Raw genomic sequence first — 576,716 nt, 5'->3', positions numbered from 1 at the left:
TGGGGACAGAGGGACGGGTCAGTCTGTCCTGGGATGGTCACTCACCCACACGGCCGTTCCTGGAGTCGTCGCAGCCACAGCTCTCAAAGTCTCCCAGGCTGCAGTTCCTGGTGAGGGTGTACATGACCCCAGCAGAGCTGATGGCGTGCACAAAGGAGGTTTCCCGGGTGGCTGGGGGAGAGGGGGGTAAAAGCTGTCACATGCAAATATAGACATCAATCCCAGATTATCAGGAATGAAGATCTCCTGTGCTGGGAAAGTGCAAGGAGAAAATACCCACAAGCTCTGTGCAAAAAGGTAAAGTGCTACAGAAATCAAACGCTCATGACTGGATCTTTTCAGGCTTCAGCATCACAAGGTACAGCAATCTGGTATCCTATTATGCAGGTATCCATACAGGGAATGGAACTTCTCCCCAGAGGTAGGATTTTAAGGAAATGCCATAGTCCTGCTCTGGCCAAGGTGAGTTATTTCTCCTTTCACCTGGCACTTTGTTCATCTCTGTCCTTCCCTGCCTGGGGGTATGTTGTGCTTTGATCTTGCCCGCTGGAGAAAATGGTCATTGATCCTTTGAACCTGTGCTAACAGCTGTCTGCACCCACACTCCTAGTGTAGTCCTTTCTGGCTTTCTGCAGAGATTCAAATAGAGATGCTGCTCTGGATAAAAGGAGACTTCTGCCCTATATCTATTGAAATAGATAATATTGAAATATATGCGCAGCTTTCTTACTAAGGCAGTTTCTTAGTGCACATCTCTGGTTTCTCCCTTTGCCTCTCCTGCACTTTTCCTCACTGTAAGCTCGGGTCTCCCTGGCACTGCACTCCCCGGGATGCTGCCCACAAAGGGGCAGGAGCAGACCCATGGAACAGCACTGCGGGAGAGACTGTGCCCAGGATCCTTAGGAAATAATAGCGCTATTTATGACACCAAGTAATACAGATAAAGGAAAAACAACTGTGATTTTTGGGACAGGAAGGCCCTTTTCCATCAGTCAATTAAATCAGCAGCACCAGCTCTCCCCAGAGCCCCCCGGGCAGGGGGCAGGGAAAGTGCACTCACCGCTGCGGAGCCGGTTGTGGGTGGAGAGCTGCAGGGCGCTCTCAGGGCAGTTCCAGCGCTCCCAGCCGAACTGGAACTTGCACTCCTCCATCCCACTGTGTGCCCCGGCCGCCACGCTGCTGGAGAATGTCAGGTAAGCCTGCCATGGGAAACAGCGGGGTTAAAACCCACCCTGTTTTAGCATTTATCAGTGAAAACAAACATAAGCAGGTTGGGAGTCTTTCCCTCTGCGCTTGGCAGGACTTGGAGCCGATATGCTCTGGGAAGTCTGGTTTCTTGGAAAGAACTATTTCCCATTTGCAAAACAAAATCACTCTATTTAAATTCCTGACAGTCTGTATGTTAATTACCTTAGGTCCTGTCATCAGAAAGTTATTCACAGACCTGAAACAAAGAAAATAAAATAAATCACCTTACCACAGGCTGAAGAGCATCTCTAAAAAATGCCCTTTCCACTGAGTTGGACCCTACCATGCTGCTGTATGGAGAATGACACTGTAGACTCCTGTGATGGAGAGGATGAGGAGGGTGCTTCTCTTCATGGCTGTCACAAGGAGTGGGGTTGGATCCCTTTGGCTGCTCTGTAGATTTCCACACCGCAGGTCTCCACACAAGCAGGGCCGCCTCCTTCCACTCCTTCCCAAGGTGAGCTATGGGGATGGAGCAAAGCTGCAGGAACCTCCAACCCTGATATTTATAAGGTGAAGTTGTGAATAGTCAAAACCCCCCATTCATTTGCTACCCAATGACTTAATGTGGTTAAAAAAGCTCCTGCTCCAATGGGTGACAAGGAACCGCCTAAGGTTGCACTTCAAAAGGCGGCGGGTGTCCCTGGGAGCGGGATGGTCTGAAGGAAAGCAAACTTCCCTAACAATGGGACACTTTTAACTCTCTTCCCCACTACCAGCCATCCCTTTCTGCTGGCCCCAAGTCCTCTTGCCTTCTCCTTTTCATCCTCTGCTTGCCAGCAGAGGCTCCATCCCCATGTCCCTTCGAAACAACAAGTGGATGCATTTCTATAGTTCCCCTGCTATCTGCCTGCTCCCTCCTATGAGAATTCCCTGAGGAGTTTTAACAACCCTTCTGTAAAGATCTATAGGGGATAGACCTCCCAGGTCTCCTTGGTTTGCAGAGAAGAGTTTAATGGCAGGTTTTTTCCTTCTCACCTCTTTACGATGAAAGTTTCTGCGTTTCCATCCTGGTAACAGCAAGCATGGCTCAGTAGCATTTGGAAATCTCTCTAATTTACGCGGCTGCAGCTTGGGAACACTGTGTGAATCATTTATGTGGTTTTCTCCATGCTCCAACACTGTAATTAGGGGAACAGTTTTCTGGGGTTGGCAATTTCCTTACGGTGAAGGCTGCTGCAGCAAAGGCACAGCTGCTGCTGCTCCAGGCAGGAGCTGCCCATAGCCTGAGTGGAATGAGGGGCCTCTGCTGCAGCTGAGCCATCATCTGTGCTTGGGAAAGGAAAGTTCTTATCAGAGGAGACCCAAAAAGCCTTTTGGTAGTTTGCAGCCAGTATCATTAAGGGTTGTGAGCAGCTCTAATGTAGCTGATGGAGGAATGGGGAGATGGTGTTCATGGAAACTCCTTGGTCTGTTTTCCTGTGGGTAAATTGTCCCACCGGGGGCTGGCTCACCCTGGGCAGGGATCCTGGCTGCTCCATGGGGTAGTGTGGGTACTTGGTCCCAAAGCAGTGCTGTGCTGTGCCAGCAGTGACAAACAACCCCCTGGCTCTGCCTGTCACTGTCCCATGGCACACAGGCACAGTATCTGCCCATGATGCCTCTTTGGCTCTGTGGCAGGCAGAGGTGCTGCCTTTTTTCTCCTCATCTCAGCTCCCTGACTGCCCCTGGGGTGCACCCATCTCCCTGAGTTAATCACTACTGCTGCAAGGGGACTGATAAAAGAGCAGCAAAAGCAAGGTACAAGGGAATGGGACTGCACTGGACATGGCACTTGGGGTGCTGCCCCAGAAGCAGAAGGGGACACACAAGGACAAAACCCCATCTTCACATACAGACAAGTGTCCACAGCCAGTAGCACAATGGCTAGGCAAGGGGATGCACCTTAATACCTTTGAGAAGTAGTTTTGTGTCCTGCCATGAAATGCTCAAGAGCATTGCAGAGCCAGCAACCTGCCCTGAGGTTTGACACCTCAGAGCTGCTGTCTGAAGTGCAGGCCTGTGGGCTCAGCTCCCACTGCTGGAGACCTGTCACTCCTCTCCTGCCCAGAGCACAGACCAGCCCCTCACTGCTCCTGGCTGCACAGGGATTCTCCCTGTCCTGTTGCCCCTCAGCGAGTGAAGGGAGAGCCCTTTCCCTCCAGACTCTGCAGAAGGGAAACCTGGAGTCAGCTGGGCAAAGCCGCAAACAACCCGTTTGTAACCAGAGGATTAAAATTGCAGATTGGTTGAAAAGCAGGGATGCAAAATACCTTCCAAGTGAGCACAAAGCTGGTGCAGTCCCACCACCATGGAAAACCCTCTGTGAGTCAGCATTTTAATCATTACCATCCCAAGCAGATCCTACTTGTTAGAGCTGTCAAAGGACAATTACTGGGAATGAAGTGTTTCCCATGTATCAGGGAAACTCATTGATTAAAGCCCATGCATATGGCTTGGAAGTCTGCGTGCATTTTCTGTGTGCACACAGGTAATTTTGGGGGGTTGTGTCTGGCTGCCCCTGAGGCCATATAAGTTAGGTTTTTTTCCTTGTCTGAGACAGCTTGTGCAGCTAAAAAAAAAAAGTTGGCATGTCTGCTCTGTCAGTTCACACATGATACTGCTATCACATGCCAGAGGAATAACAGCGTCCCTGGGCGTGAGCTGTGCCGCTGGCAGGACCACACAGTTCTTTGCCCAGGCTATTAAAAATGTCCTTTCTAATTAAAGTCACAGCGATCTTAAAAGTCACTCATAACGTTGTCACTTGCACTAGTTGTCAGCAAACAAAGCAGCGTGCTGGGACAAGCCTTCCCACGCCGCTCCAGGTTTTTTCCACATTAACTGCTCAGGTCTGGCAAGCGGGAGGCAGCATTTCTGCAGCTCACACAGCAGTAAGTGCAGTGATTCCAACTCTATGGCTGCCTGGCTTTTCCACCTGAGGCAAAAGCAGACTTGGTTCTTGCTGTATTAATAAATTTGCACTTATAGACCGCTTCGTGCAACACTGTTTGCAGCTGGGTAAACTGAGGCACAGAAACAGGTGGTCTGGAGATTTCGGGGTGGATCAGTGGCAGAGCTGAACTGGGCAGAGCTGTTTGGAAGCTGATTTTGGTGCTTTGCTCCAGAAGTCACTGGGCACGTGTGGGCCAAGCTCAGTTGGGCTCTGGAGGCTGCAGGGCTGGATGCTCCCCCATTGCCCACGGGAACAGCCCACTGGTCACCCCATGGGTCATCTGAGAAATGATGCTGAAGGTGGTTTCCCTTTGATTTTCCCACTGCCTAGAGACCTGCTTTTGGTTTGGTTCTGGATGGGGAAAAGTCTAGAAGGCAAATTCTGTTGAATTTACCTGGTTATGAAGAATGTGCACTGTCAGTGGTTCTGGGCAACCTGGCCCTCATGAGCCATCAGCTCTGCCCAGCATGGAGGCAGCACCCCCTGCACCGTGTGATGCTGAGGGACTGGCTGTTTCCAAAGCACTGTCCTGAGTGTCAGCTGGACCCCCTTGACTTAACTGATAAAATTTTGATGCCTTGTTCCTTATGTTCTTGCTATGTAACCAAACAGGCAGTGCTTTTCATGGGATAGTCAAAATCCTAAAGCATTTTGGTATCTGCCTTAATTAAAGAGACAACAATAGTATATACAGCCCCCCACACCTACAAAACCCTTTTCACACCACAATTTGGGTTTTAAGGGAAGGCAGACATGAGGTAAAACGGTTTATCAGGGTGGCAGGTTCCACAGGAGTTGGGGCTTGTCTTGTGCTGCCCCGTGGATGTGGACAACAGGAAAATAAAGCACAGGCAGGCCACTTGCTAAATTGCCCTCGGCAGGTGACACATTCAGAGCCCTGGCGTCAAATCCTGCATTGCTGCCCTCCTGACAATAGAAACCCACCTGGGTAATTAGAAAGCCACCCCCTGGCTGGTGAGGTGGAGGGTGTTTTATGGTGCTCTCCCACACTGCTCACCCCGGGAAGCCTCCCTTGGTCTGTACACAGCAAAGGGGATGTGTCCCTGTGCTGCACAATACTCCACCCCAGAGCCCTGCAGGCGTGGGGAAGCCCTCCTGCACACCCAGTTCTTCCGGGAATTGATATTTTTAGTTTTCTCAGCTTTCCTGTATTGGGGAAAATATGTCCCCATTGCTCTGCCTGCTGCAAAGTCCCTGTGTGCTGCTGCAGTTCCCAGCTGGAGCGAACAGAGGCAGGACCCAAGCCCTGGACTGGCAATGCTGAGGGGAGTTTTGCCTGTATAATGAATATGTTTTGATTAATGAATAGTAATTGAGGATGGAGATGTAACTGGAATCAGATATTGTGCCACACCTACTGCACAGGCTTGGTCCTCTTCATGCCTGTTTTGGCACATAGAAATAGCCCAATATGCACTGAAAACAAGGTTAAACCACCTAACAGAGACATCTTAGGATGTGCTTTCACAGTGACAAAACTATCTCAAGGAGTTCCTGTCTCTCAGCAGCACTTTGTACCCTCAGCTGTACCAATGCACTCAGTTTTTCTGTCTTAATTTTAACCCTGATTCCCAGCACAGCCTCATGTAGCGTGATGGGGTGAGAAGTGAACTTCAACCATGAGGCCACAAAAAATCAAGCCCAAGGTAAGAGCCTCTTCTACTGAAGGAAACACACCCTGGGATAGAAGCCAGCACCACAGGAAGCTCCAGGTTGTACCTTTTGGTTCCAGAAAGGAAAAAAAATTGAGGTTTGGAACCCATTTCTGATCTTTTGAGACACGAGCTGGCCAGGAACATAGATGCTTCCCAGCAAGGGCTGTCAAAGTGATTTGGGAATGTCCTGATTAGGGTTGTAGAAAAGGCTCAGAGCATTGCAGAGCTCTTGGATCTGTGTGCATGGGATGATGTGTTTAGGTTAGAAATGAGAAAATAGGGGTGGAGTGGGGAAACTTTTATTCCATCAACAAGAGGCAGAGCAAGGGGCTCAAGATGAAGATTTAACTTGCTGTGGACTCACCATGTGTCAGGAGTGAGGTGGATGAGCATGGCCCCACCGTGGTGGGGTGGATGGGTTGGGAGATGGGTCAGGGCTCCTCCAGCCCAGTTGACTGGGGACAGTGGTTGGAGGGGGATTTCACCCTGTTAACAGCAGTGCCCATCTCTCTAAGGAAAGCTCTAGAGAGGATTTGGCTGCCCAGTCAGCCCTGGAGAGGCTCCATGACCTGATCAGCCTCACCTCACCTGCCTCCTTTAGGTGTGGCCCCCAAAACCTATAGGACTGTTTACACAGCAGCCTTATAAAGTAGGGACAAGCATTTTGTTTTTCTCTCCCTCTTTAAAGGAAGTGTCATGCAAACAGTGTCAGTGCAGCTGATAGGTTACTGCCTGGGCATCTGCATGCAGGGACCAGATCTCTGTCCTGGCAAGGTGTCACCTCCTAGGTGAAAGCCTGTCCAGGAAGAGATTGGGCACTTGATACAGAGGAAAATTATCACCTCCTTCTTAATTATTCCCAGCCAAACTCAAGTTAAATTAACTGATTACAACCTGGCTCATGCAGTGCTCCCCATCCTTTCCCAGCATGGGTCCTTGTATTACCCCTTTGTGGCTGAGGCTCTGTCATCCCTCCTGTCCCTCATCCATTTCATGTCACACATCAAGCCCAAAGATCTTAAATTCTGAGCTGGATGATAGGGATATGGGTGTTGCTGCTGGCTCTGTCTGGCACACTCAGTGTGGAAGGTTTTGAAACTCACAGAAGAAAATGGTGATTTGAGCCACGAATATTTTCTTTAAACTTATCTTTGTTTCTTTGGACAGAGGTGATTCCAAATGCAGAAAAGCTGTGGCTTCCTCTGGAGCAATCTGGGCTGAGAACAACTTTAAAAATTCTTTGAGTTTTGCTGGGAAAAACAAAGTGAGGAGAAAAGTTGCTTCTGGCACTGGCTGTGCTCATGAAGGCAGTGGAGAGCCTGTGCTGCTGCAGGGTTTGCTCTCCCCAGGGTGCCCACCTGGGCCCTGGCACTTTGCTGTGGTTCCCCCTAAGGAAATCCCTCTTGCCTTGCCTGTCTTCTCACAGGGCTGAGCTCCAGATTTCCATTTCACAGTGCAGCTGGGCACGGATGCCAACATTGGTGTTCATACCTCCCTTCCATCAGCCTGGCAGTGCCATGCATTTATTCATCTTTGAGGTGGGAGGAGACAGCTCCAGTGTTACCTGAGGTCAGAGTGCGATGACAGCTCTTTGCAAGGTCTCTGGTTTTACTGAACCAGTTTTAGGCCTTTGTTGTTCAGTTTAAAGTTGATCCACTGGGAATGTGTGAGGTGGGGATCTGGCTCAGAGGTTCAGCTCATCAGCATCCTCCAGGCACAGAGATCTGTTAGGACACTCCATGGGGTGAATTTTTCCCAGTGATACCTTTTTGAAACAGATTTCCTTGATGATATTTGCTTGGTAAATCCCAGATCAGCCCCTCTGAACACTGAGCTGTGGTGGTTCCGGAGGGATGAACGCAGCCCGCTTTGCCTTTGTTAACTCTGGGGGGTGGGAACAGAGCCCCCAGCCCGGGACCGAACCCACAGGACAGCACGGGGAGCGGGATGCCCGGCGCTGGGGATGTCCCGGCAGTGTCCCCGGCAGTGTCCCCGGCAGTGTCCCCGCAGGCTGGTGACAAGGCTCCCCCCTGTGGGACGGCCCCGCACCGCACCCCCGGCCCCAGCCCACCCTGCACCCCCTGCCCGGGGGGAGTGCCCGGGGGGGCACAGGGGGGGCACAGGGGGGGCACAGGCTGCGGGGTGTCCCCAGCCCGGCACCTCAAGGGGCAGCTGGGATGAAAACTGTGCAGCAATCCCGCTGCCGGGACAACCTCTGGACACTTCTCCATGCTCATTGCTCAGATTGCTCGGGTTGGCTGGCCAAGCCCTGGGACTCTCAAGGTGTATTGAGAAGAGAGAGAGAAAAAACAAACAAACAAAACAAAAAAACAAAACAAAAAACCAACCAAACAAACAAAAAACCCCAAAAAACCAAAAACAATAACAACAACAACAAACCAAAATCAAAACAAAAACAAAACAAAAAATAACAACCAACCAACCAAACAAAAACAAACAAACAAAAAAAACCCACCAAAAAAACAAAACAAACAAAAAAACCACCCCCAAACCCCCAAACAAAACAAAACAAAAAGGACCTCTGTTACGGGTCTGTGGTCCATGTGGCCATGCTGGAGCTGGGTGGACAAGAGCAATCCTCCAGCAGCACCCACAGCCTTCCTGCCCCCAGGGTCATGTCATTGTAATTGTAGCTGCCCCCATCTCGCTCTGGGTTGATGCCACCAGAGTCATCAGCGTTACTGGGGATATCTGCCAGTGTGAGGAGACTGCAGCTGGCACAAGTTGTGTGACACCTGTTCCCTCCCAGTGCCTGTGCTGGCACCAGGGGAGGCCGTGCTGCAGTCAATGCACATGGCCAGGAGCAGCACAGTGGGCCTGGGTCACCCAGATCCCTCTGAAATAAGAGTCTGGACAGGACAGAAATAAAACAGTGAATCTGGGGGAGCAGTGAGGAGGCTGGAGCTATTATAAAGCTGTTATGGAGTTATTGCAATACTATAGGCCTGGAGAGAAGGGTCCTGGCAGTGGCAGTGATGCTGCTGCCCCAGGGCATCCCTGCTGCCTCCATCCCTGCCCTTGGGCTCAGCCCCAAAAGTATGAGCCTTCAGCCAAGGCTCCTCATGCCTGATTTCTTCACTGCTAAATGAAATGTGTGATTTTGGACCTGCACATGTGTTTCTTTAACACTTTGTGGTGGTGACTCCTGCCAGCTCTAGCAATATGGGGGACCAGCTGTGGTCAGGCATGACTTGAGGGAGCTCCTGTGATTAGATAAAAAAATAAAACCCCAATTCTTCTCTCTGAGGAGAAGAATTATTTCCAGCATCATGAGAAAACAAAGCAGACCAAGAGGGATTATTTTCCCCAAACAAGATGCTGTTTGAAAACACCCACTTGGAGTCACACAAAATTTTTTTCCTCCCTTGTTGTTGCAACTTCACCAAATCAAAAATTTTGATACCGAGTTGGCTTCTGAATTCATGAGACCTGCTTAAAATTCCTAAAATTAAAAAAAAAAAAAAAAAATTGAAAATTCTCATTCTTTTTGTTCTGTGCCTACTGCTGGAGCCTTAAGAGATCTCATTTTCATGTGTCCCTTTGACCAGAGCAGCTAGAACCCCCTTTTGCTCCCCCCTCCTCTTCCTTTCTTCCTGATTCCCCACGTTCTGAATGGATTCTGGACCCGGGCCTTGAAGCAAACACGAAGCACTGGGAGATTTGCAGTTGATGGTAGGAGTTGTCAAGAGCTGTTGTCAGCACAGCTTTCAAGATGTGCACCAACCATCCCCAGCAACTGTTCCTTCCCAAGGCATCTCTCCTGACAAGACAGCGAGCACACGGAGCCGCCTCTCCCGGCACGGGCGATGGGAGCTGAGCTTACCCTGCTGTCAGTTTGAGCGGCGTTGTGTTGGAGCTGGAGGAACACCCCCGCACACGACACACCTGCTCCAACACAGCCTGTGCCTTTCCCGTGCCAGCCCGGGCGGGTTGTGCTGTTGGGACACAGCTCCGTGCCCTGCACTGGGCTGGGACAGCCACAGCTCCCCGGGGACTCGGGGACACGCTGGGTGTGAACAGGTGGAGAGGCCAGGGCAGGCTGCCCGTGCCAGGGCTCCAGGAGGACACAGTGGCTTTGTTTGCCCGTGCACAGTGTGGGAGGCTCCCCCAGCTTGGCAGCAAAAGGTTAGTGCTTTTCAAAAGACTATTGTTTTCACCCTGAGTTTTTGGAAAAACAAGGGGCGAGCCAGGCAGAGGCATGAGAACCACCCTGGCTTCTTCTGCCTTGAGTTTCTGCTGCCGTGGGCACCTCTCTGGCTGCACTCCCAGCCCCTGACCTGCTTCCCACGCAGTTCAGACCCCTGATCCCACAGAGTTTTGCAGCTCTTCGTTTGCTTACATCTCTTCCTTGTTTGTTTTCCTGATCCTCTCTTAGCAGGAGAAGTCTCTGCTGCATCAGGACCAGCACTTATGGCAGAACAAACACAAAAAGGTGTTTTCCAACGACTTCTCCAGCCTTGGCCTTGCACTGGCATCCCAGCTTTTGTTGTGGTGGCCAAGCCACTGGCCAAAGCACATTGCCCTTGTCACTGTAGGGCTGTGGCATGTCTCAGCAGTCACAGGGCTAATGACCCAAATAAGAGAGAAACCCCAAATATATTTGAAAAAAAACCCCACATGAGCTTTGAGACTCAGCCATGGTATCTGAACTGGGGCTGGCAGGACCTCCAGGGCCATTTAGCTGGTCCCCAGCTGAGGTGGAACACACATGCCCTTTGCCTAGAACTAGGCTCAGGGCTTGTTCTCTCTGGCTTTCATTGCTATCAGATGCCTGCCTAATGAGATTTATTAAATCAACTCACTTTGGTATAACAACGACAGGAATGCAGACCTCCTATGCCCAGCCAGGGCTTGCTGTGATTGTGCACAGCAATTAGAGGTGACTCACAGGGGCAGGTGGACTTGGCCAAGATCCCGAGAGGGCTGGCCCTATCCCTGGGATTCAGGGGGCAAAATGGTGATGCCAAGAAAGTGGGTGTTTATCAGCATATAATGTTCATCTGCATATAATGATTTCTTTTTTGGCCGTAACAGCATTAGCATGGAAGGCGTTTTTCCTTTGGAGGAGTTGCAAGGTAACACCTCATTTATGTATCTTTACATAACAGCAAGGGGCTGCTGCTAATTGGCAGAAATATTTAAGTTTCCCAACTGGAGCTGGTTCTGTTTATTGAGGAGCTTTTCTCCAGCTCAGTGCCCATCACCATGGAAGATGGGAAAGGTCTCAGCTCCTGGGGTGGGTGGCTGTTGGGGACCCTTGGAGCTGAAGGATGCTCTTCCAGGGACTGAAGGTCAGGTTAACGCCCAGAAGGTGTTTCCTAGGTGTGGGTAAGGTGTTTGCTTTGGTTTGGCTTGGCTCTGCTCATAGCTCCCTCTCAATGGCAGCAACAAATCTTTCCTTGTGTAATGCCTGGAAGGATGAAAATTCCCTGTCTCAGCCAGAAGTAATGAGCAGTTTCCTGGTTGGTGTCCCCAGCTTGCCCCACAGATAAGGGCTGTAATGCTCTTTGGTTAAGATAACAGGGAGCCAAACCTGTCCCTGCTCTTGACAAACTTTATTCTCCTGTTGCAGTTCCTGGGTTGAAATGGTCTCCCTCAGCCGCAGAGAGGGATGTTCCTCAAATCAGAGTACTGCACCTATGTGTTTTTAACTTTGAGCTCTCTGAACTGCTAATTGTGGAACGAGCACTCCCCAAGCCCTGCCATAAAGCTGCTCTCCACCTGGGGCAGGCAGGGGAAAGCTGGGAAGATCTGGCCTTTAACCTTGAGGAGTTTTTCCAGGTGTGCAGGTGTTTGTAGCCTTTGTAGTCAGATCCAGGGGTGGGAAACGTGACTAAAGTTGTTCTCAGCCTATTTAGCAGGGTGAGATGCCTGGATAAAAGCACCGAGATGTTGGGTTTACTGTTTCAGGCTTTAAATTCAAACAGATAAATTGGGAGCAGGCTTCATGAGGGGAGTCTGAGCCCTGAGCAGCACCAAGAGCAGCCCCAAGTCAAGGGCTTGGACAAACCTGAGCTGTGCTTCCAATTCTTTGTATCTTGCAAACACGAAAGGGGAACATCTCTGTTGTTTTCTTGCTTTGGCTAGACCTTCCTTCCCTTCTGACCAAAAAGTGCAGGCTGAAGACACAGCCCAGACCTTTGATTTTTGGGAGAACTTGTGGGTACAGAGATGAGCCGCTGTTTCAGTGATGCCAAAGAAGTTTTTAGTGATTTACAATGTATTTGCTGAGTGAGTTGACAGATGCTCTGAACTGGCAGAGATGGAAGGAGATCATCATGTGGGACAAAACCAAGGAGAAAGTCTCATCTGTGGCCTTACTGCTGCAGGACAGACCTTAAAACCATCCCGGGAAAAGTAACGGGTTGAATGAATCTGGTTGAACGGTAGGAACTCTACAGATTTCCATAGGTGGTGTTGCTCTAAGTCCTACCTCTAAATGCTTCCTCCATGAAGGAACCATCATCAAAGCAAATATTTAAATAATGTCAGAGGCTCCTTGACCCTGAAGTGTGCAGAGGGGAGGACAGGGCATGAGTCACAAAGAAAAGAGCATTGTTTTCTTTGTTGCTCAACCTCTTGCATGCCTTACCTTTTATATAAAAATCAGTATTAATAAATCCAGCTGACCTTAAAATAAACACCCCTTTGAGTCAGGTGCCAAGGGGTCCTCAAATGAGGACCTTGGTCAGGAACAGAAAACATCAGCAGAGTTGAACTGATGAATGTGGATTGACACAGCAGTCTCAGCCTTTTGGACACCACCACATTAACAAAGCTCTGACAGAAATCATTTGTCCTCTTGCCCTGTGTTTTCCTTTGGTCTCCTGGTCATCTCTGGTTACTTTCTGTTGCCACCAAAGGTCACAGTTTTGTGGGTCCACTGCTACTTTTAATTGCAGTGCTGACTATTCACATTCAATGTCATGTGTCAAACAGCCCTTAAGTAAACAAGAGCTGCCTGGACGTCATCCCAGCCATCCCCTTCTGCTTTCTGAAGCCTATAGGGGCTGTGTTCTGCCTCACTTTATGCAGGTACAAGCCCAGCTGAAGCACACAGAGCTACTCTCACTTCACAGCACAAGTAGGATCAAACTGAGGCTCCAGGGACAGCAGTTTATCTGCCCAGAGTAAGCACTTGGTTTTCTAATATGATTGCAAATTAATTCCAGAGATAATGTGATACCATGTAATTGAGAGTCCCCTGAGCTGGTACCAGAGTCTATATTTGCCAAGTCCTCTGCAGACCAGTGAGGATGTTATTGCTCCACCAGTAACTAAGATATAGGGAGTCCTTTCTTGCTTTGAGGGTTTGTCTTACACCCCTGTGCTGCTAAAGGTCTTTCTCTCATCCCTAAAAATCAATGCAATGCTTAATTTTCTTTCTTCTTTAAACTCTCCCTTGTTCTCGTATTGCTTGGTATGAGATGGGCCAAAGGCTTTGTTTGCGCTGCAGTTATCCCAAGGTTGACTTTGCAAGTTAGAGAAATAAAAAAAGCTGTGGAGAGGGTGCTGCAGCCCTTTTCTTCATCTGGAATGTTAATTTGAGTATGTCCTCAGCCCAACCATCAATTTGGCATGGAATTTTTAAGTGGGTAATTACAAAAGTCTAACCTACTGCTGGACAAGACTGAAGCAGGCCAGTTGCTTCCCCTCTGACTCATGCCTGCTGCCAGGCTGGGGGTTTCAAAGTGCAGGAGCTCCTGGCACACACAGTTTGTCCCTCAGGGTTCCCATGAAACACTCTGGAGTGACACAAGGGATGGGAGTGAAGTCTCCAGGCTGCTGTCAAGGCAGTCAGGGGAGTTCCTGTGGATTGGTACCATCTGGGGCTCTGGGATTCTGCAGGATACAGATGATGCAGAAGGGCTGTGTTCCAGCCAAGGGACCTGTGAGTGCCTGGGGTAACCTTCCCAACCTGCCCAAACCCCCGAGCTGCTGTGGAAATGCAAACAAAGGGGGAAGGACATTAGTAAGGGTTGCAGTGTAAACTCGATTTCTGCAAGGCTCAAAGACAGTTGGTCAGAAGAAACCTGTTTATTGTGAGGTTTAGGAAAACAATTTCTATGCAAATTGCGCTTTTTTTTTTTTTTTCTTTTTTTTTTTTTTTTCTTTTTTTTTGCCAAGTAATGGGGTTGATAGAGAACTTGGAATTATAATTTTAAGAATACAAATTCATAGTATCTTCTTCAACAAACACAAAACAAACTTCTCCAGGGAACATTAAATGAACAAATGTTTCCTAAAATAAATGGGCAACAAATATGGGGTAGGAGGGACAAAATAAAACAACAACTCAACTTCAAAGCCAAAACCCCATTGAAGAAGCAGCAGTCACATCTTCGATTTTATACTCAGGCTGTACTTTCACTTTGCTTTTCCTGTTCGATAGCTGGTAGAAAAACAGGAAACAAAAACACCATCAGTCAACATTACTGTTTATGAACAATAAACTTTGCCTTCCTATGGAGGCAGACTGAGGGAGTTTTGGGGGTGTACAGCCTGGAGAAGGCTCTGGGGAGACTTTAGAAGGGCTTCTAGCACTTAAAGGAGCTACAAAAGAGCTGGAGGGGGACTTTGGACAAGAGCCCAGAATGACAGAAAAACAGGCAATGGCTTCACACAGACAGAGGGCAGTTAGATTAGATGTGAGAAAGAAATTCTTCCCTTTGAGGGTGGTGAGGCTCTGGCACAGGTTTCCCAGAGAAGCTGTGGCTGCCCCATCCCTGGAAGTGCTCTAGGCTAGGCTGGACGGGGCTTGCAGTAACCTGATCTAGTGACAGGTGTCCTTGCCCATAGCATGGGGTTGAAATGATCTTTAAAGTCCTTTCTAACCCAAACCATTCTGTGACTCAATGATAATTGTTCTGCAGGATACTGATTTCTGTGGTCATACTTAAAGCCAGAGAATGGTTAAATCCATAATTGGTTGTTTTGATCACCTGAAAGTGACAACTCACTCCCACATCTGCATAGCTAGAAGGGAGGAGTTCATGGCATGCAAAGCTCCTCTTGTATTTACAGCTTTAGGATAATAAAATAGGGGAAAAAAACAGATATCTAATGTTGAGGGACTGTGCGTGTGCACGGCTATGAGCACACACTTCCACAGTGATTAGCAATACTCTTCTGAAGGAAACTGCTCACAAAATCTGCTCCAAATGCTCTTTTCATATCTGAAGCTGAACATGAACCCCAGCCTTATCTGGCTGCCTGTGCACAGTGTGTATGGAAGAAGACCCTGCAGGAGAAAAGCTCAGGGATGCTTTTCTGAGGGAGATTCCCTGTTAGATGAGGATGATGATGGGTTTGCTTGCAGCCTTATTCCCAGAGAAGGTGCCTGGAGGTCTCCTGCCTAGGGCTGACAGCAGGTACCAGTGGGAGGCAGCAGCTCATCTGCCTGATAACATTAAATCCAGAGCCTGGGCACCCTCTGGGGATACTGCCTGGCCTGCCAGGGATGGGGAAAGGTTCCCCCTGCCTCCAGAGGGGCTGGTAACAAGGTCATTACAAACAGATTGATCCTGTTACCAGCACCCAGTGGGAACACTGGTCTTGCTTTTAGCAGAAGCAAGAGCAATCCCATCAGAAAGGGTTTTTCAGACAAAATGCACTGCTGGTTATAATTACTGATATCCTTGGAAGCCCAGCACAGAGTCTCAGTATTATCCCCACTTAAAGTCAGGGATGAGTTTGAGCCTGTAATCCTGTGATTAGTATTCATTTTGCATATGAACTGCAATACGGATTACGTCTTTGCTACTCGTACTTCAAATAGCCTCATAAGCACTTACTTTCTTTAGTGGGCAGTGGATTTTTCTCTCTGGTTTCTGTCTTCTTCAGTTTGGTCTTGTCAAATGTTTCAATTTCTGCAAAATCTGGTTTGTCGGACATGATGGGTCCTGACAAAGAAAGGGAAAACACACCCATGGCTTCATTAGCTAGTGCTGTGATATCAGCCATCTGCAAAGCATTTTCTCCTCGAGAGAAAAAATATGAAAATACCATAAAAATGTTTATTCAAAAACCCCCACAAACCTAACACTCAATCTGGGACCTTTCCCTGAGGCTTGGCTTTTTCAGAGCAAAAGAGGACAAGCGTAAATAGAATTTTCTCTAGATTTCTCAGATGAAATTTCTAAAAATCATATTTTGCACATGGCATCAAGAATAATCAGTAATAAAGAGATGATGATTAATTGCCAGTAATCCACAGTGCCCCCTGACATAAACCTGTATTTTAAGAAATGCTGCTAACTGGAAAATCTACAATAAACCCCAAATCCAATAGGAACAAAGAGCTTCAATTATTATTTTCTTTTAATTAATAGGATTTGTCTTTCATTCTGAGCCTCCTGTACTGAGTACATCCATCGCCTGAGCTGCTGTGGACACTTGAGTGTAACAATAGAGGACCGGTTCCCCCAGCCCTTTGTTTGCTCTTGCTCCACATCCCAGTCACAGCTCAATGGCTTTGATTATACTCTATTATAATAAATAGAAATCCACAAAGCACACCAGCATTTCACCTGTCAAAACTTCCCTAATCCAATTCCTCTATTTATTAAGAAATTGAAGTTAAAAATCCAGCCTGGGCATTATTCCCCTTATTTCAGTGGAATTTCCCATCAAGGCAAGGCTTGGCCCCGAGATGGCTGATATAATTATATTTTTTCCTTCCTGCTGAAAATCAGATTTCATTGCTATCTGCACTGAGACAACAGAGTAAATATTCACAAGGAAAAAAAAATTTAAAAAATGAAAAGCTACTAAAACCACATGGCATTACCGTCTGGCTGCTCTCTCTTCAGCTGCTTGGTGGCCGTCTGAGGCAGTGTGAGTTGAAAAAGGTCAGGGTAATCCCTCCTCTCCTCTCCCCTCCTCCCCCTCCCGAACCCATCGCTATTAATATTGATTAGTTTAGTGCTGGGATTGCTCAGCGTTTAGGGAAAGGACAGATTGCTCCTGTAGAAAGTGCATGAGGGAGGGAAATGGGAAAACTGACATGGAAAACTGCCAAATTACATCTTGATTCTTCTTTTTCTTTCTGTTCTCTTCATTTACCATGACAATCTTGTTGAAGTTTCCCTTCCCACCATTTTCCAGTGCTGAGGTTTGGAGTAAAGGTGAGGTTTTGGGGTTGCTGCTGCCAGATTAGGTTTTTGGGGGGAACTGTAGGTGCATTCAGCAACACGCTTGGGGATCATCCCTGCCTGCCCAGGCTGGCAGAAGCACAAGCCTGGGGCTCTGGAGGGCTCTCAGCACAGCCATGGTGTGATTGCCATGACCAAGGGCCAAGTCTGAGATTAGCACAACCCAGGCAACACAGTGACACCCAGGAATGTGTCCTAAAGGGATGTACAATGAATTTCTGCTTGTCCCTGTTTGGGTAGCTGTTAATTCACTTGCTGCTGCCTCCCTCAGCCCATGGCTCTGGAAGCAGGGAGAGAAGGGCTGTGTGCATCCTCCTGGATACTGGTGTGGGTTTCCTCTTGTGCACCTTTCAGTGTCTCCATCTGAAATTCTTGTCTGGACTCCATGACAGAAGGGAGGCAATGAAGCTGGATAAAATTAATTGTGGCCTAGGAGTAGCTGGTTTTATCTACTGACTGTAAGGTAGCTTGAACAATGAGTTCAGAGGGACAGGGATGTCTCAGCTGATTGAGAGTCCTGGATGGTCTGTGGATCATTCTGTTGGCACTATAGGCTTAAGTAAAATGGGTTTGAGTCTGATATGTGGGCATGGAGAAAATGGTTTTAATGTGCTTAAATGTGTCTTAAGGACCTCTTCTTACAATGCATGTTTAAACTAAAACAATGAACAGGTTTGTGGTTGGACTTGATCTTAAAGATTTTTCCCAGCCTAAGGGATTTTGTGCAGGCTGCCTTGGTTATCTCTGCATCTGCACTGACCACACCAAATCACTGTGTGTGTGCTCCATATTTAATGTCAGGACTCGGTTCCTTTGCTTCTATCCCAAATATCCAGCCAGTTGTCACAGATAGAAAGCTGTGTTCCTGAGTGAAACCCCCTGGGAAAAAGCAGGAAGGCAGCCACTGGGTGAATATTTGGTATAAGCCATAGCCGAGATTTGGCACTGAACAGTCTTTGTGTCTGTTTAGAGAGAGAGCATTAACCTTTTGTTTGGCTGGACACAAGATTTAGAAGATCAGAAAAAACTTTAAAACATAATCTGAGTGATTCATTAATCCAGGCAGTTCATGAGTTTCAGCTTTTTAAATATTTTTTCATTTTAAAAAATAATTATAGTTCTGATTATGAAGAAAGACTAAAAGAATAAAACCTCTTAAACTTGAAGAGTAGTGCAAGTTCTCTCAGTTGTAGAGAGCAAACAAAGTGTTCAGCAAAGGAGAAGAGCCTCACTTTTGGTTTTCTGTGTCCAGTCACGGGCTGTGCCCCCAGGATCCACAGCAGAGCTCAGGCTCTTCTAAACATGCTGAGACAGGGTGAGCACGCTTGTTTTTACTACCACTACCACTTTAATTGCCCAATTTATTGGCAAACCTAATACTAAAACAGTTTGGGATACATTGTTTGGGTTTTTAAACTGAAGATGACCAAGTTTTTAATTGAAATCGGCTTGGGTTTGTGAGGAAGGTGCAACCGTGTTGAGTCAAACAACATAATAATGAGAAATAACACATTCTCACTCTGCTGAAATCAGGAGATACTCATCTCCATAACAAACATCTTGACTATTGCATAAAGTGCCTGTCAAGTTTCTGTAGCTTGTAAATTCCGTGCTGTGGTCAAACACAGCTCGTGTGGGATTCAAACCTCATGTTTATATACTCCGTGCAGCACACACAGCTGGATGCAGTTTACATATGAAAAATTTGGAATTTGGCCTGAGGGCATTGCATACTTTGAGGTAAGATGGGTAGGTAATATCTTACTCAGATGCCTTTTCCTTTCACTAGTAATGGAAATATTTTTGCTATATGAGCAGCAAAGCTGTTCTTTGTCAGGTTTTTAGTTGCAGGATTTCAGAGTCACCATCTTCAGTAAGGGGAACATGGTATTTACCTGCCCTTGGGATGACTATGGTTGCAATGAACCTCAACTTTCCTCATGTTGCACAGAGGCAGCAGAATGATCCAGTGTATAGAAATGTGAAAAACCAGGAAGCCAGTGGAGCATGCAGACTATAGAATCTTTACAGACACTCTACACATAAAGCATGCAAAACTACTCTGGTAGGGCTGTGCCTGAAGAGCTGCCTCATACAATGGAAACTGTATTTTATTTCAATTTGTTGCCAAAAAGATGAAGGGCTGAGTCAAACCTGCCAGGACTGACACTTCTGATACCAGTGAGTCACCTGCCATTGACAGCATTAAACCATGCCTGGCAGCACAAGCCACCGAGTCTGTCAGACACCCACAGAGCAGCAGGGAAAAACAAACACTTTCTCCCAGGATTCGGTAATAGGTGAGAGGAAACGTTTAGAGGGAGCTCAAGGGAAAAGTCTGAAAAGTGAGTCTGGGAGGTTTACACCCTGCTGCTGCCTGACCTCTTCCCTTGGCTGCTGTCACTGCTGTCACCTGGAAGCAGCATGCCCAGCCCATGCACACACATATATATATATATACACACACATATACATATATATGGGCTGTAGCCTTTAATGGGCTGGGGGACGCTGTGCTCATGTTTGGCACAAGAGGTGCTCTGGAAATGCCAAGTTTCATAGAGACGAGGTGGGCAACTGCCAAAAGAAGAGATTTCTTTCTCTGTGGTGCAGCAGTGGGAATCAAATGGTCTCTATTTCCACGGGGAGCTGAGGGGGGACAAAGCACCCTAACGCGAGCAGCCGGGTAGAGGAACAGACGCTTGAGCAGATCAGTGTCTGTAGCTGAGCCAATAAGCTGACACAACTGATTTTATAATCACATTAGTGCTGTCTCGAAATAACACACCCACTCAAATATAACAGTGATTTCATTTTCAAAATGCTGTGGTATTTTTGGTGCAAAAGGTAGGGGATCAATTTGTCAAGGCTGAAAGCTGGGCTGGAATCTGCACGGACCCTAATTCCTGTAGGTCCCTGTGGGCACTGAGCACCTTCCAGGCAGGTAGCAGGACTGAGTTTATTATGAGCTGTCCTTAGAAGGTTTCCCGTCCTCAGGGGAACAGGAAAAAGAAAAGACTACAGCTTCACTGAAAGGGTTTTCTTAGTTCTCTTTGTGCCTTTTGTTCCGTCTTGCTGCCAAAAAAAATATCCCTGTTTGGGAACGGAGACAGGTTCCCAGGCTAAGAGACAATGAATCCTGGGGGTGTAAGGAAGGCACTGATCCCTCTTTGGCAGACTCTGCTGTAATGCTGCACTGCCAGTGAGTAAACACTCAACACTTGTCTTATACTGTATGTTTTATCATTACCTAAGGTGTTTCATTTTCCTTATCAAGACCACTGAACCTTGAGGGTAGGTACATGCAGGAGATGAGGGGGGAGGAGAGGCAGTTGTAGATAGTCCTTCTCCTTGGGCTATTTTTTTCCAGCCCCGTGTTTTCCAAATAGCTCAGGAGTTCAGACAAGTCTATACCAGAAGCCCTGTTGCAGCAAAGAGCAAAAGGAGAAAACATAAGCTAGTGGGAGTAGAAATTGCCACTCTCTCTCTTTATTTTTTTTCTTTTTTGATATTATAAAACTTGGTATGGGGGTGAATTTTTAAAAGTTTAACCAGATGGAGATTCTTGCAACAGAACTTTCTCAAGAAGTGACCCAAAAGTGTGTCTTCCAGCACAAAGTATTTGGCTCTGGCCTGGCCCCTTCTAGCAATATGTGTTGACCCATGCATGAATTATTAAAGGAAAAAGTGGAATTAATACAGAATGTCCATGCACAGGCTTCTCCCCACAAAGCCAGGGTGGGGAACGAAGCATGTGATGTGTTAGTCACATTAGTTAGTGCTACAGAGCACATGACAGTTTGTGATGAATACTCGTCTAGAGACACAAGTTTAGCATGACTTTGACTCTTTAACAGTATTTTTTTTTCCTCTGTTCTGTCTCTGTACAGAAGCATCTCCTGCAACCAGCAGTTTAGGGAAGGAGTAAGGCAAGGAAATCTTGGATGAGCATTGGGAGTGTGCTCAAACATGGCTCTTCTCAGTATAGCTGACTGCTCTGGAATCAAACCATCCACTCTTGGGATTCTCCCTCTCTTTGCTTCAGACAGGAGAAACATTACCATTCAAATTGCACCCACTGTGCAGTAAATAGATAACCAATATAATCTCGGAGAAGATAGATCAAAGATCATAAAATCCAGAGATCTACTAACTTTATGTTGACTTCAGATATTCCTTTTGTCCAGAGGAAAAAGGACAATAGGTGGGTCTCATCCCAAATCATTCCACCCTCAATAGCCTGGGACTCCTTGTAGCTTGAAAGGTTTTATGTTTGGGGAGAAGATAAACCCTGAAGTTTTTCAGCTGCTTAAGGAGACAAGGCTGCTGAAGCAGAGGAATAAAAAGGCAGCCAAATTATCTTTTCTAGCTGATTACTTTGAGCAATTTACAGAATAAAAACTTGTATTTCTCCATCATCTTTTCCAAAAATTGTTTTCCAATTTTATAAGCTTGTTATACAGTGTAAGCCAAACACATAGGTATTACATGCTGTGTACAAGGTCAACAATTATGTAAGAAAATGGTCATCAGTAAGTTCCACATCTGTTAACTTCTGCCTTTTCGAGGAAAGCTGCAAGTATTTTACATTAAATGCTGTTTTTCTTTTTTTAAAATGTGAAAAAAAAAAAGAAAGAAGAAAGATGATACTGTTTACCTCTCCTGGCATCTGAAGTGAACATCTTTTTCTCCAGAACCTGAGTGAACTAGAACATTTTAAATGAGTGCTTTTATGGATTACTTTTTTCTTGCAAATGTATGTAAAGTGACAAAATCGGTTGGATTAAAGCTGTGTCTTCATCCCAGGGTTAACCTGAGCTCTGTCAAATGACTCCTCTGGAGTTAGTGTACCTTGAGTATGAGTGACCACACCATGAAATAACATGGGAACAGCAGAGAGTGATTGTGTTGGCAGCTGACAAATTGTGGCAACATGAACTGTAGCCTCTCCTCAACCCAAGGTAAAAGCACCACAGCAGCTTGAGCATAGATTCCACGTGAGTGCAAAGAATGGCAATTCAACAGCCATGGGGACACACAGGCTTTAATTTGAGCTAACTTTATCTTTGGGGCATGAGTGTGATTGTCCACAGCCCAAGTTGGTGAATGCAGAGAAAAGCAAATAGGAAGTAAAAAATGCAAGTGTGCAGTACTGCAATTTTTGCTTGACTGGTGCATACATTGAGTGATTTTCCCCTTTGGATGAATACTAGCTTGCATAAAATTCAAATAACTCAGCTGTCTACAGATGGGGGGTGGGGAGGAGTGTGGGAAGGGGAACAGACGGAAGGAAATGGAACTGAGAAGACTGAATTAACCTTTCGATGTCTTGAATTTCAAGGAGGGAAGAATTATCTCTTGTTAAGTCTGCAACCATGCAATTAAAATATGAACAAGCCTTAAAAGCCCCATTTGACCCATATTCCTAGATTTCTACTTTAAAGACAGATATAAAACCAAGATTCAGATCCAAAAAGTGTTCAGAGGCTGGGAAAAAAAATCTCATGCTGTAAATGTTTATTTTAATCATAGAACTCTAGTAGAAAAATGAGTAAAAATGTCTGACATTTACACAGAACATGTGCCTTTGATACTGAATTCAGCTTTAAAAAATCCTTACATATGAATCTAGTAATGGCAGACAGTCTGAAATGATGAATGATTTTCTCTGGCCTGGAGTTTGTGTTTCTATAAAATAGATCCTTTCACCTGTTTGAATGTTGTGAAGCCTCATTTCTTAATACAGGGCAAAGCTTTAAAAATGAACCTTGATTCTTAGGCGCCCTTTTGGACACCATGTGTTAGAAAAACTTGATACTTGCTGATACGAGAGTTTCCATGGAGAGTTATGGATGTTCAGCAAGGCCAAGTGTCATGTGCTGGGCATCCTGAAACAAAATGTATGTCAGAAAATGCCATAATGCTGGGAAAGAACGAAGTAAAGACTCAGCTTGGGGCCATGCCTCTGTTTCTGGATTAAATACGCAGGAAAGGAAAGCTCTTTGCAGAGCAGCCAGCTGGAAAGTGTTCGCTAATTCCTCCTTGGTTGAAAGGATTTGCGTTTGTCAACATTTTTTTGCAAGGTATCAATAGGATCCACTTAAGGCAAAAATCGAGCACCTCCAAGTTCAGAAGAATGTATCAAATAATTTGTAGGTGAACAATTAAGCCCAAAAGCAAACACTTTGCTGACATCCACATGATTTCCATGGAAAACGGTTTGGCATATAATAGATGGTATATAAACAAGTATTACAAGAGACAGTGGCTTGTTTTACTACGCGTCAGATTCCCATTTCCTCCTAGCAAGACAATAACCTAGTATGAAGGTAAGGAATTACATGGCAGGCTATCAACCTTCCAAGGATTTGATGGCTTTGCAAAGCTGATTTAAGTTTTGGAGTATTTTAGCTCGGTTTGAACTAAGCCTTCTACAACAGTGAGCACAGTTGGGATAAGGATATTTTCTTTTAAGTTTCTTCAGTTTCTGATGAGGTGTAATGCAGGGCTCTTGCTGGAAGTAGATTTAATTGGAAGTTAAATTCTTCACAGAATATTTATTCTAAAGTCATTCTAAGTCAGGATGGGAACTGGGGATACATGAAGGAAACATGGCTCCAGTTCTTCTGTGACACATACAGGCAATAGTAATTTGTGCTTTTTTGGGCGCCAAGATCTGTCTTCGTTTGAAAAGACAGGAGTCTGTAAAGGAAGGCAAAAGCCTCCTGTGAAGTGGGAAAGGTAAACCCCCTCCCTCCCTCCGAATTACCACAATTTCAAAATAAAAAAAACAGCTCTCAGGCAAAGGTATGGGAATGGGAATAATAGTTATTTACTAGAAAAAACTAAAATAGAAAAAAAAGAACAACAAATGTAATTAGTACAAACAAAACTACTGATACAGTCAGAAAACCTGACACCCTGAGGAGTCAGGGTGTTGGTAAAAGTCCAGTTGGATGGTGGCTGTGCCTCCTGCAGTGGCAGATGAAATGCTGCTGAAGCAGAGATCCTGTAGAAGGGTATAGTTCTCTGTGAAGGTCTGGTGATAGAGTAGATGGGCCTGGTCCTCCTCTGGGAATCCAGCAGGGAAGAAGCTGCTTCTCTGGGAATCCAGCGAAGATGGCTGCTCCTCTGGGAATCCAGTGAAGAAAAACTGGACCGATGGCTTAGACCAAGCTTATTTTATGCAGGTAGGAATGCTTGGTTCCTCCTTCTGGGTGGAGCATCTCACAATGGGATGATGTACCTTATCAGTCATGCAGTGAGTCACTTAATGGCCCATTAGCAGGAGACATCTCCCCGGAGGGAGACATTGTTCTTGGAAGAGATAAGATAACTGCCCCCCCACCTCCAACAGATGGCATATAGAATACATTCTTATCTCACAAATCCAGGACAGCTTTTGAACAGCTTTTCCTGAAAACAAGGGAATTACACCAGTAATTATTTCAGATCTACTGAGTTACTTTGTAAGCACTTAGCAGTCAATCTCTGCAAAACTTTTAAGCTGAGCAATTTAGCTGTAAGGATTTGTAGGAAAACACACTGAGCTGCAGAAATGGCTCCCCCTTCATGGTGTGGCTCTGGACATGGATTTATTGGTCACAGTGCCAAGCCTGCCCGAGTTCAAGGAGCATCTGGACAATGCTCTTAGTCAAATGGTTTAGCTTTAGACAGTCCTGTGAGGAGCAGAGAGTTGGACTCTATCCTTATGGGTCCTTTCCAACTTGAAATAATCTATGACTGTGACTCCTGGGTTGTCCTCAACCTTTCAAGTAGACGGGAAGAACACAAAGTGAGCAGAAACGCCTAAAATGGCAGCCTGGGACTGCATATGTCTGCCCCTGCAAGGAGCCTTGGAAGCCTTTGAAAGGAGGTAGGATAAGCTGGCATGAAATGGTGTATTCAGAGCCAGTTCAGAGGAGAGAAGCCACTGCCTTGGACTCAAAACCAGCAGACAGGTGCTGTGCAGTGCCTGCCTACCTGCCTGCCTCTGCTGTCTGTCTCCTCTCACCGGGCGTGCTTTTTGTGTCAGGTTTCTTGCAGCTTTATTCCTGTCAACTGGCCAATGTATCTGCTGAAGAGCCAGCTGGAGTCCGCTCTCTCCCATGTTTCATCAACAAAATTGCCAGCTTGTTCTGATTCAGTATCTTTATTGTTGTTGATGAGGCTAAATGAATCAGAAAGAACACGGCTATGTATACAAAATACAAATTCAGAAACCTCATCCTGATGCGAGGAAATTTTATTAGTGGTTCAAGTGGAGAAGTCTGCTGTGGAAACAGACAGACAACACACACAGACCTCCTGAGAAGCCATTTCCCCCGACCCTACACGTTTTATTGGGTTTGTGTGGTACCTCCTAATGACACCAAATCTTCCAGCAGGAAAACAGAGTTTTAGATCTGATTAAACCCAGGTTAATTTACTGTGGGATTGTGACTCTCCCTTCTTTGGATTCTAAATGCAAAACCTTTTAATGAGTCTTGTAAAATGTATCTCTAGATAAAAGTCAGAATCCATGCTGGAGAACCTGAAACAAAATCCTCCCAGCTATTGAAAATACAGAGTTTTCAAGTAATCCCACCCTGCTTGTATAATTTTCTCCCCTTTCATATATTCTTTGTCAGTTTTTCATGGGGGGAAAAAAAAAGCTTTTCCTGAGAGGATTTTTACTAACTAAATCCAAGTTTCCTTAAATGCCTTATTAAACCCACCACCTATGGCTGCTGGCACTGCATGACAGAAAAAGCTGTTGTAGTTTCAGCGTGGCATGTGGGAACCACAGACTGCCAGGCATTGGTTTTAACACTTCAGGCGTAAGCTTGCATCTCCTCTCTAACTTATGCTAACTCACTTTAAGGGTGCTAAATTTTGTGTTTCAAAATGCATTAGCTCTTTGTCAAAGGGCACTTCATTACTTCTGGCGTGCTTACATTTGGGAAATGTTTGGCAGCGATTGCTCTTGAGGCTTCGATTCAGAAAAATTACAGGAAATATTTTAATATGGTTATGAGAAAAGCAAAATTGGAATCTTAGAGTCATTTATGCCAGAAAAGACCTCTGAGGTCATTGAGTCCAACTTATGTCAACCAGGCCATGGCATTGGGTGCCTTGTCCAGGTTTCTCTTGAACAGCTCCAGGGACGGTGATGCCACCATCTCCCTGGGCAGGCTATTCAATGTCTGATCACCCTTCCTGTGAGGAAATTTCTCCTCATGGCAAACCAAAGCCAGCAGGGTACAAGCCGCTATTTATGGTCACTAACTGGACATCCCAGGACAAGAGGAGAGTCCCAAACTGCAGCAGAGCAGGTTTAGGTTGGACTCGAGGAGCAATTTTCTTCACGGAAAGGGTGATCAGACACCGAAACGGGCTGCCCCAGGGAGGTGTTTAGGGAAACACCGGACGCGGCCCTCAGTGCCCTGGTGTGGTGGACACGGTGATGCTCGGTCCAAGGCTGGGCTCGATGAGGTCAGAATCTTCCCTAAGCTATTTGACCCTGTGACTCTGAGCCCGCAGAGGTCGAGGCGGGCGGGTGGCTGAGTTGCCGTGGGGGCGAGAACAGGAGTAAAACGTTAATTTCGAGGCGCCCCTCACTCGCCCCCCGGGCGGGGCCGGGCCGCCCTCAGCCGCCGCCGCCTCAGGGCGCGGGCCCCGCCCGCCCTCAGCGCCCGCCCTCAGCGCCCCGCCCGCGGCACGTGACGCCCGGGGGGAGGCGGGCGGGGGGCGCGCGCTCTGCACCTGTCAGTCAGCGCGTCACTTCCGCCCGTCGCCGCCGCTCGCTGCCGTCGGGGACCCCCCGCTCGCGGCTCGGAGCTCGGAGCGGCTGTGAGGGCACGGACGGCGCCCGGTCCGGCAGCGCGGCGGCCGCGGCACACGGCGCGGGGCGGCGGCCGGCGGAGGAAGGCTGCGAGGAGAGCGGAGCGGCGAGGAGAAGGCCCGCGCCGGCCCCCGGGGTAGGAAGAGGCGGAGGAACCTGCCGGTGGTGCTGAGGACGGCGGGGAGGGCGAGTCACCCGGCAACGGTGAGGGGCGCGGGGCGCATGCGCGGGGGGTCCCCGCTCGGTGTCACGTCAGGCTTCAGGAACCTTCTGGCACCGGCGCCGAGCGGGGCGCGGGAACTTCCTCCTGCCCGGGCGCCGCCGCCGCTCGCAGGGAGCTGTCAGGAGGCGGGAGCGTCCCCCGGGCCGCTGTCGGTGGCACCTGGCGGGCAGCACTGACAGCCCGGCTCCTCCAGGAGTTGTGTGCCCGGGCCGGTCCCTCCTCCGCCCCCGGTGCCCCCTGCCGCGGGGCTTGGCGCTCTGACAGCATCAGCCTGGCGGCTCCCTGACAGCGGAATTGGTCACAGAGACTGAAAGGGCACTCGCTAAGCCGCCTGTGATCGCCAAGGCAGCGCTGGCATTAAGAGCGCTGGGTCATGGACTTAACGCGCCAGCTTGTGACCAAATGTGTCTTCCCAGGGGTTTGCTGGTGTGGGTTTCCATTGTTCGTGGAAGCTCCTTAGGGATTTGGATATTTGAGTGGAAGTGTTCCTTGCTATCAAAAAGTTGCTTTAACGTGAGATGTCCCAGTGTTGGGGTGCTCCTTCAAGGTTTGGGAAAAACTAACAAAACCCAACAACAAAAAAACCTGCCATCACATACTGAAACGCCAGTTTTCAATGCACAGTTCTCTTATTCTCAAGTTCCTTGGTTTGGCTGCATTTTAAGAAATTTTTACAAAATTTCTTACTGCTGCCAGGCTCAATATGGGGAAAAGAGGTAACAGATGAAGAAAGTAAATACCACATAATAACTCTTGCCTGTTAAAAAAAAAAAAAAGAAAGTGAATATATAAAAACCTACACAGTTGTTTATTTTACACAGTTGTTTATTTTTTTTTGGCATGTGTTCCTGAATGTCCTCAGGGATGGAATTGTTAGTTTGTGAATTTGGAGCAAATTGTTAAACTGGATTAGCATTTAGGTTTGAAGTTTTTCTGTCTTCCATGCAGTTTAATCTGCAGCATTAAAAGAATAGAAATCTGGTTTGTTGGCCTATATTATAAACAGTTTAGCTATTTCGTTTGCTTTTTTTTTTTTTTTTTTACTGCTCATGACTAGTAAATTGCTTTATGTGTTCTTTGTTGCATAGACTTGAAGATGTTTAGAATCTCTTTTAATCTTTTTTGTCTGTATTTTATACATTGTTTGGCTCCGTAGGGATTCTTTCCTTGTCTCATATTCTTTCCTTGTCTCATATTCCTATGTAACAATAAGGAATTAAATACCTCAATGTTTTGAAAGCATCAAACTGGAAATTTACAGTATTGTTTTAGAAAAATCAATCAAGTGAAGTGTCCCATGGTTACGTTTAAGGAAGCTGACTCGGAGAAGCTCCTGGTAACTTTTAAAGCTTGCAGATTTTGACATGAACAACTCGTCAAAACATTTCAGTTTGGCAAATGGTAGTTTTTATCCACTCTGTGTTAGTTTAGGCTCTTAGTTTTTGTGTTGCTTGGAACACTGGAGGATCTTCTCGCAGCTCATTAAAAGACTTAATTTAACATTTGTCATGTGTGGCTCATACCCTGAGAACCTGTGCAAACGTTGCTTTCTAATGTACATAATGGCATGTTTGCAAAGGCAGGTGAGGCTGGAGAAATATTCTGTGCATTTGGAGCAGACATCAGAAAGTTCTGTGAGTCCCTGCTTGCCGTGTGGGGAGGCTTTATGGGGTAGGGTTTTTTCCTTTTCTAATACTCAGCCTTTTGATTTCTGGTCAAGTGTTACAGCTGAGCAGTGATGCCCCTTTCCAGGGCTCATTGGATAGGGAGTAAAACCTGCCAAGTCTGAGGTGATTTTTTTTTTTTTAGTTTGTATTTTTTTTTTCCTGGTATAGTGGTTCTCTTTTTTCCCCATCCCCCACAAAAGAAGCTGCAGCTACATGGAAGTGATGTTGGTAAGAGAATGCTTCAAGTTGTCCTCTAATTCAGAGCATAGCACCGGGTTAATTTTACTGCCATATTAGCACACAAAAATCTAGTGGCATTTAGGTGGGAGTGAATTAACTACGTGCAGGGCAATTTGTCATTTGCATCTGTAAGGATGAAGGGTGGCAAACTTTTAAAACTTTTTCCTTGCATTGCAGGCCTAGTTGTACATTTATTGATCATTTCAGATGTGAGGACTGTTACTTAAGAATTAAAAAGTAACATTTAGTCTAAAACATACGAGGAGGAGTTAGAGAAGCGAAAGAATATTAAATCTTCTGTGAAGGGCTACAGAAGAGGGAGTTGTTACTTGGCATGCAGTTTGTAAAGTGATGGCTTGATCAGTTTTTCAGCAGAGGGGCTCTCTGTCTCTTGTCAAAACTGAATTCAGGCAGAGAATACAAGAATTTTACATTGCTCCCTGGAAAATTAGTATAATTGAGCAATTCAGTCTTGATGACTATTATTTTCTGTAAGATGAGAGATTTTACCTGCAAAAATTTAGTTTAATAATGACTGGCTGTCTCAAGGCTTTGGTAAATTCAGATTTATCCTCACATTTGCACTGCCTTGATAGCCAGCTGTTGAGATTTGTGGAAATTCTGTCAGTTCGAGTGAATTCGGTGGATTATTGCACCCCAAACCATAATGTATTTATTACTGCATCTTCTATCAGGCTTTTTTCTTTCTTTCTTTTTTTTTTTTTTTTTTTTTTTTTTTTTTTTTTTTTTTTTTTTTTTTTTGTGTGTAGAGCTGATTTGTTTTGAAGTCTTAAAAACATAATTTAGAAGGTCAAAACCTGTTATGTTTGCAACATATGGGTGGAGTCGTTCACTACAAGAAATGGGTAGTATTTTGCAGGCCCATATTCTGATTAGTGAAAATAGTTCTATTATGATAATAACAAAGAGTTCTACTCTTGTGGTCTTGCCCTGTGAATGTGTGAATTCCTGTATATTTGTCTTTTAAAAAAAGAAAAAATATGCCAAACGAGCTTAAAATACAGATAGGGCTTTATGTTTGTGTTCAAACAGCTTGTAACAAAGACTGTGGTTGCAGAGGCTTTTTCCTATAGAGAGATTTCAATGGTTTTTATTTTCTTCACTGTTTGGGCATTTCTAAGGACATTTGGGTGGGGCATGAGCTCGATCTGAGCCCCGAGTCTGGTGGGAGCCCTGCACTGATTGTCCAGGCTCCAATATCGTGGGCAGCTCTCCTCATGTGTCTCTTCTCTTCAGTGTTCCCTGCGGTGTGTTAGGATTAAAATTTGTGCTCAGCTGTGTGGGATAATAATACATGGACAAAGCTGAAAAGGTGAGAGCTGGAATCTTATGAATGTGGTTATTTCTTCCTTTATGCCCTTTTTTAAGTGTGTATGTGTGAAAGGCTTTTTCCCCTTTCTGCTGAACTTTACATTTAATGAAATCTTTTGTTGTCTTGGCACTCTAGAAATGTAATCAGGTTAGTTAATTTTAGTCTGCAGTGTAACTCTTACCCTTATGATTTCTGTTGGGGTCTTCAAATCTAGTCACAATCAAGTTTTGATGGGAAACCACAGAAAACTTCTTTTTTTCCTTTTTTTTTTTTTTTCTTTTTTTTTTTTTCTTTCCCCATCTCTCGAAATTCAGAGAATCATTGCTGCAGCATTGAGCTCTTCATTGAAGTGTCTTTCTCCTGCAGTGGGGATGCTGAGCCTGTCCTTTATTTTGGTGCCCGTGCTCATGGCTCTGACAGAGGTGATGTTTCCATAGCAAAGGAGCTGTGTGACCATTTTGTGATCTGCTGAGTGCCAGTGTGTTATTTCTGCTCACCTGTTTGGGAGGGGAGGAACAAACTGATAATAAATGTATGTAATAGGATAACTTATGTATAATGAATTAAGTGCATTATATATTTATAGTTTGCTTTTTTGGTGTCTCCGAGATAGCTTGACTTCTGTTCCTTGAAAAAGTCTGTTTTAGCAGCAGTGACAATTGTTAAACTGCCTTGGTTTTATAACATGAAGCTCACAAGTTGCAGAGTTTTGCTGATAATTTCTTCCTGTTACTTTACTGTACTTTTATAATGCAATTGCACTGAAATTCTGCATTATCTGATGCAGGGGCAATGACATGTGTGTGGTTGGTGGAGTAGAGCTTTGCATTGAGTGGCGAGTAGGATGAATATAATTAGCTGTTACACAAGATACAAAAGCCTTTTTATTTATTAACTACTGTTGTTAAGAGTGTGATGGGATCTGTGCGAGCAGGAAGTTTCTTTAGAATTCTGCACATGTGCATTGGCAGCAGCAGATGAGAGCAAATCTGGCAGTGTGTGGTGGTGGTGGGTGTGAGGCACTGAGCAAACATCTACTTTTTCTGGGATCGCTGATGGTTTTATTTTCTTGCTACAATGTAGTTGGAGGATTATAAGTTGCTGGAATGCTGTTAAAAAGCCTTTGGATTTTATCTAGTAAGTGAATATAAAACATTTTTGCATATCAAAACTAGCTAACATTTTGGTGATCTCTCAGCTCGTTCTTTAAAAGTGTAGAATTTTTTTGGAATGTTGCTTAAATCAGTGACTGTATTTGAGGTTTTTCTAATAGAATCTGTCTCTCATGAAGGTCTGTGAACGATGGGCTTGCTCAGGGACAGTGTGATCAGGTTCTGTCAGCTGCAATTGTAGACTAAACTTTAATGTCTGGAAAATAAATACTAATCAGTATTATGGTTTCTTCGCTTGTAAATTAAAAAAAACCCAAAAACAAACTACTAAATTCTGGTTTTAGTTATATCTCTTCCAGAGGACCTTTCATGATGTGTTTTGTTTCTTTCTTGCATGGTAAGGATATAAAGTCTTAATTTAAATTGTTCTAATTTGTAAACTAGAAGGCTTGCTGCCACATTCCCAGGAAACAAAAATTGCATTAGAATTGCATTCCACTAAATCTTACATTGTATTTTTTGTGCTTCTACTTGCTTTGTCGATCTAACCAGTATTTTGTCAGGGGAGTGGTTTTTGAGTCTATCTCAGAAGTGCTGGTGGCAAACGATGGAGAATTTCTGCTTAATGGAGTTGAGGTTTAATGTGTGTGTGAGTGCACATGTGAATTCGTACACAGGCAAACAGTTCATTATTTAAAGAGCTGGTGTTCATGGTTCTGCTGACTCCTCCTGTGATCGTGTGCAGAAGGCAGTGAGCTCTTCCCTTGTGATTCCTACTTAACCAGAGAGCAAACGGGGCAGTGAGGAGTCAGGAACCATAATGAGAAACCAAAGGAGCAGGGAAGTCACATCTGCCTCAGGAGAGATTTATTCTAACATGGATTCCTTCAACACTGCAAGTTAAATTTTGTAGTTGTACCTAATTTCAAACGGTAGACCTTAATGAGGGTGAGGATTGTGTTCTTAAGAAGACCAGCTTACTAAATTTAAAATAATAACTGAGCCCAGTTGTCTGATTTGCCAGTCTAGACTTGTGACTAAAATACTTCTTGATAGCTGATTTCACTGAATGAAAAAGAGGAAATCTTGCTTTAAGAGTCTATTTTAAGCTAATCTTGCTGGTATAAAAACTTTTATTTTAAATGTTTATTGTTTTGACTATGCAAATGTATTAATGAGTACCTAAATGTGATTATTCTTTTTACATGGAGGATGTTTCTGTGTCTGTTCAAGCACTGGCAGATCTCTGCATGCCTTTTACTGTACTCTTGAGACAAATTTCTCCTCTTCTGTGTCCTGGGTTTCTGGTAGAGTTCTGCTTGTGGGGTTTATTTCAGTTTGTCTTTTGTATAAATTTACTCCAAGCCATGTCCCCTCCCCAGCCTGGCCATCTTTTCAGTTTTGACTAGATTAATTCAAACAAGCAAAATACTCTTTTTTTACTTGTTAACTGAACAAAAGCTGTAAATGAGATGAGCAAAAGCTCTTTCACCCAAAAGCAGTTCACCCATTGGGAATGCTCACAATAATCTGAATATACAAATGGCATAAAATCAGTCAGTGTTAACTGCTACAGTTCTGACATAACATTACGAAAAATCAGTTTCCTTTTAACTCAACAAAACCTAAGAGTAAGATCAAGAGTGCTGGTTGGCATTTTTTTTGGAAACATAAATAAGTGTAGTTGAGCAGTTGCCGTGGCTCTGTGTTCTGCCCTGAGCTGGGACACGAAGTTTCCCAGGGAAGGCGCCTTGCCCCTGCTCACGGCTGGCAGCTGCCTCTGGGTGATGTCATGAGGAGAGTTCCTGTGATTCCAGCTTGGAATCTGTGTCATAAGTTTTGGCCATCATTTAGAAATTCTTCTTAGAAAATCTGTTTAAACTTTGATCATTTCAAACTTAGCCAAAAAAATCAATTATTTATTTGGATTTAACGTGTTTGCTGCAGGCACCCAGGGCGACATCACAGGTTTTGTCTGTCTGTAAGTCATGTAAGTAACGTAATACATTATTTTTCTTCATCAAATATAGAATAAGAAATCAAAAACTTTGAGACTGTATTGTTTTTTGTGGAATTTTATTTGTAAGTAATTGTTGCAGACAAGGAGCATTGATGCTGTTTGTACAGGGGGATGTGTGTGTGATCTGTCAGGACCCGGTTTGTGGGCTGTGATGGTTCACAGGGTCACAGCATTGTGGGCTGAAAAAGCCAAAAAATTCGAGGTGTGTTTCCTGAGAAGCAGGGACAGGCCATTTTGTTGCTTTTTTTCCTACCTAAAAATCTTAGTTTTTACTTTTATGTGTTAAAAAAAAAAAAATTACTGGTGATGTTTGCTAATGCCATGAAATAATATATTAAAAATAGAGCAAAACAGCAGTCACTGTGAGCTTTGGGTTTGGCTTCAGAGACAATATGAATTTCTTGCTACATAAAACAAGCAAATAAAAGAATTGCTTAAATAGTTGAGACTTGTGGCAGACATTCTACACGCAGAATGAATGTTTTCATTCCTATGGCACAGTTTCAGTTTGCAGTCTTCCTTTGTTTATTTTTCCTTGTTGCTTCATTCCTTTGTTTTAAGGAAAGGTGGTGGAACCCTGAGGACTTTAATTTAAAATGATGCTCATATATTATTTGTAATTCAATCATTATTGTAAAAGCTGAACTAAAGTAAGTCAAAATTTCATGTGTATTCCTCAAATATTAACAGTTAGCCATGTATTCTGTGGGGCTTTTAGTGACATTTCATATGTGGGTGTAAATACTTCTTGAGTTGCCAAGATAACTGAATGTTATTATGATGGCAGAATGAAGCTCTTGGTGCTGTTTTCCCAGCAGACTCTATGAAAAACTTGTCTTTATAAAAAAAAGCAAACCAAAATTTTCTAAATAACGTGTGAGAGCACTGAAATCCCCAACACAAAACAAAACTCTGTTTTACCCTCATTTAAGGTGCTTGGGCTCAACATGTTGCAAAGGGCATAATAAGTTTTTTTCAGTCTCTTGTAAAATTGTGGTATAATATGTGGTTATAATAAGGTGTATTTTTACTTTCCCGTGTCTATGTTTTGTAGAACATGATTGTAGCTTAGGGATGTTTTTAAATGTTTGTAGCAACAAGGAGGGGAAGTAGATTGAAAAAAATTCAACCAGAATGTTTATAATTAAACTCAAGCTAGGTAGTTTTCTTTTGTGTGTGGTTTTTTCTTTTTAGTTGCTATTTTTTTTTTTTCTTTTTCTTGATAGAACTTGTGAGGCATTTAGGTTGTGAAATTGTGAGGGGGAAACGTGCTCAAAAGGTTCAGGATAATATGGGCAAAAGTAGAAAGACTTGACTGAGTGGATTAGCTCCTGTCTCCTGAGTTACTTGATCAGGGCAAAAAAGTATTAAAAATCTCCATAGCATTGGTTAGTATTTGTAAAAAACTCTGGAAATAATCCTGAAGGTTCCATATCCTGTCCTAGTTTTCATCTGTGTCTGCGATGAAGTGCTGCACTTCCTGAGCCAAGGGAGGGCAAGGTGGAAAGCTTCTGATCCATATGAAAAGTGGAGATAAAATGTTTAATTATTAACAGTTTTTTACAATATTGGAAATAGCAGGAAATAAACCTTGCTGGAAGTTGAATAACTTTAGGAGTTTCTAGCTCTTTCTAGATTTGGTAAATGTCAGATTAATCGTATCACAGCCTGTGAAGATACCAAAGCCTGAAGTAAAAGGGAAAAGACTGAAATGCTCTGAAAATAGATTGTTGCCTATAATGATGTATTGAAATGTGTGTAGAAGTGTGTGTGTATCTGAGAGGGTGAAAATGAGGCTTTTCACTAATTTTTCTAGGTGATAATAAACCATATAAAGCTTTCTTCAAAGTATAAACCTGGGTTGTAAATCCGGTTTTGCTCTAAAAATGACACAACCAGGCTGTTTCAACTACATTATTACGTTGCCAAGCCAGTTAAAATAGAAGTCTCTATTATTTTCTTTTTTTTTTTTTTTCATGCCTCCTGAATGAAATTAATATTCAGGCAGCCTGTTCATCTGCTGCACCTGGCAGAGGTGGCTGAGCTTTCATGTCAGTGAACCGAGCACAAAGTTGCCTCTGCTGAGGAAGCCGGGCTGCAGGATTGTTCATTTGGTGCTGAATTATAAAGAAGTTACTTCTAATTTGGTCTTTTTATTAGGTGATGTTTGTTTTGAAGGTTTGTTTGTTGGTTTTTGGCAAATCAGCCTGAAGCTTTGTGGCAGATCCATCAAAGGTTTACTCCCAGCTGCCCTTGGCCCCACTGCTGGGCAGTGTGAGGTTTTCACTGTGGACAAGCTGCCTTTGGTAGAGCTTGAGAGAATAGACTGTGTGCAACTTCATATTTTAAAATTCGCTTGATATATTGGGATTGATTGAAATCTACTTACATGCAAAGATTATGTTGACTTTCACTTAAAATACCAAAACAAAATAAAGTAAGAAAATGGCTGTACCAGGCCCCCATAAATTATAGGGGGGTCATGAATTGCAACTGCTTCACTGGTGGAATCTGGTAGGATCTTTTAATAACCAAGAATGTGCAATAACAGATTTGAATATGATGGGGTTAAAAAAAAAAAAAAAAAAAAAAAGTAAAACTCATTGACTAGAATATAACCCTTCATTTTCTGTTGTCAGCTCACCTGGAGTCCTGATCTCAGACTTGTGTGAGATGTAACAGATTTACAACCTGTGTGTAATACAAGGCAATAGACAGAGACAATTTAAACACTTTTAAGCCTGAAATATTTTTTTCCTCTAGGTCTTAATGCAAGAAAATGCTGAGGAGGTGGAAGCAGTCTTAAATAGAGTTTATGACCAACTCCCTTAGCACATGGATGCAGTTTGGGGAGGGCTGGGAGCAGGAAAACTGCGTTATTCAAACTACTGAGAGTACTCTGGGCTCCTGTTGTGATAGGCTAATGAATGATTTGGCATTTTGGTACTGAAACCAGAGGGCTTGGTTGTCAGGAATTTGCAAGCAAAGATAAAGTTTATTTGTCCTGATGTGGAACAGAAGCAGGAGCTGGTGTGGGAGAACAAAGGGAGGGAAGGTACTTGTCTCCAGTCTGTCATCTCAATCTCCAGTTATGAAACAAAAGCTTTCAGTGAATATACTTTGAAGCTGGGGAAAGCCTCTTTGTTGTCCAGTTTTGGTGATGAGTGTTGTGATTATGTGTATGTCACAAGCTTGTTTTGCCCAGTCACAGTAGCTTGAATTTATTTAGAGCAGGTAATGGGGGAGATCAAGGGGCTGAGGGGACCCTTTGACTGATTCTGGGCATTACATTGGCTCCACTGTGCCATGAAGCTGCAATTTAAATTTTTAATACTACAGAAAATCATAAAGGCCATTTACTGTGGTTTGTAGCTATTTTAAGAGCTGAGAACATGAAAAATGTCCAGATAATCTGGATTCTAAATAAAAGGTGGCAAAAATGTGGGTGGTCCTATGGAATCTGACTTGGGGAAGTTGCTTCCTGTATCCAGGAAGCACCTGATGATCACCTGGACTTTGAACTGGCAGTTAGGACACGTAATCAACTTCCTAGAAAAGATGATCAGTACCACTGAAAACTGGTTGACTATAAATGTTCCTTAGTCAGGGTTTTGGTTTTTCTTGCTGTTTAAAGATGTTGTATTAGACCAGTGCCTGAGATCCTTGTAAAAATTTCATAGCCATTAAATATTTTAGTATGGTAGATACTTTAAAACACTCGGTATAACCTACTTAGCCCTCCTTGATTCTTTGGAAGACGATTGAGTCTGCAAATTATTTCATAATTGTTAGGACTTAGATGTCCCATTCTGACTTTCACTTCAGATTTGGTTAACTCGTAAGTGAAAAGAGAGATTTGGTGTTTTGGGGGCTCTCTCATAAGCTGTGCCAATGTGATCTTTATTCTTTCTTGTTCAGAACAAGAAACTGATGATTTGACAAGAATTCCTCTAACGTGATGTTTGGATTCCTGACTGAGTTTAACACTGTTGAAAACTTTATGATCTAATAATATTTTCTTTATTTGCAGATTAACTACTGAAGTACTGATCGAGTTCTGCTATTCTTCAATGAGGAACTACAGGCTGATCTTTTGCCATAATCTTAAACAACCATAAATGACAGAAGAATGCTTGGTCAGTGAGGGCAGCTGGCGCAGGAAGCGTTTTTCAAACTCGGCTGTTTAAGTACTCTGAGGTGAGTGTCTTAAATTGTTTTACTGGGGAAAAAAAACAAACAAACAAACAAACAAAAAAAAAAAAGGAAAAGCAAGTATGGATTTCAGAAAGTCTAATCTATTAGAATTTACCTCTTAGTAAAAAGAGAATTTTAGTTTGGTTGCAGTGCTTTGACTAACAGCATGTACTTCATGTTCTATGTGCCAGCTTCTGTGAAAGTGACTGCTTGCAGTTAAGCAAGTATGTTTTCTTTTTATTATTTATTTTGAAAGGACAGTTTTTTCTTTGCTAGAAGAAATATTTTGGTTTTGACAGGATAACAGCTTGACTGAGTGACTTACACTGCCCTTTTGTTATCTATCTAGTCCTTTATCAAGCAAAGACTTGTAAGTGAAGCTCGAGCTTCTGCACGATAGAATGGTATCACTGAGCATCTAGAAACTAGCTTTGGGGGTTTTCTGTTCAGTAAAAATTTTAATTTGGTGCAGGTGTTGAAAGCTTTATTATGTAGACCAGAAAATGCCAAATATATTTTAAAATTATTACAGCACAGTTGTGTATCAGAAAATACTTAATCATTTCATATAATTGAAACTTAGGGTTTTGGTTTGGTGATCCACAGGTTTCTTTTCCTGTTGAGAGGCTTTTGTATTGAGTTTTGAAAACCTGACTACTAAATACTGTCAGAAAAAGTACTGAGGAATCTACCAAAACTTCATTAGAAATGTGGTAACTAGAATTTTCTGCATTTTCCTTGCTGCAGTATGTGTTCTTCTCAGTCCTCTGTTGAGGGTTGGAGAGAACACCTCAGTGATAATCCTTCATTGAGTTGGAGTCATTAGAGAACTGTCCATTAAAGCAGTGAGTGGATGGAGATGGACTAGAGAATATTGCTTTAGGTAATTAAAACACTTTGGGTTACAGATCAATGCCTTCAAAAACATATATTGAAGTGGGTTTTTTGGTTTTAATTTCTCCTATTGACAGAAAAGACAGCTTTGATTTTTGGCTGCAAAAAGATATGAGGAAGAGCTCCTCCCCTTCCTTGAGTAACTGCAACTCTGTTCTTGCTAACAAAATATTTGGAATTCCACTTGATGAGCTGCAGCAAGAAGGGCAACCAGACAATGAGGTTCCATTCATAGTCCGCCATGTCGTGGACTATATTGAGGAACATGGTATGTATCACCTTGCTGTATTTCAATTAATATATTTCACTGTTATTCTTACAGAACAGATTGTGGAGTTTGAGGAGTACTTGTTTTCTGAAGTTAATTATTCAACTGGATGTGATTTGGTTGTTTTGGGTACTTCCTTTCTTTGCTCCTTGTTATGTGTATCACTTGTTTTCTAGCCAACAGTAATGGAGTCAGCTCTGCAGGGCACCTCATAGGAAATGCTGTGGTTTAGGTACTGCTGGCATTTCCCTTGTTATTTTACTGTTACTGGGCACAAGAAGATGTGTATTGGGAAGAGAACTGCTGGAAGTTGTGCGAAACTGTTGTCCAGAAAATGTTTCAGTTTCAGAATGGGAATTGTCCATGTCTCATTATCAGTACGTTTTCTAATATATTTGTCCATACCAGAGGTAAAAGTTTATCTCTGCAATTTTTTTCTGACTCAGGGGGTCTGGAACAAGAAGGACTTTTCCAAGTCAATGGGAATGCTGAGACAGTGGAGTGGCTCCGGCAACGATATGATAATGGAGAAGATGTGGACCTGGTTAAAGAAGCAGATGTACCCTCAGCTATTAGCCTTCTTAGATTTTTTCTTCAAGAACTTCCAGAGCCGGTTATTCCAGGCAGTTTGCACATACATTTGATGCAACTTTCTCAAGGTAGTAACTCTTTTTGATTCAGTGTTTTTATTTTATGATTTTAAGAGTAAAACCCAGTATTGAATTGGGATTTGTAGCAGCACTAAGGTGTCTTTGGTGCTCTGTGTAATAATAGTGGTAATACTGCTGTGCACTTCAGTTGCAGTGTTATCTGTCAGGACTGGAGATAGGATTGAGGTATATTCACTTGGTGTGACAGCAGAATTCCCTATTATGACTGTAGAATCTAATGTGAAAATTGTTTTTTTTCTCCCATCTTTGAATAGATCACTGTGGATGAGTTTACATATGGATTGTTTCTAGCATGCAAGTCCCTGTTTAGTTCCCTTTTGTTAAATATGTAGAGAAACTTCACTTAAACTTGCAGCTTATTCTTTACTGTCTTTTTAAAAGTGTAAAAGTTATTTCAGAAAAATTTGAAGTTATCTGTAACAAGGAAATCAAACCACATAAACCCTTAAACAGTATTTTCAGATGCTAAAATGAGACTTTTGATTTCCTCTAGTTGGGTTTTGCCTGTCTGATAGATGTATCAGTTTTCAGAATTACATCATCAGCTGCATTTGAGGCAGGAGAATTGCTTAAAGAAATGCAGAAGGTGGTAGTAATTGTTGACCCATATGTTAGTTCTGGTCTTCTCCCTCTTCAGCAGTCCTTCCATATCATAAGTCAGGCTTAGTCCTCAGGTTAATTTCATTATACAGGAAGGTGTGGCCTGTGGGCATCATTAGGAGCTCATTGCAGGCAGATGATTTGGGTAATTGAGGATCCCAACAAGTGTAAGTTTCTGCTTTAGTGCCAGAGGACTTCAGTTGGAGGCAAAAATGTTCAGCCTTTGGGTCTCTGGTTGTTTAGAACATAAATTTCAGGACGGATTGGTTAGACAAAACATGGAGATAAGTATGTTCAGAATGGTCTGATTATCACCTCGCTGTGCTCCCTTTCTTTTTAAAAGTCTACATTGTTAAAATACTTCATAAAGTCTTTCTTTTTTTTTTCCTGTTCTGTTTCCAAAGTGCATTTCTAGAGTAAGAACTGTTAATGAAATGTTCATTTTAATGTGTTATGTGTTGAGACAACCATTTTCTGTTCTTGGTTGCCTGTATTCAGCTGCTGTAGATGTTGACTGTGTCTGAGCAGATGAAATCCTGCAGTTCCTGCTTGCTGTTCCTGTACATGCTCAACAGGGAATTTACTCACTCTTTGCTTTGATATTAAGGACTGGGATGTCTCTATTCCTTCATCTAGAGAGGCAGGGATGGCTCATCATCTTCAAATGTGCTTTTCCCTCTAACTGATCTTAGAAGAGTTTCAAATGTCTGAGAAAGAAAGGGAGGCCTCTTCGTATCAATTTTTCTTCCATTTTGCTTTCCTGACATTTCTTTTCCTGTATATGGAGTTTCTCAGTTAGATACAAACAGCTGTAAACTCTTTGAACCTTGCTGCCTGTAAGGGTGATGAGGTAACAAATAAGATTTATGGGGACATATTTTGATGAAGAGTATAGTTAAATGGGGTAAGAATGAGGAGGTTTTATGGTGACCCTTTCTCAGATCTGAAATTGAATCAGCAAGCTTCAAGTTAAGCAGTGTGATGATGATTACATTGAGATAGCTTGGATTTATCAGTTAAGTATTATAAAAGCAGATAAAGTGGTGAGAGTAGGATGCTTGTAAAGGAAAAGGTGTCTGCGAGAAGAATTTAACTAGATGGAAGTTAACTCATTATCTGGAGCTGTTGTTATCTCTAGAGCTCTTCTCTGAAGCAATTGTTATGTAACAGTGGTAAAACAAAAACATACAGAGCTTGCCCTCTGAAATCAGGAATTTGAGTGGGCATTAATTGGGGAAAACGTGCAGAAGAGAATGTGCTGGATAATATTGAACAAATGCAAGTCAGTTTTCACATTTTAGGTCGTGGTTTGACTAAATTAGTTGTACTTTCAGAAATAAGTAATTGCCAGAGGCAAAAAGCTAATCACTATCAAATATGAAAAGATACCTTCTTTGTGTCTAAAATATTTTTATTACTTTTTCAGATTATAATAATGAAGATGAATTTGGAAGAAAGTTGAGGTTCCTCTTGCAGCAGCTTCCCCCTGTGAATTACAGTTTGTTAAAGTTTCTGTGTAAATTTTTAGCTAACGTAGCATCACATCATGAAGAAATTTGGTCAGCAAGTTCTTTAGCTGCAGTCTTTGGCCCGGATGTTTTTCAGTAAGTTAATTATAAAAGTTCATTCACTGTTTTTATGGGAATTTGAGTCTCTCTGTGTAGTTTAAAGTCATTCCTGGTCGGTGAACAACAGTAACAAAGTTCACAATATGTTTGAGGCAGAATCTTTTTCTGTTCCCACCCACTCTTTCACCCCAGTTTGGTCTTACAATTTTTGCTAAGATTTAAAGAGCAGCTTGTCTCTGAGCTGTGGCATCAGAAACCACTGTTTTGATTGTTGCATTACTGTATTTATTCTGAGATTCAGATATTTTAGTGATAGTCTGTAAGGCTACTATTTGTAGCAAGAAAACAGTTCTGGGAGAAGACTGAAGTACCAGCTTATACTGTTTTTTCCTCTGTAAAGGAACATATCTGACTTCTAAATATTCCTCATGAAAAATTAATTGACTTAATAGATGCTAATTCATCATTTAAAAATCTAAAATAGTATAAAGCTTTATAAGGCAGTATTGTGAAGTCATGCTTAAAGTTCTGTGTGTTTGGAATGGGTGGGGGATAATGGTGTGAAGTGTAGCACTTAGTCATAGAAGACATGCAGAGGTGTTCTTTGGGGAAATGTTGCATTTAGATTTTTAAACTAAAACAGTGTTGAAATCCTTAGCATTTACACAGATGTGGAGGATCTGAAGGAACAAGAAATAGTTAGCAGAATAATGGCGGGACTTCTGGAGAACTACTATGAGTTTTTTGAAAATGAAGAGGAAGATTTTTCATCTACTAATGATTTAAGCTCAATAACTGAGCAGGTAAGAATATTTTGAATGGTTATATGTTACCACTTAACTGTCATACACATTTATGTTTATGAAAGGTTTATTGAAATACAGTTTCTTTAGTGTGACTTAGAAGTTTCTTGCAAACTGACAAAACCTGGCATTTTCTTAATGCTTGTGAAATTCTTGCTTTTGTAGTAAGTATAGCTGTGCTATATCGAAAAATACATAGGAACTAACCCAACAGTGATATCCTGCCCAACACAGACACTGTTGCAAACAGCTTTCTCATTACCAATTTAGGAATGAAGAACTGGTTTTTGATCAAATGAAGAGCGACTCTGTTGTTGGTCTTGGTCAAGAGTATTTCTAGGTGTGTCTTACAGGAAAACATGCAGGGTCTCACACTCCACTTGATGATGTTATCAGTGGTGCTTTCCTGTGCCAAAGTTTTTGAATGGTGTTTCTGATTCTAAGGCTTGAAAACGATGTATTAGAAAATAAAGAAGAAAAAGGATAAAAAATAAGCGGTTGCTAAGGTAGGTAACAAAGAGTGCTGGATTTTAAAGCGTATCTCACAAACCTCTCTTGTAGCCAGACAGGTAAGGCAAGTACTGGGCGCTTGGCTGTTTCCTCTTCCCTGCAGTAGAGGTTGGCCTGATGTGCCAGGCGTGGGCAGCAGGTTCTGGAGCGAGCAGCATCTGCTGCTCTGCAAAGCTCCCTGCAGGAATGCCTGGCACTGAGAGCTGCCCCAGCCCTGCTGCCTGCAGGGAGCTGCTGAGCCTGTGACCCCTGGGGCTGGAGGCTGGGGGCTCTCCCTGAGCTGGGATAACTGCTCTGTAAACCAGAGCTGCTCTGTGCTCTCAAGCTTTGAAATTGCGGGCTTGGCTGTGCCTCATTATGTGTTTCAGCAAAAGGGTTTCCTAAGCACAAAATCTGTTTGGTGTGTGGCTTTGTTTGTTTTTTCCCTTAGTTGGAGGGCTGGTGGGGTGTCTGTCCCTTTATTTCGTGGTGTCTCCAGTAGATGTCAACAGTGCACTTCTGTCGGGCTGGTGCGGTGGGGACAGAAGGGCCTGTCCCCGCAGGGCACAGCCCTGGTGGCAGCTGCCTCAGTCTGTGGGTGGGCTTGCCTTTGCTTCACTGGCACATCCTCTTGCAATTACAGAGGAAAATCAGGGATAAATACATTTCTGGCCTGGAGTGTAGTGACATATAATACGCTACACCCCTTTTAAAAATGAAAAAATATCTCCTCTCTGTCTTCTGTGTAATCTTAAACTTCTGAAGTTTCAATTTTTAATTTAGTGCTTTTTTTTTTTTATACTGCTGACAGATACTATAAAGCATATTTTCTTGAGGCTGCTGCTCTAATTTTTGGGTTTGCAAGATTGGGAGATCAGTAATCAATCACAGAGGCACCTTGGGAGTCAAATAGAATAATTTTTTTCTCTTTATCTTTTCATATTTTAGATGTAGTTGCTTTCTAAAAAAGTGAAGTTTGCTGTCTTGAGTTGCCACTTGGCTATATTGTTTTGCTTTTTAAATTGGCTATATTTTGGTGCTTCAGTAAAAACATCTGTGTTTGGAAACAAAGAAACAAAAATAGACAAGAGCACAGAAACTTTGTAAGTGTTCATTCTGAGCTTTGAAGTTTGGGTTCACAGACTTCTGTATTGCCTTCCCAGAAGGGTTTGAAAATGCTTCTGATACATGAATAAGGCTACCTGTGGAATAGAGGAGAATTATCTGGTTTAGATACAGAAGAAGAAAGGTTCTGTAGTTCATGATTTCAGTGTGGATGGGATTTTATCCTTTCTTCATTCTGCTTGTGTTTATTTATGGCATCAGAGGTTCTTCCTGCTTTTCAGTTTTTGTCCAATGTTCAAGAGAAACTTTTTAATGGCGTAGAATTTACAGTTTTACATAAAACCAAGTCTAGTGTGTCTGTCTTTTCCTAAAGTTGAAAGTGTTCTTCTTCTTCACATTACTTTCATACTTTCATGCTCTTTTAATTCTCTGGACCTCTTGAAAGGAACTTTTCAGTTCATTAACTTCGCTTAAATGTTTTTTAGATCAATGATCTCTTGGAAGAAGAGGAAGATGTAAAGCTTGAGCAATCAGAAGAACTTCCAGAAGACAGCACAGAGAAACCTGTTGAAAGGCCAGCTATGGTGCATCTAGATATGACAGGGAGTCTCTCAGATTCCAGGAATGTTACAGCATCAACAAGGTAACTTGGTTCTGCCTTGCAGTTTGGATTTAAAGTTTGGTTTGTAATTTATTCTATCAGAAAGAGATATTGCCAGACTTGGGAGATAAGTGTTGGTGTCTACAAACTGCAGCTTTAAAAGTAGATGCAGTTCTTGTAATAGTAAAATATGGGTTAAAATAACTGTTCCCAAATTCAGCAGAGGAATGCCTGTAGAACCCAGGTCAGATTAACTGTGGGGATTTATGCAGGGAGAGGTGGAAAGGGCATATTTTAGTGAAACTGTAAAGTGGTATTTAAACAGTAAATTCTACAGCAGAAACAAGAAGAATCTGGATATTGGCAGATCCAGACCTGTTCTGTACCATCCTTCCAGTGGGAAATCCTGGGGCTGTTTCTTGTCCCGTGGTGCTGGAGAGCTGTGGGCAGGTTTGGAAATTGCAAAATGTGATATAGGCAGGAATGTTGGTGGGTCACCGAGCTTTTAAGAGCAATTCTCGTAAAACAATGTGTAAATATAAAATAATACTTTCGTTTGAGAGCTTATTGGTACTTGCTTCTGATACACAGATTTTTTACTTGTTCGTAGTATGCAAGGTTTTATTTTTAAGTCTGCTTTACTTGTCCTTAGAGTTTACATTCTACAGATGGTGAATTTTACCTCTTCCGCTCTACAGCGTGTGTTTGGTTTGGGCATTGCATGTAAGAACTTGTAGGGAAGAGTGAGGAGGAATCTATAACAAAAATGTGACAAAACAAAAAAGCAGAAGAAATGCAGGGAAAATTACAAGTAAGTTACTGCCTAAGAATGGATAGTTTCAAGAATATGGATTTTTGATTGGAATCTCTTCAGCTGCTGGCTGCATACTTCATTCTGCTTCATGGCAAGAAGCTGTAAAATATCAAATAATGACAGAATCATGATTCTTTTGTAATTGAAAATATATTTTAATCATTAATAATCTTTATCAGTAATAAGGCTTCTAATTTTTAGTTTGATTTTTTTTTTTTTTTTAAATGTAACTATTCACAGGTATTAGGTTGCTTCTGGAATGTGTAAACACAGCAGTAGTGACAAACTCAACATGTTTGAGAGTTTAGTTTGGATAGCCTGAAGAGAAAAAACATTTTTACTTGATGTTTAAGGTTAATTAAAAATGAATAGGCATTAATTATGGTTGGCATTTTACAAAACTTGTGGGGAAGGATAAAGGGGAATTCTTTAGAAGAAGCAGAATTTTGACTGTAAAACCAGAACAACTGCAGGAAGCATTTAAAAAGAAATAAAGTGCATGAGAAAGTGTTCTTTATTAAACTTTTAACCACTATAAGTACTGTAAATATTTTCCCAAACCTAATGGCTTTTATGTGTGCATTTAGTGGCCTTTTTTTGGGTGTTAGTTTCTTGATGTAAAAAAAATAATTAAGAAAGCAAATGTTAATGCAGGTTTATTTGGATTATTTATCTTTGTCCTGATGTAGAGGTTGTGGCAGCTTATACAGGAAGGAGGAGGAGAAGTAGATCTTAAACCTAATTCTTGCAGTACTTAAAGCTGGGGCTTTGTTGCCTTTATGCTGTTGTCAGATTTTGGGAAGCAAATATCTGTGTATTTTGGTCTGTCTATGAAGAGTACTAATAGAGATTGTTTATCTTGATTCGTACAATGGGGCATCTCACCTTCCTTCTTGTTATTTAGACTATAACTTGCTTCTAATTCTGCTCACTGTCTTTTTTCTCTACTCATTCTGTTTGTTCTTGCTGAAATCTCTGACCTTCTTGCATGGTGTTAATTTGACTTTGAGTTAGAGATCTTGTGAGAATGTGGATAATCATTAATGCACTTTGGTTTAGTGACTGCTTGAAAACGGTATTTCTAATAAACCTATGCAGTGATCTTTGAGCCCATTACCCAGCAGGGAGCATTTGTTGCTCCCAGGTTGGTGTTGAGCACCTAAAGGAAACTTTTCTCCTTTGGCAGAATTCTTTTCCCCACAGCTCTTTGTGGTGTCCCGACTTTTGGAGTAAAGAATTACTGACTCAGCATTGCAGCTGAATTTTAAGACATGCTGTTGAAATAAGTACTTTAGAATCCTTCTCTGTCATTATTCCAAATTTTTCATCCCTGAGCCTTGCCAAGCAGTATTTGCTTTAATTGGGCAGTTCATCTCAAATGTTGTCAGTCGGAAGCTTAATGTAAAAACTCTTTGGTTTTGGAGTTTTCAAAATTATATGTGTAAAAATCTGAGCTATGACAGGCAGTAAGTTGTATAAACAGTTTGCTTTGTTTCTACTAAATGCAGTGACAAGGGCAACATCCTCACTGCTTCTGTGATATTTTTGTTAACCCTTTTGTGATGTAATTAGCTCTGATCAGAGAGAAGTGATAATATTAACACCTGCCAAAAGAGACAAAATGCATGCTATAGCTGACTGAATAGAAGAGCTGCCTAAACTGCTAGAAAATACATTAATATTTTAGTGTAGTGCTAGTTTTAGCATCCAAATACTTCTTCCTCCTTCCATCCTGGAAAATGTGTAAACAACACGTTAGGAGAGCTTTCAAGTGTTGATTGGGCAGCTTATTGTCAGGAGTGACCTCATGTTGCAGTCGATTTCTATTTAGACTGCAGGGTTTAGTGCAGCACTCCAGAGGTGCCGCTCACAGGCAGCCCCCGGAGCACAGCCAGCAGCATGCACAGCCAGCAGCCCACAGCACGCTTTGCTGCCTTCCAAATGAAGCATTTTTACATGAAGTGCTCTTTTGGGATAGCAAAAATAATCAGAATGGCCTGCAAAGTTCTGCTGCACAGGTAAATACATGAAAAGAAAATGTTGTTTTGATGTGATCGCAAGTTTAAGGCTTTAACTTTAAAATTCTGCGAGATTAAATGTGGTTTGGAGATACAAAATGAAATAATATCACAACCAATTAATGAGAAATAAGAATCTGTGTATGGTCAGGAAATTACCAAGGAGGACTTGGGCATGTTTTATCTCTAGTTTTGATGTATTTTTCTACTCAGGATATGGTTTTACCGGGACTTTTTCTGGATAGGGAGCCAGTGCTGAAGGGGTTCTCAGGAGGGAGTTGGCATTATGAAACAAAGATGTTTACCTTTCTGTGTCTTGCTGTGTCATGCTGCGTTTAGGCTCTGTCTGGCATTATAAATTACAGCTTTTAAAAAGTATCCTTGAACTGCAGTGGGTGGGCTCTGAAGTTGTAATGGCTTTTCACCTAAGATTGTCACATTTGTTTCAGAAGGTGCTTAATTGCTGAAGTGATTCATTGAAAAGATGTAAGATATTCTTCATGTAGTAAGAGGATTCTTTAGGCTTTGTATTACTGCTGATTTATGCACAGCTTTTGCTGAGTATCTCTAATGCTCCCAAAGGTGTTGAGTAAAAGCACTGGAGAACCATCCTGTGCTGGGGGCTGAAGGTTACACACTGGAATGGAAAATTTTGTTCCGAACTGTGTCTGAAATAATCTGGATTCTTTGGAGATGAGTTTGATTCTCCCTATTCTTGACACATTTCCTCATTGTCTCAAGTGGTAGAATAAAAGGATTTCAAGTCATCACAATTTCCTATAAATAGTGTTTGTACTTGTGCCCTTGACTGATTTTTTTTTCTTGCTCTCTTTTGCAATTAGGTTGTTGCAGTGTTCTCTGCTCTAATTGCCTCATTTTTTCCTCCCAATTTGTCCAAGGAGTGACTATTTTAATAGAAAATGGATTTCAGTCTACACAATTATGTATTTGTACCTTTAGAATAGAGACATACCTTTCATAATAAAACTTCTGTAGAACTTACTGAGATGGATACTTAAAACTACATTTTTCATATTTTGAAATATTACTGGGTTTTTTTCCCAAGATCGTGCTTCTTTTCTCTTACTTTGTTCATGAAGCTAAACTTGTAGCTTCATATTTTAATTTTTTATTTCAAGTATTGTTAATCTAAAGTACGTTTATCAGAAAATCGACTTTGTAGAGGTGGTAGGGCTACACTGAACTTCTATGCATGGAAATACAAGTGAAATGTAAATATCCTAAGCTGTAAACTACTTCCTACCATTTTTTTGTTTGTAAGAAAAACACAAAATGTCAGCATGTTCCCCCTTAGTTATTTGATCTGGAGCTTTGAAATCAGTGGCTACCAGATCTGGCTTCTGTGTCAGGTGTTTTAATTTCCCAAAGCTATGTCTGTTTTGAAATAGTAATTGAGTGCTGCCTGTTCTGTCAATGCATTTGGAATAGATCAGCTTTGGCTTTTCACACACACACAAATCATAAGATGAACTTGATTCGTTAGCCAGTTTCCATTAAAAAAAAGGGAAGAAAAGAAGTTAAAAGCATCTCTGAGCACCTGCTTGTTCACTTGTGCCATATGGGGTTTAAATGCTATGCACTCTGCTCTTGGCCCAGTACAAGGTATTAAGGCAAACTGATACAGTTATTTTCAAATAAATACTTTAACCACTTTCTTTATCAGCTTATGTTTAATTGAAAACCCTTTATTGCTTGTGTTTCGTCTACTTGGAGGAAGGAAAAACAGAAAGTCTGCTTGGGGTGATTTTTCTCTCTGGTGGTGGAACTACTAATAAACCTCATAAGTTCTAACCAAGGTATTCTTTTTTGTGTTGAATCTATTCTTGGGTAAACAGAGAGACTGAATTTTTTAGTGCAATCAAGGCTCACAGCAGTCAGAACTGATAGAACACCTCACAGAGGTAATAAATTGCTCAGTTCTCCAGGGGAGTGGCAAGCTCCCTTGTATTTCAGGGTTTACCTTATGCCTCCATCAAAATAATATTTTAAATCAACTTTGGCAACAGTGTTGTTACATGGTAAAGAGTAGAATAAAATCTTTTTCCAGCTTTTTGAGCCTAGTTATATATAGGAAAAAGAAAGTCTTTTTCTATCTGCTTCCCTGCCTCCAAGTTAAGCTGAAATGAATACTTATTTTTTCTGAGTGAAGTTCGTGTGTGCTGCAAGTTATGGCTGCTTATAGTAGGTTTCTCATCTTTTATTCTTTACTGTCTCTTTGTCTAAAGTTTTAAAATATTCTGTGTATAGTAAAATTTTAATCTTATTAATGAAAAATTGTAGGGGGACCACACACAGGAATTAACTGACTTATGTCAGTTGATTTCCACCCTCCCGCCCCTCCTCGAGCAGTTTAACATTCTAGGCTGAACTGGCTTGGCCTGGAGGTTCCCAGATGCTTTACAGAAGTGAGGCTCCTGTCCCAAAATCTGTCTTCTACTTGAAATGTTGTAGCTGTGCTCAGAGAGTGTAGATCTGTTGAGTGTTGCAGAATAAAATTATGCAACAGTGGGAAGAACCTGTGAAGGAAAGCAAACTAATTTGGAATTTGCTTTAGGCAGCAAGGTTAAAATCTGCATTCTTAAGCAAGGTGTCAGGAAATGTTTGACTACAGAATGATTAGCATTTCCCATGGGAAAGACCATACATCTGAGAGCTTGGGGCTTCTAACACAACAAATATTGGCTCTTGAGAGGCAGAAATCTGCATTGCTACTTCTACAACTTTTCTGCCTTGTGATGGTGCTCCTTTTAGATTTTGTGATTTAAATAATAAAGGGCTGCAAAGCAGGGTGTTCCTTACATGTTTATTCTACTTCTGTTAGCAGCATCACATGCAATATTTAAATATTTTTAGGTTGCTTTCTGTTGACTTCAAGACTTCTATTTTGTGTGATAAGTTTTTGCATTATATTAACTTTTTTTTCCCTTTATTGCAGTGCTCATATCTCTCCCATAAGTATCTTGCCAGCCTCTGCAGAGTAAGTATAATGAAAATATAAAATGTTTGAATTGTGCTCTTACTAGAACATGCATAGAAGTTATGTATCCTTTCAAAAAAATGCAGTAGGTTTGATTACAGTTATGAAGGAACATACTTTAGTGTGAAGGATTTCACTGCTGGCATTTAACACTAATGCAGGAAATACCAAATGCCTGTCAGTGTTGTTGACTGCAGGAGCATGAGAGCAGAGTGTGCTTGCATCCGGAGTCCAAAACTTTGGTTTTACATTTACATACCTCGTAAGTTTTTTACTTAATCTTACAATAGCATTCATAATGTAATTTTAGCACCATGATACTGAGTACAGTTCAGTGGAATTCTTTCTACAAATGTGGAGGAAAAATAAAAGCACAACTTCAGAGTTAAAATGGGATTAAGTAGTTTAAGATTTTTACAGGAGAATTTTTAGAGGCCTCTTGTATGTTGGGGATGAGCTGCCTGAGAGGTGCTCAGCAGAGTAGTTTGTTTTTAAAGCATACTGTTCTTTTCTAGATGAAATTTTGGGTATATCCTGTGTCCTTCAGCAGGTACTTGCTGATTGTCTCTGCTATTTGTTGGCTTTTGCCTTTTAAGATGACAGCCCTGTTCAGGAGAGAGTGCAGCCAGGAAGAGTTCTTAATAGGATTTTTCTGTCTTTTTCTTTTTAGCATTTTAGAAAGAACAATCAGAGCAGCTGTGGAACAGCATCTTTTGGACCTGCAGAGCAGCTTAGATAACGATCTGAAACATATACGGCAGCAACGACTGGGCTGTAACAATGAAACAAAAAATCCCAGTGGAGATGAGGAAGGATCTAACAACCAGTAAGATTTTATTGTATCTGTAATGAATTCTGTAGGATTGTGTATCTTAACTCTTCCAAAAAAACCTACCCAAATCCCCCACCACAACCCAAAAACTACAACTTTGGCTGTTGATTTCAGTTTTATCTATTTTAAAACAAATCAACTTCCATCAGTGCCAGTAATCAATAGCTCTTGAAGCAAATATTTTAAAATGATCTTGTAGCTAAAAATGCCATGAAGTGTATCTGCTTTACTGCTGAATTCTGAGCAAGTAGCACAGGAACTTGAATTTACTCAAGTACTTTGATTGTTATCTCACCGATGTGACTTACAACATATTAAATTTTAACATATTAAAGCTATTGTAGATTCTCTTTCAGTTCCATAACTCTGTCTTTCCATGTCAACACAGCTACTTTACTGCTCTGGCTGCCAGTGTCAATGAAACAGCCAAAATTGGATAGAGTGACCACTGTGGGTCTATTTGCATAGAGTTCCAGCCTTATTTGATGAGATTTTATTTTTCTTGTAAATCAGGCCAGTTTCTGAGTGTAGTGATTGCCATGGCAGCATTTGGAAGCTGGAACATTTTGGTACTTCAATAAAAATAAATAGTCGTGATTAATACCCAGACTTCAAAAACGTGTTGTTAAGATTTCAGTACCTAAATTTCTTTGTTGCTCAGAGCTGGAATATGTGAACAGAGCCTGAATTCATGAAGTGTTCAACAACTCAAATGTTCTTTTCTAAATTGTTCAATCTTTAGTGGCTTTAGAATACAGGAATAAAGTTTGCAGTGGATCATAAAAATAATGATCGTTGCTGGTAATGATCAATTAAATCTGAGTTTTAGTGCTAAAGATTCAATGTCTTTGAAGTAATTTTTAAGTGGGTAATTGCCTGGCAGCTGAATTCCTTCAGTCCCAGTGTAAGTGCTGTAAAGGTTGGCTGATCTCAGAGGGGGAGGCTCCAAGTGCCATCATTGCCGGTTTGAAACCAGTATCCTCCTCTGGCACAGGGACTATTCCAAATGCTTCTGATCATCATTCCACTGTGGATTAACTGTAAGAGAGGATACATGATATCGTTCTTCAAGGGAGTGTCTGGGTTCTTTAAAGCAGCGGACTGCAAAAGACAAATATGCAGTTAAATTAAGAACTGAAGAAAGCAGTCATACAGTGCCAATTTCTTACTACCAACTTAATGGCTGGAATTAAGGAAAAAGGAGTTAAAATGTTAATTTTCAACCTATCCTGTTTATCATCTCTATATCTGATAGACAAGGAGCTTTCTTAATGTGGTTTGGAATTCTTTTTGAGTGAGGAGAAGGAAAGCAAAGAAGTCAAAGGCCTGTGATGAATGACAGAGTCATGTGGTAATGGGGTGATGGCACATAAGGAATATATGTGAATACAAATATGGTGTCAATTAGTTTTAACTTGGCTATAATGTTACATGCCTTAAGTTGAAGTCTCAGCAGATTAAATGTTAGAAATAATGGGATTTCTCACTGGAGGGGAACACAGTGACAGTAGCTATAAACTAACTGGCTTCAGTACTGAGAGGAGTGTAGCCACAGCAATGTCATTGAGCCACTGTAGTTTCAGGACGTCATTGCTTCTGGCTGTTGAGTTTTAATTCCTTAGGTTGGTATGCTAAGTGTGGGGTGTATACCTGGCCCTTCAGACAAGAACCAAATAAATACATTTCAATATGTCCATCATGTATGGATGTGCAAAACATCACATAAATAATTAATTTTTTGCCTACATGTCAGAATAATTTTGTTCAAAAAAAAATCCAAACAAAAAACATCCTGATGTTTGATAATGTTTAAGGGGTGGGAGGTGGGAAAGAAGCGTTACTTTTTTATTTTTTTTTTTTCTTTTAAAAGTATAACAACAGGTTTCTAAAATCCTTCTGTTTGTATCTTTAGGAATGATGTTATTGAAGATAATGACACTGGTAGCAGTGAAAACACAGGAGACTGCTCTGAAGTATTGGTTTGCACTGATTTAGACAGTGAAGCTATGAAACATGATACTGTAAATGAGGAAGAAGAAAGCATTCAGGTGAGAGCAAGAGTCTCCTGTATATCAAATCATAAGTTGCTGCAGCTTTAGTGCTCTAGAAATCCAAGTTTTCCTGAGAGTTCTGATGTAGCATTACATGGTGCTCTTGCTCTGTGCAGTCACTTGTCTTCCTTGCTGTGCCGTGTGCACTGAGAAATTTTTGTGTATTTTGGTGTGACTTGTTTGGACTCTGACTGATATTTTCCCATTCTTCTTTCACAGATAGCAGCCCTTCCTTCTGCTGAGGTAAGTCGGTGTGTGAGGCAGCACAGCAATGGTTAGAACAGCATCTGTTTCAGTAAAGGCTTCCTGAGGAGCAGAAGCTGTAGAGCTGAGATTACAGCATAGCCCACAGTCAAATTGAATGGATCAGAAAAGGGTAGCAGTCACCTTGAGGCTTTGCAGCTTCTTGGCTGTGCTTGTACTAGGAAGGTGTGTTTTTGTCACCAGCTAATCACAGCCTTTCCTCTCTATTTCCACTTTCTTCTGTGGTAGGCAGAAATGTCCTGTTCTTTTCAGCACATTTTTCTCTTCCCTAGTTGATGCAATCAAGGAATTCTTTAAAATATGTGCTGACAAAAATTTAATCAAGGATAACAGTAAAGTGCAAGAGAAGAGAGTATTCTTCCACTCTGTATCAGGCAGCACATATGCAGCTGTCAGATAAGCCCTTCTAATGAAAAATATCAAATCTGTAGTTCCTTATTTATTTGCTAACAATTGTGTTGTTACAAAGCTAAATGATGAATTCTCTGGGTGGAGAAGTTTGTTACACATGTGTAGAGAAGTTTCTGCAATGGTTTTCAGCTTCTTGCCTGTGAGTCCATAAATCTTCCTGAGAGTTTCCTGAAAGATAATCAGATAAGCAAACCTATTGTTAGTAGACTTAAATTAACTAGAAGAATTTAATGGGCCTTTGAACTTGAAAAAATGGGAATGGATGCCGTAGAATAGTGAAACCAAGTCATCTGGTATCTGTATTTTTATTGAAACAAAATGTTTCCGTAGTGATTTTCACTGTTATGATGTTCTCTGCTCTTGGGCTTCTGGTTGCTTTTGGGGATCCCAAATTACTCTCTTGGATCACCTAGCAAGCCAAATTTTCCAGTTGTTTCCACAGCCTAGCATATTGGTTTGTAATCCCATTCTGTAAGTTAAATTTCACAGGATGTATTCATTGCCCTGGTTCTTTCCTCATGCTTCAGTGCCAAAACTTGTTCTAAAAAGAATAATTAGATTGTTATCATATAGCACAAAATGCATAAAACATGGTGTTGGATATAAAGGGGAACATGATGCTTGGGGAGTGCATGATACAAATACTTTTTTTGTCATACATGGTGTCATTTTTGGTCTTTTTTTTGCTTTTTGTCAGACTTCTGCCATTGCCGTTAGTGACAAGGTGACATTTTGGCATGAAGTTTTGGTTTTTTCAATGTCAGTTTTTACCATCCTCTTAATACACTGTTTCAAATGTTATTGGAGAGTTGTACCTTTTTTGGGAGAGGTTAAAGGGAAATGTGGTGGTTCTCCAGTGTGGAAGGAGTTTGAGGGGGGCGTGTAGGGTTGTAGGAGAAGAAAGATCTGCACGTGAGTTCCCCTTTGAGCCTGAAATGGAAATAGAAGCAGCTGTTTCCAAAGCTCCAGTAAGTGTGACTAGGCAAGACTTATACAGCTCATCTCCAGCATGGAAATTAGCCTCTGGAGTATGACAAATACACTGTAATTAAAAATTGTTTCCCCAAACTGGAATTTGACTTGAAGACTGAAATAATGTCAGTGGAAGAATGGTGTTTTTTTCTGATAGAGGTGTCAGTTGCTGTCAGCAGCATAAAACCGGCACCTGTTGGTGTGTTTGAACTCTCCTGGTAACTTGATGTTACATTCAGACACTGTAAAGATCATTTTGTGAGAATGTTGAAGTCTAAAACTAAATGACATATTTTGTATTTCAAATCTCTTTTATTCCCCTAAATAAGACACTTCTTTGAAGAAGTCAAGTACTGGGCTTTGGCATAAATACTTCTAGTGAACAAAGTGGTGACATGGATTCATCTGAATTTGTTTTGTGAGATGGTGTCATAGAACTGACAGCACTTCTTCATTCCCATCCAATTCTGTTGCTGTTTTATTTAGTAACAGGGATTACGAGCTCCTTTAAAAAGTTTGTCAGGCTTGTTTCATTTCATATAAGCTGGGCACAACTGTTTTTGAGATTAGAATGTACAAACTCCCATGATTTTAGTCACCCCAAACTTGATGTCATGAGTGGCAATTTTAGGTACAACTTTTATTGAAGAAATATTAGAAAATGGTTTATCTGAAGATGGAAAGTCATTGTCTGACTTCTGGTAATTAAAACACCTGGTCACTGGCCTTACTTGAGATGTAAAAATGTCACATGGTTAAAAAACTTGATTTCCATCCTCACACTCAAGAAGCTTTAGTTCTTGAAGGCATTTTGTGGTCAAGAGATTATTATGGAAATGTTGTCTATTGAGAGAGCCATTCCCAAATCTTTCTAAACATATTCTTTCCCAACAGACTGCAGACATATTATTGAAACCATGTGATGAAGATGAAGATGTTGATGGAGAAAATAATAGTGAAAGGTTTGTGTTTTTCTGTAGTCATACAAACCTATATGATTAACCTACAGCTTTCTTTCTGAACAACCCTATGATCTGGGCAAGAGAAACAGAAGAATAAAAAGCTATTTTCTTTAAAATATTTTGGCACATTTTATTGCTCTTAATGATTGAAGAATTATTGTTAGCAACAGTGACTCGCCAGGAAATTTTGTTAATTTGCAGCTTTACTTCAGCACTGATTGAAATTACAGTTTTATTCGGTTGTTTTAACATATTTACTCTCAATTTGAGAATGAAAGTCTGAGCTGTTTTTATTTCCAACTTTGTTCAAATCTAGTTGTTGTTTACATGCTACACCTTGAAATTCAATGAAGATCAGAGAGTGGAAAAAAAGTAATGTAACTTTTATTCCCCAGAGTTTTAATTATTGCCTTAAGTAACTACATTGCCTATCTACTAAAACTGCATGGGGCTTGTAAAAAAATATTAGGGGAGTGTACAGTGTTTACTGTGCATTTAAATGATAATGTGCATTTAAATTATAATGTCCATTTAAAATGATAATGAGTTCTGTGTCTTCTTTTTAGGGAAAATAGTATATTGCTTGATGGCAATGATAGAGTATCTTCAGAGGCATTTCTGGTAAGAAAGTTTTCCTTTATATACTGATACACAGCATCTTATAAGAAATACAAATGTGAAGTAACACAGTAAATTTAGCTTTTAACATCTTGTGGTGGTTGGTGTTGCAAGGCTTGCAAGACCTCTGTTAGAGAGCTCATCATGTCACTTTACAGAAACTTAGGACAGCACAGCAAGTTTATTCTTATGCATCTCATGTAAGAAATGTTTTGTAGTGTAAATAATTGCTGTTGAGCTGTGTCTCTATTTGTAATTCCTTGAGTTTGAAAAGTTTTTTTTCCCTTAAAATTTCTAGAAGTGCTGGAACTGATTAAGTACCTGATTTCCAGCTGTGAAGTAATAATAAAATTGTTTGTTCTTTACATTCAGGATTCAAGTAGCAAGAGTTGTGATCTTAATGCAAACACGGATTCAGAGGTGTTGGGGGATGACGGCGGTAACGCTCCCGAGGAAGCTCCAGGTGTCCAAGTACCACATCTGGATCTGAAGAATGTATCTGATGGTGACAAATGGGAAGGTAATTTTCACTCTTTAACTCACAGTATTGTTAGGGAGGAGTGATAAATAAAACAATTTACAAAGTAGAAGCAGCAGACAACAAGATGTTGCTGTACATGTGGTAAGATTAACCAAGTCATGACATAGGTCTCATCTTGTTTCAGAACCATCTGCAACTTCATTAAGGACCTTAAAAAAATCTAAGGGAAAAACTAACAAAAGAAAGCAAAATAGTCCAAATTTCATTTTAGATGGCATGTTTTGTTTTTTATAGTTTTGAATGTTCCATGACCCTGAGTCTCTCATCCAAGTCTTTAAAAACACTTGGTCTAATTATATAATTTAGCTAAAATTCTCATTGTGTCTTGTCTTTGTTTTATTAAATGTAAACTATTGAATCAGCTGAATTTGACTTAAAATCACTAACCTGCCAAACACAGCAGTTCATATTTCAATTTTTCTGAAAAATCTGTCAGTTGTTTTGGTTTCCATGTCACTGGACAATTTGAAGCAGCTCTGAATTTTCAAATAAAGGCTAAAGTTGCAGATGGGTATTTTCCTGTGCCCCTTCTTCCACAGTCTGCATTTTAGGAAAAGAAACATACTTGTAACAGTTTTCTCTCAGGCAGGATTCCCTATGTTTGTCACCTTATTCTTCACTGCCTTCCAGGCTCAGCAGTCCCCTGAGCTTGTGACTTGACTGAATTTTATTGCTCAGATGTCCAGTTATAACTGTTAAGACTTTTGTTTGACTTAAAACGACCATAAGCGTTTTGTAATCAGAGCAAAACACTCTTGTCAGTACCTTCTTTTCAAAATACTTCTCTTTTTGTCTTCCTTATATCATGTTTCTTCTGCCTGGTGTTGATATTTGGAGTCATCACACCTTAAAAAATACAAGTGATCTAAGCTGCTAAACCGCTGTGAGCTATCACTGACAGTGCAGTGGCCACAGGCCACTCATTTCTGGTTTGGAAAACTTGGAACACAACTTGATAGATGCAGTGCAGGTAAACCGTGCAGAGACCAAGTTTTAACTTTCAGCAGGCTCTTCCAGTGACAGCTGTTCTTGAGATGCCTTTAAGTGTCACAGTGAAACCTTAGCAAGACACTGGTAACAAGGAATCACTGCACTAAACTTGTGGTTGCAGCAGTGTTGGAAATATTAAAATGAGGGAAGTAAAGTTGGAATGTGTGTTCTGTACCAGGGCAGCTCAGAGCTGTCACATGTCAGCACATAGAGCTTTGTCCTGAAGCTCAAGTGGTGAAAAGTGATTGTTAGTTTGTCACTGCTGTTGACTGTCTTGCAAATTAATTACCTTCATGAGTTCACACGTCCCTTTTAACCCTTTTAATTATTTTGCAAATAATGAGGTTTACAACTTGTGGTTGGCTTCATCTGAGAGCTAGTTTTGTACAATATTTGCTGGTTGGTGCTCTTGAGCCCTAGCAAACTGCACATTCAGAGTATGTCATGGCACAGAAAATTCAAGTTGCAGGCACCTAAAGACACTGAGTCCAGGTTAACATTCTTATTAAGAACAGTCTAAAGGTAAAAAACCCATAAAAATCCTGCTTATGTTTCAGTGTTTTATTTAGTTTAATTGCTTACTTGCACATTACATTTTGTTGCATCCTCTATTTATGTTAAGATGATTTAATATGTATTCTCAGAAGGTTTGTGGCATCCATTTTCATTATTTCCTTAAATCTGCTCATGAAGTTGCTTTTGGTTTTACTTCCCCAAATAGCTTTCTGACTCTTGTTTTGAAAATAAAGTAGTGTATCTGTTTATCAATTTATATTATATCTTCTTGGTATTAAATAATGTTCTTTGCAAGAGGTCTTATTTCACTGTGAAGTATTTGAATGTTGACTGTTCTTCAGTCCTGTTTAGGATGGTCGTTAGGAGCTCAGCCTTCCAAGGCACTGCAAGTCCTTGTGGCATTCCATGAAAGTAGAGTACTCTGTTAAGAAATCTGTACCAGTCCAAATTCAGATACAAATCTAGGTTATTAAAGCCAATCTCATAGAAAACTCAAAGGCCTGTATGCAACAGAGTTCTTGAAAATCAACATCAAATGCTTGCTGGCCCAAGGTGAAAATGCAGAATGATTGATACGTATTGCTGAGTATTTTTTCTGCATTTGCCCTGCTTTTTGGAAATCACCACCATCTCTATTATTTACAAGCTCTGAGCAAAAACATTAGAGCTTGCCTTCTGTTCATGTGAGGATGCATGAGTCTCTTATTAAATTGCAATAAGTCTTCACTATTCCTCTACCAGTTCTTTGTAAACCTTTCCAGTAAAAAGTTCAAATTGGCTGAGAACTGAGCATCCTTACCTGCCATGGGAATTGCTTGGAAGCTGAGAGTGCTCAGGGCCTGGTCCAAAAAGATGGGATGTTTTTCCCTGGTACTGTATCTTCCTGCTTTACATGTTATGTATAGTTTGTTCTGACTGTGCTGTGTGTTCACTTCAGTATTTTTGCCATTCTTTTTCATTTTATTAGCGCCATGCCCTATCACTTTCCCCCTCATTGATTTCAAAACAATGCACCTGCAGAGAGAAGGGGAGGGTAAGTATGGTTCGCCATACATTCAGTTATCTGCCTTTTGATAGTTGATGGTTTGCTTTCTGACTAACCCTTCACCTGCTGTCCCTTATATCTTGGGAATATTCTGATCTGCAGTTTTTTTTGTTGATTCAAAAAGGTCCCCTTCTTGTGTCTTGTACTGTGCAAACAGGCAAGATCACAGCTGAAAAACAACAAAAAAATTCCCAATCATACTTAGTAAATGTGCAGTGGAAAGCAGGTACAAGGGTTATTTTTTTAAAGATTACTTTGTGGGTTTTATTGTTGTTCTGCACACTTTGAACCCAGTTTTCAAATTTCTGATTTGAACTAGAAAAAAAAAACCAGACAACTCTGAAAGGAAAAAGGGGGGTGGGATTTTAAATTAAAGTAATTGAAAGGCTTTATCATCATTTTTTTTAGACAGCAACAAAACGATGTCAAAGAATTATAAGGGATGTTAGCAAGGAGCTTTTCATAGGGATTTGAAAGAATTGATTGTTTTGGAATCTCCCTCCTAAAAAATCACCTTCCACAAATTAAGAAATCTCTTTTTCTCAGTGGTGTCAAGATAGATTTTATTATAAACCCCAAAAAACGCTCCCTGAAAAAGACTTAAGCAAATGGACATTGTACCTAAAGAGGTACTGTCAGACTTAACCTTATTCAAAACCAAGAGGACAGCCTGTCAAAGTACATGTGTACAGTATGAAAATTAATTTCCACAGCAAAATACTGCAATGGACAATAAACATATTCTTCTTATTTTGTATTTCTGATACATAAATAAGGCTCTTCTACACTGTTGAACTGCTCAGAAATGCATACTCCCAAGATACACTTTGAAAAAGGGATCCTAGTGTGCATACTTCATTTCAGTACCTTTTTTTTCAGTTATATGACAGAATTTGTAGCTTTCTGATGTATTTCACTGTTTTATTCACTTTGTGTATGACACCACATCCTCTAGAGCATACAAGACTAAGCATTGGGTTCACATTTTTGTTTCGACTCTTGTTTATAGTTCTGTTAACAGAAAAATACCATTTTGTGTCTTCTTTTTTTTTTTTTTTTATCTTCTAGATCCATTTCCTGCTTTCAAGTCTTGGCAGGAGGACAGTGAATCTGGAGAAGCTCAGCTTTCCCCACAGGCTGGGAGGATGACTAATCATCCATTGGAAGAGGACTGTCATCCCATACTGTCACATCGGAGTTTGGATTTTGGGCAAAGCCAGCGTTTCTTACACGATCCAGAAACCTTAGACTCTTCATCCAAAGCACTTTCTTTTGTTAGGTGTGTATTTTAATGCAGTCTGGTGGGCAGGAAGTGTTAACTGCCAGGATGAAAATACAGCTTTGAGCTCTGTATTGATGGCCATGGGTTTTCGCGGTGTGAATGAACTGAAGACCAAGGTCAAATGTAGCATTGTGTAGCCATGTGGCTGCTCTGCCTGCCCGGGAACTGCTGGAGAGACTCAGAGCAGAGGTTCAGCTGGGATGGTGTCTCTCCAAGTAGCCACTGACAGATGCTAAGGGCAAGAGGGTAAAAATAGGACAGGACTGCAGAGCTTTCCCTGGCATTTGGTCAGGGCTTTGGACAAATGGCACTTCCTGGGCTGAAAGTCCTATTTATATCCTTTGTTTACCAGGCTTTGCTAGACTCTGGTCTGTGATTTTATGTAAGCTCTGGCTTTTTTTTCTTATATTTTTTTAACCTAGTTTGTTAAAGTAGAGTTGTCACTAATCAAGCTGCAGGTTATTTGTAGGAACTGAGCAGTGTGAGTTTACAAAATTGTAAATAACCCATGACTTACACTGTCTGCTACTGTTACTAGGAAAGGGAAGTTGAGAAGAATTTTCATGATTTTTAGGGAAGAGATAATCTCATAAAAATGAGCAAGCCTGAAATGAGATTGGAACAAGTTTAGAGCTTCTAGTTGTCTGTCTGGCAGATCTGTTGATGCAAAAACATCCTTGTGCAAGTTTTCTCCAATTAGCCACCAAAGATTTTTAACAAGTACTGTTAAAATGATGTAGAAGACTGACATGCAGAAAAGTGCTGATGATAATAGCTGTTCTCCTCATTCTGAAACTAATAAGGATCTGCTCTAGTAGATTATTAGATTAGTATTGCTAATATCTTGAACTGCATAAATGTCACTGGCTGTGTTGAGGGATGTTTCGGGCACCCTGTATAATAAGTGCTCTGGAAAATTCTCATGTCAGTCTTGGAACAGAAATTTTATACAAGAGCAGCAAATATCAATGAGCTGTGTGAAAGATGATGTAAAACCAAAACCACATACTTTAGAAGTCTATTAGTAAAATCTAAGAAATTTGTTAGTAAGAGTAACAAATTAAGTGGATACTTTTTGGCTTAAGTGTCTCTTAACTTGCCTGAGACAGTTGAGTGAAACTGTTCAATTACCATGGATTGTTCGGTGGTATTTTCTAGCCTGGGCTTTATTCTGTGCCCAGTACTTGAAGCACAACTGAGTATGTAGTAACTTAGGTAAATAGCCAGGCACCAGAAAGTTGGCAATTAATGGTACATTACATTTGAATTTCAAATATGATGTTTCTGTGGTGGGTATTACTGATGTTAGGGAGACAAAAATAACATCACATCTTGAAGGCAGCAGCTCAAAGTAGTTTGAGTAAATAGCTCTGAAAACTTGAAATTAATGGATTATGAACTGGAGAAAAAATTAAATTATTCATCTCTTACTTAAATATGCATGTTGTTTGCACTCATTTAATTATCTAAATGACATTTTAAAAATGTTTTTAAACAGAACACGAAGAGCTTCCTTTAGCTCAAAAGATGACAAAAGGGAAGACAAGACACCTTATCAGCTTGTCAAGAAATTACAGAAAAAAATAAAGCAATTTGAGGAACAGTTTGAAAAAGAGAAAAACAGTAAGGTAGGTTAGCACTTCTGTCTTAACTCAGGATAAAGGACTGCATGGGAGGGGCTGAGTGACTCTTGTAGTTCATCACTGAATAACTCTGTACACAAATGAGAATTTTGTTAAACCTTGCTGTCTGCAAAAGGGAGCTGAGCAATATTAGAAAATGCCAGATTTGCCAGAGCCAAAGGAGGAGAGTGACAGTTCTGCTGTGAGACTGGGGGCACTTGAGATCAGATGTGGGGAAAAGCAGAAGTGTCTTACTACTCTCTGATGAAGAGTGTCTTATCACTCTCTCTGGTTCAGCTGCTGAAGTTGTTTCAGTTTTATTTTCACAAGTGTTGTCCTTATGTTTGCCCCGAGATCTGATCTGATACTGAGTGGCATTCCTGTAACTGTTCACATTCACTGTCACAAATATTACCAAATCTTGAAAGAAGTATTTATAAACAAGATTTAGTGTGTTTGTTTTATTATGTAGTTTATTTGTATTTTTTTTCAGCCCTCCTATAGTGATATTGCAGCCAATCCAAAAGTTTTAAAATGGATGACTGAACTTACCAAATTGAGAAAGCAAATAAAAGGTAAGAGATTGCTACAGTTTCTTGTTCTCTACCATCACAAATTATCTCCATGAGTGAAATGGCCAAGTCTTTCAGTAAAATTCCACAGCACACAAAAATGTTTCTACATTCTGCACTATTCAAAAATCAAGTTATTCTTATGGCTTTAGTTCTTTAGGAGAGAAACTTTCCCTGTGCAAATTGCTATGTTCCTGTATTTGCAGTTAAATAATCTGAGATTGTGATTTCTTTTAAACCTTTGGATTAAGCAATTTTCCCCATTTCAGATGCAAAGCAGAGGAGCTCAGAGGGAGAATTCATACCTCAAACACGTCCACGGAGTAACACACTTCCAAAAAGCTTTGGTTCCTCTCTTGACCAAGAGGATGAAGAAAATGAAGATGAGATGCGGGTTGTGCAGAAAGAGAAGAAGCCCACCAAGGAGGCTACACTTGAACTCATTTTGAAAAGACTGAAGGAGAAACGAGTGGAGAGATGTTTACCAGAAGATATAAAGGTAAGCATAAGGTTATGGATAGGTTCTTTCTAAGAGAATAAGGGGGAAATAGAGCACTGTCAGACACTTGAGATACCTTTTTATCAACACTATGATGCCTCTGCTAGCAGCCCTCTGCCAGGCCATCATAGTTTTCAGACTCAGTGGGGAAATTGGCAACATGAACCACATTTTCCTTGCTCTATATTAAAATATTTACAAGTATGTGCTGACAATATTGAATAGCTTTAAATGGAGGAAGGTGGGTTGTATGATGTTAACTAAGCTAAATTTGGCTTAGGCATCTGTATAGCGAGTAAAAGTGACATGTGTTTGATTAAATGCTAATTATTCTTGATAGAAAATGACAAAGGACCATTTGGTAGAAGAGAAAACATCTCTCCAGAAGAGCCTCCTGTATTATGAAAGCCAGCATGGACGGCCGGTAATGCTTGGCTTTATTTCAAACTGTGTCCTTGTGTGCATAGACAGCAGTAACTCTTGAGCAATAGTACTTCAGAATTTAATGCTGGTGTGTGGGGTTCTTCTTTTTCCTTCTCCAAAACACAAAGGTATCTATTGGCCTCCATGTTGCCATCTGAGGAACTTGCTGCATTGACTTCTAAAAAAAGAAAAAAAAGTATGTATTAGTAGGCCCCCTTTTTAGAAATCAGAAGGTTATTGGAGAGTGCAAACTGATGGATGTCATTTTGTGCCTTATATGTCTGTGAGACAAAGAGATATCTTAAAAATAAACAAGATTATTGAATTTCCTGGGAAAAGACCGGAAATGTTATTCTGGATTTCACAGAAACAGAAATGAAAATATGGTTTTCACCCCCCTTCTCTACAGTTCCATCCTTTTCTTTTTTTCCCTTTCATTTCTGTAGAACCATCATCATTGCCAGGCACACATCTTTTACCCCAGTTCTTGGTCCCTTTTTTGCCTCTTTTCCATGGATATTTAAAGAGAGGGTTTGCCTGTGCTGAAGCTCCCCTAATTTTTAGGAAGTGTTTAAATATTTTCCCTGAAAAATACAGAATGTTAAAGGGACAGAGAATGAAAAAGCACCCATTTATTCCCCTCTGTCTGAATAAACTCCCTTTCATATGCACAATTTAAGGTAGTTTTATATTCCTAGTTGGAATGTTGGTGGCCTGGCAGGAGAAGCACACGGCTTTGTGTTTGCTTGTCTGTTATTGAGTGACCGGTATAATTAATTCTGTGGTTTCTCTGCCTCTAGGTTACTAGAGAAGAAAGACATATTGTGAAGCCACTTTATGACAGATACAGACTTGTAAAACAAATGTTAACTAGAGCAAGCATTACTCCTATTCTTGTGAGTAAAACAAATGCTATTTCTGTTTATTTTCTCATTTTTGAACTGCGAGGCTGCCTTTAGAAGAGCTAGTAACACTGTTCTGTGAAACATCAGATATTGTTGTCATTGTACTTGAGGCATTTGATTGATTCACTGGTGAGAACAGAGCAGTTACAAGCTGCCTGTGACCTTGATGGCTCTTGGGAATTAAATGGTTCTCTGTAGAAGTGAGTGAGCTGTGCTAACGCGATGTCGCTGAGATGTTCCCAAGTGCCTGTGCTAGGTATGGATCCAGAGGACATACTGTACTTTTAGTCCTCCCCAGAATAGTAACACCAGTTGCAGTGCAGGTCGCTGTCAGCAGAGGCTTGAGTGACAGGATTGCCATCAGAATCATTTCATTCCTTCATGCTTCCCCAGAGAGAGACATGTTACCAGCACCTGCAGCATCTGTACAACATCTGTGCTTTCTCATTGCGTTTTCACTTTGTTTCCTTCTGAATTTTCTATCCTCTCTCTGTGGTCTTCTAAGAGATGAGGAAGAAAAGTTTTCATACTGTGCAAGGAAATTGATATAACCTTGTTTATAGTACCTGTAAAACAGCTGGGGAATGACAGGCAGCTGGTTTTGTTCTGCATGAGCCATAATCCAAGCCCTGCATACTGACCCAGACTTGCAAAATACCTGTTTGGATGTTGGCTGCTGACCCTTTTGGAAGGAAGGGACTGCATAGCTCATGTGAGATAATCTCTTTGCATACAGACAGTTCTTCCCAGACAAAGGTAGCTGGGCTTACTCAGCAGGAACTTAATCTGCTGTTTACATTGTCACTGACAGTTCTTAGCTCTCCCCTCTAGCTGGAGTACATTGAGATAAAGGGACCGGGTCAAGATTCTGCCTTTCTTGCACATACTTTTTTTTGGTGGCTCCTTTTAAAGAAAAACGTGATTTGCATCACAGTCAAGTTTAAAGGCTTTTCTATCAGAATTCCTTTCTGAACTCCATAAACAGAGGTTGCTCTTAAGCACCGATGTGTTTCTCTGTGACTGATGAGTCACAACTTTTTGGTATTCCCTTGACTGAATTGAGCTCTATCCCATCTCCCCTTTCAGAAATCTGACTCTTCAGATGAGATGGGGTTTGCATTCCAGGTAGCCTTAAGAATGTACTATACTCATTCTGGTTTTTTGGCTGTGAAATAAAGGCATGGGGTGATAGCTCACCAGAAGGATTTTAAATTCAGGAGACACGTCAGTAACATGATTCCTAATCTGTGCTGGAGGCACCACCTGTAAAATCTTTTTCACAGGTGTTTGCTTTTGAAACCTATGAGATATGAGGAGCTCTCTCTTACTACCAAGGATTGTTCAGTGGTAGCTTCTAAGTAGTCTATATTAAGTGCCAGGCACTTCAAGAATGGATTTTTAGGTTTATATGACAACTGATTCCATGAGATATCTCTTACTGTATCCTGGTACACTAATGACATGCACTGAAGGCTTTATGAAATGTCCAGAGAAGCAGGAGACTATTTACCTTTCATGAACTAAAGTTTCTGTCACATCGTTGTCTGTGTGGCTTTTGTGTTTCACCTTTTTCCTGTCCAGAGACTGTCTGTTGGAATTGCTTCTGCTGTCTGGGATAAGGGATGAGCAGGACATTATGGCAGGTGTGCAAGAGGCACCTGGACACCTGCTTTAGGCTGGAGTTCAAAGGAGTTTGACTCTGAGGTGGCAACAGATAGCTCTGATGTCACACTTCCAACTGCAAGGCTTCAGAGTGGTCTGGAAAAAGAACCTGGCAGGATTATTCCCAGTGGATGCCTGGCAGGAGATAACCAGCTCTGTCCTCTGTAACAAGGAACAGGGATAAATATCAAATACAGAGCTATCATTGCACTTTATCAATCTTCTACAAAGCATGGGGAGAACAAATGCTTTTTATTTGAAGTCTGAAAATGAATATTTTAAAATAAATTACAAGTTACAACAGTTATTTTTGTGTCAAGGATACCTTGGGTATCTGAGTTTTTTGGGTTGTATGGTTATTTTATTTGTGCTCTGTAAGTATGTTTGCAGTCTTATGCATCTCAAATAGGAAATACTGGGTGACTTCAATGTAATTCTGACTTCAAATAGCACTTGATGTCGTACTGTACATTTTGAAACAAATTTCCATTTTTTCAGGGATCACCATCAACCAAGAGGCGGGGGCAGATGTTACAGCCCATTATTGAAGGTGAAACTGCCCATTTCTTTGAGGAAATTAAGGTAGGTATAGTGCATTTAAAAAATACTTCCCAGCACTTGTAATAGGGAGCTGAAATACACCATACTTGTTTTGAATTTCTGTTTTCACTTTCAGGAAGAAGAGGAGGAAAGTGATGGTTTGTCTACAGACCTCAGTGAGATCTTAAAAACTGCTGCCCAAACACAGCCCGTCCTAAGCCCAGTTGAAAACTCTGAGTCTGATATTGAAGATGGTCAAGAGAAACTCACCCGGGACCTGAGGCTCTCCAGCACCCGAGCTGCTTCTATGTATGGACAATTAAGTGCATAATTTAATTATAGTAGTTGTAATTACTGTAGTTAGATCATGATACTGAATCTATGATGTTGGGTGGAAGGGAATGACATGTTCAGCACTTCTCAGGAAATGTTTGGATTGAATGAGCGTTCTTTGCTCTGACATATCTGACTAAGATCTTTTTGTACTCAGTGAATTATTTAGTATCTTCTACACCTTCTTCAGCCTGACTTGAGCTGTATAGACAGCAGAAAATTTATACCACTTTATTAACTGCTAGTTTGTTCTCAATATTTCACTTTCAAACTGACAGCATGTTCCTTATGAGCCAGACAAATAAATGATTGGTGCAGCTAGCTCAGTTGTTTCTGAGGAATTTGAATTCTGTTGTAGGGCCAACATATTTTTCTTTCACTTGAAATTTTTAGGCCTGAATTGTTGGAGCAACTGTGGAAAGCCAGAGCTGAGAAGAAGAAGCTACGTAAGACATTACGAGAATTTGAAGAGGAGTTTTATCAGCAGAATGGAAGGTTTGTTTAACACAAAACCAGATGCTGGGCTGCAACTTCATTATGTAGCCAAGTATATTTTCTAACTTTGAATGTTGGCAGCTGGAATCTGATCTGTTTTGATTTGCTGTGAATAATCTCCTGTGGGAGATAACTTTGTGTATTTTTAACAATACCTATTAAAAAGTATGATTTTTTTTATTTTAAAACTCCCATATTATTCTTGTTCTGTAACATAGGGCCCATTTGCCCCTTGTTCCAGTAGGTCAGTTGTGGCAGTGGATATTTGCTTTACCAGTAAAGATTTTTATAATTTTTATTCTTCTCCATATTGTTTAGTTCTTTTAGGCTTCTTATTTGAATTTGTTCTGTCATGGATTGGATTGCATTCTGCCCATTGTATTTTTGAGGTGTCTCATGTCATGAACAAAACTATCAACACTCCTAAGAGGTCACTTTCTTGACTGGCAAATGCTCTCACTTGACTGTGCCTTTTCCTGTATTTCTCCTGAACTACAAACTCTTGGAGCACTGGTCATATAAATTCCAGTAATGTGGCTTCATCTTACTAAATTTGGGACAAAACTCCTTTTGGCTTCAATGGCAAATATTGAGGTTAATCATATTAATAGATTATGTATTATAGTCCAGTAAGAATAATCCTCTGCTGCCAATTTGTGGGTCAATCTACTTACAGTAAAAAACGTAGATTGATACTAAATTTGTCTTTTTCTGTAGTGTGTACACAGGATCTGAAGTGAAACTCTTCATATCCTGTTAGTAAAATTCCCAAGAGTGCTTAGGGTGATGATGATTACCCAGTGCTGCAACAGTTGTGCTGAATAAATGCTGCTGGGTTTTCAGTTCTGTTTTTGAGTTCATGGCAGTTTTAACTACAATAAACTAAAATAAAATGTCATGCCTATTAGTGATGAACAAGCCGCCAATAATGTTTTCATCTGCCCTAAAATAACTTCCTGTAGCTGCTTCTGTGTTTTGCTTGCTGCAGGATGGAGGATTTAATTGAAATTTTGATGATTTTCTTTTTACAGGAACGTACAGAAAGAAGATCGGGTCCCAATGCTGGATGAATACAGGGAGTACAAGAAAATCAAAGCCAAGCTGAGGCTGTTAGAAGTCCTTATCAGCAAACAAGATTCTTCAAAATCAATTTAAATTATATTCCTCCAACCTGTTGAGTAACATGCTGTTTCCATATACTATCCCTGTACTTATTGGGTGCTTGTGTTCATGTGTCATGCACTGTTGAAAGAATCCAGTTTGTGCACTTTACTGTGGTGCCACTAGGACATGTTTGAAGGGTAAGTAGGTCCTGTCTAGAGAGCAAATAAGGTTTCTGAGTTTGAGACTGCTCTATCCAACTTTAGCAAACACAGTTTCCATCGAAGTTTTGTATTCCAGATGCATTCATCCTGTTCCAAAACAACCATAGCTTTTTTTTTCTTTAGTATTCAAGAACTTTGAGACTTTTGTTATTAGCAACCTTTTGCATTGTTGAAGAAATTATTTATATTATAATGCTACACCGAACTACTCCTCTTGTCTAAAAAAATCAGCAAATTAAGGGTACAGCTCTTAATTCCTGGAACTTAAACAGACTGTAATTCCTTTCAAAGGACTGCTGTGGAACAACTTTGATTTTTTTGATATTCTAAATTGCACCTACACACAGTAATAATTAACGTCTGTGGATTTTGCTCATTAGCAGTCACGTTTCCTCCTTGATAAAGATGACAGTGGACAAACCAGAAAGTGACCTTTTCTTAGTGGCTTTTAAACCTTGGGAAACTGAAAAGTTCAATCACATGCTGCCTACAGGACTCATGTCATTGTTGTTCATTTGATCCCTTTTTCAGTTGTTGTTTATCAGCCAGTGGTGACGTAGTGTTGGGGCTGAATTGGATACGGCATCTCCGCTTTCGGAAGATTTGAGGAGCACAATGAACACTTTTGGTTTTTGGGAAATTTGATGGCACTCAGACTTGTGTGGCTCCACAGAAAGGAGCTGGCTTAGGACAGTTAAAATCCCACTGTACCTGAAATGAGTATGGTGTCAAGGGCTAAAATCAGTGTAGTTAACACACAGCACAGGGAGAACCGCCGGTTTGGAGTGGAAAGATTACTGCTGTTTATCACGGTTTTGTTTTACAGTTGGAGAATAAAAATACATTATCTAATCCTTAAGATGTAAGCTAAACAGTTTATGGGCCTTGCATGATTTAGCTTCAGAGTTGAATCTAAATAATGTTTTGAGTATCACATCTGCTGTGCTGAATGATGATTTAGGGACTAGCTTTGCTCTGCAGCAGCCATCCGCAGCTGTTTCTGATCTGGCAAAATCAAAATGTTAATTTCAGCTGGTGCTTTCTCAGTTGTTTTTTTTTTTCTTTTTAATTTCAGTGTATCAGTTTGATTGTGGCCATGTTTTGCATGCACCTCTTCTCTCACTGCATGTTTTTATGACTGGCTAATGTCAACATAGCGATGATTCACTCTGCTTTATGAAAGACCAAAAATTAACTTTCTCACGATGTAAGAAATGGCTCACACATAACCTCAGAGACTTGCTGTTCTGTCATGAAGCATATGAAATAGGTTGCAAGTAGGATTCTTAGTGCTCAGATTTCATTTGTGTACTGTAGAATACTTCTTGGTTTGTTTTACTCTGCTTGTAGGCATGTAATTTTGGAATTCAGAAAAAAAAAAAAGCACTAAAACTATTGAGCACTGGTGGTATGCCTTTTTTTTTTTTTTCCTTTTTTTTTAACTGCAGAATAATCTGGGACCTTAGAGAATTATGAGGTTAAACTAGTCTTGACCATTTACCAATTTTATTCAGTTCCATTGTGCAATGTACACTTCAGTTCCTTTTCTATCAGTCTGCAGACACGGGTGTATCCAAACATTGAAACTAATGTGTACTGTATAGTGTTGTACATGAATGTTTGTGTTTTATATACCACATGCAAAATGTCAATATGCACTATTTAAATGTTTTAAATAATATATTCCTCCTTTATAATGCTTAAATCTATATGATTCCAATATTTTTATAAGTGAGTGAGTGATCAGACTGGTTCCAATTCAGAATTAACAGCTGCTTTGTGTTTGTTATGCAGTGTTTGGCTGTTTATTCAGTATAGTAGATAAGCATGGCAACAGTTATGCTGAGTGTGTTTTGTGCCATCCTTGTTGAGCAATAAATAAATGGTAGAACTAGGCATTTTGTGATATAACAGTTTTACTTTGGTAAAAGCAAAACCTATATATCTATATGGATATATAGATATGGAATATATATAACTAAACCAGATATAATTGCATTGCTATGTCTGGTGCTCATTGTATAGACTTTTATAATAAAAGTACCTTAACCTTTATTGTTTTGTATCTTTGTTTCTCATCATGCTTTCTCCTCCACTGCCATCTTATAAACACGAGTGCTGAGTCCTTTGCTGCTCCTGTTTGTAGCTGCAGGGTGTTGTGAGGTGGGTCTGAATTCCATGATGTGCCCTGCTGGTGGCTCAGGTGAAGCTGCATCCCCCCAGGGCAGTTCTGCCCCTGCAGGAGAGGGGCCCCAGCAGCTCCTGGATTAAGGTGCTGGCTTGGCTTCAGTTCCTGCTGGGAGTGACACAGGAGTGGGAGTCTGGCTCCTTCCTGCCCCAACAGCAGCAGGTTGGGAGCAGATGGGGCAGGGAGCCACCACTGGGACAATTCACTCCCTGCCACAGTCAGTGCACCCTCAGTGAGCACATCGGTTGTGTCTCTGTATCCATAAGGAACTCTCATCCCTGGAATCAGTGCTGCAGCAGTTACTGCTGTTTGTGGCCAGGAAACACTGCTCTTACAAACTGCTGTACACACCAGAGAATGCTTTTTTCCTCAACCAAACAGCCTTTATTTCTTAGTATGTTGTGGGTTCATAGAAGGTCATGAAGGTCTTTAAAGCTGACTTTTGTGTTGTGTTCTGTGAAAATCCACCTCTCTTCAGCCTAAGGCATGGCAGGGGCTGAGGAACTCCTGAAGGTGAAGACTCTGCTTGTGGATATGTGGCACTGCAGGTAAGTGGGAACAAGAAGCCGGGAAGTTGAGGGAGGGGAAGATGGAAGGCAGCCTTGGGCACGTTCCTTGGGTTGGGACAGAATGACCTTCCCTCTGATCACACTGCCTTTCTCTGAAAATAGGGGAAAGAAATTCTTAGGACATTGGCCTGAAGAATGAACAAGGTTCCTACAGATCTGTTCCACAATCCCCCATTTTTTCTTAATGACATTATTTATTCAATGAAGCTTGCTGTGATCGGGACACTAATAAAAATTCCTCAAAGAAAGGTTTAGTGGGGACTGCTGCAAATGGATGCATGTTGAACTAAGATTTTAACAAGGAAAATAACTGTTGAACAGTATTAGTCAAAATGGAGGAGAAGCATGTTTTTGAGGGTGCAAAGAGCTCAGTTATATTAGGAAAATCTATTACTGGAGAACCAGTTCTGAGACAACACAAGTCTAGAGTTTTCCAAGCTTTCCCTCTTCAAACAGATTTTCCTGAGCTGCTGTGTCACTGCTGGGCACAGAGCTTGCAGGAAAAAGCCAGACAGGGTGTGGAGAGGGTGTCCTGTGCCCCAGGAGGTTGGGGGGAGGTTGAGAAGTGCTTGAAAGGTCTTTTGGGAAGCTCTGGGAGAGGAAACGTGTCCCAAGCTCTTGAGATTCTGTATGAGAGGGCTGCCAAGGGGAGGAAAGGTTGGAGATGCCAAAGCTGCCACACACCTGCTTTCCTGCTGTCAGGCTATTGAGTAATCAGGATAAACACATCATCAGTGACCTCTGTGTACTGGGACAAGTGTCCTGGGCTACTCCTTGGCAACAAGACCCCTTTGGAGGGGAGGGGAAGAGGGGTTTAGTTTTTAAAACTGGTCCCTTTAGAAGAGAGCAGATAGCTTGGCTCAGCCCAGAGATCAAAGTACAAAGTCAGTGACCCCTGGCAGGGGTGCTGTGTACCCTGTGTTCCCTGACTCTGTTGTTGGGCTGGAAATCCCCTCCTGCGACCCTTTGCCTCTGCTCCCTCCTCCGTGACCTGCTCCTCCACACTGTGATTAGACACAGGGAGAACGGAGCCCATGTTAGCAGCGTGATAATGCAGGACATTTAAAATACAACTACTTGTAGGCTGTGTCTAAGATTCAGGGCTTTGGGGACTGTGTGCCGTGCAGGAGCCGAGATGTGCAGCAGCAGAACTTGCCTGGGACAGGGACTGGGGGGTGCAGCCAGTACTGCCTCCCGTGCTGGCCCCGGATGGACACTTGTTTTCCTTCTGCAGCTCAGTCCTGCCCATTAACAGACAGCAGCGACTGCCTGGGAGCGCATAGCTCCTGGCCTGCACATAACCTGTCTCTAAGGTCAAGGGAATAAAGGGCTTGAGGAATAAAAAGGATGTTCCCGAATTCCGGCCGGTGCAGGGATGGAGCGAGGCGCCCTCTGGTGCCCACGGCTGTGAGCTCCAGCGCCAGGGAAAAGGGGTTCGGGGTTTTCCTGAAAGCTTAAATCTATTCTGTTTTCTCTGAAGGTAACAGACGGATGCGGCAGGAGTTGTTGGGAGATAAGCATTAACCTCGGCAGCTGATGCATGAACGGAGCAAGGGCCGGGGGAAGGGAGGGATGGGAGGGAGCAGGTCCGGGATGCTGCCGGGCTTGGGATCTGCTCCCTTGGTCAGAGCCGAGTGTCAGAGCATCCCAAACAAGGCAGAGGAGCTGATGTCATTCGGGCGTTTGTAGAGGTGCCTGCCCAGAGCTCCAGCAGGGCTGGGAAGTTCTTCTCGGAACAGCACCTGAAAGGTTCAGACGAAAGACTCAGCAGCAGCGGCTGTTGATACATTTAGTGACAGTCCTGCTCCTCTTGTCCAGAAAAAAAAAAAAAAAAAAAAAAAAAAAAAAAAAAAAAAAAAAAAAAAAAAAAAAAAAGGGGGGGGGGGTAGTTGGTTTTAATTAAACTGTATGAACAGTCAACAGACTCAGACCAGCTGAGTCTCAGACATTTTCCTGTGCCCTCTTTCCTGAAGCTCTCCTAAATCCTTCCCTCCCTGAGGGCAGCTGTTGTCAGCCAATATAAAAGCACTTAAAGCATCTTAAAATCACTGACTTCGTGCAGTTCTTCTGCCTCTCTGCTCTGCAGAGGTTTCAGCAAGGACTGCATCTGCCTGGGATGGGGAGATCTGCAGGAACAGACTCCCCCAGCCTGCGGGAATGCTGCACTGGAGGTGTCTGAGCTGTGACTGAGTCTCTGTCCTCAGAGGTTGGATACCCTTAATGAAGTTCCTTCCATTCCTGTAGCTTTGATAACTCCAAATTCAATGCCAGAGGGATTAATAATAATAATAATAATAATAAAGGCTCAAACAAAGCCAGCCTGGCTGACTGGGGCTCCAGGACCACAATCACTCCTGCAGGAAGAGATACATGCATCTTCATGGGGAAAAATGTTCCACATCTGGCTGAAACTAGACTTTCCTTCTGGCCCTTCCAAAAAGACAGGATATAGAAATACACATTTCTTTTCAGAGTGGAGAGAGAGGGCAGGGATTGTTGTACAGTAATGTTTACAGCCTGCCTGGGGGCTTTTCCCTTTCTTCTTGTAGAAGTGATTTTGAAATAAAAATATGTTGTACAGAGACAGACTTAGTTCTGTCTTAATTCCCAGCAATGGAACTGGAACAAAGACTGCTGGAAACCTTTTAGCAAAGCAAAGAGACGTTGCAGTAATATTTCTTCTTGCTGTAGATGCAGCCTGTGACCCAATAGATTGATGTGAAACTGGTTTGTTTTCCATACATCTGTTTCTGGTTAATGGTTGGGCAAATGTCCAGCTCACAACTTCATACAATTGCTAAAAGTCATTGATCTCACCCTGCTGCCAGTTCTGCTGTTACAGTGGATGACCTGGCCTGAGCAAGATTTCATTTGACTTTATGGGCATAGTTGGTGATTTTTCATTTATAGGCTTAGCTTTTGCTATTCCTATGATTAAAAAATAGTATCCTGTGGAGAATTAGCTTTTGTAAGTCACAGTGGGGGCAACTGTGACTCTCTTTGTGTTCTTCAACTTCCAAAATGCAACCAGCACTTTCTAAGATTATAGGAAAGAATAAAGTCTACCTTTTCCTTGGCACAGTCTCTATTAGTTTGGCCACAGACGACATGGTTAGGAACAAAGGTAGTTCCTAATTCTGGAGAAGTTTGCACTCTCTGTCAGCAGATGTATTTGCAAAAAAAAAAAAAAAAAAAAAAAAAAAAAAAAAAAAAAAAAAGGCAATTAAATTAGGCATCCCATCATGAAGGCAGTCCTGAATCAAGGTCACAACATTTCACCTCCTTCTGCATTTAGGAAGTAGTTACTTTTTTCATAGCTTTTGACTACAAAACTGTGACTGCCTTCCTCTCTTACAGCCTGTACAGGTCATACCTGGCTAACACAGGGTCTAGGAAAAGGCTGAGTTTGGGGAGGCTCTTTGCCTGTGGTGATTTCTCACCTGCTTCAATGGAGACAGCTGCCCACGTGCAAAATTTATTTTAGATGAGCTTGGAATTTGTATGACCCATGTTCATGAGGGGGAGGTAATTTTAAACTCCTCTGGAATCTTATAAACAGAATTCTCCCTTTGAGCTTTACCTTTGCAACTCATCCATGAAAAGGTAAAAGTGAACATTCATGCTGTGCTTAGGAACACTCTGAGTCCTGAGCACAGAGAAAGGGAATACAAGCCAACACTTTTATCCAGGGAAGGAAGATGTTGACAGCATGTTTACAACACGTTATTTAAAGAATTCATCAGGATACAAGGAAATAGCAATCTGGATAGACATGGGCATCAGCCAGCAGCTCTTCCTCTAGCAGGGACCCTTCTGCAGTGCAGCAGGTGTTGGAGGCAAGGGCAAGGATGGATCCTGAATGAAAGCAGAAGCCAGGGAAACTCCAGTCCAGCTCCCTGCCCTCTCTTCAGGCTCTCATTTTGCACAGGGAAGGCTGGATCCTCTTCAAAAGGCCCTTGGTTAGATTTGAAGAACCTGAGCTTTTCGGATGTTTTGTCATGAGCTGTATATATGAGACTTTACTGGCCAAACCTTTTGTATTTGTGCTGTGGCAGTTCTGGGCTTGTGCTGTGTCACACACACCTCACACATTCCAGTTTTACTGTGCCAGCTCTGCTGTGCTCCAGCACTTCCCTGCTCTGTGAGAATCCAGGCTAAAAAAAACAGGGTGGAAAAGGAGTAGGGAGGACACAGAGCCACAGCAAGGCCAGAAAGGTCCAGGTGTGCTGGACCCTGGTCTGTGCAGCCTCTTCAGGGTAGGACAGGTTAGACTCAGCCTAACCAGGCACAGACTGAGACCCTTCTGTGCCCTCATTGCCTCTTTAGCCAGTGCTGGCCTTGGCTGGCAAACACAGGGGTGAAAGTCAAGGGGTAACTCACTCCCACAGCAGCAAATGCAGCCAGTTCTAGGCACTTCTGAGGCATTTCTTTCTCAGTTTTACTGTCTTTGTAACTCCCTAGATGATGAGTGCTGTGACAAAGAGGCAACAGGAGACCTGGCAAGGACACAGGAATTATCATGACACATGACTGCTCTGATGGGCTTCACTTAGGAGGTGTGTGGGGAACTGAGAGCAGCCTCAGTGTCAGGGAAAAAACTGAGGGCTGGTGATAAATACAACCCCTTTGAAGCATCTGAGGCCTAATTGTCTAATATAGCTAATTACAAGGACTAATTATACAGTTTTTGGCCTTGAAAAAGGCTAAGAAATCTTTTCAAACAGCCAGCAGCAATCAGAGTACAGAGCAGACACAAACTATTGCCAAAAAAATGGGAAAGACAGATCTGGGTCTGCTCCCTGATCTAACTGGATTTCTGCATTTTTAATGAACTGCTGCCTTGCCAGCTGCTACCTGAGGAAAAGTGGCAGCACATGCCGGAGGTGCCCAGCCTTTCCTTGTCCCTTTATGGAAGCATCACACCCCAGTAAATTGGATTTCACACACAGTAAAGGTAAGAGCTCACCTGATTACCCAGAAGAGGTTCTCATTAGCATTACATCTTGAGAAATACATATACATTTATGTTGATGAAATACAAACACGAGTATGATTCATGCAGCTCTGGTTCCTCTAGAGAGCCAGCTGTTCTGCCTGAGAAACATCAGCCTCTCCACACTCTCCTGCTTTGATTAAGTGAAGATATATCCTCCACTGCTGTATCAGCCCATAGATCCCAGTTCCATGGGGATAATGAGGAGGCTGAGGTGTATTTTCACCTCCCAGAAATGGGAAAACAAAGCAGCTCAGCTTATGGAACCCAAACTGACGTAAGCCTGAAGTTTTATTTTGTAATCCTTGTTAGTTTTTGTGTTCTTCTGACCACTTAAGACAGACCTTGAAATAACATTTCTCTTTACATGAAATACTCACGAGATACTCACAAGTACTCACAACAACCTCAGCATATTCCCAGTACCTTTATTTAGTTGCTCAGTACCTTTAGTACCTTAGCACCAGCAATTACTTACTAATCTGCATTTCACTCAGCATGAGCCAGGCAGTTTATTACTTTAAAACCTTATTTCATTACCTTAAATGAAATAACTCTGGTTTACATAGTTCATTGTTACTTAGGAATGTTCACATGGTCCCTCATTGTGTTAAATCAGTGCTAAATGAAGTGTGTGAAGCAGAGTGTTTCCAGATTATTTTTGCCTGATTCCAATTTATAAATATGTGATTTAAATTCAGGCTCCTATAATTGATTTCTCCAGAGATGATAGAGGAGATAGGAACACTCACATGTGCTTCTGCTCAACTGGGCTGGCTCTTTCCAGTTCTTCCTGTCTCTCTGCTATGGATTTCCCATGTCAAATACCCATCTTTAACGTTGGCACAAAAACAAATCCATGGTTTATCTCAATGTAAACAAGAGAAAAGCTCAGCTAATTGCACTCCTGGCTGTTACTGACTGCAGAATCGTGGCACTTTCAGAAACATTTCTGTGCTCAGGCAGGCCTGCTAGCTCAGATTGATTCCTTAGAGTGAAGTCAGACCTGTCTTCAACTCAATACTGACATTTGCTGTAAACATGCTAAAAAAGTGTGGAATTACAGGTAGATGTATCCAGTGGTGTTGCCTCCTTTCAGCTGGTGGACCTGTGCTACTCCCAAGAGCAAATTCTTCTAGTAAATATGGCTGTTGTTGTTTGGGAGGGTTAATGTTGTGTGGTGATAGCATTTGTCCCAGCAGAGACCATCCAACAGGGATCCCTTTGCAAACTATGAAAATATTTATTGAAGACTTTTTCCAGACCAAGCCTTGTATTGAGTATACGATGCAGCAATTAGCTGGCCTACTGTTTTCCTAGGCTGATTGTTCAGAAGTATCAGTATTGTTTATACCCAGAATTCCTCCAAATGCATTTGAGGGAGTTGGTTGCCTTTCTTCAGCTGAAAGCACAACAGTTGGCACATGGTTTTCAGGTGAGGTGAGATTGCTCTGAACTAACACTGGGAGCTCCTGCACTTATTTCTCTACAAGAAAACATATTGACAAGGAAAGCTTTGCCCTCCAGAAACCAGCTCCCGAAACCGGTCCTGTCACCCTCAGGAGAGGAAGGCTCCAGCCAGAGGTGGGCTCTGCTCAGGGAGCACGTCAGTGCTCAGCACACTGAACATCACCAGGGAGAAGGGGCAGGGAGGGGACACTCACAGCCTGAATTTAGAGGGTGACAACAGCTCCTAACCTTGCTCTGCCATTTCCAGTCATCACTAAGTCATGCTGCTGGACATTGAGAGCCCTTTCCACTTCAGGGATGTTTTTGGGTGGATGATGTGTGGAGTAAGGAGTGAGTACTGAATGAGGTACAGCTGACACAGTGATTGCTGGTAAATATGGGAGTCACCTCAGTTACTCCATGACTTGTGTGTAAAGACATCTGCCAGGGAAATGATGCAGACTTTCCAACCTTCCACTAGAGCCTGTGGGCAAACTGGGTGCTGGTTTGCGTCTGATCAGCTCCATCTCCAAATGTGCAACAGGGGAGTTATCTCAGTGTATTTCATCACTTGGGCAGCCCAGAGGAGATGTGTGGTGGCAGAGCTGCAGGATTTTTGGGTAAATTCAATAGTCAGTGTTATGCATTTCAGATTTGGGGGGTTATTTAATGGTACAGCAGTGCAGGGTGAAACTGAGGCCTCCTTTTTTGTGTTCTGGAAGATGCTTGGAGAGGTTTGCTGACTGTGCACCTTGATGAGTTGCTCAGGCTATATCAACCCCTACAAATTTTCTTGTAGTAAGTACAGTTGAAAAGTCTCCAATTTTGGTTTGCTGGAGTTCAGCAAAATCCTATTCCATGGTATTTAATACTGTTCTGAGCAAGGTGTCTGAACAGCAGCACACAAACCACTTGGGTGGCTCAAATCAACAGCTTGTTGAGAGTCAACAGCAAGATAAGTTGCAACCACTCCTTGATTACAGGAGGGAAAACATGATAGCCTTAATGATTCATACTATAGAGGGCAGCTTTTGGGTCAAGTGTGCAAGGAGAATAAATATTGATGTTGCCTCACTGGCATGGTGTAGTGTTAATTGGGTGTCGGCATTTAGTTTATGCTGAATATTTTATACATGTCAGATGGCAAATGACAGTGGGAACAGACAGGGGAGGGGACAAGTGGAAAGCTTAGGAGGGTAAGAATCCATCTTTCCCAGGCTGCAGCTGATGCCAGACATTCAAAAGCTGCTGTTAACAGATCAAGCAAGGAAGAGTCACAGCTGATGTTGGTTATTTAAAATTTTATTTGCCTATAATTTATTCTCATAAAAACACTCTAATCTATTTGGTTTAGTATGCAGACTTCTGATATTATCACAAGTGATATTAGAGAAGCAGTACAAACCAAACTACCTTAGCATGTAACCAAGCACAGGTGGAACTAAGCCCACCCACACTTGTAAAAACTAAATAACCTGCCTTCTTAGGCTTTCTAGTTTAAATGCAATACTCATTTAATGGTTATAGTCACCAAACCATATAAATAAAATCTAACATTGTAAAACGGGAACAGCTGAGTGTGCAAGAATCAGAGTAAAAATATGTAAGTAGGTATTTTGCTAATTAGAGCAATCACCAGTTAACTGCATCTATGTTGTAACTGTCTCTTATGGGTGTGAGGTTTTCCTCTTCATTTCCAGTTAAAGTTCATCACTTTCATACAGTCCAGACTGCTCAGCCAAACGCTGAAACTCCCCTTCTGGTGAGAAAGCTTGTTTCACATCCAGTCCTCTTCCATTGAGTGCCAAATACTTGCTAAAAGTTGGTCTAACCCGTAACTGCTTTGGGGCTGGAAGTGGCTTATTTGCATGTGCTGGAAGAGAGAGAAAAATCCTCTTTCAGTGCCTTCCCAAAGTGTGGAGACACCCATGGTAAAGCAACCCCACTGCTTTTTATCTGCAATATAAACCAGCAAGCCCTTGGGAAGAATTTAGCAGACAAACCCATACCTCAGACACCAGAGATTTACATTCACCCTCTTGCTTGGTGTCAGGGAAACCGTAGTCTTTAAAAGTGCAAAAGGACACTCCACAGTGTCCTGTCCTAAACAAAAGAGCTTTTCCCAGGATACTTTTTTTGTCTAGGAAATAAATCCTCCCAGCAGTCTGAACTTCATGAGATTAATCTTGAGGGCCAGTTCTGAATATAAGATGCACTTTCTGTGGCACTGAGACCTGGGACTTACTTGCAACCTCTAGCCTGGCGTGGCACGTGGCCACCCCTGCCCCGTTGACAGCAGACACGGTGTACCAGCCAGCATCCTTCTTGGTTGCATTATGGATCAGGAGGCAAATCCTTCCAGTATTGTCATGGAGCAAGCTGAAAAATGAAGGTGTTAATGCCCAAGTGCTTTGAGGGGGAAGGAGAGAAAACAGTCAGTTTGCATGCTGAGGAGCTGAGCAAGCCCCAGAACAACTCTTGTACTGCACACTGTTCAGACATGAACATTTGTGTTAGAGCCACCAGTGATTCACATCTTGGCACCCTGCAGGTGGCATCAACTTGGATATCCCCACACTGCACATTTCATTCCTAAAGCTGTGCTTCTCCATGGGCCCTCTACTGCTGCTGCACCCAGAGGAGCACCTGGGCACAGCTCTCCCCCTCTGTGCCCCCAAAGCAAGGCTCTCAGCACTGTGCCTGCCCAGCACTCAGTGCTGTGCCCCCTGTGTCACACAGGAGGGCAGATCCAGCTTTCCAGCCAGCTGCTCTTAGAGACCAGCCCATTTACATTTGATTCAGCAAATACTGGTTGCTGTTTTCTAACACACCAATGGCCAACTCATCAGAACTCATCAGTAGGATACCTTATTCGGTCTGTATTATATTGTACCATTTCGTTGTTTCTTTTCCAGTAAATTCGAGGTGTTGGGATGGCAGAGATCTGGCATTCCAGTCTGGCTGTGTCTCCCTCAAAAACCTTTTTGCTTTGTGGCTTGAAAATGAAAGTTGGAGGCATGTGATGTTCTTTTGCTAAATTAAAGAGGAGAGATAAGGAGGAGTTACTGGAAGTGTGGAATGCTCATGTCATGCTGGTTTTTTAAGACTTCAGGAGGTTAAATTCAGGAGTACATGTGTTCCTCACTGCATCTCCTTAGCCTGCAGGCAGTTCCCATGAGCATAAGGGTGTAATAAACACAGTCCACTTTAGGAGAGTCAATTAACATACGTTATCAATACTGGAAAATTAATTACATTAATTAAATTAAATTCTGGGCATATCACTATATCTGAGTATCCTGATAGAAGTGGTTTGAAGAAATATGACATCCAAGATGTAGTTATTAAAATAGTCTTGGGACAGGTAAGTTGATTTTTATTGTTTGAGCCTGAGTATGTGGAGTGCTACCTCTGCTTCTGATTAGTTTAATGTCCCAAACACAGGGAGGAAAGCAGTAGATTGCTGAGACTTTCCCTGTGTGGCCAGGGAATTATTAGTGCTCCCAGTCTTACCAATTACTTCCACTTTTACTGCGAAAGAGGCTTCTCCTGCACGGTTGACAGCCACACATTCATACGTCCCTGCATCAGCTGATTTGACTGCTTCAAAAATGAACGAGTGGAACCCCTTCTCTGACACTATCATTTTATGGAACTGATCCTGATGAACCATCCTTCCATTCTGGTACCACATCACATCTGGAGTTGGGAGCCCACTAACCTGTGGGGGAGAGAAGTGAAGAGTTAAACACCTTTAAGATAATAAAATCCCTCCAATACTGCAGGGAGTTTGATGCTGATAGGTGATCAAACCACGTTTCTATTGCAAAAATTGTATAGTGTTGCCTAGTTTTGAATATTAATGTGATGTTGCACAGAAAGGCTCAAGGAGTGCTGTGGAAAGATGAGCTTTAGCTACAAGACAGTAGCTGCTGTTCCTGCAACCCCCTGTTGTTCCCTTCTTGTAGGTGGCTTTGATCAGGTCCAAGATGCTCAATGTGGGTTCAGCCTTTCGTTCCCACAGCTATCACTGCAGCAGTGCTGACACCATAACTGATCAGGGCTGTAAATAACTGTCCTGCAGGAATGCTCCAGCTTCTCCACCACATTCAGAAGTTTAGGCAACTTGGAGGAAGATGGCTAAAGGCCATGTGTAAGTCTGGTCATAGTTTACTGAAGCAAAGTCACTAAGAAAACCCCAGCCTGAGAGGGAGAGCAGGATCCTCTCTTACCCCAGGGCTGGTACAGCTGCCATGAAGTTTTAGGCCATTCTTGAGTTTTGTTTCTACTGAGGGCATTTCCTTGCTTGTCTCCTCCAGCAAGGGTACAGTTACCTCAGGGAAGACTCATTAAAGGGAGGTGAGTCCTACATTGACCTCACTGGTCGTGTGTCCACTGAAGCAGAGGAGTCCCTGTGCAAAGAACAAGGTTCCCAGCCAAAAAAGCCTCTTTTCAGCAGTGCATTAATATTCATTCTTTCCAGGGAAGTTTAGAGACATTCTGTAGTGGTTTATATTTACCACTATTTAGCTTTAATCATAATCTCGTGCAGTTAATTCCACTTACATTTTCCAAGGGAAAATGCTGAAATATTTAGCCATCTCCTGTTCCTTGGTTTCCATAGCCTGGGGAGACCCTGAACCATCTGCCTTTAGTGCTCTGGCTTATTAAAGTGCAGAGGCACTGCAGAGACCTCTGTCCACGCCCCACACCTCAAGAGGGAATGGAATGGGAAGGGAGAGGTTGGCAATGGAATGGGAAGGGAGAGGCTGGCATTACTTTGAAGTCGAGCCTGCAGAACCTCCCCTCCTCAATCACCACATCTTCAGGCACTTGTGTGAAACGTGGCTGAAAAAACTTTTCCTGGATCGAGTCGTGTCCACGATCGTCACCTCTTGAGGATGGTCTGCTCCTGAAAATGGGACAGAAACAGGTAATTGTGGAAAAGCTACTGTAGCACAAGTGACATCAAAGCTCTGATTGCAGCTGGAGTCCCTTAACACGTTTAGGAATCAAACACTACAATTCTGGTTGGATTTTTCAGCTGTAAGTCATAACTTTTAGTAAGTCGCTTCTCTTGCTCAAGTTGTTCAATTCAACACAGAAGCATGACCTTCATTATGGCCTAACACCCAAAAGAACTGACAAGAGAAATTCGGCTGTGTTTCATTTTCATAATTTATATTCATTTAAATAATTTATATTTCTTTGACTAGAAATTAATCTCCTAGAATACAAAGAATATTTTCCCAAGGTGCTTGGAGTTTTTAAACATCTAACGCTATGCTTAGAATTCACTGGATTCAGGTCATCATCACCCATCCACAAATGGTAGTATTTTAGTCTAAAGGGAGTGAATTTAGTGATTACTACTTTAGCAAAAGTGGTGAGTAGTGAGATTAAACCAATGTTGTCTAGAAATATTTGAAATAAGATCATGAAGAATAACACAGCACAGGTTTTTGCTTTACCTTACATGTGTTGTAGGAACCTGCAGCCTGACGTTTTCTGCATTCTGGTGCTTGGGAAGAGAAAGAGGAGAGGTGAATTCACTTAGAAAGATTTATCTGTAGACTGAATGAGAAGCCATTTTAAGTTCATATCCTGACTTCATATGCTGCTTAAAAACAAAATTAATCCACTTAAGAAGTCATTGGGACATGAGGTAGAGGATCTTGCATGAGGACCTGACACACTCTGTGTTCACCACAGGCTTTGCCACGGCACAACTTCTCACTGCTGCCCAGGTGATGGGTGCAGCAGCTTTGTCTGGCACACAGAGTTTTCTGCCAGCCCATAACCTTTGTTAGAGAGGAGCAGGGCTCCTGGAAATATCTAAACTGAGAGCTGAGTACAGAGTGTCCTTCCCCACAGCAGGAATAGAAGTGGAATCGCTGGCAAGAGCCTTGTATTGTGCCCACTTAAATATGGTACCAGCAATGATGGACACATGCTGAGCTGGAAAATACTTTTCTTTCTAGATCACAGCACCAGCTAAGCTCGCTGACAACTCTGCAATCACATGACTAAATCTGCTAAAGCACCCAGGATTGATTCCTGTTAGGAGCTTGGATGTTTGGAAAATGCAACAGAGTTTGGTGCCAGCAACTCATTTTAGCAATGGAGTCAGAGAGAGCAAAGGCTGCCTGAAAATTTCTGGAGTGTTTGCATTGAACCATTCCAGTGTTTGGTCCTGTGCTCTGCAGCCCAGCCCTGTGGGACATTTCAGCCTGGGTTTAAACTTCAAGCACAGAGGCAGTTTTAAGTTCAGAGGAAACATTACATGAATGAGAGTTTTGCTGGGCTGAATTCAATGTGCAGTCCAAAGGCAGTTGCATGTATCTGCTCATTTACACAAGTTCTGTACAGTTATTACTTGTCCTGTCAAATGATGCTGTAGTGATGAAGTTGCTGATGATTGTAATGACCTCTTACATGGGCTGAGTTACGCTCCTGAGGAACCAGGAGGCTGAATGAATCAGTGACTACGATACTTAAAAATAAGACTGAACAATGGGAGTAAGATATCCCAAACATAAGTCAATCTCTGCTTCCAATATTCTTTCTTAAAGCAGCATTTCACACATGCTGAAAAGTTGTCAGTCATCCTGTTTTGACTGAATATTTCTTTGTTCTCTGCAAAAGATGAGGCTTCCCTTGCTGTCTGACATAAAAAAATTCCCTTCTTTTCTGCCCTTGCCAGGTTGGAGAGAAATAGCTCAAACTGTTATTCCTCCTTTGCTGCGATCTGAAGTGTCTGTTCCATGCAGGATTCTGCTGAGGGCACTTTGGCAGATGTGTGCCTCCTCCTGGCTCTGCTGCCTGCAGCAGGAGGGGTGTTTCCTTTCCTGCACAGGTACCCAGTGCCATACCAGACATTCCCACTAACTTTGAGCACAGAACTGCCAAAGAGAGCTTCTAACTGGCCTGAATAACCAACAAACGATGCAAGTCTCCAACTAAAACACTTTGGAAAATGCCAGTAGGGATAGATTCTTGTCTATCAGCATGTGGGCTGCTGAAATAGCTGCTTTGCCTTCTCTTAGTGGCTGCACCCCCTGGAAGGGCTAAAACCCAACCAATCCCAGCCCAAGGCCATGACCTCTTGAAGCCAGTGCCACTTATTCCAAATAGAGACAGGTGTAAACCTTGTTGTCCTGGCCAAGCCTGCACTCAGGCTGTTGGGAGTGAGTACCTGGCTCCCTCATGGTGCTGCTCCCTGCCTGCCATAGGCACTGGGTACTGTGCTCTGCAGCAGCTGTTGAAATTCCTCCCTGGAGAGGTCATTCCTACAGATAAGGCACAGCAAGGGAATGGTGCTACAATTTTCCCCCTCAGCCATCACCCTGTGAAAGTACCCAACCCCAGCCATGGAGAGCTCTGAGAGCCATCCCCTCAGTGCAAATAAACCAAATAAACCCCATCTCTGCCCACAAGCAGCCCACAGCACAATCACAGGAAATCCCTGCTGTAGAGACAGGCCCCCAGTTACCTGTGCATTCTGCATGTTGTCCTCACCCTGTGTGTCCAGCACAGAGGCAGCATTCACTGGCCCCAGCAGCCTGCGAGCCATTCTCTCCTCATAAGTCAAGCGCTGAAAGCAGAGTGCACAGCAATTCTACTCAGAAGTCCATTCACTATTTCAGATCAGCTTCTTAAGGGCACATTAATAAGCCACAAATTCAGGATGTTGTCAATGGAAGCAGGAGCTGAGCAGAGGCCCCACGTCTGGCCCAAAGGGATTGCAGTCTGTGATGCCAACTGAAGTCAGCCTCAATATATACAGCACTGAAATGCATAAAAGATTAAACTGCCTGTTCATCAAAGCCTCCCTAATGCCATCTGTGGCCTTCCACTCCTCCTCTTTCTCTGCTGGGATTATTTATGGGTAGCTGATGGCATCATCCTCAGAAGCCAGAGTAAGTCCCAGGGTACCTTTCTGTTAGGGCTGGGAAAAACCTTCCAAGCCATTCAGCTGTGGAGCTGGAGGCATGATGGATGCTCCCAAAAAAAGCAAGAGCCACACCAGAATCAGGAACAGCCAGAGGTGAGCACCAGAGCCCCTGAAAGCCCTGGGGAGGTTTATGGCAGCACTTCTGCAGGGTGAAATGCTGTGAGCTGTCTGGGGAGGAGGCAAGGACAGTAAGTGTTCCTACAATCTGGATGTGGCACACAGGGATAAAAATGTACAGGGCTAAATTCAAGCTCTGTCAGTTGGGTTCTTTGAGAAAAGTATGTTACTGCCCTGGGCACCAGAACACCTGACACTTTGCTGCCCACAAAGTTTAACTCAGGTTTGGAGTCTGTGGCACGAGGACAAGCTCTGGCTGAATTTCTACTCTGCACAGATACACATGTCTACTGCTGGGTGGGGAAAGGTTTGGGAGCCTTGTGGGACTTTTCTTTAGAAGAGAGCACAAGACCTTTAGCAGAACCTGTGAGAGCTGAATATCCCTGAGGTCCTTACGTGTGTATCAAGTGTGGCTGAGATTGGCCAGTTGGCTCAGACGCTGCTGGAGGACAAGGGGAGGAGGACACAGTGCTGATTGCATAAGCCTTATTTTTAGCCTGGCTTCCTATGGGAAGGAAAGCTGACTTGCTATGACAGGCTTTCTTACAGCACATAGGACATTCCTGTTTAGGGGCATATTCAGTCAGATTTTTTTCCCCATTCAGTATTTAAAATTACATATATGACACAAATCTGTTCTCACTGACGATAAAGAAAATACTCCTTTCTGCTTCACAGGAAAGAAGATGGAAACTTTAAACACTGGCCTTTTACCAGTCTGCCTCCAGCCAGCAGAAAGGTTCCCACATTAGAAACCTGCCTGCTCTAGCTTGCTGCAGTGGGCTTCCCTAGTGGTAGCAAATTTTTCTGCCAGATTTTGATTTCTTGGTAAAGGGGATTCCACTGTGACCCTCTGCAGAATAAATAAATAAGTACTGAGACTAAGAAGCCTTCTTATAGGAGACAAGCTTTATGATAAAATTTTATAATTTCTTTCATTTATTGTTTTTCATATTAAAAAAAATGATCCTATTTGATGGTGGTCTCTAGAATGAATTTTCAAATATTACAATTTTTCCTCAGGTTCTAATGATTTTAAGATATTTATTAAAGCCGGTGTCGAAAACCAGGTTGTACTCATGTCTAGAGAACTGAGGCATTCTCCTTGGATTTCTAATTTTCTGTGGATGTGATGTTCAACAGGATTCCAATAAGGGAGTTAAAATTTGTGCCACAGCTCTAAACATGTTCCTTTTTGTTTCACAGTGAAAGAATATTCTGGTCATAAACAGCTTTTGCTCTCGTGGGATCTGTTGAGGTTCTGAGTACAGATCTTTGGGCAGTGCTGCTCTTGCATTTCCTTCTGCTTTTAGCTCAGTTTGGGGAAGTAGAAGCAGTCTCTGCCCCCCTGCTTGCACTGCTGAGAGCTTTTTATTCCCTCACCTGGTTGCCATTCTGGAGAAGGCTGTCCTTGCATCGGAGTTTCTTTTCCAAGTCCTGAATGAGGGCCTCTTTTGTTCCTCGAATTTCTTGGTCTGATGTCTTCTGCATAGAGTTGATGCTGGCTTGTTTGTTATACATGGGCTGCGAGTAACTACTCATGAAGGGGGAGAAAACAAAGTTATTCCCATAGCCCTGCTGGATTATTTGCTCCAGCTTCACAGAGTGCAAATAAAAATGTGAGCCTGCCTCCTAAAAACTGTGGTTCAAATGGACCCACAAAAGCATCTGAGAGGTGAACAGGCCAAGCTGGGTAATTGAGTATCAAAACCTTAAGGGGAAGAAGCATCATGATGCAGTCAAGTCACTGAATGTCCTCCCATAATACTCGTTCAGCATCCCTACATCCCACATCCCTACATCCCACATCCCTACATCCCCACATCCTCACAGCCTGGCCCTGCAATCCACGGGATACAATCAGCTCCTGGGGCTGGGTGCTACATCTGATTCTGACAGATGCCAGGCAGAGAGGAGCATCCATCAGAACAGGTTGCAAAGGTCTGCTGGAGGTCACAGTGCTCTGTGCTGACAGGCTCTGACCTGCTTTGCGACCTGCTTGTGTTCTGAAATTATTTCTATTCAAATCCTCTTCCTCCTGTTGTCTGGGAATTTGTTCTGCTGACCAGACTGGAGAAGTGTTATAATTCCAGAATACTCCCAGCACTGCTTGGACTTAATAACTTAACGTGAGTTATAACTTTAAAACTTTAGTGATTTGCCCAACAGGTGAATACATCTCATGTCCCTGTTTGCCCATTAGTAGCATAATTGGGAAAATAATTCTCATCTCACTGCGTGTTGCATTTAAGAGCAGTTAATATGAAAAGCACAGTGAGGCACCCAAGCCCTTTGTATGGAAACAAACAACTTCACACTACAAATACAAAACCCAGCAGTCACAAACTCCAGGTGTGTCCAAACCTCCCACACTCCTGCAGGACTTCAGGAAACACTCCTCAGTTAACCCAACCCATCTTACCTTTCCCCTTCCCTTGGTGCTGTGATCCAGAAAACAGACAGAAATATTCTGATTTCCTGAATGCAAACTGACACTTAAACCTGGATTTATATCCAAGTCAGCAGGACCCCCTGCCCCTATCAACTTTCCAATATCTCACTTTATGCACATTCTACCCTGACTTTCCCCAGGACCTCCAGCTGATATTGGCAGGAATACAAATTGGTGAGAAGGCAAGGCCCAGCTCCCTTTGAGATCTCACTGACCTTGGAAGATATTTGGATTGCAGCCCAAAGGCAAAATGATATAATACACATTCAGGAAAGAATTTAGTCTTTGGTCTAAAGGGGTAAATTTTTCAAGGGACTACCTTTCTTTTACATGTATAATTAATAAAAGGGGTATTGTAGGTGAGTTTAGATCCACATCATGATGTGGAACCTGAAAATATTGCTGAGGCTTGCTACGACTCTCTAAGTTGTTTATGTGTGGGGAATACTACTGCCTTCTCCCTGTCTCCCTGTTCATAAGCCATGTTTTTTAAGAAAGAAATTAATTTGAGATAGGTGCTTGTCCTCTGTTTTAAATAACCTTAAGAGATTTCTGTCAAATCAAACTGAACAATCCAAACCAGCTCCAGAAAACTCACACAGCAGCCTGTGACATGCCCACTGTGCAGTTTAATTCCCACACAAGGGCAGGCACTCAGCCTCCTAACCCAACCCTGAGTTCTGCCTTGACCACCAGCAGTCAGTGGGGGCTGTGCCATCAGCTGGGCCAGCCTGGTGCTTTACCAGGGCATTGGTTTTGGGATGGTCAGTGCTGGGGACAGGCCAGGGGGAAGCAGGGCAGGTTAGCAGGCTGTGTATACTTACTGAGGTTCCATGGGAGAAGGAGCTGGGCTGTTATAGTCGGGCTGCGAGGGGAGCACTGAGCACAGGAAGGCTGCGGGGGATTGGTTAGGCATGGGTAGAAGCCTCTGCCCAGATGATGAGCTAGCAGGAGACTGTGCAGATGCAGGTGTGATGGGATATGTGGATTCCTTAGGGGCACTACAGGAAGGTGAGGAGAGCGTGATTGAAGAGCTCAGCGATGACGAGGAGGAGAATTTCTGCCCGCTGGGGTTACGAGGCTGTATGAGGATGGAGGACTGTTTGATTTCTCTGCTTGACTCTGTGGAGGCTGCAGGTCCTGGAGGCTGCTGTTGCCCTTGACACACATTCTTAGACTGGATAAAGTGTTTTGGACGTTCGTAGTTAAACATGGTTGGTTGGCACATAGAGGAAACGGATGGGAGATTAGGGACACTCATAGGAGAGGTTTCACGGCTGTCCTGGCTTTTTGTTGGTGATAATTGGCTTTGGATAGGTGGCTGGTAAAAGCTAGGTGGTAGGCCACAAAAGTTTTCTTGGCTGGGCTCCTGGATAGAATGGAACCCTTGCCTTGCAGAATAGAGGCTTTCTTGGAGTGGATTTTCCCTTAAGGAAGACAATACAGATAAAATAAATTGTACGTCACAAGCTGAATCACAAAAATACTCTGTTCTGAGCAGTCATTAGCAATCCAAACACTATGAAGTTAAAGTTCAACTAAATTAAAGCTTGAACTTAAAATAAAGTTATTTAGGATTTGTTAGACCTGTCCCACAACTGCATGAACATTTTGGGTTACAATAACAACAACTTGGTCTGTCTGGCTCAGGTGCAATGATCACCATGCTTGTCTCATATGCCAGAGCCCAGTAAATTCTAAAGGAAATAGCAATTGGTTAACCACCTGCCTAAGTCTACAGATAAACACAGATAAACACAGATACTACTGCTAAGTCAGGTAATTTCCCATGTATCATCTTAACTAAAGATCCCTGGATCCTGCTGGTTTGTGCCCTGTCAAAATGCTAAATGTCCTATTTCCCAGAACCAGCTATCTGTGCCAAGAAATTCCTCGTACCATAGAGAAGCATGAAAGTTTCACTTTCTTTTAAGTCTAAAACTAAACTTTTGAAACCAAATCTCCTGATTTTTTTTTCTCTAATGGGTTTTGAATTCAGAGCTTCTAATATCCAGCTGAGACCTGGGATTAGAATGCCAAGGACTGTGTGTCTCTGTTTGAGGTGATTTCCTGAGATTTGCTATTAAGGCTGCTAATTGCTGGAATGATATGAGCTGCAAGATAGGGTAGGGCAAGCTGAGCTGCTCAGAGTCCTGCATTTTATTTTGCAGGTGTTTGCTATCTAAACCTGGCCTTTCCATCAACTCAAGACCCAGGAAAGCTTCACTGAGCAAACTTTTTTAAATGGACAAGTGACTTCAGCTCCAGGATAAATAAATAATCCCCCAAAATAAACATAAAGCCACAAATATAAAATAAAAATTGAGAAAAAAAAAAAAAAGAGAGAGAGAGAATATAAATCCTCACAGTTACATGTGCTGGAAAATATTGTAATCTTGCCCCACTGAGATCAGCTGTTTTGCTGCTATATATACCCAGTATATTGTATTCCTCTCGTTGGAGAGCCTGGAGAAGGGCTCCACGAGGTCATAAATTCCCATGGGGGGAGATAACTCGAAATGTTGCTCTGATATTAAAAACTTAAGGTTTTCATTTCCTAAAGGTAATCGTCAATATTAGCTGTGAATTAGCTGTAAGTAAACAGAGACCTTATAGTAAAAATTCCCTAACTTTTCCCTGGTCATACTCTTGGAATTTGAGGCTGGCTGAAATTTTTGGAGCACGTCCACACTATGTCCTCATTCACTGGTGCAGAAAACTGGTTGAGTCTTGTCTTTAGCCCACTTTTATACCACCACCTGTGCAGGGATTTGTACCCTCACTGCAGCACAAGCTGGGGACAGCAACCAGAGCCCACTGTGGTTTCTAGAGCACGGCCCTGAGCCAGGCTCTGATGGGCAGCAGGAAATAACCCGTGTTCTCCCCAAATCCTTACACCTTGATTTGGGAGGGGAAAAAAAATAAATCCGAAGATATTGACCTTATAAGATAAAAGCAGTAAGTAACAACAGCGACACTCTGCCTGTTGAAAGCCAACCCGTGTTTTTGGCTCAGTGGCCGCCCCCGCTCCCCAAAGGTCCGGCTTCCCCTGGGCATTCCCGGTGCCTCCCTAGGCAGCCTCCAGGGGAAAAGTGAGGTGGAAAACCCCCGAGCGGGCACCTTACCTCCAGCCGGGGAGCTGTCACCTGGGCCGGGCCGGTGTTTGGGGAGGGCCGGTCATTGAGCGGCGCGGGCAGTCCGAGCCGCCCTGTGCGCGGGGGGCGAGCCGGGGCTTTAATGTGCTGCCAGCGGTGACACCGCCGTGTCCCGGGCCCGCCGCTGTCACAATAAGAGTCTCCGCGGCCCGGACACCGAGCGAGGGCCGACCCTTGGGCAGGTGCCCGGGGCAGCGCCGCCACCGCCCGGCGCCCCGAAACGCCGCTCTTCGGCCCGTCCGGCTGTGACATGGTTCTGTCCCCGGCTCTGCCACGGGCTCTGTCTCGGCTCTGTCCTGGTTCTATCCCGGCCCTGTCCCGGCTGTGTCCGGGCTCTGTCTCGGCTCTGTCCTGGGCTCTGTCCCGGCTGTGTCCGGGCTCTGTCTCGGCTCTGTCCTGGGCTCTGTCCCGGCTCTATCCCGGCTCTATCCCCGGCTCTGTCCCGGCTCTATCCTGGCTCTATCCCCGGCTCTGTCCCGGCTCTATCCCGGGCTCTGTCCCGGCTCTATCCCCGGCTCTGTCCCAGCCCTATCCCGGGCTCTATTCCAGCCCTGTCCCGGGCTCTGTCCCGACTCTCTCCCGGCTCCATCCCGGGCTCTGTCCCGGCCCCGGGTCACTGGGGTGGCGGTGGCTCTATCCCGGGTCACTGGGGTGGCAGTGGGCTCTATCCCCGGTCACTGCGATGCCGATGGGCTCAACCCCAGCCCCGCTGGCCCTGTCCCGTCCCCGGCTCAGCGCTGCCGCTCCCCGTCCCGTCCCCTGCTCCGCAGAATGGGGAGAACAGAAGAAATCGCCAGCTTTTGACTAGAAAAGCAGGTGTTCTACCCACAACACCGTCAGGGAACAGGGAGCAAGGGCCGCTGCAATACGCTTGAACATCCCTAAATCCCAGTTTGTTATCCCGAGGAACTCCGTGCCCAGAGAAGCTGTGACTGACCCATCCCTGGTGTTGGAGGCCACGCTGGATGGGCCCTGAGCAACCCGCTCTAGTGAAAGGTGTTTCCTGCCTATGGCAGAAAAAAAGGGTCATCTTTACTGTCCTTTCCAGCCCAAACCATTCTATAGCTCTAAATTCCTTGTTTAATCCATTTACTAATGGTTTGTCGCTAATAGCCTCTGTAGTGATAATTTTAGTGCTGGTTTTAAGGCTGGGCACTTACAGGCAGTAGATACTGGAGGGGCAGGTTTAAAGGCGATTTAAACCCCCCCAGCCCCAGAGCTGAGCCCAGGGCCACCCACACCCCGCTCCTCAGTCATAAACCGAGTAACAAAACTAGCCTTGTGGAAAGAATACGATAAAAATATGGTAAATATTAATATTTTGCTGCTTGAGTTTGTTATGACGGCTATTTACACGGATTTTACAAAACGCAGCTGTGGTGTTTTCACCAGGTTAGGTGGTTTGTACCCCTTGAATCACCAGCCTCAATGCCTAATTACATCTTAAATTAGCATTGTAGTGGTTTAAATATCATAATTATACTTTGGCAACCCTCGCCTGTTGTTTAACAACAGCCCAAGCCCGAAGGTGCCGCAGCTGGGCCGTGTGTGGGTCTGAGCTCTCTCCCATCTCCCTTCCCTGTGTCTGTCAGCTCAACCACCCCCGAGACCTTAACCCACCTCCAGTGTTTGGATTTAAACATCTCTCCGTCGTTCGTGAGCTAAAACTACAGAGCAGGTGTTAATTGAGTGCTAATTTATATAAATTCCTCGAATGAAAGGGATTAAGGGAGGGAATTCGTCCCTGGTTGTCGGAGAGGTTATTTAGTTTTTACGTAAAGAAGAAAAAAATGAAAAAAAAAAAAAAAAAAGGTAAAATAATTAAAAAGAGGTGGTTTGCACACAGAGAGGCGAGTACTCGAAAACAAGGTACCTGGATGATATCAGTGCCCTGCAGGAAGCTGTGAGCACGGCAAAGGTCAGGCTCCATGCTCAGACAGCCTCCCTGGCTGCCCACCAGCCCCAGCTGAGCACCAAAGTTGGCTGAAGGCATCGATTTAAGGACAGTTTTATACACTTAAAAGGCTGCACACAACCAGGACAGCTCGAGTGAAAGAGAAGGGACAGAAAAACGTGAGATCCAGAAGGAAGGAAAAAGGTGAAAGGACTGGAAGCTGAACTGATGAAGGAAGAGGAATAAATCTCATCTCCTGTGCCAAGTAACTGAATAGTGCTGTGACCAGCCCTGCGAGGTGTCAGAAATCAGCTTTTCTCTCCTGCTTCAGTTTACTCTCTAAGAATGGTGTCCTGCTGTTTCTGATTGGGTTCTTTCTCCTCATTGCTTGAATCAGAGCAAAAAATGTCTAGAAAAAGAGTTAAGGATCTGTTGCTTATTAATTAAGATACTTAAAAGCTACCTAAAATACCTGGCAGTATATTAGTGCCTGAAGCCTCTTCTTTTGCTTGGATTGAGTTTCTTTAATGCAGTTAATAATCAAAAATGGTTTTATTCTGCTTCCTCAAGGCTGTTGAGGATACTGTAAGGTGCAGGTGTAAAGGGCTCAGAAAGGAGTAGCTGATAGTGACAGTCTCGTTGAATTGCATTCTCCAGCTTTTGTGGAGTGCCTGTTGCTAGGCAATAATTGGGAGAATATGGGTAAAAGAATTTCATTCATTTTTAGCTATTCCCAGTAATGGCTTTGTTCTGTCATCACTGCCTTTGTTGGTATTTGCCTTTGGTAATACATTTGCAACCACATACACTACACGAGGGAATTATATGCTAAATCTGACTAACAAGACAGTTATTTTACAGCCAGCCATCAGCCATGATTGCTGAGTTTGAGGTAACAGCAACATTTACAATGCTGAGTCACATTCATAATGATGTTTCAAAGCACCTGGCAGTGTGTCTGTGGGATTTAAAGGTATTTAAATTCTCATAGATGGGTGTATCTGGAAATATTTATGGTTTCTCTCTGTATTTTGAGATGTGTCCAAAGTCTGGGCCAGTTAATGGTTTTTGTTTACATTTATTTTTATATATATATATACATATATATATATATACACATGTATGTAAACTACATTTTAAAGAGCTATTATATAGTTGATTTTGGTGCCCTGGTAACTCCCTTTATGCATTAGGGTTTGATTAGGGTCCCGGCTGATTTCCCTGGAGTGAGCCTGGATTTCATAGAAGGGCTTGAAATGAAACTGAGAACTTCCTCTTAATGATCTGCATGCTGGTTATTGAAGCAAAACCATTTTTACCCTGTGATTTAGCAAAAAAGGAACTCTCCTGCACAGAGACATCCATATTGAAACATGATCTCTGCCATAGTAAAATTTAAAGGAGGGTGTTCAGAATTGTTAAAATAACTGGTTAGGTAAAATGGCTGAGTACATCCAAAAATAATCTCTAGGCCAGGGAATGCTTTCTGCCAGGGACAGGCGTTTCCACAGTCTGTAACAGGATCAGTGCAGCTGCAGGCTGGCACTCAGCTGGGAGGGCAGGCACACGTCTGCCTCCACGTAGCTCTCACTGTCACTGACAGGGCTGAGGGAATCCTCTGCTGGGCTTGGATGGCTGAGCTGTCACCATTCATGGTTATTATTATGTCTATAAACCCCTGAGAAACCTCCAGAAATGGGGATGACATCACCAATCTATGCATTCTGACTTATTCTGTTTCTCTGGAGCAATCAAACAGGATAACTGATAATGCAATAAGTGTACAGTGACCTGAGAGCTGCATTTGGGATGGAAATTGGATCAAGTCTTTTTATAAAATGGAATACTTTATCACTGGAGGAGAATCTCCATCTCCTGAGTGTCCCTACCATGGCATGAGACAGTTTTCCTTCTATCCAGTGGGTCACTGGTTTAGTGTTTTTCCTCCACAGAGTGCTTTGCAGGTCCTGTCTGCACCATGCTTATGGATCTCAACTTTTATTGCTGTCTTTCTGAATAGGAAAGAGAAACATGAGGTGATGCCACCTGGCCAAGGCCACCAAGGAAGGTGATGGCAACAGAATTGTACCTTGAGATTTCCCAGCTACTGTAATCTTTGCCTCATGCTCTGCTGTGGGGCCAAAGGTCTCCTAGAGGACAATTATTTGGGGTGATGCTTTTAAGTTACTCACAGACAGGCACTCCTGCAAACAACATCAGGCTGATGCTTTAGGTGGTTACACACTGGTGAAATGGAGCCTGTGCTGTGACCTGCCAGGCTGGTGCTGCACCACTGTCATTGTCACCTGGGCAAGCAGCTCAGGCTAATGTCAGGGTAAGGGGCACTGGGGTGTGCAGCTGGGACCACTGGGCAGTTCATGCTTCATGTGTTGTGAAAAGCTGACCCAGGAGTGTGATTTTCTATCTGTCTTACCGCAGAGGTGAAGCCCGAGGTGAATTTTCATAAGCTCCATGGAAATCTTCAGCTTGGCTCTTGGAGCTCTTCTGACCAAAGGCTGTGGCTGCTGCTCGAGTGCCCAGCCCGGGGCTCTCTGGGCTGTAGGATGGCACAGCAGCTGCCCCACGGTCCTTGGCTCCTGCCTGGCTGCTCCTGGGGAAGGTGGGTTTCTTCATGGTGACCTGCACAGCTGGCCTGGGGGCAGCACCTCCAAAGCTTTCCAGCTCTTTAGCTCCTGGAAGTAGAATTGTCCCCACGTTAAGTAGGAAGCAGTGGTGGCTCACCAGTACAGCACTGCAATAGCAGGGGATGGGAGATGAATGTCTGAGCAGGTGGATGAGGCTCATTCTGCTCTGCACAGACTGAAACCTGCACAGCTGCATGAGCCAAAGCTGACTGCTGGCCAGGGCTGGTGAGCTCTGGGTACATGCCAGGTGCTCTTCTGCTTGCAGATGGCTTCCAGCATGAGCCAAATTGGTCAGGTTAGGCTCATGCTGTGTTTATACCATAAACAAGGTATAAATACAGCCAATGTGTTGGGCCAAGCTGGAATCCCTGGAGGGATGGAGCTCAGGGATGAGACTCCTCTGAGAGAGGGAACAGCATTTCCACCTTGTCATCCTTGACCCAGGAAGAAGAGGGACCAAAAGCACAAACAAAGAACAACTTGCATCCAGCTTTGAGGGGTACCCAAGCAGACTGCATTTTTTGGGCATTTCTCTTCTCTTGAGCCTACAAAATTGTTTGGGTCTGGCTTCTGCTTAGGAAATATCTGTGATTCTGCCTGATGTTGAGCAACAGCAAATTCTTTTGTGCTTAGTTGGTCAACAGAGAAATCCATGTGCTTACCTGGGGAAACAGAGAGATGTGCACTGGATGCTGCAGAGCCAAATTCATTTTCAGCAACACATTTAAATATTCCAGAGTCTTCTGGAAAAGCTTCTGTAATAACCAGGGTGCAGACTTCCTCTGAAATAAGAGATTCAGGCATGATGTTGTACCACAAGAGGCAAATGTTACCTATAGGAACTGCCTTTTACAAGGCTCTTTACTTAGTGATGGGGATTGGCTCTAATAAAGTGCAAAAAAGTGATATAGCGGGCATAGGAAGTCAAGGGCTTTAGAAGGAGCAAGATAAAAGAAGACTCTTTCTGTGACATTAGTGAAAAAAAGCACGTTTTTCGTGGTGGCTGGTGTTTTTTTTTTTTTTTTTTTTTTTTTTTTTTTTTTTTTTTTCCTCCCTAAATTTTGTCTTTTCTTGCACAAGTTTAAAAGGTTATAGGTCAGAATGGCTGATATGCTTTCTCTTGGCACAGAGTACTCTCCATTGGCTGAAAGTAAAAGGGTTGATAAATTTTTCTGAGGTAGTGGAAAAGATCAGGGCCTTTCAGGTGCTTGCAGCAAAATGAAGAATTTGAACAGTCTTGGCCTGACTGACTATTGTCTTCTGGCTACCTTTGGACATTATTATTTTATTTTGGATGAGGTGGGAAATACTGAGTGGGGTGAGGATTCTAACAAAGAAAATGCATTGTGTACTTACCAGGAACTGCTGATGAACAAGCCTCTGCCCAAGATAAGAGAGAAATTATTTAAATTATTATAATGTCAGAATAGAAAAAAAAACCCAAACCCTTCAACCCTCACTCCCTTTCCCTTAACCTCAGCTGTCACCCTGGTTACAAGGGAACCATCTCCCTTTCTGTCCATCACAAGGAATAACATCTGGATAGGGAAAGCTCAAGTGTGGCTGAGGAACCTGGTGGTACAAACACCTCTCCACTGAGGTGATACACAAAGAGCTTCACTGAGCTGATACACAAAGAGCTCCACTGACTTTGGGGTTGGTCGTTGTAGGTTTGGCCCTCTTGGAGCTCTGGCCTCAACACTGGGAATGTAAGAAATTGTTTGAAATGAGGCTATGCTTTTTTTCCCCTGAGTTTATCAGTAGTTCTAGGACATGGTGACAATGCCTCCATGGCCCAGCAGGGCTGTCATTAATAACTAACAGCCTGGGATATCCCTGGTTGTGCCTGACCCAGAGGAAGCGCAGTCCGTGCAGTAGCCTGTGACTTCGGGTCATCTGATACTGTAAACTTAACTCTGCCTCTGTGAACATCTCCTGATTTCTATAGCAGCTCTCAGCCCTGTTTTGCCCCTGTCCCAGTGAGCTGTCTGTACCCCAGGCAGGAGCAGCCACACCTACTTTTCCTCAGGATTCGGAAATCGGCGGAATCCCGGATCTGGTCATATTCCCTGTACCAGTGAACCTGCAGGGTGGGTGTGGAGTGGACACGACACTCAAACACCACCAGCTGACCCTTGGTAGCTCTTATGTTTTGTAGACCCTGGAGGAGAAAATATTTGTGTTAAATGCCTGATCTAAGTATTTCCCCATTGAAATATTTATTAGGAAATGATACACCCTTCACTGAGGAGGATGGTCTTGCCTGTATTTTCATTTTGCTTACAGTGGTTTTCTAAATTCTAAATGCATTTGCAGTGGGTTGTGGGTAGACGTTTTTTCACCAGGAGAACAGTGCTCATTAGAGCCTTGCTTGTGCATTTAAATAAAGATACAAATGCAGGAAAAACATCTGTTCCACTGGATGCAATAATAAGGGTGGTTATAATGTGAGGTTTCCACTTCAGCCTCCTTTGCAGGAAATAAATGAGACAAATTCCTATAAGTGGTTCTGTCTGTCTGGATCGTTTACCAATTAAGATATTAGTTTGATAGCATCACTAACAAAGTATGCTGGCTTTTTTGAATTGCAAATGAACCAATGTTCCAGCCTAGAAATACCTTCTGATGGAAGAAAAAAATGCAAAATCTAATGCTGATAGTTGCAGGAAAGCTATGTTGCTCAGACAACTTGTGCTCTTTACCTTTGTAAACACAGGTGTGGTTCCAAAGGCAGACCCAGCCAGACTCAGTGAGGGACTCTGCATCTAGATTGCAAAGAAAAGAGATTTTTATAGATTGATTTTTTTCACATGCAGAAACCTGGCTGTGTTCCTGGCACTTTACTTTGAAGGAGAAGAAGGGTGTTTTATGTGTTGTTCATGTTCTGGGCTAATGAATACCCCATGGAGAGTCTCCTCCACTCAAGGGCTTCAAGAGGGAACAACTCCCTGGTCTGCAGACACCAAATTAGAGGGAAGAGGAGGTGATAACCAGTAAATGTTGCTCAGAGCTTTAAGCCAATTACTTGCTCACATCTTGCAGCCTCTGTGCAAAGATCAGTGCTGCTGCCAGTAGCTGCCCCCAACCACAGAGATCCTGACCTGGTTTAGCTGATCCCAGGTCTGGCACTCCCTGACTTGTGTCGTGTCTGTGGTTGCTACAGTGAGGCTGAACATAGAGAAATGAGCAGGATTTTTCTACTCTGTCCTGACATCCTCTGTTAGAGCTCAGCTGTCACAGAACTTCCAGTAAGGCCTCTGATTAAGCAAGAAAGGCACTTTTGAGATGATCAAATATTTGCAGTGCAAGATGTGTCCTTGTTCCATGGTGAAGTGTTGATGTGCACTCATCTCTGTCTCATTTAGCTTTGGAACCACGTGTCTTGCATATAAATGTGCAACTGAAGTGCTTGAGTTTGTTTTGTTGTTGCACTGGCCTTTTTTTATAACCTTATCTTTGAAATAACCCATGTTTTCATCTCTTTCCCTCCCAGCCTGGGTTAAAACATGAATCTGTCTCTAGGTGTTCTGACTTGTCCAGCTCTTGGCCACACATGTGCTATAAACCAGCTCTCTGTTCTGAAGTGAATCTTTGAAGCATAACTGTGGCAGCTCCTTGGGCATTTCCAGCCCTGTCACCTGCTCCATCAGTTCTTGCCAATTCTGACTAGGAAATATTCCAAGCCAGAAAGCCCTTTTCCAGAGCTTGGGGTCCAGACCTTGGCATTCTGACCCTTGCTTCTTAGACACTTACTGAAGATGAGCCTGAGCTGATCCCTGCAAAATATTTCTAGAATGCTGTAAATAATAATTTAAAAACATTTGTAACCTGCTCTTTAAGTGTCAATAGATAAGGCTGAACTAAAGTGGTGTAACTCTGGTGAACTGAATGGTTGTGAGAGACACCAATGGACAGAAAAACACTGGTGGCTCTCTCCTTTTACCTAGTGCATGGGGAAAAATAAACAGGGCAGGATGGAGACAGAGGCTTTGGGAGGCTGAGTATACATGATCCAATAATATTTACACTTACTGTGACATTCCTCTGGCCCCGACAGGATGCTGAGACTTACAGGGAGGCTTAGCCTTTGGATTTACCCTAAGAACCTGGAGAGACAAACATAAAGCGGTGTGTGTTTAGAACTATCTCCTTTTCCTTACAAGACAGCAATGACTGTTTTGTGAACTGAGCATAGGCTGGCTGGGGTCACACAGAGGTGCCAGAGGAAATAGAAGTATCTTGAGTATTTGAGAGTAGGCTCAGATCACCTCCAGATCATAGAGACACTTTAGGAAGATTATGGATACAAACCTCTATAAAAGACCCAAGTGACATGTGAAACCTGGCTTGATGCTGGAACTGGGGTTTTCCTGTATTTGGATGGGAAAACCCCTTGTTACTTTAGTGAAAGTGAAAATGGAACCTCATAAACCAGCTGCTAGGTTCCTCTGCATGAAAACTGTAGTGTACTGGATTGACACAGAAAAAGCAGTTATTGAGGTCTTAATAGCTCACCATGGCAATTAAGGCTTTACAGGTTTCCTCTTTGCCTCCCTTTGGCTGTGGCAGGAGTGATTTTTCTTGCTGGTGTAACACAGGATGTCAGCCTTACTCCTCCTGGGGCCACCTGCACCAGGACAAAGGCCAGCCTTGACAAACACCCTGCAGCAACAGCAGCAGTGCTGTTGTCACACTCGACAACTGGAGTGAGCTGGAGTGAGCTTCTGGAGTGAGCCTTAACACTGTGGCTCCAGTGAGGGACAGCAGCACGTGTGACACATGGTGACAGTGCTCCTGTGCCTGTGTGCTCACAGCTGTGGGCAAGGAATGGAGCTTGGTTTTCCAGCCAGGAGAAGACATAGGAATGCCTGAGCTGGTGTTCTGCTGGCTGCAGGAGCTGTGGAGGTCCCCTGCTGCTCACTGCTGTGATGCAATCCTCCTGAGCAGCAGCAGGCCCTGGGATTTGCATTCCTCATCCATTAGGGCAGCTTCCACCCTCTCCTGCTGTTGGTGCCTGTGGCATCAAATTCCACATTGCCTGGTAGCTGGTGTGCACAGCCGAGCCCTGTGCCTGTGGCCATGCAGACAGCACCTGAAGGTATTGGCAGATGTTGGCAGAACTGTTGTTTGCTGCTTAATGCTCAGTTGTGAAGGCCACTGTAGTGTTCCCCTGCCTCAGTCACTGCCTGTGTGGCAGTTTTCCTTTGTGTTTGCTCTCTGTGAAGAACCAGATGTGAGAGGTCACAATTTGGCACCTCAACTCTCTTTAAGGTTGCAGCTGTTTTCCTGACAGTGCTCTAAGTCAGAAGAGTGTGGCTGTTTCTTCAGGGTTTGGATCTTATCCTTGTTGATCTCACATGGTAGAGTGTGGCACTTACAGCATTTGTTAGACATTTTGTAGAGTAACTGCAAATTTGAGATCTTTTAGCCAGCTGTCACCCTGTCTGGGAGTCATATTGGTGGAGTTACAGGTGGGTACCTGGGGTAGAGAGACAGAGATACCCCAGCAGGGTGAGGTTTAGTTGCCTTGAAGAGGTCAGTAGGCAACAAATAACTCATCAAATAAAATCAGGGTACATGTCTGAATTCCTCAGAGGTTTTGCATAGCTCTTTGGTGCAAATAACTTACTTGAGGTCTGTTCTCTTTCTCTTCTGCTTTCCTCTCTTCAAAACGGCGACACCCAATTACTGTGATGGATATTTTGTAGTTAGTTGGATTTGCCTGGTTAAAATAAGAACACATCCCTGCGTGTCTCATTCACACCTGCAGTGTGTTACTGAGCCCTGAGGCCCCAGGCACAGTTTCCCATGGACTTGGACCACCCATGGCCTTCATATTTCTAGCTGTTGCTCTTGATTTATAAACGTGTCTCAAGCAGTTCAAGGATGGCTCCTGTCCAAGGTTATATCATGAGGCCATCAACAGGGCTGTGCTGTGATGCAAGGGCTGCTGGATGATCCAAACCCTTGGATGTGGGAGCAGAGCCTGGGAAGCCAATGTTTTTTGAGTTGCCCTGGGTTCCCACTGCAAACCAATCCTGGCTGGACTCCACCACAGATTCCTGTGGTGCTGGCTGCAGTGCTGCCTTCCAGTCTATCAGGTAACAGCTGGTATAATCAGTTTTCAGAACCTGGAATATTGGATGATTTGTTTTTTTTTTTATTTTGCCTCCAAAGAAAAAGAGTGATGAAAAATCAGACATGTTCAGATTAGGAAAGGAGTTCCTGGACTGATAAATCTGCTTTAAAGAGTGTCCCATGCACCTGAGACACCATTAACAAAACTGCATTGGAGGATCATTGTCCCTTCTTTTTCTGCACAACAGAAGACTTCATTATCCTTAGAACTGCCATCACTCTTCATGTTCCACTCTGTTTCCAAGACCATGATCAGTCTGGACTCACACAAGACATGCACAGAGGTTGCCCTGTGCAGTGGTCAGAGAGGACTGTGGCCATCTGTGGATCAGGACCACAGCACAGTGAGGTGTTGCAGGAACCCTTGGACATACTGTATCTGGGGTAAGGAGCAGGGTCTTGGGGAGAGGCTGCTCTACTGAACTGAATAAGAGCTCCTGACAAGTTTCCAGTATGATGAAAGAGGTACTGAACTTTAGCACTAAGCAGGAATAGCATCAGCTTATGAATTTGTGCTCAAGACAGTTACTCAGTTGCATAGCATTAGTTCCTCAATGTGATGATTGCTGCTAAGACCTCCTGACGTGGCAGAGGCCATGGCCAAGGGATGGTGGCTGTCAGGGTTGCAAGTGTGCCTGGCCTGGTGCCCTGTGACACACCAGTCAGTGCTCCCACAGTAAATACAGGCAGCTCTGCATGGGCTGCTGCAGCTGCCAGTGCTTGAGAAAGGCTGGGTTAAGCTCTCATCAGAGCAGATCCTGGCAGTTCAGCTGAGGGAAGACCCCATCACGGGGGATTCTGTTTGTTCTTGGCTGCTGTAGGTGTCTACTAAAAAGCAGAAGCCATCCTTGAAGTCCACATTGCTGGCAGCACCTCTGTTTGTAGACTCCTCCTCCACACACATGGTTCATGTTAGATGCTCTGTTCTCACCTCCTCTTGTGTGGTCCTTCTATTTCATAGTTTGCTTCTCATGAGTGTGTTGGATGCTCTCACTATTAATATTAGATTTAGGTAAAGGAGAGTTCATGGGAACAGATAAAAGGCTTACAAGCTTCAATGCTGGGACAATCACTGCTCTAGTCTGAATTCCTTGGTTTTGATTGAGACCTGATGACCTTAGGGCTAGGATATTCAGTAAACCAGGAGACTTTCAAGCCTGCTGAACATGATGGCTGGTGCTGCTTTAAAGGGCGGAGTGTATTTGGGAGAGTAAATGTCCTGAGAGCATTTGGGCACTGGCTGTAATGCTGACTAGCCCTGCTACTACTAATTGGTTTCACGTGGTTGAAATAGTGGGCTTCTGGAGGAGGTCAGAGCTGTCCCGTGTGTGTGGTTCAGCAGTAAAAATGAGAGGAGCTCATTCAGCTTCCAGGAAAACACTGGAAGGTCACTCTGAGGTATCTGTTTTCTCTCTGACGCATCTCCTTTTCCTTGTGAGTGATGCTTCAGACTCCTGTAACTATCAATTCTCAGACTTCTGAGATCCTGATCCCACATCTTGAGGACCTCTCTGTGTGACCTGCCCCTTTGCCTTGCTAAGCAGAGAGGTTTTCTACAGCAGGTTAGCAGTCCTTGCTCCCTTTGAGGGTGGTGAGGCCCTGGCACTGGGTGCCCAGAGAATCTGTGGCTGCCCCATCCCTGGAAATACTCAAGGCCAGGCTGGATGAGGCTTGAGGCAACCTGGTTTAGTGGAAGGTGTCCCTGACCATGGGAAGGGAGTTGGAACGAGATGGTCTTTAAAATCCTTTTCAACCCAGACTATTCTATGATTCTACAATTCTGTGAAAAGTCATCACCCTACAATTTATGACCTTGAAAGAATATCTAGCCAAGGTTTTACCTTGGTGAATCACTCTAGCAGTCCTAGTGTCTCATGTAAATGTCAACCTTTACTTAGTGTAACTCTAGACCTTTGTGGACAGAATTAGAGTCAGCCAAATGAAGAGTCCAAGGACCTTTGCAACCCAACACCAGAATGATTACAAGGTACATGCAGATCATGCTGTTGACACAAACCTTAATGACGACATTCTGGCATTACCTGAATAGCTGACATGGCTGCAGAATTATGCTATATGCAACACTAGGACAAATTTAACACAGGGCTAGGAAAGTATTAAATCTGCATGGGGTCCTTCTGCCAGGTGTTTAGATCATGGAAAACACATTAAATCTGTTTTAGGAATAAGACAAGCATCTGCTGGATCTGAAATACACTGCATTGCAAAGAACGTGTGTAGAAGGGAGGAGTACATTTTAAAATTTACACTTAGAGGTGAGGCAGAGCTAGACTGCAACATCACATTAATGTACCAACTTGTCTTTAATTAAAAAAAAAAAGGCTTGGATAGCTACACAGGATAACACTCAGCTTTCAATCACTTTGAAAATGATGCATTTTGTAAGCCATCTGCATGTACCTGATGGTGCTACTCATTTTCATAGAGGTGCTCAAGCTTTGGGATGTGTGCTAGACACTTGGGTATCTTGTGGCACTACTCTGTAGGGCTTAACAGAGATATGAATAGGTCTGCAAAGAACAAGGATCTCCCAAGGGCAGTGGGCTGCAGAAAGCTCTGTCTGGAGCTGTGTTTCTTCTGTGCCATATGGCTAAACAGGGAAATTGTCACCACTTCAGTAGTGAGCTCTCTAGTTGTGAGTTCCTTAGTGGTGTGAATGTGTGATTAGAGAGTGGCTTCTCTGTTGCTCCTGGAGTGTGAATAATGAGACTTCTGTAGGAAGTGAGAAAAGAGTGATTTTATTTGCTTCTTTTCCTACGCTCCAAGAATCCTGAGAAGACCAGTTGGATTGCAGGGACTTTTGTGATTTGTGGAACAACTTTCTAAAATCATCGCTCTTCAGGTGGGAAATGGAGCAGGTTTGCATCAGCTGGGATGTTCTGAAAATAATCAAATAGCTGCAAGAGGTTATTGTAGCCATTGATAAAGTATTCACAGAAACTGCAGAATCCTGGTTGGATGTGGAGCTTGCTGAGATTCTTTCTAAATTGTAGAAATGCAGCTGAGTATATTTCAAAGACCTTTTTTATTTTTGGCATATTTTCAGAACAGGTAGCACCACAGATCAAAATTTCGGAGGATCGTTTTCTGTGAATTCAGCTTTTAAAGCCTCCCATGAAGCGGGTTGGAGATTTGCATCTCAAAAGTTGTGCCTGGCACTCCTGTGGACACTTCCATTTATGTTTGGGAAGAACAAAAAGGTGTGCTGGCTATCAAGGACAGGCTCCCTCTGGAATTAGCAAAGACTGTCAAGCATGGAGACCAGCATGGCTACTGGAATGAGTGTACTGTGTTTCATGCTTCAAAGTCACTGCTGAGTTTAAATTGGGTTTGTCCATTTTACAGAGCAAATGATGCAAAGCAAAGAGCATCAGCACTCAGAATGTTATGGCATTTGAACAGCAGCAGCCTTAATATAGGAAAGAGCACAGCAGAAAGCTTAATTTTGGAACTACTTAATGCACATCCCTGATGAGATGGTGAGCAAACACACCCAGTGTGTGTGGCTCACATGGCCTTGAAGCCCGTGGGCTGTTGGCACAGGGGTGGACATACCCAAGGTGCTTGTGCTCACAGGCACGTGCTGCACTCCAAGTGCAGTGTGAAGAGATGGGGCTTCAATATCTGTCCCTTCAAATCTCCTTTTGGTTTCCTGGCAGGTCCTGGTGGGGCTCGGGGGCCGCCTAGCGAGAGGCTCCCCATGGCCCCACAGCCTGTGGGACACTCTGGCAGGGACAGACCCTTCATCCAGAGGCTGGGAGAGGCTCACACACCAGGGCTGAGGGGGAATTAATTTTATCCCTCGTATTAGATGCCTCTTCTGAGCACAGCTGTTTCTCAGGGCTGGAAAATCCTGGCTTTCCCTCCCCTTATTTGGAAAACAGCTGAACTGCCGACAGATATTGGACACTTGAGTCAAACTGGAGTTCCTAGAACCAAGAGACTAAATCCCCTTTTAAGCACCGACATTAAAAGGAGCCTAGAGCTTATTTTAAGAGATGCTAAGCTTCCACTTGAAGTCATGAGGCTCCATACTTGTTAAAGTATATTCGTGTCAAACAGAAATCCTGCTAATTTCCTTCCTTTCTTCCCTATAAAAAAAAAAACAAAAAACCCAACCCTGCCCCACTTCTTTGCATGCCAGAGCATTACAGAGATGTCAAAGGATTTTGAGCCCAGACTGCCTGACATGTGGAGCCTGCAGGCCCTGGGGTGAAGGCTCTGGTGCCCATGGCTGTGACCTGCAGAGGATGTGCAGGTGTGGATACAGGCAACAGCATCTGGGGAGTCCCTGGGCATCCTGTGGCACCTGCCTGCTGCTCTGTGCTGTATCTTTGGCATTCTCATGGCACAGGCACATCCCAGGGGCTGTGTTTAGTGGATGCTGAGAGTCCCTTATGTGAATCCTATGGACCATTCAGTGCCATGGAAAGAATGTTATTCCAAGAACCTGTGAATACAGTTAGAATGCTGTAACAAAGCCAGATGAAATTCTTTCCTGAAAGCTGTGAGGGAACACACACAGTCCCACAGTCTCCAGGATTCCTGATCCCAAGAGCTGTGTGTTAGTGCTGAGCTGGTGCACTGGGGCAGGGCCGGGGGACAGCTCCGAGCCCCTTTTCCTCCTCTCCGCCGTGCCCGGAGCATCGGCTCCTGCTGCTGCTGCACAGCCCCGCCTGTGCCCGAGGAGGGGACGGGTCCCATCCCAGCTCTCCCTTGCCCTGCACGCTGCTGGAAGGTGTTATTCCCATTCCCACATGGATGCCACCAGGTAATGATGAGGCAGACCCTCAGCCATAGTACAAAAACTCACGGTCTTTTTTATTTAAGATAGAAAATGCGCCGGGCACATTTCACATTTCACTGTTCACAGGCAGTGAGCGAGCCAGCCTCCCCACTGTGGTCCGGGGATGACTCTGCTGCACATCAGAGGGAGGATTAAATTAACAGGGCCAAGGAGGAGGGCGAGAAGCCTGTCCAGCCCCGGGCTCCATGTGGGGCACACCTTCCAAGGAGGCGGCTCCCATTCCAGCAGGCTGAGGAGATGGGACTTGTGTGATCAGTGCGTGTAACTGTGACTCATGGCTCTGCTATCCCGAGCCCCAAGAATGACTCTACTGCCGTGGCTGGACCCTTACGTTTGCATTTTCCGCAGAACGCAGCGAGTTCCGATCTCCACCGGCCCCAGACCACACCTGTTGTGTGTGTCCCGCCTTCAGGAAGAAGGAATTTTTGTGAACAGCACTGCAGGAGTTGCAACTGCTACAGCATCTTGTAGCACAGGATGTCTTTAGTATAGTAGTAATTACCAAAATGGAGAAAGAGTCTTTTCTGCCCCCCAAAATCATGATTTTACTTAGCTGATTTCATTTGCATGGGAATAAAAGGAAATATATCCTCAGATGGGAACACATTCAAACGGGACGTCTCTGGAGTGGCAGCAGTAGCTACATTGCACTCAGATGCAAATAGGAATGTGGGGTAGCTTTTGCAGAGCCTGCATAACACTTCTCTCCAAAGTGCTATGCAAAGCAGCAGGTGCTGCTGTAGCTTCTGTCATCTCCTGTCACACAGGTGTGCCTCAAGTGCTTACTGACTGCTGCTCTGATGCTTCTGTCATCTAAAGCTGAAATCATCAAAGCTGGCAGATCCAGAGAGGAACCAAAGCTCCCGAGGCTGCTGAAATGTCAGGTCTCTTGTCCCAGTGCATGTGAGGCTGCTGAGCTGCTCCTGCTGCTGCTGCACGATGGATGCAGGAGGCTGCAGTGAAGGGCAGGGGAGTGACAGTCCATGGGAGCTCCTCCAGACAATGCCCCAGGCAGGGGAGCTGTGCACAGAATCCTTCAGTTGCCCATCACCTCAAACCCGTGCCCTCAGTGAATTCTGGCCTTAAGATCTTGTCCTAGTTCAGCTCCATCAGCACTGCTCACCTCCTGAGACAGGCAGGGCACTTCCAAGAGAAGTCAGAGGGTGAGATCTGAACGAGCACAATTAAACAGGAGCCCAGCATCACCCTGGAGTCTGTCTGTTGTGAGGAGGGCTATTTAAAGCTCTCTAGTCTCTGGTTTCCCTGACATGCCAGGAGATGTTTTTAGCTCCCTGGTCAGAGAATTGTTTGTCTGGGGTGCTGAGGGGTGTTGCCCGTGTCCCCATAGTGGTGGTGCACAGTTCTGGCCAGAGGTGCCTTCCTGGAGGCACACACCGGTGTTGGGGCTCCCCAGGAGCTGGGGGAGAGTTTGTGGTGAGCATGTGGACCACAGCAGCAATGCTGGGCATCAGAGATGTGTAAGCCTGGCTCCCTCCATGCCACAGGGCAGTGTGTGGGCTGGGCAGCCTGGGAGTGAGGAGGAGAGCATCTGGAGCATCTGAAGGATGGAATCTCTGGCCAGCTCCTGCCCAGGATGGGGCAAAGCTCTTCCCTCTGCTGCCACCTGAGCAGCAGGGTAATCTCAAGCACCTTCCAAATGATGCTGGAGCAGGTTGTTAGTGCTGTGCTGTGAGGGTGGCAGAGAGGGAGCAGGGGGTGCAGCTGGTGCAGTGATGCCAACACAAGGAGAGCATTTTCCATAATTTTTCCCTTGCATGGACCTTGCAGAGGCTGGAGGGGTCTTACTACTGTGCAGGGGAGCACAGCTGGGGCTCTTAAATACTTGTTCTCAGTCCTACACCTGGTTCAGATCCTATCCCTGATTTCTTCACCAGAGAAGCCGGGGCAGCTTCAGCAACTAAAAGAGACTTTTACTCTACACCAAGAGATCTGATTCAGCAGCAGGGCTCATGGTAATTGTCCAAAATCACTGAGAGCCAGAATGTATCATATAACCAAGTCAGGAGGAAGAGCAGTGGCCAGAGCACTGTCAGCCCATTGCATGTCCTGCAGTGTCAGCACACAACTCAAAGCCTTAACAGAGACCTACCTGTTGCACTGTAAAATGTGGTAAAGAAAACTGTTCCTGTCTGGATGCTTTTACATAGAGCATACATTTAAATCCTGCATTTAAATACAGGATTAATACATCCATACATTTAAATTTAAAAAGTACAAATAATCAGAATATTGCTAAGCACTGTAGTTTGGAAGCCTGTGTGTAGAATTAACGTGTAGACTATGAAGCAGTTAAAGGTGCCAATTCCCCAAACCATCATTGTTCAAATTGCCTAAATTAACCTGTCACTGTACAGTCAAAGGAAGCTTTTTTCTAGGGAAATTACTTTACAAACCCCAAGCCATTTCACAGAAAATTGAGCTGGCAGAAAATTAAATAACTTGCACAGATGTTTCTTGAATGAAAAATAAGTTCTAATGATTATTGTCTGTGCCCAGCAGGCATCAAGACTGTGCCATCCAAGCTCTCCTGTGACAGTGCCACGTGCCACACCCTGTGTCCAAGGAGGGGAAAGGTTGGTTTCAATGAATGCTGTGGATTTGGGCACCCACAGACTCCCTGTGACAGTGACTGCTCACAGCCAGGAGCCTGTGTACAGACAGGCACTGTCTGCACAGCCAAACCCCCCCAGAAATAGGATCAGGCTAATTTTAACTCTGTGGACAGCATTTGATATGGAAGCAGCTGGTGTCACACAAAACTCTGGGCCTGTGGAGCTGCCTCAGTGCAGCACTGAAGTAAAAATGTTCATTTCCACCCAGAGGCCATTAGGGAGCCAGGCCTGATTTTAGCTTGCACTTGACTCATTATAAATCAAAGCTGTAAATTTGTAACCATAGACATGCAGTGCCTAAGCTCTGAGATTTTAATGCCATTTCTTTAGAAAAGTGAGGGATGACTTATCTATTTTACCCTGTAATATATTGCATTGCTAGTATGTTTCACTTGTTTCTTTTTACAACTGCTGAAACAATTTCTGGGTTTTCTGGTCATACTTCCCGTGTTTCCCTCTTGTGAAAAGGTGTTCTGCAGTGAAAAGTTGATTTAGTGGATATCATGCTAATTGCCAAGAGCACATCTAAGCAGTGATCTCAGTGTGTGCTTGCATTACCTTCTTTTTGGCAGCTAAAACAAACACCCTGGGTGGAAAATCCCTAGAAATACAGCAGGGCTTTAATTTTCTGTCTTCTGGAGAGTGGCAGAGGTGGCATATGTGCCAAACTTCAGCTCAAGTGTCCCACAAGCAATTTATATTGCTTAATTTTTGGAAAGTCTCTCAAAACCAAAAATGACTAATTTAATATGTACCCAGCTGCATTGGAAAGTTGTCACAAGTACAGCCATGTCAGGGTGGCTTTGAACTCCAGCTCGTGCTGCAGCCCTGGCACCCAGCAAGGGGCTGTCCCCTGCCCTCTGTAACCTTTGGAAATTAGGAAATGGCAATAGGAAGGCACATGTGCACTGGGAGGCACAGGAGAGCCAGGGCTTTGTGTCTGCCTGCCCTCCCTGCCAAAAATAAAGTTTGCTTCTGCTTAGACAGCTGGTCAGCAAATGCATTTAAAATCTTACAGGTTAAATTAGCAGCAGAGGTAGAGGTGAGTTACAGTTCATGTCAATAGTGTTTATGGGAAGTGGACAAAGTTCCTCTCTCAGGCAGTGAAGACATACCACTCAATTTGCTTGCTACCTTTTGCAACAGCAGTGAGGAATTTCCCTAGATCACAGTGTTATGGACAAAGCTTTTGGATACCAAAACTTACTAATTAATGCAACTGAAAAGAAAACCACGAAAAATAAGATACTCAGGCAACAAAGGGAATGAAGTTCCTTTCAAGAGGCAGGTCCTGCCCCCAAGTTTGCCTCACTCCCTGGTCTGCTGAGGAAATACTTGATTCTCACTGTTTTGTCCTTTGGAGCTGGGAGGCTCCACACTCCCATCCAGGCTTGGCCATTCTCACAACCCTCTGGATTAAGCCTACAGATGATGGGCCAGGTGTTCATTGTGCCTTAGGGCTTGGGCTGTGGCTCCTGCCCTGCTGGCACAGGAGAGGAGGGCACTGCCCAGCTCTGCCTCTCACCTGGGCTCACTCCCTGCTGCTGTTGCAGAGGCACAGACAGACTGTCCTTCCTCCTTGGCTGTGGCACAGGAACAGCCAGTGATGTGTTCTAGTAGCACAGTGCTGGACAGTGAACTGCCATGGCTGTAAATGGTGTAAATAACTCTCTGCTCTGTCAGACAACCAGAGCAGCCTGTGCTGTTGCAAGGTGGAGCACAGACTGAAAGACTAAATCCAAATCCACTATTTGGTTCTGGTTACCTGCATTACCTACAGTTCTCAGTGCTGTGAAAAGACACCCACAGAGAAGCTGTATTGTATTTTCTGGCCACTTTCTTCCCTGTGGCACCTCTACCTGTTTTCTCTTCCCCTGCCCAGAGCCTTGTTTAGGAGGAGGCTTTGGAGCCCAGTGGGTGCTCTGCTGCACAACCCTGCCCACCTCACAGCTTAGGGTCTTGGGGGCCATTTCATCTTCTCTCAGCCCAGGGCACTAAATGAAGCACTGATGGATTGGCTGCCTGCAGAGTACCTTAGGAATGAAGGGAGACTTTCAGGGGGCAGAGCTCATCATGGCTTCACCCCTTGTACCTGTGCTCTGGAGCTGGGATGCCCTGGTTGGCAGTGGGGTCCTCTCTTGCTTTGGAAAGCACAGCCTTCCTGGGTATAAGGGTAAGAGATGCTCCTGCAGGCAGCAGGGCTGAGCCAAGGATGCTGTGGGTTTGGAGCCCCTGGTTTGCCAGGATGCTCAAATGACCACCCTTGATGAGCCTAAAGGTAAAAGCAGAGCTTGGTGTGCCAGCAAGGGGAATGCTGCTCTCTGAAAAGGAAAATCATATCCCTGCCTCTTCTCCCCACCTCTAAAAAGTCTCAAACATGCCAAGAACATGGCTAATATGGTAGAAATTAAAGTGTTACTTACCTCTATAAGCCATCAGTTTGGTTCTGGGGCTCTTGCTGGCAGCAGTTTGTGTCAGTGCTGAGTCTTGAAGTGGAAATTCTCCTCTCCAGCAGCTCCCCTCTGAGGTCTGGAGGCAGTCTGGGGTGGTGGGTTACATTTCTAATGTTCACATCCCTGCTTGTGAGTGATGGCATGGCGGGAATGTCAGCTGTATGGGAATAAACTGTAGCAATTTATTCCCTCCAGCCTGTTTGAAAGTCAACAGAGTGGCACCATTAGCTGGGACAAAACAGGTCCAGTGTTGTGAGATACAACAGAGGCCAGATCCGTAATTGCTTATAATTTGAAATGCTAATAGCCCTGAGTGCTGGAAAGATGCCAGCTCAGGTCGATTGTGGCTCTCTACATTGAAAGAAAAGTGTAGAAAAACTTCATTAGAAGCAGGACTCTCTTATACAGATCTGGAATGTAAAGAATTTCCTATTCACTTGGGATATAAAGAAAACCTGAGCTTCTTCCCAGATGCTGAGGAATGCAGGGAGGTATCTTGGTGGAGCCAGCACATGTCTAGCTGGCTTGAGCAGCCTCACTTTACCACCCTCCAGCCTTGGAAGAAGAGCTGAAGAGCTGTGTTAAGCTGGTGGGAGCTGAAGGGATGTCCTGATGATGGCAGAGGTGCAGTGCCATTGCACTCCTGAATTTCACACGAGGTGCCCTGTGTCAGTCCTGGGGAGGGAGCAGCAGTGAGGGCATTTCTGAAGTGGAGGGTTGTGTTCATGCCAGGGTCACTGCAGCAGCTGTAGTGGGGGTTCCTGTGCTCCCAAACCCTTGGAGGAATTGCTTTGTGTGGATGCTCAAAGGGCAGGATCCCCAAACAAAGCTGCCCATTGCTCTGCAAGTGTCTGTAAACACATTGGTTCTTGTCTGCCCCCACAGCAGTGCCCTTCCATGGCTGAGGGCACCACTGGGGTTATCCTGTTCAGCCCTCATCAGTTTTGTGGCCATGGAAATAATTCAGCTGCTCTGCAGAACCCTGCCCAGCAGTGTGAGGTACTGAATAATTAGTTACCTTTTGTGGGATTCCCCAGATTCCCAGTTTGAAAACATGACTTGTAGTTTGTTTTCCTGCAAGCAACGAGCTCTCAAATTTTTCCCGTTGCCTTTCTGCTTTATTCATACTGAGTCCCAGAACCTGTGTGAAAAGGTATAAATTACTTTTGTCTAAAGCATCTCTCCTGGCACTGTTATTAATTTTATTATTTTTGTGTTATTATTTTTTATTTTTTGTGTCACTGCAAATTGTTTCAAGACCATTTGGGCTCAAGGATGGGCTGGATCCTGCCCTTCCCAATGGCTATAGTGTAGGGACGCTCTCCCCTTCTCCTGGACAAGAATTTCTGCCACAAGTCAATGGGATTTACTCGGATCCCCTCACGAGGCAATCCAGCTCGAGGAATTTAAACTATTATTCACCTCCTGGGGGCGTAATGTCCAGAACTTTTGAAGCTTTCTGAATGCAGGGGTGGTGGGAAGAGACTGGCTATTCCAGCCATCTCAAACCCTTCCCAAAATGGAAAAGCAGCAGGTGCAAAGGCCACAAATGCTGGGGCCCTTCTTCCTGAATTGCCTTGTCAAGGGCCTCTGGAGTGACATTTCAATTTATACATCAAATTCTGAGGCAGACAAATAGGGACTTTTAATTTTTTATTTTTTTTTTCCAGAGAGATTTTTGAATGAGGAGTACAGGTAACAAAAATCTTCTTGTGGAGATGAAGAGATATGCCCTGTGGAGAAGCTGGGTATCTTCAGAGGCAAGTTGGTGTCTGGGGTAGTTTTGACAGTAAAAATTGAATTAATTCTCACTGTTGTATTCAGAGTTCAGGCAGAAACTTCTCACTTCCCTTGGAAACCCTGCACATCTTTCCACTCTTGTTCAAGAAGCTGGGTATAAACTGTTGTTTGTGTCACAAGGGAGCTGGGACAGGGAGGAAATTTGGCAGTGCTGTGAATTTTGGGAGAGGGAAGCTCCAGGTAGGCTGGCAGGTCCCAGCAGGTGTGTCCCAAAGAGGTGCCAGGTTAGAGCTGTGGCAGTCACAGGCTGGCTGGGGCTGGTGACTGGAGGGGAGGATGCTGAGCAGAGTATGCCAGGACAGCTTCTGCACCTGCCTGCAGGGCTGTGTGAGGGTGGGGTGCCCATTGCTGGGGCAGCCAGGAGAGCCTCAGACAGGGCAGAGAACACCATTGCAGGTTCAACATCACCATTTGTGAGCAGAGGAGAGACTGTGAGATTTCAGTCACATGGAGGTGTCATTGCCTGCCTGAAGTCCCAAGGCAGTGCAGAGGCTGTGGTGGGTCCTGGGAGTCTCCCCAAGCCTCCCCTCCTGCCTTCCCACTGGAGATTCCACGTGGGTGGTAAACTCTGCTAGACTTGCCAGGTTTGGGTGGTTACACTCAGTCAAACCTGTCTGAAACTGGACTCACCAGTAGACTCAGCCAAGTCTGGTTAAACTGAACCAAATCTGAGACTAGAACTGGTTGCGCTGCCTCCATCTTTAACAGCACACTGCTCCAACCCCAAAATTGGGTTTGTACAGCTCCTCTGGTTTCAGAGGAGCAGCACACGTCTATGTGAGGGCCATGTTTGGACAACAGGGACACATTTGACCTTTCTCCTGACATTGTTGTTCCATTTAAGATCTGATGTTCTCAGCGAGCCAAACAGATCAGTAGTTTTAGCCTAGGTGCTTATCATGGGCATCTTGTAAATTCAGATTGTCTCTGACCACATTAGCCAAATGCCCTTCTAAATTATGCTTGTGCATATTTGTAGACTTCAAGGGGATTGAGCAAGTGTGGTGGAAAAGGACTGCAGATGAGCCCAAGCAATTTGGAACTTTGTTACTACATAACAGAAGTGGCATTGCTGGCAGATATCCTCATCATCTGTCATTAACTTCTGAAAGCAACTTAGCAGAGGTGCCTGTTTGCTCTCCACAGGCTGAATCCCAGGAACAATATTTTAGTGGGGAGACTGGCTAGGCTCAGATTAAAGTTCTTGCAGAGTGTTGCAATGAAGACATTACTGGATGCTGCCTCAAGGCACCACTTTATTGGGTGCTCCTACAGCTCTCTTAGTGCTGCTTTCTGCCAGCATTCCCTGGGGTTTAATTTCAGGTATTTTGATGTATCTGATGTATTTTCCACTGTAATTCAAACCTGTGCCAGTCTGGGCTATACAGACTTGTCTATAGGCAGTCTGGGGAGTGGAGAACATTGCTGGAGGCTCGCCAGCCCTGGGTGGGACCTTGCCCTGATATCTATAGAGACTGCTCTGATGTGTCCCCCAACTGGCTCCTCTGCAGGCTGCATCAAGATACAGCTCTGCAAACCATGTCAGAGTTTTATGTGAGTTTCCCCTGTGGATGTGGGTCTAGGTTTTGCAGCTATTTCCAGAGAAGGATCTTTTATCCTGGCCTTTCCCCAAGCAACCCACTGGGTGAAGCAGACAGGACTGCGCTCACGATCTCTCATTCTATTCCCCATCATGACGGTGCTTCCTGCAGCTGGGTTTTCCCCTCGGTGCTTAGGAGACGGAGTTAAATTATTGAAGCAGAGAAGATGGCTCCAAGCAGAGATTTTTCCCCTGGGCTGCCTTGGGCAGGGATGGTCAGGACACGTGCAGAGCGTGGATGGCTCTTGGCTCTCACCACCCGCGCTCGCTGTTTTTAGCTCTGGCAGGAGCTGTCCCCGAGTGCTCAGGATGCCATCCCAACAGCTGCAGCTCTCTTGATAGACACACAAGCACCTCTGGCCCTCGAGTTTGCAGGTTTTCATGGCCACAGACAAGGGCATTTAAAAGTTACATTGCCTGTGCTCTGGCAGAAATATTCCTCCTGACTTCTGTGTATGGCACAGCACCTTTTGTCAGCATTTAGGGGCTGGCAGGCACAGGACTCTGCCAACATGGAAGTTGGTGGGAAGCCTGTTTTCTGGCTAGACAGCAGGCTTAAGTGCTTAAGGCAGAGCCCAGTTGTCAGTATAAATAGTTCTCTGTAAGGACAGTGAAAATGATTCTCATACAAAGCAGCTGAATTGGGACCAGCAAAATAATATCCCTTGTGAAACTCACACCAATGTCTTGAGACCTGCTGTCTGTGTCAGGTCTGGGTGCAAACTGGCCATCTTGGAAAGGCAGTTTTCCAGGTGGGGATTGTGAGCCTCTGCAAGTGCCTTCAGTGGAGGAGCTGGATCAGAGCAGGCTGGGATTTTCTCTGGTTTTATACATGGAGATGATTTTGTTTGTCCTAAATAGGAGATATTTTTTAGAAAAATATATTTGTGCTCTTCTCCTTGGGACTGCTGGATTTTTCAGCTGCAGGAGTTAAACTCCCGGCTGAGGAGCTAAAAGTAACTAACTAAGCTAAAGCTAAAAGTAATTTCACCCTAAAAGTAAGTGTCTAGCTCTGCTTCTGTCTCATTCTTTTCTTCTAGAAGGGCATTGTGTCTAATTTCATGCAGCATCAAAGACTGTGTCAACAAGGATTTGCTTGTGATATTTCCCATGTAAATAAATTTTGCCTAAAACCTCGTTTATCCCTAAATTGCCACAGGAGACCCTCGGGCATCTGAAGGATTTTCATTTCTGCCAGACATGAATTAGTCAAGTCTTAATCTTTTGTGCTGCTGTTCCTGATGTGTCTGTGGCTGCCAGAACGGCAGATGGCACCAGCAGCCTGTGCTGCTCACAAAGCTCAGGTGCCTCAGCACAGCCTCGGCCATCACTGAGCCGCCGGGAAATTCAGCTCTAAAATCCGGCTCATAGCAGAGGTGGGATTTTTTTTTTGTTTGTTGTTGTTGTTGTTGTTGTTGTTGTGTTTTTTTTTTTTTTTCCTTGTTTGTTTGTTTGTTTGGGTTTTTTTTCAGTTTTGGTGGAGTTTTTTTGGTTTTGTTTTCTGTTTTGTTTTGTTTTTAATCTAAGCATCTTCATAGACAGCTGGAGGCTGTAGTTTTATTGATAATTTCCCTTCCCTTCGTGGGTGCCTCACTGCAGTGGTTTGAGTGGTTTGAAGCTGATTAAAGACACAAAAGGTTTGATTTCTGCTGGGTGGGACAGAGCTCTTTATTGCCCAGGTGGGCACAGAGCAGCCACCTTCAGGGGCTGGGACCAAAGGCAGCCTGGTGGAGTTGCAGGTTGGGACGAGCTGCTCTGTCATCTCCCCTGGCCAGGACCATGTCTGGGTGCATGATGTCACTGAGCAGGAATTGGTATCACTGAGCAGGAATTGATGTCACTGAGCAGGAATTGATATCACTGAGCAGGAATTTATATCACTCAGCAGAAATTGGTATCACTGACCAGGAACTGGTATCACTGAGCAGGAATTGATATGACTGACCAGGAGTTGATACCACTGAGCAGGAATTTCAGCCCCTGTTTGCAGCTGGCCCAGCAGACTCACAAGCCCTCGGTTCTTTGCCTAAGAAGGTTCAGCACTGGCAGTTCTCCATAGCAGAGCCTGGACATGAATTTCAGCACTCAGCAGGTACAGCAAGGGAAAGGAGTTGAAAACAAAGTCAGGAGATGGGAGTCAGGAGGAAAGGACAGAAGAGATTGATTCATTATTGTGGTGACGTTGAATGGCTCTTCTCCACTTGCTGTGTGGCTACAGAAGAATGACAAAGCTCTGAGCACAGCTCTGGTTTGTTTGTCTAACAAACATATCTGCATGTACATGGGTTTTACCTGGGGGAAGCTTATGGAACTATCAGTGAAAGCTTTTAAGTTGTCAGGTCAAATCTGCCCAAGCAGAGTTGTTGAAGCTGTGGCCTGGTTTTGTGGCTGGTCCTTCCTCTCCCTGAGTGTGTTTCCAAAGCCATGGACACTGTTTGGAGTCTCTTTGGTGTCTTTCTGTGCATCTCTCATTCTGACATCATCTGTGACCTGCCCATGGCCTTGCTCCTGAGCTCTAGGAATATCTGAGATGCAAACACTGTGGGCTGGGGCCTTGTGAGGATGCAGGGCTTGGTCGGATCTGTCCTGGATGCAAGAGGAGCACCTCTGCCTTGGGCACATGGGAGAACAAGAGTGTTTGCAGCAGCACATGGGAGAGAAGGTTGATCTTCTGAGGGATTTGAATACCCAAGTCCATTAGAGTTCCCTGGGAAATAACTTAGATTCATGCTGGCATACCTTGGAAATCATTTAAAATTAAGTACCAAAACCCAATGCATTGCAAGACTCCCAGCATGTAATTCTGAACCCATTAGGAGATTTGTGCTAATTTTGAAAATAATCTTCCTATTTTAAATATTGCTTTGAATGTATTTTGAAGTCGAATATTTGGCAGAAGGGGAGCAATTAAATCAAAGAAAAGATTATATTGTGTTACTTTAATTGTGATGGATTGAGTCATTTGCTGAAGGAAAATATCTACAAAGCATGTCTAAGTGCAGAAGCAAAACTGAAAACTGGTCTTGGCTGTTCTCTTCCCTGTGATGAATATATATTTATGTAATGCATTCCTTCTCATATCTTGATAACACCATGGGCCCACAGTGCACGAATTAACTCCACTGAGAGCTGCAGTGAGACTGTCTCTGAGGCTGTGTAAGCACAAGGTATCAACATTTAGGTCCTGTATGTATTCATTTATACTTTATGGTTTTAAAGCTACCTAAGGGAGAGGAGGAACATCCCTGCCTGGATGGACTGCACCAGTGTCTGGGGTAATTTGGGGTCCAGAAGACTGTCCCATGGCTATTGCCTGTGCTTGCTCCTGCTGCCTGTGCTATAGGCTGGGAAGTGAAGCTTGGGGCATGTGGGATTTTGGGAGAGCCCCACATTAGTGGGTTTATCTTCAAGAGGAACTGGTGAACCCTGCCTGATTTCCACCTTCAGAAAACTGGGCAGCAAGTGGTGGACAAGTGACGATTTAACTAAAACTGTCCTTTTTGGAGGTTTAAATTAAATCTAGTTATTAATCTATACAGCAGACTGTAGTTTTTGTGGCTTGTGTTTACCTGGAGGTGTATTTGGTGAGTGCTGGGCACTCAGTGCTCCCAATCCCAGCAACAGTCAGCTGTGAGTGCTGGATACCTCGAGGGACCAGCACAGATGGGAAGGAGCAGGGGGAGGAGCACAGTCTGATGCCACCACGCTCATTGTTAGCTCCTTTCAGGGTGTATCATCTGTCTCTGGGCCATTCTCATTCCTATTTCAGCCCACAGGCTGCTGGCAGCTGCTGTCGTTAGAGCTTCTAACTGGAGCAGAGGGGTGATGGTGCTAAATGCTGCTGGAGACAGGGAATGGCTTGGGCCAGGCTGGGGGGAGTTTTGTCCAGCTAGTGATGTCTCATCAGGAAGGAATTGTATGTGCAAAGGTACAGCAACAGCTTTTGCTTCTAATTAAGCTGCACCTGTGGAGCTCCTGGAGTTATAGGAACAGAGCTGCAATAGAGGTTTTTTAATCTCTGTGCTGTGGTAATAAAGCCATTAGTATTTGAGGATGGTGTTGGCTGTTAACTGTCCCTCTCTAATCCTTCCTTGGTTAATGAAAATAGCAGTTGGATAAAAATGGTAAGATTTTGAGTTGTGAAAATGTGTGTTTGCACCACTAATCACTTGAAAAATCAATCTCCAGACCTTCATTTGTTAAGAGCAGCTGATTAGCTGCTCTCCATGCCTTTTCCCTTTTAATAAAACCCCTGAGTCGAACAGCAGAAGGACTATAATTAAAGAGCAGTTTTTTTCTTTCTGTGTGACATTCTGTCAAATGTTAGCCAGTGGGTAGCTGGCACACACAGGACAGAAATGCCTTTGCCCTGTTGGTGCAAGCCCAGGCTTCACCTGTGAGAGGGAGATGGGGCTTTGCTCCTCTCTGCACAGGTACTGACAAATATGGGATTGGACTGTGGTTGTGCTGGATTTAGCAGCATTCTCTGGTGCTCAGCTGCTCTGGTGAGGAGACTTCCTTTGCCAGGAGACTGTCCCTTGGAGGTGACAAAAGGAGCCACAGCAGACCCAGGCGCTTGGTTTCCACGTGCTTCCTTCTCAAGGGCCCCAGGTTAGATGATGATGATGATGACACAAAGATCTTTTGACACAATAAAAGATAACTCTAAGGTTAGTACTCTGTCCCTACTGTGTCTTTCCCTGGAGAATGATGGCTCTGAATGAGAAAGAGTAATTCTGAAGGCTAGAGAGAGTCACTAAAACTGTAAAGATTTGTGCTTCTCTTAAATGACTTCCCTGTTCAAAGGTAAACAGTACAATTTGTCTAGTCAGGCTGTAGGTGAAAAAAGGGCTCAGTGAACAAAGCTGAAGGCTTTGTCTGTTTTCTGACTGGTACCTTCTGGTTTCTAAATGGCCACATATCAGCCATCTGGCAACAAGAAGGTTTTTAGTATGAAAAATTAATTAGATACAATCTAAGCATAATTCTGCCTTGATTTTCTGCAACACAGGAATAGTTTGTACCCATAAAAGACTAGCAGGAAATATGATGAAAAAAAATAACTACATCTCTTTAATTTTTTGTTGATTTGTTTCTTTTTCAAAATAATGAACAATTGTCCCAGCTAAAGATATGCATTGTTCAGGTTCTTGCTGTGTTGTCTAAGCTGCCCAACCCAGGCTGTACTACAGGTGTGACCACCACAGCTGCTGCCTTGGCCAAACAAGGGTGGCAGATAATGATAATAATGACAATATATGCCAATAATGACAGATTGTGCCATAATGGGCTTATGACATGGACAAGTAATTATTATGGACTGAAGCAATTCCACAACCCTTGTGACTGAGGCTCCAGAGATAACAGGACAAAATGTCAATACAATAAAGGAGTGAGAAGGGGAGAGACTTTTGGTTATTTTTTTCTTCCTTCTTTTCAAAACTGAGACAAGAAAAAATCTGATTGCTTTATATCTTCAGGCTCTTCATATTTACATTGAGGCCACTAGGAGAAAAATACATGGAAATTTCATCTTTACTCACAGAACAGTGAGCATGATGTGGAACTCAGCAGAGAGCTTGGGCAGCTCCTGCACAAAGCTGGTCTGGATTCTCTTAGGGTTTTGTCTAAATGCAGCTGTATAAATTCATTGATAATGCAGTGTCTGAACACTGTCTATAGAAGTGTTGGTGTAAGGTGTGGCAGTTTGGCAAACAGAGCTCTGGGTTTCTTGGGATGAAGAGCTGACATGGGCCTGGTGCAGGAAGTGTTGCAGATACTCCAGGAACATGCAGAAAGGGATTGCTGCCCTCATAGCACTGCTGGGAGTCAAAGCAGAATAAGTAAACCTGGGCAAGGATCTGGAGCTGAGTTTGTCCTGACTTTTTGATACACTTAAAATGAGGGAGCTGATCTGCAAACGTGTGTTCTTTGTGATATCCAAAACCTTCAGGTTTTGGAAGTATTTAAAGAGCAAAATTTGTGCATGGGAAGAGTGGTCTGACCATGTTGGCAGTACACTGATTTCCCTAGGAATGTTCAAGGTGATGTTGAGCTGGAGATCACAAGGATGTTGATCCAAACTTGCAGCTGATGCAGCTGTGCTGACCCATCCCCAGTGCCAGGGGTGCAACCAGGCTGAGAATGTGGAGTGGTGAGGTGACAGTGGAAGGGAAGCTTCCTTGGCTGATGTCTACCTCACCTCTGCAGAGGGGAAAAAGGTGGAAAATGTCTTTTGAGGAATTCCTGTGCAGCTGCTGTACTGCAGGCCCAGTGTTTCTTGAGTGCCTCAGGTGTGCTGTGGAAAGCACAGTGCTGCCAAAATCTCTGGGAAGGAAAAGGATAACTCTGGTATTTGGTAGTTTTGTGTGCAGGGATTATGCTACTAAAAATCCCATGACTCACTTAGTGCTGCCAAAATCTGACCTTTGATTCCTAATGCTTTTTAGTACTTATTTTTTTAATTTAAAAATTACCTAAGTGAATGGAAACAACTTTTTCATCTATATGTGATGGCTGGTAAAAGTTCCAGAGTGTGTTGGTGTTCTGCTGTGGTTTTTGTCTGTGGGATTTATTACTGTGTTTTGTTGTTTTTTGGTTTTTGTTGTTTTGCTTTTGGGTTTATTTGGGGTTTGCATCACTGGGCTTTTTTCTTTGTTTATTTTGGTTGGTTGATTTTTGTTTGGTTTTTGTTTGTTTGTTTGTTTCAGTTGGGTTTTTGGTTGCTTTCCCCCCTCTCTCCTACAAATCAAACCTTCGATTTTCACTGTCCTGATTGATAAACCTGAATTTCAGGCTGTAAAATCCTGGTGCTGGATCCTTGCATCATGTAGATGTTCTTGCTAAATCCTGTGAGAAATGTTATCTCTGCTCTTTCTCAGTAAGGGAGTGGTAGAGAGAAGGAGGAAAAGGGCACCTGAAAATCCAGGTAGAGCAAGCTGAGCACTGGAGGATTCTAGAAATGGGTGATGAGCTTTGAGACAGGAATAATCCATTTCCCATATGTATTTTGGAAACTCAGCCTGGGAGAAACCTTCCTGTCTGTGTAACCATCCCAGATAATAACACATTTCCTACCTCTGGCACCAAAGGGGCTCATTTTTGATGTATTCAGTGCACTGAAGTCAGTGCACTGTGAGCCAGATTTCTGTCATGGCTGAAGCTGGGGACATTTAAGAAGGTTCCTGGCTGTGTGAAGGACAAATCCATTGTATCTCTGTCACCCCCTGGGAATTCTGGAGCCTTTCAAGGCTTTTTGATTAGGAACTGCAAAGTGTTCATTTTTGCAGGAGGATGACTGCTGAGATGTTAAAACTAGACAGGAGATTAACCTAAATGCTGAAAGTAGAGTAAAAACAATGGGTTTTATACAGCCCTAATCATTTGATTTGAAAGGAGTGTTTGGTCTACCAAAAAATATTTAGATCAACTTATGTAGAAATTAATGCTTTTAGGTGAACTGTTATTTTATTTTTAGTGTTGCCTAAAGCTGACACTGGGATATGGGCAACTTTTGATAAGAAGGGGCTGTCAGTACCTGGTTTTCCACCTGACTTTATGTTGAAGCTGTGCCCAGAGGGCTGGGCATGGGCTGGGCAAGGGGGTCTATGCTGCAGAACTGGCACCTTGTGCTGAGGGTGGGTGTTGGGTAAGCGGTAGAAGGAGGTGCTCAAGGAGTCAAGGACTCATTTAATTGCTTAGAGTAGAAGTTAGCTCTCTTTCCATCTGGTTAAATAATGTCAGAGCCAAAGCAAATTTAAATCCAGACACACGGGTTTGCAAGAAGAGCAGGAGGGAAAGCAAAATGGGTAAAAGGAGGTCTGAGGAATCAGGTAAAGGAAGAGCAGGATGTGTGCACCTGTACTATGATGGCTGCATAGCACAGTGCTGATTCAACCACCTGCAAAATAGGTTTATGGTGTACTAAGCAGACATCCTGGCATCAAACCCTTATTTATAAATCTTTCCATCACAATTCTAATAGCACTGGAGGCCAGGAATGGCACAGGTGTAGCAGGAGCACCATACGGTGAGCACAGACCGGGCTGGAGCTGGGGCCAGGCTGTGTGCTGTGCCCAGATCTCATTTCAATGCTGAGCACCGACGCTTCAGCCTTTAGAGCAAACACGGCGCTAATCTGATTGTTAAAGGTGGCAAGTGAGTAATGCCTGCTCGGGGACCAGCTCGATTGCTCTCAAGGTAAAGCAAATGAAGTCGGTATAAAAGGTTGACAGATATTCATGAAGATCAAATTTGACAAGCATCTCTAGATGTATTTAATATAAAATGCAGGTGGCAGTGATTTGCAGGATCTCTGGATTCTGGTCAGCTCAGGTGGTTCTGCTGGTGTCTGTTTCACTATCTGTACCATGGACTGAAATATTAACTTCCAAACCCATCAGGATTCCACAGAGGAAGTGAGCAGGAAATGAATTTCTATTGATTTCAGCCCTGGTTTGGTCTGTTGCATGAAAAGAAAGGAAAAAAAAATAATTATTATTTTGCTTGCACATCTGCCCAGACATACCAGGCTCATGCCTCCTGCAGCTCTGCATTACGTCTGCTCGCTGCTGCCTTCATGCTGGCAGCTGAAGTGGTCTCCACTGCGAGATTTTGGGTTTTCTGAGAGACTTCAACCCCCAGTTTGTCAGCAACATGAACTGGGACAGAGAAAAAAGTAATCCTTCAGAGTGGGGGGATCCTGAAATGGAGCAGCACCAAATATCCCAGGGAGGTTGGTGGTGGTTCAGAACTCAGGAGCAGCTTTCTGGTGAAGTTTTAATTAGGCAAATTTATGACTATACTTCAGAAAAAGCATCTTATCTTACTGAGCATGGGGGGTTAGATTAGATGATATCAAGAGGCCCCTTCACATCCTCAACAGTTCAGTCATTCTGCATATTTTTAAATTCTACTAAACTGTTAAACTAGCAGCTGACTTTTTTTTAGCTTTTCCAAGAAAACAAGCAGCAGCTATTATTTTTTAGCAGCAGATGTACAGTAACCCTTGATTAAATTAATTTGACTGTTCATAGTTTTCCTTTGTTTGTAATTTGTTTTTGCTCTAACTTGCTGTTGCTATTCTCAGATTTTTTTGTACAGCTGCTGCAGATCCCCTCAATGCAGAAACACTGGAAGTATTTTAACACTCACCTCAGTCTTTTAACACGGCTTGAGTAATCTTAAAATTTTAATACATTGTGTGTTTTTCATTAGAAAGAGGCAAGAGCTCAAAGCAAATCAAGTCTGCAAATTGATAAAGTAAATGATGCTAACAAAAAAAAAAAAAAACACCACAAAAACTTTTCCCTTGAAATATTTGATTTTTTGTGTATGTCAATGAATAAAGATGTGAGGTTTAACAGGATACTTGAACTTCCATGATTGTTGGGTTTTTTCTTGCATAATGCCCTCAGTATGTCTGTGTCTGATCTATTTGCATGATGGGGATGGGAAGAAAGAAAGTTTTTGTTATCATTCATCAAAGGCTTTTTTAAAAAAAAATTAGTGTCAGAGCTTGGGTTTCCTGGAACATCAAGCAGTAATTATCTCCCTGTGTTTGTTGACCTTTCAGTCAACTCAGATTTTGCTTTTGGATTCAATGCTAATTCCATGGCCAATTTTTAAAGAGTCTCAAGTTCATCTTTAATTAGAAGCCAGGAATCTTGTTCCCAGTCAGTCAGAGGACTTCCTTCCTTCAGCTGACGGCTCAGTGCAGTATGTCAATGATTTTGTTTGAATGCCTAAACGTAGGCAAGGTTTTAGCAGTTAATAAAGAGCATTTCAAAAGATGGTTATGCCCTCATTGTGGGTTAGGGTTTGGGGGTTCTGACAAGCAGGAAGGTCTGACCCTGCCGGGCTGGCAGGAGGTTCTGCAGCGCTCAGAGGTTGTGGATGCCCCTGGAGAACGCGCTCTCTTGGAGTCAGGTTTAGGGTCACTAACACGGATGGTGGCATTCAAACCCACCAGGGTGGGACATTTTCCACAGTTCCCCACTGCTCCCACCCGCCACAAAGAGCTGGAGACAGACGGCGCCTGAGGCAAGAGGCCTCGAGAGCCAATTCCAGAAGAAAGCCCAGGCTGCCTTGGACACGGATTTGATGTTGGTTGACACCAGTCCCAAGGAGGAGATCTCTGATTTCTATCCAGGGCAGGAGTGCACGGTGCATTTGGTAAGGGAGAACTTGACCTGCTCACACGGTCAGAAAGGTCTGGGAATAAAGAGCTGGAAGCACTAAGATACTTAAAGCCGTCTGAAATGCTCGAATGTAAATTAAATGTGTGCTGGATAGGGTATCACGCCATGCTGACAGCATCGCTAGGCTGACTGGCAAAGATAATCTTTACAAACAGTGAAATAGTGGCCTGGATATCTTGAAAGAGATTATTTGCTGACTAATTGCCTCCCAAAGGTTTACCCTGTGGGTGCGGTGAGGTCCCTCTGACCTTTACTTTGCAGCTCCTCAAAAGACAATAAACTTAGAGCCGCCCAGTGAGGGTGTGAAGTGCCCATCGTGCAGCACAGCTGGAGCAATGCACTGTCCTGCGCTCTCCCTCTGTTGGCTGTGAGAGCTCCCAAGCCTTGCAGGAGGAGGCTGGGAGTCCCTCACTGACATCTCAGGCACCTGATGGCTTTGTGCTCCTGCACAAAGGACCGCCTGTCTCTCGTAATCCTCTGGGTGTGGCTGCAGTTTGTAGGTGGATCTTCCACCTGTGCAAACTGAATTATGAGATGATTCCTGCGTCTTTTTTTTTTTTTTTTTTTTTTTTTTTTTTTTTTTTTTTTTTTTTTCTGTGTAGAATTATCCTGTGACGATATGATGTTCAAATACAGTCTTTTCTCTGGCAGCCCACATAGCTGACAGTGTGTTGAATTAAACACACACACACACACACACACATATATATTTGTTGTTGTTTTCACATGCTTTTACAATCTACTCTGAGACTTGTAAACTCTATCTCCATTTTCTTGCAGAATCTTCCTGGGTGTCTTCCAGGGTCTCAGCTCCCTTGTCTCAGCTCTGTTTTGCTCTGTGAAATTCAGCTTCTTCCCTGCCTCTTCAGAGTTAAGCCCCTTTCCAAAATTTAGGCTGGCTTTCATTCCTGCACCTGCTAAAAGAAAGCTCCTTTAGCAGTGGAATCTGCCCAAGAGGCACTGGGAATGGATAAGGACTGCGAGGCTGTAGTTGCCGCTAGGTATCTGTGATTATATAAAAGGGGAGGCAGCTAGATAGTTTTGTTAAGGAAATTTCAGAAGAATAGGAAACTGGCTCTGGAGGAGCTGTTCTGAGATCTCCTTTCTTTTTTCGATTCACACAAAGATTCTTGATTTTTATTCTTGCCTAGGTTTACTTCTCATGTGTAAGAAAACAATGGTTGCACTAATTTGAAAAGCAAACAAAACACAAATACCACCCCCAAACCCAATAATCTGATGAGGATTAAACAGTTTACACTGGCCAACTATTTCAGAAAATGTGGGAATATGATCACACTACACTCATGGTTTGGTTTTTAGTAGTTGTAATGATGGCAAATCCTGAGATGGCTTCAAGGTAGAAATTAATGCATGGACTCATCTGACCCAACTATACCACCCAAACAATTGTTGTCCCAAAAGCAGTGATTTTGTAACTTGTTAGTAGACAAATCTATGGGTCTTTATTGAGGACAGGAGAGATTAGAATGTGCTGGGCAGTGTAAGGGTGCCCTGGGAGCCTGTGGAGGTGGAGGCTGGGCAGCACTCACTGCAGGCGTGCCTGGGAAATCTGAGCCTCTTCCAGTCCCCTCCGGCACTGCGCCTCTCATTCTATGCAATTAAACACTGCAGGAGCCTCCAACCAAAAATGGAGCTGGAAAAGGGGGTAAGAGATTCTGTTTAGAGGGAACCCAAACTTTCAGAGCTTTTTGTGACTCTTGTAACCACTCCTGGCTGGAAGAACTAATTCATGGAGCTGTTACAACTCTGACATCCGCATGAATTAACAGGTTTTCCTCACCAGGTATGAGGGTGAAGTGAATTCTGCAGAGAATAGCTCCACACGTGCCAATTCCATGACATTATGTAAATAGCCTGTGACTAATGGAGAAATCTATGAAATGAAATGAAAGAAATGAAATGAAGTGAAATGAAATGGAAATTAAATAAAAGGCATCAGTCAGTGCATTTGCATGGAAACCAAAAGAACCTTGTTTAAAAATGAGTGATAGCAGACAAGATAATTCTACAGTTGCCATTGTGGAATATTTCTAAGTGTCTTATTAGCATAGAATTGAAAGGACAACGTTGTTTATGGAGTCTATGAGGTTCCACTCAATTCTGCAGCCTGTCTGACCCTTCATTGTGAGGTTTCTCAAAGCTTTGCTACACATTCACTCTCTCATTTTTAATTGCTTTTCTATATGTACTTTTATCTATTTTTCTGTCCCAATTTTCATTTTTTTCTTCTTCTGCCTTGTACCCCTTAGCTTTTAAAATTTTTATTTCTATCTCCTTTTATTGAGCTGGCTATTCCTAGTTTTTAGGTTTTTTTCTTGTTCGCACATATACCCTGTTGCTTTTTAATTGTTCTTTGTGTCTTTTTATTCTCTCCTCTCATCCTGATGCTTTAAAAGGTCACCTTAGCACATTGCTATCTCTGGAGTGTTCTTTGTACCCCCCTGGGTTTGTCAGGGCATCTCTGAAGGCCACCACTTCTCCTCAGAGCAGTCTTTGAGTACTCTCCCCCTTCTCGTTTGTCTGCACTGGGTCAGCAGCTCCCTCACACATCTGAAGTCTGGTCAGATCCCTTCCTGAGTACCTCTGTCCCCCTGAGCTGTGCTCTGTTTACTCCAGGGCCATCCCTTCGAGCTGCAGCAAGCTCTGGATGTCTCTTGGACCTTTGGATCTTTCCCTGAACCTTTTGGTGATTCTTGGTGTTCTGGTGCCTTGTTTGAATGAGAAGTGTCCTATCCCGGTTACAGACAACACAATTCACCAGCTGGGCAGGTTGATGGTTTTACACAGGGTAATATTTATTTGTCAGTCAATGGGAGAAATCAAAGTCTCTAAAGCACACAGCACTGGGACTGCCTTTGTCCACAGACAGGATTGCAGTCAATAATCAATTGAGATATTTGCTCAATGGAATCATTTCCACAGTGGATGCCAGTTCCCAAGTATCTAACCCAAGTTAAAAGTGCTTAAAGTGAAACCAATTAACCATTAAAATACACAGACATGTAAGGACAGTTCATTTACAAGGGTGTTTATAAATATATTGGTCTGGTCTGCATGACCAAATGGCTCAAAGAAAGCTCTGACACAGTTTTTATTTTTTAAAAACAAAGACTGTCTACACTGGAATAGCATTGGGGAGTTCAGGCTCCCCCTCTAGCTTTCTGTAGTTAATTCCATGGTGCTGCTCCCCACCCTGGAAGCTCACAGTCCTCCAGCTGGGTACATCAGGTAACAACTTTCTGCTGAGAAAGACTGTCCATAGTTTTTCTACTTGGCTATACCAATACAACAAGGGAAAATAAAGTCATCAGCATTACCCAAGACAGGGCAACATTTGCCAGTTCAACTTGAGCAATCTTTAAGTATTAGATATTGCAGTTACATTTACCACTGTCATACATCATGTTTGAGTCCATAATACTTATGCTTTAAAAAACAAGTAATTACTCTTTGTTCCTATTCCTGTGACAGTCAATTGGCTCCTACTGACTTGCTTGGAAGTTCAGTATCAGGATGCACAGGAAGCCAGTGGATGTAGTGAGAAAATGTGCAGCGCTGAGGGCGATGTCTCCGAGACAGTGAGGATCCTCTGTTCCCTTTACAGTGATTGTTACAAGTGCAGCATTAAGGAGAGATACTTGATGACTGAATGCTCAGAACAGAAATGGAGCATCCATCAACACTTGAGTCAAGTGAAAGTGTGAGAAAGAAATGAGAAGGAGAAATCAAGGCACAAGTATTATTGTTCACTTTTGATTCTGAAGCAGTGTCATTGCTCAGAGAGCTCCCACCTGCTAATGAAGAACCCTCTTATACCAAGATTTTCAGACTGGAAGGAAAAATTGAGTGCTTAACTCTGATCAGGATGTCAGGAGTAGACAATTGGTATTACAAAAAGTGATGGCAATCTGCTTTTTTTTTTTTTTTCTTTTTTTTTTTTTTTTTTTTTTTTTTTTTTGCCTGTCTAATGCATACTGCCCAAGCACTTCTATGGGGAGACAGTTGAGAGACCATTCATCAGCATCACATAATCTGAGCCAGAATACATTTCATGGCTGTTTAAAAACCACTGGGGACATGACACTAAACCCATCTCTGCTGTAAAAGTAAGGACACTTGGACTTGTCTATGGGATGGGATGGGATAGGAGCCACTTAGGCCAAGTTCATCCACGGGAATCTCAGCTGGGCCTGATTCAAACATTAAATACTTGTCTGATATATTTGCCAATGAGAGCAATCTGAGCTGCTGTGCTAGTATTAATAAATTAGAGTAAATTGTGAATGTCATGTGCATGTAAAATGCTTTAAGCATGGGCCCTGAAGCTGTAAACAGTGTACTTAAATTTGAGGAAGATGGTTATAGAGATTTTTGTTTCAAACCCAGGGAAATACAGTTGATAGCCCAGCCTGTAACCAGGTGTGACACCAGCATTTGTTAAAATGCTGTTCAGGGAATGATCTTCTGACAGGAGTAGATGGTTTTCAATATAGGTACTGGGATCCCCAAGAATAGTGAAGTTCCTGGGTCAGATTTGCTTTCGGTCAAGCCAGGTGCAATGAAGACAGTGAATCACTTTGGAGTCTCCGTGGTGAGAGAAGCAGCTCCATCCCTTCACCAAAGCACAGCCAGCCCCTCTGACCATGCACAGCCCCAGTGTCATTGACTGCAAGTTACTGCTTTTAACTTGATTAAATGCTTGTTGTGCTGAACAAACAGATGATGTGCATCAGCAATAAAGGCAGCCCAGTGACCCGGTCTGAAGTTCATGGAAATAGTTAATACTGAGATACTCTTAATAGTCTGATTGTTGGTCTCTATTAGGTATTTATCTGTCTCCTGGTTTCTTTTCTATGCACAAACAGGTGTTTAAGTTAAGGTTTGTGTAACCAATTCCAAATGCATGATATTTGATTTAATTAGAAAAAAAACCCCTAAATTATGCCAAAGCGAATCCATACAAAACGCTCAGATACTTGATTACCACGTCACTAATTCTGCCATTCTTGCTCTTGTGATGGGCTGCCCTTATGACTTCTATGGGCTCAGACACTAAGAGATTTCACGGAGGTCTTTTATCTCAGTGTGAATCAGGGGGCCCTTAACAAACGTGAGTATCTGCATGAGCTGGTGAGGCTCTTCTGACAGAGCTCCTCTGATGAGCAGAGTGGTGCAGACAGTCTGAACTAATGCTGTAACAAGAGAATTGTGCCCGAACCCTTTAGGAACTGGACGGCTGTAGAAAGTGATGTTCTCTCTCCAAGAGAACTTTATAGCCTTAAGGCGAGTTTCCTCAAAGCTGAGTCATCAAGGAGCTCATTGTAATTTGAATGTGAATTCCTTTTGCTTAAGTGGAGCATTAATAAATTGCTAAAGTTAGAGAATACTTTACAAGGAACCTTATGTACAAGTGTTAGAACAGGGGTTTTGAAACTCAAAACAAAAAAAAAAAGAAGGGCTTTAGCAGTACAAGTAATTAATTCTATTTAATCTGAACAGGAGGAAGCATGTGAGTTCTTGGACTAAAGTGTTCTAAGTACTGTGTTTAAACAGCTCAATATTAACTGATTATTTATGTTGTCACTATATCATGGATGAAGAAGAAATTAGGCTATTTTTATGGCCATACTGGAAAGTGGTTTTTAAAATGTTTTTGTTTAAGAAAAGTTGTGTTCAGTATTATCCCTTTAGGCTTCTTTGCACTGTGTTACAAAAGAAACTATTTTCAAACACAGAAACTGTTTCTGTGAACAGCGATGACCACGTCTGCTCAAGTGTGTCCTCCTGCTAGTGCAAAAATGTGGGAAAAAATACTGCCGAAATTAAAATGCAAACATAACTTTCTACTCAAAGAGAAATCTGAGTAAGTAGCTAAAGCAAAATTTACTCTGAATTCATAGTGGGGGTTTTTTTGATAATGGAGATTCTAAAACGCCTGTTGTAAGGGCCAGTGATGATGATAAGAGAGAAAGCAATGATCTTTGCTGGTGGTTTGGAGAATGCAAGGCTTTTAGGAAAAATGCTGAATATATATTTCATCTTGAACAACATCATTCTGAGTGAAACTTGCAGTACATCAAATGGGTCCTGTTTTAGTGTTCATAAAAAAAAAATAAAAGTCCAGCTCTAGCCTTTTCCCTTGTTAAAATACAATTTCTGGGCTGAACTGGTACTAAGCCAAGGCAGACTACATGAGGGGGCTGAAAGGAAGGTGGTGGAGTCTTAAGATAACTTCAAGGGCCTTCCTTACAGTGTGAACTGCCTCTAAACTGCAGATTAACCAGGGAGAGTATTGATGTAGGTTGGAAAATAAAAATGCCAGAAAACAGTGTGTGAAAGGCTGCTGAAGTTAGGAATACCACTGTTCAGGGTTTACCTGGAGGAAGCCAGGTGTTGAGGAAGGACATCGCTATCAGTGGCTGAAATGGAAACATTTTTATTGGAGTTAAGGTAGAACACCAGTGATTTGGAAACTGTGGATTAAAAACCTAAGATGTTAATACTGTTTATAGTTCATTATCATTGATCTTTAGGACTGTTGGAAGTGGTTTATCAGCATTAATACTATCATAAAGTACCTGTTAAGAGTATGCCTATGGAAGCATAATCCTTGTTTTGCTGAACTAAATGGCAAAGACTTCCTCTAAACTTGGTAGTAACATGACCAAGACCTGCAGAAAAAGGCCATCTGCAACAAAATACAGAATTTTGGAAACTGCAGTTAGATTATTTTATATATCCACATGGGGATTATTTAATTTCAGAGACCCTTTAGATCCATCCGTCTGCAAATTTGAAAGGGCGATATTTTCATATTCCTCTTGTGATGCTGAGCATCTGCAGTGGTGAGCTAACACTACCAAATCCTTCTGAAAGTTCCTGTTCAGAAATCCGTAAAAGATGGGATTGATGCATGTTGAGATCATGGCCACAAGGTGGCAGATTGTAAATGCCAGGTTGTGATTACAGCTCATTAGTGCCTCGTAATTCCAGTCAAAAACCACATTGAATATATTGAGAGGCAACCAGCAAGCTGCAAAGGTCACAACAATTGATACCAGCATCATATTGATCCTTTTGTTTTCACTCAGCCTGTTCTCATTCTCTCTCATCCTGTCTATTTTACCACGTCTCCTTCGAAGACATACAAATATCCTGAGATAGCAGATAAAAATAAACCCCAGTGGGAAGCAGTACTGGAAAACCAGCAGGCTGGTGGTGAAAATCAGTCTCTCTGTAAGAGATGGCCACGCTTCGATGCAAGCGACCTTGTTCTTGTAGAAATCACTGTGGGAAGACAGATGTTTGAAGGGCTCGTCTGTTATTTGGTGGAATACTAAGAAAGGAGTGGAAATGATGAGGGAAAGTCCCCAGATGAAAAGAATTCCCCAATAAGCATGTGAAATACTAGGCTTCCACCCACGTGGGTTGACAATTAGCTGATATCTCTCAATAGCAATGAGGACAAGTGAGAAAATGGAGACACTGACAGATAGACTTTGTATGAAAGAGCCTATTTTACACATTGCTTCCCCAAATATCCAATGGTCCATTAAGGTATATGCAACTGTGACAGGAATGCACATGATACAGATCAAGACATCTGATAAAGAGAGGTTGGCAATCAGAATGTTGGTGACATTTTGAGTTTCTTTCCGTCTCTTTATTATAATAATTAAGCAAAGATTTCCAACTAGCCCTACTAGTGTAACCAGTGTGTAAGCTGTAATAAGCAAGAATTCTGCAAGGGAGGAAAGCTGGCATGCATCAAAGTTCAAGAGCTGAGAAAGGCTAATGTTAGAGATAGTTTGATTCAGGATCTCACGGGGAAGCTGAATAGCTTTATCCATCCTGAAGCATCTTCCAACCTATGGACAAAACCTTGTATTATTTACAATATACTTTGCATGGAGATTTTCAAAGCAGTGACTACTGTGGGTCTACCATTGTAGTGTCCTTAAAGTTTTGAGCAAATCTAACATGATTAATTACAGTTCTGGAAAAGCACATGGTTATTAGTGGGTTTATGTATCTCTGTGGAAGGAGGTTGATGTCACCTTTCTGAGGTTCTGCACTGACAGTGTTACAGATCTATAACTGATGTACAGGAAATAGCTGTGATAGCAGCTCTGACTAAACTTGTATGGCCACTTTCATATAAATCCTCTTCTACCAGTTGTGGATAAAGTTTGCTTTTCAGAATAAAGTATTTTAAAGATCTGTCTCTGCTGAAGATTTAAGAAGGTTTAATGGATCCCAGTGAGGATAATCTGTTGCTTTTGTATTACCAGAAAAGAAGAATTGGGTCCTGCCATTGCTCTGCTAGCTTAGACATCAGGCTAAGATTTTCTTTAGAACTACAAAGCAATGTGAGTTAATACACTCAATCCTCCTGAATTAATCAAAATTATGTGTGTTTGAGCTCAAATGGCATTTAAAACCTCTATGAATGATATCTCAAAGGGAGTTTCCTGTTCTACTGATGCACTGAAGATAGTATGTCCTTTTTCCTAAACCTAACCTGAGAAAAATGTAAACAAAATAAAGCTCACATTGTAGTTATACAGACAATTATTCCTCTTTCAGCTCTAATTTGAATAGTAGTGAAGCAAAAAAATCTGATATTAGCACAGTTCCATGGTTTTAAAACTAATATTAATGGGAAGAGTTAAATTCAACAGAATATATTGATGGGTTTGAATTTATCACTGAGTGCAAAAATTAAATTTAATTTAAAGGCTCATGAGTGTTCTAGCCAGAAAGAGGTTGTTTCCTGCTTAAGAAAGGAAGAGCTAAGTATGAAAATAGTTATTTTAAAATTTAAAAATGGGTAATGGATATATGTTCTACACATACATTTTTCAAAATTCAACTTTAACTCACCTCAATTCCCTGTGAAATTATTGGAACTCTAGCTGGAAGGAGATCATTCCTCACCCCTAGTAATGGTGTTGAGAGCCTGTGGAGAAAGGAGAATGAAGAAGCAGTGGGAAGTTAAAGGATACACAAAAAGAAAGGATAGGTGGATGTTTTATTATTACTACAAATAATCTGCTTATGTGTAGAAGATTTGTCAGGCCTTTCACAGACATGATTGCCATTATTTAATCACTAAGTATTTTAAAAAAAAATTTTTGGTTGCCTGTATAAAATGAAACACTAAATCCAGAGTTAAACTGGAATTATGATTCTGTAGTTGTTTTCCCATAGACACTCAAAGAATATTCCAGCTGGAGCTGTATCCTGGACTGCTTTATCCTGATACTTCTGTTAGACATAATTTTGGGTGCTTTAAATTAGGATTCTAAAAAATATCTAAAAAACATTATTCTCACCTTTGGAGCATCTATTACCACTGTCATTCTGACTAAAACACCCTTTTCAATCAGCATACTCATGTTGGAGTGGGAAGTAGTTGTAGATATATGAGACTGTATGTGGCCCTGATGTCCCAAAAATTATTTAAATTGTGGTCAGGTCAATTAAGCCCTGCAGTCTCCCTAAAGAATATACCTGGCTTGGTTAAAGCTATATTGGGGAATGACATGGAAAACTCTACAATCCTGCTGCAAAAACTATGGAAGTCTGGTGGCTCTGATAGATTTTGCAGTCCCTTGTAGGTGTCCCTACTTCGGCAGGGCAAGACCAAGAGGCAGGTGTGTCCATCAGCCTCCAAACCCTCTGCTCTTGAGTGCAGGAGAGAGGCCAGGGACTGTGACTGACAGTCACGTCCTGCAGAACCTGGTGGTGTGGTTGGACAGCAGCCCCTTCAGGCCGTCCCTTTTCCTGGAATGCAGCGTCACCCACCTTTCTCTGGAGCAGCACTGACTGCCTGGCTGGATTTGTCACACCCAAGGATGCAGGTGCTGGCAGAACAGAGGTACTAAATGGTAGATTTACCACCAACAGTGGCAGCTGTTGCCCTGATAAGATTTAGTGCTACTTCAGTGTGAGGATCTAAAGTCTGGCTGCTTTGCCTCAAGGGTGATCTTTCTCTGCAGTGCCTGTGGTGTCCACCTGGCTGACACAAACTCTCTCTTCCTTGCATTTTATGTGAGCAGAAGAAGCTGTGGGGACTCAAAAGGCCATGAGGCTGAGCCAAGTTTGTAATATTTTATGCACTATTTGCTAAGCTTGCTTATTTCTCCATGGATGCACAACACAGTTTGATAGCAAATTCTGAATGTCCTCTCCCAAGAATTCAGGATAATAGGGCTTCTCTGGCATTTTCTGTTTGGGAAAAGTCTGGCACTGACCTAATCAGTTCACTTGCTGCATCAGTTTTAGGCACAGTCTCTATCTACACTCTCCTTTTCTCAGGAAAATGTGTCATTTCTTTTCACTCTTTGGTTTGTGCTGGGGGTTAAAGAGTGCAGTCTTCAGTACACACCATTCTGCGAGGCAATTTAAACATTTCCTTGACAATAAAACAATTACACCTATCTTGGTAAACATCTGGAGTATCCATAGCATTAAAAAAATAAGTTACTCTAGTATTTACTGCAGCATATTGAACTATATTGTAATATATACTAGCATTTTTTAATCTAATAAATAAATGTTATTGGAATCAGCATCCTTGGATCACAACTACAGCTGATACCAGAACGGAAGTGTTTAACAAAAAGAACTAGTTACTTCAACCCCTAATCTATGCATTTTGGAAAAGATTCTCTACCATGGTAAGAGTTTAACACTGTAAGTTATTATAACTCCCTTAGTCTTGTTTCATTCCTCTGTCTGCAGAAACATTACTGAAACATTCACAAGCAAAAGAAAGGTCTGAAATAAAATGAGTTTTAGAGAGGCTTTCTTTCCTAAGTATTTTTTTTACCCTATGATAAAGATGAACAGTCCCATCCTTTCAAGGTGACCAGTAAATGTTTCAATTACAAACATTGTTTAAGTTCCTAAGTATTGCACAGATAAAATGTGGAGGAAAAATTACATTCAATTTTACACATAGGTTGTAAAGAATAAAATAATGCTTTAAGAGATATTTCAGTAACTTTTGTCATAGTTTTATGGATTTTCTGACTTCTTACCTGATGAAAAATTCAAGTCATATCCACACTGCCTTTAACAATTTTCCTTTTCTTTCAGAGCCAGCAAACACGTCTTCTTTCTGTATAAAAGAATCCAGAGCAAAGCCATGTCTCCTAAAACTCTCCTTTCTTCTCTGTCTGAAACAAACCACAGATGCCCAATTTCCAACAGAACTGAATCTGCCAGGCTGTAGCAAGGCTGCTGAGGAATAAAACAAGCTCTGGAATCCAAGAAGAGGCGAACAGCAGTGAGGCAGGGAGGAGGAAGGACCAGTAGTCATGGGGATGGATTTTCCTCCTCTGTGCTGCTTTCCTCCACCCTGTCAAACATCTTATCATGCAATTTCATTTTCAATTATTTAATCTGTTCTGTAGTTCAAATGTTTTCCCTCTGCAGGATTTCATACATAAACACCTGCAGATGGCATATTGCTTTCTTAACTGATACAGCAATACAATAAGCTGCTTGGAAAGAGCATGCACAGCCTATTAAGTGTATCATTTGCTTTATTGCAATTAAGATAATCAGATTTTCATTATAAATTGATATTTTAGCTTATGGTCGTCAGATAAAAACAATATTCCTGAAAAGCAGGGCATGGCACACTGCACTAGCACATAGTGAAAAGGGGTTTAATTTTTATTACTGTTTTTTCAGTAAGAGTGCATATGCTTTGTAGTCATGTTTATTAAAAAAAAAAAAAGCATTCAGCTTATTCACTAAATATTTAGAATGGACATTTATGGGGTGGGAAAGGAACTGCATTTCTTAGGACCTGCAATCTGGTGAGTTGCTGTATAAACTCTTGCATTTTTACCTGGGTCCACTCAACTTCCAATATCTCAGTCTGGTTTTAAGAGAATGATTTTCAAAGGCAGTAGGATTTTTGGGATGAGCAATACTGATGCTGTATTGAAGTGCAATTCAGAACTAATAATCTAAAAATATTGTTGGTTGTCATGCTATAGTATTTGAATAAAATAGGTGCAGGGTGGAGGGCGCCTTTGTGATCAGCCAGATGAACATCTTGCTTTTCATATATTTGAGTCGATTTATGATGTGTTTGGCCTGGTTTTTAACCATTTGTGGTAATCTTAGATTAGGTATTCAAGTGCCTAACTGACTGCTAGGAAGACTGCCTTAACACCTCCCTGTAAAACTACCTTCTCTTCAGTTTAACCCAGTGCTTTTTATTCTAGGTGTGGTCTGGGAATTCTGGAATTTTATCCAAAAATGCTGCAATCAAGCAATATGAATATATTTTTCTAAAGCATTTCTAGAACTTGCTGGGTTTGACTATGTCAAAATTACTATAAAAACAAAGCTTTGCCAAAATACTATAGAAATTCTGCTTCTGGTTGTACTGTAACCCCAGGAAGTTAATCGAGACCTAAACATGCAATGTGACAGTATCAGAACAAGCCATAAAAATGCATGATCTATTATGAAGCAAACAAGTCAATAAAATCAAAAGATGTTCTGATTCTATTTATAAATTTCAAAGGTCATGTTGCTTATTTACACATGCCTCTGTTTCTAATATAATTCTGTATGCAGTCCTTAATTTGTGGAAAAAGTGGAGTCTTTAACATGCAATCCGTTGGTTTTACAACCAATCAACCTGCTGCCTCGTGGATTTAATTGTGCTGTTGTGAATTAGATCACATGCAGCATCAGGGGTTTGTGGGTGTAGCTGCTCCTAGTGTGTTTAATCCTGATGTCAAAGGTATGTATGCTAAGTGGGACCCATGGCTCTGAAGGAGAGATCACAGTGTATTTTTTCAGCCAAATGCTGGAGCGTCTGTTTGCAAAGAAGGTTAATGGATAGCAGAATTGTATTTACTTTTTATCAATGGTCTTGTAATTTCTAAATGGCTCAGTATTAAGTGATGGGTGAAGTGCCATAACAGGTCTTTAAACTTAAAGTTTGTACTAACTTGTGTAGCGTTGGCAACAAACTGTTGGTGAAAAATAACATCTAACTCCTTTGACTTCACCTTTTGCTCTGACATTTACATGATTCCTTGGCCAGCAGGAATCTTTGCTGATGGTTGATCTCTCTAAGTTATTGCTTTTGCTTAGTTGTTTCTCCTATGTAACTGTGCAGCAGACCTTGTTTCTGCCTTTTGCAGTCGCCTTCTTCAGAAAGCAAGATTTAGTAGAGATGTACATGCACAGTTTCTCAGCTTCCCACATGAAGGAATTATTTAACAGCAGATTGGCCAAGAGCTGGTCTAAAGACCTGTAACATCTCTAAGAGTCATGGAATCACAGACTACTTTGGATTGGAAGGGACCTTAAAGATCATTCAGTTCCAATGGGCAGGGACACCTCCCACGAGATAAGGCTGTTCCCAGATCCATCCAGCCTGGCCCTGGACACTTCCAGGGATGTGGCAGCTGCAGCTCCTCTGGGCGATTTCTTCCAATGACTCTTCACCCCCACAGTCAAGAATTTCTTCCCAAATCACACTTGACCCTGCCCTCTGTCACTACAAAGCCATTCCCTCTTGTCCTGTCATTCCAGGCCCTTGTCCAAAGTCCCTCTCCAGCTCTCTTGGAGCCCCTTTAGGTGCTGGAAGGACCCTGAGGTCCCCCTGGGGCCTTCCCTTGTCAGACTGAGCACTCCCAGCTCCCTCAGGCTGGCCCCAGAGCAGAGCTGCTCCAGCCCTCATAGCACCTTGATGGCCTCATCTGGACTCTGTCCAACAGATCCACACCCTTCTCACATGGCAGCTCCAGAGCTGGATGCAGCAGTGCAGGTGTGGTCTCACAGGAGTGGAGCAGAGAGGGCGAACCACCTCCATCATCCTACTGGTCACGTTGCTCTTGATGCAGCCCAGGACAAGGTGAGATTTCTGGGCTGCAAACACACGTTGTCAGCTCATGTTGAACTTCTTGTCAACCAACACCTGCAAATGTCTCTCCTGGATTATTGCTTCCTAATAAATACTGTTCTTTATAGCACTTCAAAGAGGCACAGAAAAATAAACAAGAATAATTGGAAATCTCATGTGTTAGTGTTGGATGTGCTGGTTAATGCCATGAAAGTAAGATAATATGCTGTGATGGAGGAAAAACACAGTCCCCTCACATTTTCCTGTTCTGTGGAGAGATCAACACCCTGGTAAGGGATTCTCAGTAAATAGCTCATAATGTGACCAAAGTAGCAACAGCAAGTATGCACTGGGACTTTTTCTCCTTGGATGTACATGTGTAAGTTGAAGCACTGCTCCATGATTCAGAGGTTTTTTCCTAACTGGAAATAATTGTCAAAAAATAATTCATGTTCACTACCTGGAGTTTAGGTTTCTCTTCATTATACTGCATAGCTCTAAAGGACACCTTTGCAATATCCTTGATGCCTGATCTCAGCTTTGATTCTCAATTAGCTCATGCCTAGAATGAAAATGTTTAAAAATCTGATATAGCTATAAATGAGTTACTTATAATAACATATTAAATTTAAAAATTGTGTCATGCCATGAACTGTTGGCTAATTTTTGGATCTTATTCAGTTGGCATAGAGCTGAGATGAAGATGAATACACTCCCTGGCTGGAGGGTTAGCATCTTAATTTTTTGGGTCAACCAAGTTACTTTTCTCACCGAAAAAGAGATAAGATATGGGAGTAACTAATAGGAGCATGACTGCATAAATTCATATTTTATAAGAGATTCCACTTTCCAAACCCTGATTCAATTCTTTGTAGCTTTCTAGAACTTCTCCAACTCCCTTTTACCAAAAGCCATCTCTGCCAAAAAATGAATTATTTCAATAGCTCACAGATTTGGGGGGAATATGACAATTCATATCTCTGGTTTGTTTTTTCCCATTCTAGAGTCTTTTTATAACAACACTGTGAGCACCAAACTCTGCTGTTCTCATGGTATGACATCTTTCAGCATCCTAATTGTTAATTAAGAAATACTTAAATAATCAAAAGGTTTTTCCATTAATCTCAGTCTGTTTCAGTTTTCCAGCATGTTTCAAACTGTAACAAGCGTTTTGATTTTTCTGGATTTAAAATATGAATTCTAGATTGCTGTTCTCTGTCTAGAAAGTCTCACTTCACACCATCTCATTTTAAAATTTCTTGAATAGCATGGATGTCTTTCACCTAATTTCAGGCAGGTACTTACTGAAATAAGCTCTTCCTGCAGTGTTCAAACAAAGCTTAACATCAGTCATGCAAAAGCACCACAAAACCACCCCACAGAGTTTCTGTGGAATGAGAAAGAATTGGAGTCTAGGAATAGCTAAGGGGAAAAAAATAAAAGCAAGTAGATTTTAATTTAATTGGAATATCCATAATGAAAAATTTGCAGGTGAAAAAGATCAGAGCATGGCTGAGATTGTTGCTGGCTCCAGGTCTCTGGCAAAACTAGGATCCTCAGACTAAGATACAGTGAAAATTCTCACCTCTCACATCTGTTACAGCATCGCTACATTCTTTGATCCTTCACATGAATCTTGACTTTTGAGACTGTATTTTGCTGCTTTACTTTCATCCCATCACTTCAAATTATGGCCAGCTTTTATAGAAAATTTTAGGAAAGAGAATAAAGGAAATAATGAATTATTAAAGAAGAGTGAAAAGATGAAAGAGGAAAAGAGAAATTGAACTTCAGAGGGAAGAGGAGGAATGGCAGGGTTTAAGGAAAAATGGTAACTTAAGTCCAAAGAAAAAGATGCAAATTTGATTCTCTGACTTTCCACTTCACCCTTCACAAAGAGTGTTTCTTTCTTCAGCAAACTCCCCTTAAAAAGGGCTCCAGGAAGATTTTGTTTAGTAGATAAACTTTGATACTACTTACTGAAGAAATAGTACCTGTGGGTTATTCTGTTACTTTTTTATCTGCAGGTTATCTTATTTTGCATTAAGCAAATACAAGAGAGAGGTAGTGTTTTATTTCCCATCTGAATTTACACAAGGTAGAGATTTTTATCCTGAGGCGTGTCATGTTCAGACTTTAGAGAGGTGAAAATCTATCTAGTTGCCTCTCAGTATTTTTTAATCTTTTTTGACAAAAAACCCCCTCTCCTGATCAGTACTAATTCATGAATGTCTCCAAAGTAAGACCACAGGTTTGATGTCTATGCAGATGAAAGTGCAAACAGCAGAACAGAGTGAAAGAGAAACTTTTGCCAAAAAGGCAAGAGCTCTCTCAAGGACAGCTGTACATCTTTCAGAAGTTTTTGCACCCGTAACTAAAGCAAGGTGCCAGGCTGGGAATGCTTTTGGTGCTGCTGTATTTTTACAGAAAATGCCTCCCAATTATGCTCTGCCTGAGGTGTTGATTCGGGTATGAGTGAGCCTTCCAAAAGTCTAACAATAGCTCATTGAAATGAAGAAAATAAAAATCTTTGTGTGTGTATATCAGAGTGATGTGGGAAATTACGGTTGGATCCCTTGTATTCCCAACTGTTCCCACCTACGCAGTTAGAAGAATCTGGGTGAAAATGCGTGTGTAGCTAAGGTGATATTGTTACAGCCTTCAATGTGAATGGAGAACTAATTCAGCAAACAGTCTGCATGAAGGAATCCTGTAGCTTCAAAATGCTTTGTCTGCTGAAAGATCAAACTAAACCTAAGTCTAGAGCATTGCACTATACTAAAAATAATACTTCAAGTGATATACTTAAATTACTTTAAAAAAAGAATCAATGCCTGCCAACTGTGGAAGCCACAGATGTAGCTAGATTAAAACTAGGTGGAAATTACATGTTGGCAGTTTGGACCCATTAAATAGCATTACAAAGTTATGTTTCTTGAATGACAAAAATTTTTATAAAGAATTCCTTAATAATTTATTTTGCATCAGCTTTTACTAAGAATATATGGTCACGCAGAAAGTCGTGTTAGAAAGGGACTGCTCAGATGTCTCTGGTTTTCCATCTCTTAAGCAGCAATGCCCTCCTGTGGACTCTAGGCAGTATGATTTCTTCTGAATAACTAGAAAGGTGTATGCATGAAAATGATTTGGTTATCCTTCTTCTAACACACTAATTGAAATGTCCCATGAAGACATTTAATTGGCATTATTTGGCCAATGCTTCTGGTTTGAGAAACACATTTCCTTTAGGCAATGATCCAGGTAGGGCTTTTATCTGAAAAAACACCTAACTTTAGAAACTTCAGCTGCTGTTTTGTTTTTTTTTTAATCTATAAGTTGCTATCAGAATTCAAAAAATGTCATGCTGTACTAGCCTTGTCAGAAAGTGAAAAGCATGTATTTCTTTTGCATGACACTTTCCTATGAATTTTTATATCCATAGGAGGGTATTATGCATTTATTAGTTTACAGAAAAAAACAGTCCAAAAATTCTGTGGGGAAGCTGCGGCTGCTGGAGCGTTTGTGGTTTACATCTCACACACAGTGAGACTCATCTCTGGTTCTGCACTCACACTGTGGCAGCACCTGTGTCTCTCAATGGCTCACGTAGCTTGAGGGAAAGACACATTCCAGGAACACAGAAAGGCACCTGCTTCCTTGGAATGTGTGTAACAAGGGATTCGCTGCTCAGCTCGGGTGACTGGGTGCCTCGGCAGGCACGGATGTAACAGGAACTGGAGAGGTCTGGCTGGAGTCTCCGAGGCAGCTCGGATGGCCTGGGAGGAATGAAGATCTGTGGGATCTGCAGGAGAAGCTGTTCAGCTGTCTGGGAAACCTGCATCCCAGAGCCTGCTGGGATGTGCCAGGGCACAGGGATGTGTGCAGTGCCCTCAGCTCTGACAGGAGATGTTTTTGAGCGAAGGTGTGAACAACTCGGGGTCGCTTCAGCAGCTGGGAAAGGCGGGTGCAGTTTGGCCTTTGTGCATTTTCAGAGGAGACATTTCCACCTCCAAGACACGTGTGTCTTAAAGGCGCTTTCCTTTCATTAATCAACCAGTCAAAAGTGTAAAGGAAGAGGGAGAATTTGGGCTACACTTGAATTGAGTCAGTGGCTGATTTTTCCTACTGATTTACTCACATCTTAAAGACCCTCATCTCCTCCTCCTGATACAAGCTGCGACTTTTTTCTTTGATCTGTTCCTTGGCCTACTTGTCTGTCTTGCTTTCAGGGAGAGTGTGCTGTAAACAAGCTTTGTTTTCTTTGTTATCTGTTGAGGCCATAATTAGCTCCTCTTAATTTTTTATCCTTTTTGCTCTAAATTACTATGGGTCTATAAAACTCTCATGGATCATTTTCTACGTGACATATATTAATTTATCTTGTGAAGGGCCATACAGCTCTTACAATAAGTAGTAGGCAAAACATAGTTTTGTTTTTCCTGTAATTTATGTGCAGCTTGCAGACGACCTCTGGAATATTTTTATTTGATACAGTAAGATATGTTTGTCTATTTTAAAACCACAAATATTTCAGTGGCATTATGGGATAGTCTCTTTTCTTAAACCAGATAAAATGATGGTATCAGTTCATGCATTGAGATAAATGGATCTAAACCTGTGACAACTTTCCTTGTGATTATCAAACACAGGCATTTAATAGGTTACTCTTACTATAGACTTGGCTATAACATAAAAAAAATCCAATCTGAGTAAAATCAGATTACTGTATTGAAAGTATCAATGCTACTAGTTAATGATAATCATAACCTCTGAGACAAAAGCATGTTCAGCCTCTCTGGATTTCCTCTGGGGCTGTGGTTAACCAAGCTTCCAGCACAGTCAGTGTTCTTCGTGTGTCTGTGTCTCCAAGGGAGCATTTTCACTAGATCCGTATCAGGGGGACGTTGCAGTTCTGCTTCCTCTCTCCTGCCAGTACCAGCAAGTCATGTAAAAAATGGTTCATAGAGCTGAGGCAGCTGAAAACCAACTCCTTTGTCAAGATGAAACTACTTATGGCTGTCTCAATTCTCTTACCTGGATTGCTGTGTGTTTGCAGAAGCATCAAGGCTGGCACATGGGAAAAGGCAGGATCAGTTCAGGAAATGGTGGAACTACATCCTGACAGTGCCTAATGCAAAACTGCAGCCATTCTTAGCTCCTGCAAAAAATTTAACACAAAACCCAGTGGCTGTAAGACCGAAAAAAGAAACATCTTCTTTCTAATTAAAAATTCACATAAGTTGAAAGTAATGCTGCAGTCTTCATGATGGCAATGTTTAATGTACTATAAAAGAGAAAAAAAGAGGCAAAATTATCTCACTCTTCGTCATTCCACAGGGCTTGCACACTCTTGAACAGCTCTAATTATTTCTCTGAGAAAATACCTCTTTTTCAGAGCTAAGGAGAGATTTAAGGGTGAGTAGGCTGTGACAGGGGTGGAAAGAAGACTGGGAGGCAGGGCAGGAAACAGTAGCAGGAACAGTGAGTGAGAAATAACCACAGAATGGTTTAAGTTGGAAAAGCCCTTCAAGATCATCGAACCCAACCCTTCCTTCAGCACTGCCAAAGCCACCACTGAGCTGTGACCCCAACTGCTACATCTGCACTGTCTTTTAAACCCCTCCAGAGATGTGACTCCACCACTGGCTGGGCAGTTTGTGCCGGGGCTGAACAGTGAAGAATTCTTCCCTGATACATAATTCAAACCTTCTCTGGCACAACTTGAAGCTGTTCCGGTCATCCTGTCCCTTGTGCCCTGGGAGCAAAGCCCGATCCCTCCAGCTGCCTCCTCCTGTCAGGGAATTGTGCAGAGCCAGAAGGTCCCCCCTGAGCCTCCTCATCCCCAGGCTGAGCCCCCTCAGCTGCTCCTCATCAGAGCTGCACTCCAGACTCTGCCCGGCTCCCCTGCCCCGCTCCGTGTCCTGTGAGCTCAGGTCGGGCACTTGGGAGCGGGTCACCAAGGGGAAGGGGGACACAAATGAGGGAAGAGCCACCACTGACAGGGAGCAGACAGAAACAGGGCAGACTGGAGGGTTAAACCCGCTTAGAGGGGAGTCATGAGCGGGCTGGGGAAGGCCAGGGGTGAGGAGTGAACACAGCGGGCGGAGGAGGAGCCCGGCCGGGCCGTGCCCAGCGGGTGCCGCCAGTGTCCGTATCCACAGGGGCGGTGCCAGGAGCCCGGCCAGGCTCCGCTTCACCGTGCCAACCACGAGGCAACGGCAGAAACAGACGCTTAGCAAGTTTCACCTGAACGTGAGGAAGAACTTCTGCACAGTGTGGCGACGAGTCCTGGGACAGACTGGATGTGGAGTCTGCCCCACTGGGGATATCCCAGGCCCGTCTGGCCGCGGTCGTGTGCCATGTGCTCCGTGCTGGAGCGGGGAGGTTGGGCCAGGAGCCCGCAGGGGTCCCGAGGGGCTCTGAGGGGAGGCCCCGGGCCCCTCAGGCGGGGGCGCGGCTCCGCCATCGGGGCGCGCGCGGGGGGCGCCCAACGGTCCCCGCGTTTCAAACGCTCCCGCGCGCCCCGCCCCCCGCGCGCTGCCCCGGCCCCCGCGGGGCGGGGTCAACGGGGAGGGAGCGCGCGCCGGGCCGGAGGCGGCCTCCCATTGGCTGCCGGCCGCGGGCCCGGCGCATTGGGGCAGCGTGCCCCGCCCCTCCGCCCGGCGCGCGCGGAATGCGTCCCGCGCCTCTATTGGGTGCCCGCCACATCCGTCCTCAGCGCACCCCGGGACTTTTGCGGGGGTCGCTCCCTTTCATTGGTTTCTGTACACGTCCATCGCGGCCGAAGCCACGCTCCTTAAACATGAGTGGCGGGCGGCGCCGGCGCACCGCTGTCATTGGCTGCGGCGGCCCGGGGGGAAGGCTCGGGGGGTGGGGCTCCCGGCGGCCCCTTTGTGTGGGCACCAGTCGCCGGCCGCGCTCCCGAGAAGCTGCTGCCGCCATTTTGTGCGTGCCTGTGTTCGCCCCCACCCCCGCCCGCCTTTCCGGGGGAGCGGCGGCTCCGGGGACGCCCCGACTGTGCTCCCGGTCAGGTGAGGCGGAGCGGAGGCCCCGGGCCGCGCCGAGGGAGCCACCGCCGGCGGCCGCCGCAGCCGTGAGGTCGCGTTGCTCGCAGGGGGAAGAAGCGGCAAGACGGAGCAAGGGGGGAAAAAACCTCTGGAGGTGCCCCCGAACAGGAGGAGGAGTCTCGGCGCCAGGCCCAGGCGCGGCACCGGCGGTAGCATGGAGAACTCGCAGCTGTGCAAGCTGTTCATCGGCGGGCTGAACGTGCAGACCACGGAGGCCGGGCTGCGGGAGCACTTCGCGGCCTACGGCACCCTCACCGACTGCGTGGTGGTGCTCAACCCGCAGACCAAGCGCTCCCGATGCTTCGGCTTCGTCACCTACTCGGCGGTGGAGGAGGCGGACGCCGCCATGGCCGCGTCCCCCCACGCGGTGGACGGGAACGCGGTGGAGCTGAAGCGGGCCGTGTCCCGGGAGGACTCGGCCAAGCCCGGCGCTCACGCCAAGGTGAAGAAGCTCTTCGTGGGCGGCCTCAAGGGGGACGTGGGCGAAGGGGACCTGGTGCAGCACTTCAGCCAGTTCGGCCCCGTGGAGAAGGCCGAGATCATCGCTGACAAACAGAGCGGGAAAAAGCGCGGCTTCGGTTTCGTCTACTTTCAGAACCACGACGCCGCCGATAAGGCGGCCGTGGTGAAGTTCCACCCGATCCAGGGCCACCGAGTGGAAGTCAAGAAGGCCGTGCCCAAGGAGGACATCCAGGCGGGCGGGGGAGGCGGCGGCTCTTCCAGGCCCTCCCGGGGAGGCAGAGGAGGAGGAAGGGGTCGGGGCGGCGGCGGCTCCGGCAACCGGGATCACAACGGGCTTTCTAAAGGAGGAGGCGGCTACAACAGCTACGGCGGCTACGGCGGGGGAGGAGGCGGCGGGTACGGCTCCTATGGCAGCGGTTCCTACGGAGGCGGCGGCGGGGGAGGCGGCGACTACGGCAACGGGTACGGCGGGTTCGGCAGCTACAGCCAGCACCAGTCCTCCTACGGCCCCATGAAGAGCGGCGGAGGAGGTGGCGGAGGGGGCGGCAACTGGGGGGGCCGCAGTAACAGTGGACCGTACAGAGGAGGCTATGGTGGGGGAGGCTACGGGGGCGGCTCTTTCTGAGCTGGAGCGCCCATACCCATTGAGGGGGGGGGCGCGGAGAGCCCTCCCTTCGATACGGGGCAGCTTCTCAATGGTTTCTCCCCTCATTCGCCGAAGGGCAGCTCCTTTTAAATGCCTCCCTGCTGTGGGAGCGGCTCCTAAATGCCCCCTGAGGGTCGCCTCTGCTGCCTGTGCCACTTCTTTCTCTCTGAAGATGGACTGGGCCCCACATACACATATTTTGTGTTACAGTCATTGATGGACTCTATTTTTTTATTATTACTTGGACCTTGGTCGTTTTTATACTAGCAACGAAAAAATGTCTTGTTTTAATTTGTTTTTTGGGGGGTGCGGGGTGGGAAGTGTCTTGTTGATCTGGAGTAAAAACTGGGGAGGGTTGGGGGGAAGCTCCTTTGTTGTAAGGACTCGATGCCTGGATACTACGTTTTTTTCTACAAAAGCTACTCGGATCTCATGACTGACTTTTAACATTTCTGTAAAGGAGGAAAAATGGTTTTTACGTTTTTTATTTTTTAAATAAATCATTGTGTTCATTGACCTTTACACGTCTATTTTTTTTCCTAGGATCAATTCCGTACGGTTTTAAGGCTTTTCTAGGTTTGAAGCCAGTGTTCCTCTGCTTTAAAATCTCTGTGTACTTACAGTGGTAAATATTTTGTTGCCAGTAAAGGTCCTAACTGACTTTTTTTTGCTAGAGGCTTTCAAACACTCGACAGAGAAATTTTTGAAGTAGTAATCCGTGGATATGGTCTGTTTTCTAAATACTCGTTCTCACTTTGGCAGTTTGTGTGCATCCACCATCTTGTACTAGGCAGTTTGACGTGCTGACATGGTTGGTCAATTTTTTTCTATAGGACTTTTCCATCAACGTATGTACTGTGTAGTTTTGAAGAAATAGTTTGTGTTAAGCATGTGCTTCATTCATATAAAATGTTCAGAATTTCTTATTGCTTAGTTTTCAAGTCCTTGGTTTGTCTGTGTGTGATTCCTTCCAGGAAAGGGTCGACATTTATCCCTTCTATTAAAGGCATACTTGTTTTCCTAGCCGCGGGTTAACAGATTTCACTCGGAACTATTGTCCTTCCTTAAAGTTCCCTGAGAACTCTCGCAGCTCCATCTGCTGTCGGGATGGCAGCCCCGTGCTGTGGGCTCCCTTAAAGCAGGAGTAAAACTGGCTTGCTGACGATTGTACCAGACTTGGGAAAGTTACTTTTTACAGATGACTGGTGTAGAGTGCAGTGACAGCTGCATGTCAATAAAGATGGGGTCCCTGACTACTGATCGGGTGGGGGGGAAAAATGAATGGATTTGCAATACTTGCCTCAGCACATAATTTAAAAAAAGTAATAATTGCAGTTGCCCGTATTTCAGAAGGTGGTGATCTAAACTGTGGGCAAAGAGCTCTGACAAGTGAGCCAGCAAGTGTACCAGTAACAGAGGTGCCAGTTGTAAAGCAAAAATATCTGTGTAGTCTGCTTGATTAAAAAATGTATATTTGTAGCCCTTTCACGCAATAGAATTAAAGTTTGTTGTTTATTAAAAAGCATAATGTTTTAGGGGAAAACTGCCTTCCTGCATAGAAATATAGAATAGCAACGTTTATGGGTTTATGGATATCAAATAAAAGATTTGAATTCCTTATATGCTTGAGTGAGAGTATATATGATGTGGGGCATGCATTTAAAAAGTACGACGTTATTTTGACTTCAGGTTTCTAAGCTCTTAAAATGCTGATGTTTCATGGGACTGCATCATAAAAGCTGCTTTTTGCTTTCCTCCAGATACATAAGATATTAGGCATATAATTCCCACTGATTCCAGTGAAAAATTAAATGTGTAGGGCTTGGTGCTTCTGGGCTGAAGGATTTTGCATGAAATTTCTAGGTATTGTTACTATTTGTTACCAATCTAACTTGATGATTTAAATTGAAATGAGCTTTGTTGCTATTAGAAGTGAAACTGCATCACCTTAATTGCCTTTGTGAGCTTAAACAAACAGGACAACCTCTTGGTATCAACAGGACTTAAACTAAGAGCTGAGTTTCCTCCTGATTGTGGTCATTTATGGCTCTTATAGAGAAACTGGTTCTCTTTGGCTTAGCTGAGCTTTTATAAATAGGTTCTAAATAACTTGCTGTTTGCAATTATATTGTAATTTTTCTATCTCAAAAGCCTGTTAGTCACTGTTGTACACCAGCATCTCTTATACATTATTGTACGTCGAGTTTCAAGTTTGAGTTTGTAAAACAGTGCAAGTGCCAGCTCTTGTCCATGCACAGCTTCAGGTGGTTTTTTTCAGCTCACTGGGCTTGAAGTCTTTTTCTGTACCTTTGCACTTTACAGCCGTGTTGGGGCAGTCATTCTTGAACTTCATTTGAAGCACAGTTTTCTTGTTTTTAGCTGAAATGAGCAGCACAGTTCTAGGTAGTGTGTTATTTTGGGGGTATGATTTAGTCCCTTGCAGTAGTGAGTTGCCTTAACCTTATTAAGGAACAGCCTGGCTTGCAGAGAAATGGTTAAATTCATTTTTGTGATGTGTCTTGTCATTTGATTTAGGAAACTAAAGGTTTGTGCACCAGCTATAGCTTTATGGTATTTTCATGTTATGTGCTGTGACGGAATATTTTGATACTAGAATGAGTAAGTTTTTTTAAAAAGTGACTTTGTATGTGAAATCTGACAAATTGGGAACTGCTATGCTGAAATGTGTGTTACCTGTGTGCAGTAATCCTTGTAGGACTAATGTCTGCTAGAACAAAGAGCTGATCCCAAAAATTGCATGTGGATTAGGGAGTAGGCTGCCTAGTGTCACTCTCAAAAGATTGTCACCTGTTTAGCCGTGTTCTCTGGTGGCTTGAGGAGGTAGCACCTGCTCCCCTCTGAGCCCTGGTCTCTTGGGAGTGAGAACTTGTGACCCTGCAGGTGACACTGGAGAGGATCCTGTCAGCACAGGTCAGGGAAGGCAGCAATGCCAGGGTGTACCATGGAATATAGAATAGTGCAGATCTATATTGGGTGGCATTAAAGACACTGTGACTTCTAGTCTCTTGGAATATAAACCTCTTTCTAGTACAGTTCCTAGTAATAAGAGATTTGTTGATAAAGCCTTGCTTAGGTGTTTAAAGGTATTTTGTGATTTTCTGAGCCCTGGGTGGGTTTGTCTGCATAGAGGTGCATAGGGAGAACTGAGCTGAAATAAAGTGTATAGCTGGCATGTGAATAAGTTTGTGACTTCACAGTTGGTTTAGGAAGGTCACGAAGGTAGAAATAAAGTAACTTTACTTTGTTTGTTCCTTAGTTTGTAGTTGAGTTCTGAAGTTCCTATGTCTGAAATTATCTTGAAAAGTTCTTTAAGGACCAAATGTTCGATTGTGTTGATGTCACCTGTGAGAAATAGAAAATAAGAGCAATTAATTTGCTTTCAGCATTTAATAAAGTAAAAATGTAGTAGTTTTCTTAAAACACAGATGTTCTTTTATTTTTGTAATCTGCATGACCAAAAGGGAATTCCCAAAACCAAACTTTTCAGACTACAGTATCACTGAACTCAGTGTGTTGTGATGTACGTACAGTTATTTTAATAGTAATGGGTGTTCATGTCTGCTCTAAAATATAATTTGTTCTTGACTTGTAAATTTTATTTGGCTAATAAACCTAGCCTTACATTTTTATAATACTGACTACTACTGCATTAAAGAGAAACATGCTAAACACTTGTAAATGTAGTGCAATGATACTTGCACAGATCTGTGGAAGTACCTCCGATGTTTGTTTTAACATCGGGTGCTGAAAAGGTGGTTTAGAACAGTGGCAACAGCTCAGACACTTCGATGGCAATAAATCTCTGTGGGTCACTGATGGTGTGACACACTTGCAAAATGAAAGCTGTGTCTGGCCCTGCACGCTTCTGTAGTGTAACTTGGGTGGGCAGTCCTTACCCTCCAGAACTGGGCAAGCTTTTGGGTTTGTGTTGGTTGTTTCAGTAGCTGCAGTCCAGGCTCCAGTAGTGGCTCTGGCAGTCCCATCCTTCTCCCAGGAGCTCAGCCCTGTGGGGAGGTGGGGGTGTGCACAGCTGGGCACTGACAGGAGGTGTGCCTGAACTCTACCAGATATTTTGCACATGTGGTCTTAACGACCTGTGAAACAGAAACACTTAAAATGGCTAAAAATGTAAAGTTCTCAAATGCTTTATGGTGTCCTCTTCCTCCCCACCTGTAATGGAGATCCCTGTAAAGTAAATTTTGCTTTCATTCTGCATTGGAAGGTCTATGGATGGTGTACGTCAGAAAATTGGTTTATTACCCTGCCCTATCAGCTGATGCTGCCATCCCAATGTGCCACTGCTGCTGAAAAGGGTCTGAGCCAGAATGTTGCTGAGGACATCAACCTCCCGTTCAAGTGTGAAAAGAGAGGATCTTCCTTTCTCTGCATACCTCAGAATGTTTATTCTAAAATTAAAAGGTTTGGTTTAAATCATTATATTGTTAATTAATCCCTTAAGAATAGCCTGAAGGACACCCCTCTGCTGTGCACACAGGGAACAAAAAGTGTGTTTTGTGAGAAAGGGGTTTTGCTCCTACAGTCTGAGAGAGGGTTGGGTTTCTGATAGAAGGCAGTTTATCCAAACCTTTAGATTAGGATTGTTTGACCTGCTGTAGCTACTGTGGACTAGTTTATCATGCAATCAACAGTTTATACTGCATTTGTGTGGTTTACATTGTTACTTTTACTTTCTGAGCTGTCTGGAAGAAGGCATTTTCAGTGGTTTTTCAAACTGTCTATGGGTAATACCTTGGATTAATACTAGGTGATTAAAAGTGTAACACCCAATTTTCAGTCTTCCACATTAGCCAGAGGCATAGTTTACAAAACAATGGGTTATTTAACATGTTTTGCATAACTGGTTCTGTGATCTGGTGTATGTGTCCCTTAAAGATGAATTTTCTGCTTGTTATTTTTGTATTTCTTAATGAATAAAACAGTGATATCCCTGCTTCCCTTGAAAATGTATTTCACAATGCAAGCACACCACAAGGAGTTCTGAGCTAGTCTGAACAAGCACTATTGCTTTTGTTGATGGGCATTTTTAGGTCTCCTGTGAAGCATTACTGCTCTGTTATTTCTGGTATGTGCCTTTATAGGCACATACAGATGCTACCTCTACTTCCTCTTACCTTTTATGAGTATTTATTTGTGCTGTAATGTAAGCATTACTATTGATGGGTCAGATGTGTATTTCTCATTACAAGATGGAAGTCTTCCTGCTATATATGTTTTCCTGGGAATTTTGTATTATTCACCTGTATACCAGGACTTGTAAAGAAAGGGGCTGATGGAGTTGGGTGCTTTTCTCATTGCTGTTCACTTTGACAAATCCTAGGCTTTTTATCTTCTCTGCTCCCAGAACTCTTACCAATTTCTATTATATATAAATGGGTGGAAATAGTCACTTTTGAACTGATACCTCTTGTTCTTATGACTTTCAGAGAGTTTTAATACTATAAACTCTATATTCCCCTTAAAGAAATCTTTCTGGGAAAATGGGTAGTGGGAACCCTGAAAGACCAACAGCTGTAAAGCTGTAGTTCACTGCAGAAGAGATACATTCTTCAGATTTTTCTGTTTCCTGTAGTTCTATGTGCTGAATAGACTGAATAGTTAAAAAGATGATACAGTTCAGGTCTAGGCTGTAGCAAAAGAAAAAAACCAGCCAGCTTAAAAACCAAAATTCAAGTACTGTTCTCTGTCTGTGGTTTAGCCTTTGCCAGTAGGAGTCCTAACCTAAAGCTGGAACAGCATTTTTTAAAGTACATTCTGAATGTGGTTTATCTTAGTGTAACTTTTTTTTTTTTTTTTTTTTTCCTGAAAATCTTTTAGGCAAAGCTGCAACGTTGCCTGTTGCTGTTACAGTAAACGTCAGGCTTAGAGCACTGGCTATTCTCAGATTGTCAGCCATCCAAGGAACCAAAGCTCCTTAACTTGGAAAACTAGATGTCAAGCCCAGGCAGACTAATAATGCCATCTGTCTGAGGCATCTGGATATTAACCCTCTTAGCATGATGCTTATGGTTTCATTCCCAAATGCTTTCGCAGATGGAAAATACACAGAGTTGAAAGAATAGCGCTTTTTTTTTTTTTTTTTTTTTTTTTTTTTTTTTTTTTAATTGGGCTATGTTGAGCTGTGTACAATTTTGGTGCATATTATATTCATCAAACTACTATAAATACCTCTTTTCATGAGTAATGCAGTGAGGAATCTATGCCAATTTAGAAGGGAATTACATTTCTGGCTGGAAATATATCAAGATGCACATTTGCTCACCACCATCAAAGTACCAATCACTGATTAACATTGCAGAAAAATTCCTTAGAAGCAAAATGAGCTGATGAATCTGAAAGTACATAATTTGTTTAAATACTACTTTGTACCATGGAATTGCCAACTGGTTTGTTGGCACAGAAGCCCTGTCCTCCTGGGAATGCTCTTTGGATTTAAAGACATGCAAAGCCACACATCTAAAAACACGCTGTTACAGTCTGTCATCTAGCAGTTCAAAAGATGAGTACCCTCTCAGTCTCTTCTGTCATTTCTGTAATTTTTGTTGCTTTCTGTAGCTTTACAATGGACTTTCTTTTGTAAGAAAATTTGCTTTCCACAGAACCCTGGGAGGAAGGAAGCATGAGTGTAGTCACTGCAGGCTCTGACTGGGAAGAAGGAAGTTCAGGAATACTGAGCCTGTTTGCAGCACAGGCTTGGGTTAAAGCAATGCTAGGTAAAAAGCACAACTAGTTTGGGACAAGAATTTCATGTGCTTTTTACTTTTTCTCTGTGGATCAATCTCGTTTTCTTTACTGCACACTAACCCAGCTCCAGTGGGAAACCTCCCTCTCCTCTCCAACCACAACCCCGATGAACAAATTGCACCATGGGCAGGGCATAGCCCTGGGGGGAGGCTGTGCTTACCTTGTTATTGTATACAAGCACAGCACTATCAGCTGTGTTTTGAAATAGGTTTCTCCAATTTCATCCTCCAGATCCCCTCCCTCCTCATAAGGGATGTCCTCTGGTTTCGGGCTCACTGGCTCTTCCTGGGCTGGGTCGCAGCATTGTGACAGATTCCTGATGCCAAATCCCCAATTCTCTCCTTGTGCTTATTTAGTGCCTCTCCAGGTTTTAGTAATCTTTTAAGTTTACTGGGTAGCAAATTTGGCCAAAATCCTTCACTGTGAGATTTCATTTGGACTTGTTTGTTTTCTTTCCACCATTGCTGTAATAATGATGCTCCACTTATTGGAAAGGGCTCCTTTGAGTCCTGATGGCAAGTTCAGGACTTCTCCCTCGAGGTCACCACTGGACTGCAGGATGTTTGGCGTTGTCATTGCTAATGCCTCTTGCAACTGCGATCTGCAAGAGTAGTTCCAGCTTTCTATTGTTACTTTCATAGAGGTGTGTCCCCCTGAAAAAGAGAAATCCCCAGGAGCACAGGGGGCTCCAGCCCTTGCAGTCAGTGTGCCTTTTCCCTCTAGGCTCATCCATCCATTACTTTCTGCAGTCTTAAATGCAGGCACATTATTTTTTTTCTCAAACGACATCATTTAAATGTTATGAGAGCTTTCTTTTACTCACCCAGCACCGGTTAAAATCTCAACTTCCTCTGTATGGTATCAATTTTACTTTCAAATCTTTGAGGCGTGAGCTTGGCGATGAATCAGCCCTCCGTGTGTGTTTTGGAAATGTTACGATGCCTGTGTGTGTAGGTGGTGGCAACGGGGAGCTCTTGGTTTTGATATATTGGGGAGTCAGATGAGAGGGAGTTGAGAAACATCACCTCGGAAAGGAAGTGCTGTGCTTGTTTTATCACTGGAGCTGCTCTGTGCCAAAAGTGTTGCAACGAGCTGATGCCACACACTCTCTAAAGCCTTTTTAAAGTGTGGGTTTTTTTCTTTCACAGGGTGCACTTCTGTATGAATGAGAGGATGGGAAAGCTGAGCCCTGAAAAGCACACCACAAAACTCGAGTAAGTGAACAGAAACCTGAGCCAAGCCCCTGACACACAGTTCCCACTTTGAATAAGCTATGGAATATTGAACAGAAAAAGAGGTTTGCCCAGAAAATACCAGGCAAGATAATGAAGGTCAGCCTGTTAGCTGTGAGGAAGATATGCTGCCTGAGACAGGTTTTTCTGTTCTGGTAAAATAATGTGCCTGCAGAAATAATCTTGTCTAAATTTTTGTGTATGGCATCTGTGGGATTCACTCATTTGTGTCGACGTTGCAGCACATTATGTTACAATATGAGGGTGGTGGACTGTGTTTCTTGGCTTTTGCAAAGAGCAAAAAATGAAATCTTAAAAAAATTCCAAGAAGAGAGCAAGACAATGAGTGTACAGGGAATAACAGTAACAAGAGACTTGGAGACTTGGATGTTGAGATCCTCAATGGGAATAGCTTTGTTCAAGCTGTTTTCTCTAAGCTATAATATACAAATATTAATTAAACCATACATCTTTATGAAGCATATGGATGTTTTCCCCTTATTACAGAAGGTAATAGGGAAGCATTAAAGGTTGTATTTTAAAGATTAATAATCACATTAAAATTGCATCTTATTAGAAACTTTTCGATTTAAAAAAATCCCACTTTTTGATCTATAGCCTAAACTTTTTCTTAAGTTCAGTCTTTTTTTGAGCCTGTAGCAAGAACTGAATTCTCAGTAGGTGTAGACTCTAAGGAGGCAGAGAGACTTGGTGCCATTTAGGCAATTGAATACTGGCCTTTGCCTTTGTTCCAGTGCCCATAAGAATTGTTTTTACAGCTTTCTTCCTTGTTTTTTTTTTTTTTTTTTTTTTTTTTTTTTTTTTTTTTTTTTTTTTTTTGTTTCATTTTGAGCACTAAATTCTAGACAATAAAATCTATCTGAAAATCTTCCTGCAAATTTCTGATAAATATGTAATATGACTGCAGGGCAGGAAGTGTGTGCCTCTGACATAGGTGACTGCGGGTGACATCCGTGGCTTGTGCTCCAGGAAAGGGTCAGGAGAGCAGCAGGAAGAACATTTTCCTCTGGTGGGTAACTGCTGTGTAGGGCGAGCAGTGGAGTGTGGCTGATGTCCCAGAAATCACAGCTGAGGGTGAAGATGGTCAGGGTCGTTGCCCTAAAGGTAGAAATGTTATGAAATTGTTGGAATGAACCCACTATTTATAGGAATTGTGATTTATACAAAAGACCGCAGGAGAACAGTGCTCTGAAGCCGGGCTGTGCTGGCCGGCAGGAGTGGGATGTGAGCCAGCAGAGGGCAACAGCCCGAGCGCCGCTGGAGATGCCGGTGGCTCCTGCAGCCTCTCCAGCCGGAAAGCACATCCCGGGGGCAGCGCTGGGCTGGGGGCTGGGGTTTACAAAACAGTGCTCCGGTGGGAGTCTCTTACTGCTTCAGCTGCCACAACATCCCTGGCTCCAGCTCTGGGAAGGTCCTTACCTGGGAGGTCTCCCAGAGCATCCTTTGCGAGGACTTGAATTCCTGTGAGCTGCTGTAGTAGATGAATTTCAGCTGCTGATTTGGTTTTGTTACTGATTCTAGCAGTGGCTGGGCAGCAGATACCCTTTGGGACTTCTCTGCTGAGACATCTCAATCCCCAGGTCCCTTGGGAGCCAGGACCATCTCCAAGTGACTGCAATATTATATTGCTTTTCTTATATTAATATCCTTATTAAACCTTTCCCAAGAAAACCTATGGTCTAAATAGAGATCTAGCTAAATGAGTATCTATTTAATTAGGATGATAAAATAAGTTTATTTGGAAGGGACTCCTGGAGATCTGGTTCAAAGAACCCTCAACGCAGGACCAGCTTCAGGGTGGGATGTTTGATCACTCAAAGATAAATATATATACTTAACATATGCATTAATAAAAATAAATGTTTATATATATTATATATAATAGGCTGATTTGGTCCAATTTAGGGGCTTAGCTCCCAGGTTGACTGGAGTGAGATGTAAATTTTTAAGGTGAAAGCCTAATATTTTGTAATTGAAAAACTTCGTGTTAATAAAAATACACAGGCACTTTACAACAGTTTCAGGACTTGCTCTTGTATCTGGACTTTTTATGATTACTGAGGGATTTACTCAATGGGAACTAGCTCTAGCCCTCATTTCCCAGCTAAATTCTACTATTTTATATAGTTCCTTTTTCTCTGGTTTAAGCTTGTGTCTGGCAGTTTTGTATGTTGTGCATCAACAGTGTAAGACTGGACACGGGGAGAGTACTCAAGGATCTGGATGTTTAAAATCGATAGTTTAGGAGGATTCTCTAGGGAAAATGAAGGAATTTTGCCTGAATTCTGTGTGAGGTTTGACTTCATAGCTTTATCTGTATTACTTCTGTTTATGGGTAGGCTCCCAAAGGGTGTTTAAATAGCAGGACTCTCAATCCCCATGTCCTTTGGATAAAGTCCTTTAAGTTTCAGGTGTGTTAAGTTTTCTTATCTGAAGAATTAGGGTGATGAGTAGTTAAGATTCTCAACGAGCTTTTGAAACCCTCCTGTGGAAGGTAAAATAGCCTCTGTTCAATCATCATTGGTTTTAAAAAGATGTATGGAACTTGGGCTGAGGACATGGCTTGAGGAGAAACATACAAGAGTGAGGTAATTTTATCTACAAAAGAGATGAAATGGCATCTTCCAAGAGAAATCTCTTGGTACTTCTGGTTATCTCTTCCTTTTGCACAAGAACATTTTGTGAATGGATGACTAATGAAGAAGGCAAATGTTTCTTGTCTTTAATACAATTAACCCCTAGGGCCTCACTGGTGCAGAATACAGCCAAAAAGTAGTTGAGAATCTTAACTGAAAAATTCTTTTAATAAAATAAGGGGGAAAAAAGACTTATGTAGAGCTCTGTGCATTTGTATCAATTGGAATAAAAATGACAAATTTAATTTAGTTCAGTGCTTTAGGCTAAATAGCACCTGCAGTTGAGAAGGACCCATATTCCTATCTCGGCTGTATTTGGCCTGACAGATTGCATAAAGGACAGCAAGGTTTTGATAAACTGGGGAACTGGAGGCAAGATCCTGCTTTCTGCGGTGAGAATAGGGGACATTTAGGAGGGCTGGGACCCTCTCCTTCCTCCCCAGCACCGCTCCTCTCCTGCGCTGCGCTGTGCGCGGGCTTCACCTGGGGATGTTCCGCCACTAAAACTTTCGTCCGGTCCGCAGACCGCGGGGACTGAAGCGGTTTTGGGCCGCATGGAGGACACACAACTCGCGGGCGGAGGGATGGATGGTGCCGGGGCCGGCGGCTCCCGCTGTGTGCCGGGCTCGGGGCTGTCCCTGACCCATTTCATTGTCGGCAGGTCCCGCTCCGCTCCGTGCCGGGCCGGGGCTGCCCCTGCCCCATTCCGCTGCCGCAGCGGGGCCGTGCCGGCGGCGCCAGCCGGGCCGGGGTGCGGAGGGCGCTCTCGGGGCGGTGCGGGGCGGTGCTGCCGTTGCCCGGAGACGCTCGCAAGCCCCGCCGGGGAGGGGAGGGAGGGAAGGGAGGGGAGGGCCGGGGAGGGGAGGGGGCCGCGCGGCGGCGGCAGTCGGTGCGGCGGGGCGCGCCCGGCACGCAGCGCTCCGCTCCCGCAGGAAGCGGCCCGGGGCGGGGGCGGCCGCTCGCAGCCATGCCGGGCCCGGGGCGCTGAGCCGGCCCCGCCGCCGCCCCGCACGATGGAGGAGGAGAGGTGGGTACCGCCGCCAGCCTTTGTGTCCGCCCGGAGCGCGGCGGGATGGGATGGGATGGGGGATGCCCTTGCCCGGGGTGCGGGGCTGTGCGCAGGAATGCGGGGCGCGGCCGGGGGATCCCCGCTGCTCGCCGCGGGCAGGAATGCCTCCTTCCCTCCTTCCCTCCCTCCCTCCCGCCCGCGATGGGCGCCCGCCGTGCCGCTCGCCGATGTTGCAATGTCATGATGACAGGCGGCTTCGCCCCTGGTGCCCGCTCCCGGGCGGCGGAGAGGCTGCCCTGGGATGTGTTTCGGATGTAATTAAGGACGCGTGGGAGGCCGCTTGGAGGGGTGTTCGCTAAAATGAGGTGCGGACAGGGGGCTGGGGTGCCGGGGAAGGGTGCCGGGGCCGGGGGAAGGGTGCCGGACACAGGGTGGGATGCCGGGGCCGGGGGTGGGATGCCGGGGCCGGGGGTGGGATGCCGGAGCCGGGGGAAGGGTGCCGGGGCCGGGGGCGGGTGCCTGCCCCGCCGGCACGATGTGCTGGGCTGTGTGTGTGCCCTGCCTGCGCCTGGAGCCTCCGGCAGCCCGCTCGGCATCCCGCTCCACACAGCCTCGCCGATATCCGCTGCTTTTTCGAGTCACGAGTGGAAACCCGAAAGGTCCGCGGGTCCCTTGGGGGCCGGTTTTGCTGGCGGCTGTGCCGAGGCCGGGCTGTGTGCGGGGTTCGGGCAGTGCGGGGCATCCCGCGGCTCCTTCGCACGGCAGCCGGGCTGTACAGACTTTATTTCCTGCCAGGCAGCTGTTTAGCTCCAAAACCTGCGTGCACAAGTGTTTACCGAGCCGGCCTAATGCCCACTGAAGCCATAAAAGATATTCTTGCTGCGCAGGGTGGATGCCAGAGGGATGTTCAGCGTTTTTGGCTCTGCCCTCATTACTCCCCTCTGTCAGGTGCCTTTTGCACACCAGAAGTGACTTGTGCTTCTTTAAACTAAACGATAAACTGATCTGAGTTTTTTACAATATTTTTCTAAGAACAGGATATGCTGAGTGCTTCCTTTTGTGCTGGTGACCTTGCAGGGGATGGGGGAACAGAGAGGGGGCTTGACCTGCTGGTAGGACTAAATGTCAGGGCTTGACAGGAGTTTTATTTAAATATGATACATTAGAAAATTGAGCTAGAGTCAATCCCCAAATTCTGGAAATTTTCCGTCTGTTGAGGGAAAACATTTGCAGCCGCCTGTAGGAGTTGTTTTCCAAGCTCCAAAGGGCAGCTTTCTACCCTTCTGTGACTCAAGAGTTGCAATTGTTTATGTATTTAATGTGCAAAACCTTTCATCCTGCCACATTTCTCATTGTAGGGGCTTCTACTTCCCTTAATGGTGTGAACAGTCACCTCTGAATATTAATCCAAATATTAATTAATTTCAAGTGCCTTGAAATCTCAGTTAGTCATGCTAGATGCCAGCTCATGGAATGCAATTTCCTTTTTTTGTTCTTTCTTTTTTTTTTTTTTTTTTTTTTTTTTTTTTTTTTTTTTTTTTTTTTTTTTTTTTTCCCTTTATTTGTATAAATGAGCCTGTGTTTGAGGAAGTGGAACAGAGCTGTTTTGATACCCCGGGCTGGGATCATCCTTGGCACAGTTGCTTGTTACTTTTTTTTTTTATGATGGCTACCAGCAATGGTCTCATTTTGACCGGAGGCCTTTTTCTCAGGATACAACAGTGAAAAAGCCACTGGGAAAATACCTGGACTGTTTTACCTTATCCTGTTTTTTTTCAGACCATCTGTTTTTAGGGCATGAAGGACTATCCCCATCAGCATGTTCCCTGCCTCTGGAAGTGAGGAATGATTACCCAAATTGCTGCTTTCATTTCTAGTTTTCGGGAAGAGGCGGGCACTCCTGAACTGGTTGTGGGCAGTAATGATGTGGGGTTTGACTGGTGGCAGGAAAAGCTGGAAATATTCACTTGCTTTCTGGTTCAAAAGGGCACAGTGTGTGGGGCTGTGCTGGGGCTGTTTTGGTTGTTCTGAGCAAGTCCTAGGGGGAGGTGTTCAAAAATGACCTTGGGGGGCGAGCGCCATGGGCTCAGTCTGTGCTTGTTGCTGTGCTTTTGCCCCACATTTCAGCTCAGATTGTGTTGGGCAGGTTGGTCCTCAAATTTTATACTTGATGACTTTCATTATGTCAGAGTTCCCCCTGGTTTTTAATATTACTGCATTTTCCATTTTCATAGTCAGTGAGAATCGCTGTTGTTGGTGCTCACTTCACCTCTGACTCTGGTCCCAAGCCTGCCCAGACTCAAATATCCTGTTAACTTGCACACCCAGGGTGTTCAGTGGTATCATGTGCCCATGTCATTGCACATGAGCAGAAGCAGCTGGGGGCAAGGGAGATTTAACCTGAAACATTCACATGTGACAGTAAAATATTTCAGAATCCTGCTTTTCTTTCACTGTGCTGATAGCAAAATGATTGGGACTTCTATTTTATGGAGAAATTGCATAAGACTTACAGTTAAGCATGATACTCTGGTTCTGAATTTGCAAGATGTTTTTGAGTTTGAATAGGAAAAAAGACTCTGGAATGTTTTTGTTTTGTTAAAATATTAAAACACCTGTGGTTTTGTATTTGAGTGAAGGTAGTCTGTGGTGTCTGTTTGAGAAATACAATATTTGCCTTTGAAAGCAAATGGTATTGTCATATTTGAGTTATTCTATGTTGTTTCCATTACTGTCAGCAAAGACTTTTCTTCTCACTAGTTCCCAAAGTCTTCTTTCCCCCTGAGGTCTCCTTTGATATGAATACCCTTTTAGGGATCTGCTGTATGCCAGTTGTGTGTTTTCCTAAGCTAATGTCTCCATGTTGATGTAGGCACTGAAAAAAAATCAACAAAATAGGAAAATAATATTGCTATTAAAAGAAAAATAATCCTTTCCATTATGCTGCCTCCCATATGTTTTAATGATAATGCGTTTCTCTGAAATCCTCTCAAACCCAGTTCAGTATGTGGATCCCTTCAATTGCAATTTTTAAAACGTCTTTGTATGTACCTAAAGACAAATTCAGAAATTGAGATTTTTATGACTATGCCATTACACTGACACGTTTTCCTTACTGTGTCTGTGTGACTCAAGGAATGAAACTGTTGGGCATAATGCATTGTGATTTGAGGTGTTGCTTCTAAACAGAGAATTAGGCCAGTTAAAGTAAAATGATTTTTCATTGTGCTTAGACTAAAATTATTATTTTAGATCAACTCTGTTGATCTTTGTAGAGGTGTTAAAGTTTTGAAGACTACTGACTGCTATTGGGCATCTGTCAGGTTTTTAGATCAGAGTGATGTCAAACCTTTTAGAAACTGTAGATTTACATTTTCTGGTGATGATTCTTACATATCCCCCAAAGAAGCTCCACAGGCTTTGGAAATTTATGGTTAGCAGGCACTTTTAAGTTAGTACAGGGATACGAGGCTGCTGCAGAGGTGCTGGATTGCCCATGCAGGACACTGAGCCTGGCTGAGCCTTTGGCCAGGCTTGTGGTGCTGAAGCTCTGTGGTGTTGGGGGCCAGCCAGGAGAGCAGAGCTCAGCCTGTGGTGCTCAAGCAGGAGAGGAGAGCAGCTCCCAGAGACCCCCCCAGTGATGCACAGTGGGATGAGGCTGGGCTGGACATGTCTGGTGTCCCATCACCTCCCCAGTGTGACAGCCTGGTGGAGGGGGACCTCCCTGGTGTTCATGTTGGGTCAGGAGCTGAGCCTGGAGGCTGTTCTCCCAGGAACATGAGCAGAAACTCACCCTTCTGTGCTCTGAAGGAGACTGCATTTGAGATCTGCCCTTCCTTCAGGGTGAACTCCTGGCTCCCGTAAAGCCAGTGTTAGGATTGGATTTGGCAGAGCTGGGATTTTTGTTCCTGGGGTTTACCAGCTCTCTGCACGGCAATAATCTTGCCAGGGGACAGTTTATCTCTAAGGAAGGCTTTTATTCTTTCACATAATCTACAAAGACATCTGTAATTACTGCTGGTAACTAAGGCAACGCAACTTTATAGTTGATACATGCGGGCAGCAGAATGGTGGGTTTGGGTTTTTAAAATACCTGTCAGCTGGGTTGTGGCCACACTGGGGCAGGAGTTGGGCTGTGGACCCTAGCAACCTGAGCCCAGCTCTGCTAGGGGGTCCTGGAGAGGAGCAACACGGTGTCAATGAGGTAGTGATTAGCTGCACTGGCTTAATTGGGCACCTTCAAATTGGGGTTCATTTGTTCTACTTGGGGACATCATGGAAAGGCTTTGCAGGTGGGGCAGTGGAGTTGGCACTGTCTAAAACTAAGAGCCTCTCTGCTCATTTTAGGAGCATCCTGCTGTGCCTGTAAAGAGGATGTTCATCTGGCCCAGGGAAATTAAATCATTTGTCCATTCACTCAGTGCACGGCCTCGGATAGCCCAGGAATAGAACAAATTGCTCCTGGCAGCTGGCTCACGAGTCCTGCTGCTGTAGTAGGACATCAGCTTGGCAAACGTGGGGGAAATATCCCTGTGGTCATGGAGTGCAGGGGCTCTAGCATGTCCAGTTAGTCTTGGCTGGTATCTTTGATCAGAGGACCCTATTGCTTTAATCCATTAAAATAACAACAGTGTAAAAAATGTAGTAATTCTTAGCCTTGTAGGGGGGACAAATCTCAGAAAAAGCTGTGAAACGTAATGGTTTGGTCTTCTCAGGGGCAGCTTTTGCTTTCTGGCAGGGTGCATTTGCTTGGAGCATTTAGGTTCTTGCATTTTTATGTTTGAAATGTGTCAGTGATCTCTGAGAGTATGTGCATGGAGGTGTAAAATATCTCTCCCAGATAAAATCATCCCCTGTCTGTTACTGGAACACGATTCTATGGTAGCTGAATCAGTCTTAGAGATGAGTTAAAGGCTCTTAGCCATTAATTCTTCAAATCTGTTTTTTTGATATGAGTCACTTGGAAAAAACTTTAAATAGCATATCTTGATCTTTTTTGAAACAAGTTTTTAACCAGATGATCTGCAGTATTTTCTCATGGTAAGCCTTTAGCAAATTCTGGAATCTGCCCATTTTAATTAAGCTGAGGATGTCTTTTAGGATGTTTTTTTAAAAATTATCTTTCCTGCTTTTTAGGAAGAGCTGATTGATCTTTTTCCAAAATCCTGAAGCAAGTTTTTTTTTGCTTTTAAAATACACAGACAAACGTTGGTGGAGTTGAAGCTTTATGAAGGCTTGTTGACCTGACATTTACTTTAGTGTTCAGTGAGACTTGCTGTGTTCTTTGAACTGTATCTTTTGCCAGCAGAAAAGTTTGAACATCTTTGGTCTCTGGCACTGGAGAGCTAATAAATAAATCTCAGCAGTGTGCTTTATCTTATTAAAGAGCTCCCATGATTTCTCTGTGTGTGGCTTGATTTTGGGTCTGTGAGGTGTCTGTGAGGCTGCCCAGAGCAGTGTCCTGTGGTGATCCAGCTGTCCTGCAATGGGAGTGGCTCTCCCTGATGCTCCCTTTTGGTTTCACTTTCTTTTTAATTATTTTTTTCTGTTTTGTTTACTTTGCTTGCTTCCTCTACGTGTTCCAGCTTTGGAGCCTGAGAGCTCCTTTAAATCACTTGTACTTCCAGAGCCTTTTTTCCCCCCTCTTGGCTCAATCATGCCACAGGGGCAGGTTTAGCTGTTTAAAAATCAAGGGTTTATGCTGGGGTGTTGAAAGCTGTGGTCAAACTTCACTTGGCCTAAAGTTTCAGTGAAGGCTTTTGATAGACACAGCCCTGAGGCTCAGCTGGATTTGGCCATGTCCCTGGAGCAAGGAGGCTTCCTCACTGGAGTGTGCAGAGCTGGGGAAGAGCCAAGTGCCAGCACAGCTCCATGTCCATGAACACCTTGGCAGTACGTGTGGCACAGAATGAGTTCAGCTCTCTTCAGGAATAGAAAAGCTGTTTGTGTTGTTGCCTGGTACCAGTACCTTGAATACTGAATACTTAACATGAATATTCTCCTTTCTGATTTTTCTTCCTTTAATCCAGCCATACTAAGCTAATTGGATGACGACTGTAACAGAGTCTGGGAAGTTGTCCCCCTCACTGGGACATGTGCTGAGTGATGTTGTGCTCAGTCTTGTGGCTTCACTTATGATTGAAAACATTTCACTCGCTCAGCAAAGTGAAAGAATTGGACTTGGCTGGTTTCTGGCATTAACCTTTGTCTCAGGCACAAAGCTGGAGCTGCTCAGTATGCAGGCGTGGATTTGAGCTGTGTGCAGCTTGGCTGCTGCTCAGCCTCTTGCTTCTTGAGGAAGGACAGTGCTGCCCACCAAAGACTGCTGGGGGGGCAGGGAGCTTTGTGTGGTGATGGTGACAGCCACTGGTCAGGAGCAGGCAGTGGGGAGGATGTAATGTTACCCAGGCCTTCACACTGCCAAGGGGTTGTAAATAGTGAGTGATGTGTTCTTCAAAGGGAAAGTCAATGTGTGTATATAGATATATGTGTACATGCATACACACCTTGACAGAAGCTGACAGGGTGTTCTTGGAAGGATCCTTCCACACTTCCCTCCTCTGCCCTTCTTCAGATATCACCTGCTGGTCACCAGAGAGCCAGGATGCTGGGTTGTCCAGACTGCTGATATAACCCGATTAAGCCTTCTTTATCATACCAGTCCAACTAAGAAAGGTGATAGGGAGGAGGGGACAAAGGTGAAGGAGACTGTCCTTTGGAAGGAAAAGCTCTGAGAAAGTCTCCAGTCAGGCACATGGGGTGATGGAGTTGCCTCCTGAGATCTGCCGTTCTCAGGGCTTTTGGCATGGACAGCCCTCCTTGACTTGTCTTGTTTGCCTTTGCCTGCCAGGGGTTTGAGGGGTGAGCCTTGGACATGAGCTGAACAGGGACCTGCCTCAAAGTGCTGCTCCTTTCACAGGTGGGAGCCTTTGGCTCTGAGCTGTTTCACAGGCTTTCAAATGAGGGAGGTAGAGATATTGACCTGCTGTCAATTGTGTGCAAAGAGCCAATGCTCCCAACAAAGTAATGAGGACACGTATGTGCCTTAGGCACCTGTTGGCCTGGTTAAACACAGCACATGGCTGGGTGCCTCTGGTTTGACATTACCTATGTAGCTGGTGGTTCTGGTAGGAAAGGTTTAATAATTCATTCCATATGTTTCAGTGGCAATAAATAGACTTATTTCTGAAATGAAAAGTGGTTTGAGTAAAGCTTTCAAAGCTGTGCAGGAAGTTTTAATAGCCCTTTTCTACTTGCCTCTAAAGAAGATACAAATCATGTATTGTGTGCTTGCCTTTTTCAGATGGGACGTTGAAGGCTAATCTTCTTTTTCTCTGTATGAATGTTAAAAAAATCCATGGCACTCTTGTAGTTTCCAGTGCTGAAGTCTATTTCTATTCAGTGAGGCAATTACGTTCTGGCTTGAATTTCAACCTATACTGCTTTCCTGGCCTGAAGCCTGTAAGACTGGGCTTTGTCCTCAGGTATTTGGCACTTTTTTCTTTTCTTCCCTGCTGACTGAAATGTGGGCTGAGTTGGCTTTCAACGTCCATGCAGAAGTATCTGCATTTTTTGATGTGCTTCATGTGGAGAACCTAAACTGACTAACTGACTTGTGAGTAACTCTATGCTTAATACCCTGCATTGCAGTTTTAGGATGCTTGTTTTTTAAAGTGAATCAAACTTTCTACTCCATTTTTTTTTGTCCCTGTTTTTAGCATTAAGCAGAGTTCCCGTTCCTCTGAGGCAGCTGAAGATGAAAAGGACCAGCGCACAGTGACAGTCAATCCCTCTCACATGAGAAAGGCTTTCAAGGTCATGAATGAATTACGGAGGTACACTTTTCACTTACTGGGCACCCTCTCTGGGTTAGCAGAATTGTGCTGATTGAGAGACGTAGGAAATAGTCTGTGCCATTTTTATTACAGCTAATGGTTGCATGTAGAGGATTAATCAACAGACAGGAAGCTAAAATTTTGTGGTGGGCTGCTCTCCCCAATCTCAGACCTCTATCTTCCCAAAAACATTATCTGAACCATAGCCTTCATTTATAGATGATAATTCATTTAGCCTTTCCCATTACTTACAGCAAATTCAGCTGTAAACTGTGTTCTTAACTGAGATAAGGGTCTGAAACCCAATAATAGAACATTACAGACATTAAGACACCTACACATAATTACAGACCAAAGATTATTAATGTACTGTTCTTAGTCTCTTTAACTAGCAGCATCACTCAGTCTGGGCTTAGCACTCCAAAGGAAGGGGCAAAAAAAAAAAAAAAAAAAAAGGCAAGTACTCAGGAAGGATGTCAGCTCTCTTCTTGCAAATTGAAAAATCCTGATATTAGTTAAAAGAGAACACCTTGGTCTTAACACAGCTGTGAGGGTACAGTGAGAACAGAGGCTGAAAAAATATCTGTGAACACAGCCTTGAAAAAACTGCTGTCATCACATCAGCAGTGTGGTGGCAGTGGTTCAGACTGACTTGTTTCTTGGTGGCAGTTATGCCACAAACCAGACAGAAGTTCAGTGATCATTTCTCTGACTATTTCATTAGATTCATTCTCCCTTCCAGTTTTAAAAAGAATTCTTATGGAAAGTATGTGTTGCACACATGAATGCATGTGCTCCCCAACTGTTGAGGTGATGTGATGAGAGCAGGTAACAGCTTTTGCTCTTCTGCACGCTCCAAATAATCAAAAGATGCTGTAATAGCTACTTACTCTCCATGGATTAAGTAGTTTCCTAATACACACGTTCTCTAGTGTGGGGAAGGATTGGAAATGTTTCCTTCCACAGATATCTGACAGCGATTCTCTGTTGCATAGGAACAAAATGGAAATATTGTAACTATTATATGAAACAGGGTATGTGGTAACTTTTTAATTTTAACTGACATCCTTCTGGCCCTTTCTTTGTACTGAAAGCAAAGGATCTGAAACTAAAGGTTTGTGCAGCTATATTCAAAAATCTATTGTGCTATTAATCCTTTGTTAATTGAAGAATAACGAGAGACAGATAATGTTTCTTAGCGCCTGTGGTTAGGTATCTTGGGCAATACTGAACAGATAAAGTATAGAGAAATGAAAGCTGCCATTAAGCACCTGCATAATGTTTTCATCTCCTGGGTACTCTTTTTTGTTGCTGTTGTTGGCTCCTGTTGCTGTTGTGGAATGTATGGTTTTCACACCTCTTGAATGCGCTCTGAGCTTGGCATCTGTTAAGCTGTCAGCAATCAGTGTTGATAGATGCCTTGAGTAATAGTTTCTTCGTTCACATGCATCCAGAAATCTCATTCAGAGGGTCTAGAAAAATCATGCTAAGCCTTTAACCTATATACTATATGGAATCATGGAATTTTTTAGGTTGGAAAAGACTTCTAAGATAATTGAGTCCAACCCTTAACCCAGCACTGCCAATGCCACCACTAAACCATGTCCCCAAGTGCCACTTAGGCTTTTAGTTTGCAAATGTAGATGAAATTAATTTTATGAGTGGTACTTTAGATTACTGTAGCCCAAAGAGGAATTGAACAGAGCACCTTTTACATAAACTAAAAGAAATGAGGAAGCTTCCATTAAGAGGTCCTTAATTGCCTCCTCATTGCCCTTCCCTCTTGCAAACTTGAATGCATGTAGAGTACAGAATGCCAGTTCCTACTTTCTTTCTGCTTTCCAACTATAACCCTCCATTTCACAGCTGGTTTTTTTCACATATTTCAATATGTGGAGAAGAAGAGACATAGCTGGTCCCTTAGAAGCTCTGTGTATGTTTATTTGATAATGCAGTTTCCTAAAGACAAAGTCCAGTGTGGAGATAAGTATTTCCAAAGAGAAGGCAACATCTAGCTTTACAGACACTGATCCTTTTTCGGGCTTGACATTTGAAAAGAACACCCTTAGTTTGCATTTGTATGCTTAAGCATCTTAAACCAACTTATTGGGAGGCTGAGCACTTCTTGCTGTCGGCATCTGCGAAGCTCTGTGCAAACATTAACTAATGAATCCTCAAAGGACATACGTGGGGCAAGTAGAAAAGGTCACTCGTTAATGAAGTGACTTTTCCAAAGCTCTACAATGAGTCAGTGGGGGAGCTTAGAAGGTGGTTTTTTTTTGGTTTCTGTCTGGAACCCTGTTCTTTATCCCAGTGACTCTTTAATCCCAGACTAATTCATGAGGTAAATGAAGTCCTCAGGCCCATGGATAAACTCCAGTGATTGATACTCCTCTCTGGCAGATGGCTGAGGCAGCCTCTGCACTTATCAGTGCCAGGAATTATTTTGGTGGCCACTTTCTTTAGTGACAAAATGGAAGGAAGTACAGAAATCACTTCATTTTCCACTCCACCTTTTCCCTGTGGAAAGACAAAAGTGATGCTGGTGTTCCCTTGCATGGCTATTTCTTACACATCTACTAGAGCCTGGCCCCAAGTATTGCCCAAATCTTCAATAAGCTCTTCTACACCTTCTCCAAGCCCTGCTTGTTTGAGAGGTGAAGGAGCTGCTTACCCTTTGTTCTTTGGGCAGCATGTATGCCTCGTTTGGCTTCCAGGTTTTTTTTTCCCCTGGGGAAAGCAGAACCACAGGCAGGGCTGCAGCCTCAGGGGGATTCAGGCTTTGCTTTGTAGGTAAACAGTGATAGGAGCTGGTACTGAGGGATTAGAGGACCTTCCCCTGGGATTTGACAGCAGCTCAGGTGCTGTGTCTGCAATGGTGTCTCTTCCACTTTTTGGGGCAGTAGTGATGTAGCTTTTAGCCTGACAGGGAATTCTGAAATGATCTTTGTCTTTTGTGGTGTTTCCCCAGCAAGCGGCTCCTGTGCGACGTGGTGATTGTGGCCGAAACCGTGGAGATGGAAGCTCACCGGGTGGTGCTGGCAGCCTGCAGCCCCTATTTCTGTGCCATGTTTACAGGTACTGCTTTTGACCCCAGACAGTGCTTGGGCTGCCATTGCAGTGCCCAGCCCTGAGGCTGTGTCTGTCAGGAGCTGCAGCACAGGCAGGAAAGGGGTTTGAGAGAGAAGGGGTACAGATGGGTCTGCAGTTTGCTGTGCTTGATGGGTGATGCTGGGCATCCTTGACCAATTCCTGTGGGGTGAGTGGATAGCATGTGGGGCACTGTGAGGTTACTGTGGGGTTTGGCTCACTGCTTTATGGGTTAGGTTTTTTTTTTCCCCTAACAAGACCTTGGATCATGAAAACATTATCATCGAGCACGTGTTCTGTGCCCTAAATGTTCGTGGTGCACATCAAAGAAGTTGCTGGCACAGGAGTTGTAGTTTCAAGGCTCAGTCCTGCCGATACTAATTTGGCAGTCACAAATGTTTAATCTCCCATGGCACTTTTTTCTGCTGCCTGAAATAACACTGTTGTTCTCTTGATCCCAGTGTGTTTTAGCAGCCCAGATTTTTAGGGTGAGTTGCTGCAGTCCAGTGTGTTTTGGTAATGACAGAAAGGAAGAAAAGGAAGAGCAGGACAAAATTCCTCCTCTAATCACTGGAGCAGGTGCTCTCAAAGGCTTTGCCCAGATGGGTCAGCAAAAAAAACCCCAAAGAAAGCCATGCCAGTTCTGAAAGAGGGGAGTGAGCAGCTTATTGAAGTCATTCTAGTAAAATTAGTGTGGTCAGAAACTCTGTAGCTTCCTTCCCTTTTTTTGCCCTCATTTCCAGGATAGGAACTGACAAATACAAAGAAAATGATTGTACACCCCATGGAGTGGTTGTTACTGTTCCTGAGCTCCAACATAAATGAGGTTCAGGGTTTTTTTCCCTGTTTCATGTTCATTTGCTTGTGGTCTCGGCTTTGTTTCTTCCTTAAAAGCCTTGAGATTAGACCTAGTTCATTCATTTTGCTGGAAGCAGAATGCAGCATTTCTCAGGAAAGAGCTTGTAGTTAGTGAAGCTTTTTTCCTTCTCCAATGGAGATGGGGGGGAAAACCTCAGGTGTAAAATGTGGGGTGAGATGTGACGCTCCCCATGATTTCTTTATCAGTGTGGTGAGCTAAGGTGGAGAGCATTTGTGTTTTCTGGGGCACTGGTGCTGTACCCTGAAGTTGGTACTGGCTGTGGTGGTGAGGCAGAGGAGCAAACACTGCTGAGAAGCAGCTGCCTGTGAGGGCACCACGACTTGTGATGCTGATGAAGAGTTTAGTAAAGAAAAACTCCTGGAAAAACCCTCTGATCCTTAGAGGTCATCTGAGTGGGAAGGTGGTGGTGCAGGGCTGCTCATGTTTCCATGCAGGAATTCTCTGGGCCGTGTAATCCCTCACTCTGTGAGTTAAACAGTAATCAGCTAACCTGTCATGTGGCTGGCTCTGGAGCTCCCCTGGGCTGGGTGACAGCCTCAGCAGCTGCCTGTCCCCTCCCCTTGACAAGTCCCTGGGGGCAGAAGGTCAGGCAAAGACCAGCTCTCCCTTTGCTTTCAGTCTAGCTATCCCCAAATTCCTAAGGTGTGGATCTCTCTCTTGAGAGGACAGAGTGTGTGATCTCCTTCCAGCTGCATGGGGGTTCCCCTGCAAGGGGACAGTTTAAAATCACAGCTTCAGCATGAGCTGGTTGTTGTACCTTGTTTTTTTTTTCGCACTGCACAGCAGTGATGAAGCCAAGGGCTCAGGTTCAGCTGTACTTTGGGGGTATTTGCAGGAGCTGCTGGTGCACAATGAATTCCCACTGGAGGGGTCCCCCAGCAGTGCCAGCAGTCAGGAGTGAGCAGTGAGTGATCAGTGTGGAGCTGTGAACAGAGGAAACCACACTGAGACCCACTGCTTGCTCTGCAGGCTCTGTCACTGTCACCTGGGCCTGACTTTGGAGTATGAATGACCTTGTGATAACCTTGGAGTCTTTCCTAATCCGTTGTGTGTCCTCTGGTTAGCCATTCCTCTTTCAAGGATTCCTGGAAAGTCTGAAAATGGGTAGGGACCATTTTCCATTTGTATCTTCCACTGCTGAAGGAGAGATGGGACCCAGCACTTCCTCAGTGCCACTTTCCATGCTGGCTTCCTAAGAGCATTTTGGATGCTGGTCCTTGTTGGCACTATTCTGTGGGGATGATTTGGGACAGTAATTTCTGTCCATTTAAAAGAAAAAACAATCATTTCAGAAAGGATAACAAATATCTCAGTGACACTGCTAGGACTGCTCCTGTCAGATACCTTAGGAATTTTGGAAGTGCTGAAGGGGGAAGCAGAAACCTCCCTTGCATGTCTTATGTGCTACTTCAAAACACTCACCCCATGTGTGAGAGGCTGGGGTTTTGTAATCCAGTGCACTCATATTCTCCCTCAGCACATCTGTGACTTAGGAAACAGCCAAAGCTGTGGCTGTGCACTGGGAAATGCAATGTGTAGGAGGCAGGGCAGGCTGCTGTGCTGGGTAAATACATCACCATGGGCTCTGCAGTTTTGAGTGTAGTTTATCTTGTGACAGAACAGAGCTCTCTTCTTGCCCTGATGAGCAGAGAGGAGTGGTAAAGGCACTGCTGGCTAAAGGCACACTGATGAGTGTGGTGCAGGAAAGGAATGCCTCCATGAGGGGCTGGTGTCTGCAAAGTCTGACCCCTACAGAGGGTCTGCTCAGAGCCACCCTGCCTGTTTTGCCTGCCTTTGCTCCCTCCCACCTGGTCCCTTGTGTCTGCCTGGCTGCAGCACTGCAGGGACAGGGTCTATGCAGTGCCCCATGCACGGCAGCCCTTTCTCACACAGCCCTTACATGTGAGAGATGTTAGTGATTTGATTATTCTGTAGTTAAGGTATCAGGTAGGGCTGGAGTCTGACTTATGAAAGAAACCCTAGGAGTTGTGTTTTATGGGGTGTAGGGTTTTTTTCTGAAGAGGTGTGAGGTGAGATGCCCTCAATGATCCAGCACTCAGCTGCCCAGGAGCTGCTCCAGAGGCTTGCCCTGTGTCTGTGCTTGGAGGAAGGGGCAGTCTGGTGGCTGCTGCTGGTCTGCACCAACCCCTGCCTTGGTTCACTCATGGTGTCTCCAGGTTGTTCCCCATTCCACAGCACTAGAGACATGTCCTCCCTGTGACAGGTGGGAGGGGCTCCATCATGCCAAGTTCAGATCCTGTCTGCCTGTGGACACAGCACAGGAGGCTGCCCTCCCGGGGGTGCCTGGGCTGGTCCTGGAGCAGAGGCAGTGCAGGCTGTTGGTATGCAGGGCTGGCAGCTCACTGGTGGGAGGGGAAGCCCACACAGCTTTTATTTTTGTTGCTTGTGTCACATGGATGCCACGACAGATGATGTTATCAGATTGGTCCCTCCAGGCTATTTCTGCATCGATCTCTGGGTGTGTGTGGCTGAGCCCCTCCCCACACCAAGGGTCCTGCAGGGCTCTGGGCTTCACTTGCCCTCCCCATGCAGGGGGGTTTGGTGGGTGCTTCTTACAGGCACCTCCAGCACCACAGGGCTGGTGGGGACTGGTCTGTCCTCAGAAGGACCCTTTCATCTCTGGAGATGTTTGGGGTTTTCTGGGGGGAGGAAGTGTGTGAAGATGACATTTTGTCAATTAAAAAGTCCTACCTGCTTTGAAGGCCTCCCAAATGTAGGTCATTTATCCCTTTGTACTGGTACATTTGTATTCATGGGCTTCTCTGAATAGCATTTTATTATTCAATTTTAAAAATTGAATTTGGGGCAAATATTATTTCAATTCTTGGGATGCTGTTGACTGTTCTAACACTCATGGTCCCATCCCACTCCTATTATTTGCCTCCTTATTCATGTGAGGAAAGTCAGCAAAGTTCAATTAGCAGGATCCAGGTTTTGCCCCAGCTTGGGCCCTCTTTATCATCTGACTCTGTGCTGTGCACTTACTGTGCCCAGCCACGTCTTGTGGAATGCTGCACGGAGATGTAGGCTGTAATTACTTCTATAGGCTGCAGGAAATATTTTTCCACTTAATCCCACAGCAGTACTGAGTCACCAGATTTCTGAGAGTAGTGATTATTCATGCCCAGGTTTGAGAATTGGCATTTCTTCATGCTCTCCTTTGTTTAGCTTTGTTTTTCCACCTATCATTTTTCTTTCCGCTTGGGAGTTTGTTCTTTCTTTTCTGTGGAGATCCTGGTGATTAAATACTGGGTGAGGTCACCCTGTGTGGGGATGCTGGAAGGGCTGTGGGGAGTCCTTTCTCCTCCCCACTGCATGTTTTTATTCCTCTGATGTGCTCCTGTTGCTCCTGGGTGTGGAGGTGTGCATAAAGCTCTGGGTCATGAATAGGCTCTTACACAGCTAAGGGGCTTTACTTGTATATTCAGGGAGGAAATTATTGCTCTAGTTCCACATGCCTTTGAGTTACAGATTTGGAGAGTGGATACAGTTTGGGTCCAAAGGTGTGAGGTTGGGAAGCTGAGAGATGAGAACTGCATCTTTCTGTGTGGATGCACAAGGTGTAAGTGATGGATGGCTTACAGCAGGGTAATTTAGGAGAGAAGCTTGCTGGCCTATGTGCTTGTTTTCCTGAGCAGGTTTCAACTTCTTTCTAAAGAAAGAATAGCACTTCATTGCTTTCAATGTAGGGTATACCACAAAATACCCTAATGTAGCTGTTGCAACATACTCATTCTATCCATATGTTTATATATATTAAAAAAAAATAAAATATATTTAATAAATATATATAAATATATTTCTCAAAGGCCTTTGTAGGACACATCCACAGTCTTTTTGAGTCTTTCCCTGTACTGAGACATGAGGGACATACTGGGGGTTTATTTTTAGCTCTTGTATTTGTTTGAATGTAAGTGAACCATGGCAAGTTCTTTTCTGTCAAGAAATTGAGTTTGTTGCATTTATTGATTTTTGTTGTTTAACACCAGTGTCCTCAATCTTGAGTCGGTTTTTAGGTGGCATTAGGAGGCTTCTGGCAATCTCACTGGTGGTTCTTCAATGGTGAGGGGTAGGGCCAGGCAGTCTTGTAGTCTCACACCAGGAGAATGTGCTGGATGTGTGGGGAGCAAAGTCCTGCAGAGCAAACTGTAACTGTCCTTTTGAAATTAATTTCAGGAGACATGTCTGAAAGTAAGGCCAAGAAGATTGAGATAAAAGACGTGGATGGGCAGACCCTGAGGAAGCTGATTGATTACATCTACACCGCCGAGATCGAGGTCACAGAGGAGAATGTGCAGGTAGGTCTGGTGCAGCAGCTCCTGTGGAGAACCAAGGGAAAAGCTTGAAACTCAAAGGCCCAGGTTCTTCAGGAGTGAGGGATGTCCCCAGGCTGCAGAAAGTAAAAGGTTGAGCTTGAAAAGAGCTGCTTCCAGTCTCTGTTTAGTCTTGAGGCACTTTAGTGCTTTCCCCACACTTAAGTCATGTTGCATTTAGCTTTTGTGTGGAGCTCTTACAACAAGAGCAGGCATTTGCCTTCCAAGAAGCTGTGCTGACTTGTGGGTCAGTCTGTCGAAGGTCAGAATAGACTCAAACAAGCAGTGAGTCAAATGTTTTAAGGCCATGGCAGATGAATGTGGCTGTTGGTTTTTAAATTCTTCTGGGTAGTCTGAGTTGTTTCACAGAGCTTTGAGTGGAATACATTGTTCAAATGAGGACATTCTTCCTTTTTTTTGTGTGTATGCTCTGTCTTGAATTTCTGAGAGGTAAATATTTGTTCAGAAGTGGAAGGAGTAATTAAAAGGCAGCCTTCAAATAAAGCAGGGTGCTCAGGATGAGAGTGTTTTGCAGTGTCACATGGCTGTGGCTGCTGGTAAAGCTCTTTGACTCTGCTTGTATTTATGGTAAGAAAAAGGCTCTGCACTTAGCCACTGATGTCTGGGAGGGATGCTGAGAGCTTGTGTGTGAATGTGCTTTTCAGTTGGTCTCTGTTCTTGTTTGCAAGTGGCAGTTTGAGCCTGTTGTCTTCCTTGCTTTGACTTGGACATTGCCAGAGGAGCAAGTCTATGTCAGTGATGCTGCAGAGAGTTCTGTTGACCTAATTAACATGGCAAAATTAGACTGGTTCTGCTTGAAATGATATTCTTGCTGTGAGCTCTTCTGCTCTGATCCCTCAGGCAGAGTGCAGGTTCTTGCTGACCTCTTGCTCTTCCCACAGGAGCTTGGACAAACCCCTGAGCTAGGGTCACTTTGCAGCCCAACCCTTTGCCATCCTTCATGACCTAAATCTGTGGGGGCCTTGTCTTGCCCCTTCTGCCCTCTGGTTTTACAACTGTTTGGTGTGCTTTCAGCCTGGCAGCTGTCACCCTGAGTGTGAAGCCTGGTTGCCCTGCAGTGAGGCTGGGAAGCCTCAGTGAGGAGACCTTCAAGGTGCCATTATGGCAACAGGGCTGAGACTCAAACCCAGCTTTGGGCAGCTTGGCCTGGCTGTCTGCTGTGTGACCCACATCAGGGTCTTCACTCACTGGGGGACTGGGATGGAGCTCCTTGCACCTCTGAGATCTCCTATTGCTGGAGGAGAAATGACATTTACACAAACAGGACTGAGGCTGGTCCCTGTTTCTGTGGGATATATGGAGGTTATATCCACATGCTCAGTGAGAGGTGTGCTCTGGGAGAGGTGTGCTTTCCTTACACCCTGCTGGGTGTTGGGTGTTCCAGAAGCTCCCACTTGGCACATGGGATGTGCAGAGCTCAGGATCCCACCTGCTGAGCCTGCCTTGGATGGGGCTTGGGCAGTGACCTCAGCTGCATTCTCAGGGGAGTGTTTTGATGCTCCAGTCGGATGTTAGCAGTGCTGTGAGAGCTGGAGCAGGCTGGAGAGGCAGCTCCATCCTGCTCAGAAGGTCTGTGAAAAGTCCAGGTGTTGCCTTTCCTGAGCAACTAGACAGGCTTCTTTTTCAGTAAAACATAACCAAAGCCTGCCTTCTGTGGCCTAGGGATTACAGGGAGCTAAAGCAGAACATTTTGGCTTTCATCTCTCAGACAGCAAGATAAAAAATTGTAAGTTTTGAATACTAAGTGTTTTTTTCTCAATCTACTAAAGCAGGTCCTTTTACTGCAGCATTTATTTCAATATCCACTCTGTGATTAACTCTTCAGGCTAGAGGTAAATTAATTCATAGGAGCTAAGAAATGAAGCTGATCTGCTGCAAGATTAACTGACTAGTTTAAATTTTATTATATGTTTAAAGTGTTCATGCTGAAAATGTTTTATGGAATTTATTATAATTGTGTTATGAAAGCAATAGAAAGAGAAATTTCCATCTTATCTCTGGGTGTTTTACTCTGAACAAAATGCCATAAACAGGTTAATATTCACCTCCAGCTACAAGAAGAAAAGGTTACAGAAGTGAATATTCTGTGATTTGTTGGAAAATTTCACGTGAAGTAAAGGCTAAAAACAACAAAAATTAAGCTCCTTGTAGTCTCTTGTCTGAATTAGCAGTGTCACTGTTAGGAAGAAGTGAGCAGGTTTGGTCCCTTGCATCACCCACCACATCCTCCTGCTGCACAGCTTTGGGTCATCCATCCATCCATCCATCTGGAAGGGCACCTCATCAGTGCCTGTCTGTTCTGTTCCAGGAATGTTTGTTTCTTTGCAGCCCTACTTGAGCACAGTGAGACTTTCTCTTTTCCCAGCAGGTTTTCTCCTGGGCTCTCCTATTTCCTTGTCATTTGTTCTGATTCTCTAGCTGGGCAATGGTATTTTTTTAAAGGAGTTCTTCAGACTTTCTCAGTAGCTGGAAGAAGCAATTTCTGGGTACAGGTGCCAGGTAATCTCACTGTAGAAATTATGAGAAGGAAAAAAAGTTGCTCAATGACACCAACTGAGCAGGTACAGCCAAGCTATCAAAACTTGTGAATAAATGAAAAGACAGTATCTTGTCAGTGAGAAAAATAAGATGAGAGCAGGATAAAAGTGAGAAAAAGATGAACATCAAAGGTCCCATGGAGTGCAGAATGAATGTTCCTAAGTGTGTTTGAATGCTGACCAGTGCTCAGCCCTTCACAAAAAGCCTTTTAACAACTTCTTTTGTTGTTTTTTTTTCCTAATAGAAACCTGTATATTTTTTTGCTTTTATAGGCCTGGTATGGGCTCAGGGGGTGGGACTCTTTTTCTAAGCAAGTATTTCTGTAGCTGATTGTGCAATGAGATGACACAGAGGCTTTTGTTTTGTTTTATATGTAAGGAAAGACCTGTACAAGAGGCCAAGCATGTACAGTCAATTCCAGTCATCATCTGTGTAGTGAGTTCCTGGGGGTGTTCATCCAATTCCTTCTCAAGATTATGTTCCAAATGTGAAGGCAAAGGGGATTTTCAGCTCATTTGGAGGGAATAGTATCTTCTAACCCTGCTGGGGTACGTGGGTGAGAATTACTCCAACCAATGCAATCCTGCTTTATCTGTTGGAACTTCATTCTTAGAGTGGGATTTCAAGCCAGTATAGGTACAGCAGTAGGAGGGCTCAGATGGATGATAGAGAAGTTTTACCTGTGAGCATGTATTTGGGATTAAGCCTCCCACTTGTTTGGAAGGCATGGAGCAGAGACAGAATTTCTGTCTTTATTGCAGTCATGTTGTAGTTTCAGGAAAATCCATCCTGGGATTTCTGCACCTGCTGCCTTCTGTTGTTCCTCCTCTGTTGCATCCCACATTAAGGCTGGTTGTAAGTTTTGATATGCATTATATAAAGACCTCATTCATTTGAAGGTGGAGCTTGATCATTTGTTTAGAAGGAAGTTTGTGTCATGCAGTTTCTGTAAAAGGAAGGAAAACTAAAATGAGTGTTTCGGGGAACTTCACAGATGCTCAGGTTCCTGGGTTGATCTCAATGGAAATCATAAACACACATCAGAGCACAGGGCCTGCTACTCTCTACATGTGTGGGGTAGCTAGTGCTTTTAACATATCAATTAACTGAATTTTTCAATTAGGGCTTGATTTTGCAGCTGAAGTGGTTACGTTGTTGCCTCCTTTCCAACTTTTATGTCAAACCTACCAGCTCAGTGATGGAGAAACTCTTCATCGTGTCCTTGAGCAGAGCTGAATGAAGAGATTTGGGAGCAGGCCTCTGTCCTAGGCAGTGCTGGGAAAACACCTGGACCTCTGGCTCTAGACAGTGAATACAGTCCCTCCTTAGAGTGTCCCAACCAGCCTTTCCTATGGCACTTCATTACTGGCAAGCAGCCTGAGAATTGCCCTCCCAATTAAGAAAGTCATTATCACTCAGGTTATAATGATTCCCTGGAAAAAGTCCTGTTTAAGCTGATTTCACAATTAAGTTGTTAGGAATGATGTGCCATGGACCACGTGTGTGAGGTGTCCTTGTGTACTGCCACAGTTTGAGATATCGCTCATACACAGGGAACAAAATCTGAAATCAGCTGTCTGGAGGAAGTAGATATTGAACCTGTCAGCTTTGCAGGCATAGTAATTGTCATAAAAATATCTCAGGAAAAGAGGAAAAAAAGCTTTGCTAGGGGCTGCAATATTTCTGTTTCAAAAGTGCTTCTGCATCTCAGCTTTCCCTGTGCACTTAGGAGTTCACATCAAGGAAAGAGAGTTCTCTGGCAAGTGCAGTTTTGATGATAAAGGGTTTATAAATGGGTCAGTCCATCTCTCTTTCCCCTGTTCAGTCCAAAAGCTGCAGCTGTAATAGGTGCAAGCCCAGGGTGAGGCAGAGCACCTTTCAGCAATAAATTAGGGCTGTGTTCCACCCTGGAGCCAAAGAAAGCTCTTTGCTGTGCATCTCCCTGGGCCATTGTAGGGTTGACTCCTCTGGGTTGGGGACCCTTCCTTAAACCTATAGAAAGTCTTTTAAATTGGCTTGGCCTAATAGAAAGCTGAGGAGAAACCTGTGGATGTGGCACCAGAGCACTGTGTTGTGCCTCATGCATGTCTTCACTTTTTTATTTCACTGTTTAACCAAGGGATGGTGTATCTGAAGTTGGAGAAGATAGCTCAGGAGGGAAGTTGCCAGTTACTCCCCCATTTTCCCTCTCACCTCTACATGCTCTGTCCATCTCCTGCCCCTGACAAGGTTTTTTGACTCCCTGATGCTGTCACACCTTCCTCTACCTGGGCTGTGTCACCTCAGGAGGAACATTTAAGTGGAAGTACTGTTGTTCAGCCCATGTGCTGCCTGGGAGCAGCTGGGGTGTAATAAAGCCTAATTGCCACCCTTGTACTCAAAAGCCACATTAGGCTAATGTAGTTCTGTCTCCACTGTTTGTGCTGTTTGGAGCAGCTTGTTTAAAACTGTATTTTACCTGCCTTTCAAACACAAAATCCATTTGTTTCTCTGGGCAGGTGCCTGGGAGCTGTCTCCCTGTTTGGGCAGATGTGCAGTCCCAGCTGTGGCCCTGGATGTGCAGCTGAGGCTTACAGCCAGTACTTTTATTTGCCTTCCAATTTGACCAAATTGTCAAAGCTGCTTATAAGCTTTAATACACCCCCTGCCTAGGGGAAATACTCGTTTCCCAGTTTTGCAGAGCAGGAATGATGTAAGTTAACTTTTGGCCAAGGTTACCTGTAAGGCTCTGTCACAGTAGGGAATTAACCCCAGCCTCTGCAGTCCAGCATTAATGAATGAACCTTATATGTACAGCACTTTTGGCTGAAAGATGTTTCTCGTTTAGAGACATCAAAGGTCTATGGAAGTAATTGCACAGGCAATGTTGTGTAAAACTTGAAATTCGTGTGAAGTCTGCAGAGCACAGCTGGTGAATTATATGTTATATGTGTGTATATATTTCTGACACACACCCCATAGATGAGGTTCTGGACATAAACTGAGCAAAGCAGTCAGTCTCAGTAGTAATAGCAGATGATTTTGACATAGTTTCAAGAAATGAGTGGGTTTTGATCTGGAGGCAGATCTGGTAGAGAAGCCAGCTCTCACTATATCCTTCACGGCTGTTGGAGTTCAAATATTAAGAGCCAAATCCAGAGCCATGTGAGTAACTTGCCTGGATATTAATGGAGTTGCAGTTTGGTCCTGCTGCATGTTTAGGCAGGGCATTTCCTCTTGTTATTTCTAAAGGAAACAGACTTTGTTCTCACGGAAATCCTTTGCTTGCTTTTCGCCTTCCCTGGTAAAAACAAGATGAGTGTTGAGACATTCAGCTGGGAAATAAGAAAGAGAAAATCCCCCCATCTCTTGATAGGCTTTTTATATCCTATTTCTGAGAAGTGCTGTGTGATAATGCCTCTTTCCTGAAGGCTGAAGTGGTGTAAGGCTCGGTCTGCACTACCTCTCAAGCCAGCACAGGCCATAACAGCAGCACTGGTTTGTCCAGGTGCGTGTTGTGATGGTAGTGAGTTCCTTTTGCTCTGGAGGCAATATCCCAGACACCAGAGGTAAGCAGCCCACCTAGACTGGCAGGCATGCATCCTGGATGGATGGGGGTGCACAGAGGAGGCTCTGGTCTATGGCCAGAAGAGATGGTTTGCATGGAGTCTGACTTGGCTACCCAAAGCCCTTAGGTAGCTCAGGTGTTCAGAAATGGTTCAGCTAGAAAGAAAGTGGTTCACAGCTAGGTTTCACAATCCTAGAGCATTGCTATCTTGACTTAATCAAAGCCACAAACTAATCTGCTCCTGTCATCAAGAGGCTTGGGCTAAAACAGGCTCCTGGGTTAATTGACTTCTCTTGTTATTGTTGCCTGTTGAGGTGGCTCTTGGCAGCAGTCAACCACTGTACAGCTGGGCTGGACTGGAACACAGCAACTGCTTAGAAAGACCTGGAGCAGGCTGTGAGTGTCCTGCCCTGGTGTGGAATGGGACTGTGGTGGCAGGGACTGGGAGAGAACATCTCTATCCCTTTGCTGCCACCAGGATCCGGGGAGGTGAATGCTGTTAACCTATTTGTTTTGTTTAACAGCTGCTTATTTTTTTTGGAGTTGGCAATAATTTTCCGGAAATGTGTGCTCAGATGGTGAGCACAGATGCCCAGTTAGAAGGACATGTGTGAGGCAGCCAGAGATACAAAAGAGCTGGAATAAGACATGTCTGCAGTTGCTCTTGGACGTAAGAAAGGAAGTAGCTGATGTCACAGGCTGTAATGTCCTGATGGACTTTGTTTTCTAGTTCCTGTCCTTCTCACTGGCCTTAAAGGTGTTTTATTCCAGCAGATATCACATTCATCATCCGTTTCTGTCTCCTTTTTCTGTGCTTAGTTTTGGAGGTGCAAAGCAGTACCTCATTTTCAGATGCAGCCATGATCCACAAGTGTCCCCAGCATTTTGTGTGAGTGTAAATGAGAGCTGGTGATTTGAATAGTTTGACCTGTCTTTCCCAACAGTCTTGCTGTCACCAAAACCTGCTTGAGCTCCTGGGAACCCCCTCTCTTACATGACTGTTTGGGCACCTCTCTCACAAGCCAATAAGGTTTTGTTGGAAGTGACAAAGTCCGGGGTTTTGAGGACTGCTGGACTGCTATGGGCTTTGAATCTGATGGCAATGCTTATAAATAATATAAAGCCCTTTGAGGAAAAAAAATAAATCTGTGTGCAGGACCTACCTGCAGCAAAGCCAGAAATTGAAATTCAGGAGCATCTGTGATTGCTTCTACCTTGTCCTCACTTTGCCTTGAGGTCTTCTGGGGAGAAGCTGTGAGAAGAGTTCCACTTATAGCCCAGAGTAGGATAACCATTTTCATGTCTCAAAGCATGAGCAGGAATCCTCTGCATGTGGGTAGAGCTGAAACTTGAACCTTCCTTGTCATAACCCTTCAGGGATGTGTCCCTGTCGGAAAGGGAATTGCCTCCAATTTGTGCAAACTGTGAATCCCTCCTCATTGCTTGCTTTCATCCCCCTCTTGTGCCTTTGCAGGTTTTGTTGCCAGCTGCCAGCTTATTGCAACTGATGGATGTTAGGAAAAACTGCTGTGACTTCCTGCAGTCCCAGCTGCACCCCACTAACTGCCTGGGCATCCGCGCCTTCGCCGACGTTCACGCCTGCACCGAGCTGCTGCAGCAGGCCAACGCCTACGCAGGTGAGGGGAGGGGGTCTGGGGCTGGGTGTGGGGCTGGCCTGCCTCCAGCTACAGCAGCATGTCTTGCTTGGTGTCTTCAGACTTCTGGGATTAGAACAGGAAGGGAAGGAACCCAAGGACAAGAAGAAAGGAACCCAACCTTTATTGGGTTCTTGGCTTCTTCTCTCTGTGATGCCGCAAGTTGCGAAATGCGGTTTGCTCGCACCTTAGGAGGTAAAAAGCCTGATCCTCTGATCTCAGCCCACAGAACAGTTCCTGAGTGTGATCCTGGCAAGCTCTCAGTGTGCCTGTGCATCAGCTCAGTGTTGGTGTGCTGGTGTCCTCCCCATGGACCCTGCCCTGGGAGAGCAGTAGGCACTGCTGGGCATTTCTGTTGTAGGAGTAAATGGCACTGGGCAAAATTAAATCCTTGGAGCACTCAGCTAAAATTTCCATGCAGTCTGAGGCTCTGATCTGTGCAGCAATGGCCCCTTACCCCAAGGCAGGATACTTCCTTGGGAGTGAATGTGTTTGGTTGCAATAAGTAGGTGCAGGCAATGGCTTTCAGCATTTCTCCTCTACATTGTAAATGTAAAGCTTTTTCAGCCAGCCCCAAGCTCTGAATTCCCCAGCACTTTCCAGTCTCCTCCGGCAGAGTTGCCCTTGACCTTTGCTGGGAGAAGCTGATAGTTTTCTCCCAGCTGGTTTTTCTGTTTTCTGATAATTTGTATGGGGACACATACACCTGCTGTCTCCCAGAGCACCTGCTCTGTCCTGCAATTTTTTCCTTATTAACAGTTTTGCCCTTAATTGGACCATAAATAGGGTCAGTGGAATAAAAATTTATCCACTGAGTCCACCCCTATTCTCCTGCAAATAAAACTAAAACCTTTTCAGCTGCTTTGGCTGTATTATCCCCTGGAGAAAAAGGTACTCTGGAAGGAATGGTTAATTGTATAAAAGCTTGCTTGTAATATCTCATTATCCTTGTTTCCAGGCCCTGTTTAATCTTTAACCCAACAAGCAGTGCATTCACTCTATATTTATTTGGTTGTTTGGCAATTAGAAGGTCTGCTTTGTTGTTTTATTGGCTTTCATAAGTCCCAGTTAGTACAGCAGCCCATGTAATGTTAATGGAACTCCATTAATAAAAATGCCATTAAAATTCTTTTCACTATGTTGTTTATGTAACAGCCTTAAACCAAGACAGAAGTCCCCAAGCTCAAGAGTCCATGCATGCATGAGCTCAGTTACTTGAGAAATGCTGAGTTCTGGCCAATGGATAACTTTAGTAGGTGAAGGAGCCTTTTTCATGTGGGCACCACCAGTTCCTTTATTAAAATCAGTAAATATTCTTCCTTGCTTCCAACTAATAACAAGAGATCACATACCCTTCTGCTGCCAGATGCAAGTCCAGAATGAATGAATATGAGATTTTGCCCAGAAGTCAGAGTGCATCCAGCTTATTGTGTGGGGAGTGTTTCCTGTCTCTTAAGTATTTAAGGCCAAAAGAGTTCATTAGATCATATATATATATTTCCAGCATAACAGAGTATTAAACTTTATCCACATGCTGCTATTTTTAATCAGAGCTTTTGGCTTAGCTGTGGGATTTTGGTTCTTAGTCGAGCAAGGAGGGTCTGTGCCTGGGGAGTTCTGCAGCAACAGCTTTGGTGAGGGGCTGTTCAGGGGCTCCAAAAACCTCCTCTCTGGAAGTTATGCCAGCTCGTGTCCCTGTGGTGCTGCTTTTTGTCAGGCAAAGCACTGCAGATGTGAAAACTCAAGGCAGATCTTGCTGCAGAGAGAGCTCTTTGGATACAGGAGTCTGAGCTTCTCAAAGAATTAGAACTTGAAAGAAGCTGCTTCAGATAACGTGTCTGAGATTCATGTTTCTGTAATTCAGCCAAAGATAAATGGGACTTAGCAAATGACAGGTGAGATTAAATTGGCAGTATATGTAAGAAATTCTTGCAAAACTAAAATTGCTGCAACTGGCTAATGACATATTTGACCTAGAAATTATTTTTTAGGAAGTGATTATTTTGTGTGCCTTTTGGCAAGATATAAAGCTTGACAGATTTGATGATATTCAGTCATAATTCTTCCAGTTTGGGGTTATATTAAGTGATGTGCTTTTTGTTTTAAAGCAGCTCTCAGAGTTATAGTATGGAGGGATCTGGAGGCAAAAAAGGGAGTTTGTACAATTGTAGGCTTAAGTGGAAAGTGGAGAACTGCTGGGAAGGTGAGTGCTGAGGTGGCCAGGTTATTTACTCCTTTGGATATTGGCCCTTGTCTCAGTTGCCACTTCCAACTGTATTTGCCACTGGAATATTCTCAGTGGCTTTTCAGAAAGTTTAGTGTCCTTTATTAAAGTATTTCATGGGGCTGCTGCTGCTTGAAATAACATCAGGTTCCTTTATCCTGTTCTGAGGCTGGTTTCTGTCTGTGTTCCACTCTCAGCTGCTGTGGGTCTGCCTTGGGTGCTCAGAGCTGTGCCTAGAGCTGTTCTCTGAATGCTGTGGTCCTTCCACTGACTGAAAACATGGATTTCATTATAATTTTCTGTTCCCCCTTTTCATTTGTTGAACAGAGCAGCACTTCCCTGAGGTGATGCTAGGAGAAGAATTTCTTAGCCTTAGTCTGGACCAGGTTTGCAGTTTAATATCAAGTGACAAGCTCACAGTCTCCTCTGAAGAAAAGGTACAGTAAATTGTATAGCAAGAGTGAATGTAAGAATGCTGGATTGTTTCTAGATCTTACACCAGGAACTGCTATCATGATATGCTCCTTAGGGGCCATTCTCCAACAGAGATCATGTGGAAAGGAAGATTAAAATAATGTGAATCCTAAAAACACATAAAAATGACCTTCACTCGGTTGTTCTTTGCAGGAAGTTATGACTCTCAGATCCATATCATGCTAAAAGCCCTGGGGCTCAGAACCAACTACTTTCCCTCTCTGGAAAGCTAGGAAACTCCAATCTACTGTTGTAAAGCATTTAATACCTGCTGTAAAACCTCAAAAAAAAAAAGTGAATTTCATTAGGCTGGAGAGGAATATTGGCTTCTGTAGCATGCTGGATAGAACAACAAAAGGAAGCCTGGAACCAAAAGGAAGGAAGGAAATATTTTTCTAGTATCTTCAATGTTTTTAATAAAAAAGGGGAAAAAGGCAGTGGTTGATGTTGTTTTTCTGATTGAAACATTCTGTACATGTTGTGTAGTCCGGAGTCCTGGGGAGGAGGGTGACCAGTGTTTATGGAGCTTGGTAAGCTCCAGCCCCATTCTCTGGTCTGAGCTGCTTGTATGACCTGCTGCAGCTCCTGGGGACAGGCATGTGCCTCCAGTCCTTCAGCCTATCTCCAAATTGTCACTGTGGGGAGGTTGTTAAGTCACAAAATAATTAAGGTTGGAAAAGATGTTTAAGATCATTGAGTCCAATCACTAACCCAGCACTGCCAGGTCCACCACTAAACCATGTTCCTAAATGTAAATAGTCACTTGTGAGAGGCTGCAGGAGAGCTTGAGAATTCTGTGGTTTGTAGCTTCAGTGCCCTTGTTGGATGCCTGTGTTTGGGTGGGCTGAAGCTGGACCTCAGTGTGGTGTTGCTGCTGGCTGGGCTGCACATCCTCATGTGTGCCCTCCTCCTGCTCAGCCCCTCTGGGCTGCAGACATGCAGGTGCTTGAGCCCAGAGGGGCTGTAAAACCCCCCAGAAGTCCTAGTCCACAAGAGGTGTGGACACAAGGATGCTCCCTGCTGGTCCTGAGCCAGCAAACTGGCAGCTCCGGGTGCGTTTCTGCAGGCGTGGGGCTGGTGGGGGCTGTGGGGTACCACTGGGGCAGGGCCAGGAAGGGAAGCAGCAAATGGCACAAACTCCCAGCAGAATCACTCTGCCTGAGCCAAGCAAGCCTGCAAAGGGAAGTGCAAGTTTAGTAACCAATTTTTTCCAGTCCTGTGCAGCATTGTTCAAAAGCTTTTATTGGCTTTGCGCCCAGGGGAATCAAAATGCTCCTTCCCTCATCTGAGCTTTACACAATCAAACCCAGTATTTCTTTAGCTGACTGTAAAAGAACTTGTAAAAGGAAAGATTGTTGAGAATGCAAGGCAGTGGAAGGAAATGTAAGCATAAGCTGTACATTCAAAACAAAAGATCTGAATAACAGGAGAGAGGCAGAAAATGGGAATGGAACATAAACATGAAATGTGCTGGAGTTCAAAGAAGTGCTGGAAATTGAGGACAGACTCATAGGCTGCTGTTTCATGTTAACTTCATTACAGACAAGCCATTTTCCTCACTTTTATTCTTCCTATCTGCTAATGTTTGAGATATATATTATAAAATAAATTATATAAAAGTATGGATGTGTGTATACCAGTCTATACATACACATACCAATCTGTGTGCATGCATGTGCAAAATACTTCAGAAATCTGGCAGCTTAATTGTCACAGCCAGATTTCACAAGGAGTTTTCCTGCTCCTCTTCCTGCTATGTCTCATACATGCACTGTAGCCTGTGAGCCAGAGCCCTGCCATCCCTGGATCACTGGGAAGTGTTAGAGACAAGTCCTGCCAGCATCAGGGAGAGAGAAGTGCCCTTGGAATGCCTCAGGGATTTGTGTGTTCTCCCGTTCCTCTGCCACCCAGCAACTAATACCAATTGGCCTAATAAAATATGGCCTTATCTTCACCAAATTTGGCTTATTTATACCCCTAGGCCATCTGGATGACAAAAATTCTCTTCTAGCAGAGAAATATATTTTAACTGTAAAGTGGTGAAAGCATTTCCTCATCACCCAAGGATTCTTCTCCTTTCTCTTCTGTCCTCCTTGTTGTACCAGCCTCTGCAGTTACGCAGGCCTTTTCAGAATAGGGCAGAGATTTGTTGCCCCTCCTTGCTCTTTCTGCTATAGCTGAGTGCAGTACCTGGAAGACAGTTTTATTAATGTTTTCTGTACCTGACCTAATTGGCTCTTTTTACTGTTTGCAAGCTAAAAAATATATAAAAATAATAATTATTTGTTATTTACTAAAGACGTGTGAAGTGGGGAGACTTGAGAATGGTCTGCTGCCAATGCAGAACAGTGGCTAAAGAAATTATTTAAGGATTGAAATTTTTGGATTGGGGATTCTACACAGAGTCTGGTAATTGATTCATTGTCTCATGCTGCTGACATGCAGCAGAAGCTGATGCAAGGTTTGGCCCTCACTCTAGGGAGTCTCTAACAAATGGATTTTTGGCAGAAGACACTGGGAAAACATCTGGGCTTGCTCTTTCCATAGGCAGTATGCAGAGAGGGGATATTCCAGACTTTTACCCTTCTGCTCCATAGAGTGGGAAATTTACTTCTCCCAAGCTCAGGACTGTTCCTGCAGCCAGGCAGGTGCCAGCTGCTACCTCAGCCCATGCCTCAGCTCTGCACCAGGCTGTGTGGGGAACTGCTCTGTCCATCCCACCCTGGCAGCAGGTCCTGCATGGCTGGGGAGTCTTGGGGGAGCGGCAGCAGCTGCTCGGGGTCTGCAGCGGGCACGGCAGGACTGGAAACAGATGTGGCCTTTAAATAGAGATATTGCTGGCTTGGATTAAAGCCTTTTTCCCACTTCTCTGAAATTAGGAATCAGAGCCAACGGATGGTGCCAGAATCTGACTTTTTTTTTTTTTTTTTTTTTAAGTTATTTTTAGAGTAGGCACAGCAGGGAAGCATCAGTGCTTGCCTAACTCTGGAGTGGACGCCAGCACCAAGGAAGCAGCTTATTCCTAGTGCACATTTGCCTTACCTTCCTTTAGATTTGTTCACTGTCCTCCTGACCTGTAGCTGGGTATGTCCAGCCCTGTGACCTGTTCTGCAGCTCAGCCTTTGTGCAGAAGAGGTTAATGAAAAGCCTGTTTGTCGGCTAAACATTTGCTTTATCCTCCTTCCACGTTCATTTGCAATTAAAAAAATCTCACAACAACCCAGTTTCTACTTTAAAGGCCTCATAGCCGAAGTTAAAATGTTTGTTTGCCTATTCATTTTAATTTTAAAATACTTAAAGGCTCTGCAATAGTTATTCTCCTCAGCATTTGCTGTGGTTTGATTACACTGCTCCCTGTTGTGTTGCTTAAATCCTCATTGCTGTGTCCTGAATTCCAAACAGTTCAGCAGGAACTTTGTTGGCACAGGAAATGAGGCTAGTGCTTTACTGCATTTTAAAAGTATATAGTTTAGCCTAAGAGGAAGAAACCCCTTTCTGCTCTGCATCTCCTTCGTGGCAGGATGTGTCTGCCAAGGCCTCCTGCAAATGCATTTATCAGCGACAATTGGGGACTGAGAGATGGTGCCCTCGTTTTTGGTTGATTTTGTCAAATTAGTGACCTTGGACCAAACAAAATGGTTTCTTGGGGAGTGATGGGAGGGGTGGAAAGAAAGAAATAATTATCTGTGCAAATTGGCCTGACCATTTGGTGACCCCAGAAGGAAGCTGAAACCAAGGGTGCTTGCCTGGCATGCTGGAGGGAAGGGCCAGGGATGCTTTTGGGGGAAACATGGGACAGAAGGGGTCTCTGCTCAGCCCCCCTGAGTAATTGGGCAGTGAGAGAGCTTGGGGAGTGTGGCCTGTAGATGAGAGTTATGCATCAGAATTTAATTCTCTCTCTGTGGGGAAACTCCACTGCAGTGGAGTGCAGATCCTACTGTGCAGCATCTGAGACTGCATCAGCCCCTCTTCCTGCCTTGCTGGGTGTTTCAGGAAGCCTTTCCCACTCCCGGTGACATTTTTAGGCCTTTCTTTTGCAAGTGAGGCTCCCAGTTACATAAGCACATGCATATTCATAGGGGACCCACATCGCTCCTGCGCCTGTGCGCGCCAGGGCTCTGCCCATGGGGCTCTTTGTGAGCACCTGGTCACGGGCTCCAGCTCTGGATGCTTATCTCAACCAGCTGGATCTGGAAGTAAAACAAGGTTTTGGTTCAGACCAGAAGCCCAGCGTGCCCTTGTTCTCCAGCTGGAGTATCCAAGTATTTTTAGCAGTGAAATGCATGCAGTGCAGAGGCTCCATGGCTGCAGGCAGGGCTTGCCCTGTGTGTGCGGAGAGCTTGTCCTCAAGACTTCTTGGTTTCTGGGGCTGATGGAACTGGTGTAGTGATTAAATATGAGCATAGTGACTTTACTGTGTGGCCAGTAAAGGAGGGAGATCTCAGTTATCAGGAGTAATTGTTGTGGCTGATTTCATGAATAATGTCCAGTGCAAATGTCAGCAGGCTCATTAAGTTTCCTGGCTGCCTTCCAGTGCTAATGTCCAAGAGTTATATGATTGTTCTGGACATGCACTTGGCTCTGGGAGTGATACAACACATCTAGATGTGAAGTTGCTTGTTAACATGCGTGGTCAGCTCTGCTCTTTACTACAGTACTGCTTGTGCTCTGTGCAGTCACAGCTTTTTCATGTTTGATAGAGATCTTGCACCCCCTTCCTCCCATGCTCTAAAATCACCATGCTTCTGATTTTGGGTGGGTGACCCTGCAAGGAAGTTCTCTCTTCCCCATTTAATTGTACTTTATCTGTGTAGGTCTTTGAAGCAGTTATCTCTTGGATAAATTATGAGAAGGAATCTCGCCTAGAGCACATGGCTAAGCTGATGGAGCATGTTCGCCTGCCCCTTTTGCCCAGAGATTACCTGGTACAGGTTAGTCTGCAAAGAAGTCATTAATACTTACACTTAAGCTGCTGGTTTCTCCTTAATCAATGGCTTGGCTGTTTGTGTCTGAGATGGGTAATTTGGTTTGTTGCTGAGTCTGTAAACAGAAGAATAAAAGCAAAAACTGAGTGGACTCTGAAATCAGTGTGTGCTTCAGAAACCTTCTTGTAAATGGGACCAGTGCTGAGAGCAGAGCTGCTGTCCCCCAAGGGGAAACATTGATAAGTTATTATCTTGTGATTTTTCACCCTGAAAATACCAAAGCGGTGTTGTTACAACCTTGTGCAGCTTTTTTTTCTCTCATGCACAGGCAAAACATCATAATGGAAACATATACTGTGTGATAATTTTGGTTTAAGATGTGTACTGTGCATACATGTGTGTCTGTGTGGCTGGCAGGAGAGGCACCCACTGACTCAGTCTGACTTGGAGATTGTTCTTCATAAATTAATTCCTGGGCTCTGGGCCTAGATAGTAAGCTGAGAATTCCCAAAGAAGGAGCTGGCATATGGGCTCTTTGTCTTCTATGCTTTTATCGTATGTCTAAAAAAAAATCAATACAATTGGTATAAAATTGGTATTCACAAGATGAACCCATCCTGGCTTTGGTTTTCTTTCATCTGTATCTTCTGGTGGAATGAAAGATACTGCCTCTTCTAAAATTTGTGACTCAGATAAAAGAAATCATTTACTTTGTATCCAGACTCCTGGTGAATTCTCCTCTGCTGCATCAAGTGTTTGGCAGGTGATAAATTCTTGTGAGTGATCTTGGAAAAAAGTGAGAAGCTTGGATGTTACTGCATTTCTTCTTTAGGAAGATCTGGAAGTCTGTGTTTGTCTTCTACATTATTTTTTAAAAAATGTTAGTACGTTGGAAGGGAAATTCCAGGTTACATGTTCTTTTCCCAAAGTTCTATGTGACCTGTGCAAATGTGTAAGTGATCCTTGTTGTGTGTGCATGTTCTCAGACAGTCGAAGAAGAAGCTTTGATCAAGAATAACAACACCTGTAAAGACTTCCTTATTGAAGCCATGAAATATCATTTGCTTCCTCTGGATCAAAGGCAATTAATAAAGAATCCCAGGACAAAGCCAAGGACTCCTGTTAGCTTGCCAAAGGTAAGCTAACTTGTCACTTCATGCCACCTCACCCCCGTTCCTGATGGCATTTCCAGTCTTTGACAGGAGCTGGAGAATTTGCTGTGTTACTTTTTACTGACTCAGTGGTTGTTCTCAGAAGTGTTTTACTCCCTCTTCTGGCATTGCCTGTGCCCAGCAAGGAAACATAATTAAGTTGGATAAACTTAGATAAACCCTTAGGGGAAGGAGTATCTCTGCTCTTGAAACGTTTTGTCAGCCACAAGTGGTTTGGTGGCTGGCTGAGCTGTGGAGTGGCTGCTGGAGGGCTGGCTGAGGTTGCTGCTCCTGGTAAGAGTGTCATGGAATCCTGCTGAGGAGGGTCACAGTAGGTGTCTCTTCATTTCCTGTATCCATAATCAGAAACCAGGAAAGCAGGAAACAACAGCACCCAGCCCCGTGGGCAGGAAGTCTGACACGAATTTCAATGGACTCAAAGCAGCAACTGAATAAATAATCCTTGCTACTACTCCCCACGTTTATCCCGCAGGCGTGGATGCTCTGGCCACCACTTTGTTAGTGAAGAAAAAACAACTACAGGAACTTTTCCCTGGGCCCCAGAGATAAACACATTTTGGCACATTGTCTCTCAGCAGACTACCACTGAAGTTGCTAGTAAGCATTTGGAGATTCCAAGACATCAAAACCAGAGTGTGTTATTTTTCCAAGCACAAACAATAATGAGATTGCTTTGTGGGATGTAGGAGATCTGTGTTTCTGATATTTGGATACTGGACTGTCCACTGAGAAATCATGGTTTTGCAGCATGTGGCAGCGTGTGTCAGGGTCATTTCAGCCTGCTGTTGCAGAGATGAAGTTGGTAGAACACAGCTTTGGGGTATCATGAAGGGCTTGAAATGGCCCTTGTTAAAGGACTAAAGTAGTTAAGGATAAAAAGAACAGCAAATCAGTGAGTTCAGAAGTTCTCAACATCTTCTATAGCATGACCTATGAATACAAACCCAAATCTTCTACAGGTCTCTCTCCCTTCTTTTGTACTGTGAGGAAAGGGAAGGAGGTGATGATCTTTGAGCAATCCTGTTACTGAGAAACTTTCATCTGGCCTGTTGGTCTTGCTGATGAGGGATTATTGTCTGCTGTGAAATCCCTTAATTCTGTAATCGTGTGAAGCCCTGCAGCTTGCCATGGGAGACTGTTACACAACTAGTAGTCAGGCTGTTAATTTAGACTCGATTTGGTTTCTAATATCATGTTCTCATCTTGTAGATCAAACAGGCCACTATTTACATGCTCCTCAAATTCTTTAAATTGCTGTCTAGCTCTCTACTTTTAAAGCAACCCTGCTTGGAGTTAAGTTTATCATCCAAGTGACAATCTTATCCCCTCCACTACTCCCAGTTGCCTTGCAGAGGCTAAAGTCAGTTTTCCAACTGCTCTTTATCTATATTTGAAGCCCCTTTATCTTGTTTCTAGCTCCTTGGCCTTGTAAAAATTAGATTGTCTTGCGTGATGTTTGTCCCACTGATTTGCTGTGATAAAGGGAGCAAATCCTCACTCTTGATGGCTGTGGAGGGTTGAATGAAATGTGTGTGGAACAAAGTGCAAGTCCAGCTGCTTGCCAGTGCAGGTGTTTTGGGGGCTGGCTGCCTGTGCAGGTGTTGGTTGGCAGTGCCCAGCTGGGGCTCAGAGCCATGGGCACTCTCGAGTGCAGAGCTGCAGGCTCCTGGCACCGGTGTCCATGGGGAGTTTGTCTTCTGGCAGCAGGCAGGGCGGATTTGGGAAGGACCATACTGCATGCTGCCCAGGTCTTGTGGTCTTCTCACTTTGCCACCAGTGTCCACCCCTTGTTGTTACTGGTATTGCAGTCTGGGACTGGATGAACCTGAGCCTGACCCAGCAGAGTGGATCTTACACTGCTGAGGTTGCCCTTGACCACCTTGACATAGCTCTTCCCCATCTCTAAGGAACTCAGGGTTTAATTCCTGCATTTGCTTCAATACCTGTGGCAGCCAAAAGCCTTAATGAAGCTGACAAATCACATCCTTCAGCAGCCCAGACCCCCTGGGTGGTGACAGTTCTGGTGATTTCCCTGAGTGTCGCCTTCCCTGCAGGTGGCACCGCAGCTGTCACGTTTTATTTGCTAAGTGGCATTGATTATTTTTAGCACCACCATAGAGGTAATGACTAAACAGTGGGCCACCAGTGGAAATTATGCTGGAATCTTCTTCACTTAAAAATACTTGTACAGTGAGTCTTGGGTATGCCGTGGTGCCAAAAGGTTTTGTATTTCAAGGAGAAATTGGGCAAGTTGCCCACCTTGGACACAGTGAGGAAGAGTAAATGGGGTGGCCCTATTTAGTATGCATTAAATTGAAGAGAAATTTTTCCCCCTTGAAACATAATTGCCTGAAATAAGTGTCCCTGCAGAGGCTTCTAGCTGGCTTTCAGCACATGTTTTTGGCAGCTGCTTTTGATCAGGTTGTGGTGATGGTTTCTCTGCAGAGAGCAGCTGCCCAGGGTCATGTCTGAGGTTTTCTAGCTCTTCTCTTCCCTCTGCAGGTGATGATTGTGGTGGGTGGGCAAGCACCCAAAGCCATTCGCAGCGTGGAGTGCTATGATTTTGAGGAGGAGCGGTGGGATCAGGTTGCTGAGCTTCCCTCACGGAGATGCAGAGCAGGTAAAGGGAACTTTGCTGCAACCTTCTTTGTTTCCCTAATGCAGCTCTTCAGCACTGGATGGATGTCCTTAGTCCTCCCTTTAGCTTCCTCTGTGCCCCTGGCCTCAAGCAGCTCTTTCTTTTTGCCATTCCTTCCTCTTCTTTCCCTACAGACCTCTTTCCCTTCTTGTCCAGGTGGGTGTCCTGCTCTCTAGTGGGGTTGCTCCTGCCTGTCAGCCCTCCATAGCCACTGTCTCCCCTTCATCCTCTCTCTGTCCTGGCTGTTCCTCCATCAGTGTTTCCCCCTCCTCCTCCTCCCCTGTTGCTGTCTTGGCAGCCCACAGGGGTCTAGTTTTTCTTGCTGGTTTCCTAGTGAAAATCAAAGAAGCTGAGTCAATCCCTCTTGGTGCGGAGGAGTGGGTGATGGAGAGCAGATCTTTAAGTTGGGAGTGTTCCTCTGAAAACATCTGACAGGGTTGCGAATGTGGCTCACCATTTGGTGTTCCCTCTGGCTCACAGAATTACTCATTCAGGTGTGAACTCCATCTGTGCCTTACACTGCCACGTTTCCATGTGCATTTCACTTCCCATATGACACGTACCTTTCATCGTGCTTGACTGCAACGCCGTCAACCCGCAGAAAACGCCGAAGCCTTTGCCTTGTGCCCTGCCTTTCCCACCCCGGTGGGCGAGCATGATCTAGACAGAATCCTACTCTCCTCCCAAGGTGTTTGCTGCAAAAGACCCCCTCTCCTCTTTCCCCAGGCGTGGTGTTCATGGCTGGCAATGTCTATGCCGTGGGGGGCTTTAATGGGTCTCTGCGGGTGCGCACGGTGGACGTGTACGACGGCGCCAAGGACCAGTGGACGTCCATCGCCAGCATGCAGGAGCGGCGCAGCACGCTGGGCGCTGCCGTGCTCAACGACCTCCTCTACGCCGTGGGCGGCTTCGATGGCAGCACGGGTAGGTGACAGTGACAGGGCAACAAAACAGGCAGTGCCTGATCCCTAAAAAGTGATTTCAGAGGCCCCGCAGGGGTTGTAGAGCTTCGGAGTGGTTCCTTGTCGCAATAGGACATGAAATAAAGGTGCTTGACTCCAGGGGTGATGGAGTGACAGTTTTCTCAGCTGCTGGAGAAGTGGCATTGACATACTGGTCCCAGCCTGAAAGGCAAGGGATTAGGAAGTGGGATTGCAGGAGCATGGTGGGAATTATGGGCTTGGGAGGAGGTGGAAGGCAGTAGAAGTCAGAAGGTTTTATTTACAATTCATTCAGCCTTTTTATAACATGCTGTGCTAAAAGGCGCATTATTGGTCCATAGGACTGACACCTCTCCCATTGGCTCAGTAACAGAAATAGCAAACAACACCTGTTGTTATGGGAAAGGAATATTGTTTACGCAAGGTTGTTTTGGGAAAAAAAGAAAACCGTTGAAAAGTTTCCCTTGGGAAGAGCTAGCAATTCTCAGGCTCAGAAAATATCAGATCCACAGTTCCTGTGCTATTCCTCTGTGGTTCTGTAGAGAAAGAGCCAGGAATGGGGTTTGGTGTGTAACTACTCATGTGCATGTTCTGACCTGTCAGTAATTGCAGAGAATCTCACCCTTATTATTTTCTTTAGTGATACAGTTCTTTCAGCCTCGTTCTCTGTATGATTATGCTTTTTCTGGGCTGAAAAGGGATTTTTTCCCTGTTTCACTTAAATTTTTCATGGCAACATGAATAAAATACGAGCAAGGAATCTTACAGGGTATGTGTGTCTGGGATTTATCTTGGCATAGCTGCGTGTTTAGATTCACACTTCTGCCTCTGCTGAAAAGCTCTGCCACTTGGTTACGCCCTCAACTAACTATTGCAGCAGGGTCTGGAGGAATTTTTAAACCTTTGCACGGACGTTTTGTAATGCTTGAAAGGATGCGGGGCTTTGGAGCTTGGAATTTGGACTCTGTTCACCTTGGTGTCCTCAGCACATTGGAGAGGCAGCAGTCCCAGGGCAGGGGTGATGGGGTAACAGTTTTCCCAGCCACTGAAGAAGTGGCATTGACATGCTGGTCCCAGCCTGAAAGGCAAGGGATTAAGAAGTGGGATTGCAGGAGTGTGGTGGGAATTACGGGCTTGGGAGGAGGTGGAAGGCAGATGAAAGTGCAACACCAATCTTTTTTTCTTCTCTTTTTTTTTAATTAGAAAACCTGTGTATCCCCTTTTTAACTAGGTCTGGCATCAGTTGAGGCCTATAGCTACAAAACCAATGAGTGGTTTTTTGTGGCTCCCATGAACACAAGAAGAAGCAGTGTTGGAGTTGGAGTTGTGGAGGGTAAGAAAATCGGCAGCCATTTCCATCAAGCAAATGTTACTGTGCCAAACAGAAGCCTGAATGGTTAAGTGCAGTAAGAGGGAACAGCAAGAACTGTTCCCTAGACCAGTTGGGAAAGATTGATTTTATATGACATAATTGCTGCAACTTTTTCCATTCTCCTCTTTATCTTGGTGAAAAATCATGTGTAGCTTTCCAAGAGCCTCAAACCTGTATCACACCAGCCCTTGCCTCCTGCAATTAGGTGTGTGCAGGTTTCTTTGAATCCAAATTCTTCCTGGGCTGCTTTTGGCTGGTGAAAGGCAGCGCTGCTGTGCAGAGGATGCTGCTGCTGCCGACAGACGCTGCGTGGATGGAATACCCATCACAGAAAATCTGCTCAGCCAGAGAAGCAGGAACAGCGTTTGTCCCACAGCCCCAAGCTGGTGGTTTGGCAGGAATACTAAAACCTGTGTTTACTGACATCAGGCAGAGCTCTGCTCTGGTTCCTCAATGAGCAGGGGCTGACGACAGCAAAGGGCAGTGCTGCGGCAGCTCGGAGCCAGGTGGGAGGCCTGGCAGGATGGTGGCAGCTGTGGCACCTCGTGCCAGCACCAAATTGGAGGGAGCTGGAACTGAGCAGCTTGGTTTGGACTCAGGAAGTTTAAGTAGGAACGATTTTTTCCTTTACAAAATCTATTCTGAAGCAAGTGAAAGGCTTTATCTGAACTTTACTTTCCAGTTAGTGCAGTGCAGAGCAGCTTTGGCACAAGCCTTATTATAAAGCTTTACAAGGCTTTGGTTTGACCTGTTTGAGTGGGAAGAACATGGAATATGTTAATATACAGGAAATGTGTTTATGTGAGAAGAAGAAGGGAGATAAAGTCAGAATAAATAGTGGTCATTAACTTAAATTTGCATATTTAGAAGCACCTTCTTCAAAATTGGCCCATGCTTGGGAAGTGCTGGGCTGCTATCAATCACTGGAATTTATTCAAGTGGCTTGAATGCAGAAAAAGTATTAAATATGGACCCGAGAGATGCATTTCTATGGACAGATTTTCTACTGGAGACTTATGAAATCCTTTTCCTTTGCTTTGTTTGAAAGCACAAATAAGTGTTGCATACGTTGGAGTCCATGATAAAAATAATGAGCTGGTCATACTGGTGTAGGGAAGAAGCTGCAGCCTGCAGTCAATGCACAGGGTTCATCTGAATGTGACAAAAATTGATCAGATGATCTGAAATATACTGTAAATACCTAATAATCTATGCCAGCTGGGGAAATTATCTTGTCTTGCTTGCACTCTTGCCTGATTAATTGACAAATACCAGGCAGGACCAACAGCACAAATAAGGGTTTGAAATGTTCCTAAAGACAGGAAGATGCAGAAGGAGGCCATGAGTGGGCCTGAGGGAGAAAGAAAAGAGCCAGTCTGTTCTTGGAGCCTTGCAAACATCCAAAAACAGGAGGATGCAAAAGCCTAAGGCTGAAGATAACTGCTGGTGAGAGTCTTGTGCATGCAAAGAATTGCACGGCTCATTCATGGCTCATTCTGCTGTCATGGATTGAGAATTGATATTATTTCTGGGCTTTGTACAAAAATTTGGATTAGAATTTTTCTACATATTTGTCAAGCTTTTTAAATTGTTGTTTATTGTAGCATCTAGGAGACCTAGACTTGAACCAGAATGCCATGTGCTGGCTGCTTTAGTAAGAAGAATCCTTCTCTGCTCAGAGAATTAACTGCCTAAATGCAAAACAAGCTGATAGATGATACAGGGAGACAAGGGGAAAGGATCAGTTGGGCCTGGGAACAGAGGACACAGTAGAGCATCAGCTTTGTTTCATGTATGATACAGTCCCATGATTGTGCTGCTCTGGTCTCAGTGTGTGTTTATCAGCTTTCAGTGGGTTGAGGTAGGGAGGGCTGGATACCCCAGGAGACCCTCACAACACAGGTATATATACAGGTGTGTCCTGTGCTGTCATCTCTGGGCACCAGTGACTAGCTGGCCTCAGCTCTGCTTGCAGCATCTCTGGGTTTAGATTTGGCCCAAGTTCTACAAAATCAGGTCTGGGTTTCTTTGCAGATATTACATTATTAGAAGAGGCTATTTTGTGTTTATTGCTGATGTGATGCTGTAATTAATGGGCAGTGACACCCTTTGACAGCACACCTGAACGGGGGGAACCCTCCCTCAACAGAACACCCTCTATCCCTCCTCTCCTGGGCCAACAAATAATTTGGAAAACCCTGTGGGCTGTGACATCTGATCAAGCTGTTGTGTCGTATCCTCGTGTTGCTGACAGTTTAACAGCTCTACAGTCACTCCTGTCTGTGAGCCCACCCCAGATCCCTTTGCCAGGCTTATCCCCAGACACCCGGGCAGGTTTAGGTGTGTCCCCTGGAGCTGCCCTCAGGCAGGATGTGTCCCCGTGGGCTGGGCTGTGGCTGTAAGGTGAGCCGTGGCTGTGTGTGCTGCAGGGAATGATGACTGTGTGTGTTGCAGGGAATGATGGCTGTGTGTGCTGCAGGGAATGATGGCTGTGTAGGTTGCAGGGAATGATGGCTGTGTAGGTTGCAGGGAATGATGGCTGTGTGTGTTGCAGGGAATGATGGCTGTGTAGGTTGCAGGGAATGATGGCTGTGTGTGTTGCAGGGAATGATGGCTGTGTGTGTTGCAGGGAACGATGGCTGTGTGTGTTGCAGGGAATGATGACTGTGTGTGTTGCAGGGAATGATGGCTGTGTGTGTTGCAGGGAATGATGGCTGTGTGTGTTGCAGGGAATGATGGCTGTGTGTGTTGCAGGGAATGATGGCTGTGTGTGTTGCAGGGAAGCTGTACGCCGTGGGGGGCTATGATGGAGCCTCGAGGCAGTGCCTGAGCACGGTGGAGCAGTACAACCCCGCCACCAATGAATGGACCTACGTGGCCGACATGAGCACGCGGCGCAGCGGGGCAGGTACTGCTGGGGATGGCACCTTCTCTGCTCACAGACAGGATGGAAAAGTGGGATTTGGCATTGCTGGGCTTGCAAGTGCAACCTCTTATACCCTCTTTTACCCCCCACATCCCCGCTTCCTGTGAGGGGTAAAAATGTAATGGCGTTGGGAGCTCTCAGCAGGTCTCCTGGCTTTTATAAAATCTGCCAAATTGAGATTGATTTCTGGATTAATGAAATAATGTTCAGTGTCTCTAAGTAGCCCTGCTAACAGATGCATCTCACTTGTAAGCAAAGAGATCTCTTTCCAAATTGCCAGCTGCAGAAACAGCTGGGCATGGGAAAGCCAAGCTGCACCTCCCTCTCCCCAGTCATTTTAGGGTTTCAGATGAATTTTCATTTTGGATCTTCCTGCAAGCAGCCAGTGGGTGCTTTGCAACACAAACCACATCTGCACATTGGGTAATGTGTAGGATAACAAAATCCATCCCAGGTTGTCCCTGCTTAGCTAGTTTCTAGTTTATTTTTTGTTGGCAAGAGTTGGTGATCTGGAGGATTAGAGGAAAGGACTTGTGAAAGAATCAGATTCTAGTCTTGATGGTTCTAAATTTCCTACATGATCATGGGCCAGGTAGCAATTTGTCTTCTCAGTGATTGTTCCACTCTGAAAGGGATAAGAGCTCTTGTCCACTGCATTTAAAATCATTTTCAGGTGAATGGGAATTTGTCACTGTTGGTCCTAAAGCTCAGTGTGTGCCATGTGTCCTCCCTGATATTAAATTGTGCAGTTACCACAGCCAGGCCTGGGGGCTGCTCTTTGGGGCTGAAATGACCCTGCAGGTTAACCTGTGGTAGAAGTTCTCTTTTGAGCTGGGCAGTTTGAGGCTGCTCTCTACACCCTGTCTCTCTTTCCTCACTCCAGTATCTTTTCTGTAGCTCCAGGTGAGATAAATATGGAGGCACTGTTGGTTTGAGTTCTATTGAAGAGGTTTGTAATATCTGCTTGATGCTTAAACCTAGTCCAGTGCAGCCTTCCAGGAGAGCAGAATGAGTATCTCCTATTGTTGGCAGGTGTTGAAACAGCAAGAATTTTGTGCCTGTAGTGAAATGGATTTTAGTGAGTTGTCTTTGTTGGAAGCACTCTGCTCTGAGTGCTGCCTTACAAATGTTTCTCCATGTAGCAACTCCTTTGTTAGGAGTGCTCCTACTCCCCTGCCAAATTTGTTTGCAGTTTTCTGTTCCCCACCTGAAAGCTGAGCTCCTCAGGCTCTGGTTGTCCCCCAGGTGCCCCTCGAGCAGGGTCTGGAGGGGACTGCCCAGTGCAACAGGCCACAGTGATGCTGCAGCACGATCTGCTGTACAGCTCCAGAAATGACACCATGCTCTGCACTGCTGTCCCCATGCTGACACCTAGTGGGAGTGAGGACAGGTGTCCTCAAGTCCCTGAAGCCACCCCAGGTCCCTGGAGACACTGGGGCTGTGGGGATGTGCAGGTGCTGCCCAGGTTTTGTAGAATCATGAATTTTTTAGATTGGAAAAAACCTTTAAGATCATCAGGTCCCACCGTTAACCCAGCACTGCCATGTTCACTGCTAAACGACGTCCCCAAGTGCCACATCTGCACATTTTTTGAACACTCCCAGGGTTTGCTGGACCAACTGAGGGGTTCCTTTCCCCTGCTGGCAGGGATGTTCTGTCCCTGTCTGCAGTTTCAGGTGAAAAAACTAGAGTGTTTCCAACTCTTTTACTCTCTTACTCGCTAAATTAGTTTACTCATTCAGTTATTTCTCACAGGTATAATTTCTGTTAACAGTTGAGTATAGTGAAATGCCGAGGTGCTGCACACCCAGGCTGCTGGGCTCAGATGAGGCTAAGTGACTTTCCATTTCCCAATGAACTGGGAGAAACCTGCTACAGCTCAGGAGCCAGGGCTCACATTTGGATGTGTTCTGCTCTTCCCAAGTCATGCATGTTGGAGTGCTTCAGCCACACCAAGGATGAGGCCCAGTAAGGTGGATATTTATGGCACTTAGAGACTAATTATGTTTGCCAAAGGTGAACCATGAATCCCAATGTCATATTAGGATTTCAGCACCTCTTGGTACAGTGAGAGGAGGCTGGCCAAAACCAAACCCAGCAGTAGCAAGCTATGGTAATTTGGAGAAGGGAGAGGTGACAGTGGTAGACCTATGTACCTGTCCCCAGATGGGGATGCTCCTGATGGAGCTGCTGAGCCTGGGTGGTGCCTGTTCTTGGCTCAGCAGCTGTTCCTGTCGTCTCCTTTCCTGACCAGGAAAGATCCTTGCACAGGGACCAAGTAAAAAAACTGCTGATATCAGGCTGGCAGGGCTCCTCTCCTCCCTGCACACCAGTTAATGCCTGTGGTTGAAATTATGTGATTGAGATCTGTTTCTGTTTTACTAACATCCCACCTTGTTAATTTTAATAGAGGCCTTTGAACCTATTAACAAAGATATGTTGCTGGAAATTTTAACTCTCATGGATTGGCGAACATTTTAATTAACTAATTTATTTAATATTAGGCAGAAGTTAGCTTTAAGATCCCCGTCATTCCCAGAGATTCAGCCAGGGGCCTTCAAAAATGGCTGAGAAGGTGGCATTGGAGGCACCTTACCTGTGCCAAGTGCTGCCAAGTTTTGGGGTGGGAGTGGGAGGAGAAGAACCAAGTGGCAGCTTCAAGAGCTGTGAGTTGTAAGTTGTTGAGGAGAGGAAGATCATCCAAGGGATGAAGTCATGTGGCACAATGGCAGTAGGAAAAACAAAAGTAAATGTTATGAAAGGGAGAATCAGGCTAAAAGCAGAGGGTCCCATGGCAGAAAATACCAGGCAGATGGAAACAAGGTGGGGTGGGAGGCAGAGAGCAAGTCAGTGTAAAAGAGATGCAATAAAGACAGGGGAATGTCATGGGACCAGACTGCTGATCTTGGATAGCCTGACAGCTTCCCAAGAGGGGACATCTGCCAGACATTGCTGTGCAGGTTACTGTAGTGCCACGGGATGGGTGGGTGTGCCTGGTGACCTTGATGCACGTGTGGCCTCTGTGTGTGAGTGCCTTGGGGAGGCCAAGGCCATGCTCAGCAGGAGCAGCAGGGCTGTGCAGCCCTGTCCCTGGGCTGTGGCTGACCTGGCTGTGCTCAGCAGGGCTGTGCAGCCCTGTCCCTGGGCTGTGGCTGACCTGGCTGTGCTCAGCAGGGCTGTGGCTGATCTGGCTGTGCTCAGCAGGGCTGTGCAGCCCTGTCCCTGGGCTATGGCTGACCTGGCTGTGCTCGGCAGGTGTCGGAGTGCTCAGTGGGCTGCTCTACGCCACCGGTGGCCACGACGGGCCCCTGGTGAGGAAGAGTGTGGAAGTCTACGACCCAGGGACAAACACCTGGAAGCAAGTGGCAGACATGAATATGTGTAGAAGAAATGCAGGTAACCATGACAAGCCTTTCTGTGGTGGTTGGCTCAGTTGTCTGTGTGTGGTTTATTCATGTGCTGGTGGTGTATGTGATCAGTGTTGTGAAAGATAAAAATGGGAGTTGAGGGATCTGTTTGGGAGTGAATCAGAATGTGACAGCAGCATGCTGTGGGGGATGAGTTAGCCCATGTCTCACCATCTGTGCTCTGCTTTGAGGTGTGTGTGCGGTGAATGGTCTCCTCTACGTGGTGGGAGGTGATGATGGCTCCTGCAATTTGGCCTCTGTGGAGTACTACAACCCCAGCACAGACAAGTGGACGTTGTTGCCAACCAGCATGAGCACAGGGAGGAGTTATGCAGGTAAACAGGCAGTGGGAGAATGGGCAGCAGTGGAGTCATCCATAAACTTGAGGGCTGTGCCCCTGAAGCTTTAATTTTTTTTTTTTTTTGCATGTTTTATGTTGATTTCAGTAGAAGCAACTTTCACAGAAGTGGTAGACATCTCCCTCATCGCTGACCTTTGGCTTTGCAGGATGATTGTAGCCATGTGGCAACCCAGGAGCTGCTCCTGCCATAACTGTGTCTGTCTGTTCTTACAACAGGTGTGGCTGTGATTCACAAACCCTTGTGACATACGATCAAGCCAATGTGAGGAGCAGAAGTGGAGTGGATCCAGCTAGGTGGTGTTGGGAAGATGACTGACCTCTGACTTGACCCATCTCATTGCTGTTAATGTCTTAGCATGACAAGTGATATGTTGCAAGCATCATCCACTCTGCAGTGGATTGCATAGCCAAGTGAAAATCCCTCTGAGGACGTGTTCCATGCTAGACATGAGGTGTTGCTTGTTATCTGTGGTGCAATCAACTGTTCTTCTCGATGGCATGTGTCCTGAGATAAACACTGTGCTTGGACTGCAGGCACGGGATTTCTTGTGTGAAACAAAACTGCTATGTTTGGGCATGTGAGTAAAAATGAACATTTCTGGATTTCTTCCCCACTGATGCTCCATGCACATCGTTGATTGAACTCCTTTCTCACTGTGCCTGGAGGGTGGACTTTAATATTGGCAGTGGAAACTTCTGAGTTCCAACAGAGAAAAACAGCAGGAATGGACTGGATCAGGGTGGTCTGGCTCGAGTGTGACGCTGTCTCAGTCATACGTTTGTACATGCCACTGGACTGCTGTGTGTATCCCTGAAATGCTCGTGGAAATAAACACCATGTGGTTTTTCTACTTGCCATGAATGCTGTGTGCTGTGCGTGATGGGACCTGCTGGGCAGTGCCTTCCCCAGGGCTGAGCCACACAAAACTCCACAGCCCCACACAACACACGCTGCTCCCACGGGGTTCGGTGCTCCTGGGAAACAAATGTTGCTTGAATAGAAAATGTTCCCAACCCACACGTTTCAGCTGTGCTGAAAGCTTCAGTTCTAGCTCTGTCCAGCATCTCGATGCCATTTCATAATAGAGCATTTAGATGTTTAAAAATACCTTATGGTGCCATTAATGTAGAGACATTCCATACAGCGAGAGCCCTCTGTCACCCAGGCAGGGATTAATGAGCCAAGTAAAATACCTGCAGTGTTTTAATGCTTCCAGACCAAGGAGATTAACTAATCACTGTCACTGTAATTGCTATTTTAGTCTTGCCCTTACTGAAAGCATTCCTCTATTAGTATGAATCCTCATAAGATTATTCAAAACAGACAAATCTAGATCCAGATGGAAGGGACCTGTCTTGCTTATATACCAAATTCTTAAAGTTTTCTGTTTAAGAAGATGTTTGACTTTGAAATACCTTTTTGTGTCTCCCTATGAGCTCTGACATGCTTCTGCATTCAGAGGTGAGCTCCCAGAAGCCCCAGCTAAAGGGAACTAGTGAAGAAAAATATAGTCTCTACTCTTTTTCTTGTTTGGGGGTTTTATTTGTTTTGTTTTCCCCTTGAAGATCAGCTGAGGCTTTTTGTTATGGGCAGCTGTCCAGTGTTGTTATGCTGGCTTCTGTCTCCAAAGGTCTGCTCTGTGTGATCTTAGACAGTAGAAAAGAAAAATACTTAAACATTTATTTCAGAGGGATCCAAGCTGCATCATCTTGTGCTGCTTTTGTAGAGGAGTGGGTTATTTCTATAAATATGTAGGTTTTGGTGTTAGAGTTGACACAGTCTTTGTAAAATGGGCACTTGTTCACTGTGGGGGAAACAGCCCCTGCCTGTGTTGTCAGTGCCCTGCAGACGGGCTGGCATTCCCTTCATGGGGAATGTGAGGGTGCTCCCACTCATCTTTGGATATTCTTGCTTTTGCAAATAAGGGCAAACTGTCTAAAGACATTATTACTCTTTATGTCTACTCTTCCACTATATGTGAACTCAGAAATCTTTAAAATAGTACTTAAAAAAAATTTAAAAATTAGTCTTTTCCATAATACCCTTTAAACCTTTTGCTTTGAGTTTTACAATCTGCAGCAAAACATGCCAAAATAATCGTGTGACATGCTGCTCTCCTGTGAGGTGCTGCTTACTGTAAAAGCCATTGAGGCTGGTAGGAATGTATCCCAGTAGGAATGTACCCTGGTGGGAATGTATCCCAGTAGGAATGTTTCCCTGGCTGCAGCTGCCTGAGTCCTGACCTGCACCTTTGTGGTGGCATAAGGAAGGTGATGAGGCCTCAGCTGGGACAGATTCAAATTCACTGGCCCAAAAGGTGGTTCCCTTCCATGCAGCTTGGGAATAAAAGATAAAATGGGTCAGACAAACCATTTCAGTCTGAGGAGGCATCTCTTGTTAGGTGAAGGTGACTGGATGAGGGCATTTGGGCAGACATGGCCCTTGTTAGGTCTGGTATAGACATAAAGCTAAATAAACTCCTCTATAAATTACTGTACAGCCCAACGGTTGGGAGCAGTTCCCAGCCAACATTCTCACACCTCTGGCTTCACTGGAATAAAGGCAAATATTCTCCAGAGATTATGAGTTTATTTGGGCTGGAGATGAAAATTGGCAGGTACTGCTAGAGAGGTGCAAGGTTGCAATTTGCTGTGTTAGTCAGATATGAAAAGTGGGTATACCTGGAGGTGGGATAAATTTTATCTGCTGCTATCCATCTGTTCATAAACCTTCCTTGCTCATAAGACAAACAGGTTTTGGTGGTTCCTTGCCCTTGTAAAATGGCACTTCTGCCCAGTGCTGGCCCAGAGCTGTGGCTTGCTGGACAGGGCTAGGACTCACAGCCCTTGCCAGGGACAAGTGATGCTGTTCCAGCTGCAGCCAGTTCTCCTCGATGGCAAATGACACATTTCCCCCTCCCCTCCCAAACGTTGCAGTGTTATGCAAGTCAAGTGACCTCGTTTCCAGCTATGCAATACCAACAACCCTGACGTGTGATGAACCAGCTGTACCCCCCACCCCCAAAATGCTTTTGGAATTTGTCTTTGGTGTGTGGTTTCGTGTTTGTATTGTTCATTTTGAGCACCTGAGCCAGATCCTTTACAGATTGCCTTTTTCTAGGACTGAAAACGTAGCATTAGCACTAACAAATTTTACTGTAAATATTTTTATAAGACAAAATAATTTTTGGATTGCTTTTTATGGTCTTCAATGACATTTCTGGAGCTAATTTGTGCACTCCAGTGTGGTTTTTGCTGGCTGTGGTGTAGGTGTAGCTCTGTATGTTCTCTGCACAAGAAATGCCATGTTGTAAGAAAGATCTGGGATAGCTGTTGTGTTGGTTTTAATGTTGAAATGATAGCACTGGGCTCCAAATTATGAGATAAATTCAAGCCCATTACCTCAGTCACCAGTAGGCTCTTAGATTATTGGTTATTTTACAACAATTTCAATACCCTGATTTAATTTTCTTGTGCCATGAGTTTGGTTCCTGGGTAGTTTGGGGGACAAGCTGTCACTGTGGTTCTGTTTCTTGGCTCCTGAATGAGCTGCTTGAAGACAGAGATGCTCTGCCACAACAGTCTGGGCACAACCCCCCAGGTTGCCAAAATCAGACAAATTATTGCAGGAGCTTTAGTAAAAGCTTTACAGACCGAACTTGGACCTCTTCCTCATGTTGGTCCTTTGTGAATATGAACACTTTCCTCACCTCCTTCTGTTGTAATCTCTTTTTGGGGTCACCCTGTGCTTGACCCCCTGTTGGGACTCTGGCCTTGGGTTTCCTAAAGGGGACTTTGCTCTTGCAGAAAAGCACCCCAGGATGAGCCCCAACCCCAACAGCATCATGTGTGGTGCACACCCTGCTGGGCTTCCAGAGCAGGGTAGATTTGCCTCAAGCAATCTGTTGTTTAAACAAGTTAGAATAAAGTCCGTCTTTTCCACTGGTGCCTAATAGATAAATTGGGGGTGATTAAAATCAATTTTCAGTTCATTCAGTTTTTCCAAACAGTGTCTTTTTATGGATGTATACAACAAGTAATTACCATAAATACACTTGGCAGCATTTGCATGTCACCACCATGAAAGCTTAATCATGTTCTCTGGTTTACATTGTTTGGAGACCAAAATCCTTAATATCCAGCGAGGTGTGATGCCTGTTCGTCAAGCCAGCGTGATGGCTTAACAGATAAATGCTGTTCATCAAGTTACTGTGGTGGTTCAACAGATGAATGCAGCTCAATCTTAACCTTTGGGATTCATTATTCATATATTATCAAAGCAGTTTCCCCTTTGCCCCACATCATGCCCAAAAATCACTTTCATGTGAGCATAATTTGTTGCTCAAAGCTGCAGTGTCTGGGAGTGTGCTAGACATTATGGTCTGAATATGGGCTCATTCACCTTTTTTCAGCTGCCCTTATCTTTGTTTATGGGTTTATAAATTATTTTCCTCTACAGTGACAATAAATAAATAAATATTGATAATTTTAATTTGTATATTTTATGTATAAAGAACCTCAAGGGTAATGAATGATTGTGAAATAATTTACCTGGGTGTGAAATTTTTTGGTTTTGTAAACCAGACTTTGTTGGTTCAGTAGCTGACAGTATACTGTAACAAGTTAGTTGACTGTTTAAGCTCATTTTTAAAATTAAAGATTATTTTCTTTTTGCATGAGTGTGGAGGACAAAGGACTTTGCAAAGTAATTCTCTTGATAGCTGTCTTGTCCAGTGCGACGAACGACTCAAGAAACATTCTCCACTGATATATTTATATTATGAAAGAAAATCACACTGTAGTTCCCCATAATTTAATTTGAATAAAAACTGGACTAATTAAACTTTTCTGGGTCTGTTTTGACGTCATTGGCTTCTGACAATGAGGGACAATCTCATGACATGGCTTTATTTGTCCTCTCTTTAATTACAGCAGGTGCCAGCCCTGGGGTTCTTCTGCCCCTTGGTGTGGGGTAGTGGCACTCGCACGTGCTGATGCTGAGATGCTGCCCTGATGCTGTCCCAGACTCTGCTCTGCTCCTTTTCCAAGGGAAGTTAAAAGCATTTCTCTTGGGCATGGGGAAGCCCTTGGCTCAGGGCATCCTTGGCAGAAGACAGAACCTTTTAGGGAATGCAGCTGGAAAGAGGGAAAACACGAAAAATGAGATTTTAGCACCTGGGGTTCAATATTTCTTAATAACATCAAGTAACACATTAACCAAGTCACTCAAGTAATTTTGCCTTATGCTCACAAAACATCTCACTGAGCTCTCTGGTTTTCCAGAAATGCTCCTTGTGCCTCCCTCATCTGTTAATACCAATGTATGACATCAAATTTGCCATGTGGGATCCTGAAATTTAATTACCTGATACACAGATAATGAATGACATATTGTGGGTTGCTCTATGCAGCTGGGGGACTTTGCAATTATTCCTTATTTCATTTCAAAATGACTTTTCTCTTGCACAGCTGGCTCCTTTTAATTCATTTTTTAAAAACTGATAAATCTATAAATCCATGAACCTGCAGCTAAAGGAGAGCCTTGGCAATCCAGGGAGAAATCTCACTACCTTGATTTTGCTGCCTGATTTTTTTCCTGATATTATTGTTTCTTTTTGCATCTTGTATTTTCACCTTTGGGCATGTTTTCCACCCTACATTTCATCCTTGACAGGGCAGAAACTGCAGTAGCTGCCACCTTGCCTCATTCACCTCAGAAGGGTAAGGGTTAGGGTTAGAGTTTTGCAGTGAGGAAAGGGAAGGCAGAGAGGAAAGGAAAGAAAATAGGGGAAAAACTCACCCAGCAAGGTTACAAGGTCAGAAAAGCAGCTCCTCTCTGTGTTATTGGGTATCACATGCTGGAATAACCCAGGGTGAGATGTGTCTCTTCTGCTGATGCCTTGAGTTTTAACTTTAATGTTTTGCAGATTCTGTGCTGTCCAGGGGTGCAGTTCTGAGCCTCATGTCAAGTGTTAGTCAGCTCTGTTCACAGAGCAGGGAGACAAAACAAATCATTTTCCTGCAGAAGACCAAGGACAATGAGTAAAAGTTTGAGGCCCCAAAGCCTAAACAATGGTGGACTGAAGAGAGAAAACAAGAAGGATGAGGCTTCACAACCTGAAGCTGTAATTGGACAATTAATCCCAATATGCGAATGGACCAAAACGTATAAAAGTGTTGAGACCTCGTGGCCAGGGGTCCATTTTGAGTCCAACTTTGGGTGTAGCCCTGGCCAGGCTCTTGTGCTGCCCAAGGTATGTCCTTTAAGGCCTTTCAATAAATATCTACTTTATTCTCTAGCTGTGCTCAGTCCCTGTCCCAGGTCAGCCTTCCCAAGGCATCACTGCAGCAGAGATATTGTATGATTTGGTACCTGAGTTATCCAGAACCACAATCGAAAGGTGGGGCAGGAAACAACCTCAGCTATGGAAACTTCAACACCTGATCAAAAATGAACCCGCTCATTTGTAGGCCCAAATGCATAAATAAGGCCAAGGAGGAATTCCCTGTGTCCCTGTGCTCTGAGCTGCAGTGATGATGTAAGTTCAAGACAGGATGTGGCTGTGGAGGGTTCAGATGGTAAAATTTCCTCTGCTCTGGCTGGAATCTTGTTCTTTGACCATGCTAAGGGTATTGTGTGATGGCAGAGAATAACTACAGTTAAAAAATAACAAAATCTGTTGGATACTTCTGAAAAAGCTCTAGAAGGCAATGGACCACTACAGAAATATTGCTAAGAACCACCCAGGGCTCCTAAAGCATCCCACAGTTGCTCAGTGACTGATGATATTGCCTCACAGAATGTTATTCTGCGCTGTAAACAAGCACAAAATCACTTAACTACTCGGTGGCACAAAATATTCCAAGAAATTTGCCAAAGTGATTAATGTTAACGTTCTTGTTCAGCAAATTGAATGAGGTTTAATTGGCACAGCTGCTGAAACTCAATGCATTTGATTTGGCCGTGATTTACAAAATATGTTATCATGAACCTCCTCCTTCTTCCACTGCAAACCTCCACAGCCTCTGCTAAGCATATTGCTCATTGAATTACTGGTCTTAAATGTTAGAGGTTGTTTTTTTTTTTCTCCACTCAGTAAAACTTCAAAAAGAGCCCTTTAAAATATGAACACTTGTCCCAAAGGATCTGTTCTTCTTTCCTAATCACAAGAGGTTTAAATGTGACTTTTCAATGTTTTTCCTATACTTTGTTACATTATGCTCTTTCCACAATATTTTGTCATTTATAATTCTTAAAATCCCCCTTACTTTTAGATAGAGAAAATGCTGCAGGATATGTGGTGCACCACGGTCCAGTCTCAACCCATGGACAACCCAAGAAAAAGGGGGTTTTAAAAATCTGCAAGAGCAGGGCTTTATGTCTCAAAAATCAGTCGAGTTACTTCTTACATAAGTTGTTTTTAATAGCTGTATCTTGAATGTAAACATGCTTCTGTTTTTGAGAGCAGGTGTGACATTGGGAGTAGCTTGGTTTGCCTAACACAAAATGGAACTGATATCTTTACCATCTTAGATAAAAAAAAAAAAAAAAAAAAAAAAAAAGGTGGGAAGTCAGTTAGTTACTGGCTTCCTAAAAAGGTGGAAGCAAGTTACTTAAAGCAAGAACATCTGATTGATGACTTAATTGCAATAAATTGGCTGAAGCACAAGAGTTGGCTGCCTCACTTCTACCCATGCCTGGCCACCCTGTGCAGGGAAGTTTTGATCCCTGTTCTGGACTGTCTCCCACTTTTTATTTGCAAGAAGTACCTTATACACCCAGCTGGTCCCAAAAACCTTGTCCCACCAGGTGCACACAGGGCCTGGTTTCTGGGAGAGCTGATGTGATGGAACACATGGAAAGGGGTGTGGGCTGTGAGGGGGATTTGGCAGGGCAGGTTCCAGAGGACATCGAGCCCCTGTGGCCAGAGGAGAGGGAGAGGAGTGAGGATGGAGCTGCAGGAGAAATGGCAGGAACAGAGCAGGGGGAGTTCTCAGCCTGGGTGGCACATGGGGGGCTCACTTGGACAGAGGTTGTTGCAGCCTTTAGGGCGTTTGCCAGGGGCTGGTGGTGGCATCTGTGCCAGGTCACAGGGAATTTCTGTGCTCTCTCCTTTGTGCTTCCTCTCTGCATCTCTAATGTCCCTGCTGTAAGAAGAAAAAAACTGGGACCTCTCCCTAAGTGCAGGGGATGTTTTCCTAGAAGGAGATGATGCATTGAGGATACAGCACTAGATTTCTCTTGACTTCGCCTGTGCTTGGAGATGGATATTTTCTTGAAAATTATTCTATGTTTAATGAGTTCCAGCATTTAATATGTCTGTTTATGGCAAAATATTGCAGCCTCAGGTGCTGACTGAAGGAATGTGGTGCTCCCCACTGCAATCCTGCTGGCAGTAGGATGCCCTGGAGGGCTGGATGCAGTCAAGGTGCTGGGCTGAAGGCTGCAGGCTCAGGTGGCAGTCCTGGTCTGGGTCCCCTGGGCTGTCCCAGCAGGGGTGATCTATCAGTGCCATCAGCCTGTCTGCTGACACAGGGCTCCTGAGAAGTGCATGGTGATACATCAAGTGATGGCTCTCTTGATTCCTTTCCAGGATGTTATTTATTATGACTTTTTTTCTTGCTCTCTTTCACGCTTCAGCACTTTCCCTTTGTCCCCTGTGTGTGCACAGTGTCAATGACAGCCAGTCCTGCAGCTGGTGTCCCCCATGCTGGTGACAAAGGGGACTCGGGGGTGATGTCCCTGCTCACAAATGTCTCCTCAGCTGCTGCTGTAGCTCAGGGGACAAGTGTCAGCCTAAAGGGTGGTGCAGAATCAGGCAGAGACTGAGGAGCTCAGCCAAGAAGAAAGATTCTGTCTTCACAAGGATGTACTGAGACAAAAGAGATTTATCAGGTTATCATTTGTGAAGGGGGGAGAGGGAAGATAATTCCCATCTGACTTGTGAAAAATGCCTTTTACCTGAAGACAAACTGACTTTTTTCCTCTACACTGAAGGTGGCATTGAGATCTAAAAGTTGAAAAAGTATGTAGGTGTTTTAAACTTGCTTAGAAAACAGCTGCAAACCCTCATCTCCAAGGAGACCTGAATTTGGGTAAAGGGAACTCCATGATTTTTTTAGTGCTATGTGCAAGAGAAACACACTTCATTTATTGAAGTGAGGCTCCTCTCAAAAAAGAAAAAAGTGAGAAATCACTCAGCTTCCAGCATCCTCTTGTCCTGGGGAAGTTTTGATGTCTGTCACAGTGATTTTAACTTTGTGACTGTGGTCTAAACAATTTCTGTTATGTTATACTTAAGAATAATTAACCCAAATTAATCCCTGTCTGTTTTCTGTGTGTTTTATAATGTCAGATTGCTATGTTAATATGGCAAACAGTTTTTTCAGAAAAATGGAATTAGGAAGCCCTAAAAACGTATGTTAGAAAATAGTATCAGCTTTCTCCAGACCCAAGTGGTAGATATAAAGGATCCTTTCTGCCCCAGCAGGTGCTTATCTACTGATAATTCAGGTTTTCCCAGGTGTGGCTGGAGATATTAGATATAATCAGACAGCATCCCCATGAGATTTTCTGTGCTTTACTATAATGCCTATGCAATTCCCGCCCCCCCCCCCCCCCCCCCTTTATCTAGTTAATTTTGCAGTTTCAAATGCGTGTAGCAATTTGAGTCAGTGCAGGGTAAATGTCTGTTTTCTCTGGTGCTGGCAGGGTGCAATCATCCCCAGGCTGTGGGAGCAATCGCTCCAGAAAAATCTCTTTGAATTGGTGGCAATGGGAGGAGAGAGGGCGAGGAACCTGATGGGATCTGCCTCAGGATGTGCCGTACAGAGCACTGGACTCTGGGGGTCAGCACAGCCAAATAAATGAGCGTCAGCCCGGCTATAGCAAGAGCCTTTTGTGATCAGGGTGACTTCCTGAAAACTGTATTTGGGGGAAAAAAATATAAATATTTTCTTCTCAAGCAGCGCAACTGTACAATTCCAGCACTTATGCTGTATTTTCCATATAGATTGGGATGAAAAGTGCTGTGGCACAAATCCTTCCTGCTCAGTTCTTCAGAGTCAGCATATCCAAGCCTCACGTTTGGTGGCACACAGTAAAATCAGCTCCAGATAAAAAGCTGGAGTTTTTAGAGTCCTGCTTCTTTTAAACCATGTTCTTGGTCATCTCTTTTCTAGTAGGAGGTGCCTGAAGCTGCAGTGAGCTGAGCAACAGCTGATGTGTGGGGGAGCCTTTAAATTGACTTTAGGGGCAAAACTTGTGCACTTGGAGGTGCAGTCTTAATTAAGCTTTAATATTGGCTGGCTGTGAGCTCTTAGGGGTGTCAGGAGCTGTTTTGGGAATGGAGCTGTGTGTTAGACACTGAGGGGCTGGAGCATGCCCAGATAAGGGCAGGGGAAGGGGCTGGAGCACAGATCTGATGAGGAGCAGCTGGGGGGGCTCAGCTAGAGAAAAGGAGGCTCAGGGGGGACCTTGGGGCTCTGCACAACTCCCTGACAGGAGGGGGCAGCTGGAAGGGGTTGGGCTCTGCTCCAAGGCACAAGGGACATGAGGGGAAAGAGCCTCAAGTTGCACCAGAGAAGGTTTAGGTTGGATATCAGGGAAGAATTAATCACAGAAAACACTGTTTAGCCCTGGCACAAACTGCCCAGGGCAGTGGTGGAGTCACATCTCTGAAGGGATTTAAAAGACCGGGCAGATGTAGCACTTGAGGTCATGATGTAGTGGTGGCATGGAGAGTGCTGGAGTAACAGTTGGACTTGATGATCTTGGAGGGCTTTTCCAACCTAAACAATGTTATGATTTACCCCACTTCACAGTTTGATTGTCTGCTAATTCTAGTCCCCTCAAGAAACTCCAGGCAGGAATCATCCCTTACTGATGGAGAAAAAGAGAGGGAGGTTTAGGGTCTCTCTCCAGCTGGGACACGCTAAAGATGCCTGGGAGAATTCTGGCTTTTTGCCTCCTGCATAATGATTGAATCCTGCCAAAGCTGCTGATCCTTGAGTGCAGGTGACAAGGAAGGATGAGTGGATGCTCCTCTCCAACAGCTGGATTCAAATCTAATGGAAACAACAGGGATGCAAATCTAATGGAAACAAAATTTAAATTTCAAGTCTCAATGACATTACCTTTACCTACAAGCTACTCATCTCTGTAAGTAGCATTTGAGTAATTTCTGGATGTCAGAGAGCATGATTTTGTTGAGGAGCTACAGGTGGTTGCGGGGCAAACAATTACTCCCGGTAGAAATCAGAGCCCCTGATTTGTTTCACTCTGCCTCCTACCTCGAGGGCTTTTTTATTTGAAACTTATGAAATAAGGCCCCAGAGGTTATTAGCATCTCCCTTTTCTATCATAACCCTGAAGTGGGCCCTGCCTAGGAAGGCACTGATTGCCTGTGCTGTCACTGGCTTGTTGATGAACCAGAAAAGCTTCTATTAGTTTATGGAAATGAGACTTAGACTTACACAAAAGCTTGACACCATGCCATGTTTTTAATTAGTTTTTTTGAAAAGATATGTGAGATGAGACATGCATATGCCACCAGTTCTTAATGTGGCTGTTAAGGAGCAGGTCCTTGGTTCTGAAATCTGTGTCTTTTTTCAGTGATCTCATTTTGTAATTACCATTTAAACAAATCAGGCAGATTCATTTAATTCTGCCCTTCCTAGAAAATACCATTTTAGTTGTCCTGATTCTTTCAATGAGAGATTATCTGGATTTGTTCACAAGCAAATGTAAAAGCAAATGGTAAAACCAAGATCAGTTACTTGATTATTTGTACAGCTAGTTTTAGTACTAGCCCTTTCAATTAGATATCTTTCCTTGGCATTTTAAATCTTATGAAGCTACAACATAAATCTTGTGATTTATGGATAGGATTATTAGTGGAACCTGGTCCCATTTGTGACTTCTTGAGGGAATCACTAACATTTTGACGACCTTTTTTTTCTTTTGTGTCAAAAAGAAGCTTTACATAGGCAAGTACATGTGGAAAAATGTAACCTACTCCATTGTCTGATCACAAAATATCCCCTAAACTGTTCAGTTTCAGATTTTGACCAATTAACAGATGACAGTTTGTTTCATCACCTCTGGTAAATCCAGCTTTAATTAACTGATGTTTTAATGGTTCCTAAGTGGTCTCAGGCTTCAGTATAACTGGATCTAATTTAATTTGTTGGGCATGATTCTGCACTGGGGGAGTCCACAGCCAAGCCTGTGTTCTCATCCCTGCTGCAGCAGTGCCAGCCCACAATCCATCACTCACAAGTGTCCTCAGGAGCTGGTCCAGAGCCCAGCTAAAAGCTGAGTAGGGACAGCAGGAGGCTTCACCAGCTCTCCATGTGGCTGCACACTTGTAAATGACTGGGAGGTCAGGATGACTCATTTATTTATTTATTTATTTAGAAGAAAAGGCACATTCCCTGTGGGAGTTGTGCCTGGCAGAGGATGTCACCTGGAGCTGTCCCTGCTGTGGCACTGAGGATCCCATGCACACTGGCACAGCTCAACACCAACCCCAGCCAGACACGAGAAACCTCCCAAAGACACCAGGAAAGGGCTGGTTTGTAACAACAAAATGCCAAATCCCTGAGGTTGGCTTCTTAAAGGCATCTGGAGGAGAAGCACCACAACCCAGTGGACACCTTTGAATTATCAGATCTGTGCCATGTTGAGGAGATACTGATTCTGGATTCTGCCTCTTGCAGAGTTCAATATTTGAACAACCTTTGTTCCTTAAACCAGGTATTATAGTGTTAGAATAATAACCATCTCTCTTTCACCAAATAGATTTTCCATCCTGTACCTGGGCTCCAATGTCCAGAGAGACTCTTCACCTGCTCTTCTAGTGCAACTCATATTTGTCCTGTTGAATCAAGCTGTCTGTAGCTTAAAAGTACACAGAGGTGTGCAGAGTATAATCTGTACAAATGTTAGCCCTTGAGTTTGAAGACCTCTATTAAATTGGCCTACCTATATTTGCATGTGTATTTATTCAATTCCTTTCTTTGCCAAATATATTCAGCATGCCAGAGGAATGTTTCTCTATTTTACCTGCTGGCAGGGCATCTGTATCACTTCCCACCTAAAAGTGGTGTTGCATCAATCTCTACCTCTTGCCAAAGATTTACTAAGAAGCTAAAATACTGTGTTTAGAACACAAAATTTAATTTAGTAATCTTAGGAAATAAAAAAAAGAAAAAGAATTGCTGTACTTGATACCTTAGCTCTCATGCTCACCATGCCTCTAGCTGGAACATGTACAACTATTTTTATTTTTATAAGCCATGCTCTTGTTCTTCTCAATGGTCACAGAGCACAGAAATGTTCTTTGTAGTGGTCTGGTTTGATGTGTTATGTTTACACAAGACCTTTTTGCTCTGATGGTGCTGTATGGAAGCTTTTATAAAACTGATACAGATTGAGACTTTTCACTTTTGTATTGTAGTTCTTGAAGGGTATCTGGAAGGGTGTGGGAGGGTGGGGGAATTTCATCAAAAACATGCTCTGCAAGCAGGTACTGCTCAGAGTTCTAAAGATAAATGGTGTGACACCCCATTTTACTGAATCACAGCTCTAATGAAAGATAATTTGGTGACCTCACCCTGAAAGGGTTGGATAAACTATGCCAGCCCTGATGTGATGGCTTTGCTCTGTCTGGACTCATCACCAAATCACTTGGAGAGTTTCTCTGAGCTCATGGATGGTTGTTTCCATCCTCCACTTCCTTCTGTCTGTCTGACCTCCTGGCCACTTACAAAGGGGTTTATTTAAAATGGAATATAGAGGAATTATGTACAATCTGGCAATGCAGGGCACTGTTAAGAACTATGGAAAAACAAAGACAAGTTGCTTACAGAGCCCTGGCTAACAGGAGAATTAACAAACTCAGCTGCTGCCAGAAGTGCTTCAGCCAGTGAAACTCTTACCCCAGGGGCCAAGAATCCCCTGTGGCAGCAGATCCCAGACTCTCCAGCCATGCAGGAAGGAAGATGCTCACCCAGCCACTCTCTGGCAAAACTCTTTCATGATCCATCTGAAGGCCATTCACTATGCTCAGCATGTACTGAAATTACAACTAAATAAGTACTAATATAAATTTAATTTAACTATTACTTGAATATGGCAAGGATTTAAAGGAAAAATTAATTTCTTGATCTTTGTGGTGTAATATTGCTTCTGCAAACTCTTCAGCAGAGGATGGGGAACCCTGGCAAGATGCTAAATGCTGCCTTTAACCATGGAATATCTTAGCACACAGAGGATGAAATTAATGAATATGATGATAAGGTACAACAGAAAAAGATGAGTGTTGTGCCTAGAGGTTAATTATCAAGTAATTCAAGGGAGGCTGCCTTTATAATACTAAGATTTTTGTGACAGCATTGTGTGTTGGTTTTGCACAGCCTGGTTTTTGGTAGTGGGGGCCACAGAGGGCTCCTGTGAGAAGCTGCTGGAAGCTTCCACCGTGTCCAGCAGAGCCAATCCCTGATTGCTCTGGAGATGGACACGCTGCTGGCCAAGGCTGGGCCAAAGAGAGATGATGATGACATCTCTGTGATGACATATTTAAGAAGAGTTTGAGCAAGGGAGCTGGATCTGCACCTGCTTTTCCTGGCCACTCCATCCACCAGCTCACGTTCACAGCACATTGTCCAAATTATGTTACTCCTCCCAGCAGCAGGGGAAGGGCAGGGAGGGTGGGTGAGAGATGGAGAGAATTGTTTTGCCCAGAGGAAGGGTCTGCTCACATGCGGAGGGGAAGGAAGGAAGACCAGACCTCCATGAAACAGATGAGGTCAATATGTAGAAAACACAGTTTGGAAAAAACTGTGAGAGTAGAAAAAATGGAAAAAAAATGTGAGTAAAACATCTAGAAGTCAGGTGATAGAAAGAAGAAGAAGTATTGTGAGCTATACTGGCTTTGAAAGAAGCCAAAAGCTTGGCAGGAGTGCACATGTCTGAAAAGAATGACTTTGCAAGAGGAAGACTCAGCAAATGAAAGGAAATTGGGTTGTTGACATAAAAGAAGGTGGTTCTGGGAGGAGCAGCCTTGGTTTGGGCTGTCCATTGACACGGTGGCTGCAGGGCTGGTAGCTGAGTTCTGAATGAGGCACAAATATACATGTAGTTTCAATTTCTAAAAGCTCACACTTTAACTGATTTCAGTCCTGGAATAAGCATTTCGAGTTTAATAGAAATACAGTTCTGAGGGATGGGAATCCTGGGGAGACATTCCTGGTTTGGAATAAAGTTACCGTGCTCCTAATGCTGAGTTAGTCAAAGATTGTTTTGGCCATTAAAGGACACTGAAACCCTCAGGAAAAGGAGGTTTTTTTCCACCACAAGATGGCATCAGTTTTGCAGAGATAGACTTGCAAAAGGACCTTAGGCTGGAGACAGGAGTGGATTTAAAATAAAAAGAACATTTTGAAATTCACATACGACTAGTAAGAACAAAGCATTTGTTTCCAAATGTCTCTTGGAAAACTTTGTTACCTAAAAGCTTATTTTGGGTGCATGAAATGAAGGTCTCACTGATCAGATTAGCCAGTGCAGCTGCTGATTGTGATCCTACTGGCATAAACAAAATTTTGCCTGCAAATGCTTTTCTGATGTTTGTGCACATCAGATCTAAGTAAGTTTATATTTCCCTCATAGGCCTCCTAAAGCCTTTCAGTTGTTTGCTGTAAGCAAGCAACAATATTTACCCTCATTTAAAGCTCATCTAATGTGTTCTAAAGGTCTTTATTGTGGTTTGTTCTATAGAAATCCTCATTTACATGTTCAGTGCTTCACATTTGTATTTTCCAGTCCTTTTTCAGGACTATTTTGACTCTGTGTGGCTTTACAAAGTTTTTTTGAGGTAAAATCCCACTAAATATGGGTGTTGCCTCACAAGTCCCTGAACATCATTGGCTGGACTGTGATTTATATTCATTTAGATAATTTTGTAGTTATTATTTAAATCCAATAGTAATTTACTAGTAAACTCAGAATATATTGGTGCTTCTTAGGCTTCTCTTTTCAGCGTTTTGGTTGTTTTTTTTTTTTTTTAATTTTACCTTACAAAAGATGTACAAGATCTTGTTTTGTATCATAGATCTGTGTTATTTTCTCAATAGAAGCTCTTTACAACATTCCAGGATGGCCACATTCCCTTTAAAAGAGCTTAAAAAAATAAAAATAATTCCTTTCTTTTTTCTTTTTCTTTTTCTTTATTTTTTCCCCCGATTTTGTCTTAAAAGCAACACTTCTCAAAGTGTCACACTGGAGATTGTAACTCACAGTGTCACAAGGTTATGACAAGGCATTTGGAGATTTATCAAGTGCCACCACAGGTTCTGCTTTGCCGTGTTTTACAACTTAGAGCTGCCAAAGGCTTATTTCTTTCAACTGCTGTGAGAGCGTGTTGCTTTGGCTTTCATAAAACTCTCCAGATTCATGCTTTGTTTTCTTGTTTTTAGAAAAATTCACAGGCTTTCATGTGTGCTCGTGGTGGATGGTGAATTCTCCCAGCCCTTCCACCACCAGCAACGTACAAAGCAATGCTGAGTCTCCATTCAGCTGCACAATAATGTTCACCTCCTTTTGTTCCTCTTGCAGCTCTTGAGTTATTCCTGAAGCACAAAGTGCCTTTGTGAGGGCTGCTGTAACAGTGATGCTTGTGTTTGATCTTGCATGTGCTTCACACATGAAATTCAATGGGTGTTCGAGCCAGCAGGCTGCCAAACTTGGCCTGGGATTGCCATTTATTGCAGCATCTAGTCCCTTGAAAAGCAAACCCAAGAGATGTTGCTTGACTTGATGTATCTCTTTGGTATGGCTGATCCTGGAGGGTTGAACCAGACTATGCTGAGACAGGGAGGGGAAGAAGGGCTTTTTCACAACAAGCCACTCTGTGACAATTACACTCTGACTCCACAATTAATTTTGTCTAGATGGTCTCTGACACAATTGCCAGATTAGCACTTCAAAATGACCAGGAAATGGTTGTGTCCACAGAGCAGCCCGAGGGCTGCTAATGAAGGAGGTAATTACCTCTGCACTGAGGAGCACTCCAGGCCTGAGCACTGGGGGGATTTCATATTGGTCTCAAGATGTTTCATCCCTTCACCATTTTGCACCAAAAACTGAGGGACCATCAGAGCAATGACCATATCTGTGCCTTGGGGAGTGCCTGTAGCAGCCCTGCTCCTTTTCCTATGAGGATTTGCTGAGCTGGCCCCTAACAAACACCAAGGAGCAAAGGTGGCACCTGCATTTTCCTGTGCCCATCACTTATTGCTGGTCATCCTGGACCATTCCCAGACAGTGACGGCTTTGCCTCTCAAGCAGGCAGGGCAGGGCTGTGCCAGGTTTTCCTCACACAGGCTTTCCTGTGCAGCACAATGTGGTTGGGGTTTATTGTCTATTCCCCCCCTTTTTAAATGAATTTGGTGGGGGATTACAGGTGTGGTGGTTTTCTGTTAACCTGCAGTTGGGAATACCCCATGGTTTGTTCAGGGTTTAAGTCCACTGGCCAGGAGCAGAGTTGAGAGAAGAAAATGTTCTTTTGTGGTGTTGGCTACCCTCCTCCCTGCGAGCAGAAATGTTCCTTTTAACTTTTCTTAACTCCCCAGGAGGTAGGTTTTTTGTCTTTTGATCTCAGGAAAGTTTGGCAACACGTGTTACCAGCCTTTTGTTTGAAATGTGCTGGAAATGAGTCTATTTTTTTGCCTTCAATACAACCTTTCTTTCACAGACTATTTTAACTTTTAATCATGTAGAGGTAGCATATCATTATACCATTTTCCCTCTACATGTCCACTTAATGGCTTTTTACTCTTTTTAGTTTAAGGCACTTCTCAATTATTCCTTAATCAAGTTATTTTAAATATTTCTTTCCTCTACATTTCTAGAAAAGTAGATAAGAAATAAAAAGGCAAATGATATAATTGCAAACCTGGCATTTTTGGCATCAAAGCTCTGACAGAAAACCTGCAGGACTGAAGAGCCTGGTGTATGAGGGCAAAGTCTCCAGCAACTCTGCAAGTCTTTTGGACACAGATTGTGGGAGATTTTGCTTTATTTCTGCAGAAGTGTTGTCCTTCTCCTTGGGCAGACTGTGCACAACCTGGTGTTTCATGGCATGACAACTGACTTTGGTTTTATATCAAATCTTTACTAGTGGCTGTAGCAAAGACTGAGTGCAAGAGCTCAAGCTCCTGACCCTGTCCTTGGCTGTGCATGTCCCTCCTGGCTGGGAGGCGCCTGATGGATATTGTCTTTGAAAATGTACCCCCCATTTTCTGACAGTGTACAGTACATATTGCCACCTGGCAATACCCTGTGCCTCTTAAATACATGTCCATATTAACGTCATCAATTTCCTGTGTTGGTTCTCTGGTATGAGGCAGGGCTGGTAATTTGACTCTTCCCTCTCAACATTCAGCTTTTATTATTTCTTTTTTCTCTAACTCCATTTGGGTAGCTATACCCTTATGCATAGTGTGTTCCTGAAAATGCATTCAAGTTTGAGCTGGCTGAACATGGTCCCCAGAGTTAGAGTCAGTGCTACTTACAGCCAAATAATCTAATGACTTATCCCTGTGTGGGAGATGCTGGGGGTATGGGAATGAATTTCCTCCTGACTTGGAGAAGTGAAGCAGCACTTTAAAGATAATGGGAGGATTCCTGGAAATGTTTCTGGGCTTCAGAGAGGGAAAAGAAGAGCTTCATGAAGCATGAGCAATGGCTTTGCAGTGCAGTAATGTACAGAGAAAGGAAAGAGGCTCCTTGCTGAGGGAGAGGATCCAGGTGCTGAGTCCAAACAGGTTGGGAGTTCAGGTTTGAAACAAGAGAAACTGATGGAGTTTCTTATCTAGAAAGGAAAGTAATACTAAATTAGATGGAGTTTAAGGGATTTAAACCCAAATGTACTTAGAAGTTCAGCTGGGTTTGGATAGAAGCTTCTGGGCTGGCAAAGGTTCTGCAGGATGCTGTTTGCACTGCAACCCTGTGTGCAGTGACCTGCAGCTGCTGCTGTTGTAGTAGGAGCAGTCCATAGAGAATTGTTAAGAATAAAAAAAGCATAGGCCTCCTTTAAAGCCTTCATTGAGGTTTTGCATTGTGCAGGTTTTGGGAGGCACCGTGTGGGTGTGATGACCACGGATGGTGCTGGCACCACTCTCTCCAAGAAGCTCCCCTGGAGTCTCCTCAAGGAAGTGGAGAAGGACCAACAGATCCCTCTCTGTCAACCTTCCCTTGCACCCAGGGCTGCTGGAGATAGGCTTGCTCTGCTGGAATTGCTGTGATGTTTTTCTCTGCTGTGAATGAGGGAGGAAAGCTTTTTCGTCCAACTAAATGATCTTTCCTTGCTAATCAGCAAGTGGCTTGGCCAGTCTCTGAATTCTTGGAACTGACTTTAGAGAGAGAGATATGCATATGTTTGTGATTATTTTACACCAGCATTATTTTGTAATGGGATTGTTGGCAGAAGCTGTTACTGGGAATTTTCCCTGTCTTAATTTAAACTGAGACTCATCAAATTAAAATGAACCAGGGAATGAGGCATTCTGAGTTCAATATCCTTCCTCTCCTTCTTCCTCCTCTGCTCCCAGTCCCATAAATAATGTGAGTCTCAGAGTCCCTTGGCCAGCAGCCCTGCTCCAGGCTTGATAGAGTTTTCTCTGTTTGTGAGAACAAAAGCTGTAGTGAGCCCGGAGCAGTCCCCTCAGACTGGCAGCATGCACAGAGCAGGCAACAGATGCTGGCATTTTTTTGTGAACCCAAAACCTAATTATGCTTGGAGCAGTCCCACAAGTCTGGGAAAAAAAACCCCAAACAACCCTCCAATCTGATTTATGGATTCCAGTCATCACTGCTGGGTTTTAAAGCAGCAGAATATGTTTTCCAGTGATTTTCCCTTTCCTCAACCTCAGGAAAACAGGCAGGAATGTTTTACCTGAGGAGGGATGATGATGAGTTTGGTGCCTTTCCACTGTAGGGCTGCATGTTGGGGAGCTCCACATTGCCAGAGGGAAGCTGAATTCTCACTGGGGCATGAAACAGGGAACCTGGCACTTAGCAGACATGCAGGTGTGGCCCCAACAGCTCCATTTAGTAAATGTTTAGGGCTGATGAACCTGCTTCCAGAGTGCTTTTGAGGATATCTCTCATATTACAATGTCAAAATCCAGTATGACTCTGTACAGCTAATTTTTTTGCCATTTCATAGTGGGTATTTCTTGTTTTCATCTATATTGAACAGACATTTTACTCTCATCACAGTACCTGCCCTGCAAGGATGGAGAGCTGGAGAACCTTGACCCTTTTATGATCCAGGCTTCTAGAGACCCAGAGCCAAAGATATGAAAACTGCCTCTCACAAAAACATAAATTATAAAGTGAATAGCAATTCATTTCCCCATCAGGATAAAATTTGTGTATGCCTGAAGCAGGAGAAAAACTACATAGAAGAGAGGCAAAGCATTTCCCAGAGCCTTGAAAGGCCTTGCTGGCTCTGATACACCTCCAGTTCAACTGGACTAACAGCCCATGGCAGCTTTTGGACATCTTTTGTGTCACTGCAGATCTCATTTTAGGTGCAAAAGAAAAGTTTTGCCTGTGAAGACTAAAGAAAGAAAAAATAATCTGTGTACTCTGCTTGTGGATGATGGGGAAATGTTGTAGTGCATAGATGAGTTCATTTGAATTGTACTTGCAAAACAGATTAGCAACAAGCAGAAAGTAAAAGAGTGGCTTTGGGGTGTGGAGGAGGTGATGGGCTGTGGAAACTGGGCTCCCAGGGATAGCTGAGAGGAGTCTCTGTGTGCTGGAGAGCTCTGAAATCCACCATGATGGTGTGGGCATCTCCTCCAGCACAGGCTGGATCTGGAGGCCTGACAGACAGCAGCTTCTGACATGAGAGCTTTTGGCACAAGCATCTCCTGTTCCTTTAGGAGTTTCAGGCCCTGGAGAGCTGGTGTCACTCAGAAGATGCAACTGGGGCAGGGACTTGGATTTCAGAGGGTGTTGGCAGTTTGTAGAGGGCTGAGCTCTGGCTGGAGTTAGTAGACACTCCACACTGATTGTGAACCTGCTCCCTAAGCTCCTATTTGCCTAGGAAAGCTCTGTGGGTGTGGATTTGTCTGTGCTGCTGCTGTGGTTTGGTTGATAGGGCCCTTTGCAGGGAAATCCCCTGACTGTCCCCACTTCCTGTGCCCTGGTTTGCACCCCAGAGCCACCTCGAGTGCTCAGAGCAGGATCCCCCAAATGAACCTGACTGGGCAGTGGGAATATGCTCCAGCCCTCCAGGGCATCCAGAGAAGGGCTGCTCTGACACATCTGTGGTGTGCCCATTCCCCAGCACCAGGGGTTCCACACTCCCCATCCCATCCCAGATATCCCCTCAGGTGCATCCCTGGCTGTGAGAAAGCTGATGCTGAGACAACAGTTGGACAAAGCACCATCAGTCTTTTTAGTACCCTGGCATGATTTGTTACAGCTGAGTCCTTCCAGCAAATCCTGAAGATTTTCAGCAGCTATAAGCTTTTATAGCAAATCAGATTTTTCCATCTGGCTGACTGGTTATAAACACACATTTCTCAAGTTGGCTTGTTACGCTGTGTTGGTATTAAAAAGAAAACCCACGATGAGCAGTGGAGTGTTCATCTGTGTCTGCTCTTGATGACTTGTGCCTCTTGTAAATGAACACAAATAACCAGGAAAATCAGTTTGCATGTGAAATCCCAAAGACAAAACCTCAAGCACAACAAAGAAATAGGTTGGTGTGGGGGAATGTTGAAGGAGGCTGGGCCTGATTGCTGCTCTGAGAGCAGCATTCTAGAGCAATAAAGAGCTTATGGAATATTGATAGGGAGCTGCCTCGATTTTAGAAGTGCCACCATCCCCTAGTCTTGTCAGGGTGATGGGACTGACTTCCAGCATCTGTATTCAAAAGTATCGATCTGGACCTTCAGTGTAAGCCTTCACCCAGGGATAAGAAGCACTAATTAATTTTCCTCGTTTCTTCTGAATCTAGGTAATTTGAGAAATGTCTTATTGATTTTGATAAGTTAAATTTGTGTTCTGTGTGCTGTGAACATAATGAGAAGGGTTTGCCATTAAGGGCTGCTGTGGGTGGAAGCACAGTGTTATTGGGTGTGGGAAAGAGAAATAATCCACTCACTACTCCCTCCCACTTAGTTGTTGACATTTTTCTTGCTTTTGTGCCTGTTGTGGGTATTTTGGATGGATTCAATGATCACAACTAGAAAGGATGTGAAGTACTTTTAGTACTTTTGCCATTAAAACTTAGCAGCGTATCTACAGTGCAGTCGTAGCAGATTTAGGAGATCTCAACTCAAAACCAGATTTCCAACTAAGTCTCACTGTGTTCCATCAAACTGTGAATTTCTCCAGTTTAAGGTATGGAAAGGATACAACTGTCTGTCTGACTGGTGCAGTGCAAATGTGGAAGAACCTGGATTTTGTTTCCTGTGGCTTGGCTGTTCTCATGCCTAATCTTTGGGTGGTAGTTGATATTAACCTCTCCCCCACCACATGTGTGATTTTGGATCATTTGAAGTAGAGAACCTCTGAGGTTCTAATACAATTTATTGGAAAAACATTATTTCCACAAGGGAGTGAAATCAATTGAATGAGCAATTTGCATTTAAACCTCTGTCCTCCCCACCCACACTCCACCCAGCCTGTGTCAGAGGGAAGTCTGGAGGAATTCAAGCAAAATGTGGTCTGGCAGTGTATGGCTTCTGGCCAGCCTCCAGCAGCCATGTGTTGGGCTTGTCACCTGTAGGATGTGAAATGCCAAAGAGAGTGACTGCCACATATAATGTGGAATCTTTGACGAGGGAATTCACTGTGCAGGAAATGACTCTTTCCATGGGGCCTCTCAGGCTGCTTGGCAGTTATGAGCTTTTTATAGCAAGTCAAATTTCTTCACCCATCTGCTTGTCTGCTTATGAAAATGCATCCCTCTGGTGCACTTGTTACATCTCATTACTGTTGAATAAAATCAAAAGTCAACATACCTTGGCCACTGGCTTAGTCATCTGTGTCAGCTTTTGGTGAGGTGCAGCTCCTCCCAAAAGCACACAGATGTTCTGGACATAAACATCTCCCCCGTTACAGCTTCCAGGTCTCTAATAACGAAATCAGCTTCATTAATGATGAGTGTAAAGGTAATGCACACCAAACAACAGCCACCCTGGGAAGCTTTCCAAAGTGGAAATGTGATGGATAGGTGATGCAGATGTTGTCTTTCATGAACAATTACATTTCCCTTGATTACACCCTCTTGAGAAGGAAAACCAGAAAAGGAAGCTGATAGTCAATGTTTTTTCTGATTGCTTAAGTGCCTTTCACAGGATGAGATGCAGTAAAAACATTTGAAGAGAAATGTTAGAAATGAGAAATTTGAGAAATTTACTCAGGCCTCATATATTCTGTACATCAAATCAATCTCATGCCTTGGCAATCATTTACACTCCCTTTCCAATGCTGCTGGCTTGGTCCACTCCTCATGGGGGAAAGAGGAGCACAACAGTCCTGATCTCTAGGGGCAGTCTAAATAGCTTGCTCCAATTTTGTCTTGTTATCTTTAAAGTCTTAAAAATTAAGAAGGCATTTTATTGTGCTCTGTATAAACAGTCAGCTCCCAGTGGGAAAGTTAATTAGAATAGCCAATGCATCATATTACCAACCATCTGAGTAGTGCTCAGTGCCCTCTTTTTTATGGCCTCCTGAACATAATGCAGGTTGTACAGATGCAGGTGCACACAGCCAGGGAGACCTGTAAGATGCTCTTAGTGGTAGGTTTATCACCTGTTAAAACACAACTATTATTTATTGCTAAGACAAAAATGTTGGGTCTAGCCCAATACTGGGCTAAAGAATAAGACACAACCGGTGAAACTGTGACTTAGATTAAATACTAAGCCCCCTTCCCTTTCCTTTTTCCTTTCTCTTTCCTTATATTGAATTATTTTCAAGTTTCCAGGCCCACTTGCTTGAGGTTAAAGGGGCTCAATTCCATTTTGTTTTTCTTTCTGTACCTTTTCATCATCTTAATGGTTTCTATTTTTATTTTCTTTCCTTCACTGGCATTTCTTTAGCTGGTTGGTGTCTAAAGTGGGTTGTTAAGAACTGATTTTTACAGCTTTTATATGGGCACCAATATCCACTCCTGATGGCTTCAAATCCCACTTTAGGTGAGCATGATCCACCTCCTTCTGCCTCCTTGTCACCTTCTTTGGGAAGAGTGTCCTCTCCACCCCAGCTGGTTTGGTTTGGCTGCTGTATTTCTGTGTCTGGTGAAGTCATTCCTGTGGGTATTTCATTTGGAAAGCCTGGTGCTTTTCCTTCAGGATGATGGGCAGTAGAAGGGACACTGTGGCAATGCAGGATGGCACTGTATATTCATCTTATGGAAAAGTCTCCATGTGTGATCCAGTCTTTTAGGTGCTGTTGATGGGACACCAAGCTTTATTTAGCTGGCTTTATTATAAAGTTGTTATTCAAGGCTGTGGGCAGCAGCTCACACCTTTAAATGGTACTGCAGTACAGAAATTTCCTCACCTGCCCACCTAAATCCCAATTTTTCCTTTAAATAACCTCCCATTTTACAATAATAACCAAACCTGAGGCCTCTTCATAATGTCACAGTCCTACTCTGTGCTGTATTCTGGTACAGTAACTCTCTTTCTGCAGGGGGTATCTTAGCAGGCTATGACTGTGCTCTATCTGTTTATTTATAGGCTCAGGATTAATGTAGTGTGGATGAAAAACATGTTTACTTATAGGATTGTGACTAATGTAGTGTGTGCATTCTACATCAGTAAACATTAATGAATATTCCTCTGCGAGAGGCTGAATAAGCAAGTGGATTGTGTGATTCCCACATGGAAAGGCTGGTGCTGCAGCACTGGCACGGAGTGATTCTGTCTCCATCACAGCAGGATGGAGCATTGGACCCATTACAGAGGCCAGAAGCTGATGTTCCTTTAATGAATAATGACTTGTGGTGCTGAAATGCTTATTGAGGTTAGCCAGGGGTGACATTAAACCTGTGGGATGGCACCAGTAGCACAGAATCCATTTTTTCATGTAAGTACTATTCAGATTAAATAACTGAATATTGAATATATTGACAAATAACTGAAATTGAGTGCTTGGGTATGATGGCAGCAGCTATACCAGTCATTATGAAATGAGGTGGAAAGCAGTGAATGGTCTGACAGAAAGCTCATAAACAGTGATAGCCCAGCACCACCCCCAAGGTGTAACCCAGTCACTCCTCCTCAGCCCAGTCCATGCTGTATTTGTCCATTTGCAGCACACCTGCAGAGCTGGTTCTCCCAAGCTTTGCAGCGCCTTCCTTTTACATAGAAGTCTTGGCAATGCTGGGAAAAGAAATTATAGAATCTGCAGGCCTGAATGGGAATTAGAATAAATCACCATAGATCACAGCTGCATTTATCCCCTTGCATCAGGGCCAGCAGCCACAATAAGGCAGGAAGGTCTTGTCTGAAATGTTCCTTGCAGCTCAGCACCTCTGTTATCCCTGTGCACTGCAGATGCCTGTCCATGATTGGCACCCTGTGGCTTCCAGCCCCCAGAAAGAACTGCTGTCTGAGCTATTCTGCAGCTTTCTTTTCCCCTGACAGTTCCCCTCACAGCTTTCCAGCCATCCTACATGTTTGAACTCCTCAAGTAGTTTTGAGTGCGGTTCCTGCAAATTCATCTCAATGCAGGGGCATGGGCTGGTGCTGCAAACCAGGGGAATGTGTTGTATTTGACAGATTAAACTGACATGTTTGTGTATCAAATATTGACTGAGGGAGCTCCACCAGACCCTCCCTAGCTGGAAGGGAGAAGCAGTTTTGACTGTAGCTGGTATGTGACCTTGGGTATCACCTGCAGCGGGTCTGGCTGGCAGATGCAGCCTGGGGTGGTGGGTGCATCCTTTTTGCACTCTTTTGAGAAAGCTTTAAGCCATACCTTGTTCTGCCTGTTCTTACCTCTTCCTTCATCCCTCTCAACTTGTGCCCTCATTGTTAAACCCTCCCAGGTGTGAAATGAAGGAGCCTCCTCTGCAGCTTATTCTTCTGACACCACCTTGACTGGGTGTTGTAAAGGGAACAGGATGTGCTGGATAAATACCTGCAGTCCTTGGTCACAGTTTGGGAAAGAAGACAGAGAAATTCCTGCAGGCAACTTTATTAGATTACCTGCAATAACAAAAGCTGCCAGCCAGGGACTGTGCTGCATTGGAGCCCCAAAAGGGTTCTTGGGGTTCTGTGTGATGTCACCATACTTCGTTATCCCCATTAATACTTCATCAAGCAGAAGAAGAAAATTTTCCTTTGAAGTTATACATTAGGAAATCAGCTTACTATAGCATTAAAATAGTGACAGTTTTGCTCGGGGGGAAAGGGAAGCAGGCAGCCCAGCTATAAATACTGCATGGGAGCGATTAATAACTTCAGGAATAAGCAAGTGTTACAAACTAGAAATTTACTTGCTATGGCCCCTAAAGCTGAACCTGATCAGAACCTGCTAGTTCTGATCTTGTTAGTTCATTCTTTCATCCTTTCTGAGCCTAATGCAAACCCTTGGGGGAGCACTTCAGGCCTAGATGGTGCCAAGTACTAAGGCATCATAAAAAGAACATTTTCAGAATGATGTGATGGACTAGTTGGGAATGGAGGCAGAAACATACTGAGCTTAGACCTAACTTTTTCTATCAATTACTGTAATATAGCAAAATGTGTCTATATCTTTATTGTATGGTTACAGATTGTCTGGGAAAAAAAAAATCTTTGCTAGTGGACACGAAGGAAAGCACTTTGTCTGGTAAATGTAATAAAAACTGACCAGCACACTGTGCTGTAAAGATGAAAAGTGCTGTAAATGTGTCACTACCTGTTATGGGGTTTATGTGAGAGATTTGTAGCCATCGAGACAAGCTGCCCATAGGGAGACCATTGGGAATTTGGGAAAGGGGATTGTACTTACAGGGGTATTGGAAAGACAGATTCTGCTGTAATCCTTCCCATGAAGCACTTTTTTGAAATCTCTGTTATCAGTGGCAAGACAGTAAAATCTAAATACAGACCCATTTGGTCTACGGGGTTATCTTGAGTTCCAGGATCAAAATAGGTCTGAGCATGACAGCTCAGCTCTAATCACAGAGAGGGAACCCCCTTTGCTCTCTGGGTCAGTGCAAATGCTGTCACTTAGACTGGGCAAGGGTTTGACACGTTTGCTGGAGTAAGGAGGAAAGCATTTTAGAACCTTTTAATAAAAACTATTTGTACAAGAAGTGCTTTGCAATGAAATGTCTTTTGATGGGTTTTGCTGAGAAGAAAACTTCATGCTGATCAGCTGATGGCAAGTTTAATTTAGTCTGGTGTTCCCTCAGGAGGCCTTGGCTGCCCCATTTCATTAATCCTCTGTGATTTGTTCGTTTGGGAAGGACATTTTTGTCTCTGCTTTTTTAACTACATGTTTGCACAGCTGCTGGCATAACCCTGAGTGGATCTGTCAATAATGACTATTTCATAAACTGTTAACAAAGATGTGTCCTGTGCAGACATGGGGAAGTGCTCGGGTGTCTCAGACATGAAGCTTTTTCCTGCCTCTTTTCTCAGCCCAGGTCAGCCCTCTGCTCTACCTTAATGTCCCCAGTATTGTTTTGGGGGAAAAAAATCTTTATGGGAATTTCATGCATAACTTCAAAGGCCCTTAGTGATTAGAGCTAAAATCTTGGCCTGTCTTATCTCTTGTTATAACTAGCTAATGTGTTATCCCTAAGAAAAATGAAGTGAACAAGGTAATCCTTTAAGTTAATAACTTCAGGAATCAATAATAATTCTAGATGCTGTGATTTGCTTTCTGCTTTCAAATTTAGATCAGTAAACTATGTCCCTTCAGCTCCTCTGACAGAAAATGGCCAGAAGATCCCCTTTGAAGTGATGGGCTTTTATGGCTTGTTATCTGTTAATAGTATTTATAATCTAATGGAGAACAACTTTCCAAATCTGTTTGAAATATTTTGAAGCTTCTTATCCTGATGTAGCATTATAATCCAGCACTAATTCACATTAGGCAAGGTTTGGATTTCAATTTACAGTTGCAATACTCAAGTTTATTTAGCTAAACCATTAACATTGGTGTGATGTTCATACAAACAAGGTGCAGTCACAGAGCTCTCTTCCACATTTCCCTCACAACTATGGACCAATCTTCTAAATTATGGACAAAGAAGAGATTTGGGGAGTTTTAAAGTTTTTAAATCCAGATGGTTCTGAAGAAGAACAAGGCACATATTTCCTTGGAATCAAATCTGCCTCTATTGCTGTCTCCAACCCTGACAGTAAGAAGTAGCTCAACATCCCCGGCCTGCCTGGAGTGTTTATGGCCAGTCTTGCCTTGGTGGTGACAAAACCAAGCTGGGAAAAAGTGACAATGTGCAGATCCAGGAGGTGCATTTCCCAACTGGCCTGAGTTCAAAGTGGTTTCTTTTACCATTTCATCCTCTAAATAACTTGAACAGGATTCACTCATTCCCCTGGCATTTCTGTGCATATTGCACAAGTGCCCTGCAGTACAAAACACAAACAAACATCAAAGCAGGGAAAATAATTTGACTTTCTCATCTTTTTGGATGTGCCTTTTAATTCTTTTTTTTATTATTTTTATATATATATATAATTCCTGGAGTAGCCTGTGGCTGATATTAAAGTACAGGCATTTGAAATAAAGTGACAAGGGGTTATCTTCCTGGGAAAAAAGGAAACTTTTAAAGGGATGTGATCAGATCCTGAAGTCTGAAAAAAATATAATAGAAGAGAGGAGGCCTCCTTTCAAAAGAAATAGCCTGAGCTAAAAATGAAAATTTTCCTAGTTTTACTATTTTTTGTCAGCTCTCTGCTGTGAGGCAGGACCTTGGCAGTATCCCTGGGGAGCAGATGGATGAGAAGGAGAGCAAAAGTGCCTGTAGCTGTTCTGCTGCTCTTGACCCATCCATATCTTTGTTCTCTCCCTCTCTCACACACTCTAATTTTGGGTGGTATCTCTGTGTCCCATGAGTAGCTGCTGCAGCACCTGGGCAAGGTTCCCTATCTCAGGGTGTTCATGGTTTGGCAACTGGCAGCAATGGGATCTGAGGAAATATTTCTTCAAAGGGAGTATTGGCAAGCAGCACTTCTGTGGAAACTGCTTCACATAGACTCGGATTTATACGGTGCTTTCAAAATAAATCATAAATGGAAAGTGGAAAATTGTGTGCCCTCCTGTGCTGGGAGGGTTTGGAGCAGGAGGGAACTATAGGGGGGCTATTCCAGCCTTCCTTCTCCCTGGGCTCACAGCCCACTGGCCTGCCTGCTCTTGCTCCTGACATTATTATAAAGAAGGTTTGGGATGCACAGGGGTGGTTATTGTGTCAAATCAGCTAACTGGGGAATTGCTGAGAAAAATGGTGTTTTTGGAAACTTTCTCCTGGGTGTTCATGCTGCATTTCATACCTGTGAAGCTGGCAAACAGCTGCTGAGGCTGCTTCTCAGCTTTGAACACATTTGGCCTTTGTTGGCATTTCCTTGTCACCATTGACTGCATGGATTTCATGGAATCATAGAATGGCTTGGGTTGGAAGGAACCTTAGAGACCAGCTTGCTCCAACCCCCCTCCCCCACTACCCTGGGTTGCTCAGGGCCCACCAAACCTGGCCAACTCATTTTGTGGGTAACTTTTCCCTTTTTCTTCATGTTCCAGAGCTGTAAGTGTGTGGAAGCACCTGAGTGTGTGGGGAGACCCTGTGCCCCTGTACCAGGGACCTGCTGCACAGCTCGGGCTCCCTGGGAGCACATCCCCCTCTCCTGCTCCTCCTGTGACCCCACAGCCTGTGCTAATGAAACCTCTAAATGAAGAGGCATGAAGCTGGGAGCAACCCCGAGGTCTGTCAGCACTTGAGCACGGATGGGATGTGCACCCTGGCATTCCCAGGGCCCCTGGGATGCTCTGGATGGAGCAGGGAGCACAGCTCCTGCCCTCACACAGCTGCTGGTGTGGCACAAGGGCTGCTGCTCCATCCCTCACTCCAGCTGCTGCTCAGGGGTGTGTGTTTGCCCATCACTCCTGATCAGCAGTGCAATGACACCTCAGAAGGCTGTGGCTCTCCCACAGGGGTACTTTGGGAATCCAAGCACCTGCAGGCTCTTGGTGGGAGCTGTTGAGCTCCTCACAACCCCATTTGGACTTGGTTACCTTCTGCTGTGCTTTGGGCTCTGTCCTTGTGCTGCACACCTGGCCCCAGGCTCTGTATCTCTGCTGGCTCACTGCATCACTCCCTTCAATCCAGGCACAGCTCCCGAGCAGCGGCAGCTTTGATATTTCCAGGCAAGGTTAGCACAGGCTCATCTAACTCGAGGTGTTTCATTACTCCAATTGCACTGGGGAAATATGATGTTTAATGGCTTTGTGTCACTTGATCTAACAGGCCCCTTTTGGCTCATGTAACGTGACCTCTAGAAATGCTGTTGAATTTGCAGCCTATTAAAATTTTTCCTTGTCCTGCCAGGACTTGCTCCTTCCCATTGCTCCCCAGTTTGCAGCAGGTGGGGAGGATGGAGCCATCCTGGCAATATGAGCTACTGGCTCTCTCCTCCTCTCTGACTGTCAAATGAGACAGGGTAGAAAATTGCATGTCTGCTTTCCACAAGCAGCTACAAGTCATTGAACTTCTATAAAAACCAGCTTGTGATACTCTGCTCTTCAGCTTGTCTTATTTGCTTGTTTACTCTCTAATTTTTTTAGCTTCAGCAACTTGTAATGGAATATTGGTTATTAGCAGGTATTAGCAGGATTTGGCTGCTTAGCTTTACTGAGTAGGCTCATTTACTTCTCTGTATGTTATGTACAAATATAAAATCTGAATTTAAACAACAAAAAGTTCATTAAAAATATTGGCAGCATATTCCAGTCATGAGGACCATTTTCCTTGTGTCTTCCCTACACTGTCAGGTGCTTTGGAACCACTCCCCCTTTGACATACCCTTGATTTAATTTACCATTCTTGCTCTAGGTGTCCTTTGCTCCCTGTAATTAGTAGGTGTCTTGAGCCTCTAACTTTTGTGGGGGACATTGTCAGAAGAATTCTCTGTGGTGTGTGCTGATTGACATTTCAAATGCCCGGTTTCTTCTCTCTGTCCTCAGAGTTCATTTCTCTTGTGAAAGGCAGTAATTATGACTTGAGACCAGCTCCTGTTGTCACTTCAGAGCTGAGAAGGGAGATTCACCTGGAGTGGGTGAGGGTGGAGCAGTTTAAGGGCTGCTGGTTCCTGTGTCACTGTGGGTAGTGTCTACCTGGGAAAGCCACTGCCCACAAAGGAGGGAGGTTCTGCCTCTCTCTGCCCTTAGCCCTGCAGTATCCTCCTTTTCTCTCCATCACTGTGTCCTTTCCTGTACCTTTTGGACAAGGTGTGTGGCATTACAGGTGCTCTCCAGTACAGGGCTTTGGGTTCTGCCCCCATCCTCAGCCCACCACAGCACAGGCACCTTTCCACACTCTTCAGTTTCCATTTTACACTACTGGGAATATGTTTTTGATGTGAACTTTTTTTCCAAATGCACAGTAGAAACAATGATTTCAGGAGCACAGGAAACATGTTGGGTGTGTTAATCCTCCTGCAATGCAGAACGCTGGTGGGTTCAGTTAGGAAAATTATGAAAACTGCAAAAAATGGTTCTGATAAAATGAAAGAATTCTCTTGGTAGCATTACATATTCTTCACAGCTTTGTATGCTATTTATAGCAATATATTTGGCAATCCAGACTGAATACATTCTTCTTGCAACTGTCAGATTTGGAGCTGGTAAAACAAGGATATCTGCATGTCAGTGTGCAGCTGTCCTTGAGTGCTGAGATTGTGTTTCTGCATGGGGTTCTTGATCTTTTTTTGAAGGAAAAAAGTTTCTGGGTTTAGTTTGGCTTTGTGCATGTCAAAGGTCCTATTTCTCTCTGACTTCACAGTCTGTCAAACAGAGGTCTCATTTTATTGCTTCTGTATAGCTTTGGGACCACCACCCCTTTTTCTCTCCTCAGCTTTGCTCCTGGAGGTGTGTTCAGATGAGCTGTGGGCAAGCAAAGGCACTTTGCCTCTGATTGAGGCAAATGTGGCTCTGAGAGTGTCTTTGCTTCCACTGTTGCTGCAAAGTTTTCCACCTACTACAGACATGCTCCTCTGCCACCTCTAATTCTGGCAGATTAAAGATTTCATGTGTTCTTAGGAGCACCTTTGCCATCAAGAGCAAAAGGGACTCGTGGTTCCAAGTCATTTAGAAGTGTAGAAAAATTGAATCCTGAATAAGATCTTGAATTTTTTTAAGGCTGTGACAGTGGCATAAGTAAATAATAATGAAGACCTAGGAGAGATTAAAATGGAAAGAAGCTGTGCCAGCACCTGCCAAACTGATCTACTTGAAGAAAAGGCATTCTCTTCTCTATCATACATATTGCTCTGAAAATTCCCACACATTTTCTTCTTTGATAATAATAAACCTTTTCACCCAATGTATTTCTAAAGACTGTGGCCTAGTTATAAGCCTCAAAGTTTAACGAGGTTCAAATCTGGTGCTGGGCTCCTCATCCAGTCTGTTGTCAGCCATCACTCAAGCCTCTGATTCCTCTCTTGAATCAAAAGTGTGCAGTCCCCTCCTGCTTCCTTTTGGCACGCTCTGCACATTTCCTCTCATTTTCTGGCTCTCTTGAGCTTTAGGAGTATGCTGGGAAATAATAAGAGAAAAGATAAAGAGTTGATTTAATGCTTAGCAAATATTGGAAGGGTGTTTGTACGTGTGATTAGAATTTATTTATTCTGTTCTTAGGTAGCGGAGGAGGGTTTGATGTAATAGCTGAGAACATACATGGCAGAAGTTGCTGAGGAAGGCTTTTCAATGGTGACAGCTATGAATTTAAAATTAGCAACTGCAAGTCACACCTAAAGAATCCTTTATGGAGTGGAGAGGGATTTCTCAGCAGTGTGGATACAGCTACCATCAATAGGCACAAACCCATGGCAGGAGGCTGCAAGGAATTTGAGGTGTTGCAGAAATTTCCAAGGAAATGCGATGGTGAGAGATATTTGGGAAAGATAGAAGAGATTATCTAGCAAATTAAAAAGTTTCCTTCTTCTCTTAATTGGCATCAGGCCCTCAGTCAAACCCTGTTCTTCTTGGGCTGGGGAGCAGAGGGTGGTCACAGAACCATAACAATGAGTTCTAGTTTGGGCCAGTGGCTTCTGAAGCATCTCCTGGGCTCATGAGTGAGTGTGATACAGAGAACCTGGAAATGCTGAGCTGCTCTGGAGTCTGAACTGTGGTGTGGGGTAGGGACAAGAATGTTCTGAAGAAAAGACCTCATTAGTCTGCAATGAACAGAAGGAAAAGGCAAAGAAGAAAGGAAGGAAGTCAAGGGTGATGGGAACTGGAAAGAGAATAAAACCTTGGGGGCGGGGAAGAAGAATAAGAAGGAGAAGAAAAAGAAGATCCCTGTTTGAACAGACAGTCTTGTAAGAAAGTGATATAAAAATAAACTTAATTTGCTTCCTAACATGACATTGCAGCAACATAAGGTTGGAATAAATCCTGAGATGGTTTATTGCAGAAAATATAGAGTAAAGCTCAATGAAATAATTTGTGTATGAAGAATGAAAGAACATGAAGGAAAATGGAGTTGTATTGCAGAAAAAAAGTCTGTTGCAGAGGGAAAATAGACATGTGGTTCCAGTTCAGCAAAGGCTGTAAATGATGCTTTCATCTTTCTCTTCTGAACATGAGGAGAGTTTGTTATGAGAGGCAGAAAAGAAGATGCAGAGTCAGACCTCACACCAGCTGGAAACTGAGAAATTGGATGGATAAAGGGACTGGGGATGCCCAAGGGACACAGGCACCCCTTGCTGGCTTCCCTAGGGACAAAGCAGCTGTGGCCCATGAGTCAGCTCCAGCATCTTCCAGGATGAGCACTTAGTGATTCCAAAGTGAAAAGAGAGCAAGGAACACTCCACAGTCCAACAAACTGATATATTGAAAACATGCCTAAATTGGCTATCAAATAAGAACCTCAATAGCTTTTAAAAATGTTTTGTTGTTTCTGGTTTTGATGGCAGTGAGAGCAACAGAATCAGAGAAATGAATGGAACATATTTGAAGTGAGACATTGCTGGCAAAGTACAGTGGCTGGGTTTTTTAAAAAGATTTATGGATGGTAGGGAAAAACCAAAAGAAAGAGAAAGCATAGAAAGCCAAATGAACTGTCAGAGCTAAAAAGTGTCGTCATTCTGGAAGCAGCTGAAAAAAGTCAATAGAAGACAATTGACTTTAGATAAATTGTCAAAAAAATGTCAGCAGTTGAGGCTCAGAGAAAGGCCTCTTGACAGTGGAAACTTATCATTTTCCTTGATAAAAGTCTGTTAAGATTATTAGAAATGCATTGATAAGAAGTTTATAGAGCAGCTTTGAAAATAAATGATGAAAGGGAGACGACAAAGAGCAGCTCTGCCAGAGGTAGGAGAGGAAGTGCTCTGTAGCAGAATGACCTCTGCTAGAGAGGCAAAAATGGAAAGCAAGGGTACAAAATACATTTTTCTTGATCTCTAATTTTTTATGATCCCAAAATACTTTGATATGGAATGCTAAAGGAATTTCTGATAGAAATGTAATTTCCTAAACCATAGTGACCACTATGAAGATTGAGATGTACAAGTGACTGCTCTGGTAGCAAGAATTCATGTGCCTCCAGAGGCTCATTCCATGATCTTTGCTTATAGAAATGGATGTTTACTTATAGGAGTGGTCCATTTTCTCTTTGCTCTTTTCCATAAAAAATGTGGGGAGAAAATCAGATGTTTACAATGTTTTCATTAAGGTAGCCTAGGGTGCTGCAAGAGTGAAACCCAGCAGCAGCAGCAGCATGGAGGAATCGTGGGTGGCCCAAGTTTGTGAGACTGTGACAACAAATCAGAGCCCTCTTTAACCCTTCAGAAATCAATTCTGGGAGAATTCACTGCTCCTGCCCAGGAGTGCTGGAGGCAAGGTGTTGATGCTGAAACGGTCCAGACATTTCTATGGATGCTGTGAATCCATTGGGCTGAGGGAGGAAAGGTGTTGAAACAATTGCTCTGCTTTATAAAAGAAAGACCAGAATTATGGAAAGAATATAATTACTCTTATCCCAGTGCCTGAACTTTAGCAGCAGCAGAAAAGCTCCTTTCAGACAGGTTCTTCTCGTGCCTTTTCTGAAATAGTAACTTCCAGATACAGGGTCCTAACCTGGGGGTCTGCTTGTGTCCATCACCTGCTGATTCCCATTTCCTTGGGTTCCACTTCCTTGATCCCAAGAAAGGGGGATGTGGAGTTTCCTCTGCACTCGTGTGAAGGAGATTTGCAGGCAGTGAAATACTGTGGTTGAAGGACTCTATCTTGATGTGATTTATTAAACTCATGAAAAATGTAAGAAGATTGAATTATATTGGCACCATATATCATATTGCTGGGTGAAAAATTAAGATATATTAGTGGAATTTAAGTGACTAGTTTATCACTGGATTTGCATTATGATTAGCCCAGCTGTCTCTGCAGAGTGCTCTGCCCTGGGTGTGGGCAAGAAAGCAGCAGGCAGGATGTCCAAGTGCTTTAGGAACTCCAGAACACAATAAAGCACACACAGAGGTGTGTGGCTATTATGGAGTCATGTCTTAATCTGCATTTTGATGATATCAGACTTGATAGAACAGCAGGAGAAAATTAAGGGGGAGGATTTGCACCAAGGAGGAGGCTTTAGTGAAACTCACAGGGTTTTGTTCAAGACTGAGGAACAAAAGTGAGGCAAATTGCAGGACAAAGGGAAATTTAAAGTGTGTTCTCTGAAATACTGTAATTTGTCTGTACCAGCAGAAGGAGAGAGACAATTCCAGTAATCAGCAAGAGACAAAAAATTCTTAAGTAACCATGAAGAATCCTGTTCATGCAAAGTTTTTTTCCTTATTAATAGAAACCAGGGAAGAACAGCAAAGTAGTTAATGAAAATTGTAGTTAAGGTTATTTTCTTATCTTAATTTTCAGTTATATATGTTATTCTGTTTCTAAACACTTTCAGGTCCATCTCCTAAAGGGCAATAATATCAAATTAAAATAATCTGAACTGAGTTGTGTTCTAGGAGTATTCATTACTTTTATACTAGAATTTTTGGGAAACACAGATTTTAATTCTCAATTTGAACCTTCAAAAACCAAATGAAATTTGGAATTTAATAGCACAGTTTATTCTCTTTATTATCTCTACTTTTGACCTCATCCCTTCTGCCATGTTTGAGTTGGTCGTGTCAGTTTCAGGCTAAAATGTAGGGTAAAATGGTGTATAAATGGTGCAGTGCCCATCAAAGCGTGGCTGGATGGTGCTGGGCTTCCTCTCCCTGGGCTCCTCTCAGGTGCTCACACTGCACAGCACTGAGAGTTCTTGAAAATGTCATGTAAGATGCAACTGCACAAATTACCAATTCAAAGGTTATGGATAGGAAAGCGCTGTCCAAGGGAAAACGACATCATGTTTAAAATCTAGACTGACTAAGTGGCTTAAGAGGGCAAAATTTAATTAAATGCCTGGAGCCAGCCTGAACTGTTGGAAATAAATCTAAATTAAATATGATTACAAAGTGATCTAATAGAATGAGATAAGTTATAAATAAATTAGACATAGATTGTGCCACAGAAACAAATCAACAGAAAGTCCTTGGGTGTATATCAGTCCTGGTACATTTTTATGACACAAATCAAAATAGGATGAGAATTCCTGACTGTACAGCAGAAAGGAGCCCATAAACATGATTGACAAATCTGCCAACAAAAGTTGAGTCCGTGGGGGGTGAAGATGGATCATGCAGCAGTTTCTGTGTAACGTGCTCTTGGGGGCTGAGAGGTTATGAATTATTACAAAAAGCCTGGGTTGCTGCTCTGCTTCTTTAATAGCAGAAATGGTGGCAGATTTAAATGGAGAACTCTTGATACAGAAATTAAACACCATTCCCAGAGTACACTTAATGGTTTTACCTTTCTGCCAATGAAACATGGCTTGTGACTGCAAAAATAATCCAGGGAAATTGTCTACTACATCGGAAAACTCTCTGTGGTTAATCCAGGTCCCAATTAACAGAGTAATCCAAGGATTTGATCACTGATAAAGAAACATTTGCTGCACGATTTTGTGTTGCAAAAAGCAAACTGTAATTAACTTGTAGCAGTTGCTTGAGATGATCCAATAAATAAATGAAGATGAGGTTGGCTGCTTGGCAAATCGTATCAGCAAAAAGAGAAAGCAAATCAAAAGGTACCTCAACAGTGGCAAATATCAATGTTTTAACAGCTGGCAAGAGCCAGCTCTTCCCCAATTAAAAGAGCTTCAAAGAGAATGCCTAGATTTCTATTATGAGAGAAATAACCTTAGAAAAAGGAAATGTGTACAAACACAGCAAATCTTGCTGTTCAGCCTATTGGCCTCTGAATATTTGTGTGTTAATTATGATTTCTCTTGGCACAGAGACACACAGCAGGTTCAGGGGAGAGAAGCATGTAAAGAGCAGACCCAAGAGAAAAAGAGCCAGTGTAAACAAGCATTTGTAATCTGACTAAATATATATATATATATTTAATGAAAATGTGACCAGGAGTGTCAGGAGGCAGATGAGGCTGCCCATGGGACCAGGGAGTGCAACTGTCCCATTCTGGATGACAAAATGACAGACTTTGGATGTATCAGATCACTTACTCCTGAACAGATACCAAGATCAAAAAAGCACCCAGCATTTTTGCTGAACTCCTCTTGGAAAGCTTTGAGGGAAGCCCAGGGCAGGGTGGAGTGCTGTGTGCTTTGAAGTAATCCTGCTGTGGCAGGAGCTGGGGTGCCGAGGGGTCCAGGCTCTCCCTTTGGTGGTACCATGTGCAATGGCAGAGAGGATCTTGTTCTCTACCTACAAAAGGAAATAAAAGTCTTTCTGATGTAAAGACTACATCTGTTTCAAAGCTAGAAGGAAAAGAATAACCCCTTTTTTCTGGTCTGCAAGTGTCATATTGCTTGTGGGAATGTTTCCGTGGTCCCTGGGGCAGTGTAGTGTTGCCTGTTGTGTTCTTTCCACCCTCAACACCCACGTTTGTGTGGCTGCTCAGCCTGGGCACTACAGCACAGATACAGCTACACCCCATGTTTATCTCTACATGTCAGGTTTCTTATGAAATTGTGGTTCTTCCAGCCTGCATTTTGGTCACAGAACCCATTGCAGAGACTGATGGTCAGCAAAATAAGACTGTCAACTCCCCCTAAGCTGCCTCTTTCTTTTGGGTAAAAGCACAATATTGCCTTTTATTTTCTAGTCCTTATCTTCCTTTTTTAGTACAGTGTGAACTGATGCTGGCATGGAATAACATGACAGTTCCCTGAATCAGCAGTCATAGGTTTTAGAATGAATAGGGCTTCTGTGGGAAATTTATTAGGTTTAGAAACAGAATTACAATGGTGGTGGATAGAGAGGAATATAACCTTGAGGAAAAAATGAAGCAGTCTACTTCCCAGTCCTCTGCCTATTTTTCAAGCTGACTCTGTACAAACTCAAACAACTATTTCCCAACCATCCTTTTAATTACTATTAATATCATCATCATCATCATCATGATCATCATCATCATTACTCTTACTATTGAGATATTTCTGCATTTTGCTCTGCCTCCCCCATGCCCTCAGCAACAGTGTGCTCATGGCAATGTTGCAGGAGCAATGTGTGTAGCTGCCTTTAGTGGAAGAGGGAAGTGAGATGAGCATTTTTAAATGGGAGTTGTAACTTGATGTCCTCTGCAGGAGGGCATGCAGGGGAGCAGACAATCAGCAATTGCTGTACTGCTTCCCTTCCCTGCCAGCATGGGACTTTGATCTCAGCAGGAAAAATGTCTTTTGAGAAAAGGCTTCACAAATCACACCCCTATCACATTAAGTAGGTTGTAGCCTTAGGACCTGAATTTGTCCAGTGAGTGTGACTTGATCTGTACTTTCCTTGCACAGCTGCTCTTATTTTAAACACCAGTCTGAGTCTTGAGTAGGTTGGAGCTGCTTTGCTGGGGGTTGAGCTCCGGCCGGGAGGCTGAGCATGACAGAGGGACAGGCAGGAGGGGCAGGGGACATGCAGGAGGGACAGGGGACATGCAGGAGGGGCAGGGGACAGGCAGGAGGGGCAGGGGACATACAGGAGGGACAGGGGACAGGCAGGAGGGACAGGGAACATGCAGGAGGGACAGGGGACAGGCAGGAGGGGCAGGGGACAGACAGGAGGGGCAGGAGACAGGCAGGACCAGCCCCAGGCTCTGCTCTGTAGGTGCAGCCCTCCTGTGGAATGGAACCCTGTTCTCTCAGCTCTGTGGTAGTGAGAGAACAAATACTTTCTGTAGCTCCTTTCCCTGGGAAATGCAGCCTCTGTCCCTGTACCAGTGTCACTACCTTGGCTGCAGTTTGGGTTTGTGGGTTTGGTGAGTTCAGCTGGAGTTGGGGCTGTGCTCTGCTGGGTGGTGGCAGGGGCACAGCCTGTGCTGTGGGGTTGCTGCTGCTGGGCTGGCTTTAGGAGCTGAGGGAGAGCATTTGCAGGGCTATTGGGTTAAACCTCATTTACAGGAACACCTGAGGACAGAAAACACAGAGCTGGCACAAATGCTGTCAATATGAACTATTGCAGACAAACATTTGCCAAGCTACCACAGGGACCTTTTTATTGCTTTGCTATTGGAATCCTTTTTCCAGCCTTATTTGTTAATGGTATGTATACAGGAAAAACGCAGTGCAAACACTCTGGGTCAGAGGTACAGCTGACTTTGCCCCCCTGCTTCATCTGAGGATTTGTCCTTGTGCACTAAGGTAGAGGGGACTTGTTCCTGGTCAAAAACTAGCAAAACATATTCATAATTAGGTGTAAAATGAATTTACTTACAAGACATTAGTCATCCTCACCATTTCAAATAACTAATGTCATTGGTGAAGTTAACTCTCCTTAATTCACACACAGAGAAAAGTCAGGATAAGTAATTGTCTGTTGTTGGCATCTTAATTTTGGAGCTCAGTGCAATATATTTGGTTGCTTGTTTCATGGATCTAATCATTGCTTCATTTGATATCCCTACCCGAGCTGGTATTCATTCTGTAGTTTCATTAAAGAGCACAGGATATCAAGATAAATCAATCAGCCTTTTCTCTTCATCATGGGACAAGTTTTCTCCTGCAGGGGAGGGAGCTCTTTGTCACTTACTAAGCTTTGGCATCCCTTGGCTGCTGTTCCATTGCACCTTGGGCTGCTGCTGAGCTGCCCTTGCATGGACTGGCTGGGCTTGGGTTTAGAAGCTGCTGGACTTTGCAGAGCTGGCTATATGAACTTGGTAATCCTGAAAGATCTTCATCTTAAAAGTCTTTTCCAACCAAAACAATCTCATGATTCTGAAGAGCTGCTGCATATGTTGTCAGAAACAGCTGCAGCTGCTGCCCTGCTCCCCTAAAAAGTGTGTTCTGGTTGTGTCCCTGCCACTGCTCAAACCACAGGGGCTGGGCCAGGCTCTGTGTGCCGAGTGCTGGAGGGAGGATGCGCATTGCTCATTCCTGCCATTGCCCAGCTGCTCAGGGCTGTGCTGGGCTCAGGGAGGGCTGGGCACGGGGCCCACATGGTCTGTGGCCACTGGCATCACTCAGTGCTGGCCAGGGCTGGGCAACACCTCCAGCTTTGGACTTGATTTCCATTTTTATTACTGCTGCACTTGGGAAAAATGAGAAAGTTAGTTATATCTGTGTTCATGTTCTCATCTCCATTGTTAGCCATGACCCAACATGCCACGTTTTGCTGTTGCAGCACCCAAGTGAAATTGCATTTCTAAATAGGGAAACTCAGCTACACGGAGTCTGCAAGGGGCTCTGCAGAGATGTAATAACTGCTTGTTCACCTGTCAAAGTGGAAAGGAAGTTTGCTTGTTGCTTTGAGCATAATTTTTGCTGCTTCTGCGCCATGTTAGACTTGGATTCAATATTAAATAAATCAGAATTCATGAAAAAGGCTGCTCCTTTTCATGGCATTTAATGGATTTTGAATACTGCACTGAACTGACAAAAATGGCACTGAAGGCAATGGTTGCACAGACTGCAGACCTTTAAACTGCATTTGAAAAGGTCTTAAATATATTCTAAAATTGGCTTTCAAATATTTGTATATTTTCTTACCTCTTCCTGCCCCACTCTCCCTCTCCCCCCCAAAATAATGAATATGATTTCAAATATCCTAGGAAACTTTCAGCATAAATATATGTAAATTTTAAATTTGTTTAAAGGGATATTGTCAAATGTGTTTCTTTAAATAGCTTCTGACATTTTTATTTACTTCTCGTGTATAGTTTTTAAAAGTGCAGAAATAATCCTCCTTGACCCACTGAAGCTTCTTCCCATTTATCAGACATTGATTTTTGTGTGTTTCTACTAGAGCTTGAAATCAGCAGATCTGTGCTGGTAATTAAAATACAAATTATCATAGCAGTAGCCTTTGCATATGTAGATCACTTCATATAAACATCAAGATAGTGATCTGTAGGTGTTACATATGAGTTGTATTTACACATAAAAGCGGGGGGGAAATTGTTTAATACAATAAAATGTTTGCTCAGTGAAAACCCACCTCCCCTCTGCATGGACAGAGATGAGGCTCCTCCTGGGATGGTCAGACCCTGCCTGCCAGCAGTTTAGAGCTGCATCTCCTGGCCCTGGGAAGGGGCTGGCGGATGCTGGGTCCTGGAGCTGTCACTCCATGGTGGAGTTCCTGCTGTGTGCAGAGCAGAAAAACCTTTCATTTCCAGCCAGAACATTTGTACCTGCCTTGCTTCTTTCCTGCTCTTGGCAGCACGAGAGGCTCTGCCCTGGCCAGGCATGATAAGTTCTGCTGGTTTCTAAGGCAACCATCACCAGCACATCCATCTGGACACATTTCAGGAGGCGGAAGGAAATCAAACCCAAACCCCTCCTGCTTGTCCAGGTGTGAGTGACAGAAAACCATGGAACAGTGCAGACACTCATCTGTCACCTGAGCAGAACCCTGCACTTGTGCAACAATGCTCTGAAGCTTCTCAGGGCTGGAGGTGGAAGTAAATATGCTGCAAATAGGCATTATCAGATGAAAAACAAACCCAACTGAAATTCTTAGGCATGTGGACACAGAGATTGTTGCCATGCACTGGGTCACTCTTGCCATGTCTCTGTGAACAGTGAGCAGCACCCTCTCCATACCTGGGAAAAATCCATGATGGGAAGGGGGTCCAGAGCTGAGTTTTGTTGTTTGACTCCAGTTTTTACAGGAGGCAGATCTGGGGGCTCACAGTTTGTGTGGGTGTGCATGTGGTGTGTGAGTTACACACCACACGCTCGTAGGGGATCATGAACTCTGTGAGATTATGAAGTTTGAAATCAGTAGGTTGAAATTTGAAGAATAATGTTTAAACAACAACTCTCACACTTGAGTAGAGGATTTTAACTGGATTTAAGCTGAGGAAGTGTGTTCCCTGGATTGGCTACTGGAAACCTTGTGTTAGAGGAGCAAATAATTTCTTGTTTTCTCCAGGGTGCAGCAGAGGTGTGATCCACAAAGAGGTGCAGATGGCATTGATTTGCAGGATTCCTGCTGAAGGTTTTAGGTGTGAGTCAGGTTGGCAATGATGTTCACTCTGCTTTGGCAGTTGACTGCAGGGAGAAGAATTTACGTTTTGTTAATAAAAGCTTCAATGACCCAATGGCACCATTAAAATAAAAAAATAATTTGGTCTGCTAGAACAATTTTTATTCAATATAGGTGAGCTAAGGTGACCTTTTGTCCTGATATTTTGCTTCATTTCTTTAGGAACAAAGCACTTGACTCCCTTTCACAGTGGGAGGTGAGCATGCATAAAACTTCCCATGACTCTTAGAGCAGCATATTTTGGGAGGAAAAAAAAAGAAAAAAAAAAAAATCTATTGGGTGTGAGTGGTCTGTTGATTTCTTAGGCAGGCATTGAGTTTCTTGGGTGGCTGCAAGCAAGAAGCTTTTGCCCTTTTTCACGGTTTCTGTTGCTGGATGTGATGTGCCCTGAGGATACTCGGGGTGGCAGCTTTGCACCAGGGCTGGTCCTGTGTCACTGGGGAAGGTCACTGGCACCTCACCCAGCATCGATTGTACTGCTGTACCTTGAATAAAGGTTAAAAGAAGAGTTTTCTACCATATGAAGTGGATATTGATTTCCTGAATACTGGGAATTGCACTATGGCTACACTTTCTTTTGCTGAGATAATGTCACTTTTTTTCCCTTTTCATTTTTATTAAGGGCCACGATGCCTCTTTACACAAGCTCTCTGCAGTCTTTAGTAGTTAAGTGGTTGGCTTTCTGGTTTTGTGAGGGATTGAAATGAGAGTATGATTTTAATGTTCCCTGTTATACCACCCACCAGTTCTGTGTCTATAAAATTTCATTAACTTTAATGATACAATAAAGAAACTCCTAAGTGCAATAATGCAGTGATGATAGAAGGGGAATAACTCAAAGCAACTCAGAGCACTCCTGTTGTTCATGCACTCCACATGAGATCACATCTTCAGTAATTCAGAAAGCAAATGCGCAAGATTGGTTTGATTCATGTTGGTACCTCACAGACCAGTGTCACAGGGTGTGTGTGCAAACCCCCCTGGGCAGGGGGAAATTTGGCTTTCACTTGCTGTGCTGCCATGGCTGACCCTCTTCCCTCCCATCAGTGACGCTTGTGATTCAAAACTTCTGCTTAACAGGGCACAACTGCTGACTTCCTTTCCAATGCACAGTTTATTCAGCAGTCCAAGGCAACTACAAAATTATTGCATGCTCTCAAATTCTTCTTGCAGGGTATGTTTTGTTGTTACGGAAATTTAACACTTGATACAGCCTTGCCTTGAAATTGTCTGGCCCTGCCACAAAACCACCCCAGCTGTCCTTTCACTGTGACCATTCTGTAAAGCAGTTGTTGATTTGTAATTTATTTTTGCAATAGAATTACTCACTGTGAGTGGGGAGTACAATTTCACAAGGCTGATTTTATTTATTTTCTTGTTTCAAGAACAGATATAACCCTATATTTACAAAGTAATTCCACAGTCCTTCACGTATAATACTTAGTCCATGGAAGTTATTCATCATATAATTAAATGAATGGCTGCCCTTTAAAATTTATTGTAACAGGTAAAAAGTCCTCCAAATTTATGTAGTACTAAATACAGCTTTACCTAAATTGCAGGCGCTGGTTAAAGTGACCAATAGTTGTGCTACATTATAATTATGTGTTCTTTCCATTGCTTTTCTTTGAAATTAATTCAGGAGCACGAGTATTTAACTAGACTTGGGTTGTTTTTTTTCCATTCACTGGTATGCTGAGGCGGGTTATACCTGAAACTGAGGGCTAGAAAATAATAATTTTGCAACCACCTGAAGTGCCCATGTCACTCCTGTCTGTCCTGTAATGCCCAAAACTTTCGCCAAGCGTTTAGAGCATTCAAAATAATGATAACGATTTTTCATTCATTTAGTGAAAGAGAGGGATAAAATAGAGAAGAGAAACTGAAGTGACCTTTTGTGGTAAGCAGAAATGTGCCAATATTGAAACACAATTATCTGAAGTGCCTGTGGGTACCAGCTTCCTGTTGATAACCCGTGGTGCTAATTACCTGCAAGAATTCAGGGCAGATATTTGTGACTTGAATTAATTGGTTCTCAGGAAAGGCAGTGCCTGCAGAGGCTGTAGAGAGAAAATTTCAGAATTTCAAGATGGGAAAGGTGTTTGTGATGAGGATGGGGCCTTTTGGTTCTGCCTTCCAGCATTCTCCTCTACATGTGTGGCTGCGCCTCAGCCAGTCTGTGAGATGTGGTGTTTGATCACACTCCTTCAACCTTCCCAGAGATTAGAAATGTGATTTGGTAGCTTTTTCACTTCTTTGTCTCCCTATAGCCTTGGAAATCTGTGGGGCAGAAGCAAGCTGGCCAGTTAATCAAAATACAATGGACTGAAAAGGTCAAAATAGTAGAGCAGACTCAATATATTTTTCCTAGAATGGGAAGTATTAATATTCTGTGTCTTTATAGACCACAGTGTAATGTCAAGGACTGCAACATCAGAGCAGAAAATAGAAGAAAGGCAATAGATTCCCTTGACAAAGATTTTAATTAGAGTGAGTAATGACACAAAATTAACTGTGGGTTTTTAGCATGTCTCATTTTGGAAGATACATGGAGTCCTGTGAAGTGGCTCAGAGGATATTTCGTTTGCAAAAACCAGAGTGATTTGCACTGTGAACAAAGTCAGCAACTTTGCTTTTGGATAAAAATGTGCTGAAATGCCCACTGATGGTGTGAAGGCAGGATAACATCACTGCTGGGGTACAAGGTGCCCGTGGCAATTCTCTGCCTAAGCCTTCCTGCTCATCTTCCATAGCTGAGTTAATTTGCACATATCCTGGTGGAGAAGTAAATTGGTGTTACATTTTAAAAGGGATTAGGTAGGATCAGGTTTTTCAAAGAGCTTGGTGCCCATCAGGGTGTTAAAAAGCCAGCAAACTTTTGTGAGGGCTTGAGTCCTGCTGCCTTGAGCATCTGGCCATGAAAAGCCCAGAAGATGATGCATAATCCAGGGAATTTTTGCAAAGTTAATCTTTACTGCCACACGGAAAAAGCAGCTTGGTTTTCTTCACATAGCTGCTGAGCCACTGAGGATGTGCTTTAAGCTGCAGAAATGCTCTGCTACCCCCAGCTCAGCCCCCATGAGGGCAGTTGATGTCCATACACAGTGACAGCAGAACAAGGGCACCCAATTAGGGACCTCCATCTGCTTAGCTAATATCACCTGAGCATCTCCTGATAGTCCCACAGACACACACCACCCAAAGCTGAGGATGTGCTGACACAGTTGTTCTGACTGTGATGCTTCTAAAAAGGTGTATTTTGGCCCCTGCTGCCCACTGAAGCCCCTGTCCCCTCTCTGGGCACAGCTGGATGAGCAGCACTCAGGCAGGCATTGACCTTTTCTTCTGCCCTGGTGACAGATGTTCCTCACAGACATGTCAAAATGTGTTCTTTCTACTCCCTCTCTCCTTTTCAGGGTGTCTTTTTATTGATTAGTGCAGGCAGGTAAATCTGAGCCTAAAGTAATTACCTTCTCTTTGTTTTATAAGGTCCCTGGGCCTGATATATTTTAATGACTTTCCTCCCCTTTAATGGATATCAAATGACTCTTCATGACATCCATCATTTCTCCTCAGTGACCCTGTTGGCTGCTTACAGCTGGTTCAGACAATTCTGGGCAAACAGGCCTTTTAAAGATAATTAAAATCCAAAAGGTCAGTTACCCTTGCAGGCCTGCATGCTGATGTTCAGCTGTGAGTAAGAGAGTTTAGCTGCCCTTTATTATAAACACCCAACTGAAAACCCTTAGCACAGCCAAATCCATTTGTAATAATCCCACACAGGTCTGGCTTTCTCCTCACAGCATATGAATATTGAGCTTTTAATTTTTTCCAATTCCTCCTACCAGCAAAGGGCTCATCTATATCAATTCATATCAAATTTTTACAAGTATCAGCTTCTCCTGCTGCCTCCTGCCTGCCTACCCCAACACTCACATCTTCAGAGGAATATTTGCACTTCTTCATTCCCCAACAGTACTGATGAATGAACTTGGAGCCGTAGGAGCTCTAACCTAAGAATCCACTCCCTTGTTTATCTTGGCTTATCTCCATGCTCCTTTCTCCAAGTAAAAACGCTTTGGACTTGAACATTTATATATATATTTATATACCTACATTTGCATATGAATATATGGGCATGAGAAGAAGCATTAGATCTGTAAGAAGATGATGGATGCTCTCCTGAACTGGAACCATTGCAAGGGGAGTTCTGTGTGTTCTTGTGACACAGAATGTCCAGCAGAATATATTTAAGGAATTGTAGGCCCTTGAGATGGTGTTGCCCTGGCAGGGTAGTTTTGCAGGCACTCTATCCTGGCTGAAGGAAATGGCTTGGTCTTTTGGAGATTGTGACAGACAAGGATTTAACCCAAATTGCTGAGGTGAAAGGGTCCCAAGGCTGGCTGTATGGACAAAGCAGCATTCCCAGAGAATAACTGCTTAAACAATTACATCTGACTCAATAAATGTACCCATTAGGACCTGCAAATGGAAGCACTTTGTGAATGTACATTCATCCTCCTACAAACTGAAACTAAACAGGAGTTTTCTTTCCTGAGAAAGCTGTGTCTGAAAACATATGAGGTTTTTTTTGCTCTTGCTGCAAAAGTAGTTAATTGACAAGAGTTTCTGTGCTTTATCATCCCAACATTACATGTTTATCTGCCAGGTACTTGTCAAATCAGGCTGCTCTATGGACAAGACAAGTAAGGAGAAAATGTAATTGTTAGCAAGGGAGGTGGGTTCTGGCCAGCACTTCAGTGTCAGCATGTTTGCCTTATCTTGGGTTTTCTTACTTTTCAGCCTGTGCTTCTCTTTGCGCAAAACTTTTTAGCTCTCATGATTCTCCATCCTGGGCTTGCAGGCCTCAGCAGAGGCATCTTAGAACAAGAAAATGTGATGGAGGTGGTGGCCATGCAAGGCCCAAACAAATTCCTGATAGCCAAATGGCCATCATTGTGATGGTTAATATCTAAGTTTCTGTTGGATGGGTAATGTGCAAGCTTACAGATGTATAAATGTGAAGGATAAAATGATACAGATAAAATGAAGGATTTAAAGTTTTTCCACCAAAGCATGGCTTTTATCTCTTCTACTTTTATCACTTCTGAGAAGACCCAGTCCTGGCCCCACCACAGGCACTGACACCCAGCTGGATGCCCAGGATGGCTTTGGGAACTCTTCCAGTAGTTTATAAAGAAGCTTTGTCACTGCAGGAGCTGCTGGTCAGGTCAGCTCACAGGAGGACTCAGGGGGTTGGATTTTGGGGCATTCAGAGGATCCCAGCCATTCTGAGCACAGCAATGAGGGTTGGTCATTTGAGAAAGAGATGTGGAATTTGCTATATTTCTCAGTCTGAACAAACCCATGAGAACATAAAATCCCAGCTTGTTTATGCAGTCTTTATTTAACAGGTAATCAGTCAAAGCTGCTCCGATTGCACTTGTGGCTTCAGGACAGTCACTGCCATCACCAGCCTGGACACTGTTGGAACTGTTGGACAATATGTTACAGCAGGAGTAGGTGTCAGTTCTCCTCTCCCACCACTGCTGATGGTTATTACTGTCTTCTGGAAGTCTCCCTCCCACTGATGGCTGATCAATGGGCTGGGCATCACTCCAAAAGCAGTTGTAGGTCAGTAGTAAAACTGCAACAATTAGTAAGTTTGCCTTTTGCACCAAGTATTGCAGTGTGTTTCCCCACCTCCTCCCCAAATAGTCTGCTTATTGAATTGTTACTTTTTCTTGACACTAACAGATGGTTCCTAGTGGCTGGCATCTGCAATATTTGGGAACAGATTGATGAAATTGATAATGACCGGTTTCTGCAACAGATGGCTTATAGACAGATTTGGGTGTAAACTGACAATGTTACATCTAAAGAGAAGTTTCCAATGAACCCACACATTACAGCTATGATTACAACATTATTTAGACCCTGAAAAATGAATCTAAGCTTAGCATGAGCACTATAGAGTGTCTAAGACAAAGGTTAAGAAAGATTGATTAGATAATTAGCATCTCTTTATTAGCCTTTCACCACATCTGCACAATGTTTTACATAAACATTCCCAGCCTAAAATTACAATGATGATGTTTTAATATTTATTATGTAGATAGGAGAGAACTCAATTTACTTTATAAAATAGAGTTGTATCAGATTTGCAAACCCCATCTGACAGAAAATGATACATAGAAAATAATAAACTGGCAAGAGTGAGCCCCATGCCTGGTGGGGTGGGAGCACATTGGCTGCAGTTGTGGCTTTTCAAGCCTGTTCCCACTTGTGAGCAGAGCACTCTGCAGCCTAGACAGGTCTGGAGGATGGCTGTGGCTGCAGGATTGCTTTTTAGTGTTGGTCCTCTGCAGGAACCTGCAGGAATCTGCAGGGCTCTCCACAGCCCTTCACAACAGCTGTGGTGGGTGTCCTCCCCCCACCTGGATAACAAATGTAAGAATGTCCTTGTGGTGTGTGATGACACCACTTTGACAAGGGATTTTGTGGCTTCCATAGCACAAGTCCAGGTTTGCAGCACCTTGGCAGCTGAAGGCACCTGAGATGTCTCTTGGTGCCTGCTGAGCCCTCTGGCATCTCTGTGCCAGGCTGGGTGTGGTGCTGGGCTTGATGGTGTCACTGCATCTCCTGTGTCAGAGCAAAGGCTCCCAGGCTGTTGGCTCAGAGAGCTGCCAAAACAGGGTTCAGAGACCCCCAAAGCAGGGTTTAGAGATCCCAGGGCAGGGCTGGAGACAGAGGAGTGCTGCTGAACTGCTGGGCAGTGCTCCAGGGCTCCATGTAATCAGGCTCTGATCTTAGCAGTGTCTGCAGCACTTCAGGGGGGACATGCAGGAGAAAGGGGATGCCCAGCACACTTTCACTTCTGATTGGTATTTTTTTTTTTCCACTTCTGATGCATTGCTTTTTTCTCCCCAAAACTGCTGAGGCCTTTGAAATCCTCTGTGTGATGTTGCCAGTCATTCCAACAACTCACTGGCTGGTCTTGGCCAGCACTGTCACCTCCTGGAGAGGCTTCACAGTGAGAGGCCACCTCTGTGGCTCTTCTTCAGAGCTGGGGCACTTCTTCTTCATCCAAGCTCTGAAGGGTTATGGTCCCTCTCAGTGAAGCCCAGGGTGTTGGGACATGTGTTGGTGACATTTGGCTTGGCAGAATGTCTCTGGAGTAAAGGCTGCAGTAGCTGCAGCTTCATCCATCTCAGCCCATCAGGAACTCCCTGGCACGAGAGACATTAAGCAAGAATTGTGTGAGGACTTGGCCTTGCTTGGCACTGGGTCTTCTTATCTTGACCAAGGACTCCTGACACTGTGAAACAAATTGTTCAAAGCTTGCCTGGACATCTTAATTTGTGCCAAAGCTCTCAGAGGTGAGCCCTGCTGGAGCTGTGAGACGGGCAGTGAAGATGTATGGGGTATGCACTCCTGATAAATTCACCTGCCTGAAAATGTCTGCTGGGGTTCCCTTGGGTACCCAGTGCAGGGACAGCTCTCCAAGAGTGTATTTCCATCTTTACTGGTACAGCTGTGGATTGCTGGGTTGTTTTTCTAGCAGTGAGAGAGGACAGATGCCACAGAGGATGCCACCACATGAGGAATCCAGCTTTCTGTTGGTACAATTGGCATCCTGGGACAGTTTTGTTTGTTTCTAGCACAGGTATTTTTAAATCCAGACACTCTTCCTATAGGCAAAGCTGGAACAGTTTAACTAAAATGAGTGTAAAAACAAAGGAAAATGGAGCAAAAGCCCTTAGGGAAGAGCAGTTCAACTGAAAATAGTTCTCTGGTTGACTTAAACAAACAAACTTTAAAACTGGGCTGCATTAATTTAATCTGGAGCTGCATGTTTTGTTGGAGTCTTACAATGCAGAAGTGCAGTTAGGTGAGCTCTCTGAGCTCTCTGCCTTGCAGAACTTCATGTCTGTATAATTTCTCTCAGTAGCTTTTTTATTTTAATTTGTTCCTTCTTATTTTACTTCCTTTTAAAATAATAAAAAACCCACTTGATTTGTTTTAAACAGCTGCAGGAGTACAGGTGGCTCTGGGCAGTGCCAGGGTGTCACAGGAGTAACAGTTTCAATCATCTTCACCTTTTTTTCTGAGTGGCAATTTTTCAGAGCTCTTTTGTATAATATTCCAGCTCTGGTTCTGATACAGATATTGTGATTGACATGCAGTTTTCATTGGGTTTGAGTAAATGTGGCTTTTGGATATCAACCTGGAATTGCATTGGTAAACACAGAACTGAATTTGGCTGCAACTATTTACATCTAGTATCAGATTGTGGAAAATAGTGTCCACAAAATGGAAGTGAAATATTAAAATTCTTGAAGCTCTTTTAATCCTTTTTGTTCTTATTTTCTTTCTCTGATATGAGGTTCCTCAGATGTGGAAAAACAACACTCATGTGCAATACAAATGTATCCAAACAGTGAGGTTCGTTTATTTACATAAATGCTGTTTTCCCTGCCTTCCTGAGATTATTTTCCAGTGCAAATCACTGTTGCTTGAATGTGCAGTGCTTATAATGACTCAAAAGCTATTATGGCTCCTGCTCTGAGGGATGATCAGCTTCTGTAGCAATGCCCAGAGAAATGTTCTGCTTCCTAATTGTTGCTCAAGTCAGCTAATTTGCCTTTTTCCCCAGTGTCAGGTGAAATGAGGCATTCCTCATAAATAAAAAGGCCTGCCTTTTTATTTATCTGCCTGGAGCAGGCAGCCGGAAGGCCATGGGAGTGGTGTGAGGAAAGGGACCCCCAGCCCCTCTCAGCTCAGGAGAACCTCTGGCACCTCTGCCCCAACCCTGGGGACATCGGGGTGTCCCCTCTGTGGGGAGAAAGGCCGGGGACATTTCTGCCCTTGTTGTTTGGGGCATTGCTCAGGGCTCAGCCTGGGTTTGGGGGCATTTCTGCCCTTGTTAGGGACATTGCTCAGGGGTCAGCCTGGATCTGCTCCTGGCACTGAAGAGAAATCTTTTCCCAGTCTATCATTTTTTTTGATCAGGACTTAAAGAAGCCTTGATTTATCTCAGCTGCCCCACACCTCAGTGTCTCTCTGTTATTGACCAGCACAGCCATTCTGCTGAGATATCCCACATAATCACATTATGAGGCAGCCTATTCTCTAGTTTGATGAGAGAAAAATAATTCACCACCAGGATAAACTGAAAACCACCTAAGACACTGAGTGTATTTTTTTTTTCACTTGTAAAAACTGGAGGAGATATGTGAGATTTTACATCATGTATGAGCCAATGATCCAATGTCTCTTTGCAGTACAGGATTAAACACTGACTCGGGTGTTCTTTCCCATATTCTAAGTACCAGATTCTTCTTTCTGTCCTTATCAGATGACAGGCTCCCAAGCTGGGAAGCTCATGCCCAGAGGCAATGGGAAACTTGGGTTGATTTTCAGGAAGAATGAGAGAACTTCTCTCAGTAATCACCTCCTGCTGTAGAAATAAAGCCAAAAAAAAAAAAAAAAAAAAAAAAAAGGTTTGCCTGCGGCATCTGTGATGGTTGTAATGGCTTTGCACAGCTGGGCTTTTGAAAGAAAATATATAGAGGAAAAAAATGCTCATTTCAGGAAAATGTCACAAATAAGATGTTGGCTGAAAACTGTGGTTTATGCCCAGTGTTTCTGGGTGCTTTTAGGTTGTCAGGTGGCCCCAGATCAAGAGAAAATGGCACAAAGGTACAAGACTGAGAGGTTCAGGTGGGTGCTCACATGCTCACACTCACATCCATGTTCATACAAGAGTAGTGGAGGTTTGAACCACAGTAAAATATCAGCAAGATAGAGCATAAAGTCTGTCTGACACACAAGAAATTTGGGCTTAAATAAAAAAACTTGAGGCATGCTGCTGGAATGAATATTGAGCTGTGTTCTGGATTCCTAATAGACACCTTAAAAAAGGATATATTAAAAGGGCAGCCAGTTCCTATTATTTTTAGCAGATTTCATGGTCTGCTTTCAGGCTATTGCAATGAATAACAAAAATAAAATATTCATTCTATTTTCCTATTTGCTTTTTTTAACCTACTGGGTCCCCAGAGCACTGTGGAATTGAAGTGCTTCTCTGATTGATAGCATGTTGCACCCCCACAATAGCAGTAAGAAAGGAACTATAAGTCAGTTTTAAATTGTTCTAAGCACAAGATTTATAATTTAAAAAAAATATACAGGTAAGGAGCATTGTTTCTTGTTAGTGAAGGAATTTATGGGTTTAATATGTAATTGGCAAGGAGCAACCCAGAGAAACAGGGCAAGTCTCAAGAGAAAGTTCACTCAGCTGCAGGTTGAGGCCCCAGGCAGACCTTGGTCAGGCTTGGTAAAGCCAGGCTGGAAAAACTTGCAAAACCAAGGGATTTAGGGACAAATCTCTTTTGGGAAAAACCACCGTTGTACAATATATTTCACTGGGGCAGCTGCTCCAGCAGAAGTTCAAGAGCCATTGAAAAGGAGCCAGATTTTCTGTGTTTATGAACCTTGCACTGATTTCTTTCCACCTCTCTCTTGGTCAGGGTAGGTACTAGATATTTCCTGGTACTTTTATTCCTGCAGAAATGTGTTCACACCCAGAGTCAAAAGGACTTAGGTAATGACAAATTATTCTGGTAATTCTGATTTCTGTTTTCCAGACCTTGCTGGCATACGGCTGCTGAGGGGGCAAGGAAAAAAGGCTCCTTTCCCTCTCCAGAGCCTGTGACAAGCATAATCAATAAATGCTATTGGCTGCACTTCTGAGACTTCCAGTGTCTCAGAAAGGGATTTGCTTTATATCTAGTAGGGCAGTGGAACTTAATTAGCAATTGATTATTAAAGGAGTTCACTGATGAATAACAGCAATTTTATATGTGTAACTTTATCTAGCTATAAAACGTGATTCACAAGCACTGATGGATTTTTAAAGTCCTTGCTGGAACACAACATTGTTTTCAGGGCTCCCCTTGCTTAGCATCCTGGTCACTGTTTGCCACTGGCTGATGTGTGACCTCCTGTGAGGGTGAGAGGGACCTTGCAGGGACAAGTCCTGGCTGGCAGGGTCACAGCAGGGCTCTGGGGTGGGTTTTCTGGGAAGGGCTTTCCACATGGGCTCACCAGCAGTGCACTGTGCACAGGGGCTGGGAGGGAGTGACCAAACTGGCTCATAAAAACTGCCTTTCAGATGTGGAGCAATGCAAGTGCTGAGTTTGGGACTCAGATAAAAAAGGCTTCTCCAGCTGCAGCTGAGCAATGGCTGTGCTGTGTTTTTGCTCCACAAAACTCAGTCCCCTCCATCCTCCCCCCATGCAGGATGAAAACATGGGTGGGCACCCCAGAACCAGCACTGTGCTCAGTGCCCACCCTTGTGAAGGTTCTGTGGGGTCATCCATACCTGTTGTGCCCTTCATCCTCCTCTGCTCCCCATGTCCTGGCTCATCCTCTGGCCAAGGGTTGCTCTGTTCTGCCCCCCTTTTCAGCCTCCACTTGTGTAGTGGTTTTATTTGGTTTATGCATATATTTTTTACTGGTTTGTCTCCATCATTTTGTCCCATGGGGACTGCATTTAGTACCATCTTACTCCTTTCTTTTTATGCTTCCTACATCCAAATTGCTCAGTATATCAGCAAATATCATCCTGTCACTCTCTGCCATACCCATTTACTGCTGCTGCTCTTTGAGGCTGCAGCTCTGTGTAAACAAGGAGGTGGATAAATTACCCAGAGGGTTCATGTTCACCTCCCATCACCCACTGGCCATGAGGCACGTCACGCTTTCCCTGGACATGAAATGGTCTTTTCCCATCACGGGCTGTGGGATAATAAAAGCCTTGCTTACCATAGAGCAGGCCTAAGGTGACAGAAAACCAGCAGTGATTTACCCACTCTATCTACTTTTATTTATAACTTGTGGCTTCTCTTCTGAGGGGAAAGAAAAAGGGGAGTTTTGACTTTCCCTTTCTGGATTATGGAGGAGAGGGTCAAACCCGAGTTTTTGACTTGATGCTCCCATGACCTGAAATAATGTGACAAGTGGAGCAAAATCACAAATTACCCTTTAAAATGTCTGCAGGTGTCACAGGGAGTAAATTGGGCACAGAAATTGATTTCATGGTATTTGCCTCCTATGTCAAGGTAAGAGCCTGAGTGACTTACTCAGATTTTCAGTAATTTGGGGCACCTACAGCTCTTCCCAGACTTGCAAAGTGTATTTTGCAAGCAACTGCCTCAGTTGTTGGGAACTAACATGCAGTTGCTGCCCACTACCAGCTGCATTAGTAAAAACTACAAAAAATCGGTATTTGACATCCAGGCTTACAACTTGTATCACTGTGCACATTTCCCAAGAATCCAAAGATTCAGGGTCAGGTTGGATGGGGCACTGGAATGGCACAGACTGATTTGGCTCTTGCAGTCTGCAGGCTGGGCCCTGGACAAGGTTCTGGACAGTCACAGGGACCTGCTGAGAAAAGTATTTGGGAATTTGGTAATTCAGCTCCAGCTGCCTTCACAGTAGTGGGCATGCACAAATGGAACTGATGGAGTTTCCTTTGCCTGCTAAAGGAAGCATGAAACAAATTATTTTGTGTCCAAAGTTTGTAGTAGAGCCATGAGGGACTTCTAATTAGGGAGCTAATATGCACTTTCCCAGTGATTAGGTAAACACATTTTTTGTTATTTATAATAGCTTCCATCACACAGATTCAACTAATTACAAAAACTTCCCTTGTAGAAACCATTTACAATTTTAATTCCAATTATTTTTTGATAATTCAGAAACATTTTTCCTATTACTCATCAGAAAGCAGAAAGTTAATCCATTCATTACCATGCTGAAAGGCTGATTTGAAACCAACCATGGATTACAAAGTCAGACTGAAGGTGAAAAGCAGGAGTTTGCTGTGCAGAAAGTTGAGGGGGGGTGGGAACAGCTGTAAAACCCCCAATAGCACAAGGCTGAGAAAAAGGAAATTTTTGCAGAGCTGGAGAAGAAATGCAGTTGTGCATTTACAGCCTGAGCACTCCCATGTCCACTGAGCTCCTTTGTCCTGCTCCGTGTCAGCCCAGGACGTGCAGGGCTGGAGCTGGTCCTGCCAGGACTGAAATGCTCTCAGCATTGATTTGTATCAATTTCAAGGAGAGCAGACAGGGTGGGAGAAAGTCCTAAGGAAGGTGAGACTTGTTTGCATCCCAAAGACATCCCTCAAATCCCACACAGACATAACCAGCTCCACTCTGCTGGGAACTGCAGGCATCTTTCATGTGGTGGCTTTGCCTTTAAAAATACTTGTCTTACTCAGACCCTAAAAAGACCAAAGGTTCAAAGTGTCTTTCATAAGCACTGTGGGATGACAGTGAATCTCCTGTGATTCCTTTTGACTCAAAAAAAATAGAGGCCAGGTTCTACCCATATCCCTCTCCTTAAATTAGATGCTTTTAGTGGAGCTGCACTGATTTACAGCTCTGGACAAAGAATGAATACATTTCTTTTAACTGAAATGACCTTTTTGTAATGTATCCAATCTGGAAATTAAACATCCCATCTGATGTCCCATTTGGAATTTTAGTATATGAAGCTGTAAGACATTTACAGCTTTTTTCTCTGAAAATGATTACACTGTCTGTTACAAACTCCTATAAAATCCTACAAAATTTGCTTCTGCCTCCCAATTTTGTATAACAAACTCAAAATTCAGAAGTATATAAAACTAGCTTATTGAATTCAATGTGAAAAGTTTTGATTTCTGTACATAAATACTTTCAGAGTTGCATTCTTACTACCTCTTCTCCAAATATTTACTTAAATAGACCTTTCGAAAGACAGTTTCAAACTTCAGAAATTAATTGCTCACTAAAATGGATTTGACAAGCCATGAATGCAGCATCCAGGTTAGAAAAAACAAAATGTTTTAGTTTTGAAATGCATCTTGCAAGGTCTATTGTCGCCCTGATCTTTTTCAGCCTTCTGATATTTGCATTTTTGTAGTGGAGTTTCTCACAGATTTTCATGTAAGCAAAAGTAATGTTTTGTAAACTGTTCTTCTTGCTCATCATTCCACTCTTGAGGAAGGACAATTGATAGACTTTTCATTTGACTGGTGTGGCTGGAGAGGTGTCAACCTCCTTGGTCCAATCTGTGGTCATTGCCCAAAATCTATATAAATCGAGGTCAAAAAAGAAACTTTCTTATTTTTGCCCTGACCACCTGACTGTTGTTCTTTTCGTGTCCTACAGCAACAGTCTATGTCTTTTGGAGGCGCATACTCAGAAGGTCCAGCTCAGCCCATGTTTCTTGGCTGACAAGAGATTTTTGGGAGCTGGTCCAGCAATGGAGACACTCGGGAAGGGCTTTGCAGGCAGTGAGGCAAAGGCAGGGAGGGCAAGGAGGGACATGACCTTTCAGACCTTTAAAGACAAATGTTCTCAGCCACTTCTGTGAGGGCACCATACCCACCCAGCAACCTTCACCTGTCCCAGATAGAAAAAAAGGTTTGATGAACACTCGTTGTCTCACCTCTCACCGTTCCACATCTCCTGTGCTACTCCCCAGCTCTTTCAGGGCTCTTCTAGGTGGCTTTTTTTAAAATCAGGCTGGAGGTGAGTGCAACACCTCTGGTCACTGGTACAGCAGTGCCCAGTTATGTGGGGCTTTGCTGAGAGGAGCCTGATTTGCTTTCAGCACTGAGCTGACACGGCTGCTTCAGACCTTGTTACCATAAATCCTCCCCTGCAACCTGGGCATGATAAATCGGATCAAGGGAGCAAAACATTCTGAAGCAGTGTGGGTTCAGTGACAGAAACCATTCAGGAAAATGAGTCTGGGGCTGTGGCACTGAAACCACAGAGGAATTTCTGCTGAATATCAGGCCTCAGAATGCCAGGGTAAAGATATTTTCTCTGCGCTGAGCTGGCACTGCTGTGCACACTGTACCATATCCAGCTCCCTTCCTGATATGCCATGGCTCTGAATATGAGCCTCTCACCCAGAGCAGTCCTTTTTCCTCATCTTCCTCATCTTCCTCTGGATGGGATCAAAACTGGGAGCATGGTTAGTGTCGTCACTGGTTGGAGTTGCAGAATGGTAAATTTAAACTTAATATTGCTGAGTATTTCCTGGGGGATGCTGGAACCACGAGAGACCTTGTGCTAGAGAGCCAGAGCTCAGCCTGGCTCATCTCTAGCAGCTAATGAGCACAGAGAGAAGGCAAAAATGATGGATCAACAGTGTCAAAGCGTTTTCCAGCACATCCCCTGCATCCAGCTGTCCTAAGGAGCTGTACAGTGCCATGGCTGTGTTGAGGTGCTGTGGTGGCTTACACAGGCAGGGGTGGCAGCTGACCTGCCCTTGCCAAGCCAAGCCCTGGGATAGAGACCACTCAGAGAGCAAACACCAGAAAATGTATTTGTCATTGCTTCAGCTTTTTAGAGAGGCATCATTGTAGTAGAGGCCAGGCTGGCTCAGGAAATGGATAAAGGCAGGTAGTGAGTCCTAGGGAGGGAAGCACCCTGGAGACTTCCTTGAAGGATGCTGGGAGGGTCTGTGCTTTTTGGCTTTCACCCCTGAGGAGCCAATCCTCCTGCCTTGCCAGCCTGCAAAGCTCTGAAAGCAAAAGCCAGACAGCAGGAAAACCTCCTCACTGCTATTAATAAGCAAAGGGACTAAGCTGAGTGCATTAAGAGCCCACCTGAGCACAGAGCCTCTTCATGACAGCACTTTCCAGAAAGGATCCATTTGGTTCCCAGCCACCCCCAGTGATGGGCAGGCAGAGCCTGTCATCCTTGTCATTGCAGATTGCTCCAAAGGGAGCAAACACCATGTCTGAGCTCTGCCAGGGCCAGCCAGGCTCAGCAATCCTGCCAGCCCACTGCAGGTGCTTTAGCAGCCTCCAAAGTGACCCAGAAACGCTGCTTGGTGGGGCAGCAGCACTAAGGGAGCACAAAAATTTCTAATAGTTTCTAACACTTCCCTGGGAAGAGGGAAGCTGAACCAAGAGCTGAACCAACGTGGGGCTGATCAGCAAATGCTGCCAAGGCAACGTGCATGTTGCATACGTGAGCATAACTCTTCAGAAGAAAAAGCTTCACAACTTTGTATTCTCTGCCCTAGAGTCACTGTTGTCTCAAGATTCAGTGCAAAGATGAAAACAAATCATGCTGTCAAAAAATCATACATTAGAAACAAATTATTCTCTCTAAATGCATCTTGGCAATATAATTGATAAACTGTGAGTATGTGAAATAATTGAAAAAGCAGGGTGGGGACATCCAGGATAAATGACTAAAATAAGAAAGTAATGAACATATGTAAATAAAAGCCACAATCAATAAATATAAATTATGCTGTGACAAACTGTAAATAATCAGAGCATTTCAGGCCTAGAATGTGATCCTTCTTCAGGGACAACTTGCTTTAGCAAATCTGCAAAAGCCTTAAGAAGAAAACAAGAAGACTGAGGTTATCAGGGCTCTTTGAAATGGCAGACACTATGGATTAACCCCTGGATTCATTACTCAAAACCTTCACCAGCAATGTGGAAGTAAGACATGATACCAGCCCACTTCCTTCCTCCACCCCAACATACAAACAATCCTGGCAGGAGTGATGCCCTCAGCTTTTCTCACACTGATACAGACAGATTAAAAAAAAAGGGATGGCATTTTTCCTTCCTGATTTAGCCATTTAGATGGGGCTTTTGAAGGCTAACTCTTGTCTCTTGATTCACTGCACTTTCTTCCTTCCCCCCCATCTCAGGAATCCTTGTGCTGTTCAAAAATAAACACTCACTGTTCCCAGCTTCTGCAGATGCACGTATTGAGGCAGTTTTTTGTCCACCATGGAGGGTTTCATCCCATCTCTGTTTCCAGGTCCTAAATCCTTTCCAGATCCTGGGGATTAAATTATCATCAAGACCAGACCATGCCAAGACCCTTCAGCAGGAGTGGGAATGCAGCCTGCATGAGGGATGAGCTCAGCCACTGCTGCTGAGAGTATAAAGCAGCCAGAGATCAGCACTGAGGATGGACTGAGGAGATTTGGGATGGATGAGGGCTGCTGGATTTACACCCTGGCCTCCTGGCTGACTCTTGAAAATGAGGGTGAGGGATGACAGACCTTCACTTGCTGTTTCAGAACACGGTTGCTTTGTCTCAGGACAGCTTTCACTCATTGCCCAGAGCTCAGCAGGAAGGTTCCTGCTCACCTGCCCACTGTGGGTGCCCCAAATGCCCCCAAATATTTGGTGAATCACAAAAGCACAGGATGGTTTGGGTGGGAAGGGACCTTAAAGTCCATCCAGTTCCACCCCCTGCCATGGTCAGGGACACCTCCCACTCTCCCAGGTTAGTGAAGCCCCATCCAACCTGGCCTTGAACACATCCAGAGATGGGCCATCCACAGCTGCTCTGGGGAACCTGTGCCAGAGCCCCACCACCCTCACAGGGAGGAATTTCCTCCCAATACCTAATCCAATCCTGCCCCTCTGACTGTATGAAGCCATTCCCCCTTGTCCTGTCACTCCAGGCCCTTGTCCAAATCCCTCTCCACCTCCCTTGGAGCCCCTTTAGGTACCAGAAGAATCTCTAAGTTCTCCCCAGAGCCTTCTTTTCTCCAGGCTGAACAGCCTCAGTTGCTGTAGCTTTATGTCACATTAAATGAAAGTGAGCTAGAACTGGAATAAAAATTTTGTTAGTGGACAGATTTGAAGGAAAGTATTTGCTGCTTTCTAAGACTGAAGCTTGTTTGGAAAGCACCCTCAGGAGCAGTGCTCAGGCAAAGATTGCAACCTCCACCCTGCTACTGGCTTGCGGACATTATTGTGTGTTAAAAATATATCATGCTCTACATCTAGAGGTAATAATAAGAAGAGAAATGACATTAAAATGCAAAGTATTGTCAGTGGTTATTTCCATGGAAAGTCCATTTCCATTTAATAGCAGAGAATCCATCACGTTCTGCCTTATTTCAGCTGTGATGGCTCCCAAGAAAAGATGTAGGTCACAGCATGTTGAAGGCAGTGCCTTTGAGAAGAGCTCAAGGTGCACTTTTCAGGTAGTGGAGGGGAGAGTTGCTTTGCCACTTTCCTTTACAGCCATGCTGGCACTCACCCTTCCCCAAAAATGGTTGAAAATGTCACTAAATTTGGCTGTGGGGCTGCTGTGAGTGGGGGCTGAGGGAGAAGAGCAGGAGTGGCAGTCCCCTGAGGGAGCAAAGCAAGAGCTGCTGCAGGAGGTGTGGAAAGGAAAAATGGGCAGAAGGTTTGAAATTTTGGATACAAGTGAAAGCAAGGCTCACCCACTAATTCTGCATTTCTACAAGTGCCCTGCTGGGTTAATGCTGTGCCCTGACTTGCACCACAGTCCAGGGGAGACTGAGCAGCCCAAATGCCCTGATTTTAATGTAGCCCTACAAGCAATGGTTTGGGACATACCCCTGCTCCACTATAACAGAGGATTTTACAAGACTCAATTAGCAAGGTAATTAATTAATCAATTATGTAAAACAGATGAGCAATCCGATACCCTGTTCTACAGTGATACAGCTCTTTGTTGAGACTTAATTAATACACAGGCTTGGGGACAAAAAAAAAACAACAAAAAAAAAAAAAAAAAAAAAAAAACAAAAAACAAAAAAAAAAAACCACCACCAAAGCCCCAAATCCTACAGAAGAATCAGTTGGAGAGAATAATTCCAGCAGAGGATGGAAACTGGGCTGGAGACCAGATGGAATGACAGCCCTGCTCTGAGAAGATAGTGGAGTTATTTTGGGTAGTTTAACAACCAGCCTGATGTTTGTCTCCACCACTACAGCCAGCTGAGCCAAATTGGGCTCTCCTGCCTGCCAAAACAAATCTGTGGTAATTCCTTCTGTGTAACTGCTCAGTGCCCACCTTTCCAAGCTGGCTGGTGCTGTACATGACGAGGGAGGCGTTCAGCAGATGTGTTTGTTGTTCATGTGCCTCCCAGCTCCTCCTGCTGTACCAGGAGGGCTGCAGGGCTGAGCTGGAGCTTTAGGGTCTCTAACAGCCACCAAAAGTCACTGCAGGTGTTGGATTCCTACGTGACCTGTACCAAAAGCAATGGGGATATTGATCTTCTGTAACAGCCCCTTGTAACCCAAAGTACTTCAATAGCCTACATTAATCTGTGAAAACCTAGATCTTGTTACAGTCTCTGTTTTATTTAATTTTACTTTAGGCTAGTAGTTATTTGGGTCAATTCTTTGCAGTTGTGATAAATTGATACATCATCTGTGATGGAGCAAAACTGTCGGGGCTTCTACTTACACAGACTCCTACTCGAATATATTTGCATTAAGCAGATTTGTGACACTCAATACAGAAAAATCAGTGTCAAACCTGCAAGTCTCTCAACCCCCCCAAATAATTCCAGAGGTAATGTGTTTCCAAAGCTGAAACCAATGTGCTTATGGACCTTTCCTTTAGCAATATGCTCCAGGGTCGATTTTCCCGTGTTCAAGGGCCAGATTGCAAATGTATTGGCTGGGAATGGAAGCAGAGTCATGCTCCAGCAATGATTTTTATTGAGTAACTATAGATGAGAAAAGGCAGTTACTACCTGGCAAAGACCCTGCATTTTAAGTTTTCTTTACAAACTCTCTCTCTGCCCAAACCTTTAACATGGAATTGCAGGAATTTATAGCGATATGTGCAAGAAGCTGATACTCAAGAGCAGTGGCTGCCAGACTGTATTTCTTTCTAAGGCTACTGTCAGAGGGGTTTCTACAGCTGGGAGGTGACTGCAGAGCCACTGAATGCTCACATCAGAGCTCTACATTCCTCTCCCTCAGTGCTGGGCTGACATACTGCTGCAACATCAGAATTTGCTTCTGGCCTTGCTCTTCCTTTCTTCTCGGGGTGCCACTGTGTGGTTTGTGTGTTTTAACCCTGTTTTCAGGGATTCAGTTCAAGCAGTTACTGGATATTGCCCAGACTGGAGCAGGAACCTGCTTCTGCAGTTTCTGGGTTTTCATGGTTTGATCCTGAGCTGCTCCAGTCACTGGAGTTCTCCACTGGAAAAAAAAAAACAAACCTAGGTTCAGTCCTGGAAGAAGTGGATAGGATTTCTCTGTCCATGCTCAGGGCATCCATCCTCCTCTTTCACAGTTTACCTAAATTTGTTGGTTTCACTGTTTTCCTTCTCTTTTCCATCTCTGCACCCTGCCTCCTCACCCCCTCTAAAAGCACTGGTCTCATTCCAAAAGTGGGAGTGTTCAGAAAGTCAAAAGCTTATTAATAGCTCTCTGCCTCTTTTTAATCTATTCAAAAAGCTGTACAGTGTGCAAAGCTGTTGTGACATGATTTTTCTTTTTTAATACCTCACCCTTTGACTGTCAGCATTTAAGGAAAAATGAGACTAATCATCAGTGAAGGCTGTAATGCTGCTGTTTTATAGCTGCTGGGGAGCTCAGGAGAAAATGTTGTGAGAAGATATAAAAGAGAGCAAGAGAGAGAGGAGGTGTAAGTGTATGTATGCATCCAAAACAAAAAGTATATTCATTTGCAAAATAATATTAGTAAAGTAAGGAAAGTATATATTGGAAAACAGTGAGAAAAGGGTTATTTTGTAACTTTGCCCTGAGTGCTCCTTTCATGCAGAGTTATCACCCTCACCCTGATATTGCCCAGCCTGGCAGATTTTACTGAGGATGCAAAGTACAGCATTTGGGTAATGGATGAACTCCACAGTCCTCCAGGTAAGAGTTGTCCCTGCTAACATTTTACCTTGAACCCCAAATGACCTTTTACTATTGCTGGAGCAGCATTTCAGCCACAGACACTCTTCAGTATCAGTGGAAAAGCAAAGATTGTATCTCCAGACAGGGAATTCATGGAAATTAGTCCAAGATTCTTCTTGGAAAATGGACTCAGAGTCATGGAAAAGCTAAATATAAATCAGTGCAGCTTATCAGGACATGACAGGTGGGATATAATAATCTACTATGAGTATTTTAATGTATGAAACCAAAGTACAGCAATAAGCCCAGTAGAAGTTGTTACAGGAGGCAGTAGCAAAGTAGGGGTGATAAAACACAAGCTGAACCTTATATACAGGGAATTCTCAGAAGTGGATATCCCAAAATATCCAATGCATATCCCACTCCCAGGAGGGTCTAAAGACTATATATATATATATATATATATGTATTATATGTCTATTTATACACACATTTGTAATCAGAAGGGAGTGGTGTGTATGTATAGCCATGCATGTGTAATACAAAACACAGCTTGCAATGTGCCTGCAATTTGAAATCTAGAAGAAATATTAAAAAGAAAAAAAAAGTAGAGCTCCAGTCATCAACCCTTTCTGACAACTAAAATCTCATTTGCAACTCACACACCTTTAAGCTCTGGGTTTCTTTGCTTTGCTCCCAGCACTCAATGCCACACACAGCATCTGACACCTGGAGCAGCTGAGACACTTCAGCACAGGAGATCAAACACTTCAAAGAGTCTCAGAGTGGTTTGGGAAAGGGCAAACCCAGCTGTTCTCAGAGTCAGGTAAGGCAAGTGACGTGTGGTACCCGCAGTAAAAATAAACTAATGAATGCAGGAATTTTAACCTGAAATTTCAGGCAGGTTCTGACCCCTGATGGCCCAACTCAGCCAATGGTGTATGGACAGATACATTATCAGTGCATAGCTGATGAGATGACAATTGTGCAAATGCCTGAAAATAGGTTTCTGTTTTCACCTGGTACTCCTGGTATTCCACATACAGGGAAAAGGTGATGAAATAACATTTTTAACTCTGTAATTAGCACTGCAATAATGCTGGCTGTTTAAATTGGTTAATAATATTAAAGAGGAGCTCTAATTTAATTATAGAGACACAAAGCCAGGTATTTCTAAATGAGGATGACTTCCCACCAATTGCATTTAAAATAATTTTGCCTTCATTTATCATGTAGATAATGACCACTGCAGAGGGTGGCTGTGGTTGTGGAATTGCCCTGGATACCTTCAGAAGAGACAAAAAAAAAAGAAAATTTACCATCTGGAGAGGAAATAGAAATTAAAACTTCCCCCTCTGACCTTGCTAGTTCCTTAAAAATCAGTTTTAATATGATTTGAAAAGTTCTGATTTTGGTACAGTTATTCTGTTCTGTTTGGTTTAATTTCTGCTTCTAGAATAGAGGTTCCTGGAGACCTTGCATTAACTCCACAGATTACAGCTGGCATTGAACAGAGGTATAAGTTATGAAGCACATATAAAGGAGCATCCATTTCCATGCATGATTAAATGCTGACTCAAGGTAGTGCAGTAATTTTGATCCCATAAGTTTAATAAAATTCAGGACAGGCAATAAGGAATCGCAGACAAATTAAAATTTATTGAGACAGACAAAAATGCAACTATTCCAGACTACAGTTAAGCATTTACAGTTAACCAAAGGAAGCAAAATGCTCACATTCCACTTAACTCCTTATGGAAAAAGCATTCAGAATTTACTATGCAGTTCTACTTACTATGATAGTCTACATCCATCTACAGTAGGGACATCGAACTGAAACACGTAATATTTGGATCTCTCCTTACAGATCTACACATTGAACAGTAACAGACATCAACAGCATTGAGAAAAGTATAAAAAGACCAAAACCCACCTACTGTAGAAAGGGCTTTTTGATGTGTAGTAACTGTACAAAGCAGTCTGTGGATGAAAGGATGGGACACAGGAGGGACTGCGAGAGAAGCCAACAAATGGAGGGAGCGAAGCTTGAGGACCTGGTGGTCTGGGCCAGGTGTGACCTTAGATCTACGTCAGTTGCTGCTTGAGGGAGAAAAGGCTACAAAACTCCTAATATCAAAATATTCCCATGCCAGAAATGTACACTGAGACTAACAGACTAGGCTGGAGAGGCAAAGAGAAGCATTCACTAACAAACAGTGTTGTTTTTAAATATAAACTTTACATCTTCAATATAAACTGTGGAATAAATATTAAATAAACACTTCAGCTGGTTGAAAATAATAGTACAGGATACAGGCAAAGAAAATAAAGAGGATTCTTTGTGTTCACAGCAAAGGTCGGTAATGACCCAAAAAACCCAGCTGTGCTGAAATCTGAACTCAACATTTTGATTTAACTACAGTAGTTAAAAGAAACATAAAGCAATGCCTAACAGTATCTCACAGACTGTAATATGAAAAGAAAATGAGATTAAAAATTGGTTTGTGTTTCTAAAAGAATGGGACAACTCTAATTCCATTTGGTTTGTGTCTGTAAAAGAATGGAACACCTCAGATTCCATTTTTCACCATGAGAAAATGTTTGGAAGGTCAATTACTTGATTCAGATGGGGAGTAAGTCCTGATTTGTAAAAAAAAAAAAAAATAAAAAGAAAAATAAAGGAATTGAATTAAATTATGTTGAAAGTAAATTAAATCCTTTACAATGCATGAAGAATGGAAGGGGCTCGATCTGGAAGAGCACTGGTTCTTGGTAGAATCACTGGTTTCTTTATCACTATTTCATTAAATAGAAGATTTTCTTAATGCATCTCCCCAAACTGGACACACACATACATATGCACACACATATTTGTGCATAAATGTATATATACAGTCACACAGAGATATACATATGTATATATATAGGCTGCAGATCCCCCAACACGGGAGGATGCCAGTGGATCCCAAAAGGGCTTTGTTAAAGGATTTGGGAACTTGCCCTCAAAGCAATGCAGAGTCTGAGCTGCCCTTCCAAGCATGAGAGCCTGTGTGCCCTGTGTGCCCAGCTCCTGCCTGGCTGGGACCCCTGGGGTTGGGCACTGCTGCCCTGCAGTTCACCCAGCTGCCCCAGCCCAGAAAGTGGCTCATTTCCCATGCAGGCTGGAGTCAGAAGAACATTTGCACGAATCAAACAGGTGTCTGAATGGCCATCTTGAAAGGGGAGTCAGCCTGGATCCAGGCCAGCAGGCTCAGAACAGTTGTGTGTGTTTGATTTCTGGCTGCAGGGGGATGTGCTACCAGAGGCCACCGAACCAGCCAAGGCACCTGCCCTCTGTGCTGGGCATGGAACTGTCACTGGGACCCACCCCATGTCTGAGCTGGTGGGTCTGGGACAGATACAAACCTTTCCAGCTCTGAGTTGGAATCATGGCATGTGGAAGATCACAGCCAGGAGACCACCAGTGGGTGGTGCTGCCATGTCTGTGCATGTAAACTCACAGATGTTCACATTCACTTTTAAAGGCTTTTTGAACAGCTTTCACTTTACCATCTTGCATGTTTCCATGTGACCCAGCCCACTGCAGCCTCAGGCCTGGTACTGCCTGCAAGGGCTTGGATTGAGGCTTTACCCTGGGGAGGTGCTGGCAGGAGAAGGGATTTGCTCTGTGACCTTTGATGTAAGGCACAGCCCAGGATAAGCCGTTCTGGAGGGACACAGCACTGCCAAAACCCCCAGCTCTGTGTGGAGAGTGAGTCCAGTCAGGAGGATGAGTGTAATCTGCTGATTGTGGAGCTCAGATTTATGTCAGAAAGAAATGGCAGCTCTGTGCCTCAGGCAGGTCTTGCATAGGACAGCAAAGCCAGACCCAGAGAGTGTTGGGTTAATTAAGAAAATACCAGAGGAAAAAGTAGACAGGAGGTTTGAGAAGGAACCTACTGATGGTGTTCAACTGCTTCTCACAAAATCATTTTTGGGAGACAGAAATGATGGATTATCTGCTCCTCCTGCAAGTTGGCAGGATTTTTCTGTGAAAGGTAAATAGAAAAGGTGTTTGTGTGTTTGTGTGTGTCTGTGTGTGATGCATGGAAAATGATTATTAAATATATTTTTCTAAAGCTATGGGATTTATTTGAGTCAGGGCAGATTGCAGACCTTTTTCAAATGACTGTGATGGCAGATTTTTGGGAGGATGCAGGGGCGTGAAACAACAAATTCCTCATGGTTTTACACATCCTTCTGCATTAATAATGATTATACAGGCTTGCTCTTTGTTCTCAGGTCATTGATCTGGATAAATAGGAAATAAAAGAGGAGAAGCCTCTGCAGCACATGGTACCTGAAAAGAATTCCACTTGTGATCATTACCCAAAGGGCTGCCACTGGCTTTGGAGAGGGCTGAGTATCAACATCCCCAGGCCAATGTACCTAAAAAACTGACTTCTGCCAACCTGTGTGGTATTTTCCAGCTTTCAACCGACTATGTAGTCAACCATGTTGTGACTCAATGCTGTCTCCACCTCTATATCCACCATTAACTCAGGAAAAAAAAATCTAATTAGTTTTTGTTATAAAACCCACATTTTTCATTCTGCAAAATAACTCACTGGCCAATTACAGGCACTGCTAAAATACTTACACCTGCATCCTAATGCAAGAGTGGGGTAAAGGTTTCCCTCACTGCTTCACAAAACAGCAAAAATAATAAAAGGTCACCATAGCACTGATGGAGAACTGCCCTGGGAAAGGACACTGCAAATAATGTAATGTCAATATGCTCTGATACAAGAGGTTTGAATAGATGGGAGGTATTGAGGGAATCACAGATTGGATTTTAATACCACTCTGCTTTATCAGTGTGTGCTACAAATGTGCAGCGTCACACTGAGCCAAGGGGTTATGCTTTTGAAATATCACCACCTAAAGCTGCTTTTTAAAACAGGTATCTTTACATTAAATAAGTGACAGTTACTTTTGAGGGTTTATGTCTCTGACAGCATTCTGCCTTTGCAAGGAGGGTTGCTAAATGGAGGACAGACAGGTCTGTGGGGTGTGAGCTGGGAGCAGAGGCTGACTGTGTGTTATTAGAGACCCTCCTGGTGCAAACGAGCTCAGACAGAAGCTGAGGAACAGCTCTGGGGGTGGCTGTGATGCTACAAATTCACAAAATACTCTCCTCTTAAAACTTTGAAAGGCAGATGGATTCTGTCCTCTGCCTCTAGAGCTTGGTCCAGGACAGCTGCAGGTTCTCAGCATCTCTTAAGATCAAGGCCATGTTCCTTAATCAAATGGAGAGTGTCAGTGAGATGGTCTGTGCCCTGGTGGGAGCTTTGCCTTCAGTGTGAGCTGGACTAAGCCTGCTGGACTCATTCTCAGGGAATGGAAGGAAGGGAAAGTCCTGCCAGTGGGTTTTCTCCTGGATTAACCCCCTGGTGCTGACTGGGCAGCCACTGTCCAAAGAGATTTACTCTACACTGGGACACTGTAAATACGAACTAGAAAATGAGGCACCTACTTTTCCTCCTTCATGAAAGAAAAAACTTTTTCTGATATGATCCAGGTAACAATTTATGACACAAACTCTGATGTGAGAGGGGCTGTTTGTATTGTTTTTTTTTGAGCCCCTTCCAGGATTCTTTCACAGGATGGATTTCATAAGTGGTTCAAGTGAGGATTAAGACACAAAATGGTTTTGAAACAAAACTCATTGCCCCTGTGGACAGAAAAAAAATCCCCCAAACCAACTGAACAAAAGCAGTATTCCAAACAGTCCTTGCTGGAAAAAAAAAGTTGTCATCCAAATTAAATTGACTATACAAAATTAAACTCAATAGAGAGGGAATATTTGTGCCAGGTACTCTCAGATACAATTGCAGAGATATGATGTGAGTTGCAATATTGTGCAAAACGTGAGTCCTCATTATGATGGGCACTACCATATATAACCAATTTCATCATCCTTATCATCATCTTCATCTTCATCATCTTCATTAGCTGCTCTTACATGAATCTTCAGTTTCCCTTCTTTGTCTTTTTTTGTTGCTTCAGGCTCCTCTTCCAAATCATCCAACAATACAACAGATCCACCACTGCCAAAATCCCCTGAGGTTTCTTGTTCTTCTTCTGAAACAGGTGAGCAGGAAAGGTCATTTCCTCACAGAACACCAAATGCCACATTAATCACTATCCTTGTCATGCAAGCCACTCATTTGCAATGTTATTGTTTAGGTTAATTGGCTCAGCTATTCATGAAACAACCTTAACATTTCAATTAGCATTATGAACTGAGATAAATAGGTATCAATTGAAAAATCTATGTATAAGCTGGGATAAATATGTATTAATTGACTCTGAAAAATCTTCTTGCATAAAACACTCCCTATGCATTGTCATCGTCCTAGAGGCGTGACTGGAAAGTTCCAGATCATGTGTATGCAGGCCAGAAAACCATTATTACTTTCATTTCATCACAGCTCTGTAAGCCAGGCTAAAAAATCCAAAAAATGGTTTTATTTGAGTGCATAAACCTCACTCTGCAAATGTAGCTACTGAACCTAAGATCTGTGATGTGATTCTGAGCATCCTGGACCTTCTAGGTCTCTGCTCCTTCTCAAAAAAAGAAAGCAGCACTCACAACCATCCCTGAAGCACTCTGAAGGATTGTAGGTGACATATTCCTTGTCTAGGCACAACAGCTGATTGGTGATTTCACTTACCTACATAATATTGTCCTGTCAGAATTTCGTTGGGCTTGATTGCCAATGTATACAAGTTTACACGTTAATATTATATATATATATATATATATATATATAAAAAATATCTATTAAATATATTATTTTGTATACTCTGGAATGGACATCTAAGTTCCAGCAGAGTTCCAGAACAATATATTTAATAACAGTGCAGAGCAACCCCAGACCCTTAATCTCAATATCACTAACTGCACTTTCCAGGCTGTTGCAAAAACACCCTAACAGTGGCTATAGCCTGCTAACTTGTGCTGCACCCCTGCTTTCCAGAGCACCCATGAGGGGCCCATTTGTAATGTGAGTAGGAAAAGAGAGCAGCACTTTGAACCCTGGTACTGGTGTTTCCCTGCTGTCCCTTGTGTTATCATAGTCGGTGGCACAGCAATGGCAGGGCTCACAGCAGTGTTAATTCCCCTGCTGTCTGAGGAAAGCAGATCATTACTCACCACAGCTGACTGTGCCTTGCTTTCTGGAGCCAGCTATCTCATTCCCATACTTATCAACACACCAGCACTGCCCCGTGCTGCCATGGCACTGCGTGGCTTTGTAATAACCTTCTTCATTGCACCGGGGGATGAAAGCACCTGAATAAAATATAAGGTGTGCTCAGTAATGCAATCCTCTGCAGGAGCAAACACACAGAGAGGGTATTATGAACTTAGCACTTATATACATGAAGATCTTGACAATGCTGGCAAGGAAATACGTGTGATTATCTGGTGCTTGAAAGGGGGAAGAAATTATTTCTGGTTAAGTCTTTTCAGAAACCTTGGTCACAGTGTATAAATGTTTGTTTGTTTGTATCCAGCACACATAGAAGGGTGTCACACAGCTCTAGAGAGAGGTTCAGTCTGTCCCTGAATGATTGATACTCCCACAGAGCCTTTTCACATTTAACTCCTGGTTTGAAACTTTTCTTCCCAACTGGATTATTACCCCAAACTTCATTAGTTCTGCATTTCCCTCCATTTGCACTCCTTCAGTGTTTATCACGAGTCTTTCCACAACACTGTAATTATCCCTGGAAGGTATCTGCCATCTGCTTGCTATTCATACTAATCTCAGGCACATCCCCTGCCTTACTCAGAGTTCCCATGTATAAAAGAAGAAATAATGCACAGGCTTTACAGAGAGGGACAACAGGATTTGAATCTGTAAGCCTTCGAATTGGAAGCCAATTCACAATTCACTCACAATAAAACCAATATATTTCAGCCTTGTAGAGTGTGGTTCATTCTGGCTTCTGCAGAGAGGGAAACTCTCAGGAGAAACCTGTGTTATTGTTCCTACCATTTTCAGCAGATACAGCAAATGTACTTCAATATGAAAAGCCCTCTTGTCCTTTGAGATGAGTTAGCTTTATTCCCACTGGAGGTCAGTACATTCATTTTTCCCTTCTTTGTCAATTGCTTCCATTTGAAACATGGCATAAACACACCCTTGCCCCTAAAATTTCTTGTCTCAACTGATTTTTGAGAACGTGTTTTTCTCCTTTGTCAAAGATACCAATGATTTACTGGTGGTTCAGTAAAGTTTTTTAACTAGTTCCATGTGTAGCATCTATTCAGACAGCACATGAGTCAAAGGAGCCACTTCCACTCCATTTCTCACAGGAAGAAATGAATGAGAAGGTACTGCCCAAATGTCACCAGATTTCCTATACAAAGGACATAAAAGTGGAAGTCAGTCAGTCTCATGCACACAGAGAGCTCACAAAGTGAATCTGAATATCCAAACTCATTGCTCTGCAGATCTTGTCTAATGTTTGTTTGTATGCTGCTAATACAGGTCTGGGAGATGAGAAGAGAAACCTTTCAACATCTGCAGAAATCTTTGTATATCAGATCAGTTGTGGAGACCACATCCATGAGTGAGAGTACTTTAAATAATGTCAAAGCATCATCTTACAGCAGGGTTGCTAATAGGTAATCCCATTATGTTCATGTACAAATGTAAGCATGCCAGCGACTATCAAAGATTCACTTTTACTATTTATAAGACAATAGTTTTAATAACAAATAACCTTGGCAGGTTTTCATAAGTTAATGCTGAGTGTTCAAAACTTCATTTCAATATTGATTAGGAAAGATATTTTTTTCATTTTTATGCTCATGTCCTGTCTCTGATAAGCACTCCAGGTGTTTATCAAAGCATACACAACCTTGGGAAAAGTGCTCAGGTGCTGCCTTGGAGCTGGTGTAAATCAGCACAGCTGTACCCATGTCACTAAAGCTGCCCTTTCATATCTGATGAGCATCTGGCTCCAGGGCAGGATCAAAGTGGGAACTTTGGGGGCATTACAGGGTGAGCAGAAAACAGCTTCTGCATTTTAAACTGTCTGGTGCTTTCTCTTTTCTCAGGGCAATGCAACCTTTTCCTTCTTTGAAACAGGCCTTTTTGCATAGTTTCACTGTTTCTTGTAAGGCATGAAAATGTTCCATGTCACCTATAAAAGCTTTAAAAGATTTAAAAATAAATTATGGCCCAGGCTCACTGCCAACGTAACTGTGTGTGGAATAGATTCACACTTTGGGTCACACTGAAGAGTGGAAGGTACTTTTCCTTCTGCGTGGGAAATTCCTGCCAATTTGTATGTAACACTGGAGCTTTAAATATTTAGCTCTGCATACTAATGTCACAGTATTTGCCAACCATCAGAGGGAAGATACAGCATGTCCTCTCTGATGTGTCAGGTGCAGGTGATAATCTGGAGAGGATAGAGAGCTGCTGGGAACAAGTGTTGTACAATGCGGTGATTCCCCCTGTAAATTGTACACGTATCAGCCTGTCCTCGTTAGAAATCAGCTGGCTACAAGCTCTGCTGTCCTGGAGCATGGCACCCAGAGAGATCATTTGCTGGGTTTGGCATCAGGGAACATCTGGAGCTTTCCTCTCCAGAGGATCTTTCACAGGCAGTGCTTCCCCACAAGCCTGGACACCACAAAATGTGAGTCACTCCCCACAAAGTAGCCTCAAGCTACTGAATCCTGCCTCCCCATCTCCCTGTGTCCTGGGAAGGGTGTAATTATTCCACACAAACTAAATAGCACTGTTTAATCTTTATCCTCTTCATGGACCCAGACCTATACCTCCTTTTTTTTTTTTTTTTTTTTTTTTTTTTTTTTTTTTTTTTTTTTTTTTATTTCCTTATCTATATAATACTCCCCTACCTTAGAGAACGGGAGGAGAATAATTATATGCTGAAGATAGTGAAGCACACAGGTAAAAGCCAGTCAGAATTAAGTGCTAGCCAGCACACAGCTCCTGGTGTTAGCTGTTATATTAGCTGAATCCACAGGGTTGATGCTGGAGAAAACAGTGACGGGAGCAGAAATTTATTACTTTAGTGATGTGGGAGAAGCATTATCAGGCTGCACAGTTGTATGCTCTAAGAGTACAGTCTCTGAAGTTAATTGTACTCCAGATAAATCTGGTAGGAAAAGATGAATAGTGCTGTTTACTTTTTAATTCAGTCTCCTGGGATGCTAGACTTCATTTGAAAGCCTCCAAATTCAAATATCTAATGGCAATGGCTTTGAAGTACTTTGTTGCAACTGTCATGTGTTTTGAAAAAATATATAGGGAAGGAAATATCAAAAGTCATCATTTTTATCAATGGATACAAGTTCACAAAAACATTCTTCAGGCTACTGTCCATGCTACTGTAAGAGCTGTGTTCTCTATGTCAGGGTCAGAGGAGGAAAGAGAATAATTAAAGATTAGTTCCTCTGAAAATATTAATCTCTCTTTTCCAACTTTACCAATGCTACAAGTCATGTATAAGTTTGGGCTTCCATTTGAATAATTGTTCAGTCAGTGAAGAGAAAAGACAATGTTTTCTGCTGTATAAATAGCTCTGATATCAAATTAAAATCTCTCAGACAGGTGTCATTATGCAGAAGACTTTCAGGGTAGGTGAAGCAAAGAGTTCCTCTTTATATTATAATCTTCCAGCTTGTGGAACAACCTGTGCCTGACACCTTGATTTGTTGAGCTTCACCACTTTCATTCTTCTTCTATTTTTTTTTTTTTTAATACAGTTGACTAGAAGTTATTTGTGCTAAGGGACCGTTCTTACTGCTTTTACTTTGTCATTTTACTCCTGCTATTGTGATCAGATCCCAGTGACATGTGCTACAACCACCTGCATGTTGAACTACCTGCAACCCAGGCATCATTCTTCCCACACACCAGAATAAACTACTTATGTTTCAACCTAGATGACATTTATTGCACATAGAACGTAACAGCAAAGCACAAAATAAATATGGGATAGTCAAAGCTATTTATTAAGAACTGGGCTTCTTACTCTTTTAGGTGGCTTTGAAAATCATGACACCCATGAGACAGACTGTGACTTCCTCTGCCACAACATTCCTTTGAACACAAATGCAGAATATTTACTGAATAGAGCAACATACTCTGAGTGATCAATCCTCCCTTTGCTCCCACAGCTGTGAACAGCAGGAGCTGTAACTCTGAAACATCTTCATCTTCATGTGAACTTGCTATGAAAGGATGATGGATCTAAATCACAGTCCCTGTGGCCTTTAGGAATGTTTATTCTTAATTGAAACCAATGAATCCAGGTTGGGATTGTTCTCAAGGCACCTGAACCTTGAGTCCAAATGGCAGTGGCATGTGGGAATGGCAGGATTTGGCAGAGCTGTGTGCAGGCTCTGCTGCTGAGCGTGGAGGAGCACCAGGCTGTGAGCAGCACTGCAGCAGGGCTGACCCTGTGCACACCCTGGGCTGCAGCTGCTGCTGCTGGGGGAAGCTGACATGTTCTCCCTGGTGGGGCTGACAGCTGGGGCTGAGGTCAGCCATCCTCCTCCAGGGTGAAGTGCAGGGCTTGCTGTTAACAGGGACTTTCATCCCTCCTGCTGTGCCTCAGGGCTTGGGCTCTCTGTGTGTACAAATGTGCTGGGACACAAGTTCTGGTAAAACACCAGCACACAAATTCCAGGCTACATATCACTGGGTGATTTTAGGGTAGGGAATTAGTCACCTGAAATGTTTTCAGTTCAGCAACCTGATTTTTTAGCAATTAATTGGGAAAATGCCAGATGGGGATTTATTTAACCTGATTTTAGATATCCATCAGAGGAAAGCAAATCATGAATCAATTCAGGTTCCCAACAGGCATCAGAGAAAGGGACAGACATGACCACATCTTACAGCATGAAGCATCCTGCAGGCTGCCTAAAATGAGATGATATGAATTCCTGTTTTCATACACACAGAATATACTGAAATACTTTAAAGAGTGAACCCCAAGGAAAGCCTGCATTGCACTGTAACTGGAGGGAACAGGAATGCCATTGGCTGTGCACCTTCAGTCACCCCTCAAAAACAGGAGCCTTGAGTACCAAGCATCCTCCCAGTATTTACTCTGACCTGTGAGGTGAAGGCAGCAGTAAGCTCTGTGCAGACATTTCTGGAGAGCTGTAAATTAGTTCTGAACCCATTGCCATGCTGACACCTGTTCTGTGTGTTGCTATCTCATTATTTGTTTAATTTCATAGTGTCAGGCCTATGCTCGCTGCTGCATATTCCCGACTCAAAACATTAGTCTCTAATTGAAAAACCATTACTGCATATAAAGTTACAATAATCACAGAAGCTTTAATTAGTTGAGTAAATGAATAGCAAGTAATCGAACTTACCCAACAGACTCTTCCCTCTACTTAGCTTTTGAATTCTATTCATTTCATTCTGGCAAGGAAGACCTAAAATATAATGTATAAGAATCAGTTTCCAGATGGCACGGGACAGACTCTGTAATGACTGGCTTCACTGCTGACATGAAATGTAGGCTACTGTACACCTGGGACTGAGAGAAGCCCATATGCTGGTATTGTACTGCAAAACAAATTTATATCATTAGCTCCACTAATTAAAAAAAAAAAAAAAAAGGAAAAGGCTACAACACTGTAGTTGAGAGTAGTGTTTGGGGGCCATTTTAATTGTTAAACCATTCTACCTCTCTTTTCACCAAACTGACACCATGCCAGCTCTCTGATTTATGACTTGCTAATTGGCTAATTTCTGTGTTAATAAAAGAGTAAATTCTTGAGCTTCCTGTCAGCACACCAGTTTATTTCTAGACTGTGTGTACTAACACTTACTACTTCTGTTTGTTTTAATGATCAAGGGATGTTAATAAAGTTCATCTGTGACATTAAACACGGTTCCACAATGCCCTTCACACTAGTGCTGGGGAAAAGGGCTTTTTAACACACCTGCCTGCCAAAGCCCAATCTCTGCAGGCAGGCCCTGACACACGGGGAGAACCCAAGAACTCCTGTTAGTATTGCAAATGGCACAGCTCACCGCCCGGCTTCTGGAAACAATAGCACCACTCGTTGTTGGAAAGCTTCCCGTCTTTGAAGGAGTCGCAGGAGTTGAAGAGTGGCTTGACACACGGCTCATATTTATCCAGATAAATGGCACTGATCTCCGAGGGATCCAGCAGCAGGTCATAGTTCATGTCAAGTTTGTTGAACATCCAGCCTAAGGAGTCCTTACAGATTGGAAGGATGCTGGTGTCAAATCCTGTAAGAAGACAGGCAAACATTCCCCAGCTGAACCCCGGCCTGCCCCCGGCACAGGAACCACTGCTAAGGTGAAGCCTTGCCAACTTTTCTTTTTTTGGCTGGACTCTGAACACTGAGCTCAACTGCCCAAAGCAGAACAAAATCCTAAGGCTGAACTGATTATGTAAAGCTTAAAGCCCAAGCACAGCTACAAACTCGAGCACTACTCACACTTTGTGGGAGCTGTGGGGTGGAGAGGGCTGAGATTCAGAACTGGTTTCTGCAATTCATAGTTATTTCTACTCAAAAAATTCTTCCTTGCTTTCTTTTTTCTCAGTCCTCAGTCCAAGTGAGTTGGCCTGCTTCCAGGAAACTGAAATGTGATGAGAAAAGGCTGCATCCACCATATTTTCAAACTAGACTAAATCTGAATGCAATTTAAATCCTGTTTCCCAGACTCATCTCTAGTTGCCTGATCAAATTCTTTCCTGCTGTGCTCTCACCTTCTACCTCTCATCCTTGCCTTTCACTCTTCAAAGGCCTGTCTGTGTGGTTTGTGACAACAAACTGCTTTGATCTGGACTGTGAGCTGTCTGGGGGAGGCTGGGGGAGAGAGGAGGTGATGTGTCTGGTCCTTACACCACTCTGAGGGAGGGCACTGCTTCAGCTGGAGCTGCTCAGAGCTGCCCATGCTCTTGTATGCTGTACCAGCACCACTCCTTCCTGCAGCCTCCAGGACTCTGCAGCAGTACAGGATTCTGCTTTTCCAGAGCTTTGGCAAACCATCACCATCATTCATTTTAATAGCCCAGATTCTTCAAAGACTGCTGCAGCAGCAGTGGTTATCACAGAAAGCCCAAGTCATGCATATAGATCCCTACTGTGTATATGAGATACACCTTCCAGGATCCTGCAGTCTCCAGAAAAACAGTGGCATGGGGCACTATAAATCCACACTATCATGGTATTTGTTCAATGCTTAGACTAAATTCCAAGTTATCTTACAATGTAAGGAAGTATATTTGTAATACAGAGAAAATAAATCTGATAATAAGGGTATCGGTTTCAACCAGGACTCAGAAACATGAATCCATTGGTTGAGGATTTGCAGGGACAGAGGGCTCCTGGTACCCCAGGCCTCTGGTGCTCACACTGCTCCAGCTGTGAGCAGTAATGTGCCTGTGCATTGCTCATTCTGCTCTGGGCCACATAGAGAAGCCTGATGAGCTTTTTCTTTTGGCTGCAACTTCCACTGAAAGAGGTTAAGCTTAGCTTTATTTGCTGTAGGTGTCCCTTTATTTGCTGCATGATGCTGCTTTGTTGAAGTGAAAGCTGAGATGCTGCTGGAATCATGCTGACAGTTTGTCTAAGCTCTGCAGCCTACCTGCTATTTTAGGCATTAATCCAAAGGAGAGCAGAGCTTTTTGCTGGAAGCTGTGTTTTTTGTATGCAGCTGTGGCTGAAGGTTGTCAGTGACACAGAGGGACAATCAGAAGGGTTAACTAATGGGAAGGTTTGTGTCATTCATAAAACATGTTTCTCTAAGGAAGGAAGAAGGTAACACCATTTCCTCAGGGCTAGAGGCAGCTCAGGCAGGGAAGAGAGAAATCATGCTGAACATTTCATCACATTTTTATGCTGTTATCTCCCATAACATTATCTAATCATGTTTGAGCACAGTGAAAAAGAACAAGGCCATGTGAATAGATGTAGGGGGGAGCTGCTTGCCTTGCTGAAGCAATTAGAAATATTGACTTCAATTATTTAAGTCATCTGAAGAAGGCAAGCAGGATTTGGTCACTGTGCAATCTTTTGTCAAGTGAAAGGATTTAAGATTCCTCACCTTTGCCTTTACGGAGCAATAGGAGCAGGGCACACAGTCCTGCCCTGTGCAGGTGTATGGTGCCAGATTCTCCACCCCAGGGCAGGTTAAAAGTAGTCAAACAGACAGGGGTGGATCATCCAACTGCATGGTGGAGCTGGGATCAGCTCCAGCTATCCCAGTTTAAGTTTTCAAGAGCAAAAGGGTTAGTTTCCAATGTCTGCTCTTTTTCTGCAGAGATGCTCTTCCTGGCAATGGACTTTACACACCATGGTGTCACTTACTGCTGCAAAAGATGAGTAACTGCGAGGTGTGTTGTATGATCAGCTGAGTATGGTATGTGTTGCCCAGCCCCAAAGGGTTTCTAAAGGTCATCTCTTAACTGGCAGGGATCAAAGCAGGGAGGAGGAGATCCTGGTATGAACTTCCCCCTGACAGTGCCTGGAGATGATTTCTGAGTCTTGTTTCCCTCCCTCCAGGAAATCTCCACCTGTGTGTGCAATGAGGATACACCACCAGCCTGCCCTCAGCACGGATCTGAGTGAGCAAATCACCAGTAGTGACTGCTGTGGGTACAGGGCTGCTCTGTGGCACACCATCAGGGCTTGGTGGGAGATACAGCTGGGAAAGGTCACTTGAGAAGACACTTAATTACATCAGTTGAAGAGGTTTTGATTATAATTTCTTATAAATAAGGGAGCTTTCACTCTTGTGACCAGAGTTCCAGATTATATTTATTAAGAGGTAGGTTTACTAAACAGTGCTGAATTATCAGACAATGTGATCTGGAAGTCTTGAAATACTGAAGTGGTAGGTGTGACAGAAAGTCCTGAGCTGGATGGTTATTATCAGTGGAAAGTTAATTCTTTAATTGTCCCCCAATTGAAGGTAAAGTAACTCCACTTGATATTGTCTTTTGGTAAAAGGTGTTGCCCATAAATCACGTTTTGCAACATTGCATCTGCAGCCCAAGTCCAACAATCCTGGATGCTCTCAGCACCCAGCACCAGGAGTGAAAGCCAAATGTACCCTCAGGGTGCAACACAGGCTCTGTCTCATGGCATAACCAGGGCAGCTGATGGGAAGTGGCTTTTGGAGCTCACTTACCTGCACTGGGAGGTCACTGCTCCCACCAGCCTGGTGAGACCAAGTGATATTGAACAAATTAACTTCTTTTTAGAGTCTTTTGATGTACTTATCTACAAATATGATGCAATTTTCTGGATTAAATAAATCATACACTGTAATTCTGTTAAGAATTCAGTGCTTGGTTAACAGACTGGATTTCCAGCACAAGAGACCCAGAATAAGCAACCTCAGTGAGAACTTTTCTGCATCTGTCTGTTCATCAGTGCAGGGCTGAGTGCCTTTGGTGAGAAGCAGGAGAATGGTGCAGGCTCCACATCCCTCTTGGCTCCTTGGCAGAGGCTGCCAACACAGATGCCAATTAATGTCAGCTGAGGTGGTGGCTGCTCTCATTTGGACACCTGCTCACAAGGACCTGGACTGAGCCCATCATGTTCCTCTTTCCAACTGACAGCTGTTCAGCATCCTGACAACTTTCATTCACTACAGAGCTGGAAGGAAATCAAGCTGGTGACCTACATGTAAAAGTCTCTCATCCCATTAACACATAAAACACTCCACCTCCTCTGAATTAAAATGGAATTAAATTTAAAGGAGTTTTTAGGTGAAAATCCTTATTAAAAATAAACACACTTTCTGGCATGAAAAAATTATTTTCCCCCTTCAAGAGCTGACTTATATGAGCCATTTTTATTTTATTAAAGTATACTACAATTAAATTAACAGGGGTATAATTAACCTAATTTCCCCCATCTCTTAAAATAAAAGAAGGAGGGGAAGAAATGTTCTCCAGAAAAAATCCTTTAATTGCATAGATCTCTGGTAAAAGAAAAACAACACCCACTCCAACCAAGGAGACTCTCTGGATATAATACGGGGATGTTATGAATTATCAACAGGCTCAGGAGCAATTTGAATCTGATCTTTCTACCTAATTAGTTTTATTATTTCCCTATGTCAAAGTATGTCCCTGAGTTTCTTACATCATTTATCGAGGAGATTTTAATTGCACAAAGCTTCCAGAAGACAAAGTGCCTGGCCCACAGTGCTTTGCTGGGATCAGAGAGCTCAGGGAAGGAAGGTTTGAAATCTCAGCACAATGATCTCCCTTATCCTTTTCCTTTCAAGAGAGTTACAAAGAAAACAAAAAGGAGTGTACTTTTTTTTCTTCACCTGGGGGTGAACATAATACGCTCAAAATGCTTATTTACACTCACACTAACATCTTGAAAAATGAATGCAGCATAGAGAAATCTCTGCTGGAAGACTTTCTCCAGCCAGCCGATGTGTCCGAGGCATCGCAGTCGTGGCATCCCACCATCTGCTCCTTTTACTGCCATGGGGGCACATCCAGAATGGATCACTTTGAGGATGTTCATGCCTTTTCAAACTCTGCAGGCACAACCAAACCAGCTCAGTTTAATGAAGTGCTGTGTGTGGTGAGGAGGGTAACACATGCAGAGTCATAGAAAGGGCGATGTGTACATCAGAGTGAATTTCCAGAGCTGTGCCTGTCCTGTTTGCCAGGATTCACAGGCATTCTTTTCTACAGCTTGGGTATGTGAACTTTGCTTTGAATTCTGAGCCCTGTTTAAGGTGTCTTTCATTTTTACGAATGTTTGAACTTGGAGAGAGCCAAACACTGCTGTCCTCACCCTGTGAGTATTTTCAGTGGCACCAGAGAGAACGTGAGCTGCAGCATTTGGCACATGCAGATTAATTCATGAATGCTGTTGCAAAACCTCAGAAAGAAAAAACAAGCCCAAGTTTTGTGGAATTCAAAAATGGCTTAGGCATCTAAATTCATAAAGTTTCTTTTTTTTTTTTTTTTTTTTTTTTAACTGATTTAGAAGAAAATAAGAGAATGTGCCAAACTAAGTCAACAGTCTAAAAATGAACATTGTTGAGACCAAGTGTTTAAGATCATCAGGCAGCCTTTCAAATAAAAGCTGCCAGGAATCAAACTAAGCTAAAAAGAGATAACAGCTCCTCCGTGAATCAGAGCAAACACTGCAGAATTATCAGGAATGTTTTTCTCACTGAAATTGCTTAAGAAAAAAGAAAAAAAAAAAAAAAAGAAAAAGACTCAACACCTTTAGGATTGTATTTGGTCTTTGGCCTCTGGCAAGGTCATCATGAGGATGTCAAGAATCATCTGCATGAAAACATCCTTTTGACAAACTGATAAAATGAGATTTCCTGTGATTCTGGGTCTAAAGGACTTCAAACAAAGTTTAAAGCCTCTAAGGCTTTCTGTCGTGGGGTTTGAAAGGAATTCACATCTGGAAGCCATGATTAGCTGTACATCCATCCAGTTGCTTTTTGCACTGTGGTTCAGATCCTCTGCATGAGAATATCTTTTTCTGGAGCACTGTTTCAGAAATAAGTAGGACATATGGTTTTAAAGATACTGACTTTGTTGTAAATACTATGCAAAATAAGGGGACACATGAAAAAAGATCATTTACACAGAACACGACTTGTTTCACCACAGTCTTAAGATCCGTGGTGAAATGATTGGGTTTGACTACAGTTTTGAGCAATATAACCTGTGGTATATTGTCTCTTTAGGAAGAGGGAATCTGTTGCTATCCCAGCTCAGATGTAGCACAAAAGAGAGGGGCTGTGGAGACCTGAAGCAACAGCAAATGCCCACCCTGACGTGCTGGGTCTGCCCTAGTGCCCCTGTAGCCTCTGTGGTGTCACCCTACAGGGACAGCAGGTGAAAAGAGCCATAAAAATAGCAGCTGACTGGACCCTTCAAATTCTGGCTTTGGATCCTGGCTTTAGACAGCTCATCCCAGAGAATCAGTGAAGTGACAGGGAGGCACACACCTCAACTAAACTTGTGCATCCTACTTTGCAGCCCAAGGGCCCACATGTTTTGGGACATACTGTTTAAAAGAATTAATGAGTCCTTACAGAAAGTGAATTTGCATCTGCTCTCTGATGAGCATGACCTCTTTTAATGCTGTTATCTGAGTATTTCCCCTCCCTGGTGGCTAAATGACATCAAAATCAGTCATGTTGGCTTAACCCACAGAGAGTAAATGTCCTCTAGACTGTTCATTTTCTTCCTTTCTTAAAAAAAAAAATGCATCAAAGGAGGCAAAGCTGGTGTTATTAAACATGTAGGACACAATGGGCTCCAGCTTTCTCGACCATTTAACTCTTCTAGCTCCACAGCTCAAATGTGGATGTTATAACTATTCTTTCCCTTACATAAACTGTTAGCAGGAAATTTTGAAGTAAAATATAAGTGAGTTTTTTCCCAACATTGGCATAACATCGACTATGCTTGTATGCCGTATTTTCATCTTGTACCACTGACATTGTGTCAGAAAATGCTTGGCCATAGAACTGGTGGCCAAGCAGAGACCAGAGTCCAGCCCTGAGAAATGATTTGGATGCAGCCACATTGAATTGGAGGGTGATGGAATTTAACTGTACAGACACAAACTACACCATCTTAATTAACCCCAGCGCTTGAGAAAAGCCCCTGAGCAGTTTCTGTCACTCCACCAGAGGTGATCTCCATGGCCTTCAGACAGTTACTTGCCTGATTAACTTGTGAAGGTCTCTCTGACTGTCAGTTTTTAGAGCAGTTTGGGCCAGAGAGAGGACAGAAGGGCTGCAGCTCCTTCAGAAAACAGCATTAATTTGCAGGATCAGGTCTAAGGTCACTGAGACCTGCCTGACAGGATGCTGCAGCACCAGCAGCTGCGCTCAGTTCAATTCTCTCAGGCTGGGAAGCTCCCACAACACCCAATGCTCAGGGGGAAAAGGGGTTTTCTTACTGCCTTGTGCCGTCTCCGAGCTGGTGGGTTTGATGACACGATTCGCATCCTCGTGAAGGGCACCGAACCAGTCTTTTAGCCTCGAGGCCAGATTCCTCAGCTCTTTGTCTGTGCAAGCTAGGAAAGAACAAAGCATCACACTGAGTCAGGAGCACCAGGGAAAAGCCTCTCCTCCCCAGAGAGTCTATTAGAAAAATCCTGTTTATGGTTGTAAAGTTCTCCTCATTAAGAGCGCTGAAGGAAAAAGAGAAGGTCAGGGAAAAGGATGCAAGCTAAAAAGAAAATGTAAGTCATTATGAATTATAAGTTGTACTCAAGTACTTCCTTGGAAGCTGACACGGTTGGTGATGGAAGAAGTGCCAGGCAGAGCTCCCTGCTGCTTGGCAATTAGAGCTATGTGGGTATTTAACTTCAATGTTTTCACCTTTTAGGATTTCAGAGAAAAATATCACTCAAATAGATGGAAAGGAGGGACATCCTTGCGTAGACATGCTACTTGAAAATGATGCTCGAGATAATTTATAACCACATTCGGCTTGGTATAAGGCCATTATCACCGTAATAGAAAATATATATACTTATTATATACAGAAAAAATTGTTATGTTGCTCTAGTTCTATTGCAAGTGAGACTCTACCACCTCTGAAGGTTGTCAATTCCATTTTGTTACCTAGGTAAAACATCTATTCTCTTGTAAATTTTACTGAGAAGTATCTAATTTCCCCAGAAATTTCTGCCAAGAGATTAATGTCCAGATGAGGAAATATTTTTAGGGAAGAAAGCTGCATTAGCCACGAGTTTCTGTCAAAAAAAAATATTCTTATTTCTGTATCATGTTTAGTGCTTAAAATGCACATGCTCAGGCAATTTTATTATGCCTGCTGTGCACTCATTCTACATTTTTAAATGACATTTCTTGAAATACAGAGCAAGATTTTATGCCACAAAGGCAGACATCCTCCACAGTCACAATAAGTCTTCTCCATCTCACTGCAAATTATAATATTCCTCCTTCCACCTTACTGAAGAACAACTGAGTCCCACAGCTCTCCCAAGTTAAACTCACTGCTCCAATGACAAGGAACTTGAGGATTTGTTTGTTCTCACACTTTAGTTTGGGACAGGAATAACTTTGAAGTTAAAAATAGAAATTATAGCCTTTTCTAAATTTGATGGGGGAGAAAAAGACCTTCCCATTTTTTTTTCCTGTAACACTGAAAGAGTTTGATAAATTTTCCTATGAAAGATAAAAATATGAATTATCCCTCTAAAGCTGAGTCTAGGTAAGGAAAAATCAGGTCTTAAACAAAACATCCCATCAATGTAAAACAATTGGAAGACAATGCAATACCAATTGTAAAGTGGCCTGCCTTGCTGAAAAAGCTTTATTTTCTCACTTGAATTAAGATTACATTCTACTCATGATAAACTATCTTATCTTTCCAAGTTGGGTGAAATAAAAAGAGGATACATTCATCCAAGAAATGAGTAATACAGTTTTATTGTGCAAACCTGATACTAAATAATCATTGTGACAAATGTCACCTTTAGGAGGGCAAGGGTGGAACTCTGGACTACAAACATCCATTCCTGTGCCTTCCTACCCCCTCACTGTGCCTTCTGGACAGGTACACTGAGCTTCAAAGATAGTCAAGGCCCAGGAAAAAGAAATAATAATAAAGAAAATACCTTCTAGAGCCATTTTACTGATTCAGATTTGTGTGCTTCCAAACACAAAGCCAACCCCAGACACCAAAGCAACTCAAAGTGAGCCAAATGCTTTGAGGGACACTAAATTTCCTCCCAAATTCATCCTGTTTGTAGGGCAGGAACAAGGAGTACACTCACCTCCTCTCCCAGCCTCAGCAGCCTGCAGGATGCACTCCCCAGGGCCAAATAAAGCCTCTAAAATAAATCTCACCAATTGGTCATTTGGTGTAAACTGCATTGACTGGGGTAATTGGAATCCATGCTTTTAAATTGCAATACAAACCAGGATTGAATGCACAGCATAGGTGGGACAGAAGTAATTAATTAATGGTAAACAGAAGTAATTAATGGTAAATCAGACTTGAAACAACTCCTCTCTACAACTGAGCCAATCAAACATGTCAGAGTGTAAAATGCCATTTGTAATAAAGCCATTACAGTTTTCTCATGTCTGTAACTTCAGCCATGTGGAGAAAAAGGTTTTTTTGGAGGGCAGTGTTTGGGAGTGGCCCCTGGGTGAATTTATTGCTCTTGTGTTTGCTGACCACAAACCCTGCAGATTTCCTTCGGAATTTGATCTGAGGCATGATTGACAGTAAGCCCAGAACTGGAGTCTTCTGCATTCTGGATAGTTTTTCTGTGAATAACTGAGATATTCCTTAAGTATGCTGCTATCCTTAAGGATGATTCCACAGTGAGCATGATGCTGAGGTTCTCTCTTAGGACTGCAGTCTTTCTTCACTGGAATAAATGCTGTTTCCTGAGTCAAACAGGAGCCAACTTTGCTATTAATATGAAGTGAATAATTAATTTCTGGACAAGACTTCAAAAATTTAATTCAAAGTTCTGTTAAATTCCTATTCAACTATTTAATGCCCTCAATCTTACTTTCTCCTGCACATTAAAATAGAGGAAGTATCCTTTTATTTTGCATTTCTTGTATTAAATTTTATTTTAATGCTACCATACCAGGTTAAAAACATCCTGCCTTTCTACCCAATGCAACTGCATTCCATTTTTATTTATTTCATCTGAACATTATCAGAGGCATATAATCATTCTGAATGTGTTTGGTTTAGGGCACATTTGGAGCACTTCAAAGTGGACTGACATTCAGAGGGCAGGAGCCTCATACAAACAAAGTCAGTGCTCTGGCATCCAGGAACCAGAGCACTCAATGTTTTATTTTTGGTGGTAGGGCCCATTAGTTGTATATCAAACAATTAGAAAGCACAGCTCTGAGGAGCCCCTCATCTGAGATCCTTATATATAAATTTACATTAGTAGAAGTTATAAAGCATTTTTAAGAACCCTCTTCATGAAAAGTGCAGTGCAAATGCACCTCTTCACTATTAATAGAAGTTTCCAGTCACATTTCTGAGATGAGAAGAACAGGGCTGTAGGAGGAATGGATGTGATAATGGGTCTCTTGCTATTTGAAGATTTATAAGGAGAGAACACCGCGGTTGCAAACAATATGGATATTGACATGACTTGAAGCACTGATTTAAAACTCGAGGCTGAAGAGAATCACCAAGGGAGGAACCTCTCCACAGCCCCTCTCCTGCAACTGAAATCTGTCCAGTAACTGTCAACAACCATTTAAAGCCGTGAAACAGACCCATGTGCAACCATATGTAAATAGCCATTTTCACTGGTGTGTATCTTCTCCAAGGTAAGAGACCCTGGCTCCAATTCATTTCCTGCACTTTTTAAAGAGAAAACAACCCACAGTTCTTTACCTTCGCTATTTTATTGATGCCAACAAAGGATCTGCTTCAGCAGCCAGCTGATACCAGATCATCCTGTAACATTAATTCCTGGATCCTTCCCTGCTGATGGCTTTGATGATTTGCTCACAGCCCACTCTGAGAGAAGCAAGTGGGATGGAGAAGCAGGCTAGGTAACAAACACCTAGCTCACCAAGCTGACCCCAGAGCACAGCCCCTGCCCCTGAGGTGGCAGAGGGACCTCGAGCAGGGTCAAGATCTGTCCCTGCTCTGGGTCTCAGCAATGAGAACGCAGGGGGAGGAGGATGTGAGAGCTGCTGGACCCAACAACATCCTCAGATCTGCATCTGCTGATGTGACAAATTATCCTGCAGAAGTGATTTATTAACAAGCACCTAAAGTGCAGATTTATTCCCAAGGGTGAAGCACTTGGCCCAGCAGTTATTTATTCCTCACAAACTGAAAGCACTGTTGCTAAATACCTATTTTCACCAAGCAGAAAGCATTAATCTGACCTAATGGAAAGCCATTAGCATGCTGTAAAGGCTCAGGCTTTTATGGGCCTGCTTTTGTTAGGGACTTTTGCAGCTCTACAGATACTAATCTATATACATCGGTGGTGAAAATTAGCAGTATAATATTTAATTTCACTCTTTCAGATAGGGACTTTCAACAGTACTTAGTGATAGAAATCAACATTAAAACTGAACTTACTGTAGATGTATAAGATTAAATCAATACTGAATCACATCCCATTTTTACTCCAGCCTAGCACAGAAACATTGTAAAATCTCCATCCACTAACAAAATAAAAAACCCCAAGCCTCACAACTCCTACTGCAGTGAATTCCCTAAACAAAACTTAATTCTTAGGAAGCACACTCCTGCAGGACCATGGAAGTGTCTCCCCTGCTACTGGAATATTCTGGCAAACAAGAAGTCCATATTGCCCAGGAACAAGTTACAGTGACATGTTACACTATTTCCCAATAAGCAAAGAATGCAACCAGGTTCACAGAATATGTGCAAGAGGTTTTGTGTCATTTGACTTCCCTGTCATCTCCTTGGCATCTGTTTGTTGCTTTCTCACTCCTCCTGTTCTTATTCTAAAAATAATTCTTACAAATAGTACTACATTCCTACCAATTACATGAGGAGAGATTGTTTCTTTGGGTTCATATTATTGTTACATAATACTAATTAGTCTCTCAGGTGAAGATTGATGAGCCCTGATTGCCAAAAGGATGCACCTCTGAGAAGTGGAACAGCTTCAACGGTTTCTATACTGCAGAAGGAAAGAAACTGCAAGTGCTGAGAAATAACAAAAAGGAAAAAAAAATGTTGGCGCTTTAAAAAAAATGCATATTTAGTTACTGAGGTTAGTGTTCTTCTCATGCAAATTAAATATTCAGCTTAGAGATATGACACTACTTTTTAATGACCTGCTTAAGGATGTAATTGTGCTGCCATGGACCAGAATCAATGGGTTGTGGTCGAGGTGACCAGCCACAAAATGTAAATAACAAAAAGAAACCTTTGCAAGAGAGCCCATGGATTGAGATGCTTTTTATTCCCTGAGCAACAAGAGATAGTGGATGTATTACTGGAATCCAGCCCTGCCTGCTGCTGGCTCACAAGCAGAAAGCTGCTCTGTTGGTGGCACATGTGAGTGGTAACACACGGTCCAGTCATTTGTCCTGTGAGCCTGGAGGACAAGTCCATTTAGCTTTGATTAAAATGTGATATAGCACAAACTTAAATGGCATTGCCCAATAGTGATCTATTCCTCCAGTTAGAAGTAGGACAGGCATTATTTCAGCAATTCAGAAGGGAAAAAAACCTCTCATTTTTGTATTTTTGAAGACTAACTCAACAAAATTATGTGGCAAAACATATTTAAAACAATGTGGCAACACTTCTTAAAAAGGTTTGACATAAATATACCTTAGCATGGAGGCTGACAGGAGATCTTCTGTTCCAAGTACTAATTTTTATATTATCTTTGTATTTGGCAGGCTTTGTAAAAAGAAAATGCAATTTTAACCATGCTTTCTCTGACAAACATCATGACATTTTCTTGTAGGGAAGTCACCATCTTATTTCACCCTGCTATAATTGTGTCCACATGTGTGCAGATTATTAAAACAGGCAGTGAAAAAAAATGTAGCATCTTTTGGTCTCCCAGAAATGCAAAATAGTGCTCCAAACACTGCTGCAGAAGCTGGTTTGAAAGCAAGCATCAAGATAAATTCAGGGTTATGTTAACCTTCCCCTTCCAATCCAACTACACACAACATATAAACCTACACACATCTGGGTGAATTGCAGATTGACTCCCAAGTGTTTTATATGTGATATTCTGGTGATGCAACTCAGGTGATAATTGCCTTCACAAATATTTCACTGTTCGTGGTTGGAAGGAGTAATGCTCTAATTTGCTCTTTTCATTGAGGCTCCAGGCAACTTCTTATAACAATAAAATATAAAGTATTATGCCAATAATTTTATGGAGTAGAAAGGAATGGATTGTTTGCTGTTATTATAAGGAAAGGTAGCGCATTCCAAACATGCCTTACTGATCCAATCAATGAACAGCTCACATGTAAAATTGCCCCTGTAGTCACCAACACTTCATGACAACGCTCTGTGTGGATATATTTGTCTAACTGCATTTTTTGGCACTCACTGGCTATTCTTCCCCAGCGTTGACACCTTTGCTGATAACCACCTCTGATCCTTCTGTCACTTGTTTTGCCTTGTCTTATACATACAGCAGCACACGCCAAGATCCTGCAGTTCAGACTTTGAGATGATTACAGGAGCAGCCGAGTTATTGGGAAGATGAAATAGGCTTTGATCTGAAGCTTCTTTAAAATGGCACATTTAAAACACAAAGCTCAGCTGGAAGTGTGTGAAGGAAGATTGAGAGCTTACAAAGCTCCCTCGCCAGCGCTGGAGGCAAAGTGTACATCTGCTTTCCTAGTACTTACTGCTACTTCCTTTTGTGCTCACATTAATTGTGAAACCCTGGAAAGTTCATCTGTGCCAGGTGATTAAGAAGCCTGGAGTTTTATTTTAAATACATCCCCACTCTAATGATGGTGGGGGACTGTCAGAGGCAGGCAGGAAGCTTGTGGGAGTAACGTCCCTTGTGACATTCTGGCCATGTCAGGTACTAATTAAAATGTTATCTCCTGCATGGTTCTTAGCCTCCCAAAATTCATTTGCCAGCTCACTCTAATGCCTCTCATTCAATTCTTTCATAACACCTGAAAGGTTGGAATAGAGTTACATCAATTGAAAACTAAAGCAGAGCAAATAAAAATGTCTGACTGAGTGGACTTTTCCAACAATTCATGCAGCACTCTGGATAGAAAATGGCTTTATAGAGTCATCATCTACTTTCTTGCCTTCCTTCTCCCCTCTCTCCCTCTCTCTGTTTTTTACTCTGTGAACAGATGTCCACAGCAGATCTCAGAGAAGAGACTCCAGCAGGCTTTAGCCACGGCCTGTCCAGCACTGACCAATCTTTGCAGGAGGGCTGAGGTCTCAGAAAAACTGACCACTGCTCTGAGTTTAAAGCAGTGTTTAAAGTAAACACACATCTCACAGCCCATGGGGGGTTTTCACAGATATTTGACTTTGCTGCCGACAGCTCAGCAGATATTGCACTCTAAGGCACTGGGAATAACAAATAAGCAAAGCTGGAAGAATAATTAGGAGTAGAAACAAAACTCACTGTGGTTAAAGTGAAGGATTTGTGGGACAGTTGTTTTTAGACAGAGTATAGGCTACTATAGTGTGTGTATTTGGGCTTCAAATGGAATTGTTTCCCACAGACCTTCCAAAGCCACAGTTGAAAATGATAGAGACAACCTGCTGAACTTCATATCCAGGAGCCTGTTTTGCTCCACTTGCTGCAGAAAGAGAAATTTAGAGTCTGATCTTCAACAAGAATGTTCTGAGTTATAGTCGTTGTAAATAACTTGAGCTGGTGATGTTAAGGGCAGCTGCTACTTTCCATAAAGAAAATGGCTTTAAGCTGGAAAGAGCAAAATTATTTTCAGGAAGTAAAATTAGCAATTTGACAGTATTTGAGAAGAAATGGGCAGATCTATTTATGTCTAATTGGAGCACGAAAGCAACAGTCAAGAATAAAAATGAAAAGACTATAAATAGGAGAAAAAGTGAAAACAGAGGGTGATTTCACAGAATGCCTATGTTCAGCATAAGCACATGCACCACTTCTCAAAAAGAAGTTGAAAATATTACTATATATGAAATGAGCTGTAAGACATCTCTAATTTTTATAGTTCCTTGTGCAGTCACCGATAGACCTAAACTGAATTAGGAAAAAACTCAATGGCAGTAGATAATTTTTGTAAACTGTCATAAGGAAGAGAGATAGTCATTATTATTTGATACCATTCTTTTAAAACACATGGAGGTTGTTCATGGGATAAAACTACCTTTACACAATTATGTTCTTCTGACACTACTCCATCTCTCTAAGTTTGTTCAAACCTAAAATTAAGGAGCTCCCAGTTAGTCACTGGGTTTGTTTTTTTTTTCTTTGCTTTAATGTGAAAAGTTTTTATTTTTATGAGCAGCAAGATCCAAATGCCAGTGTGTGCTGGACATGCTTTGTTTTGGAGGTAATGTTTGGGCTCTCCACCCTCACAGTAATGATCATTGCTCTACCTGAAGAAAAGAACTGCAGAATACTGTACAGAAAGGCAAAGGCAGGACTCTCACTGTGCAGCCTGAGTGGGTCTAGCTTAGGGCATTTCCAGAGTGACAGTGAGCAATAGGACTGATCTGCTTTCTCACAGCAAAAAAAATCCCACATTCTTCCAGGAATCCCTGCCAGGGTATCAGATACTGCCTAAAACCTGCAGAGAGGCCCAGGAACTGATTGCAAAGACTCCTTCTTCCAGGAACTGGTGCTCTATCAGACAGAAAAAAGAGGGAAACAATTGAGTAGATTCACTTAATTTTTATTAGAGCCCACCATCCTTATTCTCTTCCTGAGGGACCCTTGAAAAGCGACAGATAAATCCAATTTGCCCGTGCTTGAGCAGGATGGAGAGAGAGATACTCGTGAGTCAGCATATGCCAGCAGAAGCTGGTTTTCCCCCTCATTAACTTTTTTGCACATCAGCTGATTTTTACTTTATACTGAGTGTATCCCTGTGCTTATTTTCTCTGTTCCCTACAGAATGTCATCACATCTGATACCACCAGGGCTTCATTAATGTAAAATGTTGTCATGTGGTGAATTATTCTTAAATGAGAAAACACAGACAACCCCAGAGGAGAAAATGAGGAGTTGTTGGACAGCATGTGGCTTGGAGCATTTGAAGGTGTCTCACAGGAATTCCTCCAGCAAATTGCTGGGAAACCTGATTGAAATTCAATAAGAAAGTGCAAATGAGACAACATAGCTCCCCTGTGGATTGCAAAGATGCCCTGGCAGGAAATCAGAACCATCTCTGCACTGCTGCACTTTGCAAAGGCAGAAATGCACAAACACCAGGAGGAAATGCAGCGCTGTGACCCCACGCTCAGGACAGCAGAGGGAACAACCAAGAGGAGCAGGAATCACCATAAGGAAATACAAGAGTCCTGAATATTGAGAACCAAATTTGCATGGATTTATGACCTGCCTAGAGTTTTATTGGAGCCATTTGTACACCAGAGCAGTGCCATTAAGAGCAGCAAAGAGCAATTGGTGTGTGAGCAAACACACTTGTCTGGGATGGTTCATCAACGCTCAAGTGCATCCCACTAACAAAGGCATTAGAATGCACTTCCCATTAGATGCACAAGAAAGTGCATCACAAGCAGGGCTTTGGCTTCTGGGCAGACAATTCTGTTGTGTGGTGTGAGCACAGGGACTGTGGAAACTCCCCAAAGGAGGACTCCAGCTGGGGGTGAAATGAATCAGCACCTCCTCCCTTACAGAACCTGTGCTTGGGAACTTGCCTGAATCTATCCTGGAAAAGTGGTGGAGCGGTTCCATTTTTAACAGACTTTGGTGCTTTTGGCTGAGGTGGTCACTGACACTGTTTTGGCCTCTGATTCTGGACCACAGAGCTGGAGTAGTGCTAAAGCACAAAACAAACTTCTCCAGGACTGAAAAGAGGATAGCTAAGATGAGCTGAGTGTCAGAGAAGGCTCAAAACACTCACTGTTATTTACTTACTGTAACATGTATTTACCTCATTTAGCTACGAAATAAAGAAAAATATGAGATGGGCTTCCTGATGAGCACCTGGCACTCAAAAGCTGTGGGAGTCAAAAACTTCAAAAAAGTATGGAATGTAGCTGCAAACATCTCCTACTAACACATGTTTTGAGGAATCATTTAAAGAAATGTCAATTCTTTTCTCAGCTCTTGATGTGCATTTGTGTATTTTTAAAGTCTTTTAGAGGCTGGATTGAGTTTTGTGTATTCAAGGACATGGTTTATTGAAAATCTCCCCATTTTTAAAGATGTTTGCACTATTAAAAATTTAACATCCAAAATAATAGAAAAGCAGCAAGTGAGATCAAAACCATCCTGTGGCATTATGAAAACCATAAGCTGTGCAATTAAAAAAAAAAAAAAGATAAAAATGGCTTGTGTGAAAGGAATTTGTTTTGTAGGAAAAAAAAAAAAAAAAAAAAAGAAAAAAAAAAAAGTCAGATTTGGAACCGTGGCTGAGAAAGCTTTGAAAGTGGCCAGGCTGACAGGGTGTGTTGTAGGGCAGTTGTAAGCTCTTGTAGCTGCAATTATTATCATCTCCCCAAAGCACAGGCAAGTCTGTGAGCAAAAAAGCAGCAAAGAATAGGAGAAAAGGCTGCCTGGAAGAGAAAGAGATCCCTCCCCTTCCCAGGCCTAGATGGTGACTTGCTGATGGCTTAAGCTGAAGTCAAAATAATATGAATCTAATTTAAAATATAGTCATTCTGAAAAAAATTGAGTTCCTGGATTGTACCTGCTGAAAGAATGGGTGAGGCAAGAGAAATGTTCTGGGAGGGGGCAGCAGCAGGGGTCTGATCTGGGTTGGTTTTTCCAGCCTTGTCCCCTGCCAGGCCACAGAAGAGCTCTTCAGAGTAATTATTTCATCAGAGTGGCTGTGCATCAATGTTCTCAAAGTGTTTGCAATTAGAAAATCTTGTAAAAGGTCCAGCCAGGCATCCTGGAGGACTGAGGATCTGGAATGCAGGATAAGGCTGTACACTGTGCAAACATCAGCAGCTTTCCAGTGGCAGCTCTGAAACTGGGAACTCCAAGGCTGTGCTGGTTCCTCTAATGCTGTTACAGGAATTCACCCTTTTGTGAAAACAGGATTTTGCCTAGAGCTTTATTTATCAGACTGTCCAGTTCAAATCCCAGATTTCAGTACGTGTAGACCATATTATTGAAATTAGACTATGGACCTTCATCTGATTTTCCAAGGTTACGAATTTATGTGAGTAGCTGAAAGTTCTGGGTGTCACACATTGAAAGAACATCAGAATATATTATTCAGTCTTCCTCCAAAAGCTGCCTGATGCCTTTTACATTTCTCTATTCCTTTGGTGCTCCTTAAGGATGCAGAGATATAATTTCACATTCCATACCTTTCAATTTTTTAAATTTTTTTAATTCACTATAGAGCTGGAATGTACTTTCCCCATTTTGCCACAACTTCCTGGACATTAAAAGATCTGCAGATGACAGGACTTTAGTGCACCATTTGCTATCCCTGCCACGGTCAGGAAAAGCAGCCATCCCATAAGGGCAACAAAGTCTCATCATTTCATTGTGAGCGAATAGCCACAGGCTGTTCTTATGTATGGCTTGGTGGAAAGGATCAAAAATAATTCCCTATTACACTTGCTATGACTGATTATAGAAATGCACTTCTAATGTTAAGATAATCTTAAAGAAGTCATTGGGAATTTATTTTTCTTCCTGAAGCCTTCCCTGACAGCAACAGGAGACTGGATTTAAGTATCTGTGTACCAACAGGTGGAGGGGACACACATTCACTCTTGCTCACAGACTCACAGAGCTGCCTCTATGCAAGTAATAATGCAAGAGGTTCTTCCTCCTTCAGTTCTTGTAAAAGCAGGCAGTAAAGATAAAAAATTACCCTTGCATTAATACCCTCTGTCTGTAAAAAGTACTGCTTAAACCCAATTATTTTGACAGATACAGAGGAAAGTAAAAAAAAAAACGACCTAGGTAAATTACAATGGAAGAACTCAATGTATATCTAAGAGTATCTCAGGATTTCACAGTAAATAATGCTTTCAAAGGAAATGGTAATCTTTCTGCATTGAAAGCTTCTGATCTTACCATCTTTACTTCAGATCATAGTACTGAGCATCATTACAAGAATGTGCTCTTTGAAGCATGTGTACTCTATTTTCCTTCTATTCATCATAAATACTCTCTCTGTGAAAGCATGCTCTGCCACTGTGCACACATTTTTCTTTCTAAGATTTAATTCATTTCCTAAAGAAACATCATGCAAAAATCAATCTTGCCACTACAAGTTCACAAGGCCTGATTCGTTTAACAGATGATTTATTGACAACTGTGAGATAGAAAATAATGGAATGTTGTTACTAAGAGCAACATTAGAGATTCCCAACAGTGTTTACAGAGATGGTACACACAGAGGGTGTTAATGCTCCTTCATGGACAAGGGATACATTGCAAGAGGAAAGAAGAGAGCTGGCCGTGGCTCATTGCTGGGTTCCAGCTTCTATTCCCCCTCTGCACACCCACCTAATGTTATTGCATAATTCCTGACCTGTGCTGGTGTTGGTTTGATTGAAAAGCAATAGTTTGTGGGAAGAGAGATAAGAAAGCCAGTGTCCTTTTACATAACCAGTTCTTCAGAGAAAATGTGAAAGTTCCACCAAAAGTGCATACAAAGGAGCAGACCCCAACTGAGTGTGGGAGTTGATGGTTTGATAACTAATCTGGAAAGCACTTGTCTAAGTACTGTCACACACAGGGATTAAAGACTTCCTTTTCTCTTTCCTACTCATCCCTTTTTCACACAGTGCCAAAGAAAGCAGAGTTTGCAGTTCTCCAGGCTGAATACACATTGGACTTCTTAATATGGTGTATAGATCCCTTTTATTTTCTACTAGACGACATGGGGAAAAGAACCAATTCCTTACACCACCCCTTTACCTATATATATACCTATATATTCCACTAGTGTGGTGGGATCCTGGGCTGCCTCATAAAGATTTCCCCTGAGCTGTCTTCTGCTCTCATATTCATCATGACTCGAGTGATCGAATGTGACCTTCAGCAGGATAACTGCTTTGCTGTCCCCAAGTCAGGTGTTAAATCATCCCAATTTTAGTTCAATAGCTCTTGTAAAAGAGTCCAAGCCCTAATGTCAGGTGTTCACACTCTTGATTCAAAGTGCCTGCACACACCCTGGGCAGAGAGCATCTGCTCCCAGGCACAGAAATGGCTTTGACATCAGCTCCTGAGGACCAAGGAGCTGGGGCTGAGCTGGCAGAAAAATGCCCTGTGTGCTCCAGATCTCATGGCCAGAATCCTCAGGGGGAACTCAGCAAAGAGACCATTTAACTCCTAGAAAGCAGCAATGGAACATTGCTGGGCTGCACGAGAAAGCAAAGGGTTCTGAGCACAGCCTGTCCCTCCAGATTGGTCCCTCAGAGATCTGACCCTGTGCCAGATTCTAAATCCCAGCACTGCAGAGCAGAGAAGTTGGTTTCTTTAAGTGACCCATCATGCTCAATGCTACACTAAGCACAGGAAACAACTTCTCATGCATGAAAGACTCTATGCTTTTTGGAAAAAGTAAAAAAGTAAAACAAATCCTTAATCCTTCTTTCTGAAAAATATCAGGAAAAGAAATTACTCCTACAGATTTTTGAAGAGCAAAAAGTGAAGAATGTTTGGCATGCTTCATTAAACAGACAAAAATAGAAAACATTTTGAAAACACGGAGTTGAATACATCCACAGGACTCCATAGGAAAAAAAAGAAGGCAAGATTAAAATCTGTTCCCAGAAAAATAATTTAAACCCAGAACGATACATTCCCTCCCCAGTAATCAGTCTACAAATAGGATGATTTAACTGAGACCCTCAAAATCTCTGTAACAGAAACTCAGGAAAAACTGATTAATTCAATTGTACTATAATGCACTGTCAGAATTATAAAGTGAAAATGTTAACTCAGCCTACAAGGCCTTTATACTGTGTAATTAAAAAAAATCTCCAGCACCCACATTTCACGAAAACAAGTCTATATATTTTCCTGTGTCAGGAGAAGGGTGAGTGGGAAGCCCAGGAGGCAGGAACTGAGGCAGTGGTGTATTTACAGCCAACAGTCACAAGGTAGCAGCACAAAACATCAGTCTAAAGGATTTCCTGAAGATCCCAGCGAGGTGGAGGTGAGGAGGACACAGCTCTAAGTGTGCGGGGAACACAACTTGTGGCAATCAAGTGCTTAGTGGGGAGGAAGTTCAGTGCTGGGGTAGCCTGTGCCAACCTCTGAGCCGGCCAGCAACAGCCCAATAAATGAACAGACCTTTTTCTGGATTTCCTTTAGGTGAGAGATGTGGAATATGACCCAACATCAGGGCACAAGGAGAGCAGGGAGCAGAGGAGGTTTGGCAGGGTCATGGAGGGAAACCTCACATCTGACAGAGTCTCACAGTTACAAATTGGCTGCTCAGTTCCTGAGCTGACCTGCTTTTGAACAAGAAGTGATTGTTTTCACCTCTCAGTACCCTCTCTATGCACTTTGAAAAGGAAAAGGTTTCATATCAATTCTCCATATGTTACACTGTATATACAGCATGATGGAATATGTATGCATGCACAGTAACTCGGGATCTTCACAAGTAAATCTGTATTCTAGGACATAAATGTGGAGGTCAATAGGTCAACAAAGATTAATAAATTCATCCTTTATCTCCTATAAGGGGTGGAAGGACATAGAAATAAACTGTGATCTGCAATAGAGTGGTAGCTGAATATTCACAGATTTCTCAAGAGCTGGATTTTTTGGCTATTGATCTGCCAATCACTTTTCTGTCAGAGGAAATTCAGTTATCCACGTCTCACTGAGCCTTTTTCACCTAGTTGCTTTTGTAGAAGTTGTGTTTGTTGTATATCTGTATCTTTTATAGTATCTCAGAATGAAAAATTCAATAGCTGCTGTGTTGAATTCTAAAGATAATTATTCTGCTTGTTTTGAAAATGAAAATGACATCCACTTTTCTCTCCTCTTGCTCTCACCATCAGTTTAGTTCAAACAGCTTGGTATATTTTACTACATTAAAAAAAAGTATCTTTTGTTATACTGGTGTTGTCTGGGCAAATGCTACAGCTATGGCATTGTCCCTGCTATCAGTGTACATTTGTAAAACTGTTAATTAAAAGCCCTTTAGTACAGGAATAACTGTGACTTCTCACTATAAGGATGTTGCAATCATTCTTCTTTACTTACTCCATATCTACCATAAATCCCAGTGACCTCCCCATTTTCTGGGAACTCACTCAGCTCCCTCTCTGTTCCAAAGCACCACCAGAATTTCCTTCCCAGCTCAGCATCCACTTTCTGCACACCAGTAAAGACAGACTCACACATTCCAAATGGAGCCAACACTGATGCCAACCCCTCTTCCTCTATTCCTCCAGCTCTCAGGCACCTTCAGTGCAGTTTTCTCAAGAATCTTGTTCTCCCAGGTTTCCGCCTCCCACATTTTTCTGCCTGTCTTCTTGCAGGTTCCATCCCTGCTCTTTGCAGCAATCTGGGAGATGTCCTCTGTCCCCACCCTCCTTTTGTCCTCCACAAGCACAAACTCAGTTCAGTTTGCAAGATACACATGTGAAAGATGGATGGATTGACTTCTTCTGGTCAAATTGAAATTTTTGTCTGAATTTCATACACCTCACAAATGCCAACTGGTCAGCTTATGCTCCCCACAGACAGAACTAAGCTCCTCATTGCTCCTCTTTAGTGTTCAAACCCCTTCACAGCAGACTTTCCACCACCCTTTTTCTGTATGTTTTAGTGGGGCTGCAGCCTTTCCCGGGACTGTCTCAAGTTTATCTCTGTCTAAATGTTGTGCAAAGTCAGTAAATGATACTTTAAAACATCATTTCCAATCCATTCTCATAGGTAAGGGGGTTTTAACCCTTTAACCCTCCTCCTCCTGCCTATTCTTCTTTCCTCTGGCCTTGCTGAGTCCCACCATCCTCTGTTCATATCATTTCAAGACGCTTCTGCAAAGACAATTTCACAAAGATAAGATGGTCCAGCTCCTGCTGACCAGGCCATCTCTGCTCCCTGCATCTTCCCACTGCTCCCCCAGTCCCCACACAGAGCACATGAGCTGTAAGTCTCAGTTTTGAGACCTTTCACAGTTTCCATTTCACTTCCAATCACACCTTTACTGAGCCATCACTGACTTCTCTCTGTTAACAATGACAGCCTTTATTACCCAGTTGCTAAATTTTGAAGCAAGTATCTTCAGCTTTTCTTGTCATACCTGTCAGAAACTCTCTGTAAACACCTGCAAAGTCATGTTCGGAGACTTCTGAAACTCAGGTTTAACATGATGCCTACAAAAACCCCAGATAAATACACTTCAATTCTTGTCTGAGGTGCTGACTGTAAGACTGCACATACTGCTGACCTGTGCTGGCACATTTTTAATTAGCAGTGCTGGTGTTGTTTATTCCCTTTGGTTTATGTAGGTTGTAAACTTTTTGCTTAGAAACCATATTTTTGTTCCTTTTACATGAAATAGGCATAGCAAATATCTGACTACTTTATTAGCTAAGCAAGGAAATTGTTAAAAGGAAGGTGCCTTAAAATAGAGAACTGTATAACCCCTTCCAGATGCACCAAATGTTGCTTGCAAAAGATATGAAGATGAATATAACAATTTGGCATTGTGTCAGAAAGAAAACCCACTAATTGGGATGGATGATGATAAAGAGAAAATCAAAAATTCATGGCATGATTTAGTTCAATGTAAATCTGAAAAAACACCCCAGCAGTGTCAGGGAAATTATTCTATATTTGTTTAAGCGAGAGGCTGCACAGGATGCAATTGAGCCATCTGTGCTTGGCCCATCTGTACTTTGAGAAGTACTGTAGGACTGTACTGCACCATTTCTGCTGTCAGACTTTGGAGACGTTACAAGAGATGCCAAGGAGCACGAATGGTGGGTGACAGCACATCGGCTGAGATCTCTTTTTCAAATTGTCTTCTCTCTACTCCCTTACAGAGGCATTCCAAATCAAAATCACTGACTAAATCTTCCTAAGAACTCCTTGAAATCACTTTCTTTTTTCCTAAATTGCTCAGTTATTACTGCTTTTCAATGGAAAAACAAACAACCATCATCAGTTAATGATTATATATAAAAATTAAAATCGATTGTTCTCTAAATAACAGAACTAACAAAGTCTGCTTTGCTTCAGATTTGTTTCCTATGTCCCCAGTGGCTTTGAGCCCACAGAAATCTCCAAAGTCACACGTGCCAAAGTCATGCCCAAACTGCCTTCCCACAAAACTAAATCCCCAAGGAGCATCTCTGGGGACTTTCCTGCTGTCTGCAGGACTGGTGGCAGGCCAGGGAAATGCCAAATCTTCCCCTTGGGCCTCTCTTGTCAGCCCATCTCTCAATTATACCCCAAACCAGACAGGAATCACCACTTCCACTTCCCTGCTTGAGCTGATTTACAGGTTCAACAGGTGTGAAAAGCAGTTCAGCAAAAAGGTTGTGCAGCTTTATTAAAAACACCTCAAATGTATTTAAATGGAATAGAGGAAAACAGTCCTTGATTCAGATAATTCCTCCTTATGGGTTTATTTTAAAAGTGAGGAAAACTGTGTTGAAGCCATTAAAGTACTGATATGGAGGCTTTTCTCCTCGCTCTGACTGCTGTGGGGAAACAGCTCTGCTGCATTTACCAGGGACAAGGGACACAGGGACAGAGGGACACAGGGACAGAGGGTCTCTGCCATCGGGTGGGATTTCCTTTCAGTGGTTTCTCTCCTCTTAGATACAACAAAGGCAGCTGCAATGAATTCATATCTATATATTCAGAGAACACTGCAGTTAAGTGTGAGTGGGCTGATACAAAGCCTTACTAGCAGAGAAGCATATCTGTGCTGCAAAGAAAGTAGTAAAACCCACTTAACTGTGAATTAATACATAATGAACAACTGAAGATAATTATTTCAACCTAGTGCTGCTGACCTGCTTCAACACTTCCTTCCTTTTTCTCTAATCATATTTTTAGATGGTTTTGCACTTGACTTCTTAACCACAAAGGCACTTAGTAGTTTGTGTTTTCCATTAATTCTCTGTATAATAGTAAGTATTGCTTCCCCCAAGACAGAAGTGTAAATGATTGGCTCTTTTTTATTTTTTTTTTGTATGGTGAGAATGCAAACCTTATGACTTAGGGCTCAGCAGAGCTCAACACATCTCATGGACCTTTAGTCTGATAAGGCTTTGCCACAGAATCAGGGAATTCAGTGAAGTGTGGTGGATGTAATTAAAATTGTGTTATGCTGTTGATCCACAGGCAGATAAATTCTATAAGAATTAAATTGCATTGGTTTGTTAAAAAAATTGGCTGTTTGTTTCCTTGTAAAAAACAACATCAATTTAAAGCCGGTGAATCTATAAATCTGAAATGAATTACAGTAGTTCACAAGTTTCTCAGAATAAACAGAGGTCTATTTACTCCCCTACCAAGAGACTCCACACTTTATGAAGGGTGCAGTGAACCAGTTTAATAACAATTACAAGCTGAAGGGATCTACATGCACAGATTGCTGACTGCTGGCACATTAATCCATTTTTTTTTTCCATCCAGAGAATAAACTTCTTAGCAGAAAATACTGAGATTTTCTGGGAAAGAAGGTCACAGGTTTAAATCAAAATGTTCTGTTTGTAATTTTTAAATTTGCTATTATTAAAACAAATATGATTAGGTGCAAATGAGCCTGGCATCAAATGTCATGATGTGGGCAGAGCTCTTTGCTCCGAGTTGAAAAAATTCTGGTTATTTTCCTTGTGTACTAATGGCAATATTTCATCATCTTTAAGAGTCTAATCACAATGCATTCTATGTTAAATATTATAAATCAAGAGTCCTGCTTGCTTGTTACATGGACCTGAAGTTTAAAGAGACTGGCCTTTTGGAAAAGTTATTCTTTATCACATTTATCAGTCTGTGGAAATCAGAGTAAAAAGTCACCTGTTACAATCTTGTCTAACAAAATATTAATACATACTCTCTCATAGACAGCAGCAATTACTCACTGGGCTGTAGAGATAATGGGAAGAAACCAATGGAAATTACTTGGCACATGCACGCAAATTCTTGAATTAAAATCAGATGAAAGTCAGATAAAATTGCACCAGGTTTGAAGCTGAAGCCATGTAAAAAAATTGGTTAATGGGCATGCCTTCATTGTGAAAAGAACATTGGCTCATACTGGGAAGTGGTCTGCTGCAGATTTACCTGTGAATATTTAGAATAAAGTGAATACTATGTATTATATGATCTTTTCCTCAAGTTATTTATGTAGTTAAGATGAAGACAATGTACAATAAAAATTATATAAATAGGAAGAAAGATCAGGACTGAAGAGCAGGAGCAGCTCATACATAGAAGAGAAGCAGACACACATTTTCTGGAAAGAATCCATTTCAAAAGCCTTGTGCTCATGAGAAGAAAATTAGGACAAAACAAAAGGACATGGGGCAGGACAGAGCCAATGTGTACGTGCTCAGGCAGTTTGCTGGTGATAAATTGAAGTTTTTGGTGGCACAGAACACATTCAGAAGAGTGTAATTTTTCACCAGGATCTGGGACAGCATCACAGGAGCTGGGAAAGGAGGACAGAGCAGGATGCTGACACAGAGCTCCTGTAAGTGTGTCTTACACACACACACCTGTAGGTGTGCAAGCACCTCTAAGCCAGCCAAGGAGTGACTGACTGAGTGTGAAAAGGAGACTGAGCTGTGTTGAAAGATGGGAGCACAGCTTAGAAAAGAGGATGCATTTAGAGGGATGAGGAGACACAGACTTTCCTCCTGCTGCTGTTTCATTGCCATGCCACACATGGCCTCAAATCTTCTAATTTTCTCATGCTTTTCCAACTAAAATAATCAGTTGCATCCTTAAGGATAATGTCAATAGTTCTTGAGAGAGTCAGCTGAAGTCTGCCATTTCCCCTTTAATTTAGATTCCTGAAGTTCCAGTAGCTAACAGTGAGGAAAAAAATCAAAAGATGAGGCTTGCGATTTGATTATATCAAGAAACTTGCATTTTTCACTTCTAAAGTTGTAACTCTGGTAATTTCTTCTTTCTTTTACCCTTAAATAGGTACTTATTTCTGAAATCTGACTGCCTACTTCATCTCTTTTCATACTGTTTATCATACAGGTAGCAAATCTCAGAGGGAACTTCTGTTCACTGTCAGCTGTTGCCATTTATTTTTCTTGTGGCAGATATATATTAGTTCCTTAAGTATGTAATTTATTACTGGTCTTTTAAAAATCTTCTCTGTAAATCTGTGGGGTTTTTTTACTACATGTTCTCAGAATACTTGCCTGGTGTCAGAAGGCTCATTTATGGATGAAGTTATTTATGGACAGGAAACAACACATTGCTTCCTTCAAGAATGATTCCATGTGCAGATAAACCCAATACTATATCCTCAAGGAATTCACAGAAAGTTAATAGAATAAGTGGTTGGAAAGTGCTTCAGGGAAAAGTATCTTGATGTCTTGTTAAAATTAGGTTACAGTGGTATTAATCTTTTCTTTCTTATCTAGGTTTCTATGCAACATCCCAAACACTAGTGAGCCTTTTCTGGAAAACATGTTTCAATATCCATCTAAGAACAATTTAAAAAGGGTAAAATCCAGATCCCCAGCAGCTTTAGGAAAGCAACAAGTTGCTTTGAACTAAACTCTACCAGTCTGATTTTCAAAACTGCTGACAGCACTAGGTATCCACAGATGCTACTCGTGAAAGTGGTGTTGTGCTTATTCTGCTGAAGTTAATCCCTTCTAGAGACAGATGAAAACACAGCACTATCACTGCAGTATCTGCCTGACTTGTTCACTTGAAACTCCCCCAATTCTTCTGGGACAGTATCAGATCATCCACATCACTGTGCACATTTTATTCTCATCCCCAGAATCACATAAGGAGGGTGCGAGCACTCAGTCCCTCCTTCTCCCAGAGGTGAACAGAGTACTGAATAAGCAAAGTAGGTAATAAAAGTATGCAAATAATGCAGGCCTGAACCCACACTGCATACATCCACATTTTATTCTAAAGCATGGTCTAAGCTAAATTCAAAATTGTGTTTTCTCCAACTGCAAGAGTGCAGGCTGCCCAGGGAGCCCAACACCCAGGGAAATTTAGGGTTGATTTGCTTGGTTTTCACCTCCAAACCCATTTAGGAGCAGTTGTGCTGGTGATAGATTAGGCTTACAGTGATTAAACTATTGGCTTAGATTCCTTCAACTTACACATTCACGCTCTTTGTTCCCTCTGTAACTACAGGTGTGCCAAGAACAAGGTGAGGTGAGTGCAGCTCCTACATGGGCAGTGCTCAGTCCCCAGCCCAAGCCTGAACATACTGTGAATACTAAAACCTGGAGCAGCACACCACTGCAATGTTGCAGCAGAAGGTTTAGTGTAAAAAGTAGTATTTGAATAATTTCCCATTCTTGCTACAATCATTAACATAAAATCAATTTATGTTGTGACATTTTCAGTTCTTATTATGATCTCTGTCACAAGAGGGAGGTTTTCAATCCGCCATGAAGTCTTTAGGAGACAGCAGAATAATATGCACTAAGTGCATTATACAGTTTCTAATTTGACCTTTTCACGGTTCTACAGTTTGACTGCTTGGTCACTCCTGTTCCTTGGCTGTCTTGGTAATCTGAGAGGAACAGGTAGGATGGTAAATAATCAAAATACTAAATCTTGAAAAGGTTAACTTCATACTGCAACTGACTTACAGGTTATATATATTCTGTGCTCCTACTTTGCAGCCCAGAAAAAAGCAGGAAGAAAAGGAAATGACAGACAATGACTGCTCTTAAGCCAGTGAAAAAAGGAATTTGGGAAAAGAGTAAGATGTGTGTGTAATAGCCACTAATTTTATTCTGCCAGTAGTTCACTTGTATTTATGCTGTATGAAATAATCTTCTCTTGATGGAGATGTGGAGAGCTCTAGTCACTCTTCACTCTTTTAAGGTCTGAGAGCCCCAAACAGTGTATCATGACCCAATGCTAATCCTCTTCCTGCTACCATGGTTTTAGGGTTTTTCATTTTGTATGAAACTAAAAAGTAATCAAGAGTGAACCCAGCACTGAGTAGAAGAAGTGGCAGGTAATCATCTTCTCTTGTTATTGTTTTAAATGGTGGCATTTACTGCAAAGGGATCCAGGGTCAGGCAAGAAATGAGGAGATTGCAAGTGCTGAAAGAGAACAGGGAGAAGCCAATCTATCCAGCCACGTGGGCAGACGGGATATCACCCACCATCTGAACGGATTGCAATGAAACCAGAACATTCCTGTTGACTCTTTGGTGCTGCCCTGAGTTACTGTCCCACAGCCAGGCAGAAGAATTCTCCCAGGAAAAGGGATGGGAGACAGGCTAGGAAAGTAGGTCAGTTCCTAGAATGAGTTCTGTGCCAGTGGCAAAAAAATAATAATACTAAGAAGGGCTGGACAAAGGGTATAAAATGTCACATGGAGTGATAATATATCTCCACAATACTCTCACAGATGTACAGAAAGAAGAGAAGGGCAATAGAGGTGTCAAATGAATAATAAAAAATATGATGGCCACTACACTACAAAGATACAGAATTTTATATAGTGTGCCTGTCTTACAGGAGAATGCTTAGAAATGAACAATAACGACAACAACAACAAAAACCTAAAAGGGAAAAAACCCTTCTTTAATGGAATTTTAGAAGGAATCATATTATATAGAGAGAAGTGCAGCTCTGGCTGGAAGGGTCTTTGTGAGGGCAGGGGAGAGGTCACCTCACGAGGCACGGCTGAGTTTGGCTTCAAAGCTGCTGTGAAGCTCTAACTCCACATCCTATTTATTCATCCTAAGAAAGGAGGAACAGAGTTTTTCAAGTATTTGAAACTCATAAGCAAGTTAACTTTCTGCTCACATGTCTGGGAAGACTTTCAGAAAGGGGAACAGCCACAACCAACATGCAGAGAAGCTCCTCTCCATTTCCCACTAAAGTGGCAATAATCTCTATTGCTTTGTAGCCTATAAAGCAATAAAGAGCTGCTAAGATTAATTAAACTCTGAAGAGAAACTGAAGTGTTTAATCAATCACCAGTGCTGTTTGCTGCTATACCATTCATAGGGATTATTATATAGCAATTTGAATTACAAAACAAAGCAATATAAGAAGGGTGTTACTAGTCAATGTTTGGATCTCTAGTTCCAGGTATTGAGGACTTGCTTTTCCATGGTATGTGAAAACTATTAACAGGTTCACACTGACCATTCATTCCCTTCAGTTGTGAGTGCTCAGCACTTCTGCAAATCAGACCTCAGGGCTCCAAATCAGGAAACTGGAAAATTAGAAGATGCAGCTAATGACCCTTTGTGAAAAATCTGGCTTAGCACGATGGGCACCATTGCAAAGGAAACCAGAGCCAGGGACTGCACCAGAATTGAATTCTCCAGGAGAGCACACATCAGCTGCTCTGCCTACGTGAGGTTTTTTTCTCTCTCTGTTCTTCAGCCTTTGCAGTTTTGCTGCCCCTTGGGCCCTGCAGCTTTGGAGAAATATGATGGAACTGTTGGCTCCTGTACTCTGCAACCTGACATGGCCAAAACAACACCACTCTGTATTGACTGAGAAAATGCCATCGACTTAATGGTAGAAAAATACGCAATAAAACCCATATGATATTGCATACAGAAAAGAGTTGAATTAAATAGTAATCCTATCTAATAGATGGACTTGGCAACCTTTCACAATTTCAAGTGTACTTTGAAAACCAAACAATTATTTGACAATGATTTCAAATATCAAAGGTATTTTAAACCACATTCAGGAAGCTTCAAAAGACGCTTTTCTTAAAAAAAAGTGAAAACATGATCTTGCATAATTCCCAGGCTGGTGACATTCAGGTGTGAGATAAGAAGAGAAACATGGTAATAAGCCTTTGAATTCATGCACAAATCCTGCATTTGTTAACAGTATGTTTGCTCTTACATTCCATGTTAACAGTGGTTAACAACTTTAGTGTAGCTATGGGAACATACCAGCAAATTATGCATAATTCTAATTTTCTAAGAAGACCATTTACAGAACCCTAAACATATATAATAGTGATGTAGATCTCAACAAATTGTTAGGAACTGAACTGCTGTAAACTCTTGTTCTTTCAGAGCTTGCTTTATTTCTGTTGAAAGAAGAGGACATTACAGCTCCAGGATGGGCCCCTCTGATACAAATTCACCCTGACTTTAATGGAGCTCAGTGGATTTGCAGCAGGCAGAGATCTTGGCTGTTCTGATTTTCCAACTGAGAACTCTCCTGTGTGGAGAAGCCCACTGAAAATAGGTATTCCCTACAACCTATGTGTATGGTACAAGCCACAACTACTGAGAAATGTAAAGTTCAGTTGAAGTCACGCCATCATGAAAAGACAGAAAAAATAGTTTTCTGTAATGATAATAGCACTTACTGTACATTATATATGTTAAGTATTCTAACCACTTTAGTAAAAAAAAAAAAGCCATTCATTTCCTTTCATAATATGGTCAAGAGTAATTTCTGGCACAGGGAAGTGAGAATCATCAGTGCAGCTTTGTGGAACTGATTACCACGTACTTCAACAGAGACCAGCAAATGCTATTTAAGGAGCAATTTGAATCACTGATGTGGTGATGCAGGAGCTGGTTATGTCTCCTTGATGTGGAAGGATAAGCTGTCACAGCACTGACAATGCATAGAGCAACTATGAACTATCCATAAATTACTCCAGTGCAGGAGAGAAATGGAAGTTTGCTTTCATGTCCTCCTGTTGCCTCCTTTTCAGCCCAGTGACAAGGACATTTGAACATGTGAGCACGTTCCCCCTGAGCAGAAGCAGGAAGGATTAATGGGCATCTCCTGAGACACAGGAAAATGAACAAATATCTGAGGGACAGGATGTGAAGGGATAAAAGAATATTGGGATGGTCACACCAGGTTCATTTAATGATATGTGATGGTGGCTGATGTCCAGTGCTGTTTAGGAGAATGTACTGTTGTTATTCTCCAGAAAGTTCTTTCAACTTCCCATGATTTTTTCACTATTTAGAGCTGAGATAGATCAAAAATGTGAACAAGAGCTAAAATACTGAAGCAGTGACAAAGTGTCTTTGAAGTACACCAGGAACTCAAAAGCTTACACAGCAAGTGGATTTACAAGCAAAATCATCACTAGAAGAAAATAAAGACTATCATGAGATGCTACTGCACTCCTTGAGAGAAAATAATGATGATGATGATGATAACAATAATAATAATAATAATAATAATAATAATAATAATAATTGTTATTGTTTGGAATACAGTTTCTGTGCTGAAGAAAATGTAGTTTCAGATGATCAAAATAATTTAAAAAATTGGGATTGACAAGCTGAATCACTGAAATACTGACATTTAGCTTGTTCATTCCAAAGTGATGCCTCTGCTTCAAAAACTGTCAGATTTCATTTTTAAAGAGTTTTTTAAAAGGTCTTTTTACTTTACCATGAAGAATTACCCCCTCAAATCCTGAGTCTCCAGTCCAGTCAGTAAACTGAAAAATCAATTATTTGCACAGTACTGGTTTTGAGGGAAAAGGCCAGAAAATAGGACAACCATATACAAAAGTTAGTGTGGAATCAAATGGAGAGTGAAAGAGAACAAATATGGAATTTATCCATAGGGTAGACAGAGCCTTACGAGAAACTGTCTGCTATTCTTAAATTATATTTAGAAATGTACGGGGAAAGGTAGGAGAAGAAACTTTGCTGTGAGTGGAAAAGTTGGCAAGTGTCCCAGTCACGTAGAGAACCCGAGTACTCCAGCTTGGCAAGAGGGCAGATGGTCTCTGCAAACTATTTTAACACTTCTCAGCAGAAGACAGCCATCAAATAAAGTAAGGGAGAAGCTGGTCTTCAAAATCTGAAAAGAAATGAAAAGTATGTGCATGACACAATAGTCCCTGGAGCAAGGTACGTGTCTACACAAAAAACCTGGAAAAGAGCCCTCTGGCAATTCAACTGAAACGTTATTTACGGAGGACAGTAATTCTTGTTTTGGAAGGAAGATGAGTACAGCAATTAAAGCTGGAGCTTTAAACCTCTGCTGGAGGTTTCCTGATGTGTGCAGTGTGAGTCACAGGAGCTGGGTCTGCATTTGTTTACCTGTGCAGTAAAGTGAATCCCCAAGGCAATGTGAGGTTGAATCCATTAACATTAGCAAAGAGCATAAACAACTCAAATAAAGGGGTTTGATAGAACAAAGTGTGACAGTGTCCACATGAAGAACGTTGGTTAGTATTTAACAGCAAGAGGAACTGAATTAAGAACATATCCAAACACCTGGACTGTGTTTAGTGATATTAAAATTGTGCAATTTGTTAAGAACTTTCTGTAGCTAGGCCACGTGGCATCTTTCCAATTCAATTTCCTTATGCAAAACAAATAATTTTGCATAGATTTGCATGTTACTAACAGGAGAAGAGACTTATTAACATCATAAATTACATTTCACTTCTATTTAATTTATTATACTGAATTAGCTGTTGAGAGTCCTCAAGCCTTATCTCTCTGTTTAGACACTTATAGAGCACTTATCACTGTGGCATCAACGCCACTCCTCAGCCTTGATACAGAGCCTGGGATATGGACTCAAAATAGTCATCTGTGAAATAAAGCAAATTGAGTTCTGCTTTGTAACTGGGTATTCTGTAGGAGCAAGATAAGTCATTTGCAGAAGCCCAAGGCATTCTGTTCTATTAAAAGAAATTTCCTAAAAGTATTAAATACTGTAAGTGCTCTGCCCCAGAGCATTAAGAGGAGTGGAAGGTGTGCACCCAGCTGCTCTGCAGACAACAGTCTAAATCTGAAAGCAGTCCTTTACAGCCAGTCTAACAACCCACCCATAAAACCAGCCAGCTGGCTGGATCTCTTCTGGCTACTTTCTTCTCCTCTTAATCATTGTGACCTACAGCTCAGGATGTTTTTCACACTTCAGACCCATGGAAAAGGCTCTCATAATCTTGTTAAAGGCTGGCATACTTGACTTGCACTACAGAATCCTGCATTTGTCTCCTCAGGGAAATAAACACTTTTAAAGAGCCTTTGGACATCAAAAATGCCTTAGACAAATACAATGGCCACCCTAGTAATAAGTGAATCAGTTTTCTGCTTCTCACAAAAATGTCTACAGCCAGGAATTTGGATTTTATGTGCCCTTGTACAAACTCATCTACAGTTTTATTTTTTTTTATTGCTCACATGTTCTCAAAGGAAACCAATTTCTCTTTCAAGCAGCAGTGACTTTAGTAAGTCAAAGCATCCAATTGCTAGAGGAGGGTTTACTTTACCTCTCATCACCGAAACCCTGCTGTGGAATACAATCTGTTTTCAGAAGAGCAGAGAGGTGAAGGACAAAAACAAATGGCAATTACTCAAAGCCTGTGAAGAGCCTGGAGACTGGTATTCTCTTGCATCTGAATTAGGGCAAGAAAATACCCTGGTCAGAATGTTGCCAAGGATAATGCTCTAACACTGAGCAAACTGAAATTTGTCTTGCTGTCATTGAGAATATTAAGCTGTAATATAATAGTATGTAACATTTGCATTTATGGCTGCTTTTTAAGAAAGATTGAACCAATTTGTTAACTCTCCTTCAGGACAGATGTTTGGCAAGGACATGTTAAAATATTCACAGTTTGCACTGTTAACTCTAATTCCATTATTTCATGATTAAAAGCTTTCTTGCTACTTTCAGAGCCTTGCCATAGCAGTGAAACAAGCTTCTGAATTTTCCCCTTGAATATCCACTTGAAAAATAACTTGAAAAATGTTGCACTTCAGACGAAATTCATGCAACACTTTTCTTAGGTATTCCACCAGTCCAAAATGTAACACATTTAATCCATTTTCAGGTATTTGAAGCAGCAGGAGAAATAAACCACAGTATTTTTCACTATCATAGTTGCTAGAGAAGCACAGTCTTTAGCATTAGTAAAAGAAAGTTGGCCTTACAGTACTTTTATATACACAGTGACTCTACCACAGAGAACCTCAAACTCATATATATCTGCAAAATTTCCAGTTACAGAAACTGGAACTCCAATAATAATTGCAGTATTACTGGCAATTATTTACAAACTTAAGGTGTAGGTATTTACCAATAGAAGCACTTCTTGTGACATGTCCTGACAAAAATTATGCCCAAGCAAACAGAAACGTGTTTGGAACCTGGTAGCAGTTTGCCATAAAATAAGAAAATAATCTCTTTGTATAGTAAGTTAAATGCAGGAGCAACTTTGTGGCCTTCACTAATTCTTAGAGTGTGACACACAAATCCAGGCTTGCTTAAAACATAAACTACATTAATGTAATTCAGTTTCCCAAGGTCAGGAGGAGTTTATTTCCAAACCCTTGCTCTTACCAGTGCTGTCGTACAACATGAAATAACACCACCACACATCAGCAGGTCCTGAATTTCTTTGGAAACACAAAGACCTGACAATGAATCTGCTTCTCAGGAGCTTAATATATTGCTTTCACTTGCATCTTCTTTATTGTAGCTCTTTTATACCTGTACTTCAACTGCACATGGCAATTGTATCTTTCCTTTATTGAGGGCTGCAGCTAATCAGCTGGTTCCATAAAGCACCACATAAATTCTGTTTTATGAATTCTTTGTCACAAGAATGTAGCCAAATGCCTCCTGTCCCAAGACTCAGCAGCAACACATCACCTTTGTACAGCCTTACAAAACCATATGGAAATTACAGCAGCCCATGAACAGAAACTCCTCAATCACCTTTACTGTGTTAGGGATGGTGAGGAAAAAATAGAAACCAGTGATGTTTAACAGACATGTCTTTAAAAAGAGTGAGGAAAAGAAAGAGAAAGAAAATCAAGTGGGTACAAGTGGATAGACATTTGCAAGGTTGCCTTTGCAACACAAGAACCTCAGCAGTGTGAAGTGCTGCCATGAGCTCCCATTTCCCAAAATCCCTTAAAAGTAGCAGATGCCTTTCCCCTTTCCTCAGATTCCTCATTCATTTCACACCCTAAAATACATGACTAGAAGAAAAAAAAAATCTAAAAATTTAGGCGCAAAAATACCTTTTTTCCCCACCTAATGCATACTGTAAGGATTGACTCAAAGTTGTATTTATAGCATCATTTAAATACCTATACCAGGTATTTATATTCTTTCTTCCTACAGCTTTTCCAAAGTAGCTGTAACAGTTCTTTGCAGTAGAGTTAACTTTTAGAAGACAGGACTTTTTACTTGGTTTTTGTACCAAGCACAAAGAAGTCTGTGAGAGGAATGGCTCAGCTCTAGACTAAAACAGTGAAAAACTCACTCAGTCTCCCACTTCATCTTGGAATTCTCTATGATAGAGCATTGCAGATCTGAATATACAAAAAAAGCCCCAGACAAAGTCTTACCAATGCCCTGTAAAGTATTGCCAATATTTCTGGAGATGCCTCTCCAGACACCCCTGAGGTTTAAATAAGTCTTCTTCTCAGCTCATAGCTGTTCACAATTATTCTGTTATACACAGTTATACACAGCCAGCACACTGAGGCCTTTCCTCCTCTAGATATTTCTAACCAAGGAGCACTTAGATAAAGCAGATGTTCATATTATTAGAACCCAAGTGCATAATTATGCACTTTGTGCTAATGAACTTCTTCCCATTCCTATTGCTTCAGCTCTCAAGGACATCCAATTGAAAATACAAAAAGGAACTTATTTTTTAAAAAAGTGAAATACTATCCAGTGTTTTTTGCAAAAAACTCGACTTCTTGACATAATGTAAACTGAATAGGTAACAATTCCTTCCACTTGCTTGTTTATTGAAAAATCTATTTTAATCATTTATTGCCTTCAGGGTAACAGCATCCTCAAATGGACTTTCTCTACACACTATATAGCATACTCATACAATTAAAAGAAAAAAGTCAAAACACTTAAAAGTTATATTTGCTGGTAAGAACAACCTGTGCTTTAAAAATTCTGATCTGTATATATATTTTTTTGTTGTTCAGAACGTCTTACTTGCTCATGGGATTTTACTAAATTGAGGATAGTGATTAATATATAAGCTTCATGTAACAATCTCAAATGTACAATATTGAGACTTGTATGATTTTTTTTTTTTAATTTATAGTGTCCAGAATGGTAGTGTCAATACTTAAAATGAAAGGGCAGCATGATATAGAGTTCATAACACTGGTTAGTTTTGTGCCTTTGGCAATTTCCCTCAAACTAAGTCTCCAATGCCCAGCACTAATCTAATTTAGAGATAAGGTGCTTCATATATGAGATGCTTTTTCCAGTGCCTCTGCAGCCCATCAGATTTAGAGGAAAGGACTGCAAATGAAGGAAGGCTTTATTTTTTACACAGGCCAACATCACTGCACTTTGAAACTGCAGGATCTCCCCTTTTTGGATGGGATCAGCTGGAAACAAACATTGGGTTTCATGCATGAAAAATTCAAAGTATGCAAACCATCCCTGAAACTTCAGAATTTATCATAAGCTCTTCTCAGAAATGTGTTATACTGGCACCTCAGCACTGGGACTTGTGGAGACAAAGTTGTTTCTGGTGTTTTCCGGGGTTTCATTTCAATCAAACACAGCTCAGGCAGGAGCTAATTAATCCCTTTGTGAGAACAACAAAACAGAATGAGGCACCTTTTTCATATAACTACCTTTTTTTAGCCACACCTGAATGTTATTGTATAACATTAGCAGAGGATGTAACACACTTGAGAAATACATGGGCATTGCTTTTTCACAGTGAATTATTACAGAGATAAACAACTAGGTACCATAACAGTTTGAAAAATCACAATAAAGACAGATATGTATATTTTGTTGTCACATTACAGTTCCAAATGAAGCCAAATTTTGGTGATCTCAATCAAGATGCCCATGGATTTTTCAAAAGGTGGAACCCCTTTTGCTTTTTCTTTTGCATCTTAAACTCTGCATGAACATTTGCCACCTTTTCAAGAACTGAGAGCTTAAACCTGAATTTCAGTTGTGAATGATCAATGAGGCTTTTGTAACAGGCAACTTGCTGTTCGAAATGACAGTGACATGATTTTATTTTACCCAGTATTCATTTTTCCTGCTGACAGGGATTGCCTGATAAGCAAGTACTTGCTGCTACAGACCATACTTACAATTTGGACAATTTTTGCCTGTTGTCTGTGCCCAATAACACCTGAGCCCCAACTATCTTGGTAAAAAAATAGGAAAATAGGTCACAATGATAGTAAAATCACCTTCAGCCAAGCAAGATGGAGCCAGGACTATAAATTATGCAATCCAAACACATGGTGATATCACTGTATAAAGTATATTCTCATAAAGGAAAATGTTTCCCCATTAAGACAGCTTTCTAAACTATTAATGAAATGAGAGTACAATATTATAGGAATGTAGTTAAGACTAAATTTGAAAATCATCCCAGAGTAAACAGATTGCTTAGACATAAGCTTAACCACTCTCTGTGTTACTATCAGTTAGAAATACTATAAAGGCTTGTCTGAATGCTTGCAGAGTCAAAGAATTTATGTATAATTCAGCTCCAAATCTGAGATTTGACTGTCCAAGCTAATCCCAAGGACTGCTCCAGAGAGGCTGCAGGGACACCTGCAGGGAGGGTTAAACTGCAATTCTGAGTGACCAACCCAGTCTTCAGAGTTCGACCTTGTATCTGAAAAAATTACTAAATGCCAAAACATGGATATTTTAATATTTTGGGTTTAAAGATCTATGGTGATTGCCGAGAAATTTCTCCAATATTTACTTTTTTGTATTGCAGGATATTTTAGTGTTTTTGTGTGGATGTTGGATTCCTGTTTGATAGAGATGGACCTGAGCCAAACCATTCAGATTTTAGTAATTTAGTGAAGATTCTCATTCTAGTCCACATCTAAGACAGCTGCTTTAGAGAAAACAGATAACATTATTTTTTTGATTTACATGCAGTCCATTAAACTGAATTACAAAAAAATGCAGTTCTTCAGAGGAAAATTAATGTAGAAAGGTCGCTGTTGGGTCAGTGGAAGCTATAAAATATGCAGGGATATATATTTGGAATAAGGTGGTGATATCACAAATGCCATCTCTCTTCTTCTGCACTAATAAGGAATTAGAAATTGAAGAAACCAAGAACTAATTTGCCACAATGCTGCATAAAAAGTTACAACCTGTCTGGAATGATCAATTAATCTCTAGGCTATACTCATTTATACCTCTATAGACTCAGAATAACTTAACCAAAAGCAACCAGCTCAACATCGTTGATGGAAATATTCCAGATTTATACTGGATTAACTAAAGATGGAATTTAGTCCTTAAGATAAAAAGGAAAAAAAAAACCAACAACCCAAACAAGCAAGAAACCAGAAAAAAAGATGTATTTGAAACATCAAAAGTCTTATTTTCTCCCACATTTTACTAAAAAGGTTTGGGTTTGTTTTGTTTTTTTTTTTCCCTCACACTGGGATGTTTTAGCTTCATTCTGATGCCTTAGATTTAGCTTTTGTATTTTTCAGATCCTGTCCTGCTTTAGTGTGTAACTCTAAAGCTCCATAGCCTGTCAGCTACTGTTCTCCCATTTTATGCAGACAAAACAGTTCCTCTCTAGGGCTGAGACTCAAGGACACCCGACAGCCCCAGGACCCAAAAAATATAAACACAAGTGAATTAGGGGGGAGTGAACTGGGGGAATGTGACTTCATTATCTGAGGCTGGAATTGGAGGATTAACCCCCGATATGCAAATAGACCAAACTTATTTCTGTGAAAAACTCATGACCATTGTCCAGCTTGGGTGTAGCCTCTGAGAGGCTCCTGACTGCCCAAGGTGTATCTATTGAAGGCCTTTAATAAATACCCACTTTATTCTCTTAACTTTGTCTGGCCTGTTCTGGGCAGCCACTCCCAGGCATCACCACAGCGATATGGACTGTAATTAATTTCACTCTCAGTTTTCCAGAGATTTTACTACCCTTTTCTTGGAGTAAATGTTAGGGAAATATTCCCAAAAATGCAGAAATCAATATCCACAAGAACAACTATATGGAAGCAGTCTTATTTATTTGATTTTATTTATGATGAGAGAAATTATGGTGCTCTAATTATCAGTATCTGCACACAAACACCTGCTGTTACTAGATGGTGTTTCTATTAACACAGTGTGCCACTTCAATAGTTTTCTGTTTGCAATCCAAAATCAAATTACTTCTTGTCTGAAAATTATTGTTAGTTGCTGACACAAAGTGTTTACTATGTCTGTCATTTTCTAACCTTTTCTTTATGCCAAAAACAGAGAAATCAATAGCCATTTTAGCTTTTTATTTACTGCTGTTTATGAAACCAACAACCACTGAGCTCTCTCAGTGTGCTCTTACTGTTTTTGTGGGTTTATGCACATCAGTATCCTTTGGGATCCTGCATCCTTCACATGTCCAAGGGGGAAGTTGTCTGCAGGGTCAGTGATCCAGGTGATGCCTACACTGCCCTTGGGACCTGTGCCCCATTTAGATTTGAGTTCTCTATTGAATTTAATGTGGAACTGAACAATCCACAGCTACTGGTTACATGGATGAGACCCACCAAATCAATTTTTTCAATATTATTTCTATTTTAGCAGGTGGCCACTCCTGTGAAGGGGTGAAACCTGTATTTACTGCTAAACCTGGGCAAATGCACTGCTGTAAGTGCTTGAGAAAACATAAGGACTTGACTCAGGCACAGAGAGCTGCCAGGGAGTTAACACAGCCTTAAAAGTTCTCTTTCAAAAGATTTCAAAAGGTTTGAAAAGACTGTCCTACTGTTTTTAATATAATTACACCACAACAGAGTTATTTTTATGCAGTTCCTGTCTCCTGCTGCTGTCTGGGATTAGTTATTTAGCGATGATGAGGAATTATGTCTCGTGTCCTGGTTCAACCTCTAAGATTATGTCAGGAATTTTGGCTCAAGGTTATTCTCTTGCCATGTAAGCTTGTTAAAGGGATGCATTTACCAAAAGGGCAGATCCTGCTGACAGGGATGTTGCTACTACAGTCACATCCCCTCAGCAAGCACCTGAAAGCAGCAAAGGGAACACCAGGCTTCGAGTGCTGCCTGCCCCTCCTTTCTGTCCCTGCTGCCTCTAAAGCAGATGTTGTCTGCTGTATTTTGAAGCCTGCTGTAATGTGATCAAATCCATAGGAGATCATGCCAAAAAAAGTGACAGCTAGTCTATGGATGGTATCGTCCCTAACTTGTTATCTGTCTGGGGCTGCTGCAATCAATGCTGCTGTGCACAGTTCCAAAACCTTGGAGCCAGATCAAAACACAACATTTCTACAGGGGACAATTCTGTCTCCTTTTCAAGTTCACCTCAAAGCAGGCTTCACATAGGCACCTGAGTGCTTTCTGTGCATAATTGTTGAAAGCACAAAAATTATTTTAATTCATACTCCTTGGTACCACAGATCCAAAGCTGAATTTACTCTCAGGCCTAACCAAGTTTTTGGGCTGATTTTCCTTTACAACACAATTATACTGGAAATTACAGCAACCTGAAAATTTGCATTTCATTTCCACTGTATAAATACTTCATACGTATAATTCAGAACCTCAGTATGGGCATATTGAATGGTGGTGAAAAATCCAGTAGTGTTTGCTCAAGTTGAAAAGTGATTTGAGATATGATGTTTGAAATCCCTCTGTATTCCTCCTCTGCAGAGCAGCTTTGGGCTCTTAAATCATACCATTATGAGTGTTTGCACTTACATGCTAAAACATGGTGCTCATATACTGGTGCAAGAGAAATTTAGACTTGTTTATCCAATGATCAAGTTAACAATTCACATTTCATGTTGTCTATTTATACAGTCACAGTCAGTTGTATTTGGGAACAGGAAAAACACCACATGGATTTGATAACTGGCCTTTCCCCATCAGCTCTTGCTTTTGTCCAGTGTGCAAAAGGAAGATTCTTGTGAGATGAAGCAACTGAACAAAAACCTCCAGCCACTATGGCTTTTCTCTTTCTTCTGACACTGGCAAGAGCTGCATTTTTCTGGCTCAATCTTGGAGCTATTGGCTTTTGCTGCCAAGAGGTGACACCAACAGCCACCCATGGGGAGCAGAGGTATCTGTCCTTGCCTGCTTCTTGACTTTTTAAATCAAATATTAATTGGGTGCAGTCATTTAGTTCCCTACTCACAAACAGGATCTTGCAGAAGTGCAAAAAAAGGGAATATTTCATGCTTTGGGGATGCTTTTCTATGCTTTTGGAATAAAGACTGATCTGCTTGTGTGAAAGCTTGCAGGCAAGAAAAATTGTATTGGTAATAGTAATTATTATTTACAGAAACTACATAACTCAGATTTGCTTGGGTAAGTTCATTTCATCGTGTAACAAATTAAAAAACTGAATTGAAGTATTCACACAGAAAACTGTGGAGCAAAAATATCAGATCCTGCATAGTTTAGAGCTAAACCTACTATTTACTGACGAAGTCCAGAGGAAAAAACCCACCTAGTTTTCATGATATACTAAAGCTTTGAACCCTGGGTAACCTTAATTTTTGGAATGCTTTTGTTTCATCATTCCCAGAGTTTGAGACTCAAGTAAGTAACTTAGAAATCTACCTGGAAATTCAGTGACAGAAAGAGCCTTTTCCAAAACTAAAGCCACAAAAGGAAATACTTCCTAATGAATCTGCACCAATGTCCAATCAACCATGTTCATGACTCATGCTTCATCTTCATAAACTTTAAAATTATGTACTCTTGCAGTTATGAAAACCTGTGAACAGCAATTTGAAGCTGAAATATTTGCTGAAAGTGGATTTCAAGGCTTTAAATTCTTTTAGTTGCCAGTCATTCAGACACATGAAATGATACAACTCATTTGGGAAACAAGACTGATTTCTTTGAATGAACTTCATGCTCTGAGTGCTCTTTTTATATAGGAAAGGAACATTAGACCTTCTCATCCATCACACCCCATAGGGCTGGTAGTTAAATGCTACAATTCATACCCTAAACAATGTAGATTCTTGATCAAGCCTGCCAAGATCTATTCCTGCAACTTAAAAATGTTCCCTTGATTCTCCTTAGAAATTTAAACAACACTTGGCATATTTGAATATATTCCCTTCTGCCTATTGACCTTATATTCCCCTTATCAAGATAATAGAATTTCCTTAGAAGTTGCCTTGGGCATTTCTGCAAGGTCAAAAGCACACAATGCACAGACAGGGATAAACCTACTCTAAATTACTGCATCCACTCATGCTCCAGTGGTTCTGCAACCCTGATGGCAACAAATGAAGTCTGGTGTGTTGGGAGTACAGCACTTGGAAAGCAGGGAAAGGGTTTGGTCAGACAGAGCCCTGACAGGCTGTTAAACATTTACCACCTTGCCTGAGCCCCTCCACCAGTGACACAGACCCAACAGCAGTCATAGAGAATGGGGGAAGTTGACAGAACCACATTATTGCAACCACAAATTCACACCTGCCAAGAGACACCCCAGCCATTGCGGTGTGTTGGCGTCCTGATAGAATGAACAGCACACTCAAGGGAAGAATCTCTGCCTTTGCCAGGAGGTTCTGAAGAACTGAAACCATTTGTTTCTTAGCTGAAGTTATTTATGGTGGGTTTTTTGGAAGCTTCGTTTGGTCTAAAAACAAATTCTGCTTGATGAGGACTCTACTTACTATTGCAAAGAGGTACCTGAACACCACCAGCAGACAAGGTTCTGTGCCTTAAATAATTTCTGTCACTTAGAGCCAGTTTCTAGTCCTTTTCTTTTGTTGAAATTATAGCCTTTTTCATTTTATAGTATTAAACCAAAGGGCATACACACTCTGGAAGGGCAGCTAACCTCAGGGCAGTTTACAGTTCAACCTCTGTCTCTGGGTAGCCAAGTTGAAAATCAGCAGCATGTCATGGAAGCATATTGTAAAGCTGGGATACTGCTGTGAATTATGAAGCATATCAAGTGTTTGGATAAATCAAAGGAATCTAAATGGGCCTAAAATAGCAAAGACTAAAAGCATTAGGGCTTGTCCTCTTTTCCAAAATCTTCCATTAGTACTTTCAAAAAGACCTGTTTTCTACCTCTCATACACTGATTCAAAATTCCATTTAAGAAAATGAAGAACATGATCCTGCCATCTCCTCGAAGATTTAACTTTATGGTAGAAAGATTTTATTGTTGTTATTTGCTATTAAAGGTAATAATTCTGCTGTAGTTTTCTTTTGCTTGCATTCGTGCTATTTTATTAATGTCTCCATAGCAGCAGTTAGCACTGCAAAAGGAATTCCAATTTTTAACATGATTATTAGTCTTCATTTTCATCCCCAAAGCTGGGATGTTTTCGAAGGAGCTCAGGGAGGAGGAAGGAATAAGACTCAGACACTGCAGTCCATTGTTACCTCTGAGCACATACACTTAGATTGCTTTTCTTTGATGCTGCTGCCAATTTTATTCACAAGCGCATAAAAAAAAGGTCATGACATTTAGAATTACAGTACTTTGGAAATTAAATGTTCCTTTAAATTTTTAATTTCGGAAAGTATTTTATCATGGAATAATATTTGAATAATGATTAAATGAATGTGTAAAGATTAATGCAAAGTGTCCTCAGACTGGAAGTTCACAACCACATATGTTTAACCTTGTTGTGTAATAGGCATAAAAACGTTGATATGTGAGCTCGAAGAGCTGCATTTCCATTTTGCTGGAAGCACTTGCACTGTTATTCTCCTTAACATTTTTCCACTGGCATGTCTGTATAAGGCATGAGGCTTAGCTCTCAATCATTTTCTACTTAACATTACACTTCAAAAACCTGGCAACTAAATAAGGAGCAAAAACGAATCCCAATGGTCTGCACAGGTTTTTAACATGAGTTTTTATGTGAGAAATCAAACTACTGAGTTTTAGGCTAATTCAGCAGTATTAATGACATTATTGTAGCATACGAGGAAATAAAATAATTTTGTGTGAACACTTGAGAAATCACCAAGATATCACATAACCAACATTCTAGTCAGAAGCTTCCAACTCAGAGATCTGGGGATCTGATGAAGAGGAGATCACTGAAGTGCTGTCATGGCCAGGTTTTGAGAGTCTCTTGTCTAGGAATGGATTTGCCCATGTCACACACAGTTTCATCAGCTGGTTTAGGTTGGACTTTTCAGATCAGTGAATCCAGCTGTAAAACCTAGCACTTCTGGGTCACCTTAGCCACTGCTCAGGGCTTATTTCTCCAAAGCCAGCTGACACTCCTTGTTCAGCAGAAAAAGGAATTTTACAAAAGGCAGCAGCACACTGGAGTTTTTTTTGTGGCCAGCAACCAGAGTTCATAATTTTCTCATACACTAAGAAAAGCTGCCTGGGCCCCAGGCTGCAAAGGGCAGACACAGACAATTCCAAAACCCCATTCAGATGATGCTAATATTGTACCTCCACAAAATTTATGCTTGTGTGTAGAATTTACTCATGTTTTCTCATGGAACTCCTGGGAGAACTTTGTTAGAAGACTGAAACACTCTGAAATATTCAGTTTGAGACTCCATTGCACTCAAGTGGGTCAACTGAAGAGACAATGTCTGAAGAAAGGAGACTGAGGAAGATAAAGGAAGTCTTTAACTGAAATGTTACAGGCACATTCAAAGATCCACAAGAAAAGCAAGTTATAAAGCACCTTTGCTATTGATTATTTAATTCTCAATTCCAAAACCATTTGTGGACATTTCAGGACATAATAATAATAGTAATAATAATAATAATAATAATAATAATATCCTTGTCACCAAGGCAATGGCAGGAGCATTGCTAGTTCAAGTCTGGCCTCTTGAAAAAGCCTTCAGGAAAGTTGCTCTGCAGATCACCCAATTCATTAAATTAATGCTTTGTTGGCTGGAGTTAAAGTTTGAGTCAGGCAAAACAAAAGCCTGGGTTTCAGAATACATATACCCTGTCAAATTGCATTTATCAAGATAAGGGTTATTAGAATCTTTTTTTCTCTTGTGTGAATGAAATTGTAAGCTTGAAATGTCACTGAAGATTTATTAATCTGATACTCTTTCTGATAAGGGCAAAGAAATAGAAAGGGCAGTGAAAAAGAAATATTTCTTGTAGCCTGATAAGGACTACAAGAAATAGAAAATATGAATAAGGCAATTTATCAGTGGGCATTCTGTAACCAAAAGATTCAAGCCACACAAAGCGATAGTACAGTTATAGATTGATTTCAGAATGCTGCCATCTACAACACTTGGTCAAAGTTTGAGAGCTGTGCAGAAAAATGTCTGCAATTTTCAAAAAATGATATTAAACCTGAATCTTCAAACTGTAGGCAGAAATAACACTTGTGCTAGAAAGTAGATGGAGGCCTCATGCAAAAACTGGTGCTGTGCTAGAGTACACAATGTGTGCAGGGAGAACCAAAGGCAGGACCATGAGTGTTCTCAGCTGAGGTGACAGGGCCTGAACTAACCAGAAGAAATGTTGTTTAAATATTTTTCCCTGTTTCTGTTCCTGTTACCTGTATAACATGTCCACAGTGGGGAGGATAAAGAGTGAAGAGAGGTTCACAAACATTTTGGGTCCAACAGACCATTGTTAAACCTTCCTGTTTGTTATACTCCATGTGAGGCACAAGACAAATAAACACATTTCACTGCTCAACATGACAGAGCAAACCCTGCCTAATCACCACTTTGGCTTTGTGACCTCCCAATTCAGGCAGGAGCCAGCAGCAGTCAGTGAGTTAAACCTTTTGCAATCCAGAGAGAGGGGAGAAAACAGGACTCAGAGCCAGGCCTAAACCCAGGCTCATGCCCACTGCCAGCTCACCAGAACATCTTCACTTGTACCAAGAAACCACAGCCACAGGAAACCAAGTTTTTCCTTCCAAAGGGCTTTCCTCATAGCAGGGAGAAAACTCTTAGACAAGACCTGGCTGTGACACTTCCCTCCTGCTGCTGGAGTTCTGCTTTCAGCCAGTCTCTTCTGACAGAACTAATTCTCTTTGGGTGAGGTCACCCCGAGACAGGCTGTGCTTGCTTCCCTGGAAAAGACCTGGGGGAGAGAATGAGCTCACCAGGCTTTCAGACCTGCAGGGAGAACTCACCAGAGAGCTACAGGGAAAAAGGCTGAGACTCCAGCCTTCAGTTTGATACAGCATCGTTTGCAATGACTTTGTTATTGAAACAGATTTATACATGAACACAGATACAACTGTCTCTTCAATATATATTTGACTTCTAATGGTAACATTAATAACAATAGAGATGAAAATAATAATTCAGATCCCACGTAGTAAGTGTGACTTTAAATGACTTTTTAGTTAACACAGTCTACTGATTTTTTAACTCATAAAATAATGAACCATCAAGTAATATATTTCCTTTTCTACTCTTTTATAATTCTTCAATATTTCCATTTGAAATATTTTCATTTAAAATTGAGATTCATTAACCAGAATTTAGTTTTCCTATGAGACTCTCTCAAATAGGAGTTACTTTTGCAGCAATTAAGGTATTTGAAAGTACTACCTGTTTAGAAAATGAGTAGTTGCACCTTACCTCTTTCTCAGAAAGCCTTACATAGATAATATGCCAATTAAGAAAAGTCTTTCTTACATTTTTCTAAGAACATTGCAGGAGCCAAATTATCTGCCATGATTTCACTAATAGCTCAACTTACCAGTCTTCTCTGTCTTGTGTTTTAAACTGTCAGGTCCTGGCAGGCAGGGGCAGGGCCCATCACATCGAGCTGTGATGGTTTTGCCAGAAGTACATGCATGGAACTCCATCTTGCACTAGAAGCATTAAAAAGAGGCAAGAATACTAATTAGGAAAATACATAAAATAGCAGCTGTGGATTAAATGAGAAATTGTGTTACCACTAATGGCATTTGATAGATTGCAAAACTTCAGTTTCTACTGCAAATACTTTTATAAGATAACAGTGACTATTCCTAGCCTTTGTTGTTTGCATTACCTACATTTTAGTTCTGACTTTCCTCCAAGAGCTTTGTGCCTGTGTAGTTGTGCCTCTCTCCAGTGACTGTCCCATGGGTATTTCCCCATCCTGTGCCCAGCAGCACCAGTGGCTGGACACTGGACTAATGTAGTAAAAAAATGAAGTCAAAGAAAACAGCACAGGGCAGCAGAAACACAAATGTTTTCTTTGGCTTGACACCTAATGAACCAAATTCAGCTCCATCTTTTGTCTTTTCAAGCACTGCTTTTACAAGACCAGAATCCAAGAGCTTTTGGTACACAGGGGAGAGTTGCCTGTGGTGCCCAGGCTGGACTTCCTCCCTGAAGGGATTGCCCCCTGCCAAGGAAAATGGGAATGCTGGGCTGCAAAATCCCTTTGATCTGAGTTTTATTGAGGATTAATTCTATGATTCATTTAAAAGCAGGCCAATATGTTTACACAGTGGGACACGATGTGTTTTGACACAGCTGAAGGACACAGAGCCTGAGACCACGGTGTCACCATGGAGGATGCAGTGGGAAACTGGAGTTCACTGGGCAGCAGCCCCTGCTGAAACCCACAGCATCATCCTCTGTAATTCTGGTACAATGGGAGCCAAGAGAACAGAGCAGGATGTTGTTACAAGATAAACACCTCCTGCTTTGAAAGCACTGCAAATATCTTGGCTTTGCCTGCATTTGTTTTTGTTAAAAGGGCTCATGTTGCCCAAGCTTTAATCTAGCAGCAGGAGACCATTGTGCTGTGCCTACATCCCATTCTGTTGACATTATCCCCCACCATCCTCAGCTTCAATGCATCAGGGTGATTCTGTGCTCTCTGTGATGTCCTGCCCTTCTCATTTAGAAAATGCACAGCCACACAAACGTGTGTAAGCTCAGCTTGCATTTTACACCAATTCCTCGCAAGACTGAAGGGAATGTTTGTACTTATTTTTCAACTCTGTGCTCCATAAATACACTTTGCACAGAGCAGAAAGGCAAAAGAGAGCACATCAGAAGGGAAGGAGAACAGGAGAAAGGACAACACCAAGTTCAGTCCTGAAGGCAATGACTTTCTGCAGCATATTCTGATAGTCAATGTGTTATTGAGAACACAGGCATAAATCTGCTTCCTGCAGCTGGAGTTGATAATTTAATCCCTTACAGAACATCAATTACTTACATATTTTATTATGCATAATAAATGTAAATTATGTATCTAAGCATTAGCAATTATACTTCAAATACCAGCCTCTAAGATGGCACCAACCTATTTCAAGGCTGTCATTACGTGCACTTAAGAAAGGAAGAACTTTACACTGAGAAACTGAGTGAAGTTTACACTGAGTTTTTCCGCAGCTTTCCATATGACTGATAAAAATGACAACCAAAAAGCTAAACATAAACCAAAAAAACCAAACTGGTTAAAGGGGTTGTATTATCTGAGCCCAGCCTGAAGATCATAATGCTGCAGTCACATGTGAGTAAGTTTACACCTATGGTTAAACACATTATATTCCCACCATGCTTGTTTGGGATGTTTGGTGTTGGGGGATGGAGATTAAAAAACTCCATCATTTTAAATATTAAATTAGGATATAATACTAATTACTTTTCAACACCTAATCACTGTATGTAACTCTTTATTCCTTCCCTAAAGGAAAACATGGAGATACCTTACTTTGCATGTGATGGTGTCCTCACTCACTGTAATAACCTACACGAGTAGCTCAACTTTGGATTTAATGACTTTGCCTAAGCCTTGCTAAGTGATATTCAGAGGCAGAGTGGCCACAGAGGATGTCTTGTGGAGCAATAATGACTTTTTGGATTATTCTGCCACTGGATCTACAGCCTATAAGGAGCCTGCTGACTTTCTCCAGACCATGGACAATAAAATGATACACAGTACTTAGAAAAACTCTCAGTCTTTCACACCAAAGAGACATTATACATTTTGCAGACATGAGTCACAAAGCTCCTTGCAGTGATTGTGCACAGGACTCAGTGGGAGCAGTTCCCACAGTTTGGGGCTGGTCTCTCTCATTTCAGGGGACTCATTTTACCACTGATATGATTGGATATGCCTCAACCCTCCGCTGAGCTGCTCTAGTCGAGCTCCCTGGGTCGTGCAAGCTTTGTATTTTTCTGCAGCCTCCCTGGTGTGTGAACTGCATTTGTTTACTCTGAACCCCAAGGCCCACATAAACATCTCTAAACTATTTTACTGCAAATGGAAAAGCAGCTCTGTTATTTGTTGCTAAATGTATATGGAGATCAATAAAGTATATGAGGGGAGAAATGGTTGAACATATTCATGGAAAATTCATAAATTAATTTATTCAACTAAGATGTGGGAAATTACTGCAGAGTGTGTTTTGGTTAAAGTGTTCCCCTGAGAATCCACTACTCATATAATGATTCCCTCTTTATTGTCAGTGAATCTACAGCAATGTGTTTTGCATAAGCATTCACATTTGAGGGAGAAAGAAAATAGCTACATAAAATTTATTCCTAGCTATTTTATTCTTGTCTGTTAGTCTCCAGCCTCCAGTCCCTGCTAGAGGAGAATCCAGATTTTTTTTAATGATATAATAAAACTGTGAATCTCTGCTTTTATTCTGGCTTTCAACTTCTGGCAGCCAGGTTTGATCTAACCTGCAAGTAAGCAATCCTGTGAAATAAGTTACTGTGATCTTTTCTGCAAGGGTGTGTATTTGACTGCTGAATGTTTTCAGGGACAACTTGGAACAGCCCAGTGCATTAATGCTGTGAAGAGCTTTGCATCCTGACACAAACAACCCATGGATTTGCTGAAAATGCAGCCAGGTACAGCAGCACAGCCAGGCCCTGCCAGACCCTTTCAGTGGCAAAGCTGTGTAATTGTAATTGAGATGTAACTGCAGCGCCCTGGGATATCCTGTGTGTCCTGAACTGCTGCTGTTCATGGGGCACAGAGAGCACAGGCAGAGCACTCACAGTGTCCTGGGCAATCTCACAGCCTCCAAACAAACTGCAGGGAAGGAGAGAATCCTTCACCCAGGGTTCCCTCAGGAGAGGCTCCCCGACACCCCCGTTTGGTCTCAGTGCATCAAATCAGAGTATCCTGAACTGGAAGGAGCTCACAAGGACCATCAAAGACCAGTTCCTCCTGATTGATTCACGAGCCAAAAATCTATAATTGAAAATTTCTTGTAGTCACACTAATACAGGAGAAAGTGTTAGGTTCCAAACTTCTGTTGCATCTATCATTAATTTAATGTGAATTAAACAGGAAGGTATGTAGGAATTAGCAGACAATATACATGAGAAAGATAAACATGAAGTCTTGTTTGAGAACGAGTGAACACCAAAACAGAAGGTTAAATTTTATAGTATACTAATTAAGTGTTAAACTCCTGAGATATTACATCATATTAATGGCAGTGTCTCTACACTTGTTGATGAACAGTGCTCTTGCCTGGAGGACACTGCATTTTTAGCACCCTACAGCTTTTTACATTTTCACCAAGAATGATTTCAGTGCAGTGCTTGTTTTATGCTGCATCTTTTGTTCACTCACAATATGTCTCTTCGAAACTACACATACAAATAACAAAAGCTCATTATTTTCAACCTTATCTTTTACCAAGTGGCTGCCACAGGCAGAAGCTAAAATTTCCTAAAATTATAGCATATATATATATTTTAGTCTAGTTTCTTGATATCAGTAGAGTTTCCTACCTATCTGTCTTAGCAGATAATTAGAATCCATTGGAATTCAGACACCCCTTTGAGAGGGGTTGTTTGCTTACAAGCTTTACAGCAGAGCTTGCCATTGCTTCCTTAGCTGGGACTCTTATCACTATTTTCTTTATAAGACTCTGCTTCCAGTTTTCATCAGATGGAAAAAAAATACAGTATTTGGAACACACTCAGATCAAGTGTGGGGTTTTTTTTAAAACTTGTCACAACAAAAAAAGGTTCAGTATCTTTTCTACAAATCCCAAAAGAAATGTCAGGTGGTGCATCCTGCTGAACACATATATTAAGTTTTAATGGGAATTCTCCAAACTTTTCAGGCTCTGTAAAAACTGAAATCCTGAAATAAGGATGGAGAGACAGCAGCCACATGATACATGCTCATAAAAAAACAGACCCTAATGTGAAGTCCTGAGGTGAGACTCAGATTCTGGGCTGAGGGCAGGGCTGAGGGGTCCCTTAGCACTTGCCCTCCCTGCCGTGGGTTCTGCTGCCTTTTTGCTGCTCTGCAAACCAGAGCCCCCTGTCTGGGGTGTTGGGAAGGAGAAAGATTTCCCTGGGACACAGAACCTCAGGTGGGCACTGAAAATACATGCCAAGCTCCATCCCCAGGACTGCCCACTTGGACAGGCTTCCTGGTGGCACTAGGGGCTATTCCATGGGCAGACCAACACTGCTGGGAGCTGGTGCAATTACCCCATTTCTCTGGGCACCTTTCTGCTCACAGAGTGAAGCTCCCCATGGCCAGGCCTCCTGCCCTGCATGTGCAAAGCTCCAGGATGGGACTGGCTCAGGCTGTTGCAATAAAAATGAAAGGCAGGCTGGGGAAAAAAAATGATTATAATAAAAAAACACCTTTTTTTTTTTTCCTTTTAAAATAGCTGCCAGGCAAGCACACAGCACTTAATCTTTGCAATAAAAGCTGCACAAAGATATCTTAAAATCCTGGAGCTCTAATTAGGAGCTATGTTCTCCTTATGAGAATACATAGTTGGTGTTGATATTAATGGGAGTTATGCATGCATACCAGTGGTGGAATAAACTCTAATTAACACAACCAATCTATTGTGTAAATACATATTAAAGCCTTTTTAAAATGTGTGCTAGCTCTAGCTTTGAAGCAGATGTTATAGCTGATGGGCTCAGAAATTCCCCTCTCTGTAAGGAGTGACACATGAAGGACCTTATTATCTCAGGTAAACAACAAATATTTGAGAATGTCTCTCACTGCACACTTAACTGACAGGCTGGTGGTTCATAATCTCCTAGAAAAAGACAACAGCTTCCAGGTGGAGGGTCAAGAAGAGAGAGACCCAGGTTCCAAGGCACTGATATTAAATGGGCTGAACAGATTTATGCAGCCAAATGCAGTAACGCTGAAAGGTCTCACACAGCAAAGCTCCAAGGACCAGAAATTGGTCCACTGTGCACAGCTCTGCCCTCTGCAATCCTGCACCTCTAATGAGGGAGAGCTGCAGGACTTTGCCCTCTGAGTAAAATGACCAGGGAACAGAAGGAAAGCAGGAGACCCCAGCAATCTTTAAATATCAGGATAAGTCAGGCAGTCACATCAGCAACTGCATACGGCTCAGGTCCTTATGATTAGAATTGCCAGGTTTAAGATTTTAAAATGTAACAATATTTTTGTTAAACTATTTAATTTTTTAGCTGTTTTTTTTTTTTTTTTTTTTTTTTTTTTTGGTTAGATCCCATCCATACACAATCAGAGTTACAAGTTTTCCACTATTACAGCGTAAGTTGTATCACAAAGTACCATCTTCAGAGCAAGAGGAAAGTCAGAAGGTTCATCTTCCAAGAAGAAACAATTGATTCTTGGGCTCCAGAAAAGAACAAGCTGAGTTGCAATTGGCAGCAATCATGCAATTCAGGATGGCATTAATTGCATATTTTGTGGCTCTGCATTATAATTAGAACTGTATACACTTCTCTAAAAATAGCCTTCAACTTCTCAGGAGGAGGAGAACAGAAGGAGCTCCTTCTTTTCATCAGCTAAGGACAAAGAGTGATTTTAGAAAACTTAGAGCTTGATTGCTCCCTAGAGGGTCAGCTCTGCTCCTAAGAAGAGTCCTTGACTTAATAAATAAATAAAGAAATAAAAAAATAAATAATTCATAAGGTAAATATTAAATACTTCATTAAGAAAAGAAAAAAACCCCATTTTCCAACATGACTGATGGCTGAAGAGTTAGTAGGATGACTGCTTGTAGGCATGTTGAACCATCTCAGTGTGTGACTGGCAGGGCTGCAAACTAAGCAAATGATCATGTACTCGTGTGGCTGCAAACTGCCCTTACAGACAGAGCAGAATCAGCTAATTTGGGGACTGCTGGACAGACCACTGAAGCACAAAATTCTGATTTAATACAAAACACATTGCCCCAAGAAACAAGTGGCAATCAGCTCAATGTGAAGCAGGAAATTTTAAAAAAATGCAGCTGATTGCATGAGCTAGATGATATGGCATTCAAGGTCACAACACTGGATGTGGAGGTGAAGGACATTCAAGGGACCATTTATTAATGCAATGTGACAATGAAAATATATTGTTCCCCATTCTATGAACAAACAAGAAAATAGCTTCAGGCACCAAAATCTACTGCATCATAAAGAAATTGAACTTGTTTTTACAAGTAATTTGGATGCCAGTTCTGGAAACACCCACCTAGGTCAAGGGATGTGTGGGGGCATATCTCAGTTGGTTTATCATCTTGTAAGAAATTTCGGTCCTTATTGGGGAAGTACAGACCAAACAGAGCTGGAACTTGACACAGAAGAATCAATTCATAAGTTGAAACATTTGTGCAATGCTGATTTCAACACTTCCTTCAGTGGCTGGTGAGACCACAAGGAGTTAAATGGGAAATGAAGACAAAGCACTTCTGTCCCTTATATAAATAAAGACACCCATGCTCCCTTCTTGCTGAGATTTAACACAAAGCACCAGTCTGGCTTAAATCTGCAAATCACCCTGCTCTCCTCTCATCCTCCTCCTGATACACACCATGCAAAGGCTATTGCACTTTGATTTTGGTGACCCATGTTTGAGTACCAAGGTCATGCTCACACGCTGGGCTGACACCAGCTGGTTCTTGTGCACAAATACAGGAGTTGAGGTGCTGAGAAGAAGATGCACAGTCACCCAACCCCATATTCTATACTCTGTATTCAGTCACAAAAGCTTCTACTGCTGGTAAATGTCTACTCTGCTGTCTCCCTGCAGGAACTGCATGACAGGTCACTGATTACCATTTCCTACTTGCACATGGGAGTTTTTGCTTTCCAGTACACCAGTCTGCCATATCTCAAGACATGGACTTTAAAAACCACTTTCCTGCTGCATTTGGCTTCTTTCATTTCTAGATTTATATTGTATTGCTTTTGTCTCTATGAAATTATTCCCTATTCTAACTCCTCATAATCATGAGCTGTGAGTTCATAGCTAATAGCACTATTCAAAGTGGAACGAAGCTACAATTTCTTTTCCCTTTAATAGACCAAAGCCATCTTAGATTAAAAGTAAAGAAAATCACAGAAAAACAATTGGAGATTTGGAGTGATCGATGCTGCTTGAAATGTACTTGGCATGTAATTGAGATGCATTCTCATTCTCATTCTGCAGCCATTTACCGATCACACGAGAACGATGATTTGTCATTTTTACTTGCTTCAAATTACTAAAGGCAATTTAATTTCTCTCATGGAGACAACACATCAGATAATGTGAACATAATCAAGAGGTAACGATCTGTGGCTCTGTGCACACACTGATGCTCCTGTAACCAGCTAAACAACCGCCTGCATATGGCAGAGGGAAGGCAACGCCAGACACTCAGCTCCCCAGGCTCAGGGTCTCCACCCAGTCAATCACATTATAAACACAGCAATTTAGCTACACTAGGTGACTACAGCAATTCAGATTTCAGATGAGGCAACGCTCCACCTACACAGTCATTCCCATACCCATCTGCCCATACCTGGACTAAAAGCAGCAGCTGGTGACCACTATAAAGGGTAGGCATGCTCCCTGAAGGCACTTATGCAATTGGTATGATGGCAGTATCTTAGCAGTCCAAAAACCTATCAACTCTATCAATCAGTAATTGCAAAGTATTTAGTAGTACATTTGCAGTTACTTTTGGGATATCTGATGCCCAACAGGATGTGACTGGGGATGGGACAATGACCATTTATGGTTGTACAGACTGAATATCAGGAAAAGCCCAGATAAGTCCTGATATAATACCAGGATAAGCTCAACCATCTCTCTGATGTATCTAAGCTTACAAATCAAAGTCAAAGAAAAGTTGCTACTACAGCATTCCCCTCTTGAAATGTTGGTGAATTAGTCTTGAATTTACTCTATGCTGTCCATTTCTTCTCAAGCAACCTTGCCACAAATACTGAGTAAGAGCTGGAGTGTTGCTTTGCCCATCCCTGTTCAAGGCCAAGTTGGATGTGGCTCTGGTCTAGTGACAGGCGTCTCCACCCAGGGAGGGTTAGAACAAGGTGCTCTTTAAATTCCCTTACAGCCCAAATCATTCTATGATTTTGTGGTCACAAAGTTTTCTGCTTCCCAGGGCCTGTATTATAAAATTATTGGGGAGAAGGAGGACGTACCTGGAAGCATCTCATAATCCATGTGGACAAAGGTTTGGGGAGCTTCCAGGAAACATAGAGAACAAAGTTCAGACTAAGTGCTGTACTCTGGGCTTCAGAGCTCATATATCTTGCACTAGTAAAGATTTCTTAGAACTCACTGCACTTTTTCTAGAAAATGGTGGGGGAGAAGGATGGAGATCCAGTAAAAGAGCACCCTGGCTTGTTTGACAGTTTGGTGGTGCAACAAAGTCAGGAGTTCACTTGTGCTGCCAGTCATAGGCCAATCATACCATCAAGTCCATAAGCCCCTAACCAAAACTGGAAACATCAGAGTTTCCAGCATGCAGGCTTGGCTTTCAAATGTCCCATCTTTTTCTAACCAAACTTTGCCTTTGCATGCGAGAGGTGAAAGCCAGTCTGAGTTTTTCTGTTCCCAAGTAGCTCCTTATTCCCTGATAATAGATTTCATGAAGCCAATCCTTTTCTCTAGAATAGTTATCCCATCCAATCCATTACATCTATTAGATGAGCTGTTTCACAGCAGGTCTGCACAGAATTCATTGACCACAATGTGGCCCCAGAAATGTTCATTCCTTGTTACAGATGTATGAAATGTGCAGATAGATGTATGTAATGTACAGGTCTCAGAGAGAGTTTTTGTCTGTTGATTACAGAGCAGATCTGGAGTGTAAGTACAAATATAAAATACTCAGCATCCTGCAGTACCCCTGCTTGGGCTGCTTTCAGACTAGCAACAAGACTGAAGTCCTGAGAATGCCAGCCTGCTTTTTAATTGACTTCTCAGAACTTCTATTTTGTAATCAAAACAAAAGCCAAACCGAACCTCCAATGCTAAGAAGCGCTGAAACAAAACATTTGACAGTTACTGGCAAAGAAGCTTTAGGAATATCTTTTGGAGCATAGCAACCAAGGGAGAGTAAGCAGGCTTAAGCTTTGAAGTTAAAGCTTTCAGCAACGTTTCTGATTTCTAAAGAACACAATAGAAACAACAAGAAATTTAAAAAAAAATTGCAAAAACTAAACCCCAGGCCTAGTTCAATGCTCACTGAATGGACTTGCTGTGAAAGACACCCATACAAAGAAAGCAGAATTAGTCTGTTTGCTCAGAAATCAAGTAATCATAGCTAATCCTTTTGCAGTATTATCCTGTTTTGGCCTTTAATAAATCTGCTTTAAATTAAAGACGTACCCAAGCCAAGAAACACCTCCTTTGATGTTTCAAATGGCTCAAATAAGCTGTTTGCTGGGAAAAGCACAAAATATGAATTCTGAAACTGAAAAAAATAAAAGTCCTTCTCCTATGCTAAGAGGCTGGCACCTCTCAGAAAGGTCAGAGACCATTTAAGGCCACAGCTTTGAAGCACATCAGGCATTGGTCCCTCTCAAGCCCATGCATTAGGGGGAAAAATCCTGAAATACATGTCCCTTACAAGCCAGTTAGCCAAAAACAGCTAATCCCCTTTTTTTTACAACCACTGCATCACACCACTGGAATACTGGAATAAAGAATTTTACAGGTTAACTGAATGCAGGCATAGAGCTTGGAACAAGCTTGAAACAAGGTAACTAAATTACTGCAAATGATATTTGTATTTAAGCTTGTATAATGAGCTGCAAGTTGGTGCAATAAACTCTAAGATGTTCTTGTTTCCTCTTTATGTCAAGAACACAACTTTCAGTGCTTGAACTGTGTCAGATGACTCACCATGTAAATAACAGTTTTCTCCTGTTTTGACCTTGACTGCAGAAAGAATGATTTTAAAAATAAATGGTTTTACACACCAAATGTACAACAGGCAAGTGGAAGTAACATCAGCATCAATCAGGTCCTTAGTGCAAGAGTGTCTGTAATTGATGGGTTTTTAAGTTCCGACCATCACATGCCAATTTGTTTGATTTGGCAGTCACAACTGTGATTCTAATCAAGTTAGAGAAGCAGACCTGTGATTACCATCATCGAGATTGGTAGCTTTCCCAAAAAGAACAAATACTGTATTTGCAATCCTCCCTTACTGCTTCCTTCCTTTCGAAGGGCGTGTTCCTGCCCAAAAGCTTTCATGGCACGGGGCAGGTCGCCAGCCACAGGCAGCTCAAGGACACAGAGCTCCTCAAACTCTGGGGCTTTATGCTTTATCAGCCCCTTCAATGAAAATTGATGCAGCTTTAGGGACAGGCATGGGAACTTCAGGGGATTTTCCACAGGTCATACAAAAATGCAGGTTCTGGAGGTGTCAGGGTTAAGTGTAAGGAAGCCAAAGGCTTCCCTGTCCCTTCCCCTTCCCAGTCCTCTGAATATCTGGACTGGCTAAACAAGGGTAGTGATGGGAGAAAGCAGCAGCCATAAACCAGCACCCACTCTCATCAGGATGTGACCATGACACCACCTTCATTTCCGCTTTTCCTTCTGCCATTCTCAGTCACAAGACCTTGATCCTCTGCAGTCTCATATAGGCAGATGCAGAAATCCTTTTCCCTTCCAAGCAGAAAAACTCATCCTGAACATTTTTTGGTAAAATAATTCAACCAGTGGGACCCACTTTCCAGGTCTTCTGCATTACAAACTGACACAGAGTACTGGGTATTACCAAAGGAGGGAACTGCTCAACATATTTGTAATTTCATTCACTGCAGAATAAGTGAATACCACTGTTTAAGGCAAGCCAAGTTAGAACTTAATCTGGTTCCATGTAGTTTTCTTCTATATATTATTTTCCTGCTTGCTGCCTTCTGAATTCTCATTAACCTTTCTGTCAGAACTGAATTAAACATGTCCTGTTAATTCAACATGTTTTTCAAGAAATCTGACATGTAGATGACAAATGCTCATGTAAAAAAAAAACAACAACCCTCTAGTTTAATGAAGCGCATAATAAGAACCACAAAATTCTAGTTTACAACACATTTTATTTCAGCTTTTCTACTCCAGTGAGATCAAAAGTGAGACTGTCTGGATAGCGTTGGCATCTGTCCCTAAGGGAGCAGAAGAAAAGGTCATGGACTTTGAAGAAATCTAAAGACTTGAAGAACTTCCTCTAAAGCTGAAGCATTTTGGTTATATCAATATGATATTCTATGGCATACGTATTTCCTAAATAAAACCCTTCCCAATTAACATACTCTTACCATAGGCCAGGGCAGTAAATTTCTCAAAAAAGTTTATAACTTTGTGTGCGTTTCTCATGAGAAGATGCAACCTTGATGCAATACAAGGTAAGGAATAAACATTTGTATTCAAGTAGGTTTTGAGAGAAATATTGCATGTTCTATAAACACCAGAAAATACTTGTTAATCCTTAAAAAAATCCCAAAGAAGTTTAATGGACTACTAGTGATTAATTGACTGATGTACTACATCTATTCTCCTAAATATTCTTTTGAAAAACATTCAGTAAGACAATTATGCAATAAAATTACCATTTATATGACTCCTTTCATCCATAAGGGCACCAAAATCCTGTGTACGTATAAAGGTATAAATACACAGTACTGCTCAAGTGCAGCCAATCCTGCAGCAGGAAATATCAAATGCTCTGCACCAGCAGAAAATATAATGGGATGTTTGAAAGGAGTGATGCTATTTAAATCCAGAGAGATGACAACACCCAATTAACCAGATAAGAGTACTAAACCTGCACTCAAATACAGTGTTTCTTTTAAGATAATTTGTTTATTTCCCAGCTGCTGAAAATTAAGCCTCATAAAGCAGCTTTGCTTTTTTTAGAAACCTCTCTTGACCAAGCAAAGTAGTGCTCAGACCCTGTATCAGATGCCCACAGATGCCCTGTCAGAATCCACTGCTTGCTTTACACATAAAACAACAAGCATGTCAACATTCTCCACAAACCCACAGTTTTCAGACTACTAAAGGGGTTCAAGTCTCATGCTTGTACCTGAATTAACCCAGCATGGCATTGAGTGGCACTAGGACTGGTAATAACACAATTGTCTCCTAGCAAAAGGAATGGTTGGAACCAAATGGTTTCAAGTTTGAAAAGCCCATGAGCCACAAATTCTGTGAAAGCAGCTACCAAGCCTTACAGCTGAATTGCTACAGGAGTTTTAGAAAAGTAAAACAGTTTTCCCCCTCTATGCCAACAGTTGCACATAATGAGCCACATAAACGGGTCAAAACTCCTCAGTTTTTCTCTGTTTTACATGCCAACTTAAAATCCAACAATTTTACTTTAAGAAAACCATAAAGTAGAACTGCAGTGTGGGTCATAGTCTGGATATTAGCAGAATCACTAAATATTAGAGCTAATATATTCTCAGTCTCCAGATGGCCACTGGGCAGATGAAGTTTATGGCATAAATCTTCTTATTTGCCAGTATAAATTCATCAAGCATGAGTGAAGCTTATTAGCAAAACTTAGATGTTATCTCCCAAAGAACTCTAAGGCTCCAGAAGATTAAAAATATTTTCCTGCCATGACAAGTACAATGACCTCATAAATATTAGTAGACCCTTTGGCACTGGAAAATGCCATCTACTCCTGCTTCTGTGTAATATTACAGGACTGAGCAATAAAGAACACAAGGATGTTGCTGCTAAAGTTTACCCCTATAGAGGGCTAAGGAAAACTGCAGTTTGAAGTCATATTTTTGTGCTTCAGAAGTCCATGAAAAACATTTGAAGAGTGCATTTACCCTTTTGAAGGAGATTCAGCCCATTAGACTAAGATGCTTTTTTCTAAAATATAAATAGCTCAAGAACCGAAAGATCTATCTAGATAATAAATGAGAATTTTTCACATAGTATCAAACAGCCAGTTATACACCATTGATATTTGAACTGCTTTTGTCAGCAAGAAATTTATTTAAACTCCCTTTGAAAGAGCTATTTCCTAGAATAACACAGCAAAGCTCTCATGTCTAGTAGGGAACATTTTGTTGACCAGTTGGTTACTCATTTATTGGTACGTGCACTTATCCCCCATTTATGTGAATGTTCCATTTGTTCCAAATGGCTGAGCTCAAAGCTGGTTGCAGCTGCTTGTGATGTTCCAGACAAAAACCTTCCTCTTTTCCCTCTCAAAGGTCTGCAGCATTCCTGACTGTCCTTAAATAGAACTCAGAAATTACATTTCTTAATGACAATTCATCACCCCTCCTGCAGACTGTAACACTATTTTAAATTCCTACTGAAGCCTCACCAAATTTGAAGTCAGAGATGACTGCTTTTTTTTGAAACCAGTTTCTTGAACTCTTCCATACGGAGCCTTGAAATTACTTCTCACAGTAGAAGAAAATCTGTGTGTGGCTTCTGCCACAATACCCAAAATGTCCAGAGGATGCCACTTGTGAAATGTAAGGACTTGAGGCATCTTTGCCGAAGTCCTGCTTTTACAGTTGAAACTCCAAGCTCAGCATTGGCGCCTGCTCAGAGGAGAGGGTGGGGAATTGGGTCCTAGAGGCAGCACTGGCCAAGCACTGCAAAGTGTCTTGGACAGACATTACAGACTTGCCTTTTTCACCTGGGTTTGGAAAGGGTCCAACCCCTCAAAGAACCAAGGAAGTGAGGCCAGTCCAGCTGATAACTGATTGCAGTTCAGAATTAATGCCCACAGTGCCCAAATGAGGTTTGATCTGCCCAACCTGCAGACATTTAATGCCTGAAACAGATGCTTAATTCTCAGGCTGGGTGTCTACATGATTCCCAAACTTCAGACTCATTTTCTCATAGCACTCCTTGTCTCTCTGCACAGGTGCCAGGGCCCCATTTGAAGCTTCACTTGCCATTTTAGCAGTGATATTTTTCCCTTGAACATAATGGAGACTGAGTATTTTGATAGAAGATAGAAGCATAAATTGACCTATTTAGCTGTTCACAATCAATAGGATGCATATATACAGATATTGAAGAATTAATTGTCTTAAAATGTTGAAAATAATCTAAATATTTTGACTGACAGTATTTGGTACACTGGCTGATGGCGCTGGGAGAAGAATATCTGAAATGAAGAGTTGCTTTAAATCACTCAATGACTGTAGAGTTCATCTTTGCAGCACCCACTCGTTTGCCCTGGAGAGCCTGGTAGGGGCTCTGAGCCTTTACTTCCATGGGGAGACATTTAACAAATCAGTGAGAATTGGCCTCCATCCTTCAGGAAAGGCATCAGTCCCTTCTCATTGTGACCACAGCTTGGACAGACAGATGGGTGAAAGCCTCACTGCCCTTACGTGTCCTCCTGGTCTCTCCGTTGTCTCATCTCAGCAGGGAGGGCTCCCCTAATCAAGGTGCTGAGAAGGAGACATGATCCGGATCATTTGGTTTAAAAATGAGATGAGAATGGGTGAACTGTGCTGTCAGAGTGGTGCTGAAGGATGACAGCAGCATGCAGAAGGCAACTGCAGCCCTGTGCATGGGAACAGCAAAGAAATCCATCCCCGAGCAATGCACTGGCTGATGGCTGGAAACTGAGGGGACGTGATGGATTTGCACAACTCCCTCAATAGAAAAACATTTAATTTAAGAAAGATTAGATTGTCACAATTGCCCCTGACAAGAGTGCCTGTCTAGCAAGGCCTTGAGCCTATATTTTGGGCTAGAACTGTGCTTTACCCAAGACCTTAAAAATATTCACAATACAGGCTGTCACCAGCGCTACATTTCCTTGTCACTCTTTAAAGTGTGACTGATTTGCCAAGATCAAGACTAAATTCATGATCAGTGGCAAGGGCACCCAATATGAATTATAAAACTGCCTTTCCTTCCGAGCCTCCTGGATATGCTAAGGAAAATGCTTTCCCTGCATTCATTGTTGCTTTTTATATCCGCAGCGTATCCTCTGTGTAATGATGCAGGACTGCTCGGCTCAACCCACAGTCCCTGCCTGGCTCCACAGCAAAGATGATGCTCAGCAAGAAGGAAGCATTTGGCTATTAGGTGTAAAACCTGTATTAAAAAATGTATTGATCTTATGGGCAAGTGTCTTGTGCCCTGAGATGAAATGAAAATAGAGATGGGGGTAGAAGTGGAGACAATTTTTTGACAATTTTTAACACTGAGGGAAGTGGCTGGTTGTTTAGTGCAGCTCTGAGGAGGCTGGGGCAGTGCCTGGGCAGACTCCATTTACAGATACAGAGCTCTGTTCAAAATAAATAGAGAAAAGAAAACCCAAGATCAGGAGGACTAGATGATAAGAGGGAGGAAGGAATAGGAAAGGACCATTCCTTTCTCTTCACCTTCCCAAAATCATGCAAGCAGAGGTGAAACTAAAGTCAATAAACAGACAAACTTAAATCATGCATCCAGAAGAGCCTGTGAAGTCAAAAGATTAGCTTTTTAAATTTCTAAAAGTGGCATCCTGGAGCTGAGCAGAAGCAGGGAAATGACTGTTGATACAGAGGAAACAGAAGGCTTGGAGCATATCAGACTTTGGGTGGCAACTGATTCTCCCCCAAACCCAGGATACGTCCCAAAGCTAAAGGTGTAAAATAAGGAAGGCAGAGAACAATGAACAGAAAACCCTAGACAGTGCTCCCAGCTCCTACAGTGACAGATAATGTCTTGAGCATATTAACAAAGCAATAAATCCCACAGAGTGATCTGCCACCCTTAAAGCACAGTGTATGCTTAGTCTTGAGGATTTTTGCCCAAGGGAAGAAAATACTGGAGTTCCAGTGTCAGCTTACATCTCAGATTCTCTTCCAAAGGTAGCTGTAAGTGGGTCACTCAATTACTGGTAGACTGTGAGATAAAATGCTGAAGTTGCAGAGTGTCTTCTCTGAAGAAGAATTAGATGGTGACACTTCAGATACTGATGAACTGGGTTTCACTAATCACATCACAGTGGAGATGACCGTGGGTAATGAAGAAAGCTCTCTTCTAAGTCACTTTTCAGAACTTTATAAGCTTTATAAGCTTCAGTGCTTTAAAGTCACAAGACTTACTCCAAGCTTTCACATTCTGTGCTGTGGGCTCACTCACACAGATGACATGGAAAAGCTTATGATAGTACATCACAGAAAAACACTAATTAAAAAGGCTTCACATTAAAAAAAATGGAAACAATGACACAAAGTAGATTTAGAGTTAATTTTTATATTAGTTGTAACAAGAAGAAAAATCCCACAACTTTACAGTAACTGTCTACTTACAGAAGAGAAATGCTCTAATTTAAACTAATAGAAAACCAGAATGAATGAGATTTAAGGTTGGAATACCAGGAAACTGTTGCTGACCATCATTCAAACACTATGTGCCATCAGCCTGTGGGGTTGTTCCACACAGACATAAATGAAGAATTCTTCCCACATGACTTTTCCAACCAATACAATTACTATTCTGGAGTCACAGGTTGCTCAAAACGACCTCCTATTATTTGCGGTTGTGATTTAGGTCTGAAAACTGTTCTAGTGGAATCAACAAAGCTGAAATTTAGATAGTAATGCCTAATTTATCACCACAGTAGAAACATGATGCACAATCACCTGTAAATCTACAAAGGTTTTTCACCCTTCACTCCTGAATTGCAGCTATTGCCTCATCTAAACCCCTGCATTATTCATACTTTTATCATTGCAGTGATCTGACAAAGCTGACTAAAAACCTAACAAAGTTCCTATCAACTTATTTTTCACCATCAGTGAGCAAATCTGTGGCAAATACCTCTGGGATCACGGAATTACCTTCATAATGGTGCATTGGGCACTTTTGGAGTCTCAGTTTATGGCTTCAAAGAATGGCCTTTGTGCCCCAAAAATCCTGATGGCCTTTCCTGCTGATTGCACAGAGCTAATTGATAATAGCAAGAGAACATCTCCTGCTACTATATTTTTTGATGTTGTGCTCTTAGCCACATGGAAGCTGTTTGCTGCAGATTATATTCAGGTATTCTTAATCCTAACCTCTTGTTGCACCCACCAATTTATATATTATTCATTTTACCAATCTAAAATTTATCAAATATTTCATTGTATTTGACAGCAAAAGCTCTCTCTGTGTATGACCACATGAGCTCACAACATTCTTGGTCCATAAACACCCTCTGAATTAATCTTTACCTGCCTTATTTCCTGTTTTCATTTCCCAAGGAACAGCTTCTTTTTATTTTTATAGACACTATATGGTCCAAAGAAACAGCTAAGTGAAAACATAATAGTTAACTGCCCTCAGCCTGCAGCCCATATCTTTTGGCATCACCAGGAACACTTAGAGCTGCAAGACTGGATTCAGTAGCTCCTGTAAGTAAAATTACTGCTGAAAGGAAAGTACACAAACATCTCTGAAGACTGAAGTGTCCCCACCTGACCCCTTAGTTAAGCACCAGCATCTACACAACAGCTTTAGCAAAAACACTGATATCCCATCAAAACCAAACAAAATGTGCAGTCAAAACCCAAAAAGGCTCGTGTGCCTTCCCTTGTGGATGGGTGCAGAGTCCCACTCCAGCTCTGATGCACAGATGGTGGGAATTCCAGGGTCTGGCAAGAGGAATTGGTTAAAGTCTGTTGGATTAGTCACACTGGCTACTTCCAGCAGGTCAAAATTCTTCTTCCTGAAGGTGTGAGGGCTGACACACCCCTGGCCATGGTGTGACACACACCTCACATGGTGGTGCCTCCTGCAGGAGCCCAAGTCTTCACTCTGTGTCCTGTTCACCCCATTTCATACCTGCCTGGTGACATGCTCTGCCTCCCAGTGCCATCACTTGGGAGAGCTGCCTCACAGAAAGCAAAATGTATGTCAAAATGTGAGTCTGAGTGCCTGCAGGCGATGTCATTCAGTCTGGAAGTATGAGATCAGGCCTATCAGAAAAGTGCTCAAACTAAATACAGCAGGATTTAGAACACGCTTTTAGATTTACGGAAAAGTGCACTCTTTAAATTACTGCTCTAGAATTTACTGGCTTAAAAAGAAAGACCTTAAGGCATCTCATCAAAGAGTTATATAACTCAAAAGGGTTTTCCTTGCTCAGTGTTGCTTGTGCAAGATAGATTTAAGTAATAAAACATGCTTCTGGCACTAACCCTTCTATACAGGCTTTATGATGACAGATTTCAGATTTGAAAATAGAGGTCTCTATACAGTCTAGCATTCATCTTCTATCCCCTTCCAAAAGCTTTCTCCTTTTCTACTGCCAATTTATTGTTTTGAACTGAAAAACTTTTGATACCAACTTCAGCAGGACTTGGTCATGATGTGCATCAGATGGTCCCAGGTTTGGTGCCCAGCTCAAACCAGACCATACCCCAGCCTAGTGAGGCACAGCAGCTGAAAGAGCCTTTCATTTCAGTCTCCCTGCAATTTAAATTGGCTACATCTGATCTGTAAATATCTTCAAACTTCACACAGTTTGTTGCAGCAATCCCCCCCTGGGTGGCAGATGCCTCTGACATATCTCTCTTGAGAATGTTAAACACAGAGACTTTAGAATTGGAATTTCTAGCAAACAGCTTTTCATTGGTGTGAAAGGCAAGAGAGTCTTGAAAATATTTGAAATTCAGAAGTTAAGAGGAAAAAAGTCCATTAAGAAGTTGAAGGCTTTATCTATAGGAGGCTTTTAAAATTTTATCTAATCTAATTGGTATTTAATAAGACAGGTTTTTTTCAAACAGTGCATCTACATTCCCCTGCAAGAACCCCTGTGAATGAAATTAATTATTTTGTACTTTCTGCAGATTTCAATTTTACATCTTTAGATATTCTGCTTGAAATGTGTAGATAGTCCTGGTGTTGCTTTTGCCTGGTAATGATGTCATTTCCACAGATAATTAATCCCATTGATTAATTGGATTTGTTACTTTTAGAGAGGCAGCTAAAAGAAGTAGGAACAATTGGGGCCAGTTTTATTCGTGAACTTCCATTTACAAGTCTGTTAGAGTTATGTCAAAATCAAAAAGTAGCCCAGAAAACCCAAGAACTGGCTGTTGATTATGTGTCAAAAAGTCTTGCAAGTTATTTATGCACTGAATCTTACCCAAAAGGTGGAAGTCCAGTACACATATCAAAACACGACTACGGGTTTGAGGACACCATTGGATTCAGGGGCTAAATAAATTATTATACACTTAATTCAAGATTTAAAATACTTTGGGACACAAACAGGTTTAACTTTTTATTTTAATGTTCTATTTATTTCACTGGAGGGTCCTCTCACTCTCATGTGTTACTGTTGGCTATAAAAATATAAAGATCTCCATCCTTGGATATCCTCTCACAGCAAAGCACTTGGCACCTGCACCTGCCCAAATTGAAGGTGCTGAGCCCTGCCCCAGCCTCCAAAGGGAGCTGCAATATGAGAGGAGAGCATCCCACAGGGTGCTGCTTCAAGGATGTCATTTTGTCTGGATCTGCTACTGGAAATCCAACTATGGGCTTCAAGTCTTCCAATGTGATCTCTACCTTAAGCTTGATGGAGAGAGAGAGAGAGAGAGAGAGCTACCCCAGCACATTTACAGCCAAAGCAGTTTTTACAGACATTATACTGTGTCATTCTAAGCCAGGGAGGTGTGAGAAAGATGTGCTTTACCACATGAGGGAGAAGGGCAGCTACTGACTTATTAAAATCAGCCAGATTCCACCTCTCCAGTCAGCTGGGACTGACATAACACTTCAGTTAGCCCAGGTACAATAGAGAAAAATAAACCCCAAAAGATTCACCTAAAGCCAAATACTAAATGGTGGCAGACAAAATGTATTACATGGTGTGATTACATGTCTTCATGAAAAGAAATTCTGCGTCTCAAGACGAAATATTAAGACTGCAGGCAAATTTTCAAGAGCCATGTGGTGCACAGCTGCAGTCAGACATGCAAGAATAGGACAAAAATATTCCCCTGCTGATTGAGCCCCATCAACAGTTTCAGTTCACCCCCAGGAACTCAGGCAGGGGTGGATATAATTTGCAGGAGAGACAATCCAGCAGGGAGAATTTGTGTGCTGCTGCTGCCATGTAGTGCCCCAGGACATGAGAACTGTTTGCACAGGTCCTGCAGGGTTAACTCTGCCAGGCTGGGCAGAAACCCAGATTAGAGCTGCATCTTACAAGGGTTTCCTGTCTTTTCTGTCCTACACAGGGACTGGAAGAGACAGCTTGAATAACATTGCCATCTCCCCTCTGAAAGCCTCTGCTATTCTATTAATAATGTCTTACATTTTAAAGCTCATTCTCATCATGCAAAGCAGATGAACACAGGGCTGTGGCTACATCACTCACTGAAAGAAGCCAGCATCATCCCCTTTCAGCTGCTGATCTTTCTAAAGGTTCTTACTGTGCCTGTGCCACCTAAAGAAACTTTTCTTTAAAAGACATTTTGGTCCTCTCTTTCCAGCATGTCACACTCATTTTAAAAAAGTTGGGGTTTTTTACCTGACAATGCAGGTTACCATAACTCTTTTGCTATATCTGCTCTAGCCAGCTGCAGAAATTCATACTGAGATCTCACAACCAGTGCTGCTGAAATCTAAACTCAGAAACTTCCATCTCTCCTTTATTTCCCTCCCTTTTCGTCAAGATCTCCTGCAAGAAAAAGTGAGTGCGGCCAGCTAGACCCAAAATGACCCACTTCATGTTCTTTTCTCAGTTTGAACAGGTAACAACAATGAAGGCATAACTTGTATTAGTCAGAAAATACCTACCACTCTCAAACACATGAAACAAAACATACACCATTTTCTCCTGGGAAAAACTATAAAAGTATATTTGCAGCAGAGACTGCTTATACTGGGAATACAATACAGCAAACTAGACGGATCACATTAAAAAATACAAATTCTTTCTCCTTACATACTTATTTCTATCTGTACCACATTAAGGTGGATAAAGTTAAGAGTATAGATCATTGGAGAACAATCCAAAGCATGTGGAAACAAAAGCTAAAAGGTATGACTACATGTATTTTGAATTTGCTTCTTTGCTCTCCTCTGTGTATGATAAAAGTATCCTGGATGAAGGGAATGGAACTAGTTGAGCTCTCTGTTCCTGTTTTGTGTAGCATTACCTCTGGGGAGAAAACCCCCAGCGAGTCAAAAAATTCCACTTGTATCATCTAATTGCCAGTGACTGGGCACAGGCCCAGTTTGTTTAGGTTTTTCTGCTTATAGTGAAATGGAGTCTAATTTTTCTATGAATTCATGTTCCCTTTGTCTTTCCCTTCCACTATAATATTCTCAGCATTGTTTTTTCTCCTTCCCACAGATCCTCTCCTAAGACCATGAGTCCAACATCACCTTTGACATCCCCTGCAATGTCTCCAGGTCCCCTCCACAACCAGAACTCCCTCCAGCCATTCCCTTTTCTTGGAAGGAGTAAACACTTCAAAACAGAGTACATGGGGGTATGGGGAGAGGGAAATGGAGAAGAGGATTGGAACAGCCCTTGAAGGGAAAAGACAAAGGCCTCTAGAAATGGCCCAATTCTTACAGTACAACCTAAAGGTAGCCTGGATGACTCCACCTTCTGATGATTTGGATCACTCCGTCCCACTTCCACCACTTCACTTTAACAAAACCCCAACAAACAAAACCAAACCCAACAGAAAAACCATACAGCCCACACCCCAACCTCCCCAGATCCACTCCCTATTTCTTCAGGAAGAAATGTCAACATGCAAGTTATCAAGTTATCCTTGCGCAGGTTCTCAGCTTGATTTCCAGCCCAGAGTGCAAATATTTTGAGGGTGAAGAGACATTTGTCTCTGAATTTTGCCTTAGATTCTGTGAAAGTTCAGAATACTGATTTTGATGAAAACTCTGGGAGCTCAGACTGACATTATACTATAAAATGCTTTCACTGGAAAATATGCACATCATTCTACTTGCAACAACTATCACAATATCTCCTCAATATTATGTGTATAATATCAATGTGATCTCTTTCTAACACCAACTGAACATATTTAATATGATAGAATTACTTTGTGCACAGCTATTTAATCCCACTTTAGTTGTGCATTTACACTGCACAGATTTTTTCAGCTATGAGAAATGTGTTCACTTAAGCACTTCATGCCACACTGACAAATCACTGAGTAATATCAACCCCAAGAAGTGTTTTCCAGTCCTGTTATACTACAGGGGCACATTTGAGCATGATGTGGAATATAAAGAAGATAATGATGAGATTTATGTGTGCAATGAAAACTATGTTCATTGCACCTCCCACACACTGTTTAAGAATTATGCCCCACAAAATCATTTAAAATAACTCATATTCTACACACTGTGAACATCTCATCTGAAAACTACTCCTCTGCCTGCTCTATTATAGAGGGACAACAGGCAGCTTACAAAGAACAAGCCTTGTGACTTGAGTTCCTCTAAGTTTCTAGTCTTTTCTTTTGAATACTAAAAATGCAAACCAGCCTGTATCATTCAAATAATCTAATTTTCCAAACTACCTACATTAACATACTGGCTGAAGCCAACTACAAATGCTTAAGGCTTTTGCCCTCAGAAGCATAACCTGACAGGGCAAATTTTATTATTTGCTCCATCCTTTATTACTGACACAGTAACTCAAAGTACACAAGTCACAGTCAACTCACTGCTGCTTCTTTCTGCCTGTGCTGCTGCTGTAATTTTAATGTAGAAGCTTATTAATAAGGACATTGTCTTCTGTCACTCGGTGCCGGCTCCTTCCACACATGTGAAAAGAAAAAGCCCCAAGTTCTGCTTTTATTTTAACATCTAATGCTCCCTCCTTTGGGATAATGTGCCCAAGCAAGTCATTGCTGGTGATATGTTTCCTCAACAAATACTTTTTATAAATCTAAGAAAACATTGGAAAGAGAATTAAAAATACACCCCCCTTCTGCCCCCTGTCCCGCTCCCCTCCCCCCCCCCCCCAAAAAAAAAATCAGCCACAAAATAACCAACTCCAGGAAAAAAACATAAACTTTTGGACGACCTAGAGAACTGATGCTCTAAATAAGACATTCACTCAATGTGTAAAATACAGCTGACAAGCCTACATCTTCCAGCCTGAAACAGGCCCAGAACTGCATTTTTCAAGATGCTAATAAGATTCAGTCTTATTTAATTCAGTAAGACTTCAGGACATATATTTAAACATATTCCATAGAAAAACATTGTTTTTCTGAGTTTTTTTGGAATAATGAGCAGCCAGCAGCAGGAGTGTTACATATTCACACTTCTAATTATTGGCAGCACTTACCTGAGTGCCTAAATAAAAACATTGTCCTCAACACTGCAGAAGTTGGTAAACAGGAAGGGGAAAAATCAGTGACATCCTAAACATAATTTCATCCTTCTGAATAAAGCATATGTGAACCAAACTCCCTGCAAGAAACTGCACTTCTTCAGCATTAACCCTTGCTATGGAATGAAAGTGGATGTATCATTTCCCTCTCTTTAAAGAAACAAAAACCCCACAAAACACCAAAACCAAAATGAAACCTAGATCTATATTAAAATTATTTCAGTATGCTAGAAATTGCCATAACAAAATCCCAAAATATTGTTGTTTGTGGATACCTTGGCCATGATATTTTAGACATGTATGACTCACCTTCACACACATCCTCCTAGTCCCTTCCTAGGGCTTTTTTTAAAATGTTTTTGTAACAACTAACAGGAAAATATGAGGAGCTGCATTATCACACAGCAGGTCTAATGAGGTTCTAGAGACACTTAGTGGGTAAATATGAATCTCATCTATTTAAGGAAGATACATTTAAATGAATTCTATAAATGAAGTCTTGTCAATTTAAATGACGACAATAGAAAAAAGCATAAAACTGTCCAAAAAGCAGACTTCTTCTTTTAAAATATATTTAAGGTTTATTGTGCTGTGTGAAACTCAAGACAACCAGGCCAAAATCCTGCAGCACTAAAAGACGAACATGTACACTTGCTTTAGAGAGCTTTGAGTATCATCAGAGCCATTTGGGAAAATGGGCTTGCACAGAATTTAAGGGAGCTGGATGTGAGAGAAGCAGCCCCTGCTGAAGCCTCACCTCTCCCTATCCCCCAGCAATGGGGGCTGTGGGTTGGAAACCTGAAGGTTGTTTTATTCTGCACAGGTTCTCACACTGCCTGTCCCAGCATGGTATTTATACATCACTGCTGCAGGTATATATTGAGAAGGATTTTTTAGGGAGTTTAGAGCTGGTTTTTTTCCATAGTCAAGTTACCAAAATAATATGAAGGAAGAATTACCACTTGCAGCAACCCACCTAACAGAGATGTTTAATTGTAATCTCCTCCAGAATCTTTAGGCATGACTTGATAATTAAAACATCCAACTCTGACAAGCCTTAATATGGCAAAATAACAGATCCAGGAACTAAAGAGAAAATATGGATTTAGAAACTGACACAGTATGTTAATCACAAAGAGCCCAGTCTGTGCAAAGATAAATTGTTCTGGACTGAGTAACGTTAGAATATGGAAAAACAAACTAAAAATATCTTTTCCCTGCTAGGCAAGGTTAGAGAAAGGAGATAAACATCAGCATACCCCAATTAGACCAGCTTGCTTAACTCATAGTTGCTAAAACTTGGACACACAACTTTGGATAAATTTTGGGTCCTGTCAGGGCCTTTTTTGCTCACTGACCCCAGCACAAATTAAAGCAGTGAAAATTTTAAGTAATCTGTCTTAAAAAAGATTACAGCAAGGAAGAACAAAACAAGGTTGTGATCCATTTTAATCTTTTCACCTGAATGCCTCCAATATTTCTCTGTCCTGCCTTTATGCAGGAGCAGAGATCACCAGGCTTCAGCAGGACCAAAGAATCCTCATTTCCTTCCAACACTGACCAGTGGCTTTAACAGAGCTTTAAGTAACCAGTTTCCAACAAAAGGAATCAGTATCTTCTTTGTAAGGGGGCTATTTAAGGGATTAAAAATACTCTTTTGTGTTGTTTTTTCCTTCCTTTGTTCATTTTTTTGTTGTCTTTTCCCCCCCAATCCATGTTTGTAGAACTGTTTTCATGAAGACTCTTCCTCCAAAGAGCAAAGGGATAGCAACAAGCAGTCTCTGAAAGAACATCACATCCTGGGCCACAGCAATTTCTCATTAATTCACAGGATCTCAAACCTGGCAATATGACAAAGCAGCCCTTACTCTGTAAAAAATTGCCCAGAGCTCTTCTCTTTCCCCCTCTATCTGTTGAGTCACTGCAGAAGCCTCTATTTTGGCTGCTCTCACAATTCATATTATGTCAGGTAAAAATCCTGGCAAACATGTATATATTCATGGGCTTTAGCTGGGGAGCTGTCACAGCAGCAGCAGCAGTGCACAGATGAGTGGTTATGCAGGGCTATTTTTTTCCCTGTTAGGATGTAAAATTGGTAGAGCATTGTTTGGGATTTTGAATTTACTCTCTGACACCACTGAAAAGCAAAAGCTTCTTCACTTCAACACAGAGCTAAATGGGATTTGAAAGGAAGCTCAGGAATTTGCAGAATTGAATGATTGTGTGAGCAGAGTTCAAAAGGGGTATTTCCCAGCGCCCTCAGAATTTAACAAAGGTTACCCCAGTCAGGGGAAAGCTCAGATCTTTGTCCTGGATTGTTAATTTGTGGCCAAGACACCCTTAAGAGGAATCACTGGAAAGACTGTAGGAGACAGAAAGCCATTTTTTTAGCATATTAATTGACCAAAAGAGAAATTCCATTCTTCAGGCATATGCAAAAATGCCCTTTACACTTAACTATCTTAAGACACTGGCATGGATTACAAGGTACAGAAGAATACAGATTTACCTTATTCTCAATTTGCTGCTCATTCCTAGAGACCATGCAGAGAAAAACACCACATGAACAACAGGATGTCTTCAGGATACACAGCACTTGATCAAAAAATATTGCTCACCTCATGCTTCAAGGCAAATAAACTGTGCAGCCCTGGATGCACAGCATAGAAATCTGCCTGTTTCGCCTTCTGAGAGACAAAATTTATAATTTAGGAGTTGATTATGCAATAACAACTTCACACAGCTTTTGGATTACACAACTAGAGTCGCCCCAGCCCAGAGCACAGGCTGGGGGAACATCTGCCTCGTGGGAATGCAGGAGCCAGATGTGCCAGAGTCAGAGCAGGGGATGTACAAAGGTACTGAACATCAGGCCAAATCTAGCTCTCCTGCAGTCCTCTGGAGTTTCCCAGTGGTTATTTGGGAGAATAAATTCAGTAGTGCTAAAAGCCTCATATCAGATGTATTGCTGCAGTTAGGAACCCCCTGCAATACATGGAGTCAAATAATGACAAAGGGATGAATATTGAAAATCTGCTACTAGAATAAGGAAGAAGTTACAATGCTGCAAATCTTTTTCTGCCGAAAGTTCATTCAGAATGGTCACATTCCATAAAATATATCAATTTCCACAAAGTGATATATGAAAGAATAATTTATTCTTGTACCTCCCACCAACAATCTTTAAAATGTATCCAGAGAGCAGATGCATAAGGATGACTTGATTTTCTTCCCCATGGAATTGTTTAATCATATCCTGTGATGTCTCACTTTCCTCTCCCTCACCTCCTCTCTTATTTCTGTAGTTTTCTCTTACAAAATCAGACCAAAGCTAAAAGTTAGCAAAGATTTTAACCTGACCCTTCATCTAACTGGGCACATAATAAGTCTTAATGCTTGCTGAGCCTTTGCTGAATATCTTGTTTTCCATCAGGAGAGGCCAAAGGTTGGCCACTGGGGTTGTTCAGCCTGAAGGAGACTCAAAGGTGACCTTATCACTCTCTACAACTCCCTGAAAGGTGGTTTTGGTCAGGTGGGGGTTGGTCTCTTTCTCCAGGCAGCAGCTGTCAGAATGAGAGGACACAGTCTCAAGCTGTGCCAAGGGGAATTTAGGTTGGATATTAGGAAAAAGTTTTTTACAGAAGGGATGATAAAGTATTGGAATGGCCTGCCTGGGGAGATGGTGGAGTCACCATCCCTGGATGTGATTAAACAAAGACTGGATGTGGCACTGGTGCCATGGTTTAGTTGAGGTGTTGGGGCATAAGTTGGTCTTGATGATCTTGAAAGTCTCTTCTGACCCAGTGATTCTGTGACTCTCAACAGTCAGACACTTTAACAAGTATTTGCTAATTGTGCTTCTGCATACAAAGCCCTCCTAATTAAATGCAGCAGCCTTCACATTGCACAGATTTAACTAATAGTACCTCATTATTTTGGTCGTTATTTTTTTCTTCTGTTTCAAGATAGTTGGAATTTTTTTCTAGTATATCCCTTAATATCAAATTTATTACCTAATGTTATGACAATAGGACATGATTTTTACATTTTCAAACAGAAAGAGACATGATCGTGGACTTAATGAGTTCACAATGATTTAATTAAAATTTGCAGAACAACAATGTACCTAATTAGAAACATAATAATTATGCCAATGTACCTTTCCATCTTTGAAGGGACCATTAGTCATTGAGGTGGTATGTTTTGTAATTTAAGATCATCCTAATTTTCATTTTCTGACTAGTTAAGTACAGTCATCGTCATGTTCAGGTAATTGCTTTATTAACAAGCTTAATTAAAGTTCCTGTAAAACTGACATCTACAAAGTTATTCTTCTTAATGTGTTGTTCACAAAAACATTAACTAATTACATCGAGCTCTTTATAGGGCTTACGTACCTCATAAGCTTAATTCATTAGTAAAGAGCTTTGAAAACTCTGTCTGTAATAACCTATGGAAGTGCTTTGTATTGTCACAATATTAAATAGAGCTGTTATACCCAGGAAAATTCTTTGTACAAAGTTATTATGTGAGAGATGGTGTATATTTTAAACCACCTGCATTTCAAGCACAAACTAGAAAAAAAAATCAGTGAAATCTTTGAGGAACCTCTTAAGAGTTCAAAGCTCACAGGAAAGGGTGGTTATTTATAAAATTTCCAGAAATACAAGCAACTTCTGCAGGTTCAAAAAACTAATTAAAACTAATTTTTCAGTTGCTGAAAACAGGGTACAGGAGCTGAGTACATCCAGGCCCCATCTGTGTTCAAATTTTGTCATGCAGAAGTGCTGAATTATTTGTGTAACTGAAGAATACCATTGCTTAGAAGAATTAGTTTGTCATCTGGAAAACAAAACCAGAACAATAAAAACCCCACCACACATTACAGCCTTATCAATTTTCACTTTAGTCCTTGTGCATAGCAGATGAAATAATCCAGATCAAGTTTTCAAGATTTCAGAAAAAGAACCAGAAAGTTTTAATGCCTAAAGGGTGGTGAGATTTTTTTAAGCAGTACAACTCCCACACATGAAGCTAAATCAACTTTAGAGCCATCAAAGTTCTCATTACCTTGTGTCTCCTATAGTTTAGGTGACATTTAAATCATAGTAACACAAGTTGTGGGCATGGAATTTTCATAATTTTTAGCATTTTACCATTTGTCTTTGTGTTGGAAATCAACACTACTGAGTATTTTCCAATGGAAGATTAAAAAGATGAAAGATACCTCTGACTAGCCCTCAATAAATTAGTTGTGGGCCTGAAGGGTTCCATGTCTTTGGTGGACCTGCAAGGCTGAGTTAAACATCCTGAACCTCTGTCTACACCAACCAGTAAGCTCAAAAATGGAGCTTTAGTCTGTATTTTGTTATTTTTTTCCCCCTATAACCCTTGAATTATTGATTTGGTTGACTTTCCCTGGTTTTGTGAAGAAATTCTTGCCTCTAGGTCTACAATGTTTCCTGAGAAACAGCTGGAATTATTCCAGGATCAAATGGCTAAAAAAGAGCCTGTGAGATGTACATTTAGTACATGTATATTTTCTTAATGTGAATTCCTGGGCATTTATTCACACACAAATTTCATCTGCATTTGATCAGTCAGTCACACTTCTGTTGTTTCTTTTCATTAATTTTTTTTCCTCAGGTAACAGTTCAAAGCATGGACAGGGCCAGCCCTGGCACAAACATTGCTGCTGCAGGATGGCAGCCCCAGGTCATCACTGAAACCCTTTGATGCTGTGCCAGGCCAGGAGGAGCTGGGAGCCCAAAGCCCATCTCCCACCTCAGCCCCTGCTGTGCCTGCAGGAGAGCCCAAACCCAATATACAGCTTCAGAAGATTTTTTCTCCCTGAAACTGAGTGGGTCTCTCCATTTTCTGTTTACAAGCTCAGCAAGAATGTGCCCATTTGCCCAGCCTGTCCCTGCATGTTCTCAATGCAGCAGATGCAGAGCCAGGGACCAACAAACACAGCCCAGCACAAAGCTGTGCCCACATTTGAGTCCATCTCATTGCCTTTCACAGTCAATACTAGAGCATCACAGCACTGCAGGGCCAGAAATAATACCTGCCAACAGCACTGGCATGTGAAAGAAAATTACTGAGAAAACTTTGATTTAGTGACTTGAAGGAACGAAGAAGGGATTACATTGTCTGGTGAATTCTCACAGTGAGTTTGAGGGAAGCAGTATGTTCTTTATGTAAAAGGTACCAGACACTCATAATCATTCCTTATCCTAATTACTAATATTCCTAATAAAAATGTTATTTGTTAGGACACTAACATATACTATTTTACTTTAATGCTCTCCCCTAAAGTATTATCAGCTCATTTACCAAAATTCATCTTAAAAAAAAAGAAAAAAAGAAAAAAAAAGAATTCTGCTAAGACAGGAGCAATTGATAGTAAAAGATACAATAAATAAAGATGAGACAAAGTTGTTTCAGAATAAATCTTTAAAAAATCTTTGGAAAAAAACCCCAAACCCAAACAGGCAACTTCTGGGAGGTGTCTCTTTGACAAACACATCAGCACCAGGAAATGTTTCATGTCCCCATTGTAGCTGCCAAGCTTACATCATAATCACAATAGCTTGGTGAATTTATAACATTGGCAGTATGTCTGATGAAAACCAGTTAGACCTTATGGCCAGAAACAGAGAAAGCCAAAAGCCCATTTGGAGCTAACAGAGATACAGGTAAAATGCACAGAAATGAGTTAATAAATAGCATGACATAATATGAAATGAAATCTATTTACTACAGAACATCTTATGGATTCAACAGTCAAGACAGAAGAAGTTATTTTTAAAATGAGCCCACCTCAGCTATAAAAACCAAAGCCAAATTACTGCAATGCACACTCCTAGAGAGTATTAAAGAGTAACTTGTTTAACAGGCAACATGTGGCCATTTTTCCTGCAGTCTGTGTGCACAGATGAGAGTTTCTGCTCTGATTTGCTCCTTCTGGCCATGCAAATCCTTCAGCCAGAACAGGAGAGAAGCTGAAATTACCAAGGCATGGCAGCATTTTAATATTTGTGTCCATTAATAAGTGGAGAATTCAAGATGCCCAGCTGAGAAAATAATGTAGCTGTTACAGCTGAGAATTTTTTTGCCTGATAGCTTTATCTTCCTGTTTGTTTGTTGGGTTGTTTTCTTTTTTTTTTTTTTTTTTGGTGAAGACTATTTTTGGACTTTAAATGGCAGTTTTACTGGCTGTCAAACATTACTTTGCATGCATGAAGATAAGAGAACCTTAAGGATATTCCCTTTCCAGTGCCTGAAGTGCTGTTTTTGGGACATGTATCCAAGGCATGGAAGGCTTTATTTGCTAATGGGAGATCTGGAATCCTGAATGGCTGTGAAGACATTTTCTTTTATTGAGTCAAGCCCTAAGGTGATCGTATTTTCAGTATAACAATGAGTCAATTTATCCCCACTGGGTTATGGGAGTTTTTTTATGGTACCATATATGCTGCATCTGGCACACAAGCCTGTTAAAACCACAGGCTAAATGAACTGTAATATGTCACCCATGCAGTCTAAGAAAAAAAGAAACAATTAAAAATAAATCCATCACTGAAGAATGATTCTGCTAAGTTTCATGATTTGGAGACCAAGTTAAAAAAAACAAAAACAAAAACCTACCCCCAAATCCTCTTTTCTAAACAAGCCAATCTCATCAAATAATCTTTTTTTTCAGTTGCATCACCAATATTAAAAGTATTTTGCTTCATTAGGAGAACAGGCTGTTTAGAGAAACATGAAACGGGAAAGTTATTTGTGACTTGTGATTTACCATTCTGATTTGCTGTTTATCAAATATGGAAAAGCCTGTGATGCTGTTTTACACCACAATGACACAGACTCCGAACTTAAGAAGGCTGAAAATGACTCCTTTATTTTTGGGATGTGTCTCCCTTTTATACTATTCTACACAGACCAGTCTGATTGGTGAAACAAAGACAAACCTCTTCACTGACATTGGTCAGACCAGAGGGACATCAAGAAGTCCCTCCTAGGAAAAGGAATGAAAACATAGGTACAGCTTACAAAAACATTTCTCTTGTTTATAAAAAAATTCCCTGGGTAAAGAATTCCAGAAAACCAAAACACCTCAGGCACAAAACCAGGGCTACAAGCTCACGTTTATCAGCACCTTTCACACGAAAAAGATATTCCTAGATAAATGAAGAGTGTAACTGAACACTGCCTAACAGTATTCAATAACAAGAGGTATTTGATCCCTCCCCACATCCCAGCTGAGGCCAGGGATGCTGCTGGAGCCGGGCCCCAGGCAGAGCTCACCTTGCTGGTGTAGGTGTGTCCATCGGAGCCGCAGACCGCGCTGGGATGGGCCCCGGGGCACGGCTTGCACTTGGCCATGTTGGCTGCCCCAGCCCAGTGCTTCTGGGGCAAGCTGCCTTTCTTCTGTCGAAGGCTGTAAAATAAAGACACATCACAGTTTTTGAAAAGTTTCTATTAAACAGAAGAATTAGAGCTTCTCTGAACAAAGCTGGATTTTCAGCACAGCATTAATTTAGAATCATTTCACTTGGAAAAGACCTTTAAGATCATCGAGCCCAACCATTAACCCAGCACTGACAAGTCTACTAAAACATAATTTAAAGCAAGTAAATTAAATACAGCTCCTAACAATGCTTTTATAATATGCCACATTACAGCCAGGCAATCTAAAAAGTCATAAATTGGTAGGCAGCCCTGGATTTATGGCTCTTGGTGGTTTCATTTAGATTTATAACTACAAACGATTTCACTTCAGAATACAGCATTTCTTGAGCCACACAGCATTTCTGGTGAGGCAGGCAACATTACACCAGGCTATATTCAGAGACATTTTCACCAGGCCTTCTCAGAGCTGCCAAACTATTGCTAAGGAAGCAATGATTTTAAAAGAAAATCCTTCAAAAACATTGCAATTTATACTGTGCTTATAACAATGTATAGAATCACTAAACACTTTTGTCACTGTAGAGGCAGGAGCCCTTTAGACAATGATCAGCTGAGGTTCTTAGATCAATCACAGCCCCCCAGGAATGCCATAAAGTCACAGAGAGCACCTCCAAATCCACCAGCGTGTGCCCCTGGGGAGTGACTGCAGTTGTGTTCAAGCCATAGAATACTCAATTATTGCATTAAAAATGTCTATGAAGAAAAACATCTGCCCCAAAAACTTGATTCTGACTAATGGGTTATTTTCCTGCCATAATGAACTACTTGACTGATAGGACATTGAGTAATTATCACCACCCTAATGCTGGAAGCTGATTAAAAGTTTGCTTTAGAAACCCCAATCCAGTGTTACAATGCAGATTCATTTTGGTCGTGTGTACTTGTCTTGCACTTGAAAGCATTTACAAGGGAAGGCAAAGCATCACAGCAGAGACTGGTAAGAAAAATAACTGCCATCTGTTCTTATACCACAGGAAAAAAAAGATGTAACAGTTCAGCAAGAAATGCATTTCAATGTGCTGCTGAGTGACTTTATCACAGTTTTAGAAAAATATATACAGATATTTTTTAAAGCAATTTCTCTACAGCTTGCAATTTGCTACACAATACCAACTCTGATGTAATGACACATTCAGCTGCTAAATAATATAAATTCTATTCTTTCATCTCAGTCCTAGTTTTTCTCAAGTCTAACCTTTGCCAGGGATGAACAGTACTATTAAGAAGATTGGGTCCACAGAAGGAATCCAATCATAATATAATAAATGATGAAAATAGAAGCCAAGTATTTAAGACTAAATTCCCTTGTTATTTTGAAAAAAGTCCTAATGCAGAGAGCAGCACTCCCTGTTTCAGATACATTCTGCCTCACCAAGGTAGGATTACACCAGATGCTAAATGCTGTGGATGGGTGGTTACTCAGCTCTGAACCCCCTAAAGCAGCTCTGTGGATCTGATCTCTTATGCTGAGACTGTACAAACCGTTTATTTAAGTTTTCCACAGTAACTGATTTCTCTGCAGCCCCCAGCCATGCTTTGTTATCAAAATGTAATGATTATCTTATTTTCTTGAGCTCTTTGGATTACAGGCATGACTTTTGTTTTTTTCAGCTTGACAGGAAAATTTCCTCATTTGCTTTACTTAAAACCCTACACTTTTGGAAATGCACAAACTCTGAGTCGAAATTATGTTTGAATGTCATACTGTAGATACTGATGAGCAGAATCTGGAGACAAATATGAAAGGAGCTGTGCTTTTCCAGACTGAAGAAGGTCATAGCATAAAGCAGACTTTTCACTGACTTTAATTTCCACAATCTCAAAAGATAGATCCTTTGCTATACATAAAATTGTTAAGAAGAACATTTTAGGATTAGTTATAGAAAAACACAAGAAATGCTAAACTCGAAGTGTGTGATTTAGTGCCATCATCATGAAAGCCATTAGCCACGAAGCGTGGAGGATGGAGAGGAGTGAGTGAACTAACGAGCACCTCATCAAAATTAAATACATTGCAGTTCTTAGCTAGACTGATGCCTAAAAAAAATCACAGGATCTGAGTGGCAAGTATTGTACAGCATTTGTGAACTACACTAGATCAGGTATTCTACACTATATCATTAAAGAAAAGTTCACTCAGGACAGGGCTGCTTGTCCATCTCTGCACAGCCTTACACCCCCTTGCTCTTAATTTATTTAATCTTTTTTTTGATTCCTTCAAGATTCATATTGCAGAGCCATTTCCTATTGGAAAATTCTTCTGGAGCTGCTGATGTTTTCCACTCTCCCATCATCACTTAAAAAAAAGAAAAAAGAAATTAAATTTGATTGTTTCAAGCCATTTCAGCAGCCCATTGAGACTGGTGGCCCTTTCCATCACTTTTCTGAGAGTATAAAGAACATTTGCAGCCTTAGGCTTGAGCTCTGTTCTCAGAGCAGCTGCTGGAGCACCAAGCCTGGTGTGTCCCCTCAGCTGGGGACCACAATGGTTTCACCTCAGCCCAATCTGCTGTGCTTCACCTACAGACAGTGAAGGAAACATTTACTCTTCCTAACACCCACATTCATCTTCAGGATCTTCTATTGATAATAAAAGGAAGTTTATTGTCTGAAAGAGTGATGTTTAATAACAAGGATTTACAGTGGAGTAGATCTCCAAGCATTTCATGAATGTGAAACAAAACCAAAACAATTTTAGTAGCACTTCATATAACATGTGTAATGAGGCAGGGAATGCTGCAAGAAATCTGCAGCTCCCTCATTCCTGCAGGTGCATGGAGCTGGCAGCACAGCAGCCATTTTTGTTGCAAGAAATAGTCTGGCTTTCAAAAATTACTATATCCTTTTCAAGCTGCATGTTTTTCCAAAATGATAGTGCAAAGTGCCACTGTATTTCAAGCAAGTCAAAAGTGATTTTTGTCAGCTTGGCCAAGAGAGCAACAGCTGAAAGTTTTAACTGGATACCCAGGTTTCACACCCCCGCCAAAACCACAGCTGAGCACCCATCTTGTAAAAGGAACATCTATTTCCCACAAACAAATGCATTTTTCTGCAGTCACGTTTTGAGAGGCTGGACAGGACTTTTGGAAGCTTTTCAATCCTGTAACTCCTAACAGCACATCAAACATACAAACAAACAAATTAAAACCTAGACAAGAACATTGGCTGCCATAAGCAGCCAGCCAGCAAATCCCCTCTCAATGGAAGTGCACATTCACACACTCTGGGAATGCTCTGCTATGCTAATCATCTTGGTTTGGAATGAATGTGTCAGGAGCAAGCCAGGCCAAAGAAAATTAGGCCTTTTTTTTTTTTTTTTTTTTTTTTTTTTTTTTTTTTTGACAACCAAATTTAATCCTGCTTTTAGACTCAGAATTGAAAGGATCTACTACTGGAAGCTGGAACACATGCATGTTTTGGTCAAGCATTAAGACTTATAGGCAAACCCTGCCTGCTTTTGCTTTGCAAACTGGAGAACCAATGCACCAAAATGCAGAAGAACTATGGAGTTGGTAAGTTTTACAGAATTCAGCCTGTTGGTATTTTAATACATCAAGAAATCTCAGGGGTTTAAAGCATTCACAGTTCATACAGGGAGAGTGCACAGTGACTCGAGTTCATGACTCCTCACACAGACACACTGCTCAGCACACACTGCAGCAATGCAAGGAGCTGACATCTGCTTGGCTTGCACAGGGGCAGGGACAGTGCCTGAGGCTCTGCAGATGCCACCAGCCAGATGCCAGGACAGTTTGTGACAGCTTGGGGCAGCCAGAGCCACCACACCTGCACGTCAGCACTCGGCTCCCAACCACGAAGCTTCAGCCATGCTGAAAGGACCTCAGAAGCTCCAGGAAATGTGGCTCCACTCAAGAATTTATGGCATCCAGGTGTGCTTTGGGCAGCCACAAGCTCAGCCCCAGCTGGGTGCAGCTGGAATCACCCAGCCCTGTCCCAGCCTGGCTGGGAGCATCAGTTCTGGGCACTGAGAGCCTGCTCGGGGGGTTGAACTGTGCTTTTGATTCAGAAAAAGTTTGTCAAACAAAACATTTTAAATTGATTCAGATTAAAAAAAAAAAAAAAAAAAACAACCAGCCACCAAACCTCAAAATGAAAAGCCTTAATTCCTGACCAACCCTTGACTGGATGACCTAGGCTGAGCTATTTAGGGAATCCCTGTATCTGTCTGATAACAGTTTTCTCAGGAACAGTACAGAGGAGAATATATGGGAATAACCTCTGGCAAAGCCAGGGGTCAAAATAAAGGTACTTGCACAAAAAAAAGATGTTTTGTTTCTTAACATTTACAGTTTGATTTATTTACATTTAATTTTATATTTGATGCATGTTCAGACTTTTCATTACAAAAAAAATGTACAATATCAAGAGTATGTTACTCTGCTTCAGGACCAGTTATTCCCAAATGCACGTGCAGTAAATTGGCAGATTAAACATTGATGGGTTTAATGCAATCATGAATCAGGTTCTTTTGTCAGGCTGTTGTTTTGAAAGTCCTGACAAACTATTAGGAGGAAGCCAACAGTAAATAGAAGTTTCTCCTCAGGACTTTAGAACATATTCAATAATTTTATTGGACAAGAAAAAGACATTTTACCCAAAGGAGATTTTGTTAGGTGAGTTTTCAAAGGTCGGCTGCAAATAACAGCAGAAAGTTTCTCAAAAACCCCAACAAATAAGTTATACAATGTCTTCTGACAGAAAGTATCAGGTAAACAAATAGTGAGATTGGTACTGTCTCTTCTTGTTCTTTAACTTGGTGTTTCGGTGATGTTACACAACCATAGAATTTGGTTCAATTCATGTTGTAAATTACTTACACCTATCGTGTTTTCTGGGCTTAAAATCATACAACTACTTATTTCAGGTCCTATTTGAACAGTATTGAGCTGGTTGGGACATTTTTTTGGTAGAACAGGCCTTTTGTACAGAATACTGACTTGACGAAACCAAATTATTTAATGGAGATAAACTGGTGCCATTGAACTTTTACTGACATTGCCACTCCCAGCTGGGCTGGTGGCAGCAAAGGCTGTCTATCTCTTCCCAACAGTCTCTTCCAGAGACTTCTCCCATGAAACAACAGCCATGTCACCATCCCTGAGGTTTGCCAGTTCCCTGGAAGGCAGGTTTGAGTTGGGCACCCACAGGAGGGCCCACCCACTGCAAGGATTCTCCAGGTAAACCTGTCTTTGGAGGTCTGTGAGTTGTGTACTGGAGTTTTCAATTATGGCTCTCACTGAGACATTCCTTGAGATTAGGATTAACTGCACCCATCCTTCTTTCTTTCTGGACCTTAAATCAAACCAAAATTCCTAAGTCACATAAAACTATTTTAAGCTCTATTAAAACAAAATTGAAAAGTTCACCAGAGCTGGTACCAGAAGCTGGAAGGAGCTCTGACAGCAAACTTGAATGGCTTCCTGAAGCTGGAACGATTCACAGTGGGAACAGTTTAAAATGTACTGTCTGTGCTGTCTCCTCCATGCCTCATGCATAGTTTGTTCATGTTCCCCTGAAGGAAGCTTATCACACTGAAGATAAAGCCAGCCGTGCCTGCCTTGCTTTTATCTTTCCTTTGCATAAGTTGTTTCTCTTGTTCTCGAGGAAAAGAATGACAAACCTGAAATTTGCCAGTATAAATGGCAATGTCCTCTTCTCTCTTTGTATCATTTTGGTATTCTGTTAGCGTTAAGAGCTTGGCCTCATTTCTAGAACCTTTCCTATTTTTCACAAGAGCTGTGTATACCTTGAGCCACTACCAGTCAAGATTTGTGAACAAAATAGTCTACACATATTACCTTGAAAAAAGGTACTATGCTATTGAATCTGATACAGACTCTTTATTTAATATAAACACTGTAAAATGAGAACAGACATATGATTACAGCAATTTCTCCACCTGGGTCAGATACAAAGAATAACAACATGCAGCCTTCATTTCAGCATCATTCCACTATACTAAGTACCATTTTCCCTGATTTCAATATTCGAAGAAATAATTTCACCTAAGTTATTTTGCTTTCTCTTGCTGCCTTTATATCTTCTCCCCAGCAGATCTGGCTTAAAAGAGCCGTAAGAAATAAAAAAGCCACTGCTCACTGGTAGATGTGCAAAGGTTTTAATGGGGGCTTGGCAATGGCTGGGGACCCTTTTGGCAGAATGAAACTCATTCAAGACTGGCCCCACAGCAAATGGATACTCTCCTTACTTGCTGTTCTTTCAAACAATGACACTGATGAGATTATATTGGGAATTAAGTCTGTACAGAGAGAACCAGTAGACATTGGTGTGTTCCCAGAAAGCAGTTGGTACTCAGAAGACAGAGTTAGAGATGACAAATTTAGGGAAGAGTTGCAGCAAAAATCTCAAGTGTTGAAGTGAAAGTGAACGAGGTGTCATTCCAGTGAAATGAAAACCTTTATTTCCAAGGGAAGAGGAAGAGTCGAGCCTCTGTTTCTTACCAACAGTAAGCAGACATTATAAAATAAGCATGGGGAAAACAACATTCCAGAAGGAACTTGTCAGCTGGATGTAGGGAAGGTTGAAAGATGTTGTACAGTGTAGGTTTTGCAAGAACACCCCCTGACACATCTTGCAGGGAAACTGCCCTGAAGATTCTTGCATGGATCTCACCAGGTCCAGCTGGCAACCAGCTCTGGAAAGAGAACAAAGGGCCTGGGGGCCCAGGGTCCTCAGGGTTATTGGTTCTGTAAGATGAAGGAATCTTTTTATTTTTTAACTTTCTCTGTGTTTTAAAGGAAGAAATAACTTGGAAAAGCTGATACAGGTTCTGAGGGCCTACAAGGTCAGAAAAACTCTGGTGAGTTTGACTGAGGTGATGCAGCTGCTGCAGGTGACTCCTGAGATCCAGAACACCAGTCAGAGAACCCCAAATGCAATTTCTTGAGCAAGGCTACTCAGAAAGCAGCAAGGTCTGTAATAATAATAAATAATACATCATTTAAATATGGATATTCTTAAACTGCCAGGACAACACACTCTGCACAGTATCAGGATCTCAGTACCAGTCTGAGATGTCAGTTCTAGTTTTACTTATTCCTGGACTAAACATGGTAAGGTTGTTTATTAAGGCCATTAGAGAAGCACAGGGATTTCTGCCTTTGAGCACTTCAATACATAAAAATGGTGTTTGAAAGTTCCACTTACAGTCTTAGCTAACAGATTATTGCACTTACAGGCAATAATTTTTTTTTAATCTAAATTCTAAATGATTTTCAACTTTTAGACTTAATACATATGCTCAACAGCTGCATAGGTTTGAAAACAGGCAAAGTACACAAAGGAAAAGAACCAAACCAAAAAATCCACACAAACATAAAATCCCAGTGTTCTTAAAAGTCATTGTGCTCTCCTGAATAAATAACACAGCTTCTAAACGCTGCCTGTTCTCATGAATTTTCATAAGAGAATTATTTTTCTTTTCATCGTTATTTTCCCACTAACATAAAAAGGAATCTCAGACACCAAACCATGTAAAAATAAAATGAAGTGCCTTGAATTTCAAAGAAGGAGTGGAGATAGCAGGAAGTTTGTAATTAAAGCTGAAATCTTATTCACCATTCCTCAGTTTGCAGGACTCTCCAGCAGTCCTGGATTTCACATGCTGGAAGAGAAGAAATGCAAGAACTTGGCACCAAGCACTTCAAGGTGCAAATCTACTACCTTTTCTTTAGTACTGGCCCTCTTTCCTTCTAGGACAGCTTATTGGTTTTTCTCCCATTACCAAAGAGGAATACATTTTAGAAGAATAAAGGAGGCTTTTCTCTGCCCAGGATCTGATTACCTGGATATTAAAATAATGCATTGATCAGGTCTGCCTCTTCCTGCTGGCAGAACTTGCCAAGATCTCCAAGGAAGCTGAATTGCTGGTGGTGTGTGAGATTAATTTGAGCTGTCAAGTTGTTTGGGGAGGAAAGCTGATCCTCACTATGCCCTGTTTCATGCAATTAGACAGGTTCAAAATTGTTTCCACCAGGCCTGGCAGAGCAGTCATTTCCCACCATTTCCCTGCTCCAGCTCATATTTATAGCTCCAGTGTTGAACCCTGCATAGCTGTGCATAACCATAGCTGTGCAAACACAGGTGCAGGTTACTTAGTAAGGCTAAAATTCAAGGCAGATTTCTTGGCAGCATTTAATAACACTTTAAAGCTCCAACATGACCCATGAATCTTGCAGAAGCTGAGGACAGAATAGTTTCCAAATCATCCTCTGCCAAATGCAGAGGTCTGTGGAGTTTAGCACCATCAAAGCTCTGATGTCTCATGTCTCCCCAGACATTCAGCAGTTTGGCAGAATGGAACTGATGGAACAAAGGAATGGTCTGGAAGAGGTGACAGACCCACCCTGGGGTCCTGCTCAGCTCCATGGCCTCTGGTTCACTTTATAATCCAGCCCAATTTATTCCACCATGTGCAACACAACTCTTAATTCTACATTCCAAAAGACTCTACTGCTCAAAAATGTGAGAGTTTGGTTGTTGTGGGGGTTTGTTTGTTTGTTTGTTTGTTGTTTTGTTTTGTTGTTATTTTTTTGTTTTGTTTTGTTTTGTTTTGTTTTTTTGCTTTTTTCTGAAGCAAGAAGTTCAGAAATCTTATTGTCACTTTGCAACTGCAAGGGAGAAAATCAATGCTGCCCCCTCAGAGCATCCTCAGACAGCTCAGCTGTGCTCTGCTTCATTATGTTGCTTTTGCTTATCCCAAGGCAAATAACATGCAATCCTCAGAAAAAAAAAAAAAATTGACATTTTGCTGGTAGGGATGAGAAAGTAAATGAATTTTAAAAATATAGTAAAAATTCTTGCCCTTAAGGCACTAAATCAAATATTTCTGTTTAAGAATGACTGCACAGTACTCCTGTTCTGTGGATACTTGGCACCATGGTTCAAACAATCACTTACAAGCTGTGCTAGCAAAATATTTGCCCCTTCTGACACATTTTATTATGAGGTAGGCTTATTAAATTCTCAAGAAAGCTACAGCAGATTAAGCTGCTGAGGATTTTTACAATTAGCATCGATTACCTAAGAATTCATGTGTGATTTCTGAATAGAATTGGCTTGTCAAACAATTAGACAATTAAAAAAAATAATCAATCCCAAAGCCACCTCCAGAGTGTAGTCGAAATTCACTATTCAAGGTAGGTTTGGAGAAATAATCAGAATGCAGTTTCCTGTGTCAGAATAAAATGAATGTTAGTGAAGTGCATGCAAACTAAACCAGTTATAAATACTATAAGGAGCTGAGTAATTTTAAAATCCCATCCTCTTTAGCATCTAAATAGGCTAATGCCCCTGTTGCTTATTCAGCACTGCTGATTTATAGAGCTCAGTACTATGAATGTCTAAACATTCTGCTGAATTTCTCACCGTATTCAGCACTCTCTGTCTGGTTATTGGATGCTGGAGATGGAGCTCATAACATCTATACCATTGCCAGCTTCTCAAACGAGGCCATCAGAAACATTAACCCATCTTTTATCAGGCTGTGTCTTAATGAAAGGTGACTACAGCTTCAGGAAGGTCCCAACTGATGGACAGGATTTACATAATCACATTAATTTATGATACAAACTGAATGCACATGATCCAGTGCAGGGACAGCACACGGTGAAACACACCTTTGGGTAAAAATTGAAGATGAATTCAATTGACATACTTGCAGAAACTGCAAGATCTACTTTTCATGAGGTACTTCCACTGAGTGTTTAAGGTCTCACTTTGCTGTGACCTTGAATCACAAAGCCCAGCACTTGTGCACCACAAACCATCTCTTCTTCCCATATTCTTTAGCCACGTAGCTCCATAGGCCCCTCTGCCATGGAGCTTAAGGTGATGTTAAAAGGCAGTGTAGCTACTCCCTTATCACTTTGATAGTTTCAGCATTTTATAGCTGCTTCCTCAAAAGTTGATTTTACTGTGTGAAAAAGTAAGACTCAATCAGTGGATATTTAGATAGAAAGCAGAACATGACTTGGGGCTTTAACAGGTTTTGTAAAAAAAAATAAATTACTGGTGAGTTACTACACAGGAATCAGTTTTGGGTGCTGTTGGCTCAAGATGTACCACCTTACTTCTTGCCACCCAAATTTCACTTCAGCTCTCACTATTGATTCCTTGGACTCCATTCTTATTCTTTCCACAGTTTCTCTGCTGCTAGGGGAATCTAGATAAGGAAATCTAGGGACTGCACTAATTCTTTATCAGTGTAAATGAATGCTATTCTTTTTCCCCAAATGTTGTTGCACTTTTTCGAAATACACTTTTCTTTTCTCAAATCCTACAGACTGTGCTCTACCTTCTGCCTGACTGGCTTAGCTGACCTTCTCCTCTAGCACTATTTTCCCAAGAGTTGGTCAGATGTTTTAAGGAAAATTTTATAAAATTGTGAAAAAATTGCAGTGTCCTTCCTCTACTCAGTGTTGTGTTTAACCATTTTGATTCCAATCCTTCAGCCTGGCCACTCTGTCCTGATCTCCTCCCCCTCAATCTCCTTTTCCTCATACTTTTCCCCTCCTACTTCTGAAACTTTCTTCTGCTTCATTCAACCACAGAAATGAGGCCTCTTGGAGAAGCAGTTATTTCTTCATCTACTCCTGCCTGTTCTTTCCCTCTCTGCTAGGATGTGTCCTATTAAGTATTATATTCTCTCTAAATGGTATCTCAGTGTCATTTTGGTGCTTTACCTGTAATAGTTTAGTCTTCCTACCCTGCTACACTCAAGTCCTTGGAAGTCTGAGAAACTTTATAGGTGTCCCCTCTGGTTTTTCCTTCTATCTCTGCACTTTTACTGCCATTTCCTTCAGGAACATCTTGTCCACATTAGAAGCTCACCATGTCAAGACCAAATATCCAGTATTTCTTCTCACATCATCTTCTTCCTTTTTTGCTGCTGTTTCCCTGTCATTACATTTGTTATCTGTACTTGTTCTTTAACCATATCCTCCCTTTCCCAGCTTCAAACCAGAGCACATTATCTTTCTGCTTTCCACAATGCCCAAGAGGCAATCATGAATTTAGCTATGTCCTACATCTTCCTAAAATTCTTTCAGATTATTGAAGCAATCATTCTCCCATTTAATTTGTTTACAATCTAGTCTTCTCTTGTTTTCAGTCTGTACACTGATTAGGGTACAAATGTACATTCACATTTAGGGCTAATTAGTAAACAATACTTTTGGTGAGGGCAGGACATATTTGCAAAGATAAAATAGAAAATATTTTTGTTTCTTTCCAGAGCTGGAAATGAATTTACATGCTCTGAGATACCTCCTTCATGAGCCCATTTTCTTCCATCTAAAGGAAGCCAGAGGCTGGTTAAATCTTCCTCTGAGGGTTGCATGAGAGCAGCTGTAAGGCTGTTTATTTGGATTGGTAACTGTGCTTCTGATTCACGCTCTACTGATCCCCATTTTTTCTCTACCTTTTGGAATTCAGCAGAGGGACTGAATATCAGCAACACTGAAACTCCAGCCCATATTTCCTGACAAGCATCTGCAGGCAGTTTATCTCATCTTGATGGTGATCCCGAGGTGTCAGTGTCAGAGCAGTTCTCTCCTCGGCTGTGAGGAGGGCAGGGTTTCCATTTCAGCACTCACATTTTTGCTGGGCTGCACAGGGCTGGGTGAAACTCATTATGAAATGAAAAAGCTCTCATTGTGTTTCATCCATATGAGTTATTAAAAGGACTATGAACCTGTTACACAGGCAGCTGCTTCAAAATGAGGCAAAAATTTCTGAACTAACGAAGGAACTAATTAACAAAACCCTCAGCCTTCTGAGCTAAGATAAAGTGTTGTTGCAAATGAAAAATTTATACACAGATAAAACATAGAGGCTCAAGAAATTAACTATGGATGAGGTGCTAAGCAGGAATGACCGTGGTGTAATTCAGCTTGGCACTTTTGGGCTCTGGGTAAACTGGGGTCGCAAAGACTACAAAAATCTGTCAAAGGACTTGAAAGAGATTTAAAGCTGTCGAGAATTATGGCACACACATTAAAATACAGGGCAATGAATAATGGACAGAATAATTTATGCAACAAAACTATAAAGTGTCCTTTTTGTTCAACATGAACCATCTATTGAAATGCCAATAAGTTACAAATTGAGAATTTATAAAAAAAAGAGGAAAGAAGAAGCAGAGAATGTGTAAATTTCCTGTATTTCTCTCTGCTGAACTGCAAGGCAAGGGACTGGAATCAAGACTAGAGAAGCAGGTTTGGGTCGCCATTAATGTTTTCATCTCTTTTTAACCAACTCTGTTCATCTGACTTCTTAACTCATCAAACAAATGAACAAAAACCTCACATTATGTTTTACTACAAAGGTTAATTAGTTTTCCCCAGTTGAGGATCACTGATTGTAGCAGCCAACTAATCAGAATGGTGTGTTTTGTTTCATAGAAGAAGATGGATTGCATGGTGACCAAAGCTAGAGGCCAGATAAACCAGTGAGGCAAAATTCCCAACTCTGTCTCCCTGTACATATTAAAGAACATTTTCCTAGATATTATCATAATAAAGCTTACAGTAGCAGTTGCAATAACAAAACCAAGCAGACTCCATAGTTTCTTACAAAGATTAGTAAGCAAAAAAAAAAAAAAATTGAAAGGCTCAAAAATTTTTTTGCCAGTTAAAGGAGAAAAAAAAAAAGAAAAAAGGTGGAAACAAGAAAAATTGACAAAATTGCAAGAGAATCTGAAGTTATAAGGCTGCAATCTGCACTGGTGACAGGCTGAATGTTAACTCTGAACAAAATATGTTAAATTTGAAAGCAAACAATGTCAATAAAAAGTTTGTAAAACTTTACTTGCAGAAGTGACATAAGTGCAATACTTGAAATATGTTCAGCAAGACCTCTACAAAACTATTCTTTTCCAGTAGAGTTGCTACTTGAAGAATTTACAGGTTATTGATTCAGTCTGGGTCAGAACTGTGGCTGTAGTAGAAAACGCTTCTAATACAAACCAGAACTGTTGTGATTGTCCTTCCATGACCCCCAAAAAATCAGCTCCACAATAGTTTAGGTTTGAAGGACAATTAAAATACAGTGAAAATTGAGATTTCAATGAAATGCACTGCATGTTTTAGCCCTTGGATGTTTTTTCCTTTTTTGGAAAATTAACACAGTTTCAAAATTTGACACGGTTGTAAAAGACCTCTAGATACAAAATTGTTCTTTATTTTAAAAATGCATGACATTGTATAGGAGTGTTCATCCAGATGTGTGAGATAACATAAGCCCTCACTAAGGGACAAAATTTCTTTTCAAAGTGAAGACCTCGAGAGGAGAAAAGCACAGTGACTATCAGAGAATGTTTATTTCATGACAAGTTTGTCTACTGGAGCTAAAGTAAAATGTAAGCAAAACACTGCAGTAATTAGAGTAATCACATCACTAAGTGTTCACAAGATTTATGAGCTTTTTCTCTTCCTGATCCTGCAGGTGTAGTGGCAAGTCCTCAGAACATTCTGAGGAATCTGCTTTCCCTGGAAAAGTATGCAGAGAGATAATGACAGAAATTGCCTATTCCTCATGTGCACAGAAAGAAAGATAAGTTGAGGGCTGTTGGGAAAGTCTACTTTGCAATATTATTACTTATTAAAGACACTGTCCCAGGAAATGGAAAAGAAAGGAGACCAGGGATGTTTTTTAGTAGTTGGCATTCATCAGAAACCACTGATGACCCAGGCAAAGGATTTCATCTTTCACAAATCACAATACAGTGTGTTTAATAGCTATCATTTTAGAAATAAAATATGAAAGCAGCAATGCTGGATCCCTTCCAAATAATGAAAAGAGGAGAAAAAATATCTCTCAACACTTTTCCAGGAGCAAATTCATACTCTATCTCCAGAGATAATAATGAAAGATAATTTTTTGTTTTCTCTAGGTACAAATGATAATTGAATACTCAAGCCAGTTGGAGCTCTCTGTATGCTACTGACTCTCTTTACAAGCTTAACATGAAATAAATTTGTCATTCCAAAGATGGGAGGTGATGACAGCACCATTCTGATTTGACTGACTTCTCAAAGGTGTGCTGGAAAGTCGTGGGAGTGGATTTTATTTACAACAGCAGTAGAGACTCAGTAAATCCTGGCTGCCAGCTGAGTGCCAGAACCACCAGCCTACTGGGTGGATTTGGCATAATTAATGAAGAGATCAAATCTCTTCTTCAATTAACACCAAAGGAAAGGAATGCAACCTCCAGACTTTCAGGGAAAGAGAAGTCAATACCCACTCACCACAAGATGAAGACTACCTGAGTGACAAGGCTTGAACTTCTTTTTTTCACATTCTACATTCAAGGTTTCTTTTCCATCCTACACACATTTTCTGAGGTGAGAGACTTTCTTGTCAAGAACTATTCTTTACATTGCTAGAAAATGTTTTGTTGAATTGACAGGAAAACCATTTTGTCAGAAGACTCCAGAACACATCTACTCCATGCTTAGAGCTGAAAGCTTGTTTTCTTTTTGAGCTTATTTCTATTCCCACTTTCTCAAAATGATCAAATGTTAAAAAAATCTCAGCAGGGAGTCGAGTGCAAACTGAGCAAAAGCTACACAGATAATTCTACAAAGTTAAAAGCTAATCCAAGAACAATAAAACTCCCACAGTTTTAAGCACTTTATCTAATTGCAATATTTGATTTCATAGAGGTGGCAATTTTACACTGACTGCAGTGACTGCCGTGCAAGATTTTGCCTTTTTTTTTTTTTTTTTTTTTTCTTTAACCACTAGTTGGAGTAGGAAATAACTCTAAGGAATGTGCCAGAAAATTTATTTTTCTTAAATTGCAGTTACTGAACATTCTGTATTTACTTGCAATTAGTCTTTTAGGATTTCATTGTGAAAATAGAGAACATAAATGCAATAACTGATAACAAAATGAAGGCTTGATAATACTCTCTTAACTAATTTGAAAACTTGTTAATCTTCCTGCCCCTGCTATTTCCCAAAGATTTAATAACACAAATTTGTAGAAATGTTTCCTGATAATTATCCTCCATTAATGTAATGGAATCTATCAGGATATATTTCCTATTTATTTATTTCTTTTAGACAGCTCTATGCTGTAGCTGGTTAAGCAGCTTAGAATGAATATACAGATCAAAGACATCATAGAATAGTTTCAGTTGGAAGGAACCTTTAAAACATCATTGAGTCCAACTCCCTGCAATGAGCAGGAATGTCTTCCTCATGTCCATGTTTTTTTCCTGCCCCACCTCTCAAGATGTAGAAGATGCTCATGGGAATTAAATTATCATATATTACTTGACTGCTTTAAATCTTGAGATAGAAGCAATATTCTTTCCGAAGTGTGCCGAGGTGTTTATCTTTGTGCCTTAAAGGTGAATGGCTCAGCATCACCTTTCTATATGTAATTTGGGAGTAGAACAGTGATGCCTGAGCAAACATATTTAAAGAAGCAAAATATTTTGGGTTGATTTTTAATCATGTTTAGTACTACCTACATACAGAGCTTTGAACAGACTGTACTTTGGTGGCTCATGTCCATAAATAATGTCATCTGTGGTTCATTGGTTGAACTAATCTGATACAAAATGACTAAACTGAAAATCTGTAGGTAGAACTCCTGATGATCTCTGGCAGAGCACCAAGGAGGTAATCATAAGCTTGCTAATGAAAAGAGAATGATAGAAATATTAAAGAAGCAGGAAGTAATAGATTAAAAGTTATTTTTGATAACATAACATGCACCAAATAAGAAAATGATTGATGCAAGAAGCCCCTTTTTATTGTTTTCATGTGCTATTTCTAAGGGTGCCATTAGATGGAACTGCATGGCTCTGAAAGGGATCAAACACACCAAAGACCATCTTTTCCAATTTCATATTTTAGCTGACATTCATGTCTTTGTTGTTACTATAGTTTGGAACTGGCAAACCTCTGTGGAAATGTCTTCACAGCGTAAGTTTTTTGCAAGCTTTAACTCAAAAATGAAAGCTTGTTGATCAATTCCTTAGGGTGGTCTTGGATATGGTTTCATCATTTTTCCTAGTGAAGTTTTGTGCCTGAAATGAAGGATGTTAAAGGAGATGTGAAATTCAGCAGAACTCTGCTGGAAACCACTCTCAGCTTTGGAGGAGCCAAACCTCCCCCCAGCAGAGCCCTACACGTGGGGAGGAAGCTGTGAAAACTCCAGGCAAGAGGTGTGGGAGAGTCTGACCCAACTGATCAGAGTTTCAGCCTGTTGTTATTGGTGCCAGGGAAACCAATTCACTGCCAGGGAAAGGCAATAACTGGCAAATCTCAGCAGTGCAAAGGTAAAATAAAGAACTGTTTTGCAAACAATAAAGATAATTTTTTAGTTGGTTTAAGAGCTGTGGGTGTTGAGTCTGCATCACACAGAAGACACACGGCTGGAAAAAGCAGCAAACTGGCCAACATCAAATGAAATGCAACATTTTTAAGGCCTAATTTGCAAATTTCATACAAAGTATATTTTTTGTAATATTGACTGTAATTAGAATGTATAATGCCATTTACCAAAATGCAGATTTTAAATGCTGCATGTGTAACATTTTTTTCCAATATAACAAGATGCTGGAAATTGAAGAAAAACTTTAATAAAATTCCTTTACTGTAAACATCAGTCCCAATCTCACAAAAGCATGGCTTTTATTAGCACTAAAAAGACTTCAACTGAACACATTCATGTCCTGAGGCTTCTGCAGCAAAAACCAGCAAACCAGCAATAAATTTAGAATTTCCAGTAAACAGATTATTGTATAAGCACAGAATAATTTTTGGTGCATTGGAGGTCATTTGTGAACATTAAATAGTAATTTATGACTGACTGGATTATTCAACAGATTTAAGATAGGGATAAAAAGCAAAAATACAGGCACATATTAAATATTATCACAATTTTGCTTCCAGCAATTCCATGGTTAAGATTTTTATAAAAAATACAAAGAAGGTGAATCAGGAAATACATCTTAAACTTACTGGGCTGAGGTAAACCCAAAAATATTGCAGATTCCAAGTTGTGTGAGGATTAACACAGTCACAGAAAAAAGTCAGACAACAGCTCAAGCAACAATACACCCATGTATTGGGTGGGCCAATGGTCAAATGTGGTGATTCCTGCTGACAGGAATCCAGAGAGTGGAACTGCCCTCCTGGATCCCACACCCTCTTATACCAACCTGTTTGTATTTTAATTATAGTGATGATGATATATGCAGATTGGTTGAAAAAACATTGAAAATCCAAGAATTATGAGGCTACTCCATATGCAAAGCCTGACAGCTTCTTAGAGAATGAGGATTCAGAGGCAGTGAATCCCTTCCAATTTGATTCATTTGTTCACTATTCATTCGTTGGCAAATCTTGAGACATTTGCCAAGCAGATGACATTTATATCAATTACTGTTTTCATCTGTTGCTCACTTTAAAGTGAGCAAGAGGAGCTTTACAAGCAACAAAAAAGCCAACATCCCTTCTGCTATCAAGAGCTCCCAATCCGAGAAGTCAGAAACAAACAAATGCCACGGAGGAGGTGACTGAACTTTTAACTCTGCCTTCCCCCAGATATCCTGAGGGAAACAGGAACTTTTGGATGCTAACTGAGCTTTGGATGGTGGCTTTTAAAAAGCTGATAAGAGCTATGACAAGAGATTTGTATATGACCAATTCTGCAGTCTCCCAGAGAACCCCCTGAGACAGTAAAACCACTGAAGAACAAACACGATGTTGCCCTTATTTTACCTTTCGTATATTTAAGTTTTCCTCCTGGCTTGTGTTTCCCGTGAATCTGCTGCACAAACTTACATTCACACATTAACTTTCTGACATGCATTTTCCATCTTTATGCATTAGCTTACATATTAGTCAGAGCTCACAGCTCTAAACACAGCATTTTATATATAGTTTATATATAATGCTGAACTAGATATGGCACGTATTTCAAACTCTCCCCCCAGCTCCCTTCGTGTTATCATGTTAATAAAAAACCATTTTGCATTATGGTGAGAAGTAATTAGAGTGTGTTTATATTAAGGATGAAACAAATACAGGATGTTATGGAGGAGAGCTTAAAGCAGCAAACTGCACATGTATTTACAATATATATCAATTTAGAGATCACAAAGCACCATAGCCAGAACTGTTCTCCAGAAAGCTCAGGTGAAACCTCACCTGGAATAAGGACTTCCAAGCTGCACACATTCCACCAGGGCTGATGGAAGAATCATCAGAGGTTTAAAGCAGGCATGGATAAAACAGCCATTCTAAAAATGGGATTAACTTAAGAAATAAAATTAAAATTAACATATTTTTTGATGACTCAGAGTCACTGCAAAACCAAAGATCTAAAAAGAGTTTAAACAGCAAGAAGACAAAGTGATAATTTTGGGTTTCTTTCTTTATTGATGTCAGCAGCCAAACCCAATGATCTCTGCTACAAAGGAAAACTGAAGCAGGCAAGAGGAATGTCTTTTTGAGAGAGTCTAATTTATAAGAAAAGACTATGAACAACTGCAAAATGTAGCAAAACCACAGAAGGTCATTATTTCATAATAAATACTGAGTAGCCATTTAGGAAAACTCCAGAAGTTTTAGGTAGATTTGAATAAACTTAGGCCAGATATTAGCAGGTATCCAACAAGAAAGGTTTAGATGCTCAGGATTCATCCAAATGGCATACAGGAGGCAAAAAAACCTTATTATCTTTAAGACAGAACTTGATAGGATTATGAAAAAGTTTATTTTATACTTTTGCAGAGGAATTAGACTTAATGATCCAAGAAGTCACTTCTAGTCCAATTTTATGTACTGCTAAAAGCATACAACTAGAAATATTAGGAGTGGGAATATTACAAAGAGGTATTCAACCCATTCAATAATAGTATCTTTAAATGCAAAAACTATTTATAAATGTTAATTAAAGTGCAGAAAAAAGGAAGTTATTTTCTCATTCTGTTCAATATAAAAATGTTCTAATGATGGCAAAGGTACCCAAAAGTATTCGGGTGGTTTCACTGAGTGCTCTGAAACTGGTCTAAAGGCAGGAGATTGTCTCAATGCTCATTGTGTTTCCTTTGTGCTTGCAGCAGCCTCAGGGTAAAGCAGAGCACAGTGAAAGTGAGACAGGAGCTGCAGGGTAAAAGCCAATGACCTCAGCAGTGAGATGCTCACCCAGCAGCCTGGTGCTTGGTGGCTGGGAGTAAAATCCCCCAAATCCCCTGCTGACAGCAAGAACAAGTTTATCTGCTGGCGTGGCCAGTGCAGACAGGGATGAGGACACACTCTAAAATCTGTTATAAAAGAGCTGTGCATTACCATATATTTCAAAAATTATTCATGTCCAGAAGAGCCCATCACCTTGAACTACTCTAATGAGGGCTAAAGCTGATGGAGCATGAAGCAGTTCTGTGGAGAGACAAGCAGAGGGGCCAACTGGCCTTGGCTTGCAGAAAGTCCAGGTGATTGAATCAAAATCAGAATCATTAGGTTGGAAGAGACCTCTGAGATCATCAAGTCCATGGTGACAATCCTGTGCAATTCCCATGGGAGATGTCTGTGCTCTGCCTGACTATGGTTTTTTATGTGTACATTTTTATATGTAGAAGTACAAAAAGTATACTTCTACATATAAAAAATGTAAAAGTACATTTCTGTAGAACTTTGGAAATCCATGGAAATACCAAAATGCATGGTATAAAATTTGGGCTCCTTTTGCTTTGAGTCAATAATCCAATCTGAATTCAGCTTTAAAGATGAGTGCAGCACTTAAACCCAAGGAAGGATCTTTCCTAAGTTTGTGAATTGTTCAGGGGTCTTTTACCTCTGAGTTTTCAAATACACTGAAGTCAACAGCATACCTAGAGCTTGGGAGAGCCAGAAAGCAGCCTAAAAGGAACATGAATTCTCATCTGTTGAGAGGACAGGCCATAGCCAGCTTCCCCCAGAAAGTAATCAACTGGAGGATTTTTGTGCAGAAACCCCTGGCAGGAGGTAGGTCACTCAAGGCTGGGAACTGAATGAGCTCAGATCATAATGTCAGATGAAATCCAGTCCCTCCACAGCCTCTCCACATGGTCTCTTCAGCTAAAAGCAACTTAATGTAGGCAGAGCTGAAACTGAGAAATGGACCACTTTGAGAGGGGGATCTACAGTTTACAAATGATCCTGTTCAGGAGAGTAATATCTGCTTTTAAAGCCAGTGAGTGCTGCTCCAATACTCAAGCATCCTTGGACTGAATCCTGGGCAGTTGCTGATGGAGACTGTCTTGGAAGAAAAGCTATTAACCTTTGGGAGTTCATGCTTAGATCATAATTTTCATAATCAAAATTTTAGAAATAACTGTAATGGGGAATTAAGGATAGTGCCAGACTCTTATGCTGTTGTCTCTTAACAGTCAGTGGTTCCTTGAGCACTTACAGATTGATGGCACATCACAACACTAAAAGGCAACTTGGACTCCATAACAAAACAAACATTCCTTATTTCCATGTGTCTGTTACTTCTCTGTTGGAAAATCCCAAGCTCTTGCTCTGTAGTAGAGGTACCTTTGTTGTCAGGCAATCTGGAGATTAAATACTTTTAAAAGCTTTCAAGCTTTCTCCAAGGACTTGCACACATCACATTATCTACTGCACTTGGCTGTGACCTCAAAGGCCCCTCTCTCCTTGATTTTCCTGCTTCTCATCTCTCTTTCTGGACAAACAGCATGAGCCACAGTTAAACTGTGCAATGTACCGTGAGGGATTGGATATTAGTAAGAATAACAGTCTTTACAGAGAAATGCACTAGAGTTAACAACTCAGAAAAAAATACCCCAAACAACAAACATTTACTCAATCCTGTTCATGTCTAGAACTTTCATTCACTGAGGATTAAAGTAACTTTCCAAGATTCTATCAGAGTTACCCTTGGGAATAAGAAGCCTAAATTCTGGTAATTTCCCCAGTACAATAGCTTTGTTTGAAAGAAACTTAATGCAATCTGTTTGCTGTTGTGATTGTGTGTTTAATCAAATACTTCAATGCTCTTTCTTCTGAAGCAAAAATCTATGCCAGTAGATTAATCAATACTCAGCACTAGAGGTAGGTAAAAAGTTTTTCATAAAAGCAATCTTTTTCTTTTTTTTATTCCCTAGGAAAAGTCAGATTCAAAGACTTCAAATCAGTTTGCAGACATGTGTAAATATTGTTGTATTGTTACTTGGGAAAAAATCCAACCTATTTGAAATGGCTTTCTTTTATAATAAAGCAATGGTCAAAACATTTTCCTTTGACTCTGAACTGTGCAGTTTTCTTCCCTTAATTCTGAAAATGTTAATCAGCAAGGGAATTCATTTGATGCTTATAAACAAATCTACAGTAAAAATTAACTCATAACTGTGAATTCATTCCAGAATTTACCAAGACCACTGGAGATGTGAAAAATAATTATGGTATTTATGAAGTTTAGGTTGGATATCAGGAAAAGTTTGGGCACTGGAACCACTCCTAGGGAAGTGGTCACAGCATCAAGCCTGATGGAATTAAAGGAGTATTTGGACAATTCTCTCAGGCACATGGTGGGATTTTTGGGGTGTCCTGTGCAGGGCTGGGAATTGAACTCGATGTTCCTGATGAGTCCCTTCCAACTCAGCATGTTCTGTGATTCTGTAATTCTACGATTCATGTAAAGTACCCTTTGAGCTATGCTTTTTTTCCCCCCTGAACAGTACATAATACACAAATGAACAACAATTATTTTCTGAGTCAGAGTTAAAAGGAACAAGAGACTAGAAAAAAGCTATGAACACAGCAAGGTTGACTGGGGAACCAACTGATGGTATTAGTTAATCCAAAGATAATTAATCATCACCCAAGTTTGGTTCTCCTATGGATTTCTCACCTACTCAGGCTTTGATAAACATTACCACATAAATCAGGCAGAATGAAATGAGCTTAGGACCAAGCCCTCCATGGCACCAGTCAGGGCACTGGGAATGTGGAGTTGGGTTTTCAGCACAGAAAGCTGTAACTCCCAGTGGAGTCCCTGGGGTTGTGCCAACCCCTCATCAGCTTTTAGCAGTGAAGCCAACTACAGAAAACACAGGCAGACACAAATCAGAGAGAATAGCAAAACAACAGGGTTGGGTTCATAGGCCCTACTTTAGCACCTTTTAGCAGGTGCTTGTTGATGTAATCATAGACATTGAGGAATAGCACTGTTTCAAATCCTTGCTTATGTGCACAACTTTTCAGTAAATCCCTAAAAGTGCATTTGCTGTAGTCAGAGATTTTTCTGTAATGCTCCCAGCAGTTCTCCAAAGCAGGTGGGTCACTGACATCCTGGCAGAGATTTTTGCTCTGCCTCCCCCTTTTGGATACAATTTAAAGCACTCACTGGCAAACCAGAGCAATGCTACAAAAATGCTCTGTTTCACATATGGACATGTTTTACTTGACTTGTTTTGAACAGGGTCCCTCCTAACCAGAAATGGTATATCAGCTGCAGGATTTGTAAAGAAAGAGAGGCAGATTTGTCGGCTCCTTGTGGATCAGTGTAATTGCCAACACTGCCGTGCTGGTCAGACCGAGGTTTTGACGTGTAATTTAGAAGAACAGATGTTTTATCTGGGAACTTGTCCAGATCTTTAAAAAAACCCAAAAAAACCAAGTGAGAAACTCAGTAGTAGACTCTTTTGTCAGCAGCATTATCCTTAAAAGTACTGAGGAAATAGTGAGTAAATGGCTGGATTTCTAGGACATAGCAGAGAGGCAGAGAAGATGCGTGATTATCTTTGTGAGTGACTTAAATGGCAGTGATGAACTAATTGGTCATTGCTGGTCAAATGGACTGAGCAAAGCTGTAAACCCTGGATATGCCCATTATTTTCTCATCAATCCTCTCTCCTCATTCTGTTCTTTTGAACAGAGCCCAAGAGTGACATCTTTCCTTCCCATCCGCTGCACCATCAGCACCAGCAGAGACAAATGGCTTAAAGTATTATGGGACTGAATGCATGAGACAACTTTGAGTCATATTAACTACTGCATTTCAAGCAAAACTGAACTAATAAAGACTTTTCCTCATAGATGTCCAAATTGAAAGGGGTTTAAATCCACCCAAAAGATTTCATATGACTCTATCATTAGTACAAGGACTATTAAGCATAGAAGAAGTTACCTTCAAATTTATTTTTTTCACACTCTTCAATTACAACCCAGTCTTGCCTTTTCTCTAAATGTGCTGATTTGTACTGTATACGCCTTAGAGGATGTGCTCACAAAACTCTATTATCTGTCTGAAATACCTCTCAGACATCTTATGCCTTAATTTCTTCAGTACTAACATATTACTAGAAAAATGAGTTGGTTAATGCCCATAGAGAAAGAGAAAAAAATGAAAATAAACTACCCAGTGGTTTCCCCCTGTTATTGTCTGGGTTCTCCCATCTTTCTGCTTGTGATAGGCCTTTCAAGAAAATACATACAAATAAAACACAGTTAACATGGATAAATATACCAGCAGGAACCCAAATGATTCTATTTTGCAAAGTTCCCTTTGGGCTATGCCCTTTTCCCTGAATTGTACATAATAACCAAATGAAAAGCAATTATTTTCAGAATCAGTATGAAAAGGAGTAAGAGAATGGAAAAAAATCTATGAACACAGCAAGGTTAATTGGGGAACCAACTGATTGTATCAGTAGATCCAAAGGGCACAGGGTTGGAATTAGATGATCTTTAAGGTCCTTCCATCCCAAACCATTCCATGATTCAAGACCCAGGGCTGCTCATGAGGTGACTGTAGAGGGGGAGTAGAAAAGGAGGAGGTTGCAGATGCTGAACAGGAGAGGCCAGACTGCCCCAGGGGCAGGGTCTGAGTAGATGAAATAACACATTTCCATGCAACTCAATTTTCTCCATTCCTACTGAGCTCCTGCAGTGGTTTAAAAAGCAGGCATTCCTGCAGAAAGGAAATGAAATGGGAATGGCATCATGCTGGCACTGGTGAGTTTGCAACACACTATGCCTGGAAAACCACAGCTCTCCAGCCAGCCAGGCACTGGGTGACACAAACCAGCACAGCTCTGTCTGGGAGGCTCAGCAACAACAAAGGTGTTGCTCTTGATTACTTTTTGCTGAGCCTACATACTGTGTAAAGCCACTGCAGCAAGTTGATAATGATGCATGAAATGGAAAATCCTCCTGAGCACACCCAACGGCACCGGGGATGTGCAAAACAATCACAACAGCACCATGTTATTTGGTAATTGTTACTACATGTGCCCACATCAATATATTCAGATTTTTGCCGGTTTTAAATAGGTGCAACTCCACCCCTTGTAATGTGTTTACTCCTGATTAACACAGTATTTAATATGACTGGAGTCAGGCATACAGCAGTATTGAGGTCAGGCACAGAAAAAAACAGAATGCTGTGGGACTAAAGATAAAAACCTTCAGGGGGTGTCACTCCACTGATTCATATCAACAGACAATTTGCCCTGGTTACTTCCCTCCTTGACCTATGTGCCCTCTGAGGCCAGGGTGCCTGGGTACCTGGAGAATAAAACCACTGTGGGGCTGTATGTGCCACTGTCACACATCAGCAGTAGTTCCTTCAGCATTGCAAAACTTGCTGGAAATTGTTTGGAGAATTTTCAAAGTAAGTTTTCAATACTTTTCAATTCATCTCCATAGTCACAGTGCTACTCAAAGGTTTGCTGAAACAGCTGCAGGCAGTGGAGGAATCATAGAGAGATCACATGAAATGCAGCCTGGTTTCTGCAAAGAAAGGATATTCAGTTCCTCTGCACCATTCTTCTGAACATTTTCACTACTTTGGAGACATTAAATACTGGAAATAGCTCAGAATGCATTTGGCTCAACATCTATGCCTATATATCACAAGGACTACAATATAATGCAAGGATTTAAACCAAGTTTCAATCCATCCTAACTAGAAAATATAAGCTACATAATGCCAAAAAATATCATTAGAATGTCAGCACTGCACATAGCAGACTCCTAACTTCCTTCCAGGGATCATTCCATACTGAAAACCGAATATTGAACACACTGCCTCATGCTCATTACACCATTAACTTTGTATTATCCATCAAAGACAATTTTTTCTTACAGGATTAGGTTTCTCAACCAGGTGACAGTGAGATAAGATGAGATGTAGTACATGGGAATCAGATCATCCTGAATTTAGTTTGGCTTAAACAGTTGTTGAACTACAACACTGGCTGACAACATTTGGGGACCTGAGCTATGTTACAGGCAAATTTTTTCTTCCATACTAGAGGGAGAAAAAGAGCAGTCCCCAGATTTATCTCTCAGACATAATGAAAGTGAGACAATGCATTTTCCTTAAAGTGCAGACCAAGCATTCAGAGTTGCTCATTACAGCACTACACCATTTATTCTCTTATATATCTGTTGGCAAGTGGAGGGGCTGATTCGTCCAGTTTAATTCTGGGTCTTGCCTTATGCTCTGGAGATACTCAACTCTAGTTTCCCTACTGGTTCTACTAGTTCTTCTATTCCTTCCAAAATAGGGCAAAGTTCGGTTGTTTTTTTTCTCAACATTTGTTCATAAATTTCTCAATTCTAGGTTGTAACATATCTCAACCCATGATCAATAGGCTTTTCTTCTTTTATTTGTAGCTTCTCTCTCTGAAGTTCTGTGGTCTAATTTGAACATCCTGGCCTTGTAACATATCAGCTAGTTCATTTGCTCTTAATTCAATCATTTAGCAATCTGATCTGGAGATTCCTCTAGTTAAATTACTTCTCAAGGAGTTGCTCTATAAAATTCCACCAACTCTTTTCAGCTCTTTAGCAAATTTAAGCAGAGGTTTGATATATTTTTTTTTAAAAATCTTTATCAATCTCCCGTTAATTACTTCTAATTAAGTTACCAGAACTGTAGATATCTCTGGCACAGTGTTTTCATATTTCATGTTTTCAGTTTTTAAAATATGCATAATTACTTCTCTCTGGGGGTACAAAATCCCTCCCAGAACTGGGAGAGAATTATGCAATCCAGACCACAGGAAGCAACATGTTCTGGGTCATCCTTTTTAAACAGCCTCAGTTATAAATATAAAACTTCCGTTCGCCTTTCTTTTTTTTAACAGAAATTAAACTTCAAAGGAACGTTGTAAAATTACGGGGTTTTCAATATTAATTTTGGGGTTTTCTCATTTTATTTCCTTTCCCATGCTGGATGTCTGTGACAGACACAAAAGCCTCGGGCACGGGGAGGTTTCTCACCTGTGCACCAGCTGCTTGCGGCTCACACAGATCGCGGTCTCGTAGTCGTGGGTGACACACACTTTGTGGGGGCTGCACTTCACCTTCAGGCAGGGATCCTTGGATGGATCAAGGGCTGTAAAATATCAAACATATTAAAAAAAAAAAAAGTGAGAAATGCATGCAGAGGTCTGCCTTGGCAGGCAGAGGACAACTGGTTAGAGTGAACAATCCCACATGAGAGTGAGTGAATAAACACTTTGATGTTTTATAGTATGTGCTGCTGTTCTCAGATTGCAGGTGAAGTAGAGAAGTTTACATAGAGACATAGATGGAGAGCTTAAAGACTGATTAATGAACAGTGATCTGAGTCCAACTGGCATTCACATTAATATTAGACATCAGACTTTGGGATGAAGTTCTAGTTTAACAATCTATATCACACTCTTTATTTCACAGAAAAGCCATGTTTGGATAAAATGTACTCAAATAACAAAATGACCAGTATTTTAGAAGCTAATTAATAACTGATATAATGCTGAGTGCTAATAAATATAATTTCACAGATGCTGTGAAACAGGCATAATACTTTTAGAGATTATTTTTAACTTTTACAGCTAAGCATCCTCTGTATTAAAAATGCTTGAGTAGAAGAGCAGTAATAACAACAAAATAATCCTGGCTTTCATACAACAACCTGCACCACCAGCACTGCTGTCAGAGTTGGGATTAGACAGCATGATGAGTTGCCATCTCAGAGCAAATATGTCCAGGCTCTTGTTCCATTTGAAAGGTATCTGTCTAAATTTATTCTTCTACAAAAGAAGGTTTCTAAAAATCAGCAATAGGACATTTTCTGCCAAGATGAATTACAAGTATTCAAAATATGGTTATGTGAACACATCAGAAGGTAAGTTCTCTGCCTTACCAGTCACACAGAGAGAAATTTCAGTCTTGTTTGAGAAGTGTCTTTTTAGAGAAGCTCTTTTTGGACATTCTGTTGCCATGGATTTGACTTCCTATTCCTCTTCAATGTCCTTAAATCCCATTTTCCCTCTCCCATCCCTCCTCACATTCCTGGAAATGGGCAACTCTTGGTTTCATTTTGGGGATGGTAAAAAGCTCTTACTCGCCCTTTATGGTATCAATTTCCCATTTCTACTGAATAATAAGAGAAACTTTCAAAGGAGACTATTTGAAGTAGAAGAAGTTTCAGTTTGCCATATACCAGATTTCTCTGAGAGCAAATATGTTTCCAACAAGCAGAGGATTCTTCTGTTTTCCTTCGGGTCTGAAGTGTTGCAGCTGTTCTGTGCTGGGTTAAACAGCCACAGCTACAAGCTCCTGCCACATTAACACCCATTACACATTTGTGATGGGCAATTAAGCTTCACTAGTGCATCTGTATTTACTGGAATGCCTTTGGTGCAAGACGGGGAAATCGTAAAAACAAAGCAAAAGTGTTAAAAGCTTTTTCTTTTAAACCATTAAAACTGATAGAAGAGGTGAAGTGAACAAGGAAGGAGAAAAGACCATCTGTTTCCTGCACTATAAACAACAAGGCAGCAATATTCAATGTGTTGCCATTAGGAAAATACACAGGCAGTGGTTGAGGAGCCAGGGTCTGTCCCACTGTAAAGACCAAGGGCTGTCAAGGCTCTTCAGGGCTGTGTTTGCTACTGCCTTTGGGTGTCTTTTTTAAGCCAGACAGATGAGAAGTACCGATTCCCTGTCCTTGACATTCCCAGAACATAAAGAGTGAGAGACACCTTCTTAATCCTCTTACTTCACTCTCACTGGAGACTGAGTCAAGGACTGAGGCAGATCTTTGACAGGGATTTAAATGGCCAGCCAGTTTCCTGAGCTGACTGTCTACCTGGATATCCTTAAACTGCAAACCATTTAAACACCCTCCTTCTGCAAAGCCTTTAATGAGTGAGCACCCCTTGGAGCGTGCAGGGTCACCACATCACCGTTCCAGTGGCTGAGGTAATTCAAAGGTCATTTCCACACACAGATTTAACGACCAGAACTTTTGCTTGCTTGCAGCTGGCCTTGCTCTGTTGCTGGAGCCCAATGCACATTGTTTGCTTTTGCTGGTGACACATTCTTGATGCAAAATGCTGCATCAACAGAAATCACTGTGCAAACTGGCCGGGAGCCCAGGGCCAGGAGCTGCCAGGAGCACTGACTGGGCTGCTGGTGAGCACAGCCTGGCCTTGTGCTCAGTGTTCTGTCAGCCAAAACCTGAGGAGTGGGGATGTAGGTTTAGCCTGGAAAGTCAATACTAGTTTGGCATGAATAAGGAGCAAAATTTAGGCCCACATGGTCTATATGATATCATGCATAGCTACAATACTTAGCATTTTTCCCCCATAAAATTTACTCCAATTGGCAAATCCATTTCAGGAACTTTTTAGGTCTTCTAAGGCAATAAAATGCAGTTCTGAAATAGCATCACACCGTACATTACTGGTAAAAGTAACAAAACTTTCAAATATTTTGCAATTTAAAAATTGTCTAGTCAAAAAGAAAAGACATTGTTGAATAATGATCAGTTTGAAGGAAAGCAATGGGAAAAGATGTGGTTGGAAGTCCCAGCCACCACTGCCTTTCAAACCAGGCCTCAACTTCCCATACTTTGGCAACTTGCTTCTACCATCTGAAAATAATACTAATGTTGACAATAATAAATAAAGCAACTGATGTGTTGTGTTGGATGAATTATTTCATTCATGGTGGAAAACCTCAGTTCAAAACAGTAGTTTATTAAATACAAGCCAAACTGTGTCAAAACTCCCACAATATGGATTGTTATTTCTCGAGAGTTTTTTCCTACTTATGCAGAATGCATGATCCATGTGAACATAAAAGTTCAAAGTAGGGATTTATTTGTCTGCAAAGTTCCTCAACATGTTAAATACGTTTAGAAGGTTGTTCTACTGCTAAGCAACACAAGCCCCAAGGAGAGCTTGTAATAAGAAACAATTTCTGAAATATGCTAATCAAAGATCATGCTTTGTTAATCAGATTTCTACATGACTAGGAGCAGATGCTCATCATTGGAAGAAGAACACACCCCTGGGAATAAGATGAAACATAACAACCATATTTGTCATTACAGTTCTTTTTGTCCTAAAGCAATGAGTATGAACTCTTTGAAAATGAAGAGCTAAAAGTACAAATATATAAATAAAGTGGGAAGAAGATGTTACTTTATCGGCTTGAAAGGAAAACCACAACCATCCCTTCTCTGTGTCAGGGAGTCTGCACTCAACTCTGTCTGCACAGTAATAACAAAAATGCCTTAAGCCTGGCATTGAGATATGAGCATTCTTCCACTTTTTCTTTAGTCTGAGTCTGAAGGTGAAACTGATTAATTACTTTGGAGTGGTTGAGCATTCATTCAACATTTATGTAGGGAGATATGTATCCAGCCAGTGCTAGAATTAAATGTTTCACTTGGACAAAAATTCTTTGATGAAAACTCACTTCAGTCATCCCACCTAACATTTTTTGAACCCAGGCTCCATGGTTTCCTGTTCTGAGCATTTCCAATGGATACTGGGTCTCCAAGGGAAGGATCCATCCCAGGAGGTAGCTGACTGAAATGTAGTAGTGAACATCTCAGTATATATATATAAAATTCTTATCTTGGAAAAATGTAGAAAATAAGCAAATTTCATCTTGGCTCATGAATCTCAGTCTTCCTCACTTTACACCCAGATGTTTCTGCTGCTGACATTTGCTTTCTGGGAAGCCATCCTGGCACTCAGAGCTGAGAAGCCTCTGAATTGACAGTGCAAGGGAAGAAGTGAATAGAAGATTCCTGTCCTTTAGCATTCGTGGTTTTTTTTTTTTTTTTTTCCCCCAAGCTTTTATTATGCAGGGCAACCTAAGTTCTCTCTTAAAACTATACATCTTCTATGGTGATCTCAGAGAGAGAGAAAAATAATTGGTAAACACTAGGGATTGCAGTACTGCATCAGCCTCCTAAGAGTCTCCTAATGATGTGGTGACATTGCTTTACAATACCAAAAGGTCTACAAACACCAACTGCATCCCAAACCTCTTTCTGTCCCAGCTCCACACAGCAGACCAGAGAACTTTCCCTTATGGATTGAACACACTTTCCCCTCCTTGTTCACCAGACCTGTGGATTTGCAATATAAATCAGTGTTGGACAAAGACCTACTAAAGGTGTCTGAGATACTTTTCTATTACATTTCACGTTTTTTTATTTATTGCCACAATTAAAAAAGACTTATGACTTGCAGGAAAATCCTAGTTCACTCAATGGCAGTACAGGGAGAGGTTGCTCTGTGAGGATGTAGCTCCATATGTTGTGCCAGTGGGTCACCATGTTAATCACAACAGAGAGAATTTGCTTTTCACACATTTGACTTTAAAAGGGTGATAACAAATAAACACTTTCAGTGTCTCACAGCAATGGATGTGTAATCCTGCAGAAACTGTACAACTAGTTCACAAAAAGATATATGAGCTTGATTCTGTTTTTATGACCATTCCTCAGGGGGAAGAGAGTATTTTCAAAATGTAGCTGTTCAGTGAAGCTGCAATGAACCGCACAATCAAAAGGAGACGGTGTTATGTAAATATTGGGGGGCTTGTTTTTAAAATTGCCTGCCAATGAGTACTATGATCACTCACTCCATGACAAAATACTCCTGCATAATGCAATGTCAAGAGCAGTTGCTTTCATGCAATTCCCTTGGAACTGTTCAGACTATGTAAGAAAAGAACATCTGCTGGGAGGGGTGTGATGAAATGGAAAACGAGACCTGCTGTCTTCAATGGAAAGATCCTAGTGTGTATCTTAATACAAAGAAGATTGATAATAAAACTCAGTCTCTCAATTGAATGATGCATTACATTATTATTGTGCATTCCAATATCATTATGTGTTACTTGGTTCCAGCTACACTCCACAAGGAGGCAGGGGAAGGAAAGCACAGGACCTGGCTGTAAGGCCAGGAAATGGGTAGGGAAGGGAAAGGCAGAAATAGGAAAGCTGTGGACATGAGCAGGTCCAGGCAGGCAGTGGACAGAAGGCTGTGACCTTTCCTCCCCACTCAGCATGAGGCTCAAATGGCATCTAATGCCAACCTTCAGATTTGAGAGGGAAAGTCTAAAAGCAGCATCATGAGTCCACTTCCAGCAGAGTAAGGACCAAAGAGAAAGTGACTGAGGCAGCTGAGTAGTGCCTTGGTGGAATTTTACTCTATGCTTCCATGAAAAAAATCATAGAGCAAATGTGAAGGAGCCATTCAGCCAGCTGAAACACGTAATAAAAATTCCTACAAGCTGCTCTTGATTTTTACTAGGGAAAGGACATGTTTTCAGCACATGCTGGCTGAGACCAGCTTTGGCATTAACATTTTGGTCATTTGAAGTACGCCACATCCTTCCCATCAGAGTTAGAGCTTCATCAGCTTTATGATGAATTTATGCTATTTTTTTCTAAGGTGAACATGGTAACACAGATTAACTTAAAGAGCACTTCTCTGTGAAGGCATGGTAAGTTTCCAGTGCTCTGGTGGTAAACTTGAACCACTCCATGTGCTGGGGTTAGACTGTCACTGGGGCTCCATACAAGTGCAATGGGGCTCCTCCATTCCCCTGGAATGGACCAGTTGTCCCAGGAAGCCCGTGATGGAATTCCAGGCTTTTACAGCCATTCAGAAGAATTTGTTCTTTGTTGGAGCTGAGTGTAACATTTATTCTGAGTTGATGCTGTTAATAATTCTGGTCTTACAAAGTGTTATTTAACAAGAGATTACAAGACCCACCCACCATATAAATGTAAATAACACCAATGGTTTTATTCTGCTTCTGCAAATCCTGGCATAAATCATTCAGCTTCATTAGGGAATAAATTTGTGTTAGCCCACCCCCAAGTTTAGCAGGGAACACATCCTCCAAACACCAGCTCTGATAGTTAAGTCTCTCTCTCTCTCTCCTTAAAGCAGTTTGGATAGAGAAATCAATTCAGCTGAAAATTAATTACCGAATGTTTCAAACATGTATGTGAATTATTTTCAATAAATGGAATTTCCCAAGGCACTTAGGCAATAACATCTCAAACTGTCAGCATTTGCTCCATCCCTGTGTGATATTTTTGTACAGCTTTGTTTTGGAGCACTTTAACATCTGAATGGCTGAAGATGCTGATACAGTGCACAGAAACATCTATTTTAATTTTTACAGGCACTTTAAAAATCACTTTTTATAACTGACATATAATTGCTTTTGACATTGCTGAGGGCCATCCAAGGCAGAAGATGCTTCAAAGGACTCTGCAGATTTCCTTTCTGAAGCAAAGGATAAGAACCCTTGGTATTTAAATTAAATTTTTTGACGAATACACAGAAATCCAATGCAGTGAAAAAAAAAAAAAAAAAAAAAAAGGCAAAGAAAAGAGAAATAGGCCAGGACTGAAAGTTAGGAATTGTACTTCCACTGGTGGGTGTGATAACTCCCCTCAGCTCCAAGCACTTCCTCTACAGGATAACTTGTGCTTGCACATGTCATACCTGAGGGTGTGTTTCTGCATATCCCAGTGAGCTGAAGGCAAAACAGACTTAAAAAAGGCCCCTGACAGAAAGATATTGATCAGAAGTTACATTAATTTATTAACTCCTGGAAGCCGTGGGGTATAAAAATCACCCCATTCTCTGGGACTCAAAGGGCTTTGGCAAATGTTTAATGAGAGCACCTCTACAGCTTCTGGTTTAGAGTCCCCAAGCCCTGAGATGGTCCAGCTTCACACTTGCTGAGATGGAAATGAGAGCCTCAAAACATTGCTCTGATCTTTGGCTGGTGGAACAGGAGGAAATGCTGAAACCTCTGTGTCTGCCTTGCAGGGAGGGCCCAGCTGTGCAGGATGTGCTGTAAGGGATGCTCAGGACAGGAGCAGAGCTCAGTGTGGCCATTTCCTCCCACTGCTCAGCTGTGTCCCCTCCCCACCCCTGGGAGGACACAGCCCCTGTTCCCAGGCTCTCCCAGTGACCTGCAGCACTCTGGCATTTCTCTGCTCTGCCCAGGCAGGTCTGGGGAGCCACTGCTGACCTTGTGTCCTGCAGCCCCTTTTGGGAATGAAACACCCTCCTCTGCCTCCACCTTCAATTCCCTGGCACATGAGTGTGAGGAAAGGAGAGACAGGCTGGGAGCTCTGCACTGCTGGATCAGGCTGGCTGGGAACACCTTGCCAAAGGAGTCTAAGTCAGATTTAAATTTTGTAAGAACCTGAGACTGCGTTTTGCATATCTGTCATTGAACTGGGTCCTGGGACACCACCTGATACCCTGAAACCTACAGAACCCAGTGCCAGAACAGAACTCTGTGTTCCTTTCCAAATGCCTGAAAGATTTTATTCTCTTTGCTGCCAGGAAAATACTGAAAATAAAAACTAGAAAGGTTTAATAATGTCAAAGCCATACAAAAGACTCTATATCATCATAAATAAATGAAAAAGGAGAAAGTATATTTAATTTAACATGGAGATTTTTGAATGTTTGGACTTAACAATCCCATAGTAAGTTTGAAACACTGAATATAATTATTCCTGTGAACTGACATAAACTATTTCTGCTTTCTGTTACACTGGAGTGAATTATAATTTATTTAGTGGGATTTCATTTAATACAAATTATTTAACTCCAAGGCCAATGAAAACAAACTAGGTTATACCTTCTTCAGAAAACAATATTTGAAATTATTCATGCATAATTAAAGATATACCATTCCCATTTCAGACTAATACAAACATATATTTTAACGTGCTCAGAGAGAAGTTACATTGTATGTTGTGAAACACTTCTGTGATACTTCTGAAGTTGTTGGAATTTATACTTTAACTGAAGTAATAATATAATGGGTAAAAAATTGCTGTGATTTAATTCAGATAGCTAACTCGTAACTGAGCCCTTTCCCAACTCTGATTAAAAGCTATAATGAAGTTTAATAGTGTGAACTATGACTAGAAAAAAATAATTGAAACAATGTAAAACTCCTCTGTATTTTACACAGAGGAAAATATTTAACCAATCAAATTTTATTATTCAATAGATTTTTGTCATTAAATCTCATTTCAAAACATGAACAACATGCATAACTTTTAATGATTATTTTTAGAGGTAATGCAGAAGAAAAATGGCATCACCGTTAATGCTGATTCTATCAGCAAATAGTAAAAAATAAGGACCAAACTGGTTTTACAAATCAGTATTTCAGTATGCATAATTACAACTCTTTTCTAACACAGCACTGTAGAGAGCTAAGCAAGCAATAAAAATTCTGGGTATGAGTTCTCTGAAAGGCTGACGAGGTTGCTCTATTTGTCGACAGACTGAATGTCAATGTTGTTACAGTTACAGCAATTCCCAGCCAGGCTCTGCCTATCTCCACATGCCTGTATTTAAATGGGAAATGAGATAAGACATTCTGCTCTGGAAATGAGAAAAACTCCACTTTTTCCATTATGTTCCTGTGCTTATTTTCTAGGATAAATGAAACAGAATTTGGCTCCAAACATTATCAGCTATTGCATGTAAAGTTTATAAGCTTGTCCCAGGAAGTGTTCAAGGCCAGGCTGGATGGGGCTTGGAGCAAGCTGGAGTAGAGGGAGGTGTCCCTGCACATGGCAGGGGAATGGAACTGGATGATCTCTAAGGTCCCTCCCTCCCTTCCCAAAACATTCTATGCTTCTATGTGATTTTCCACTTAAGGAATAAGCTAGAACACTGATAACATTCTTTGAAATAATATGTCAGGGAAGAATTCCCAGTTCTGGACTTAGTGTTCTTAGCACCTGAGTGCATGGGCAGTGTCTGTCCTAGCCAATTCCATCAAGGGAACTGTAGGAGCATCCGTGGATGGCAGGGAAAAGGAACTCTGCAGAGCTGAGATATTCTAGAAACACGTGGTTTAATTGCAGGGTCGTGGGTAAAGAGGGCTTTGCCTTCAGCCACCAGCCTGGGCTGGAGGAAGTCCCAAAGAGAGAGAGGGAGAGGGTATGAGGTAAGGGAGGTAAAAGAGCTAAGAGGAGTAAGAGGGGTTAGAGCAAGAGCAAGAGGTAAGAGAGAGGTAAGAACAAGAATGGTAAGAGCAAGAGAGAGGTAAGACAGAGGTAGAGGACCTTGTTACAATACATTATATCTCCTTTTGTGTTGAATATTCTAATTTACAGTGACCAACTGTAAACCTACAAACTTAGCATGCAGCCTATGAGAACTACTATATTACCATATCATCCTATATTCTAAACTCTAAAAACTACTTTTATCTACTTTTTCTCTGATGCCTTGGCAGGGTGGAGAGGGGCTACATCCTTGGATCCTTTTGTTTTCTGTCCTTCAACCTGACTCCAGATAATCCCCATCTTCCTGCCTGCCACGATCACATCTCACAGCTGGTTTTCATTTCTGTTTCACTCACAGGTTTTACATCTCCAGTATTTCTTACCAGGCAATCATATCCGCAAGCCCTTCCTGTCCCATCTTTCCCAACAGGGAAACAATGGGCCAACAACAAAACATTGTCTACTTGTTCCATCATTGACTTTTTTATCCCTTGGGGTAAATGAGTTTGTCACTCTGTGCCTCAGTACCTTTTTCAGCATTTAAAATGGAGATAGCAAAAGTCAGTGTCTAGAAATCAGTCTGGACCTCTTGGAAGGCAGCACAGAAAAGTGAAGGAGCCTGAGAATGACTTGTCAGGGAATGATTTCAGAACAGCCAAACTGCAGAACCAAGAGCCATTTCCTCTTCATTTATGGCAGCCTGATTGTCTCCATGGAAACCTGGGGAAAACGCTTCATCTTCTCCATCAACAGAAGATTTGTTTCCATATTACATTAGTTTTAGTGTGCACTGAGCAAAGAAAATACTAAAATAAAAGGCTCTTGAAAGAGTGATTTCATTATGAAAAGAGCAGTTTCAGTCCTATCATGTGGAAGCAGCTCCAAGCTCCAAGGTGCCAAGGTGATTCTGCTGTGGAAAACTTTGCAAGATGGGCAGTGTTCTGTGGAACATCTCTGGATTAGGGATGAAATGGAAAAAAATCACATATTTATACGATTACAGGTAAAGAATTTATTGTCAGAAGAAGCCACTAGAATTATTAGGTTACAGGGATTTTAGCCATGAGGCAGAATCAAAAATACCCTGAATGAATGAGTGCTGCTTCTGGTGCTGCTGCTGCACATGGCTTGTCCTTAATCTAGAAACAGGAAACACATCAGAAGTGTAAATTGGCTGGGGCTGGCTGGTGTAATAGATTGTTGCCTAATGGAATTTTCATTGCTTCTAAGAGGAATTACCTAAGCAGGAAAAGATGAAGCTTCTCTATGGATAATCAATTAGTCATATAATTGATATCTGGAAGAGGTTTAAATGGGAAATAAATGACAGGACAAACCCCCAGCATGCCTGGTTCTAAAGTATGGTGAATATAAATACAGCAAAGAGAATTCCTTCTTCAAGCATGAGTCTAACAGAAACAAGTTCTGGGAAAACCAGTATCTGATACCATTCCTCATTCCAAAGTGCAAGAGAGAAGCTCTAGTGTGAAACAAATAATGATGAAAATCCCTAAATTACAAAATCATTTTGTAAAAATTAACTCCACTCGGCCGGAATTGATCAGTAATTGCTAGAATTGTGTTAAAGGTAAACATTTTGAGACTGGGAGTCTCTAAACAGCAGGAGATCAGTGACTTTTCTGCACAGAATGAGATGGAAGGGTAAAATTAGCAGGTGACCTCAGGAGTGGAAAAAGCAGATTGTCAAATGGGCTGGAAGACAGAAAGTGGTCACAAGGAAGAGCATGAGCATTGCAGGTGAGGAGTGTTGAGTGGAATGACAGCAGCGAAAAGATGAAGTCACAGGACTTGTACCACACTGCAGAATTTATGTACAGAAGGAAAAAAACCCAAGATTGACTTCTTTCTTCAGGCTTTCTTTTCTTGCTACAATTTAGATGCTGGCATTTCATAACCCAGTATTTAATTCACACAACCTGAAGTTCCTATCTTGGTTTTGAGAGCTCAAATTTAATTTTTAACAACAAAAGATCACCTCTAGAGAACTGCTGCTAATCAAAGTTGTCTTTATATAGTTCCCTGACAAATGCTACAATTCTTGTCTTATTAATGCATTGCAGGGCATCTTGATATGTCTTTTGATAAGTGATGATAATTTTTAAACACACAAACCCAATGTTTAGAGGGTTTTCAAGGAACTCATAGTTTAATTAAAATGCTTTACATTTCTCAAAAAAAAAAAAAAAAGCGTTGATGAAGATATCATCTGACAGGAGAAATGCTTTTTCTCTTGCCAATATTTAGCCAAAATAAATCTGAAACAAGATCCTTTATGAAGAATTAAAGTTTGAACAGTTCCTTTCTCGAGTAACTGTGTGGAATAACTAAAATGTTGTTTTGTCCTTTTCCTACAGAGAAAGAGCTGAAGCTGCCTCAGGCAATACAACAGCAAACTCTGTAACCTTGCACTCAGCATGGTAGCTAAAATTGACTTCTACAACAGAGGAACAACTGTTCATAAGAGAATTGCTTGATTTCTGGAACACCTAGGCAAGAACTGCCTTGGAAAAGAGTAAGCTCCCTGAGTTATGAAGTCAGACTGAATTATTCAGGGTTCCTGATATACATGTTCTTTTTTATTAGAACAAAGATAAAATAGAGTTCTAATAAAAAGGAACATAAGTATCAGTAAAGCTGAATAATTCAAACACAAAGTAACAATGGAATTGGAAACTGGGGTTTACTGTCTTTCAGGGAATATATATATAATATTTTATTTCCAGAGTCAACTTGTCTGATCCATCTCTAGACATATCTGGAGGCATTGCCCCAAATACTTTTCTGATTCCAAACAAGATCCTTGTCGAAAACTGACAATCAGAAACAAAACCAGCACAATTGTGACCTTAATATTAAGGAGATAAGTTTTTTCCATTTATACAAATTTGCTATGATGTTGAGAAAACATAAATTTTATTGCAGCACAATTTATCCATTCCACTGCTTCTTTTGCAGAATATATTTCTATTTGCTTTTAATCAGTAAATTGCCATTTTAATACAACTCTACAAAGAGGTCCTCTGTACTTCCAGAAGAGGTTGGAGCAAGGTGTTCAGTAAGAAAGACTCTCAGTGAGGGGATATCTCGTATCTCTGCTCCTTTCTGATTCCTCCTCCCTACTCCATAGGGTTTGCAACAAGCCCCTGTGATATTTGAGCTGACACTGAACTGGAAAATGAGTTCAGCTTGATTTTGCCATAGACAAACATTAAAATCTGTTCAGAGAAAATGTGTTTGTCTGACATGAATACTGAATTTACATTTATAATTTGGGCAAGATCATTTTCCAGCTGATTTTCCAGCACTTTCCAGGATATAGATGCTGACAGAAAGCCTAACTCAAAAATTTTATCCACTTGAAGTCACATCAGAGCAAAGACTGAAGACAATCTGAACATGCCAGGAGTGCAGAAGGGAAAAAAAATAACTGAGAGCTTCATGCTCTGTGCTCTGACCCTTTTTCAGCACTTGGGATATTAAAGGAACTTTCCTGATATCCAGAGGTGGGGAACAGCTGTACAAACTAATAATCTTGAGCAGCAGTTCAGTTCCAGTCCAATCCACCCCGTCACAAGAAGCAGTGGCACATCAGCTTCAGCTGCTGCCACTGAGGCAGCCTCAGTGTTGGGCACCATAAAGTTCATCAACACCAGAGTAAAACTGTAATTCTGCCCTTGTAACTCTCTTGGGAGCTTTTATGTTATACATCACAATTTGGAGGCAGGGAGTCAGTGTTTCAGTTCAGGGTGTTTAATTCAGCTACTGACTTTAACCATCCCTTGCTTAGACAGTACATATGGATAAAAAAAAGTAAAGACATAGAGAAAATGTAATTAAAAGAAATATCAGTATTTTAGTGTATTATTCCATGTGCATGCCTGCTACAAATGAGTTATGAGGAAATATCACAGAAACTCAGATTAAGCTACAGTAACAGCCTTTTTACTAATGTGCAAGGCCTAATGAGGGAATTCCTTTCTCTCTTTCTCAAACAGTATCAATTTCATGCCCTATGGATTTTTAAATGGCCCACAAATCTTCATGATTTTTTTTTTCTCTAAAAGAAGACTGCCATAGGAAGTTTTTTAATGTGAGTTGAACAGTCAATAAGAGTCAAGATATTTATTAGGCATAATGGGCTCCTGGAACACAGCAGATTCTGTGTAGGACAGGGCCATTAGTGAGGGTGTGTAGCCCTTACTACTGGTTCAGTACTGCTGAACTGGATGGTGCCACTGGATGGACATTCATAGGTTGATTTTTTTTCAAGGGCTTGGCAAACACTTCAGAACAGCAGGTGTCAAACTGCCAATGTCGTTGTTTCCAAAGAAATATCCTTCTTTCCTCCTTCCAGTGGATTGTCTCAGCAGCTTCTCCTTAAAGTTTGCTATCAAGCTAATTAATTTAGCAGTCTACCAGGCTGCAGGATGATTTGAAACTCAGCATGTTCTCCTACTGATAATTTGCTAGCTTGTCTAAATTTCACATCACTTAACTATGTTTTCAGGTCGATTTCTGGATCATTTGGCTTTAGAATGAAGCAGGACAAAGCCAAAAGGCTGCAGCTAAAAGGCTTTACTGACCCTTCTTATTTCCTTGAAGCCTGAGAAATCAAACAGATGAAGGGGAAGCTTGGCAGGCTCATGATACAAATGCAGAGAAGTGAAGTGTATTTTTACAGACAATGGACTGTCAGGTTTTTGTAGTGAAATAAAATGAACATATAGTTGCTTCTTTCTGTGAGTAATCTGAAATAAGGTATTCATCCTGCTTAAAATCCCAGAGTGTTACAGCTGGAGTGCTGATTTTTAAAATGCTGTTTATCCACAACTTCCTCTGCTGGCATTCACTGGCAATTAAAAATTGCTATAGAAATGTCATCATCCATGAAGAGCCATTACCTGCATGGGAAGTACTAAGTGCCTCCATCAGAGAATGTGCAAATTAGCAAATGGCCGTGTTTTTACAGATACTTATCTTTTAATGATGAAACACCAGACATTATCATACACTGGTGGAAGCTTTGACTTCTTTGGGATGTGGATTTCACTTTCTGCTTTCAAATGGGCTTTGCTAAATGACTCATAAGACAGAACCAATAAGAAAGTAGGGAAATGCTTATCTACACAGTAGCCTTGGTCACTCAGAGGATTAAAATACTTTATTGTACTGCTGACACATTTGAGAAAAAAATGCACATCAGAGAGTAACAAATGGAATTGCAACAGTAGACACAAACATTCTTGCCACCATGACAAAGCTGATAGCTGAGCAATACATATCACTGCTCCCACTATGTTTTAAAAGAAAAAAAAACCCAAACCAAACAGTAGGGACAGGTTGGGTCAATGACCCCATCTCTGCCTGCTGTTATGGTGCCAATATCTTTGTCTCTCATGCTTGATAGAGCTGTCAAAAAGAGGAGACTGGAACAGCTAGAATCTTTCATTCTCCTGTAATGAATAATTCACATCTCTGTCATTTGCTTGAACTGCTGAATGCTGGGCCTTACAACCAGATAATTAAGTAATAAAGAACAGGGGGGATTTTTTGCATGCTTCACTTACCAGTTTCCCCAAATTCATGTAAAGATGACAATGTGCATTCATAAACGTGCACATACGCAAGCAGTGTAGGAAGAAGAAATTGTAAAAGTATCACAAGACTGCTAACATCTAGATAATGCACACTGCTTCCAAATGATCTTCACATCTGTCCAACACCTCAGCTGAGGATTTGCCATGTACCACACCATTATACTGCCTGAAATGATCCCACATGGAAATGAAGAAACCCATAACTGATCACAGTGTCTAACAGAACAGAAGCTTTGGCCCTTCCCCAAGAAGAAGATCAGCTGGAAGCCACTTTATTACATCAAATTACACATTTAATTAGAGTTATATTATCCATCAACACCTAAGAGCTTCTAGACTCCTTTTACTATTTCCTTGAGATTAATTGTGCCTACTATCAACTACCCTAGGTCAGATTGTGAGAATATGCAAATGCACAACACAGCCTATTTTAGATTTAGTGAGGAAAGACAGAAAGTCCTTAACAGAGTATTGCTGCCCATTAATGGCATCTCAAGTTGTGCCCACACTCCCATGTCAAGTTTCTTCTTCTCTAGCACCAAGAATTTTCTGAATCCAGTATAAAACCAAGTTTTAATGCCTTTGGTTTTAGTAGAAAGGAAAGAGTGCGTTCAGGATTTTGGTAACATTTGAAAGAAGTGTCCCAGATAAAATTAGCACATTGCAGAGAGAGGGGATAGGGCATGAGGCCATGTGACTTCTGCCTGGAACTGGTAAAGGCTATACTGGGGGTACACTGGGGATCTGCCTTAAGTGGACTGGCAAGAGAAGGAAACAAATAAGAAACAGTTAATGAAGCAGAATGTGAGTGAGCATCAACCAGTGTGATGACTCTGAAATAAAGATATGTGCTCTTCTTGTAGGAATTACAGACTCCTGAGGCAAATCTTTAGCAGAGAACTCCTACATGAACAGCCCCCAGGGAGCACTTAATGTTATGTGAAGAACAGAAGGCTTCATGTACAGATAACTGTGCATTTTCCTGTAGAAAAAAAGCCCAGACCTAAAAAATATCCATCAGCTAATGCTCTTGGAAATGCATGAGAGAGAGAGAGAAGTACTAAGAGATAGAAATACCAAAGATTCTTTCTGACTGTTACGTCTTCTGTGGGCTCTCTGACCCCACTCCTATCTCTGGCACACACATTAGTTGAGAGCTTGCAAAGGCAGCTGAAGTTGCCATAAATGCTGTTTCTCAGCATGTCAGTAGGTTTTGGTACTTGAACCACAGGTTGTCTGCTTGATGACATAAAATAATCCTAATTTTCCCCTCTACAGTTTTGCCCAGATCCCATTTGCTAATTCAGCTCACAGCCAGCATTTAATTTAACTCTAGGCTGTATCCTCTGCTTTGAGGAAAGGCTTGCTCATCTTACTTGAAACAGAGGATTCAATATCCAATTAACTTTCTGAAAATCTAGTTGTTCCTCAGTTTTGCCAGTTGGAGTGAGTAAGTGCTAAATTTACTTACCAACACAATCTTTTATTATAACTTGACATCCCATCTCATCAGCACTGCCTTGAAATATTGACCTGGGAAACTATGCTGACGTTTAATTGGGGTGGGTGTGGTGAGGATGTGTGTGAGCAGAATTTCATTAATTAGCACCTACTAAGTTACTTTTCCAAGAGGGAACAAATATAAAGTATATAACATTTCCCAGTTGGCCCTGCAAACAACACAAAGACAAGAAACAGAATCTATCTCAGTAAGATTTTAACTCTCAGGCTGTAGGAGAACACTTAATTTCTGATGCAATAAATACTTCAGTCTAGTGAAATCTATAATCTGCAGTATCCCAAGTCACTTAGGAATGAAAAGCCCCATCTGCCCACTCTCCAGATGAAAAGTGTGAGTTGTCCATGGTAACTGAATAAATCCTTCAGCCCTGCAGGACACCACGAGCAGCACACACCATCCCTGTGCTCCTTCAGCTGAGGGCTGGGAAGTTCAGCTACAGACAGGAACTTAAACTGAATTAACCAGGTATCTGAATATCACATGAACATATCCAGAGATTTTGATTCAGCTCAAGAAATTGGAACTTGAATCTACAGAATCTACAGAATAATTAGAATTTTATTTTGGTACACTATGTATAAAACGGCACCAACAATTGCCTTTCTCTTAGCCTTGAATTTACTGTTCTGAAAGTTGTACCAAAACCAGCTGGTCAGCTGAATACACCACTGAAAATCCATGTGATCAACAGGTTGCCTAGAAATCTAGGAGGAAATAAGAGGAATGAGCTGCGTTTACTGGAGGGATTCCTATTGCAGTATGTGAAGAGGCACTGATGCAGTAGAAGGGAGAACTCCAGTTAGAGGATGTGGCCACACCAACTCTTGGGAAAGGAAAGTGGGCCTGGGGAGATGTTACAAAACTGGGTTTGCAGAGCAGGCATCAAACACAGGTGGTGTGGAACCCTGGCATGCATGTGAGCTGCGGCAGGTAAAGCCAGATCACTGTTTTGAGAGCCCTTGAAGTGATTATGATCCTACCTGTAGTCTGGTCGATGAATACACGTTTTGTCATGTTGGTGTACAAGAGAAAGAATAATGTGCCTCTTTAATACAATTTGAACTTTCAGGTCCCAGCAACTCACATTAGAAGAGGCTCTAAGGATGTGTGCCCAGCCCTGAACAATTACTCAGGTTATGGCCCTAATTAATATTCTCATGGTCAAGTTTTCTAATTGTGTAACTTTCAGAAATTTTCATTTCCAATGCAGGAGGGCATTTAAACTGTTTAGACTATTCACTTGTTAAAAAAATATATTGATCGGATATTTTTAAGTCTTATCCTGTAAGCAAAATGCTATTTCTGTAAGGTATTGGTGAAAAGCACAGATTACACCATGAGTATTCTTGTTGCACAGCTGAGACTGTGCTTAAGAAAAAGAGGCAAACTTGTATTCCGTGGCATTCATTAGCATGTGATAGGGATACAAAGTGAGTATCTGCTTGTATCTCAGCAGATTTTCTTGCCCACAGTCTCCAGTTTTCAGCCCTCCAGGATGTACAAGTCTTATACATGGTAACAGGCAGCAATTAGAAGATGCCAGAATTTGGCTTTCAGGGTTCTAAGCTATTGCAGTGATTACACTTCATGAAAAGGTGATAATTACCAAGGACAGTTGACTCTAAGGTCCTATCCAAAGCATTTGGCTGAACCCTTGCTTTGAGAAATCTGTGATATGCACAGGTATGACACAGACCTCCTCTGTGCAGGGGCTGCTTGTGGTGAGGGGAATTGCCATCTCAGTAACACACTTTCAAACTAAAACACTCTTTCTAGTAGCTGAAGCAATCTTAAAGCACTTGGTGGCCATTTCATGCAAGGAAGTGCAATCCTTTAATACATTCTGTTCCACATTCCCTTGCAGTCTGTATAATTCAAAGGGACAAAAGTGTAAGTTGCTCCATTTGAGAGACTAAAACAAGAAACGAAAACATTTATATCACTTAAATCTGACTCATTCACACTTCTATTTATATCTAAAAAAAAATCAAAAGTTCTCCAGTGTTTGACAACTACCAGCTGGGAAATTATATTGATGTGGAAATGTCAAGACATAAACATACCAGGTGGGAAGCCATCTCATTTAGCATTAGAGTCCCACAGTGTAGGCATCTAAAACCCAACCACTCTTCTGACTTGTTTTCTGACAGCAATCTGAATATGAGCTGAATTACACCCTGGAGTATCTATTTGCTTGTACCAATGAGAAACAGAATCCAGACAATCAGATCCATAGTAACAGACACTGAAATGTAGACAGATGAATCTCTGCTGCTGTGATGATACACCCTAAGGATATTGCAACAATCTATACAGGAAAAAAAAAAAAGAGACAGAATTTTGGCAAGCTCCTATGTTACTGAGGTACTGCTATTAAAAATATTTAATTACTAACAACACTTCCATGAAAAAAAAAAAAAAAACCAACAACAAAAAAAACCCCAACAACAACAAAAAAAACCTCAACTAGAGGGAGTCTTATACAATTTACTTGTGAAGAATTCACAAAATCTGTCCTTTGGCCATTCCATACAGGCAATTTTGCAAGTGCTTTCCTTAGATAAGAAGAAAGAGAGGGTTATCTTATCTTCCATTATTCATCAAAAAAATTTGAAAAGCACTCATGCTTTGAATTTAGTCAGCAAATACATCAACAGGTACCATAGCTACTGATTAAAGAAGCAGCATGTTCAGCCCTGTACCTGAAATCAAGGACCTGTCTTTGCATATATCTTTTGAGTGTTGAGGTTTATAAGCCTGGTAAGCAGGATTATGGATTCCCTGTTTAGACTGTATTAGTTACACTGACTTTGCTAACCTGAGCTTTTATATTCCAGTTATCTATCAGAACTGGTAGCTTGTTCTGGTAGATACAGCCTAACACTATTAGCACCTTAGGAAGATTTTAAATTTCTTTAGTAATCCTTCAAGAACCTTATAAAATTGCAGCAGCTGCACTTTAGCCTGTGGGGAAAATGAAAGCAAGAAGTTTATCAGTCTTAGGCAAGGAAACATGGAGAAAAAAAGGCAGAGCTAGGCAGGGGATTCTGCCAGTGTCCCTGGCTGCCAGTTCTGTGCCAGTTCACTGAAATGTGCTTCTCTGTCATCATGAATTAGCCAAATTGTAGGGTGCACTCTGCATTTGCAAAGGTTGGAAATTTCTGGATGAAAGTGCATGTGAGAAAGAACTCAGTTACCAGGAGTGGGCTCAGTTACCTCAGTTACCAGGAGTGGCCTGTCCTGGCTGGCTGAAGGACTAGCAGTGTCAGGATTAAAGAGAGGATTATTTTATTTGTGCTGTAAACAAGAAAAACCCCTGTATATTCACAGAAATGTGAACAGAGCCCTGAGTATGACACAGTGAACCTTGGAGGAGATGCAGAGGAGATGAGGCTCCTCTCCTCAGCCCAGAGCTCCCTGCTGGAGCAGTGCAGAGATGGAGTGGGCAGCGATTTCTGAGCTCACAGTGCCTGCAGCCAGGGCAGCCAAGAGAGGAGAGAGTGTACCTGTCACACTGCACCAGGCCTGGGGGAAAGACAGAAGGACAGGAACATTTCCTGCAGCTGCAAACTTTGCTGGGTTTGGGGAGAACTCCCCACCCCTACGCAGAGCTCATAAAAAGAACTGACACCACTCACATACAGAGTGCGCTCCCTCCAAGGAACAAAGTGAAAGAACCAGTATCAATGGGAGAAAGGATTAATAGGTAAACTAGAATTCACATGGCATAAATAAATCGTGGCCAGATTTGAATACAATTAACTGAATGGACATCAAGTACAGAAAGCAATAGAAAGTGAATTGTGTTGCTGATGCTATTAAAAAAACCCCATTTGTGCTCTTGGAAGTACTGTCATGTACATGTATTTCATATTTAGGATGACTGGCACACTTCAAAAAGAAGTTGCAAACTTGAGAAAAAATATTTTCCATATCTCCAACTAAAATCAAATTCCAAACTTTGTTCTCTGTTATGAAATGTTGAGTTTTAAAGTAATGATCCTTTCAAAATGTGTTAGACAGAGAAATATGCCTTCTGACAACTTCTTGTGAGGCCAAAATTGGATCAGAAGATTTTAGGATTAGCAGAAGCATCCCCATATCCCCATGCCTAGTGGGAGGCTTTATCTCTAAGAATATCTTCTCAATAAGAAAGTTCATTATTTTTTGGTTATTTCAATTATACACAGAAAAAAATAAATAACGATTCACTAATGCCCTGAATGCTGAGTGTATAAATATTCATTCTTTCTCCTGTTGTCTTTTTATTTATGCACTTACTTCACACACTAGGAGTTTTTAAGGGCATGAACAGTTCCCTTTGGGAAAACAAATTGTATAAGCAAAAGGATTTTTAGTTTGTTATACTAATAGCAACGACAACAAAAAAATTATTACTGCTGAAGGAGATTTGCGTCCCTCCAAATCCTTCTGATATTCATGCAAATACTGTGAACGGCTGTGTTTTCTCCCTCTGTGGAGGAAATCTTTCATACCCCAGTGTAAAAGCAGAGTCGATATTCCCACTGAGAGCAGGTTAAAGAGCTCATCGAGTTTGGTGTTAAACCAGGGGCATCTCAAGGAACAGAGCGTACACAGAAGGCAGATGGAAACAATTTCAAGTCCACTTGAAAATTCCCAGAGTGGTAAGGGGCACATATGTTTTTATTTCCCCAGGCACAGCCTAGGAGAGAACTGTTCCAGGGCTACCTGATGTGCCTATGGAAAATTTCAATTAGCACGAGGAACACCAAGATTTTGCTGTGGATGTTTTTGTGGCCACCCCAAGTGACAGTGATTTTGGGAGACACTCAGTACTTCTGGATCTGTTACTGCCTCAACTCCTTTGCCAAGCCTTCCTACAGATTTATGGAGAAGCAAGCAATATGGCTTGTCATAAAGCAGTTTCACACTCTCTCTGTAAAGATTCCTGCTGCTTTATTTGGATTCTCAGGCACTGCTCTCCTGCCTGGTTCCTTTACTGCTGCACAGTTCCATTCCATCTCCACAGTAATCTATAACAATTGAGTCTGAAGTGAAGCTATTAGGAAAAGACAAAAGCATCTTGCTTCAGGACTCTCCATAAATGAGAAACATATTCCTAATTTCATATTGGTATTTCATTTATTTTAGCCTTATAAAGGGCTCATATTCTCTAATCACGAAAATGGATAGTGTATTTCCGTTTCTATCAAGCTTCTGATGTCAATTTTTTCTTCTTGAGGTAATGGAATTTCTTATTTTTTATATATACATCCCACTGTAGATATTTGGTCTTTATTTGTAAATAAATAGAACAATAATGGAGAAGATAATTATTGCTTGTACAGAAAAAAGGCTGCCAGACTATGGGGTTGTCTCTCTAAGTATGCTGGATTCTACCAAAGAAAACCTTGAAAGGCTGTAATTGAAAACTAGTGCACCCCTGGCAGGTTTTACACTGATAAAAAGGGCACGATAATTAATCACTTGCCTTATTAGAAAGAAATGATTCTACACAATGATTAAAAATGACTACAAGAGCTGATACCATGTTACCTCCTCAGGAAGGCACCTTTGTGAACATAAGAGACAATAACTGCAATTTCTGCCAGCAACAGAACACAGACAAACTGCAAGAGACACGGTGAGGGCAGTGCTAACACCAGGGAAGAGATTATTAAAATACAATATAGTCTAAACCCATCTCCTGCTGAATGAAAGGAATGCTCTAATAGCATGTGTGATTAGCTGGAAGGAAAATCTCAATAGAAAACTGACACCAAACCCTTTCCTAGTTTTGCCTTCCCAATCATGTATTTTTTCTTTAAGCAATGAACTTACAGACCTTACCTATGGACTGTTATCTGCCTAATTAATGGTATATTTGGTTTCAAGATCCACCACAGTATACTCATAATCTCCTTGGACATTGTCTCTAGCGACCAGATTACGCACATGACTCAAACAAAATATAAAACATCTGAAAATGGCCAGGAGCCTTGAAATTGTATATAAAGCAAAAATAGTTTTGGCAATATTAAAAACAACCCCACCAACCCCCAAATTTCCAAACCAAACAGAGACCACTTTGCTAGCTCAAATGAAAACTATAGAATTTTGTTGTGACCTGGTGACATCTGTTCTGGTGGGTCATGACTGATATGGATGCTAAACACTAAATAATTACTTTCCATGACTCTTACCTTCTCTAGATGAAAAAACAGGTAAGTGGAAAGAGGACGAAGTGTGTTTGTGGGACTTGGTGGTATTACATATACTTAAATTTAAGATGAAGTTAAATACCTTTCCCAGCAGTCATGAAGTCTACAAACAGACTCAAATCAGCACTGAAATGAAACTACCCTTAAAAAAACCTCCTTTGAATATTTCAGACTAAGGAGAAAATCAACCATTTAAACCATGGCTTATTTTGGAATCAGTCTGATTCCTGTGACCTTGAATTTTCAGAAATCAAGGCATTGTGATTTATCAGTGGCACTGCTGTAACTGTCTGACAGACCACACAGGCAGATTACAATCAACCTCTGGCTCTGGAAATGTATCTTTTCTGTCTTCCTCTCATGCCTGGGGAAGAAAAGCAACAGGAATATACTTGGGATATTAATGACAAAAAACTACCGCAGTTCACACTTTTTGCTGACTGTGACTCATTAGCCTTGTCTGCCCACCCATCCTTCATCTCCTCATAATTTCTTACTAATTATCCTCTACATCAAAGCTTCTGGGTGGTTCTAATACAGTAAAATCATCTAATGAAGTACCATACTTCAAATTACATTTTATGTAACAGCAGGTTGTCAGATGGATAAAATATGGCAGGAAAAATGCTGGAGTTTCAAATCCCTGGAGCTTTCTCATGGCCACAACCCTGACAATAACAACTGAAATATTCAAGCACCCAACTATGCATTTCCTGAGGGAGTGGGAAACATGCAGGTGTGGAGGGTGGTGGATGGTACCTGCCACAAGTCAGTGTTAAACCTTGATTCAGGTCAGTATGTGAACATGTATCACAACTAGGGAGCTGTATCTTAGATCCCCTTTTCAATTCTGCCCCCAAAAGCTCCGGTATCTTGGCCAAGGCAGCGTAATGATAAATAGGAAGAAATCATGAAAGCAATGGTTCATTGTAGGGGCATCCATGGATGGCAGGGAGAAGGAACTCTGCAGACCTGAGATATTCTAGAAACACATGGTTTTATTGCAAGAGTCGTGGGTAAAGAGGGCTTTGCCTTCAGCCACCAGCCTGGGCTGAAGGAAAGCCCAAAAGAGAGAGGGAGAGAGAAGAGGGTATGAGGTGAGGGAGGTAAAAAAGCTAAGAGGGGTAAGAGGGGTAAGAGAGGTAGGAGCAAGAGCAAGATAGAAGAAAAGGTAGAAGAGGTAGAAGAGCAAGAGCAAGAGTAAGAGAGTGAGGACCTTGTTACAATACATTCTATCTCCTTTTGTGTTGAATATTCTAATTTACAGTGACCAAACTTTGCATGCAGCCTATGAGAACTACTGTATCATCCTGTATTCTAAACTCTAAAGACTACTTTTTCTTATCTACTTTTTCCTTGATGCCTTGGCAGGGTGGAGAGGGGCTACATTCTTGGGTCCATTTGTTTTCTATCTCTCAACCTGACTCCAGCTAATCACCATCTTCCTGCCTGCCATGATCACATCTCAAAGCTGCCCTCCATTTCTATTTCACTCACAGGTTTTACATCTCCAGTATTTCTTACCAGGCAATCATATCCACAAACCCTTCCTGTCCCATCTTTCCCAACAGCTCATCAAAGCTGCTCATTCTCTGGAGCCTTTAATATGGAGCTCAGTAACCTCAAATGGACTTGAAATAGGTGGGCATGCTGCCATCTCCCCTGCTATGGAGGCTATTCCTGTCTCAGCAGTGCTCCTCCTGCCCAAACACGGATCCCGCTGCCTGACAGCACGGCCAGCTCGCCAGGGCCAGCCAGGCACAGGAAAGATGGCGATGACATTAAAGCAGCATCTCTGCTGTCACTGAAAACAAAGGCCCCATTTGCTGTTTCCTCTGTTGAGGCAGGTGGTAAACAAACACTGCAGAGAGCTCTCAGCACGACAGGGCACTGGCAGCGCAGCAGATTTTCCACTGCCCTATGTATTGGCTTAAGAAAGCTCTAGGATTGAGGCTGGTATCAACACTTCTTGCTCTTAAGGCAAAACACAGACAAGTCTTATTAAAACAGCAAGTAGAATTTTCCCCTGGGATGTTCAAACAAGCTTTCCTGGAGTGAAAAATACCCAGCCCATTTATAGTTCCACGTGTGCAAGATGTCCTTCTTCAGACTTGACATTTGTTCACATATCAGGAAAACAGCAATTCTTTGCCAGTTTCTCAAAATTCAAAACTTTGGCTGTTGTATGCAAATTCACAGACAAAAGGGCTTTTTTTTTTTTTTTTTTTTTTTTTTCATGCTGACCAGAACTGCAGCATCACTGTCACAGGAAAGTGATGAAGCTAATAACTTAATGAGGTCCCCAAAGGATTGAGCATTTATGCAGACAGCAAGAATACCTAGCATTAGCATAATTAACCACACAAAGGATTTTAAAGCTTAAATATTTCAAGGCTTAAGCAGGTATCTGTGAAAGCCCAGGAGATGATCTAATGGGCAGATGTGTGCAGCTGTGTTGGGTGGATGTGATGGATGGCTGTGGCTGGCTGTGTGTGGATCCTTTCTGCTTCACTTGCTTTCTGCACACACAGTGCCCACTGCCATCCCAAACCCCTCACATATATACATATATATGGCACATTAAGAGTCCATGTGTGCTCTGGCTACAGAAGGTCCTCTTTTCTCTGCCTCACTCCTGCTGGCCCTGCTGCCTGCAGCTGTAGGGAGTTTCTCTGGTTCTGAAGGTGTCTTTGAAGTGGCCTTCAAAGGACAGTGCTGTGTATGAAGCAAATTCCTGCCTATTTGCTTATTGTCCAATTTTAACACTTTTTTTTCCTAATGCATCTGCCTCAAACCTCTGTGAAAAAGGGGACATTGGACTTGTTTGTGTAATTTAGAAAAGAATTTCCCATTTTCTTCTGTTGTTTTTATCCAGCCAACATGACAGACCTTTGCTGACTTGAACCTCAAATAGGCTGTGCAGGTGGCTGATTTACTCAAAGGGCAAAATTGCACCTACCAGAGAGAGTGAAATAAAAACAACAAAAAAAATTAAAGTTATAAGCTTCATTGGGTTTATAATTATTCATAAGAACAACTGGAGAACCCAAGAAAGGCCAACAATACAAACATGTGAACATGCATGAAATGGGAAAAGAAGCCCTTTCCCTGCAGTGTTCAGTTAAGACCAGCAACCACTGGGCCTCCCACCTGGGCCTCAAATTGAATTATTATTAGAGATGTGCCAATGCACTGGGATCTCTTTATGTTTCTGTGTCACAGCTGTGAGCCATCCCATTCCCACAAGCCAGGAACCCAACAAGGAAAACCCAAGACATGTGCCCTGGTTATTTGCAGCCATATGTGTATGGCAGCCAATCCATCTGGAGCCTGTTGTGCATGCCAGATATTTTTGGGAGACTGGACTGGAAATGGGGCCCCTTAGATATCCAGAGTTAATTAGTAACATTCTCTTTGCCTTTTATCTTCTCTGCCTTTCATCTGTGGATGTTTTGCTACACGAGATGCTGAGGTGCCTTTAGACAGAAGTAGTGTTACAGTGGCATAAATATAATCCCCAAATAGTTTTAGAACATACTGACAAGTGGGGGGGTCACCTCTTCCGTGAAGTTAATATTGGCAGACAGAGTATTAAAACAAAATAGCTTCTTTTGATGTGCAGATTGGCAGATCAAGGAGTCGTAATCACTGAACTAAATCTCCCTGAAAGCTCTGCAGCATACATATGTTCATTAGAGCACAATATTGCTACTTAGCAAGCCTCTGAGTAATATTTATAAAAGGAATAAATACAGTTAATGTGAACAGTTCCCTGACTTGAATGCCTGGGCAATGCATTTGATGAGTTTTAAAGATGAATAAGATATGCCTTAAACCTTAATTTACCTAAATATAATTGACTCTTGACAACCTGAGCAACTGCTATAGATTGTGATCAGAAAGAGTTTATTGTACAATTTGTTTGCCCTTAGTGGTTTACAAGATATAGCCAATATTTCTCAATTTTAAAAAAATGGAATCTCACTGTGAAGCCTTAGTCATGATAAAAATCAGAAGCAAAATTATAAGAAAGATGGTTTAGTTAGTGTAATATTTAAGCTCAATAACACAAATTAACATGGAATTTGCTAATCAGTAAATCATGCCAAAAACTGAATCTCAAAATAAACCATTACCCTTGCTCTTAGACTGCCAGGATTTTTAATTTAGGATACTTCTATAATACAATTTTTGATGTTTTACATTGCTGCTTCTGGTTATCTTGTTGGCGACGTGAGAAAAAAAAATCCTCCTCGGTAATTTGTTCATTTTATTCCCAAACCTTTAAAGAGTATCTAATTTTACATATATTATATATATATATGTATCAAGATAATTGTAAATAGCAAAATCCCCTCCTGTAACCTCTGTAACTAAGGAGTGGACAAACACAGGCAGCACTATTCTAAACCTTCTCTTCCAGAACATTTGGGAAACAAAGCCTCCATCTACTCAAGTGAAAATGAAAAAAAATTTAACAACTTGGGAGCTATGGACAGAATCCCCAAATACTCAGCAAAACTCATGTGCAACTACAGAACCTTTGGCAACTGAGTGAGTTCTCAGAGCTACAAACAGTGTATGATATTAAAAACCCATTACGGTCGAGGAGATGCCTGGGCTCTTTGGAGTTTTTTGAGGTTGTTGACCACAAGCTCTCTCTCCTCTCAACTCCCCCTCTCTTTAAATAAACAGATGAAAGAGAGCTCAGATTTTTTTTGCAACTGATCTGTCTCCCTTGAAGATCATTTCTCCAATCTTTACAGCAAGAGAAGAGCAAACAAGAAGTGCTTCACACACTAAGAGTGAGAAATGAGTCAAGAAGAATTAAAAATGAATTGCTGCTCCATCCCCCATGGGGACATACAGGTAAGAGAAGCCTTTTGTCTGACCAGCACCTTAAAATGCCACTTTCCACCCACCCCTGGCTGCTTACACACTTGTGCACTGGTTGGACCAGAGGCTCAGGATGAAAGGTTTGTCTGTGCAAATAACCTGAAAGGCTGGTACCTGATGTAAATTTGTATGAAGGAGGAAAAAACCTACTATTAAAATCCTGAAATTTAGTAGTGGTCTCATGGCCCTAAACTATTTCATGTCTGTCATCCCCACTTGACCCCTGTCTGCCCCATCCTGCAGGTTTGCAGCAATGACTCTCCATCCACTGTGAGTGCAAGGACCATCAATTTACTGCACACATGAATAACTCTCATCCCAAATTGGTTTCTTCTGAGAGAAGCAATGAGAGCAATTTTGCAGTTTTAAAGCATTATAAGGGCCCAAAGCTGCCAACAACCATTTAGATACGAAGCAGGGTTAAATTTCTTGACACACAGCTGGCACAGCTTCAATAGGTGTTAGTGAGAAATTCAGTGATAATTGCTGCCCAAGATGACATTTTCTTGTTCACTTTCAAAGTGTAAAGAGTAAAAGCCCTGAGAATTTTTAAATAAAAAACCTGTAAGTATATATTTCTATATACTAAAATATGCACATGTACAGCACAAGATAGCCTCTTGTTTGGTGACTTGCACCACCTTTTACTTCCCATGGATTTCTGAGGTAGAAGGAATTATGTACTTGTTGCACTCCTAAACATTATAAAATGTTCTCTAGTCCATGGTGCTGGAGAACATTTCCTCTTGTGTGCTGTGACAAAGCAGCTCTAGAATGATGTAATGTTTGACAGTACTGTGCTACCCAAGGACCTACAGCAAAGGACACAGGCTTTGCCCTATTCAAAGATGATGAAATGATGGTCTCAATTACTCAATTACTTTAACTGATTGTCTCTTTTTAATCCATTAAATTGGAGTAGGTGGATTAATGCCATTTCAGGAACCAGACGAAAAGGCACCTACAACAAAGGAACGTTATGGTAATTGGCACTTGCAAAAACAGAAGCAGTGCTTGAAACCTATTCTCTAACACCAGGAGTGACCTGATCACACTGCTGAATATAAAAAGCCTCGACTCTATGCTTTCACTGAGCGTAGCAACAAGAGAGTTCTGAGGGCTCTTGTGAAGAGAACACAGAGGGCTAAACAAGCCTCAGCTCATCAGTGTCAGTGGACATCAGAGGACTTTGCATCCCCAAGGAGATACGAAGTACTTTGGAGAACCAGGCTATAAAAATGCATTAATTATAATGACATACAATATTGGCTTAGCTGGCACTACTGCAACTGTAGTCCTTTAGTCTTTGCATTCTCCTGTGAAAGATTATGTCTGAGAGCATGGAAATGACATATAAATAAATCCCTGACTGCTTCAAAAGAGGAGCTCAAGGACCTGACCCAACCTGTCACCCCCAAACTCTCTTGCCTCCCTATCTACTACTGCCCTGTGTTGTACTATGGGAATTACTGTCATATCAAACTTGCTTAGCTACAACGTATTCCACAGATAACCAAGGGCCGTGGCTCCACGTTTGTTGTAATTTTTAAAATAGCTCACTGAATTTCATTAAATGTCTCAGTAGAGGCTATTTCTGAGCATAGCTGTGAAAACAGATGTTTGGAGAGTGCTAGCTATATTGCAAAACCTTGAGTGAAATGACAGATCAATCTTTTTACAGAGATTCCTGGGGATATAAAAACATGACTCTGTGCCAGCCAGGCAATGGCAGCTGCCCAGTTGGGATAGAAAGAGGATAAAACAAATCACTCCTTTTATACCCAGCCAGAGTCACCCCTTTCCTTGCCTTGCCCTGGTGGTGTTCTGCAAGGGCAGAAGGATATTGGAGAGCTCTGCCTGGAGCTGTACTGCCTGCCAGGGCTTCAGATCAGCTTCATTCAGGGGCACCTTTCCTGTAAAACCCAGCTCTGAGCACGGTGGGAGCCACTGCATTGACAGAACATGTGGAGATCCTAAAGCTGTTTTTCAATCCCTCTGTTGATGCTGAGACACAGTGATAACGTTCTGTTATCTAGGAGATGATGATGTTCAATGCCATACAAGTACTATTCAGATGGAAAGGAGAAAAGGTAGGAGGCAGAGACAAAGAAAAAAGGGGATCAAGATATGTAGAATAAGACCAAAGATCTAAGGAAGGGCCATCCTAAGAGAAGATATCATAACTAGCATTGCAGTCATGTAATTGTTTTTTGGCTTATGGAATCTCATTCCCTCCTAAATATTTACACAATGGTGCTGGAAAAACTTCTCTCAAGCGATTACTCACATATACAACAGCTATACATGGTATTCTCCTAATTAACATAACATTTTTCCAATTCAAACACAGACTTCAGCCCTGCCAAGAGGTTCTATACACACTCAATTTGTGTAAAATGTCCCAACTGGAACAATAAAACTTATACTGGTATTTAAAACACAGCAGAGGTTTTTGGAAAGTATCGTCTAAAATATGCCCAGTACTGTATTTGTTATTCATATACAGATTCCTCTGAACTCAAAATGCCCTCTGAAGGATCACTGCAAACACCAGGGATATGTGTGGTCTGGAGAGCACACTCATGAATATACCACAAAATTTGCCCCAAAAGGATCTTGGCATCACAGCTGTTTAAGCAGCAAATGTAAATTCTGATCATGTTCAGCAGAGATTGAAAGAAAATACAAATGGTAGCTAGGAAACAAAGACACTTGAATAGGAGGAGGTACAATAAGTAAAAACACAGTATCCTTCACCCAGCTCCCAAATTCAGGCATATTTTCTTGATTTGTTTATTGACAACACACATAGGATAGAATAATAATATACTTCAAGTGGCACTAACAGGAGAAAATTGGAATGCAGAGTAGCTTAAAAATCCTTTACAAATGGAAAGAATATTCAGTAGAAAATAACACAGCTTCAGTTTCTTTTCTACAAGTGGAATTTTGCTTTTCTTTCCTTCTTGAAAACAGCAATAATATATTATGGAAAAGCTGGTGAGGGAAGGAAGGAGGATTTTGCATTTCAGGCACTGAACTGTGTCCCCTGAAACTTGGGTTCTGTCCTGAGGAAGCTTCAGACCTATGGATATGATAACTACACCTCATTTCTGTTCAGGCTATATTACCATTCTTGCCTAGTTCAAAAATTTTTAATGTAAAAGTGTGGGACTGCAAAGGATACAGATATTACAGTGACAGGCACTGTAAAAACATCACGTTTTATTAAGCTGAAAGAATTGACAGCCAAAATTGGAGTTGTTGCAGGATTCTCTCTTAGAAGGGCAGTTGGATATGACTTAGGCGAAACTCTCAACTAAAAAAAAAAATAAATCTTATTTTCTCAAAAAATAAATTTAATCCAACAACAAATGATGGCATCAGTATTTCTAAGCTGTTTTGTTCTATTATATACTTTTAAAGAAATGCCAAGGCAAAAATGAGCTATGAAAACAATTAGTTTTTTCCTATGTAAATACACTATGTGGAAATTTTTACTTTTTTTTTTAATAATGGTTTATGCTGGGCTTTTTAGAAATGCCAGAAATGTCTACAGTAACTGAGTTCTATGTCCTGCAAAATTCACTTTACACTTCAAGCTATGATAGTGTGGAAGAATCACAAAAAAGTCTGTAACAGACAGGCATTGATTTGTGTTTGATAGGACAAATTAATTCAATTCTACAGGAATAAGGAAACCATTACACAAGTGTTGAGCAGGCTGCTGCCTTACAAATGATCACACATTTTCCTCTCCATCAGCATCCTAATTCCCTGAAGACAACTTCGTTTTATCAACTAACACACTGGGAGTCCAAAGCTGAAATCTGCCTCTGAGATACATGCTTTGTTTTCAGCTATTTGTATTGTTGTTTGTTTTTTTTCATGCTAATTAATTGTGAGATGAATCAAGATCTGGATGAACTGGCATCTCTGAAATCACCAGCACTTTTGTGCTGTTAACACCAGGCCCATGGGCTGAGTTAAAATCCTGCATGGATTCATCTCCTTTTATCCTCCAGTGATGGGGTTCAGCTTTGCAAATGCTTAGTGAAACAAATTCCCTTGTAGAAAGGAATGGTTTGTTCTGGACCAAACAGAACAGCCTGGAATACATTTAAAACAGAAAATTGATTTGTGTGAGCTGCTTGAGAAGTTCTGTTGTTCTCCAGCCGTGCCTGGACAACACTGAATGGGTGGGTAAAAATGTAAACTGAAACTATACAAGGTGATCACCCAATGCACACATTTTAAAAATGTGTATTCCCTTGTAAGAGCACCTCAGCATCATTGGAACACACCTCTGGAACAAGCAGAAATAACTCTTTTTACTTTTCCTCAGCACAGAACAAGATCACAAAACCGAAGCATGGTATGAGCCCACAGGGATTCTGCTGCACCAAATCCATCTCGTGGGGCTCTCCTTTCTTCCACACAGTTCCCCAGCTCCTGCAACACCTGCTCTGCTCCCACTGGGCTCTGCTCAATGGGCCAAGCTTGTTCAATTTTCCATTTCTGCAGGGAGAGATGCATTGCTCCCTCTGTGCACTTCAACTCTTCCCTAAATCAAATCTCCTCGTTTCATTAGATGCAAAGATAACTTAAAATACCATAAGAGGATAAACAGGAGGCAGCAGAATGCCAGTCCTGAGGAAGGAGTTATCCATTATTCAAACATTTCAGGAAGCTGAATACCAGAAGGTCCATAACATTTTCTGTTCTGAGCTTCCTTGCTTTGTAGATCTTTTTGACTAAGTTGCTGCAGTCAGTGATAAGTATGTGAGTTGCTCGTCTTTATGAATTTTGCAGCTGAAACAAATGCCACAAATCACAGACAGAGCACCATGGGGGAAAAGGGTTCAATTCATTCTCTGTGACTTTTGGAAGAAGCATTTATCATATAAACATTATTTTCTGAAATACTGAATTTGAAGTTAAGATAAGTAAATCTGACATTTTTTAATGTTTGTTCTCCTAGGTGTACTAAAACTTGCTAAGAACATTTTTTCTTAAAGGAAGCAAAAATCCCACCCACAGGTGATTTCTTTCCTCATGAATACTTTCAAATTCATTAATTTTAATAGTAATTTGGGACTTTCAGACCCTGTAGTATCAAGAGAAAAGAAAGAGAAAGAAAAATTTTGATTCCACTTTAGTCTGATACCATTAAACCAAACCAACCAAACAGTCCCCTTGAATTTATTTAACCATTTCTTCTATCTGCAAGATTTCATTGTACAGGAAATCTTGTGTACCTTCACAGGAAACTCAAATTCCATTTATCATTCCTTTTTCATTTCTGCTGTTCTAATGCCTGTTGCATGCTCCTCTTCCCCTCCTGTGCCCAAGTTAAACTCCCTGGTGAATGTGGGAGATCCTTTCTCCCCATAGCTACTCTAATGATTTACTTTTTTCTGTAGCAAAGTTGACATTTCCTCTAGAAGACCAAAAAAAAAAAAGGACAAAAATGTTTTCCCAGGTTGCTTTTCTTGTTGTATATTTCACAAAAATATCTCAGTAAAACATACCAGGAACAAAATGTCTGTGAGAACTTACACTTCAATTACTGCCTACTCTACATGAAAATAGATAGTGGGTAGAAATTCTCCTTGGTATATATGACATGAACTTGGTGCTCTTCCAGCCTAAAAATAAAATCCATTCAGCAAATAACTGAATTTACTATAAAGGAAATAACAGGGGAACCATCAGTTCAAAGATGGGCCCCCTGATTTTCCTGGAAGGTTGCAGGAGGCCTCCAGTGCTTCAGGGGTTTGTGGAGAGAAACTCTACTGAAACTCATCAAAGCTCTCCTCAAAGCAAGAGAAAAAAACCTGGAGGACTGTGACAAATACCATTTAATATCAAACGTTAAGGGGAAGATTTGTGACTCAAGCTGGAAATTTGTTTATTTTTCAAAGCTTAGCAAGATGCACATGACTGTGGTGGTGTTGCCTTCATGAATCTTACTGAAAATAACTTGTTCACCTCAAACTTATTCAGTAAACCAAGAGGCTTTTAATCAAAGCTGCAACTGTAATGAGTTCTGTAGCCATAATATAGTTCTTTTTCAAATGCACCAAATGAATGCTCGTAGGAGCTATCACTAACTGAATTCTCTCAGAATAAATTAAAATTTACAACATAACCAGAGATTTTGTTATTCCCCAGATGATAATGTGCTTCAAGGTTTTAGTTTTTAGTCACTTGGTTCCTTTTGTTTATTATTTAGCTATTTATTTTACCCACATATTCTTTATGTAGGTAAAATAAATATTTATGTATTCTCATACATACATAATAATTACTATTGTTGTGATTTAACAATACTGGTACATAATGGGAAAATGTACCAAATTTTCAAAAAAGCAAATAGAACACTCAGTTTTAAAGATGAAACATTTGGACTTTGTTAATTTTCTCCTCTCCGTAAGATGGCAAACCCCAACAACTTCAAAACATGGCTGTCAATTTGTTACTGTCGCTTTTTCAATGCAAAATCTATCCACTCCTTGACAAATTTCCTGCCAAATGAGGTTCTTGTGAAATTGGCTTCTTTGGCAAGTCCTGAAACCTTTGGAGTGTCACTGGGGTATCTGTTGGGCTTGTATCTATTACAACTGCTGACATGGGATTGCTTTTTTCCCCTCCTGTGGGGTTTACTTGCATTGAAGTCAGGACTTAAATCATCATGTAACTCTTTTGTCAGCTTGTCACTTTGGTGTACAAAGGGCATTTCTGCTTGACAAGTGTGTTATAAGTGCTCAGAATTTAATGAACAAGACAACAAAATAGGAAGCAACAGAATACTAATAATTTCATGGAAGCCAATAATAATGAATATTTGCAACTAAAACTTGAAATATTGCTACAGTTCTCATAAACACACCCAAAAGAAAAGGTGCTTGCTGTGAAGTCAGACATACTTATCTGCATTATATAACATTAATGAGGTTCCCTGCTGTTTCTGAATTAACATCAAGTACTCTCGGTGTAATATTTGCTTACAAAAATATAATGTTATAGTATTTCAATTTCCTTTTATGTGGATTTTAATATTTCTCTTGTAAATAATTTCGTTTTATTGAAAAGAGTCCCAGACAGCTGTATCATGATCTTATTCAAAACCTGCTGCCAAATTCAGATTTTATCATATGAAATTAATTGGTGTTAAAATTTGATGTTGATGGCTGTGCATAGTATGTTATGTTGATTGTGGCAGTACAGCTAAATCAGATGGGTGAAGGAAGGACCAGGAGCTTTCATCCATTGAAATACAGTTAGAATCTGTGAGAGAGAAGCAGAAGGACTTAGCATAACACTTATACTGAGGGAGTAGTTTATGTTTTTGAAGTGCAGTAGAACATATTAAAAGCCTCCTAACTCAGCTATATGGAAGATATAATTAATCTCATTTTAGAGATGAAGGAAATGCAGCACAAATAAGAGCCTTGGAAGGTACCAGACAAGCTCTTCCAACATGAGACAAATAATTCTCCAGGTCAGCGTTTCCAAGGCTGGCACCATTAGGCTTCTCAGAGCTTAGGCTGGATTGCAACACTTTCCATGGTGTCTGGAGATTGCAGAGTTGGCTGCCTTTGTGTGAGAGCAAAGTTTTTGCGTGAGAGTGGAGCAGGGAGGATGCAAAGGAAAAGTAAAGGGATGGGGAATATCCCTCCCCACTCCCGTGCTCCACCTGTGCACGCCACGGCTGAACGTGGTCAGACCCCCAAGACAGGAATTAACTAGACAAATCACCCCGAAGGCAACAACTACAGCAGAAATTCTGCAGTCCATATATCCAGGACTCCCTTGATCCTAGAGAAAAGCACAGGTACCTATGAAAATGCCATCCTGGCCAACACTCAAGGCTGTGTCCTAAATGTAAGTTCCTGTTTAGGTTCAGCTCTATTAAAAAAGGGATTGTAGAAACCTCACACATTAAAATGATTGTGCTGTAATATGTTGGAAACAAGAAAGGAAAATGGAAAATAAAATAAATCACACACTATTATCACAGACTGACTGTCAACAGCCCACTTAAGAGTCCAGGAGCAGAACCAGGGATTTCATGTATAAATGCATGGACGAATGTATATTCATGAACTGTAAACCATTCAAACTTACTGGACAAGTGATTTGAAAGAAATCACCTGCTGATCTGAGGATGCTGATTTAGGAATCTCATACATATTCAGTACCTAGGTGTTTCTTAATCAACTAATCAAAGCACTTGACTAATTGATTGCTTTCTGCACTGGGGTGAAAGTCAGTTCTCCCTGACCTGGTTTGTGTTACTCCAAGAAGTGATATCTGGTTTTTATTTGTTCAAAGAACTGATTAGAGCTACTTTATAGCTGACTTATTGCTAACAACTGCATTATCTCTAATGAAAATTATTTCCATTCTACTTAGTACCTATGTTTGAAGAAAAGTTGAGTTATCCTATCAGATTTCTTTCTAGTTTTCTTATCAATGTTTGATAAACTTCACACACATCCACACACATTTGAAAGTTCCCTGGCAGATTTCTATTTGTGCTCTAGCTAGAATGCTTTGCTGAAAACCTTGATGGATCACCAGGTGAAATCAAAGCTTTGGGACCTGATAACGAAATATTTTTTCAGGAAAAATTGGTACTGAGGTTGAGGTGAGCTTCCTGTTCCAGGAGTATGTGAAACCAAGAGAAAAACCAGGTTTCATTCTGTCATACTCTGGCAAGATGGGTTTCTTTAACTCCAGATTTTTTATTTGTGGCTTATCCAAGCATTGCTTTGAATTTTATTGTTTTCATGCTACAGCAGAAATACATTTTAAATAGAGTTTGAAAAGTAAATTATGAAAGTGTTGTGGTTTTTTTGGTTTTTTGTTTTTTTTTTTTTCATTTTAATGCACAGGAGATCTGAAAACATTTGAGTTAACATAAATGCTTTTGATAAATCTTTTACACCAACGCTGAGATTGAATGGTAAACACCACTTGCAAAATATACATAAGAAAAAGAACCCATTTCACATGATCCTGAGGAATCATCTTTATTATTATATTCTTTCTAAATTATTTAATCAAAGTGACAGTTTGGGGGAAGAACACAAGAGAGAAATTTCCAAAGATGCCTAAACATATGGTATAATGATAGGTTTTAAAATTCAAAAAAAATATTTAAACATTCTGCAGATAATGCTGAAAGTGAGAGGCAAAATGAGAGGTTTTCAGCACCTGTTGCTTTTCAGTTCTCTTCTCCAGGATTATCACTGTCAGAGTCTAGAAAGGAACTAAAGGCTCTTGTAACTTGGCAGCAAATGAAATTCCTCCTGGAGCTTGCTTTTATTGTTTTGGCTAAATTTAAGAACCATAAAGATGATAAACAGCCTCACAGCCCTGGAAACTGAGGTTATTTGTGGCTCCAGAGAAGAGAACTTACAAATTTAAAGCAAAGAGCCTGAATGTTTCTTGACATTCTATCACTCAGCCTCCCTAACTTAAAGGGCAATAAGGTTTCTATGTCCATTTCAACACAAGTCCAGAGACTTCCAAAAGTCATAAGCAAAGAGCAAAATTTTTCTAACAAGAATATTTATTCACTGCAAAGAGCATGTTTATATTCTTTGGCATATAACTTAATTTTCAGAGGGGGCACATGCGAAGAGAGGAGCATTAACCAGAAGGTTATGACTTGCTCAAGTCAAGCCTTGAAATCTTCCGTCAGGTAAATAAAATCTTGAGAAAAGACTGTTTCCCTGCAGGGAATGCAGACAGTCATTTTAAGATAAGTGCAACCTTTCAAAGTTTCAGAATTAAAACACACCAAAAATAGATATATTTTATAAAAGCAGTGTAATTCCCTAACACATCTTTCTACACAGAACTAGTGTATAATGCAATCACTTTGGTACAGCAATAAATGTACCAATTGGAGAAATTTTGAGTTCACAAGAAATCAGCCTTAAGGAAAAAGGAGAAATATTAATTTCTTCAATGAGATGCTTACAATCTGGAGGGAATTTTCTTCTGAGCAAGACCTTTACACTGTGAGGATCTAGTCACACACTCCTATCTAAACCTGCAGAGCTGTCAGCAAAATTTCCTGTTACCTTGGGATTGTAGTTTTACTACTGAATAAAATTTCAAGGACAGCTTTTTTATTTTTCCTTTACTTTTGCTGGAAGAGCCAGGACTTTGTACATTCCAGTGCAAATTGAAAGCAAAGCCTTGAAACTGTGTAGCATTACTGTGGATTTACAGCTTTATAACTGAGAGCAGAAAAGTGTCCCTAAATATTCAAGGTTATTGTGGAACGATTTTATAGAAGACCAAGATATTACTTTAAGGATAAAATAGGGAAATTAATCAAAAGGGATTAAAGTCAGAAAAATCTGACAATTCCAATCACTTAAACAGCACAAGAATGAAATCAACTTGTCTTACCATGGCTATATTACACTAATCCTTATTTCTTTTTTTCCCAGGAGGAAGAGGTGTAAAGTAATTGCAAAACCAGCTAGATCCCAAGAGTATATTGCTGTATAAGAAAAATAACCCACTGAGAATTTTAGAACAAACCTAACTGCTGGACAAAAATTGTTCTCTCGTAACACACTGATGTCTGCTTTCTGCATGGATATTCTGGTGAGCACATGAGTGTTCCTCAGTCTTTCTGCAAAGGTGCTCAGCAGTGACATCAGTATTTACTGTGTGAAGAGGGGAAGGAGCAGACAGCAGTATAAGGAATACTGAGGGACTTCACAGACCACAAAGAGCAGAGGAGGAGCACAGCCTGAGCTGAATACACTGGGCTGACTTTCTCTTGTGATATGAAGTGGGAGAAGGCAGTGAAAACTCATAAAGATTCCCAAATTCTCCTCTCCCCTGTTCCCAGCAAACCTGCAGTGCCACAATGGAGCCAAAGGCCAAACACTGAGGTTAAGGCAAACTTCCCAATTTTTTCCAACATTTTTATCCTGCTGGCACAAGCCAAGGAGGCAGGATGTCAGAAACCAGTCATGCATCTCCCAGTGATTTATGTAACATCCACACCAGCAATGCTTGAACCACTGACCCCAGTATTTACAGGTTTAGGACTGGAAGGAAGAAAAAAAAACCCCAAAACAAATGAACCTATTTTTTAAAAAGAGAGCAAGAATACAAATGTTCGGTATTTCAAAATCTCTTTGGATGTGTCACCAGGTCAACACACTTCATCACTGACAGACATGGTCCCCAAAAGGGTTCTATTAACCTCAGGAAAGTGTGACAAATAAGTCATTATTATCAAAGCATATTAGAAAAAGAAAACATGCTTCAGCAATACAGAGTATTTCCTTTAAATCTAGATTTGTTGTATGCTTCATTTTATTTTAAGCCAATGCTACCAAAGACTTCAAAGGATTGGTGAGGGTGGAGGGGACCAAACTATAACCAGTGCAAGTGGAGATGATTATTTTAAAATGTAAAATGTAAAATACCTTCTCTTTTGTATTTCCTCAAATTGCTAGAGGAATACCCAATTTTCTTAACAGACGTAGCAAATGAAGACGGTTACTACAGGCAGGGGATATTTTCATAACAATTTGTTCAGGTAAGTATCAAGAGATTTTTTATTCCTACCTGGGGAAGAAGATTACAAAATGTTGTGTTTGACTGAACCTGACTAAACTTATATTGCTTTATATAAAAGGCCTTTACAGAAATTAATGCTGAAGTCAGTTAAAGGAGATGCAAAAATAAATATTTTGAGAAATCAACATAATCATGGAAGTGAGGAAATATAGGTAACTTCCCTTAATCCATGTGTTTGACAGTTTGTCTGTGCTACCAGAGAACAGCAAAGTTGTAATACTATCAACTTTCATATGTCTTTGATTTTCAGATGAAAAAGAAATCTCACTTGGGGAGGGGCAAGCAAATTAACTCTTTTAGCAGCAGGCTTACTATCTGTGGATCCCTTTTCTTGGCTCCTTTAAAGTAACCCATAAATTCCTGAGGGGTTTTGTGGACTACGTAACTAAAAGCCACTATTATAGAAATAAATCCTGCAAGCAGATTAGGATAGAAAAAGGCTAAAAATGCAAAAACACCAATTGCAGAATGCAAACTAAAATGTTATACCCTTGATTTAATGCTTTCATATTATGATTTCTGATTTCTCATTCCTGAAATGTTTGACTTTTTTCACCTGTTTCTCCCTGTAATCTGACTGCAGAGTTTCCATGGGATATTGATTTGATACATCTTTTTCATTTTAGAACTTTAATCTGTGATATCATCAGACTAAAGTTATTCTTATCTATAATGACACAGTTCTCATGTTTCATTTTTCACCCATCAAAATGTATTTAGGAAAAACTAGTTTTAATGGATACACAGTAGGGCAAAGAGAAAGGTTTCCTTTTCCTTTTTTTCCAACAGTGGGAGAAGATACAGACTGGTTAACCACAAATGTTTCACACGTGAGTTTTACTACTAGACCCTCTAATGTCAATAAGAATAAGGAACTGTCAGAGCTTCCTTCCTTCCTTCCTTCCTTCCTTCCTTCCTTCCTTCCTTCCTTCCTTCCTTCCTTCCTTCCTTCCTTCCTTCCTTCCTTCCTTCCTTCCTTCCTTCCTTCCTTCCTTCCTTCCTTCCTTCCTTTTCCTTCCTTCCTTCCTTCCTTCCTTCCTTCCTTCCTTCCTTCCTTCCTTCCTTCCTTCCTTCCTTCCTTCCTTCCTTCCTTCCTTCCTTCCTTCCTTCCTTTCCCTCCCTCCCTCCCTCCCTTCCTTCCTTCCTTCCTTCCTTCCTTCCTTCCTTCCTTCCTTCCTTCCTTCCTTCCTTCCTTCCTTCCTTCCTTCCTTCCTTCCTTCCTTCCTTCCTTCCTTCCTTCCTTCCTTCCTTCCTTCTCCTTCTTTCTCTCTCTGCCTCTTTTACTATTAAATAAAATACATCAATTTTTTGGCACCAACATCTAACCTCATTTGGTTTTAATCTTGTTTTCTAAGTTCTTTCTGGTTTATACACAGAGACTTAATTTTCTTTCCCTTTCTGGGTTTAAACCAGATTGTAACAGTCCCTTCAGTTTTCCCATGTACAAGTTTGCTTTGTTTTACTGCCATTACAGCATGAGTCCCCATGCAGGTTATTTTTCATTATCATGTTATTTTCTGCCCCTACACATAGGTATTCAATTGTATTTTCTCTACTAATTGTATGTTTCTATTTTTGCATTAATTTTATTTCAGTTCTTCTGTTTTCATTAATTCCCTAACTTAATGATTCATCTCTGCTTTTATCCTGCATTCAGTGTGAGCTCGATGACTAGAATTTTTTTAAATTCCTTTGTTCATATTACTGATCTATCAGGAATTAGCTCATCTTTTGATATTTGATAATTGCATGAGTCAATCACTTGGTACAGCTCAGCTAAATAGTACTTTAGTGCTTATTCAAGTCCTTCACTGCACAGGTTTGAGTATCTTGTGACATTTTTGTGGTTTGCAAATACTCCTGGAGTGCTCCTGGAGCTCTTTGTGGATCCCTTTGTTTGCTGCTGGCTAATTGCTGGTGGTGTGTGTAACAGCACTTCTGCTCATGTTCTGTTTGCCTTTTCATACAGCACCCACTGTGATCCAAAGAATATTCAACAGTAAATAAACCCTGTCCATCTGCCCACAGGCTGGGGTCTGGTACTTTTCCATCAGTGCTGTTTGATCTTTCTGGTTTGTTTGTATGTACCTGTAGGAGCAGCCTCAGTGTTAACATCATGCCCTCTCCTCTAAGAAGGATCAAAGCCACTCAACAGTGAGGCTTTGTCTTTTCACCCCAAACAGAATTTTTCTTCTCATGCTGTCAGGCATGTTATTGTACTCCCTATTGATTACTACCTCACTAATGCCCCCCTCTGAAAGAAGTAAATTGCTGCTACAGAAAACCATTTTCCAACCTCCAGTGAGCGTCCTGTGGCACACAGAACCCAGCTATTATGCCATGTTGTTAACCACCATCTGCAGGTTCTTTAGCTGTTAATTAACTATTTACTCCTTGCAGTTCTCATAATGCTTTGAATGAATGTTTCTCCAAATGTGAGGTTTGCACACAGTAGCAGAACACGCACCACAGCCAAAAAAGTCCCTACACTTCATCTGTCACTGTCACAAAAGCAGCCAATTACAAATCAACTGGCAAGGCATCTTTAATCTAACCTATTTTTATTTTGCTTGCCATTAATTTGTTAGATCAAAACCATCCAGCTATAGGAAATGAGTTACTTCACTCCCCGAGTAAAATCAGGAAAGATAAGTAGCTCAAAAAATCGTTTAAAATCTGTGGAAGCTGATAAAACATATTTATACCTTCTTCTCTAAAAGTGGTGCAGTCTAACATAACTGCCAGGTTTTCCTGGGTCTGCTGATTGCTTATCTCTCAGTACATCACAAAGGAAAATCTTGATTCTGGGACGTAAAGGCTACCAGGCAGAGTTGACTGCATTAACTGGAGATCAACACTAGAACTATGGAAATTACTACAAAGGTATATGGAACCTTCCAAAGAGAATCAGAGCACCAATTTCTAGTCCAAAATTCAGTTATTTTACCAATGGTTACACAGGTGTGCAATTAGTTCAAAAGCCACATTTTAAAATACGTTTCCTTTCCAGTGGTAGGCTCTGGATGCTGAAGACAGCATTACTTGGATACAGGAGTTACATTATGCTCATCAGTTGATCATCAACAAATCTTGCCTTCACCCAAAGAAAAACCGCAACAAAACTTTGTTATCAAAACTGGCTATGAACCAATAAGGAGCCTTTCTCTAAAATCGTGCTAAGTTATTTGCACTTAAGGAGAGACAGAGTTGGTAACAAAGCCCAATTTCTTAGGACCATTTTGCACAGACAGAGAAAACAGCCACTTCCCAGGAAGTGGAAATAAGGCCCATTGTTGGCTTATGCCCAACACAATGACAGAAAGAGCTATCAATAAAATCTCCATCATCCTCAGTCAAGCTTGATTTAGTCATGCAGAGAACAGCTCCTGTAGAATATTGCATCTCTGCCTATTGATATTCCTGCTGATTTTAGTGAGTGATTATCATTCAAGACTACAGATCACAGCATCCGTCAAAATCAAGCACTTGAGTAACAATTTCCCCCCATGAAGAGTTTTAAGCTCTCAGGGATCTTGTGATGAGGCATAAAGTGTGAAAGCTCCATCCTTTCTAGCTTGGCTAATATGATTGCATGTGTGTATGCTGAATCCTTTTATTACATATCAAAGACATTTACCGTTTTGTATGAGACTTGAAAGAACAGTTTGAGGATTTGCCAGTAATAGCTTTTAAAGAAATGTTTACAAGAAAAGTGGAAGAAATTATAGTGGTTTAGAACTATTAAATATATGAACCTAAAAATTTGAAGGACAGGCACCTCTGCATTACCTGAGAACACCTGCTGTGCTGAAGCATCAATTTCTATTAAAACTTTATTAAAGAAACCATAGGAGAAAAGTTTTGTTGCTTTCATTTAATCCAAAATTAATATAACATATCCTTAATTTACCTGAACTTCTGGGAAAAAACATTCTGACCTCTCCTGAAAACAAGCAGAGTCATAAATGCACCTAAACTTGTCTAATGAGCAAGGTGAAGGAAAAAGTGAGCAGCATTTTCAAGAGCTGATCTTTCACGTGTGCCAAGAGCTGACTCTGGGATTCCCTGAGCTCTGCTGGGGAAAGTTTTGCTCCTGAGGAAGGAGAACACCCAGGAAGTGCAGCTGGAACTCTGATCCTGAGGAGCACGAGCTCCACATTGTTGTGACTGCTGGGACAGATCCTGGTCATCCTCAAACCTGCTCTGATTTAAGGGAGTTAAAATGCACGAGTGTGCTGAGGGATATCAAAACACAGCCCTACCTCAGGCAGTGGCAATTCCTGGAGCAGTCCTGGACCTTGCTGGGAAGGCTGTTTACACTGTAGACTGATAGCGATGGTCAAATCAGTTAAACAACATAATTTCTCTCCTACTCATCCAAGTGCCCCCAAGCCATTTTAAATTAACTAACTGCAAATGAAGAAAATTGAATAAATCAATTTTCAGGTTTGCAAAATATTGCATCTTTTCCTGTAATGACATTTTTTGCCTCTGCCCATTCATGATTTTACAGCTCATTAACAACTATTTTAATGCTGCTCAAGCTTCCACAACTTTCTCCAAGTGCCAAAAAACAACCACTCAAAAAAATTTTTGTTCCACGAAACATGGAACCAACATGACTGACAGCAGCCAAAATGCAGATGCCAGAATACATACTTATTTTTTTCCCCAAAGTTATTATCAATTCACAATTTTACTACCTCCCTGCTGAAATATTTGGTCTGCACACTTTCATCCCTAATGCACCTGAACAAACAGTACCAGCAACACAGATGAATAAAATGTTGAACAGATGCAAATGACTTTTATCTCATTCCTGTCCTGACAACCAGCTTATGCAGTCATCTCAGGTCCTTCCTTATCTATGTAAAAACAACTTCAAGTTGTCCATAATGCTTCTTTTCCCTCTCAACATTGATTATATTTTTGTTTCCTTTATTTTTCATTAATTCAATCAATTCTGAGGAGCAGCTTGATTAACACTGCCCTTAAGCAATGGATTTATGGTTTGGAGATGATCTTCTGACATGGCAAATGTATTATGTGCATTAATGCTTCAATTCAGCAAAAGGCTGCTGCCAGAGCTCAAAAATAAATAAAACTTTTAAAAATCAAGAGGCCAATTGTATCACTCATCTCACTGGCTGCTCTCCAGGTCAACAGCCATTATTTATGAATAATAAAAAATTCTTTTCACTATTATCATACAGTTTTAATGAAGAGAGTTCTTATTCCTATGGAATAAGCAACAAAAAACCCCAGAACTCTTTTGGTGCAAAGGTTTGGACTTCTGGAGAATTATAAAATAATGATGTGCCTGTCTTGCAGCAGATTTCAGTAGTGCATCAGCATCTCTTTTCCACCCAAGAAAAAAAATCCAGATTACATTAGTAGCAATAGAATATTTTCCTCCTATGTGAATGTAATCCCCTTATTATTGCCACAGTATATTTGGAACTGTTTGCTTTCCAGTCCTTAATACTGTTCTTATCAGATCTTTGAATGATAAATTAGTATTTCCTCATTTTTCAAATCAGGAAAATAATTTTGACATATATCTAAAATGCAAAATACATTTGTGCTAAATGTACAAGAGGAACAAGAATGATGAACACTTTACACTGATTCCAATGAAGCATTCACAGTGCATTTAGCACAAAACAAAAAGGGAAAACAAAAAGAGTATTTTACAGGCTTAGTCAATACACCCCAACCAAACAGATCATCACACGTCCAATGGATTGTTCTTTTTCAGAATCTCTACCCAAGAAATGTCCCTCCCATTTTGTCCTGAGTGTACTACACAATACAGTATATATACACAGTAAAACACACAATGTAGTATTTGAATTTCATGATTGGGCCCCAAGTTAGCAAAAAAGCAAATACTGTTTCCCTGAGTGCCTTTTATTTATTTATTTTGTTATACCTGAAATTCTAAGAGCAATGAAAAAATTGCAAGTTTTGAATTTTTCTCACATTCTGGCTGCCCTTGTTATAAAGCAAGAAAAAAACCCCTGATGGTAAAGAATTAAAAGCTTCTTTTCTTACAGTCCATTTTTGAAGCTTTGGTCACTAGAGGACACCAGGAAATATCCTTGGAGATGCTAATTTTCCTTGCCCAGACCTATTTAAACTGATATATTTACATATTTATCACTTGACGAGCTGTCTGTATCTTGATAATATATTTAACACATTCAACTGAACTATCCTGCCTGACCTCAGCTGTATCACTGGGAAAAAGACCCACTTCCCAAGCTTCTATTATAAAAAAAAAAAAGGAAGAAAAAGAAAAAAAAACAAACCAGCTATACTTATAAGACCCAGAAATGTAAACATCAAGTCATAGTTCTTTTCACAAGGCAGCCCCACTTGGGCTTTGCATGAGTTATATGGCATTTGAGATGACAGTTATATTTGGGGTGATTAAAAGGTATTTGAATTCATAAATAATGTTTTTTGCAATTCAAATCCATATCTTATCCCAGGAGTGATTTATTTCAAGAAAAATTCACATAATTTCCAATTTTTTTTTTTAAAAAAGTACCTTCCTTGAAAATGAAAGAATAGCCTTTAACCAAAGACAGGAAGATCACAATTTATGCAGATGAATGTGGGGAATTTGCATGGAAAATTAGAAGTACGTTACTAAGAACTACTTTTTTTACTATGGTATCTATAATAAATGAGTCAAATATTTCATGGAAGTGCCTTGTTAGACCTTTGCACATCACTTTGCACAAGCCCAAGTACTACAATGCATAGGCAGCTCCTCAGTTGGAGCTGAAAAAAAAGTGCTAAACAGCTGTTCCTACAAAAATGCTGCATAAAATACTTCTGTCTCAGTACTGCACCTATTTAATCCATGTTGCCATCTAATGAAATCTTCCTCTCCCTTGCTGTTTGTTGAATCCAATTTTGGTCTTATGCTCAAGAATATTTGGGCCAGAGTCCAGAGTTTTTTACTTTTACTTACCACACTCAGTAGTGGCTTGTGTGAGTAACCACCACAGGGCTTTTGAGTGGAAAACCAACCAGACAGAAGGTGTAGACACATTTGAAAGTTAAGAAAAAGAAAAAATCAATTGCATGCTGGATAAAGTACAGATGATCTGAAGGAATGCACAGCCAGGGCTAGGAAAGAGAACAGGGTTACACACATCAGGAATTAGAAAAGCTTGAGCTGCTGCAGATCCAAAGTCCGAGTTATGTGCTGAGTTTTGGCAACCTAACTTAGGATGAATCAAATGAAGACACAGGTGAGCTGACCAGTAAAGCAGCTTTTGCCTTGATCATTCCCAGAACACAACAATGATGGATTAAGAAAGGAATAGTGAGTGTTTGGAAGGAAAACATCGAGATACACAAACATGAGTGATGAGGGTGGAAGCACTTGGTAGGCTTAAAAATATCAGTGCACTGAAATCAAGCAAAGCAAAACCAGGCATCAGGGGCGCTAATAAAAATGCAAATCTTGATTCTGCACCGTAAATAAAATTGGAAAAAAAAAAAATGTCTCTTTTTACAATTTAAGGAGCTGAGATTCTAGATATCTAAATGGTTACTTGTGCATATCATCAAGCTGCAGTATTTCACAAAAGCAATTAGTAATCTCTGATGGGAAAACTCAGAGGACCGAGGTGGTCAGGGCATTGCTTCATCCAGGGTCCTGAACCCACTAATGAGGAATTCTACAAAGTGCCACATAAAGCTGATGGGCTGAACTGAGGTAATGGATAACTGAAAGTTATTAATGTCATATGCATCTGGCCTCTGGTACTTCAAAGAAAGAGCTGCAAGTGAAATATATTTTTATGTGATTTAATAATCAGGAGTTTCGTGTGCCACTTATCTAATGATCTGATTGCAAAGAATTAATGCACTTTTGTCTATTTTTGTCTTCTCATTGCTCAGCTTTGTAGAAAGAAATCTGTTGTAAGTTACTGCGATGTACTAAAGGATATAGAAAATCTGTGGAGTTTAAATATTAGGACACTTCCCAACCAAAGGATGCTTTTTCTGCATAGGATGCAGTTTTAGCAAATTAAGTCTAGGTGGTGGGTAGCAATATATAAAAGTTAACACAGCTCCTTCCTGCTGAAGTTAAAGATGTTCTCTCAGTGAAATAAAGAGACTTCTGGAGATAGAGGACAGTTATTTTCTTGTAATATATCAGGGACTGAATAAGCCTTTAAAGTAAATTAAGAATGTTAATCTCACTAAAAAGTGTGTCACAAAATCATTGATCTACTCAAGCAACTAAAAACCTCATTCTGATGTCAAGGCTGTGGATTTCAGCTAAGGAGCTGTAGGACTGCAGAATATGAGAGAACTTGGAATGAGGTAACAATTCAATGATTACCAGAGTTTCTCAACATTTGGCAATCTCAACAGTTTAGTTACAAATACGCAATTGGTACAAATATTTTGACCCCAAAATGGAGAAACTATAGGATACCTTGTAAAGTAACACCTTAGAAGCAACAGAAAAATCCTTAATTCCGTCTTACTTCCTGACAGTTGTAATTAATCAGTGAAAAGTCACCAAGGCACTCTGAGTAATGAAAGCTGAGCAGGTCATTCTGGCTCAATCACCTTTCTAAGGCTGATTCTTCTGTCTCTCCAAGCAGGAAACTCCTACAGCAGTCAACAGGAGCTGTGCATGGAGAGGAAGAGTGATAATGATTGGCATTTCTGCACCTAACTGATGAGCAAACCTAGAGCTTTAAAAGTTAAAGAACTGAAGGTAGTTAATTTTTGTGGAACTTGAATGGATTCACAATATGACTTTGATAAGCACATACACACACACAGGATCTGAACCCAAGACCTCTGAAATCAATGGGAATCTGTTTTATGTCCGTGCTTTTTTGATTAGACTCTCAGCAGTTCATTTAATACAAGATATGAAACAATTTACAAGGCTAATTTATGTCCATTTTTTCCAAGGTGTACATGCTTTGCAGTAAATAATGCTATAAAATAGAATGTGCTCATAATAGCCAGGCTAATTTGCAGCAGATTCTCAAAATCTTTTTGTGAGGCAATATCAATTCCAGTGTTACTCTTCATCCCTAAGTTGTTGGGTATTTCAGCTGCTAGTGATGCTTCTAAATTTGGAATGAACTTCTAAAGTGCATCTAGTGTAACATTTATCTTCTGCTATCAATATAGGATGCTGTGAACTATTTTGCTAGATAGGGCTAATAACAGCCAGCTGAAGTAGAAGTGACTTTGCAGCACAGGGGTAATAGAATGAACCTCCTTCCGTGCACCTTATCTGATTTCAGGTCAGTCAGGCCCTTTTGAGGAGTAAGAAACACAGATTTTCTGCAAAGCTTCTCAAAATAAAATATTTAGTATTGTCCACAGGCTGAGGAGTGATAGCGAAAGAAATGCAGCTGGAATTAAAATTCTGCCCAAAAAAGAATGAAAACCAGCAACACTGAGAATTTCTCAAACAAGCCTATCAGTAGCTGCACACATTTCTGTTCAATTATACCGCCTTTACTTCAGAGTTAATAAAAATCTACTACATAATGCTTCTTTATGGAGATTGATGGACATCTTTCATGCTAATTCCTTCCTGAGTTAGTAAGCCTTTATTTGCCATGTCAAGGCAGAAATGATGGCAGGCAGCCTGGCAGAAATGCCAGCGCACACTCCCAAATGTCATTAAGTTGCAGACCAAATTAAACTATTGACCAAATTAAAGTGTTTACCACACATGCCATCTACACCTCACTCTGGGTAAAGGCTGAAGTGACACCTCATGGGATCAAAGTGCATTTTACAGAACTGACACTCCTGGCTCCCAGGAGATAACATCTGTGAGGAGCACAGATGTGACTTCCCTATGTACAGAACTAGGGGAAAAAAGACTGGCAAATGCAAAGAAAAGTATCAAATATTGCTGGAAATATGATTTACTTCAGCATAGTCACATTTGATCTTATTTATCATACTATTCTGAATGGGAAGTTTGCTGACATGGAGAAACTCTAAATCTGGAAAGATTGTCCACAAAGGACATTCTTGTCCTTGCTCATACAGAAATGGAGGGTCCAGTGGTTCAACCCCAGCACAGCCACAGGCTGGTTCTGACTCCAACAATCACATTCAGTCTGCCCACAGCTCCAGCCACAGCAGTTCTCCTGCAGGCAACATAGACACAGTGGCAGTGGACAAAACCCACACCCCCAAATTCCTTTTGTGTACCAAGACAGGACTTGCAGCTCTTGTTCTATTCCTTTGCAGGTATCAGCCTCAGACAGCTGAGTTTCACTACATGAAATATCTCTCTGTTAAAAAGTTTTCAGCAGCTCAGTTTCTGACTAGGAAAAAAGAATCTGACAAAACCTCCTTGACTTCTTGTTGTCACTTTGTCAGTACTTAGTGCCTAATGGCTTTGATTTAGGCTCAGGCACTTGCAGCAGGAAGGATGCTCAGTTCCCAACAGTGAGAACAAGGCTCCTGGGTTTTGACCAGTTTGATAATTGCCTTGCCAAAGAGAACAAACATTACCCTGGCTCAGCAAACTGCTCCCACGGATGTGTGAAGCTGCTACATCTGTTCCTTCCCTCCGGGCTGCCGGGCAGGCTGGGCACCTCTGGAGGCTCAGCCCTCAGAGAATGTGGAATAAACAGGATAACTCAGAGCTACTGCTAAACAGTCAACATCCATCCCCAACCCCCAGACACCAACCAGCAAAACTGCCCGGCCAGCATAAAATGTGCTAAAATGAACACAGGCAGTTGAGGAGTTGAGTTCATTTTTTTCACATTAGTCTGTCTTCACACAAGGGGCATTTTGCTAATTGGCGTGATTCAGTTAAATGAGGAGGTATTTTGAGATTAAAAAACGTAGCCCAAGTATTTGGATAATGGAATGGGGAACAGGCTTATAAGGCACAGAAATGAGGAAAAGAGCTGTCATGCTCTGGAGGTTACAGTTAAAAATGATCTTGGGAAATGAGAGGAATGAATAAGACAACAGTCAGTACACACAAATACAAAGCAGTAGCATCACAAAGCAGGAATCAAAGCAATAAACACAAAATGGGGATTGACTAGGTAGAAATAATACAAAATGAGATCCCAGAGTGTCAACAAACTGCAGGCTGAATAGGAATCAAAACTGTCAAGCTGCTGCAACAAAAGTAAACTCTTTTAACTGAGTGTATTAGCAGGAAAGTCTTAACTGTAACACAGGAGATGATTATTCTGTTCTATTAAGCATTGTTGATGCCTTTATTGGCACATAGTTCTGTCTGAGTAAAAGGATAAACAAGATACACAGGATAAGAGGGTAAGATGAGGATAAGAATTCAGAGGTGAACAGTAAAATTGATAAAAAATTTTATATGATTTCAAAGGAAATGAAAAAAGGAAATAGATTGAACTACTTGACAAAAGGAAGACTCAACAAGGGAGTAATGAGTTGTCTTAAAATGAGAAAATACTTGTCACAAAGCAAGCAGTTATCCTTAAACATAGCTCTCCATATCTATGAGGACAGAATGAGAAATAACAGACCAATTCCAGTGTGGGGGCTTTAGTGAAGCATTGGAGGAACCTTCAGAAGGAATCACACTGTTTTCTCCAGAGGCTGATGATTAGCCTGGGTGAGCAGTTTTTGGAGCTATATGAGCTCTAGGAAGGAGAAGAGGCTCACAGGTCCTGCAGATGAGCTGCAGTCCTTGGGGAAACAGTGGGAAATCTCCCCCCACTTCCCTGGGAAAGATTATGGTGACCAGGAAGCCAAGGTAAGGGCTTTGTTTCTGCTGAGATGGTTTCGTGTTGGAGAGTTCTACAACTGGAAGAAAATAATGAATTTCTGAATTCTGAAGAGACAACTGGGTTACAGATTTTCAGTAAAAAAGCACAATGAGGAATGTGCTGATTATCCTTGAGGAGTCCATCCAGTTTGAGTACGAACACAACTCATTTTCCTGGTCATCTTTAGATACTCTTAAGTGTGAGACAGAGGGTTATTTATGTGTATTTACACGCAATCAGTATGTGCCAGTCATATTAGAAGTAATTTTTCCTATGATTGACTCTAGCAGCAAAAATTACTCCAAACTTTCAGGCAACATCTTACTTCTTTGAATTATCTAGTATTGTTAAAATTGGTTATAATCCCATTTCAGTGGTGCATTAAAGTAAAAAACACTACCACATCTCAATATGGCAAAATAATAAGCCAAATATCATTATATCATCCCACAGAAAAGAGCATACTGTAAATCTAGAGCACATTCCCCATTTCAGATCATGTTTGGAGTGACAATTAGGTGGGGAAGATAAAAAGGAACTTTGACAGAAACTGTAAGGGCTGAATTTTGGAACTGAAGGAAAATACTAAAATAACATATTATTTTGGCTACTTTTCTATTTCTTTAGGCACAAATAAGGCAGATTGGAAAAATGATCATTCCCATCAGGAGTTTCTGAAAAGATATAAAATAGATTAAACTGCTCTTGTCTTTGGGTTTGAATGTAGAAACAACAAAAAGTAATTTCAGTTCAGAGGGGCGGAAGGTAAACAATAATCTTCAGTTTCATCTTCATTCTGGAAGGTCTCCTTGTTGATGTTTTGCTCTTAATTGCTTTTCTAGTCACCTGGTTGAGCATAACTGTGTGAGATCATATTTAAACAAACTCACTTTGTTTTCTTAACTCCTGCAGAACCAACTTTTTTTTTGCCCTGGATTATACAGTTCTGACTTCATTAATTAAAAGGTTGACCTTTTAGGGTTCTATTTTGTTTGCTTGGTGGGGTTTTTTTTAATTTTTTTTTTTTTTTTTTTTAAACTTAATCTTCTTAGTATTGCTATTTTCTGACTCCATATAGACATGCAATGTCTGACAGCAAGCCTTTCATTCATGATTTCCAGCTGCCCTACAGTCATGGAAGCATCTTCCTGCTCCCTGATCTTATCTCTCCTTTTTCCTCTGATTACTTCTGATGTTAGCAAAACCACCAGATGCTCACAACATGGAGGCTGATCTGACCTTTCTGATCACACAGTAACTCCCAGAAAAAGATACTGGAAAAGCATTAATGGGAGCAATCAACACTGCTGATGGGGAACATATCAGCACTTCACAAGTGAGAGGGATCCATGCTGAAGAAGTAAGAAAACAGATAATAGTTGGGATGGAGAGAGCCAAAAGTAGGAGAATGAAAGAAATAGCTTAAAAGGCAGTGAAAACATCAAAGGTCACAGAAGCCAGAAGATACAGTATTGGAAAATACAACAGAAATTCTGAAAGAAAATGAAGCCAAAACCCAGACCCAATTCAAAAAAAATCAATGGACTTGAGAAAGTCTTATGCTGAGATCCAACAGGAACTCTTGGTCTCTGAAGTAGTTCAGATGAGCCAACCATTCTGCTTTATTGCATCCTGTCTTTTATTCCAAATAACATCATCTCTCCTTTCATCCCTGAAAAATCTCTATAGGTAATTTAGAAGTAAATAGAACCAAAAAGAATATAAACACCTGGGTTGAAAATCTGCCTCCACTAGGATAAATGACAGAATTGCCCATTGACTACAAAGAGAGCTGGTGTTTCATCCTGAGAACATAATGGGCATGTGAACTTTAGATCCTGCAGGATTACATACAACAAACAGTGTCAAAAAAGATACCATCAATTTTTTCTTATCAATTTACAGAAAGCAGTAGCAGAAGGGTACACAGAAGTGCAAGGATTTTTATTTGAATGAAAAATTGGATAGAATTTGCATGAGCAAACTCAAAGCTTTTACAAAAGTTCACTTAGCCACAAGGGATGGTGCAATGGCACGAAGCTGAAAGACCATTAAGTATTGTGCAGACTCTTCAATCACAGTATTGCTGTCCTGAGTTAGGTTTAAGTAACAGTTATTCTTTGTCATATTTATCTATCACTTGTTTGTAATGTAGAAAAAAAGTCAGTCCTCACATAGCAAAGAATTTTCACCTTCCTTCCTTTTATTAAATTTGATCCAGGAGACCATACTGACTCAGACTGCACAAATCAAAGCACATAAACCAAATCATCAGGAGCATCTTGTGATACAGGGAGAAAGGTGTCCACACTGAGAACACATCAATCACATAGGAATGGTATCCAGCATGCAAAAAGAATGATTTTGGGCATGCACAATATTTTAAAGATCAAATTGTAATTTAAAGATGCAAAATCTTTCATGGGTAATTCTCATGCCTTTTTTTTTTTCCCATATCTACATCTACTGTTAGAAAGGAATTCTTCTCTAATGAAATCCTGTAATTTAATGCACTGATGGTAATGTTGATTCAATTTTCTGCTTGCATAAATATATTCTAAATCCATATTATAAAAAAATATCACTGGCCCTAGGTGTAAAAATCTGTAGTTTTAATCATCTATGTAGCCAGAATTAATGAACCAATAATAAATCTCATTTGATTAACTGATCAATCATACTTTATCTGCACAACCATAGCATAATATAGGCATCCACTAAGAAAAACATTAAAAAATAAAAGATAAATTGTTTCTGAGCATGGATTAAAGGATTATTTGACCAGATGAAAGCAATGAGGCTGAAATTGTTTCAAATAATGTGGAAACACCATTTGTTTCAAACTGAAAATTGCAGAGTCTAGTGAAAACCATGGGAAGTAAAAACACTGAGTTGTGTTATTTATGGCAGATACAATTCTAGAAAAACTCCAAAGTACAAGAAGGAAATGCCCAAGTTCTCTTTAAATTTACATGCAACGGAGTTTATACTAAAGAGAGATCAAACATATTTTGTTCAACTGCAGGTACTGGGTCAAGCACATAAATATCTAAAGCAGTCCAACAAAACATGAGCAGTCATAATGAGCAATATTCTGCTGGCCTGTTCATTCCATTAGACTGATAGTCTTGATGTGTCTCACTGACTTCCAGTCCAGTTTGGGAAGTCCTTCCCAGATTTCCTGCCTGCAGCTTTACAGCAGGCTGCCCACAGGAAGTGCTGCCTCAGCTCTCTGCACATTCAGAGCACCCAGAACAAGTGGAAGAAGGAAAGAAGAATGGAGAGTGACAGTACCTGCCCAGGTTTGAAGTCAGTTCTGTTTGGCATCACAGACCTTTGCAGAGGTGCTAAAGAATCTCAGCAAACTTTTCTGGCAATTCTGCTGACTCCATAATGCCAGCAGTCAACAAGTCCAACAGCATAAAACAGATTCCAGCCCTCAACAGACCCATAACACATTGAGTAATACACAGGGGGAAAAAGGTGAGGAAGAGGAATGTTATAAATGTAGTGTATCTGCCCTGCCTTAACCTTGTTACAGTCCCAATTGCATGTGCAAGTTTTATCAACAGACTGCATAATTAAGATCTTAACACACACCCAAACACACCCCAATGGCCAGATGCTCTAGCAGTAAGGCACTGGGAGCCATAAAACATCTGGTGTGATCTCTGGAAAACATATCAGCAACTCTTCATGATACCAATTACATAACCACTGTGGTATCTTGGAAAGATGTGACAAGAATCTCTTTCAAATTACTACATGTACCCGGAAAGAAGTGAATGTGAAAGCGCTGTTTCAAATCCTACTGCATAACATTCCTGCTCCTCTCATTCTGCTTGTTTGCAAAAACAGCATCACAAACGTTCACCTTTGTGCCCATGGATGCACAGATAGTTCCACACATACATGGAAATTCACAGGTATGTCACCATGGCAGCTGAACTCCACAGAGCCACTCACTCACTGCCCTGGCAGTGAAATTGGGGAGACAATAGGGAAGAAGAGAAAAAAATCCATGGGTTGCAATAAAGACATTTAACAGGATGGAGAAGGAAGAGATGATGATGATAATAATAACAGTAGCAATAAGAGTAATAATAGTAATATTACCCAAGTGATGCAAAGTGCAGCTTCTCACCTCCCACTGACTGATGCCTGGCCAGCTCCTCAGCAGCAGCCCCTGACCAGCTTTGCCCCCAGTTTATACCCTAAGCTTCCAGTTCCCAAACCCTTGGTTCCTTGGTATCTGCTCTCTTGGTTTTGAAACACCTCACTCTGACACGTTTGATAGAGGCTAATGAGGCCAGTAAATGATCTGGGAGGAAGAACTCACCAATCTGTGGTTAAGATGACAACACTGAAAAGAAACATAACAAGTCTTCATATAAAGAAAAAGCTACTAAATTTAAGGTGACACCCAGTTGTTTGTCTTGTCAATGGCACACAACACCAAAGTTTTCAATACAAAGGTCTGAACTGCAGAAAAGAAAAGTTCAGGTGACAAATTTCCAATGGTTAAGACTACCAGAATAAATTGCTGGAGAGATTGTGGACAGTGAGGAAACATCAGGGTTGATGCTGCCTTGGGGGAAGAGGTGGATTACTTAATTCCTTAAGAGTCATTTCCATTTCTAAAGCTTTGCAAGTTTAGTGGATTGAGGAAGTGATGAACTAATTATTTATATGAAAAGATTCTGATAGGATGATATATCTAATAAACTAAGTTTTAGCTGGATTTATAGTTTGTTCCCTGCCATTTTCATCTCTAGCAGATGAGGTGTGAAATTGCTTCAGTAGAAGGACTCAGCACATAACAGCATCAGACAGCGTTTAGAAGAACAGAACTGTCAAACTTCAGGATCATGCTGAGCTCATCACTCCCCTCTGGATCTGCAGTTTCCTTGTTTATGGCACATTTTTTAGGGAACTGTGGAAGCCAGATCTGGTCATGTGCTCATTTTTTCATGTTTGGACTGACTGACATTTTTTCAGTCTATGCTATGAAATTGTGCCCCAGAAAACAGCACTGGATGGCAAAATTACAAAATGGCAGATGCACACACAATCCTTCTGCTTCATCTGCTTCATTCACATTGAGAATTCTTGCAAATCCATGACCTTACAAGCATTTGAAGATTGAGGTCAGATAGCTCAGACACCACAATATGAGAGAGGCAAGGAGCCCACCAGGTTTGCTGGTCTCCCCTCACCAACAGGCTCAGCAGAGCTGATGGAGGGCTCTGAGCACTGCTCTGGTTGTGGTGTGAAGGGAAGGCAGGAGATGAGAAAGTGGCTTCCTAATACCCCCAAAGTGCTAGACAATTCTACCAACATTAGCAACACCGCTTTTGCACCTTAGTACTTCCATCTTGCAGAGGAGAAATGGCCTAAATCCACAAGCTAAGCAATTAATTAAAGCTTAAGAAGCAACTAATTTGGACCAGATTTGCTCAAGTATTGCCATAATGTAATGACGTTTTTACATGGACAGGAAAATGCCCATGATACAAATGCCCAGTAGCCAGGCTTATATCAGAATGACTGAAAAGGAGAAATACCCAATGAACATGCATTTTCCATCCAAGTTATGCAAGTCTCAGCCAAATTTAAATCACTGTAACTTCCCCAAGGATCCTGCATGTAACTGAGGGCAGAATTTGACACTGATGTAATTCTGCCTTTGTGCTCTGCCCCTCAGTAATCCGGCTTAAATCTATTTGTCATACACCCCATCCAGTTTTATAAGCTTAAAGGAATTTTTAGTACGTCCTCTCCCAAAGAAAAAAAGGATGCAAAGGAATTAATGAATTTAGAGTTAATGCCCAACTTTAATTGCTAAGACATGAAAATTATATTATAATTCATTAAAATAAAATCCATTCACCACACATATCCAACCCTAGGCTCTTTATGTGTCAGAGATGTCACTTAAATTCACACCATTTGGTGGAAAATAAATGCTACTAAGTTTTATTAAAATACTTGTTAATTCACATCTACCATAATTGAAATATAAGAAAAAACATTGTAATTATCTCCCTACTAGAGACCCTACAAAGATTTTAATGAACTTTTTTATTTAATCAGCATACCAAAAATTACTTTCTCAAACTAAGTGTTCTCATCATTGAGGAAATTGTCGACATACAAGAATGGCCTCTCATAATTATTTGGTGCCTTAAGAAAAACAAGCTTGTAAATATTGCAGACTTTAATTTTTAATAGTTTCCTTTAGAAACCTCCTGTTGTGCCAATGTACTGGACAAACACATGGAGGGAGATAGTGAAATAGAATTTAACACAGACATCCCTAAAACTAATAATATTGTTCACAAAAAACACCTTTGCTCCAGATATATCTTTACTTTTTTACTCCTTGCCTTCTCTGCCACACAAAAAGCCCTATTTCCATCCTGTACTACCTTGCTCCAGCAACCTCCTGAAAACCCATCCCCCCTTTCACTGAATGCTAACTAGAAGTGAGATAAAAACTTCATTATCCTAAGGTCTCGAGGGTATGGATTCAATATTTTAATTAAAAAAAAAATAATAATTTAAAACCTGTACAGAGATCACAGAATTCCTGTTATTTCAGAAAAGCAAGCAAAAGACTCTTTTCTCTCTAGTAGATTGATGAAAAAGACAGCATACTAACGGGGCAGGAAAAAATCAGCTATGCCAGGGGACTGCCATACAAAAAATCCATTATTAATCTGCCTGATCCTATTTCAAAGTATTCAACATCATGTACTGCATACTTTATTTTTGCTTCTCTCAGCATTCTCTTTCTTCCTCATCCCTTCCCAAGTCAAAAGAAAACAGTAAAAGGGACACTACCACAAGTTTCCTGGTCCTGAAGCCTTTATTCCAACACACTCTTTTTCCCACTGAAATTGGGTAATTTTCAAATACTCAGAGATGACACAAAGGCTGAGGAGTGTGCTCCAGGAGAATCCTTGTTGTTAAGGTTAACCACCTGTCATGATTATTTAATGTCACACCTTTCCTCCAAGTTCATGTCTTCAAAGCCTGGCAGAATTGGTTGTTCTTTATTGTTTCAGAAAATGTGGATAAAGCAATTTCCAAATATCTTGTGTCTAACTAACATGAGCAGTGTCTCAGCTGAGATCAGTGCCTAGAAGAAGCCCTGTGTGCATCTGATCCCATCTAACTTTATCCCACTGAAGGTTAATTAGGTTTAGCTGGACCTCAGAGTGGCTTCCTAATGTGAACCACAGACAATGAACAACCACCTCCAGCTTCTGGATGACTGTGCAGATGGGAAAAGTTAAACAGCTATGTCCTTTTTTTCAAATTGCAACTTGTGAAGAGAAGTTAACTTGTTGCATTCTTATAAAAGCCATATATATACAAAGTGCATTCCTCCTTCTGGGCTCTCTGCGTCCCCTAGACAGGTGGCCTCTCTCCTCTTTAATCTCCAATCATTTTCTTTTTTTTTCCATCTTAAAAATTAAGCACCTGACTGACTGATACAAGCAGGCCTATTTCCAAATCATATCAACATCTTCATCTGCCAAAAAGTTCATCCTCAATGCAATTTCCAAAGCAGAGCTCTCCAACCCGGGTGCCTGCCATAGCTCCATACATCAAGCACACCACTCACAAATGCACCACACGACACTAACAGGGACCACAACTTCCCCCACAAAATCAAGGGAGAGTAAAGTAATAGAAACTGAAAGAAGATAAAATGTTTTGTAGGTAGCAGAACACCAGCTGATAGCAATTTCTCTTTCAAGCCACAGTATACTTAATTTATTTATAGGCATTGGGAAAATGTTATTGCCACAGCCCTGTGTAAGAAAATACACTAGAAGTGCCACTTCATGAAAAAGCAGCTCAGAAGTAGAAACATAAGGAAAATGAATAATGTTTCCCTAAATATCAACTCCCATTTCTTGCAATAGAATAATGATGAAGCCAGGAGCTATGTCAGGCAATTAGGAGGGGGAGCAACTTAGCACAGCCTACAGGCGGCTCATAGCAATGTCTTATTTAGGAGTTCTATTGGTGAAGTATCTAAAGATGAAAAACAGCAATTCATAGTCTTTATGTCTAAACTATCACGGTCAATATATTTATGTTTCTGATACTCAGATATATCATTCACATTAACATCTGCTGGTGTTTTTCAAATAGACTTGTGCTTTTCATGACTCTACTTGCACATGGCTTTTCATGGTTTTACTTTTATCTTCTTTGGGATAGCTAAACATAATCTGGATTTTGAGGATAAATAAATCCATTGGGTTAGACTGAATTAACTATAACCATATGCTAGAGTTGAGAACAGGACTAACAAATCATGACTACTGGATTTCTTTTAGCTAACAGTGAGTCCTTAGGCAGCTTTATGCTCCACTGGGAGAGAACCATAGATTTTTTGTTAGATGCCTGTATTTAACACTATGAAATGCAGAGGTTCTTCTTCCCTTTTGGTTTTGCAGACTTCTGGTTATGTCAGCAACCTTTCAGTGGTTTTAAATATGAAAGGTCATTCCAAAGGCCCCACTGAAGAGAGAAACATGTCTCAATGCTGGAGCCTTCCCAGCAAAGATACATTTGCTCTAGAGAACACGTGCCTCTTCTAATGAATTTTAACCTCCAGCAATTAAATAAAGGATAAACTCCATGAACACACAGACAGATGACATAAAAGTAATTACAATAATGCTTTCTTACATTGCATTAAAGGTGGCTGTAATGTGCAGTGACCCCTAGGATTGCTCTACTGTACATCCAGAGTTCTGTTTACTTGTTACACATAAGATGGGAAGTGAGAGACTGATTCGATTGCTCAGCATATAAATTAAAGCTACCCCAGGAGCAAAACATACTTATATTGCAGGTTTTATTGTACTGCCTTGCCTTGTGGTTAAAGTCAATCTAATGCATCCACATTTTGGGTCAGCACTTCATCTGCCTGCCTCCTTCTAGAACAGAAGGGGCAATGCAAGGATGCACATCCATAAGGAAACAACGCTGTTGCTGATATTCCCTTGCTAAAAAAGAATAAACCCCAAAACAGACTTTGCAAGAAGGACAGTGGAAGTAAAATTTCAGTCTTCAGATATGGCTTTCCTGTCTCTGCATTTCAAAGAAATGTATGTGAGTTTGACAAGCCATCCAAAGCTGTTGGGCAATAACTGCTAAACACAAACAGGTGTCGATGGTGCAGTCCATGGATGTATTGCAACCAGAGGACACAGAGAGAAAAGACAGAATGAGATCAAATGACTAAACAACACCTGCCAAACTTAACTTTCAACATACTACGCTTAGGGAATTTGCCAGTGCAGAACAGCATCAGAATATATTTGAAAACTTCCTTTATTCATCTTGCCATGGACTGCTTAGCATCAGCAGCTAGGAGTCTAAAGTAACTTTCCAAATGACCAAGGCTGCAAAGCTAGAATGCAAACAATCAGCTTAGAGAAGAAATAATATTATTTTATGCAAATACATTTAATTTGAAGCAATGAGAGGAGGAAGTAAAATAGCTGTGATTGACATAGTGTTTTGAGGACCTGGGCACTTATGTTTATAGCAGAGGGAGATTTAATTCCTAAATACATATGCATCATCACATCTTAGCGAATGAACTGAAAAAGAACACGTAACTGATTTTCACCCAAATCTTTAGCCTTAGGGTTAGATCACAACCTTTATTCCTGTCTGGAGAAAAAAAACCAACAAACAGCTACCCACACTGAGTACTACATCCCTGGGAAGTCCTCCTGCCTCTGTGAGAAACAGTCTATAAGAGAGAAAGGGAGAAGAGAGAGGAATGGAGAAGCATTCAGAGAAAATGGGCCTCCTTTTGCCAGTCCTTGTTTACATTCACAGAGCTTTGCAAGCCCACGACAACCATGGTTAGTGCCTGTCTTGCAGTTTTTGAACATTACACCCTTCAAATAAAAACCTGTGTTTTTTCAGGTGGTGCCAAACATCTATCAAGGATACCGGTTCATTTATTTTCCATTCTTTGCTTTGACTGGAAGTTTATTTTAAGAAATACTTTCTTCAGCATTTCTTCTGCAATTTCAATGGAATTAGCTGGTTTTCATTAATCAAAATACAACCACAGAATCACAGTGCTAGAATGGCAGTTCTGGGAAGGATGCTGGCTCCATTCACCCTCTACATTGCTAGCCCAGCTACCCATGGGTCATTATCTGTAAGACATTTGTCTAACATATTTCAGAACACCTTTCAACAGAGTCTCGACATCCTCTTAAAAATATCTCTCCCAATGCTTAAATATTGCTGCCACTTTGAAGGCTAAAATGAATCTTCTTTGCTGCAGTGTAAAATTACTCCCCCTTGTTCTATCCACAATGGATGTAGAATCAGCCCTTCACTTTGCAGTTAATTTTAAGCATTTGAAAACAGTGTTGTGCATTGTTTTGGTTTTTTGTGGGTTATTTTGGTTTGTTGTTGCTGTTTTGTTGGTTTGCTCCTCTTCTTCAGTCTGTCTTTCTCCACAGAGGATATTTTCTGCAACTTTGATCATCCCTTTTACATTTCTCTGGGTACTTTCCAGTTGATTCATAGTACTCAAGAAGCATAGTACACAAATCTGGACAATGTATTCCAGCCAAGGTCTTACTGGCACTGCTCAGAGCTGAAGGATTACTCACAGTTACACATGCCAGTGCAACATTTGCCTTTTTTTGCAGCAGAATGACATTGTTGACTCATGTTCTATTTGTAATCCATTATAATCCCCCAGCCCTTTGCTCCAAATGTATGACTGATTGGTTTTCATCCCGTTTTGTGAAGATGATTGTTCTTATCTAAGAACTTTGCATCTGCCTAGACTAAATTTAGCTTTTGTTTTCAGACCACTTCTTAAATTTCTTAAGGTGACTGAGAATTTTATTTCCATGCAACATTTCATAGGCAGCCTAATTTCAACATCTATAGTTTAATTAAAATGGTAAATAATGGTAAATGTTAAAAAATGGTAAATAATACTGCATCCAAAAGAGATCACAGAAACCTCTATTCAATTCATCCTCCCAGCCTGACACAGAACCATGGACAGCTACTACCAGAACATAGTTTTCCAACTGATTTTGCATCCACCCTATAATTATTTCTTTTACACAGCACCTCTTTAACTTGCTTATAAGGCTGCAGTGGAAACCTGTTTGGATGATGCATCAGGTTTCTCTTGCAGCAAATAAGGAAAGAAGATTTGTAGGCATGTATTTATACACACTTCATCTTTAAAGGTCTAGGTAGGTTACCAAACATGAATTCCTACATACTGAACCCAAGCACAGGGAAGGAAACCTCTCCTCCCTGAGAGATGCCAAAGAGAGCAGGGTTGGGTTCCTGTGATATTCCCCAAAAATGCCCTTAATTCAATGGAAGCTGGATGAGCACGGGGAGGGCACAAATTCCCCTTTGAAAATCATGTCTGCTTCACAGTCAATGAAGTAAGATATTAAAAGCAAGCCAGCACCATTATTGACAAAACTAACAAGTGCTCCCCAAGTGCTAATAAAATTCCAGGCAAGCAGCCTATCGATCACTGTCTCTGCTCACAGCACATCAGCCATAATGCAATCACACACAAGGACCCCAGCCCTGTCACTTCTTGTGCCATATTTAATGACAAAATTGGTTGCTTACAAGCTTATAAGGAATTTAATATTACGCTTCTAGCATGCAAAAAGAACCATGTGCATCTGCCTGGAGATAAGCAGCCATGTGTGCTTGAAATGCATTTGATGGGAGACAGTATATTTCATGTGCTGCATCTCAGCCATTGTTTTTGGTTGATTCAGTTAACATGTTCTAAAATTGGACTGATTTACTGAAGATTTGCAAACATAATTCATGTGCACTTGCACTATGAATAAGCCTCTAAAACTAATTCAAGCACAGTCAAAAAATAAATTGCAAAATAAGTTATTCAATTGAAATCTGCCATCTGAGGCACCGTAATAGAAAACATTTATTATAAAACTAACATATATTTGTGACTAGAGATGTGCTCAGTACTAAACATCTCTTTGTGAGGAATTTATTCAGGCTTTTCTGAAAGAACATCTTAACTGGGCTAACAGAAAATTACATGTTCAAAAATAATTGCAGGTTCTATGATTTTCATCCTGCATCACAGGCTTCCCATTTTCACTCCTTTTGTTTTGGAAGGCTTATGAATTTTAGGCAAATTTTTTTCTGCACAGCTGCAGAAGCCCATTTCTGGAGTCTGGATTTGGGATTTAAACACTGGAAAGACACAGGTAGGATGTGATGCACAAGGAGAGGATGCACTGATACCAACACATTCATCTTGAAATGAAATGTTCTAAATTTGACAAATTCACTTCACAGGGTTGCTGGGCTGTGAAAGTCATGGGCTATGCTACATTGGAGGCCTCCACCCACTCAAAAGCAGTGTTTCCTCTTCAAAAGTGAGGGTATTTTGCTAGTTCAGCCTTTCATTAGTGCTCAAGGGGAGCTCTTTGAAATGAGTACATGTCTGTAATTAATAACGATAGTCAAGTCTAAATGAGTGTGTCTGATACTGGAGTCAGTCATTGATAGGCCCAATTCAGGCAGATAAAGATTTTCACACAATACAATGGAATTGGGAGTTCGAATTTTTAAAAATTTTTTGTATTCCCTCCTCTCCAAGGGCAGATAATGAAACCCTGAGAAGGAACATCCCTGTCCAGATTTCTCAGTTATTGGGGAAGAGGATTGGGAATAGACAGTGAAAAGAAAGACAAAGGCTGGAAGACAAGGGGGAAAGGTCAGACTATTTCTAATATTTCTAATCAGGAGCTTTTTTTTCACTGCAGCTTGGACTATTTTGTATTGCTACCACCAGCAATGGGTAAAGTTGGACCCTGTTTCTAGCCAGTCCTTGTGCCTCAGTGCTGCAGGCAGAGCTGAGGGAGGGGAGTCAGGCCAGCTCCATCCACTGAAATCCTCTGACAGTGTCACAATCCCAACGGAAAGGGGGAAACCTGCACCTCCTTGAACAGAAAATTCAACAGGTCAGTGGATGATTTTAAGCACATATTTGGGAAAAAAAATCCACACTACCACAGAATCAAATTTTTACCCCTCTTATTGCATCTTTCTACAGCTGTGTTGTTAATAATAATGGCAGCTTGATGTTTTAAATGTTTTCAGAGCTCATGCATCTGCAATACAAAATGCACCCCATTACTTCCACAGCTCCTGTGTTCTGGGTAATGATGCTTTTAAAAAAGTTGTATGACAAATTGGACATCATTCCAAACTGCTGCCAGCAATTTTAGGAGTGGCTTCTAGCAGAAAATTTAAGTAATTTAACTTTTTTTCTTTTTTTAACAGTTTTCAATTAATATAATTCATAAAGTCTTAACAAGTTCATTTTCTGGCAAGTCTGAATAGGTGCTGAATATGAGACATGTATCAAAATCTCTCACTTGAGCTATGCTAAAGTTTTCCCCTATTCCCTCTTTTCTTTCTCCAAAGTGGATGAAGAAGACTAGGAAAGTATGCCAAGTTAGCTGTCAAGCTCCTTAAGAACTCTCAAATGACCTTGTCAGGAAAAAAACCCCAACTCTTTGATTCATATTTCAAAATCCTGACTAACCTGCCCCTTCTGCTCTTCTGCTTTCTTGCTTCTGTAACTGTGACAGAATCGAGTTCAATATTAATGACCAGCAATCATTTCCAGGCTACAAACTCTGCTGCCTTCTGCAGTCCAAGTGCCTCGTTAGCTCAGCTCTGCCAGTAAGATGCTCACTTTTGTGTTGGTTTCTCCTGCCTTAAAGATGAATAGAAAGCTGGACTGGTAGCTCAGCTAAAAATAAACTCTGATCACTCAAGTGCCCTCTGAGCTGCAGTTGAACCATTCAAGTTGACTTCCCTTGAACAGGCCTGTTATCCAAAGATACCTCGTGTCACTCCCTAGAGGTGGTTTCAGTGAAAGCCATTAATGCTTTTTTTACAAATCAAGGTATTTTTTTGCTTGAGACAAACACTCAGGTATTTCTCTCCACACTGCAAGCAGAAAGCAGACAGCTTGATTACACTGCTATTGTTTTTCAATACACAATTAAATAATTTATCCTGCTGAATAAAGGCAGCTTTTTGTTAGAAAAGAATACAGAGTTGGTCGGATGCAGCAGACTTCTTTAAAATATGCAAATGAAGTACAAGCCTGGAAGCAGAACTGTGCTGATTTTCAAAACCTCTGATTACTTGTTGGTTTTTAAATCTGTTAAACTTGTTTTAATCTACTTTTAAATCAGACGGAATCTCTTTAATTCCATCTGATATGGAATCCCCCAGCTGCCTTTGTGAGGTCCCTCTGGCAGGTACTTCCTGCCTTCAGTTACTTGCAGCTCTGCCCTCCCAGCTCTTCAGCCTGGCTCCACAGTCTGCCTCCACATGAAGACTTCACAATTAGAATATTCAAGCAGGATTTTAGATTTAGAATTGAAAACTATTTTTTTAATATTAAAACCTCGTAAACCCATCCCATAAAGTTATTGTTTGCACAAAGGAGCTTTAGCATGGTGACTCCAGACTTAGATTTTCTATAAAATCCCCAATCTGTTTTCATTCACCCACTGGAGAAGTTTTTTTCTGATCAGGAACTAGGAAGATTCTTGGTCTTGTGAGGTTAAAAGAAGCTTTTTGAGGTTAAAAGAAGCTGCTACTCAATTCACAGGAGCAAGCTAAGGCCCCTCACCACAGGATCTGCACAAGCTCTCCGGGTATCAGAATCCCAAAAAATCCAAAATGAAAGCTTTTCTATCTTCAAAATAATACATGAGCACAAGGGGCATTTAAACTCCCCAAAGCCAAAGAGAACAACATGGGAAAAATACCAGGGCAGGGAGAACGGAAAAGGAAAAACAGATTAAACAATTGTCTTGCAGCTCATGCTGCATGAAAGAGCTGGGACAAATTCTTCTGACTATTCTTTTTCCTCTCTGTGGAAAATTACAGAAATTAAAGCTCTGGCGGCAACATCTGGGAAAGAGAAAGTTTCATTTCCTTCCTTCCTTCCTTTCTTCATCTCAGCAGTTTCTATTTTAATGCCACTCCCTCTATATACAGATAAATATATCATGTATACATTTGCACATAGATACATACCTATATGAATATATAACTCAGGATTAATCTTGTCAGCATCTGACTCATGGGGCCCAAAGCAGCAACATGTGATTTCTCTTCATTTTTTGGGTGACAACACTGGGATCAATGACTAAAGACTCGCTCTCTGTCTGTATGTAACTAAGCTAATCAACAGTTTTCAAATTTTTTTTTTTTTTTTTTTTTTTTTTTTTTTTTTTTTTTGTGCAATAAATATCTTTAGAAATGTTTGAGTGGCTATTTTTAATGTTCTAGTCAGGGTGAATTTTGCCAAAGCCAAGAGTAGTGACCTCTGTCAAAAAAGAATGAGCTATTGGTCAAATAAAATCCATTTGGAAGATTTAAGTGAGAAAAAAGCAGTGCACAGATCTTTGGGCAAGGCAGAACATCCTGCTCAGACTGCATCCCTCAAGTCTGCATTCTGCCTCCTGACCAGACATCCAGTGCCAGAGAAACTCTACACTGAAAAAGAAATGATCCTTTTCTTTACGAAGAGACAGAAATCTTCAACAGACATCCGACATATCCCTTCAAGGTATCCATGTGTGACTTTAGATTCTCTACAAGCATTCCTGGGTTTTGCCCAGAGTCAGACATCTCAGTAACACAATAAACAGGACAGGTTTAAAGCATGTCAGTTCAAAATCTCTCTGCAATACTTTGCCAGGATTTACCTTTTTGTTTTTCCTCTTGGGAAGACAGAGGGTCACAAGGCCTCCGAAAGTGGCAGGAGCATAAGTTCCATTTGAAGTCAATAGGATTTGTAATCCTAAATCCCACGAAAACCTCTGTGGATATGTGTCTTGACAAAAGCATCAACTTTGCCTTTCCTTTGACACTGAAGTTCCATTTCCCTAAAGACAGAGAATCTACACTCTTAAGCTCTAACTCCAATGATATTCCTGTGAGCTGCAGACAATACAAGGAACATGCTTGGCAGTGAAATACAGAAATAGATGTAAAGTGATATTTTCAGAAGAACCTTCAGAGACTTCCAATAAGTATTTTCTTCCTAAACACTTGAGTGATTTTGAATTTTTTTTTCCTGGTATTGCTGTTGCATCCAGTGCCATCCTGGGCACAATTAAAATGGGGGTTTTTCCTGTCATGTAGTGGCTGGCCTGGAAATATTTGAAGTACTGCAATAACTTAAACACTCACCAAGACAAAGTGCAAAACATCATTTACAGAGCCTGCATCTGAAACAGCAGCATATACAAAACACCATTTCCCTTTTAAAATCAGCCCTGAAATTCATGCATTACAGCTGGTTTCAAGGAATTAGCCCCTTGAGTGTTAGAAAATGCAGTGGTTACACTTAGGACATTAATTTAGCAAAGCCTTTAACATGAAAGAAAATGAACGTGAAGATCCCTGTTTTAAATTGCATGTTAAACCAAGATTCATGGTTACAGAGAATCTCTCTGAGCACACATTTCATCATTGAATATAAAGTGGAATGGATGGGGATTAAAAAACATGGTGAAAAAATACCGAGATGAGTCAAAACTCTTCTACATAAACCACCTCAAGCTGTGACTAAATTGGGAACAAGATGTAAGAATGAATATAGCTCTCCACTAATGCACGGGACAGACAGAGGAGGAGAGGCATAGAGCATATGGGGATATCACAAAATAGCAGAAGACAGCCACAAAATGTGTACTAAGTTTACCTTGATCAAACGGCTTGTTTGGATTCCAGTTTCTGAAATAATCATCCTAAATGGGGATTAAAAAAAAGAAATCTCAGAAAAAAAAAAATCAGTATTTTCAGTACTATTTTACACAATTAAATGAATCAACTTGTGTTTTGATCCTAACAGATTTAGCTCCAATCAGTTAAGACTATCAACAGGTTGTGTCCTAAAGAGTAGTTAATGCAGGTTAGAAATTAAAGAATAAAGAACTCATTGGATTCAGCAACTTGAATTTTTCTTCAGGATTGTTTTTGAAAACACAGCCATTATTAAATATTTTATAATAACTCTTTTATTTCATGTTAGTCTACAGTCTTTGACAAGAAAGCACATATTATTCAGGTAGTATAACATGATCCACACCATCCTGGTGTGGTGAAAGGTCAGCAAAGTAAATTCAAAGATACATCCATCTGGACATATGTAAATCACATCATTGTGAATGTACAGAATACAGGAGCAATATTGCAAACATTACACTTAAATAGTACAAAAACTTCCAAGAACATTTCCAGTGAGTATTTTTGTCACTATTCCCGCTATTAAACTTTAAAAGTTTTGTGAAATCTGATGGAAAGAGATCATTTTGCTGTGAGTGTTGTGGTTCTGTTCTACACAATTCTCACTGGATTTTACACTGGAGAAAGCAGGGACTGTCAGAGTGCCTGGCCAAATAATGACTGTTGCAAATGGTCTCCTGGCAAAAAGGATGGAGAACTCTTCCATGTGTTGGATCAATCTGTATTCTATGTACTTAGCAAATATTTATCTGAAGGCAAAGTTTTCTCTGCTTCAGAATGCCATAACCAAGTGCTGAAGAACTGGGAGCTAAGCCCAGCTGATATATTGGTTTCAGCATAGTCTGTATTTCACTTGTATCCTCTTTGAGAGGATGTGATAACAACAGAATTATCTATTTGAGGTGAGGAAGCACACAAAACTTCTACAACACTGTCATCTTTTTCTGCATATTAATCTTTGTTTCCTTTTTAATACATCCAGTATTCTATATTCATTTCCTGAGGGATGCCACTAAGGAGATGTATTCATCAAGCTGTCCAGAATGACACTGAGATTTCTTTTTCCTGCCAAGATGGTAACTAAAAACCCATCTGTGTGAATAAGACATCTAAATTACTTCTTCTGTAGGGCTCCATTTACCATTTATCTCCAGTACACTGAATTTCACCTGCTCCCATGCAATCCAGTCACCCTAACCTGGAATATTTTGGAGACTTGGAAGTCAGCATGACTTTATGGGATCAGAACAGGCTGTTACAGGAGTGAGGACTCCACAGCCTCAGTGAACACCAGGAGATGCACTTCATGTTCCTTTCATAACACCATGGACAGCATGGAAAAACATGGATTGTTCTGCTGCTCTCCTCTGCCTCCTCTGGAACAGGCAACCATGGTGGGGGTTACGTCAAATTATTCTGCATGACTAGCAGGAGGAAATGTATTTTTTTTTTTAGTATGCTCATGGTCAGTGTCATACTGGCTTTGTGGACAGTGATAATGTTCCACAATAACAGCAAAAGCTATTACCCATAATTTATTTCAGATGCATCAAAAGTATCCATATTTTTTTCTTCACAAGTACAAGGCTTGGCACCAGAAATAGAACTGCAGGCTTGCCTTTGAATTTCACAGCTTTGCTAATACAAAAACCCCCACATGGTTATACAATGCTTTGTAACTGATGATGATGTACTGCTAAATTCACCAAGCATTAATCACTTTTCAGAATGTGTTGGGTTTTCAGCTTTTATAGCAGATTTTTTTTCACCAACAAAATATTCTTTTTGTGCCTCCTTACATTTTTTCCAAGGTGTTGCTTTGCTGCTGGGTTTTCAGCATCAGAAACTGTTAAATAATTCAACTCCCAACAAGGATTTCTTACGCTGGTGGCATATGGAACCAGTTTTGAAATAAGGATTGGAAAGGGGGTTTATCTCAATTTCAGTGTCAAAGGAATATTTTACAAAAAAATGCACCTTCCTCAAAAAAATACCTACAGCACAGCCATCTCTTCTGTAGATCTATTATTCCCCCTCCTCTCCTTCATGCAGACCAGTTTAGTATTCCATTTCAAAAACTGAAATTATGTTTATTTTAGAATGTCCCTGAAACCACAGTGTGATAACATAGAAAATAAACACGAAAAAAATATGTGAAAAAAAACCCCAAAAGGTGGAATAGAGAGAACCTTTGAAATTTCCAATATATAAACCCCATTATTATTTATAGGAGTAAATAATGACTATATATACATCAGAGCAATACAGTCAATAGCAGTTCAAAATAACTTCTGCCAGTTGGACAACTGTCCTGGTTTCAGCTGGGATATAATTAATTTTCCTCTTAGCGGCTGGTACAGAGCTGATTTGAGATAAGAATAATGCTGATAACACATTGATGCTTTAGTTGTTGCTGAGGAGTGTTTATTCCAAGTCAAAGACTTTTCAGTTTCCCAGGTTTCTTTAGAGAGGAGTCAGGAGGAAGAATGGCCAGGACAAGTGACCCAAAGTGGCCAAAGGGATATTCCACCCCTAAAGCCCAGAATATAAACTGGGGTGAGTTGGCCAGGGGACATGGTCAGTACTGGGGACCAGGGGGGCACTGCTGTGCAGGTGGTGAAAATTGTACTGGGCACTACTAGTCTTTCTTATGGTTCATTCATCTCTCTTTTTGTAATAATAATAATAATAATAGTTATAATGCTGTCTGTTCTTATCACAACTCACGGGGTTTATCTTTTTCCCCCCCAGTTCTCCTCCCTGTGCCACCCAAGTAATGGGGAGGGTGAGGGTGTGAGTTGGGTGGTACCTGGATTAAAGCAAAATGACACAAAACACAGCACCAGGGCTCCACTTCAGCATCCAGACCAGCAAGAGCTGAGACTGAAGGGTTATGGCACCATAAAGGTGAAACTCACCCTGTGGATATGGTGAGCAGAAAAATCTGTGTCACATTTAAATACAACCTCAAGCTCTGACTCAGAAGCAGACAGGGCTTTGTGCCAGGACTCGGGAAGGGGCTGAGATTTATAACAATATCCTCAAATGACTTTTGTTAGAAGGTGGAACTCTGATTGTCTCTGAAGGAATAGCATCATTTCACTGTAACTTCTTCCAACAGAGAAGCAGCACATATATATATATATAAATACAATCAACTTGATTTAAGAGATTTAAATTTCCCATTCAGTAAAATACCTTCCTGACAGAAAGAAATCTGTGCATTTCTGAGCATTCAACTAGGGCTGATACTGTTTTCTTATGCTTTCTGTAACAAATGAAACTTACACAATTTTCATATTAGCATGTTAATTAATCAATATTAACACATTAAACATTAACATGTATCAATGCCTTTCATTTGTAACAATACTAACAGTCGATCATAAGCATTTAAAACATTGAATGAATTATGATATATTGTAAATATTTTTATTCACACTGTGGATATTTACAAGTTAAAATTGAGAAACCTACCTCAACTTCCTGAACATGTAAGCATTACAAATGAGAAAAGAAAAAAGAATGAAATAAAGCAACATAAAATTAGGTTAACATTCATCAATTTTCTCCTCAGTGGCCTTTTAAATGTGAAATCACTTACTTCAGATGACCTTCACCCCCAAATGAAACAATTTTCTCTCTTTCTTTGCTGCCATGACCCAGTTTTTATCTACTGCACTATTAGCCAAATGCCATTCTACTAACACATTTCTTTCTTGTAGAGCATCAAAAAAAGCTTTTTCATTCCCTTTTCACAGACAAAACCACCATGAAGTGTTTTTTCCACACACTCATCTGTACATACCTGGTATAAGAGAGACGTAATTTAATTTTTTACCTAGCTGACTTTAAAGACTATTTATTGGCTGGACTTTGAAGGGAGTGCAAAACCAGGCACGGGGCCACTTCAGTGCAGCAGGTGACAGCAACTGAGAAATGGTTTTGATGAACAAATATTTGAAAATATCTTTCTTCTCGCATAGAATTCACACTTTGAAGGTTTTGCCTACGGTTCAGTGATTGCATATGACTAAGTCAATCTTTTAATTAACTGAAGGGACTCTGCACACCTAGAATCATGCATGAAAAGAGAAGAGCTGATACTGCAAGCCAAGGCTCTATCTCAGTCCCTTAGCTCAACTCAGTGTTACAGAAAAGTGATGTGTTGGCTTGGCCTCTGCAAATGGCTCTTTCTGGACTTTGAGTCTCACATCACAGCCTAAATATTCCACTTCCAGTTTCAGAAACTCATCCCCTGTGAAACCCAATGCAATTCTTGATGAAATCTAGAGTGCTGTTCTCTTCTCATCAGGAGTGGGGTAAGGCCTTTGTTAAGATTCTTTTCTGCCCCCTTTATAAAATCTATTCCCTGCCTGAGGTGGACAACAGCCTGGGAGAGCAGGGCAAGGAGCCCAGGGGCCACTCACACAAAGAATCCCACCAGTGACTCCCCCCACCCTAATTACATTGCAAGACTTGGGACAGGAGCTGCCTTTTCAATCTGTTCACCACTTCACACCATGGAACCCTTCCTCTATGTTTTACCCTCAGGATATTTAACTTAGGAATCAGTTGTGAACATAGCAAATGAAAAAAAGAATTATAAAGGCCAATATAAATTGCTAGACTTGGCCTCAGTTCTTCTCATTGCATTTTTATTTACGTTGATCTGAGCAATCAAGAGATTAGAGCAAACACATTTTCACAGAATCACAGAGCTGGAAGGGGCTGATGAGGATCATGAAGTTCAACTCTTCAGTGAATGGCCCACATGGGGATGGAAACAGTGACCTTGGCATCACTAAAACAATGTTCTAAAATCCATTTTGCCACATCATGAATAATAAATTGTTGTTTCTTGAGAAGACCAAAATGATCCTTTATCATTCAATATGTGGCTGTCAAATCCAGCCAACTTAGATTGATGTGCCATCAACAAAGTCAATCAAGAGAATATTCATATCTTAAACTAAGTATGTGAAGGGCACGTTAAAAACACCAGTTTAACAGTTCACAAAAAGTCAGAATAGTCAAAAATCTCATCCATTGGAACCCTAAGATTTATCAGAATTCATAGACTGTGTTCTGATTTGCAAAAAAATAATCAAGCCTTGAAGTAGACCTGGGTCTAATACAATTTCCTGTTAGTCACCTCAGAAAATTCAGCAAATAGAAATTGTCCCTAAGACCAGGACATTAATATGAGACTGCTGTCCTCTCCTATTACTCCTCCTATCACTACAATAACAATACAGTTTAAAAAAAAATTAAATTAATGGCAAAACTAAACACACTTAGCCTCTTCTCCCCTACCAACTAAGAAAGCAAACAATTTCTTGTTCTCCTGAAGTTCAAGTATTAAAGTTCTTCCCACTAATCCTACTCTTTTGTCACTTTGAATTTAGTTACTACCTAAGACTTGATATTTTGGAAGAGTTAATGAAGCATGGATAATTTAACACACAAACACTCTCTACACTTTATTTACTTGTCAAAAAGAAGCTCTTGCAAGATGCTCTTATTTATAAATACAGCCAAACATTAGCTAAATGGGTTCATAAATATTTATATTTGTTGCATTAATTGAGCTTATAACTTATTTGTATGACTCAAGCAGAAATGAGATGCTGACTGAAAACATTCCCCTGATTTTGTACCTTTCAGAACCAGCTCAGCTCAGTTCATTCCCTCAAGCCCTGGGAGGATCCTTCAGAACTGGTGCAGAGTCATCAGGAAAGGCTCATGACAGGCCCCTCCTGAGGAACCTCCCACACAAAGGAGGACTCACAGGGACCTCTGAGGAAGCAATTTTCATTCTCTCCTAGACAACACCTAGACAACAGTTTAAATTTCTAAGCATCTCCAGGAGGGACATTTCTTAACGCTGCTTTGCAGCCTGCTCAGTATTTCCCTCCTCCACCTTCCATCTATGAATAAACAGTTTACCCTCATAAGGACCCAGCTGGAAAAAGTGGTAATCACCAGCTCATGGCTTTTGTTAAAATTAGCTCCAGAAAGATGCAGCTGCATTTTCTGCCTCTCCACCTTGCAGTGCAGAAGATCATTCCAACACCAAGCAGTGTTAAAGCACCAGCTGCTGCTCTGCTAAAGTCAATCCAGCCTGTCATAAGCATCTCCCCAAGGCCTATTGCCTGTTTTAAGCAAATAGCTTGTGTCAGCAAATTACACATTATTTATTTATCTATTTATTTTTTTATTTGCCTAAGAGGCAGAGAATGTCTTTTACCCACTGAGTACTTCAGCGAACAAAGCTCCCCAATGAGATGTCTACGTTAAGATGTGTCTAACCAGTTCTGTGCTCTCTCTCTCTCCCAGGAATCAGAGAACTGCATCCAAACAGGATGCTTTGGCTTAGTGAATTAGTAATGCTGCTGCTGGAGATATTTTGTTTTAAATTTTGTATGGGAAAGCTTTAAGTTTAGTAAGAAATGTCCCAGAAAGGCCAGAAATATCTGGGTTTACTGAAATAGCTCCCAACATAAAGTGGTGACCCTGAGAATTCACAGCAGAAGGAAGCAGTGTCACATGTAATGAAAAGTCTGCAGATGTCAGGACCTGCCTAGAATGCAGAGTCATTAATAAAAATATAATGAATTGATAAAAGTATAAGCATTCACATTAGATCCTTATATAATGCCAAGTATATTACAGTGGTTTATTAATAATGGTACAAAATTCATAAATAAATATCCTAATGAGTCCTCAGATGTTTATGGCATTGAAAAGATCCTTGACCACATCTTACATTCTCAGATTTCCCACAAGACTTAAGTTCTCAGTACACAGACTTTTGCTCAGCTACCACTAATGTGCAAACCCAACCTCTGCCCGTATTAATGTTACTGGGTTTCTTATTTTCAAAACTTAGAAGTTTCTCGTTGGTTGGCTGGAGTTTTTTCCTACTAGATTAGGAAAGATTTGCTACTTCTGTTCTGCTGAAAGACTTTTCTAGAAGTTTCCATGAACAATACTGAGACAGTGGTAGGTGAAACTTTCAGCATTTAGACCTTTCTTACCCACACTCACAATTATTCACTGGAGTGGCAACAATTTTAAAAATTAAATCTATTCCTTACCCCTGAGCCCAGATCAGCTAGAACAAGAATTGTCATTCTTTACAACTCAATCACATGGGCTTTTATATAGAAATGCTGCTCTCCTGGTGCTCTTCCTGCTCTCTTGGGTTTTGCAGTTGGTTGGTGCTGTTTTGGTTTTTGTTTTTGTTTTTTGGGTTTTTTTTGGTTTTTGTTTGTTTGTTTGTTTGTTTGTTTGTTTTTTGTGTTTTTTTTGTTTTGTTTGGTTGGTTTTGAGGTTTTGGGGTGGTTTTTTTTCTAGCTTTTTAGGATTTTCTGTAAAAATACAAATACAGTGAGAATTAAAAATATTTCTTAGAAAACCCCAAGGCACTCTTTATTTGTCCAAAAGAATGAAGCCATAGTGTATGTTTCCAATGTTGAGGGCAAACAGATGCTCATTTTCCCTGCCTGTGCTCCAAGCAGGATGAATGAGGGCCAGCTGTGAGCCAGAGCTACAGAGCTGGAGTGGCACAGCTCTGTGCCAGCACACATGGCTGACAGAGATGAGATATTTGGGTGCTTGGGACAATCACACAACTGTCTGTGCTGGCCTGTGCTGAAATATCTAAAACTGGAGGGGTGGCAGGGGAAAAATGCCTGGATTTTGTTATTCTTTGCTCTCCCTTTTGGCAGACTAACTTCAGAACTACAATGACTTCTGCCTGAACTCTTCCACTCATTATCATGTGCTAAAGAGCCTGTTACCCCTGCTTGAATTAAATAATTGTCTCTAAGTTCACGTTCATAAAGCTTTTCACACTTCAGTGTGTCCCACTGGCCACAGCAGGTTGTGCTGCAGGCTGGACAGTCTCACAAAGCCAGGAAGGCAAAACTCCCAAGGGATGGACTCAGTGATCCCTGCTGGGCTGGATGTGCTGGATGTGCCACAGCTCCAAGGCCAGACTGAACACTGCAGTGGAAACCATCAGCTCCCACTTTGCCCAACTCAGCAGCGCCGTCAGAGATAACAAACATATATTCCCTCTCCTTCCAGGTGCAATTCCTCAAAGCAGCACTACCTCTGATCTCTGCACTAACACTGGGCATGAATTCCCAGCTGGGGTAGCCAGGTTAACTCACTGCCTCTGCTGAGCGTTACAAGGTCCCAACTAATACACAAAAATAACACAAGTGCCCTCCATGTGGAATGAAGATTCACAAGTCACAGCCTGGCCTAATGGTGCTTTCTCACTGATGATCATTTGCTTGTTTTCCATTTACAAAACCACCGTGCGTTTATCTCAGTTTATAATTACAAATATCATTGGGGAATGGCCCCTGCAGGTTCTCTATAGAGAGAATAGTATTGTTAATAAATCATATTCTCAACAGGTGTAATACTGAAAAACAAACCTTGAAAGGAGAGCTGCAAAACTCTTTCCACATCTTAGTTTTCAGTCAAAAATTCAAATTACTTGCTTGGAAAGCAGTTGTTTTTAGGCAGCTTGAAAGCCAAACACATTAGCCTGAAGGTCATAAAGCCATTGGCAATGTGACTTCACTTTCATTACCCTTGTTGCTTTGACAGTACATCTGCAGTAGCTGTTTTTGACACAATCACTGGTTCTTTTTAGCTGATCATTTGGGGGTTGTATCTGCAGAACAACACCCACATTAAAAAAATCGAATGCTACCACTGCTTCCCCACATGGGAACTGCTTTACAGCAAATAACAATTTGCATAATGATTAAACACATTGCTAGTTCTTGGTTTATTTTACAAGTTTTCAGAAATTTGTTCTAAGTCATGTGAATTTTTTTTTCATTTACCATAATGGGAATAATCTCATTATGAAATAAAGTGATAATTCTCCTAATATCAAAGTTATAAAACAAAAGTTATGCATAAAATACTGATGTTCCACTTAGATACACAAATCCCAGTGGTCAAAACATACAAGGCAACAAACAGCAGTTGAATAAAATCAACTTATCTAACTTTGATATTTAGGGACACAATTTTCTGTAGAGACAATGAAATTAGTTCCAATGTCCCAAGTCTTTCAAATACTTATTTAAATGCATAACTAATGACTGGAAAGAGACTATGAATTATACCGGATTAGGAGCAATGCACTGTCCCTGGGAACACACAGGCATTTCTTTGTACTTCATTTGTAGCTTCAAGGAAAATCTAGTTCCAGGTATTGTTGAAGAAACCTTTGCAAAAAAGGTGAAATCAAATGTGCTGCTGTTGAAAAGGACAACTCTGCAGCCCTTTCAGCCAATATTTGAAAATTTTCAGTACTGCATCAGGAACAAGCAGTCATGAGCAACCAGCCCATGACATAACCAGCTGCTGAGTGTGGGAGAGGGTTGTGCACATTTTACATCAGAAACCCTGTGAGCCATTACAAATGTGCAGTTTTCATTCCAGTTTCTAACATCATTTAATTCGTCTTAATTGTCTCTGACATTTTATCCATTCTAAGGAAAAAAAAAAAGAACACTACATCAAAAATCATTATGCAAAAAACTGAGGGTGGGTTAATGGGAGCAAACCAGAGAAAAACGTGCAGCAGTTGCTGCAAACATAAATGCTGCTCCCCCTCAGGTAAAGACTCCTCACCTTGGTTGTCACCAACAACTTGAACACCCAGCAGGTTATTTTAAACACCTTGCCCAGTTTATAAAAGCTATGACGTGATCAAAGTGTCCATGATAGTTGGGGCTGGTTGATTCAGTTATCAGAGTCACAGAATGATTTGGGTTGAAAGGGACCTCAAAGGTCATCCAGTCCCAACCCATGACTGGGCTGCTCAGGGCCCCATCCAACCTGGCTTTGAACATTTCTAGGGATGGAGAATCTACAAGTGAAGTCCCTTCATTCAGGAAAGTCCTTCATGAAGCTCTTTTGTTACTGACAGACTTGTGTTACCTCTACCCATTTCCTGAAAAATCATTGGAGATACACCAACGTAACTTTTTTTAACTGACAGTTCCTCATTAATTTATTACTCTGATTAAATAAGATTTTTATGAATATTAAGAAATTAATTTTCTGTGTCAGTTTTAAAGTAACAATGACAAGTTACCTTTCCTCAGTGACTGCTACTTGCCATCTGGCTGAAGCAATAGTATTTTGTCGAGAAACAGGCTTTTTTGGAATGGTATTTCAAAGGATTTTGCTCAAGTAATCAATAACAATAATAAAAAAAAGTAAGCTAAAAAGGCCAAAAAACCAAAATACTCTGATTCAGGCATCAGATAGCACACTGCAGTAATGTTCCAGTGGGATTCAAATGCCAAGGCTGTTGGTGTCCATAGCACAGATTTCCACTACCTTTGAGCCTACTTTATTTCAGCAGAGAGCACCTGACTTCTCAGTTTGCACAGAACTTGTTTTTAAGAAGTCCACAGAACACTGTCCAAAGCCAACTTCAGATCCATGCTGAGCATTTTAAGCCACAGAAGTCTTGCCCTTGCAATGAAGATGGTGCTCTGATTTACACACCTCTCTTTGCCAGGAGGACTCCTCGACAGCAAAGGAACTCCAGCATTACTGGATAAAGATTTTATTCCATCTCAACATCTTCTCCTCAAGAAAGGAGGGAGACAGTAACCCCTCATACCCTAAGCACTAATCCCACTATTGCTCACCCCAAATGTAACTGCTGCAAATCCTACATCATAATGTCAGCTGGAAGTTGGTAACAAACCCCATTATGCTGCTCTACTTGGACTTTTTGTTTCAGAATCATGTCAAACAAGGCAGCAGAAAGGTTCAAAGATAAGTCACTGGTGTTACATGTTTTCAGAAACTTTGGCCATTTTATTTATGCTTTCACTGGCACTTGATTCATCACCTAAGATTTGTAATTGTGTACAAGGGAATTTCACCCAGTAAGCACTCCAGAAACAACAGTTTACAGTATTAATTACTGACACATGTTCAGAGCTGCTTTAGAAAAGGATAGATTATAAATAGGAAATATATATGGTATTAGGCTTTGAGAGCTGTGATCATGATGATAAAGCAACATTCAAACTAAATTCAGATAAAACTGAGAAAACTAAGTGACCTTTCATTTCTTCCACTGGGATCAAGGACACACATCTGAAGGAGTCTCCTGCAGGAAGATATAATGCACTCCTGGGGCTGCCAGAACATGAGCGTCTGCATCAGGGACAGAAGGTCAGTATGTACCGTGGCATGGAATGAACAATGGCATGAGAAAGAAAGATGTAGCAAAACTTTATTTTCCAATCTCAGGAACCTCCTAACCGAGTTCCCGTGGCTCAAGAGAATATAGAGCTCCCAGATCTCAAAGTTTTTGAACTGTTCAGCTGTAAATAGAAGCCTGCTCCTGATCTCTAGACATTATAGTTGCTCACTCCTGAAGGGATTAAATCATGAAATGGGTCTAAAGAAAATCAAAACAGCATTTCAGCAAAGAACAGAACCTGAAAAAGCAGCATTGACAGACATCTAAAGAGTAAAGAAGGTCACAGAGAATTCTTTAAGAAAAAGAGAACATTTGCATTTTGATCAGCTGTAATTTTACACCTGAGGTCTAGTACAACTAGCTATTTAATTCTAACAACTGAGAAAATAGTTCAAACTTGCAGTGTAACTAATCTCCAAACCTTAGAGATATAAAATCAAAGGAAATGAGTACTTCAGAGAGCAGCTGCAACTACAGGGTATGGAATTAAAGAAATGTGCTGAGGATCTCTGAAAACATGTACTGCAGGATGTAAAACACGAAATCACCTGGCAATTTAGAGAAACTGTGGCTGCCCCATCCCTAGAAGTATTTAAGACCAGGCTGGATGAGGCTTTGAACAACCTGTTCTGGTGGAAGGTGTCCCTGCTCATTGCAGGGGGTGGAATGAGATGATCTCTAAGGTCTCTTCCAACACAAACCATTCTGTGATTCTGTGATAACAGTGTCATTAAAATATTAATTGAATTAAGACACATTTTAGTAAGGCAGAGAAGATAATTTTTACATTAAAGCTGTAATGTCTATTTGTAGGTTCTCTCAGACAGCTCAAATTGGAAATTACACTTCAAACCCACTAATGTTCCATACTGCACAAGACTAAATTCACAAACACTATGGAACTTCTAGTTCATGTATGTTTGGGATTTGTGAGAAACTAAATAACAGCAGCTCCTGCTCCAATGGAGTTTGAACAGATAAATAAAGCACCATTACTTAAGGAATAATTTGAAATGTGTTAAATTTGTTGCAAGCTAACCATGAAATGTGAATTATAATCATCTGTTAATAGGGAAACACAACCCAAACTTTTCCAATTGCTAAGAAACAAACATCTGGGGACTTGCCTCGTTCTAACTGAATTATAGAGAGTCAGGAATGTGACTGCTCAGCTGCAGCAACATTCATTTAGATTATTACCTTGCATGGCATTGTCATTCCTGACACTGTATTTTGGCAGATTTCAAGAAGGCTGTCAAGCCATTTGTCAGCTCAGTCAAACATAATATGAGCTGGAGGAATATTTCAACAGAGGTGAACTCATTTTCACCCAAGTATTTTGAGAAATGTTTGTGAAGGAAACTGCAACCTGAATTCAAGAGAAAAAAAAATCCAGATGAATGAAGAATATCCTAGAGAATTTTAATATTAGCTGGAGGACTGGAAAAATCTGCCTTATATAGCACTCTTCTAGATCTCCCAGTTTATCTAGTCCTCAGAAAATTATGGTTTAACCACACTGAGACACTGAGTGTGCCATAGTGGATGTTTAAAGGAAACAGCATGCACTTGTTTTCAGATTAGAATCCCGCAATCAGTTAATAAAATGCAAATTATGGTCTAGTGTATCACCTCTTAACAGAGGATTGAGAACATCTGATCCGACAGAGAGAGGAGGACCAGCCCCTTCAGCAGTGGCAATGTGCACAGGCAGGTTTGCAGATGTATCTTATGGAAGGAAAGCAGATTCACAGACAAGGTTTCTGCAGTGCAGATTGTGACACCTGCACCAACAGGAGCCTGAGGACTGCATTTGCAGGATGGGATAATTCACACTGAGGATCCAACATCTACTCTGCTCATTAAATTCACACTTTGCAGCAGCTCCAGCCTGATCTCTTGCCTATCAGGTTCACATATCTCCAAACACATCTTGTTTTCTCCTTCCATCAATAAAGATTCTATTTCACGTGCTCTGCAAGGTGAGGAATGCAGTGACTGGAAACAAGTGGGAGGTTTGTTTCTGAGGTAGGCTGGGATGGAAACTAAAATGCTAATGAAGAAATGCCCTGTGCTCACTGCACACTACTTCAAGGCCTTCGAGGACTAAAATAAATCCTGAATAAACAGAGGATGGTAGATCATGCAAGCTGAACTGCTGTGGGATGAGCAATAGTACTGACTGAAGAAAGTGGGGGAAAGTCTGACCCAGTGTGAGATTAATCCAGAAGGTGAAGTACAATGCAGCAGCAAAAGGGCAAGCAGGAACCTCAAGAGTCATCTGCCAACAGACCATATTTTGCACTTTTTAATCATTCTTTTCCTTATAGCAGACCCTCTTCTGAGATTACATCTATAGTTCACCTCTGAGACAGGCTGGTAGATCCTGAAATTTGCTGGAAGGCACCATTACACATTGGCAACTATCCTTTCAAAAATCATGTCATTAATCATGACAAGAGCCATGAAGAGCTTGAAGAAAATGGCCACAATGAATCTCACCTGTGCTCAGAAGGATGAATAAACATACACCCCACACCAATGACCCTGCAGGAAACAGCACTGCTTTATTTGGCTGTGTTTTGGGCCAGTAGAATCCCCTCCTCTCTACATCTATACATGAGATTAAAAAAATGGAGCCCTGATTTTTGAAAAACCTACACTAAATCGATATACTTAGAACTTAAAATAACCATATTCAATATTCTGTGTGGCTCTTTGCCACTGTGAGGTGTGACCTTGTGTAGTGCTTTCCTGACTACCATATCTGTGCAATTACTCTCTCAAATGCAGCTCTTTACCTCCCTTAAAACTGCCTCCACTGACTGGTTTATTGTATCTAGTTCTGTATGCTTAATTTCACATTCCTGCCTCAAAAAAATCATCAACATTTCAAAATAAGATGGGGAAGCAAAAATTCATTAATCGAAAATTTTCATAATTCTGGATTTTAAGACCTTCAGCATCTTCTGAGTGCCCCTTCAGCTGTACAGCTTTTCTCCTGAAGGTTTGCATTGACAATAAAGAGAACTGCACAATTACCTGTACATCTTTTATTTCTTTCTGCAAGGTTCAGTGGTTCTGTGGTTTACAAACACTGCAAAGATTTCTTTGTGACTGCTGACAACTCCAGCAACAAAAGGAGTGTTCACTGAAGATTGTTAGCAGTTGCTTTTGTTCTGAGCTTATTGCTTCAACTTTAGTATGCAACTACCTAAAAGATTTCTTATTACTTCCATTTCTTCACCTTGGCTCAGATTTTCTTCTTAGTTTTGCATTCAATCAGGCTAAACCTCCTTTGCTCTCACTGATCTGTTAAATTTCTCCCAACTTCATAGTTGCTTTCAGCCACCCATGTTACATTTCTTAGTAAAAGACAATTTACAGTTAACCCTCTCTTGTCTCTTTCCTTTTTTCACTCAGATACCTTTAACTTGCTCTTCAGGATATGCACCCAACTTCTTTATTTCCTCTTATGATGAGCTTAGCCTGGTTGTCTGGCTTTCTGCAATCTGCATCTCCAATGTATTCTCACTATATTTCACTCTGGCAATTCTTTATGTCAGAAAAACAACTCCTATTCTGCCTTCTATTTCACTTCTGGCTGTCATGGAGACACCATGATTTTTCACCGTCTGTCCCAATGCATTTGATGGATTGTCACCAGAGTTTCTCTCTCCTAAATGTCCTTGATATCTTTAATTACCTATTTCTCTCTGTTTACTCTGCATTCACTGGGACAGATTATATAAATCAGGAGTACGTGAAGTGAAATTAACAGATTTGTACAGATGTAAAAGTGACAGAAATGAGAGCAGAATACAGACTAAGGAAATAGAACCTAATTTACTTCTATATATATCTAATGGAAAACCATGGCTGAGAATTTACAACACTTCTTCCTATGCTTAAGCATAACAGATTCCTTTCTGTCATCTGCAGAAACAGCCCTGGCACAAACAGCAATTCATGACTTGCTTATGCTGTAGACTAAAACAAAGTTACATGTCTGTTTCTTACCTGTCTGTATAATAAAAGAAAATTTGAAGGAATTTCCTGAAAAATTATTATTTAGGGAGTGCTCACACAAAACTTGCTTTTCCTTACCATCCTGCCACTTCCAGATTCTTCCCATATTTTTGTATTCTGATGAGTACTGCTTATTTGTACCTATAGTACTCGACAACTAGGCAATGGATGGCTTCCTACTTTATATTTCAAAGCCAAACAACATCAGTTTTTAGAGAAAGCCAAACTAGATTGTAGTTTATTTGGTTGAAATTTTAATCATCCAGTGGTTCTGTGAAAACTGAGCCAAAGAATTTATCCTTAGAAAGCTGGACATTGGCTACTGTCCATTCCCTGGACCTACCTCACAACTTATTGTCAGTAAGCTCAAAACATAATAACCTTCTCAATTTATTACAATTGCAGCATTTCCACACTGCAATTATATCTGAATCTACTTTCAGTCCATTCTAGCCAGGCAATAACATTGTATATTTTACATTAAATGGATTAAAATTCCACTTCACTAAAGAAGAAACCCTCCAAGTGCTTCTAATCCACCATCACTTCCCATGCGTTGTTTAAACAGTCATGTTCCTCTTCTTTGATGGGGAAGGTTTCAGAAGTGCTTTGCTGCTTTGCAGGAAGCAGCTCAGATGTGGACACACACACAGAGCCCCAGGGCAGAAGATGTGGACACACACACAGAGTCTCCAGCTCTCCTGGGCAGCCTGGGCTGGGCTCTGCTGGCCCCAAGGGCAGGTGAATGGGAGCTCGAGGGATGCAGGAGGAGGAAGGTCTCTGATCACTTATCCAGGTTTTTTGGCTACACAGTTTTACAGGCTGTTCACACAACTCTGATCTCAAGACTTGTTTTTCCACAGACAGCATGGTGAGATTCAAAGATGTTAAAATTGATCATTTTCCCTGAAAGGCAGCAGCTGCCCTGTGTTGGTTCCCTAACTCATCTACATGGCCTGTGCTCTGTCTGCTCCTCCTCTGCCTGATTTCCCTGACTGTTCTCCACACGTGGCTGATCAGACCATTCTCCTTCCCACATGAACAGTTTTCTTGCTTCTGACAGTCACTTTCTCAGCTCTCTCTTCAAGCAATTAAAAATATTTCCTCCGTTTCCAGGCTTGCACTTGGGAAACAGTCCTTCAGGAGCAGCTAGTCCCCCCCAAAAGTGACCTCATCAAGTTTTAGCAGGTAAGATTATCAAATCCAAATGCTGATAAAACATAACACCCCAAAATACCCTTCAAGTCCCTGAGATGACCCTTGATTTTTTTCTCAATATATCTCTTAAAATGTCAAAACTTGCTTGGCTCTTTGGAGTGCAGTGCTCTGAGCCACCTCTGAGCACTGAGCCACTCCAGGTATCTCTGCAGCTCAGCAGATTGATAGCTAAAGTATTTGCTTTATTTATATACATCATATATATTCTCCTGGCTGCCATAGGGTATGCTTAGCTTTTCTGGAATGCACAGCAAAATAAAAAATCCCGAGATGGAAGATGGATGGAGCAGGGCTGGATGTACAACTAAGAGAAAAATCTTTCCAAAGCAAGAATCATGCTACACTTGCTGCCTTATATATCAACGTTATTTATTTTAGCTCATCACTCAAAATAAAGTAATGTTCTGGGGACCTCTCATCTCCTGTGTCAAATTCATATAAACACACAAAATACCCAATTCTACTTAAAACCATTTTCTTCCATTTGAAGTGTGATGACCTACACTTTTGTATGCTAAATAAGCTCTTAACATTGCTTGTTTACTGCAATATTCCCTTTAGCAACTGGAGCTGTGGAGTGACATGATGATTGATGCTGCTCTTGAAAGTGATTTACAGATAAAAAAATGTATTTTTTTATGTTTAACTGTATTCTAAATTGAGTTGCTGTGATGTAAGGAAGTCTGATTAGGTAAGGTAGAGTCTGCAAATTATTTAATGGGTACTTAATTTTTTGAAATAAGCAATTTTTGCCTTAAAGAACAATCAAGAATCAGATAGTACATTTCCTTTCAATCTAAAACCTCCAAGGGCTTTAATATGTGTGTTTGTTGGGGGTGGTTATTCCCCTAAAATGTCTCTGACTGCTTAAGCTCTAAAAAGACTTCTCATTTCAGTGCATTTCCAAGCCTACACAAAGCCACAGTCCAGGCTCTCCATCCCGTCGGAGCACTCCAGTGGGATGGGGCTGATTGTCTGTTCTCCTGCTGCTGCAGGAAAATGCTGCAGAGTGGCTGATGGATATACAGGGTGGGAATGGAGACAGCCTCTGCAGCCATCCATAAACTCCACTCATTTCAGAAGCTTGCTGTCTGCTCCTGAGAGGAACACTGGACAAAGGGAAAGAAAAAGACTATTTTTATTTTTTTAAAGATAATAATTTGCCTTTATCATCTGGTATGTCAATGCGGATGACTGGATCTTAACATAACCCTGAGTATCACATCTGTTAACAACTAAGACATATATTTCCCAACAAAAATAATGTGACAGCATCATGTTCCCTTTCCTCTGGAGCATCCACTCCTGATCAACAAACATCAGAGATAATTTCTGATGATGACTAGCCTATCATAAGCAAGAAAAGAGAATTTGTTTAAAATAAATAAACCAGGACAGAACAGTGAATATATTGCACTGCAGTGCTCAAGAGGCAACTAAATATTCCTGCAGAACAGGTTTGCTGAAATTCTGACACCCAGACAAGGAGAAGTGACTAAACCTTGAAGGCAAGTGAATTGAGGCTGTTGTTATGTGCTGACTGAGGTGTCTGAGTTCACCATGAAGCAGTGCAAAAGTATTTTTCAGAAACAAATCTTTTCCTTTAAAAAAAAAAAAAAAAAAAAAAAAAAAAAAAAAAAAAAAAAAAATAGGCTAGCAGATTATATTTCCCAAGTATGTACGTTCAATATGTTCTGTATTTGTCTCAGCTCTGTTGTTTGAAACACTGTTTGAGTAAAACTACCCATGTAAAATGGAGGACATAAAAATCTGGTCTGTGGGGGTGGGTTTTTTGGGAAAAAAAAGATAGCAAAAGGGTGTCTTTTGATAAAATGAAAATATACCTATAACATGTATTGGTCAAGGAAAATGTCTTTCTTTTGCAGAAGAGATTTGAGAGGAACAGTTAAACAGTTCTCCCCCACTGAGCTCTGGCACTCACTCTGCATCCACTGCTGGCTGGCTGGGCTGGCACAGGGACATACCCAGGGTATTTTGGAGCAGGCAGAATCAATGTTGATGTGGGAGATCTCTCCAGCACAGACAGGAACACACAGCTCAGGAGCTCTGGAGATTCACTGCTCTGCTGTAGCCTGGCTGCTGAATGTGTGAGCAAGGGAGCTGCTTGCAAAAAGCTGTTCCAAATGGGCCCTCCCTTCCCTCTGAAATGGCTTTCAAGCTGAGCCCACTTCAGTTTTCCTTGTTAATTGAGTTCTGTAATGCTTCACACACAGCTTTATTTTGCTTTCAGACTTTTGCTCAAGCCTGATTCAAGCTGGGCATGGGGAGTGGGATCATTGCTAATAGATCATGTTCCAGAGGCAGTGACTGACATGTAATTTAAACCATTCCAACAAAACTGCACAAATAACAGCCACCTGGATAACCTAATATATTTTGGCTTGAGACACAAAACTTTGGTATTTTGAGAAAAGGTCAGTTATTGTTTCATCTAATATTTACAAAAGCACTTTTTGCAGCTGTCTGCCAATTGAACTGAAGTCCTGCTTGCATACAACCCAACTAATTGTTCAGGAAAACCTACTCAGGTGTTCTTACTGGAATAACCTACCTCAGAGGTTTAGTGATGTTCTTACAGAACGTCAACTGCCCCTACACACAATCCCTTTGTGGAAGAAAGAAAAGCCCCAACAGGAACAGAAGTCTCAGTTTGCTGTGGAAGCACTGCCACACAGGAGCAAGAACATTCCAGTTCTCCGAGGACAGGACATGTCCCAGGGATGTCCTGAAGTGAAGCACATTAATCTAGAAGTGAAAAGTTAATTCTGCTTCAAAATCCAGGCTATCTAAGCAAATTCTTATGGAAACTGCTGCCACAACACACACAACACAGCAGGAGAGAGACATCATGAATTAAAGTGTGGAGAAAACAGTCTCTTCATCCCAATAACACCCATTTAAGTCTCAGGATTTTCTCTTAATCAGTAATATTAAGTTGTAGACACCCAATGAAACAAACCCAGAAGAAGGTTTTTCAGTCACACTTCTGCTGTCTAGTTAACACTTCAGGGTGGTAACGACATCCCCAAAAGTAGAATTTGATCCATTTTCCTTAGACAATAGTTGTTTTTAGATCAAATACAAATTGCAGAGGCTTAGCCTTTCCATTATGTAATTTAATTGTCATCCTCTCCCTTCTCTACACAGAAAGAAGATAAATGCCTTTTTGGCTTCCAAATTTATACTCTTGAGACAGAGAAAGCGTGGATGAACATATTAAACACTAGAGCTGTAGTGTCCTGGTGAGAATGAGGGGATCATTTTCTTTGCATCTTCTGACCTGCTATAGAAATCTATAGCACATTAATCATGCCTAAACTCAATCTCAGTGTGAGGTGGGAGCAGGGTAATTTACTGTGTCTGCATCAGATTTTTCTTTCATCAGACTTTTATACAGCTCATTGGAAGAAACTAAGCTTAACAGGACTATATTTCTGGTGAGGCAATGTTACTGTTACCCAAATGTAGAAATGAAAAATTAAGTCTCTCTTAAGTAAGCATCCACTGTATAATAATTCCTAAACTCATTCATGCCATAAATTGAACTAATTAAATGAGAGATGTTTCTTCCCCAGTATACAACAGATATGTAGGCACTGAGACAGCAGAATGATGCTCATAATATCAATACCCCCATAGATTAGCCAAAACTGACAGCCTAATTCCTGGATAACATCAGAGGTGAAATGGATTAACCATATGCTGTGACTTTTGGAATAAATCCTCCACCTTCTTTATTCATGATGCTTTGTGCTTCTAAAAGCTGTATTCTAAAGCCTTGCTGCTGTTTTCTGTTTACTTCCCTCAGACCTGGGGTCCCATCTCATACGCAAGGAATGGGGCTGAAGACACTGCAAGACAACACTGCATTGGGAAGGATGGGGATACCTGCTTCCTTCCTGGCAGGAACACATTTTTACAGCTGCCTGAACCTGACAGGCTGGAAAAGACCAGCCCCACCCTCTTTGTCATTATTTTTCCCTGTACCAGTTCTCCACTATCTCAGCACAACACTCACACAACTGAGTTCTCCTGGGTAAGGATCTGCACTGATTAAACCTTTGGGTGGGATAACTCTGCTCTTTGCCTCCTAACCCTATTCACCAACTGGAGCTCCTTTGAGAGTGCTGAGAATCACTCAAGCCCAGGAGGCACTGCTGAGCAGTACTGAGCTACTCCTGGTACCTGATCTCAGAGCCCTCTGCAAAACCTCTGAGGAGAGCAAGAAGGACAAAGAGAAGAGCCCAGCTCCCCCTCCATCTAAAAGGACTGAAATCACAGCAGTGTTTTCTTTGCTTAAAACTATGTTTTGGCTTACAATGAATAAAAATTCACTATTGCATAGAAAATGGCACCCAATACAATACTTCAATATACTTAAAGAGCCAAACTCATCAGAACAGTCTAGATGTTCAAATTGTACAGAGCATCTGTAAACTACAGTCCCTGGCCAGAAGACACTGAGGAAAGTGATCCTCTGCATTTCTCTCTAATTCTCCTTAACACATCATGAACTTTTACATTAGTCTTCTTTCACATTAGTCTTCTCTGCACACTGGATTCTCCTCATGCCTCAGTGCTGCAGGGAACATACAGGAGTGACCATGCAGACTCTGGAATGTGGTCCTGAACAGGGACCTTTGATCCTCATGTTCTCATCAGTTTGGCTATTGAGCAGTAGTTATCAGCATCTATTGGAATATCCCTATATTCATGGCAGAAAGGGACAAAATATCATTGTTCTACCTTTAAGGCAATGTGGTGTACATAAAATTCACAGGGATGTGGCATTCCTTGAATCTCTGCCACTTTTCATAATTCACAACTTTTTGTTTTGCTCAGTGCTTATAATGGTTTGTTCAGTGCTTGCTGAGAGCAAGCATGTAATGATGCTGTAAAGGGTCAAGTCCTCATTAGACTTCTTAAATTATTGAAGATTCCAACCAGGAACACTGGAAAGGGATATCACGAGTGCCTATTCTTATTCTTACCTTCTCTTCCCTGAAAAAAAATAGCTTGAAGTGTTTCCACGGGAGGATTTCTGCATATTTCACCTCCTCTTACAAATCAAACCCAGATATCTGGGGGTGGGAGGAAGGCTGGGCAGAGACCAAGCATAAAAGCAATGCAATTTGATTTAACTGTCAGAAAGCTGTGAAGGTAGAGGAGTGGGCTGAACTGTAAAGATTACAGCTTCAGCTCCAGATACCCTCCTTGGTATAAACAATCCATTTATTTCTCATAGTTCAGCCTTTACATAAACAGGCAGGACAACTATTTCTGTACTTATATTAATGTTGTCATTGATACCTTTGGAAGCCAGGCGGTACCAGTGAGTGTTAGCATTAGCACATCAATATTCCATCACTGACACTGGCACAAATCCAGGAGAGGAACAACACTGAACTTCTAAAGCACCATGGAAATAACCAGGCTTTCTAATGGTTTCCATATTCACTGCACACACCTTGGAGTGTAACAGACTTAATCACCAGCTCTAAACACTTTTTTCTACTGCTGCTTCCCTACTTTAGCAATTTTCTGTTATTTAAAATACTGAATGCAAGTGAAATAAATGCATGCATGAGCAAAAAAACCAAAACCACAATGCCTCTTCCAGCTATCAATACACGCTGGCAAACACACAACTGCAATAATGGGCCCATTGTATATTACTAATGTTTCTCATTAATCAAATCTTGTTTGTATTAGAAGAAGGAAATAACTGTATCCAAATTAACTTGCCAATATGATAGCCATTAATAACACCAGAGTGAAGACTCATGAAATGCAATTATGGTACCAAAGTAATAGTGGTACAAACATGATATAGTTAACAATGTGCATTGTCAGCTGCACATATAAAGGTGCTTTTGCAGGTTCTTATTCCTCCAATTCCTTGGAACTGAAGCCATTCACAGTCCACTCAACAGCTCAGACAGCTGTAAGATGCAATTTGCAGAAAGTGGCTGCTTCTGGAAGGATTCTGAGAAGATAGCAAATGTCTGGGTAAGAAAGGGAGAATTTCATTGCCATAAACTAACAAAAAAGGAAGAAAAACTTGTGGGTAAGGCCATTATTCCAGGGGAAACACTAGAAAGGACTTGAAAACATTAGTTTTTGTCACTGTCAGGGACACAAAAAAACCACACATTCAACCAGTCAGGCTGAAGTGAGGAAAAGAAGGGCAGTTTATTATGATTTGGGGTTTAAATAGAATTTGGAATATGATCAAGGATTGGAGGACAGGAGGAACACCCCTCTGACCCCAGTGGTCAATTCAGAAGTCCATCACAGAGAAATATGAAAACAATCTACTTTGTTTTGAGAAACTCCAGAAAAAATATGTAAACAATCATCAGAAGGCTAAAAATCAGGGTGACAAGTTTTACTTGGGCACTTTGCTGCAGCTCTTCAGTCCATCTATCACAGCTCAACATCCTGTGATCTGAGACCACGTGCTGGGACTGCAGATGTCCCATCCTACAACACTTCAGCACAGAACAGAATCAGGGAATCAAAGCCCTCTAAAATCATAAAGCCCAACTGTTAACCCAGCACTGACAAGGCCACCACTAAACTGTGTCCCCAGCATGGGGGACATGTCACATCTACACATCCATTAAATCCCTCCAGGGACAGTGACTCCACCACTGGCCTGGGAAGCTGTTCCAGTGTTTGACAGTTGTCTCAGTGAAGACTGTTCCCTAATACCCAATCTAAACTTCCCTCATTTTTCATAGCTACACTAAGTTTTTAGTATATTTTCCTAAGGATATGGTGGTGTTCATATTCTTTCTGTGGTTTGTGCACAAGCCACCAAGTTCTGAATACACAGACTGATTTTAATTCAGGGTGGTGAAAGAGCAGGGAGCTTCCCATATAACTATATCTCAACAGGAGAAATGGATGAGAAAAGAGCTTTTCTAACTGTCTCTACTAGAATAACTAAGGGAGAGGCTGTGGTGTGAACACATATATTATTCATGTGCCTGATGCTCTATGAAAGCTTGAAAAGCTTTCACATGGCACAAATCTGTAGGAAACCAAGCCTCATTAATTTGCTGCTCAGTGAATATTTGCTTATTCCAAGCTAGCTATCAGTGCAGACACTGTAGACTTATCTCTTTTCTCCAATTCCAAACCTGTGAGTCTAAGGTTTTGGCATTTGGCCCACAGCTGACAAGGGATGCAAGCAAGATGAACAAGCCTGATAAAACTGTAGGACTATTCCTCACTCTGTGACCAATTAGTTCACTTGACACAGTTAAAAAAAAACAAATAAGACAAAACAAAAATAACTCAAAAAAACCCCAAAAAAACCCAAACCAACAATAAAAAAAACCTAGAAAACCCAAACCATAAGCAAACAAACAAAAAAAACAAGACAAAAAAAAAAAGTAGCAAGCTTCTAGGAAGCCCATATATCTTAAAAGCACTTAAATTTTTACAAAGTATTTTAGGATTTAATTCTAACTACTCACATGATCCTCACTGGAGTTAATGCAGCACTTTTGTTACACTTCAGGAAGATCGTTTACTCTGTAGTATTCTCTGAAGAAAAGCTGATTATCACAGGTGGGGAAAAGCCAGCCTGAGTCTCCTGTGCTACCCTGACACATGGTAATGAATGTCTCATACCCCCATGAAGGAGTATTCCAGAGGTCAGTACTCAAAACACTCAGCCAGGGAAGGATCTTGACCAACTGATGCTGAGATTTCTCTGAAGGCAAAGGTTATCACTTGACAGGCCTGTTATTGTGTGTCTGTTTCTCATTCAGGCTGCCACAGTGGTAAGTGAGGAATGGCTGTGATGGCAGGGAAATACTGCATCAGTTCCAGGCACTGCCAGTGAGCTGCTGCAGACACTGACAGCAGCACAGATCAGCACTATCAAAACTGGTCTGAAAAATTATTTCATTATAGGAATCGAAGATGCAATTTAAAAATTGTCTTACTTGGGTATATGAACTGAATTCTTACTATCAATCAGTCAAGAAGCTGTATTGTTTAGAAATTCTTGAAGACAGAAGAAACTATAAACATGATGTTTTGGGATTTATTTTTTTTTTAAGAGTATAAAATTAAAAAAGGAGGCAACATTTCAAAGCAGCTACTAAGGAGTGGATTTACCCACCTTTACATATCCCAGAACTACACAAAAAGCAAAACACAATTAATCCTCAGAAAAATTCCAGTTAAAAAATCAAGCCAAAACAAACCCCCAAATCACATCATGATATTTATGCCAGTAACTGAGATTGCAGAAGGCTTTATCTTTACTGGTGGGGTGGCTGGGTAGCTGCAGCAGAGATGAGGGGTCAGCACACAGGAGCAGGTGTATCCCCCCTGGAGTTAAAGGTGCTCTCTGACTGGTTGCAGATCCCTGCTTTGCCTTGGAATTGTTTATTTTCCTGTTGAAAATGTTCCAGTTTGCATGAGATACTTAAATATTGATTAATCCGAAAGGCCAGGCAGATACTTTTTCTATTACCAGCTAGATAGATAAGTTGGCAGACAGCCCAAAGGGACTGGAACGCGGGCTTTCATTAATATTTACACATTTTTGTTGGAAGTTTAAGAATGTTAACCAAGGAGTCAGAGAGCACACAGCATAAAATACATCACAGGATATCTCCTTATCATCTGGGGATATGAAGGTTAAATGTCCATAATTAGGTGAAAGATCTGGGCAGGGCACAACAAATCTTTGCTTAAGTGCATTCTCTGCTTTTAAACACTAGACCAGAAAATACATGATTTCTCAATAAATAGTCTGGTCTTTACTGGTAGAATTGAAAATGTTGCTGTATAAAATATTTGCCCAAAACACTGTGCAGAAACACACAGTTCTATGATTAGCAGGGAGAGAAATGTTACAGTTTGCTGTTTATCTGTGCAGCTCATAGAAAATGGGGGTAAAAATGTGATGGAACAGGAAAACAGCACTTAATACACAGTATCAGATAATAGTCATGCAATCTATATTTAAATATGGGCTATTTCTGTCTTAAAAATGGATTTATTTCCTCCACCACACCTTGCATGTAGACACCCATGGATGACCTCTAATCAAAATTAATAGGGTCATCTAGAGTTTTAAGTAATAAAGGAAGAGCTACTTTCAGTTATTGTTATCCTGGTTAATACAATTTAATATATTAATGTACTAAATGCATTAATGATACATGTAATATATAACTAAAACTAATACACACTATTAAGGTACAGGCTAAAGTTAATATTTTATTGTGTTAGACCACCTGCATTTATAAAACTCTTCATCTCAGTCTATGAGCAGAGCCCACACTGACAACTCACAAGTACAGTCAACAATATAGAAATAACTCTGTGACTCTTTCACAGCTTTTAAGTTCGTAGTTGAAATGTTAAACCAAAGAGTCAAAAAATGTTGAAAACCCCAATAAAATCTTTTCCTTCAGTAATGATGATATTCCTTCCAAGAGACTGTAACAAAGGACTGGCTCAAGAAATTAGAAGTTTCAGTGATGAGGTGAGTTTTATTTGTCTTGGCCACTACATCCTTATCTTCAGTTTATGAGTAGCTGCTGATTTGTTTGCTCCCAAGAGAACCCATCTATCTTGCTCAGCTCCTGCTGTTCTGAGATAAAAATGGAAGACTAGAGCAGAAAGAAGTTTTCCTCATGTTTTTAGACAAATAAATAAATAAAAACCACTTCAAAATCTAGGTTTGGGTATTAGAATTGAAGCACTTAGCTACTCATGGGACATGATATTTTTGAGGTTGCACATCTTGCTGATTTATTGTGGGGGATTTTCTGATCAAAAAACCTCAGTGCACAGTCTTGAGTCCCAGATGTAACAGGAAAGAGTTAATGCCAGTGTTGTCTGAAATACCCCAAGAGAAGGCTCCCTGTATAAATTTCACTCTCTGCTGTGCCCTCACACAAAACAAACAAAACCTGCTCTGAGTCAGTGAGAGTTTCCCTGTGCTAGAACATCCCACTTTGGGTCAGGAGCACAGGGCCATGTCCTGATGGGCTGAAACATCTCCAGAATTCTGTTTGTTTCAGGATGTGAAATGTGCCTGTTACACTGCTAAATCTTGTCCCAAAGCAGTGAGCAGGGGGACAGGGACACACCAAGATGTGTCACATTTGTGTCACACGGGACACCAGTGGGGCATTTCCCACCCCACATTCTGCCCTGGGGACACAGGCAGGAGCTCTCCTGGGCACATCCACTGCATTTCCTTGGTCCTCTTTCTAGAAAACATGCTCATCTTCCCCTACAGAGGGTTAGATTGATGGCCTCTCCTGCCCACTATTTTTGCTTTGATCAATTCTGAATTATACAGCAAGAAAGCTCCAAGACAATAAATACAGGGATGGGTTTGAGCCCCTTTGTTAGGTCAGCACAGGAAGGAATGTTTCACCCTCTTCCCAGATGTCTCTAGAATTCAAACATGAATATAGAGCACCTTATCCAATTCTGTTGCTACATCTCCTTTTCAAGAGCTTTAAAATTAAATGTAAAATTAAATTATTTAAAATAATGACCTTTAATCCTGTGAAATGGGATTAAAGGGTTGAGCAGATTTTTCCCCATCAGAAATTACACACGGGGACCTCTGGCCCTCTCTGCTGCTGATTACAGTGGATTTGCCTCATATCCTTCCCAAATTCCAGCCTTTTAGCTGTCCCTTGGGAGCTGCAAACTGAGGATATCTCACAGTGCATTTGTTTCCCATCTTGGATCTCCTCTAGGACCAAATTTGAAGATCAGCTCCAACACAGCACCTTTCCAAGGGCCCAGCTTTTAACAATTCTATGTCAAAGGGTCTGCCACATTAAATAGAACTCCCCAAGACAAAACCCTAATGCATTTTATTTAAATTATTTTTTTAAAAATCCAATAGGATCAATGTAAAATGAAAAGCCTTGAACTGAATTCTGAAAGTCCCCCCTATAACATGTTGCTACATTCCCTGGGGGGTACCAGTGTCCTGCACAGGAAACAATTATTAGAGAAAGTAACCTGCCTCCTCAGAGCCTCCCACAGACCTTCACCCTGTATTTTAAATTCTCCAGGGCTTTTACTTTGAAAAATCATTTTATAGCCCAAACAACAATCCTTTTGGCTTGAAGTCCACTCCTACTGATGCATCCCTTTTCTCCTAGAAAATAGAATTCAGTCCTGTATATGACTTTGTTTAAATGAACTGATTTCACCAGGATGATTTATCATCCTTCAGCAGAAGGCAGCACCAATCTTATCAGCACACTTTGGGTGTCGAGAGTTCAATTAGAACAGTTTGTAGCTGGCTGTCTTATTGAAGCCAGGGGACCTGAGGTCAGCATTGATTGTATATTTTATTGATGTGGATCCTACCTTGACAATTGTTTAGAGAAACACAAAAATACAAAACAGAGCTTTGAGAACAACCTCTAAAAGTGCTGCAAAACGAGCAATTACTTATCGTACCTCATCCCCTCTCAGGATGCTGTTGGGGCTTGGAATCTCTCCCAAAAACAGGGTCTGGTGATCGAATTCCACATTTCTGCCAGTTGAGGTTTAGGGATTGTACATCCTTTGCTATATTAAAGCTTCCAAAGTATTAAAAGTTTCAAATGTTTGTCCACAGATTCCAATTCTGGAAGGACTGCTTTAAAATTGTGCTGCTTTAATATTAACAGCACAGCAAAATTAATTATAGTTTTCTTGAGTCTGTCTGATGTGTTTCTTACACATAAGAAGTGTAAGAAATATAAATATATTCAGAGCTCTTGTGAATTTCAAGATCAGTGATCTATTCAGAAGCTTCAGGGTGACGATGTAACACATTACAAATGCCGTGTGCTTCTGAAGCAATTCTAGATCTAAGGAAAACCTCAAAATCTCATTCACACACAAAGGAAAAATAAAGGTCCTATCAAAATCAAAAGTTTATTTTATGGTCTCAGAAATCATTTTCTAAAAAGAAATGTTTTTACTCAGGCATCTCTTGAACAATGTGGAATAACTCATTTGGTGGAAGGTGTCCCTTCCCATGGCAAGGGGTTGGAACCAGATGAGCTTTAAGGTCCCTTTAAACCCAAATCTTTCCATTATTCTATGGAGCAAAGCCATAGCTTTATCAAACATCCATTTCTAAAATCTGTTTTTATCTTTGATTTAGAGGAAGTAAAGATTTCAGTGCAAATAACTATACAAGAAACCTTTCAATGTATTATGACTCCATAATTTATAGTCCATGGAAAACAAAACAGCCTCAAAATACTTTTTTTCTTGAGATGCAAAACAGTTTTCAGAAAGAAGGTACTGTTCTCAGTGTTTTGTGAGCCTTCTTTTGTCTCAAAACTTTTTCTCTGAGTCAGAACAGAGATGACAAAAATGAAAAATCAGACTTCTGCCTGAAACATCCCTTGGAGAGGACAATTCTTCTCATATTAAATATACTGCAGTTAATATATAACAGGCTATCAATGCTCCCAAGATACATGCAAGCATTTCAACCTCAAAAAAATCTTAATTTTGCCAATTAAAGAAATAATAGTAAATGGGGGCTTATTCCACCACAAGCACAGTAATAGGGAGATATGGAATAACCACATGGATATATGGTTATACAGATATATAACTGCATTATGGATATAACAAGGTTTTCAGGTAATTGTTAGATACATTCTGTTCCAGTTTGTCTGCATAGTTAGAGAACACACTCCCAGATTATGGGATTACACTTGAGTGAAACACAATCATAACCTTTAACCCCAGTTTGAGTTTTTCTGGTGGATTTTTTTTTTAATGGATGCTTGGAAACTAAAATGTCTTTAGCTTAAATGATTTGGGTGGATAATTAATTGTCTGTTGCTCCCACAAAGTGAGAATGCATCAGCATAGAATAAAGACGTATTTTGAAGGACAACAAAGCAAATAATCTTTAAATCTTTCTTTAAAGCAAATAACTCTGACTTGACCAATTGATAAGACCAGTGATTTCAATATAATCAAACTGAAATAAAGCAGTTAAGCAGTCAAGACTTCAATAGCCTTCCTAAAAATCAATCTTTCTCTTAAACTAGGCTCCCAGCCATGCCTTAGCTTTCACAGCTGTAAAGAACAAAAAGTGCCTATAAAACACCTGTGTAGTGAAAAAAAATATTTAAGGCATCATATTTGGGAAATGCTCTAAATAAATTTAACACAATCACCAAAACCCCCACACATGTTCAAGACCAGCTGTTTCTCTGGGGATCTGGATGCCCCATGTGAATATTGCTCAATGCATATGTGTGACTGTGAGAGAGTGACTGATTGCCTCCTCTCATGGTGAGGATCAATACTTGCTTTAAAAGGAGACAGATTCATGGAAGCTATTGGATCCAAATAGTTTATTGCTTTGTGCTCATCCTTTTGTTTAATGGCAGCTCTCGGAGTCACCTCGGCAATTATTCCTTAAGTTGACTTTCAAGTAACTTCCTGGCACATCACAAGGCCTTGTAAAGGTTGTGTTCAAAAGCAGCATCTCCCTGTCCCAAAGTGTTTAAAATAGAGGTGATGTCACATCCTTCAGCCTCAGATGGTGGCACTTAGTAGGAGTTATATACTAAGAAAACATTACAATTTACTTTCAGCCTCTGGAGCAATCCTTGATCTCTGGAATTAACTACCTGTTGGAAATGTCTTAGATTTGTGTTGCTAATTTTGATGCAAAAGGAGTTAGTAACCAATTGCACTTCAGATAAACATCCAAAGACCTGTGGGCTCATCTCAAGGCACCTGCCTTACCCAAATCTCTGAGTTTACTACATCGGTCTGGAAATCCATTTGTTTCTATGATTATTAGATCATAATCCAGTGAGTCATCAAGTGCAGTAGGTAGGTTTCATTACTCCATAGTTTGTGTATATTGAAATACAGGTTTGTTTTTTCATTATTGTATCATAGCTGTTTTTTCAGTTTCTGGCCAATCAAGTTATTCTCTCTACAGCATCCTAATCTCTGCCTGCCCTCACCTCCCTCCATTTTGTATGGAAAGAAATAACTTTTGAATAGAACATTAAATGATAAGAAACCTCAAGGAAGAAAACCCAAACTTTCATCCAGAAATCTGAAAAAAAATAAATCTGGTAACTCAGGTAACTGAAAGCCAGTTTGCTTTTTCTCCTCAACATGTGATGTGAGGATGATAGGCCATACTATGTCAGCTCCTTCTGCTCCAGCAGAACTGGCCTGAGCATCAGCCTTGAAATGAGTGACTTCTTCACAAGCTTTCTTCACATTTATAATCATGTCTCAGAAATGCAGAATACACACACTCATGATTAAAACAAAGCTAGGATTAAACACAGCATCAGAGGCTTGTCAAGGGTTTTTAGCTGGGAGGATTCAGCTATAGTGACTTGAAGCCATGGTTACTGCATGATAGACAAGCTGGACTTTCCTGGCAGGACAGAAAGGGGCAGATCTGAGACACAGTACCTTACTTTATCTGTTAGCTGTGGAAACAGTATCAAGAAAAGCAGAGAACATCTTGCAACTTAAAAAATAATCATAAAAATTTAAAAAGCAGCAGTAATTCCCAGCCAGCCTTTCTTTATCCTTATCTGCTCAGGAGCCAGGCATACCTCCTGTTGGTGCCACATTACACTCCCTGCATCAATCATTGCTCTGAAACTGTCACTTTTTCTACCCAGTTATTTGTTTGACGCACCACTAAGAGCAAACCCAAGGTAAGGCCACACCACTAGGTCAGAAAAGTGAAATGCTCACTTGTCTGATCACTGTTTTACCAGACAAGAAGCAAGACACCACTGGGGAGGCTGCAGACAAGCTTCATGCACTGCTCCAAGGAGGGAAGACACATCAAAGTTGGTAGCAGATATTAATTTGGTAGCAGATATTCCAGCCCTACTCTCCCCCATGGGCTGTGCACAGTACAGAGCACACACTCCGTGCAGCTGGGGAGATGCTGCTATCAAAGCCTCAACTTTCAGCAAAAATCCCCTCTCACCCTGCAAATCCCAAGGGGCTCCTTTCCCAGCTTGTCCTCTTTTCACTGAAGTATTCCAGTCCTGCTCCCTTCCACATTCAACCTCCCATCATCTATTTATTTCTCCTCATCTGTACTGAGGACTGCGGGTCTCGATATGCCCCAGAACAAGTTTAGCTCTGTAGGCTCCAGATAAAACATTGTGTCTATTTGCACTTTAGAAGATTTACAATCTCATTCTACACTAAATCCCAAGTAAAGCCACCAAATTTAATGGCATGTGTTATTACACGGGTAGAATAGAGCTCAGATTGCTGGCTTTGCCCTGCTTATGTCATCAGGATATCAGCTATTCCCTTATGCCAAGTAAATACCACAGATTAGGCTAAATTCCTTGCTCAAGCTATGTTTACCTGGTCACTTTAATTCAACATGAATCTCCATTGCCGCAGAAATAGAAAGCAGGGATTTTATGTCTGTATTAGACTGAAAACTCATCTCTTTTTTCAGTCAGCCTAGTTCCTAGACAGAGGCTACAGAAACATATGGGTTTGTATTTATTAATTAGGCTTCACAGTAAGCGTAATACACCAAATAAAGGACATGCCATTTCCAGAGGTTAGATTTAAAGATGAAGACTTGATCTCAATGCCATTCACCTCCTTTTATTAATATTCCACTTGGTTAGAAAGCCACACCAATTTTCAATTTTTTTTCCCTTTTGTTATCTTTTTCTTTTCTTTGGAAATCCTATGAGAAATTTAAAAATAAAATTAGTATGATAATTTTTTTCACTTCTTTTTTTTTTTTTTTCATTTGTATTTTGTTTATGCTTCATCGATATGAATAAGCAGCCAATCCTCAGAGAAATAAGTGCTTTGGCTTCTTCAAAGTGGATCAGAGTGGCTCAGTAGTCCATCACTAAATCACTATAAGTGGCACATTGGCACCACTGTCAGGGGCCCTTCCTGTGCCGGGAACAAATACTTCTCCCATCAGATAAAAGCAGTCCACTTCAACACAGGGGAAATATGCAATGTTTATTAAAATAGTATCAAGTATTCTCGACCAACCTCCAGTGAACAGCTTTATCATCTGAGTGACAAATATTGCTAACAGCTGCGAGGGAAAACCAGTCAGATATTCTCCAAGGGATGCACCTTCTATCAATCTGTCCACTCTTGTTATAAAAACTGTTTCGGATATTTATATACAGGACATGGCTTTTTCTTCCAAATAAAAAGGAAAAAAAAAAAAAGGGTAGGAAAATAATGGGAAGGAAGACAATGGGTTCTGGAATCTATCTACTATCTGATTTCTTGACATTTATTCAATAAAATATTTCAGAACAAACATGCTAATATGCATTTTTATATAATTTCTTTTGGTTCCATTTTATGGCCTCAGACTGCTTTGATTTCTGTTCTGTCCCCTCAGTTTCTTGCCCCTAAATATTGCATCAGAAATCTGTTTTACTTGGACCTGATTTTTTAAAATAATTGTTAGGTTGCTAAGAGATGCAAAAATTTAATTATTACAATCCAAAAGGAGAACACCACTGCCAAATTTGTATTAATTTCTCAAATAAAACTAAATTCATGAACTGGAGTTAATAAATGGGTAGGGAACTGGAAACTGGAACAGAAACAGATGGAGAAAGCTTCTGGGACTGTTTGGAAATATAGGTTGAGTTTTGAAATCCTGATAGGTGTTTGTCTGTGTATGTTGGCACCTAAGTTGCAGACCCAGACCTTTACTAAAAATAAGTAGTAACTGTTGTCTAGCCAATTTGCAAACTGGGACACATCTAGCATCATTTGTCTTAAAAAAAAAAAAAAAAAAAAAAAAAAAAGAGAAAAAGAAAAAAAGAAAAAACTGATTTCCAGATACCTTTTCCTCACAACTACTGCTGGGCAAAGAGAATGCCAGCAGGACACAGCATGTCAAGGACCCAGAACACTCAGCTGAGTGGGGAGCAGCAGGACAGAGTGTTCCAGCCCTAGACAGGAACTGCAGGGCAAGTGAAGCTGTTAGAGCTGCACAGATAAGGAAACCAAGGTACAAAGTTGGGAACACATTTGACAAGGTCACCCAGCAGGCCCAACAGCACAGCTGAGGAAACTGCCCACACACCCCAGCCCTGTCCTCCCATTAGGCTGTTTACCCAGAATATGCATCTCCCATGGAGGCATTCTCCTACACCCTCTTCCTCCTATAATTTTGTTTAACAGCCTGCAGAAGTTACAGCGTATGTAATTCTCCCTAATATTTACAGCCTCTGGTTAAAACAATTGCAACCTATTAAAGTGTGTTATAACCTCACAAAAAATAACCTTGTACAAAAATCCTGCACAGCTCAGTATCCTTAAATCTTAACAAGGAAAGGTAATTGTTAGCAGTAGATTTCCATCTCAGCAGAGCATAAAAGAGTCAAACATCAGACAACTACATTTCAGAGTGCAGACAGACCAAGGCAGAGTGAGACTCCTGTACACCACTGCAGCATGAGTAAGATGAGGGTCAGGGACCCCAGACACAGCTGGAACACAGAGGCAGAGAACACACAGTGCCCAGGGAGATGCATCAGCCCAGCAAGCATCCTCTCTGTTGGGAGAAAAGGCTTTCTCTTGTATCCACTGAGTCATGTTGTTGCCACCCCAGCAGTATCTGCTTGTTCACTCCTTCAGAAACTTGTCACCATTAGGTTCTAGTCATAAGGATTTCCTTCTGATTACTTTGAAAATTCTGAAGGACAATGCACTACATGGTTCAGTGCACACAATTCAAGGAAGGACCATATAACATACCCTTAGATGTGAAAATGTTTAAGAAGTAGAATTTAATTCACTGTGGAAGATGGGTAAACCAGGCACCAACTTAGTCAGAGCAACCCCATCTACACTGTAATTATGGAGTTATATCTAACCTTGAAATTCTAAATCTGTTACTCTGCATTTCTTCTGCTTCACTTGCTTCCCACTGCCACCACCATGTCTTATCTAATAACCTGCCTGTGTTCCTTGAATTGCTTTTTCCACACATATTGGCTGGATGTTTACAGAAGCTCTCCATTTGTGATTTTCTATATGGGTTTTACTTTCTCAGTTTCTATTCACTGTTTACAGCTATAGTTGTATACCCATTTTCCCCTGCTCAGTCTTGCCTATGCACTTCATTAATATGCTCTTTACCTGTTTGTTGGTCTTTTACTAATCTGGGTTTAGTCCCATTCTCTGGGAAAGCTCCCCAAGTCACCTCCTCACTCCATCTTGGAGAAACCTTCTTACCCAACTAAATGGGTTTTGCTAATGAGAGATGGCAAAACCCTAAATAAAAAACATCACTGAAATGTATCTGTCTGCCAAAAAGTGACTTTTTATGTATTCATCCTATTACAAGGACAAGAACCTGCCAGTTTAGGACTCTGTCTTGTGTCCTGGTAAGAAGCTGCAGGTACATAAACCTCATCTCAGAGATTTGATTACACTGGGGAAGAAACTTTGCTTTGCTATTTCATAACCTCCCTTCTTGCAGGAAGGTCAGAGTATGAAGATGAGCCTCCCACTGTGCTCCAAGTTTAATTACAGAGAGTGAAGAACAAGCTGATGGACGACCTTCTTGTGAAATCACTCATGCCTTGGCCTCCATGAGCTTTCATAATGGAGCTGAAAAAACTGTAGCAAGCAATAAAAGGAGGGTATGAAGAATTTTCTGAAGAGCAAAAATGGCTGCAAAACCTTGTGACAGCATTTCAGAACTTTAAAGCCTGTTTTTATTCCTAAAGGTCCAAAGCTGACCTGTTTTTTTTCAACACTTTGTGATTTTCTTCCTTTGACATTTCTATTTAATAACTAAATAGTTTTTATTTCCACCAAACCCCACATTAAATAGGATTTTCACAAAATGAGAAGAGGAAAAAAAAAGTCTTTCTGTATTGACATTAAAATGCACTAGAATAAAATGGCTAGAGGAAGGATGCATTTTGATACAGGAATTTGAAAATGCATAAGTCCATTTCTGAGAGCCACTCTCCCTTAAGCAGCTCTGAGGCAAAGGGGAACAAGTTTAACTGCTCAGGCAGCAGTATTGGGTTCAGTTCTTGGCAAGAGGAAATATATTTGGCCTTTAGGGCCCAGCTTGAGAGGGATTTCTTTCTATGGCCATGTTTGCTTAGGCAGCTCAGCTCCTCCTGCCTCACTTGTTCTCTCCCCTGAACCAGATGCAGCTGTTGGTTATGGGAAAGAAAAACATCTTGGCTGGACCATCAGCACAGCCTGGTGGGCTGCAGAGAGGCAGATTTACACACACAAAATAAAAAGCATGGAACTGCCTAGACTTGAACTTCCACTGAGAAGGTTCTGGTGAAACAGCCTGAATCCTTTACCCCAATAAGTCACTGCAGGTAGACATGAAACATCTGAGCTGATACCAACCATTGCTCTTCTCTCATCTGTCTTCCTCAATACAGCCTGGGATGAAATCCCACCCTGTTTTGATAACAGTGGAAACAGATACCCTCCCATAAGAAGATTTTGGCTTAAATCAACTTCTGGTTTTCAAGAGGGAAATGTAAAAAACTAAGATAAAGTTTAGAAAGGCAGTTACTTATAAAAGGAGTTAAAAACCGGTTCTTTCCCCTCATTTTCTGAAGCCCCTAGCTTATTCCATTATTAGAAAAAGGCAAGACAATTTGCCATTTAATCACTTGGGTTCAGTCTTCCATATAAGCCTTTTCTATTTATATATGCAGCAAATTTTGGTGGCAAAATTTTTACAGAAGACATTTGAGCTGATAGCAAAAGCAGAAATAATTCTGGGTGTTGACCCATATGAAAAATAATCCTTTTTCTTAACTGTTAAAAACCATAATAAGATATGTTTTATTTAATACTCTCACTACATGCTATACCGATAAGAGAAATAAAATGTGTAACCTAATGTTGGAAACCTTCACAAAACTGTCTTTCCTTTGTATTGTTTAGATTAGAATGATTTTTTTCCCCTAATAGTCTTTCGACTTCTCAACATACATTCTCTCTTCCTCCCCCTACAGTATGTTTTTATGTTGTAGCTAAATTTATCTGCAAGTGATGAAAAGGGTTTCCTTCCATTTGCTTCCTACAGACACCCACCAATCAGAATGTGTTATGCCTCTGCAGATCTTCTTCAAGAAAATTTGCCAAGGTAGATCAAGCATTTGAAACACATTTTTCCTTTATCTCCTGCCTCCTATCTAGCTACCTTGAACTCCAATTTAACAGGCACTTAGTGATACCACAGAAAAAACTAAATGACCTCAAAGTCCACAGAACAGGAAAATACAGGACTGCTTTTTCAGGTATTGATTCTGGAACTCTGGTCAGAAGAAATTCTCTGACAAGCCAGTTGGTCTCAAAGGACGTTTACGGAAACTCAACTCGCTCAGGTGTCTTCAGTAAGATAGATACATATATATATATATATATAACAAATACTTGTTGGGGAAATGGTGTTTAAAAATGAACACTTTCACTATTAGGTGAGTACATAACTCTATAGGAAACCAGTCCACTAAGTCCATTTCAGAAAAATGTGCTATCCATCTTCCTTTTCTCAGCCACATCACGACTTGAGTCGCAAAGGAATAGACACATACCCTGTAACTCTTGGAAAATGGTGGGGGAGTAGGGGAAAGTGAGAAGAATTAAAACAGACCTAATGAAGTACATGTGGGTGGTTTACATTAACACTTTTTGACATATCAATAGCTTCTATTTTTGGTGGTGGTGGGATTTTCTTTTTATTGTACAAAAGCACGGAATAGCATGAGTGTCTTGTAGGTTTGAAAAATTTAGAACAGCTGGAGCAGAGTTTTAAAAGTGAGTTGGGCTTTCAGAGGGACTATTTTGTTGAATGTACAGGGTCTCTCATTTCTTCCTCATAGGCTTTTCAATCTGAGGAGACATTTGCACAAGATCAAACCTTCCCAAAAACATCACACCCAAACTTGCATTGAAATGCTGACGGGAAATTAAAAAAAAACTCCAAACTAAACACCTTCCTACTGTTTAGCAAGTGCAACTTATATATAACAGTAGATTCTCAGAATCCCACGTCAGCTGTCCCCAAGCCTTTATGGTGCTTGTTACTTTGAAAAAGCAACTTCCCCCACACTACCCCCAAGACAAAAAAAAAAAAAAAAAAAAAAAAAAAAAAAAAAAAAGACAAAGAAAATAGCATCTGCCATCTTGCCATTGATTCTCTTTAAGAAACTCTGCACTTTATTAATCTCTGTCAAGCATTTGGAAGCAGACGTTCATACATCCCAACAATTGAATCCAACTCCACAGGCAGTGCCAATTCTTCTCCAATGCAAGGGTGACATGCTACACTGCTCATAGGTCATCTAATCAGCAGTGAAATAAAGAACTGCCAGACCTCATAACATTTAAGCTGTCCACAGAATGAAGTGTGCTGGGAACTGGTGTATGAGACACACACTGCAACATTTAGAAACCTCACTCAAAACTCCTTCCAACTTAAAGGTTTCCATTTTAATTAACTGTCTTCTGTTACATTTTGCTTTGCCATCATACCACCGCATGGGAAAATACAGTGAGCTAAGCAAAGGTTTGTAGTCATGCAATTTAATGTAAGAATTAAAAAAAGAGCAAAATACGAAGTTTTATTTGCCCTTAGATATGTGTGTACAACTGCCAGTTTGCAATAAGGGATTGTTTTGTGGGGTTGTGTTTTTTTGTGGGTTTTTTTGGTTTTTTTTTTTTTTGTTTTTTTTTTTTTTTTCTTAAGACAATGTGTATTTTTAACTCAGGAAAGGGCAGAAAGTGGGTCAGAGTCATAACTGGGTAAATGCAAACAACCAGAAATTAACTCAGATCTCCTCATGTTTTACAGAGCAAGCAAGGAAGGTACAGACCTGCTAACAGAGGGCAGAGGAGGCCTTAGGAAGAGAACCAGCACCTGAAGAACTGCCAACACCACCTGTAACCTGCGGTGGCTGTAAAGAGACCCTGAGAGGCTCTGAGAAACCTGCTGGCAGCTCCTTCCTGCACTGAGGAAGGGAACGCACCTCAAAATGAGGGCAGACTTACTTCCCATCTGCATTTTTCTTCACGGTCCTCCTGCCTCAGCACAGCCAAAGGTCAATGCCTTCAGCAGGCAACGATTAAAAAGCAGAAGCTTTTGTCTTTTCAATAGCCTTAGAGTGAATGATTTTATTTGGGAGCAATCTGTGATGCAAGGAAAGGATTTAACTGCAGCTGCACTAGCAGCTACAGATTCTCTCTTTAACCTGATTCTTTTTTTTATTAGTTCTTCTTTATCTGTTTATTGGCCCAGGGAGTACAAGGGTGGAATTGAATGAGAAACCCAAGGGAGTTTCAGTCTCAGTCAATGCAATTTTCCTCTCTTTAGAGGCTAAGCACAAAGCCAGTTGCTCTCCAGAGTTCCTTAAACTCTCATCCATCTATGAAACCACATTCATCATCCTCATCCTGACATTTTTCTCCTCAACATGCTGGTCCTCCAAGTCCTACAGACTTTTCACCCCGAAACTCATTGAGACTCAAAAACTTCAGTACTGTCTTTTCTTTCATTTTTTTTTTTAATGCAGCAGAACACCTAGAAACAGTTTTTACATGAATTTCCCCTTAATTCTGCATATCAAAAGGATATGGGAAACACAATTAACAGGCAGTTTGAAGTGGAAGGAAATTTAAGTGAACCAAAAATCAGAAATACTAACTTGTTCGTGGACACTGAATTCTTCAATGGCCCTTTGAAATTGCCCCAGGAGTGAAAGCTGGGGAATACAGCAGTATCATGGAAACAGCCACTAAAGGAACAGCAGTGAGAGAAACTCACAGCGACTCTGGAAATGGAGAAAATTGGATACTGTGCCCTCTCAACCTGTAACACATGCAGTCTGCAGGTAAAATAAGAAACAGTCCCCCAAAAGACTAATGCAGAAGGAAGTATCTATTCTTTATATTCTTGTAAATAGGACAAGAAACAATCACATCAAATTCCAGCAGAAATATTCTGACTAGAAACTAGAAAATTGTATTTAAGTTAAGAAGAACAAAGCTCATGTGGAAGCTGTGGAACAACAGACAGTAGGAATAGTCACTGTTTTAACAGATAAATATTTCCTGGGAAAAGCACAGGTACTGGAGCAAAAGGGTCAGCCAAATAACTTTAAGGTCTTTCCAGTCCTATTGTACTTTGATTTAAAACCTCTTCATAAAATAGTTTATCTAAGCACAACCTACATTTTAGCTGCACAAAGCCCATCCATCCTAGTCTATGTCATCAGCTCAGGTTAGAAATCGGTTCTGTGACATCTGCAACTGCCTTTTCTTCACCAACGGGGTATTCCCTCCTCACTCTCTTCAAATGCCTGCTTAATCAGAACACTTAGTCAAAATACATGAGATTTTAAGTTTATTAATGTAAAAATGTCTCTAGAGCTCAATTTATATCCCATTATAATTTACTGCATTTTAAGCATATGCAACAACTATTATTCATGCAATCAGAAATGTTTTCCTGATTGCATTTATGCAGTTTTCAAACATGTATTATCACTGACCTTATTAAATATGCTGAAGCACCACTTACACAAAATCATACAAAGGCACAGTTCCTCAACTGAACTCTCAAGTAGCACTTACAAGCATGAATCAGTGCTAATTGCTTCACATTTATCATCTCTGAAATTAGAGTATGGGCAAAAGTTCTCAAACAAACAGCTGTGTAGGTCACAGCTTGGCAACAGCTTGCTAAGCAAGTTATTTACTCCCCCTTCACCCCAGACTTTTTAACCCCATCTTCAGCCAAATAATCTGAGAGAACATGTTCTTTCTCATCACCTATGAATATCTACTCTAAATTTATAAATATTCTATCAAATACAGTAAAATAAAATCATTGGTTTATGATGAACACTGAAGCTCAGGATCTAAACAGTGCCATGTACTTCACAAGCAGAAACTCTTGTGCATTCTTGGTAATTTATTTTATGCCAAATAGTCTTCTGTCATGGTTTTTTCTCTATATTTGTTCCAAAATAAAATGATTCCTTTAAAGTTTGTATGTTAAATAAAAATCAAACCGATGAGAAGTCAAAAACTTCTGTAGAAACATGTGCCCTTTTTCTTCAGTAGGCAGAAACAAATTACAGAACTTGATTGCCCACACCTTTCATCCTTGTACAGTCAATGACCCTTTCAAAAGATTTGCCACAAACATCCTTCAAATTCAACTGGAGAGTGTTTTAAAAGTGCCTTTACACAAGTGTCTAGTGGCTCCATGTAATTGTGTCTCCCAACCTCTAGCTATTAAGTTCACCCCATGTTGACTCCCAGCAGAAATATTCTGAATTATACGTTTTCTGAGTGACATCAGTTTACATCAGGAAAAGATCTGATCCACAGTTGTGGACTTGGATTTTTTTTTATCAGCATTCATTGAGCACTTGAGCATTACTTATGAAACGAATGCTTGGCAACTTGGGTACATTTACTTGAGCACATAATCAACAGTTACACTTTGGGAATCAAGACGCGTAGAAACACCATAGTGTTAACAGCTGGAAAGAAAACAGAAATAAATAATAACCATTCCAGACATAACCTTTCAGAGCACATAGGACCACAGAGACAGGTTATTTTTGCCTGAAGGCTGTACAAGATTCTGAGGAAACCAACACATGGACGTCAGTGTGATGTGCAAAGACCTTGGTTTGAGCAGCATGGGGCACCTGCTGCTCCTTTTCCCATTAAATGGCACCCAGGAGCACAAGTGCTTGCACTAATCACATCCCCACTGTGCAACAACCCTCTCCCTCTCTCTCCCTCTTCCACGATGGAGACAACCTGTTAGGTTTGGACAAAACTAAAGGACTTATACAAGAGCTTGGCAAGACAGAGAGGGGATGTCTAAGGCTCTACCTTTGACAAGGGGCTAATTAAAAAAATAAAAAAAATTACACCCCAAATTATCATGACAGGCTGACTACAGTGCCCTAGATCCCTCCATGGAAATCTTCATGGCTTTACAGTATACAATGAACTGAGAGAAATCAAATTGTGAGGGTGTTAATGCAATATATTTCACCTACTTGTGTTCCCTGTAGCCGCCACACACACCTGAGCTGGACTGGGCACCAAACCATTACAGATGCATGAGGACAGTACCAGAGGCAGGATGAACCTGCACCTCTTTGGAGGCTGAACCTGTAGGGTGGTGATTGGGATATTAAATCTGGGATACTTAACCCAGCTATTATTCCCTGTACGAGTCCATCCCAGTTTCATCTCTTCCTAAGAGGAATAATTTACCTCCACCTTAAAAAAGGTCCTTTCTTTGGTGCCAAACCCTGTAGAGCTGGCAGATGTCACAGCTGCCATCAGCATCACTGCACACTCCTGTAAGGTGTCAATGACCTCTTTGCTCCCACAGAGGTTTATTCATCTCTTCACAACACCAGCTTTCTTCACAAGAATTCTGTATGATTCAAGGGCAAGGCCAGAAAGGCTCCTAGAGTTATTTCAGGCTAGAGTTGCTTCCAGAGTAGAATAAAGCCCCCTGTATATATTCATGAGCCCTGTGGCTCATCTGTGGTAGTGAAGAAAAAGCCACTTATCCCACATCTCTGCAGTCAGACAGGACAGAATGAGAGATGACCATGACTATGGTGTGAGTCCAAGAGAAGAGGACTGTCTTAATAAAGACACTTTTAAACAAAGAGCCAAAATCACAAGCAAAGTCTAATGGCATTGGGGATGAAACTGAATAGGGCTCAGACAGTTAATTTTACTTTTACTTCAGTTTCTCCTGATTTAAAAAATAGAAATAATACAGTGAAAGACATATTGGAACAGATTGGTGAGCTATAGTATTTTAAAACTGGGGATTACAACCCTGCTTTAAGATTAGTGGTAAAACATGGCTTAAAATGAAACATTAAGTTGATTGACAGAGTTATTAACATTCTCACACTTCTTTGACTTACATAATGTGATATGTAGCTCTTTTTGCAAACTAGGAGAATGATGCACACTTGATTTGTCTTCATAAATCATTTTATTTTACTTGTAACAGCAAGGCAAACTCCCTAAGAGTAATGGAACAAGGCCTGAATGGGGCTGAATTTTCACTTTTAAGACAATTTGATAATCAGATGCAAGTCCTAAAGTTTTCCCCAAGTTGCTAAAATGGCAATGAGCATTGCTTAACTAATGCTAACAAGGACATAAAAGATATAGGAAAGCAAAATATGAGGGCTGAGAACGACAACTTCAAAGCAAGATCAGGGTGAGGAAGAATGAACCAAGTGGTAAGAAAATGTTAAAAAAAAAGAGAAATGAAGAAAGAAGAATTCTACTCCAAAATGTTGGCTCTGCTCAATGGCACTTAGTACAGAATATGCCAGGATAATGTGCTGCAGTAATAAAGACACCAGGGTGCAGATCATGCATCTTTTTTGGCATTTTGCTGAAATGGTGAAGTCATTGGTGCATAGAGAGGCTTCAAATGAGTGATCCCATCCTTTTCCACCACACACACACCCATTATATTCTTTCCAGTAATAATGAAATTCCTCTTGTAATGATTTTTCCTCACTCTTGAGAGCATAATTTCTCTCTATGAAATGTTTCCCTGAAGAAACAAAGCTAATACTTTTGTCTTAGTTGCCTTTTACCCTGGTAATTTCCTAGGAAAGAATTTTTGATTAAATTAATAAGGATAAACAGTTGTCAAATGTATCCAGTCCTCAGGAAACATGGAAAGAATATAATAAGCTGCCTCAAAGTTTGGGTAAGCTCTTTCCCCTTATATCCAAACTGCAGTCACTGACATGCTTGAGGTAATGCATTGTTAGACTGGTTGAAAATTTTCGATAAAAACACACTTTGATTGAAAGTAACATTTTTTATAAAAAGCCATTTCTCAGAGATGACATCTGCTGTCCTTAAGAAAATTTGAATGTTTTGGTGTGCCAGAACACTTGGAAGAAGTCTTTGCATTCACAGTCAGACATGACTTGATTAAGAAAAAAGTTTTAGTCTTTCCACAAAGAAAGAGAAGAGTATATTCCACTTGGTTCTAAAAGACAACAAAAAGATGATTTAATAGTTGAAAATATCAGAAAAAGGTGGAAATTCTATTGAAACTTTATTGAAACAAGAGGTTCTTATCATATAAGAAGAAGATTTCCAGGTATATCACTTACCAGAGCTCAAAAAAGGGATTTCATAGCTATGGTATACAATGGGATTTTTTCAGCAGTCTGTAATTAAAGTTATATTCAGAGATTTAAACACAAAACTCTTTATGAAATTCTATCAGGATAGGGAGAAAGAAAAAATGCAAACTTCAGCAGGTGAAAAAAAATAAATTACTAAATAAATATGTAGGTGGCACAAGGCCTTGACCTCAGAACTTTACAACTTATATCACAAAATCATGCTTTGAGTCTCTGTGTAGCAAAAGAAAATAAATAAGCATTATGTCTAATTAAACCCCATGCCTCCAAAAAACAAAAGATACCAAAAATTGCTGCAGCCCAAGATGGCAAGGAAGAAATTTGTTAACTCAGTGTAAGTCCAGAAGCACATCTCTGAGCTCTGTGAAATTCAAGAGCTCTGGTTTTGCAGACCTCAGCAGGAAGCTAACATCAGCCTTTCATGACAACAAAGATGCTCTGTGCATTTGAAATGGTTTTCATTATCCTGAATATATGTTAATATCCTCAAACATGAAATAGATCAAAAAAGCATAGATTCATCCTTACCTCAAAGACAGAGAATTCCCAGACTATAAGGGAAAGTGATTCTGAGGTTTTAATGTACAAGAAGAGAGACTTACTGTTCAAAAGATGCTGCTAAAATGGCAATGTCTTTTTATGCTTACTTTTCATGAAGCTGTTTGCAGGGCAAAAAGCTTTCTTTGAAATGGTTTCTAACAGTTGTAGGATGTCTTAGAATTTTTTAACCCTGTAATGACACATGGGAAGGAAAATACTTTTGATTTTTTTTCAGCTCCTTATTTTCCTCATTCTATTAATCATCTCTTATGTAAGACACTGCTGCAGAAGCCCCATTTCAGAAAGTCAAATGAAGCCAAATAATTTCGGCAGACAGAGATATCAGTCATTTTTGCCTGACACATTTCAAATGGCTTGGCTTCTTTCAATTTTGCTCCCTCAGAGGATTCAGCAAATGAGCATGTTTCAAAAACTATTTGGAGATTTTCAACAGTACTTGAGTGAGCCAAAACAAATACTATCATCTCACTCACTTAATGTTGAGTATCATTTTATTTGTCCTTTCATAATTTTGCATACAACTTTGATACTTACACAAAGTTTCAAGTCATGTTAAATCACTTTCAAGAAGCATTAATCATTACTGCTGAAAAATCATATTATCCATCATACGGCAGAGTCACTTGTGCCTCCAAACTCCCACACATGCCCAGGAAAGCTTTGCCATAATCAAGGCCTGGTACTTATGCACAAATTGAATTTACTCTTGTTTATGTCAAAAGCAGGAAGAATATCTCACTGCTGTGAATAACAGAGAATGAGGCATGGCTCAGCTCCTCCAGGAAAGCCAGCATGAAGTCAAGGGTCAGGGAAACAAAGTGTTTTGCAGTACAAAAGGATAAGTGACATACTGCCCTCATTAGGAAAAAATTGCGACTCCTGACTCAGGGAGATCTTTCCTTCCTGAACCTCAATAAAACCACAGATCAAAGGTATGCCTCAGCAGAAGGTAAGAAATTCAGGTAGGAAAACTCTTCCCTTCATTGGGAGCTGAAGTTTTAAGTTTAACACTGAAATACCTTGAAATTGCACATTGCCATAAGACATCTAGGTACAGATATAGATATAGATATGGATGTAAGACATGGAGCTTTCCTCCATTGGTCCATTTGTACATGTGCACACAGAGAAGAAATAAGTTTTATTGCTCATGTGGCAATTTCCTGAGTGAAAAGGTGTATGACAAAGAAAATCTTCAAGTGCTGCAAGAGAGGGGAATCTGAAAGGCCCTTAGAAGTATCAGAGTAGAAACACTAACTCTGGACATGGTGACTTCTGATAACCAGAGACTGCTGCTGTCTCAGTATTTCTGAAGCATCCTCAGATTTACTGCTCTGCCCTGTCATGGGAATAGTCCACATCCCATGGAGCTTGCAGCAATATGCTGATACTCAACGAGCAGTTTTCTAAATTCCTCCTCGAACAACACACACCAAGGTTGTTTTATGGGTTGCATGTAGCACAGGCTGCAGCTACATCAACATTTCAAGTTTAATTGCAAGCAAACATAAATACACTTTTAGAAATACTGCTTAGAAGTTATGTGACACATTCTACTGGAAAAACATGGAAATTATTTCAGCTTTCTTGATGGCCTCTAATGAAATTTTACATTTTAAAAGCTACTTTATATATATACACCCCTCCTAGGTATTTTTACAATGACTTCTTAATTATTCAGCTGCAGCTTCTATTCTCAGTTCCATCAGAGGAAGATTTAAGAGGGACTGTAATGATGATCTGGAGGAATGAGACTGGACTGCTTAGTCACTTTTCAAGAGCTGCCACTGAATTCTGGAAATTAGTTGAGAACAGATCACTGAATTGCCTCTGGCTCCGTTGAAATACACACAGTGAGACTGAACAGCTTGTCCATTTTACTGCATCAGCTAAATTCTGCATTTAACATACTAATTGCAGAAAAAAACCCAAACAAATTTGACTTCCAAATGGCTACTGGCCACTTACAAACACAGCAAAAAATACAGTTAATTATATTACTCTATAATTCTATGTTAATACTGTTCATCTGTTATCAAAGATGTTTATTTGGTCATAAATGATCTAATTTTCTTTTTCCAGGAACCATTCTAACAAATCGTTTTGGTAGAGATCATTCATCTTCAGTCAACAGTCAAGTTAGCAGGAATGTTAGGTAGTGAATTTATGATGTATTTCTTGTGTTTTCTTAACATTATTTTGCAAGCTACTTTAAAATGCATTTTTGCTTCACACAACTTCAACATTAGACACAACAGTCCTATTTCCTCTCATTTTAACCAAACCACAAATTCATGAAAATTTTCATCCAACCTTTGTGCTCTTAGGTAATATTCCAGTAGTTTCAGGCAGAAGATAATGAAAAAAAAAAAAAAAAAAAAAAAAAAGCATAACCCAAAACCCCCTTTAGCACTTATTGTGATATCAATAAGATCAGCATACAATTAGGGACAAATATAAAAAATTTGATATTTTCTCATATCCCACCAGTCAAATGCAGGCCAGAAGCAATGAATGGAGGAGAGAAAAAAAAGAATAAACTGTAATAATCTGAGGTTTCTTATTATTTCACTTCACAGGCAGCCAGTCTTACACCAAGCCTACCTTTTATCAGCTTGGCTGTACATGACTGAATTGCCTGAACAGCTGGTTAAATTTCAGCCTCTAGAGAACACAAAGGCTCCGTTCTAAGGGGCATTAGAGAAGGGGTTCCTGCGGTGCTGAGCTAAAGATACACAAGATGAGTGTCCTCATGGTCAGCACGTTTAAGGAGTTCAGTGGAAAATGTCCATCCCTGGGATTAATTCTCTCCCTCCTTCTGACAAGCTGTAAAACTTACCAGAACATAACCCACAGCAGACATCAGCACTGTGTTCATCAGCTGGACCATGATCCCTGCTGGACACTGCTAAACAACCCTTGTGCTCTTGGAGCAACCATTACAAACTCCACAAGACTCATCGACAGAAGTGGAAAAGTTTAGATAAAAGGCAAGACTAAAAAAAAAAAACAACAAAAAAACCCACCCCAAACCCAAAGAAACAAACCCCCAAACTACCACACAGAAAAAAACTACCACACAACTAAAGCAAAGCAGCTTTCCACAGAAAACATGAAATAGTGTTTTGTCAGTATGAGAGGTTTTGAATGTATGGTGTGTATAGATTTTCCAGAAAATAAAACAATGCCACCTACCAAGTTTTGGGTTCACTGAAACTCATTTCCCCTCTTCAAATTCAGAAACTGAACTAAGAAATTCACTTTTACTCAGTAAAATGACCCTGAGAAGTATTTACAATGATTCTGCTTCTTCTAGATTGAAATTATTGAAGTCTAGTGCTACTGCAGCAAGTGATCCATAGAGAAGTCATTATGGAAAATGTAAGGGCAAGAACTGTTCATGAAGAAGTGGAGTCAGTTACAGGTTCAGTCAACTCTTCTGAACAATACTTGAACAAATCCAGAGGGTATCTGGTGTCTACACCCCTAACTGTGAACTAGGACTGATGATTTTGTAACTCAAAACAGAAATCCATCACTTACAGCTGTTCAGATGGTCCAACAAAAATAGAACACAAGAAAAGTCTTCTAAGAGTCTTCAAACCAGAGCTATCAGCTGCCAGCAAACTCTTCACTCCCTTCTCATTTTCATCATACCCACATCTGGTGACTAAGAGTAACTTACTCATTCTGTTCAGCTCCCCAGTAAGTTTGGGGTTTCTGCCCTGGGAGAATTTGATTCCAGCTGTAACATCCTCAGAACTGCAAGGTTTCTAAAGCCTGTTCTGAAGCTGTCCCTTTGCAGACATCATTCTTGTCCTGCTGGCCCTGGGTGCTCCAGGAACACCAGCACAGCTCTCCCTGGGAGTGACTGAGCACCCAGCACAGAACTCTCAGCATGTCTGACCTGTTATAAAGCTGTTTTTTGATCTCCCCATTGCTTTTAAGTAAAATATTTAAACTATCGATTCTCTTGGCCACAATCCAATTTTATTTAAGCAGAGAGATGAGAAAGCGTGAGAGAGTCAAATCACTCTATTTGTTGACCACACAAACAAAGGTTTGCATCTGTGATGCTGGAAAAAAAAGCTGGGTCATGGTAGAGTCCCCTCACTCACTGGTTATAATTCACTTGTCATTACACACAGCACTTTTAAAAATTTTAAATTCATACAATTGCAGCAGGCAAGAAAATAGGAAATCACATACAGCTTTTGGAGACATTCAAAGGCTATTTAAGATGTTGAAGAGCTGCACAGAAGCAATTGGAATGTTTTTTTTACAAGTACTTTCTGGGGTTTTTTATCCATTACATTCAGCAGTAAGTAATCAGCTGCCAGCTTTAGTAAGACTGCTCACAGGGGTAACAATGCTACTCTGGTGACTTAAAGAGCCTGTTGAAGCAAATCTCTTGAATGTAGAGAGGAGAAAATAATCTACAGGAATGCTTCAGTGTGGTATGATGCAGTTAAAAAATAATCCAAAACGCAAAATCATTAAATTAATGCCATCTAATGTACTCTTTCAAACTGCTTTAAAAATAAATATTTTGATGAAAAAGATCAAAATTCTGAGAGAAGTTTCACACGTCTATATTGTGTTTGGTTTACAGCAGCTATCAGATGTACAGTGTTGGGACACATATAGAACAGTCATTGCAGCTAAAGACAAAAGAGAGTAGAGCAGGAAGCTTCCAACTGTGAACCAGATGGTTCCCTAAGTAGGGAAGCCTCCTCCTCAAATTTTCCTCCAAGTCATTCTGTCCATTTAGAATGAGGTTTTCCTGTCAGAATAACAGAATTTGGAAACACGTATTGTGAGATAAGTAGAAAACTCCAAGACATCAAAAAAAATGTCCTTTGTCTCCAGCAAATTCTCTTCCCACCTGGTATAGCAGCTTCAGTCTGTTAATGGACCTACTGAAACTGTTTTTTCAGATTATGTGATTTCCAACACTCCCCTCAGCTTCTGGGCTGTGGGTTTAAATTTTTAACTGCAATATGACATTACTCCCCACCTGGCACCCTTTGCATTTGATATTAAGGAGAGTATAACAAACTTTTTCAAAGCAGTCTTGTCCCAAACATGCTCTGATTGTCAGCACAAGGAGCATCTACCAAGACTTTTGCAAAAGACCTTCAAATCTTTTATTGCTTTGTCTCCTTATGCTAAATGCAATATAACAGACAAAGCAGTCCCATCATCTCGTGAAAAATATTGTGTGTGCCAGCAAAGAGTACTTTAAGCATTAATAACTCCAAACAGTCAGAGAATAACAGAGTAGCTGCTACCAAATAAAAAAGTGATTCAGAAAGAATCACAAAAAAAAAATTCAGATAATAGCATTAAGGAAAACAAATGTGTCAGCCTAGCAGCTTCCACCTTGTGGCTTCCTAACTTATTCTACACAGTCTTGAAACACACAGAAGATGAGAGTAAAATGTAACTAAGTAACTCTAGGAGGAGATTAAAAGGAAAATATTGACCTGAAAGGCAGGATCCCTCCTGCAAACCTGTGGTGCTGTTACACACATAGCCAGTCCTCAGGCACCCAAGCTGACCCTGTGAAACTAACTTACCTCAAAAAATACTTTTAGATAGTTATGCTAATTCTGAGGCATTGAACACGCCTCAAAGACAAACCAGCTGACCTGTACACCCACTGATTTGGTTAGATTTAACTTTGGAATCTCTAAGTGTCCTTGGTTGTGTGGTGGAACGTGTTCAATTGAGCGTTTTCATTCCCGCACACTGCTCCCTGCTAATTCTTTGCTGGCCTCCTCCAGAAGAACAACTTCTGAATGGCTGTTTGTGATTAATTGTTCAATCTAATTTACAGAATTAGAACACGGCAATTTTTTTTTTTTTGCATTTAATATATATATATATTTATTTTTTTTTAATACACACACATAACCAGACATTCAGAAAAACTGAGAGTGGAATACACTAGAACAAAGAATCTAGTTACAAATATTCTAAGCTATTACTGCTAAAATGTTTTTCAGGTGGAATTTAAAACAGTGAAATAATTTGTTAAAGAGGATGTAATGTCCGAAGTAGAAGTTAGCTACTTTTTAAATGCCATCCTGCACATTAGAACCCCAAATTTTGGAAATTCTCAGCAGCAATTGCATATAGTTTATTATGGAGCTGTACTTATCAGACAAATGGAGGACTCTGTCAAAACTCACTTTCAAGTTCATTATGTCAGCAAACTGCTCTTCCTGAAGCATTTAAAGCAAACTTCTGATGCACTCATGAAAATAAGAAAAAAACTTTTGCTCTGAAAGTCTTACTCTCCAGATGGTGCAGAAATATGGAACATAACCATAAAATTTCATGTTTGCAAAGCATGTGAACAGAAAGATTATAACATTAATGAATTCTACTTTTCACTGTCCTTCACTGTCCTTTTTAAAGTATATTTTTCTAACCCAGCTTCTCATTTCTAATCTATTCTTTTAATTCTGCAAAAAATCCATAAAAATACCAAAGATTATTTTTTCCCCCAAATGGCATTACCATATAAATGAGGAAAAGCCAGCAGGCACAGTCTTTAATTTTAGAGCTACTTTGCTTTTAGAATGAAATCCAGCATTATCTGAACAAAACCTGGTGTGTCCAGGAAGGAGCCTGACCATGGACAACACCTCCAAATTAGCAAAACAGGGGAGAACTGACAGTGAGAAAGGTGCAGTCCTTTAGTTTCATATTCAGAAACCTGTAGGAGCATCCGTGGACGGCACGGACAAGGAACTCTGCAGAGCTGAGATATTCTAGAAACACGTGGGTTTATTGCAAGGGTCATGGGTAAAGAGGGCTTTGCCTTCAGCCACCAGCCTGGGCTGGAGGGAACCCCAAAGAGAGAGAGAGGGTATGAGGTAAAGGAGGTAAAAAAGCTAAGAGGGGTTAAGAGGGGTAAGAGAGGTAAGAAAAGTGCAGAGGTCAGAGCAGTAAGAGATAAGAGAGAGGTAAGAGAGAGTAAGGACCTTGTTACAATACATTCTATCTCCTTTTGTGTTGAAATTCTAATTTACAGTGAGAATTGCGAGATACAAAACCTACAAACTTTGCCTGCAGCCTATGAGAACTACTATATTACCATATCATCCTGTATTCTAAACTCTAAAGACTGCTTTTCTTATCTACTTTTTCCCTGATGCCTTGGCAGGGTGGAGAGGGGCTACACCCTTGGGTCCTTTTGTTTTCTGTCCTTCAACTCATCTCCAGCTAATCCCCATCTTCCTGCCTGCCATGATCACATCTCAAAGCTGGTTTTCATTTCTATTTCACTCACAGGTTTTACATCTGCAGTATTTCTTACCAGGCAATCATATCTGCAAGCCCTTCCTGTCCCATCTTTCCCAACATCAACCCACTGGATAATCTTCCCATCAAGGGTAAGGCTGTGTCCTGCCCTCCCAGTCTGTGCTCTCCTTAGAGCAGCACTGTCCCCTGGCCCTGCCATCTCAGCTCTGGACTTTGAGTCTCACTGAAGAATTTCACATTATCACTGCCTTCTCCACACCTGCAATGTCTTTACCATTGCAATTCTTGGGGACTCTCAGATTCTTGCTCCTTTGCTTCAGCCCCGCCATGGAAAGAGTTGCAGATAAGGTTATCAGCTGGCAGCGCTCACAGCAGCTCATCAACAGGTGAACCCCACACCTGATAGAATGTAATTTCCCTCTGTGCTCTAGAGTGGAAAATAAAGTCCATTTTTACATGCCAAGTTCCCGTGTATATCTGTATCAGAAAACCCATGGGTCACCAGGGCATAACAGAGGAGAAAATGTTTTATTTCTATTCCCTTCCCAATATATTTCCTTCTGTGGCCTATTTGTTAAGAATATCCTATTACTGTAAAGGGAAGGCCACATTCTTTCATTTTTCCCACTGGAGGTGTACATTTCTTTGCCCCCTTTTGCAAAATCAGTAAATTATTTATGTTTCAGAGAGAAGATCACTGCAGCATATTAAATACAAGATTTATTAGAATTATAACCTGGCACCAGTCTTTTCCGTGCTGCCGACTGCCTCGAGTACCCCAGCTGCACTCATTTATTTATATTCTATTATATCTATAGGAAAGTTAAAAACTGCAGCCCAAAGATACTGACTTGGTAAGGTTTAGTGCATTTTCATAAGAAAATTCTTGTTCTGTTCAAGACTATGTGTTGATTGAACTTAAAGTAGAGAAAGATTCTGTATCAGAAGATACCTGCATACTGACCTGCAAGGCAGGATCCCTCTGAGCTGGTGTCTAGGTTTCCTGTAGCCAGAATAAGCTGAAGCAGGCCCCATTCATCTCATGCTAACACAGCTATCTAAATTAGGTCAGATGAACCACATCTGAAATTAATTGTCCGTTTCACTCCAGTGGCTGCAAAACAAGTGTAACCAGTTGGCTGAAGTACAACTATAGTGCAGCCTGCTCAGGTTAGATCAGATGAATCACATTTAAAGTGTATATTTTGCTCTATTAAAGCCTGAAAGATCACCAGCCTGGCAGAATTCTGTAATGAAATAGCAAGACTGAAACATGATTGCATTGCTTGCCTAGCAGTATGGACACTGATGCCAGTTCCCTTTGGAGAGGAATCTTCACCACCATTCCATACAAGTTGTTTCCTGAAAGTAAGATCCGTCCTCCCCATCCAAAAAAAAAAAAAAAAGAAAAAAAAATTAAAATAGTTTATAGGTGACTTTGCCCTGCTGAGCCAACATATGGCTCTTCAGTTAATCACTGCAGGTGTTCCTGCTGGAACCACAATTGTTTCAGCTAACGATGGAATGATAAACAGGGAATGCTGGAATAATGAGAAGCAAGTATGGAAAAGAAAGGTCAGGGAAAAGTCCTTGCACCTTTAACAGCTGATATTTTAGCTCATGGAAAATCTGAGTACACCACAGAATTAGAGTCAATCACAGCCTGAGGAAACCATTTCCTAAAGTACTCTAAGTACATCTTAAGTCCACCTAAGGTACTTATGGGGCCACAGCATGGTGACCATTGCAAGCTGCACAAATGCCAGTATATGGTCTGTACACCCTTGCGGGCAAGTTCCCACTCCAAGGGTGTTTGGCCAGGCAGCTGGGATATACTGTAATTTAGTGGCTTTGGGCATACAAGAAACCTGAAGGGATGTAAAATGAAAACAAGTTTTCTAAATCCCCAACTTGCACTTTCTTGATAGAACGCATCTCCTCTGTGAGCTGCTCAGTGTCATGACTGAAATGCTGCATATTTGCATGTTTGCCTTTGGGAAATCACCCCCACAATAGGTGCAAAACAGCCAAGAAGTGGAATAAAACTTGTATCTATACTGACGTGATGGATGGCTTTAACACAGCACAAGTCACACTTAAAACCTGCAGTTGCTACTCCAGTCCTTAGATAAAAACTAGGATATTCTTCAGTCCACTTATGGGTTAGGATGACACATTTTAGCTGCAGCCTGGTTTCAGTTTTGTGTACAGGCTGATTAATCAGGCTGTACGTGGGAGAAACTGATTTCACTTATATAGAAAACTCAGTAACACAGTAGCAGCTGTGTTGTACATCAAACAGCATGACTAGAGATGCATCTATGGGCACAGGAGAACAACCCTTTAGTTTGCACTATATAAATCAAACAGAGTCATCCAATTATTTGAGTAATATTAAAATGAGCTAGTTACATTTATTTCTTATTCTAAGTGCTATAATAAGGTGTTCTGAACAAAAAGCAGTGCACTGCAATCTGAGAGACAGAATAACTGAAAGTCCAGAATTCCAATGAGTTCAAGTATTTCCTCATTTCAATTAAAATATTTATTTTTTATTTTTAAGGTCTTTTACCTCATCAGACATTCTGAAACAGTGATAGGGAAGCCATATAGATCATTGTTGTTGAGTGAATGCTGAGCAGGTTCAGTTCCTGCACTGATTCACATCTGAAAGCAGATGAGGCTCTCATGTCTCTGTACACACTCATGGTAATGTAGCAACTTACTCCTCTGCCCTTTTATGGTCTCTCTGTCCTGCCTGTCTGAAATGTTACAGCTGTTCCATTTCCCTGGTTTGCAAAAACATTTAGTAATTCTCATACTCCCAATTCATGGATTTGAGAGAAATATCCTCAACGGGGCCATTTATTTTACTGCAACCACATATAACAGAACCTGTATTCCTTCAAGGAGCCTGTGATCAGGGTTTGAAGTTACTGTTATCTTCTTAAACAGGTGCATTTCCCACTAAATAGAACAAAACATTACAGAACATTATTTCAGAATAACACAATGTAGTTCATCTAATCTTAGACTTCTCTGTTACCCAGCAAAGCTGGAGAACAATTTTAATTTATAGTCTTTTAGGAAATTCAGTGCTCCTGAGGCAGAGTTCTCACAGAAAGAGTATCTCTTGTCTGTCAGGGTTCACACCATTACCTTTGCCCAACGAACCGTGCGGGAAAGCAGCGTTTTGCCTTCCTCTCCCCTTCAATCCCATCAATCACCCAAACAGCCCATGTGAGCTCTCTTCCACGAAAATGCTGCTGTTTGATGGCTAAACTCAGCAAAACCACAGGACTTCTGATCAGGGTATTAGAGCATAGCTCCCCACCTGCCTGCCCTGACAGCCTGACACAGCCTCTCCAGCATCCCAACACAGCAAACACTGGGAATGTCAGTGATACCAGAGCTGACCACTGGCACACAGTCCAGTCTCCAACCCAGGAATACTCCTGACTCCCCACAAAGAAACAACTACAAAGAAAAACCTCAACCAGCTTGAAATGGTTACATAAAGATGACAAACCATCAACCTGAAAGAACTGCACGAGTATCATACAAAGAGGGGAAAAAAAATAAAAAACCCACCCTAATATTTAAAAGCCATACTTTACATAAGCATCAAGCTTAGAAATTGACAGGCACATCCACTGAAAAAGAACACCATGTCTCAGCTCCCACAGAGCACAGCTCAGCAGGAGTCACAGACATCACAACTGCTCATGCAGCTACTCAGCAAGGACAACAAATTTCAGCTATGAGGAACCATCAATAGTTCATGAAGCCTCCGCCTCTTGTCTCTCCCCTCCCCCATTTTAACAGAAACAAGAAGAATTTCTGTCTGAGGGTCCTCCAGGGCCCTGGCTTTTCCAGAGCCACTTTCTGTAAGAGAAAACCTAAGCTTCCATTCGTCATAAATTGCCATTACATGAACTACGAAAATTCTCAACATTATCTGATCTCAATTTGGCAGTTGTAAAACACAATAAAAAGAGGGAAAAAGACAACCAACCAACCAAAAAAAAAAAAAAAAAAAAAAAAAAAAAAAACAAAAAATAAATAAAAACCACCCCAAATCCTTTTGGTTGAACACATCTGTATCAGGACATGAATCACAGAATCACCACATCATTCAGGTGGGAAGGTTCCAACCTCCCAGGCAGAGCACAGACACACAGCTCTTCACATATGTGAATTATTAATGCTCAATATACACAGAAATAGACAACAGACATTTGTCAGATGAGTCTGTGACATGCAACAAATTTCTGAGACTGCCCTCATGGCCCATTACTCCCAAGAATATTCCTTGCAGCCATTTGCCTGGACATCTGGGCTCAGTCACCCAGGAGCTCAATCACCCAACTGCTCCTAACAGGAGTCAGGAGCTGACACTTCTTTAAGAGATGTCTGCCCCAGTTCCAAAGAACTGGATCTCTTCTGGCTTCTAAGATGCAAAGGTGTTATTGCTGAACTGCATATAAACCAAACATACACAGTATGTTTGAAATACACAGTAAATGGCACTGCCTGGTCAGAAGGCAGGGCTGTGTTTATACAGCACTATTGGGAATTTCCATATCACAAGCTTCTTTTCTATGCAAGCCCATCCATAGAATTGATTTTCTAATATTAAAGACAGGATATCTGAGACAACTCCTCTATCAATCAGCCCATCACCCTTATAAATTAACTGTATTGCAAACCCGGGCTTTGTTCGGATGCAGCACAACAGATTACTTCACCCAAGAGAATAACATTTATTTCTAATGCTTTTATTGATCTTCATTTTTGTTATTTGCCTGAATGATGCTAAAACCATGGTATAAGCAAAGGAGCCTAAAGCTTAGAACATGCCAAAAGTCTTAATATACAACATTACATCATCCATGCTGATCAATATTTTCCTTTAAGCCACTGCTGGAAAAACATGCAGTTACCTTTCAGTAACTTCTGTAACGATTCATTAGGATTAAGAGATATAGGCTTAACTGTTACGGATGTTCTTTTCATGCCAGTGAACATCAGCTTTTTCCGTGCATTCAAAGGCTTTCCTACTTGCCAGGTGACAGTGACATGAATTTTCATGATGTTCTATGCTAACAGAGAACCCATATTTACCATGAAAATTCTATGTGATTCCAGAAAACTCAGAAATATGCAACAATAATAAAGCATATTACAATTTTAGGAAAACACACTCTCTGGGTCTTTTGAGCCCCTGAAAAATACCTGATTTACTTCATCCTGCAAATGCAGGATTATTGGAGTTTTATCAGCAGATTTTTGGCTAATAGCCAAGTCTAATTCAACAGAACAGCATTTTAGGATTATGCTTTGGAATTTTATTAATCTTGTTATTTTTACTGACTTAAAAACAACGAGAGTGAGTTAGGGTGAGAGTATTTTAATTCCTTCTGTATATTGAGTTCTATAGAATTGTGAGCAACAGAAGAAGAGAGAGTTAGAAGTTGAGTTGCTTACATAAAGAATAAAAAATACTACAAAAATAAATCTGTAAATCATTAAATAAATGCCACAAGAGGAAAGAAGGAAGACTGCACTTCTTAAGAAGCATCTCAAAACATAATAGTTTATTACCAACAAAAGCTACTATTCAATGGATAGACAAACTTACTCTTTGTATTCCAAACAATCTAGTCTTTGTCAGCTCTATAAATCACAATAAATCATATGCACCGTATTTAAAATAAACAATGAAAGAATAAAATGACCTCTCAAAAGACAAATAATCCCTAGTTCAGAAATGTTTTGGAAACTGCATACTTGTATATGCCTGATTCCACTCAATTCCCAGTGGTAACAATAGATTAATGCTAAATTCATTAATCACTGGAAAAGACAGAACTGATACAAAAGAAGCGTGTTGGGACTGCTGCACTAATGCTCCCCATGGTGTGAGATTAATGTGTGGCCTATACAATAAGAGCCAAGCCAGTGATATTGCCATTTATAAAACTGTCTGTCTTAACCTTTTTATTCAACAGCCTGCCCTGGAAATCAAAGCTATTGAGCACATTGGGGTTTTTGATCCCAGTGCACCTTTGTTTTGCTCACAAGTAATGAAACTGCAGAATCCAGTGCCAAGTTTCTATACTATAACGTGTATCTTGCCAAGTGTTTTACCAGCTTTGATCAGTTGGACACTCACAGTCCCCTCCACACACTGGAAGTGACTTCCAAGAGCTTTAGTGACAATTCTCAAGAGCTGGGCAGCTTTTCCTTACCTACAGTGTTCCTCAACTTGTTTGATTCCTTCTTTTATACCTATTCAGCATGTTCCCCATGCTTCCTAATTTTCCATTACAGCAAGGAATTTGTAATAAACACTCAATAAATGCAGCATTTCCCACAGGTATCACTGCAAATCTTCATTGCTTGACAGAACTGTCACGTAACAGTTCGATGCAAGTGCCGTGGGTTTCATTAACTGAAAGAAAAACGCATTAATTGCAGTTGCATGAAGAACATATACAAGTAAAGTAAAATATGTCTGTCCCCAAATTTTGCTCGCAGCTGGGTCAGCAAAGCCTCTGTAACAGCAGGGTTGAGTAGAGAGCAGGATCACACTGCAGAGACCTGAATTCTATTCATGGCTCTGCCCTTCACCCAGTAAAATGTCAAACGCAGAAGTTACATCACCTCTCTGCTCAGATTCCCAAAGTAGAAACACCCTTTGTGACTGCAGAGAAAGCACGAGGTGTAAGAGCAGTGCCTTCCAGTACTCCAGCTTCATTAAGGGTGTTGAGTACATTTTCAGTTCTGTGGACATGTGAAGACATCTCAAGAACAGTGAGAAAGCTTTGTGGTCCTCTCCAAGAATGGGATCAAAGTGCCTGATGTTCCAATGACTCATTTTAAGGCAACACCTGAAGCTCAGTGTCAGTGTAAAAGGAAAATCTGGTCCCAGTTTTTAAATTTCATGTAATGGCTTTATTAAAAAGATCACTCTCAAAAAAACAAAAACAAAAACAAAACAAACAAAACAAACAAAAAAAAAGTCCACAAAAAAAAAAAAAAAAAAAAAAAAACCAAACAAACAAACAAAATAAAACATCAAGTAAAACCAAAAAACCAACATGCTGAGGGCTCAAATTTCAGTGCTTGACCAAATAAACAACACAGTCAATGGATATCTTCCACAGACTTCTGTGGTTTAACCTTGTTATTTTCAATGATATGAAATTAAATTCCATAAGCCAGGAAGTCACAGGAATCAGGAGATCAAACTGTCTTCTAAGGAACTTCAAAATGATATATAGATTTTATCTGGGAGTTGTTTGCCTTTTAGCTTTAAAACATTTGTATTACATCTTTCTTACATTTTCAACTATTTTCCAAAACTTTGAAGGTAGAAACCAAAATGAAATCTAGGTGAAATCTGCCAGGCACTGGCACTCTGATTTTGGCAGCAGCTGCCATTCAGTGAGACCCCCAGAAGGTCACATTTGAATACTTAAAGGATTCATCTATAAGCACTGAAAAACTCAACTATAAAACCAGCCCTTGAACCAGAGACTAAAATGCAGGTACCACCCTCCCAGATATTGCCTCTGTTGCTGTTTGAATTTGTAATTATTTTTTTAAATGAAACGGAGATTGTTATCCAGTGCCATGCATTTATAAACTCCAGTCTTTGCACGAGCATGGAACACTTTGCGATGAACCCAACTCAGCTTACACCTGATCACAACAGATCACAACAGATCTGTTTCTGTTTTTTCTTCTCCTTTGATAAGGAATAAGAATTCAGTTTAGGGAAAACATAAAATATAACTGAAAAGAAAAAAAAACGTAAGATACACCAGAAAAATAAAAAAATGTTTAGCTATAGGAAAGGGTAATTCAAACTGAACCAAATTATATAAAATTATTTACAAAGTTCTAATTGCTGTAAATGAAGGAGCAACTCATGACAGAAATTCCAATTACAAAAGGAATTATCTGCTCTGCAGCAACTAGATGTGTGACATTTATAATACACAAGAAATCATGAAACTTAATTATTTGCATTTTCCACTGCTACAGATGCTGCATGGAAATCTAATTAAACAGATCCAGTAAGACTTACAGATGGTAGCCTACAAGTAGGGAATTTGCTGATCCATGCATTGTTTTAAAAAAAATTCATAATGACCTCTAAATAAAATGGGAATCAGTCTTTATTTTAATGTGCTACAGTGTGAAAATACATTGCAAATCAAGATAATATTTACACCTTGTTTCGACATATTTAAATTTATTAGGATGAAAAATGGGATATTTTCCTTAGTCTCAGAATACCTCAGCCAGAACATTATCACTGCTGTGGTGCATTTTTTTACAAACTTGACTACAAAAGATTGCTTCTTGCCTTAGGAGTTTTCCCAGAAATAAAAAGGGAAGTTTATTTTTATGACAGACTTCCTTCTTCACTTTCCTTTCACCCACACCTCATATTCTTAAGTTTCTCAAATAATGCAGTGCAAGTGGGGCCACAGGTTTTAGAGAAGTCCATGGATTCCTCTGTGACTTCCTCTGCATTTTGAACTTCCCAAATACATCATTATTCACTCTCTACAATTGCAATGAATGAACAGAAGTTCACAGCAACTTTCCAAAAATCAGCACACTGTGATGAAACAGAATTTTATATGAAAGTCAAAAGGTATCAGGGAGGTGCCTTCTTGTAAGATTTAGGAAATTGTCATTGTTGCAGTGAAAAGCACAGCTCAGGAAAAAAACTCACTATATTTCCCAGATTCACTTTCTAAAGAATTCACAGTCCATCAGAATTTTCTGAGGGGTTCTTCTATGTGCAGATATATTGATGAACAAACAATATACTAGATTAACTCTGAACTAGAGCCCCTATCATCTTCTAAATGCTTGCACTCATTATGCTCTCTAGTAGATCCAATGGACTTTGGAACTTCTCCTGGATGCACCCAGTGATAGTGCACATCACTTATTGAAAAAATACACCTCCAACGTGTTATGTTCTATTTGGAATTCCCCCAGCCCAATCACAATTTAAAGGGATCTTAAGAAACAAAGAAAAAAAAAAACCCACAATACAACACAAACAGAACACACAAAACATAAAACAAGAAAGGAAGGAAAGACAGGCCAGTGGTGATGCCTTGCAGATTTCAGCCCTTGAATTACAGGGGTCATTGCCTGAACAGTTACAAACACCATCAGAGCATTCAGGGTTGAGTGCAAACTGAATATTCATCTTCTAACTTCTTAATGCATGTGCAAAATGCTGCCACTTACCCAAACTCCTCGCAAAATTAAAGTAACTTTGTGGGTCCTTGCAGTTTCATTTATTGAGCCCTTGGGCTCAGAGTTGTGTCTTGCCAATCTGTCTCTGATTAGAAAAAATGATTACAGCTTTACTGCTCTCCTCTTGGAGCTCCATAACCTTGCAAAACACTTGCTGCTGTAGCAATCACAGTTGTATTTCTCTTCAGCTATCAGTCGTTGCAAATGATTTTAAATGTTGCTTCTTATGCTTCGAATTTGCATTTTTGATACATTTGATTTTCTGCCATAATACATGAGGCCACAAACAGTCTGTTGGTAGCAGTTTGGATCCTCTCTAGTGATTCCTAGGTGATGTATTTATTTTAACTGATTTAATATTTTCTTCATTTGGTGCCTCTAATATAAAAACACTGTATGCCTTGAGTATGGGTAGATTTTTATCTGGACAAATGTTTGGTGCCCAGGACCAAATCTCTTGGATAAATTCTTTTGCCATCTCAGGTTTCAGCCAGAGACATTCAAGAGAAGGGATACAGTGAGACTTTCTTTATGCCCCACACATCTCTGCTGCAATGCATTTTGAGTTTTTTGAAGTTCTGTATGATTTTTGTTATTGAATTTCTGTAATAGTTCATTCCTACCTCTCTAGGCTGATTCAGTACTCTGCTGGACTAGAACAGGCCTTTACAGGGGGCAGAAACCTCGACCTTGCCGACCTTGCACAGAATTGTCTCACAATCAAAGACCTAGAAAGGACATTTTTAAGCCTTTATCCTGTAAATTCCACTAAGCAATACTTGGATCTTGCTTCTGCTCCATTTACTGCTGCTCCTTTCATTATCTTCATTAAAAGCCAGCTCTAATTAAGTGGCTGGTATGTATTTCTAGCTGCACGGCAATAACGGCGAAATATGATCCTGGATCAATTACTTGTGACACGCTCTGCAAAACTAGAAAATACATGGCATATTAATCAGCATTATGTTACGATTCCAGAGCATCAGAAAACGTTTAGCAGATGAGCCTGGATTTTTTTTTTTCTAGGGTTTACTATTTTATCAAAGGTAACATTCCTTGGACTATGGACAGTAAGAGTTAAATTTTACTGATGTGTTCCATTTGTTGTTGCAGAACACTCACAAGGACAGACATGAAAGGGCATTTCTTCTGCGCACAGAAAGTCTTGCCAATGACACAATCAGCCACCTAAAGCAGCACCATCCATGCATGATGTGACAACCAGATCAGGCCTCAAAGCAGAAGCAAAATGTGTAAGAAAAATCCCTCCCAGGGAAAAGTTTTTCAGTAAGAATCTCTGTAAGAGAAGGAACTCTGCTACTTCCTCTGAAGGTCAGCAAGTACTAAGCATGTCAGAGTAAAAGTGACAAACTTTGCAATGAGCTCTCAGTGAAAGCAGCCAGCTACACATCCTTTCTCCTTTTTTACTGAGAAGTCTTTCTGTGCCAATTGCAGCAGCACAGAGGCTCTCAGGGAACCAGTCAGTAAGTCACTGACTTGGACAGCAACTCCCTCTCCAGCTTCCCACTCACATATAACAAAACTACCTCCAGCAGCAGCCCTAACTGCAACAGGGGAACTTGCTGCGAGAGTTATTGTCCCCTGGAAATGCCAGGAAACACTGATCACTTTTGACAGGAATGTCCCTATGGGAAAGCGAACCAGCTCCTTCTGTCTCAGGTCATCAGTGAAATCTCCTTCCAAACCTCTGTGGCTTTCCAGAAGAACTTCAAAGTGGCAAGATTCTGATTTTACTTCGCAATAATGAGGCATTTCCCTTTCATTACCTCTGTCTAGAGCTGCACTCCTCCAGGTCCAGCCTCCTGCCAGGATTCACTTCACACCCTCATCTCCAGCAGTGACAAACATGCCAGCTGCCCTGGGGACAGCTCCTCGGTGTCTACTGATATGGAGAAGCATGCTAATTGTCATTAGTATTGTCAACAAATATCACAAAAGAGTTTCTATAACAAAAGAAAATCCACTGGAGGATCTTTTCCCATGCAGGAAACGTTTCCTGGTAACTGACAGCAGGAGCTGATAATGGGAAGTGTCACTCATGTCCTCTTATCTGATGTTTAAGGGTTATCTATTTACACCAAGGACGAGTGTGTATCAAATCAATAGCCACCTTAAATCAAAGAGTAATTACATGGAAAAGAAGGAAAAAAGGGAAAAAATTAAGAAGTTAGGTGTTTCAGAATACTGTAGCATTATTCATTAATCAATGCTAATATTTAATTGGAAAATAAAAATCTTCTTTCATAAATTACTAAGTAACTACTTCAAAATAAAAATCTAATCTAGAGCAAGTGTGATATGGCCTATGGAGATAGATCTAGTTAAGATCAATAAATGAGGAACAGCCACTCTGTCCATTTTCTTAACATGCTCCTCTCCTTCCCTAGGGCTTCCTCTCTCTCAGGGAAATCCCAGTGCTGTTATTTGGGGCCATCCACCAGACAGTGCCACACAGCCCAAACCCTGCCTTGATTCCACAGTGGGCAGTGACACACAGAGTAGGGAGAGAAGAAAACACTGCTGTTTCTTTTTTTACCATCCTTCCTTGACGCTAATGTCCAGTAAAATACAAGTGACTGAATTCATGTTTTCTGACCATAAACCTCTCACCACTACGTTATTTTGCTCAACTGTTGAAATCAAATAAAGCTCCCTTGGTCCAGCGTAACAACTTCAGTCACACTGTCAAGCTCCTGTCACTGGCAACATCTTGCTCCTGTGGATAAGAATTCATATAAAGTAGAAGAAGGAAACTTGAGCAAGAGATTTTGATTTAAGTCCTCACAAATGAACCAAACACAAAAATACAAAAAGAAGATACAAGAATGAAAAGCTTTTTACTTTATAGTGCTTTTTTACATTACTTTCCAGTCATACCTCCAACAAGATAGAAACAAAAGAATGTATTTGCACATTTCTCACAGTTAAAGTTCAAGAGAATGACTCTTGGTATGAATCACTGACAGTACAAAACTATTTTTGTGGAATATGCCCCACACATCTCAATGTATATACATTTATTATTAACAAGGTTAAAAAGATAAACTTGTATTGGATATACCTGAGTATAACTGAACTTAAGGAAGGCTGCATGTAAAGCTGCAAATTTCCCATGCCAACCTTTTCCAAGGGAAGTTTGGGAGCTGACTATGAAGAATACCAATAGTTCAATCAAACTCTGACTTTAATATTCTAATCCAGTTTGTATGCAAACTGAAGCAGGGCAAAGTACTTTATCTGGGGCACATTCAGCGGGTTATCAGAGGAAATGCTAGCAGGAAAAATTGCCATATCAAATGCAATATCACAGGGAATAAAATCAATAGAGAAGACTGCCTGTATCTGAAGTGACTGAACAGACAGAACAGACACACAGATTGATTGAGCAGAAATACCAGAAATCCTTTAGATCAGACCTGAAAATTTAAACAGATTTAAACTGCTAAATCATAATCTCGATATCCCCTTATACAGTTAGCACACATTATAAATGATAAACAAAGTGAGACAGTAAGGTAGCTCAGGGTTTGAATATCTTTTTCTCCCCCTCTTCTATTTAGAAGCTGTTACTATTTCCATGATTTTTTAGTTTATATTGTAACAGTATTTGACATGACATATATGAGTGTGTGCTTTGGGACTCCTCTATTACCTGAATTGTGCTAGTGAACAAATTCTAAAGGCCATTTGCAACAGCTTTCTTGTGTTCTGACCTGAATTGATATTTTTTTGCCCTATACCTCTTTATTTTTCGCTTGAGGCTACTGACTTAGAAAGCAAAATACAGACATGTTTCAGAAAAATTGGGTTCTTCTGACAGGATTGTTTTCTTGTCTTTCAAGGGAAAGAATCTTTAAATCAATGTGTAATGTTTGATATTTGCATGTGGAAAACATGATCTGACTAGAGGTAAATTTAACCGACTTGAGTGGGACCACAATTTCAACTTTAAACAACAGGCCCTTGAAAATTACAAATAACTAACATCTATAAGTGGGTAAAAATTGAAAAATGCTGTGAGAGGTTCAAGTTCAGGAATAAGCATTTGATTTGATTTTGATCAGCAGCTGAGGACAGGGAGCTGCACATCAGCTACAGGAGTGTTCAACCACGAAACAAGAGCAAAGACAACCACAAAGGTGGGTTTAGTTTTGTTTAAAGTGAAAGCTTCAGAGCACCAATATGTCACCAGACTGCTTGAAAATAATGGCAAATCTGTCCCAGTGACTAATCTTTGAGCCCTGCCAGCACTCAGAATTTAACAACACTGAAATGGGAAAGAAAATAATGTCACCTTGTCATTCTGAAATGGACCTATAATCAAACCCTTGAAGTGGGTTCATAGAAAAGTATCAACCCCACTAAAACAGAAGGCAAGCTCAGCTTGAAAAGAATAAAATACATTTTGTGATCTCACAAAACACAAAATGGCATATTCCATATCTCCTACCACACTTAGCCATTTATTTGGAATTGTCAGTAATTTATACTGCTTATATGCAGGTCTGCCTGCAGCCTTACAGCCTCCCACTGTGATTTTGTCAGATTTCCAAGCCTAGCGGGGTCGAGGTGGGTTAACTCTGGTGTGTAAGACCAGCTGCTACATTTTACCCTGCAGACAGCTGCCTTCAAAGGCAGGTAAAGCATTTCACAATTTTATGAAGTCTTAGGAATAAGTCAGTCCCTAGAAAATCTTCCTCAATACTCTTTGCAGGATTCAGACACACCTATTCTTTTGTGCAATGTATTTGTGACTTTATGGCATCAACACAAGGCCACCACACTAAACACAGTATTTCTGGTTGCTTATTACCAAAGTCTTCTTACCAGGACTGAGTGATTAAATTACTTTTGCAAAATAAATAGCTTTCCAGTGAAGGCAAACAGATTTTGAAACTTGTAACTATGCAGCTACATATTTGGGCTCAAAATTCAACCATAAGCTATTGAAATGCATCACTAAACATAAATCCTGCAAACAGCTATAGAAGACCCTAATTAGGAGAAGGCAAACCAGCCCACTGAATTCATCATTGTTCTCTAATGTCGAACACCTACTTAAACATTTGCAGATTTGGCAACTCTAAGCATTATGTCTGCATATTTAACAGAACTGATAGTTAACATATTTGCTACAGCTACCAGAATTCATACTGAATTTAAGAATAATCAGTTTTCTTTATTTTAAACTCCTCTGAAAGGAAAGCATTCTCCTCACCTCCTTCCCAAAGCTAGCCTTTTTTCCTCTAGTTTTCCTCACATCAGAAAGAGCACCATGCAGAAAGAAATATGGATAACTAGACATATTTGAAGAGACTGCTGTGAGGAATCTGGTTATAAAACTTCACTTGATGTCACAGATTGCTACACCTTATTGTATCATACACAAGAATCATAAGCAAAATTGTCAGAAGGCAACTGAAGAGGAAGATAACTTGTACTCAGTGGCTGATAAAACCAGTAAAAAAGAAAAGGGAAGGTTATGTATTTCTTTTACTTCAAAGTGTGAGGAGGCCAATTGCTTGAACATCTTACTGGGGTCTACAAAAACTCTGCTGGTTGCACTGGGGCTAAGCACAAATGTGAAAATGAGGATTCACTGATATTACAGGAAATATGACTGACTTTCATCCCTGTGGTTACACAATGTGCATACAGGTAGAGTGGAAGGATGCCACCAATTTCAGCAGATCTGTCAGAAAAATGGAGTGGGACTCAGAGAGGCAGTGATGTGCCTCACACTCAATTTTCTCAGGCTCTCCAGGAAACTGCTGTGACACACGCAAGGGATCAGATAAGCAGAAACCATGGTTTGCCATGGAGATAAGAGAACCAGGTGGGGGGGGGTTATTCTGCATTTCTGAAATATGCTGAAGCAATATCTTCAATCTGAACATGATAAAGCTTTATCAGGGTGAGGACTTCACAGCTTCATTATAACAACAATTTGTTTGAAGCTTCCAGCAAGGTATCAAAACCATAGCATAGCCATGCTGTCTGCTTAGTACTTCTGGCTAGAGAAATGAGATAACATTATATTGACTTAATCAAAATAATGCAATTAAATTCCATGGTATTTTACATAATAATGGTCAGGCTACAGTTTTCCTGAAAGAGAGCACGACATTTACAAACTAAATTAATTTTTGTAGCACCTATAAAATGGTAAATACTCAATATAAAACATTAACCTTGGGTTTCAAATGGATCTTTCATATAATGCAACTTGCTTTATACAATACCTTTATTTCCTGTGTTAAATGGCTATATCTGCTTTACATTAGTGTTTATCTCTTATGCAGTGTTCCAAGAGGCTCTGTTCATTTATTTGCAGGACAGACAAAATCACACTTGTTAATGATCTCCTGTCTAACAGGAAAATTAATGTTTTTAGCTGGGCTTTAAACTCCAGATTGTACTGATCTGGTAGCTATACAGCACTTCCTCAGGAATCCAAACTCTTTCTAATCTGGTATCTCTAAATGACTTCCCTTCCACTGCATTCCAAAACATGAGCAGCATTCAAAATACACCTTTTGGAGAGAGATAGATCTCAGAAAAGAAGCTTACCCTGTTGATTAGGGGTAAATGAGGGAAAAATTTGATAGTGCAGCCTGCAAGTCACAGTGGAGAGTGCTGGACTGGGCTTAGCCTCAAAGCTTAAGTGACATAAATTCCATCTTCAAGAGTACAAGGAAATGATCTTGTAGGGTTATAGAAGCAGGAATATCACTGTTCTCTTCTTTTAATATTTTGAGATCACTGTAATAGATTTCAAAATTACTACACTTAAAAGAGACTATGGCACTTAGCTTTAATGTGGGTCCTAGAACAAAACATTAAGTGCCCAAAAACTGAACAGCTAAGCCTTCCAGTTCATGTGAGATGTGTATTATTAGATTCCTTAGGTAAGAAATTTATTAAACCCATTATTTGTTTCAGGGGTATTAAAATAATAATAATAGTAATTTAGTCAGTAATGTTAAATTTTATGGTAGACAAAGCAATGAAGAGAAGCTGCATCTCCATCTCCTATCTAGTCTCTTGAACTGGAAGTAGAGATTTTCTTTCAGCTAGGCAGTTTTGAAAAACTCCACCTTTTTTTGTGAGGCCATGATGAGGGAGCTTAAATAAATGCTTACAATTACAGTTGGACAGACTGCTAGAGAAATTAGGACTCTGAAGTAGTCTCTGCACTTCTGCCAAGTTTGTAGCATTTTTCAGCACTGCTTCACTCTTTCAAGTACTGTAGGCCCAGAGGGCAGCAATTCCTGGGCAGGTATCTATGCCAGTTTTCAGTGTGCCAGGTTTAAGATGAAAATCAGACTGATCACAGCATCATCAGTTTGGATAAAATAGCTCTGTTCTGCTATGACTTACTGCCTAGCAATATCTGGTAGCAAACTCACAGGACTTGGAAGAACTTGGACTTAATGGAAGAAAATATTAAAGGCATCTATTATAAAAGGAGGGGAGAAAGATTAACTCTAGAAAAAAAGAAAGAGGATGGACAACAGAGATGACAGAGTGAAGAAAGAGTAGCGGGTGCTGCAGGGTCAACTACAAGAGATAAAGAAAGATAAACCAAGAGAGAACAAGAAGGGAGGAGGGGAAGGAAAGTGAAAGCAAAAGCAGAAACCATATGAACCTGAGGATCAACTGTCAGACATCAGGGTGAGAGCATGGGCAGCCCAGAGATGAGTGAATCATTTCAGGCAGCACAGGCTGGGCAGGAGAAGGTGTTTGTACAAGCCCAGATATTTTGAAGGAAAGGTCTGTTTGTACAGGGCCTCACAGAGCTTGTGTACAGCTGCAAAAAAAAGCCAGACTTTTGAGCTGACAGATGCTCTGAGGTGGAAGATTTCTGTAAAGCTTTTTTCTCAGCAGAGTTTATAGCCGTAAAAATGACACATGGCTTCATTGTAATTTTCCATGTGAAAGGAGGCAAAAAAGATTAAAAAAACCCACTAAAAACAACCTAACAAAAACTCTTCCCTTCACTGGACAAGTGAGTCAAGTATAAAAATATTCCCAAGCAAATGACAGCTTTTTAGTTCATCTTTACATCAAACAATGACAGCAGTTTGCATGACTCAGAGAGATGATTCAGCTGTTGTCCTCTCAGCTGACTCCAGGAGGGAGGGAAGGAGAGAAGCAGTTTATTTTTAAGCATGCCTTACTAGCAAGATTATTATGAGAAACCCATTAAAATGTTTTCTTTCCTTGAGAGCCGAGTTCTTGCTTAATATCAACTTCAGAGATAAATCAGAGTATGAAGGTTCCTGGGAACCTGGAGACAAAGCAGGAAGCCTTAAAGAACAGAAAGAACCTATTTTGAAAATCTGAGAAGCTTTAATTCTACTAAAATCTCTTTATCCAGGACATGAACCAAAATATTTTATAACTAAATCTCTTTCAGCAAGCACATCACCCATCCCTATATTGTTGATGAATATGTCAAATACAGGATTTTAAATGTCAGTGCAGAGCTCCAAAGGGAGAGAGCACTGCCTGAAGGATAATCTATACTAGCTACAGCCCTTTCAGAAATACTGACTTAACCTTGTGTGAGGCAGAAGGATATTCTTTCAGGGTTTTAGGGACTTAGCTTGAGGCTAAAATAGTCACCAAATAGGCAAAAGTCAGAAAACTGGTCGCCAGAAGGAAAAATGAAGGGTACTTAATTATTTTTACTTTCTCTACACCACTCTTCAAAATGGAGATAAGGAAACATCAATTTTTCATTCTCAAAAACTCTTTTCAGCTCTAGTATCACATTAAAATTCATAACTCCAGAAATCATGAAAGTTTGGCCCCTGTTATCACAGTCTATTATTTCCATGGGAGAGTTCAACATGTTATAAGGGAATCCTACACAGCTTAACTCACTGCAAAATACAGAAGAGGAGCAGATGGAATATCAGTTATTTCTGAACTGAAACTGTAACAACATCACAGAATCATAGAACATATCTACTCTAGTTGATACCAAAGAGAATAGTAAAAAAAGCTGCCTGTTTTGCCTCTGAATATATCTTTGTTGACAAAAAAAAGTTAGAAAACATGGTAAATTCATTATATGGATGACTTCTTTAAAAAATGTGCATACAGGTTCAGTGGAAAATGCTACAGATTTTTCTCTGAGAATAAACAGTAGAACTTATCTAAACAGGTTTATATTTAGGCATAAAACTCTGAATTTTAAACAATACTTTGTGTAATTGTAAATAAGTGTGTGAATAACTTTCATATAAACAAACTGCCAAAGACAGTTTTAATGTGGATTGGTTCATTGTGGTTGTTTTTTTAAACTCAGGCTTTTTTACCCTCAGAACCTCAGTAATAGAGGCATTAGTGCTTCATGCTGCCAGAACATCTCAAAATGTTAGTGGATCCTTTCCACAGAGATCTCAAGCACATTAGGATTCCTCCTCCAGAGCAGCCATCCTGCTCGCTGCAGACTCACAGGAATCCCAGGGCTCTCTTGGAAGAAAATTGCCAGAAGTGCCAAATGATTTAGTGGCCTCTCTCATGTGCAGCCATATCCTGGCCAATTATCAATGCTCTCCCAGGCTCCAGTCTAGGAGCCTTGCCAGTGGTACAGGGATGAAAGCAGAGACTGGATATTGGATATTCTTTTTAACTCTGGCTGGTAGCTTGTCATCTCATTCGTAAAGTGAGGTTGGACATGACTTTTAGTTTGGCATTTTCTTATTGTTTTTATCATCCAAATTACAGTGACAGCTTCACTTTTGGGAATTTGTCATGAAATTGTGAAACATGATCTAGTGTCTATCTCTGAAAAACAGGCTTATTTTTCTCATATTCAGTAGGGTAAAAACAACACTGTAGAGATTAAAAATCAATATATTTTGCTTTGCTTTTCCAAAAGTGGAAGCTGGAAAAAAAAATAAAACCATTTATGTAACAGAAATGATGAGGCTGAAATGAAGGAGGAGCTATTCCCACAGCACTCCAGCATTTGCTATTTGTGTGCTGTGTTCATGTGAAAGCAAAAGATAAAAGAAGTGCTCTTAACTAAGCACAGAAGTGAAATCAGTGTCAGATTCACAAGGAGTGATGAACTGGAAGACATGGAGGGAAGGCTGGGTAGTTGCTGTGCTCTGTGCAGGAATATAAAGGAAGGCAGCAACCATCCCCTGGCTCTTGGTGTCTGTGTACAGGCCCAGTGAAAAGGATTTGCAGCACTCAGGAAGGGTAAGCAGGCAAAGGCTGAGCACTGCTGCTGACATATGGAAAGGAGGTGGGAGGAGAAAGAGCTGCATGATCACAGCAGGGTGCAAATCTGCCATGGTTTGATTTAACACTGCACTTGTTTTAAAGTTTGGAAAGGCAGCATTGCCCCCAAATCAGGAATTTGCTCTCTAAACAGTGTTTTGGACAAAAGTGAGCAACAATTTGCATTCTGCCTTTCCCCAGAAAGAAACACTCCGTAGGCAGCAAATGAAAATGTGCTTTATGGAATTCCTTTTTATTTTCCCTCCTGTCACTCCTCCCAATTGTTAACAATATGCTGTTTACTCCCTGTCATTGGATTTCACTGGTTTTCTCTAGCACCACACACATTTTTCATGTTGTGTTGCTGAGCAGTCACTTAATGATCTTTTTCAAAACAAAAGTCTCCCACTCTCTGAACATCCCTGAGGTACCTGCCCCACGCTTTCTCAAACCATCCACAGCCACCCAACACACAGCCCTGACTACTGGGCTGCTGGTGGCACTAGCAGAAGGGATTAGGTGGCCTTAATTTCTTCCTCAGCTTTTTGCACAGTCCCGTTAGTGCAAGTTACAGTCTAAACTGGGAGGAACCATTCCCAACCCAGCAGGTGGCTGCAAGCCCTGTCATTATGGGGAACACCATGTAATTCCTCAGCTCCTGAAGGCAGCTGGAGTTTCAAGCAGCACAGCTGCATTAACTTATTGTCAGGTGATAGATAAGGCATTTTGTCTATTCCATACTTTCAGCAATTCAGAAGCATCTTCTGAAGCCATGAACATGCAACTAAGACCCTTTGAGGTGGTGTTCAGCAATCACTGTGAGGAAAGGCATCTTAAAAATCCACTGAAAGCCTCAAAAACAAGGGAGAAAGTGGAACTCTACTGGGCAAAATTTCTACAACTCATGGGCCTGTTGGCTCAAGTGGTTGTAATAAGTTAATAGTTTCTGGAAATTCTTGGTGAGGGAAGCATTTCTGACTAAAGTTTCAAACAGCTTGGGCTTAATTCTGCTATGGGGCAACTGAAATTATATTGCTTTTGTAGCTCTTGTAACTGAATATTAAGATGGTTGTGACTGTTTTGATAATCCCTAAAGTGAAAATACTTCATTAACTTAGAAAAGGCTATTTCTGAACCTGAACTGGTTTTATGGGATTTGCAAAAGGAAAGGGAGGTACGGGAGCCCCAGGATAAGTCAAACCCTGTGCAAGTGTTGTTCTTCCAATAAACTTGGCTGAAGTTTGTCTGTAGTCTGAGCAAACTGCTCTTAACAAGAGCAGCACACTGAGAAGGCAGAGATTGTCAACACAAAAAGACCCCATATTGACATGGTTGCATTAATTCAGTTCTACTACTGACCACATCATTTGGGGATAAAGATTAATTATTTGTATTTTAAAATTTATACTGGTCAGCAGCCCTTGCAAAGATGACAGGCCCCAGTCTTAGCTTTTGTACAATCAACACGGAAGTGTTTCCATCCCAAGAGTTTTATGATCTAAATATACTCAAGAATTAAAAAAAAAATCCCCATCGGCTGAACTGAATAAGCACTAACAATTCATTCAATCTTGTCAATGCAGAAACTGGTGCAATTGGAAACTTCACTTTTCACAGTGAAAGAATTTTGACTCAGTTTTGCATGGAAATTGAAGATGAAAATTTTAGAAAGATGTTAGGCAAACACAAAACTAGTATATTCTGTTAACTATTTACTGTGAGGAGATATAGGGAGTTCATGAAAGAAAAAGAAAACACAACTCACAATATATTTTAAAAGAAGGAGAAAAAATAGGAGCCATCAAAGATAATTTCATTGGCTATTACAGATATCCTCCAAAATATTACATAGATGAAGGGAATGGTACCACTTTTTTCACAGAAATATTTTTTGTCTTCATCCATAGAGTCCACAAGGAGAAAGAGTGATACAGTTTCACAGGGAAAGAGAATATCCAGTTCATTGTGACTAGAAGGTAAATACAGGTCATCTCACAGAGATAAGTATCTCAACATGGGTTCATTTATCTTTTTTAAGAAAAGATAAAAGCAGAAAAGAAAACGTGATCTCGACTAGATTGGATGGTTGCAATAATCCATTCAGCTCCTTTGGGATGGAGAATACCACACTTCTGTTTTATCGATGAAGAACAGATTTAGCTTCTTTTTCTGTTCAGCAATCTCCTCCTTGCTCCTACCTCTCCTTAAAATCAAATATTTCTAAGTTTTGAATTTGGAACATGGAATCACGCAACTAATCAATCAGCCCTTACATCCAGAATCTCATCATTGTGAACATTACCTCATACATATCTCAGTGATTGTGCCTGCCGGGCTACCACTGCCTTCTAAAAACATTACATGGACCAAAAGAAACCACTCTGTTTTGCCCTCTGGCTTTCTCAGTGAAACAAGTGTCATGGTGAAATGCTGACAAAATCCTCTCATGTTTTGCAGCTTTGAAAAATTGCAGCACCATGTTAATGTTGGAAGCACAGAAGTGAAATATATACCCAGGGTTTTTTGATTTGTTTTGTTGGGGGTGTTTTTTTGATTAAGCTGCAGTACAATAGTTACTGAAATCTGAGCACAGAACAACTAAATTGTTCCCTGCTGTGCAGATACAGGACAGGGGAATGGGGAAATCTTAGGGACATTTCACTGTACTTCCCCTGTATGTAAATTCATACATAACAGGTTTCAGCTTTGCAGAACAGTAAAGTTGAAATTCATCTTTTTACAGCACAAGACATGAGAATCCAGGAGATATTTTATATGTTTAAATGTGTTCCATGCTTTTTATATGTCCTACACACTGAATTACACCAACTGTTAGAAATTATCTTCCTACTTTACTCCTGCACCACTGTGTTGGAGCATCATCCAAGGGAACAAACTCCTTCCCAAACAAGCTTGCAGCACCACATGATCACTCGATGGATGCTCTGTTTTAAACCAAGCTTTTGCCATCTGTTCCTCTGCTAATTATGAATGCTACAAATATCCACAACAACATTGCAAGGAAAAAGAGTAATTAAAGTGCATATATTCTTTCTGCCATGCATCTTCGTTGTTTGTCTCAAATGAAAAGCAATACCACCCACCACACAAGTCCCACAGTAGGAAGACCACAGAAGGGCAGATGTTTAGAGCTTCTCATCTGGCAACAGGCCATTGGAGATTGCTCAGAGTCCAAAATGTGTTGTGTATACTCAGCAGGACAAGCTTAAAACCATGCAGAATCACACATACATCTGAAGTGGGGCTTGCCAGCAGCTTTGCTCACAAGAGCTCTTTGCTGCCCAAGTCGGGGTCACCCAGGATGATGCTCAGTGGGTAAATAATTTTCAGCTGCATCCTTCCTAAATCTCTTCCTGTTCTCCTCTCCCTCTAACCCTAACACCATCACTGTCATTTTGGAATTCCCTATAATGAAGTGAAACATGGTTTTCCTCATTTACTTTTTTCCATTCTCTCTGTGTTTATAGATTCATTACTGCTATACATGCAGACACATGTCTTGTTCTCGTTTCCTCTTTCTGCCAGGTATTTTCCATGAGGAGAAATCACTGGGCTTTAGGAAAGATTGTTCCAGACATGATTTCTCACCTAATGGAGCATGTCTCCATTTCAGTCATGACTCCTTTATCTGGATCCACTAAATTATCCAGCATTCATTTGCCTCTGACACAGATTTTATGCTTTGGGGCTTTGGGATTTTTTTGGTATTATGAAGCCTTTTGTTTGGTTTGGGGTTTTTTTTAGTTTTATTTTCTTTTATTTCCTTGCACCTATAGAAATAACTGAAGAAAACACATTTATTCCATCATTGCTGTTTCAGTAACTCCTAATTTCAGGGAGCTTCAGCTTTAAAATCAGCCATGCCTTAAGGATCTTATAGCATCTTATTTTATATCCACATTTCTCCTTAGTGAGTTCAAATTTTATAGACAACTTTGCGTCATTCTGGAGGGAACACATCAACTGCACCATCCCTGATATATCAGTAATGGGTTTGCAATTATGGTGGCAGGTTTCAAAATTGCTTCCTATTTGCAGCTTCTTTTTTTTGCTAATGGAAACTGCAGCACATGCCACATCTGTCTGTATTTGTACATTGCCCTGTTGTAATAGAATATTGCTCGTTCTTGATTACACAGGGACATATTCTACCATTAAAGTGTGGATGCAGTAGCTCAACAGAAACTGATGCTAAGGTTGTGCAGTTACTTTTAAAAAATACTGATAGTAAAAGATGGCCCATAAGAAGTTGTTTGGATTTCTTTTTCCTTTACATACTGGGATAGGACTATTTGTGATGCCATATGTTACTTTACAAGGGGAAATTTCAATATCTTTTACCACAGTTCTAAAATCGTTCATAGGAGCTTTTCGTGAATGCTTCAAAATTGTTGATCTATACCCATTAAAGTTTCTTGTACTTGTGTTCAGCCTTTTCTCTTTTACAGGCAGTGCACATGGACAGGAAATGCTTGCTCACAATCTCCAACAGCACAATCTCCAGGGGAAAGGGATTACATTTCATCTTAGGTTGTAAGTTCATTACAAGTCACAGAACCTTTGCTCTGCTGAGCATTTTAACTTATTAAGATAAGACACATGCATAAGAAAGAAATCACTTCATCAGAAGAGACAAAGGCTTTACAAAAAGGAGACTAAATATAAAACCAGACATTTGTGTCACATAAGAATCCCCATTTTGGTCCATCTTGCCTCATACTCCAATGAAAATAAACCCTTAAGTGTCTTGTTATATCCAACTTAACTTTGTTATATAAGCATGAAGAGACTAATAAATCTGTGGTCACTGATCTGAATCACTATATGCTTCCTTATGAGCAAATATATCTGGTTTATCAGCTTCCTTCACGCTGCATAACTGCAGTTCTACGCATAACTGGCAGTATGCAGCATTTTAACAGTTTATATTTATTCTAATTAACTGTAGCATGACTTCTTTTTGGATGCTGCTGTCCTGAGTGAACCATAATGTAGAGATTCATGGTTATGCTTAAGGAATACTGCAGACAATTATGTATTTAAACCACTAATTATCATATGTTTATAGATATCCTTGCTGAATGTAGCACTCCAGTGTACTTTTATTGAAAAAGTGGGTTTTTTAGACAAGTTTTTAAAAGATCAGTAGATGTAAAAGACCTGAGCCTCATGTGTTTCATGACATGTAGTTTAACATAAAAATGAAATCTACTCTGCCTAATATCTCTGCTTTAACAGAAGTCCTCCTCCAATATGCTATTCACCTAGCATTAAATAAATAATAAATAACATTTACCTAGCATAAAAGATTGCTTACCCTGACTTCACTTAAAAAAAAAAAAAAAAAGGGGGGGGGAACAAAATTTATCCCTTATATACCTTGAGTGAAGTTAATGTTATCAAACAAGAAATGAATCTGGGCCAATAAACACTGCTGTCAGATAGTGGCACATATATCCACCCAGCCCTGTTAAGCTTTGTCTCTCTGTATTCCAGCACAGTTCATCGCTCCGCAGAAGAGCACTGTCCTGGGACTTGCACGACATAAATTTTGTTGTTATATCTGACATTAGCTTGATGGATAACTCTGAACCAGCTTTATCCTCTGCTTTCACATCTGTCTAATCTAGATATACATTCCCATGTGCCTAAACCATGTCAGGAAAGTGCTTTCCCACGTAGTACAGGATGCCACAAAAAGCTTCAGGACTCTCAAGCGAGAGGAAGGATCCTCACTGTGTACTGTGCAGTTCCCTGAGCATCTCCAGCCCCACACAGGCACAGCCTGTTCCCTGAGCATCTCCAGCCCCGCACAGGCACAGCCTGTTCCCTGAGTGGCTCCAGCCCCGCACAGCCCCAGCCTGTTCCCTGAGCATCTCCAGCCCCGCACAGGCACAACCGGGCCCTGAGCATCTCCAGCCCCGCACAGCCACAGCCTGTTCCCTGAGTGGCTCCAGCCCCGCACAGGCACAGCCGGGCCCTGAGATGCTCCAGTCCCAGACAGCTCCGGGCAGGGCACGCCCGATCATCTGAGATGCTCCAGCCACGAGCAGGGCATGGCCGATCACTTGAGCAGCTCTAGCACTGGACAGCTCCGGACAGCATGGCCAGTTCACTGAGATGCTCCAGCCCCGGACGGCTCCAGGGAGGACACGGCTTATGATCTGAGATGCTCCAGTCCAGGACAGCTCCGGGGAGGACACGGCCGGTTCACTGGGATGCTCCAGCCCCGGACAGCTCCAGGCAGGGCACGCCCTATACCTGAGATGTTCCAGCCCCGGACAGCTCCGGGCAGCCCGGCCGGCCCCACCGCCTGGGATGGACACTCAGCAAACCCCACAAGAGCCAGGGCTACACACCGCTCTGCCAGCACAGTGGGCACTGGTGCACCTACACGGACAGAAGGACTGACAGAGCTGTTCTAGAAAACAAGTGTTCAAAGTACAACGCTTTTGTAATTCACCAAGAAATTCCAGGGAATTCTGAATACTCTCAAACTGATTTTTATAAATATTTACCAATTATAATCAAATTCTACCAAGAACTTCAACACCCCTAGTACACACAGAAACACTATTCTAAAAGCAATGTTTTCTACTCCCTTGAAGAAACAATTTAGCTTAATTTCTTCTTAATCCTACAAGTATAATTTTCCGCCTCTCTCCCATGCTCTAAAATTTAAACATCCCCCCACTGAGATCCAGTGACTGCAGCTGCCTCTATCTTTCTACCTCAGTCCCTTGTCCAGGTTCAAGTTCCCTAACTGCTACCACTTAAAGCCAGAAAGGCCAATACACAAACTCTGCTGGAATAAACTTCTAGATGGACAACGGAACCCAGGCAAGGAAGAATGAAGACAGATCTCCAAGCTAAAACCACATAAAATTTATGCTGTGCAATCTCAAATGAAATTGTGTACACAGCTGAATTTCCTGATTAGACAATTTCAAAGCAGCCTGAAGAGACAGACAACTATCACTTACCTCTATCAATCCCCATGTTAGTCAGTACTCAACTCTAAGCTGTGATATATTGAAACCTTTTTAAAAAACTAATCTGAAAATAGTTACTCTGACAGTAATTTTTAATAAAATATTTTTCTATCAACCTGGGAGAAAGCAATCAGTGAAGTAAATTTATGACACAAAGTTCATTAAGAGGACAGCTAAGATCACAGAATTAATTGATGCCCCGTGTACCTATTTAATGAGAATGATTTCCTGTTACCCAGGATTACAAGCCAAGTCACAGAAGTGACAGATAAAGACCAATCTACTCCCTGCCAAAGCCACTATTGAGTAGCTTAGCAATTTATCTGTAAACTGAATTTTGAATCATATCTTAGCCTTGAAAGTCATTAGACATTAGCTGTTCAGTCCAAACGTGCAATTCAATTTTAGCTGCCAACCTGCTACAGCAAATCCCCCAATGATAACTGCTGGAGTTATCTAGCTGATGACAGACTGCTTACTCAGAGTTGGGACATGGGAACTCAGCAGCAATCAGTCCCTTTCTAAGGCTGGAAGAGTTAAGTGGTGGAAGTACAGAAAAATCACACTGGAGGCAGCAGCATCACCTTAATTTTACTCTGTGTCAACTCTGCTTTCTTGTTTTGGTTGAAATCTATAAAGTGTGTACTTTGTAGACTGCAGATGTTTGATTTTCAGATAGTTTGATTCTTCCAGGGACTTTGAGGGAGCTTCTTCTATTTATGCTGGCCAGACACCTGATCTTTCAGGCTTTTCCAATTCCACAGTGTCCTCCAAAAGGCAAAAAGAACTGTTTAATCTAACTGGTCTGTCATGTATTGTTCTTTGTCTAAGAGAAAAGGTAGATAAGCAATTACAAGAATCAAACTCAAGCCTCACTAAAGGCTTTGACAATTTGGCCATCAGCTTCAACATAACCAAGACTTCACTACATCTCCCTTGGATACATCTCAGTTTTGGTTACTTAAGGAAAGGAATAATGAAACAGTCCTTGCATAAGCAGATGTTACCTAAAAGAAAAAGGTTTTCACACCCCAGATGTAATATTTGAACACCACTTTCCTTATGAAGTCCTACTTCTTGCAAAAGCAGCTCAGCTGCTCCACCCCAAATTCAGACAGGCTTGCATTTTACCCTCAAAACATGTTGATAAAGACACACTGACTGGAATTACGCATCTCTAGCATCATGGTTAAAACCGTAAGTATAAAGTTAAAATTTCTGAGAAACCCCATCCCCATCTCCTGTTCCCCCCACCCCGCCAAAAAAAAGGTGATAATCTCCCTGATGGTCAAAACAAGGTATCATAAATAGCCTTTAACTTGTAACTTTTGGCCCTTGAGAATAATGGTCCTGTTTTTCTCAGCCCTAACCCTGCACAACTTACTTAAAATTGGTATCATTTACCCACAGATACCTGAGCTTGATAGCAGCTCTTATACTATCTTGACATCAGAACTCAGCCTCCTATAATGATTTTCAATCCACCCATTTTATATTACACTGATATATGGCTCATTTGTGTGGCATTTTTTCCTTTTGTGAATTTCTCAGGAATCTGACAAAAATACAATTTAAATTTGAACTAAACAAGCCCCTATGGAAAAGAAATCCACCTGGGTAGGGGGGAGGACAGGACAGGGGCAAGCAGTAGAATACAAGAATGGTTACTCTAAAAATGCATAATACATGTTGGAGAAAACTTTACATCTACGGAATTTCATGGTAGGGATAAGATTTGTGACTGCAGTCTACAGAACCCTTCTGTAAGTGAGGAAACTATTGAAGTTATAATTCAAAACATAATACAGAAACTAACACCCTAGTTTTGTACTGACCTACTTAACTTTAGAGTCTTAGGTAATTCCTAGGGAAGCTGGATAAGTGTCAGTTAATTAGAAAAAGCTGGCTCTCTGTACCTTCCAAGTTAATTATTCTGACATAAATGCCATTATTTTTCCCCTTGTCCACTGCAAAAGAAAAGTGTCAAGTTTGAGAAGGGCTTTTTTAGAAAGCATATCTCCTCTGTTGTAAGAAGATGATTATGCATTACACTTGCACAGATTCAGCCTCATGTTTTCCTATTCTTTTAAATTTCATGCAAGTACATCTCAGCTGTACTTTTCGATCACATTTATATTCCAGCCTTGTCCCTGTGTTGAGTAAGAATTGCTCTAAAGTGCTAGGAGTGCCTGGGTAGACTTATAAATCACATTTCAACCCTGTTGTACAGCATATCCACTGGAATACACACACACTGAGTCTTCACCTTCAATTAAATCTCAAGGTGGGCTTGGAATGATAATCTCCTGGGAAGCCAGCCTGAGGTGCCTGTGTCCTGTCACAACCCAGCCACTTGGCACATCCATTACCCAGCCAGCAGACATTCCTCAAGTGTACTGTAACCTTCCTTATGACTAAATTCAGTACAAATAATTAGCAGGACCTGAAGGGTTTCTCCAGGAATGTATTTATTGAATGTACCAGTAAGTGCATCACATAAAAACCTGTGCTTACATTTGAGGTAAAGAAAGAAAAAAAGAGATGTCCTGTTAATAAATTGTTGGCAGGAAAATACTTTATTCTTCCTGCAGACCTAAATACAACACAGAAAAAAAAAAAAAAAAAAAAAAAAAAAAGTGATATCAAATCTCTGATAGTGAGACACATAGAAGGCAAGTGTCTGCCAGGGAAGGGACAGCAGAAAGAACCCAGTCTACAGAAATTACCTCTTACCTCAAAAATCCCACCAGAGCAGGAGATATTTGGGTGTCACAGATCAAGTTCCACCACATTGTGTGGATGAGGAGCAAGACAACATCCAGCAAGGGGCTTTAAAACTCATAGACACGTGATATAAAAACCTAAGGCTTCTAGAATCCCCAAATCCATGTTCATTTATTCCTCTTCACTGCATCATAATCTTTTTTGTTAAGATACAAGCTACATGTTGAAAATGAAGTGCTCATTTAGATAACTTTTTAAAACATAACTGTGGGTGGAGTAATAACCTTATTGCTAAATTTATCAGTGAGATTATTTTTGTTACCAATTATCTATTGATTTATCTCACCTTGACACAATGCTGGATTTGGTGTCCTTTTCTCAATAAACATTCTGAAGAAAATCCACTCCTTTCTAATGACTTTTGTGTGAGTAAATTAATATATTATTTTAAAACAGGGTCTTTTCTCCTATGATGCTGGAAGGCCTTTGGATCTCCAATTCCATAAAAAGCTTTCATGAATTTTACTGATCAGAAGTGCTCACAATATTCATAATTAAGTGGTCCCTTCTATACATTGTATATTTTTACTTCTTCAGCAGAGGCAGAAATCTTTCATTTTCTGCACTCTTACAATATATTTTCTATCCTCAGAGTAGCATTACTTTTGTAACTTAGAGTAACTCTGCAAATCAATGAAAGTACACAGGTTTTCCCTCTCATCTATTTCAAGCTGAGCTGCCAGGACCTAGAATAAATTTGTGTTAGCTCTCAATTCCACGACCTTCTACTTTGTACTTTTAAATTTCATTTCATTTCTATTACCTGAGTTCCCAAGGTCTTCCAATTCTGCCTGCTTGGTATTCCAACCCTTCTCAGTACTGGTCATGTTTTCCAACTCTCTGCTATCAAGTTTCACTACCACACTTCTAATTTGGGGCTACAAAAATCAGAGAAAGATAAGTGCTAACAAGGGGAAATGCAGTGAAGAAGTGTGAAGAGCCAGCCCAAATGACAAAAATCATCAGTGGCAAAGATGAAACAATAAAAATCCTCCAGTTCCTAATCCTGTATTTATTTTGTCACCTAACACTTGCACTTCTGATCAGGTGTGAGGAGAAATTTGCAGGCTCAGAAAGGTGATGTACATTAATAGCTGACAAAATTGTCCCTTCAGTGGTTTGTGTCAGAAGTCTAATATCTATCTAATCTACTGATAACCATCCTCACTGCAAATAGTTATGTGTAACTATTTATCCCCAGTAAGTCTGAGCAACGTACACACACAGATGATGACATTTCATGCCTTGCTTCTTAGGCTTGCACAGACTCAAGGCATCTCCAGGCATAAAATGCATGGGGTTTTTAACATGATAGCCTGAGCTGAAACTCTGTAAGCAATAAAATTTAGAGAAACAGCTTAGTTAATGCTCAGAACGTGGTCTGGCAGCCTGCCATGCATAAACACGCACTGCAACCAGAGTTCATGCCAAGATTCTTAGCTTTCAACTTCATAGAAATTCCTTGTGTGGTTTATACTAGATCCTCTTAGTTAATTTAACTTTTTTCTTCCTTTTTGCAGTTTAATCCGTGGCTAGTTTAACTTATTACCTTTTTATATACAAGCATTAATAATTTAATAGACATAACTCCAAGGAGAAGTATTAGACTTAGTCCATTTGTATAATTTTGATGAAAGGCAGATCTAAGACTAAAATGACATTTATTCCGTGCCTTCTGTGCCAAGCCTCTATGAACACAATGAGATGCTGCAGTGTGACCTGTTACAATAACATGTATGCCTATTCCCATAACAATAAATGCTCCCTAAGGCTCATAAGAATTCACTTCACATTCACCTATCAAACCTATTCTGAAGCTCCTCTCAAGCCAAAGGATCCCTTTCAACAGGTCTGATCAAAAGATGGAGGCCTTCATATTAGGGTTCATGGTATCAAGGTCTAATTTGACTTTCATAATCCTGATGTCTGCTTTCCAAGCCTCAGATCTGCACAGGGGAAATAGCTGGAGGTCCTCCCTAGAGAGTGCACCTTGCTTACTTTTTTCTTTTTCCAGTAATAATTACATTGATTTAGTATTTATGTTTTAGAAACTTACTAGTCAGTTACTTAAGTATGTACCAAGACACATTCAATATATGGATTAGGTGAATAATAAATTCCATATTACCACAGATTCTGAGCTCTGTCCTCTCTTATTTACAGCTTCAACACACAGTTGTGAGGAAGCTAAATACTATTATCCTCAGCTAAAATATGCAACTTAAGACACAGCTAAGATTTTTGTCATCTATCACATGAAGTCTGTGGCAGACAAGGAAAAGGGAGTGAAAGACAGACTGGAATAACAGGTTCAGATTGCATTGAAACCTCATTAATACCACAGACATTACACTGTTATTGATGCTGGGCAGATGTAAAATATACAAGATTTTCAACAGCAAATGTTTCACAACAGATCAATCACATTGGTCTCACTATTTATTTACAGTTGTTTGTTTTTAAAAGGGAGAACTTAATAAACAAATTGTGTTCAAACCACATGAAAAGATTGTGTTGTAAACTGTTGTTTTAGACACATCCCTTGAGGCCTTTGGAAAATGATGACACATTTCACACTATTGAATTCAGTCACGTTTAAAATGCAGATTTCAAATTAGGTGAACTTCTGTGCTCTCTTCACAGAGACAGTAAGTGCAACTACCATGCTGTCCTTGCCCAAAAGAAATATGGATCATCCTACAAAAAAAAATTAATCAATTGCTTCTCCTCGAATTAGGCTATATTGGCCCATAGCTCAGTAAGGCTGACCAACCAATTGATTTTGAAAAGAATAACTCAAAAAGTTAAGAAAAGCTTAATTTTAAAATTTTATATTTGATTACACATCATCTGGGTAAACAACCCACACAGTGCTGCCACATTTTGACAGATTTATGTGCACATCTGTGTGTGCAGATGTTTGTGTTGATGCACATAAAGTGGCCACACCCAAACACACCAAATCCCAGCTCCACACCTTCAGTGTTTCTCCCCACCCAACAGAAGGGCACAGAAATGTAAATATTTGTGCCAATCTTTATATAATATGGCAGATTTCTGAGAGCAGCTAAGGGTAATTGTGCTAATTACTGCAACCTTGCCTCTGCTGATTTATGGGGTGCAAAGCTGGGCTTCTGCCCTGGAGAATCTGCACTGTCAGATCCAAGAAAGTTTTAACTGCAACACCACTGCTGTACTCCAGCCTCCTGTGCAAAGCCTACACTGAGAAGCTCATGGAGACATGAGTCTATAAAGTTAGTTTATTAGTTTGGCAATGAGGGGAAGAGGGAAGATTATTTTCCTAGAAATCAACATTTATCCACGAAATGCTGGTCTAGTCCATCCACAGCAATTAATACTGTAATGATACGTCTCATCAGGCAGTCTTTTAAGAAACGTTTTAACAAATATTTTAACAATCTATCCTCAACAGCACAGGCATGAAGCAGATTTCTTCTCACCACACCTCTGCATGCAAGAAGTGTGCTGTCTCTGCTATACCTGCTGTGCTGGCAGCAACTCCACCTCTGCATGTCTTCATCTGTGGACACAGAACCTCTCATGGAAGATTATGATCCACTAAATCAATTCGGTTGAAGACAAGTAATTAAGAGCTTAATTACATATGTAAGCTTTTTATATTTTCTTTTTGGAAAAGGCTTAGTAGGAGATGATTAGTAGTCTCTGTTAATTCGCTCCATAAAAGGTTTCATGAATAATCATATGTAACATGCTAGTTTTGAAGTAATTAAATAGAACCATTAAGATGGCCAGATAGAAAGATACCTAAGCTTTGCATGAACTTTATACTATTTGCTTTTGCTTGGTAGACCACTGGTTAAGGTTGGTTTTACTTTTCCATAGAATGATTCTTCCTATATAAAAGATTTTGAGGCTTTATAGGTTTTTTTAGCATTTTCAGAGGGTCTACACAAGCATTTGTAGCTGTGAAATCTTGAAATATGAGAGGTGTTCTTCATGAATATTTTCCACAGGAAGACGAATAGTTTCTCTGGACTTGTGAGACTGTGTCTTGGGAAGGGGGACAAGAAAAGAAGTTGCAAGGACTCCAGTTTTAAAGAGAAAAGTAAGAGGGAAGTGGAAAACATAAAACTTACATAAATTTAAATAAAACCTTAAAGCCTTGTGATTAACATGAGGCCTCCGTTTGGAAGCAGACTGTTGAAAGATTGCTTGCTACAAATCTGTCTCTAGTTAGAAGTGTTTTCAGATTAAAGTGTCAGTCCTTCATTCGATTTACCATTTCCAAATGCTGCTCAGTTCTCCCGTCAAGTGAGATGTAGAAATTAACAAGTGAAATCCTTAACTTCTGTTCCCCATACAACTAAACCAGATATTAACAAAGATTCCCTTGAAGTCTGGTAAATCTGAGAATCCTTGTTTACTGTGGAATCTCCTTTTCTGTGGGAGAACTCGGCAGTCCCAGCAGGTGGATGTGATCGGTGCCTGCACGTGAAGACACACTCCAGGACAGCTGCTAATTGATACCACTGCTAAGGCCACACTTCGTTATGCTGAGATTCCCAGCAGCCTTTCTCACACAGAGATGCTCAAATCGACACAAAAACACAGGGAGAATAAGCTAAGCAGGGACACACACATTTAAGTCCAAGTACAAGTATTTCCCCTTTGCAAAATCAGATAGAGTTTTAGGATCACAGAGATAAAAGCAGAGCATAAAAGTCTGACTTGTTAATATCCTATGAAAGGCCAGGATTCCTAAATAAACAAACAAATTCTTATGGAAGGGTAGTACCAGAACAGCTAGCCAGCTCTAGTATTCCCTTTCCTAGAGTCTCACTGTGGCCATGGTGCACAAATCCCAGGCAATAAAGAACATTTAACCTCACTGTGCTCATGATCAACATGAACAGCAAAGCTTCCATCAGAGAGTCTTGGGCAGACTGAAGCAGGGTTTTCTGTGTGTGCTCCAAAAAAGCTTTTTCAGTGTACAGACAGCAGAAGTCAAAGAAACTACTTAAATATTACATTTTTTTTAAAAAAAGTTGCATTTCCTTTTGTGCTGTCATTGACTTAATACATGATTATATTCAAACTAGAGTAAGTCTAGATTTAATTTTGAGCTTCAGACACTAATTTGTTTTATGCATCATAACACATCATAATACATCTTGAAGATATCCCTTTTTTCCAGACTGCAGAGGAAAAAAAAAAGAGCTAAAGCACTGCTTCCTCCAAAAGCTATACCAGCCTCAAAGATCTCTACAAGCAGAATTGACAATAAAATCCCTTCCACAAAAAAAAAAAAAAAAAAAAAAAAAAAAAAAAAAAAAAAAAAAAAAAAAAAAAAAAAAAAAGAAACCTGCAGGCACAAAAAGCTTCGCTGTTTACCACCTTGTGGCTTGAACTGGTAAGTATTCCTTTTTACACACACACACCATTCCATCATTTTTCACTTAACCAGACTCTTAAGCAGCAAAGCACCGAAACTTCACTCAAAGTTCCTCCCCAGAGGAAAATCGAAGGACTGTAAGAACAGAGAGACGACAAGGGAGCCCAGGCTGCCCCAGTCGATGGGGTAAATCAGGAATGCCAGGACTGTCTGTCCAGCTCCCAAACAGCTCTGAGCATCCTTCACACAGGGAACAACCGGCTGCCCGAGCTGCATTTCTCTTCTGCCCACAGCAGCGCCCTGAAAGGATGCCACGTCCAATGGAACGAATAACACGCGTTAAAAGGCAGAAGTACTCACATCCCGGAATTTGTTCCAGTACTTGTCTTTATCGTACTGCGAAACGGTGCTCAGCCATTTGTCGTTGTCCAGGAAATTGCCGTGATTGCTGTTGCCCGTGATGATTTCGGGATGCCGGCTCTCCACTTGCAGGAAGCACCAGGCAGCGATCACCAGCACCCCCGACATCTGCGAGGAGAGGAGAGGAGAGAGGAGAGGAGAGGAGCGGGGATAGGAGCGGAGGGACAGGGGCGAGGGGCAGCGGCGGCTCCCGGGCACGGAACTTTCCAGGGGACCCAACTCGGGGCCACTCGCCCCTTTTACGGCCCTCGGCAACTTCTGCCCGCGGAGACCCCCCGCCCAGCCCGGAGGGGCGGGGAACAAACAGCATCAATAACAACAATAACAGTAACAACGATAAAACCAAACCCGGGGCCGGGCGGAGACCAGCCGGGCACATCAGCGCGGGTTACGGAGCCCAGCCGAGTCCCCGCGGGCGCAGCAGCGAAGTTTGGCTGCCAGGGCGGGGAGGAAGCTCCTACCTCCGGGCAGCGCCGCCGGCCGGGGCTCGCAGCACCGTGCGATGATGCTCCTGTCCTTCTCCTGCCGCTGCCGGTGCCGCGCTGCTCTGTGCTGAGCCCCGCGCGATGGGCTGAGCTGTGCGCGGTTCCGCCGCGCTCTGTGTGTGTGTGTGTGTGTGTGCTGTGGCGGTGCCGCTATCCGTCTGTCTGTCTGTGTGTGTCTGTGTGTGTCTGTGCCGGAGCCGCTGCCCGTGCGGGTCCCGAGCCCGCCGTGTCCGTGCGGCGGGGGCGCGGCCGCGGGCTGGCTCCCCCTGGCGGGCGCGGGGCGCGCTGCAGCGCGGGGGCGGAGCGCGGGCAGCGCCGCCGCAGGGCCGGGCCGGGCCGGGGACTCTGAGGGGTGGGAGCGCTGGGCACGGACAGGAGGGGATAGTGTTTAAATATTGCACAGGCGGCTGCCGAGAGGCTGGTGGAGTCTTTTCCAGACTCCCAGACACAGGACAAGGAGCAATGGGCATAAATTAAACTCAAGTTTCACCTGAATTATGAGGAAGAACTTCACTTGGAGGATGCCTGGAACGGGCTGCCCAGGGCGGGTGTGGAGTGCCCCTGTATGGAGACATTCAGAACTCACCTGGACACCTGCCTGTGTCACTTGCTCCAAGTGACCCTGCCCTGGCATTGGAGTTGGATTGGGTGATCTCCAGAGGTCACTTCCAATCCAAATAATTCGGGGATTCAGTGAAAGCTGGGGAGGGTGTCTGTGAGGATACCAGGAGAGGAGGCCTGTGAGGAAACCTGGAGAGGAGGGCTGTGAGGATACCTGGAGAGGAGGGCTGTGAGGATACCTGGAGAGGAGGGCTGTGGGGAATCCTGAGAAGGTCTGTAAGGAATCTTGGGGAGGAGGTCTGTGAGAATACCAGGAGAGGAGGACTGTGAGGAATCCTGTAGAGGGTGCCTGTGATCATATCTGGGGACGATCTCTTGGGAGAAATCATCAGGGAAGTCCTCACTAGCAGTGCAGTCTGAAGAGACATAAAAATGGCCTTAAAAACACAGACCCTCCCATCAAACAGCAGCTTTCATAAGCCCTGGGGCGGGTATGACTGTCTTGAGTCAATGGTTTTGCAATGTACAGAAGCAGTGACATTTCCAAAGCCCAGAGATCACCCTGGGGGAAGGAGCTCCCTGCCGGGGTCAGCACATCCCACACTGTGAAGAGGTTTTGCTCCTGCACTGGAGAATGTCAGACACTGCCCAGGTCAGAAGGGTGTAGTGAGAACCAGCTCCTGTTGTTAAAAACGGGGAGGAAACCCAAGGGGAGCTGCATCAGTCTGGGAACTGGGTGAAAGGAGGAGACCTTCTCCAAGGATGATAAAGAAAATTCTCCATTGCCAGGGGAGAGAGGGACTGGCTGGTTTCCTACATCAAGGAACTCATCCCCTGATAGATCAGATGATGCCCAAATATGATGACATATACTTTTGACGGTCATTTTAAATACAGCTGTGACTGCTGTTCCATATGGCATTTTTCAAATATAGTTCATTAAACTGTCTTGTAAATAATGCCTTTTCTCTCCAAAAAAACTGTCAACGAGGTTAATTCCACATTCCTGACAGACACATTAGGCATTTCTTTAGTAATACAGAAAAGGGTCATGTTTATTTTTTTTAATGCTACATCTGAGCACTGAATACAGGATACAGATCTATTCCTAAATTTGATTTTAAATACAGTTCCCAAATATGATATTACCTCAACAAAATCCTCTGAGATTTAAAAAAACCTGAAGTTTTATTAATTTTAACAGCAGAGAACAAACACAGGCACGTAAGTGCCCCGCATTGAATCCTCCCCTTGGTGCACATAGAATCTAATGAAAACTACATGCCTGCAGGAGGGCAAAATATAACCCAATAAAAGCAACAAATAGAAGAAATCCAAACCAAAGCCCTGCAGATTTGGATGTAAATCCTTACCTAAAAGCCTTGCTCTGTCCTCCCTTCTACAATGGACTGTAGTGTTTTGCTGAAGGTGGCCCAGGGCACATATTCCTCTCAAATCTCTCTCTGTTGTGCACCAGCCATCCTATAAACTGTTCATTTCAGTGGGAGATAAGTTTTATATAACTTCCACCTGACAGGGTCAACACAAGCGTCCTCCCTTCTTACTTAGATTAACAGGATACTGGTCAGTTTGTTCTGTATGGGGATTTTTTGCAAGGCTTTTAACAACAGAGAATTTGTCTCTTCTGTACAGACATTAAAGATCTTTCACCATTTTAAACGTGATGGTTAAGAGATTTCCTCCGTGACCTGACAGAAATCCATGGCCATTCAGCTTCACACAGTTCCATTTGACTTGTGTTTCACCCCAGATACCACTGCATTTCAGCACCCAGGCACAAACCCCTTTACCTGCTAAATATTTGAGGACTTTTATGCACCATGACAGTTTTTCATAGATGCTCTAATTATGGGTTTTTGATCCCATTGGAGATCTGACCAACTCAATTCTCCCTTGACCAATTCTTCAACTCATGAATTCCTAGGCCTGGCTGGTAAAAAGCAGATGAATATTGTTTCCTCCCAAAACTTGCAGGAGTTCTACCCATTATATATTTATAGGAACAGTTAGTTCACCCCTGGAAAACACACTTGTTAGCACAGTGAGCCAGGCTCAGTCCTTTGGTGACCTCAGTGCTGTTAACTTCACTGAGTATGAAACAGACTGCTCTGCTTGCCAGTCAAAGACCTGAATGATAAAGTACAGAAACATTGTATATAAAGTGAGTAATTACTTTCTTACGTGTAGAATTTGTGTCAGAAATGTGTCTTCATTTATTTAATTACTTCATAATCCCATATTCAACACATGGCTAATCTTTCTTGATCCTGTAAAACACAGCCTTCCTGTTTAATCCTGATAGGAATCTCTATCAGCAGCTGCAGCATTTCACCTCCACACTGTTTATCATCCATGACTAGAATTGAAACACCCTTGTCAGCTGGTTTTTACCTTGGGACAGTGCTATAATTGACTCTAATTCTCATCCAAAATTACAATATTGCAGATCTCCATGTTGTGGATGACTCAAGTATTTGTTATTTTGGATGTAAACAGCTCCTTTGTTCCAAGTTAGAAGAAATACTGAAGAGGTAAAAACCTTTTTTGGTTTTTTTTCTCTTTTTTTTACTTATAGCTGTAAAAAGAGCTACAGTATTGATTTTGGATACTATTTGATAATTCAAGTGGATAAATTTTTTGGTCAGAAGTTGTATTAACAACCATTCCCTGCCAGCTCCTCCAACCTGTGGCCTGTCCAGGTTTGTTTTGGAAGCAGAGCCCTCTGGTGCGAAAAGGGTTTCATACACACAAGAATCAAGGGGCAGATCTCAACTAAGACTAAAGTTCCCATGCAGAGGAATGTCTTCCTTGTCTTAATTGGGCACTGTGGAACTCTCAGTTAACAAGCAGAGCCTTCAGCACCAGCCTTGCCGGCAGCAGAAACACAAACCAAGGATGGCTGGAAAACCAAGCCAGGCACTCCTGCTTTCCCTGCAGCTCCCCTCACCTGGTCTCACATCAGAGCCTGTGGCCAGCAGCTCTGTACCCAGCAAGGTAAAGTCCACAGCAATAGCACAGAAGCCTTAGTGTGTGCAGGATTTTATTTCCCCCATTTATATTTGGCAGCAAGATTCTCTTTTTCACCACCTTGATTGCTTCCATAGTTCTTGCGGGAGAGGCTGCAGGCTTTGTAGTGATGCCTGAAAGCTTCTGTGGACTTTTATTCATGGTTTCCTCCTTCTCTTGTGTGCCACAATTTCACTCACTTAATGTTTTTTTAAAACATTCACTAAGGAAAGAAAATCTTTGCAGTGACAAATGTTTAAAGTGTATTTCTTTCCTGTACCAGAGTCCTTCCCGACTGGATTAGGAAAATTCAACTCTGGTAATTTAAAGGGTTTTAAAAATATATCACTACAAATGTGCATGCAGTGGGACAGACCGTTATTTAACAACCTTTTGTGTCTTCCATATACTGCTGTATCCTTTTAATAGACAGGAGTTTTATTTCCTCCTGTGAGTCTCAGAACTGCAGATTCAGCTTTGTTAGCTCTGCTGGGCAATTGTGCAGAAAAAAAAACTGAGTTTAACCTGTGCAAAAAGTGATCGGTGGCTTACACAAAGTTCCTGAGACATTTGTTCATTTTACAACAGGCCATAATTCTTCTTCAAAAATACTGCAAATACAGGTTCTGATTTGACCTCTTTATCTGCCTCTGCTCCTGGCCCCTGCTCCCTGTGACAGCTACATTTTATTGCAACAGTGCCTGGAATTTTGCAAGAATTTGCTAAGTGCTTGCCACCAGAGGAGCTGTGAGTATGTCCCATGGCAGGAGAGTTATGGATTTCTAGCAGGCAGAGTGTCCCCAGTTACTTTGGTGACATTGCAGTTGGTGCAATCCCCCATGTTCTCAACCTTCTGAAGCACTTAACCCCCGTGTCAGTGATTTCACTGAAAGAGAAAACAGCCAATGACCTGGAAAGATCATCCTGTTCTGCCATGCATTTGCTAGTGTGTGTTAGTTGTAATAACCCAGATTAACGTGAGTTGAAATAATGGCGAGTCCTGGAGAATATAAAAGCTGAACACAGTTTATGGTAGAGAGTATGAGAAACAAAATAATTCCAGGAAAAGAACAGTAAAAAAAAAAATAAAGTTATTTATCACATTAAAAAGTGGCAGGTGGTTTTCTAGGTAAGACTTTCTCAAGCTGTCTTGCCCAGGTCTGTCTAGAAGTAGAAAGGGAAAAATACATTTAAAATTGAAAAGACTCACATTCACATAAAATACATAATCAAATGCAATGTTACACTTAAGCTGAAAAATGAGTTTGAGGCAGGTATTCACAATGTTTAACTTGTGTCTTCTGAGGCTAATCCTCGATTTGCTCTGTCATAAGGAAAAAGAAACAAGTCTTCCTGAATGATGCCTTGGAGCTCAAGTCTGTGGATTGTTTTGTGAAGGATGTTATCAACCCCAGAAAGAGCCTACAAAAACCAGAGGCACACTAGGTGTAAGGTAGGCCTTGTGATTGCTGTCCTCAGGACCTGCAGACTAACATTAAAAAATAATTTAACTGACATGAATCAGTCTTTTTGGGTCACATCAGAACATTCATCAATTTAAAGAGTAAGTATTTAATGGGGAGATAATCCCTGCATATTTGACAAATGGTTTCAATTTTTTATCTTTCTAGCGGGTACGGTGATCATGACTAAAGTAATTTTATAGTATTTCACAAAGTCTCTTGTGAAATGGCAACTGTATTTTATAGTGGCTTTTATTACTACTGGAACTTTTACTAGGAATTACATCACAAGAATCGGTTAACATAAATATTGCAGTGAAGAGGTTTCACCATTTAATGCCAGAGTTAACTCTGCCAATGCAGCCTTCATTTTCAGATGGAAAAGGTCATTAGAATTAAATTTATCCTCAGACTTTTTACTTAGCTGGAATGAAACACTGGTATGAAGTTTTGTAGTTCTCTTCAACCTGGAAAATATCATGCCACTGTCAAACTGTCTTACAGGGTTGCCTTGAGCCTTTCTATAATACATGAACAGAAACAGAGATCTGGAGATTAACATGTGGAATATAAAATGGGTTTGTTCAATATTTACCACGGTAAGATCTGTTTTGAACATCTGCCAGGCACCACAGCAGAAAACAATAATAAATAACACCACTTACATTAACAGTCAGCTTTCAGAAATTAAATTTACATGAAAGATGGAGCATCATTAATGGCAGAACTATATACATTAAATTTGCATTCATGTAAATGTTAAAGAAGACTCAAATGTGCTTGTACTTTCTTTTCTCCTCATTAAACTTTCTCATATTTTCCCATTTCTTCTGCAATTTTTCTTTGATCTTTAACGTGACCTTATACGGCCTTCACATTTTGAGCTCTTTATGGTTCTTTACAATAATTTCTTCCATTCTTCCCTTTCTCCTTTTGTTTACTTCACTCTTCCAATTCCCTCTTTTCCCTTGTTCATATAACCACGTGCTAAGATCCTTACAAAAGCAGCAGCTTTCCTGCAGCTCATGGAGCCAGTGCTGCCTGATGGACAAGGAGTCCCAGAACATCTTGCAGCTCAGAGGCCAGGCTTGGCATCAGCCCAGCTGCATATGGTTATCATCAGATTTGAATCTGCTGAGTAATGTGGAAACAACTGGAACTTGGGATTTATTGTACCAAATATTCTGGCTCTTGCTGAACCTTCTTTTCATTAAAGAAAATAAAATAGAAGTATTGATGTCTATAGATGAGAACAATAAAGATGAGCCACAGCTGAGCCATAATGGTTTGCACACTCATAAAATTTTTGTGGCTTCAATGCTGTCCTATGGGGGATAATGTGAAGATGTGCTTGAGTGAAATACTCTCAGATAATGCAGGGAAACAAATTTCTTTCTGCCTGTCACTACATTTTAGGTGTGAAGCTTAAACTCTGTAGGGAAGCTGACAATTCTCTTTGCCAATAACTGAGACCCTTATGGAAAACCAAATGCTTTTTTACATAACCACTGAATCCCTTGAAGCCCAAGTGCTTGAGAGGAGGGAAGAGAGGCACTGGTGTGGCATTAGCTGGAAGAGGTGAAGAGATGCAGGTAGGATCGACCTCAGTGTCTGCTGGGAGCCAGGGGAGCTCTAAGAAATTTGGGGATTCTGGACCTGATGTCCCAGGTGTACCATGAGGTTCTGAAAATCTTGGAGTAGGAATAGGAAAAGGAGAAAAAGGAAAAAGAGTTCAGTTCTCTTGCTCTGGAGACCATTATGTCTGCAGAAACCTAACAATTTTCCAATAGAAAAGTAATTCTTTTATCTCAATCAGAGTGAATGTTTTTCTTAGGTACTTTGCCAGCTCAAACTGAATATAGAAAATTCATTACCATTGCCAGAGGACCTGAAAAATAATCTTTTGAGATTGTTTTTCCTCTTCTACAAGTGCAGGGCTCGTGGTTGCGTACACACACTTGAGAATATTGGACAGAAGTGCATGAGAACAAAGTGTACCATTGATTATATACATTTTTCTGAATCCAGTTCATAAAACCAGCCTGTCTGACCTCAGATGGAGTAAAAACTGCAAATTCCAAATATACAGCTGAGATCCCCCTGAAGAAAAAAAATTAATATTATTAACACAAGTCAGCTCTGCATGTTCCTGGCCCATATACTTTTAAAAATGAGATTATTAAATTGTTAAAGAGGCAAAGATAGTGACTCCCCAAGGCTTCATAGAAAAATGTATGAAGATATACACAAAGGTGACTTTAGACATTAAAAACTCCAAGAAAATGTCTGAAGTCCTGCCTCAAATGAAGCATGTGTTATTAAATATTGTCACCCAGGCCAGCAAGAGAGACCACAAGGAGTAAAAGAGCACATTAGGAGACAATCACCAGCACACTGATGCCACATAAAAAGTATTGCCTGTCCTCTGCTGTCCTCTCCAACAGGAGAATTTAACAACAATGTCTAGAAACAAGTATATAAAAATTATTTTATTCTGTCCCCCTCAGCAGCATTCTTGCAAAAAACTACAATTAAATAGGTAATCCTATGTCTCAGTTTATTTTTCTAAATATGTAAATGAGCTTAAACAAGCTCAATAAGCTGTATTTGTAGCTTGGTATATGTGGCTTCAGATTAAGCCATTAATTTGAAATATGGCTTCAGATTCTTGCCCAGTATTTCTCATCATTCATAGTCCAAGGGTTGCTGTGAGAAACTGTCAAAAGAACAAATAGCCTGCCCAGACAGACTGGACTTGTTTCCAGACTTCATAATAAAATTAAGAAAGAAAAAAAAAATAGTTTAATGACTTGCTGATGTTTTATTCAACAGAATATGGAAAACCTGTTGGATGTTCAAAATCTAAAGCTGCACTCCTTATGGACACAGAGCTACACAAGAAGATGGAAAGCCAGCCCCATGGCTTGGGTCCCAGATGCATCCCACAGCTCTCACCTGAGGCTTCCCTGCCTCTGAAACTCAGACAGGACAGAAGGGTAACCCACACCTGACTCTTGCTGTCTTACTGTGACAGCTTCCCTCTTCTTCTTAGGGGTAGATGCAAACTCTTGTGCTCCCTGTAAAGTACAAGGACTCTACAAATCCTGGTTTATGCCTAATGAATACACAGTGATAGGGAAGCATATGGGGTACAATTCAGCAAAAGCAAAATGTCATTTAAGATCTTATGGGAAAGCACTGAGTAATGAATTGTTCTCAACTGCACAGAAAAAATATAACTCCTTCCCTCTTTAAGTCAAAGCATAAAGTTTTACACTGATAAAGACAAATAAGAAAACTCCAGATAAGGACATGGTATGTTTTGGTTAATTTTACCAAAAAAATTCTCTCGGGTAAATGATACATAACTTATATTTTCTATTCATTTAAACAACTCATACACTTCCTAAATGCAAAGTACAGATTCTTGGAAGAGCCTTTGATTAAAGTTCCTCACATCAGTCCCAGGTGTTACAGCTTGGATACTGGACACTTTGATGAAGACTGATAGAGCATAAGCAAAAATAATAAGATATGTCAGTAAATTAACCCTTTTTCTGGATCCTGTTGGGGGTTATATTTCAGATTTAGTTCCTATTGAATGAAGAGTGAGATAATGAAAATAAAATCAATTCATATTCTCTAGGGTTCAACTTTTAGAATTTTAAGAGGAGCTAATAATTCCATGGAAGTGGAGTCATACATATTTATCCCAACCCCTACACCTTCAGTAATCACTTCTTGCACTCTCTCTTGCACTGGTGTACCAGGGGCTTGGAAAGATAGAGACCGGAAGGACTCTGGCTTAATAAATGCAGGATGGATATAAATAAGCACTGTCTAGCACTAATAGGCTGTGCAGAGAACTCCCAAAGGAGACGTTGCTTGAGACTCTTAAGAAGAGGATGATTAAGGCATTGGTGAATATACTCAGGGGAACTACCCTGCAGTGGCAGAGAAATGGGCTAGTAGACAAAACAGGTAGTTTCTTAGCAACTTCAAGGCATGGAATTCTATCCCCAGCAGCCATTCACACAACTCTAGAGAGGCAAGGTTATTTCCTATGTACATAAAATTCATGTATGGGAATCACAAACTCCTCTATTCAGCATATAAATGCACACGGTTGTGTAATCTTAATACAGAATATAAATAAACAGTGACAGAGATGCTTAAGATGTACACACAAAAACTGACAAGGTATTGCCCTGGATGTGTCAGAATGCAAAATGGGATATGGCTGCTCTGTATTACACTGCCTTCTGTTTTTCCATATTCTTCAAGGGTTGAACATTTTTTTTGCAATTTATTTACTCTTAGCATTAAAGAGTACAAACTGTGAATTTGCATCCAATCCTTAATCCAAATGGACTTTCCCAGCAATTAAAATCTGTATTTAAAATGCAGTTTTAATATTGTGACATTCAAAAAGCAACCAGAGGTTTTCTCTGATTTTAAGTAGAAAGAGGAAATAATGTATTATTCAAGCTCCAGAGCTTGCTTAATGCAAGATCAATTTTGTTAAGTGTTGCTTAGCAATGGATTATGAGTGCAGATTCTGAATATTAATGTAGGATGGGTATGGCAGCAATTTCTGTGAAAGTACACTTTAAAAGGGAAGGATTCTCCTGGTGAACCACAAACAGATAAATAAATACCTCCAGAGTTCCCTACACAAAAGGAGGTCACATCTTCTTCACCTCTCTTGCTTCATTTATTGGCTACTAAGTCAAATAGCAGAAACTTTTGGATGATCTTTGTTGTTTTCCAGATGTGTAACCAAAGTGCTGAGAGTCTGCTCCCAAACTCTGAGGCAGAGCCAAACTTTACAATGGCACAGGGTTAAGTCAAAGCAATGGGATCAAAAAGCCTGGGTCATGGTTTTCTTGTGATGTTTTCTATCTACAATCCAATACATTGAGTTGTTTAATTATATATATAAGTAAGACTTCTCATGGACAGTGGTGATGTAGTTCTCCCTTATAATCAGAGCAAAGATCTTTGGCATTTAGCTACTTTTGGTTTTGGTATAAAAGAAAGTACCCATCACCTCATACAGAAAAAAATTCCTATTTATCCTGGTTTTATTTTTATATGGTCTGTAGAAGAGAGGACATGTGGGCCCTGCTGTGCTGGGAGGGTGACAGACCCCTGGGGGAACAGGAGACGCAAAGCCACACAAGAGTTGCAACTGAGACAGAAATTCCAGGGTAGGTTTGCTTTGATTGAGATTCCTCACACAAACTGCCTGCCTCACCCGTCTGCAAGCAGCCTGCTCTGACAGCACTTGCAAACAACAGCCTTGCTCTAAGTATAGACCCCTCCATGGGGCTGCAGTAGAGTTGGTCATGAGGATTGCAACATCTAAGCACAACTTTGGCAAACTCTAAAGATGGCAGAATGTCATTTTGAGCTTTTACATGGCACACATTCTCCATTGCTTTTATGGTACTCATTATTTGATTTTTTTTTAATGAAACTGAAACAATGTACAGATTTTTGTCTTATGCCATCACTAAATACTCCTACATGTATATTCTACATTGCTCTTTTTAGCTAAAATCTTTCTGTTATTTCACAGGCTTCATCATACAGGGTGAAGTCTGAAGCACACTAAGATCATTGTTCTAGAAGATTTCCTAGCATCTGTCTACATGAGTCTTTTGGGACTTTGATGTTAATTTACTAAGTCTATCTTTGCTAAAGATGGAAATTTATAACAAAGTAAAAGTTCTTATATCTCTCTCATTGATTATTGTCTGATTTGTATGAACAGGTCCTGCCTAATAAAAGAATAACTTTTCAAGTATATTTTTTCTTCATTCTCCACTTTCCAGGCAACTTGGGAAATCCTACTTGTGTGTTTTTCTCCCCTCAGACTCAGCTTTATTTATAAGATCTAATTTTCTTTAAATGTAGATTTAAATGAAGTGTGGATTTGGTTTTATGCATTTCTTTGGGGAACTGAGAACAATATATATGTATGCAGATGTGTGACTGTTCATCCTCAGACCACTTTCAACTCCTAATTAGATTGTAAACTTTTCAGGACAAGGGCAGCCTCATAATCTGCATCCAGTTGCTTACTACTACCTTCAGCCTTAATATTAAAAATAATTACTAGTGTTTATATTAGAACATCAACCAGGGGTTTCAGAATTCATACATAAAATATGAGACAGTCCTTGCCAGAGCCCTAATAGCAGAAGTTATTTCAGCAAAGCACTTAAACATAGATGTGACCTTGTGGGTAAACTTGGAGGCAACTTCAGGGATTTTCTCTTGCCTCTGTTTTTTCTTCCCGTTTGTTTTTTTTTCTTCTTCCCCTCCCACTGTGGCAGCATATTTAAGAGAAGCAGAGCAGTAAAAGAAACTGAGGAGACACAACCATCTTCCATCTTCATAGCAACTTTGTACCTTGGCAGGAGGGAGAATTACTTGCCTTTTTATTTTGAAAATGTTTTGCTAAGGTTGAATATCAGAGAAGCATGATACGGTATCTCAGCCCAACCATTAGTGACTTCCTTCTTCCAGATTCTGCTGCACAGCTAAAATTTTAGGTAATTCAGGCTCAGAAATTCAGTGAAGACCTTCAGAGTTATCTTCAGAGAAAACTTACTGCTTGAATTGGATAGCCTGACTGCTTAGGGCTCAGATAAGCAGCAGAAATGCTGATGGCCTGTTTTTTCCTGCACTTTTCTTGATTGGTAAACCCTAGATAGCATTTTTTTTACTCTTCCACTCTCATGAGATAACATATGGGGCTTTTTTATTTTCTTAGTCTTGCTTTTAGGAAGCTGCATTAATTTCCTGTTACTTTAGACATTTGTCTTGAATTGCAGTCCTTGGTTAGATGACATTTTCCTTGTGTCTCAGCCCATGGCAAGGAAGTGGGACTGGCTTTCAGTCTGTAATGTGAAGGTAACAGTTTGCTGAGGAATTCCAGTAGGTCTGTTCAGGCTCCCCTAATGACCAGGTCAGGTGTGCTCTGCTGTGTCCAAGGCTTGCCAACGTGGGAAGTGAATAGTTATTTTATGGAATGTTCTGCCTCAGGAAGCATGGCCGGCAGAACCACAGTTTTCTGCAACAGGAGCTCAGGTTTCATGGGTTTGAGTTCTCACCACCACATGTAAAGAAGAGGAGTTTTCACCTCAAAGTATCCTGTGACTTTCTTTACCACAGCAACACTGCATTTATTCATTCCCGGCACACATCTGCACATTCTGGCAGTGCTCAGCAGGCACCTGCCACATCCATCCAGCTGTGCATCACTCCCCACACACACTGACTTGTTAAATGGCAAAGCTGCTCTGAGAAATCAACATCTGCCTAAACACAGTTCCCGTCTTCAAAATTCAGCTCTGCTGGACAGTTTAGCATTCACCATTCCCATCTTCAGCCCCAGCAGTAATTGCTGTGATGCAGCTATGTATGATAAATTTAATAAACCTGGGTCAAAGCAAGTGCTGAATATCATTATGGATGGGACTGTGCATTTACAAAAATTGCCAGTCAGGTCCAATTCCAGGATTCATATTTACAAGGTGCAATCTTACTCATGAGAACAGCCTCCCTGAAGTTCATTGTTTATACTCTTTTTGGTCAACATTGCTCTGCAAATATGAATATGAAAAGCAGTTTCAAAATGATGTGATTGTTCTTCTAGATAAAATTTTCCTTAAAATGTATCTGAGTAGCTGAGTTAGGGTGGAAAAAAAATCAATCTCTGAAACTAGGAAATGCTGCTATGACCTTTAATTATACATTTCAAATTAGGACTGTGTCACATTGAATTTGCACATAATCAGACTGGATTGCAGACTTTAACTTATTATTCAGTCTGTAGTCTATAACAATTAGGCTCAGAATTTGATCCCAGTATATGGTGTTCCTATTCCATGGCAGGCATTGACCAGAGAGAACAGAACACAGCTTTCACTTCATCATAGAGAGGTGCCAATCTAAGTACTCCCTCATCTTACTCTCTCTTTTCATCACTTTTCAGTCACAAACTGCTTTAAGAACTGGCTTAAAGAACTGACAGTTCAACTCTACTTGGCTTTCATGAGAGAGAAACAAAGTTCTCTTTTATTCATTCTGTCTATGAATTTTGTTTGAAGAAGAGAGTTTCATTTTCATTTGTTTCTTTAGTTTTGTTTATTTTAATCAGGACTGCAAGTTGTTAGTAATTGCCATCTCAAACTGTATAAACAATTTTACCTGATAAATTTTGCTAACATTTACGTTGTTGCATCCTTCCTCTAGCTAAAAGCATCAAACTTAACTGGAGTTTTGGTATTTTTTCCCCCTTTTAGTCTTTTCAGATGGAGAACCACACTAATCTTTTGATAGTTAGTTTTTAACTTTTCTGTATTTTTATGCTCTTGAGTGTCTGTTTCTATGTGTAAACATCAGATTTAGCAACTAAATCGTGTGTTTTGCACAGCAACTAAGAAAGATTTTGACTCTTTTCTGGAGAACACAATTCCTGTCTCAGGCTGGCTGATGAGGAGTGTCTAATTAACACATAAATCTCATAAAATATACTGGCATGCTTTTCTTATGTCAGAGCAGGGATTTAGAACCAGCCTTTTATTCAATCATGTCCAAATCCACAGTGCTTCTTTGCTATTAAGGAAGAAATATTAAGCAATTCTTCATCAAGTCCTCACATCTTCATCATGGCTTGAAGAGAAGGGACCAAGCTGAATCCCAGAGAAGCTGGTTAGCAGAAAGGCTTTTGCTTTATCTGGGAAGCTCAGATCTACCATTGTGTGAATACAGATTTGGCAGCTTATGACAGTATCTTGAACCAGGGAAGGTTAATTCTGGAAGAAGCTCTCCTGTATCACAAAAAAACCCTCTTCCCTTAAAGGATGAGATTTAGAAGATTCTCGTTAGCCCTGTGCAGAGTTGCTGTTGGAGAAAATGGTACAAGAAACACAGCAGGATGCTTCCAATGTGCCTCCTTCCTTGAAATGCACAAGGTATCTACTGTACTGTAATTCCAGGCTGGATCATCTGCCAGTATAAGAAGACACACCATGCATAATTAAAATTAATAGTGATGTGTTGATTTACACCTGGAGATCTAGCTCTCTACTTCAAGCATCCAAACCCCAGAAGGAACTTGGGGGCAATTTAGATAAGAAACACCAACTATAGTTGTGTTCTGAGCTGCTTTACCAGCTAGCTAGCTCTCTGACAACTATATAAGGAAGGTTTGGTGGGTCTGAACCTCAGGAGTGGTTGGCAGCATGGAAGAAAGAGTGGACTCTTCACATGGGTTTCACCAGACTTTATTCCACCCAGGGGCTGCCCACTTGCAGAAGTGAGCTCTGGGCCTCGGTCCTCACCTTAAAAACCTGGGGGACATCTCTGAGGAGGGGAGAACCCAGAACCAATAGAAGTGAAGGGAGGGTGTGACCCAGAACAGGGAAACTTAACAGAACAATAAGAAAGGTGGTACCAGAGCACTTTACCTAACCCCAGGGTTTTTTGCCCAGAATCTTCCAGATCTTACAAGGTGATTGACAATGTCTATCATCAGGGAGAAACCATCAGGGGGAGTCTGAACAAACAATTATAATATATAAGAAAAACATACAGAACTTTAGAAAACCCAAAATGCACATTGCAACAGCCAACTTCACTAAGAGCCAACATAACTGATTTCTGAGCAAAGGTATGCAGAGCATTCCTAAAGAATGGATCAATACATATGAAGGTGCAGGATGATAGGAAGACCTTATTGCATATAGAAATATGTTTTGTTAAAAAGGAATTGCGTCCAAAGGGAAGAACAGGATGAAACAGTGTTGGACATAATTCAGAAGGGTAAAATTAAAATGAATAAGAGAAAATATCTTCAATGGCTTTGGTAATTGAACATGGCACATATCCTTTGTTAAGGCTAATGATAAAGATATTCAGCTATGATACCATGAAACTAGAGGCAGATAAGTCTCTAAAAATATTCCATGTACCCTCAGCTTTAATGGGATTTTTTCACCTTTTATCATTTGAAAGTTTTGTGTGATACAGCATTTTATTTATATTGTTTTATTCTATCCAGTAAGAGCAGATGATAATCTGTTGAAAGATCATTTATCTGTTTTTTCTTGGATTCTTTTGCAGACCAGCTCTGTGGGTGAGTTCCAGAGAGGACACACAGACAAGTATCACCTAATGCCCATTAATCTCCCTTTGTGGAGCTGCTTCATCATCGTTAGACAAAGAAAAATACTTAGAAGGTGGGCAGGGCACATGGTATAGAACAAAAGGAAAGAGTGTGAGCCCACTCCAGGATCCTTCCAGCAGACATCCATAATGCTGAACTCTATTTGTTAGAAAGCTTGAGCAGAAAAACAATAGTCTGGTTTTTGCTGTATGGTGCAAGTGCTGAGGAAAGGGAAGGAAAAGTAGAAACATGTCTGTGTGCCTCCCACAGCACCCTACCATTCAGAGCCAGAAAACAAAGAGAAGTGTGATATCTCACCTCAGTCATTCCCCACTGTTACTTCTCCTCAGAATCAAATCTGGATTAGATTGATACAGAATAGGATAGAAAGTCCCAGGAGCACTGTAATTAAACAATTGAAACGGCAACATCCGAACAGCAGTAGCAACTGAATTTTCATGATTTCATGATGGCAAGCATGGAGTTATACATAAAAGACCAATTATAAAGAGAGATGGACAAAAGCCAGAAAGCAAAAATTTTAAAACCAAAAATTGAGATTGTGCTAGAAGTGCTGAGATAAAAGCAAGAGGAGCACCTGACTCTATAAATGCAGTAGTTACTTGAAAGAGAATGCCTGTGAGTGTTTTATTAAAATTGGTCTTTTATTACAAAAGCAGGGGCTTATTTAATAAATATTCCTCCTAAAGACTTAAAGTGTCCTCTGTCCGTGCAGTCTGCATTCCAAGGTTATCAGAAGAACTGTTGCTATGGGCTGAACTCAATTTAGCACATGCTTTTTTGTGTGGTGAGTGGATGTGAAAAGGATTCAGCAACACAAATCTGTCTGTGTTCTGAATGAGAAATGAACTTTTGTTAAAGATCTTGCAAACCTCAACTACAGCTGCACAATACTGATACTGCCAGGCAAGAGAGGATGACCTATTTGTGTCTGTCTGAACTTTGTATTCATCTTTTGATCACAAGCAATGAAACCTGAGGCAATACACCAAACAGTAAAATGTAAGGAAATGAGAACTGTGTATTTAACTGTCCTTATATGCTGTTTAACTTCAGATTTTAATCTAAGATTTTCCTCTTATAAAATCTTTTAACATCCAAAAATACTAAATTCTTGGGAGATTTTTAATCATTACTATGAACAAGGAAAGTTGGAACACTGCAGGCAGAAGGTTAGAAAGGCCGTGCATTGTAATGTAAATTTCATTGTTAGGATCCGCAGAAATATATTTCATTTTTCTAAAGAGGAAAAAAAATACCCTGAACCCATCATTATCTGGATCCATGGCACAACAGCATCGAATAAGACATTTTGCAAAAAGACCTATCTTATCATCTCTCTTCCACAAGTATTTGTGCCCTACAGCATTTGTACACAATTCTTTGTCAGGTGATAAACCTGTTCTATTGGCTTATGTGCAGATTATTCAAGAACTAGAGAATAAGGAGAATGCTCATTGAAATGCTACAATATGGTCAGCATAATCCAACAGTATCTAATGATAGCCTTGCTCCAGTTCAAACTTCTAACCCCACAGACAAGTTCTGAGAGCCACCATCCCTGGCATCATTTCAACCAAAACAGGGGACACAGAGCAGGATGTCTTCTCTGGGCCCAATGCATGAGATACCCCATAACACTGGGATTAAAAATATGCTTCTCTCTTCATACAGGCTGCCATTAGCAAACCAAAGAGCAGCTTTGGTGTTATCTAAAATACCCTGCTTAAAAAAAAAATAGAAAACTAAAAGTAAAATTTGAGTTGCTTAAAAATTTTTGCCACTCTTTTTCCTACTTCCAGGTATTTTAAACAATGCTCAGTCCTCTGCTCTCAGAAACTCTCAGAACACTGATTGTATCCTTCATTTGCCAGAAAATGTAAAGGGAAAGATGGATGCAGTTCACCTAACTAGGCAGCAAAAGATAGTCTGAACCTGTTAGCTCATCTCACAACTCTGGTTATTATTTACTTAGATCAGTGAGGTCTGGAGATTATTACCATTACAGTCTCTTGTTCACCTCAGGCACAAATTCTCATCAACTCTTGTTATTGTCAAATAAGTGGCTTGAGACGGTTCCCCCCAAAATTCATTGCTTTTAAATCAGTGCCTGTATAATCAGAGCTCCTGCATGAGCATTCACAGGAGGATTGCTGCAGCAGCCAGGCTGTTACAGAGCTGGTATTTTGCTTGCTGGTTGTGTGTCAGAATTCCAGAGGTCTCCCAGTGGGCAAGGAGTGACCATGTGGGAAACCATGAGTACAGAGCTGTTCAGTTTTCAGGTCCAGCCCCAGTGCTACTCCTGAGCCTGGCTCTCACTTTGGGGCTACTGGGTAATATTCTCCAGCCTTTAACTTGACCAAATACTCCAGTCCAATTGCATAAAACAGTTGGAATGAGCCCTGAAAGGCACAACATAACACCTGGAGTCAACAAGGATCAACATCTCAGTGTATGAGGTAAGACCCGTATGTGCTGCATCAACCATGGCAAGAGCCAGCTCTTTTCCTCTCTAGGCAGAGCAGAGCTGAGATCCTTTTCCCTGTGGGCTCTCCAGCTCACTCTTTTAATAGCTTTGTTTTGTGCCAAGTCCTATAAAACACAGCCCAGACTCACTGCAGTGTGTGAGGCAAACTGTGTACATAAGTCACACAGCAGCTCATCAGTATTTTGGTTAGCTGTGTAGAGAGACAGTGCCATGTTATCACAAGGTAGTCACATTCATGATCATTAAAACAGTTCGCTGTAATGGCCATATTTTGTTATGGTATTCTGTTACACTTCTGAGCACACATCCATCACAGAGTTAACATGCCTGAAGATATTTTCTGTAAGGCAGGAACACCTCAATGTTTAGATCAATAAAAAGACTCTTTAATTTGGTACTTGTGTCTTTTTATGCATGAAATTATACTGAGTTTCTCTCAATATATGTGTAACCAAGAGAGCTAACACAGTTGCTGGAATTTTAAGTACTGCATTCACTAAAGTTAACTTATGGAAGTCAAAACTATGTAGCACCAGGGGAAAAGAATTTAAATTCTGAGAATTTCAAATCAAAAGATCTCTGTACTAGGATTCTGCTAGAAAAATTCAGTTGTGAGAACAGAATGAAGCTCCTTCCTGAGAAAACAAGTGGCACAAAGAGTAGGAATATTTGGCAAGATAATTCTGTCTCCAGCTCAGGAGTAACCTGTTACTGGAGTCACCATATTTCACTCCGAATATTAAGGACCAGCCTAGATGCCAACACTCAACTGTCACGTTAAATAGAAATGCAAGGTCATGAGGTAATGACATGAAGGTGGGGAATTCAAATCCCCAAGAAGCAGGCAGGAGACTGGACTCAATTACAAGAAAAGTGCAGCAGCACAGTGAGAGGAGTAGGGAGGGCTGGCTCAGACCCTCCCAGCTAGAGGGAGAACACATAAGAGAGGATATAAATCTTCCAAATGCCATGCAGGGAAATCATTGATTCAAAGCATCATTTGGTTTGTACGTAACACATAAGCAAGAGGGTTTAAAAAAAAAGCTGGTGTGATTAGTAGGAATGAACATCAGGAAGGAAACAGACAGGTTTTAGAGCCTCTGATTTGTCTTTCCTGGCTTGTCTGACTCACCTTTCCCAAGAACAATTCAGAGCCAACTGAACATGTCAGCAGTAGACTTTGGACTTCCCTCCCAACCATCACTGGTGTCACACTGTACAATTGTTCTTTTTGTCTCTTTGAGCTCCAGGTCAATCCAGGAAGCTTAAATCACTCATCACTTAAGCAGCCCTTTCTCATTTAAGGTTACTGTGAGCCACCCAGGAGTCTGAGTGAGGGGTAGTGCCACAAGGGAGCTTGCAGCTACACAGGCACCCAGCCTCCAGATTATTCAAAGGCCCACTCTGAGTCTAAAAGCCACATATTTAAAGAATATGATATGAAACTATATGATAACCAGAGGGTAAAAGGGGATGAAGGTGAGGATAAGTGAGGACAAAAGCCTGAAGGAAAATGTAGAGGGAAGGTTTACCCTTTCATCTCTCTGCTTTGTTTCACCCTGTATGTAGCATGGAAATAATCATGTCAATGACAGGCAAAGCTGCTGGGAGGATGCACATTCTTGTTCCGTGGCAGCTTTCAAGATTTGACAGTTTTATTTCACAGTGAGCAGGAAAGGGACCAAAGCCCTGTGAGACCTATCATGAAAAAAAGCAGTGTCAAAGCAGTCAGTTGCTGATCAAAACTTGAGCATTTCAGCTCTGGACCATGTAAAAATGCAGTCTTCCTGTAGGGCTTTCTTTTCCTGTAGGAGCCTGAGAATTGAATTCCTGGCCTCTTTATTCACAGTAAAGCTTTTTTGTTTGTTTGGTTGGTTGGTTAGTTTTTTGTGGGGTTTTTTGGATTTTTTTTCTTGTTTTTTTTCTATAGTGTACAATAATCTGTCAGAAGAGGAACCCAAATCTTTTCCTTGGCATCCCATGGTGACCTAACAAGTTCTTATTTGAGCTTCCCCATAGCACAGGTTTCCCTCCACTGTGTACTATTCAGGGTTTCTGTCATGTTTAGATGATGTTATTTGTTCAAGATTCTCTGAACAGAGCCTGGATTGACAGGGACAGGTTACTCAGCATCCTTATGCATCTACTTATCCATTTTCTCTGTGTCTCTGGCAGTGGGTGCAGCAGGCAGAATATTCCTGTCCATGGGGTAGCAAGAGTGCTTTGAAACAGGAATCACACCCACAGGCTCACAATGGGAATTGACCTCTTACCTACTGGAAACCTTGAAGTCTTTTTGTGTCCACTTTGGAGCAAAGGAGGGAACTACAAAGTCTCAATGCAATGCAAGCAACACAGCTGTTTCCTCAGAAATGTGCAAATCTTGATTAAGAAAATAAAAAATTAAGTAACGCACCCAAAGTTAACAGGCTCAGGCTACTTGGCAAGTTATAAATATTCTTGGAGAGTCATCAGCATCTTTCAAAAGCACAAGAAGTTTTGCTTTGTTAGGGTTGCTGTTGCGCACATATCGCAAAACTTCAAAAAGAAAGTGGCCTGGCATGGTTTCTTAGAGCTGAATTATTTACATGAAAGGCTTGTGAAATTAGATCCTTTCTCCATAATCAAAAGACTTTTTACAATGATATGAAACAAAATGCTTTCATGGAGCATATAAGTCATTCCTGTGTTTTATCTTTCTACCCCATTCCTTTAATCTCATGGCGTGATGTGGACCTCAGTTGAATCTAGAAGCCTTTTAGCTCTGCAGAAACACTGCCTGGAAAAGGTATATATCTGTGATGATGTGCACATAAGAAGAAGAAAGAGATAGACTGGTTTAGAACTCTTCATTCCTTTGACCATTTTCTTTGTTTCACCATTATTTTGTCTCCATTTCTAGACAGTGGCGTAACACAGTACAGAAATATAACCTGAACCTTTGTTAGTTGAAATAAAAACTTGAGTTTATTATCCATAATCCCTTGGTATAATTCCAAAATTATAGCACTGAGTAGATGTACAGCTGAAGGTTGATGGTTGTCATTAAAAGAGCACCCTTTTGATCATTATTTGATCTCAGTCCAAATCATGTATAAAAGATGCAGCAAACAGTAAAGAATATTGACCTAGAGCATTTGGTTTTTATGAATTAACATGATCAGGAATCAGAGAAAGTTTCCCATAAGTAAACTTACAGTCCTTCATTTATTCTTATTTATGCCAGATTCATAGGACTTTGGATCAACTTGATTTGCATTTTTAAGTATTTTTCTCCTCCTCACACACCTTTGCAGGCTTCTGTCTCATTTTTCAGTAGTCCTGGTTCTGCTTAGCTCCCAGGAATCTGAATGGCAGCAAATTCAACCCATAAACTAGAAAAAGGGATTTGACCATCAAAACACTGATCTTTCTAAAGTGAAATCTCTTGAGAAGAGGAGGATACTGGATGCCCAGAACATTCCATTTCTCCAGCCGCAGGCTGCAGTGGCTTTACACAGAGACTGTACATGGATGTAGTGATGTGGACTTCAAAAAGCAATGCGTGATTCAGCCTGTGGAGGATCTTCCACTGCTGTGCAGTGTCTCAAAGTTTATTATATGGCTACTCAGAACTAGAGCAAGGTTATTCTCTTTTTAAATGTAGTTTAATAATATATTGAAGCTTTTCTGAATCTTGGAAGCTGTCAGAAAAACTCTTCGTGCTTGGTCAAGCAAAACATTTTAAGTAGAATAGCTAAGATGTATAGGATGATTATTCAGAAGTTTTGCTTTTATTTTAGTCTTTAGTCACAAGATCTGACAATTTACTACAGAAGATTTACTTGAGAATTAAACAGATACATTTGTGGTGACAAACAGTTTATGAAAGCTTCTGCTAAACTGGGATATCCCTGTGCTGGAGTGTTGTGGTTTGGGAATTTTTAAATAATTTGTGGGACTTTCTAAAGAGCACGAAAGTCTGCTTTGTTCATTTTCTGCAGATTCATCAGAGTTGCACATATAGTTTGCACATTTGTCATCTTATTTATGACAACTCCGAACATTTTTTTTTAACATCTAATGAATCATATAGTGAGTTATGGCTCTGGTGAATTACCCAGAAGTCATGCCTGTGAATATATAAAAGATCAGGATGGAATGTCTTCTGTCTCATACGTTTCCAAGGGCAATTGCTCATTAGCTGTTTTCAGATCTGCTCTGCAGGTATTTGCATTTTAAGAAAGTGAGCGGTCTTTTCAATGGGCCACCATCAGTCTTCATGTCAGCTGCAGCAAGCAACATTTCCCTGCATTGTTTTGTGGTGATAACTAAAGGGAACACTTGGGACTGCATTTATTTAAAATTGTATTATTTCTGAAAGAATGATGACAACTGGCTTGAGTGCAGCCTGCCTAACTTTATGATGCTCAGAAAGTTATAAATTTCATTCACATTGCAGTAATGGAGAGTGCCTGGTAGAACAGAAGGAGGGTGTTATATTCCCTGTAAGCAAAGGTGAAGGCACTAAAAACATAATTTCCCTGGTCCAAAAGACAGTGATAGGTGTTCAGCCAAAGACAATTAAAAACCTTCCCTCAAGAATAGCTCTTCCAGTGCTGGGATATTTCTGCCCACTCTCTCTACTGTGGATGAAATATCCTCTTTCTGAGTAGCTGAACCATGGACTGATTACTAACAAAGGAAAGTAATTTTCCCATCCTAGCACTTTCACAGGCATAAGAAGTAGTCTCTTAACATTTCTGTTCATCTTCCACTTAATTTTCTTCTGTCAGAAACAGAAGCTCAACACAGTTTGAAATTTCAACATTTAATTCAACCTGTTTTGAAAAGCTGTTATCACCTGTTTAATGGGTTTTACTACAGAAGGTCTCTTAAACAGGCAAAGAGGGACTATTAACACTGAACATAAAGATTGCTTTTCATTCCCCCAGTAGTCAGATTCACTTCAACCTCCTGTTTTTTGACTCCTTGGCACAGCATTTCATATGTTGGTTTATCTTCTAGGAATGTAAGATACTTAATGCTTACTAAGCTGCCCTTCAAGAAGAATAAAAAAAATTAATTGGGACTGAGCTAAAATATAAAGACATTTGTATTTAAAGAGTCCAATTTAGTCTTAAGGCTCCAATAGTGACTAATAAATCCTCAGTTAGAGGCAACTGTTAGCAGTGAGTTTTGTCTTATGTTTTCCATACAAATGAAAACTTTCATTATTTATATATGGATAATCAGCTCCTATTGTGCTCTAAAATAACACAATTTTGTAAAACTTCATGAAATGTTGCTTGCTATGCTCAGAATAATCCATGGTTACTGCAGCAGGAGGAGTATGTGCAGAGTGACAGTTTGGTCACTGGGTGCTGAGGGTCTGAAAACCAGGCTCAGCATCAGTGGGCTTTAGGTCAGTACCTAAGAACTGAGATTTAGCAGTGAGCATTTCATGTGCCATTAATTTTGTGTTGGATGCAATGAAAGGTCAGGCCCCAAAGCTGCAAATAATTAAGCAAATGAAACACTAATATCTGCTTCAACATATCAGCTCTAGTACCAATGGGGGAATTATAGTTAACTTACGTGTGAAGAGAAAAGTATCTCACCTTCTTCTTCAGTGGCCCACCTTGCTGAGAGAGAGGAGTTAACAAACTGAGGACTTACTCTTGCTACATTTCACCCTCTTCTGACATTTTCAATAGAAGTACTTTTCCCTTGGCACAGTGTCATGCCATGTCTCCTCTGAACTCCAGGTTGTGTTTCTATATGTGTGACCTGGGAGGGGCTGAGGGGCTCTTTGTGGACTCACAGGAGGCCCCTTGTGGCACACAGGCAGCTGGAACCTGGCGGCTGGAGCTCACCAGCTTCAGGGGGCATCATTTGCACTCGTTTGAATTAAGTTTTTACATTCCTCACTGAAATAGTGAAATGATAGGCTATAAATAGAAGGTTATAGATCTAATTTTCTATAAATTTGTTCTCATATCCTTTGTAAATCCAAACTCTGAAAACAGTAGTTGTGAATGCTGCAACATGGACAAAACATCTAAAGCACCCTAACAGCCACTATGATGTCTTTGGCTGAGTCAAGCACATTCTTGACAGAAACATCAACTCTACCTTCTCTTCCCTATTAAAATAAAAATAAAATAGCTTTAGCAGTGGAGGCACATCCAGAGATTAAACTCAAACTCTTGTGTTTACTTGAGATGTCTCAGTGAATTAATCATCTCACTTTGTTAATTAACCTTGCTAGTACCATTAAATAACAATGTGGTTTCTGTTCATCCATGGAGCCAAGGCTGCTTGGTACTTATTTGACTACAAAGACTCTTGCAATCACTCCCCAGAGCTGTTTTATGAGAGGGACCGTGAAAGAGCTTAATCTTAGCAAGGTGATTTATATTGGTCTGTTTACCATTGCTAATTTCGAGGTCAATAAAGCAAAGCAAAGAAACTTGAGTCTGGACTCAGAAAACAGATTAGGAAAACAAAGAGCTAAACCTTCTTGTGTTCTTGAAGCATTTGTTCCCTTTATAAAAGTTTGAACTTAGCTTAGTGAGACTCAAGTACTCTCGTGAGCTCTTTTGTTCTCAGAAACATATGAAAACACTAAATTGTGAAATATTGCTCTTCCTTCACTGTCCAGCTCCTTCTTACAAACCAGGAAAAAGAGGCAGAATTAATCAAGTATCAGCTTTTTTACCCAGAATCTATTTTTTTTTTTTTAATAATTGCTCCCCTAGAAGTTCTTTAGGTACCAGAATCTACTGGGTAGGAGTCAAACAAGGAGGATGGTTTTCCCTTTAAATACACAGCCTCAGACATAAGAAATGCTCAAGCCTTTATGCTTTTAACCAAAGTTTTCCAAAGAGAATCCTTGAGTGCAGGATCAGGAGGATGCTTAGATTTACACCTTTAGCAGGTTTGAGACTGGAATGCCAGGAGACGTCAGGTTTCACAATGAAAACATCTGCAAGATATTATAGTACTTCAGTCTCCAAAAAAATGGCAAAGCAATCCCTGCTGTTTCTTATAAGACTCTTGCTACTCTGAAACACAGCACTGATCACAGCATCAATGGCCCTGCTGATAATCTTGCCTTTCAACCAAGTATTGGAGCTGCAGCTCAGATCAAATCAGAGCAAAGCTCCAGTTTGCCTGGGTCAGACTGTACCAATCCTGAAAGAGCAGCATCCTGATTAGGTCTGCAATTTAGTGTCATCTTCCTCCTCAAGAAGAAACCATGGGATTTGTATCTGAATGTTCTGTTTTGCACCTTTCTGCCTTTTCAAGGTAAGGGTTATTACCAATGGTTTGCATTTCTCCGTTGAAGATTTAGGTTTTTAGATTTTGTTTGTTTTCACATGGCTGGAAATCCTCTAAGTAATTATTTTTGAAAGAAGCTTTTCTGCTTCACCTCCTTTAAATGGACTTTTTTTTAGCAAAGAAAAAAGAATATAAAAATAAAAGCAAGTAGTGAGGATCCAATCTGTCTCATTTGTAACACAGGCAAGAGGAGGCCATAATAAATCTGTACCACTTCCTTCCTGGCAAAATTAGCTAAAAACCACAAAAAGAAAGGGGGAAAAAAAAAAAGATTGGTAGGAAATCCATTAATCTATTTTAAGAGAGGAAAAGATTGGGTAACATTGAATAGTCAACAAAACAAAAGTCAAATTGAAACGATCTGCTTGAGGTTCTATTGAGAAGTTTGCTCGGGATAATCCTCCTCAAAGACTCATCTCACTCTGCAAATACAGGGACGGTTCCTCTCCTCCTGGATCAGTGGGATGCATCTGTAGCTGTCACAGCTGTGCCTGCCACAGAACCTCCTTGGACCTGCTCTGTGTCAATGCCAAGGAATTCAGGTGCTGGTAGGATCCAGCAGAGAGAAGAGGGCAGGATATTCAAATCTCAAATAATCTTTGCTGAAGAATCAACAACAAGGCCGTTTCAATAAGCTGGAAGAGCCATGAATATCTTGGCACCATGATAATTCCTTAGCAAGTCAGAAGGGAAGCTTAAAGTAGGGATTATCTGGTACCAGTTGAACTGAAACAGGATCTTTTTATTACCTCCACAACAGGACTTCCTGCTCGGCACAGATGGCTTTGTCAGTCCCACTCTAACAGAGCTTTTCTTCCAGCTCTGCAGCAACCCATCTGCCGGGGTTATTATTCTTTTGTCACAAAGGAAATAATGTTTCTTTCCCAGGCACAGCCACGGATAACTATTTTTTAAAGCCAGCTCCTCGTTTTTAATTACAATACACTTCCCAACCTAACACCCTAGAAAGGCTGCAAGAGTAATGAAAGATAATGCAGCTTTATACACAGTGACGGTAAATACACATTATTCATTCAGACTTAAGGAGCAAACAAAAGTCCAAGACATTACCTTGAAAAGCAAACAATGGCTCTTTTTAATAAACAGATATCTTCTTCAGCAAGGAATATTATGTTTATTAGAAAGTCATAGTTCTTGGGTGAAAAAGAACACCTCCAGCAGTTCTTTTCATTCCACATTTCACCTGTATTATAGACTCATAAGAAAATATTTGAATAATTTAATGAGAATTTTTTTACATGATGTACTTAGTTTTCAAAAAGACCATCAAATAATATAGCAGCAAAGTCAAAATAACATCATACCACACCATCTGGAACATCAAATTACTGTATTTGAAAGCTTTGACTAAAACTATTTGCTACCTGCTGCAATCTGCAGAAAATACCACAAAAAAATGATCCAGTTAGAGGAAGGTCATCACACAGACCTCATTCCAGGGATAAGCCTGCTGCAGTTTAGAAATGCACATTTCTGCTTCTGACTGAAAAAGGTACCCTGTAGAGAAGGTAGAGAAAGATAAAATAGGCACAGCTATTTGTGTGAACAATCTTGGACTGGGGAGCTATAGAAAGTGTGTATTTGCTCTGCCACCATGAAGCCTGGAGTAGAAATCACATCAGCTGCTTTGCCACCCTGGCTCTTTGCCCATACACAGCCTGCCCTGCAGGGATGCCCTGGAGCCAGCTTCAGCTAGGGACACCATGGAACTGGAGCAGTGCCCAGGGGCAAAACAAACTTTTAGTCGTTCACAAATACTTATCTTGTATATGTAAGTTTTTGTCCTGATTAGAGAAGCCGTCCTGGAGTAATGTTTGTAGTGAAGTCCCAAACTCAGCCCTCTCTAGTCCTTTACTGTCAGGGCCTCAGTTCCCCTTTCTGCCAGCAACAGGAAATGGAGACACTTTCCAATGAGGTCCAGCATCCAAACATCCACACTGATTAACTCCCTAAAGCAAGAGTGCAGAGAAAAAAAATCTAACCTGATAGTGCACTGGGAATTAAGAAAAGCCCATGTTAAATAAAATTCATTTCTTTAAGTTTGGTACACAAGCAGGCAACCACAACATTCTAAATATGCCTTAAGTTCACTCACATTGTGTGACTTGTCTTCCTAGAAGCAGCTACATGAACTAAAATCTCCCTGTTTGTGGGAGCAAATACCAAGTTCTACATGCTAGAGAGTTTTATAAATAAAGACATGAAAGCCTTGTGCAACACTGTCATATCTACTCTGTGAAAACTGTACGTCTTCATCTACTGTTTTTGAATATTATATTGTAATTCAAAATTCTATTTGAATCAGAGCTTAATCAGACTAGGATATTTGTATCAGCATGCTCTCCCTTATGAGCTCCTCTGCAATCCCTGGTTTATTACATTGGTTGAGCTCTTTATTTTTTAATATGCTTGTGGAGGACAGGACTTTCCCACTTTAAAGGCAAAGTAAGACTGAGAGAGAGTGAGACCATAGGAGTCACTATTGAAGTGTTTGCATTTGCATAGAGAGGAGCCTAGTAGGGATTTTCACAAGTACTCAACAAAGTCTTTTCATTCCCGGTGGATTTAGAATCCATTTCCCTAGGGACATTTCTGCAGGGAGTGATCTGAGCCCTTTCTTCCCTCAGGCCAGCAGGCCCTGAGGTTGCTGGAGGTCAGGCAGCTCTCTGGGCAGAGCACTGTGCTCCTGCTGAGAGTCATGATGGATCTGCTCAGGCTCAGCCTCCAGTCTGGCTCTGCCAGACATCTCATTATGGCAGCCTGGAGCAGTTCCATTTGGGTCTGTCTAAAGCCTTTTGGGAGATGCTCCCTAAATCCTTGTCACTGAGCCACCCTCTTATTCTGAATTCACAAGTGAAGCTGTCCCTGCTGAAAACCCAGAGAGAAATCTCTTAGACTGCAACATGTGTAGAATAACTTGACCCTTGAGCCTTCTACCTCTAAGTAGCAGCAAGACCTTAATGTGCCAGAGTTGTTTAATGTCAGGTTTTAGTGATCTATTAAAAAGGGGAAATACGTTTTGCAAAATTGAAATCCCCATTTAGACACGGTTCTTATGTACAGTGTCTCATGGCCTGGGTGAAGACCTTTCCTCTAACCCAGTCATTGAAACAACACAGCTGACTGTGGAAAATTGCTAATTTATTTCACTCTAATAATTTAGAGCAATACCTTTTTATGGTTTTTTAAATCTGCACAGTTTATGCTGCTGAGGTTTTCCCATGGACAAGTTGGTGTGTTCTCTGACATTACAATTCAACCTTTTGAACCTGCCTGCTCAGCCCTTTCTTCTTTTGTCACACTGGGACAGCTGAACAGACCCAGAAACTTGTCCCTTAAGAACAGGGTGACCCTTCAATTGGCTGGTGGAGCTGAAGGTTCCAAAAGCAGAGACCTGTTCTCCTGGGGGAGTTTATTATGTGAAAGAAAGGTTATGCATGGTAAATTCCAGCAGCAGAGAAAGAGCCCTTTGCACACACAAAAGGAGCCAGTCTTTGGAAATGTATAGCTCTGTTTAAAAATAAATTAAAATAAGCTCTTAGAGATATCAAATACTCTGTGTGTGGAGATAAAGGTATTAACTTTCTGGACTATTTTTTTGACAAAGGGGGAGTTCTACTTTTGTCTTTGCAGAGACACTCTATCCCTCAGAGACTCTCAGGAAAAAAAATGAGTGTGACAAGCAGTGGAACTTTTTTTCCCTTTTTTTCCTTCTGATGAAGTCTTCAGGGATTCACAACAGAGATTCAAATAAAAAGTGCTGAGGGCTTCCTGTGGGATGGCCAAACAGAAAACTGTGAGTGAGGCTGCTCAGCACTTTGCTGCTTCCCATGAGTTTTCTCTCTTCAGGTCACCACATTGTTTTACTAAAAGCCCATCCTATTAAAGTGAAGGATTGTGCACATAACACCTCCACAGATCCCTCTGCACTGAGGAAGGAGACTGAGGAATCTCTGTGAATCTACAAGAATTGCACAAACCCAAATTAATGTCTGCAACTGCTGCTCTGCAACCTTTGGTTTCCTTACACCCTAAAGAACAATCAGGACTTTCAGCCTTCAAATTTCCTCAGTTTTCAAAAAAGGGAATCAAATTTAACACCATCCTTAACCACTCTTGGCACAGCTGGAATTCTGATGCCTCATCAAAACCTTTGATTCCATCTGCCACTAATGGATGTGAAATTAACCTTTCTGGGTTTATTATAAACCTACATAGTGATTTAGGATGCAAAGATGTATTTTAGCATTTCATTTACCTGGTGCTAGTAACCATATCTCTTCCTTCTTTCCCTAAACATATGAATAGTTACAATGCTTATTTTTGTCACTTCCAGCAGAAATCCAACTCACATTTCAAATAGAACAGTAACAGGGAAGTTATTTTGTCTCAGCATGCAACAGCTCCTGTGGCCATCTATTCAGCCCTGATTTTTTGTCCAAATCCTTACTCTTATTGAAAAGTACAAACCATATCCAAATGATCAGAGGTTGGTCCCTTATCAAGGAATATTTTCCTGTCTTTAATATGGATTGCTGTTGATGCTGGGCATCCACAGCCACACATGTGCCCATGGAAGGGATGTCACAGAGAGTGATGAGTCAATAAGATTCACTGCTGACCTGCAGCTAAAGACTTCAGAGTCCTGTAAAGGACACCTGGAAAACAACACAGAATAAAAACCCAGCAGAATTTTCAGTGGAAAGAAAGCTTTGGGAGCATGAAACACCTTTATTGGAAATTATCAGTGTGAGCAGCCACTGGTTGCCAAGGTTCCAGTTTGCCCTTAGGCTGATTTCTGAGAATCATAGAATGATTTGTGAGAGAAGGGACCTTGAAGATCATTTAGATCCAAGCCTCTGCCCTGGGCAGGGACAACTTTCACCAGATAAGGTTGCTCCAAGCCCCATCCAACCTGGCCGTGAACAATTCCGGGGATGGGGCAGCCACAGCTGCTCTGAGCAACCTGTGCCAGGGCCTCACCACCCTCACAGGGAAGAATTTCTTCCTAATATCTAATCTAACCCTGCCCTCTGTCAGTCTGAAGCCATTTTACCTTCTGTCACTCCATGCTCTTGTCTCAGCCTGCCTTTGTTTCATGTCTGTGCTGCTGGACAGGGTGGACCCAGGTAAATGCAGCCTCCCAAGAAGCTGAGCTGTGTGGGGTGTGTGGGGGAGATAGAAGAGGACTCTTCATTTGCAGATGGTTCAGGAATACTCAGGTGTTACTCTAAAGCACAGTTTGGTCTCTGAGAGTAACACACAAATATCTTTAGAAAAGCAAAAGCAACTTTGCACAGTCTCTCAAAAAAGCAGAGTGTAGTTTTCAAATTCTCAATTCTTGTAACATTTCTTATACTTCAAAGTACTTTCCTTTAAAGATTCTCAACTCCCCAGAGAATCTTAGCTGTCATTATTTTTAAATGCAAATTTCTATCTTCTAAACTACTTAGACTCCCTGAACCCCCTACCAGTAACTTCTAATACTTCAGAAAACCAAAAGGCAACCCAAATGAATAAAATTTTAATGTTTTTTAAAATCCCCAAATATCTTGCTGTTCTGGGGAGCTTGATTCTCAAATTATTTTAGAAACTATTCTTTGTATGGCTTAAACCATAATGAGGACAAGGGGAGAGAGATCTTCAGAATAAGAGACAGATGCTGGACTGAAGAAAGCCAGGGAATATCCATGACAGCCTGGATGAAGAAGCTGGGGCAGGGAACTGAAATGACCTTTCTGCTATGCAAGAGACTAATGTCAGCCTCATTAATATAGTTCCCAAAGCTGGTGCCCTCTCTAATCACCCATGTTGCTTCCTCTAGAGTACTCCCTACAGAAAAATATTCCGGTAGCACTCAGGGCCTTACAGGATATAAATCTTTTCTCTTGAACTCTATTAATCTCAGCATTAATCTTAAATGGAAAACAAATGATTGGAAGAACTTGTTGATAATTCTGGCATTACAAATTAAAGGGCAGTGGTAGAGAGATAACCCACATGTTTATTTTCTCCTTACATCAGTTCCCAGTTGATGCAGGTACATTAACACTAATAGAGCTATTCCTGGTTTGCTCCAGTGCAGCTCAGCAAGAACTCCCTCCTTGGCTTTCTTAGACCTGCAATACCATTTTTAGCTGTAGAACTTCTGGTTGGAAATACCTTTTGGTCATTATAAGATCATTAAATTAAACCTGAGAAAGCCTAGTGATGCCTCCAGCTGACAACTCTTCAGGAGGTGTTTTACTGAAGGCAGCGAAAGAGTCTGCATTGTCAAAAATCAACACTAAAAAGTTAAAAAGGAAAACTAATGGGACAAGTAATTGATGTACTTTCAATTTAAGTATTACAAGGACTTCCTAGGAGATCCAAACTCTGAGACAAATGGGTTTGAAATTGTTAACATTTCAGGGAAGATGTGGCTGCAGGACAGTTTCAACACAGGAGATCTGTCTCAACAGATTTATCTCCTTGTTTTGAAAAAGGATTTGGGGAGGTAGGGCTGGGAACTCCAAGGCTTACTTATACATTTGAATTAAAAATCAGTTTTCTTACTACCATACGGAATCAGAATGCTTCATTCTGATCCTCTGTATGAGAAGGCACACTGGTGTTACTGCTGATGTAAGTAGGAACTGGTCATTATAAGCAGTCAGAAACCAAAATAGTGAGGAAAATAATCTATTTTTTTCCTTGTCACACAAAGTGATAAGATTATGTATTACAAGAGGTGATGTTCCAATGGTTAGAATTAGTTTCTTTGGAAAAAGTCATGATATAAATCCTGCAGTGTGGAGGATTTGTGTTGACAGAGTATTCTACAATTTTTGACGTCCTTTTCAACTTGGGCTCCATTATCCTGCATCATTTATGAAGTGCTTTGAAGTGCTCACTTACAGAAGAGACCACACACACCTGCAGAGGACCAAGTTATCCAAGCTGACTGAATTTTTGCATCCATGACTTCTGCTGAAGAAAAAATTAGTTTTCAGTCTAGGAGAGTATAATTTTGTAAGACATTATAAGGCTGTAAAATAACAGCAGCAACCTTTAAATGCTAAATATTTGCAGAACTTCTAGCAAATATACTCTTCTGGCTACAGTGATTACCTGCCTACTGAAATGTTTGCATACTTGCCTGTATTTAGTATCACCCTTTGCTCAGTGTAATACAGTGTTAAATCATTTTTCAGTGTAATCTTGTAAAGGACAATTGCTGTTTGAGCTATAGCAGTGGAACCCAAGACTAATTACAGAGACCAAAAGAATGGCAGGGCAGCCCAGGAAATAACTCCTTGGGGAGTTTGCCATTACAGTGACTGTCACATTTGTAACTCTGAGGGGCTGCAAGGTTGGCTTCAAGGTGAGATCCTCACATTCCCCAAGGGGAAGAGTGTGAGGAGGGTCCTGCCTGCAGCTGGATGGGGCTCGGTGCAGCATCCAGTTGTCAGCAGGATCACAGGAGTGGAATGGCAGACATGGGAGGAAGGCAAGAATATCTGCACACACGTCCTGTCCTTTCCAGAGCTGTCCAAGCATTGATTTGTATGTTCATTTGTGTTAATTTTCCCAAATCCAGCTTTAATTTAAAGCTTGTTCTCTTCCACAGGGGTTCCACAGAGTAGCTGCACAGCCAGTACCCTTTAGCACTTTCCAGAGCTGTTCCAAAAAGGAAGGGGAGCCCTGTGAAACTTCTGCAGTGTATTTTCTGTTCTAATAGCTGTACAAATACTTTGAAGAGTGGATTAAATGACAGAGTCCCACTTCTCAAACCCTATTTACTTGACAGGTATTGAATAAAAAATTTTGAATCTTTTCTCCTTGGATACAGCTCTGATTATGCCTTTTGGGTCTCAGATTGGTGGACAGTAACATTCTGGTGACAAGATGATAAATTTGACATTCTTGGAGTACAGTTTACTGTGCAAATTACTGCACTATAACATACTGTGCAAGATGAAATAAATAAACCATACTTCCCATTTTTGAATCTTGTACAGTTGTTAACACTTATGCAAAGTGGATATTAAATGTCACTTCCTTTTTGACATCCAAATCACTTTATGAAGTCTCTGAAATGTAGAGGTTTCTGCCTCCAATCCTGGTGTAGTAGGAGTTTCATCCACATCTATTCTGTTAAAATATTTTTCACATGCTTCATGTGCAAGATCCTTTCCCTCTTCAGCCTCTCTTTCTCATTACCACTGCTGACATTCATTTTTCTTCCGCTTGTCAAATACAATTTCAGGACACAGGATTTTTTATCTGTTACACCTTGCAGATGGGGAATTAGAGATTAATAATGATATACCAGTTGGAGCTTTTTTGATTCCTAATTCAGCACAGCTTTTGGCTCATGACCACAGGGATGTCCTAAAACATTATGCACTTATAAAATGCTCAAGGGCTAACAATATGGAATAAATGTTGACTGAGTTCCCATCAAATGATCTCATTACATTTTCGAAGTAATACAATTTTACCTTCATTTAAAAATACATCTTCATCCAAAACCTGCACATAGAAGGTTTCAGTGTTACTGCCCTTAGAGAAATTGTCCCTGATGCTGTTTTTTCCATCCATGATTTATAGCAGCCTATGTCACAGATGTCTTATTCAGGAGACAGATATGCCAGAAGAAAAGTGTCAAACAAGTTCTGAAGCAGTGATGAAATACACCCTCTGAAAATGCATAATCTACATCAAAATAAATAACTTAGTAAAAACAGAATAGCCCCAAACTCTGAAGATTTTAAGAAATGAAATATGTGGCTGAGTGGAAAGGCAGCAAACAGACATCAGCAAGAACAGATATAGAGTACTGGAAACAGAACTTACATACTTAATATTTAATTATTGCAATTTTGCCTTTATGTCACTTTGAAGTGAAGTGTTCTCCAAAACAGAGATTTAGCTAAAGCACCAGGGCAGCACTCAAACAGCAGAGATGACATGAACTGCTTTCTCTTCTCCCTTTTGTTTCCCTTATACCACAGTGTAATGTTTTCCTGAACAAACATCTTGTCACTGAGGGAATCTTAGAGGAGCCACAGGTGCATTTGAAGGCACAGGGGACAGGCTCTGCGCTGTGAGCACCATGCAGGTGGTTCTCGGAGGCTGGAAGTGGGGCTGGTGATGCACTCAGTCCTCTCACTTTACCCTTGTTCTGAGAATACTTCAAATCCAAGTTTGTTCTGAGCATTAAATTGGCCTTGAGATGAAGCAGCTGTCTGAGTTTCCTTGGAAGGAGGCCAGCTGGCTGTTAAGGAGGGCATTGGATATCCTAAGCAATGTTCCTGATCTTGTCCTTTCATCTGCTGTCCCCTGACACAAAATGATCTCTTTCTGGGAGCTGTCTTGCAGCTCGTGAATGTGTTAAGAGGTGCTGGTTGAACAACTTCTCCTTTTTCCCTCAGCTCAATAGTCCTCACTCTGATTTTTAAAGCAGTTCAAAAAGCCACCCAATAACATCAACATCAGGCAAAGGATTCTATAGATATCACATTCTCAGAATACCCACATAATCTAAACACTGCCTTAATAATTTTTTATTTTTTTTTTAAAGGGAGGGAAAAGCCTGTAGGTCATTAGGAACCAGGTGTACTGGAGCAGTTTTCTGCTCTCACCTCAGCTGCTGAAGCAAGATGAGCATTCCCTGATACTTCCCACAGAACTCAGTGCCAGATTCCAGCACCTTGTCCCACCCACTGCACTCATCACTCTCACCATAGCTGGGCCATTTACCCTGGATTTCTTTTAAAAGTAAAACCCACAAGTTCAAAACAAAA

General features: G+C 41.5%; 7 protein-coding genes across 16 annotated transcripts in view; 3 read left to right on the top strand and 4 right to left on the bottom strand.

Moving 5' to 3' along the window:
* Positions 1–15,774, bottom strand: part of WNT8A (Wnt family member 8A) — a gene marked incomplete at both ends in the record, with an annotated part of 17,484 nt that extends 1,710 nt beyond the window's left edge. Inside the window, 5 exons of the mRNA XM_083871518.1 lie at positions 46–171; positions 1,061–1,199; positions 1,411–1,444; positions 8,409–8,658; positions 15,675–15,774. Of these exons, the coding sequence (XP_083727644.1) occupies positions 46–171; positions 1,061–1,199; positions 1,411–1,444; positions 8,409–8,658; positions 15,675–15,774 (649 nt within the window). The remainder of the gene's footprint in view (positions 1–45; positions 172–1,060; positions 1,200–1,410; positions 1,445–8,408; positions 8,659–15,674) is intronic.
* Positions 15,775–26,960: 11,186 nt separating this feature from the next.
* Positions 26,961–71,349, top strand: FAM13B (family with sequence similarity 13 member B). 5 transcript variants are annotated; one of them, XM_083872007.1, is made up of 25 exons: positions 26,961–27,060; positions 37,482–37,648; positions 38,617–38,807; positions 39,254–39,466; positions 41,505–41,682; positions 42,305–42,449; positions 44,489–44,646; positions 50,393–50,434; positions 51,105–51,260; positions 53,179–53,314; positions 53,537–53,560; positions 55,859–55,926; positions 56,493–56,547; positions 56,917–57,064; positions 59,559–59,624; positions 60,705–60,915; positions 62,417–62,546; positions 63,034–63,115; positions 63,382–63,611; positions 63,952–64,035; positions 64,835–64,930; positions 67,100–67,183; positions 67,278–67,450; positions 67,868–67,969; positions 69,001–71,349. In XM_083872007.1, exons 3-25 carry the CDS (start codon positions 38,651–38,653, stop codon positions 69,122–69,124), a joined length of 2,862 nt encoding a protein of 953 aa, XP_083728133.1. In that variant the 5' UTR covers positions 26,961–27,060; positions 37,482–37,648; positions 38,617–38,650; the 3' UTR covers positions 69,125–71,349. The 5 variants fall into 5 exon arrangements, with proteins under 5 accessions (XP_083728133.1, XP_083728136.1, XP_083728137.1 ...); XM_083872008.1 differs by lacking the exon at positions 26,961–27,060 and adding an exon at positions 31,261–31,456; XM_083872009.1 differs by lacking the exon at positions 26,961–27,060 and adding an exon at positions 33,403–33,421.
* An 8,438-nt stretch (positions 71,350–79,787) lies between these two features.
* MYOT (myotilin) lies at positions 79,788–92,259 on the bottom strand. Of its 4 annotated transcripts, XM_083871555.1 has the most exons (10): positions 92,142–92,259; positions 89,841–90,443; positions 87,948–88,098; positions 85,986–86,087; positions 83,965–84,014; positions 83,273–83,405; positions 82,007–82,214; positions 81,361–81,526; positions 80,739–80,872; positions 79,788–80,366 (listed from the first exon to the last, which is right to left on the bottom strand). In XM_083871555.1, exons 2-10 carry the CDS (start codon positions 90,275–90,277, stop codon positions 80,194–80,196), a joined length of 1,554 nt encoding a protein of 517 aa, XP_083727681.1. In that variant the 5' UTR covers positions 90,278–90,443; positions 92,142–92,259; the 3' UTR covers positions 79,788–80,193. The 4 variants fall into 4 exon arrangements, with proteins under 4 accessions (XP_083727681.1, XP_083727682.1, XP_083727683.1 ...); XM_083871556.1 differs by lacking the exon at positions 89,841–90,443 and having other exon boundaries at positions 92,142–92,245; XM_083871557.1 differs by lacking the exons at positions 89,841–90,443; positions 92,142–92,259 and adding an exon at positions 88,987–89,085.
* A 36,918-nt stretch (positions 92,260–129,177) lies between these two features.
* LOC310914906 (neuropeptide Y receptor type 6-like) lies at positions 129,178–134,249 on the bottom strand. Its single transcript, XM_083871416.1, has one exon. It carries the CDS (start codon positions 134,233–134,235, stop codon positions 133,117–133,119), a length of 1,119 nt encoding a protein of 372 aa, XP_083727542.1. The 5' UTR covers positions 134,236–134,249; the 3' UTR covers positions 129,178–133,116.
* Positions 134,250–147,185: 12,936 nt separating this feature from the next.
* On the top strand, positions 147,186–150,062 carry HNRNPA0 (heterogeneous nuclear ribonucleoprotein A0). Its single transcript, XM_083871680.1, has one exon. The coding sequence runs from the start codon at positions 147,489–147,491 to the stop codon at positions 148,419–148,421; it is 933 nt and encodes a 310-aa protein (XP_083727806.1). The 5' UTR covers positions 147,186–147,488; the 3' UTR covers positions 148,422–150,062.
* Positions 150,063–160,049: 9,987 nt separating this feature from the next.
* KLHL3 (kelch like family member 3) lies at positions 160,050–209,306 on the top strand. 3 transcript variants are annotated; one of them, XM_083871550.1, is made up of 15 exons: positions 160,050–160,141; positions 167,842–167,958; positions 170,930–171,036; positions 176,126–176,247; positions 183,843–184,005; positions 186,575–186,684; positions 191,536–191,652; positions 192,633–192,782; positions 195,321–195,438; positions 196,183–196,380; positions 197,629–197,730; positions 200,549–200,677; positions 203,951–204,091; positions 204,294–204,437; positions 204,680–209,306. In XM_083871550.1, exons 1-15 carry the CDS (start codon positions 160,128–160,130, stop codon positions 204,706–204,708), a joined length of 1,761 nt encoding a protein of 586 aa, XP_083727676.1. In that variant the 5' UTR covers positions 160,050–160,127; the 3' UTR covers positions 204,709–209,306. The 3 variants fall into 3 exon arrangements, with proteins under 3 accessions (XP_083727676.1, XP_083727677.1, XP_083727678.1); XM_083871551.1 differs by lacking the exon at positions 160,050–160,141 and adding an exon at positions 160,372–160,488; XM_083871552.1 differs by lacking the exon at positions 160,050–160,141 and adding an exon at positions 167,717–167,738.
* A 60,283-nt stretch (positions 209,307–269,589) lies between these two features.
* SPOCK1 (SPARC (osteonectin), cwcv and kazal like domains proteoglycan 1) lies at positions 269,590–541,876 on the bottom strand. Its single transcript, XM_083871549.1, has 11 exons — positions 541,821–541,876; positions 541,300–541,467; positions 454,562–454,607; positions 387,020–387,134; positions 360,557–360,689; positions 328,423–328,537; positions 287,944–288,060; positions 281,036–281,257; positions 280,369–280,431; positions 275,149–275,286; positions 269,590–274,073 (listed from the first exon to the last, which is right to left on the bottom strand). Exons 2-11 carry the CDS (start codon positions 541,465–541,467, stop codon positions 273,883–273,885), a joined length of 1,308 nt encoding a protein of 435 aa, XP_083727675.1. The 5' UTR covers positions 541,821–541,876; the 3' UTR covers positions 269,590–273,882.
* Between the last annotated feature and the right edge of the window lie 34,840 nt (positions 541,877–576,716).

Source organism: Zosterops lateralis (assembly GCF_965231275.1).
Source record: "Zosterops lateralis genome assembly, chromosome: 14".
Classification (NCBI taxonomy): domain Eukaryota; kingdom Metazoa; phylum Chordata; class Aves; order Passeriformes; family Zosteropidae; genus Zosterops; species Zosterops lateralis.
Note: the sequence above shows the minus strand (reverse complement) of the source record. Positions and strands in the feature narration are given on the sequence as shown.

Bases quoted from the DNA above. Each gene is read 5' to 3' on its own strand.
- FAM13B (XM_083872007.1), top strand. From the start codon at position 38,651: ATGAGGAAGAGCTCCTCCCCTTCCTTGAGTAACTGCAACTCTGTTCTT. The intron at 42,450-44,488 runs GTAAGAATATTT...AATGTTTTTTAG, and splicing joins TAAGCTCAATAACTGAGCAG to ATCAATGATCTCTTGGAAGA. The intron at 44,647-50,392 runs GTAACTTGGTTC...CCTTTATTGCAG, and splicing joins AATGTTACAGCATCAACAAG to TGCTCATATCTCTCCCATAA.
- MYOT (XM_083871555.1), bottom strand. From the start codon at position 90,277: ATGAGTGTCCCTAATCTCCCATCCGTTTCCTCTATGTGCCAACCAACC. The intron at 82,215-83,272 runs GTAATGCCAGCC...TCTCCCCCACAG, and splicing joins TCTGCAGGCTCGACTTCAAA to GTTAGTGGGCTCCCAACTCC. The intron at 80,873-81,360 runs GTATCCTACTGA...TTCATTTTTCAG, and splicing joins TATAATACAGACCGAATAAG to CTTGCTCCATGACAATACTG.
- LOC310914906 (XM_083871416.1), bottom strand. From the start codon at position 134,235: ATGGATAAAGCTATTCAGCTTCCCCGTGAGATCCTGAATCAAACTATC.
- HNRNPA0 (XM_083871680.1), top strand. From the start codon at position 147,489: ATGGAGAACTCGCAGCTGTGCAAGCTGTTCATCGGCGGGCTGAACGTG.
- KLHL3 (XM_083871550.1), top strand. The intron at 186,685-191,535 runs GTACAGTAAATT...TTATCTGTGTAG, and splicing joins CAGTCTCCTCTGAAGAAAAG to GTCTTTGAAGCAGTTATCTC. The intron at 200,678-203,950 runs GTACTGCTGGGG...TGTGCTCGGCAG, and splicing joins CACGCGGCGCAGCGGGGCAG to GTGTCGGAGTGCTCAGTGGG.
- SPOCK1 (XM_083871549.1), bottom strand. From the start codon at position 541,467: ATGTCGGGGGTGCTGGTGATCGCTGCCTGGTGCTTCCTGCAAGTGGAG. The intron at 360,690-387,019 runs GTGAGAAACCTC...TTTATTTTACAG, and splicing joins CGCAAGCAGCTGGTGCACAG to CCTTCGACAGAAGAAAGGCA. The intron at 288,061-328,422 runs GTAAGTTGAGCT...GTTCTTTCCTAG, and splicing joins ACACAAGACAGAGAAGACTG to CTTGCACAGACAAAGAGCTG.